The 556,727-nt window shown below is 43.4% G+C and overlaps 2 protein-coding genes across 3 annotated transcripts; both read right to left on the bottom strand.

Moving 5' to 3' along the window:
* Positions 1 to 72,892: 72,892 nt before the first annotated feature.
* LOC140188527 (transmembrane protein 52-like) lies at positions 72,893 to 137,890 on the bottom strand. 2 transcript variants are annotated; one of them, XM_072244893.1, is made up of 7 exons: positions 137,742 to 137,890; positions 113,200 to 113,287; positions 108,954 to 109,011; positions 81,388 to 81,437; positions 80,380 to 80,415; positions 79,547 to 79,701; positions 72,893 to 74,440 (listed from the first exon to the last, which is right to left on the bottom strand). In XM_072244893.1, the coding sequence occupies exons 3-7, from the start codon at positions 109,008 to 109,010 to the stop codon at positions 74,169 to 74,171; spliced, it is 570 nt and encodes a 189-aa protein (XP_072100994.1). In that variant the 5' UTR covers position 109,011; positions 113,200 to 113,287; positions 137,742 to 137,890; the 3' UTR covers positions 72,893 to 74,168. The 2 variants fall into 2 exon arrangements, with proteins under 2 accessions (XP_072100994.1, XP_072100992.1); XM_072244891.1 differs by lacking the exons at positions 108,954 to 109,011; positions 113,200 to 113,287; positions 137,742 to 137,890 and adding an exon at positions 81,514 to 81,648 and having other exon boundaries at positions 72,894 to 74,440.
* Positions 137,891 to 140,633: 2,743 nt separating this feature from the next.
* Positions 140,634 to 545,253, bottom strand: cfap74 (cilia and flagella associated protein 74). The gene is made up of 40 exons (XM_072244753.1): positions 545,054 to 545,253; positions 488,689 to 488,928; positions 476,995 to 477,074; positions 443,424 to 443,511; positions 416,971 to 417,114; positions 381,980 to 382,078; positions 375,651 to 375,755; positions 362,678 to 362,848; positions 343,446 to 343,556; positions 340,709 to 340,811; positions 323,675 to 323,829; positions 305,173 to 305,392; positions 302,598 to 302,759; positions 296,014 to 296,184; positions 278,571 to 278,689; positions 273,727 to 273,793; positions 271,145 to 271,234; positions 263,087 to 263,233; positions 262,377 to 262,413; positions 259,729 to 259,790; positions 243,802 to 243,924; positions 235,751 to 235,872; positions 227,269 to 227,397; positions 221,405 to 221,492; positions 218,882 to 219,055; positions 217,142 to 217,275; positions 208,578 to 208,854; positions 199,336 to 199,488; positions 196,749 to 196,882; positions 188,827 to 188,961; positions 185,218 to 185,327; positions 180,203 to 180,258; positions 174,819 to 174,938; positions 169,089 to 169,241; positions 168,262 to 168,391; positions 156,613 to 156,767; positions 155,808 to 155,937; positions 154,628 to 154,755; positions 145,118 to 145,252; positions 140,634 to 140,895 (listed from the first exon to the last, which is right to left on the bottom strand). Exons 1-40 carry the CDS (start codon positions 545,251 to 545,253, stop codon positions 140,797 to 140,799), a joined length of 5,256 nt encoding a protein of 1,751 aa, XP_072100854.1. The 3' UTR covers positions 140,634 to 140,796.
* Positions 545,254 to 556,727: the final 11,474 nt, after the last annotated feature.

Raw genomic sequence — 556,727 nt, 5'->3', positions numbered from 1 at the left:
AAAACTTCAGCACCTCTGTTCTGCCATTATTCCCACCTGTATCCTCCCCCAATCTACCCGGGTATGCTCCTCTCTCATGCCTCTGTAATTCCCTTTATTCCATTGCAATACAGATACAAGTGACTTTTGCTTCTCTCTCTGAAATTACAGTATCAATTCAATCATATTATGATCACTGCTTCCTAAGGGTTTCTTTACATTTGTGTGTTCGTCCATCGTCAACGTTGATGAGGACCTCGACACCATTATGATGGTGTCGAGACTAACGCGTGATTTGAATTTAAGTGAGAGAGAGTTGCGCAGCGTCAGCCTCACTCTCTCTTCCCAATTCCCATTTGGATCCATTGGCAAGACAGAGTCAAGATGGCTAGAGATGGGACTAGGCACAGTGGGTGAACAGGATGTCTTCTGTGTCTTGTCCTGCTCTGCATGTTCCATGACGCTTGCAGAGACCACCTTCTTGACTGTTGGACCTTCCAAATAGGACCCTAATAAAACCTGGGTTATTACACAACACCCAATCTAAGATAGTTTTTCCCTGAGTAGGCTCAAGTACAAGCTGCTCTAAAAAGCCATCTCATAGGCATTCAACAAATTCTCTCTCTTGTGATCCGACTCCAACCTGATTTTCCCAATCCCCTTGCATATTGAAGTCATTACAATTGTGACATTACCCTTATTACATGCCTTTTCCAGCTCCCTTTTCAATTTCAACCCCACAACTTGGCCTATATATGATTCCAATAATGTTTTTTTTACCCTTGCAATTTCTTAACTCCATCCAACGATTCAACATTCTCCGACCCTATGTTACCTCTTTCTAAAGATGTAATTCCATCTCTTACCAAGAGGGCCATACAACAACCTATGCCTTCTTGGCTGTCCTTTCAATACAAAGTATATCATTTGGTGTTGGCACGTGGCTAAGTGGTTAAGGCATTGGTCTAGTGATCTGAAGGTCACTAGTTCGAGCCTCAGCTGAGGCAGCGTGTTGTGTCCTTGAGCAAGGCACTTAACCACTTAAGCACATTGCTCTGCGACGACATCGGTGCCAAGCTGTATCAGCCCTAGTGCCCTTCCCTTGGACAACATCGGTGGCGTGGAGAGGGGAGACTTGCAGCATGGGCAACTGCCGGTCTTCCATACAACCTTGCCCAGGCTTGCGCCCTGGAAACCTTCCAAGGCGCAAATCCATGGTCTTAAGAGACTAACGGATACCTATAAAAACATCCTTTGATATAATTTAGCTCCTTGCCCTGTTTGCATTTGTACACAATCATTGGCTTGTTGTTCCTTACATTCATAATATAGCCATCATCTACTTGTAAACCTGTTGGCTCATCCTCAGCTCTATCACAGTGGTTCCCTTCCTCCTGCTGTATTAGTTTAAACCACTCCCAACAGCTCAATCACTTCCTCACTTTCCCTAACAAGCCAAAGGTCACTGAGCTGCATCTCCAGTTACCTAACAGAGTCTCTAAGGAACTGCATCTCGATGCACCTGATGCAGATTTGGCTATTAGGGAGGCTGGAAGTCTCCTGGAAATCCCACATCTGACACCCAAAACAGAACACTGGCCCTGCAGACAAACCCCTTCTCTTTCAAGAGTTAAATAAGAAAATGGAATAAAAAATAAACTTACCTGCTTACTTTGCCACCTCCTGTTCGTACTGAAGCCTGTTGAGCCAAAGTCTTACCACTCAGACCACTCCAACAATGACCCCTCCATTAGCTGGTACCTCTCTTTTATGGAGTCTGTGTTTTCCAATTCTGCTCCAGACCTGTGCAGGAATGCTTCTACTGCATCTGCGCTGCTGTCCAATCAGAATTACCTATGGAGGGAAAAGAACAGTCAACATTACAGGTTAAGAACCTTCATCTGTCCATTTCCCCACACAGATGCTGCCTGATCTGCTGCCTAGTCACTGCACGGTATGAGAACTGTGCTGCAGAGGACAGGAAGGCTCTGCAATGGGTAGCCAAAACTGCCCAAAGCATCACTGGCACCAGACTACCCTTAACGTTCATGTACCTATCCAAACTTCTCTTAAACATTGAAATCATGCTCGCATGCACCATTTCTGCTAGCAGCTTGTTCCACACTCTCACCACACTCTGAGTGAAGAAGTTCCCTTCATGTTTCCCTTAAACAGTTCACCTTTCACCTTTGACCCATGACTGCTAGTTCTAGTCTCACTCAACCTCAGTGGAAAAAGCCTGCTTGCATTTACCCTATCCTTTCCCTCATAATTTTGTATAACTCTGTCAAATCTCCCTCCATTGTCTACATTCCAGGGAATAAAGTACCTATATGTAACCATATACAACCCTGAGATTTGTTTAAGCAACACACATCAAAGTTGCCGGTGAACGCAGCAGGCCAGGCAGCATCTCTAGGAAGAGGTACAGTGGACGTTTCAGGCCGAGACCCTTCGTCAGGACTTCCTAGAGATGCTGCCTGGCCTGCTGCGTTCACCAGCAACTTTGATGTGTGTTGCTTGAATTTCCAGCATCTGCAGAATTCCTGTTGCCTGAGATTTGTTTCCTTGCTTTCAGTAGATCCAAGAACCATATTAGAATCAATGAAACACTACACCCAATAGGGCAGACAAACAACCAATGTGCAAGTGACTATGCAAATACAAAAAAGAAAAAAGAATAGTAGTAATAAATAAGTGATAAATATTGAGAACATGAGATGAAGAGTCCTTGAAAGTGAGTCCATAGGTTGTGGGAACAGATCAGTGATGGGGCAAGTGAAATTGAGTGAAATTATTCCCACTGGTTCAAGAGGCTGATGGTTGAGGGGTAATAACTGTTCCTAAACCTGGTGGAGTGAGTCCTGAGGCTCCTTAGCTTCTTACTGATGGCAGCAGTGAGAAGAGAGCATGACTTGGGTGTGGAGATCATGATGATGGATGCTGCTTTCCTGCAAGTGAACTCCATGTAGATGTGTATAATAGAAAGGAGGGCTTTACCCATGATGGATTGGGCCATATCCATTACTTTTTGTAGGATTTTCCATTCAAGGGTATTGGTGTTTTCATACCAGACTGTGATGTAACCAGTCAATATACTCTCCACCACACATCTGCAGAAGTTTGTCGAAGTTTTAGATGTCATGCTGAATCTTTACAAACCTCCTAGATAGTATCTTGAACTTTGAACTTTGAAGTGCAACATCTCACACTTGTCTACATTAAATTCCATCTGCCATTTTTTGCCCATTTTTCCAGCTCATCCAGATCTTGCTACAAGCTTTGATAGTCTTCTTTGTTGCCCACTATCTTGGTGTCATTGTAAAATTTGCTAACCCAGTTCATCACATTATCATCCAGATTGTTGATATAGATGACAAACAATGGACCCAGCACCGAACCCTGTGGCACACCACTAGTCACAGGCCTCCAGTCAGAGAGGCAACTATCTACTTCTCCTGAAAAGCCAATGTCTAATCCAATTTACTACCTCACCTTGAATAGTAAGTGACTGAAACTTCTTGATCAACCTCCCTTGCAGCATTTAGCCAAGGGCCTTGCTAATGTCCATGTAAATAACATCCACTGCCTTGCCTTCAATTTTCTTGGTAGCTTCCTCGAACAACATTATAAGATTAAGTAGACATGACTTACCACACACAAAGCCATGTTGACCAGCAACCAATCCGGACATTGGAAGTTTGAGAGTAGGGTTTTCACTCAGGTCCACTGCCTGAGTGGAAAAAGGCAGCAGCAGGTTGCGGCAGTGTAATTAAGCTTTGAACAGTGACCAATCTGTGTTTGGGATTGGTTAACAAGAGCAAATTAAAGGAAGGCAGGGGTAAATGAAGTGGCCATCTTCTGAGCGGACAGAGTCAGAGTGGTAACCTAGAGGCTTCAGCTCTTTGAGGTTTCAGTGAAGAGAGGGTCCAGTCAGAGAAAACAAAGAAAAGTAAAGCTCTCGAGGTTAAGTTTTCCTTCCTTCCATTTTTTATATCTGCTCCGCTGGAGATGCCAAGTAAGATAGTTGAATGCTCCTCTTGCGGGATGTGGGAAGGCAGGGAGACCTCCCGTGTCCCTGACCACTACATCTGCGAGAAGTGCATCCAGCTGCAGCTTTTAACAATCTGCGTTAAGGAGTTGGAGCTGGACCTAAATGAAATCTGGATCATTCGGGAGGCTGAAGGGTGGTAGCTAGGATATATTGAGAGATGGTTACACCCAAGGTGCAGGACACTGGAAACCAGGTGACAGTCAGGAAGGAGAAAGGGGTTAAGGAGCCAGTGCAGAGTACCCCTGTGGCCATCACCTTCAACAATCGGTATATCGCTTTGGATACTGTTGGAGGAGATGACCTAGCAGAGAAAAGTCACAGTGGTTGGGTCTCTGGCACTGCGTCTTGCTCTGTGACTCAGAAGGGAAAGAGGAGAAGAAGCATGCTGTGGTGATAGGGGATTCATTAGTGAGGGGAACGGACAGGAGGTTCTGTGGGTGGGAATAAGGTTCCTGAATGCTATGTTGTCTCCCAGGTGCCAGGGCATGAGACATGTCAGATTGAGTCTTCAGTATTCTTAGGTGGGAGAGTGAACAGCCAGAAGTCATGGTCCATGTAGGTACCAATGAAATGGGTAGGACGAGTGATGAGCTTCTGCATAGGGAGTTCAGGGAGTTAGGTGCTAAGTTAAAGGGCAGAACCTCCAGGGTTGTGATCTCAGGATTGCTACCCATGCCGTGTGCTAGTGAGGCCAGAACTAGGAAGATTGTACAGTTTAACACATGGCTGAGGAGTTGGTGTAGGAGGGAGGGCATAAGAGTTTTGGATCATTGGGCTCTCTTCCAAGGAAGTTGGGACTTGTACTGAAGCAACAGTTTGCACCTGAACTGAGGAGGGAACTAATATACCAGCGGGAAGGTTTGTTAATGCTGCACGGAGGAGTTTAAACTTGAGTTGTGGGGGATGGGAACCAAAGTGCCAGAATGTTTAGTGAAGAGGTTGTGGAGACAGATGTTGGTAAGACCTCAGACAAAGTCAGGAACCAAAAGGTTGAGCATGGTGCAATTAGTGTCCTGAGCTGCAGGTATTTCAATTCAAGAAGTATCGTAGGAAAGGTGGTTGAGCTCAGGGCATGGATTAACACCTGGAATTATGATATTGTAGCCAATAGTGAGAATTGGTTGCAGGAGGAGCAGGACTGGCAGCTTAATAGTCTGGGATTCATAGAGCAGGAGGGATTAAAGGAGGAAGGATGGTATTACTAGTCAGGGTAAATGTCACGGCAGTTCTCCGCCAGGACAGACTAGAGAACTTGACTAATGAGGCATTATGGGCGGAATTGAGAAATAAGAAAGGTATGGTGCTATATTACAGACCACCCAACAGTCTGAGGGACTTAGAGGAACAAATTTGTCAAGAGGTCGCAGACTGTTGCAAGAAATATAGGGTTGTTATAGTAACAAACAAGAGAAAATCTGCAGATGTCGGAAATCCAAGCAACACACACAAAATGCTGAAGGAACTCAGCAGGCCAGGCCGAAACATCGACTGTACTTTTTTCCTTAGAGGTTATTATAGTAGGTGATTTTAGCTTTCCACAAATTGACTGGGAATCCCATACTGTAATAGGATGAGATGTGACAGAATATGTTCAAGCAAGTTTTCTTCATCAAAAGTTTTCTTCATCGAGAGAGAATGCGATATTGGATCTGCTATTAGGGAATAAGACAGGCAGGTGACAGAAGTTTGTGTAGAAGAACAGTTTGCATCCAGTGACCATAATGCCACTAGTTTCAAAGTAAATATACAAAGTCATAGGTATGGACCCCACGTTGGGATTCTAATTTGGAGAAAGGGCATTTTAATTGGTATCAGAAATGATCTGGCAAGCGTGGATTGGAACAGGCTGTCTTCTAGCAAAGGAATACTGGGAAAATGTGAGGCCTTCAAGTGTGCAACTTTGAGAGTACCAAGCTTGTATGTGCCTGTCAGAATAAAAGGTAAAGATAACAAGTGTAGGGAGCCTTGGTTTTTGAGAGATACTGAGGCCCTGGTTAAGAGAAAAAAGGAGGTGCATAGCAGGTAGGAACAAATGAGGTGCTTATGAAGTACAAGAAACCAGGAGGGCTAAAAGAAGGCATGAAGTTGCTCCAACAGACACGGTAGAGGAGAATCCTAAGGGGTTCTACAGGTAAGTTAAGAGCAGAAGGATTGCAAGGGATAAACTTGGTCCTCTGGAAGACCAGAAAGGTAATCCATGTGTGGAGCCAAAACAGATGGGGGAGCTCTTAAATATGTTCTTCGCATCTGAATTTACACAGGAGATGGATACAGAGTCTATAGAAGTGAGGAAGAGCAGCATTAAGGGATATGGAGATGTAGGGAAGTTGTAGGGATATGGAGGGCTATGGTCCCGGTGCAATGAGAGTAGGCAGTTTAAATGGTTTTGGCATGGACTAGCTGGGCCAAAGGGCCTGTTCCTGTGCTGTACTTCTCTTTGACTCTCTACGATTATTCCTAATCACACCCATCTATCCAAATGCTCATATATCCAGACCCTTAGAATACCTTCCAATGACTTTCCCACTACTGATATTAGGCTCACTGGACTTTTATTTCCTGGCTTATTCTTAGAGCCTTTCTTAAACAATGGGACAACATTAGCTATTCTCTAATCCTTTGGCACCTCACCCGTGACAAATTATGTTTTAGATGTCTCTGCTAGGGCCCCTGCAATTTCTACACTTGCCTCCTGTAGGGTCCGAGGGAGCAACTTGTCACATCCTGGGGCCTTATCTACCCTGACTTGCCTCAGGATAGCAACACCTCCTCCTGTGTAATCTGCACAGGGTCCATGAAGTTGATGCTGCTTTGCTTCACTTCTATAGACTCTGTGTCTGTCTCCTGAGTAAATGCAGATGCAAAAAAATTATTTAAGGTCTCCCCCATCTGTTTTGGCTCCATGTGTGGATTAACATTCTGGTCTTCCAGTGGTCCCTTGCAATCCTTTTGCTCTTAACATATCTGTAGAATTCCTTAGGATTCTCTTACACCTTGGCTGCTGGAGCAACCTCATACCTTTGTTTAGTCCTCCTGTGTTCTTTCTTAAGTGTTCTTTTGCTTTTCTCATATTCCATAAGCACCTCATTTGTTCCTACCTGCCTATATCTGCTATGCACCTCCTTTTTTCTCTTAACCAGGGCCTCAATATCTCTTGAAAACCAAGGTTCCCGACATTTGTTACCCTTGCCTTTTATTCTGACAGGCACATACTTTCCACACTTGAATTGGTTTATACCCTACCTCAAAAATAGAAGCTTCTCCATCAACATAGGCAAATTTTCTTCTCCCCCAGCTACTCTCTCCTGCGGGGTCCCACAAGGTTCCATCCTAGGTCCCATTCTTTTCTCTATATGGATGCTTCCCCTTGGCCAAATCATTCAAAAATATGACATTTCTTTCCACTATTATGCTGATGACACACAGCTTTATCTCCCACTAAAACCAAATGACCAGTCAAATCTAGTCAGCCTCATGAACTGCCTTGAGGACATAAAGTGTTGGATGGCACAAAACTTTTTACAGCTGAATGAAGGCAAGTCTGAAATTGTCCTCTCTGGCCACCCTGACTCCATCAAAGTGATTACTGACAGTCTTGGTAACCTGTCCACCCTTGACAAACCCCATGTTAAATCCCTTGGTGTGATATTTGATTCCACCTTTAAGTTTGACAAGCAAGTTAATGTAGTAGTAAAAGCTAGTTTTTTCCAGCTTCGTACTATTGCCAAAATCAAATTGTTTCTCTCTTTCAAAGATCTCGAGAAAGTCATCCAAGCCCTTATATCCTCCCGCTTGGACTACTTCAACTCCCTGTATACTGGGATTAGTCAGTCGTCCCTGTCCCGCCCGCAACTGGTCCAGAACGCCGCAGCCATGCTCCTGACAGGTGCCCGGAAGAGGGACCATATTACTCCTATCCTGACCTGCCTCCACTGGCTACCAGTACGGTTCAGAATTGATTTTAAGGTTCTCCTGTTTGTTTATAAAGCCCTAAATGGGCTGACCCCCTCCTATATTGCAGACCTTCTAACCCCTTATTCTACTTCCAGGTCCCTCAGGTTGGCTGACTTGGGGCTCCTGGCTGTCCCGCGATCTACACTTACTCAGGGGTGACTGCGCCTTTGCTGTTGTAGCCCCTAGACTGTGGAACAGCATTCCCTTCCCTATCAGATCTGCCCCCTCGATTGACTCTTTTAAATCCAGGCTCAAATCTTACTTTTATTCACTAGCGTTTGAATCCTCCTGATGTGGCTGATTTTTGGCTTGTGCCTAGGCCCTTGTGTTGTTTCTTTTGTGCCCATAAGCTGTTTGCCTTGTTGGTTATGTCTGTGTTTCTTGTATTTGTAATTTTAGCTATTCTGCTCTGATCTGTACAGCACTTTAGTCAACGTGAATTGTTTTTAAATGTGCAATATAAATAAATTTGACTTGACTTGACTTGACTTAACACTTGCCAGATTATTCCTGCTACCATCAAAATTGGTCTTTCTCCAATTTAGAATCTCAACCTGCAATCCAGACCCAACTTTTTGCATACTTACTTTGAAACAAATGGCATCGTGATCAATAGGTGCAAAGTGTTCCCCTACACAAACTTCTGTCACCTTCCCTGTCTTACTCCCTATTAGCAGATCCAGTATCGCACGCTCTCTAATTGGGACTTCTATGTATCGATGAAGGAAACGTTCCTGAACACATTGGACAGACTCTATCCTATCTCGTCCTATTACAGTATGGGATTCCCAGTCAATATGTGAAAAGTTAAAATCACCTGCTATAACAACCTTACGTCTCTTGGTACATTCTGCAATCTCTCAACAAATTTGCTCCTCTAAATTCCGCAGACTGTTGGGTGGTCTATAATATAACCTTAACGTGGTCATACTTTTCTTATTCCTCAGTTTCATCCATAATGCCTCACCAAATGAGTTCTCCAATCTGTCCTGATAGAATACTGCTGTGACATTTTCCCTGACAAGTAATGCCACCCCCTGCCATTAATCCCGCCTGTATAAAACAATAGAACAATAGAATTCTTGAATATTGAGCTGCCAGTCCTGCCCCTCCTGTAACTAAGTCTCACTATGACCACAGTGTCATAATTCCACATGCTGATCCATGCCCTAAACTTATCTAGCTTTCCTATAGTATACCTTGCATTGAAATAAATGCGGCTCAGGACACTGGTTGTAGCTTGATCAACCTTTTGATTCCTGACTTCTGAGATCTTACCAACATCAGTGGTGAGATTGTGATTGAGGAGAGGTGAGGAGATGGTGAGTTGAGGAGCTGGTTAGGTTATAGTTAAGGTGAGGTGAGCAGTTGGTGAGGTTGTGATTGAGGTGAGGTGAGTAGATGGTGAGATGAGGAGGTGGTGAGGTTTCGGTGAGGTGAGAATTTGATGAGATTGATTGGTGAGGTGAGGAGTTGGTGAAATTGTGACTGAGGTGAGGTGAGGAGCTGGTGAGGTTATGGTTGAACTGAGGTGAGGAGATGGTGAGGTGAGGAGGTGGTGAGGTAAGGACATGGTGAGGTGAGGACGTGGTGAGGTGGTGAGGTGAGGACGTGGTGAGGTGGGGAGTTGGTGAGATTATGATTGAGGGGAAGTGAGGAGTTGGTGAGATTGATGTGAGGAGAGTTTGAGGTGAGGTGTGGAAGTGGTGATGTGAGGAGGCAGTAAGGTTAATGTGAGGAGAGGTGAGGTTGATGTGAGGACCAGGAAGCTTCAGGTCACTTCTGGAGCTGGAAAAATGGTCACGTACTGAACACTGGAGGAATGGACCCAGGAGCTTTAGATCACTAGAGCTGGAAAAATAGTCATGAACTGAACACTGGACCCACGTTGTGTGAAGATAGATGAATATGAAAATGGAGGAGGTGAGACAGCTGAACTGACCATTGAAGCTAGTGTGCATGGGTAAATCCCTTTCATCCTCTTTATGTCCTGAGGTCCAAAATGAACATCTCAGGGAACCTTGACTGTCTTCCCCTCACCCATAGGCATGTGCAGAGACCAGAACTGTGTCTCTCACCCAGAAATGAGCAGTGTCCAGCTGTGTCATGGAGCCCGGCCTTGGCCTTGTTAGGGTCAGTTGGGGGAATCTGTGGACAGAGAAATAAGTTACACGACGACGAGCAAGGGAAATGATTAATGATTTACACTACTACAGCCACCTCCTGTGATAGGATAACAATCTGCCAAAGGAACTCCGTGGGTCAGACAGGAGGGAAATGGACACTCAACGTTTTGAGCCAAAACCTTTCATCTGGAAAGAAAGCTCCTTCGCCTTCTCTTCCTTGACTCTGACCAACTGTGTTCCCTCTCGTTGCCATTGACAACTGGAACTCTGAAGGATTCTGCAACTTCCCTGAGGGGATGAAGTTGTCAAGTCTAATTTTGACGTTAATAGTTATTTTACAAATTTTTGTATCATTTTGGCCTTTGATGGTTAGTGTTTTACTTTCTGAAGAATATTATTTCAAACAATGAAGGACTATAATATGAAATATTAATGTACGTTTGTAGTTTATGGACCCAGTGTCTCATTGTCACAATAACATTAAACAGGAAAATGAATTCATATTTTTATCTGGAATTTACTCAGCATTGTGGTTACAAGTAGAGCCTTTTGCCTGCTGTTTGCTGCACTTTGTTATGTTGCTGTCAGACATTGGCTTACAACACAAGGACAGTAACACTCCTTGTCTTTGCCTGTCTCTGCAGTTTATTTGAGGAGACTGGCTAATAGCGTTCTAATACTTGGGCTGTCGGTGTTAGCTTGTTCATGGTAATCATATCATCAGATCTGGTTCATATCAAATAACTGTGAGAACGATCAATGCCAAATTATAAATAGTGTCAGTATTCACAGTTACATATCTTCAAGAAAGATGCATCTTTGATGAACGTATCTCAAATCATTTATTTTCAGCTAAGTAATTTAACATGACGTGTGCCCCCTCACCCCTCCTCTTCTCCTCATCTGCCCATCATCTCCTTCTGGTTCCCCTCCTCCTTCCCTTTCTCCCATGGCCCATCAAATTCCTTCTTCTTCAGCTATTTTCCTTTTCCGTCTATCGCCTCCCAGCTTCTCACTTCATCCCCCTCCCTCACCCATCCACCTTTCCTCTCACCTGGTCTCACCTATCCCTTATGCAAGAGATTCTGTAGATGCTGGAGATCCAGAGCCACACACACACAATGCTGGAGGAACTCAGCAGCTCAGGCAACGTCTATGGAAATGAAGAAACAGCTGACCTTTCAAGGTAAGACCCCTCATCAGGGCTGGAAAGGAAGCTGGAAGACACCAGAATAAGAATGTGAGGGAGAGAAAAGAGTACAGGCTGGCGGGTGATAGGCGAAGCCAGATGGGTGAAGGTGGGATAAGACCATAAGACACAGGAGCAGAAGTAGGCCATTCGGCCCATCGAGTCTGCTCTGCCATTCAATCATGAGCTGATCCAACTCTTCCAGTCATCCCTACTCCCCCGCTTTCACCCCAAACCCTTTGATGCCTTAGCTAATCAAAAACCTATCTATCTCTGTCTTAAATACACCCAATGACTTGACCTTCACAGCTGCTCGTAACAACTTATTCCACAGATTTACCACCCTCTGACTAAAATAACTTCTCCGTATCTCAGTTCTAAAAGGACGTCCTTCAATCCTGAAGTTGTGCCTTCTTGTCCTAGAATCCCCTACCACTGGAAATAACTTTGCCATATCTAATCTGTTTAGGCTTTTTAACATTCAGAATATTTCTATGAGATCCCCCCTCACTCTCCTGAACTCCAGGGAATACAGCCCAAGAGCTGCCAGGCGTTCCTCTTACGGTAACCCTTTCGTTCCTGGAATCATTCTTGTGAATCTTATCTGAACCCTCTCCAATGTCAGTATATCTTTTATAAAACAAGGAGCCCAAAACTGCACACAATACTCCAAGTGTGGTCTCACGAGTGCCTTATAGAGCCTCAACATCACATCCCTGCTCTTATATTCTATACCTCTAGAAATGAATGCCAACATTGCATTTGCCTTCTTTACAACCAACTCAACCTGGAGGTTAACCTTTAGGGTATCTTGCACAAGGTCTCCCACATCCCTTTGCATCTCAGATGAGGTAAGAAGCTGGGAGGTGATAGGTGGAAAAGAGTGGAGAAGAAGGAATCTGATAGGAGAGGAGAGTGGGCCATGGGAGAAAGGGAAGAGGAGGGGGCACCGGGGAGAGATGATAAGCAGGTGAGGAGAAGTAAGAGGCCTGAGTGGGGAAATGAAAAAGAGGCAAGGAGGAAGGAAAACAATTAATGGAAGCTCTAGAAATGGATGTCCTTGTCATCAGGTTGGTCTATTTAGATGGAATATGAGGTGTTGCCCCTCCAGTCTGAGAGTGACCAACTTCTTACTTCATCCCTCCTCCCCCACCCATCTGGTTTCACCTATCACCTTTTAGTTTGTACTCTTTCCCCTCCCTCCACTTTCTTATTCTGGCATCTTCCCGTTTCCTTTCCAGTCCTGTTGGAAGGTCCCGGCTTGAAACGGCAGCTGTTTGTCCCTATCTGTAGATGCTGCCCGCTCTGCTGCGTGTGTTGCTTTGAAGCATTCTTGCTACAGAAACCAACGAGACTTGTAAATAAAATATTACTTGCGGTTTGATCCTTCCTGGGTCTAATTATGCAGGCAGGTCTGCCAAAGGTTCATCTTCATATTTACATAAATTTTCATACGGGGTGTGCTGCACCTATAAATTCTGCCATTGTGAAAAGCAGCCATAAGCATTACTGACAGGAACCACATGGAAGAAGACATTTCAGTGTGAGCATAATTACCAGACTTCGAAAGGCAGTTCACTACCTTCTTTCAGAGACCAGTAAGGGATGGGAGGGAAGTACCGGCCTTGAGCAACACACTTGTGGTCAGACAGCATCTATGGAGAGGAAGAGAGCTGACCCTTCATCAGGACTGGCTTCTCAGGACCCACTCCAGATGGAAGATGGTGAGCAGCTCCGGTGAAATTCCAAGTCAATGTCAAAGTTCACTGCTGGGAAAACATTTGAAATACACTCAGTGGCCACTTTATTAGAGACTTCCTGTATCTCCTTTACCTCCTGTATCTCTTGTACTTTCTGTAGTTCCTCCATCTCCGCTACCTTCTGTACATCCTGCACCTCCCGTTTCTCCTGTAGCCCCTGTACCCCCTGTTCCTCCCGTTTCTCCTGTAGGCCCTGTACCCCCTGTTCCTCCCGTTTCTCCTGCTCTTCCTGCTCCTCTTGTTCCTCCTGTATATCATGTACGCTCCTACCTCCTGTACCTGCTGTACCTCCTGTGCTTCCTCTATCTCCTCTACTGTCTGTATATCCTGTTCCTCCTGCACATCCCGCACCTCCAACACTTCCCATCCCTCCTGTATTTCATGTTTCTCCTGTACTTAAAAACTGTGGCCACCGAGTGTGTGTTCATGGTCTTCTGCTGCCGTAGCTCATCCACTTCGAGGTTTGACATGTTATGGATTCAGAGATGCTCTTCTGCACCCCACTGTTGTAACGTGTGTCTGTTTGAGGTACTGTCACCTTCCTGCTAGCTTAAACCAGTCTGGCTATTCTCCTCTGCCCTTTCTTGTCAGCAAGGTGTTTTTGCCCACAAAACTGCCGCTCACTGGATGCTCTTTTTTTCGCATCATTTTCTGTAAACTCTGGAGCCTGCTATGTGTGAATATCCCAGGGGATCAGTAATTTCTGAGATACTCAAGCCACCCTGTATAGCACCAACAATCATTCCATGGTCAAAGTCACTTAGGACACATTTCTTCCCCATTCTGATGTTTGATCTGAATAACAACTGAACCTCATGACCATGACTGCATGCTTTTTATGTATTGAATTGCTGCCACATGATTGGCTGATTAGATATTTGCATTAATGTGTACAGGTGTATCTAATAAAGTGGCCACTGAGTATATCTTGACTAGAGGCAACACCAAGAATCAATAAATTAGCTTCATTCCTTGCTGTACTGAGAGATTGGGTTATCATTCCAGGAACAATGACGACTCTTGCTCTTTATTACCTATCAGTTTGGTGGGCAATGAATCTACAACCCACAATTTCTCAACAACACTGCACAGCCACAAGGGAGAAGGCATATTGCAAAGCGTACGAAAGAGCTGGGTAAACCTAGCATGTCATCTCTCAGATTCACAGCTCACGGTGTTGCCCTTAACTCTCTGAAAATACTGTCCAGTCTGAGCATTGATACACTTTTGCACAGAAACATGCTCTTTGGCCCATTTTGTCAATGCCAAACTGATAATGTGCCTAGTCCCATTGACTTGCACTGGGACCATTGCCCTCCATACCCTCCCATCCATGTATATATCCAGATTTCTCTTAAGTGTTGAAATCAAACCCACATCCATCACTTCCACTGGAAGCTTGTTCTACGCTCTCAGCATCCTCTGAGTGAAGAAGTTCCTCGTAAATATTTCACTTTTCACCCTTAATCCATGACCTCTAGTTGTAATCTCACCCAAACTCAGTGGGAAAATTAATGATGGTGTACCTCGTTTCCCCACGTCCAGACCTGGTCTGTTGAAGTAGTGAAGGGTTCAATGAAGAGGTTGACTAGGAAACAACCTGTCAGTTTTCAGCTGGAATGTACTGAGCACATTTGTTTAAGATGGACAAGAGTAATTTTCACAGTAGAACACACTTGTATCATTGTACTGTGACGTTATTACAGCTTGTGGCATCGGAGTTCAGAATTCAATTCTGGCTCTGACTGTAAGGAGTTTGTATGTTCTGTTCATGACTGTGTGGGTTTCCTCCAGGTGCTCTGGTTTCTTCCCACATTCCAAAGACATTTTGGCGAGCAGGTTAATTGGTCGTTGTAAATTGTTCTGTGATTTGGCTCGGGTTGAACAGGTGGGTTGCTGAGTGGTGCTTTTCTTTGGGCTGAATCTCGAAATAAACAAATTGTGTACCGCTCTGGCTACCACTCTACAGGAAGGACATGATCAATTTGGAATGAGAGAAAAGATTCACACGAATGTTGCCGGAACTAAAGGGCTTGAGTTATAAGGAGAGGCTGGGCAGGCTGGGACTCTGCTCCCTGGAGAGAAGAGGCTGAGGGGTGACCTTATTCACTTCAAGTTCAAGTTGAAATTAAAGGGCACAGGTTTATGGTGAGAGGGGAAAGATTTAGAAGGATCTTGAGGGGCAGGTTTTTCATAAAGAGGACAGTGGATATATGGAACAAACTGCCAGAGGGAGTGGAAGATGCAGGTGCAATTACAATGGTTAAAAGAGTTTGGACAGTTTCATGGATGAGAAAGATTTAAAGGGCCAAATGCAAGCACTTGAGATGAGGTCAGTTTGGAACCTTGGTCTGCATAGCAAGTTGGGACTGGGGGCCTACTTCCATTCTATGTCTATGACTTAAAGCATTAAAACTTAGAGCATTAAAAAATTGCAGCACAGTACAGGCCCTTTGGCCCACAATGTTGTGCCGACCTTTTAACCTACTCTAAGATCAATCTAACCCTTCCCTTCCACATAACCTTCCTTTTTACTATCATCCATGTGCCTATCTAAGAGTCTCCTAAATGTCCCTAATATACCTGCCTCTACCACCACACTGGCAGTGCGTTCCATGCACCCACCACTTCCTGTGTAAAAAATCTACCTCTGACATACCCCCTATACTTTCCTCCAATTACCTTAAAATAATGCCCACTCATATTAACCATCTCTGCCTTGGAAAAATATCTGTAGCTACCCTCTCAATCTATGCCTCTTCATCTTATACAGCTCTATCAAGTCACCTCCCATTCTCCTTCGGTCCAAAGGGAAAAGTCCTAGCCCTGTCACAAACAAGAGAAAATCTGCAGATGTTGGAATTCCAAGCAACACACACAAAATGCTGGAGGAGCTCAGCGGGCCACACAAAGCCCCAGTCATTCTGTTTTTGTAAAGTATATGTCTGGCAGCTCATTGTTCTTAGTCAGGGGGATGTGTCAGTGGCACTCTGAAGCAATTCATATGCTGCCTCAGGTCCCCACTTTGAACAAAGTCTAAGATTTTCCATTGGATTGTCCTGAGGATAAATTGAGTGAGATGGGTCTTCTCGGAACAAAGAAGGATGAGAGGTGACTTGATAAAGGTGTATAAGATGAAAAGAGGCCTAGATTCTGATTGATGATTTGGATGTTCAAGCTTAAGTTCAAATTTAATTATTATTCCGTTCAACCATATATGGATACAGCCATACAAAACAGGGTTCTTCTGGTCTTAGGTGCAGAATATATTAACAACAGCGCACAGCACATTACACATAGGACATAGCAGATATAGTTACAATTTCAGAAAAACATATAGTCACAGAAAAGAGAAAACTAATACATTAGCCCAAGTCCCTGTGTGGCATAACTGTAGACAAATGGAAATTTGTTCTTCTACCGAGCAAACACCAGAGAGCCTGGAGGTGAGATCCTGGGACAGGACTGAGGGTGGTGAGGAGGAGGTAGGCAGTAAGAAGAAATGAGAGGGAGAGGTGAGACAAAGGCAGGTGGGTGACCTCATCTTTCTTCAGTGCCACGGTGAGGCCAATACAAACTCGAAGCATGACAGCTCACTTTCGCCTGTACTGCCTACACTGAAATGGTGTGAGTTTCCCTGTTTCTGGTATCCATAGACTTCTCTACACCATATTTCATCTGCTGCTTATTTTCCCTTTCTCCTAATCTGTCCAAGTCCTTGTGCAAACTTCCTGCTTCCTCAACAATGCCTGTCCCCCCACCTATCTTCGTATCGTCTGCAAACTTGACCACAAAACCACCAATTCCATCATCCAAATCATTGACACATAATGTGAAAAGAAGCAATACCAACACCAACCCCTGCAGAACACCCCTAGTCACCAGCATCCAACCAGAAAAGGCCCCCTTCATTCCCACTCTTTGTCTCCTGCCAATCAGCCAATCTTCCATCTGTGCTAGTATCTTTCCTGTAATACCACGGGCTCTAATCTTATTTACCAGTTTCATGTAAAGCATCTTGTCAAAGGCCTTCTGAAAATCAAGTAAACAACATCCACTGACTCTCCTTTGTCTATCCTGCTTGTTAAAAGAATTCCAGCAGATTTGTCAGGCGAGCTTTCCCCTTAAGGAAACCATGCCGCCTCCAGCCTATTTTATCATGTGCCTTCAAGTACCTCCTTTGTGTTTTGTCATGAACTAAAGTATGCAAGAATTTTCCTACCTTGTTTATCATAAGTAGGAAGAATCTTCTGCCTTGGTGCCCACGTACTCCCTATGGAACGTGCCTAACCATTATGTTTTATAAAAGTATAGGTGATTAGGTCTCCTGGTAAATTTCATTCTGCACAACACTACAAGCAAAACAAAGATAAGATTAGTCCAAAAAACAGATCACATATCAAATCATAAAAACATATTACTTGTACCAGACTCTGCTTAAAGACTTTCCCTAGTGTCTTGCTGGAATGAATTCTCATCTTTCAGTCAATAGCCCTCTAAACCAATGCTGGACGAATATTCTGAATCTATCTGTTATATTAAGTTTCTGGATGTATTTCTGCTGATAGTTTTTTTCCAATAAATCCTGTTACATAAATGGGGTCAGAATAAACATGTTCTTTTTCACTGTGATGCAGTTGGTGGGAGGAAAGATTTTTTTTCTTCACACTTGTACAGATATTCCTATTGCAGTGAGACGTCAGCCCAAAGCCCCATTCATTTTCCGAGTGGACACATGGCACTGTTTCACAAGAAACGGTCAGGCAGTGCTGCCCTCTATAAAACTCTGGTTACACGACACTTGGAACATTGTGTTCATTCCTGGTCGCCTCATGATATGAAGGATGTGGAAACTTTAGAGAAGGTGCAGAGGAGATTTACCAGGATACTGTCTGAAATAAAGAACGTGTCTGATGAAGATAGGTTGACTGACCTTTTCTCTGTAGAGTGAAGGAGGCTGAGAGGTGACTTGATAGAATTGTACAAGATGATGTGACATAGATGGAGTGAATAGCAGAGACGTTTTCCCGGCGTGGAAATGGCTAATACATGAGAGCATAATTTTAAGGTGATTGGAGGAAAGTATGGGAGGGATGTGTGATTTAAGTTTTTTTACAGAGAGGGTGATGAGTGCATTGAGCATCCTACCGGGGTAATGGTAAAGGAAGATACATTAGGGACATTTAAGAAATTCTTAAATGGGAACATGGATGCCAATGAGGGAGGGAAGGTTTACATTGATCTTAGAGTCGGTTAAAAGGTCAACACAGTACCATGGGCTTTTTCAGTTGCCTTTTGTTGGATCTTATAAGCCTCCCAATCATCCAACTTCCCATTCACTTTTGCTAGCTTATATGCCCTTCCCTTGACTTTTATGCAGTTCTTAACTTCCCATGTCAACCATGGTTGCTACTCCTGCCATTTAAGAACTTCTTCCTCTGTGGGACACATCTATCTTGCACCTTGTGAACTATTCCTAGAAACTTTAGCCATCTCTGCTCCGTCGTCTTCGCCGCCAATATTCTTCTCCCATCCACCTAGGCAAGCTCCCCTCTCATGTCCTTTATTCTATTGTGATACAGATACATGTGACTTCTGCTTCTCCCTCTCAAGTTACAGTATGAATTCAATCATATTATGATCACTGCCTCCTAAGAGTTCCTTTATATTAAGCACACTAATAAAACTTGGGTAATTACTCAACACCCAATCTAAGATAGCCTTTCCCCGAGTAGGCTCAAGTACAAGCTGCTCTAAAAAGCCATTTCATAGGCATTCAACAAATTCCCTCTCTTGCGATCCAATATCAACCTGATTTTTCCAATCCCCTTACATATTGAAGTCTGCTATTACAATTGTGTCATTAGCCTTATTACATGCTTTTTCCAGCTCCCTTTTTGCAATGTCAAACCCACATCTTGGCTACTATTTGGAGGCCTATGTATGATTTCCATAATGTTTTTTTTTGCTCTTGCAGTTTCTTAACTCCACCCACAAAGATTCAACATTCTCTGACCCTGTGTCACCTCTTTCTAAAAATGTAATTCTATCTCTTACCAACAGAGCCACACACTGCCTATGCCTTCCTGCCTGTCCTTTCGATACAAAGTATATCCTTTGATGTTCAGCTTCCAACTATGGCCTTCTTTCAGCCACAACTCAGTGATGCCCACGTTGTCATACCGACCAATCTTTAATTGCGCCATGAGTTCGTCCACCTTTCTCTGAATGCTACGTGCATTTAAATACAGCTCCTTCAGTCCTGAATTCTTCTCCCTTTTGAAATTTGCCTCTGTAGTACAATTTAACTCTTTGCTCTGTTTGCATTCGTACCCAGTCATCAGCTTGTCCTTCCTTACATTCATGTTACCCCCATCATCATCTTGTAAACCCGCTGGCTCATCCTCAGCTCTATCATACTGGTTCCATTCCCCAGCCATATTAGTTTAAACCACTCGCAGCAGCTCTAGTAAATCTGCATACAAGAATATTGGTATCCCTCGGAGTGCAACCCCGTCCCTTTTGTACAAGTCACACTTACCCAGGAGAGGTCCCAATTATCCAGGAATCTGAATCCCTGCCTCTGCTCCAATTCTTCAGCCATGCATTTCTCTGCCACCTCATTCTATTCCTATCCTCATTGTCACATGGCACAGACAACAATCCCGAGGTTACTACCCCTGAGCTCCCGCTTCTCAACTTCTTTCCTAACTCCCTATAGTCTTTTTCAGGAGCTCCTGTCTTTTTCTACCCATGTTGTTAGTACCAATATGTACCACGACGTCTGGCTGCTCACCCTCTCTTTTCAGGATATTGTGGACATGTCCAGAAATATCTTGGACCTTGGCACCTGGGAGGCAAATTACCATCTGTGTTTACTTTTCACATCTACCCAATAGCCTATCTGTCTCCCTGACTATAGAGTCCCCCATATCTGCTGCCATTCTCTTCAGTTCCCTCCCCTTCTGAGCCACAGGGCCAGACTGTGCCAGAGACACAGCCACTGTTGCTTCCCCCAGGTAGGTCATCCCCCCCCCACAGTACTCAAAATGGAGTAGTTATTGTTGAGGGGTACGACCACAGGGTGCTCTCCTCTATCTGACGTTCCTCCTTCCCCCTCCTGACAGTCATCCATTTATCTGTCTCCTGTACTAGGGTAACTACCACCTCCCTGTAGCTCCTGTCTATCACCTCTTCACTTTCCCGAATGATCCAAAGGTCATCGAGCTGCACTCCAGCTCCCTAACACGGTCTCTAAGGAGCTGCAGCTCAATGCACCTGGTGTGGCCATCAGGGAGGCTGGCAGTCTCCTGGAAACCCCACATCTGACATCCAGAACAGAACACTGGCTCTGTAGGCATACCCCCTAATTCTCTCTAGAGTTGAATGAAATAAGAAATTCACTTTAAATATACCAAATGCCTTCTGTTGTTTGTCTATTTAAGTGCCTCTTAAACATAATGATTATATCTGATTCCAGCACTCACACAGGCAGTACCTACCACCTATCAACCACTTTCCATGGAAAAAAGATCACTTACCCCTCAGATTCCCTTTAAAACCCCTTCCTCTCACTTAAACCTCTGCCCTCTTGTTCTCCATACCCTCCCTCTGTGGGATAAAAATCCTATCTAGCCTGTCTATAATTTCAGATTCCTTTGCTGCAGAGATACAAACCCAGCCTCTCCAATCAGTTAACATTTCACAGAATCAAGTTTATTGTCGCTGATTTCATGCAACCTATGCACCTGAATCCCAACAATTACTGGACCTGTTCCTATCGCATTTGACCTCTTAACACACATCACCTTGTATTTGTCGGGATTAGATTCCATCTTCTAAAACTCTGTTCAACTGTCCATCCAATCTAGATCCTAGACAAGAGTCTAGGACCAGAGGGCACAGCCTCAAAATAGGAGGACGTCCCTTTAGAACAGAGACGAAGAGGAATTTCTTTAGCCAGTGGGTGGTGAATCTGTGGAATTCATTGCCACAAACAGCTATAGAGGCCAAGTCATTTGGTATATTTAAAGTGAAGGTTGATAGGTTCTTGATTAGTCAGGGTGGCAAAGGTTATGTGGAGAAGGCAGGCCAGTGGAGTTGAGAGGGATAATAAATCGGCCATGATGGAATGGTAAGGCAGACTTGACAGGCCAAATGGCCTAATTCTGCTTCTATGCCTTATGGTGTGCTGTCCACACCACCACACCACCAACTTTCATGTCATCCATAAACTTACCAATCATACTTTCTATATTCACATTTAAGTTGTTAACATATGTCACCAACACCACCAGTCCCAACACCAGTCCCTGCAGCACACAACTGGCCAGTAGATTCCAATCACAAAACCATGAGGGGCACTCCCTCCACCTCCTATCACCAAGACCGTTTTCAAAGTCCAAGGTAAGATTATTATCATAGTACGTAAATGCCACCATTTACAACCCTGAGATTCATTTCTTGCGGGCGTTCATAGTAGAACAAAGAAACAGAATAGAATCAATGAAAAATTACACACAAAGGCTGACATCCAATGTGCAGATGACAAACTATGCAAATACAACACCCCCCCCCCCCAAAAATAATAATAAATAAATAATACTGAGACCATGAGCTCTAGAATGCCTGAAAGTGAGTGCAAAGGTTGTGGAATCAGTTCGGTGGTGAGGTGCGTGCAGTTATCTATGTTGGTTCAGGAGCCTGATGGATGAAGGGTGATAACTGTCCCTGAACCTGGTGGTGTGCGACCTAAGGCTGTTGTACCTCCTTGCCAATGGCACTGGCTAGAAGTTGCCTCTTCACCTCACCTCAACCACAATCTAACTCCTTCATTCACCTCAATGTCACCTCACCGCCTCTTCATTCTCTGCCTCCTTGCCACGACTTAGCTCACCCCTTCCTCACATTAATCTCACTGCCTCTTCCCCTCACTTCAACCTCACTGCATTCTCACTCTCGTTTCCTAACACTACCTCCTCACTCTCTGTCGCGTCATCTCGCCTCAACCTTACTGCCTCCTCACCTCAGACCCACTGCCTCCTCATTCTCTGCCCTCCTTTAAGATCTACTTTGAAAGTAACCTCCTCCTTGTGCAGCCTTTACTTGTGTGTCCAGTGTCTCTGTGTGTGTCTCTGGCCCTGTGTGTGTCCAGTGTCCCTGTGTGTGTCTCCGGCCCTGTGTGTGTCCAGTGTCCCTGTGTGTGTCTCCGGCCCTGTGTGTGTCCAGTGTCCCTGTGTGTGACTCCAGCCCTGTGTGTGTCCAGTGTTCCTGTGTGTGTCCAGTGTCCCTGTGTGTGTCTCCGGCCCCGTGCGTGTCCAGAGTCCCTGTGTGTCTCCGGCCCTGTGTGTGTCCAGTGTCCCTGTGTGTGACTCCAGCCCTGTGTGTGTCCAGTGTTCCTGTGTGTGTCCAGTGTCCCTGTGTGTGTCTCCGGCCCCGTGCGTGTCCAGAGTCCCTGTGTGTCTCCGGCCCTGTGTGTGTCCAGAGTCCCTGTGTGTCTCCGGCCCTGTATGTGTCCAGCGTCCCTGTGTGTGTCTGGTGTCCCTGTGTGTGTCTCCAGCCCTGTGTGTGTCCAGTGTCCCTGTGTGTGTCTCCGGCCCTGTGTGTGTCCAGTGTCCCTGTGTGTGTGTCCGGCCCTGTGTGTGTCCAGTATCCCTGTGTGTGAATCCAGCCCTGTGTGTGTCCAGTGTCCCTGTGTGTGACTCCAGCCCTGTGTGTGTCCAGTGTTCCTGTGTGTCTCCGGCCCTGTGTGTGTCCAGTGTCCCTGTGAGTGTCTCCGGCCCTGTGTGGCAATGTGGAAATTTCAAACATGGAACATTGAGCTTTTCAGCATGAATTGTTGACATGCTGCACAGTGTGTGTGCGGTCTCCAACGTGAACCTGTGATGGGGATGGGCAAGCCAGAGCATTTCCTTCAAACTTGCAGTGATTTCTCAAAGACAAAGAATCAACAACAACAATAATAATAATAATAATATCTTATTTATAAGGCACTTTTCATACAGACAAGGTAGTTCAAAGTGCTTTATAATTTGATAAAGTGCAAATATGAAAATAAAAAATACAAAATAAAAATAATAATTAAAATAAAAGACAAAAAGATGTTTGTTAGAAGCAAGGTTAAATAAATAGGTTCTGAGCTGGCATTTAAAAGTGTCAACTAAGTCTGCATCCCTTACAGTTTTAGGTATTGAATTCCACAGCTCAAATAATCCAACCTGCCAATGACCTTTTGAGGGAGATTGTTTAAATTTAGGAGACCGGTGGAAGAAGACATGAGAGCTTGAGCAGGATTATAAAGTGAAACGATTCTGTGAAGTAGTCCAGTCCCAGATCATTGAAAGCTTTCAAAACAAGTAAGATAAATTTATTTTAAAAGATACAAGAAGCCAATGCAGCGTAGCCAGTGTGGGAATGATCTGTTCCCTCAGCCTGGTTAAAAGTCAAATTTCCATATGGGGAAGGTTTCAGACTGACTCCTTTACCCTGGACCTGGAGGTAGAATTTTACTGTAACTATCTTGAGTTGTATCCAAGGAGCATCAATATTTAATGGAATAATGAGGCAGTATGTTGTTAGATTTAGTTCATACTAAATCCATTTAGTCCATCTTGTGCCCAGCATGACTAATTGATTTTGGCACAGATTATTTTCTGCAGCATTTGTTGACAGCAGCTGTGGATTTGTGCCAGGACTGAGGTTAAACTCATTTCTATTATGAAATTAGGAATATTGAAAGGCCTAGATGGAGAAGATGTGGAGAGATGTTTCCAATAGTGGGAAAGTCTAGGACTAGAGAGCACAGCCTTAGAATAGAGATGAGGAGGACTTAGAACAGAGACAAGGAGGAATTTCTTTAGCCAGAGAGTAATGAATCTGTGCAATTCATTGTCACAGACTGCGGTGGAGGCCAAGTCATTAGGTATATTGAAAACAGAGGTTAATAGGTTCTTGATTAGTCAGGGTGTCAAAGGTTATGGGAAGATGGCAGGAAAATGTACGGTTGAGAGGAATAATAAATCAGCTATGATGGAATGGTGGATCAGATTCGAGGTGTCAAGTGGCTTAATTCTGCTCCTATGTCTTATAGTCCAAAAGACTATAAGGCTGTAAGACATAGGAACAGAATTAGGCCTTTCAGCCCATCGAGACTGCTTCACCATTCCATCATGGCTGATCCCAGATCCCACTCAACCCCTTTTAGCCGTATCCTTTGATGCCCTGCCCTGGCCGTTGGTGTCCACTGCAGTCTGTGGCTGAGCATTCCACAAATTCACTACTCTCTGGCCAAAAACATTCCTCCTTACCTCTGTTCTAAAAAGTTGCCCCTCAATTTTGAGGCTTTGCCTTCTAGTTCTGGATACCCCACCACATCCACTGTATCTAGTCCTTTCAACATTCAGTAGCTTTCAATGAGGTCCCCATTCATTCTTCTAAATTCCAGTGAGTACAGGCCTAAAGCTGCCAAGCGCTCTTCATATGTTACCTCTTCATTCCCGGATTCATCCTTGTGAACCTCCTCTGGACTCTTTCCAATGAGAACACATCCTTTTTGAGATATGGGGCTCAAAACTGTTGAAAATACTCCAAATGTGGCCTGACTAGTCTTATAAAGGCTCAGCATTTTCTCCTTGCTTTTATGTTCTATTCCCCTTGAAATAAATGCCAACATTGCATTTGCCTTCTTTACCACAGCCTCAACCTGCAAATTAAACTTCTGGGAGTCTTGCATGAGGACTCCTAAGTCCCTTTGCACCTCTGATGTTTGATCTTTCTTCCATTTAGATAACAGCCCATTCTATTGTTCCCTTTACTAAAAATGCATTATCTACATTTCCCTACACTGTATTCCATTTGTCACTTCTTTGCCCATTTTTCCAATTTGTCTAAGTCCTGCTGCAATTGAATTGCTTCCTCAGCACTGCCTATCCTATCCACCTATCTTCGTATCATCCGCAAACTTTGACACAAAGCCATCAGTTCCATTATCCAAATCATTTACAAACAATATGAAAAGTAATGGTCCCAATATTGACTGCTGAGGAACGCCACAAGTCACCGGCAGCCACCCAGAAAAGCCCATTTTATTTCCACTTGCTGCCTCCTTCCTGTCAGCCATTCCTCTATCCATGCTGGTAACTTCCCTGTAACACTATAGGATTTTATCTTGTTAAGCAGCCTCATGTGTGGCACCTTATCAAATACCCTCTGAAAATTCAAGTAAATGACATCCACTGCCTCTCCATTGTCCACCCTAATTGTTACTTTCTCGAAGAACTCGAAGATTTGTCAGGCAAGATTTCCCTTTACAGAAATCGTGCTGATTTTGACTTACTTTATGATTAGTTTCCAAGTACCTCAAAACCTCATCCTTAATAATAGACTCCAATACTTTCCCAACCACTGAGGTTAGGCTAACTGGCTTATAATTTCCTTTCTTTTGCCTTGCTCCCTTCTTAAAGAGTGGAGTAACATTTGCAATCTTTCAGTCCTCCGACACCATGCCAGAATCAAGCGATTCTTGAAAGATTATGGCCAATCCATCCATTATCTCTTCAGCAACCTCCCTCAGGACTCTGAGAAATAGTCCATCTAATTCAGATGATTTACCCACCTTAAGACCTTTCAGTTTGCCTAACACTTTTCTTTGTAATAGCAATGGCACTCAGTCCCACTCCCTGACACTCATGGACCTCTGGAACACGGCTAGTGTCTTCCACAGTGAAGCCTGCTGCAAAGTACCCATTAAGTTCATCTGCCATTTCATTGTCCCCCATTACTACCTTACCAGCATCATTTTCCAGTGGTCCAATATCAACTCTCACCTCCCTTTTACTCTTTATATAACTGAAAAACTTTTGGTATCCTGCTTTATATTATTGGCTAGTTTGCCCTCATATTTCAACTTTTCCTTTCTTATAGCTTTTTGTTGGATTTTAAAAGCTTCCCAATCATCCAACTTCCCACGCACCTTTGCTACCTGATATGCCCTTTTCTTGGCTTTTAAGCATTCTGTAACTTCCCTTGTCAGCCACAGTTGCCTATCCCTGCCATTTGAGAACTTGTTCAATGGGACTCATCTGTCCTGTGCCTTGTGAAGTATTCTCAGAAACTCCAGCCATCCCCACCGGTATCCTTCTCCAATGCACCGGAGCAGGCTGCTGTCTCATGCCTGTGTAATTCCCATTATTGCATTGACTCCACACTAAAGGCAGAATGGGGTCAGACGTGGTGCCATGTGGCTGCACTGATCTCAGACTTACCGGTCTTGCAATGTAGCCTACTAACATGGAAGTCACCATTCGTTCCCGGTCAGACTCGTACGTTGCACCAGACCTACAGAAACGAGTTTTGAATTCAGGAAATCCCTGAGCTGTGACAGCCACGGTAACCACTGTGCTACTGTGTTTTAAATAACCTGTGACAACTGTTGATCTGGAGCAGATCAGTGTGACTTTGGGAACATTACAGGTTGCAGTGATAGAGAGATACGGAACAGAAACGGTTCCTTCTACTCATCAAGCTCATGCTGACCGTTGACACGTATCCTATGTTAATTCCATTCTCCCCACATTTTTATCAGCTCTACCCAAACATCCACACACTGAGGGCATAAACAGCTTCTTCCCCTCCACCATTTGACTACTCAACAATCCAGGAACCCGTGGACACGACCTCTTTATTCCCTTTATTTGAAGTCTTTACTTTTTTTTGCATTTCACGGTACTGCTGCTGCAAAACAACACATTTCATGTCATGTGATCCAGAGGTAATAAACCTGATATTGATTCTCTCTCCTCCCTTCTATGGACTCTGTCGACACTTCTCACTGTCTCAGTAAAGCAGCCAACATAATCAAGGACTCCACCCTCCTCGGACATTCTCTCTTCTCCCCTCTCCCAAAGGCAAAAGATACCAAAGTCCGAAAGCTCGCCCCACCAGGCTCAGGAATCAGAATCGTTCAATGTTACCGGTATTTCGCATGAAATTTGTTGTTGTGACAGCAGTGCATTACAATACTTAATCAAAAAACTATAAATGACAATATATAAAATTCAATAAGTAGTGTAAAAAGAGAGCAATAAAAGAGAAACATATGTAGTGTACATGGGTATCCATTCAGAAGTTTGATGGTGGAGAGGAAAAAGCGTTCATTGTGTGTCTTCAGGCTCCTGTACCTCCTCCTTGGTGGTAGCAATGAGAAGAGGGCACGTCCTGGTTGATGGGGGTCATTAATAATGGATATCTTATGGATGGCTTATTGAAGATGTCTTCTATGCTGGGGAGGCTAATGCCCAGGATGGATCTGGCTGAGTTTCCAACTTTCTGCCACGTTTCCAATTCTGTGCAGCGGCCCCTCTATACCAGATGATGTTGCAACCATACGGAATGCTCTCCATGGTTGTTTTTTGTGAGTGCCATACTCTGCCAGAGCCTCGGCGACCGTGGTTGTCTTGGAGGAAAGATTCTGTGACTGGTCCCCCACGTCCTTCTCACAGCGCAGTTTTTCTTTAGGAGGCGACCCGGAGCGGATGAAAGTGTGCCCGGGAACGGCCGGATGGGATTCGAACTCGGGAACCTTCGCTCCGGAGTCCGGTGCTGATGTCACTGCGCCACCAGCTCTCCATGACACATCAGCAGAAATTTGTGAAAATCTTTGGTGAGATACCAAAACTCCTCAAACTCCTAATGAAATATATACATTGTTGTGCCTTCTTTGTAATTACATTAATATGTTGGGCAGCTTTTACCCATTGTTCTAAGACTGCTGAATGGTTCTCTTAGTCCCTTGACCACACAATCTACTTAGTTATGATCTCGCACCTTACTGTCTACCTGCATTGCACTTTCTCTGCAGCTGTTACCCTTTATTCTGCATTGTTATTGTTTCCCCTTATTCTACCTCAATGCACTGTGTAGTGAATTGACCTGTATGTACAGTGTGCAAGACGAATTCTTCACTCAATCTCGGTACATTTGACATGTGACAATGAACCAATTCCAATCCTGACTCTGAGACGGCCAATAATAAAACGGAACTGTCTTGGTAATGTAGGTGTATCATCGCCACCATATGGCAACAGCAAGTACTGCAGTGATAGGGGCTGTTTTCATCGTTAATGGAGGTGTTAAAACATACAACATAGAACATAAGATGTAGAGTGCAGAACATTGAGTGTAAAACATAGAACATATAATGCAGAAATATAGATGCAATTATGAAGAAAGCACTGCAACGCCTCTACTTTCTTAGATGTTTGTGACAAATCAGCATGACATCTGAAACTTCAACAAACTTCTACAGATGTGTGGTTGAGAATATATTGATTGGTTGCATCACAGACTGGTATGGAAACACCAATGTCCTTGAACAGAAAATCCTACAAAATGTAGTGGGTATGGGCCAGTCCATCATGGGTAAATCCCTCCCCACTGTTGGACACACCTACGCAGAGCATTGCTGCGGAGAAACAGCATCCATCATCAGGGAGCCCCACCATCCAGGACATGCTGTTTTCTTGCTGCTGCCATCAAGCAGGAGGTACAGGAGCCTCAGGACCCACACCACCAAGTTCAGGAACAGTTATTACCCCTCAACCATCAGGCTCTTGAACCAAAGGGAATAAATGATAAACTTCACTCAACTTCACTTCTCTATCAATGAAATGTTCCCATAACCTATGGACTCATTTTCAAGGTCTTTTCATCTTATGTTCTCATTTTAGTTGCTTATTTATGTATTTATTTTTTTTTGGTATTTGTAAAGCTTGTTGTCTTTTGCACACCAGCTGTCCACCCTGCTAATGTGCTCTTTCACTGATTCTGTTATGGTTATTGAGATTGCCTACGTGAAAATGTATCTCAGGATTCTATATGTACTTTGATAATAAAATTCCTTGGAACTTTGAGAATATAGAACCTAAATTTGATTGGGAGAAGTGCACAGGCACAGTAGCACATCATTGCACAAGGCTGCTGAGAAGGTTCCAGGATAGAAGGGAGATGCTGCCCAGCAGAACAGTCATCAAAGCAGCAGTTATCGGAGTAGCGTAAGTCAGAGTAGTAGGGTTTAGAATGAGGTGGCGGATAAATGTGTGGCTGAAGGATTGGAGCAGGGGGTGGTGATTCATATTTCTGGATCATTGGGACCTCTTCTGGGGCAGGTGTGACCTGTACAAAAAGGGCGGGTTGCACTTGAATCTGAGGGGGACCGATATCCTGGCGGGGAGGTTTGCTAATGCATTGGGGAGGGTTTAAACTAGATTTGCTGGGTGATGTGGGAGTCATAGTGAAGAAGCTGAGGATGGGGAGGCTGGCTCACAAGTAGAGACATTTGTAGGGAGTTTGTGAGCAAGGACGGGCAGATGATAGAGCAAAGATGCACTCAGCCTGATGGTTTGAGATGTGTCTATTTTAATACAAGGAGTATCATAAACAAGGCGGATGAACTTAGAGCGTGGATCAATATGTGGAACTGTGACGTTGTGGCCGTTATAGAGGCTTGGCTGTCTCAGGAGCAGGAATAGCTGCTGAGAGTGCCAGGTTTTAGATATTTCAAAAATGACAGGGAGGAAGGCAAAAGAGGTGGGGGTGTGGCATTGCTCATTAGGGATAGTGTCACGGCTGCAGAAAAGGAGGAAGTCATACAGCGATTATCTACTGAGTTAGTGTAGATGGAAGTCAGAAACAGGAAGGGGGAAATAACTCTACTGTGTGTTTTTTAAAGATCTCCTTTCCCAGCTAGCATGGGTCAAGGGGTGGAATGCCCTCCTTCTGTCCCGTGGTAAGGAGGTTCACACCCCAGGGCCCAGGGATGACATAGATATGAAAAGTTTGGGCAAAACCCCAGCTTTTCAAAGTGCATATTAAACATAAGAGCATGAGACATAATAGCAAAATTGGGTGACTTGTCCTATTGAGTCTGCTGTACTATTCCTTCTATTACTATTGTATTACTATAGTAACAGTTCTATTAATTCTATAGTAATTCTGTTAATACTATAGTAATAGTTCTATTACTATTTATTATTTATGGAGCAACTGTAACGAAAACCAATTTCCCCCAGGATTAATAAAGTATGACTATGACTATTCCATCATGGCTGAGCTATAATCCTTCTGAACCCCATTCTCCTGTTTTCACCCCATAATCTTTGGCACCCTGACTAATCAAGATTCTATCAACCTGCTTTAAATTTACCCAATGATGTGGCCTGTGGCAATGAATTCCACATGTTCACCTCCCTCTGGTTAAAGAAACTCCTCCTCATCTCTGTTCTAAATGGACGTCCTTCTATTCTGAGGCTGTGCCCTCTGGTCCTAGACTCCTCCGCTTTAGGAAACATCCTCTCCTGATCCATTCTGTCTGAAGCCTTTCAATATCCGTTAGGTTTCAATGATATCGATCCCCATTCTTTCAAACTCCAGCGAGTACAGGCCCAGAGCCGTCAAATGCTCTTCTTACATTAACGCTTTCATTTTCTGGCGTAACTCTTGTAAACCTCCTCTCCAACGCCAATGCATCTTTTCTCTGATAGGGGCCCAAAACTACTCACAATACTCCAACTGTCGTCTGACCAAAGATGTATAAAACCTCAGCACTACATCCTCGCTACTTTAGTACTCTTGAAATTTATACCAACATTGCATCCTTTGCATTAATGTGCAGGAAGATGGAGAGGTCAGCATTCCTGAGCTGTAGGGTTATAACATCCAGCACCCCATCTCCCTCCTACCGTCACCCTCAGACTTACGCAGACCACTGCTGGCATGTGGGGAGAGGCAGGGGGAATTCTGGACCAGATGCCAACGTGGCCCCTGCCTCAAGTTTCATCCCCTGGGGGTGGGAGTGATCCTGCCCGCCCTGTGCTAATGCACACACCCACTCTGATGATGTGCCTCCAGCTGAGTGAAGCCAGCTCATTGCATCGTCCTCGAGGGACAGGGCAAACCTGTGACAACTGCTTCCTCAACTCTGCTGCTGCAGATGGCTCATTTTCACTCCAATTTCAAAACTGCTCTACTAGGCAAAGTTCCACAAAAAGGTTTAAAAATTGCTGGAGTTACCTCCCAGTCCTTTCTGAAGGTGGAGGGTTGAAGATTTCAGTGAGCTCAGTTTCAATGTTTAAGAGAAGTTTGGACAGGTACCTGGACAGTAGGGATATGGAGAGCTATGGTTCTGGTGCAGGTCGATGGGAGTGGGCAGTTTAAACTGCTTTGGCATAGACTTCTCTATGACTCTAAGATTCGAGATTATTGAATGTCATTTGCAGCACACAAGTCTAATGGAGAGTGAAATCGTTGTTACTCTGGCTCTGATGCAGCACAAAAATAACACACCAAGATAAAGAACATAATAATAATCAAAACACTATAAATATAAATACATATGATACCTTATATACATTGATTGAATGTTTGTCCATAGGGTGAACTGGAGGGGTGGGTTAGTGGGTGGAGGTCTTGTTCAGCCTTACTGCCTGGGGAAGTTATCTGTTTTTGAGTCTGGTGGTCCTGGTGTGGATGCTACGTAGCCTCCTCCCTGGCGGGAGTGGGACAAGCAGTCCATGTGCAGGGTGGGTAGGACCCTTCATGATGTTACTGGCCCTTTTCTGGCACCAGAGTCCACTGCTGTTCACTCTGCTGACCCATGACTGTGCAGCAACACACAGCTCGAATCACATCATTAAGTTTGCCGATGACACGACCATGGTGGGTCTCATCAGCAAGAACGACGAGTCAGCATACAGAGAGGAGGTGCAGCGGCTAACGGACTGGTGCAGAGCCAACAACCTGTCTCTGAATGTGAACAAAACAAAAGAGATGGTTGTTGACATCAGGAGACCACGGAGCGACCACTCTCCGCTGAACACTGACGGCTCCTCCATTGAGATCGTTAAGAGCACCAAATTTCTTGGTATTCACCTGGCGGAGAATCTCACCTGTCCCTCAACACCAGCTCCATAGCAAAGAAAGCCCAGCAGCGTCTCTACTTTCTGTGAAGGCTGAGAAAAGTCCATCTCGCACACCCCATCCTCACCACATTCTACAGAGGTTGTATTGAGAGCATCCTGAGCAGCTGCATCACTGCCTGGTTCAGGAATTGCACTGTCTCGGATCGCAAGACCCTGCAGCGGATAGTGAGGTCAACTGAGAAGATCATCGGGGTCTCTCTCCACGCTATCACAGACTTTTACACTACATGCTGCACCCGCAAAGCTAACAGTATTGTGAAGGACCCCACACACCCCTCATACAAACTCTTCTTCCTCCTGCCATCTGGCAAAAGGCACCGAAGTATTCGGGCTCTCACGACCAGACTGTGCAACAGTTTCTTCCCCCAAGGCATCAGACTCCTCAATACCCAGAGACTAGACTGACATCTACATCATTTATTATCATATTGTAATTTGTCCTCTACTGTGCCTATTGTCTTGTTTATTAATTATTGTACTGCCCTGCACTGTTTTGTGCACTTTATGTAGTCCTGTGCAGGTCTGTAGTCTAGTGCAGTTTTTGTGTTGTTTTATGTAGTCTAGTGTAGCCTTGTGCTGTCTCACATAGTCTAGTGTAGTTTTGTGTTGTTTCATGTAGCACCAGGGTCCTGGAGGAACGTGGTTTCGTTTTTACCGTGTACTGTACCAGCAGCTTAAGGTTGAAATGACAATAAGAAAGCGACTTGACCTTTCTGTATTGATGTCCTTGATGGCGGGTAGGCTGGTGCCAGTGACGTGTTGAACTGTTTTGACTACCCAGTACCAGTATTGAGCTTCCCTGTCCACTGCAGTGTCGTTTCCGTACCATGCAGTGATGCAGCTTGTCTGGATACTCTTGAAGTGTGGATTGGGACAGGCTGTTTTCTGGCAAAGGTGTGCTTGGTAAGTGGGAAGACTTCAACAGTGAAACTTTGAGAGTACAAGGCCTGCATATGCTGTCAGAATAAAAGCTAAAAATATCAGGTTTAGAGAATCATGGTTTTCAAGAGACATTGATGTCCAGGTTAAGAAAAAATAGCAGGTGCATAGCAGGTAGGAACAAATGGGGTACTTATTCAGTATAAGAAATGCAAGAGAACACTTATGAAGAAAATCAGGAGGGCTAAAAAAAACATGAGTTTGCCCTATCAGACAAAGTGAAGGAGAATCCTAAGGGATTCTACTGATATATTAAGAGCAGAAGTATTGCAAGGGACAATATTGGTCCTCTGAAAGATTAGAATGGTAATTCATGTGAGGAGCCGAAGAGATGGGGAAGATTTTAAATGGAAGTTTTGCATCTCTGTTTACTTGGAAGAAGGACACAGTGTCTGTGAAAGTGAGGCAATGCAGCAGCAAGTTCATGGGCCGAGGAGGAGGTGTTTGCTGTCTTTGGGCAAATTAGCATGGACAAATCCCCAGGGCTTGACAAGGTGTTCTCTCAGACCCTGTAGAAGGCGAGTGCAGAAATTGCACAGGCCCAGGCAGAGATATTTAAATCATCTTTAGTGACAGATGAGATACCAGTGGATTGGAGAATAGCTAATTTTATTTCATTGTTTAAGAAAAGCTGTAAAAATAAACCAGAAAATTTTTGGCCGATGAGTCTGACATCAGTTGTGGGAAAGTTACTGGAAGTTATTCTAAGGGACCAGATATACAAGTATTTGGATGGCCATGGACTGATTAAGGTTAGTCAGCGTGGCTTTGTGTAATGTAGGTCATGTCTAACCAATCTTATAGAGATTTTTGAGGAAGTTACCAGGAAAGTTGAAGAAGACAAGGCAGTGGATGTTGTCTACATGGACTTCAGCAAGGTATTTGACAAGGTCCTGCAGATTCAGTCACTCAGCACTCAGGGCGAGGTAGTAAAATGGATTAGACATCGGCTTTGTGGGAGAAGCCAGAGAGTGGTAGTAGATGGTTGCCTCTCTGACTGGAGGCCGGTGACTAGTGGAATGCCACAGGGATCAGTGCTGGGTCTATTGCTGTTTGTCATTTATACCAACGGACTTGGATCAACAGATTTGTGGATGACACCCAGATTGGGAGTGTAGTGAACAGTGAGAAAGACTATCAGAGCACTCAGAGGGATCTGAATCAGCTGGAAAAGTAGGCTGAAAAATGGCAGATGGAATTTAATGTAGAGAAGTGCGAAGCGTTGCACTTTGGTAGGACCAGTGATGGTAGTTCTCACACAGTGAACGGTAGGGCACTGGGGAATGCGATAAAGGTAAGGGATCTGGGAACGCAGGTCCAGAATTCATTGGAAGTGGCAGTGCAGGTAGATTGGGTTGTAAAGAAAGCTTTTGGCACAATGGCATCCATAAATCAAAGTATTAAGAACATAAGAAGTACAGGAGATGGGGTGTTTTGTAGAAGTTATATAAGATATTGGTGAGGCCTAATTTGGAGTATTGTGTGCAGTTTCTGTCACTTATCAACAGGAAAGATGTAAATAAGATTTGAAAGAGTACAGAGAACATTTATAAGGAGATTGCCAGGTCTGGAGAGCCTGAGTTATAAGGAAAGATTGAAAAGGTAGAACTTTATTCCTTGTGACTTAGGCTCTCGTGACCCTCCGAGTGAAGAAGTTTCCCCTCCTATTCCCCTTAAACTTTTCACCTTTCACCCCCAACCCATGATCTCTGGTTGTAGTCTCACTCAACCTCAGTGGAAAAAGCCTACTTGCATTTACCCTATCTATACCCCTCATAATTTTGTACACCTCCATCAAATCTCCCCTCAGTATTCTACATTCCAAGGAATAAAGTTCTAACCTGTTCAATTTTTCCTTATAGCTCAGGTCCCCCCCACCCCACAGAAAAACAAATTGGGCAAATTGTGAGAATGCCAAACCCCAACCCGACGCCACACACAAAAAACTTGCCAAAATTAAAGCACTTAGAAAGAACAAGCAAAAACACAGAATATAACAGACATAAAACCAAAACGATTTCAACATTTAAGAGAAGTTTGAATAGGCAAATGGGTGGTAGGTTACAGGGGGCAGTTTGATGGGAGCAGGCAGCTTGAATGGGCTGTGTGAGCCGAAGGGCCTGACTCTGAGCTGTGCTGTTCTGTGACTCTACTGTGTTTGTGAGTGTGAGTGTGTGTGAGTGAATGTGACTGTGAGTGTGAGTGTGTGTGTGTGTGTGTGTGTGTGTGTGTGTGTGTGTGTGTGTGAGTATGGGTGTCAGTGTGTGTCTGAGTGTGTGTGTGAGAGTGTGAGTGTGTGTGTGTGAGAGTGTGTGTGAAAGTGTGAGTGTGTGTGACTGTGTGTGTGACTGTGTGTGAGTGTGAGTGTGTGTGAGTGAGTGAGTGTGTGTGAGAGAGAGTGTGAGCGTGTGCGTGTGAGTGAGTGTGTGTGTGTGAGTTTGAGTGTGTGTGTGAGTTTGAGTGTGTGTGAGTGAGTGTGTGTGAATGTGAGAGAGTGTGTGTGTGAGTGAGTGAGTGAGTGAGTGTGTGTGAGTGTGTGTGTGTGTGAGTGTGTGTGAGTGAGTGTGTGTGAGTGTGAGTGAGTGTGTGTGTGAGTGTGTGTGTGTGAGTGAGTGAGTGTGTGTGTGTGTGTTTGAGTGTCTGTGTGAGTGTGAGTGTGAGTGAGTGTGTGTGAGTGAGTGTGTGAGTGTGAGTGAGTGTGTGTGTGAGTGCGTGTGTGAGTTTGAGTGTGTGTGTGAGAGTGTGAGTGTGTGTGTGAGTGAGTGTGTGTGAGTGTGAGTGAGTGTGTGTGAGTGCGTGTGTGTGAGTGAGTGTGTGTGTGAGTTTGAGTGTGTGTGAGTGTGTGTGTGTGTGAGTGAGTGTGTGTGAGTGAGTGAGTGTGTGTGAGAGAGAGTGTGTGTGAGAGTGTGCGTGTGAGTGAGTGAGTGTGTGTGTGTGTGTGAGTTTGAGTGTGTGTGAGTGAGTGTGTGTGAATGTGAGTGAGTGTGTGTGTGAGTGTGTGTGTGAGTGTGTGTGTGAGTGCGTGTGTGAGTGAGTGAGTGTGTGTGTGAGTTTGAGTGTGTGTGTGAGTGTGTGTGTGAGTGTGTGTGAGTGTGAGTGAGTGTGTGTGTGAGTGCGTGAGTGAGTGTGTGTGTGTGAGTTTGAGTGTGTGTGAGTGAGTGTGTGTGAGTGAGTGTGTGTGAGTGTGAGTGAGTGCGTGTGTGAGTGTGTGAGTGAGTGCGTGTGTGAGTGTGTGAGTGTGTGTGTGAGTTTGAGTGTGTGTGTGAGTGTGTGTGAGTGTGTGTGTGTGTGAGTGTGAGTGAGTGTGTGTGTGAGTGCGTGTGTGAGTGAGTGAGTGTGTGTGTGTGAGTTTGAGTGTGTGTGTGAGTGAGTGTGTGTGTGTGAGTTTGAGTGTGTGTGTGAGTGTGAGTGAGTGTGTGAGTGAGTGTGTGTGAGTGTGAGTGAGTGCGTGTGTGAGTGAGTGAGTGAGTGTGTGTGTGAGTTTGAGTGTGTGTGTGAGTGTGTGTGTGAGTTTGAGTGTGTGTGTGTGTGTGTGTGTGTGTGTGTGTGTGTTGTACATGGATTCATTGTCCATTCAGAAATCTGATAGTGGTTGGGAACAAACGGTTTCTAAAAGTTTGATTATGGATTCTCAGGCTCACGTAGCTCCTCCTTGCTGGTAGCAACGAGAAGAGGGGATGTCCTGGGTAATGCAGGTCGTTAATGATGGACGTCATCTTTTGAGCAGCACCTTTTGCAGACATGTTCAACACTGAGGAGGCCAGTGAGCATACTGGAGCCGGCTGAGCTTGCAACTTCTTTCCAGTCCTCTCCATACCAGTCAGAATACATCTGTGGAAATTTGGGAGAGTTTTTGGTGACGTAACAACTCTTAATGATATATAGTACGGATTATCGATCACAAAATGGTGGTTGGTTGGTTGGTTTAGCCCATCACCCCTCCCGGGGCATAGGCTGCCGTTAACAGCTCCACAGTGTACTCTGCCCTGGACCAGTCCTTCAAGTTGTCCCCAGGTGTAGTCAATCCTCGAAGGTCTTTTCTCTCCCAAGGATGAGGTCTTTGGAGCTTCTGTTGGTGTTTCAGAAGCTCTGGATTTTTATGGGATGGGGTTGCTAGCTCCATGCCCAACCTTCCTCCTTTTGACGCCGAGCTTGGTTCCGTCCATGGCAGAGTTATACTTCACAAGAAAAACAAATTAAACATAAATTACATATAATTATAAGGAAATAACCATGAAACAAAACAAAAAGCCAATTGTAGTACAAAGTGCTCAGAGTGTTGCTCTACTGAGGTAGTGATTAGGGTTGCGTCATTTGGTTGAAGGAAGTAGCTGATCTTGGACATTATGGTGTGCAACTTCAGGCTTCTGTACCTCCTGCCTGACAGGAGCTGGTATTCAGCGTTGCACTCCTTTTTCCCTGCCAACATTGCCTCTTCTAAAGATCAGAGAGTAGCGTGAACCTATATGGCCAAAGATAATACCCCACCTGGAGGACTGCATTTCTGACCATTTAATTTTAGGATCTCCAGAGAGTGTGAGTGAAAGATTCCATAAGACCATAAGACCATAAGACAAAGGAGCAGAAGTAGGCCATTCGGCCCATCAAGTCTGCTCCGCCATTTTATCATGAGCTAATCCATTCTCCTATTTAGTCCCACTCCCCTGCCTTCTCACCATAACCTTTGATGCCCTGGCTACTCAGATACCTATCAATCTCTGCCTTAAATACACCCAATGACTTGGCCTCCACTGCTGCCCGTGGCAACAAATTCCATAGATTCGCCACCCTCTGACTAAAAAAATTTCTTCGCATTTCTGTTCTGAATGGGCGCCCTTCAATCCTTAAGTCATGCCCTCTTGTACTAGACTCCCCCATCATGGGAAACAACTTTGCCACATCTGCTCTGTCTATGCCTTTTAACATTCAAGATGTTTCTATGAGGTCTCCCCTCATTCTTCTAAACTCCAAGGAATATAGTCCAAGAGTGGACAAACGTTCCTCATATGTTAACCCTCTCATTCCCGGAATCATTCTAGTGAATCTTCTCTGTACCCTCTCCAACGTCAGCACATCCTTTCTTAAATAAGGAGACCAAAACTGCCCACAGTACACCAAGTGAGGTCTCACCAGCGCCTTATAGAGCCTCAACATCACATCCCTGCTCCTATACTCTATTCCTCTAGAAATGAATGCCAACATTGCATTCGCCTTCTTCACTACTGACTCAGCCTGGAGGTTAACTTTAAGGGTATCCTGTACGAGGACTCCCAAGTCCCGTTGCATCTCAGAACTTTGAATTCTTTCTCCATTTAAATGATAGTCTGCCCAAAGTCTGCTACTCATTCCCTGGAGTAGTTCCCGGGATGAGGGACTTCCCAGGTGTAGGTGGGAGTAGCTGGAACAAACAATACAATGGAGGAGATTAGGTAAAGATGGACGTGCTTGCAAGTGTTTTGCATGGGCTTGATGGGGGGGGGGGAGAGAAGAGCTGTTTGATCAGGGGAGAGCATGGATTTAACATCTGGGCAAAGCATGCAAGGGGATGTGAGCAGGAACATCTCTGCCTAAAGGGCTGGAACTCAGAACCAACCAGGTTGCGGAGAACTAACAGTTCCTGAACTTGGTAGCGTGGGACCCAAGGCTGTTGCGGCATTGTAATGACCTAGAGAACGTTTGTGAAAATGATTCAGGAATGAAGAGGTTAACTTATGAGGAGCATTGGATGGCACTGGGCCTTTATTTACAGGAATTTAGTAGAATGAGGAGGGCAGGGAGGGGAATCTCATTGAAACCTATTAAATATTAAAAGTCCAAGATAGAGTGAATGTAGAGAGGATGTTTCCTATAGTAGGGAAGTCTAGGACCAGAGGGCACAGCCTCAGAATAGAGGGACATCCATTTAGAACAAAGATGAGGAGGAATTTCTTTAGCCGGTGGATATTGAATCTGTGGAAATCATTTCCATAGGCATCTGTAGAGGCCAAGTCATTGGGTATATTTAAAGTGAAGGTTGATTTGTTCTTGATTAGTCAGGTCGTCAAAGGTTATGGGGAGAAGACAAAAGAGTGGGGTTAAGAGGGATAGTAAATCAGTCATGAAGGGATATTGGAACAGACTTAATGGGCTGAATGGCTTAATTCTGCTCCTATATCTTATGGGGTTATGTTGATGGTTAGATACTCACTGTCTGCAGGGGAATAATCGATCAGAAGTGAGAGTGTGGGCATTGGAGGATACTGGTCCCGGTGGGATTGTTCGCCCAGTTGGAATGGGCAAATGGCCTCCTCCTGTGCTGGAGTAGCTGTGATAGCTGGAGGACATCAAGTGCTTGATCTATCGGGCAGGTGACACGCTTTCCTTCTGCCTAGACTGGATTAGTCAAACTCAAAGTAAGTTTAATATCAAACTACATATAATCACCAGATACTACACCAAGATTCATTTTCTTACAGGCATTTACAGGAAAATAAAGAACTGCAATAGAATTTATGAAAAACTACACAAAGATGAAGAATGACAAACACCAATGAGCAAAAGAAGGGAAACAGACAGCTCAAAGGTAGAATCACGTTGCTTTTTAGTCATTATCAGTGGCTGTGGAGGACTGGAACCCAGATCCCACCAACATTTCAATGTGTTCTACTCCGTCTGATGAGTCCCATCAACAATCCAACACAAAGAAGGAACAGATGTTTAATAAATTGCTCTCTCACTGCTCTGGTAAATGTGACATTTACCAGTGACTGCAGGTGGCTGGGATTTGATTTAGTCTTTGCAGGACACAGTCATAGGCCTCAGGTTGGGGGAAGTGAGAACTCAACCACAGGAGCAGGTCTCCCTGTGTGCAGATCAAAGTGGCAGATACTTCAATGGTCTTGGCGGCTCTCAGTCTCCGACGCCGCTCACGGCTCTCAGTGTCTGACTGGGAGCCGGCAGATTCAACGGGTTCCTGGATAAAGCATTCCCTGCCATTACGATTCACATGACGGCCCGGACCTCTGGTGGTTGGGTTGCATCTTAGTTGTCAACACAAGCCAGTACGCAAGCCAGGCAGCGCTATGTAGAGAGCGAGCTGTTGGTCACACAGCAGGCTCCCCTCTCCACGCAGCTGATGAACCTGAAGGAATACCAGAGCCCGATCCAGTTTGGCCCCAGCGGCGTCGCAGGAGTTGCCAGTCAGTGTTGAACTCAGTGTAGGACTGCCTCAGGGACTCCAGCTCCGAACTTCCTCTTGAGGTTTACTCCTGAAGCCTTTCCCATGAGTGGGTATAGCCACATGGCAGTGAAGTTTTGAGATCCGAGTTTTCCTTCTTCTAGATGAGCCGCCAACCATGGCTGACAAGCCGTCTCTTCTCAAAATAACTGGTTTTAAGCAGACAATAACTCACCCTTGCCTCTCCCATCGGTAGAAATGGTTCTCCCAGGCCTAGTAGCTAAGCCACACATGGAGGCCAAGAGTTGGACTTGGTTGTCAGAGGCTGTTTGAGGTGCACGTCACTGGGGACATTTAATAGGTAGTAGGAGCTTATCCCCACTACCTCCCACCTTGACCCCAGCTATGACATCCTAAAGGAACCTACAATCTCTGCATTTATATAGCATTCTATTGGCAGAAGTGCTTTGAGCTAACTTAGATTGATACAGTGGAAATAATGAACATCCGCTCAAAACTTTAGTTCATCCTTTTGTGTCACACAGAACCGAGTACATGAGGTGTTGTCCAGTGGCCAGTACCTGACTGACGGGTGCCTGGGGCTGTTGTCTCGTGATTAGTGGTTGACAACTGCCTGAGGGCCTGATCCTAACCTGCTGTTGTCAGGAAATGTTGAGGAGGCTTGAGCTAAATGCAGAGCAGTGGAGCTGATATAATGGTGAGTGAGAACTTTAATAATAAACTGCAAAATAACAAGCCATGAGGGGTCGCAAGACAAGAGAGAATACATACTTAACACAAAACAGCAAGGTAACTGAAGGCTAGGAGTAACTGGTTGAGACTGACTGGTTTGTATGAGTGTACAAGGGTTCTGGCTGAGAGCTGGGTTTAAATAGGCTGCAGGCGATGAGTTGGAAACGAGTGGTGGGTGACTCCTGTTAGCTGAGTGGAGACTACAAAGAGCTGCTTGTGCAGGCCTGACAATGGCCCCACGATCGGTGGTGTGGGCCTTTGCAACCTGCCATAACTACAGCAACCAGAGTGATTCAGAAATCACCTGATTCTGGCATGGTCCCAGAGGAGTGGAATATGGCGAATGTCACTCCACTCTTTAAGAAGGGAGGAAGCCAAAATAAAGGAAGTTATAGGCCAAATAACCTAACCTCAGTGGTTGGGAAAATGTTGGAGTCTATTATTAAGGATGGGGTTTCAGGGTACTTGGAGACTAATGATAAAATAAGTCAAAGTCAGCATGGTTTCTGTGAAGGAAAATCTTGCTTAATGAGTCTGTTAGAGTTTTTCGAAGAATTAACAAGCAGGGTGGACAAAAGAGAGGCAGTGGATGTCATTTACTTGGATTTTAAGAAGGTGTTTGATAAGGTGCTACACATGAGGCTGTTTAACAAGATAAGATCTTATATCATTACAGGAAAGATACTGGCATGGATAGTGGAATGGCTGATAGGCAGGAGGCAGTGAATAGGAGTAAAAGGGGTCTTTTCTGGTTGGCTGCCAGTGACTAGTGGTGTTCCTCAGGGGTCAGTATTGGGACTGCTACTTTTCACATTGTTTGTCAATGGTTTGGATAATGGAACTGATGGCTTTGTGGCAAAATTTGTGGATGTTACAAAGATAGGTGGAGGGGTAGGTAGTGCTGAGGAAGCAATGTGATTGCAGCAGGACTTAGACAGATTGGAAGAATGGGCAAAAAAGTGTCAGATGGAATATAGTGTTGGGAAACCTATGATAATGCATTTTGGTAAAAGAATAGTGCGGACTATTATCTAAATGGGGAGAAAGTTCAAACATCAGAGGTGCAAAGGGATTTAGGAGTCCTCGTGCAAGACTCCTAGAAGGCAAATTTACAAATTGAGTCTGTGGTAAAGGTGGCAAATGCAACGTTGGCATTTATTTCAAGGGGAGTAGAATATAAAAACAAGGAGATAATGCTGAGGCTTCGGAACAGAAATGAGAAGGAATTTCTTTAGTCAGAGGGTGGTGAATCTTTGGAATTCATTGCCACGGACAGCTATGCCGGTCAGTTCATTGGGTATACCTAAGGTGGAGGGTGATAGGTTCTTGGTTAATCAGAGCATCAAAGGTTATGGGGAGAAGGCAGGAGATTGGGGCTGAGAGGGAAATGGATCAGCCATGATGAAATGGCAGAGCAGACTCAATGGGTTGAATGGCTTAATTCTGTTCCTATGTCTTATGGTCTTATTGCCTCGATAAGGCGGCATCCCCATCACCCACCACATACCCACTTCTCATCGTACCAATTAAGGAGGTAGTACAGGAGCCTGAAGACACACACTCAACATTTCAGAAACAGATTCCTCCCCTCCACCATCAAATTTCTGAATAAACAATGAACCAAGTTCACTACCTCACTATTTTTTGCTCTCTTTTTGCACGACCTACTTAATTTAAATCTTATAAAATATATATTTCTTATTGTAATTTATAGCTTTTATGTTATAATGAATTGCAATGTACTGCTGCAATACAACAAATTTCATGTCATTTGCCAGTGATATTAAACCTGATTCGGATTCTGATTCACTAGCAACCCTTACAAGTCATCCAGATCAGTACCCGGACAGTCAAGCTTGCTGGGCAGGACAGACAAGCTTGCTGGGCAACACAGCCAGCATGAATGTGTTGGGCTGAAGGGCCTCTTTCCATGCTGTAGGTCTCTGTGACACTGATTCTGGGCAGACTGCAATGTTTCAATCGTTGCTTCTGCATTTCATGCTAAAATTAACCTTTTAGTGATTACATTTTGACTTATTTAATGAAGTGCAGAATCAGCATGATCTGTCTGGAACAGGTTTATATTTGTGCTGGGTCTGAAACAGCTTCCTTGCTCCCCAAGGAAGATTTAAATAACCCTCCTCTAATGGTTAGCCATATTTGGAGCGTTAGCCTTAGCCCGTGTCCTGGGACTCACAGACACCTGTTATGAAGCACGGGTTCCTAAATCCGGTGATCTCAGTGGGAAATTCCTGGGAGAATCTGATTCTACTAACGCAGCAGCTCACTTTTGGGATCTCCGTCATTTGGTGGTTGCATCTTTCCCTTAGTGTTCATGTGTCCCAGGGAGCTGAACACACTACGCTCTCCCTAATCCCTATGGTTCACGGATGTCACCAACAAGACATTGAAGTAATTTTAAAAAATTAAATATTTATATAATTAAAGTATTAATAAAACTATAATAAAATCCAATGAAATTAAGGTCATATTCAATATGTAAATGTGAAAGAAGCTTTAATGTAAATTGAAAAGGTGTAAAACAACGAAAACACTACAACAAAACAAGATGCATCATTGACCCTGATGATATATAATGGGAGTAAAGCTGAGGGCCACAGGGAGGGGTTGGTGTTTCCAGCCCTGTGTCTCAGCATGTTACAGACCCACTAGCCCCAGGGAGGGATGGGAGGTGGACACACTGTCACTTGATCACATCTGCGTACAGGCAGATACAGTTGATAGGTTCTTGATTAGTCAGGACATCAAAGGTAATGGGGAGAAGGCAGGAGAACGGGATGGAGATGGATTACAGTCCATAAGTCTTGGAGCCCAAATGGGCCACTTGGCCCATTGAATGGATTTTCATCATGGCTGATTTATTATCAAGAACCTATCAACTGCTGCTTTAAATAAACCCAATGACGGCCTCCGTGGTCATCTGTGGCAATCAATTCCACAGATTCACTACCCTCTGGCTGAAGCATCTCTGTTCTAAGTGGACACCCCCTGTTCGGAGGATGTGGTCTCTAGTCCTAGACTATTGGAAACATCCTCTCAACATCCACTCTCTTTTGGCCTTTCAATATTTGGTAGGTTTCAATGAGATCCATCACACCAACCTCATTCTTCTGAAATCCAGCGAGTACAAGCTGGGAGCCATCACACACTCCTCATATGTTAAGCCTTTCATTCCTGGAATAATTCTCCTGAACCTCCTCTGGATCGTCCCTGATGTCAGCACATCTTTTCTTGGAAAAGGGGCCCAACACTGCTCACAATACGCCATGCAGTCTGACCAGTGCCTTATGAAACCTTAGCATTACATCCTTGCTTTTATAGGTTTCAAAAGGTACATTTAATGTCAGAGAAATGTATGCAATAAACATCCTGAAATTCTTTTTCTATTCTAGTCCTCTCAAAATGAATGCAAACATTGCACTTGCCTTCCTTGCCACTGACTCTGACTGCAAGTTAACCTTTAGGGGATCCTGCACGACAACTCCCACCTTTGCACCTTTGATTTTTGAATTTTCTCCGTTTAGAAAATAGTCTAGACCTTTACTCCTCTTAGCAAAGCGCTTGACCATACATTTGTCTGCACTATATTCCATCTGCCACCTATTTACCCGTTCTTCCAATCTATCTAAGTCCTTTTGGAGACTCCCTGCTTCCTCATCACTACCTGCCCCTCCACCTATCTTCATAATGTCTGCAAACCTGGCCACAATGCCATCACTTCCATCATCCATATCATTGACATATAATGTAAAAAGAAGCGATCCCACCACTGACCACTGTGGATCACCGTTAGTCACTGGCAGCCAACCAGAGAAAGGTCCCCCTTATTCCCACTCTTTGCCTGTTGGCAGTTAGCCAATCTTCTATCCATGTTAGTATCTTTCCTGTAGTACCTTGGGCTCTTATCTTGTTAAGCAGCCCCATGTGCAGCACCTTGTCAAAGGCCACCTGAAAATCCAAATAAACAACATCCACTGACTCTCCTTGTCTATCCTGCCTGTTACTTTCTCAAAGAATTCCAACAGATCTGTCAGGCAAAATTCTCCTTAAGGAAACCAAGCTGAATCAGCCATGATTGTATGGAGGAGCAGAGTCAATGAGCCGAACGGACTAATTCTGTCTTATGGTCTATAATAGTCATTAGTGAGTCTGTACATGGTGTATTGTGTATAGTTTTAGTTATAGGAGTTATTCCTCCAGCATTTTGTGAGATTTACGAGGTTTCTGCCTGGAATAGAGGTCTGAGTCATAGGGAGAGGTTAGCCTCACTATCTTTATTCTCTGGAGTGCAGGAAAATGAGGGATGACCTCAAAGTTTATAAAATCATGAGGAGAGTGGATAAGGTCACCATCTTTTCCCCAGAGTTGGGGAGTCCAAAACGAGAGGGCACAGATACAAGATAAGAGGGGAGAGATTTCAAAGAGACCTGAAAGGTAACTTCTTAACACAATGGACAGTGAGTACCTACAATGAGTGGCCAGCAAAAGGTGTTTGAGGTGGCTATAATTGCAACGTTTAAGAGGCATTTAGATAGTTACATAGAGGCGAGCGTTTCGGAGAGGTATGGCCCGAATGCTAGATCTTTGATTTCCACTTTTGTAGCGTTTTATCTTTCGTTTGATTGCGCAGATTATGTCTCCTTTAAGGCAAGACAGAAACAATCCCAGAGCAATTTTGTTTTGAAATATTGGCTAATGGTTCCCGGAGTCATTCCTGCCTAATTGCTTCTGAAGATCCATGTCTCACTCCCAGAGCCATTCCAGTACTGGCTGTTGTTTCTTCCTTTCCAAACAGTCACTGCTGACATTTACAATATAAATCTCAGCGTGGAAAATTTCTGAGCTTGTCTTAAAGGGGTTTCTCAGAAAAGATCAAAAGAAATTGAAAGAAACTGGAACAGGTTAAAGGAAAGAAATGCCCATCTTCTAATCAGTAATGAACGCAAACAGATTTGGCAATTAGCATAAACTCCAAGAGGCCAAAGACCTTTGGACCATAAGACATAGGAGCAGAATTAGGCCATTCAGCCCATCAAGCATGCTCTGTCATTCCAACATGGCTGATTTAATATCCCTTTTAGCCCCATTCTTCTGCTTTCTCCCCATAATCTTTGACACTCTTACTAATCAAGAACCTATCAATTTCTGCTTTAAATATACTCAATGATTTGGCCCCCACAGCTGTCTGTGGCAATAAATTCCACAGATTCACAACTCTCTAGCTAAAGAATTCCTCCTAACCTCTTCTAAATCAAAGTAAATATATTATCAAAATACATATACGTTACCATATAATGCCCTAAGATTCAGTTTCTTGGAGGCATTCACAAGAAAAATTAAATGCAATAGAATTTATGAAAAACTATACATAAGCAACCACTGTAAAATTGTGGAAATGAAATACTAAATACAGAGAAGATGAGTTGCAGAGTCCTGACATACACAGCTTAACCTTAATACAAACACCACTTCAAGTGTGATTCTATTCTCTGTTTTAGATTTTTCACAGGGAAATCACTACATGAAAACTCACATTTGAAAATCTGTGCGCACCATCCAGGAATAGATCTGTTGAGAGACTCTGTCAAACCATAAAAGGCAGGTTTAACTTTTAAACCCCTGGGCATTGAGAGATTACTCTCTTCAATAATGTAAAAGTTGTGTCTGTGTTGCGGCTGTATTAGTCCAACTGAGGATCAGGACAGATATCTGCCACAGGTCCTGCCCTTCCCTCACCATGGTGAGTAACATCTGAACAGAATATCAGCGATTTATGTGGTTATAAACGACCGATGGAAGAAGTTCCTTGTCTTCCATGTCTGTTTAGATTGGAACAGTGATATATTATTGATGTGGCACTTTACATTGGGTCTACAGAACTTTGATGCAACTGTTTCTGGCAGTGGAGTTTAGTTGTTGCCCTGAAATATTTGCATGTGTTCTCGGAAAATTGAATTTGCATCTATCTATTGTATTAAATGCAAAACTTCTCTACGTGTAGGAGAAGGAGCAGATGAAATGAAGCACAAAATGAGGTACAACTGCGAATTAGAATCGAATCAGAATCAGGTGGGCATTGTGTAGCATAGTAGTTAGTGAAACACTATTGCAGCTTGGGCCATCAGAGTTTGGAGGTCAGTTTCGGTGCTGTCTGTAAGGAGTTTGTACGATCCCCGCCCAGTGATCGCATGAGTTTCTTCCAGGAGTTCCGGATTCGTTCCACAGTCCAAAGGTGTACCAATTAATAGGTTAATAAGTCATTGTAAATTGCCTGTGATTAATCAAGGGTTAAGTTGGTGGGTTGTTGGGTGTTGCAGCTCATTAGGCCAAATGGCATTGTATCTCTAAATACAATGAAATAAATTCACTGACATACGTCATGAAATTTATTGTTTTACAGTAGCAGTACAGTGCAATACATAAAACTACTATAAGTTACAATAAATATTTATTTATAAAAATTGTATTTAATGAAATACAGTAAATAGTGCAAAAAGAGAGTCAAAATAATGAGTTAGTGTTCATGGGTTCATTATCCGTTCAGAAATCTGATGGCAGAAGGGTAGAAGCTGTTGAGTGTGGGGAACCAATTTGGCTGATGTCTAGGGTGCAGGTTAGGCTGAGCGTCTACATTAAGTTCATGAGTGTAAGTTGCTCTGCAGTTTTAGTATGTGGTAAAATACAGGTCAAGTGATGACCATTTGCCCAGTGGCACACATTTCAATATCCCGGTCAGTGGGAGCCCCCGTTTGGACAGATCTAGTTTGGGAGAAGCTCTCCAGGGTTACAGTGCCAGTGAACAGCAATCCCTTGGGTCTCCTGCCTTGTCTAGAAACTCACAGACTACCATGAGTTGTCAGCTCTGCCCCAACCTCTAAACCTTGCCCTGTATGCATCATCTTCATTTCCATGTTTTCAACACTGAAGAGTGGTTGCAAATTCCCAATTTTATGGATGCACCTTCTTCTAGACTGACCCCCACCCCCTCTGCACCTTCTCTAGACTACTCCCCCATGCACCTTCTTCTATCCTGACCCCCTCCTTTTCAGTACATTCTTCCAGACTGATCCCCTACCCTCCTCCACTGCTCCTTCTAGACTGAACCTCCTTCCCTCCCCTCCCCTACCCTCCCCCTCTGCACCTGCTTCCGGACAGAGCTCCTCTGCCTCCCCATCTTTTTCCAGACTGACGCCCTGCCCCCCTGCACCTTTTCCAGACTGACTTCCCTCCTCTCCGTTCCTCCTCTACACCTTCCCTCCCCCTCTGCATCTTCTTCAAGGCTGATCCCTCCCCTTCTTCTAAACTGATCCCTTCCCCATCCCCCTTTTCCAGACAGACCCCCTCCCTCCTTCGTCTGCACTGCCTTCCAGACTGACCCCCTTCCCTCCCCTTCTGCACCTTTTTATAGACCGTCCTCTTCCCTCCCCCTCGACATCTTCTTATAGACCGTCCCCTTCCCTCCCCCTCTGCATCTTCTTATAGATTGTCCCCTTCCCTCCCCCTCTGCACCTTCTTCCAGACTGCTCCCCTCCCTCTCTGTATACAATCTAACAGGAGTCATTACAACCCTGAACAGACAGCTGAGATGTTTTGCTTTACTCTGTGATGATATTGTCGGCTGTCCTTATAAAGCCTCAGCATCACATGCCTGTTCCTGTACTCTAGACGTCTTGAAATGAATGCTAACATTGCATTTGCCTTCCTCACCACCGACTCAACCTGTAAGTTAATCTTTAGGGTGTTCTGCACAAGGACTCCCAAGTCCCTTTGTATCACAGATTTTTGGATTTTCTCCCTGTTTAGAAAATAGTCTGCACATTTATTTCTACTGCCAAAGTGCAAGACCATGCATTTTCCAATGTGTTATTTCATTTGCCACTTTTTTGCCCATTCTTCCAATCTGTCTAAGTCCTTCTGGAGCCTTCCTGTTTCCTCAACACTACCTGCCCCACCTCCAATCTTCGTATCATCTGCAAACTTGGCAACAAAACTACCTATTCCATCATCCAAATCATTGATATACAGCATAAAAAGAAGCTGTCCCAACACCGACCCATGAAGAACACTGCCAGTTACTGGAAGCCAACCAGAAAAGGATCTTTTTCTTCCCACCCGCTGCCTCCTACCAATCAGCCAATACTCTCACCATGCCAGTAACTTTCCTGTAATAACATGGGCTCTTAACTTGGCAAGCAGCTTTATGGGTGGTACCTTGTCAAAGGCCTTCTGAAAATCCAAATATATAACATCCACTACATCCCCTTTATCTATCCTAAATGTAATCTCCTCAAAGAATTCCAACAGGTTCATCGGGCAAGATTTTCCCTTAAGGAAACGTGTTGACTTTGTCCTATCTTGTTCTGTGTCACCAAGTACCCCATCATCCCATCCTTAACAATGGACTCCAACATCTTCCCAACCACTGAGGTCAGCCTCATTGGTTTATAATTTCCTTTCTGCTGCTTCCCTCCTTTCTTAAAGAGTGGAGTGACATTTGCGATTTTTCAGTCTTCCAGAACCATGCTAGAGTTCAATGATTCTTGAAAGATCACTTATTAATGCCTCCACAATCTCTAGCTCTACCTCCTTCAGAACCCTAGGCTGTAGTTCTTCTGGTCCGAGTGACTTATGTACCTTTAGGTCTTTCAGCTTTTTGAGCACCTTCTCTTTTGTAATAGTAACTGCACTCACTTCTCTTCCCTCACACCTTTAACACCTGGCTCATTGCTAGTGCCTTCCACAGTGAAAGCTGATGCAAAAAACTCACTTAGTTCATCTGCCATCTCCTTCTCCCTTGTTATTTTTCTCCTGCCTCATTTACTAGTGGTTCTATATCCACTCTATCTCTCACTCTATTTTTATTTACTTGAAAAAGCATTTTCTGTCCACCTTGATATTGTTTGCTAGCTTGCTTTCATATTGTATCTTTTCCCTCATAACGATTCTTTTTGTTACTTTCTGCAAAAGCTTCTCAATCCTCTATCTTCCCACTAATTTTGCTTTGTGGTGTGCCCTCTCTTTTGCTTTTATAATAGCTTTGACTTCCCGTGTCAGCCATGGTTGTACTATTTTGTTATTTGAGTATCTCTTTGTTTTCTTATATATATTTATCCTGCACCTTTCTCATTTTCCCCAGAAAACTCAAGCCATTGCTGCTCTGCTATCATCCCTGCCAGCATTTTCTTCCAAGTTACTTTGGCCAACTCCTTTCTTATACCACTGTAATTTCCTTTACTCCACTGAAACACGACTATGTAGGGAGACTTTACTTTCTCCTTATCAAATTTCAAGATGAACTCAATCATATTGTGATCACTGCCTCCTAAGGGTTCCTTTAGCTTAAGCTTCCTAATCCCCCCAATTCATTACATAACACCCAATCCAATAAAGTCGATCCCCTAGTAGGCTCCATGACAAACTGCTCTAAAAAGCCACTTCATAGGCATTCAACAAATTCACTCTCCTGGGACTCATTACCAACCTGATTTTCCCAATCTACCTGCATGCTAAAGTCTCCTATGACTATCATAACATTGCCCTTTTGACACACCATTTTCAGTTTCCTGTAGTATTCTGTAGTCCACATCCCAGCTCCTGTTGGAAGGCCTGTGTATCACTGCCATCAGGGTCCTTTTACCCTTGCAGTTTCTTAACTCAACCCACAAAAATGTCACATGTCACATCATTCTATTGATTTGATGCCATTCTTTACCAGCAGAGCCATGCCCCCCCCGCCCCCCGCCTATCTTCCTATCCTTCTGATACAACGTGTAACCTTGGACATTCAGCTCCCAACTACAACCATCCTTCAGCCACGATTCAGTGATGGCCACAACATCATACCTGGCAATCTGTAATAGTGCAACAGGATCATCCACTTTATCTCTTATACTCTGAGCATTGAGATACAACACTTTGAGTACTGTATTTGCTACCTTTTTTGATTCTGCATCCCTAATGCACTGATACTCACTCTGAAGGCTGCAATTTTGTCCTATCATCTGCCTGCCCTTCCTGACAGTCTGACTGCACACTATCTTTGCTTTTTTAACATCCACCATATCCTGAGTCCCTTTAGTCTGATTCCCACCCCCCTGCCAAATTAGTTTAAACCATCTCGAATAGCTCTAACAAACTTGCCCGAGGGAATATTGGTCCCCATCAGTTTCAGGTGCAACCAGTCCCTTTTGTACAGGTCATACTTCCCCCAGAAGAGATTCCAATGATCCAAGAACCTGAAGCCCTGCTACCTGCACCATCTTCTCAGCCACATATTTATCTGTCAAATCATCCTGTTTCTACCCTCACTAGTACGTAGTACAGGTAGCAATCCTGAAAGTATTACTCTAGAGGTCCTGCTTCTCGGCTTTCACCTAGCTCCCTAAATTCTCTCCTGAGGACCTCATTGCTTTTCCTTCCCATGTCATTGGTACCAATATGAACCAAGATATCTGGCTGCTCTCCCTCCCTCTCCAAAATGTTGTGGACACCATCCTAGATGTCCCTGACTCTGGCACCTGGGAAGCAACATACCATCTGTGTTTCGTGTTCAGGTCCACAGAAACTCCTGTGTGTTCCTCTGACGATTGAGTCTTCAGTCATTACCGCTCTCCTCTTCTCCCTCTTCCCCTGCTGCACCACAAACCCATATTCAGTGCCAGTAATCTGGTCTCCGTGGCATTTCCCTGGGAGGTCATCCCCCACAACAGTATCCAGAGCAGTATATTTATTATTGAGGGGAATGGCCACAGTGGGTGCTCTGTGCTGACTGCCAATTCACCTTCCCATTTCTTCTCCTGACAGTCACCCAGCTACCCACCTTCTGCAATTTTGGGGGTGACAACTTCCCTGTAATTTTGATCAATGTCCTCTTCACCCTTCTGTAGAAGCCCAAGGTGCTCCAGATCCCTAACATGGTCTTCAAGGAGCTGCAGCTGGATGAACTTCATGCAGATGTAGTTCCCTGGGACTCTGGGTCTCCCAGGTCTCCAACATCTGGAATGAAGAACGCGCAACAGCCATTTAAATTACACTAATTACCCCTGACACAGTAAGAAATAAAAAGGGGAACTTGAAAGAATCCTACCCAGACCCAATGCCTCTTCCGAGTCAAAGCCTGATACTCCCATTCTCTCCTCTGACCCACGTCCACCAATGGCTGCCCAACAATGACCCCTCTGCTTGTCCCTTCGGTACTTTTATTCACTCCTCTCTGAGCTGCTCCTGTTGACCTGCGAGAAACCTCCTCACTGTGAACTGCTTCCACCACTGGCTGGACCGCCAGACGTCATTTGCCTGTGATATTTTTCAAGTACATTTTTCAGGCCAGGTTATTGTAGTGCCTAATTAGACCATAAGACATTGGAGGGAATTAGATTATTTGGCCCATCAAGTCTACTCTGCCATTCCATTATGGCTGATGTATTATTCCTGTCAACTCCATTTGCCCTGTAATCTTTGACACTCGACTAATCAAGAACCTATCAACTTCCGTCTTAAATATACCCAATGACTTGGCCTCCACAGCCGTCTGTGGCAATGACTTACACAGATTCACCACACTCTAGCTAAAGAAATTCTTCCTATTCTCTGTTCTAATGGGATGTCCCTCTATTTTGAAGCTGTGCCCTCTGATCCTAGATTCTCCCACTACAGGAAACATCTTTAAGTTGAACCTTTGAACCTTTGATGTTCTCCACGCCCATTCTATCTATGCCTTCCAATATTTGATAAGTTTCAATGAGACCCCCTACTCATTCTTCAAAACTTCAACAAGTACAGGCTCAGAGTCATCAAATGCTTGTCATACGTTAACCCTTTGATTCCCAGGATCATTCCTGTCAACCTCCTCTGGATCCCTCTCCAGTGCCTTGGACAATATTTTTCCTTAAATAAGGGGCCCAATACTGCTGACAATACTCCAAAGGCCATCTGACCAATGCCTTATAAAACCTCAGCATTACATCCTTGCTTTTGTACTCTAGTCCTCTTGAAATGAATGCTAACATTGCATTTGCCTTCCTTACCTCTGACTCAACCTGCAAGTTAACCTTTGGGGAATTCTGCACAAGTCCCTTTAGAGAACCTTGTATTGAGGACTCCCAAGTCCCCTCCTCACCACCAACTCAATCTGTGATTTAACCTTTAGAGAATCTTGTACACACTGTTTCTCTTGATTAACTCGCGGGCTAACAAGAACCTTACTGCTCATTTGTTTATGACAAGGAATATTGATAACAATTTTAACTTAGTCAATGTCATGGCTGCATAGAGGTTAGCATGCTGCTATTACAGCTTGGGGTACTGGAATTCAGATTTCAGTTCCTGCATCATACTGTAAGCAGTCTCTGTGCAGCTTCCCCATGGAATGTGTTGGTCTTCTTTGGCTGCTACTGTCTCCTCCCACAGTCCAAAGACTTACCAGATGGGCTAATTGCACATTGTAAATTGTCCTGTGATTAGGCTAGGGTTAAATCAGGAGTTGTTCAGGGTTGCTGGGGCAGTGCAGCTTGAAGATCAAGAAGGACCTATCCCACTATATCTTTGTAAACCCCTCACCGAGCCTGTATGCAAACTTAGCTCGTGAGCTGGCTCTAACAGCCACAGGACCCAGACGAGGCCACCTTTCACAAACAATATATGTCTAGGGTCGGTATGATTTGGGGTTCAGCCAAACAGGAACATTGTAATGTGCTGATTAAAGAAACTTTGATTTGAGCTTATGCTGTGTAAATACTGCCCATACACAATTGTGAACAAGAAATAATAGATTGTACACTGCATAAAATTATAAGGAAAACATACTCACAAATTTCAGCTTTATGGAACAGTTAGCAGGAAAAAAGAAAAGAAAAAAAGAGCCCAATTTCAGTTAACCCAGTTCAAGTGTGCACATAAAGTTGAAGTTGTTCTTTTTACTCACATGCTGGAACTACGGTCTGTTTGAAAGCACACACCACATTCCTACTTTGCTCAAAAACCATCTTAAACCAATGGGCTCTCTCCTGGGAATACTGGCCCTTCCTCCTTGGAGCCTTTCATCTGCATAAAGCACTTCATGCAACAGTGACTCCCTCCTGTCCTCTCCACAGCTCTCACCAAAAAAACCCACAAACTTCACAAAGGAGATTTGTGATAGCGGCGGTCAAAAATCTCATTCCACCCAGCTCTCTCTAGAACCTTCTCCTAGTTCCACCCCATTCTGTTTGGCTGACACAACATTCCTAAATTGAAAATCATATCCCGTTATCTTAGCCGAAACCAAACCATTCCACCAGCAGGACACACTGCTTTTACAGAAAGCCACTAAATGAAATGCTCTGCAGCATTAGCAGTAAAAATTTGCTAGAAAGCTAAGGTTAGCAAAATGGACATTCAGGAATCTGATGGTGGAGGGGAAAAAGCTGTTCCTAAAATGTTGAGTGTGGGCCTTCAGCCTCTTGTACCTCATCCTCGACAGTAGCAATTAGAAGAGGATATGTGATGGGTGATGGGGTCTTTTTAAGGCATCACCATTTAAAAATGTCCTCAGTGCTGGGGAGGCTAGTGCCCATGATGATGGAGCTGGCTGAGTTTACAACCTTCTGCAGATTTTTCTGATCCTGTGCTCTGGCCCCTCCATACCGGATGGCATTTTGACAGGTTTTTGATGTGTTTCTGTCCCCTCCAGCCTGGCACACTGCCCCCTGAGCTCCTGGACGAGTACAAGGGTGTGTTTGAGATGTTTGATGAAGAAGGGAATGGCTTGGTGAAGACAGACGACTTAGCCAAACTGATGAGCCTGCTGGGCATCAACATCACCAAACGGGAGCTGGCACAGATGGCCAAGAACGTTGACAAAGAGGGTGAGAAATCCTCCTCTCTGGCCATGAAAGGTCCATCTCATTAACAAGCCAGGAGAACATGAAGTTTACCACACACTGGTCTGGCTTCCAACCCCTCTGCGACACTCACCTCCTTCTCCCTCACCTGGTCACACCTATCACCTACCAGCTTGTCCTCCTTCCCTTCCCCCATCTTCTTCTTCTTCTTCTTCAGGCATATTTCCCTTTCCTTTCCAGCCCTCATTGAGGATCTTGGCTTGAAAGGTCAACTGTTTATTCCTCTCTATAGACGCTGCCTGACCTGCTGTTCCTCCAGCGTTTTGTGAGTGCCGTACTGAATTTCCAGCATCTGCAGAATCTCTCATGTTTGTGATTTAGAGTCATAGCACCTTAGAAAAATACAGCACAGAAGCAGGCCCTTTGGTCCATCTAGTCTATGCTGAACCATTTAAACTGCCCACTCGCATCACCTTGCACTGGGACCATAGCCTTCCATTAATGTACCCAAACAGACTTCTCTTAAACATTGAAATCGAGCTTGCATGCACCACTTGCACTGGGAGCTCGTTCCACACTCTCATGAACCTCTGAGTGAAGAAGTTTCCCCTCATGTTCCCCCTTAAACTTTTCACCTTTCATCCTTAACCCATGATGTCTGGTTGTAGTTCCACCCAACCTCAATGGAAAAAACCTGTTTGCATTTACCTTAACTATACCCCTTATAATTGTGTATACCTCTATCAAATCTCCTCTCGACCCTCTACATTCCGAGGAATAAAGTCCTAACCTATTCAATCTTTCCATATAACTCAGGTCCTCCAGACCCAGCAACATCCTTGTAAATTTCCTCTGTACTCTTTCAGCGTTATTTACATCTTTCCTGTAGGCAGGTGACCAAAACTGCACACAATATTCCAGATTAGGCCTCACCTAAGCCTTATACAAATTCACCATAACATCCCATCTCCTACATTCAATACTTTTGATTTATGAAGACCAATGAGCCTAAAGCTTTCTTAGTCACCTTATCAACCTGCAACACCACTTCCAATGAATCATGGACCTGTATTCCCATATCCCTTTGTTCTACCAGACTCCACTCACGGTGTATGGCCTACCCTGGTTGGTCCTCGTGAAGTGCAACTCACTTGCCTGCATTCAATTCCATCTGCCATTTTTAAGTGATAGGTTAAACTGCTGAATGAGACACCCAGAGAGCTGCGTCTGTGCCCATGGGGACACATACAGCTGCTTCCATAGTTAGGTCCGGGTTCAAAGAAGTACTCTCTCTGGGCAAGGAGAGAGGAATGGCTTCTATTTGGGAAACTCTGTAAAGAAGGAATTCTGCAGTCTTCCCCAGACTAGAGTCAAATCCAAAATCCCTGGCTCTGGCCCAAACCACAGTCAAATACAACGTGCTGGAAAGACGCAGTAACTCAGGCAGCAGCAGAGAGAGAAACAATTAACGTTTGTAGTCAAAGACCTTTTTGGGTCAGGCTGTGATTCAAACTGAGCCCATTGTTCCTGTCTGCCATGTTTTGGAGAAACAACTGGTCATATCCGCCCTGGTCACTGTTGGCCAGAGAGAATTGATTCTTGTCCCTCAGCGTGTCAACTTCATCCAGGCACCTTGGGAAAGAGTCTCCCCATCATCGTTACCCAGCGAAGGAAGAGCAGTCAATGGCATCCAGCATCGTGTCTGATACATTGGAGTACTGTGTGTGTGTGAGAGAGTGTGTGTGTGTGAGTGTGTGAGAGAGAGAGAGTGTGTGTGTGAGCGTGTGTGTGTGTGTGAGAGAGTGTGTGTGTGAGAGAGTGTGTGAGTGTGTGAGAGAGTGTGTGTGTGAGTGTGTGTGTGAGAGAGTGTGTGTAAGACAGAGAGTGTGTGTGAGTATGTGTGTGTATGTGTGTGTGTGAGTGTGTGTGTGTATGTGTGTGTGTGGGAGAGAGTATGAGTGTGTGTGTGTGTGAATGAGTGTGAGCGTGTGTGTGTGTATGTGTGTGTGTGAGCGTGTGTGTGTATGTGTGTGTGTGAGTGTGTGTGTGTATGTGTGTGTATATGTGTGTGTGTGTGTGAGCGTGTGTGTGTATGTGTGTGTGAGTGTGTGTGTGTGTATGTGTGTGTGTGTGAGTGTGTGTGTATGTGTGTGTGTGAGAGAGAGTATGAGTGTGTGTGTGTGTGTGTGAATGAGTGTGAGTGTGTGTGTGTATGTGTGTGTGTGTGTGAGTGTGTGTGTGTATGTGTGTGTGTGTGTGTGAGTGTGTGTGTGTATCTGTGTGTGTGAGTGTGTGTGTATGTGTGTGAGTGTGTGAGTGTGTGTATCTGTGTGTGTGAATGTGTGTGAGTCTGTATGTCAGTGTGTCAGTGTGCGTGTGTGCGTGTGTGCGTGTGTGTGTGTGTGTGTGTGTGTGTGTGTGTGTGTGTGTGTGTACCCCTTGTAACTAATAAAGTGGCTACAGAGTGTATTTCTGTGTGTTCATGGTCTTCTGCTGCTGTAGCCCATCCACTTCAAGATTCAACATGTTGTGCATCCAGAGGTGCTCTTCTGCACACCACTGTTGTAACGTGTGGTTATTTGAGTTACTGTCACCTTCCTGTCAGCTTGAACCAGTCTGGCGATTCTCCTCTGACCTCTCTCATTAACCAGGTGTGCTTGCACACAGAACCGCCACTGAATTCATGTTTTTTTTTGTTTTTCACTCCATTGTCTGTACACTCTGGAAACTGTTCTGTGTGGAAATCCCAGGAGATCAGCAGTTACTGAGATACTCAAAGCACCCCATCTGGCACCAGCAACCATTCCACAGACAAACTCATTTAGATCACATTTCTTCCCCATTCTGATGTTTAGTCTGAACAACAAATGAACCTCTGCATGCTCTGATGCATTGAGTTGCTGTCACATGATTGGCTGATTAGATATTTGCATTAATGAGCAGGTGAACCTAATAGAGTGTATGTCTGAATATGTGTATGAGTCTGTGTGTGTGTGTCTATCTATCTGTCTGTATGTTTCTTGGGTCTTTACAATGCAGTATTAACCCTTGGAATTAATCTGGAACTCCATGGCTACACACATCAGGCTGATACCCTTTACCATTTGTTTTCTTTGGCAGGGAAAGGTCTGTTTAACTGTGACAACTTCCTTGTGCTGATGGGAGATTACCATGAGAAGGCCAAGAACCAGGATGAGGAATTGAAGCAGGCCTTCCTGGTGTTTGACCCCGACCTGAAGGGTTACATAGACTGGAATACATTGAAGTAGGTGATCTCAGTCCCACACCACCTGGGGCTCCTGGTACAGGGACATCTGTCCTCACAAGGAGGGGGGCCTGCTTGTCCGGGACCCTCTCTCTCCTCTCACTGCCCTGTCCATCTGAAGGTCCTTGATGACAGGTCTTTGACAACAGCATGGTTCAGGTGTCAGCTGGCTCCACAGCAGAGATCTGAGGCAGAAATTAATGCTGCTTGCTCCACACCCTGGGCTTGGACTGTGGGGGGTGACTCTGGGGAGGACTTCAAGCCAAGGACTTGTGTCTTCTAGTTGTGTGAGAGGAAGAGTTGAGCGGGGTTGGCGAGCAGCCTCAATGAACTGACTGGTCTAATTCTGCTCCTACGTCTTAAGTTACAATGTACCTTTATAAAGCTCGCATCTGGAGTATTGCATCCAGTTCTGGCCGTCCCATTACAGGAATGATGTTGAGGCCTTGGAGAGATTGCAGAAGAGGTTTACCAGGATGCTGCTTGGACTAGAGGCGTGTGCTATGATGAGACGTTGCACAGACTTGGGTTGTTTTCTCTGGACGACGTGGAGGAGAGATCTGATAGAGGTTCGTAAGAATATGACAGACAGAGATAGAGTAGACAGATACAAACACAAGAAAATCTACAGATGCTGGAAATTCAAGCAACACACACAAAATGCTGGTGAACGCAGCAGGCCAGGCAGCATCTATAGGAAGAGGTACAGTCGACGTTTCAGGCCGAGACCCTTCGTCAGGATTAATGGAAAAAAGAGATAGTAAGAGATTTGAAAGTGGGAGGGGGAGGGGAGACCCGAAATGATAGGAGAAGGCAGGAGGGGGAGGGATGAAGCCAAGAGCTGGGAAGTTGATTGGCAAAAGGGATACGAGGCTGGAGAAGGGAGAGGATCATGGGATGGAAGGCCTTGGAAGAAGAAAGGGGGAGGGGGGCACCAGAGGAAGATGGAGAACAGGCAAGGAGTTATTGTGAGAGGGAAAGAGAGAGAGAGAGATAGAGAGAGAGAGAGAGAGAGAGAGAGAGAGAGAGAGAGAGAGAGAGAGAGAGGAAATAAATAAATAAACAAGTGAGGGATGGTGTAAGAAGGGGAGGAGGGGCATTAATGGAAGTTAGAGAAATCAATGTTCATGCCATCAGGTTGGAGGCTACCCAGACAGAATATAAGGTGTGTTCCTCCAACCTGAGTCTGGCTTCATCTCAACAGTAAAGGAGGCCGTGGATTGACATATCGGAATGGGAATGGGACGTGGAATTAAAATGTATAGACAGACAATATCTTTTTCCTAGGGTTGAAATGTTTAATACCAGAGGGCTTGCATTGAAGGTGAGGGGCTGGATTAAGGAGATATGAGAGGCATGATTTTTACACAGAGTGTGCTGGGTGCCTGGAATTCACTGCCGGGGTAGTGATGGAGGCAGATATGATGGAGGTCTTCACAAGGCTCTTAGACTGACACATGAAAGTGCAGGAAATGAAAGGACATGGACATTGTGCGGGCAAGAAGGAATTAGTTTAGATGAACCCGAAGGAATGACAGAGACCAATACAGTTTGGTACCAGCTATCTCACAGGAGCTGCCAACTCAATGTAGGACTGTCTCACGGACTCTAGCTCTGGATTTTTCCCTGGAGTTTACTCCTGAAACCTTCCCCATGAGTGGGTGTAGCCGTAAGGCAGTGGAGGTTTGAGATCAGAGTTTTCATTCTCCTAGATGAGCTGCCAACTACGGCTGACGAGCCCCATCTGCCCGAAGTGACTGGTTTTAAGGTGCCAGTGTCCCACCTTTCCCTTCTCCTGTCAGTAGAAACCTGAATGCAGCCCAACAGTGTTTCCTCCAGGAACAAACACAGAACCAACAGTCACACACAGCACATATCGTTACCATAACAAAAAGACAGTCACACAAAAAACATATAGCCCTAGTGCCTGACTGGCACGGCCTGTAGATTGATGGTTCATGAGGTGTTGTCCTGGTCTGGCTTGTCTTTCACCGAGCCAACACTGGAGGGCAGCACTGAGCACATGGGAGTGATGATTGTTGTTTCCGATGAGTAGCCTCAGGGCCTTGAGTTTGGCCAGGACGTTTGGACAAGGATTGTCCCTCAGGGTTCCTCCACTGTGTTGTGAGAGTGTCTCTGCTGCAGGTTCATTAACCAAAACAACAGTGAGTCCAGATCCACTCACAATTCCCGCTGATAAAACAGCACCTGCCCACACAAGGACAGATCTGGGCTGATAAGCTGAAGGCAACATTCACACCCCGAAAGGCCATGAGAGTGTCGATAGAAACATAGAAAACCTACAGCACAATACAGGCCCTTCGGCCCACAAAGCTGTGCCAAACATGTCTTTACCTTAGAACTACCTCGGCTTACCACAGCCCTCTATTTTTCTAACCTCCATGCACCTATCCAGGAGTCTCTTAAAAGACCCTATCGTTTCTGCCTCCACCACTGCCGCCAGCAGCCCATTCCACGCACTCACCACCCTCTGTATACAAAACTTACCCTGACATCTCCTCTGAACCTACTTCCAAGCACCTTAAAACTGTGCCCTCTTATGTTAGCCATTTCAGCCCTCGGAAAAAGCCTCTGACTATCCACACGATCAATGCTTCTCATCATCTTGTATACTTCTATCAAGTCACCTCTCATCCTCCGTCACTCCAAGGAGAAAAGGCCGAGTTCACTCATCCTATTCTCATAAGGCATGCTCCCCCGAATACTGCAGGTCCACTATGAACAGAAGAACACCCAACCACCTACCCTCACTGACTGTCCCAATATCAACATCCTGACCATCATCACGCACCAGAAGATCAGTCACATAAACACTGTGGCTTCAGGAACAAGCAGGCTGGATATCTTGGGAATATGGGGAATACCTTGTGTCCTGGAAATATTGGGAATACTGGAGTCCTTGGTACACTGGAAATACTGGGAAGCCTGAGTACACAAGGAATATTGATAAGAGCACGTAGCCGGATGCATCAGTGATTCTGACACCATCTGTAAGGAGGTTTTACGTCTTCCCAGTGAACTGTGTGGGGTGCCTCTGGGTGTTCCAGTTTCCTCCCACATTCCAAAACACGGTACCAGTTTAATTGGTCATTATAAATTGTCCTGTGACTAGGCTGGGTTAAATCGGTGGGTTGCCGACTGGCGCAGCCAATTGGGCCAGGAATGCCTGTTCCACACTGTATCGCTAAGTAAGTAAAATGTTAAAAAGGGGGATCTGGACACAGTGGAGCTCACCGGCCCAGATGTCTGCCAGCCCGAGGGTCAGGCCAACAGACCAGTGCAGCACTGCAGGAGTGCAGCCAAGGTCAAGAATTTTGTTATCAAAGTACGTATATGTCACCATATACAACCTTAAGATTCAATGCCTTGCACGTATTCACAAGAAAATAAAGAAATACAATAGAGTTTATGAAAAACTACACACTAATAAAGGCTGTCAAGCATCCACTATGCAAAAGGAGACAAACTGAGAAATATACATGCATAATAATAAACTGCACAATTTGTCTTCTATATGCAGTATATTATATAGAAAATATGATAAAATAATATATATAATATTGAGAACATGAGTTGTAGAGTACTTGAAATCAAGTTCATAGGTTGTAGAATCAGTTCAGTGTTGGGGTGAGTGAAGTTATCCACTCTGGTTCAGGAGCCTGATAGTTGAGGGGTAATAACTGTTCTTGAACTTGGTGGTGGAGCACCCGAGGCTCCTGTACCTTCTTCTTGATAACATCTCCACCGCAGAGATGACCATATCAGAACATCTTTGAAGGTTAAAAGATGTCAAGAGACATCACTATCTTCCCGACAGGTAGTCACAGCTTTACGGGGGAGCAGAGGGGGACAGGCTCACTTACAGCTTCAGACCAGCAGGGGGCAGACTCGCCTCTCCAATGCAGCTGGGAGCCAGGCTGGGATGGAGGATCGGCTGTCTGCGCTCTCTCCGATAGCAAACCCTCTCCTGAACCCTGCCGCTTTGTAAAGTCCGTGTAATGGACACTGCCCAGTACTTCAGATTCAGATTGATGTATTTATCACATTCACATCGAATCAGAATCAGAAACTGTTTTTATATCACTGGCATATGATGTGAAATATGTTGTCTTGCAGCAGCAGTATATTGTAATAGATAAAAACTATAAACTACAATAAGATATATATATATATAATTATATAAGTAGTGCAAAAAGAGAGAAAAAAAGAAAAAATAGTGTACCGTTTGGTGATTGCTGATCCCAGTACTTAACTCCTTTACTGCTTGTCTGACATTGGCCTGAGGTGGAATGTACACTGCAACATATACTGAAATGTGTATTGGTTCCAAAGAGCAGGAGTGATGTGGGTATTACTAAGCATCTCAGCTTTAATCTGCCGAGGTGACTTGATGATCAAATGGATAGCTGAAGAATTTTTACCGGGGTGGAAATGGCTAATACAAGGCGGCATAATTTCAAGGTGATTGGAAGGAAGTATGGTGGGTGAGTGGGAGGGGTGGGATTTTTAAACAGACAGTGGTGGGTGAGTGGAATACACTGCCACGGGTGGTGATAGAGGCAAATACATTAGAGATCTTTAAGAATCTCTTAAGTGGGCACATGGATGATTGAAAAATGGAGGATTATGTGGAAGGAAGAGTTAGATCGAACGCACAGCAGGTTAAAACGTTTGACACAGCATTGTGAGCTATTCTATGTAACATAACAAAATGTTAATGTACAACAAAGCGCACAGATAGCATAGTCACAGAGGACTGAATAACATGTTTCTGTGGGAGCAGCTCTGCTTACAACAGCCACTCATTGCTCTTTCTGTGGCCCATAAGGTATGTTCTGATGAACGCTGGCGAGCCCCTCAATGAAGAGGAGGCCGAACAGATGATGAAGGAGGCGGACAAAGACGGTGATGGCACTATCGACTACCAAGGTAGTTGGAATAACAACTCAGCGGCAGCTGTGGATGCTTCGAACCCTGCTGCACTGACACACAAACCTGTTTCTTTTCCAGAATTTGTTGACATGATGACGGGCGAATCCTTCAAATTAGTCAAGTAACTTCTGCACAGGAAAGATTCCCAGTGGATCGGTGAATTACCAGAGGCAAGCCTACCATAGCTGTCGATCCCATCGGAATGGTGAAGTACAAGAGACACGTCCACCATGGCATAGATCCATCCGGACTCTGGACATGATGACAAATACAGATTTTTTTAAATTTTGAGAATCTCCTTTCTGCTCTTTCATAGTGTAACACAATTTACCACAGGTCATGGTGTAACACAGATCAAGACAAGTCACTGTGTAACACAAAACATGGTGTAACCCAATTCGGGTTAACAATAGTTGCTATGCAACATGAGGTAACACGGGATAGCACAAGTCACAGTGTAACATGGTACCACACATGTTAACACAAATATCAGTGTAACCCACAGTAACACACGTTAACACAAATATCAGTGTAACCCACAGTAACACACGTTAACACAAATATCAGTGTAACCCACAGTAACACAAGTTAACACAAATATCAGTGTAACCCACAGTAACACAAGTTAACACAAATATCAGTGTAACCCACAGTAACACACGTTAACACAAATATCAGTGTAACCCACAGTAACACAAGTTAACACAAGTCACAAATGTAACACGGTGCAAGACAGGTTAACACAAGGCACAGTGTAACAGAGTGTAACACAAGTCACATTGTAACGCGGTGTAACGCAGGATAATGCAAGTCACAGTGTAACACGGTGCCACACAGGTTAACACAAGTCACCGTGTAATGCACCATCACACAAGTTAACATAAGTGACAGTCTAACACCGTGTCACACAAGTTACAGTGTATCGTGCTGTAAAACAGATTATCATAGGTCACAGTATAACACTGCGTAACACAAGTCACAGTGCAACATCAAGTCATACAAGTTAACATAAGGCATATGATAACATGATGTAAGACCATAAGACATAGTGCAAAATTAAGCCATTCAGCCCATCAAATCTGCTCTGCCATTCCAACATGGCTGATCCCAGATCCCACTCAACCCCATACACCTGCCTTCTCACCATATCCTTTGATGCCCCAACCGATCAGGAAGCAATTAACTTCTGCTTTAAATATACTCACGGACTTGGCCTCCATCACAGTCTGAGGCAGACCATTCCACAGCTTCACTGCTGTCTGGCTAAAACATTTCCTCCTTACCTTTGTTTTAAAAGATCCTGCCTCAATTTTGAGGCTGTGCCCTCTAGTTCTGGATACCCCCACCAAAGGACACATCTTTTCCATATCCACCCTATGTAGTTCTTTCAACATTTGGTAGGTTTCAATGAGATCCCCACGCATTCTTCTAACTTCCAATGAAGACAGGCCCAAAGCCACCAAATGCTCCTCATATGTTAACTCCTTCATTCCCTGAATCATCCTCGTGAACCTCCTCTGGACTCTCTCCAATGACAACACATCTTTTTGAGATATGAGGTCCAAAACTTTAGACAATACTCCAAGAGCAGCCTGACTAGTGTCTCATAAAGCCTCAGTATTATCTCCTTGCTTTTATATTCTATTCCCCTTGAAGTAAGTGACAACATTGCATTTGTCTTCTTTACCATGGACTCAACCTATAAGTTAACCTCTGGGAGTCTTACATGAGGTCTCCTAAGTCCCTCTGCACCTCTGATGTTTGAACCTTCTCCCCATTTAGATACTAGTCTGCACTATTGTTCCCTTAACCAAAATGCATTATCATGCATTTCCCAAAACTGCATTCCATTTGCCACATTTTTGCTGATTCTTCCAATTTGTCTAAGTCCTGCTGCAATCGCATTGCTTCTTCAACACTACCTACCCCTTCACCTATCTTCATATCAACTGCAAACTTTGCCATAAAGCCATCAATTCCACTATCTAAATCATTGACAAACAATGTGAAAAGTAGCAGTCCCAATACTGACCCCTGAGGAAATCCACTAGTCACTGGCAGCCAACCAGAAAAAGTCCCTTTTATTCCCACTGGCTGTCAGCTACTCCTCTGCCTATGCCAATAACTGTCCTGCAATGCCATAGGATTTTATCTTGTTAAGCAGCCTCATGTGTGGCACCTTATCAAAAGCCTTCTGAGAATCCAAGTAAATGACATCCATCGTCTCTCCTTTGTCCACCCTGCTTGTTACTTCCTCAAAGGTTGTTAGGCAAGATTTCCCTTTACAGAAACCATGCTGATTTTGACTTATTTTATTGTTAGTCTCCAAGAACCCTGAAACCTCATCCTAAGTAATAGGCTCCAACACTTTCCCAACCACTGAGGTTAACTGGCCTATAATTTCCTTTCTTTTGCCTTCCTCCTTTCTTAAAGAGTGGAGTGACATTTGCAATCTTCCAGTCTTCCGAGACTATGCCAGGATCAAGTGATACTTGATCATGAACAATGCATCCATTATCTTTTCAGCAACCTCTCTCAGGACTCTGGGATGTAGTCCATTTGGTCCAGGTGACTTATCCACCTTAAGACCTTTCAGGTTGCCTAGCACTTTTTCCTTTGTAATAGCAATGACACTCACTTCTGCTCCCTGACATTCACAGACCTCTGGCGCACTGCTAGTGTCCTCCACAGTGAAGACAAATGCAAAGTTCATCTGTCATTTCTTTGTCACTCATCTCTATCTTACCGGCATCATTTTCCTGTGATCCAATATCAACTCTCACCTTCCTTTTACTCTTTATATAACTGATAAAACTTTTAGTATCCTGCTTTATATTATTGGCTGGTTTGCCCTTATATTTCATCTTTTCCCTTCTTATAGCTTTTTTAGCATTTTGCTGGATCTTAAAAGCTTCCCTATCACCCAATTTCCCACTCACTTTTGCTACCTTATATGCCCTTTCTTTGGCTTTTATGCAGTCCTTAACTTTCCTTGCCAGCCATTGTTGCCTACCCCTGCTCTTCAAGAACTTCTTCTGTGGGATATATCTATCCTGTGCCTTGTGAACTATTATCGGAAACTTCAGCTACCTCTTCTCTACTGTCATACCTGCCAGTATCCCCCTCCAATCCACCTGGGCAAGCTCCTCTCTCATGCCCCTGTAAATCCCTTTATTCCATTGCGATACTGATACATGTGAATTATGCTTCTCCCTCTCAAATTGCACTACAAATTCAATCATATTATGATCACTGCCTCCTAAGGGTTCCTTTACATTAAGCTTCCTAATAAGATCTGGGTTAGTACACAACACCCAATCTAAGATAACCTTTCCCTGGGTAGGCTCAAGCACAAACTGCTCTAAAAAACCATCTTGTAGGCATTCAACAAATTCCCTCTCCTATGATCTGACACCGACTTGATTTTTCCAACCTCTTTGCATATTGAAGTCCCCCATTACAATTGTGTCATTACCACTTACTACATGCCTTTTCCAGCTCTCTTTGCAAATTCAATCCCACATCTTGGCTACTATTTGCAGGCCTATATATGATTCCCATAATGTTTTTTTACCCTTGAAGTTTCTTAACACCACCCACAAGGGTTCAGCATTCTCCGGCCCTATGTCACCTCTTTCTAAAGATGTAATTCCAACTCTTACCAACAGAGCCAATCACCGCATATGCCTTCCTGCCTGTCTTTTCAATACAAAGTGTATCCTTTGATGTTAAGCTTCCAACTACGGCCTTTCAGCCACGACTCAATGGTGCCCACAACATCATACCAAATAATTTGTAATTGTGCCACGAGCTCATCAACCTTATTCCGAATGCTACGCAGAATATAACACAGATTAACACAAATTACAGTGTAACACTGTGTCACACAAGTTAAGACAACACATGCTAATCTTGACCTTAGTCAATAATATTGAAGAGGATACCAAAAATTTCTCTAACCAATACCATTAAAGAAGATACCAAGAGTTTTTTTTCAGATACATATATTGTAAAGGAGAGGTGAGAGTGGATATTGGACCCCTGAAAAATGATGCTGGAGAGGTAGTTATGTGGGAGAACAAAACGGTGGATGAACTGAATAAATATTTTGCATGAGTCTTCACTGTGGAAGACACTAGCAGTATGGTGGAAGTTCCAGGTGTCAGAGGTCATGACGAATATGAATTTAGCATGACTGGAGAGAACGTTCTTGGAAACTGAAAGGTCTGAAGGTAGATAAGTCACCTGGACCGGATGGTGTACACCCCAGAGTTCTGAAAGAGGTGGCTGAAGAGATTGTGGAGACATTAGCAATGGTCTTTCAGGAATCACTAGATTTTGGAATGGTTTTGGAAGACTGGAAAATTGCATATGTCACTCCACTCTTCAAGAAGGGAAAGAGGCAGGAGAAAGGAAACAATAGGCCAGTTAGTCTAACCTCAGAGGCTGGGAAGATGTTGGAGTCCATTATTAAGGATGAGGTCTCAGGGTACTTGGAGGCAAATGACAAAATAGACCACAGTCAGTATGGTTTCCTCAAGGGAAATCTTGCCTGACAAATCTGTTGGAATTCTTTGAAGAAATAACAGGCAGGATAGACAAAGGAGAATTGGTTGGTGTTGTGTACTTTGATTTTCAGAAGGACTTTGCGTGGTGTCATACATGACGCTGCTTAAAAAGCTACAAGCCCATGGTATTACAGGAAAGATTCTAGCATAGATAAGGCAGTGATTGATTGGCAGGAGGCAAAGAGTGGGAATAAGTGGGAATAAAGGGAGCCTTTTCTGGCTGGCTGCTGGTGTCTAGTAGAGTTCCACAGGGGTCTGTGTTTGGACCAATTCTTTTTACAGTACATTATATGTCAATGATTTGAATGATGGAATTGATGGCTTTGTTGCAAAGTTTGCAGATGATATGAAGATAACTGGAGGGGCAGGTAGTTTTGAGGAAGTAGAGTGGTTGCAGAAGTACTTAGGCAGATTAGGAGAATGGGCAAACAAATAGCAGATGGAATCCAGTTTAGGGAAATATATGGTCATGCACTTTGGTAGAAGAAGTGAAAAGGTTGACTCTTTTCTCAATGAAGAGAAAATACAAAAACTGACATGCACTGGGACTTGGGAATCCTTGTTCAGGATTCCCTAAAGGTTAATTTGTCGGTTGAGGATATGGTGAGGAAGGCAAATGCAATGTTAGCATTCATTTCAAGAGGACTAGAATATAAAAGCAAGGCTGTAATGTTAAGACTTTATAAAGCACTGGTTGGGCCTCACTTGGAGTATTGTGAGCGGATTTGAGCCCCTTACCTTAGAAAGGATGTGCTGAAATTGTAGACGGTTCAAAGGAGATTCACGACAATGATTCCAGAATTGAAAAGTTTGTCACATGAAGAGAGTTTGATGGCTCTGGGCCTGTATTCACTAGAATTCTGAAGAATGAGGGGTGACCTCATTGGAACCTATCGAATGGTGAAAGGCCTTGAAAGTGTGGATGTGGAGTGGATGTTTCTTATGGTGGGAAGACCAGAGGACATGGCCTCAGAGGGGGGCGTCCTTTTAGAACTTAGATGAGAAATGAGAAATGAGAAATTTCTTCAGCCAGAGAGTGGTGGATCTGTGGAATTTGTTGCCACAGGAGCTGTGGAGGCCAAGTCTGAATGTATATTTAAGGCAGAGATTTATAGATTCATGATTGGTCAGGGAATGAAGGGATACAGGGAGAAGGCAGAAGATTGGGGTTGAAAGGAAAATTGGATCAGCAATGATGAAATAGCAGAGCAGACTTGATGGGCCAAATGGCCTAATTCTGCTGCTATACCTTATGGAGTTATGGTCTTATGCTGTAATGGTGTCACACAAGTTAACACAAGATATGGTATAACACTGTTTAACACAGGTTAACAGAAGTCACAGTGTAACACAGTATAATACACTTTAACACATAAGGAAACTCAGTGTAACACAGTTCATCACAACTTGCAGCGTAACACGCTGTAACACAATGTAACAAACATCTATAAGCCACAAAATAAAAATGAGAGACCGAGAATGACAATGTTGGGTGGTGCCTAAGGTTCCTCTTGAATGCACTGGTCATGAAGAGCTGATTGCAGTAACCCCTTCCTATGGCTGGCACTTAACAGCCCCGAGAGAACTGAAAATTCAAAGTCCAAGGGTGGCTCGAGAGACTTGGGGACCCCGAGAAGCAGAGAGATCTGGGGATCTCAAGAGAGAGAGAGAGACCTGGTGAACTCAATGAAGACCTGGGAATCTCGAGGCAGACCTTGGAACCTCAGGAGAAACCTGGGGACCTTGAGAGACATAGGAGCTCAAGAGAAAACAGGAGTCCTCAAGACGTGAAGAACATTGAAAAGACCTTGGAAACATTGAGAAAAAAACTTGGCAACTTTGAAAAACCCTGCAAACCTTAAAGTCCTTGGGATACCTGGAAAGGTATGGGAGACTTGGAGGGCAAAGGGAGTTCTGGAGGGCCATGGGAGTCCTGGAGGCTCATTGGAGTCCTGGATGGCCATAGGAGTCCTGGAGGGCCATGGGAGACTCGGAGGGCATGGGAGACTTGGAGGGCCATGGGAGTCCTGGATGGCCATTGGAGCCCTGGATGGCCATAGGAGTCCTGGAGGGCCATAGGAGACCTGGAGGGCCATGGGAAACTTTGAGAACCTTCATTACCCTGAGAACTTTGACGACCTTTGAGAAACTTGACAATTGCAATGTCTAATCTAGGGTACTTAGACGTCGAAAAAGCCTTGAGACCTGGAAACTTGAGTCCTCAAAAACATGAATGTGGAAGCCTAAGGAAGGTCCTTGCTCACGTTGTTTCACTTTTCACTGTTTTTTCCAGAGGCAGTTAGGATACAGAAAGCTGTACTCTCAATTTTACAGACTGAGATAACAGAACCGGCTCTTCTTATCACTGAGTGAGCTGGCTCTCTGTAGATCTATTTGATTTGTTACATGAAAGTTCAGTTCTTGCACTCTGTACCTTGACTTTCATCAAGTGGTTCAACTTAAGGTAGCTTACTCTTGGGCAGCAGAGTGGAGATACATTTCTACTGAAAGGGGGTGTAAGGCATTCCTTCCCTCTGCAGGCCTGAGGGTCAGGCTTGGGAAAGATGCAGCATCAGTATGGCCCCCTGATCAGGGTCACATGAAGCCAGGCGAGCAGGTGGTGGATGGTTGTGACTCAGAATAGAGACCAGAGAATCTCAGAACGTAGACTAAAGAAACTCGGAATGTGGACTAGAGAAAAGATGGCATTCTCACTTAAAGCCATCTGATGCCAAAACGCCACTGTTCAAGCCCTGCTGGATCCATTACTTGGCAGAGTCCTTCTGTCATGATGTGTACTGGCAATGTCGGAACCCAAGTGTGGAGGAAAGATAGATTCTGATGAGGAGAGGTGATGAGAGTTTACTCGTAATAATTCCAAAAGACCATTAGTGGCTCAGCTGAATTGTACCTCAAAACTAGGACCCTGCAATTAACACTAATCGGGCATCCACTTAAATAATACAAGTAATACAGAATCCCTGAGCCTAACAAAATAAACTTACCAAGCTTAAACAGAAGGCACCAGAAGACCACACTACAAAGAGCGAGTCACATGAAAAAACACCAGGAACTATAAATGATCAGCCACTCTTACTAAACAACAATTAACCAATTCTAAACACCTCAAAGCCTACACGGTCCCAAAGAGCTCAGTACACTCCGACATCCTACACAGTTGGGAAAGCTCAGCAATGCCTCTACTTTCTGCGGAGGTTGAAGAGAGCTGGACTATGCACATCCATACTCACATCATTCTGCGAGTGCACAGCAGAGGGCGTCTTAACAAGCTGCAGTACTGCTTAATACAGAAACTGCACTGCAGTGGACCGCAAGTCTCTACAATGGGTAGTTAAAACTACCCAATGTATCACAGGCACCAGCCTACCCACTATCTAGGACATATATACAGAAAGGTGCTGGAAAAGGGCCAGTAGTGTCATGAAGGATCGTACACACCCTACTCATGGACTGTTTGTCCCCGTTCCAACAGCGAAGAGGCTACACAGCATCCACACCAGACCACCAGATTCAAACACAACCACTTTCCCCAAGCAGTAAGTCTGATCAACACCTCCACCCACTAACCCACCTCAAACCACCACTACTTTATCATTCCCTGTCAGTAACATTATGTAAGCACTTCTGTGCCTAACGTCACTTTATGGACGTACAATCAATCTGTATATGAGCTATCTTATGTATTTATATTTATTATGTTTTTATTATATTTCCTATCTTATTGTGTGTTTTTATTGCTACATCAGATCCAGAGTAACAGTTATTCAGTTCTTCTTGTGTGCTGGAAATTACATTTAATAAGCTTGAATCAGCTTATTGCCCTACAGACGTCTTTCGTAGGCTGGTTGTGGGACTGAAAGAGCAGGAACATTGAAAGGCATTGCTATAGGCCAAAGGCCAAATGTCCAGGAACCCACCTTACAAAATGCACGGATACAGTAAACTTTACAGCTAAAAACAAGCCCCATCCCAGAGCCTCAGTGAATTAATGTGAACCCTATGGATTAATATAAGCAACCCCGCTTCTCTGTGCATCTGTGGATGGGGGTAACAACAATATGAACACAGCTGTGATCCCCACCAACTCTCTCAACCTCAAACTCTTCCGACAAATGAGGGGCAGGAGCCAGTAGGCTCCACAAAATGCTCTCCTTATAACTCAGGTTCTCCAGTCCCAGCAACATCCTTGTAAATTTTCTCTGCACTCTTTCAACCTTATTTATATCTCTCGTATAGGTTGGTGACCAAAACTGCACACAATACTCCAAATTAGGCCTCATCGATGTCTTATACAACTTCAACACAACATCTCATCTGTGTACTCAGTACATTGATTGATGAAGGCCAATGTGCCAAAAGCTTTCTTTATAACCCTATCTACCTGTGATGCCAATTTCAATGAATTTTAGACCTGTATTCTCAAATCCCTTTGTTCTACCACACTTCTCAATGCCCTACTGTTCCCTGTGTAAGACCTACTCTGGTTGGTCCTGTGGAAGTACAACACTTTGTACTTGTCTGCATTAAATTCCATTTTTCCAGCTGGTCCAGATTCCACTGAAAGCTCTGACAGTCTTCCTTGTTGTCCACTACACTCCCATCTTGGTCTTGGTGTCATCCGCAAATTTGCTGATCCAGTTAACCACTGATCATCCAGATAATTGATGTAAATGACAATCGACAAAGGATCCAGCACTAATCCCTGCAACACTCCACTAGTCAGAGAGGCAACCATTTATTACCACTCTCTGGCTTCTTCCACAAAGCCGGTGTCTAATCTAATTTACTACCTCAACTTGAAAGCGGAGCAACAGAACCTTCTTGACCAACTTCTCATGCGGGACCTTGTCAAATGCCTTGCTAAAGTCCATGTAGACAACATCCCCTGCCTTGCCTTCAGCAACTTTCCTGGTAACTTGCTTGAAAAACTGAATGAAATATGTTGTTTTGCCCAGCAGTACATTGCATTGCATGATTTTAAAAAAACTATACATTACAACAAAAAATATAATATACAAATTAAATCAAATAAATGCAAAAAGAAAAAGAAAAAAAAGTGAGGTAGTGTACAAGGGTTCACCGTCCATTCAGAAATCTGATTGCGATGTGGAAGAAGCTGTTCCTAAACATTGAGTGTGTGCCTTCAGGAAGACCTTCATCCTGATTAAGGATTTTGGCCCAGAATGGCAACTGCTTATTCCTCTTCATAGTTGCTGCCTGACCTGCTGAGGTCCTCAACCATTTTGTCTGTGTTGCTCCACCTCTTGTCCATATGTTAACCAAGGCAGACAGGCATTTTAGTTTCCACTAATCCAGACACTACAGACATTTGCTCTTTGAATGTTTATTGCTCATTATGTTAAAAAATAAATGAAAATGGAACAATTTTTTCAAGAACATTATAAAACTTTTACAAAATATAGTTTAACTACTCACATACATTAAGACATTTTCTTTTTTAAACACTTTTTCATTGTGTAAACAAAACCTCTGTTCCACAGTTTCCAGGAGAGTTATGTTGTGTTAAGAGTGTAGGAGAATGAGGGGAGATTTGATAGAGGTATACAAAATTATGAGGGCTATGGATAGGGTAAATGCAAATAGGCTTTTTCTTTTGAGGTTGGGCGAGATGACAACTAGAGTTCAGGGGTTAAGGGTGACAGGTGAAATGTTTAAGATGAACTTCTTCACTCAAAAAACAATTTCAAATTACTTCACTTATCTGTAACTAGCAGCAATCCCTATACAATTGAGTAGTCAGCCTAAAATAAAAGTGCTTTTAAATTTATTTAATGGATTGGTTAGCTTTGCCACAACCAAGACCATAACTGAACAAACCAGCATCATTACCTAGTATGGACAATGTTAACACAAGTTAGAATGGTACTTATTTTGGGTCACACTCCATGTAGGAACAGAAAAGACTGAATAAAAATGATTTGACATTCTTGAAGATTCCCAGCATACAACTGATGTCCAGAGTAGGTCTGGAAGCCAAGCTTTCTTTAATTATAAGAGCACACACAAAACCTATATGGAAAACCATGGTCACCAAAGTCCGCATTGGATATGGTACCTAGGCAGGCAGACAGACGCACAAAATGCTGGAGAACTCAACCAGTCCAGCAGCATCTATGGAAATAAATAAACAGTTGACATTCCAGGCCAAGACCCTTAACCAGGTCCGAAACATTGACTGTTCATAGATGCTGCCTGACCTGAGTCCCTCCAGCATTTTGACTGTGTGTTGCTCTGGATTTCCAGCATCCTGCATGATCTCTTGTGATTTAATCGTAAGAACCCATTTTAGGCTTTGAGAACGTCAGCTGAAAAAGTGCTGGCAGGAACAGAATTCTTCAAAAATCTGGAACCCAAAGTTCACCCAGAATGTGTGCAAAATATCTCTTGCTGATTTTCTCAATTGCAGGATCTTCAGGCTTTTCCTTATCAAGGGTGATGGACAATACTCATATGTCATCACTCAGAAATGGAGATTCAATTCACAGTAATTTGCTGTAAATAGGTCACTTCCTAAAAGCATTTTCACAATTAGCACTCTGGGTGGCTCTTGGCCTCAGCCAAATACCAGTCAAAGAGGTGACAGAGATACTTCAACAACTGTTGGTTCAAGAGTTCTCACTGCTGTGACAATACCGATGAGGTTAGCTCTACAGAACCTGAACTTTCATTTCTCTCTGGGATTGGAGCTCCATTTCCATTGAGATTTTCCAGTCCACTCTTTGCTCTGGGGATCTCAGGAGGTTTTTCCATGTTCAGGGCCATCTCATAGGTTGGGGGGTTGTCAACGGCACACAGGCTATACGGCGGAGGAGGCAACATGTACTGAGCAGTGTCCTGGAATGGGACATGGTTCCGGCCAGCGGATATATACTGTAGCGAACTGTTTTCTGGGAAAGAAAGAATGGACAGTTAGATTTATCTTCAGAGTCAAAAAAGTCGCACCTCTCATGAAGGACCCCCATCACTGAGGACATACCCTCTTCTCATCGCTACCAACAAGGTGATGGTCCAGGTGCACACTCAACATTTTAGGATCACCTTCTTCCTCTCTGTCATCATATTTCTGAATGGATAATGAATCCATGAACACCATCTTACTTCTTTTTGCTCTCTTTTTGCACTACTTAATATACAAATGTTTGTACATTTCGTATTATAACTTTTCTTAATAATATGTATTGCAGTGTTCCATTGCCGCAAAACAACAAATTTTGCGACATATGCCAGTGATATTAAACCTGAATCTGAATAACTGGAATGATCACTGAAATCCATTCCAGAGATTTCTTACAACTGAGGCTTTCCAATCTCTTGTAGCTTTCAGCTAAAAGTGTAAGTGTAAACACTAAGTATACAAATAACAACTTCCTCAGTGTATTACTTCAAGAACCCATTTGCTTGTTGCCGGTTTATCTCCTTTAAGCTGGGCTCTTACTTCTCACCTGCTTATCATCTCCCCCTGTGCCCCCTCCTCTTCCCTTTCTCCCAGGCAATAGTTTCTGAGCTGTCAAACTTTGCTGAGATCTCAATTCATTCAAGTCACTCTTATTTGGGACTTTTACCTCCATTGTGCCTATCTACCGGTAGATGGAATATTGTGTCGGGAACTGTATGATCACATACTTCGGCAGAAGAATAAGGGTCTAGATTACTTTCTAAACAGGAAGAAAATTCAGAAATCAGAGATGCAAAGGGAGTCCTCGTGCAGAATTCCTTAAAGGTTAACTTGTAGGTTGAGTCGGTGGTGAGGAAGGAAAATGCAACATTAGCATTATTTTGATATGACTAGAATATAATGCAAGGATGTAATGCTGATAAAGAAGAAGAGGGAGTTGTATGACATGTATAGGAAGCAGGGAGTAAAAAAGGTGCTTGAGGAGTATAAGAAGTGCAAGAAAATACCTAAGAAAGAAATCAGGAGGGCTAAAAGAAGACATGAGATTGCCTTGGCAGTCAAAGTGAAGGATAATCCAAAGAGCTTTTACAGGTATATTAAGAGCAAAAGGATTGTAAGGGATAAAATTGGTCCTCTTGAAGATCAGAGTGGTCGGCTATGTGCGGAACCAAAGGAAATGGGGGAGATCTTAAACAGGTTTTTTGCGTCTGTATTTACTAAGGAAACTGGCATGAAGTCTATGGAATTAAGGGAAACAAGTAGTGAGATCATGGAAACTGTACAGATCGAAAAGGAGGAGGTCCTTGCTGTCTTGAGGAAAATTAAAGTGGATAAATCCCCGGGACCTGACAGGGTGTTCCCTCGGACGTTGGAGGAGACTAGTGTTGAAATTGCAGGGGCCCTGGCAGAAATATTTAAAATGTCGCTGTCTACGGGTGAGGTGCCGGAGGATTGGAGAGTGGCTCATGTTGTTCCGTTGTTTAAAAAAGGATCGAAAAGTAATCCGGGAAATTATAGGCCAGTAAGTTTAACGTCGGTAGTAGGTAAGTTATTGGAGCGAGTACTAAGAGACAGAATCTACAAGCATTTGGATAGACAGGGACTTATTAGGGAGAGTCAACATGGTTTTGTGCGTGGTAAGTCATGTTTGACCAATCTATTGGAGCTTTTCGAGGAGGTTACCAGGAAAGTGGATGAAGGGAAGGCAGTGGATATTGTCTACATGGACTTCAGTAAGGCCTTTGACAAGGTCCCGCATAGGAAGTTAGTTAGGAAAATTCAGTCGCTAGGTATACATGGAGAGGTGGTAAATTGGATTAGACATTGGCTCAATGGAAGAAACCAAGGAGTGGTAGTAGAGAATTGCTTCTCCGAGTGGAGGTCTGTGACTAGTGGTGTGCCACAGGGATCAGTGTTGGGTCCATTGTTATTTGTCATCTATATCAATGACCTGGATGATAATGTGGTAAATTGGATCAGCAAATTTGCTGATGATACAAAGATTGGAGGTGTAGTAGACAGTGAGGAAGGTTTTCAGAGCCTGCAGAGGGAATTGGACCAGCTGGAAAAATGGGCTGAAAAATGGCAGATGGAGTTTAATACAGACAAGTGTGAGGTATTGCATGTTGGAAGGACAAACCAAGGTAGAACATACAGGGTTAATGGTAAGGCACTGAGGAGTGCAGTGGAACAGAGGGACCTGGGAATACAGATACATAATTCCCTAAAAGTGGCATCACAGGTAGATAGGGTTGTAAAGAGAGCTTTTGGTACATTGGCCTTTATTAATCAAAGTATTGAATATAAGAGCTGGAATGTTATGATGAGGTTGTATAAGGCATTGGTGAGGCCGAATCTGGAGTATTGTGTTCAGTTTTGGTCACCAAATTACAGGAAGGATATAAATAAAGTTGAAAGAGTGCAGAGAAGGTTTACAAGGATGTTGCCGGGACTTGAGAAACTCAGTTACAGAGAAAGGTTGAATAGGTTAGAACTTTATTCCCTGGAGCGTAGAAGAATGAGGGGTGATGAGAGGTATATAAAATTATGCTGGGTATAGATAGAGTGAATGCAAGCAGGTTTTTTCCACTGAGGCAAGGGGAGAAAAAAACCAGAGGACATGGGTTAAGGGTGAGGGGGGAAAAGTTTAAAGGGAACATTAGGGGGGGCTTCTTCACACAGAGAGTGGTGGGAGTATGGAATGAGCTGCCAGACGAGGTGGTAAATGTGGGTTCTTTTTTAACATTTAAGAATAAATTGGGCAGATACATGGACGGGAGGTGTATGGAGGGATATGGTCCGTGTGCAGGTCAGTGGGACTAGGCAAAAAATGGTTTGGCACAGCCAAGAAGGGCCAAAAGGCCTGTTTCTGTGCTGTAGTTTCTATGGTTTCTATATTCTATACCTCTAGAGATGAATGCCAACATTGCATTCGCCTTCTTCACAACTGACTCAACCTGGAGGTTAACCTTTAGGGTATCTTGCACAAGGTATCCCACGTCCCTTTGCATCTCAGATGAGGTAAGAAGCTGGGAGGTGATAGGTGGAAAAGAGTGGAGAAGAAGGAATCTGATAGGAGAGGAGAGTGGGCCATGGGAGAAAGGGAAGAGGAGAAGGCACCAGGGAGAGATGATAAGCAGGTGAGGAGAAGTAAGAGGCCAGAGTGGGGAAATGAAAAAGAGGCAAGGAGAAGGAAAACAATTAATGGAAGCTCTAGAAATGGATGTCCTTGTCATCAGGTTGGTCTATTTAGATGGAATATGAGGTGTTGCCCCTCCAGTCTGAGAGTGACCAACTTCTTACTTCATCCCTCCTCCCCCACCCATCTGGCTTCACCTATCACCTTTTAGTTTGTACTCTTTCCCCTCCCCCCATGTTCTTATTCTGGCATCTTCCCGTTTCCTTTCCAGTCCTGTTGAAAGGTCTCGGCTTGAAACGGCAGCTGTTTGTCCCTATCTGTAGATGCCGCCTTGCATTCATCTTCTTCACAACGAACTCAACCTGCAGGTTAACCTTTAAGGTATCTTGCACAAGGACTTCCAAGTCCCTTTGCATCTCTGCATTTTGAACTCTCTCTCCATCTAAATAATAGGGTGCCCATTTATTTCTTCTACCAAAGTGCATGACCGTACACTTTCCAATTTTGTATTTCATTTGCCACTTCTTTGCCCATTCCCCAAAACTATCTAAGTCTCTCTGCAGGCTCTCTGTTTCCTCAACACTCCCCGCTCCCCCATCTATCTTTGTATCATCGGCAAATTTAGCCACAAATCCATTAACCCCATAGTCCAAAACATTGACATACATCATAAAAAACAGCAGTCCCAACACTGACCCCTGTGGAACTCCACTGGTAACTGGCAGCCAGCCAGTATAGGATCCCTTTATTCCCACTCCTTGTTTTCTGCCGACCAGCCAATGCTCCACCCACGCTAGTAACTTCCCTGTAATTCCACAGGCTCTTATCTTGCTCAGCAGCCTCATGTGCAGCACCTTATCAAAAGCCTTCTGAAAATCCAAGTACACCACGTCTACAGCATCTCCTTTGTCTACCCTGCTTGTAATTTCCTCAAAGAATTGCATCAGGTTTGTCAGGCAGGATTTTCCTTTCAGGAAACCATGCTGGCTTTGTCCCATCTTGCCATGTGCCTTCAGGTACTCCATAATCTCATCCCTAACAATCGATTCCAACAACTTCCCAACCACTGATGTTAGGCTAACAGGTCTATAGGTTTCCTTTTTGCTGCCTCCCAGCCTTTTTAAATAGTGGAGTAACACTTGCAATTTTCTAGTCATCTGGTACAATGCCAGAACCTATTGATTCTTGAAAGATCATCATTAATGCCTCCATAATCTCTCCAGCTACTTCCTTCAGAACCCAAGGGTGCATTCCATTAGTTCCAGGAGATTTATCCACCCTCAGACCATTAAGCTTCCTGAGCACCTTCTCAGTCGTAATTTTCACTGTACAAACTTCACTTCCCTGACACTCTTGAATGTCCGGTATACTGCAGACATCTTCCACTGTGAAGACTGATGCAAAATACGCATTCAGTTCCTCTGCCATCTTTGCATCTCTCATTACAATATCTCCAGGGTCATTTTGTATCGGTCCTATATCTACCCTCGACTCTCTTTTACCCTTTATATACTTAAAAAAGCTTTTAGTATCTTCTTTGATATTAGTCGCTAGTTTCCTCTCATAATTCATCTTTTCCTTCTGCAAGTTTTTAAAAGCTCCCTAATCCTCTATCTTCCCACTTGCTCTGGATGTTATAAATGTTACTACTACCCACTCCTGTTCTGTCCTTATCCCATACATAGGCTGCTGGGCAGTCCGAGGGAGGTTCCAACAAACCACAATGCCACTTATTAGTCAAGGGTAGGACAAAGAGAGATTTGTCCTGTTCTACTTATCTCAGACAATATACAAATAAAAATCAACTTGATCCAGGAAGGGGAAGTACAAAGTAAAGAGAGCTACAGGGAAAGCAAAGGGAGGTGAGCTGATCCTCTGAGCACACGGGAGGCACGACAAGCCAAATGGCCTTGTATTCTATCATTGCATGTTTGCAATGATCAGTGACTTGCTACTTACGTGATATAGTATGGTCATTGTCGATGGCGATCACTGTTACTTCACAAGGTCTATTGGCAAAGGAGGGGTTTCGGGGCTTGGACCTCTTATAGCACTTTATGCAACTGACAGTAGCTCCACACATCAGCAACAGCAAGACCGTCAGCAAAATCACCCTGGCAGAAACATGAGCAAACTAGTTACACATTGCCACAAACAGCACAAAGCTTGTTAACAACTGTAATCCTTGGTAACTGTCTGAACAGGACTAACAACAAGATGTTGAAATTGCACAAGATATTGGTGAGGCCTACTTTAGAGTACTCTGTACAGTTTTAGTCACCTGTCTACAAGAAAGATGTCAATAAGATTGAACAAATACAGAGAAGAGTTACAAGAAGGTTGTCAGGTCTTCAAGACACAAGTTGTAAGGAAAGGCAGAATAGGTTAGGACTTTACTCCTTATAGCATAGAAGATCGAGGGGAGATTTGATGGAAGTATACAAAATCATGAGGTGTATAGATATGGTAAATGAAAGTAGGCTTTTCCCACCGAGGGTGGGGAGTCATGGGTTAAGTGTGAAAGGTGAAATGTTTAAGGAAAATTTCTTCACTCAGAGAACGGTGCGAGTGTGGAACGAGCTGACCGCGGAAGTGGTGGATGTGGGTTCGACTGCAACATTTAAGAGAAATTTGGACAGGTATGTGGATGGGAGGGGTATGGTTCCCATGCAGGCTGATGGAGCTAGGCAGAATTATGGTTGAATAGGCTAGGATTAAATAGGTGGGGCTCTTTGGGTCAGAAGGGGCTGTTCTGCGCTGTCTCCATAAAACAAAAAGGATACTGTACTCACCACACGTACCACAGGTTTGACCAGTGCAGGTGACAGCTGCGGATACAGAGGAAGACCTCGTCAGTCCCATACTTGACCAGTACCGTTATGTTTAATGTGGAAATGCAGGTTTTTAGTTAAGAGCTGGGTGTGCTGGAACTATGTCATGGGTTAGGTGGGGTGGGGTGAGGTGAGGCAGAGGGGTAAAGTCAGTGGAATTGAAAAGAGGCCGCAAACTGAACGGAGAACCATAGGCTACAGGGTGGTGAGGGTGGAAAGGAAGTTGCACAGGAGGGAGGGGGTGTCCCGGGTCGGAATCCCGGTAGGGATAGGGGGCGTCCCGGTAGGGATAGGTAGGGGGTGTCCCGGGTCGGAATCCCGGTAGGGATAGGTAGGGGGTGTCCCAGGTCGGAATCCCGGTAGGTATAGGTAGGGGGCGTCCAGGGTTGGAATCCCGGTAGGGATAGGTAGGGGGCGTCCAGGGTCGGAATCCCGGTGGGGATAGGTACGGGGTGTCCCTGTAGGGATAGGTAGGGGGTGTCCCGGTAGAGATAGGTAGGGGGTGTCCCGGGTGGGAATCCCGGCAGGGATAGGTAGGGGGCGTCCCGGTAGGGATAGGTAGGGGGTGTCCCGGGTGGGAATCCCGGCAGGGGTAGGTAGGGGGCGTCCAGGGTCGGAATCCCGGTGGGGATAGGTACGGGGTGTCCCTGTAGGGATAGGTAGGGGGCGTCCCGGTAGGGATAGGTAGGGGGTGTCCCGGGTGGGAATCCCGGCAGGGATAGGTAGGGGGCGTCCCGGTAGGGATAGGTAGGGGGCGTCCCGGTAGGGATAGGTAGGGGGTGTCCCGGTAGGGATAGGTAGGGGGCGTCCCGGTAGGGATAGGTAGGGGGCGTCCCGGTAGGGATAGGTAGGGGGTGTCCCGGTAGGGAATCCCGGCAGGGATAGGTAGGGGGCGTCACGGTAGGGATAGGTAGGGAGTGTCCCGGCAGGGATAGGTAGGGGGCGTCCCGGTAGGGATCGTAGTCTCACCTGTCCGGTTCCTGATCTTCTCCGCATTTCTGAGCTTCGATGACGATGGCCTGGAGAAGAAAATAAAAGACGATGAAAAATGAGCCGAGCAGGGCCAGTGAGCGAAGTTCAGTGTCCAGCACTCACATGAAAGAAGCTGAGGAGTAGCAGAGCTGGGTTGGTCACGGAGAAACTGTTCGCCATCCCTCGGTTTCCGACCTTGTCACTGACTCAACACCGACACTTCCCGCTGTTCCACCGCCAATAACCCGCCCCGGGGTATTTATAACCTTCCGCCCCTCCCTCTGCCTCCGCCGCCCAGCAAGCGTCAGCAAAACCAGAGGGGAGGGGTGGAACGAACGGGTGGTGGGAGGAGGGGAGGAGGAGAGGAGGGGAGGAGGGGAGGAGGAGAGGAGGGGAGGAGGGGAGGAGGAGAGGAGGAGAGGAGGAGAGGAGGGTGGGGGAGGAGGAGAGGAGGGTGGGGGAGGGGGGGAGGAGGAGAGGAGGGTGGGGGAGGGGGGGAGGAGGAGAGGAGGGTGGGGGAGGGGGGGAGGAGGAGAGGAGGGTGGGGGAGGAGGGGAGGAGGAGAGGAGGGTGGGGGAGGAGGGGAGGAGGGGAGGAGAGGAGGGTGGGGGAGGAGGGGAGGAGAGGAGGGTGGGGGAGGAGGGGAGGAGAGGAGGGTGGGGGAGGAGGGGAGGAGGGGGGGAGGAGGGGAGGAGGGGGGGAGGAGGGGAGGAGGGGAGGAGGGGGGGAGGAGGGGAGGAGGGGAGGAGGGGAGGAGGGGAGGAGGGGGGAGGAGGGGAGGAGGGGGGGAGGAGGGGAGGAGGGGGGGAGGAGGGGAGGAGGGGGGGAGGAGGGGAGGAGGGGAGGAGGAGAGGAGGGTGGGGGAGGAGGGGAGGAGGAGGGGAGGGTGGGGGAGGAGGGGAGGAGGGGGGGAGGAGGGGGGGAGGAGGGGAGGAGGGGGGGAGGAGGGGAGGAGGGGGGGAGGAGGGGAGGAGGAGAGGAGGGTGGGGGAGGAGGGGAGGAGGAGAGGAGGGGAGGAGAGGAGGGTGGGGGAGGAGGGGAGGAGAGGAGGGTGGGGGAGGAGGGGAGGAGGGGAGGAGAGGAGGGTGGGGGAGGAGAGGAGGGGAGGAGAGGAGGGTGGGGGAGGAGAGGAGGGGAGGAGAGGAGGGTGGGGGAGGAGGGTGGGAGAGGAGGGGAGGAGAGGAGGGGAAGAGGGGAGGGGAGGAGAGGAGGGTGGGGGAGGGGAGGGAAGGAGGGGGGTGGGGGAGGGAAGGAGGGTGGGGGAGGGAAGGAGGGTGGGGGAGGAGGGAAGGAGGGGAGGAGGGGGAGGGTGGGGGGAGGGGGAGGAGGGAAGGAGGGTGGGGGAGGGGGAGGAGGGAAGGAGGGTGGGGGAGGATGGGAGGAGGAGAGGGGAGGGGAAAGGGGGAAAGGGAGAGGGGGTAGTGGGGGGTGGGAGAGGGGGTAGTGGGGGGTGGGAGAGGGGAGAGTAGGGGAGGGGGAGAGGGAAGGGGAGTGAGGGGAGGGGAAGGGGAGGGAATGGGGGAGGGGCGAGTGAGGGGGAGGTGTGTGGGGACTGAGGGGGAAGGATGGGGAGTGAGGGAGGGGAGGTGGGGAGGGGGGAGGGGAAGATGGGAGTGAGGGGGAGGGGTGGGGGAAGTATGGTGGAAGGGGAGGGGGAGTGGGGTGGAGGGGAGGGGCAGTGGAGAGCAAGAGGATTGGGGTGGATAGGGAGTGGGAGAAGTGGGGGAGGTGGGAGTGGGGTGGAGAGGGTAATGGGGTGGGGGAGTGGAGGAGAGGTGGAGTGGGGGAATTGGAGGGGAGGGAGAGGGGAGGGAGAGGGGAGGGAAGGTGGTAGTGGGGTGGAGGGGGAGTGAGGGAAGTGGGGGAGGGGAGGGTAGGGGAGAGAAGGTGGGAGTGGTAGTGGGGTGGAGGGGTGTGGGTGGAGGGGTGTGGGTGGAGGGGTGTGGGGAGAGGGGTGGAGGGGGAGTGGGGGAAGTGGGGGAGGGGAGGGGAGAGAAGGTGGGAGTAGTAGTGGGGTGGAGGGGAGGAGGTGAATGGAGTGAGGGATGGAGGGGGGTGTGGGGAGGTGGGGTGGATGGTGGAGTGTGCTGTGAGAGAGAGTTGGGGGGTGGGGAGTGCGGGACGGAGAGGTAGGTGGGTGGGTGGAGGGTGCTGCGAGAAGGTGGAGTGAGGGTTAGTGGGGATAGGAAGGGGAGGATTGGTGAATGAGTGAGTGAGGCAGCCAAGGAGGTGGGTGGGGCAAGGAGAGAGAGAGGAAGTGGGGCAGGGTAAGGGGAGAGGGGAGTGGATTTCAGGAAGTAGAGATGGGGGACAAGGGGAAAAGGGGAAGGGGAGTAAGGAGGAAATGAATGGGGGGAGGGATTATGGAGGTGGGGAAGGGAGAAAGGGAGACGGTGAGGAGGGTAGGGAGGGAGAGCAAGGCAGAAATGAGCAGGAAGGTAGAAGGATGGGGAGAAGGTGGGTGGGGGATGTGGAGGGAGGTGATGTTTTAGGGTGGCTGAGGAGCAGGGGAGATGGGTGGATGGGGTAGGGAGGGAGAGGTGAGTGTAGGTGATTTATGGGGTGGTGATGGGGCTGATACAGTGGAGTGGGAATTGGAGAGTGTTGGGATGGTGAAGTTGTGTAGGGTTGGGTGTATGGAGGGATAATAAATCAGCCATGATGGAATGGTGGATCAGACTCGATAGGCCAAGTAGCCTAATTCTGCTCCTATGTCTTATGTTGTGAAGGAATTGGGGAGGTGTGACAACAGGGATTGTTGGGTGTTGGGGATTTGTGGTTGTGATGTGTGGGGATTCTGGGCTGAGAGTCAGTGAGTGGGATTGTTTATTCTTGTGGGCGGAGGGGGGGTGGTTTGGTTACTTTGTTGTGTGAAGGTGGTCTTGCACCTGTCACGGTGTAATTTGCCACAGAAGATTGTGAATAATTTCTACTTCTATTCTCTCTTCAGGACCTCCTCCCTTTTCCTACCCACGTTGTTGGCACCAGTATGTACCAAGACTTCTGGCTGTTCACCCTCTGCCTTTAGAAACCTGTGTACCCAGTCAGAGATATCTTTCACCCTGGCACCTGGGAGGCAACATATATAGGTGTCTCTTCCACAGCCACAGAATCTCCTGTCTTCTCCTCTCACTATGGAATCTCCTTTCACTACTGCACCCCTCTTCTCCCCACTTCCCTTCTGAGCCAACGAAGCAGACTCAGAGCCAGAAACATGGTCTCTCCCTGGTAGGTCATTTCCCCCCAACAGTGTCCAAATTATTGAGTGGAACAGCCACAGGAGCACTCTACACTGTTTGCCCTTTCCCACTCCTGACAGTCACCTGCCTCTTGCAACCTTAGAGTGACTGTAGCACCCATCTATCACCTCCTCATTTCCCCTTATCGAGCTGCAGCTCCAGTTCCTTAACATGGTCTCTAAGGAGCGGCATCTCAATGCACTATGTGTAGATGTAGTTATCAGGGGGACTGGAGGTCTATCAGAATTTCCGCATCTCACACAAAGAATATGCCACTGACCCTGGACTCATTCTCACCGCTCTAGTTACGTACTAATAGACAGAGAGAGAGAAAAAAATGATGTTGCGGTGTTCACCAAGCTTGGCAATTAGCTTGCAGATGTTTAATCACCATTTGAAGTTACATCCTCAGTACACAGTTATTGGTGTTTCTCTCTTGTCAGAAGTTTGGTGGTGCTGCATTGAAAAAATTACTAGTAGCTTGCTTAAAGCCTTTACCTATTCATGCTCAAGCATGCTGAGCCAAAGCCTGACCACTCTAACACTGCCCACTCCCACAATGGCCACTCTGCTCACACCTCACTTCTTTTTATTGGCCTCTGCTGAGTGCCTAAGAGATTGTTGTGACTGAAGCCTGCCGAAAGGCCCCAAGCTCTTTTTAAATCTTGTGCTGCCTCAACCAAACAAACACTTTCTCACAGTGATTGCAATGCACCCAATAATCCATTTTGTCCATTTTCTCTGATCTTGGGCAGAAAAATATGCTCTTAAAGTCCACGTGTCATCAGATATAGAATACTTAGCAGTCCAGCACAGTATAGGCACTTTGGCTGTGCTGACATTTCAAACTACTTTACAATCAATCTAACCCTTCTCTCCTAAATAGCTCTCTGTTTTTCTATCATCCATGTGCCTAGCTAAGAGTCTTTGAAATGTTCCTAGTGTATCAGCCTCTACCACTATCCCCATAAGGGCATTTCACACACCTGTTTATAAAAGAAAATCACCTCTGATGAACCTCCCTATATTTTTCTCCGATTGCCTTGAGATTATGCCCCTTGTATTAGCCATTTCCACTCTGGGGGAAAAGATTCTGGCTATCGACTTGATCTATGCCTCTTACCATCTTATACCAGGCCACGGTCTCTTCTTGCTGCTGCCATCAGGAAGGAGGTACAGGAGCCTCAAGTCCCTTATCACAAGGTTCAGGAACAGTTATTACCCCTCAGCCATCAGGCTCTTGAACCAGAGGGGATAACTTCACTCAACTTAACCCCAATACTGAACTGATTCCACAAGGACTCTAGGACTGGTGTTCTGGATATTTATTGCTTGCTTATTTATCTATCTACCTATATACCTATTCATTCATTCATTCATTTTCTTTCTGTATTTGCAGTTTGTTGTCTTTTGCACATTGGCTGTTTGTCGAGCTCTGTGTTTTTCATTGGTTTTATTGTGTTCCTTTCCATTTACTGCAAATGCCCATTAAAAAATCTTACGGCAGTATGTGAAACATAGAAACATAGAAAACCTACAGAACAATACAGGACCTTCAGCCCACAAAGTTGTGCCGAACATGTCCCTACCTTAGAAATTACTAGGCTTACCCATAGCCCTCTATTTTTCTAAACTCCATGTACCTATCCAAAAGTCTCTTAAAAGACCCTATCATATCCGCCTCCACCACTGTTGCCAGCAGCCCATTCCATGCACTCACCACTCTCTGAGTAAAAAACTTACCCCTGACATCTCCTCTGTACCTACTCCCCAGTACCTTAAACCTGTGTCCTTTTGTGACAACCATTTCAGCCCTGGGAAAAAGCCTCTGACTATCCACACGAACAATACCTCTCATCATCTTATACACCTCTATCAGGTCACCTCTCATCCTCCGTCGCTCCAAAGAGTGGCCGTGTTCACTAAACCTGTTTTCATAAGGCATGCTCCCCGATCCAGGCAACATCATTGTAAATCTCCTCTGCACCCTTTCTATGGCTTCCACATCCTTCCTGTAGTGAGGTGACCAGAACTGAGCACAGTACTCCAAGTGGGGTCTGACCAGGGTCCTATATAGCTGCAACATTACCCCTCGGCTCCTAAATTCAATTCCACAATTAATGAAAGCCAATACACCGTATGCCTTCTTAACCACAGAGTCAACCTATGCAGCTGCTTTGAGTGTCCTATGGACTCGGACCCCAAGATCATATTTGACCTACCAAAATGAACCACCTCACACTTATCTGGGTTGAACTCCATCTGCCACTTCTCAGCCCAGTTTTGCATCCTATCAATGTTCTGCTGTAACCTCTGACACCCCTCCACACTATCCACAATACCCCCAACCTTTGTGTCATCAGCAAATTTACCAACCCATCCCTCCACTTCTTCATCGAGGTCATTTATAAAAATCATGAAGAGTAAGGGTCCCAGAACAGATCCCTGAAGCACACCACTGGTCAGCGGCTTCCATGCAGAATATAACCCTTCCACAACCACTCCTTGCCATCTGTGGGCAAGCCAGTTCTGGATCCACAAAGCAATGTCCCCTTGGATCCCATGCCTCCTTACTTTCTCTATAAGCCTTATCAAATGCCTTGCTGAAATCCATATACACTACATCTACTGCTCTTCCTTCATCAATGTGTTTAGTCTCATCCTTAAAAAAATGTGGTGACATATATATACTGTACTGTGATAATAAATTTATGTTCAACTCTGAACTTTATGAAATCATGTCTCATTGGATGGATGTTCATTGTAAAGGTTATTTCGTGGCAGTCAGTACCCAATGATTTAGTGATTCCTTTGACTTCAGACAGTTGGGAACCCCAGTGGAAGCTGATTAATGATGTGGAGGAGGGTGCATTCCTGCTGCCATGGCCGACATTTCTCTTTCAATCAAAATAGTTAATGTGTTACTAACTTTGTGAGATCCCATAATGCATCAATTGGTTGCCATCACAACAATGCCAGCAGTTGGAAAATATTGCACTATCTGTAAGACTGATGAATGCTCTGGGGGGAGATGTGAATAGTGCAGTACAATACAATCAGAATTATGTGTCGTGAAATTTGTTAACTTAGCAGCAGCAGTTCAATGCAATACGTAATATCGAAGAAGAAAAAGATAGTAACAAATAAGTAAATCAATTACAGCATATGTATATTGAATAGATTAAAATCGTGCAAAAAAGAAATAATATATATTTAAAAACTGAGGTACTGTTCAAGAGTTCAATGTCTGTTTAGGAATCGGATGGCAGAGGGGAAGAAGCTGTTCCTGAATTGCTGAGTGTGTGTCTTCAGGCTTCTGTACCTCCTGCTTGATGTTAACAGTGAGAAAAGGGCATGCCCTGGGTGCTGGAGGTTCTTAATACTGGACGCTGCCTTTCTGAGACACCAGTCCTTGAAGATGTCCTGGGTACTTTGTAGGCTAGTACCCAAGATGGAGCCGACTAAATTTACAACCCTCTGCAGCTTCTTTTGGTCCTGTGCAGTAGCCCCTCCATACCAGACAGTGATGCAGCCTGTCAGAATGCTCTCCACGGTACATCTATAGAAGTTTTTGAGTGTATTTGTTGACAAACCAAATCTCTTCAAACTCCTAATGAAGTATAGTCACTGTCTTGCATTCTTTATAACTGCATTGATATGTTGGGACCAGTTTAGGTCTTCAGAGATCTTGACACCCAGGAACTTGAAACTGCTCACTCTCTCCAGTTCTGATCTCTCTATGAGGATTGGTATCTGTTCCTTTGTCTTACCCTTCCTGAAGTCTGAGATTCTACCAACAACAGTTGTATCATCAGCAAATTTATAGATGGTACTTGAGCTCTGCCTAGCCACACAGTCATGAGTATGTAAAGAGTAGAGCAGTGGGCTAAGCACACACCCCTGAGGTGCAGCAGTGTTGATCGTCAGCGAGGAGGAGATATTATCGCCAATCCGCACAGATTGTGGTCGTCCGGTTAGGAAGTCAAGGATCCAATTGCAGGAGGAGGTAAAGAGTCCCAGGTTCTGTAACTTCTCAATCAGGATTGTGGGAATGATGGTATTAAGTGATGAGCTATAGTCGATGAACAGCATCCTGACATAGGTGTTTGTATTGTTCAGGTGGTCTAAAGCCGTGTAAGAGCCATTGAGATTGTGTCTGCAGTTGACTTACTGTGGTGATAGGCAAACTGCAGTGGGTCTCGGTCCTTGCTGATGCAGGAGTTCAGTAGAGTCTCGGACTAGAGGGCACAGCCTCAGAATAGAAGGAAGTCCATATAGAATGGAGATGAGGTGGTATTTCTTCAGCCAGTGTGTGGTGAATCTTTGGAATTCATTGCTAGAGACAACTGTGGAAGCTAAATCACTGAGTATATTTAAAGCAGAGGTTGAAGGGTTCTTGATTATTCAGGGCATCAAAGATTACGGAGAGAAGACAGGAGAATGGGGTTGAGAAGAATAATAAATCAGCCGTGATGAAATGGTGGAGCAGACTCAATGGGCCGAATGGCCTAATTCTGCTTCTATGTCTTATGGTCTTAAAAGCAAGGTTAAATAAATAGGTTTTGAATTGCTGTTTAAAAGTGTCAACTGAGTCTACCTCCCTTATAGTTTTAGGTACTGAATTTCACAGTTTAGGAGCATAGGTCAGAAAAGCTGACCTGTCAATTATCTTTTGAGGGAGATGGTTTAAATTACAGAGACCAGTGGAAAAAGACCTGAGAGCTCGAGCAGGATATGTCCTGAGCTGTCCCATGTTAGTGGGTCCTGGGATCGTGTATCTGTGCAAACAGGAAGTATGAGTGCAGGTCAAACAGAGAGTCTGGAATTCATCAACATCAACTAGGTCAGGGGTTGATACCAAAGGTTGATTGGAAGTTCAAAAGTCAAATCCTGATGGCCAAATTCTGGTGACTGAAAGCCCAGAAACCTGTCCTGCATTCGTCGTCTTCTTCTTCTTAGCCCATCAGGGCATATGCTGCTGACTGCAGCTTGCCAGGGTCCTCTGTCCTGGGCATATGCTGCTGACTGCAGCTTGCCAGGGTCCTCTGTCCTGGGCATATGCTGATGACTGCAGCTTGCCAGGGTCCTCTGTCCTGGGCATATGCTGCTGACTGCAGCTTGCCAGGGTCCTCTGTCCTGGGCATATGCTGCTGACTGCAGCTTGCCAGGGTCCTCTGTCCTGGGCATATGCTGCTGACTGCAGCTTGCCAGGGTCCTCTGTCCTGGGCATATGCTGATGACTGCAGCTTGCCAGGGTCCTCTGTCCTGGGCATATGCTGCTGACTGCAGCTTGCCAGGGTCCTCTGTCCTGGGCATATGCTGCTGACTGCAGCTTGCCAGAGTCCTCTGTCCTGGGCATATGCTGCTGACTGCAGCTTGCCAGGGTCCTCTGTCCTGGGCATATGCTGCTGACTGCAGCTTGCCAGGGTCCTCTGTCCTGGGCATATGCTGCTGACTGCAGCTTGCCAGGGTCCTCTGTCCTGGGCATATGCTGCTGACTGCAGCTTGCCAGAGTCCTCTGTCCTGGGCATATGCTGCTGACTGCAGCTTGCCAGGGTCCTCTGTCCTGGGCATATGCTGCTGACTGCAGCTTGCCAGGGTCCTCTGTCCTGGGCATATGCTGCTGACTGCAGCTTGCCAGGGTCCTCTGTCCTGGGCATATGCTGCTGACTGCAGCTTGCCAGGGCCCTCTGTCCTGGGTTGATAGAAGGTTAGTTGGCCCTGTGGCTTCTGCTTTCACCACACGACTTCATCCATCTTCTAGGTGAAGATCCTTCTTCTCCCAGGGATGCAGCCTTTGGAGATTCTGTTTGTGTTTCTGTGGCTCTAGGTTTTTACGGGAAGTAGTTGCTACCCCGTGCCCAACCATCCTCCTTTTGCAACCCAGCTTGGGACCGTCCATGCTGGTGTTTCTGTACTTTGCAAGTAGACTACAATGTGTTTTGTTCTGTGTTCATTGATCCCACCTGCTCCGACTTTTGAATGGGTGGGCAAGGAGGAGAGGTAGCGTATTGCTTTGTAGACACAAGTTCTTTTGGAGAAGAGGCCACTTGTCCTGAGGTATCATTTACCAGAGTGGTGTATATATAAACTCTCATCTGTCGTCATTTCAGACATCCTGCTGGGTCCCGCAGGATCCCCACTTCCTCCACCTGCATGTTTGGATGTGGACAGGAATGTTCAAACTAATCATTTTCTGGAATGGTTTCAGTTCTTGCAGCAGACAGGCTCACCACAGGACTGGACTGGCAGCAGTGTGGAGGATCCCAGCCAAGGTAAGGCGCCCACAAAAGGGCTAGATGCAATTTCTAAATCAGAATCAGGTTTAATATCATTGGCATATGTCATGAAATTTGTTGTTTTGCGGCACCAGTACATTGCAATACAGAATAATAAAAAACTATAAAATTACAATAAGAAATTTAAAAAAATTATTTGAAGGAGCATGCCTTATGAGAATAGGTTGAGTGAACTCGGCCTTTTCTCATTGTCGCGATGGAGGATGAGAGGTGACCTGACAGAGGTGTGTAAGATGATGAGAGGCATTGATCGTGTGGATAGTCAGAGGCTTTTCCCCAGGGCTGAAATGGCTAACACGAGAGGGCATAGTTCTAAGGTGCCTGGAAGTAGGTACAGAGGAGATGTCAGGGGTAAGTTTTTTACGCAGAGAGTGGTGAGTGTGTGGAATGGGCTGCCAGCGGCGGTGGTGGAGGCAGAAATGATAGGGTCTTTCTCATGGAGCTTAGAAAAATAGAGGGCTATGGGTAACTGTAGGTAATTTCTAAGGTGAGGACATGTTCGGCAGAGCATTGTGGGCCGAAGGGCCCGTATTGTGCTGTAGGTTTTCTATGTTTCTATTTTAAATAAGTAGTGCAAAAACAGAGAGGGGAAAATCTGTGGAATTCATTGCCACAGATGTCTGTGGAGGCCTAGTTATTGGGTAGATTTAGACCATAAGACATAGGAGCAGAGTTTGGCCATTCAGCCCATTGAGTCTGCTCCACCATTCCATCATGGCTGATCCCGGATCCCACTCAACCCCATACACCTACTTTCTCACCACATCCTGTGATGCTCTGACCGATTAGGAAGTGATCAACTTCCACCTTAAATATACTCACTAACTTGGCCTCCACTGCAGTCTGTGGCAGAGCATTCCACAGATTCACTGCTCTCTGGCTAAAAAAATTCCTCTGTACTTCTGTTCTAAAATGTTGCCCCTCAGTTTTGAGGCTGTGCCCTCTAGTTCTGGATGCCCGGACCAGAGGAAACATCCTCTCCATAACCACCCTATCTAGTCCTTCCAACATTCGGTAGGTTTCAATGAGATCCCCATGCATTCTTCTAAATTCCAGTGAGTACAGGCCCAAAGCTGCCAAATGCTCCTCATATGTTAACCCTTTCATTCTTGGAATCATCCTCGTGAACCTCCTCTGGACTCACTCCAATGACAACACATCCTTTCTGAGATATGGGGCCCAAAATTGTTGACAATACTCCAAGTGCGGCCTGACTAGTGTCTTATAAAGCCTCAGCATTATCTCGCAAACACGAGGAAATCTGCAGATGCTGGAATTTCAAGTAACATACATAAAAATTGCTGGTGAACGCAGCAGGCCAGGCAGCATCTCTAGGAAGAGGTACAGTCGATGTTTCGGGCCGAGACCCTTCGTCAGGACTAACTGTAAGAAGAAATAGTAAGAGATTTGAAAGTGGGACGGGGAGGGGGAGATCCGAAATGATAGGAGGAGACAGGAGGGGGAGGGATGGAGCCAAGAGCTGGACAGGTGATTGGCAAAAGGGATATGAGAGGATCATGGGACAGGAGGCCTAGGGAGAAAGAAAAGGGGGAGGGGAGGAGAAAAACCAGTGGGTGGGCAAGGGGCATAGTGAGGAGGACAGAGAAAGAAAAAGGAGAGAGAGAGAGAAAGAATGTGTGTATAAAAATAAAAAAAACAGATGGGGTATGAGGGGGAGGTGGGGCATTAGCCGAAGTTAGAGAAGTCAATGTTCATACCATCAGGTTGGAGGCTACCCAGACGGAATATAAGGTGTTGTTTCTCCAACCTGAGTGTGGCTTCATCTTTACGGTAGAGGAGGCCGTGGATAGACATGTCAGAATGTGAATGGGATGTGGAATTAAAATGTGTGGCCACTGGGAGATCCTGCTTTCTCTGGCGGACAGAGCGTAGGTGTTCAGCGAAATCATCTCCCAGTCTGCGTCGGGTCTCGCCAATATATAGAAGACCACATCGGGAGCACCGGACGCAGTATATCACCCCAGCCGACTCACAGGTGAAGTGTTGCCTCACCTGGAAGGACTGTCTGGGGCCCTGAATGGTGGTAAGGGAGGAAGTGTAAGGGCATGTGTAGCACTTGTTCCGCTTACAAGGATAAGTGCCAGGAGGTAGATCGGTGGGGAGGGATGGGGGGGACGAATGGACAAGGGAGTCGCATAGGGAGCGATCCCTGCGGAAAGCAGGGGGGAGGGAGGGAAAGATGTGCCTAGTGGTGGGATCCCGTTGGAGGTGGCAGAAGTTACGGAGAATTATATGTTGGACCCGGAGGCTGGTGGGGTGGTAGGTAAGGACAAGGGGAACCCTATTCCTAGTGGGGTGGCGGGAGGATGGGGTGAGAGCAGATGTGTGTGAAATGGGGGAGGTGCATTTGAGAGCAGAGTTGATGGTGGAGGTGCATTTGAGAGCAGAGTTGATGGTGGAGGAAGGGAAGCCCCTTTCTTTAAAAAAGCTATGCCTGTCTTTTTCTTGGCTTTGCGGAACAATCTATGTTCCAAACCTATTCTGGTATCTGTCCCCCACTTTACCTTCGCTACATCAACAACTGCATTGGCGCTGCTTCCTGCATGCATGCTGAGCTCATTGACTTCATTAACCTTGCCTCTAACTTTCACCCTGCCCTCAAGTTTTCCTGGTCCATTTCCGACATCTCCCTCCCCTTTCTAGATCTTTCTGTCTCTGTCTCTGTCTCTGGAGTCAGCTTATCTACTGATGTCTACTATAAGCCTACTGACTCTCACAGCTATCTGGACTATTCCTCTTCTCACCCTGTCTCTTGCAAAAATGCCATCCCCTTCTTGCAATTCCTCCATCTCCGTCACATCTGTTCTCAGGATGAGGCTTGTCATTCCAGGATGAAGGAGATGTCCTCCTTTTTTAAAGAAAGGGGCTTCCCTTCCTCCACCATCAACTCTGCTCTCAAACGCATCTCCCCCATTTCATGCACATCTGCTCTCACTCCATCCTCCCACCACCCCACTAGGAATAGGGCTCCCCTTGTCCTTACCTACCACCCCACCAGCCTCCGGGTCCAACATATAATTCTCCGTAACTTCCGCCACCTCCAACGGGATCCCACCACTAGGCACATCTTTCCTTTCCCCCTCCCCGCCGCTTTCCACAGGGATTTCTCCCTATGCGACTCCCTTGTCCATTTGTCCCCCCCATCTCTCCCCACCGATCTCCCTCCTGGCTCTTATCCTTGTAAGCGGAACAAGTGCTACACATGCCCTTACACTTCCTCCCTTACCACCATTCAGGGCCCCAGACAGTCCTTCCAGGTGAGGCAAAACTTCACCTGTGAGTCGGCTGGGGTGATATACTGCGTCCGGTGCTCCCGATGTGGCCTTCTATATATTGGCGAGACCCAACGCAGACTGGGAGATGATTTCGCTGAACACCTATGCTCTGTCCGCCAGAGAAAGCAGGATCTCCCGGTGGTCACACATTTTAATTCCATCCCATTCCCATTCTGATATGTCTATCCATAGCCTCCTCTACTGTAAGGATGAAGCCACACTCAGGTTGGAGGAATAACACTTTATATTCCGTCTGGGTAGCCTTCAACCTGATGGCATGAACATTGACTTCTCAAACTTCTGCTAATGCCCCACTTCCCCCTCGTACCCCATCCGTTATTTATTTATATACACACATTCTTTCTCTCTCTCCTTTTTCTCCCTCTGTCCCTCTGACTATACCCCTTGCCCATCCTCTGGGTTCACCCCCTTGTCTTTTCCTTCTCCCTAGGCCTGCTGTCCCATGATCCTCTCATATCCCTTTTGCCAATCACCTGTCCAGCTCTTGGCTCCATCCCTCCCCCTCCTGTCTTCTCCTATCATTTTGGATCTCCCCCTCCCCCTCCCACTTTCAAATCTCTTACTATCTCTTCTTTCAGTTAGTCCTGACGAAGGGTCTCAGCCCGAAACGTCGACTGTACCTCTTCCTAGAGATGCTGCCTGGCCTGCTGCATTCACCAGAAACTTGTATGTGTGTTGCTCAGCATTATCTCCTTGCTTTTATATTTTATTCCCCTTGTAATTAATGCCAACATTGCATTTGCCTTCTTTACCACAGACTCAACCTGTAAATTAAACTTCTGGAAGTCTTGCATGAGGACTCTTACGTCCCCTTGCACTCCTGATGTTTGAATTTTCTCCCCATCTAGATAATAGCTTGCTTTATTGTTCCTTTTACCAAAATGCATTATCATACAATTCAACAAAACTTCATTCTATCTGCCACTTTTTGTCCATTCTTCCAATCTGTCTAAGTCCTGCTGCAATCGCATTGCTTCCTCAGCACTACCTATTCCTCCACCTATCTTAGTATCATCTTCAAACTTTGCTACAAAGCCATCAATTCCATTATCCAAATCATTGACAAACAATGTGAAAAGTAGTGGTCCCAATACTGACCCCTGAGGAAGACCACTAGTCACCGGCAGCCAACCAGAAAAGGCCCCTTTCATTCCCACTCACAGCGTCCTAGCTGTCAGCTATTCTTCTATCTATGCCAATATTTTTCCTGTAATGCCATAGGATTTCATCTTGATAAGCAGCCTCATGTGTGGCACCTTATCAAATGCCTTCTGAAAATCTAAGTAAATGATATCCACCGTCTCTCCTTCATCCACCCTGCTTGTTACTTCCTCAAATAACTCTAACAGGTTGTCAGGCAAGACACCATGCTGACTTTGACTTATCTTATCATTAGTCTCCAAGAACCCCGAAACCTCATTCTAAATAATAAACTCCAACATTTTCCCAACCACTGAGGTTAGGCTAACTGGCCTATAATTTCCTTTCTTTTGCCTTCCTCCCTTCTCAAGGAGTGGAGTGACATTTGCAATCTTCTGGACCTCTGATTCTTGAAAGATCACGACCAATGCATCTGTTATCTCTTCAGCAACCTCTCTCGGGAATCTGGGATGTAGTACATCTGGTTCAGGTGACATATCCACCTTAAGACCTTTAAGTTTGCCTAGTGCCTTTTTCTTTGTAATAGCAACGTCACACACTCCTGCTCCCTGAGCAGAAGTTGGTAGGTTCTTGGTTAATCAGGGCATCAAAGGTTATGGTGAGAAGGTCAGAGGATGAAGTTGAGAGAGATAATAAATCAGCCATGATGGAATGGTGGAGCAGACTTGACAAGCCAAATTGCCTAATTCCTCTCCTATGTCTTATAGGCTTATGAATAGCGCCACTGCCTCTGCCTTTCCTGATGTTGCTGTATGGTCCATTTGGTGGATTGAGAATCCCTTGAGCCTGAGAGCTGTGTCTAGAAATGGGGGTGAGCCATGTCTCAATGAAACAGAACACAACAATTCCTCATTTCCCTCTGACACAGAATCTTGCCCTTAGGTCCTCCATTTTGTTCTCCAGCGACTGTACATTGCCCAGGAGGATGCTTTGGAGCGGTGGTCATGATGCCCATCACTTCAGTCTGGCCTGAAATCCCCCCAGTGACCTCCCTTTCTATGGTGGACATTTGGTTGGTTCCGAGTGCTGTAACTAGAGTCCTGAGACTCAGGTTCAAAGATTCAAAGTACATTTATTATCAAGGTATGTATGCAGTATACAACACTGAGATTTGCCTTTCCACAGACAGCTCAGTTCAGTTCAGTCCAGCACCACGTCTCTTGCTATCTGCAGTGCTAGTCTTCCCTGGTCAATACTGCACAGAACAACAACAAAAAAAGGAGTGACCAAAACCCAGAGATGCATAATAACATGGACAAGAACTACAGAGTCCCATCCACAAACCAAGCCAATGAAACCGTGCCCAAGACCTATGGACTTTGGCACCATCCTCTGGCAGCATTGAGTGAGAGATAGAGAAAGACAAACTGGGGTCTTCCTTAATTACAGTTGACTTCTTTGTGCCTTGTCATGTTCTTCACTCTCCACAGAATGTTGCAGAACCACCTTCCTGGCCGTTAGATCTCACTGTAGATCTCATCCACTCTGTAGTTTGCATGGAGCAACTGTGCAAAAAAAGCAGCTATTTGCATAACAGCTCCATGCAAATGGTTAGGTTGGAGCCACCATGAGAGCTGAGAACGCACTGAGGATCGAAGGTGACTGTGCTGCCCCAGAATGGACATGACAAGCCCTTTCACCAAAGGCACTACCACTTCCTTGACACCCCATACACCTCTACTCAGACTAAAGATAACACTATTAGATTGACCCTAATGCAATGATAACAATTAACCAATAAAATAGCCAGAGTGTTGTGACACTTGCTACAGAAAACTGGAAAGATACAGAAGGAACTGTACTGTAATTACTGATAAATTCAGTGAACAATTAACCAGTGGTTCCCAACGTTTGTTATGCCATGGACCACAATTTGAGAACCCATGAATTGCACAGATATGGATGATTTCTTAAAAGTATAAGCAAGCATTGGAAAGTTAAACTAGAAGGAAAATACAAGAAAAGTAACAATTCTACAGCCTAATCCCACAGGAACATTTTCTGAGGAAGTGCTTGAACCATTCAGAGGAATTAGGGAGTTATAATCAGTACTTCTATTCAAGGGTCCCTCTGACTATGGGGACTTTTGATACCATCTGTCAGGTTACAGGGACTGCTCATGACCTGCAAGAGAACAGTGCATGGGATATGAATGCTGAACCAATAAATGAACACTTTGTTCCTTTGGTCATATATTCACGCTGTAAATAATATCTGAAGGTAACTCTTGGTAATTAATGTGAAGGTGAATAAAACTAGCTGTAAATGCTATAGTTGGTGCGCATTTCCTGGAACCAGAAAGGTTCGCAGTCTGTGAGAAGCCTGTTGCACTTTGCAATGATGAATAAGTGATTGCGAGCAGTCACACTGCATGCCGGAGATTCCGATCAATCAATGTGTTTGGATTTCACACCCTCCATTCATCGCTGGCAGCACACTGACTTCCGCCAGACTCACATTCAACCTCTGTACTTTATGAAAGGTGAGTCCTGTTATCACAGTGACCATGTAATTCATGCCCAGAGATGGCTCTGCCATTACTCAGCAAGAAGTGGATCAGCAAAGAAGGGTGTGGAGGTTTTGGAGGTTCACCAGGGCGCTGCCTGGACGAGAGGGATTGTGTTACAGAAAGGTGCTGAAAAAGGGCCAGGAGCATCATGAATGATCCCACCCACCCTGCTCATGGACTGTTTGTCCCACTCCCATCAGGGAGAAGGCTACGTAGCATCCACACCAGGACCACCAGACTCAAAAACAGATACTTTCCCCAAGCAGTGAGGCTGATCAACACCTCCACCCACTAACCCACCCCTCCACACCCCAACCACCACTACTTTATCATTTCCTGTCAGAGTCTCCTTATGTACAGACACTCCTGTGCCTAGAGTCACATTATGGACATACAATCAAGGTATATAAATTTTCTAATGTATTTATGTTTATCTTTATCTTATTGTGGTTTGTTTGTGCTGCTTCAGAAATGGAGTAACAATAATTTTGTTCTCCTTTACACTTGTGTACTGGAATTGACATTAAATAATCTTGAATTCAGGGAGAGATTGGACAAACTTGGGTTGGATTATCTGGAGTAGCAGAAACTGAGGGGAGATCTGATAGAGGTTTATAAGATTATGAGAGGCACAGAGAGAGTAGACAGACTGTATCTTTTCCCCAGGGTTAAAATGTCTAATACCAGAGGGCATACATTTTCTTAGAATAGTACAGCACAGTACAGTCCCTTCGGCCCACATTGTTGTGCCGACCCTCAAACCCTGCCTCCCATATAATCCCCCCACCTTAAATTCCTCCATATACTTGTCAAGAAGTCTCTTAAATTTCACTAGTGTATCTGCCTTCACCACTGACTCAGGCAGTGCATTCCACGCACCAACCACTCTCAGAGTAAAAAACCTTTCTCTAATATCCCCCTTGAACTTCCCACCTCTTACCTTAAAACCATGTCCTCTTGTATTGAGCAGTGGTGCCCTGGGGAAGAGGCGCTGGCTATCCACTCTATCTATTCCTCTTATTATCTTGTACACCTCTATCATGTCTCCTCTCATCCTCCTCCTCTCCAAAGAGTAAAGCCCCAGCTCCCTTAATCTCTGATCATAATGCATACTCCCTAAACCAGGCAGCATCCTGGTAAATCTCCTCTGTACCCTTTCCGATGTTTCCACATCCTTCCTATAGTGAGGCGACCAGAACTGGACACAGTACTCCAAGTGTGGCCTAACCAGAGTTTTATAGAGCTGCATCATTACCTCGCGACTCTTAAACTCTATCCTTCGACTTATGAAAGCTAACACCCCATAAGCTTTCTTAACTACCCTACCTACCTGTGAGGTAACTTTCAGGGATTTGTGGACATGTACCCCCAGATCCCTCTGCTCCTCCATACTTCCAAGTATCTTGCCATTTACTTTGTACTCTGCCTTGGAGTTTGTCCTTCGAAAGTGTACCACCTCACACTTCTCCGGGTTGAACTCCATCTGCCACTTCTCAGCCCACTTCTGCAACCTATCAATGTCTCTCTGCAACCTTCAACAATCCTCTACACTATCTACAACATCACCAACCTTTGTGTCGTCTGCAATCTTGCCAACCCACCCTTCTACCCCCACATCTAGATCGTTAGTAAAAATCACAAAAAGTAGAGGTCTCAGAACAGATCCTTGTGGGACACCACTAGTCACAATCCTCCAATCTGAATGTACTCCCTCCACCATGACCCTCTGCCTTCTGCAGGCAAGCCAATTCTGAATCCACCTGGCCAAACTTCCCTGGATCCCATGCCCTCTGACTTCCTGAATAAGCCTACTGTCTGGAACCTTGTCAAATGCCTTACTAAAATCCATATAGATCACATCCACTGCACTACCCTCATCTATATGCCTGATCACCTCCTCAAAGAACTCTATCAGGCTTGTTAGACACGATCTGCCCTTCACAAAGCCGTGCTGACTGTCCCTGATCAGATCATGATTCTCTAAATGCACATAGATCCTATCTCTAAGAATCTTTTCCAACAGCTTTCCCACCACAGACGTAAGGCTCACTGGTCTATAATTACCCGGACTATCCCTGCTACCTTTTTTGAACAAGGGGACAACATTCGCCTCCCTCCAATTCTCCGGTACCATTCCCGTAGACAATGAGGACATAAAAATCCTGGCCAGACGCTCAGCAATCTCTTCCCTCACCTCGTGGGGCAGCCTGGGGAATATTCTGTCAAACCCCGGGGACTTATCTGTCCTAATGTATTTTAATAGCTCCAACACCTCCTCTGCCTCAATATCAACATGCTCCAGAACATCAACCTCACTCATATTGTCCTCACCGTCATCAAGTTCCCTCTCATTGGTGAATACCGAAGAGAAGTATTCATTGAGGACCTCGCTCACTTCCACAGCCTCCAGGCACATCTTCCCACCTTTATCTCTAATCGGTCCTACCTTCACTCCTGTCATCCTTTTGTTCTTCACATAATTGAAGAATGCCTTGGGGTTTTCCTTTACCCTACTCACCAAGACCTTCTCATGCCCCCTTCTTGCTCTCCTCAGCCCCTTCTTAAGCTCCTTTCTTGCTTCCTTATATTCCTCAATAGACCCATCTGATCCCTGCTTCCTAAACCTCATGTATGCTGCCTTCTTCCACCCGACTAGATTTTCCACCTCACTTGTCACCCATGGTTCCTTCACCCTACCATTCTTTATCTTCCTCACCGGAACAAATTTATCCCTAACATCCTGCAAGAGATCTCTAAACATCAACCACACATCCACAGTACATTTCCCTGCAAAAACATCATCCCAATTCACACCCGCAAGTTCTAGCCTTATAGCCTCATAATTTGCCCTTCCCCAATTAAAAATTTTCCTGTCCTCTCTGATTTTATCTTTTTCCATGATAATCCTAAAGGCCAGGGAGTGGTGGTCACTGTCCCCCAGATGCTCACCCACTGAGAGATCTGTGACCTGACCCGGTTCGTTACCTAATACTAGATCTAGTACGGCATTCTCCCCAGTCGGCCTGTCAACATACTGTGACAGGAGTCCATCCTGGACACACTTAACAAACTCTGCCCCATCCAAACCCTTGGAACTAATCAGGTACCAATTAATATTAGGGAAGTTAAAGTCACCCATGCTAACAACCCTGTTATTTTTGCACCTTTCCGAAATCTGCCTCCCAATCTGTTCCTCTGTATCTCTGCTGCTACAAGGGGGCCTATAGAATACCCCCAATAGAGTAACTGCTCCCTTCCTGTTCCTGACTTCCACCCATACTGACTCAAAAGAGGATCCTGCTACATTACCCACCTTTTCTGTAGCTGTAATAGTATCCCTGACCAGTAATGCCACCCCTCCTCTCCTTTTACCCCCTCTCTATCCCTTTTAAAGCACTGAAATCCAGGAATATTGAGAATCCATTCCTGCCCTGGTACCAGCCAAGTCTCTGTAATTGCCACTACATCATAATGCCATGTATGTATCCAAGCTCTCAGTTCATCACCTTTGTTCCTGATGCTTCTTGCATTGAGGTACACACATTTCAGCCCTTCTACCTTCCTACCTTTACACCGTTTATTCTGCTTCTCTTTCCTCAAAGCCTCTCTGCATGTTAGATCTGGCTTTACTCCATGCACTTCTTTCACTGCTCTATCGCTCTGGGTCCCATCCCCCTCGCAAATTAGTTTAAACCCTCCCGAACCATGCTAGCAAACCTACCTGCAAGGATATTGCTCCCCCTCGAGTTCAGGTGCAACTCATCCAATCTGTACAGGTCCCACCTTCCCCAGAACAGATCCCAATCATCCAAGAATCTAAAACCCTGCTCCCTGCACCAACTCCTCAGCCACACATTCAACTGCCATCTCCTCCAATTCTTACCATCTCTGTCACGTAGCACTGGCAGCAATCCTGAGAACGCCACCCTTGAGGTCCTGTTCTTCAGCCTCCTGCCTAGTTCCCGAAACTCACACTTCAGGACCTCATCCCTCTTCCTGCCTATGTCATTGGTACCAACATGTATCACGACTTCTGGTTGCTTTCCCTCTCGTACCAGGATGTCGTGCACCCGGTCAGAGACATCCCGGACCCTGGCACCCGGGAGGCAACAAACCATACGGGTGTCCTTCTCACGTCCACAAAATCTCCTGTCTGCTCCCCTGACTATAGAGTCTCCAATGACGACAGCTCTCCCCTTCTCTGTCCCACCCTTCTGCACCACAGGGTCAGACTCAGTGCCCGAGGCCCTGCCACCGTGGCTCACACCTGGTCGTTCGTCCCCGCCAACAGTATCCAGGATGGTAAACTTATTATTCAGGGGAATGGCTACAGGGGTGCTCTGCACTACCTGTCTGCTCACCTTCGCTTCCCCTGCCTCTGACTGTCACCCAGCGACCTGCTTCCGACAGCCTAGGTGTGACTACCTCCTTGTAGCTCTCATCTATGACTGCCTCATTCTCCCTTCTGAGTCGAAGGGCACCCAGCTGCTGCTCCAGATTCCTAACATTGTCTTCCAGATCGCCCAGCCGCATTTAAGGTGAGAGGTACAAGTTCAAAAGAGATGTGAGGTGCAAGTTTTTTTTTACCCAGAGAGTTGTAGGTGCCTGGAATGCATTACCAGGGGTGGGGTGGGGGCAGATACAATGGAGGCATTAGAAAGGTTCTTAGGCACTCTGTAATTCCACCGTTATCAAGCTCCTGTATGAAAAAATGGACTCTTGGCCGCACAATCTACTTTATGATCTTGCACTTTAACATTTATCTGCCCTGCACTCTTTCACAAGCTTCGACACTTTACTCTGCATTGTTATTGTTTTATCTTGCTCTACTTCAATGCACTGTGTAATGATCTGACCTGTAGGAACAGTATATGAGACGAGCTTTTCACTGTATATCAGTACATATGACAATAATAAACCAGTATCAATACATGAATGTGCAGAGAATGGAAGGATATGGACATTGTGTAGGCAAAAATGATTAACTGAGCATTTAATTATTAATTTAATAAGTCCGGCGCAAAATTGTGGGATGAAGGGCCTGTTCCTGTGCTGTATTGTTCCATGTTCTATGTTCTATGTTCTACCTTAATGATAGAGCACTACAGAAGTCTAGAAGTTGAGAAACTTGTTCTAACAATTCAAGTTTGTCAATCAGCTGAAATATTTGAATTCTGTACTTTATGCAAATCAATGGGATATTTTCAGATGTCTTTCGTAAAATTCTCATTCCTTATTTTCATTATTGCTGTGTCATTTTGTTTAGCTTTGTTTGAATGATTTACTGAATGGACTTCCTCTTTCAAATCCTTCATTTTGATAAGGTTTTGGAAACAGTTTACATTCTCATTATGCTGTGGTATTTTATCACCAATTCTGTACAAAAATAATCTTGTTGAAATATTTGTACATGTTGCTCCTTTCCCCCATTCTTGGTTTTATTTTCACACCAATCTGTTCCAGTTTAATGTTGTTTACTCTGTCTAGACCACTGCGGTTTTACATTTACACAGCATGTCATATTTCTGAAGCATATTCACTTATCTTTGACAGGTTAAGATATGTGACCAGCACCTGGGAGCTGATATTATCACTGTGTGTGGGTGTGAGCTGAACTTTTAAAGAAGTTTAGGTTCTGGGTGCGTCAATAAAGGTATAAGATTCAACACTTGGAACTTGTTAGACTTTAACATGTTGCAGGTTTTGCACATGGATGCAGCACAGCATAATGGTTACTGCCACGCTTTCCAGCCCCAGTGACCCTGTTTCATGTCCTGCTGCTGTCTGTAAGGAGTTTGTAGACTATCCATGTTACTGTGGGGGGTTCTTCCAGGTGCTCCAGTTTCCTCCCACGGGTGAGCTGTGGGCATGGCATGTTGGCACAGGAAGCACTTGCGGGCAGCCCCAGCACATTCTCAGACTGTTGGTTGTTACTGCAAAACAACACATTTCACTGTATGCTTTGTCGATTTGATGTACGTGTGACAAATAATGCTAATCTTTACAGACGGGGCCAGTAACATCATGAAGGATCCCACACACCCTGCGCACGGACTGTTTGTCCCACTCCCATCAGGAAGGAGGCTACGTAGCATCCACACCAGGACCACCAGACTCAAAAACAGTTACTTTCCCCAAGCAGTGAGGCTGATCAACACCGCCACCCACTAACCCACCCCTCCACACCCCCAACCACCACTACTTTATCATTTCCTGTCAGTCACCTTATGTACAGAGTCTGCTGTGCCTAGTGTCACTTTATGGACGTACAATCGATATACATAAACCATCTTGTGTATTTATATTTATTATGTTTTTATTATTGGGTTCTTTAGATTATTGTGTGTTTTTTGTGCTGCATCGTATCTGCAGTAATGTGACCTATTCAGGTTGACCAAGTGGGTGAATGTCTTGTGTAAAAGATAGCGTGTTGGCATGTTCCTGTCAACGACTATCAATTTTTATTGCTGCACCATGAAAACATTCTGCCTGGATACATTCATCACAGTTTGGTACAACAACTGCCCAGCAGATGACCATAAGTTACCTCTTGGTAACTAATCTTTCCTCTCTGCCATAGAGGGAAGGCTAATTGTTGATATTCTTCACCGCTTCTGTGAACAGCCAGCATAATCAAAGACCCCACACACAAAACACTGGAGGAACTCAGCTGGCCAGGCAGCATCTATGGAGAAGACTACAGTCGACATTTCAGCCCGAAACATTGACTGTACTCTTTTCCATAGATGATACCTGGCCTGCTGAGTTCCTCCAGCATTTTCTATGTGTTGCTTGGATTTCCAGCATCTGCAGATTTTCTCTTGATTGTAATAAAAGACCCCACCCAGTTCAGATATTCTCTCTTCTCCCTTCTCCCATTGGGCAGAAGATGCAAAAGCCTGAAAGCACATATCACCAAGTTCAAGAACAGCTTCCGTGCCACCGTTATAGACTGCTGAATGGACTCTTGACTTCCCAATCTACCTCGTTATGATGTTGCACCTTATTCTTTACTTGTACTGCACTGCAGCTCTACTCTGTACTCTGTACCTGTACTCTGCAGCTGGCACACTTTATCCTGCATTCTCTTATTGTTTTAACTTGTTCTACCTCAATGCACTGTGACATGAACTGATCGGTATGAACAGTCTGAAAGATAGGTTTATCTTGGTATACGTCGTAAAGAATTGAAAATACACGTGGACTAGGATGTTAACTGTCCTGTGCTATCACCAGTGGGATCATCAGTTGATCTGCCACCTGTCTTCAGGAGTTTCGGCCCGCTTATGATCAAGACTCCTTTGAGGTGGTGAGCCAGCAGTGCTAAAGCACCACCTCCCACTGGTGAACTTAAAAACTTGGCATCTGCCTCTATCAGAGTTGTTGGTCACTTCCATCCAACAGATAGTCTTCTCTTCAGGTGTCTATGCAACTACTGAAAGGTTTGCAAAAGATGTATACGCTGTCTGACTATCTGCCCCTCTGGTAATAATAAGCTGATTCTAATCCGTGCACTGTAGGAACTCTGACACGGTTAATTCTTCTGTTCTATGTGTATTAACAAACCAGGCCGCTCTACTGGAAGAGTGGACATGACATGGAATGCATTCTGGTGGTCACCAATAGCACAGTCATTCACGGGAAAACAGTCAAGGTATGTGTGTTGTGAAAGTCCTGGATGTCATCACCAGAGATAGAACATTACAGCATAGTACAGGCCTTTTGGCCCACGATGTTGTGCCAAGTGTTTTAACCTACTCTAGGATCAATCTAACTCCCCCCTCCCACATAGCCCTCCATTTTTCTATCATTCTTGTGCCTATCTACGAGTTTCTTAAATGTCCCTAATGAATCACCTCTGGCAGCGTGATCCACACATCCACCACTCTCTGTGTAAATAAACCTACCCCTGACATTCCCCTGTACTTCCCATCAATCATCTTAAAATGACGTGCCCTCAATTTAACTATTTCCACTCTGGGAAAAAGTCTTTGGCTGTCTAATCATCCTGTACACCTCTAGCAAGTCATCTCTGATCCGTTGTCGCTCCAAAGAGAGAAGCTCTCACTTCTCTTTTCTTTTCAAATCTTTTTATTATATATACAGGAAAAATAACATGAGTACATCGAAGTAACAACACTTACAATGCCTCAAAAAACCCATTATCTTAAAGATTGAAAACAAATTTTGTGATAACAAAAAAAACCTACTAAGCAGAAAAGTGAGAAAAAAAAAAGAACCCATTAGGTGTACAACCCCGGACTCATGCGTCATACAAAAAGCTTCTAAACATCAAACTGCCAGCAAGAAAAGAAAATATACTAAAAAAATTTACAATTAGATCATGGAAAAATTATATCAATTAACTCAAATGATAAAAATGAGCAAATGAGCCCCATCTTTTCTCAAAATCAAATAAAGATTCAAAGGTTCGACTTCTAATTAATTTACAACCTAATAAATTAACTGTGCTCTTTGGAATAGTTTCTCAAAATATTCATGGTATTTCGGTGTCTGACCAACATGTTATTGCATTTGTTACATTGATAGCTAGGAGGGCCATTTTGTTGAAGTGGAAGGATACATCAGCTCCCACTTTGTCACAATGGTTCTCTCAAGTGATGATATGTCTTAGTTTGGAGAAAATTAGAAGTCGAACCTTTGAGTCCTAGCTTCTCATCCTTTCCTCATAAAGCATCCTGTCGGTATTCTGGAGTAGGAAGCATCATCATGTTTTGATGGTTATCCTGACATCAACCCTAGCCATGTGTTGACAATGACACCCACACTAAACACAATCTAACCAAAGTTCAAAGTAAATTTATCATCAAGGTACATACAGTATGTGTCACCATATACAACCCTGTGATGCATTTTCTTCCAAGCATTCACAGTAGATACAAGAAACACAATAGGATCAATGAAAGACTGCAGTCAACAGGACAAGACAAAAAAATCAATGTGCAAATACAAAATGAATAATAATAATAATAAATAAGCGATAAATATTGAAAACATGAGATGAAGAGTCCTTGAAAGTGAGTCCATAGGTTGTGGGAACAGTTCAATGATGGAGTTAGGTTCAAGAACCCGATGGTTGAGGGGTAGTAACTGTTCCTGAACTTGGTGGTGTGACTCCTGAAGCTCCTGTACCTTCTTCCTGATGGCAGCAGTGAGAAAAGAGCATGGCCTGGGTGGTGGGGGTCCCTGATGATGGAACTGGGAATTAGGCTCACTTTCTCCTTACAGAAATCTGGGAGATTTCAGGTTTTGTGTATGAGGTAGGACTGATTAAATTGCGAGCTCTGAACTCAAAACTAATCGCTCGCAGTTTACTAAGTTCAGATGCCTACGTGCACTGCCTGAAATGTCTGCATTGGCTTCACAACCCTCGGGGTAGGAAACTGTGGGTGGCAATGGAATGGGAGGAATGTTCCATTCTGTAAGGCAGATGGATGAGTATCCTTCCCACCAGACAGAGGCATTCTTAGGGCAGGTGTAATGGAACAAATGGATCGGAGGTGACTGGAGGAAAGTATAGTGCGGGGGGAGGGAAGAGTCAGAGGTAGTTTTTTTTTTTACACACAGAGCGATGGGTGCATGGAATGTGCTGCCAGGCTAGTGGTAGAGGGAGATACATTAGGGATAATTTAGAGACTTTTAGATAGGCACATGGACACCATTCTCTTCTGTTCCATCCAAGAATGCAAATACTGAGAAGAGTTGAGATACATTACTGGACAAGCAGTCAGCGTATTGGACCATTGATCCAGTGAGATGAGTTTGAAAAGAAAATTAAAATTCAACAATTAAATTTGGAATTAGATAGATGCCAGTAATGAGACAAGATTTTCTGCCAGAATGGTGGTAGAGGCAGATACATTAGTAACTTTTGAGAGACTCCTAAGTGCACATGGATGATAAAAAAAAATGTAAGGTTATGTCGTAGGGATGGATTAGATTGATCTTGCTAAAAGATGAGCAGGCTAAAAGGTCAGCACAACATTGTTAGCCAAAGGGCCTGTACTGTGCTGTTCTACGTTCTGTCTCCGATGACAATAACACACGTATCTGCCCAAGTTCAGAGAAAACAGACAATAGGAAAATGAAGGGTTATGTGGGAAAGAGGGGTTAGATTGATTGTGGAGTAGGTTAAAAGGTCAGCACAACATAGTGGGCTGAATGGCCTTTACTGTGTTGTAATGTTCTATGTTTTATGTTAATGATAACTGTGAATTTACTGGACCACCTGGTTCACAATGTCTTTCTAAGTGAGGGATAAGTCAGGATGAACAATAAATTCTGGCATCACGTTTTACATCTGTCCCTTGTGAGCAAGTAGAACTTCATGATCTCCCTCAACAAAATGACAGTGTTTGAATTCTCTGATCTCTCAGTTATAGGGAAAGTTTGAATAGAGTAGGACTTTATTCCATAGAGTGAAGGAGATTGAGGAAGATTTGATAGAGGTACACAAAATTATGAGGGGTATAGATAGGGTAAATACAAGGAGGCTTTTTCCACTGAAGTTGAGTGAGACTACAACTGAAGGTCATAGTTTAAGGGTGAAAGATGAAATGTTTAAGGGGAACCTGAGGGGGAACTTCTTCACTCAGAAGGTGGTGAGAGTGTGGAAGGAGCTGCCAGTGGAAGTGGAGTATGCGGGTTTGATTACAACACTTAAGTTTGGGTAGGTACATGGATGGGAGGGGTATGGATGCTATGGTCCTGATGCAGATCAATGGGACTAGGCAAATTAATAGTTCTGCAAGGACTAGTTGGACTGAAGGGCTTGTTTCTGTGCTGTAATGCTCTTGGACTCCATGACTTTATGATACAAGGGAACTGCAGTTAATGGCTTTGTCAATCATTATAGCTGTTTGTTTGTTTTCAATAGAATGGGGGTAGGTTGGGTTAATAGAAAATGAGCACATAAAATGGGCGGTGACATAACAATTAGTGTAATGCTATCATAGCACTGACAACTCAGGTTCAATTCCGGTAATCTTTAATCTGTAAGGACTTCGTACATTCTCACCGTGATCATGTGGGTTTCCTTCGGGTTCTCCGGTTTCCTCCCACAGTCCAAAGACATGCTGCTTAGTAGATTCATCGGTTACAGGAGTGTAACATTAACAATCGTTTAATGTCATTTCCAGTACACAAGTGTAAAGGAGAACAAAATAAATGTTACTCCAGATCCAATGCAGCACAAAACACACACACAATAAGATAAGGAACACAATAATAATTTAAAAACCCAAGAAATATGAACACATATGATAGTTTATCTTCATAGATTGATTCTGTCCCAAAGTGACACTAGGCATAGAAATGTCCGTACATTGGTGACTGACAGGAAATGAAATGTAGCTGCCATCAGGACTGGAATGGAAGGCAGAAGGGGAAGGGGGACAAACTTGAAGATTATAGGTGAAGCCAGATGGATGGAGGAGGGGGGAATGGAGTAAGAATCTGGGAGGTGATAGGTGGAAAAGGTAAAAAGCTGAAGAAAAAGGGGAAGATCTATGATCCGAGTATCTATGGCTTGGTTTCATGTTTATTTGATGTAACTCCTGTGAAGCTCCTTGACACTTTTTTGGAACATTAAAGATGCTATACAAATGCACTTCGTTGTTTTAGAAGCCTCAATAAGAACAACTGAAACATGGATGCAATGTATGAAAAACAAAATTTGTTTCATCGGTGAGGCAATGAGATGTGGGCATCACCCAGGACATGCCCTCTTCTCATTGCTACCATCAAGTAGGAGGTACAGGAGCCTGAAGGCACATGCTCAGCATTTCAGGAATGGCTTCTTCCTCTTCATCATCAGATTCTTGAATGGACAATGAATCCATGTATACTACCACACTATCTTTTTCTTTTTTTTATGTTCTCTTTTTGCATAGTTAGTTTATATAAATATAAATGCTTTTGTGAGATTATGGTGGGAAGTTCCAGTTCACTTATTGTTACATTTTAGCTTGGGTTATACAGTTATTTGCTTGTGTATTTGTGGGTCACCCTGACTGTAATCGGGGTGTGTGAGATGGTCACCTCCCCCGTCGATGTGAGACTAATTGGGTTCACTCTTCGGGTCATGGTGCTCGATCTGTTTTGGGCCTATCACAATGAAAACTGTTGTTGAGTTAAAGAGCTTCCTCGTCTGTCATTATGGACCAAATGCTCGCCACGTTGGTGTCAGGAGTGGGATGTGAGACTGACGACGAGATTGAAGAGCTACAACGTCGGATAGAGTGCCTTAGGATCCGAGGAATAAGACGAGGGACCGAGCAGTATGCCTCCCCCGCACCCACGGGCAGGGTTCATGAAGACGAGACCCGGAGGGAGGACCTGGGACCGAGCATTGTGCCTTCCCAGGCAGCCCTAATGGAGTGAGTGTACCCAGTGTGACCACTCCGGGAGACAAAGCGGTGCGCATCACTTGCCTCCATAGCGACCGGCACTGGAGAACCCAAAATGCCGTATCCGTGGGAGGGTGGGCACCATGGCAGACGCGGCCGGAGCAAGAGGAGGACCAAAGGGTCTCGACGATTTGCGCCTCAAGGTCTCCACCGTGATGCTCCCCAGATACGACGATACCAGCCGCCTGGAGCCTTACCTGGCGCAAGTCAAATTTGCTGCATGGCTGAACGGGTGGAGCCCCACTGATACGGCGGTGCACCTTGCCCTGGCACTGGAGCTGGAACGAGATGCCCCGTGGGCTCTCCTCGATCTAACGCCGGTGGAGCAGTGTAACTACGGGGCGTTCGTAGTGGCGCTCGAGCGGCGTTTTGAGCAGAGGCCGTGGGTGGAAGCAATGAGGGAAGAACCGTGCAGGAGACGGCTCTGTATGGGAGAAAACTTGGGGGAGCTTGCAGCAGACCTCCGCCACTGCGCTCGGCCTGGCTACCCTGAGTTCCCTCCCGCGGCCCAGGATCAGCTTGCAGCATGTTCGCCTGACGTCGGCATCATCGCTGGACGAGGTGCTGGCCGAAGCGGAGAGAGCAAAAACGATCTTAGTCCCCCAAAGTGTTCCAGCATCGACGCGTATGCAGCGAACCCGGATCTGTGTCACCGAGGGTGAGGAGGAGTCCGTGAGACAGGTCCGACCTGCGCTGCCGACCCCGCCCCGGGCCACGATGCTACCGATGCAGTGAGGCAGGTCATTTGGCCCGAGACTGGCACCACGCCACAGCTCAGAACAGTCACTGGGAAACGCCGATCAGGCAGCGCCGGCCGAATCCTCCTGCAGAATCCCTTCATTGTCGCCCCTGTGGGTGGGCCGTTTGGGCGAGGAGCAAGTCTTATACGTGGACTGCGCGGTGGAGGGGATCAGATCCCGTGCGTTGATGGACACGGGGTCAACCATCACTCTCATCCGTCCCGGTGTTCTCCCCAACACGGACCAGCCATCCCCGCCTGGGTGGACAACAACGGCAATCCAACTGGCGACGGTCCCCGGTGACTGTGCGGTGATGCGAGGTAAGAGGAGGCTGCGCATCGCGGCGGGGTGAAACACAGCGGAGCACGAGGTGTGGTTCGCCGACATCCGAGAGCCCTGCCTCCTCGGCCTAACCCTAACCCTAATGCTGTCCCACTGGAGGGCCCGTATGGATGTGTCGGGGGCAACACTCTGCCTCGGCGCTGAAACCGTGGCTCTCCGGCAGGGCAGCTCCAGGAAGCGGTCCCAGCGGGAACGGCAACCACCGCCGGTTTCACAGCGGCCCGGGGCGGTGCAGCACACCCGGCAGCGGCCCAACGCAACACAGTTGAACTACGGGCAAGCGACACTGACGGCGCTTCAGGTGACGGCCGGCGACCACCTCCTCACCGTGGGTCAGCAGCTGCGCAGCGAACAGGTGAGCGATCCGGTGTTGGCCCGGGTGAGGGGATGGCTGAGTGTGGGACGACGGCCGGAGTGGGCAGAGCTCTCCGCCCTGGACCCAGACACCAAAGCCCTGTACTCGCAGTGGGGAACGCTGGAGATCCACTACAGGTTGCTGTTTCGGCGGTGGCAGTTGTCGGATGGTGACAGACTCTTGCAGCCGGTGGTCTCCCGGGGGCTCCGCGCCATGGTGCTGCGGTCAGTACACGGGCTGGTGAAGGCCGGCCATCTCGGAGTGACAAAGACATTGAGCAGACTGCGTGAATGCTTCAACTGGCCTGGGTACAGGCAAGACGTGGAGCTGTTCATGCACGGCCGTGATGTTTGCTAGTCCCAGAAAGGGCTGGGCCGCCAGTCTAGGGTGCTAATGCAGCAGTACATGGTGGGGGCCCCAGTAAGTGTCTACTGCCCCTCCCGAGAAGGGACTATCTCCCAGGCTTGGAAGCCACTGGAAGGGGCCGGGAGAGGTGCTCGACCGCATCTCCGATGTGGTATATCGGGTGCGGTTGCCTGAGCGGCGGAAGGCAGTCATGCTGCACCGGGACCGGTTGGCACGGTGTTGGTCCCTGGCCACCACTAACCCAGAGAGGCTGAGGGAAGGAAGTGACACTCCGGGTGCCCTGCCTCTTGCCTCACACCAACAGGCGGTGGTGTCGATGCCCACTGGGACTTTTGGACTTTGTTATTGGCTCTGGGGTTGCCAGGGACGGCTGACCCCTCGGGTGGGGGCAGTGTGACATTCTGAGGTGGGGTGTGGTCGACAGGCCACGCTGCAGTTCTAATGACCAGCACTGTTTATTGTTCTTGAGTTAAAATGCTTTTGTAGGATTATGGTGGGAAGTTCCAGTTCATTTAGTGTTACATTTTAGCTTGGGTTGTAGAGTTATTTGCTTGTGTATTTGTGGGTCACCCTGACTGTAATCGGGGTGTGTGATGGTCACCTCCCCCGTCTGTGTGAGCCTGTGGGTTCACTCTCCGGGTCATGGTGCTCGGTTTGTTTTGAGTTTGTTGTTGAGTTAAAGATCTTCCTCGTCTGCCATTATGGATCAAATGCTCGTCACTACACACACACACACACACACACACACACACACACTTTTTTACTGTAATTTACAGTTTTTATTACGTATTGCTCTGTACTGGGGCTGCTCACAACATATGCCTGTGATACTAAACCTGATTCTGATTGGTGATTCAGATACCACCCTACCCAACAAACATACTCAATGGTTCCAAACATTTCCTGCTCAATTTACTTTTCTCTCCTAAGAGCTTTTAAAGCAACCTTGTATAGTTTATCTTGCAGGAAAAGGGTGTGTGATTTGCAGATATATGGAAACTGGTACTTCCAGTCCTTATTGCAAGACTGGGTTGAAATCTTATTTACACATACTTTAAAAATAGCTCCTGCAGGAAGCTGTCAGTCTTCGAGATACTGTCTGTCCTCAGGCAATCACAGGGTGTCAGGTTCTGGTCAGCACCTGGGGAAGAGCAGACACAGAGTTCAGGTCCAACAAAGTTCTAAGTAAGTAAAGTTCCAGGTAAATTTATGATCAAAGTACATATATGAATAAACTCTTCTAGGGTGTTCCAGCCAGGTACAAGTATCAAATTTAACTGATGTTTCAATGACAAATTCTGCCATATCGCTGAATTTGTCATTGAAATGTTGGTTATAATCAATACCCATACCCGGCTGGAAGTCCCAGAAGAGTTTATTGTTTTATATATATAGGAAAAGTACTAGATCCTTTTTCAAAGTATATATATGTCACCATATACAACCCTGAGATTTGTCTTCTTCTGGGCATTCACAGTAAATGCAAAGAAACAAAAAAAAACAATACTGAGAATATGAGATGAAGAGTCCTTGAAAGTGAATCCATAGGTTGTAGGAATAGTTCAGTGTTGGGGTGAGTGAAGTTAGCTCCATGTTCCTTGACAGTGCTCCATGTTGGGGAGGGATTTACCCATGATGGACTGGGCAGTATCCACTATTCTCTGTAGGCTTTTCCATCCAAGGGTACTGGTGTTTCGGTACCAGACTGTGAAGTGTGACATCACACAGCGTGAGCATGAGCAGCTGTGGCTCTGGATAGACCAGGGTAGCCTGTGGACACTGAAGGCTCTCGCTTCACCCTTCCAGACTGTGCTTAAATGGTTAACACATTATTTCTTTAACACATTTTCACTCTGACTGCATCTCCTCCAAACCAAATCTCTGATTAGAACAGATTTGCTTATTTGTTACATATACATTGAAACACGGAGTGAAATGCATCATTTGCATCAACAACTAACACAGTCTGACGATGTGCTGGGGGCAGGCTACAACTGTCACCATCTTCCAGCGTCAACTCAGCAGACCCACAACTCACTAACCCTAAATGATATGTCTTTGGATTGTGGGAGGAAACAGGAGCACCTGGAGGAAACTCACACAGTCAAGGGAAGATCATACAAACTCCTTACAGACTGTGTGCAGTTTTGGTCACCAAATTACAGGAAGGATATTAATAAGGTTGAAAGAGTGCAGAGAAGGTTTACAAGGATGTTGCTGGGACTTGAGAAACTCAGTTACAGAGAAAGGTTGAATAGGTTAGAACTTTATTCCCTGGAGCGTAGAAGAATGAGGGGAGATTTGATAGAGGTGTATAAAATTATGATAGGTATAGATAGAGTGAATGCAAAGCAGGCTTTTTCCACTGAGGCTAGGGGAGAAAAAAACCAGAGGACGTGGGGGGGGTAGTTTAAAGGGAACATGGGGGGGGGCTTCTTCACACAGAGAGTGGTGGGAGTGTGGAATGAGCTGCCAGATGAAGAGGTAAATGCAGGCTCACTTTTAACATTTAAGAAAAACTTGGACAGGTACATGGATGAGAGGTGAATGGAAGGATATGGTCCAGGTGCAGGACAGCGGGACTAGGCAGAAAAATGGTTCGGCACAGCCAAGAAGGGCCAGAAGGCCTGTTTATGTGCTGGAATGTTCTATGGTTCTGTAGCGCTGGGAATTGAACCTGGGTCGTTGGTGCTGTCATAGCGTTACGCTAATGCTACCCCTAAACCCTTTAACGTTGTTATATGATTAATGGGTTAATCCTTTAAAGTGATTTCAATCTAACTCACTCTCTCCAAGCCCATAACACCATAAGACATAAGAGCAGAATCAGGCCATTTGGTCTATCGAGTCTGCTCTGCCATTCCATTATGGCTGATCTCAAAGATTCAAAGATTTTAAGTACATTTATTATCAAGGTATGTTTAAATTATACAAGCAGCAAAAAGCAAGAAACTGAAAGAACCCAATTTAAAACAGAAAGACCAACACCAATGCGCAGTGAAAGAGAAAAAAAAACACAAATCGTGCAAACAATAGAAACAAACAACAGCATTCTGAACCAAATTGAGTCAATAGACCGGAATCCCCAGAGCAACCGGAGTAGGCCCATAGCCTCAGTCTGAAGTTCACCTTACAGCAGGGCAAGCCATCGCAAAGCTTGTATTAACGGGAACAGACTTGCAGCCTCAGCGCCGCGGAGAGAGAAGTGAACATCGTGGGCGAGCAAGCAAAATCGGCCCAATCCTTGCCTCTGGTCCCAGCACCCTGCCTTTGCAGTATGTCTGGGCCAACGCTTAAATCACCCAAACACCGGGTTGTGCCCTGCTAGGCCACGGCACAGGTCCCAGTCCTTGCCACCCAGCCCAAAGCCATTCTTGACCTCCCCAGACTGGCTAAACACTTGATCCAACCTCGCACATGGTTAGGTGAACAGGCAGCAAACCTTCTCTGCCTTGACTCCTCTTCAAATCGCTTGCTCCAGCTCCATCTCAGTCAATGAAACCACTTCAAACACATTGCACCCTAACTTTGTAACACACCAACATGGTTCACCCCTCCAGTCAGCTTCACCTCCACTCGCCTCTTCATTGTTTGCAGTGTTAGTTTACCACAAATTACCTGATAAAAAGTGCTATTAATGATGTTTTAGTCATATTTCTTACCTTTGGAACTACCAGTAAGCTATTGCACTTCTGTCGCGCCACCTTAAACTGGAAGGTTTATTCTCCCCCCTCAACCCCATTCTCCCCTCAACCCCACTCTCCCATCAACCCCACTCCCCTCAACCCCATTCTCCCCTCAACCCCATTCTCCCCCTAACCCCACTCTCCCCTTAACCCCATTCTCTCCCTTCAACCCCACTCTCCCCCCTCAACCCCACTCTCCCCCCCTCAACCCCACTCTCCCCCTCAACCCCACTCTCCCCTCAACCCCACTCTCCCCCCAACCCCACTCTCCCCCCAACCCCACTCTCCCCTCAACCCCATTCTCCCCTCAACCCCACTCTCCCCCCTCAACCCCACTCTCCCCCCTCAACCACTCTCCCCCTCAACCACTCTCCCCCTCAACCACATTCTCCCCTCAACCCCATTCTCCCCTCAACCCCATTCTCCCCCTCAACACTCTCCCCTCAACTCCACTCTCCCCTCAACCCCATTCCCCCCTCAACCCCATTCTCCCCCTCAACCCCACTCTCCCCCTCAACCCCACTCTCCCCTCAACCCCATTCTCCCCTCAACCCCACTCTCCCCCCTCAACTCCATTCTCCCCTCAACCCCACTCTCTCCCTCAACTCCACTCTCCCCTCAACTCCACTCTCCCCTCAACTCCACTCTCCCCTCAACCCCATTCCCCCCTGAACCCCATTCTCCCCCTAACCCCACTCTCCCCTCAACCCCATTCTCCCCCTCAACTCCACTCTCCCCTCAGCCCCGTTCTCCCCCTCAGCCCCGTTCTCCCCCTCAGCCCCGTTCTCCCCCTCAGCCCCATTCTCCCCTCAACCTCATTCTCCCCCAGCCTCATTCTCCACTTCAACCCCACTCTCCCCTCAACCCCATTCCCCCCTCACCCCATTCTCCCCCCTCAAACCCACTCTCCCCTCAACCCCATTCTTCCCCTCAGCTCCATTCTCCCCTCAACCCCATTCTCCCCCTCAACCCCATTCTCCCCCTCAACCCCACTCTCCCCTCAACCTCATTCTCCCCCTCAACCCCACTCCCCCCTCATCCCCATTCTCCCCCTCAACCCCATTCTCCCCCTCAACTCCACTCTCTCCCTCAACTCCACTCTCTCCCTCAACTCCACTGTCCCCTCAACCCCACTGTCCCCCTCAACCCCATTCTCCCCAGCCCCATTCTCCCCTTCAACTCCACTCTCCCCTCAACCCCACTCTCTCCTCAACCCCACTCTCCCCCTCAACCCCGTTCTCCCATCAACCCCATTCTCCCCAGCCTCATTCTCCCCCTCAACCCCACTCTCCCCTCAACCCCACTCTCCCCCTCAGCCCCATTCTCCCCCTCAACCCCACTCTCCCCTCAACCCCACTCTCCCCCCACCCCACTCTCCCCTCAACCCCACTCTCCCCCTCTCCCCCTCAACCCCATTCTCCCCTCAACCCCATTCTCCCCTCAACCCCACTCTCCCCCTCAGCCCCGTTCTCCCCCTCAGTCCCATTCTCCCCCTCAACCTCACTCTCTCCCAGCCCCATTCTCCCCCTTAACCCCATTTTCCTGCCTTTGTCCCTGCGGCTTCTGATGACCTGACTAATTAAGGACCTATCAACCTCCGCTTTAAATGTACCCAATGACGTTGCCTCTACTGCCATCTGTGGCAATGGATTTCACAGATTCACCACCCACTGGCTAAAGAAATTCCTCCTCACCTCTGTTCTAAATGGACGTCCCTCTATTTTGAGGCTGCACCCTTTGGTCCCAGACTCACCCACAATAGGAAACCCCCTCTCCACATGCACTCTATCTAGGCCTCTCAATAGTCAGTAGGTTCCATTCTTCTAAACTCCAGTGAGTACAGGCACAGAGGCCGATCTCTCCTTACTGAGGTTTCTGTCACAGCTGGAGTGCTGCTGTATTGTTAAATCTCTGGAATTAGCTACTCTGTGTGACCTTGGTGATGATTTTTGATGGTATGGTTTTTGTAGCTGTGTATATATTTTTAATTGCTGAGATGCAGGTGATACAGGCAAAACTAGTTCACCTGAGGAGGTGGTGGAGGCCCAGAGGCGATCATGCAGTTTCTGAGGTTTTGTAATGCTAAATAACGTGTCCATTAGATCGGTGCTAGTCTTCAGGGGGTTCTTTCCCAGCGGTTTGAGACGCTGGAGAAATGTGGAGGTAACATTCTGACCTGCACAGCATGTCAGGAACTTATCACCGAGAGAGGAATTCGAGGCAGCACGTATGATTTCATGCCATGGTGAGGGTAGTTCTCCATCAGCAAATTGTGCTCCAGGACTTTTCCACAAGTATACACGACAAGGGTGTATGGGGTGTCCAGGGAAGGGTAACATCTCTGGTGAAGGGGCTTGTCGTGTCCATTCTGGAGCCCTCATTAACCTTGGGTTCCCAGTGGATACTCAACTCTCACCTGTGGCTCCAAGTAGCTGTTGGCATGCAGCAGCAGCCACAACCCCGGTACACCACTTCAACAGCTGGGCTAAACCAGGTGAGGGTAGTCGGTGGCCTCATACCCTGGTGTCCCAGGGAAATGCCTGTCCTAGCATGTGAAGTCAACTCTGTCGGACTGGGCGGATGAGATCTACAGTGCGATCCAGTAGCAGGAAGGCAGTTCTGCAATTCTCCATGCGAAGGGTATGATGAGACACAGTAGTAGTCATGGTCATCCACGGCAACCAAGGAAGACACGAGTTTGTGATAACTATTTGTACCCCTGGACCTGGACTTCCAAAGCTGAGAGAGTGGAACTGCTCCAGTGCAATGAGTTTTCCACTTTAAAAACTCTCCTGCACAGGCTTCCTGCAATTGTTGGATTAGACGGGCATCCAACATATTCAAAAAGAAATCATTGGGATTGACTGAAATTCCAGAGTTCCACTAAGATTTTAATTTAGGTGATGCAGACTGAGCCCTATTGTCAGAGTGGCTAATGTTCATGCTTTTAAAGAAAAGTTTTCATCCTTCCCCATTTCAACAAACAGTCCTGTGAACTGATTCGCTTTATTTGTCATATATACATCAAAGCATACACTGGAATACGTTGTTGGCATCAAATCAAATCAGTGAGGATTGTGCTGGGCAGCCGACAGGTGTCACCACCATGCTTCCAGTGCCAACACAGCATGCCCACAACTCACTAACCCTAACCCGTATGCCTTTGGAATGTGGGAGGAAGCCAAGGCACCCAGAGGAATCACACAAGGTCATTAGGAGTTTGAAGAGATTTGGTATGTCAGCAAATAAGACCATAAGACATAGGAGCAGAATTAGGCCAATTGGCCCATCGAGTCTGCTCTGCCATTCAATCATGGCTGATCCTTTTTAATCCCTCCTCAGCCCCACTCCCCAGCTTTCTCCCTGTAACCTCAAAAACTTCTACAGCTGTACCATGGAGAGCATTCTGACAGGCTGCATCGCTGTCTGGTATGGGGGTGGTGTTATTGCACAGGATCGAAAGAAGCTGCAGAGGGTTGTAAATTTAGTCGGCTCCATCTTGGGTACCCAGGACATCTTCAAGGAGCAGTGTCTCAGAAAGTCTCCATTATTAAGGACCTCCAGCACCCAGGACATGCCCTTTTCTCACTGTTACCATCAGGTAGGAAGTACAGGAGCCTGAAGGCACACACTCAGCGATTCAGGAACAGCTTCTTCCCCTCTGCCATCCGATTCCTAAATGGACATTGAACCCTTGAACACTACCTCACTTTTTTAATATACAGTATTTCTGTTATTGCACGATTCTTAATCTATTCAATATATGTATACTGTAATTGATTTACTTATTATTCTATATTATGTATGGCATTGAACTGCTGCTGCGAGGTTAACAAATTTCATGACACATGCTGGTGATAATAAACCTGATTCTGATTCTGAAGTAAGTGCTGGGAGGTGATAGGTAGAAATGATAAAGGGCTGGAGAAAAAGGAATCTGATAGGAGAGGAGAGTGGACCATGGGAGAGAGGGAAGGGGGGCACCAGGCGGAGGTGATAGGCAGGTGAGAAGAAGAGGTAAGAGGCCAGATGGGGAGTAGAAGAACAGGGAAGGGGGGACAATTACCAGAAGTTAGAGAAATCGATGTTCATGCCATCACGTTGGAGGCTGCCTAGATTGAATATGGGGTGTTGCTCGTTCAATATATTTACATGCATTGCTTTCTTTTACACACTGGTTATTATCAGTCTTTGTTTGAGATTCAAGGTTTCAAGATTCAAAGTATATTTATATCAAAATATGTATGCAATATATAATCCTGAGATTTGTCTTCCTACAGACAGCTACAAAACAAGGAAAACCATGGAACCCATTCAAAGAAAAACATCAAACCTTCAAAACGCAAAAAAAAAAGAGAACAAATCTTGCAAACAGAAAAATCCTCAGTATCAGAATCAGGTTTCATATCACTGGCATATATAGTGAAATTTGTTGTTTTATGGCAACAATACATTGCAATACAGACATAATAAAAAGTATAAATTACAATAAGTATATATAAAAACTAAATTAATAAGTAGTGCAAAAAACTGAGAAAGTGTTCATGGGTTCATTGTCCATTCAGATGGTGGAGGGGAGGAAGCTGTTCCTGAAATGTTGAGCGTGTGTCTCCAGGCTCCTGTATCTCCTCCCTGATGGTAGCAATCAGAAGAGGGTATGTCCTGGGTGATGGGTGTACTTAATAATGGATGCTACATTTTTGAAGTATCACCTTTTGAAGATGTTCTTGATGCTGGAGAGGATAGTGCCCATGATGGAGCTGGCTAAGTTTACAACTTTCTGTAGTTTTTCCGATCCTATGCAGTGACTCCTCCATACCAGACAGTGATGCAACCAGTTAGAATGCTCTCCACAGTACATCTGTAGAGATTTACCAATGTCTTTGGTGACATACCAATTCTCCTCAAACTCCAAATGACATAGCTGCCTTCTTTGTAATTGCATCAATATGTTCAGTATGGGATAGATCACCAGAGATGTTGACACCAGGAACTTGAAACTTGCTCACCTTTTCTTCTTCTGATCCACAATGAAGATTAGTATCTTTGTTTCCTTTTGATTTGTCCTTCCTAAAGTCCACAATCAATACATAGAAACATAGAAAACCTACAGCACAATACAGGCTCTTTGGCCCACAATGCTGTGCCGAACTGTACTTACTTTAGAAATTACTTAGGGTTACCCATAGCCCTCTATTTTCCTAAGCTCCATGTACCTATCCAGGGGTCTCTTAAAATACCCTATCGTATCCGCCTCCACCACCGTTGCCGGCAGCCCATTCCACACACTCACCACCCTCTGCATAAAAATCTTGCCCGTGACTTCCCCTCTGTACCTACATCCAAGCACCTTCAAGCTGTTTCCTCTCATGCTAGCCATTTCAGCACTGGGAAAAAGCCTCTGACTATCCACACGATCAATGCCTCTCATCATCTTGTACACCTCTACCAGGTCACCTCTCAATCTCCGCTGCGCCAAGGAGAAAAGACCAAGTTCACTCAACCTATCCTCACAGGGCATGCTCCCCAATCCAAACAACATCCTTGTAAATCTTCTCTGCACCCTTTCTATAGTTTCCACATCCTTCCTGTAGTGAGGTGACCAGAACTGAGCACAGTACCTCAAGTGGGGTCTGACCAGGGTCCTATAAAGCAGTAACATTACCTCTCCGCTCTTAAACTCAATCCCATGGTTGATGAAGGCCAATACACTGTATGCCTTCTTAACCACACAGTCCACCTGTGCAGCAGCTTTGAGTGTCCTGTGGACTCGGACCCCAAGATCCCTCTGATCCTCCACACTGCCAAGAGTCTTACCATTAATACTATATTCTGCCACATATTTGACCTACCAAAATGAACGACTTCACACTTATCTGGGTTGAACTCCATCTGCCTCTTCTCAGCCCAGTTTTGCATCCTATTGATGTCCAGCTGTAACCTCTGACAGCCCTCCACACTATCCACAACACCTCCAACCTTTGTGTCATCAGTAAATTTACTAACACATCCCTCCACATCCTCATCCGGTCATTTATAAAAATCACAAAGAGAAGGGGTCCCAGAACAGATTCCTGAAGCACTCCACTGGTCACCAACCTCCATGCAGATTATGACCAATCTACTCCCTCGCCTCCCACAGTAGCCTGGGGCACATCTCGTCTGGTCCCGGTGACTTATCCAACTTGATGCTATCCAAAAGCTCCAGCACATCCTCTTTCTTAATATCTGTATGCTCAAGCTTTCAGTCCGCTGTAAGTCATTCCTACAATCGCCAAGGTCCTTTTCTGTAGTGAATACTGAAACAAAGTATTCATTAAGTACCTCTGCTATCTCCTTCGGTTCGATACACACTTTTCCACTGTCACCCTTTATTGGGCCTATTCTCTCACGTCTTATCCTCTTGCTCTTCATATACTTGTAGTATACCTTGGGGCTTTCCTTAATCCTGTTTGCCGAGGCCTTCTCATAGCCCCTTCCGGATCTCTTAATTTCATTCTTAAGCTCCTTACTGCTAGCCTTATAATTTTCTAGATCTCTATCATTATCTAATTTTTTTGAACCTTTCATAAGCTTTTCTTTTCTTCTTGCCTAAATTTACAACAGCCTTTGTACACCACGGTTCCTGTACCCTACCATCCTTTCCCTATCTCATTGGAACGTACCTGTGCAGAATGTCACGCAAATGTCCCCTGAATATTTGCCACATTTCTGCCATACGTTTCCCTGAGAATATCTGTTCCCAATTTATACTTCCAAGTTCCTGCCTGATAGCCTCATAATTCCCCTTACTCCAATTAAATGCTTTCTTAACTTGTCTGTTCCTATCCGTCTTCAATTCTGTGGTAAAGGAGACAGAATTGTGATCACTATCTCCAAAATGCTCTCCTACTGAGAGACCTGACACCTGACCAGGTTCATTTCCCAATACCAGATCAAATACAGTCTCTCCTCTTGTAGGCTTATCCTTGGTCTGACTAACATTGAATGCAGGGTTGTTGCTGTGCCACCACTCGCCTCCCAGCAGGTCCACCTCATTCCTGTACGACTCCTTTTCACCATCTGAAATTCTGCCAACAATGGTTGTATCATCAGCAAATTTATAGATTGCATTTGGGGTGTGCTAGCCACACAGTCGTGGGTGTAGAGGGAGTAGAGCAGTGGGCTAAGCACGCATTCTTGAGGTGCGCTAGGATCTTACTCAAAAGATACCTTCATTTTAAAATGCATGAACAGTACCTCACTAGTTTTACTGCTTCTTTTTGCTCTCTTTTGCGCTACTTACTTGATTATATTTTATATACATTTCTCATTGTCGTTTATAGCTTTTTTGTTATTATGTACTGCAATGTACTGGTGCCACAAAACAACAAATTTCGCGACATCTGGGTTGGTATTCACTGGAATTTTGAAATATAAGGGGTGATCTCATTGAAACCTTTCAAATGTTGAAAGTCCTAGACAGAGTAGATGTGGAAAGGATGTTTCCCATGGTGGGGGAGTCTAGGGCAAGAGGGCACAGCCTCAGGATAGAGGGGTGTCCATTAAAACAGAGATGCAGAGAAATTTCTTTCGCCAGAGGGTGGTGAATTTGTGGAGTTTGCTAGCACAGGCAGCTGTGGAGGCCAACTCACTAAGGCAGAGATTGATAGGTTCTTGATTGGACACGGCATCATAGGTTACGGGGAGGCAGCCGGGGAATGGGGTTGAGGAGGGGGAAAATAAAGGATTAGCCATGATTGAATGGTGGAGCAGGCTCAATGAGCCAGATGGCCTTATTCTGCTCCAATGTCTTACAGTCTTATATTAAACCTGATTCTAATACTGAAGGACCCTGACCACCCGCGACATACCCTCTTCTTATTACTGTCATCCAGAGCCTGTAGTCACACTCCACATTTCAGGAACAGCTTTGTCCCCTCCACCATCAGCTTTCTGAACAGTCTATGAACCCATGAAAACACAACCTCAGTATTCCACGTTGCAGCGGTTATCTATTTATTTATTTATTTATTTGTAACTCAGTATTTTTTGTGTATTGCAATGTATTTCTGCAGCAAAACAACAAATTTTATGACATATGTCAGTGATATTAAACCTCAAAATCAGGTATAATATCACTCACATACATTGTGATATTTTGTGGCACCAGTACAGTGCATACATAACAATAAACTATAAATTACAATAACAAATGTTTTAAAAATTAAATTAACTAAGTCATCTAAAATGAGACCAAAAAAAAATACTGAGGTAGTGTACATGGGTTCATTGTTCATTCAGAAATCTGATGGCAGAGGGGAAGAAACTGTTCTGAAATGTTAAGTGTGTGCTGCTAGGCTCCTGTACCTCCTCCCTGATGGTAGCAATGAGGAGAAGGCACGTTCTGGGTGAGGGGGGTCTCTCAGGTGTATGTGACCATTTCGAGCATCACTTGGTTCTGATTCAGTAAGCCCTACAAGGACATGCACGTCAAGACTGCTAAGTAATTCTGACTCTAAGTTCCTTCACAACCTTTCCCCAAACATCAACAAAGGAGATGGTAATGAACTTTAGTAAAGAGCCGTTGCACGTGATCCTGCCTACATCAATGTGGCTGAGGTCAAGAGGTTGAGAGCTGCAAATTCCTATGAGTGACATTACCAACAGCCTGTCCTGGTTCACAGGAGATTTACCAGGATTTGATCAAACATGCTTAGCTTGGTTGTGTTCTGACCAATGGATTCATTAAAATGCTCAATATTTGTCAGTGGCCATCTTTCATCTTGATTTTTTTCCACTTCCCATGAACAAACAGTGCCCTGTGCAGTAGTTTGTCCTGTTGACTCAGGCTCCCCAATCAATGATCACTCTTTGTCCATTCATTTGTCTGGTCCATGCAAATAGCTGCCTCATGACCTTAAACATGCATGGAACGGAAGATGTCAATGCAAATGACCAATGATCAGCGCATCAAGTTCAAGAACTGCATTGTTAGATTAGGGAAGTAATTTATCTTTTATTGAGAAATGCAGCATAATAACAGGCCCTTCCAGCCCAATGAACACGTCCTACTCAATTACACTCATGTGTCTTAACCTGTATGTTTTTGGACTGTGGGAGAAACTGGAGCACCTGGAGGAAACCCACTTGGTTACGGGGAGAACATACAAACTCCTGAGACAGCGGCGGGAATTGACCTGGATCACTGGCGCTGTAAAGTGTTTAGCTAACCACTATGTTACCATGCTGCCAAAAGTGAGGGCTGATTCTATTGAAACAAAAAAAATGTTACAGGTTCTACAGAAATGGAAGTTGTTATAACAACAATTCAGTGTCTGTGGAAAGCATAGAACAGTACAGCACAATACTGGCCCTTCAGCCCACAATGTTGTGCCGACCTTTTAATCTACCCCAAGATCAATCTAACATTTCTGCCCCAAATAGCCCTCCTATTTTCTATCATTCAGAGTCTCTTAAATGTCCCGAATATATCTGCCTCTACCGCCACCCTTAGCAGTGTGTTCCACACACCCATCACTCTCTCTGCAAAGAGTTTACCTCTGACATCCCCCCTATACTTCCTTATCACCTTAAAATTATGCCCTTCATATTAGCTATTTCCACCCTGGGAAAACGTCTCTGGCTGTCCACTCGATCTATGCCTCTTATCATTTTGTACACCTCTGTCAAGTCACCTCTCATCCTCCTTCCCATCAAAGGGAAAAGCCTTAGCTCGCTTAACCTATCCTCATAAAACATGCTGTCTAATCCAGAAGTGGACTAGGTTCATCTAATGGATTAGGTGGTTAGACAGAACATGGTTCCGAGTCTCTTATTTAAGAAAGGTACAAATTCAGTAGGCTCCTCTAATTAATCGGGTTCCCTATCCAAAAGAACTTTGTGTTGGATGTACATTCTGTGGCCACTTTATTAGGTACCATATAAATTGGCGACTGAGTGTACGCTTGTGTTCTTTTGCTGCTGTAGCTCACCGACTTCAAGGTTCGATATGTTGTACGTTCATAGATGCTGTTCTGCACACCACTGTTGTAACGCGTTGTAGGGACTCCTTAATTTCATCAGGCAGAATTCACCCAGACTGTTAAGGGCTAAGTTTGCCATGTATGCTACGTGGTACGTTGTACGTTATTATATTTTGGCTTTTTTTCTTATATACATGATGTCACCAGTTGTGGGTTGGAATAAAGTACACGTTAGAAGTAATTACACTCCTGTCGATTTTTGTCGATGCTCCTACATAGGTGACCCCAACACTCCTCCGGACGATTCCGGAGTGAGTTCACTCATTTTACAATCATGACAGCAAATGTCGTTGCACTCAATTCTGTCAGGAACATGCCGCCGTTTGGTTCACTCAAGCAGAGGTCCAGTTCGCAGTGCAGGGAATCTCTGAAAATGACACGAAACGTTACTGTCGTCGCGACATTAGACAACTCTACGGCAACCAGGGTGATGAGTATCTGACAGCAGGCCCGGAAGTCGGTAGGTACGAGACTCTTAAGCAACTCTTTCTGAGACTTTCCGAGTCTAAACACACCCGTCGACTCCTCTCACTGCCCAGCTCAGGCGACTTCAAGCTGTCGGAGCTGATGGACCCCATGTTGTCCTTCCTTGGCAGGTATCAGCCGTGTTTCGTCTTCAGAGAGCTTTTCCTGCAACAACTACCAGGTGAGGTGCAGTCGGCTCTGGCTGGCTGTCCCCTCAAAGACCTCCAGGCTCTAGCGAGAGAGGCTGACAAGGTGTTTTCCGTCACCAAGAGGGCCTGTGCGATCATCGATCATGTGGCTGGACAACTTTGCCACTTCACCGCCACCTGAACACGAGACACTCAATGACGGTGTCCTACCCTGTGTTTCTACCACATGAGGTTTGGGCTGAGAGCTAAGAAGTACTGCCACCCTGCGGCTCCAAGGAGCTGGGAAATGGAATGGCTGGTGCCCATTAGCTGCTGTGGGTGTCGGCAGGCAAGGCAGCTTGATGTTTGTCACAGACTCTGTTTCTGGGTATCGTTTCCTCTGTGAAATGGGTGCTCAGGTGAACGTCCTGCTCGCATCTAAATTGGACATATGAACTGGGGAATATAGACACATGAAGTTGCCATCTGTTTGCGGGTTGGAATAAAGTGTACATTAGAAGTAATTACACTCGTGTTGATTTTTGTTGGCATTCCTACAGTGTGGTTATTTGAGTTACTGTCACCTTCCTATCAGCTTGAATCGGTCTGCCCATTCTCATCTGACCTCTCTTAATAACAGAAGTGCCGCTCACTGGATGTTTTTTTCTCACACCGTTCTCTGTAAATTCTAGAGACTGTTGTGTGTGAAAATCCCAGGAAATCAGCAGTTTTTGAGATACTCAAACCACCCTTTCTGGTACCAGCAATCGTTCCACAATCGAAGTAATATAGATCACGTTTCTTCCCTATTCTGATGTTTGGTCTGAACAGCAACTGAACCTCTTGACCATGTCTGCATAGTCATAGTCATAGTCATACTTTATTGATCCCGGGGGGAATTGGTTTTCGTTACAATTGCACCATAAATAATTAAATAGTAATAAAACCATAAATAGTTAAATAGTAATATGTAAATTATGCCAGGAAATAAGTCCAGGACCAGCCTATTGGCTCAGGGTGTCTGACCCTCCAAGGGAGGAGTTGTAAAGTTTGATGGCCACAGGCAGGAATGACTTCCTATGACGCTCTGTATTGCATCTCGGTGGAATGAGTCTCTGGCTGAATGTACTCCTGTGCCCAACCAGTCCATTATGTAGTGGATGGGAGACATTGTCCAAGATGGCATGCAACTTGGACAGCATCCTCTTTTCAGACACCACCGTCAGAGAGTCCAGTTCCATCCCCACAACATCACTGGCCTTACGAATGAATTTGTTGATTCTGTTGTTGTCTGCTACCCTCAGCCTGCTGCCCCAGCACACAACAGCAAACATGATCGCACTGGACACCACAGACTCCTAGAACATCCCCAGCATCGTCCGACAGGTGTTAAAGGACCTCAGTCTCCTCAGGAAATAGAGACAGCTCTGACCCTTCTTGTAGACAGCCTCAGTGTTCTTTGACCAGTCCAGTTTATTGTCCATTCATATCCTCAGGTATTTGTAATCCTCCACCATGTCCACACTGACCCCCTGGATGGAAACAGGGGTCACTGGTACCTTAGCTCTCCTCAGGTCTACCACCAGCTCCTTACTCTTTTTCACGTTAAGCTGCAGATAATTCTGTGACACAGTTTCCTACCATAACCCTGTACTGAGCCTCATCTCCCTTGCTGATGCATCCAACTATGGCAGAGTCATCCGAAAACTTCTGAAGATGACAAGACTCTGTGCAGTAGTTGAAGTCCGAGGTGTAAATGGTGAAGAGAAAGGCAGACAAGACGGTCCCCTGTGGAGCTCCAGTGCTACTGATCACTCTGTTGGACACACAGTGTTGCAAGCACACGTACTGTGGTCTGCCAGTCAGGTAATCAAGAATCCATGACACCAGGAAAGCATCCACCTGCATCGCTGTCAGCTTCTCCCCCAGCAGAGCAGGGCGGATGGTGTTGAACACATGCTTTTATGCATCGAGTTACTGCCACATGATTGGCTGATTTATCAAGTTAGCATAATGAATTTTGCTAACAGTTTATGAATTTTGAGTTTGGTGCCATCTGTAAGGAGTTAGTACGTTCTTTCCTGACCACGTGGGCTTCCCTGGGTCCTCTGGTTTCCTTTCACATCCAAAGACATGCTGGTTAGTAGATTAATTTGTCATTATAAATGGTCCTGTGCTTAGATTAGGGCTAAATAGGTGAGTTGCTGGGTGGTGTGGCTTGTTGGGCTGGAAGGGCCTATTCCAAGCTGTATCTCTAAATAAATAAAGTTGAATTAGTGAATAGGTGTACAGGTGTACGTAATAAAGTGGCCTCTGAGTGTAGGTCCCTGTAGCATAGAATAAGGAATGATCTTATTAAAGTGGATGATATCCTAAAAAGATCTGCAAGGTATTTGCCACTGGTGGACTAATCTTCCATGAGGGAATGGAGACACAATGTAAGGTATGGTCAATTAAAACTGAGGTCCTTCGACATTTCTTCCCACAGAGGATAGTGAATCTCTGGAATTCTCTACTCTGGCAGGATATGGAATCTGCATCATTAGAGATATGTAAAACTGAAGGGTCTTCAGGAAGGCTGTCCTCTGGCCTCCTCTGTCTGATTGAGGTCTGATATCTGCAGGGGCCCTGGTGAGGACCTGTAGTAAATGAGGAACGAAACTTATCTCGGTAGAAAGTGGCCGCAGAATGAATGCTATGGCTGTAGTCTTAAATCTTCAGCCCCATGTTCACTGTGTGGCTGGGCATGTTACAGACCAGTTGGACAGTTCCAGATGTCACAGTGTAAGTTCACCTCATTGTCCCAGACTGTAGTTTTCCATTATCACCCAGCACCATCTGCATGCCTAAGCCTACTCAAACAAATTTTCATTACTTTCGCTGAGCAAGGTCATGGTTCAGTGCTGTTAACGATTGCTCATAGTGATAAGTTTAATGGTCACTGCAAAACCTGCCCCCTGGTGAAGGAAAAATACCAGGAAGGCCACTGAGTTCAAATAATCTCTTTTCAATGAATGTAGCAATAGCAATGACTTATAACAAGAGCTTAAAGCAAGCCCGATTCATGTACTTTATCCTTGTTTATCATTGAAGTGACCCCCTGTAAAGAATGAATTGTGAAGTTAATTTATCTTTAATATCTAATAGTTTTACATCAGCTCCTCTTTGAGTGAGATAACTGCAAGTCTACAACTCAGTATGATTTATCTACTTTCTTGTTATTTGCATGATTTGTCTTCTTTTGCATATTAGTTGCTTGTCAGTCTTTGTTTTTCATAAATTATAGACAATAGACAATAGGTGCAGGAGTAGGCTATTCGGCCCTTTGAGCCAGCACCGCCATTCACTGTGATCATGGCTGATCATCCACAATCAGTATCCAGTTCCTGCCTTATCCCCATAACCTTTGATTCCGCTATCCTTAAGAGCTCTATCCATATCTTTCTTGAAAGCATCCAGAGACTTGGCCTCCACAGCCTGGGGCAGAGCATTCCATATATCCACCACTCTCTGGGTGAAAAAGTTTTTCCTCAACTCTGTTCTAAATGGCCTACCCCTTATTCTTAAACTGTGGCCTCTGGTTCTGGACTCACCCATCAGTGGGAACATGCTTCCTGCCTCCAGCGTGTCCAATCCCTTAATAATCTTATATGTTTCAATAAGATTCCCTCTCAGCCTTCTAAATTCCAGAGTATACAAGCCCAGTCACTCCAATCTTTCAACATATGACAGTCCCGCCATCCCGGGAATTAACCTTGTGAACCTACGCTGCACTCCCTCAATAGCAAGAATGTCCTTCCTCAAATTTGGAGACCAAAACTGCACACAGTACTCCAGGTGTGGTCTCACCAGGGCCCTGTACAGCTGCAGAAGGACCTCTTTGCTCTTATACTCAACTCCCCTTGTTATGAAGGCCAGCATGCCATTAGCTTTCTTCACAGCCTGCTGTACCTGCATGCTTACTTTCAGTGACTGATGAACAAGGACACCTAGATCTCGTTGTGCTTCCCCTTTTCCTAACTTGACTCCATTTAGATAATAATCTGCCTTCCTGTTCTTACCACCAAGGTGGATAACCTCACATTTATCCACATTAAACTGCATCTGCCCACTCACCTAGCCTGTCCAAGTCACCCTGCATTCTCATAACATCCTCCTCACATTTTACACTGCCACCCAGCTTTGTGTCATCTGCAAATTTGCTAATGTTACTTTTAATTCCCTCATCTAAATCATTAATATATATTGTAAACAGCTGCGGTCCCAGCACTGAACCCTGCGGTACCCCACTGGTCACCGCCTGCCATTCCGAAAGGGACCCGTTAATCGCTACTCTTTGTTTCCTGTCAGCCAGCCAATTTTCAATTCATGTCAGTACTCTGCCCCCAATACCATGTGCCCTAATTTTGCCCACTAATCTCCTATGTGGGACTTTATCAAAGGCTTTCTGAAAGTCAGGTACACTACATCTACTGGCTCTCCCTTGTCCATTTTCATAGTTACATCCTCAAAAAATTCCAGAAGATTAGTCAAGCATGATTTCCCTTTCATAAATCCATGCTGACTGGGACCGATCCTGTTACTGCTATCCAGATGTGTCGTAATTTCATCTTTTATAATTGACTCCAGCATCTTTCCCACCACCGACGTCAGGCTAACTGGTCTATAATTCCCTGTTTTCTCTCTTCCTCCCTTCTTGAAGAGAGGGACAATATTAGCCATTCTCCAATCCACAGGAACTGATCCTGAATCTATAGAGCATTGGAAAATGATTACTAATGCTTCCACAATTTCTAAAGCCACCTCCTTAAGTACCCTGGGATGCAGACCATCAGGTCTTCCCTAGTGAAGACAGATCCAAGGTACCCGTTCAACTCGTCTGCCATTTCCTTGTTCCCCATAATAAATTCACCTGCTTCTGCCTTCAAGGGCCCAATTTTGGTCTTAACTATTCTTTTTCCTTTTCACATACCTAAAGAAGCTTTTCCTATCCTCCTTTATATTCTTGGCTAGTTTACCTTCGTACCTCATTTTTTCCTCTGTGTATTACCTGTTTAGTTACCTTCTGTTGCTCTTTAAAAGTTTCCCAATCCTCCGGCTTCCCACTCGCCTTAGCTCTTCTTTCAGTTAGTTCTGACGAAGGGTCTCGGCCCAAAACGTTGACTGTACCTCTTCCTAGAGATGCTGCCTGACTTGCTGCGTTCACCAGCAACTTTGATGTGTGTTGCCTGAAGTTCCAGCATCTGCAGAATTCTTCGTATTTGCGTATTTTGTGAGCCAGTTTGCGTGTGTAGAAAGTGGGTCGCCACAATAGACTATATATTAACAAGGGACTCAGCATTGATCTCTGCACCCAACAGACTCCAAACTCAAATAAATTTAACTCAAAAAAATTAAAAGCATTTAAAACAGTAATATTAATTACAAAAAAGGGAAAAAAATCTCATATCATCATTGTTACCTTTTAGACCCTCTTCAAGATCACACATGTGGAAGTTGAAGATGCCTGTATCAGTGGCCAGCACGTCCTGGGCACTCGACACCCACAATATGCCTGAGAACCTTTGCTTCTCTCTCCACAGATGTTGTCCGATTCAGAATCAGGTTTAATAAATTAAATAATGTAGTACAAAAAGAAAGAAAAAAATAATGAGGTCATGTTCATGGATTCATTGTCCATTCAGAAATCTGATTGTGAATGGGCCGAAGCTGTTCCTGAAATGTTGAGTGCGTTTCTACAGGCTCCTGTATCTGCTCCCTGGTAGCAATGAGAAGAGGGCACATCCTGGGTGATGGGGTCCTTAATATTAGATGCAACCTTTTTGAGACATCACTTTTTGAAAGTGTTCTTGATGCTGGGGAAGCTAGTGCCCATGACTGAGTTTACAACTTTCTGCCGCTTTTTCCGAACCTGTACAGTGGTCCCTCCACAGCACACAGTGACACAACCAGTTAGAATGCTCTCCATGGTACATCTGTAGAAATTTGCAAGATTCTTTGGTGACATACAAAGTCTCCTCAAACTCCAAATGAAGTATAGTAACTGACATGCCTCCTCTGTAATTGCATCAATATGTTGGGTTGAGGATGGATGGTCAGAGATGTGGATGCCCAGAAACTTGAAACCACTCACCCTTTCCACTGCTGACCCTTTGATGAGAACTTGTGTGTGTCCCTTGACTTTAATTCAAATTTTCAACAAGTGGAGTATTTTACTTTTGTCTGCACTGTAGAAAGGCCACGAGAGCCTTGCTTGCAATGGAATAGACCTTGTCACCCACCAACAGAACCAATGCAACCAAGCTGCAGAGCCAGGCACAGACCTGCTGGAATATTGTATTCTATGTCTGGAATTTTACATTAAAAATGTACAGACTAAAGGGAGAAGGCCCTCCTTTGGTTGAGCTCGACCATGATGTTGTGTCCTAGCTGTCATATGCAAGGCGGTACGATATGGAGAGCAAGCTGTTGCCCACGCAGCAGACCCCCGTCTCTATGCAGCTGATGAATCCAAAGGAATGGCAAGGACCAATACAATCTGGCACCGGCAGTGTTGCAGGAGTTTCCAGACAGTGTTAAACTCAATTTAGGCCTTCAGCTCTGGATTTTTTTCTCGGGGTTTATTACTGAAAGCCTTTCTCATGATTGGTATAGCCTTAAGGCAGCAGAGATTTGAGATCAGAGTTTTCCTAGGTGAGCTGCCAACCACAGCTGATGAGCCCCATCCGCCTGGAGCAACTAGTTTTAGGCACCAGTAACCCACTTTTGCCCATTCTTCCGTCAGTAGGAATGGTTCTGCTGGGCTTAGAAGCTAAGCCACACATGAAGGCCGGGAGCTGGACCTGTTGATAGAGGCTATCTGAGATGCACACCATTAGGAGCATTTAATAGGTAGTGGGAGCTTATTTCCAGTACACCTCCCCTCCCACCCCAACCCCACCCCCCATGACTATGACAACAATAAGGAACCTGTAGCAAAGTAAATTAGATCTGTGATTCCATGAGCTTAGTGCTTCTGAACATTTTGAAAGGGGTGTAAAGACGACATTCAAATAGAAAACTGCTTTTTCAGTTATCATCCCCGCTCATAAACTGCCTGTTTCCCTGTCTCAGGTCAGTGATGATCCCTGCAATTCACTATTGGACAAGAAGTCACTGAGTCATAGAACTCTACAACACAGAAATAGGCTCTTTGGCCCATCTAGTCTGCACAAAAGTGCTTAATCTGTTGAAAACTTTATAAAATATTAGTGAGCTGATGGAAGTCCGTCATAGATGGTCCCAAGACTAGTTGTGAAGGAGGAGAGGCAGGCATGGGGCCAGCAACTCTATCCCATAAAAACCCAGTGCTACAAAATTGCCAACAGAAACTCCAAAGACGTTATCCCTGGAAGGATCTACCCTAGAGATATATGAAATTGTGTGATAATTGGAAGCCACAGCGCTGATCAACCTTCTATCGTCCCAGCTCAGAGGATTCTGGTGAGCTGCTGGAGCCGGCCCATGCCCCAGTAAGGGTGAAGGGCTTAAGAAGAAGTGAACTGATGGACGTTGGTTTGTATGGATAACTTTGTCTCCCCCTGTCCTGATGGACATTGGTTAGCTTGAATGGATATCTCCATCCAAGGAAGTAGGTACAGAGGAGATGACGGGGTAAGTATTTTTACGCAAGAGGATGGTGAGTGTGTGGAATGGGCTGCCAGCAACGGTGGTGGAGGCCTCTACGATAGGGTCTTTTAAAAGACTCCTGGATAGGTACATGGAGCTTAGAAAAATAGAGGGCTATGGGTAACCCTAGGTAATTTCTAAAGTAAGTACATGTTTGGCACAGCATTGTGGGCCAAAGAGCCAGTATTGTGCTGTAGGTTTTCTATGTTTCTATCTCTCCCTCTGCTGATAGACATTGGTTGGCTTGAATGGATAACCCTGTCTCTGCCTTTCTGACAAACATTGGTTGGGTTGAATGGATAACTCCATCTTTCCCTCTCCTGATGGACATTAGTCTGTTGAATGCATTATTCTGTTTCTCCCTCTCCTGAAGAACAATGGTTGAATAGATAACTCCCTCTCTCTCCTGAGGATATTGGTTGAACAGACTTCATATCTCCTTCTCCTAATGGACGTTGATTGAATCGATAACTCTGTCTCTCCCTCTCCTGATGGTCATTGGTTGGGTTGGATGGATAACACTGATTCTCCCCCTCCTGATGGACAATGGTTGAACAGATAACTTTGTATCTTCCCCTTCTGATGGATATTAGTTGGTTAAATGGATAACTCCATCTCTCGTTCTCCTCATGGACATCTGTCAGTTGAATAGAAAACTCTGTCTGTGCCTATCCTGATGGACATTGGTCAGTTGAATGAATAACTCCATCTCTCCCTCTCCTGATGGACATTGATTGAATGGATAACTCAGACTCCCTCTCTCTTCATGGATATTGGTTGGTTGAACGGATAACTACATCTCTCCATTTCCTGATCGACACTGGTTGGGTTGAATGGATAACTTCATCTCTCCCTCTCCTGATGTTACTTGTCCTGCAAACCTTTTCCACCATTTCCTGATTTAACTTCCAGTGTCTGCAATACTGAAGTTCAAGTTTGTCATTCAGTCATGCATGAATCCCCATGAATATAGCGAAATCTCTAATGGCCAAGGTGCAAAACACAGTACCAACAGCCCCACACAACACAATGCATATAGAGTATAATTACGATAGCAGTGAACATACAGTCATACAAAAATAATAATCTTATAGCCTAAGTCCCTGCCTGTCATGTTCTGTAGATTGGTGGTGTATGGGATGTTGTCAGCAAGAACAAGCATTAGCCTAGTGCAGCCGCAGGTGAGTGCAATCCAGCTTGTTTTTCAGCTGAGTGAGCTGGAGGTGAGTACTGACAGGAGGGGCCAGCCCCAACCCAACATGGACACCTGCCACGCCACACAGCTTCCGGCATCTCCTCTCCTGGACAGGTGACCCTGCAGCATGAGGGCCTGGTCTGCGCTACAACTGAGGTCAGCCTGCTCCGCCATCGTCGGTCTCACCAATGAACCAGTGAACCATATTTACAGTATTCTACAATACCAATCTCCAACAGGATCTTGAAGTCACAAGAAAAATGTGAAAGATAATCACTTGCACCATTTGTTAGACTTGCTTTCTAATTTTAACCCTATGTAACACTGGGTAAGCATGTTAAATTCCTTAAGTATTTATTTTAATGTCTGACATTGCTACCTGAAGGCTTGGAGTATATGCCCAGACTGTGAAGCTGGGTTTACGGTCACAGTCTATCACCTGAATGTCCTATCAATGATACCAAACCTGCAGCAGCTCAACCTGTTGCCAACAGCAAAAGTTATTAACATTGGAGTGTTGGACTGACCCCAAGGTTCACTGTTTGTAGTAACCTGTATGGGAAGTTAAATTGTGTTTTATCGAGTTGTTACCATAATGATTTTAGTTGAATTAACTCTTTCAACCATAGGAAAGAAATATGTAATGGATACATAACCCCGTCTCTTTCAAATGACATAAGCTCACATCACCCGAAATAACTCAAATCTGAACAAGTTCAGATCCAGATTCAGATTTATTTATTTATCCCATGTACATCAAAACACTCAGTGAAATGTGCCATTTGTAGTAACAACTAACACACACAAAGATGTGCTCAGGGCTGCTCACAAGCGTCATCACACATTCTGGTGCCAACTCTGCCAAATTTATAACAACCCTTGACCTCTTGCAAGGGTTATTGTCAGATCCCGCTGGCAAAAAACTCTCATATATACTGCATCCGGCACTTGCCTTGGCCTCTTTCATTTCACTGTCATGCTGTTCGAGCTGCATGGAGCCCCAGCAACCTTCCAATGGCTGATTGACCATGTGCTCAGGAGATATGCGAAGCATTTTGCGGCCAACCTGGATGATGTGATCATCTTCAGCAGCAGCTGGGAGGACACCTGAAGCACCTTGAGCACCTGAAGAAGATTGCAGCCGCTGGCTTGACACTGAACATCCGGAAGTGTGACTGGGCCCGTGCTGAGCTATCAGCTAGGGCAAGGACTAGTTCAGCCACTGGTTGACAAGGTCAAAGCTATCAGAAATAGTCCCAGGCATTCCAAACAGTTTCATTTATTTTAACTCACACTGTTACATTGGTTTGAAGACAGCAGAATGGTCCCAAAAGACACGAGCACCAGTTTGGGGCATCCTAAAATAGTGCCTGTGTTAGCGGGCAGGTGAACTACAGCTTATGCAGGCAACACCACTGGTGGGGAGGCATTATTCTTTTGTGTTCATCTGAGCATGTGGATACTGATCTATGGGTTTAACTGTGGAATAAAACTGGAGGATGTTAGAATCCCTGTTTAAAATGTTCCAATTCTGCACCTGAAATTATTATTATGGTCTGGTCACATTTTTAACCCTCCACCCCACCCCTGACTAACAGCAGAATTTCGGCCAGGTGGAAGCAGACTTAAACACTCAATCTGGCTTTGCGAGAGAGATGTGGAGGTTGAAGTTGACGGCTAGTAAGTAGTTATATTGGAAGGTTAAAGTGTTGTGGAGAAAGTCTCTGTATGTTTGTAAATTTATGTACATACTTGTTGGTTTTTCATTTGTCTAATTGTAAATTTTTATTTTTTAAAAACATTTGGGCAGATTTTACACCTTTTCCCCCAGTGCTAAGTATAACCCCTTTGCACTAATGTGCTGTTGCGGCTTACAATCTGTGTTTTTTCCAACTGGAGACCCTTGTTGAGCACCCTTACCCACCTCTGGTAGCGAGGTGTGACACCACAGTATTCTGTCAACAACACAAAGCACAACGAGCAACAAAACAAGCTCTGTTCCTCCCTCCCACCCATCCATCCACACATATACACAGTCCTCTAACCCCAGGACAGGCCATCTTCTTTGGCCTCCAGTGGGCTCGTGGATTTGCAGACCTCTGAGTCTGTGCAACGTCCACAAACTCCTTTGATTCCTCAAAGACAATTTTTCTTGAACTACCCACAATCCCTCTACTCTCAGTGTTACTGCCACTGTTGCATTTTATTATAAACAATCATAAATCAAATAAAGTGAAGCATAATTTAAATGCTATTCCTCTAAATCAAGCTCTTAATTGGTGAGTTTAATCCAATTCAGTGGTCAGTTACAATATGTATCTCCATTCTATTGAGCTAACATAATGTTGAAACTCCACCTATAATTTAGAATTACACAATCCTAGGACCATCATAGTAAGAAGATACACAGCCAGTGAGGCCACACTACCTTCTGTCACATTTCTGGCTCCTTCCCAAACATTTTCCCTTCAGGTCTTTGTTGAAAGCCACAATTGTATCTGCTTCCACCACTCTCTTGGGCAGTGCGTTCCAGACCAGCACTGGTTACAGCAAGACCAGGTTTCTCCTCACATTACTTCAGGGTCCTTTGCCAATCACTTTATAATCTGTGCTCTGTGTCCACCAATGGGATCTGTCTCCCTTGAATTCACTTCATTTACAATTTCCCTTTACTGCAAGGATGGGTGGAAGGTTTTAAAGGATTAGTATTACGCTTGAATTAATTAAACCACAAGCTGACCCATATAGCATAGTCCTTAATGGTTAACAACTGCCTAGTTTTCTAAAATCAGAACCTGATAAGGTCATGTTCCTGCACCCTTAAATTCCAAACTGAATCACTTGTATAAATCAGTACCTGACCTTTCCACTTGAACTTGTCCAGGGACATTGTTGCCTGAGGAAACATCCAGTAAAAGACCGATCAATGGATTGATAAGTGAACACAGAACTTCAATGTGGAAATTTACATCATTGTCATGGAGTTATTTCTGCAACAAGTTCTCAAATAGAGGTCATAGAGTCTTTAAATAAACATGTGAAATATGGTCAAAGTGAATCTAACCTCCATCTCTAACTTGATTATATTCACTATTTAACAACAAAAATATTCTGTAATACTGTAATCATTGACAAAGTAAGTAAACAGAAACATTTTGATGTGATGATGTGGTAAATTGGATCAGCAAAATTTCAGATGACACCGAGATTGGGGGTGTGCTGAGCAGCGAGGAAGACTATCAAAACTTGCAGTGGCATCTTGTCCAGTTGGTAAAATGGGCTGAAAGATGGCAGATGGAATTTAATGCAGACAAGTGCGAGGTGTTGCACCTTGGGAGGACATACCAGGGTAGGACTTACATGGTGAGTGGTAGGACACTGAGGAGTGCAGTAGAACATAGTATTATGGGGATTCAGATCCATAATTCCTTGAAAGTGGATGCATAGGTAGATAGGGTTGTAAAGAAAGCTTTTGACACATTGGCCTTCATAAATCACAGTATTGAGTTACAAGAGATGGGATGTTATGTTAAGGTTGTATAAGATATTGGTGAGGCCCAATTTGGAGTATTGTGTGCAGTTTTGGTCACCTACCTACAGGAAAGATGTCAGTCAGATTGAAAGAGTTCAGAGAAAATTTACAAGAGTATCACCAGAAATTGAGGACCTCATTTATAGGGAAAGGTTGAATAGGTTAGGACTCCATTTCTGAGAATGTCGAAGAATGAAGGGAGATGTGATAGAGTTATACAAATTTATAAGGGACATACATAGGGTAAATGCAAGCAGACATTTTTTGTGTTGCACTGGATCTGGAGTAATAATTATTTTGTTCTCCTTTACATTTGTGTGCTGGAAATGGTATTAAACAATCGTGAATCTTGAATTCTGTTCCTGTGATGTAGTGTTCTATGTTTCATGTTGTATTAAGCAAATTTTGATCCTTGCCAGTTTTGACTAACACATTTGCAAATAATTTTATCATTAAAGCACAAGACAGTGTCACCCTAACCAACGGCTGCTCACTAGAACATCTGGGTTGATACAAGTGGTTGGTACAGAACCACCAAGAAGTTCAGGAGTTAATGTATGAGAGAGCTCCTTAAAATATACTTTGGTAAGAATAACTGGTTACAAAAGCAGACAAATAATTCAGTATGCGTCAGGAAATGTAGAGGAGGTATAATGAGTTCTTCAGGCCTGTGTGGAGTGCTGGGAAGCATTGGGCTCCGAGGTTTTTAGAGCATTTGAATTAGTTAATTTATTTTTATTGAGATAGAGTGTGGAACAGGCCCTTCCAGCCCTTCGAGCCACACTGCCCAGCGACCCCCGATTTAACCCGGCCTAATTACGGGACTATTTACAAAGACCAATTAACCTACCAACCAGTGTGTCCCTGGACTGTGGGAAGAAACTGGAGCACCTGGAGAAAATCCATGTGGTCATGGGAAAAACAAACTCCTTACAGAAAGCGGTGGGAATATTGCTTAAGGAGAGTGGTTAATGATTTAGAATTCCTTATGTTTTTCTTGAGCTACTTGCACTTTGGAATGCAGTCTGCTGGAGCCTTCTGTTTATGCTTGTTAAGTCTGATAGGCTGAGGGATTCCATGTTACCTGTATTGTTTAACGGATGCTCAATCTGCCCTAATTGTGGGGTCCTCGTTCTGAGGATGTTACTTCTCGTAGTGTTGCTTGTTTGAGCCACTGATGTTCTTTTAGATTTATTATGAATAAACTCTCATCGCCATCTCCACATCAGGGTCTGTCCGTCCTCTGTACTTGGGTTCCAATATTGCCAGCGCACACCGTGACAGGAGGCTTGACCCAAAAGTACAGGACTTAATGTATTAGAGAGCTCCTTAAAATATTTCAAATGTGTGTCAGGAAATGTAGAGGAGGCTTAACCCAGAAGCAGAGCAGTGGAGATGAGTTAGCCGTGAAAAATAACTTAAATATGAGTCTTCAAAATAACAAGTCACAAAATAAGTGAGACCAGAAACTAAACACAATAGACAACAAGGTAAACTTTAGGTAGGGAGAGTGAAAGCTCAGAGAAACTGGTTGAGGCCGACCGGTTCGATGAGTGTACGAGGACTGTGGATGAGAACTGGAGTTAAATAGGCTGCAGGTATTGAATCTGGAATAAATGGCAGGTGAATCCTACTAGCTGGGTGGAGACTGGGAGGAGGCTGTATATGCAGGCTGGTAGTTGTCAGCAGGAGTAGGCCTGATAATGTGAACACAAACTTCAGAACACATTTAGAATTGCAAAGACTTTACTTAAAGAACTTCCTCATCATGGGAGGGTTGCAACACAAACAAATATCGGTGCTAAGTTAGGTCAGTACACAATGCTTTGTTTTAGTCTGGTTCCAACTCATTAAAATAAACATTGGATTCTAAATTAATCAGACATTTCTACAATGTATAAATTTCATATATCCAGGAAGCATTCTCAACAATTCCTTCCAGTTCTTCGCGTTAAGTGGTGACAACCATGGCCATCAAAATGATCTGGTAGTTCTCTGTGATGTCACCTTTGATGGTCATTTTAACGGTGGCTGAGATTATCTGAAGTGCCTAGAAAGCAAATTTAAAAAAGTCCTACTTAAAATCAGTCATGTCAGAATGTTATTGATGTGCCCTTAAAACTACACTACACTAGCGTTATGTATTGAGTGTCCGGGAGGGTGTAGCTCCTCTGGTGAAGGGGCTCGTCATGTGCATTCTGGAGAAGCTCACTCAGCTTTGGACCTGGTGGACAAGTAGCTGTTTGCATGTGACAGTGGCCACACCGCTTCGACAGGCGGGCTAAACCAGGAGGGGCTAACTTGCGGGCCTCGTACCCTGGAGAGATGGGGACATGCCTAGGAGTGAAGGGCGTGACCAGGTACAGAAGGAGGAATGGTCATCCAAGGAAGAACCCAGACCACTCATATCACTGGACCCAGACTTCCGAGGTCAACAGAGTGAAACTGCCCCAGTGCAATGACTTTTCCACTTTAAAAACTCTCCCACACAGGTTTCCTGCCATCATTGAGCATGACAGAAAGCCGCCATACTACAGCTTTCTTTCAAAGATATTAGAAATGGTAATATGAATTGGATTGAAAAAGCCATGTCAAAATTGTATTTCTTTAGCAAATTATTATTCTTAGGTATTGTAACATGGCTAGTCAAAAGTTTTGATGAAACTTATCTAGCTTCCTGTTTTATTTTACTTATTTTTTTATTTAGCGATACAGTATGGAACAGGCCCTTCCAGCGCATGGCATTGCGCCGCCTACAACCCACCAATTTAACCCCAGCCTCATCACGGGACAATTGACAATGACCAGTTAACCGACTAACGGAAATGTCTTTAGACTGTGGGAGGAAACTGGACAACCTGGAGGAAAGGCATGTGTTCACAGGGAAGATGTACAAGCTCTTTACAGACAGTGTTGGAAATAAACTCTAAACTCCGACGCCCTGAGCTCTAATAACCTTGCATTAACCGCTATGCCACCGTGGCACCACAAGACTGTAAGATAGAGGAGCAGCATTAGGATATTTGGCCCATTAAGTCTGCTCCACAAGAGATTCTGCAGATTCTGGAAATCTTGAGCAATGCACACAAATTGTTGGAGGAACTCAGCAGGTCAGGCTGCATCTATGGAGGGAATAAACATTGATATTTTAGGCCTTCATCAAGGATGGGCAGGAAGGAGGCAGAAGTCGGAATAGGAAGGTAGGAGGAGGGAAAGGAGGACATGTTGGCAGGTGATAGGTAAAAGCTGGTGAGGGGGTAGGTGAGTGGGTGGGGGAGGGGGATGAAGTAAGAAGCTGGGAGATGATAGGTGGAAGAGGTAAATGGCTGAAGAAGAAAACCGATAGGAGAGAAAAGTCAGTGATGGGAGAAGGGGACACTGAGGGAGGTGATGGGCAAGTGGGCAGAAGAGAATGAGTAAAATGGGAGACAGAATGGGAAATTGGAAAAAAAGATGGAGGGGTAGAAAACAGAAAACCTACAGCACAATACAGGCCCTTCAGCCCACAATGCAGTGCTAAACACATACTTACTTTAGAAATTACCTAGGGTTACCCATAGTCCTCTACTTTTCTAAGCTCCAATGTAGCTATCTAAGAGTCTCTTAAAAGACCCTATTGTATCCGCTTCCACCACTGTTGCCAGCAGCCCATTCCATGCACTCACCACTCTCTGCGTTAAAAATTTACCCCAACATCTCTGCACCTATTTCCAAGCACCTTAAAACTGTGCCCTCTCATGTTAGCTAGTTCAGCCCTGGGAAAAAGCCTCTGCCTATCCACACAATCAATGCCTCTCATCATCTTATACACTTCTATCAGGTCACCTCTCATCCTCCAATGCTCCAAGGAGAAAAGGCTGAATTCACTCAACCTATTCTCATAAGGCATGTTCCCCAATCCAGGCAACATCCTTGTAAATCCCCTGTGCACCCTTTCTATGTTTTCCACATCCTTCCTGTAGTGAGGCAACCAGAACTGAACACAGTACTCCACGTGGGGTCTGACCAGGGTCCGATATTCTCGGATATTAAACGGAACCATTAAACTAGTGTAGAGGAGGCTGCATCAGGAGCACCGGATACAACAGATGACTCCTGCAGATCTGCAGGTGAAATTTTGCCACACCTGGAAGGACTGCTTGGGGTCTAAATTACTGGAAGTTGGAGAAATCAATGTTCATGCTGTCAGGTTGGAGACTACCCATACTGTTGCTCCTCCAACCCGAGGATGGCCTCATCGTGACAGTAGGGGAGGACATGGTTCAATATCTTCACTCCATCTTCCATAAAGGCAGGCTTTCCCAGTGGCCACCCATTTTAATTCTACTTCCCATTCCAGTCCCAGCAAGTAAATTTTCCAGACACATCTCACTTTCAATTTTCAGCCTAATGGGACTTGGACTTTTTATTCCCAGACAACCCACTACCCTATTCCATAAAGCAGAACATCATCAGGAACAGCACTTTATGTTGGATATGGGAATGTTACAGCATAAACACAAGAGATTCTGTAGATGTTGGAAATCCAGAGAAACACACAAAATGCTGGAGGAACCCAGCAGGTCAGGCGGCATCTATGGAAATGAATAAACAGGCAATGTTTCTGGCTGAGACCCTTCACCAGGACTGGAATGGAAGAGGAAAGATGCCAGAATAAGAAAGTGGTGGAAGGGGAGGACGACAAGCCGGGTGATAGGTGAAGCCAAGTGGGAGGGCAAGAGGGGGGGGGATGCAGTAAGAAGCTGGGAGATGATGGGTGGAAAAAGCAAAGGGATAGAGAAGAAGTAATCTGATAGGAGAGGAGGGGGCCATGGAAGAAAGAGAAGGAGGAAGGGACTTGGGGAGGTGATAGGCAGGTAAGGAGTTGAGGTAAGAGGACAGAGTGGGGAATTGAAGAAGAGGGAGGTGGGGAGGGGAAATGATCAGAAGTTAGAGAAATCGATATTTATGCCATCGGGTTGGAGACTCCCAAGCAGAATATGAGGTATTGTTCCTCTAACCTGAGAGTAGCCTCATTGTGGCAGAAGTGGAGGCCATGGACTGATCTGTTGGAATGGGGATAGGAATTAAAATGTTCATGTCATCAGGTCGGAGGCTACCTAAATGGAGTATGAGGTGTTGCTCCTCCAACCTGAGATGTTACAACATCTCTTTCCTTCCTGACTCCACATATAACAATTTCAGGAAATGAACCTGCTCCACATGTTTTCCACTTCATGAGTCACCCTTTATTAATTTGTTCTTAATTCCCTTTCTTTACTTGGCACTGCCATCCCTTCTGTCCCTTAATCTCCCCCACTGTAATAGACATATACTTCCCTTTTGTTCTCTCTTTTCTTTCCTCCCTCTTTTCTGCAACATAACACCTGTTAATCTCTAACCTTTTCACAGTCCCTTTGCAATTTTTGCTCATTTCTTTCTCAATTCCTGCTAAAACATTGTTTACATTTGCATCATTTATTATTAGATTGTAATTTGTCCTTTACTGTGCCTATTGTCTTGTTTATTAATTATTGTACTGTCTTGCACTGTTTTGTGCACTTTACGTAGTCCCGTGTAGGCCTGAAGTCTAGTGCAGTTTTGTGTTGTCTCACATTGTCTAGTGTAGTTTTGTGTTGTTTCATGTAGCACCATGGTCGTGGAGGATCGTTGTTTCGTTTTTAGTGTGTACTGTACCAGCAGTTACGGTTGAAACGATAATAAAAGCGACTTGACTTGACTTGACTTGAAATTCCCCCTCATTCTATGCTCCAGGGAATAAAGTCCTAATCTATTCAGCTTTTACCTATATCTTGGGTCTTCAAGTTCTAGCAACATACAATAATATTACAATGACTGTAAGTTCACCAAATAGTTCACAAGATTATCGTCAAATAAAAGGCCCACTTATTGGTAAATTGTACATTGATACACTTAACATAAAACAAAAACATACCATATTACATAAACTATTTAACTTGCTATTAAAAGATTTAGTTAAATATAAAACTTCAATTTATTAGAGTGGAACTTTAACTAATTTCTTAACTTTCCTTAACATTCCTTAACCTTTAAAGGTAATAAGATCACTCAGCAGCAAATCATAAACAGCAGAAATCTTGCAGATGCTGGAATGCAGAGTGAAACACAAAAACCCTGGAGGAACTCAGCAAGTCAGGCAGCATCTATGGAAATTAATAAATAGTCGATGTTTTGGGCTGAGACCCTTCATCAGGCCTGATATATAACATTCAGTGCTGGACAGTTGTGTGAAGAGACACCCAAGGACTTACATCATGACCACTAGGGGGAGCCCAGCTGACAGTAATGGTCTTGGTGCTGCCGGCCTCCACCACACCTCGGACCGGATCAATGGTGAATCCTTTCACGTGAGCTGCCTGTGGACTGTCAACGATGAGCTCAACACTCTGCAAAGACAAAACCACCAATTGAGGTAGAGGTTCTTAAATCACAGAATCCTAGTCTCAGCATCTCTGAAGATCTTCCCTGGGCCAAATTACAATGACAGTGGCCATATTTCATTAGGAGTTTAAGGAGACTTGGTATGTCACCAATGACTTGCAAATCTCTACAGATGCACAATGGAGAGCATCCTAACGGGCTGTGTCACTGTTTGGTGTGGAGGGCTATTCACAAGATCAGAAAAAATTGCAGAAAGTTGTAAACTCAGCCAGCTCTATCGTGGGCACTAGCCTGTGGCCGTGAGGACCCTCACCACCCAGGACATACCCTCTTCTCATTGTTACCGTCAGGAAGGAGGTACAAGAGTCTGAAGAGACACACCCAGTGTTCCAGGCTTCTTCCCCTCGGCCATTAGATTTATGAAAAGGCAATGAACCCAGGTACGCTACCCCACTATTTTCTTTCTTTTTTTTTCTTGCTCTTTTTTGGCTACTTATTTAATTTAATTTTTATTTTTAATGTAATTTATAATTTTGTAAATTATGTATTGCACTGTACTGCTGCCGCAAAAGAGTATTTCTTGACATATGCCAGTGATATTAAACCTGAGCTGTGAATTAGAGCTTCATTTTTATTGCTAAATACTGATTTTGTGAAATGAAGTATATTTTTTAGTTCCATATTGCCCTTCACAAGTCTAGGATTTCCCAGTGCACCTTACAACCAATATCCACACATGCTCCTGGAGGTGGCCCAGATCATTTAACTTATCAATTTTACCCCTGAATTTGGTCATCTTTCATACATGGGGTGATAGGTTGAGTGAGCTAGTGCTTTTCTCCTTGGAGTAAAGGAGGATGAGAGGTGACTTGAGAGAGCTGTATAAAATGATGAAGGGCAGAGATTGAGTGGACAGCTAGAGACATTTTTCCAGGGTGGAAAAGACTAATACGAGGGTCATAATTTTAATGTGACTAGAAGAAAGTTAAGGGAGATGTCAGAAATAGTATTTTTAAACAAAGAGTGGTGGGTGTGTAGAGCATACTGCTGGGGTTTGTTGTAGAGGCAGTTACTTTATGGATGTTTAGGAGGTTCTTAGATAGGCACATGGATGAGAGAAAACTGGAGGGTTATGTGGGGGGGAGGGTCAGGTTGATCTTGGAGTAGGTTAAAAGGTCGGCACATTGTGGGCTGAAGGGCCTTGACTGTGCTGTAATGTTCTATGTTTTATGTTGTTTGAGGTTTAGCAGGATACAGGTGAGATAGAAAGTTGAGTGGAATGTTGATGGATGGAACTTAATTTGGAAAGGTGCAAGATGAGGAACTTAATGAAGTGAAAATCAGGGTAGGACAAACACAATGAATGGTAGGATAGTAAGGAATGCTAATGCTATTAAAGTTCAACCATAGTTCCCTGAAAGAGGCAATGCAGGGAGATAAGGAGCTGAAGAAGGCTTATGGCATGTTTGCCTTCATAGTTGGGGCAGTAGGATATAAAAGGAGGGATATTATGTTAAAACTACAAAACAGAAGAGAACATTTGAAGTACTGTGACCAGTTCTGGTCACCACACAGTGCAGAGAAGATTCATCAGGACGATATGGACACAAGGGAATGCAGATGCTGGAATCTGGAACCATACACAATGTGCTGGAGGAACTGAGTCGAGCAGTGTCTGCCTGGGGTAGTGGTGGAATCAGATGTGATAGTGACTTTTATTTTATTTTAGAGATTCCACCGAGCTGTGCCTCCCAGCATCCCACCGATTTATCCTCCAGCCTAATCTCAGGTCAACTCCCAATGACCTACTAATCAGTACATCTTTGGACTGTGGGAGGAAACCAGAGCACCTGGAGGAAACCCATGCACACATGGGAAGAATGTACAAACTTTCTTACAGAGGACACCAGAACTGAACTCTGAACTTAGACACCCAAAGCTGTAATAGCATTGCGCTAACCACTATGCTACCATAAGCGCTAAGAGGCTTTTAAAATGACACATAAATAAGCAGGTAAAGGAAAGGATCACGTGCAGGCAGAGTGCATTTAATTTGGTACCGTGTTTGGCACAGAGATGTGGCCAAAGGGTCTGTTTTGTTGTACTGTTCAAAGTTTAAAGTTTGAGGTAAATATATTATCAATGTACATATATGTCACCGTATAAAACTGAGATTAGTTTGTTTGTGGGCATACTCAGAAAATCCAGGAAACATTATCATCTATGAAAAATTGCACTCAACAGGGCGAACAAACAATACATAAGTAAGTAGTAAATATCGAGAACATGAGATGAAGAGTCCTTGAAAGTGAGTCACTAGTTTGTGGGAACACTCAGTGATGGGCAGAGTGAAGTTGAGTGAAGTTACCCCACTGGTTCAAGAGCCTGATGGTTGAAGAGTATAACAGTTTCTGAACCTGGTGGTGTGAGTCCTGAGGCTTCTGTACCTTCTTTCTGATGGTAACAGTGAGAAGACAGCATGGCCTGGGTGGTGGAGATCCTTCGTGATGGATGCGGCTTTCCTATGACAGCGCTCTGTGTAGATGTGCTCAATGGTTGGAAGGACTTTACCCGTGATGGACTGGGCTGTATCCACACTTTTTGTAGGATTTTCCATTCAAAGGCATTGGTGTTTCCATACCAGTGAATATACGCTTCACCATTCATCTACAGAAGTTTGTCAAAGTTTTAGATGACATGCCGAATCAGTTCATACTTTTAGGAAGTAAAGGTACTGCCATGTTTTCTTTCTAACTGCAATTATGTACTGGCCCCAGGACAGATCCCCTGAAATGATAACACTGTGGAACTTAAAGTTGCTGTCCCTCTCCACCTCTGATTTGCTGATGTGTCTGGCTCCTGGACCTCCAATTTCCTCCCTCTTAGCTCAATAATTTGCTCCTTAGTCTTGCTGACATTGAGTGTGAGGTTGTTGTTGTGGCACCACTCAACCAGGTTTTCAAACTCCCTCCTATATGCTGATTCATCTCTATCTTTAATTTGACCAACAACAGTGACGTCGTCAGTAAATTTAAACATGTCGTTGGAGCTGTGCTTAGCCACACTGTCATAAGTGTAAAGTGAGTAGAGCAGGGTGCTGAGCATACAGCTTCGTGGGGCACCTGTGCTGATGGACATTGTAGAAGAGATGTTTTTGCCATTCTGAACTGACTGGGGTCTGCAAGTGAGGAAATCGTGGGTTCAATTGCACAAGGAGGTATGGTGCTCGAGGAGATGATAGTTTGAATGCCGAGCTGTAGTCGATAAAGAGAACCCTGATGTCTGCACCTTTGCTCCCTCCGGCACCCAGAGCATGCCCTTCTCTCACTGTCACCATCAGGTAGGAGGTACAGAAGCCTGACGGCACACACTCAGCCATTCAGGAACAGCTTCTTCCCCTCTGCCATCCGATTCCGAAATGGACATTGAATCTTTGGACACTACCTCACGTTTTTTTTAATATACAGTACTTCTGACTTTGCACTTTTCAAAATCTATTCAATATATGTATACTGTAACTGATTTACTTGTTTATTATTAATATTTTTATTTTATTATTTTTTCTCTCTGCTAGATTATGTATTGCATTGAACTGCTGCTGCTAAGTTAACAAATTTCACGTCACATGCCAGTGATAATAAACCGGATTCTGATTCTGCTGTCCAGGGTTGAGTGAAGGGCCAGTGAGATGGCATCTGCCGTGGACCTGTTGCGCCGGTAGGCAAATTGGAGCAGATCCAAGTCGCTTCTCAGGCAGGAGTTGATATGTTTCATCTTCAGCCTCTCAAAATTCTTCATCACAGCAGATATAAATACTACTGAGTGATAGTCATTGAGGCAGGTTAGCATGTTCTTCTTAGGCACCAGTACATTTCAACCTGATCCTGGTGAACACTCCAGCCAGTTGATCAGCGCAGATCTTTAGTACTTGCCAGGTACCCTGTCATAGTTCCATGTTCTATGTTTTATCTGTGGCAGGGGAAAGGAATTGCTGACATTTCAAATCAAAACCTTGTGTTAATCCTGATTAAGTAAACATAAGTCAAATCAGAAAGAAGAACAAAGCAAGAGAAAGGAGTCAAAAGAGGAAAGCGAGAAAAATGATAAAAGGAGGAAATGAGATCTACATTCATATCTCTGCTACATTGATGACTGCATTAACACGGCTTTATGCACCCATGCTGAGCTCATCAATTTCATCAATTTTGCCTCTAACTTCCAATCTTCACTTGGGCCATCTCTGGATACAAACTGTCAACTGACATCTTTCATAAACCTACTGATTCCCATAGTTATCTGGACTATACCTCTTCCCACCCTATCACCTGTAAAAATGCCATCCCCTTTTCCCAGTTTCTTTGCCTCCATCGCATCTGTTTTTCAGGATGTGGTTTAGCATTCCAGGAGACGTCCTCCTTCCTGAAAGAATGGGGTTACTCTCTCTGTACTACTGATGCTGCCCTCACCTGCATCTCCTCCATTTTCTGTACATCTGCACTCACCTCATATTCCCATCATTGTAATGGTGATAGAGTTCCTCTTCCCTTCCCCATCACCAAATCAGACTTGGCATCCAACATATTACCCTCCGCAGGAATCGCTCCCTCTCCAATCCACTTGTCCATTCATCTCTCCTCACAAAGGTCTCTCCAGGCACTTATCCTTGCAAGTGGCGCAAGTGCTGCAGCTGCCCATACACCTCCTCCCTCACCTCCGTTCCAGGCCCCAGTCAGTCCTTCCAGGAGAGGTAACACTACACCTGTGAATCTGCTGGGGTCATCTATTGTGACTGGTGCTCCCAGTGCAGCCTCCTCGGTGTTGGTGAGACCTGTCGTAAATTGGGGGACCGCTTCATTGAACACCTCCACACCATCTGCCAGAAGTAGGACTTCCTTCTGGCCAAACATTTTAATTCCGATTCCCATTCTGGTGTGTCAATCCATGGCCTTCTCTTGTGCCAAGATGAGGCCACCCTCAGGGCGGAGGAACAATACCTTGTATTCCATCTGGGTACCCTCCAATCTGATGGTATGATTATCAATTTCTCCTTCTGGTGATCAATATTTTCCCCCCACTTCCTCGATCCCTACTTTGATCTTTCACTTCTTCTCACCTGTCTATTACTCCTCCCTCCTGCTTACCTTTCCACTATTGTCCTCTCTTCTCTCCTATCAGATTCTTTCTTCTCAACCTTTCCCACCCACCTGGCTTAGAACATAGAAACAAAGAAAACCTACAGCACAATACAGGCTCTTCAGCCCACAAAGTTGTGCCGAACATGTCCCTCTGCACCCTTTCTATGGCTTCCACATCTTTCCTGTAGTGAGGCGACCAGAACTGAGCACAGTACTCCAAGTGGGGTCTGACCAGAGTCCTATGTAGAAGCAACATTACCTCTCAGCTCCTAAACTCAATGGCACGATTGATGAAGGCCAATACACTGTATGCCTTCTTAACCACAGAGTCAACCTGCGCAGCTGCTTTGAGCGTCCTATGGACTTGGACCCCAAGATCCCTCTGATCCTCCACACTGCCAAGAGTCTTACCATTAATACTATATTCTGCCATCATATTTGACCTATCAAAATGAACCACTTCACACTTATCTGGGTTGAATTCCATCTGCCACTTCTCAGCCCAGTTTTGCATCATATTAATGTCCCAGTGTAACCTCTGACAGCCCTCCACACTATCCACAACACCTTCAACCTTTGTGTCATCAGCAAACTTACTAACCCATCCCTCCACTTCCTCATTCAGATCATTTATAAAAATCATGAAGAGTAAGGGTCCCAGAACAGTTCCCTGAGGCACACCACTGGTCACGGACCTCCATGCAGAGTATGACCCTTCTACAACCACTCTTTGCCTTCAGTAGGCAAGCCAGTTCCGGATCCACAAAGCAAGGTCCCCTTGGATCCCATGCCTCCTTACTTTCTCAATAAGCCTGCGATGGGGTACCTTATCAAATGCCTTGCTGAAATCCATATACACTAGATCTACTGCTTTTCCTTCATCAATGTGTTTAGTCACATCCTCAAAAAATTCAATCAGGCTCGTAAGGCACGACCTGCCCTTGACAAAGCCATGCTGACTATTCCTAATCATATTATACCTCACCAAATGTTCATAAATCCTGCCTCTCAGGATCTTCTCCATCAACTTACCAACCACTGAAGTAAGACTCACTGGTCTATAATTTCCTGGGCTATCTCTACTCTCTTTCTTGAATAAAGGAGCAACATCAGCAACCTTCCAATCCTCTGGAACCTCTCTTGTCCCCATTGATGATGCAAAGATCATCACCAGAGGCTCCGCAATCTCTTCCCTCGTCTCCCACAGTAGCCTGGGGGTACATCTCATCCAGTCCTGGCGACTTATCCAACTTGATGCTTTCCAAAAACTCCAGCACATCCTCTTTCTTAATATCTACATGCTCAAGCTTTTCAGTCTGCTGCAAGTCATCACTACAGTCACTAAGATCCTGCAAGTGAATACTGAAGTAAAGTATTCATTAAGTATCTCTGCTATTTCCTCTAGTTCCATACACACTTTTCCACTGTCACACTTGATAGGTCCCTACTCTTTCGCGTCTTATCCTCTTGCTCTTCACATACTTGTAGAATGCCTTGGAATTTCCCTTAATCCTGCCCACCAAAGCCTTCTCATGGCCCCTTCTGACTCTCCTAATTTCCTTCTTAAGCTCCTTCCTATTAGCCTTATAATCTTCTAGATCTCTAACATTACCTAGCTCTCTGAACCTTTTGTAAGCTTTTCTTTTCTTCTTGACTAGATTTATTACAGCCTTTGTACACCACGGTTCCTGTACCCTACCATAACTTCCCTGTCTCATAGGAACATACCTATGCAGAACTCTATACAAATATCTCCTGAACATTTGCCACATTTCTTCCGTACTTTTCCCTGAGAACATCTGTTGCCAATTTAAGCTTCCAATTTCCTGCCTCATAATTCCCCTTACTACAATTTAATGCTTTTCTAACTTGTCTGTACTATCTCTCTCCAATGGAGATAGAATTATAATCACTATCTCCAAAATGCTCTCCCACTGAGAGATCTGACACCTGACCAGGTTCATTTCCCAATACCAAATTAAGTACAGTCTCTCCTCTTGTAGGCTTATCTACGTATTGTATCAAGAAACCTTTCTGAACACACCTAACAAACTCCACCCCATATAAACCCCTTGTTCTAGGTAGATGCCAATCGATATTTGGGAATCTAAAATCTCCCATCACGACAACTCTGTTATTATTACATCTTTTCGGGATCTGCTTCCCTATCTGCTCCTCGATATCCCTGTTACTATTGGGTGGCCTATAAAAGAACACCCAGTAAAGTTATTGACCCCTTCCTGTTCCTAACCTCCACCCAAAAAGACTCTGTAGATAATCCCTCCCTGACATGCACCTTTTCTGCAGCCGTGACACTATCCCTGATCAACAGTGCAATGCCCCCACCTCTTTTGCCTCCCTCCCTGTCCTTCCTGAAATATCTAAAACCCGGCACTTGAAGTAACCATTCCTGTCCCTGAACCATCCAAGTCTCTGTAATGGCCACCACATCATAGCTCCAAGTATTGATCCACGCTCTAAGCTCATCCATTTTTGTTCACAATACTCCTTGCGTTAAAATAGACACATCTCAAACTGTCCGCCTGAGCGCGTCCCTTCTCTATTACCTGCCTATCCTCCCTCTCGCACTGTCTCCAAGCTTTCTCTATTTGTGAGCCAACCGCTTCTTCCCCAGTCTCTTCAGTTCCGTTCCCACCCCCCAACAATTCTAGTTTAAACTCTCTCCAGTAGCCTTAGCAAACCTCCCCGCCAGGATATTGGTCCTCCTGGGATTCAAGTGCAATCCGTCCTTTTCGTATAGGTCACACCTGCCCTAAAAGAGGTCCCAATGATCCAGAAATCGGAATCCCTGTCCTCTGCTCTAATCCCTCAGCCACACATTTATCCTCCACCTGATTCTATTCCTATACTCTCTTCTGTCCTATCTTCTCTTCTATCACCTTCCAGCTAGTCTCTTTCCTCTCCCTCCACCATTTAATTCAGGCATCTGCCCTCTTCCCTCTCAGTCCTAAGAATGTCTTGGCCTAAAATCTTGACTGTAAATTTCCCTAGATGCTGGCTGACCTGATGAGTTCCTCCAGCATTTTGTGTGTGTTGCTCTGGATTTCAAGCGTCTGCAAATTTTCTCGCGTTTGTAATTTATTACTTTTATGAAAACCCATCAGATATGATTATTTGCTTTCTAGGTCAGAGGTGAAATGCTCTTCGCATTCTGCAAATATGTGAAGAGCAAGAAGGTAAGATATGAGAGAATAGGACCAATCAAGCGTGACAGTGGAAAAGTGTGTATGGAACTGGAGGAGATAGCTGAGGTACTTAATGAATACTTTGCTTCAGTATTCACTATGGAAAAGGATCTTGGCAATTGTAGGGATGACTTCCAGTGGATTGAACATTGATCGTGTGGATAGTCAGAGGCTTTTTCCCAGGGCTGGAATGGCTAGCACGAGAGGGCACAGTTTTCAGGTGCTTGGAAGTAGGTACAGAGGAGATGTCAGGGGTAAGTTTTTTACTCAGAGAGTGGTGAGTGCATGGAATGGGCTGCTGGCGATGGTGGTGGAGGTGGATACGATAGGGTCTTTTGACTCCTGGGTGAGTACATGGAGCTTAGAGAAATAGAGGGCTATGGGTAACCCTAGGTAATTTCTAAAGTAAATACATGTTTGGCACAGCATTGTGGGTTTTCTATGTTTCTATGAAATGCGGGAGTGAAACAGACAATTTTGTGAATCTCATGGTTTACTATTAGGAAACTCTCACATTTGTGAGGATGATCATCTGTGGTTCAAAAGTCATTTACAACACGGTGACTTCGCCCTTTTCACTACCTGTGAGCTATTTATGCATTACTAACAGTTGCAGCGTTAAACTCAATTCCACCATGAATGTCCCATGCCCAGCCATAAAAGCAGGGTTGGGCATTGGGGTAGCATCCCCATCCAGTAAAAACAGAGCTACAGAGACACCAACAGAAACTCAAAGACCTTATCCCTGGGAGAGGAAGGATCTTTGCATTGAAGACGTATGAAGTTGTGAAGTGAAAGCATAAGCCACAGGTTTGATTAGCCTTTCATAAGCCCAAGACAGAGGACTCTGGTGAGCAGCTGTCAGAGGCCTATGCCCCAGTAGAGGTGAAGAGCTTCAGAAGAAGAACAAGAATATTAAACTTAATACCTAATTTACCAAGAACATTTGATCTAATTTACTTTTTGTAACTTTAAACACTTTTAAGTAACTTCAGGATATGCCTTGTTACATATCTACAATTCAAAAGAATGTGATTACCTTTTTTCCAGCAGCCTGGGTTGATCGGATACATCCTACCTGGAGTTCCCTCAAAGCGGTGGTGTATTTGTTGTCAGACTTGATGCTTTTCAAAGTGAGCAGAACTGACTTCAGTGGCTGAGGTTTATCTGTGGCCAATAGTTACAGAAATTCACGGTATAAGCTCCTCAAACTGAAAACCATGGAAACACCTCTCTTCGTGAAGTTAGAAAAACCACTTAAAATTAGAGGGTGGTGTTGGATTCCGATGAATTAATCCAAAGTTCTTTCAAAAGTCGGGAAAGAAGCATAAAATTTGTTGCTTCATGATTATTTTACCAATGCATTATTTGCACCAAATCAAATCAGCAAGGATTGTACTGAGCACCCTGCAGGTGTCACCATACTTCTGGCTTGCCAACATAGCGTGACCATAACTCACTAACCCTTATCATACGTCTTTGGAACATGGGAGGAAACTGGATCACCCGGAGAAAACCCACACGGGCACGGAGAGAACAGACAGCAGCGGGAATTGAGCTCCTGATTATACAGCTGGGGCAGAAATTGAGTTACATTAACCGCTATGCTACTGTGCTGCCCTGGTATGGAACAAGTTGCCAGAGGAAGTGATAGAGGTGAGGTACAATTACGATGTTGAAAGGCGGTTGGACAGGTACATGGATAGGGAAAGGTACAGAGCAATATGGTCTAAGTGCCGGAAAATGAGTCCATCTCAGATGAGCACAAACACAAGAGATTCTGCAAGTGCTGGAAATCTAGAGTAACACACACAAAATGCTGGAGGAACTCGGCAGGTCAAGCAGCATCTATGGAGAGAAATAAAGAGTTTACATTTTAGGCTGAGACCCTTTATCAGGACTCAATGAAGTGTCAACGTTTCAGGCCGAGACCCTTGCTTGTTCGGCATGGACAAGTTGGGAGGAAGGGCCTGTTTCTGTGCTGTATGACTCTATAACTATGTGGAACAAGGTCAACAGGTGATGTTGTAGCTGTCCAGTGTCCCTACCCTATTTGAACATGACTGAAAACTGGATGAGTTTGGTGGGAATGGACACGTTTGGAGTTGATAAATTTGACTGTTGTGAGAAATGGATATCACATTAAAACTGACATTAAAAGTTGTGATTGAGCCCTCCCTCAGTTGTGTGATGACATTATAGCACAAAAGATATTATACCGCTTCCATCCATGTGCTCACAACTTGGTAAGATGCTCAAGGATTCCACTGTGACGTCGACTGGGTCTCCACCTTCAACAAACATCGTATGTTCTCTTGCAGCTCCCTTCAGCTGGATTGTATGACTGACCTGTGAAGGAAAAGGAAATTTAGTAATCACTAATCTTTTTGGAATTTCCTTTATGCAATGATGTGTTGCTGCTAACTGGGGAGCTGCTGACCAGGTTGATTAAACAAGTGTTGGCCACTATCACTCAATGCTACTGCATATACAGTCATTGGCGTGAGCTTTGCAATATACCCTATGCACCAACTTTACAAAGTTTGCAACAAATCACACTTATTTTTGAAATTTTATTCAGAGTTAGAGCATGATAACAGACTATTCAGGCCCAATGAACTTGTGCTGCTCAATCACACCCATGTATCCAATTAACCTATTAACCCACAAGTCCTTGGACTGTCACCAGCTTGCTTATTTATTTATTTATTTATTTATTTAGAGATACAGCCACTACAAGTTCTTCTGGGCCAATGAGCCACACTGCCCAATTACAGCTATGTGACCAATCAGCCTACTAACCCACAGGACTTTGGAAGGAAACCGGAGCACCTGGAGAAATCCCACAAAATCCCTACAGATGGCAGTGCAAATTGAACTTGGATTGTTTGCATTGTAATAGCATGATGGTAACCACTATGGTTATGTATGAGGTGGGTAGAAAATGCCTGTTTCTGTGTTACATGATCCTACTGTAAAGATAATTGTAACAACAATTCCCCTTTTAAGCAGCTGCAGAGATACCTTGTCAAACAGCTCTATGTATATCACATCCGAGTAACATAGACTTTCATGGTCAGGACTGAAGGTCACTTCAAATTCTTGAGTCTGCATTGCATCTATCCATCCTTTAACGGGAGAAACACTGAAAACACTCTGGCCACTGTAGTTCTGAGTACCTGGCAAAATATATAAACAAGAGAGAGTTATACCTCTGGTATGCCACTAACATTTGAACCACTTTTCAATGCAATTTCTCAATGGGCCAAATGGCATCAATCTGATCCTACGTTTTATGGTCCTTCTCTACAACTACACAGTAGTCAGGAAATCTGATATAGCGTTAAATCTTATTCAACATCATAGATTAACACCTATCTGTGTATCCACACCAACACCTCTTAGGGCACCTTGATAACATGGTGGTTACCATGATGCTTTTACACCACGGGGAATCAGTGCTTGGAGATCAATTCCAATGCCATCTGTCAGGAGTCTCTGTGAGTCTTTCCCATGCACTGTGTGGGTTTTCTCCAGGTACAGTAGTCTGATTTCCTTCCACAGTCCCAAGATATACTGGGTAGGTTAACTGGTCAATGAACAGTAAATTGTCCTGTAGTTAGGTTAGGGTTAATTGGGGTTGCTGGGGCAGAATGGCTGGAAGGGCCAGAAGAACCTACTCTGCTGTATCGCTAAATAAATAAGAAGAACAGGACAGCACAGTAGCGCAACAGTTAGTGAAACACTGTTACAGTGCCAGTGACTTGGGTTCAATTCCTGTCACTGTCTGCAAAGAGTTCGTAAGTTCCCCCCTTAAGTGTATAAGTTTCCTCTGAGTGTTCCAGTTTCTTCCTACAGTCCAAAGACATACTGATTAGTAGGAAATTTGGTCATTGAAAATTGTCCTGTGATTAGGCTGGGGTTAAATAGGTGGGTTGCTGGACAATGCGACTCGAAAGGCTAGAACACCCTTTTCTGTGCTGGATCTCTTAATAAAAATTTAAAAATATTTCCCATATAAATTGACATGTATTAGGAATTTGCTGTGGTGTGTTTGTAGGGAAAGTGCAGACTGTTGCAAGAAAGTATGCAGACTCTATAAGTGTGTGAAGAGCAAGAGGATAAGACATGAGAGAATAGGACCAATCAAGTGTGACAGTGGAAAAGTGTGTATGGAACCGGAGGAGATAGCAGAGGTACTTAATGAATACTTTGCTTCAGTATTCACTATGGAAAAGGATCTTGGTGATTGTAGGGATGACTTACAGTGGATTGAAAAGCTTGAGGATATAGACATTAAGAAAGAGAATGTGCTGGAGCTTTTGGAAAGCATCAAGTTGGATAAGTCTCCAGGACCGGACGAGATGTATCCCAAGCTACTGTGGGAAGCGAGGGAGGAGATTGCTGAGCCTCTGGCAATGATCTTTGCATCATCACTGTGGACAGGAGAAGTTCTGGAGGATTGGAGGGTTGCAGATGTTGTTCCCTTATTCAAGAAAGGGAGTAGAGATAGCCCAAGAAATTATAGACCAGTGAGTCTTACTTCAGTGGTTGGTAAGTTGATGGAAAAGATCTTGAGAGGCAGGATTTATGAACATTTGGAGAGGCATAATATGATTAAGAATAGTCAGCATGGCTTTGTCAAAGGCAGGTCGTGCCGTATGAGCCTGATTGAATTTTTTGAGGATGTGATTAAACATGTTGATGAAGGTAGAGCAGTAGATCTAGTGCATATGGATTTCAGCAAGGCATTTGATAAGGTACCTCATGCCAGACTTATTGAGAAAGTGAGGAGGCATGGGATCCAAGGGGACATTGCTTTGTGGATCCAGAATTGGCTTGCCCACAGAAGGCAAAGAGTGTTGTAGACGGGTCATATTCTGCATGGAGGTTGGTGATCAGTGGTGTGCCTTAGGGATTTGTTCTGAGACCCCTTCTCTTCGTGATTTTTATAAATGACCTGGATGAGAAAGTGGAGGGATGGGTTAGTAAATTTGCTGATGACACCAAGGTGGGGGGTGTTGTGGATAGTGTGGAGGGCTGTCAGAGGTTACAGTGGGACATCGATAGGATGCAAAACTGGGCTGAGAAGTGGCAGATGGAATTCAACCCAGATAAGTGTGAGCTGGTTTATTTTGGTAGGTCAAATATGATGGCAGAATATAGTATTAATGGTAAGACTCTTGGCACTGTGGAGGATCAGAGGGATCTTGGGGTCCGAGTCCATAGGACACTCAAAGTTGCTGCACAGGTTGACTCTGTGGTTAAGAAGGCATACATCAACCGTGGGATTGAGTTTAAGAGCCGAGAGGCAATGTTACAGCTATATAAGACCCTGGTCAACCCACTTGAAGTATTGTGCTTAGTTTTGGTCATCTCACTACAGGAAGGATGTGGAAACTATAGAAAGGGTGCAGAGCAGATTTACAGGGATGTTGCCTGGATTGGGGAGCATGCCTTATGAGAATAGGTTGAGTGAACTTGCCCTTTTCTCCTTGGGGCAGCGGAGGATGAGAGGTGACCTGATAGAGGTGTATAAGATGATGAGAGGCATTGATCGTGTGGATAGTCAGAGGCTTTTTCCCAGGGCTGAAATGGCTAACATGAGAGGACACAGTTTTAAGGTGCTTGGAAGTAGGTACAGAGGAGATGTCAGGGGTAAGTTTTTTTGCAGAGAGTGATGAGTGCGTGGAATGGGCTGCCGGTGATGGTGGTGGAGGGCCGAAGTGCCTGTATTGTGCTGTAGGTTTTCTATGTTTCAATGTTTTTATGAAACATAGGGTTGTTATTGTAAGTGATTTTAACTTTTCACATATTGACTGAGATTCCCAAACTGTAAAAGGACTAAGTGGGATAGAGTTTGTCAAATGTGTTCAGGAGCTCAGACCAGCAACCAATTGTGTGGGCAGAACCTTGAGAGGAGGGAATTTCACTCAGGTCTGCTGACCGAGTATAAAACAAAATAGTGGAGGAACTCAGCAGGCCAGGCAGCACCTACAGAAAAGAGTACGCAGTAGGGTTTGCCCGAAGTGTTGCCTGTTTACTCTTTTGCAAAGGTGCTGCCTGGCCTGCTGAATTCCCTTAGTTTTTGTGTGTGTTGCTTGGATTTCCAGCATCTACAGATTTTCTCTTGTTTGTGGAGTAGCTCATGACAGTTTGTTTGGAGCTCTGACCGGCAACTAATTGGCGATTGGGATTGCTTGGCAAGAGCAAATCAAAGGAGGCCGGGGCAAGCAGAGCGGCCATCATCGGAGTTGACAGTTAGACTGGTGATTTTGAGGCTTTAGCTCTTTAAGGCTTCAGTCAGAGAAGGCAAAAAGAAAATCTCTAGGAAGAGTTTTTTTCCTCCTCTCTTCTTTACATTTGCTCTGTTAGGACAGCAGAGATGCCAGTAAAGATAGTTGAATGCTCCTCATGTGGGATGTAGAAAGCAGGGAGACCTCCAGTGTCCCTGACAACCACAACTGCAGGAAGTGCATCCAGCTGCAGCTTCTAACAATCCGTGTTAGGGAGTTGGAGCTGGAATTGGATGAACTCTGGATCATTTGGGAGGCTGAGGGGGTGATAGATAGGACATATGGAGACCTAGTTACATTCAAAGTGCAGGACAAAGGAAACAGGGGACACGAAGGGGAAAGAGGTTAAAGAGCCAGTCAGAGTACCCCTGTGGCTATCCCCCTCAACAACAGGTATAGCAGAGGGAAGTCACAGCAGTCGGATCTCTGGCATTGAGTCTGGCTCTGTGACTCAGAAGGGAAAGGGGGAGAAGAGACATGCTGTGGTGATTGGGGTTTTGTTAGGGGAACAGAAAGAAGGTTCTATAGGTGAGAACGAGATTCCTGGATGGTATGTTGCCTCCCAAGTCCCAGGGTCTGGGACATCTTGGATCAAGTCCTCAGCATTCTCAAGTGGGAGGGTGAACCGCCAGAGGTTGTGGTCCATGTTGGTACCAATGACATGGGTAGGACTAGTGACGAGGTTCTGCATAGGGAGATCAGGGAGTTTGGTGCTAGGAGCTCTAGGGTTGTGATCTCAGAATTGCTACCCATGGCACATGCTAGTGAAGCTAGAACTAGGAGGATTATACATTTTAATACATGGCTAAGGAATTGGTGTAGGAGGGAGGACATAAGATTTTTGGATTATTGGGCTCTCCTCCAAGGGAGGTGGGACCTGTACAGAAGGGATAGTTTGCACCTGAACTTGAGGGGGACTAATATCACAGTGGGGTAGTTTGCTAATATGGATGGTTTAGACTAGAGATGCAGAGGGATGGGAGCCAGAGTGCCAGTACAGTTAGTGGAGAGGTTGTGGAAACAGCTGTCGGTAAGACCTCAGCCAAAGTCAGGAATCAAAAGGTTGAGCATGGTATGACGAGCATCCTGAGCTGCATGTGCTTTAATGCAAGAAGTACTGCAGGAAAGGCAGATGAGTTCGGGCCATGGATCAACACCTGATGTTGTAGACATTGGTGAGACTTGGTTGCAGGAGGGACAGGACTCCACTAGTGGAGTGTTGCAGGGACTGGTGCTGGGTCCTCTGCTGTTTGTCATTTATATCAACGATCTGGATAATGATGTGGTAAACTGGATCAGCAAATTTGCCGATGATACGAAGATTGGAGGTGTAGTGGATAGCGTTGGGAGGCTATCATGGCTTGCAGTGGGATTTGGACCAGCTGGAAAAATGGGCTGAAAAATGGCAGATGGAATTTAATGCAGTCAAGTGTAGGTCTTGCACAGTGAATGTGGTAGAACAAAAGCATCTTGGAATACAAATCCATAATTCATTGAAAGTGGCATTGCACGTTGATGGGGTTGTAAAGAGAGCTGTGGGCACTTTGGCCTTAATAAATTAAAGTAGTGAGTACAGGAGATGGGACGTTACTGTATTTTGAAGTTGTGCAAGACATTGGTGAGGCCTAATTTGGAGTATTCTGTGCAGTTTTGGTCACCTACTTGCAGGAAAGATGTAAATAAGATTGAAGGAGTACAGAGAAATTTACAAGGAGGTTGCCAGGGCTAGAGGACCTGAGTTATAAAGAAAGACTGAATAGGTTAGGAGTTTATTCCTTGGAACACAGGAGACTGAGAGGAGATTTGATAGAAAATTATGTGGGGTGTAGATAGGGTAAATGCAAGTAGGCTTTTTCCACTGAGGTTGGGTGGGACTACTCCTAGAGGTCATTGGTTAAGAGTGACAGATAAAAAGATTAAGGGAAGCATGAGAGGAAACCTCTTCACTTAGAGGGTCATTAGAGTGTTGAACAAGCTGCCAGCATGATTGGTGCAAGTGGGCTTGCTTTCAACATTTAAGAATAGTTTGGACATGGATGGTGTGGTAAGGAGGGCTATGGTCCTGCTGCAGGTTGATCAGAGTAGGCAATTTAAATAGTTTGGCATGGACTAGATGGGCCGAAGAGCCTGTTTCTATGCTGTATTTTTCTATGACTCTATGACTTGATAATTATAGAGAATAAAGAATTATGTAAAAGTAAGAGGTAAAATACAAATATGGAATAAAATGTTCATGAATATACAATGTATTTACAAAGTAAACAGCATTATAAAAAGGGGTTTAAAGAGTTTACAGTATGGTGCAGTGAAAAAGTAGTAGGTAGAGGGTGGTGGCAGGTTGAATAGGTACTGTGACGAGAATACACATAAATTCAGATGTTTGCTGGCCTGGGCTAGCACCAGTGGCATCAGCAGTTGGTCTGCCACCTGTCCTCAGGGGAGGGAGAGATAAGGAACAATGAAGCAGCATTTGGAGATGTTAATGAAGGAGCCATCAGTCTGGGTATTGTCAAGATCGGCTCCTCCTTTGAACCCTGAACTGTTTGAATTGATGGACAGGCGATCTGGAGATGTGTAATGAAGGGACGGGAGAGAGAGCTGTCTAGAGCGGCTCCCCCTTTGAACCCTGAACTGTTTGAAGTGATGGACAGGCGATACCCCAGCAGGGAGATAAAAAGGGACAGGTTCGCTAAGGCAAGACACACACGACACTCGAGGTAACGAGACCCTGGAAGCGGTGCGCCTCTCACGAGTCGGTGGGAAGTACCGGGCCATAAACGCACAGGGTGGAAAGGTACGATCAGCGGGAACCCGGTGTGTGTCCACACTTGCTTGGGTGCCGGGTTCACTGCAGAGGATCGACTGCATCTGGAGGAGGGGTCACAGTCGGTGACCCCAGGTGACATCACAAAGGACCCGCCCGAAAGCTGCTTGTGAGCAATATCGCAGGTCTGTGAGTGGAAGCCGTTTTGAACGATCAGTCGTTCTCGTTCTCTCTCTCCCTCCCCCCACATTGTCCATCGCCATGGCAACGATTACTGCGAACTGAACTAAATTGAACTGGACTTTGTGTCACTTTGAAATTGGTCATTTACCCCTAGACAACGATAGAACTTGATTGATCCTGTTATCTTAATTCTGTGCACGTGTGTTTATCATTGCTGAACTGTTGCATTTATTATCCTTTCGATTACTGTGTTGCTTGTTTCTTTAATAAAACTTTCTTAGTTCTAGTAATCCAGACTCCAACTGAGTGATCCATTTCTGCTGGTTTGGCAACCCAGTTACGGGGTACGTAACATAAGTGGGGTTCTCGTCCGCGATTTTGAACGCTAAATTTGGGACGGAGTAAATTGATTGGGTCAAAATTCCCGAAAGAAAGAAAAGCCAAACAGTAGAAATGGAGGCTGAGGAATTTATAAAGGCGCCGACCTTGGAGGCATTAGAGGATGCCAGGAAATCGGAATTGGTAGCTGTGGCCAAACGGTTGAATCTTGCTAAGGGGAAGCCGACAATGAGGAGAGAGGAGATACACAGAGCTATCGTAGAGCACTATGTATCTAAAGGTGTGTTTCCCCAAGGCGAGCTGGAGGTGGTGTCTATTGAAAAACCTGCTGGAGACGCGGTACAGGTGCAGCTCGAAAAACTGAGACTCGAGCACGAGTTCCGGGTACGGCAGTTGGAGCGGGAAGAGAAAGAGAGGGACAGACAGTTGGAGAGAGAAGAGAAAGAGAGAGAGAGACATTTGCAGCGAGAGGAGAAACAGAGGGAAAGGGAATTCGAATTGGAGAAGTTAAGGTTAAGGGCAGAGCAGGGGCTCGTGCCGAACCAAGGTGGAGGGTTCCGGGCGACCCAGGAGGTTAGGCTGGTTCCCCCATTTGACGATACCGACGTGGATCGGTACTTCCTCCATTTCGAAAAAGTGGCTATAAGTCAGGACTGGCCGAGGGATAAGTGGGTTGTTTTGCTTCAGAGTGTACTGAAAGGGAAAGCCCAAGAAGCTTACTCCGCTTTGTCCGCGGAAGGTGCCCAGAGGTATGAGGTGGTGAAAGAGGCCATCCTCAGGATTTATGAGTTGGTCCCGGAGGCATACCGGCAGAGGTTCCGGAATGCGAGGAAGCAGTGGGACCGCACGTATTTGGAGTTTGCCCGTGAGATGCAGACATATTGTGAGCGTTGGTGCGCCTCGAAGGGGGTAGAGGGGGATTATGACAGACTGCTGCAGCTGATCCTGATTGAGCAGTTTAAACGTTGTGTCCCTGAGGGTATGAGACCCTACCTAGATGAGAAAGAGGCAGCCACGTTAGCCGCAACTGCTAAGTTAGCGGATGAGTATGCGTTGATGCATAAAATGAAGGTTGCCCCGAGTAAAGGCTACCAGAAGGGTAGTCAGGACGGCGGGGAGAGTCCGCCGGAAAAGTCAGAAAGTAAGCCGGGGACTAGTGAGAAGGATAAGGTAGACCGGGAGCAGTCTGGCAGGAGGTCTCCTGGGGTCGTCTGTTATAATTGCGGGAAAGTCGGACACTTTACGTCCAGGTGCTTTGCCCCAAAGAAGGAGACGGGAAAAGGGAAGACAGCAATTTTGACTGGCTGTATCGAGCTGTTAAGCGAACCGCTAGGGAAGGTCTGCCGAAGTTCAGGAAGGGCGCGAGAGGTTTATCTCGGCTGGATTGGAGTCAGTGAAGGAGGGGCTAAAACCAGTTCCAGTGCGGATCTGGAGAGACACGGGAGCGTGTCAGTCACTGATACTGAAGAGTGTATTAAAGTTTAGCTCAGAGACCCAGACTGGGGAGGTCAAGGTCAAAGGTATTGGGGAAGGGACAGAGACAGTCCCTCTGCACCAGGTACACTTACAAAGCAACCTGGTCTCTGGACTAGTCACGATCGAGGTGAGGTCGGAATTACCGATGAAAGGCGTGGAAGTCTTGCTCAGTAATGACATCGCCGGGGGAATCGTGTTCCCAGTCGTGAGACTGACAGGTCAGCCTGCCAGCAGTGAGGCCCCGCCCATGGACTCACAGGTTCATCATGGGGCTGCGGTGATAAATTTAGCTGAGACGTTTCTGCCAGTCTTGTACGAGACGGGGGTAGAAAATGAAAAGAAGGAGTGTAGTGAGACAAGAGGCAGTGAGGGAGCTGGGACAGACATAGCAGTAGCCAGGAAAGAATTTGTGCAGACGCAGGAGCGAGACGAGGGGCTGATGGTTTTGGCAGAGACAGCTCTCTCTGACACAGGCTTGACAAGGGAACTAGTAGGCTATTGTGTGGAGGAGGAAGTGCTAAGGAAGAAAGGGAAATCAAGTACAGTACCCGCAGATGAGGAATGGGGGGTGGTGCAAAAGAGTTATGGGGATGAGGTTTTTAACATGGCCCACGAGGTACCCCCCGGTGGACATTTTGCGGTGCTGGAGGAAAAAGTTGGTGGAATCATGAAAGAGGTTTACCGGCTGCCCAGGGGGAAGGATGTTATTGATCATGACCGACGCGAACTGAGACGGTCACAGGCTTTTGATATGCTAACAAACCTAGTCGGTGTTAGCGTGGAAATCAATGAAGCTAGGGGCCCCCTGATAAGAGAAAAAAACCATTTTGAAAAGATTAGTATGGGATCGATCAGATGGGAGAAGGCTATTGTTTTGGCCAGGTCTATTGATAAGTCTGTCCCTTAATCCCCGAACAAAGCGACTCTTTAGGAGAAGTAATTAAACGACTCGCACCCGTGTTTGATTGTCCCGAGGCGATGCAAAGAACTGGGACGTTGGGTGGTGTCTGTTTCAATAGGTCAGCCTAGTAAACAACATGCATACAGAATGAGTAATTCAGTGACTAAAGGGCTGATGAACACAGAGGTGTGTATTGGCAATCTAATACGGCTGTCTGAAGCCAGCTTGATAGTGAACCTTGAAAAAAATGAGTTCGGCCACACGAAGGCCACTTACCTGGGAATTGTGGTGACACAGGGGCAGCTGGCAGCGATGCAAGCTACAGTGCAGGCTATCGCTGACCTCCCAACCCCGACAGACAAGAGGGCCCTCAGAAGGCTCTTGGAGATGGTGGGGTACTGTAGGAAGTTTTGCAATAACTCTGTGGTCACTACCCCTCCCCCTCCTACTAAGCCCTTGCGAGAGAAAACTAGGTCGGAATGAGACGACCCTTGTTATTGTGGTCCGGGACAAAACCAAATGAGAGGTTACGTTGATCGCAATTCATCAGTGTTTTTGGCCACTATGAAGTTTGCTAAGTTGGAGCCTGGTCTAAGGGATTATTAATACCACATATAAAAGGGACGGAAAATGTGATTGCTGACTGTCTGTCAAGGTGCTGACAACTTCAAATTCTCTGTATTAGCCAAATAGCTGATAAAGATGTATATTTGTGTGTATCAAATAATGTACTCATGTTTGTAATTTTTACCCCAGTAAAAATCCTTAAAGGGGGGAAGTGTGACGAGAATACACATAAATTCAGATGTTTGCTGGCCTGGGCTAGCACCAGTGGTATCAGCAGTTGGTCTGCCACCTGTCCTCAGGGGAGGGAGAGATAAGGAACAATGAAGCAGCATTTGGAGATGTTAATGAAGGAGCCATCAGTCTGGGTATTGTCAAGATCGGCTCCCCCTTTGAACCCTGAACTGTTTGAAGTGATGGACAGGCGATCTGGAGATGTGTAATGAAGGGACGGGAGAGAGAGCTGTCTAGAGCGGCTCCCCCTTTGAACCCTGAACTGTTTGAAGTGATGGACAGGCGATACCCCAGCAGGGGGATAAAAAGGGACAGGTTCGCTAAGGCAAGACACACACGACACTCGAGGTAACGAGACCCTGGAAGCGGTGTGCCTCTCACGAGTCGGTGGGAAGTACCGGGCCATAAACGCACAGGGTGGAAAGGTACGATCAGCGGGAACCCGGTGTGTGTCCGCCCTTGCTTGGGTGTCAGGTTCACTGCAGAGGATTGACCGCATCTGGAGGAGGGGTCACAGTCGGTGACCTCAGGTGACATCACAAAGGACCCGCCCGAAAGCTGCTTGTGAGCAATATCACCGGTCTGTGAGTGGAAGCCGTTTTGAATGATCAGTCGTTCTCGTTCTCTCTCTCCTTCCCCCCATGTTGTCCATCGCCATGGCAACGATTACTGCGAACTGAACTAAATTGAACTGGACTTTGTGTCACTTTTGAAATTGGTCATTTACCCCTAGACTACGATAGAACTTGATTGATCCTGTTATCTTAATTCTGTGCACATGTGTGTTTATCATTGCTGAACTGTGCATTTATTATCCTTTCGATTACTGTGTTGCTTGTTTCTTTAATAAAACTTTCTTAGTTCTAGTAATCCAGACTCCAACTGAGTGATCCATTTCTGATGGTTTGGCAACCCAGTTACGGGGTACGTAACAGTACCAAATTGAACTTGGTTATGGTATCACCATCGGTGAGGTGCTCTAACTCATCAATCCCTCTGTCTTCAGGAGGTGACATTTACCAAAAGAGTACACGTAACAAATTAAATCCAGAGCAACACACAAAATGCTGAAGGAACTCAACAGGTCAGACAGCATCTGTGGAAATGAATACACATTGATGTTTCAACAGAACTGGAAAGTAAGGGAAGGTGCCAGAATAAAAAGGCAGGGGGAGGGGAAGGAGGCCAGGCTAGAAGGTGATAGGTGAAGCCAGGTGGGTGAGAAAGTAAAGAGCTGGAGAAGAAGGCATCTGATAGAAGAGCAGTGAGTCATAAAGAGAAGAAATTCTGCAGGTGCTGGAAATCCAAATCAACACACACAAAATGCTGGAGGAACTCAGCAGGTCAGGCAGCATCTATGGAAATGAGTAAACAGTCAACATTTTGGGCCGAGAGATATTCTATTCCCCACTCTGGCCTCTTACCACTTCTCACCCGCCTATCACCTCCCCCTGTGGCCCCTCTTTCCTTTTCCCCCTGTTCCAATCTCCTTTCCTATCAGATTCCTTCCTCTCCAGGCCTTTACCTTTCCTACCCACCTGGGTTCACCTATCATCTTCCAGCTATCCTCCTTCCCACTCCCCCCACCTTTGTACTTTGGTATCTTCCCCCTTCCTTTCCAGTGCTGAAGAAGGGTCTCAGCTGAGAAGTTGACTGTTTATTCATTTCCATAGGTACTGCCTGACCTGCTGAGTTCCTCCAGCATTTGGTTGATAGGAGAGGAGAGTGGACAATGGGAACAAAGGAAGGAGGAGAGGCGCCATGGGGACATGATAAGTAGGTGAGGAGATGAGCTAAGAGGCCAGAGTGGGGAATTAAAGAAGAGGGAAGGGGGAGGGGAAAAATGAATATGTTTGGATGTAAATTTTCTAGATTTAAATGTTTTTGCATTATTAATAGAATTAATAAGTACTCACCCACTAAAGAAACAGCTATTTCACTGGATGTTAGGAAGGATGGTAACTCTTGCTGCTCTTTAAACTTTCTGTAAGACAGGCTCCCCAACTTCACATCAAACATGACACGAAGCCTCGTGGCATTTTGCAACTGTCAAAATAATAAATGAATAAAATCAGGTTGAATGTAAAGTGCAAGTTCAGCAGGACCAGGTCCAGTGACAATCAACAATGTGATTGTTTTTGTATGATCCAATATATCCAGTATGGTGGCGAGGAAGGCAAGTAATATGTTAGCATTTATTTTGAGAGAATTAGAATATAAAAGCACGAATGTAATGCTGAGGCTTTATAAGGCATTGGTCTGACTGCATGGAGTATTGTGAGCAGTTTTGGGCTCCTTATCTAAGAAACAAGGTGCTGGCATTGGGTAGGTCCACAGGATGTTCATGTGAATGATCCTGGGAATGAAAGAGTTAACTTATGAGGAGCATTTGATGGTTCTGAGCCTGTATTCACTGGAGTTTAGAAGAAAGAGGAGGGATCTCATTGAAACCAGAGGGCGAGGATTAGGGGGAAGGCAATGGGATGGGTGGTAGGACCAGCTGGAATGCTCTTGTAAGAATCATTCAAGGCCTGATGTGCCGAAAGGCCTCCTGCTGTGCTAGAAACATACTGATGGGCCGGATGTCCTCCTTGTGTTATTTTATAGATTTAGTTGTCACTCACCTTCATAGCTCATGTTTCAGAGCACTGTGAACAACAAAGAACCTTGGTCCCTTCCAGTAAGGAATGAAGAGAAGTCCATGGGGAACTAAATGGAGATACATATCCTCAGTGTCACTCACCTGAAATGTTACTGTTCTTTTCTGATTTGCAAGAACGTATCCCATATCCAGTACTTTCTCCACAGAGCAGGAAATTACTGGGTCTACACCAGATCCAGTCAGGATCAGGGAGCAGCTGGCTTTCACTGTGATAATTTCCATCGATTCATAGAACTGTGAACAGACGATGGAGCACGGTAACTGTGATATGTTAGTGACAAGAGATAATTCGTTCTATAACTATGAAGAAATGCTGAATTTCATATTATAATGAAAGGACATCTAAAAGTAGACAACTGCAAAAAGAAAGCGCTTATATTCACTCAGTAACTCATCAAAAATCCACCCAGCATATAGACTCTCCATATAGATGTTAGTTACATCATATGCCAAAGTAAACAACATTAACAAAATGATGGGGAGCTCCGCAGTCAGGCAGAGCTGATGTTTTGGGCTGAGACTCTCCATCAGGACATGAAGAATTCTAAAGTCTGCAGAATCTCGTGTTTGTAAATACCTGTAACATAATTATCTTTATCTTCAGACCATTTTTGCTGCAGCTACTGTCTCCTATCAGCTTCTTTATTTCTTCTTCTTAAGTCCCATCACCCCTACATGGGCATAGGCCACAGATAGCAGCTTGCCAGAGCCCTCTGTCCTGGGCTGATGGTTGATTGGCCCCACGGCTTCTGCCTTCACCACATAACTGCATACACATTCTCGATGAAGAGCCAACCTCTCTCGGGATGAGGTCTTTGGAGCTTCTGTTGGCGTTTTTGCAGCTCTGGGTTTTTATGGGATGGATTTACTAGCCCCATGCCCAACTCCCCTTCTTTTACAGTTGGGCTTGAGACCATCTAAGGTGGAGTTGGCTCCTTTACTACAGGATGGTAATAGAGTCAGAGAGTCACAAGGGCAGACAGAGGCCCTTCAGCCCAACTGTCCATGCTGACCAAGATTCCTATTTGAGTTAATCCCATTTGGCCCATAAAGCACCTTTCCCATCCATGAAGCTGGAGATTTCATAGCTTCAAGGTGAGCTGGTGGGTACCATTACTGGTGACACAAGGAAGGGCCTGCAGCCCCTACAATTGACATGCCTGCCTCACTCTACTCATCTCGATGACGTTTGGTTGGAATTTTCACAGCACGTGGAAACTGCTCTTTTCCTGAGTTAAAACACAGTATGCACAGGTCTTTAGTACTCGGCCAGGTACCTCATCTGGGCTGGATGCTTTTCGTGGGTTCACCCTCCTGAAGGCTGACTGTCCCTGATCAGACCATGATTCTCTAAATGCCTATAGATCCTATCTCTAAGAATCTTTTCCAACATCTTTCCCACCACAGACGTAAGACTCACTGGTCTATAATTACCCGGACTATCCCTATTACCTTTTTTGAACAAGGGAACAACATTCGCCTCCCTCCAATCCTCCGGTACCATTCCCATGGACAACGAGGACATAAAGAGCCTAGCCAGAGGCTCAGCAATCTCTTCTCTCGCCTTGTGGAGCAGCCTGGGGAATATTCCATCAGGCCCTGGGGACTTATCTGTCCTAGTGTATTTTAACAACTCCAACACCTCCTCTCCCTTAATATCAACATGCTCCAGAACATCAACCTCACTCATATTGTCCTCACAATCATCAAGTTCCCTCTCATTGGTGAATACCGAAGAGAAGTATTCATTGAGGACCTCGCTCACTTCCACAGTCTCCAGGCACATCTTCCCACCTTTATCTCTAATCGGTCCTACCTTCACTCCTGTCATCCTTTTTTTCTTCACATAATTGAAGAATGCCTTGGGGTTTTCCTTTACCCTACTCGCCAAGCCTTCTATGCCCCCTTCTTGCTCTTCTCAGCCCCTTCTTAAGCTCCTTTCTTGCTTCCCTATATTCCTCAATAGACCCATCTGATCCTTGCTTCCTAAACCTCATGTATGCTGCCTTCTTCCACCTGACTAGAGTTTCCACCTCACTTGTCACCCATGGTTCCTTCACCCTACCATTCTTTATCTTCCTCATCAGGACAAATGTATCCCTAGCATCCCGCAAGAGATCTCTAAACATCGACCACATGTCCATAGTACATTTCCCTGCAAAAACATCATCCCAATTCACACCCGCAAGTTCTAGCCTTATAGCCTCATAATTTTCCTTTCCCCAATTAAAAATTTTCCTGTCCTCTTTGATTCTATCCTTTTCCATGATAATTATAAAGGCCAGGGAGCGGTGGACACTGTCCCCCAGATGCTCACCCACTGAGAGATCTGTGACCTGACCCAGTTCATTACCTAGTACTAGATCTAGTATGGCATTCCCCCTGGTCGGCCTGTCCACATACTGTGACAGGAATCCATTCTGGACACACTTAACAAATTCTGCCCCATCTAAATCCTTGGAACTAATCAGGTGCCAATCAATATTAGGGAAGTTAAAGTCACCCATGATAACAACCCTGTTATTTTTGCACCTTTCCGAAATCTGCCTCCCAATCTGCTCCTCTGTATCTCTGCTGCTACCAGGGGGCCTATAGAATACCCCCAATAGAGTAACTGCTCCCTTCCTGTTCCTGACTTCCACCCATATTGACTCAAAAGAGGATCCTGCTACATTACCCACCCTTTCTGTAGCTGTAATAGTATCCCTGACCAGTAATGCCACCCCTCCTCTCTTTTATCCCCCCTTTTATCCCTTTTAAAGCACTGAAATCCAGGAATATTGAGAATCCATATCCCTGGTGCCAGCCAAGTCTCTGTAATGGCCACTACATCATAATGCCATGTATGTACCCAAGCTCTCAGTTCATCACCTTTGTTCCTGATGCTTCTTGCATTGAGGTACACACATTTCAGCCCTTCTACCTTACTGTCTTTACACCGTTTATTCTGCTTCTCTTTCCTCAAAGCCTCTCTGTATGTTAGATCTGGCTTTATTCCATGCCCTTCTTTCACTGCTCTATCACTCTGGGTCCCATCCCCCTCGCAAATTAGTTTAAACCCTCCCGAACCATGCTAGCAAACCTACCTGCAAGGATATTGCTCCCCCTCGAGTTCAGGTGCAACCCATCCAATCTGTACAGGTCCCAGCTTCCCCAGAAGAGATCCCAATGATCCAAGAATCTAAAACCCTGCTCCCTGCACCAACTCCTCAGCCACGCATTCAACTGCCATCTCCTCCAATTCTTACCATCTCTGTCATGTAGCACTGGCAGCAATCCTGAGAACGTCTCCCTTGAGGTCCTGTTCTTCAGCCTTCTGCCTAATTCCCGAAACTCACACTTCAGGACCTCATCCCTCTTCCTGCCTATGTCGTTGGTCCCAACATGTATCACGACTTCTGGTTGCTTTCCCTCTCGTACCAGGATGTCGTGCACCCGGTCAGAGACATCCCGGACCCTGGCACCCGGGAGGCAACAAACCATGTGGGTGTCCTTCTCATGTCCACAAAATCTCCTGTCTGCTCCCCTGACTATAGAGTCTCCAATGACGACAGCTCTCCTCTTCTCCGTCCCACCCTTCTGCACCACAGGGTCAGACTCAGTGCTGGAGGCCCTGCCACCGTGGCTCACACCTGGTCGGTCGTCACTGCCAACAGTATCCAGGACGGTAAACTTATTATTCAGGGGAATGGCTACAGGGGTGCTCTGCACTACCTGTCTGCTCACCTTCGCTTTCCCCCCTCTGACTGTCACCCAACGACCTGCTTCCGACAGCCTAGGTGTGACTACCTCCCTGTAGCTCTCGTCTATGACGGCCTCATTCTCCCTTATGTTCGAAGGTCATCCAGCTGCTGCTCCAGCTTCCTTACACGGTCTTCCAGATCACCCAGCCATATGCACTTCTGGCAGATGTGACTCTGCGGGAGAGGGGAGTTCCCCCAAGACTGCCACATCTCACATGAGAGGCACATCACCATCTCAGGAGACATTGTAAAAATAGCACATAAAACAAAATATTACCTCTAATAAGTTAATAAACTATAATGCAAAGTGCATGTAGTGTGCAGCACAGGTAAACAGTAATCAGCTCATTATCCTAGTGATGAAACCTTGGTGGTGGCAGGGTATTCATTAGGCTGACAGCCCGAAGGAATAAGCGGTTACCAAGCCTAGCAGTCCCCGTGTCACAATGTATTCAATGGAACCCAAGTGCAGAGGAGAGGCATTCTCCAATTGGTAACTAGTGGCGTTGGAATCAATTCTTCTTAATGTCACTGTTTTGGATGCTTCGCTGCAAAGTTGGCAGATGAGATGAAGATAGGTGGAGGGGCGGGTAATTTTGAGAAAGTAGAGAGGCTACAGAAAGACTTAGGACAATGGGCAAAGACATGGCAGATGGAATACAGTGTATGGTCATGTACTTTGGGAGAAGAAATGAAAGGGTTGACTGTTTTCTAAGTGGAGAGAAAATACAAAAAACTGAAGCACATAAGGGACTTGGGAGTGCTTGTTCAGGATTCTCCAAAGGTTAAATTGCAGGTTGAGCCTGTGGTGAGGAAGGCGACTGCTATGAATATAAAAGCAGGGATACAATCTTGAGACTTTGTAAAGCACTGGTGAGGCCTCACTTGGAGTCTTGGGCCTCTTATCTGAGAAAGGATGTCTTGAAACAGGAGAAGGTTCAATGGAGGTTCACAGAAATGATTCCAGGATTAAGTAACTTGTCATATACAGAGCATTTGATGCCTTTGGGGCTGTATTCACTAGAATTCAGAAGAATGAAGGGTGATCTAATTGAAACCTATCAAACGGTGAAAGGCCTTGATAGCTTGGATATAGAGAGGATGTTTTCTATGGCGGGAGAGTATAAGATCTTTTCTTGCACTAGTAACTTCATTTAATTTTTTAAATATATATTTCTTATTGTAATTGATAACTTTTTTGTCATGTACTGCTGTCATAAAACAGCAAATTTCATGATGTATGCCAATGATATTAAACCTGATGCTGATTTTGATTCTGGAACAGTGATATAATCTCATGTTGTTGTCTGGGTTCTGATGAATGTTCAATGATATAAAATAATAAGTTTGGTTCCCTTTCCACAGATCCCACCTGGTGTGCAGAGTATAGCCACCATTCTGTTTCTATTGCAGATTTCCAGGGTAATTTGTGTTCTGATCATTGGAGAAGTTCCCAGGCTAGTCAGGTAGAAAAGGAGCCTCCACCCCTACCCCCAGCCAGAACAGAAATAACGCTGAGTGTGATATACAGCTCTGGAGAATATGAAACCTACAAGCACACTTGTACAGGTCGCTATCAGTATCTCCTCAGAGCATCTGTCCTGGAGCTTTCCTCACTGTCACGCTCAGTGCCTGCCTGGATCCCAGGTATACAGTGAAGGTCAGTGTAGTTCCCTGCTTTTAATATACTATAGTATGGAACTCTCTGATCGGAACCGAAACAAATACTTCTCCAAAAAATGGAGGGCTTTGTGGGAGGAAAGGGTTAGATTGATCTTAGAGTAGGTTAACAGGTCGGAGCCCGTACTGTGCTGTAATATTGTTCCATATTCTAATGTGAAATACATTATTCATGTTCAACGTTTAAAGTAAATTTAATATCGAAGTTTGTATATGTCACCAAGTACCTGCCTGAGGTTCATTTTCTTGCAGACATTCACAATAGAACAAAGAAATACAGTAGAATCAATCAAAAACTACACACAAAAAATGACAATCAATAATCCATCATTTAAAAAAAATTCAACTTAATGCAAATAAACTAAATAAAGAACAGTAAAAAGCTGACCATTTTACTTGCAGTTGGTGTGAAGGAAAAGACAAGATTCTGAGCTTCCCCTGGTTGAAGGGCTCGAAGGAAACTCAGCAGCTGGAAGGGACCTCCGGGATCCAGCAGAGTTGATTTCAGCTGTAATATTGTTCATTAAGGATTCATTTAGAGAAGACCACAAAAACCTGGAGATGAAGGGTTAAATAAATCTGGTAGTGATGGTTTGACTCTCTATAAATGTATACTTAGTGGCCACTTTAATAGATACACCTGTACCTCAGCCCATTAATGTAAATACCTAATCAGCCAATCGTGTGGCAACAACTCAAAGCATAAAACTATGTATCATGGTCAAGAGGTTCATTTGTTGTTCACATAAAATATCAGAATGGGGAAGAAATGTGATTTAAGTGACTTTGACCATGTAATGATTTCTGGTGCCAGATGGGGTGGTTTGAGTATCTTAGAAACTGCTAATCTCCTGGCACTTTCACACATAGCAGTCTCTGGAGTTTACAGAGATTGGTGCAAAGAACAAAAAAAAAATCTGGTGAGCAGCAGTTCTTAAGGCAAAAATTGAGAATGATTCATTCTGACAGGAAGGTGACAGTAACTCAAGTAACCATGATTACAACAGTGGTGTGCAGAGGAGCGTCCTGAATGTACAACACATCAAACCTTCAAGTGCATGGGCTACAGCAGAGGAAACCAGGAACATACACTCAGTGGCCACATTATTAGGTACAACAGTTACCACTGACTGTATATACATAATGTTACACAATTCAAATAAGATAATGTCTAAATATAACACAGCCATTCCTAAATCTAATCATGGGGAAAGTCTTCCTTAGAGAGTGATGAAGATGTAATAAAACACATTGATGAAGGTAGAACAGAAGATGTATTGTATATAGATTTCAGTAAGACATTTGGTAAGGTTCCCCATGCAAGGCTCATTCGGAATGTAAGGCCTGGGATCCAAGGAGACCTTGCTTTGTGAATCCAGAATTGGCTTGCCCACAGAAGGCAAAGGGTGGTTGTAGATGGCTCGTATTCTGCATGGAAGCTGGTGATCATTGGTGTTCCACAGGGATCTGTTTCGGGACCCCTCCTCTTTGTGATTTTTACAAATGACCTGGATGAAGAAATAGAAGGGTGGGTTAGTAAATTTGCTGATGACACAAAGGTTGGGGGTGTTGTAGATAGTCTGGAGGGTTGTCAGAGGTTACAGCGGGACATTGATAGGATGCAGAAGTCAGCTGAGAAGTGGCAGATGGAGTTCAACCCAGATAAGTGTGAGGTAGTTCATTTTGGTAGGTCAAATTTGAATGCAGAATATAGTATTAAAGGTAAGACTCTGCAGTGTGGAGGATCAGAGAGATCTTGGAGTCCATGTCCATAGGACACTCAAAGCGGCTGCGCAGGTTGACTCTGTAGTTAAGAAGGTGTATGGTGAGTTGGCAATCATCAACCATGGGACTGAGTTCAAGAGCCGTGAGGTAATGTCACAGCTATGTAAGATTTTGGTCAGACCCCACTTGGAGTACTGTGTTCAGTTCTGGTCATCTCACCACAGGAAGGATGTGGATACTATAGAGAAGGGGCAGAAAATATTTACGAGGATGTTGCCTGGATTGGAGAGCATGCTTTATTGAGAATAGGTTGAGTGAACTTGGCCTTTTCTCCTTGGACCAACGGACAATGATAAGTGACCTGATAGAGGTGTATAAAATGTTGAGAGGCACTGATTGTGTGGATAGTCAGAGGCTTTTTACTAGGGCTGAAACAGCTAACATGAGGGAGTATAGTTTTAAGGTGCTTGGAAGTAGGAGCACAGGGGATGTCAAGGGAAAGTTTTTCACACAGAGAGTGGTGGGTGTGTGGAATGCACTGCCGGTGACTGTGGTGGAGGCAGATACAATAAGGTATTTTAAGAGACTCTTAGATAGGTACATGGAGCTTAGGAAAATAGAGGGCTATGCGATAGTGTAATTCTAGCCAGTTTCTAGAGTAGATTATGTGGTCGGCACAACATTGTGGACTGAAGTGCCTGTAATGTGCTGAAGATTTCTGTGTTCTATGTGGAATTGTTACTACATGCAGTGACACATAGGAAGATGAATTTAAGGAGCAGTTTTAAGGCAAGGATGGTCAAATAGACATGGTCTGTCAGAGGTGAAAGCAGTTTGAGGTTTGTGCTCAATATAAACTCTGGCACTGACTAGTTGGGTAAAATGATTTAGTTCTACATTATATATCCTGTGTAATTATTGTAATTCTGTTTTAAAATTTCCCTTTTAATTCCTGCTTATGAGGTAGTGTCATGCAGCAGGGAAACAGGCTCTCCAACCTAATTGGTCCATGCCAACCAAGATTGCCATCCAAGCTGGTCCCACTTGCCCACATTTGGTCCACATCATTCTCCTATTCTGTTCATGTACCTCTCCAAGTGTCTTTGGCCATTTTTCAGCAAGAAGCAAAAACACTTCATAAACACAACAGATCTATCAGTTACTGGAAATCTAGAGTAACAAACACAAAGTGCTGAAGGAATTAAGCGAGTCAGTCAGCATCTATGAAGGGGGATAAGCAGTTGACGTTTTGAGCTGAGACCCTTCATACCTGGCATCACAGGTAGATATGGTTGTAAACAGAGCTTTTGGCACATCGGCCTTCATAAATCAAAATACTGAGTAAAGGAGTTGGGATGCTACGTTGAACATTGGTGAGGCCTAATTTGGAGTATTACGTGCAAATCTGGTCACCTACCTACAGCAAAGGTATCAAGAAAATTTAAAGAGTGCAGAGAAAATTTACTAGGATGTTGCCAGGACTTGAGAACCTGAATATAAGGAAAGGCTGACTAGGTTAGGAGTTTATTCGCTAGAGCATAGGAGAATGAGGGAAGATTTGATAGAGGTGTACAAAATTATGAGGTGTACGGATAGGGTAAATGCAAGCAGGATTTTTCCATTGATGCTGAGTGAGACTAACTAGAAGTCAGGGGTTAAGGGTGAAAGATGAGGAGGAGCTTCTTAATTTAAAGGATGGTGAGAATGTGGAACAACCAGCTGGCGGAAGTAGTGGATGCAAGCTTGATTTCAACATCTAAGAGAAATTTGCATTGGTACAATGATGGGAGGGGCATGGAGGGCTATAGACCGGGTAGAGGTCTATAGGACTAGGCAGATTAATAGTTTGGCAATGGACTAGATGGACCAAAGAGCCGGTTCTGCGCTGTAGTGTTCTACGACTCTCTAAGATTAACATAATTGTTTTACAGCATGCTGGCTCTAAGATTGCGGTCTGATTCCCACCTCTGTAAGGAGTTGTACACTTTCCCGTGACCACGTGGGTTTCCTCTGGGTGCTCCTGTTTTGACCCACAGTCCAAAGGCGTACAAGTTAGGCTTTGTGAGTGTGGGCATGCTATGTTGGCACTGGATGTGTGGCAACACTTACGTTGGTGATATGATTTGATGCAACCAAAATGCATCTTGATGTACGTGTGACAAATAAAGGCAATTTGATCTTGATCATAATTTTAATTCTAAACAAGCGAGACTATTGATTTCCAGATGATTGTCCATTAGGATTCCACTGGAATAGACAAGTGGTGAAAAGCCATTTGTCTTATATGTTGAGGTCAAATAGAGAGGGTAAGTGAATCCAAGCTCATCCCCTGAATCATCTGTTGCAGTGTCAGTCTTATCTATTCATTGAAAACCACTACTCCTTGCTAACTAGGGGTTGAGCCGTTTAAAGAGCATTGCAGCTCTTGCACTGGCTGACATCACAGCGCTGGTAGACTACAGATCCAGCGTGCTGAAAGCACCCAGACCTTTCTGGCATGGGGGACCACCGTGGATCAAGTTGTGAATAGTACTGCAAAAGCAGTGGAAGTGTGCAGTAGAGAGAGAGGGCCTGAGCACACACTTCAAATAAGTATTTGTATTTGTGTGTAACTTGCAGGGTTTACTGAATGTCTAGTGTTTGTCTTGTCCTGTAAATAAATGGTTAACTGACATACCGGTTGTGAGTGCCTCTGTCCTCATGCCCCAAACCCATGAAGCTGATTTCACACAACACCATTTGGGTACGGATTTATATGAAGTGTTAAGAGGGTAGTATGAAAGGTAGTGTGGCTATCTCATAGCTCCAGTGACCCAGATCAATCCTGACCTGCTGTGTTCCCCATACAGAGTCTGTATGTGTCTCCCATGACCATATCGTTATCCTCTGGGTGTTCTGCTTTCCAAGGTTGCACGGATGGGTTAACTGGCTAAATGTAAACTGCACTGTGGTGGACAGGAAGACTCTTCAATGGGTAGTCAAAATGCCCAACGTATCACCAGCACCAGCTTACGTGTCATCAAGTAAATATATACAGAAAGGTGCTGAAAAGAAGCAGTGGCATCATGAAGGGTCTCTCCCACCCTGCTCAGGGACTGTTTATCCCACTCACATCAGGAGCCTACGTAGCATCCACGCCACGACCACCAGACTCACAAACAGTTACTTTCCCCAAGCAGTGAGGCTGATCAACACCCCCACCCACTAACCCACCCCTCCACACCCCCAACCACCACTACTTTATAACACACACAAAATGCTGGAGGAACTCAGCAGGCCAGGCAGCATCTATGGAAAAGAGTACAGTCGACGTTTCGGGCTGAGACCCTTCAGCAGAACACTCTCGGCCCGAAACGTCAACTGTACTCTTTTCTATAGATACTGCCTGGCCTGCTGAGTTCCTCCAGCATTTTGTGTGTGTTACTCTGGATTTCCGGCATCTGCAGATTTTCTTGTTTGTGATTGGACCACTACTTTATTATTTCCTGCCAGTCACATTATGTACAGACCCGCCTGTGCCTATCGTCACTTTCTGGTCAAAGAATCAATTATGTATATAAACTATCTTACATATTTATATTATTATGTTTTTTATTATTATCACTTTCTTTATCTTATTGTTTTTTGTGCTGCAAAGGAGCAGGAGTAACAATTATTTCATTCCCCTTTAGACTTATGTACAGGAAATGACATTCAACAATCTCGAATGCTGAATCTTGCAGGTGGTTGGTCTCAGAACTGAATGTGAAATTGAAGGAATATGAGGGAAACAAGTTACAGGGAAACAGGAGGTGAATAGATTATTCTGTGAATGGGAATTGCCCTGATGGGATGAATGGCCCCCTCAATCATAAGGATTATTAGAAACTATGATTACACTTTTTGCACACCTTTCATTTGTGCAGTTTCATTTAACATAAAGGATAAAAGAGGAGAGGTAAATAAAAGCAGAACACAAGGCTCAGGCCCACAGTTATGAGCAATCAATACCTTCACACGACCCTCGGAATTCCTGGAGTAGTCGATACAATTACAGTGAAAGGATACCTCCAGATCATCTTGAGAAATATTCTGAACCATGACCTTTTTAACTATTCTTTGCCCTGCAATAACATTAAAATAAATTGGATTTATTTAAACATCATTTACATGTGAGAAAAATTAGCTCTAAATTTCTAAAGCCTCAACCATCAGGTAGCGACCCTTGTAGACACTAAAAGCTATTAGTGCTGAAACCCTTTAAATTCCTCACAATTAATTATCACTTGTCCTTGAATAATGTTTATTTGGGTACATGTATAAGAAGTTGAACCGTTTGTCATTCCTGCTTCAAGTGGGGATTGTATTCAGCAGGAGAACAGCATCTACAAAGCTACTTGAGCAAGCCAGGACTTTTCTCTCTGGAGTGAAGGAGTGTGAGAAGTGACTTGATAGAGGTGTACAAGATTCTAAGATGCGTAGTTTGAGTGGACAACCGGAGACTTTTTCCCAGGGAAGAAATGGCTAAAATAAAGAGGGATAATTTTAAAGTGATTGGAGAAAAGTATAGGGGGGATGTTAGAGGTAGTTTTTTTCAACATGGGGTGGTGGGTGTGTGGAATGAGCTGCCATGGCTGGTGGTGGAGGCAGGTACATTGGGGACATTTAAGAAACTCAGTTAGCACATGGATTAAAGGAAAATGAAGGGTTATGTGTGAGGGAAGGGTTAGATTGATCTTAAGGTAGGTTAAAAGGTTGGTACAACATTGTAGGCCATAGGGCCTGTACTGTGCTGTAATATTGTATGGTTTATGTTCGACCTAGGTGCAAACATCAGTGTGGAAGTGAGATTATGTTGCATAATCAATCTCATTATCTCTTTGGATAAAAAAATTTCAGAAAAATTATCTGGAAACATAGAAATATAGAAAACATAGAAACATAGAAAACCTACAGAACAATACAGGCCCTTCGGCCCACAATATCGGGCCGAACATGTACTTACTTCAGAAGTTACCTAAGGTTACCCATAGCCCTCTATTTTTCCAAGCTTCATGTACCTATCCAGGAGTCTCTTAAAAGACCTATCGTATCCACCTCCACCACCATTGCCGGCAGCCCATTCCACGCACTCACCACTCTCTGTGTAAAAAACTTACCCCTGATATCCCCTCTGAACCTACTTCCAAGCACCTGAAAACTGTGCCCTCTCATGTTAGCCATTTCAGCCCTGGGAAAAAGCCTCTGACTATCCATACGATCAATGCCTCTCATCATCTTATACACAATAACTCTCTGGAATTACTGGGCCCTCCATATCCTCCCACAGTCAACCCTCATAATCCAACAGAGAACACACCATGTCCTGGACTAGTTGAATTTTTAAACCAATGACTATAAAGCCCAGTTGTTTTGAGTATTCAGACCACTTCAGCACCATTATGGACATTAGTCAGCACTATACTATAATGGAGTCATAGAGCACTGCACCACAGAAACAAGCCCTTTGGCTCATCTAGTCAGTGCAGAACTGTCCCATCGACCTGCACCCAGACTATTGCCCTCCATACACTCCCATCCACATACTTATCTAAACTTCTCTGAAATGTTGTAATCAAACCCACGTCTACTGCTTGTGCTGGCAGATCGTTCCACACTCTCACCACCCTCTGAATAAAATTCCCCCTCAAATTCACCCTTAACCTATGACCTCCCCTTCTAGTTTCACTCAACCTCAGTGGAAAAAGCCTGCTTGCATTAACCCTATCTATACCCCTCATAATTTTGTAGACCTTTGTATTTTGTAATAGTGTAATGCATTTTGATCTGACATCCGAAAGGGCTGAATACAGGTTCCCTCAATGTACAGCTTTCCATCCATAGAAATCTTGGTGGACTTGCCCCATCTAGGCCATGCTCTCTTATCACTGCTGCCATAAAGAAGGAGATACAGAAGCCTTAGGTCCCACACACCAGGTTCAGGAACAGTTATTACCCCTCAAACATTGGGTTCTTGAATCAGAGGGGATAACTTCAGTCAACTTCACTCACCCCAACACTGAACAGTTCCTATAACCTATGAACTCACTTTCAAGGACTCTTCATCTCATGTTCTCAATATTTATTGCTTATTTATTTATTATTATTATTTTGTTTATTATTTTTGTTTCTTTGTATTTACTGTGAATGCCCGCAGGAGATTGCAGAGGAGCTGGAAAACGCATGTAATAAGGGTAATGTCACAATTGTAATGGGGGACTTCAATAGGCAAGGGGATTGGGAAAATCAGTTTGGTGTCAGATTGCAAGAGGGGGCATTTGTTGAATGCCTATGAGATGGCTTTTTAGAGCAGCTTGTGCTTGAGCCTACTCAGGGAGAGGCTATCTTAGATTGGGTGTTGTGTAATAACCCAGATCTTATTTGGGAGCTTAATGGAAAGGAACCCTTAGGAGACAGTGATCATAATATGATTGAATTCATACTGCAACTTGAGAGGGAAAAGCATCAGTCAGATGTATCTGTATCGCAATGGCATGAAAGGGAATTACAGAGGCACGAGAGAGGAGCTTATCCAGATGGATTGGAGAAGGATACTAGCGGGGCAGAGCAGAGCTGGCTAAAGTTTCTGGGAATAGTTCACAAGGCGCAGGATAGATATGTGCCACAGAAGAAGTTGTTCTCAAATGGCAGGGGTAGGCAACCGTGGCTGACAGGAGAAGTGAAGAACTGCATAAAAGCCAAGGAAAGGGCAGATAGTGTAGCAAAAGTGAGGGGAGGTTGGATGATTGGGAAGTTTTTAAAATCCAACAAAAGGGCAACTTAAAAGGTATAAGAAGGAAAAGGATGAATATGAAGGCAAATTAGCCAATTTGCAGTTGGAATTATCCAATTAGCGAATTGGAAGTTGAAAGGGAGGTGAAAATTGATATTGGACCACTGGAAAATGATGCTGGTGAGGTAGTAATGGGGGACAAAGAAATGGCAGATGAACTTAATAGGCACTTTGCATCAGTCTTTACTGTGGAAGACACTAACAGTGTGTCAGAGGTCTGTGAGTGTCAGGGAGCTAGACTGAGTGCCATTGCTATTACAAAGGAAAAAGTGCTAGGCAACCTGAAAGGTCTTAAGGTGGATAAGTCACCTGGACCAGATAAACTATATCCCAGAGTCTTGAGAGAGGTTGCTGAGGAGATAATAGATGCACTGGTCATGATCTTTCAAGAATCACTTGATTCTGACATGGTCCTGAAGGACTGGAAGATTTCAAATGTCACTGCACTCTTTAAGAAGAAAGGAAGGCAAAGGGAAAGGAAATTATAGGCCAGATAGCCTAACTTCAGTGGTTGGGTAAGGGTTAGAGTCTATCATTAAGGATGAGGTTTCAGGATACTTGGAGACTAATGATAAAATAAGTCAAAGTCAGCATGATTTGAAGGGAAATCTTGCCTGACAAATCTGTTAGAGTTCTTTGAGGAAGTAACAAGCAGGGTGGACAAAGGAGAGGCAAAGGATGTCATTTACTTGGATTTTCAGATGCATTTAATAAGGTGCACACACATGAGGCTGCTTAACAAGATAAAATCCTATAGTGTTACAGGAAAGATATTGGCATGGATAGAGGAATGGCCTAGAGGCAATGAATGGGAATAAAGGGGGCCTTTTCTGGTTGGCAGCCAGTGACTAGTGGGTCAGTATTGGGACCGCAGCTTTGCACATTGTTTATCAATGATTTGGATAATAGAATTGATAAAGTTTGCAGATGATATGAAGATAGATGGAGGGGTAGATAGTGCTAAGGAAGCAGTGCAATTGCAGCAGAACATAGACAAATTGGAAGAATGGGCAAAAAAGTGACAGATGGAATATAGTGTTAGGAAAAGTATGATAATGCATTTTGGTCAAAGGAACAATAGTGAGGACTATTATCTAAATGGGGAGAAAGTTCAAACATCCAAGCTGCAAAGGGACGTAGGAGTCTTCGTGTAATATTCTCAGTAGGTTAATTTATGGGTTGAGTCTGTGGTAAAGAAGGCAAACGCAATGTTGCCATTTATTTCAAGGGGAATAGAATATAAAAGCAAGGAGATAATGCTGAGCCTTTATAAGACACTAGTCAGGCTGCACTTGGAGTATTGTCAATGGTTTTGGACCCATATTTCAGAAAAGATGTTTTGTATTTGGACAGAATCCAGAGAACTAGAGGGCACAGCCTCAAAATTGAGGGGTGACCTTTTAGAATGGAGGTAAGGAAGAAATTTTTAGCTAGAGAGTGGTGAATCTGTGGAGTGCTTTGCAACAGACTGCGGTGGAGGCCAAGTCCGTGGGTATATTTAAAGCAGAAGTTGAAAGTTTAATGATCAGACAGGGCATCAAAGGATATGGTGAGAAGGCAGGTGTATGGGGTTGAGTGGGATCTGGGATCAGCCATGATGGAATGGCAGAGTAGACTCGATGGACTGAATGGCCTAATTCTGCTCCTATGTCTTAAGGTCTTATGAAAAATGAATTTCATGGTTGTAAGTGGTAACATATATATACTTTGATAATAAATTTACTTTGAACTTTGATGTCTCCAACTTGTCTGTGAACAGTTGTATTCATTATCAGAAGATTCCAGGACCCTAGAGCAGATATCTAATACTTAACAGTTTATCTAGTTAATCTGGACAACTCAGTTAAGACCACGGGAACAGAATTATGCCATTCAGCCCATTGAGTTTGCTCTGCCATTCCATTATGCCTGATTTATTATCCTTCTCAACACTGTTCTCCCGTCTTCTCTCTGTGATCATTAATACCCTTACTAATCAAGAACCTATCTTCCTCCACTTTAAACAGATCCAATGACAGCTGTCAGTGGAAATGAATTCCACAGATTCACCATCCTCTGGCTAAAGAAATTTTTCCTCATCTTTCACCTAAAGGGACGTCTCTCTATTCTGAAGTTGTGCCCTTTGGTCTTAGACTCCCCTACTACAGGTAATAATTTATAAGCTTCTGATAATTAGAAAAAATGATTAAGATCCAACAAACAAATTGTACACTGGATTAATTGTAATTGAGTGTATAAAATATTTCATTACCTTCTGCATTCTCTCCAAAGTCTACAATGTTCCGCTTGTTACATGGAACAAGTACGAGTGGTGGGGCAACTGTAGGGCAATTAACCTCTAGATACAGGGTGTTGTGAATGCTACAATGCACAAGATATTAACAGTTACTTAAGTGCAAATTTATTGTCATTCAACTGTACACATGTATGCCACCAAGCAAAACAATGTTCCTCCAGACCAAGGTGGACAACACAGTGCATATAACTCACAGACAACACATAAAGTAATGTTACCACAAATAAATTAACAGATAATAAGCTGCACTTATGACACAAGTTAAAGAGTAAACATTATAGTGCTACTGGCACTTCTTGTGTGATGAAACCTGGGTGGTGGCAGGGAGTTCAGAGGCCTCTCGGCCAAGGGGAAGAAGCTGTTTCTCATTCTAGCAGTTCTTATCCTAATGCTATGGTATCTCCTGCCTGTTGGTAGGGATTGCAAGAGACTGTGGGATGTAAGTGAGGGAGGGGGGGAATCCTTGACAATGGTAGGCACCGCTCCTGATTGACACTTGTGACTGCTAAGTTAAGAAGAACTCTTTGCTATATAATCATGAAAAAGCAAAGGATAAATTGTTAGCATAGTGGTTAGCGCAATGCTTTAGAGTCTCAGTAACCCAGGTTCAATTACCGCTACTGTCTATCTGCATGTTCTCCCTACGACTCTGTGGGTTTCCCCTGGGTGCTCCGGTTTCCTCCCACACCCCAAGGATGTACTGGTCAGTAGGTAAAATGGTCATTGTACATTGTTTTGAGATTGGACTAGGGTTAAATTGGGAGTTGCCTGGAAGTGTGGCTCGAAGGGCTGGAAGGCCTGTTGCACTCTGTATCTCAATAAAATAAATAAACAAACCAACATCCAAAATTTCATCTGTTGTAGAAACCTCTGAAGTATTGTTCCTAAACATAAAACTATCTTACAATGTTCATTGCATACAATCTACCATCACTACAGGACTTGTAATGTGTCCAAGACAAAAAAGCAGACAGGAAAAGTCACTATGGACACTATCTACCTTTTCCAAAAGCTAACTTCCGGAAAGTGCTATAGGGCTATTAAAACTTAAAACTTCATGCCATCTTAAAAGTTTCTTCCCCCAGGCAGTTAATCTGATCAACTATTCTACTTAATCTGATCAACTATTCTACTCTACTCCTCTCTCTAATATTCCCCCCTCCCACCACTGCACTGTAAACACTTTAAACCACTTTTTGTAATGGTGTTTACATTGTAAATACATGCTGGTATTTATATATTTAAGCACATTTTATTCCATATCTATACATTAACCTTTAACTTTATTTTTTATATAAATCTTTATTCTTTATAATTGTTGAATGTTATTTTTGTTGGATGTCGAGCCCTGACCAATACACCACAACAAATTTCTAATCCATGTAATCCAAATAATGTTGATCCTTGATATCCTATGGATTCTTCAAAACACTATTTTAATATACACGCAGTGGCCACATTACTAAGGACAGGAATGGAATCCAGTGTGGTCTTTGCTACTGTAGCCCATCCACTTCAAAGTTCAACATGTTGTGCATTCAGAGATGCTATTCTGCACACCACTGTTGTAACGTGTGGTTATTTGAGTTACTGTCACCTTTCTGTCAGCTTGAACAATTCTGGCCATTCTCATATAACCATATAACAATTACAGCACAGAAACAGGCCATCTTGGCCCTTGTAGTCCGTGCCGGACTCTTACTCTCACCTAGTCCCACCGACCTGCACTCAGCCCATAACCCTCCATTCCTTTCCTGTCCATATATCTATCCAATTTAACTTTAAACGACAACATCGAACCTGCCTCAACCACTTCTGCTGGAAGCTTGTTCCACACAGCTACCACTCTCTGAGTAAAGAAGTTCCCCCTCATGTTATCCCTAAACTTTTGCCCTTTAACTTTTCTCCTCTGTCCTCTCTCATTAACAAGGCATTCTTTTCCACAGACCTGCTACTCATTGGATGTCTTTTGTTTTTTACAGCATTCTCTGTAAGTTCTAGAGACTATTGTGCATGGAATTCCCAGGAGATCAGTAGTTTTTGTGATACTCAAACCACCCTTTCTGGCACCAACAATCATTCCATGGTCAAAGTCAATTAGATCACATTTCTTCTTTATTCTGATGTTTGATTTGAACAACAACTGAATCTCTTGACTGTGTCTGCATGATTTTATGCATTGAATTGCTGCCACATGATTGACTGATTAGTAATGTACAGAAGTAATGTTCAAAATTCAAAGTACCTTTATTATTAATGTATGCATACTATATAAGCCTTGAGATTTGTCCCCGTACAGACAATCACAAAGCAAAGAAACCAAATAGAACCCATTAAAAAGCAGACTGTCAGACACCCGATTTGCGGGAAAAAAGCAAATTGTGCAAACAATAAAAATAAGCAACTAACATTCAGAACTGATGTCCATGAAAGTGAGTCCACTACCACGAAGCTACTCACAGCTGATCTAGGAGTCTGCTAGATGCAGGACACCACCTCAGTTCAGTGCAGAGATGAGCTAACATTGAGGAATAGCGCGCTGAACACTCGCTCATCCATAGCCTCCGGTCATGACACCCTGACTCTTTCAACCTGGCCTGGTCATTCCTCGGTCTCGGTCCCGGGCCTTGCCACTTTGATACGCTCTTGGGCCTGGAACCTGTTGCCTAGATCTGGCTCGGCGCCTTAAATGGGTCAAACCTCAGCTTGTTCCTCACTCTCAGGCTTGTGCCCCACAGCCTCCACTCCGCCTCACATTAGTTCTGCTGCTTCAAATCACCTCCATGTCTGCTCCAGTAGTCAAAATTTGGCTCATTCAGCATGCTGGAGCCAGGGCTCCACCATTTTGATTCGGACTGTATATGCCACCCGGTCACCATCCTGCACCTTTGTGATTTCTGTTCACATTGCAAAAATGCCAGGCTGTACAGGCAGTTCAAAAGCTTGATTCCGAAAGGAAGCTACAGATTATTAATTGCAGTGATCATTTTTGAGAAAAAGTGTGATTAATAAAATAGTTAAAAGATGTGCTTGCTGTCAGCAAATCATCACTGTGCTTTACGAGCACCATCTTGAACTGGAAACCTAATAAAGTGGCCACTGAGTGTATGTTTTTTACACTTCTAGCTACCACTAGATGGTATCATCATTATGTATATAAATAAACAGTATTCTTGAAAATTTTAAGTAATTGATGGTAAATAATTTCACTTTAATTTGCAAAAAGTTATATCTTCATAGTTGCTGATATGATACAATTACACATAAAAAAGCCTAATCATCTATTACGCTTGTGCTCATGTGGTTAATTGATATTGGTACAAAAATTAACTTTAATACAAATCACATGCATGAAATGCTGGAGGAACTCAGCAGGTCAGGCAGCAACCGTGGCAATGAACAGTCAACGTTTTGGGCCAAAACCTTTCTTCAGGACTGAGAAAGGGGAAGATGCCAGAATAAAGGATGGAAGATGGATTGCAAGACAAATGAATACAATTCAGTATTTTAAAGGTTAAAGAAAGACAGTTTAATACAACAGCAGTGCTATTATTGTTATGTTACCTGTAAGGAGGGTAACCTTCCTTTTTATGGCTTGTTGTATCTCCGTGCATAATAAAACAGGGAATGACAAATCTATGGAATTCTTCTTTGAAATTCCTCAGCAAAGAAGCAAGAGCAGCATTGTAATCCTCTGAACTGAAAAAGGACAGGACATTTTTAGAGTATGTTTAACTTCTGAATCTTGTAGTATAACCACTGTAGCATAGTGGTCAATGTGACACGATTGAAGCTCAGGGTATCGGAGTTCAGAGTTCAACTCCGCTGTTGTCTGTAAGTTTTTATGTCCTCCCCATGACCTGGAGTGTTTCCTCCAGGTACTCCCGTTTTCACCCACAGTCCAAAGATGTATCAGTTAGCAGGTTGACTAGTCATTGTAAATTGTCCTGTGATTAGGCTCAGGTTAAATTAGTGGGTTGTTGGGCAGTGCAGCTCGAAGAGGCGGAAGGGCCTGTTCTGTGCTGTTCCTCTGAATAAAAATAACACTAAATGAAGGGCTGTGAAAGGTGGCACATGTCATAAAGTACATCTGGTTCACCACACCATTTGCAAGCAACACATTTTAAATTCTATAATTCAAGTCAAACCATAGAATAGACTGCGCATAAAGTTCATTAAAAATACTGATAGCAACACACATCAAAGTTGCTGGTGAACGCAGCAGGCCAGGCAGCATCTCTAGGAAGAGGTACAGTCAACATTTCAGGCCGAGACACTTTGTCAGGACACGAATGGTCTCGGCCTGAAACGTCAGTCCTGACGAAGGATCTCGGCCTGAAACATCGACTGTACCTGTTCCTAGAGATGCTGCCTGGCCTGCTGCGTTCACCAGCAACTTTGATGTGTGTTGCTTGAATTTCCAGCATCTGCAGAATTCCTCTTGTTTGCGGTTAAAAATACTGATATCATCTTTGCTGTCTTATTAAAGCTTTAATTATAAATGTTGCCCATGTGATTACTGGTTGTACCTTTACTTTGAACGAACAGCATATTTATTGTAGAAGTTGTTTACAAAAATAGATAAAGATTAATTTTATTTGTAATATGTACATTGAAACATACAGTGAAATATGTCATTTGCATCAACGACCAACACAGTCCGAGGTTGTGGTGGGGACAGCCACAGGTGTTGTCATGCTTCTCGTGCCAACAAGGCATGCCCACAACTTACTAACCCTAACCCTAACCCATACATCTTTGGAATGTTGTTGTAGTAGTAGTAGTCATACTTTATTGATTCCGGGAGAAATTGGTTTTCATTACAGTTGCACCATAAATAATTAAATAGTAATAAAACCATAAATAATTAAATAGTAATATGTAAATTATGCCAGGAAATAAGTCCAGGACCAGCCTATTGGCTCAGGGTGTCTGACCCTCCAAGGGAGGAGTTGTAAAGTTTGATGGCCGCAGGTAGGAATGACTTCCTATGACGCTCTGTGTTGTATCTCGGTGGAATGAGTCTCTGGCTGAATGTACTCCTGTGCCCAACCAGTACATTATATGGTGGATGGGAGACATTGTCCAAGATGGCATGCAACTTGGACAGCATCCTCTTTTCAGACATCACCGTGAGAGAGTCCAGTTCCATCCCCACAACACCACTGGCCTTACGGATGAGTTTGTTGATTCTGTTGGTGTCTGCTACCCTCAGACTGCTGCCCCAGCACACAACAGCAAACATGATCGCACTGGCCACCACAGACTCGTAGAACATCTTCAGCATCGTCTGGCAGATGTTAAAGGACCTCAGTCTCCTCAGGAAATAGAGACGGCTCTGACCCTTCTTGTAGACAGCCTCAGTGTTCTTTGACCAGTCCAGTTTATTGTCAACCCTATCCCCAGGTATTTGTAATCCTCCACCATGTCCACACTGACCCCCTGGATGGAAACAGGGGTCACCGGTACCTTAGCTCTCCTCAGGTCTACCACCAGCTCCTTAGTCTTTTTCACATTAAGTTGCAGATAATTCTGCTCACACCATGTGACAAAGTTTCCTACCGTAGCCCTGTACTCAGCCTCAGAACTGGGAGGAAGCCAAAGAACCTGGAGCAAACCCACGCGGTCAAGGGGAAAAAAGTACAAACTTCCAACAGGCAGCGGTGGGAATTGAACCCAGGTTCTTGGAGCTGTAAAGCATTGTGCTAATCACTAAAGTTGGTATAATGATTTGAAAGTTTAAGATGAATACAAACTAAAACAGTAATGTTGATCAGGTGAGAAAGAGCATGCCATGGGTTCGGATTTGGTGGACAAAACCAGTAGTGTGGCTTACTCATAACCTCGACATTTATAAGGTTTTGGTCAGATCCCACTTGGAGTATTGTGCGCCGTTTTGGGTGCCTTACCTAAGAAAAGACGTGCTGACATTGGAGAGGGTGCAGAGGAAGTTCATGAAAATGACTTTGGGAATACAAGGTTTAATGTATGAGAAGTATTTGCTGACTCTGGGCCTGTACTGCTGGAATTTTAAAGAATCAGGGGAGATCATTCAGTTCTGGTCACCTCACTACAGGAAGGATGTGGAAACTATAGAAAGGGTGCAGAGGAGATTTACAAGGATGTTGCCTGGATTGGGGAGCATGCCTTATAAGAATAGGTTGAGTGAATGTGGCCTTTTCTCCTTGGAGCGACGGAGGATGAGAGGTGACCTGATAGAGGTGTATAAGATGATGAGAGGCATTGATCGTGTGGATAGTCAGAGGCTTTTTCCCAGGGCTGAAATGGCTAACATAAGAGGGCACAGTTTTAAGGTGCTTGGAAGTAGGTACAGAGGGAATGTCAGGGGTAAGTTTCTTTACACAGAAAGTGGTGAGTGTGTGGAATGGGCTGCCAGCGACTGTGGTGGAGGCAGATACAGTAGGGTCTTTTAAGAGACTCCTGGATAGGTACGCGGATCTTAGAAAAATAGAGGGCTATGGGTAACCCTAGGTAATTTCTAAAGTAAGTACACGTTCGGCACAACATTGTGGGTCTGTATTGTGCTGTAAGTTTTCTATGTTTCTATCACATTGAAACCTATCTAATATTGAAAGACCTAGACAGAGTTGATGTGGAGAAAATGTTTCCTATAGTGGGGGAGTCTAGGACCTGAGGGCACAGCCCAGAATAGAGGGACATCCACTTAGTGCAGAGATGAGGAGCAATTTCTACTGCCAGAGGGTGGTGAATCTGTGGAACTCATTGCCGCAGATGTCTGTGAAGGCCCAGTCATTAGGTATATTTTAAGAGGAAGTTGATTAGTTACTGATTAGTTAGGATTTTAAAGGTTACTGTGAGAAGGCAGGAGAATGGGATAGAAACATAGAAACATGGAAAATAGGTGCAAGAGTAGGCCACTCGGCTCTTCGAGCCTGCACCGCCATTCAGTATGATCATGGCTGATCATCCAACTCAGAACCCTGTACCTGCCCTCTCTCCATACCCCCTGATCCCTTTAGCCACAAGGGCCATATCTAACTCCCTCTTAAATATAGCCAATGAACTGGCCTCAACTGTTTCCTGTGGCAGAGAATTCCACAGATTCACCACTCTCTGTGTGAAGAAGTGTTTCCTCATCTCGGTCCTAAAAGGCTTCCCCTTTATCCTTAAACTGTGACCCCTCGTTCTGGACTTCCTCAACATCGGGAACAATCTTCCTGCATCTATCCTGTCCAATCCCTTTAGAATTTTATACATTTCAATAAGATCCCCCCTCAATCTTCTAAATTCCAGAGAGTATAAGCCTAGTTGATCCAGTCATTCATCATATGAAAGTCCTGCCATCCCAGGAATCAATCTGGTGAACCTTCTTTGTACCCCCTCTATGGCAAGGATGTCTTTCCTCAGATTAGGGGACCAAAACTGCACATAATACTCCAGGTGTGGTCTCACCAAGGCCTTGTACAACTGCAGTTGTACCTCCCTGCTCCTGTACTCGAATCCTCTTGCTATGAATGCCAGCATACCATTCGCTTTTTTCACTGCCTGCTGAACCTGCATGCCCATTTTCAATGACTGGTGTACAATGACACCCGGGTCTCGTTGCACCTCCCCTTTTCCTAATTGGCCACCATTCAGATAATAATCTGTTTTCCTGTTCTTGCCACCAAAGTGGATAACCTCACATTTATCCACATTAAATTGCATCTGCCATGAATTTGCCCACTCACCTAACCTATCCAAGTCACCCTGCGTCCTCTTAGCATCCTCCTCACAGCTAACACTGCCGCCCAGCTTCGTGTCATCCGCAAACTTGGAGATGCTGCAATTAATTCCCTTGTCTAAGTCATTAATATATATTGTAAACAACTGGGGTCCCAGCACTGAGCCTTGCGGTACCCCACTAGTCACTGCCTGCCATTCTGAAAAGGTCCCGTTTATTCCCACTCTTTGCTTCCTGTCTGCCAACCAATTCTCTATCCATATCAATACCATACCCCCAATACCGTGTGCTTTAAGTTTGCACCCTAATCTCCTGTGTGGGACCTTGTCAAAAGCCTTTTGAAAATCCAAATATATCACATCCACTGGTTCTCCCCTATCCACTCTACTAGTTACATCCTCAAAAAATTCTATGAGATTCGTTAGACATGATTTTCCTTTCACAAATCCATGCTGACGTTGTCCGATGATTTCACCGCTTTCCAAATGTGCTGTTATCACATCTTTGATAACTGACTCTAGCATTTTCCCCACCACTGATGTTAGGCTTACCGGTTTATAATTCCCTGGTTTCTCTCTCCCTCCTTTTTTAAAAAGCAGGGTTACATTAGCCACCCTCCAATCCTCAGGAACTAATCCAGAATCTAAAGAGTTTTGAAAAATTATCACTAATGCATCCACCATTTCTTGGGCTACTTCCTTAAGCGCTCTGGGATGCAGACCATCTGGCCCTGGGGATTTATCTGCCTTTAATCCCTTCAATTTACCTAACACCACTTCCCTACTGACATATACTTCCCTCAGTTCCTCCATCTCACTAGACACCTGGTCCCCTACTATTTCCAGAAGATTATTTATGTCCTCCTTAGTGAAGACAGAACCAAAGTAGTTATTCAATTGGTTTGCCATGGCCTTGTTCCCCATGATCAATTCACCTGTTTCTGACTGTAAGGGACCTACATTTGTCTTAACCAATCTTTTTCTTTTTACATATCTATAAAAGCTTTTACAGTCAGTTTTTATGTTCCCTGCCTGCTTTCTCTCATAATCTTTTTTCCCTTGAGAGGGATTGAGAGGGATAATAAATCAGCCTTGATAGAATGCCAGAGCAGACTTGATGGGGCATTAGACCTAATTCTGTTCCTATGTCTTGTGCACATTGACCGTGCTGGGAACTGGAGCTGATTCCAAGCTGTGGCCAGGACAGTCCAGCTGCAACACTGACCAATATGCTGCAGGGCATACACAATGTATCCGACTAGCACCCACAGGTCGGTGTTCCTCCCTTACTTTCTCTCAGCTCTCAGGAACTCTGATCTTTAATCTTTGAGCTGAATGTGGCCAAGACTACTGCTTGGAGTTTGAACCTAAGAGCGTCTGCCGTCTTCATGTCCCATGCAGCTAATATATTCATGGAAGGCGAAGAAGAAGAAAATGATAAGTCTTAGACAATAAGAGATTGGGGCAGTAGTAGGCCATTTGGCCCATCAAGTCTACTCTGCAATTTCATCATGGCTGATCTATTTTCCCTCTCAATCTCATTTTTCTGTCTTCTGTAACCTTTCATCCTCTGTCTAATCAAGAACCTATCACCCTACCGCTTAAATATACCTGATGACCTGACCTCCACAGCCAACTGTGGCAATGAATTCCACAGATTCACCACCTTCTGGCTTAAAAATTTCCAACTCAACTCCTTTCTAAATGATTGTCCCTCTATTCTGAGGCTGTGTTCTCTGGTGCCAGACTCCTCTATCACAGGAAACATCCTCTCCACATTCACTCTATCGAAACTTTCCAATATTCGATAGGTTTCAATGAGATTCCCCCCCACCATTCTTCTAAATTCCAGTGAGTGAATCTCTAGAGCCATAAATCACTCCTCATATGATAAGTCTTTCATTTCCGGAATCGTTTTCGTAAACCTTCTCTGAACCCTCTCTAATGTCAGCACATCCTTTCTGAAATAAAGGGCCCAAAACTGCACACAATACGCCAAGTGAGGCCTCACCAGTGCCTTATAAGCCTCAGCATTACATCCTAGCTTTTATATTCTAGTCCCCTCAAAATGAATGCCAACATTACATTTGTCTTCCTCACCACCAACTCAATCTGCAAATTAATCTTTTAGGAATCCTGTACAAGGACGCCCAAGTCCTTTTGCACCTTAGATTTTTGAATTTTCTCCTGTGTAGAAAACAGTCTACACTTTTATTCTGTCTAGAATAGTGCATGATCATACATTTTCCAACACTGTATTCCATTTGCCACTTCCTTGCCCATTCTCCTAATCTTTCTAAGCTTTCTGCAGCTTCCCTGTTTCCTCAACACTACCTAAGCCTCAACCTACCTTCATATCATCACCACAAAGCCATCAATTCTGTTACCCAAATTATTGACCTGCAACACAAAAAGTAGTCCCTACACCAACCCCTGCAGAACACCACTAGTCACTGGCAGCCAGTTAGAAAAGGCTCTCTTTCTTTTTCTCCTGCCAATCAGCCAATGCTCTATCGATCCTAGCATCCTTCCTTTTAATACCATGGAGTCTTAACTTGTTAAGCAGCTTTATATATGGTACATTGTCAAAGGCCTTCTGAAAATCCAAGTACACAACATCCACCAATTCTCCTTTGTCTATCATGCTTGTTATTTTCTCAAAGAATTCCAACAGATTTGTCAGTCAAGATCTTCCCTTAAGGAACCAATGCTCTACAGCCCATTTTACCATGTGCCTCCAAGTACCCCAAAACCACAAGCGTTTTCTATCTCCCATTGTAATTTGTAGCTCACATCTTGGTTATTGTTGGGAGGCTTGTATATGATTCCCAACAGAGTCTTTTTACCCTTGCAGTTTCTTAACTCTACTCACAATGATTCTACATCTTCCAATCCCCTATGTCACCTCTTTCTAATGATTTGACTTCAGTTTTTACCAATAGAACCATACCACTCCTTCTGCCTACTTCCCTGTCCATTCAATTCAAAGTGTATCCTTGGATGTTAAGCTCTCAGCTATAATCCTCTTTTAGCCACAATTCAGTGATACCCACAGTGTCATACATGCCAATCTGTAACTGTGCTACAAGTTCATCTACCTTATTCCATATACAGTGTGCATTCAAACATAACACCTTTTGTCCTGTATTTATCACCCTTTTTGCTTTTGTCCCCATGTACACTGCAACTCATTCCACTATCACCTGCCTGTCCTTCCCGACAGCCTTACCGCACTGCTTCTAGTTGTACATCAACTGCCCATTCTTCAGCCTTATCACTCTGGTTCCCATCCTCCCGCCAATTTAGCAAACCTGTCGGCAAGAATATTGATTCCTCTCGGGTTCAGGTATAACCCATCCCTTTTGTACAGGTCACACCTTCCCCAGAAGAGATCCCAGTGATCCAGAAATCTTTTATTTTCCAAATGAGGAGTTATTGGGTGAGATGAATAACTGCAGGTTCCAACAATGATGCAAACAGACAGTTTAGAGTCAACTGCCCATTAGTTTCTGTTGGTGAGCAGAATGTCATGACAAATGCATACCTGAATTCCCAACCTGGGCTTCTACAGCCAAGGCTCCATGCCAGGTTCCAACAAGAATTGGAGTTGCAATCTGGCAGTTTAGGGACAAACACCCGTTAATCTCCATTGGTAAGTAGAATGGTATGACCAACGCACACCTAAATTCCCAACTACAGGTAAATCACAATGCCAGGCGGTAATCTTCATAATGACCTGTCATTTCACAACCTAGTGCCATATGACAAATGATTTTACTTACTCTACAGCAATGTCTGTTGGATCAGAAGGCTTGAATGGAGTGTTGGTCTCCTTGATTGGTGGTCTAGGAGAACCTGGACCGTGTTCCCTTAAATCCTTTTGTTTTGATTGTTTTGATTGTGGGTTCTTTTCGTTCTGTGGGAAAAAAAAAACAAGGATACAGGTTTACACCAGTAATTTCCCCTGACTCATGCATCTTTCACTGAGTGAATAACTGGTGATCAAACTGATTAGAATTACTGAAACTGCAACTTCAAAATTCAAAGTAACTTTGGTATTATATGTCACCACGTACAACTCTGAGATGCATTTTTTTCTTGTGGGCATTCACAATAAATACAAAGAAACAAATAATAATAATAAATTAATAAGCAATAATAATTGAGAACATGAGTTGGAGTTTTTGATTGTGAGTCCATAGGTTGTGGGAACAGTTCAGTGTTGGGGTGAGTGAGATTGAGTTAAGTTATCCGCTCTGGTTCAAGACCTTGATGGCTGAGAAGTATAGGAGCCTCAGGACCCTGAACCTGGTGGTGTGGGTCCTGAGGCTCCTGTACCTTCTCCCTGATGTCAGCAGCTTAAAGAGAGCACGGCCTGGATGGTGGGGTCCTTGCATTAAGGAACAAATACTCAGACTATTGTTTATATTTTCAATCCTTTTTCTGACCACTTTATTTTTCTTTTCTGCAACTTATCCTCTTTCAAAAGCACATAAACAGTGGTGATACTCCACAGGGATTGGCCGACCATGAACAACATTGGCTTGATCAATTGCAGGCTGTCTCTCATGTGTGAGTGAAGTATTTCCATTTCTTTCCATAAGTTCCCCACCTTACCCAGACATTCTTCTGCTCTCCCTGCTCCTCACACTGATACCTTGATCCCCTCTAACATTTCTAGTCTTGTTAATCTATTGCTGGAACACTATTGTCGAGCTTCAACTGTTTATTCCCCTCCACAAATGCAGCCTCACCTGCTGAATTCCTCCAGTGCTTTTTGTTTCGCTCTAGTCTGGTTGTGGATTACAGGAGGAATGGAGACGGGCTAACCCCTATTGACATCAATGGATCTGGGGTTGAGAGGGTAAACAGCTTCAAGTTCCTTGGCAGCCACATCACCGTGGACCTCACGAGGTCTGTACACACCAGCTGTGTGGTGAAAAAGGCACAACAGCGCCTCTTTCACCTCAGATGGTTGAGGAAGTTTGGTGTGGGCCCCCAAGTCCTAAGAACTTTCTACAGGAGCACAATGGAGAGCATCCTGACTGGCTGCATCACTGCCTGGTATGGAAACAGTACCTCCCTTAATTGCAAGGCTCTGCAGAGAGTGGTGCGGGCAGCCCAGCGCACCTGTAGTTGTCAACTTCCCATGATTCAGGACATTTACAAGGACAGGTGTGTAAAACGGGCCTGTAGGATCATTGGGGATCCAAGCCATCCCAACCACAATCAATTCCAGCTGCTAGCATCCGGGAAACGGTACCGCAGCATAAAAGCCAGGTTCTCGGTCTTATCCCCATCCTTATTCCTCAGCGACCCTGCAGGCTATTTTCTGTCACTCATCCAAATTCAAACTCTGAGTGGATTTATTGAATCTGCACAGGAACATGTGCACACAGCTGCGATGAAAAACAGTATCACAAGCAAATAGAATCAAATACACAACATTCACAAGAAAAACATAAATTATGCACATTTTTATAAGAACGAACACAATTAGAACAAAGAAAAGTCAAAGTCCCATGGTCACACAGTTGCTATACTGAGGCAGTGATTAGGGTTGTGCCAGTTGATTGAAGAACCGAATAGTTAGAGGGAAGTAGCTAGTCCCTGAACCTGGTGGTATGGGACTTCAGGCTTCTATGCCCATTGGTAGCTGTGAGAAGATGGCATGGCCCGGATGGTGGGCATCATTGATGGTGGAGGTTGCTTTCTCAAGATAGCACCTCCTCTAGATACAATAAAGAGTGGGGGAGTGGTGTACCCACAATATATTGGGCTGAGCCCTCTACTCTCTGCAGGTTATTGAGTTCCTGCATGTTCATATTGCTATACCTGACCATGATGCAACCAGTCAGGATACTTTCAACCGTATAACTGTATTAGTATCCATCATCTCCCCTTTAATTCTTAGCTCATTTTTAACTTTTCCAGTTTTATTACTCTTCAACCATCAGGCTCCTAAACTAGCATGAATAATTTCATTCATCCCCACACTGAGCTGATTCCACTAAGTACAGGCTCACTTTCAAGGATTCTACAACTCATGTTCTCAGTATCTATGTAGCTGTCTATTTATTTGTTTGCACAAATTGTCATCTTTTGCATGTTGCTTGCGTCAATCATTATGTGTAGTTTTTCATAAATTCTATTATATTCCTTTATTTTCCTGCAAATGCCTGCTAGAAAATGAATCTTAGAGTAGTAACTAGTGATATATAGTACTTTGATAATAAATTTACTTTGACTTTGAATGACTCAATAATATGCAGAGCAGTTTTGTGATGATCACCAACAGCTGTTACTAATGTCAATACTTAAAAAGTTAGTGAAACGTAGCAATGAAACGATTTGCTTGAGTGCTCTTACTGACGTGTCCTGTTCTGATTTTGCAATGCTCTCTGTCTCTTGTTTCTCCAAGATCCTCTTGGTTTCTTCTGCCCAACACAACATTCGCACAGCTTCCTCTTGGATCTGCAGGTCTGATAGTGTTGGCTTAAACGTTAGGACCACCTTACATTTCTGCAGTTCAGAAATGATAATATTTTAAGACAACATTTTAAGAAAGATAACATTTTCAGGTGACTTCTTGAAGGGTGATGTGTTGGTAAATGCACATGAAATTTATTTGGATGTACAGATAGTCCACATCTGGCTCCTGGATCAGTGCCACAGCCTCAACTTCATAGAGGTTATATCAATTCATACAATCTTAAGACCATAAGACATTGGAGCAGAATTAGGGTATTTGGCCCATCAAGTCAGCTTCACCATTCCATCGTGGCTGACTTATTATTCCTCTCAACCCCATGTTTCTGCCTTCTCCCTGTAACCATTGATGGCTTTACTAATCAACATCTATCAATATCTGCTTTAAATATACTCCAATGACTTGGCTTGCAAAGCTGTAGCAATGAATTCCACACAGTCACGACCCTCTGACTAAAGAAATTCTTCCTCATCTCTGTTCCAAATGGATGTCCCTCTATTCTGAGGTTGTGTCCTCTGGTCCTAGACTCTCCCACTATAGGAAACATCCTCTCCAAATCCACTCTGTCTAGGCCTTTCAATATTTGAGACCCCCTTCATTCCTCTAAACTCCAGTGAGTGGAGGCCCAGAGCCATCAAACTCTCCTCATACATTAACTCTTTTATTCTTGGGATCATTCTCGTGAATCACCTCCCAGCCCTCTCCAATTACAACACATTTTTCCTTAGATAAGGGCCCAAATACTCCAAGTGCAGTATGACCAATGCCTTATAAAATCTCAGTATTACATCCTTACTTTTATATTCAAGTCTTCTTGAAATGAACACTAACATTACATCACATTTGCCTCATTTTATACAGAAACAAGCAGTCTATGTAAATAATCTTATTTATTTATATTTATTGTCTTTTATTGTTTTCATTATGATTATTGTGTTTATAATGCTACAATGTATTCAGAGTAACAATCATTTCACTCTCTTTTACAGTTGTGTGCTGAAGAGTAACAATAAACAGTCTTGAATCTTGAATTTAGAATTTTTAGTCCTCTCAAAATGAATGCTAACATTGTATTTGCTTTCCTTACTGCTGACTCAAACTGCAAATCAACTTTAAGGAATCCTACACAAGGACTCCCAAGCCCCTATGCATTTCTGATTTCTGAATTTGTTCCCTGTTTAGATAACAGTCTTTGCCTTTGTTTGTCAGTGTCTTGGATAAAGACACCAAAAGTATGGTTGCTAAATTTGCTGATGACACAAAGGTAGGTGGGAAAGTAAATTAGGAATAGGGTAAAAGGATATGGATAGGTTAATGGAATGGGCAAAGATCTAATATAGGTATTACTATGAGGAAACTGTCAATGTTAGTAGGAAATATAAAGAAGCATTTTATTTAAATGGTAAAAGACTGCAGAGTTTGGAGATGTAGAGCTACCTGGGTCTCCTAGTGCATCGTTCAATAAAGGGCTAAAATGTAGATACTGTGAGTAAATTGGAAATCTGCCATTTATGGTTAGGGCAACTGAATACAAAAGTAAGGAACAATAATCTGCTTAATAATTTAAAAAAATTATTTAGAGATAGAGCATGGTAATAGACCTTTCCAGCCCAACAGGCCTCACTGTTCAATTACACCCATGTTGTTGAAATGTGGGAGGAAATCAGATCACTTCAGGAGGCTGAAGGGGTGATAGACAGGACATATGGCGAAGTAGTTACACCCAGAGTGCAGGACACAGGAAACTGGATGACAATCAGGAAGGGGGAAGTGGTTAAGGAGCCAGTGCAGAGTACCCCTGTGGCCATCCCCCTCAACTACAGGTATATCGCTTTGAATCTGTTGGGGGAGGGGATGATCTAACAGAGGAAAGTCACAGTGGTTGGGAATCTGGCACTGAGTCTGCCTCTGTGACTCAGATGGGAAGGGGGAAAAAGAGGCACGCTGCGGTGATAGGGGATTCGTTAGTTTGGGGAATGGACAGGAGATTCTGTGGGCGAGAATGAGATTCCTGGATGGTATCTTGCCTCCTGGGTGCCAGGTCTGGGAAATCTCAGATCAAGTCCTCTTAAGTGGGAGGGTGACCAGCCAGAAGTTGCGGTCCATGTAGGTACCCAAGAGAGAGCATATAATAGAGCAAAGATTAGTGGGAAGTTAGAGGATTGGGAAGCTTTTAAAAACCAACAGAAGGCAACAAAAAAAATCATTAAGTAGGTAAGAATTGGAGGAGATGGCAGTTGAATGCGTGGCTGAGGAGTTGGTGCAGGGAGCAGGGTTTTAGATTCTTGGATCATTGGGATCTCTTCTGGGGAAGCTGGGACCTGTACAGATTGGATGGGTTGCACCTGAACTCGAGGGGGAGCAATATCCTTGCAGGTAGTTTTGCTAGCATGGTTCGGGAGGGTTTAAACTAATTTGCAAGGGGGATGGGACCCAGAGCGATAGAGCAGTGAAGGAAGTGCATGCAAAGCCAGATCTAACATGTAGAGAGGCTTTGAGGAAAGAGAAGCAGAATAAACGGTGTAAAGACAGTAAGGTAGAAGGGCTGGAGTGTGTGTACCTCAATGCAGAAGCATCAGGAACAAAGGTGATGAACTGAGAACTTGGATACATACATGGAATTATGATGTAGTGGCCATTACAGAGACTTGGCTGGCACCAGGGCAGGAATGGATTCTCAATATTCCTGGATTTCAGTGCTTTAAAAGGGATAGAGAGGGCTGAAAAAGGGGAGGAGGGGTGGCATTACTGGTCAGGAATACTATTACAGCTACAGAAAGGGTGGGTAATGTAGCAGGATCCTCTTTTGAGTCAGTATGGGTGGAAGTCAGGAACAGGAAGGGAACAGTTACTCTACTGGGGGTATTCTATAGGCCCCCTGGTAGCAGCAGAGATACAGAGGAGCAGATTGGGAGGCAGATTTCGGAAAGGTGCAAAAATAACAGGGTTGTTATCATGGGTGACTTTAACTTCCCTAATATTGATTGGCACCTGATTAGTTCCAAGGGTTTAGATGGGGCAGAGTTTGTTAAGTGTGTCCAGGACGGATTCCTGTCACAGTATGTGGACAGGCCGACTAGGGGGAATGCCATATTAGATCTAGTACTAGGTAATGAACCAGGTCAGGTCACAGATCTCTCAGTAGGTGAGCATCTGGGGGACAGTGACCACCGCTCCCTGGCCTTTATAATTATCATGGAAAAGGATAGAATCAGAGAGGACAGGAAAATTTTTAATTGGGGAAGGGCAAATTATGAGGCTACAAGGCTAGAACTTGCGGGTGTGAATTGGGATGATGTTTTTGCAGGAAAATGTACTATGGACATGTGGTCGATGTTTAGAGATCTCTTGCAGGATGTTAGGGATAAATTTGTCCCAGTGAGGAAGATAAAGAATGGTAGGGTGAAGGAACCATGGGTGACAAGTGAGGTGGAAAATCTAGTCAGGTGGAAGAAGGCAGCATACATGAGGTTTAGGAAGCAGGGATCAGATGGGTCTATTGAGGAATATAGGAAAGCAAGAAAGGAGCTTAGGAAGGGGCTGAGAAGAGCATTTTGGGGGCATGAGAAGGCCTTGGCGAGTGGGGTAAAGGAAAACCCCAAGGCATTCTTCAATTATGTGAAGAAAAAAGGATGACAGGAGTGAAGGTAGGACTGATTAGAGATAAAGGTGGGAAGATGTGCCTGGAGGCTGTGGAAGTGAGCGAGGTCCTCAATGAATACTTCCCTTCGGTATTCACCAATGAGAGGGAACTTGATGATGGTGAGGACAATATGAGTGAGGTTGATGTTCTGGAGCATGTTGATATTAAGGGAGAGGAGGTGTTGGAGTTGTTAAAATACATTAGGACGGATAAGTCCCCGGGGCCTGACGGAATATTCCCCAGGCTGCTCCACGAGGCGAGGGAAGAGATTGCTGAGCCTCTGGCTAGGATCTTTATGTCCTCGTTGTCCACGGGAATGGTACCGGAGGATTGGAGGGAGGCGAATGTTGTCCCCTTGTTCAAAAAAGGTAGCGGGGATAGTCCGGGTAATTATAGACCAGTGAGCCTTACATCTGTGGTGGGAAAGCTGTTAGAAAAGATTCTTAGGGATAGGATCTCTGGGCATTTAGAGAATCATGATCTGATCAGGGACAGTCAGCATGGCTTTGTGAAGGGCAGATTGCGTCTAACAAGCCTGATAGAGTTCTTTGAGGAGGTGACCAGGCATATAGATGAGGGTAGTACAGTGGATGTGATCTATATGGATTTTAGTACAGCATTTGACAAGGTTCCACACGGTATGCTTATTCAGAAAGTCAGAAGGCATGGGATCCATGGAAGTTTGGCCAGGTGGATTCAGAACTGGCTTGCCTGCAGAAGGCAGAGGGTGGTGGTGGAGGGAGTACATTCAGATTGGAGGATTGTGACTAGTGGTGTCCCACAAGGATTGGTTCTGGGACCTCTACTTTTTGTGATTTTTATTAACGACCTGGGTGTCAGGGTAGAAGGGTGGGTTGGCAAGTTTGCAGATGGCACAAAGGTTGGTGGTGTTGTTGATAGTGTAGAGGATTGTCGAAGATTGCAGAGAGACATTGATAGGATGCAGAAGTGGGCTGAGAAGTGGCAGATGGAGTTCAACCCGGAGAAGTGTGAGGTGGTACACTTTGGAAGGGCAAACTCCAAGGCAGAGTACAAAGTAAATGGCAGGATACTTGGTAGTGTGGAGGAGCAGAGGGATCTGGGGGTACATGTCCACAGATCCCTGAAAGTTGCCTCACAGATGGATAGGGTAGTTAAGAAAGCTTATGGGGTGTTAGCTTTCATAAGTCGAGGGATAGAGTTTAAGAGTCGCGATGTAATGATGCAGCTCTATAAAACTCTGGTTAGGCCACACTTGGAGTACTGTGTCCAGTTCTGGTCACCTCACTATAGGAAGGATGTGGAAGCATTGGAAAGGGTACAGAGGAGATTTACCAGGATGCTGCCTGGTTTAGAGAGTATGCATTATGATCAGAGCTTAAGTGAGCTAGGGCTTTACTCTTTGGAGAGGAGGAGGATGAGAGGAGACATGATAGAGGTGTACAAGATAATAAGAGGAATAGATAGGGTGGATAGCCAGCGCCTCTTCCCCAGGGCACCACTGCTCAATACAAGAGGAAATGGCTTTAAGGTAAGGGGTGGGAAGTTCAAGGGGGATATTAGAGGAAGGTTTTTTACTCAGAGAGTGGTTGGTGCGTGGAATGCACTGCCTGAGTCAGTGGTGGGGGCAGATACACTAGTGAAGTTTAAGAGACCACCAGACAGGTATATGGAGGAATTTAAGGTGGGCGCTTATATGGGAGGCAGGGATTGAGGGTCAGAACAACATTGTGGGCCGAAGGGCCTGTACTGTGCTGTACTGTTCTATGTTCTATGTTCTCTGTGTAAAGATGGAATATAAAAGTAAGCTAGCCAACAATAATAAAGAGTAGATCAAAAGTTTCTTCAGATACATGAAGTATAAAAGAAAGGTGAGAGTGGATATCAGACTGCTGGAAAATGATGCTGGAGAGGTAGTAATGGCGGGGAGGGGGGTAGTGGCGGGGGGACAATAAAATAGTGGACACTAGCAGTATGGTGGAAGTTCCGGGTGTCAGGGGGCATGATGTATGTAAAATTACCATAACTAAAGAGAATGTTATGGGAAACTGAAAGATCTGAAGGTAGATAAGTCGCATGGACACCCCAGGGTTCTGAAAGAGGCGGCTGAATAGATTGTGGAGGCATTAGTAATGATATTTCAAGAATCAATAGATTCTGGAATGGCTCTGGAAGACTGGAAAATTGCAAATGTCACTCCACTCTTCAAGAAAGGAGAGAGTCAAGAGAAAGGAAACTGTAGGCTAGTTAGCCTGAACTCAGAGGCTGGGAAGATGTTGGAGTCATTTATTAAGGATGAGGTCTCAGGGTACTTGGAGCCATATGATAAAATAGGCTGTCGTCAGCATGGTTTTCTCAAGGGAAAATCTTGCCTAACAAAACTTGTTGGAATTCTTTGAAGGAATAACAAGCAGGATAGACAAAGGAGAATCAATTCATGTTGTATACTTGGATTTTCAGAAGGCCTTTGACAAGGTGCCACTCATGAGGTTGCTTAACATGTTATGAGCCCTTGGTATTACAAGAAAGATACTAGCCTGGATAAAGCCATGGCTGATTGGTGGGAGGCACAGAGTGGGAATACAGGGATCCTTTTCCAACTGGCTGCCATTGACTAGTGGTGTTTCAGTGGGGTCTGTGTTGGGATCGATTCTTTTTACATTAAATGTCAATGATTTGGATGATGGAATTGGTGGCTTTGTTGCAAAGTTTGCAGATGATATAAAGATCGTTGGAGGCACAGGTAGTTTTGAGGAAGTACAGAGCTACAGAAAGACTTAGACAGATTAGGACAACGGGCAAAGAAATGGCAGATGAAATACAGTGTTGGGAAGTGTATGGCCATGCACTTTGGTAGAAAAAATGAAAAGGTTGACTATTTTCTAAATGGAGAGAAAATACAAAAAACCTGATGTGCAAAGGGACTTGTGAGCCTGAAACATCGACTGTACTCTTTTCTATAGATGCTGCCTGGTCTGCAGAGTTCCTCCAGCATTTTGTGTGTGTTGCGAGTCCTTGTGCAGGATTCTCTAAAGGTTAATTTGCAGGCTGTGAGGAAGGCAAATGCAATGTTAGCATTCATTTCAAGAGGATGAGAATATAAAAGCAAGGATATAATGCTGAAACTTTAAAAAGCACTGGTGACTCCTCCATCGGAGTACTGTGAGTAAGTTTGGACCTCTTATCTTAGAAAGGATGTGCTAAAACTAGAGAGGGTTCAAAGGAGGTGCATGAAAATGATTCGAAGATTGAATGGCTTGTCATATGAAGTGCACCTGATGGCTCGGGGCCTGTATTCACTGGAATGAGGGGTGATCTCATTGAAACCCAGAGAATGGTGAAAGTCCATGATAGAGTGGATGTGGAGAGGATGTTTCCTATGGTGGGAGAGTCTAAGACCAGGGGACACAGCCTCAGAATAGAAGGGTGTCCTTTTAGAATGGAGATGAGGAGGAATTTCTTTAGCCAGTGGGTGGTGAATCTGTGGAATTCATTGCCACAGGCAGCTGTGGAGGCCATGTCTTTATGTACATTTAATGCAGCGATTGATAGATTCTCGATTGTCCAGGGCATGAGGGGATACAGAGAGAAGGTAGGAGATTGGGGCTGAGAAGAAAATAGGATCAGTTATGATGATATGGCAGAGCAGTCTCATTGGCCAATTGACCTTATTCTGCTCCTATCACAAACAAGAAAAAATCTGCAGATGCTGGAAATCCACGCAACACACACAAAAATGCTGGAGGAACTCAACAGGCTCTGTCCTGTTGAAGGGTATCAGCCTGAAACATCGACTGTAGTCTTTTCCATAGATGCTGCCTGGCCTGCCAAGTTCCTCCAGCATTTTGTGTGTGTTGCCTAATTCTTTTCCTATATCTATGGTCTTATGGTCATGTGGAGAATGTACAAACTCCTTACTGACAGTGGCAGGAATTGAATCTGAGTCGCTGGCACTGTAATAACATTACACTAATGCCATTAACTAATACCATTAACTAACACACATAACATTAACTAATGCCATCTACTGTAAGAACTCAGCAGGTTGAGTAGCATCTGTGAAAGTAAAGCATTGGTTGATTGATGCAGGGTTTTGACCCAAACATGAGATAATTATTCTCCTCCCACAGATGTTGCTGGACCAGCTGAGTTCTTCCTGTGGATTGTTTGTTGCTCTACATTCCAGCTTCTGCCGTCTCCTGTGGGTCCACAGAAACAGGAGGCTATGTTTCAGTTATGTAGGGTACTATTGAGCCCACATCTGGTTTACAGAGTTGGCCTTCTTGTTCAAGGATGGATGTTAACACAATGGAAGCAATTCAGAGGAAGTTTACTTGACTATGACAGTAAAAGGCAGGTGGTCTAATGGGAAAAGGTTGGGCAGGCTAAGCTAGTATTCACTGGAGATTATTAGAGTGAGACAGGACTTGTCTGATTGAAACAAAAGATTTTTAAGGATTGTCACAGGTTAATGTGGAAAGGATATTTCCTCTTGTGGGAGATTCTAGAACTATAGGATCACTATTTAAAATTGAAGGGTTGAGCCTTTAAGATTGAGTAAGATGAATTTTATTTTCTCAGAGGGTTGTAAATCTTTGCAATCCCAAGATCCCTCTGTTCCTCCATACTTTTAAGAATCCTGCCATTAATCCTGTACTCTACCTTCAAGTTCAGCTTCCCAAAATGAATTTCTTCCAGGTTGAAATCCATCTGCCACTTCACAGTCCCGCTCTGTGTCCTGTCAATGTCCAATTGTAACCCAAGGCAACCTTCTACGCTATCCACAACTCCACCAACTTTTGTGTCATCTGCAAACTTACTAACCCACTCTTCCTCTTACTCATCCAAGTCAGTTAAAAAAATCACAAACAACAGGAGTCCAAGAAAGATCCCTACAGAACACCACTGGTCTCCAACCTCCAGGTGGAATATCCTCCATCTACTGCTTCCTTCTGTGGGCAAGCTAATTGCAAATCCAAAATGAAAGGTTATGGTGGCTCGATTTAAGTGTCAAGATTCAAGATTGTTTAACGTTATTTCCAGTACACAAGTTTAAAGGGGAATTAAGTAATTGTTACACAGATCTGATACAGCACAAAAAAACACAATAACATAAAGAACACAATAATGAAAAAACACCATAAATATAAATCTGTAAGATAACTTACATACATAGATTGATTGTAAGTCCATTAAGTGATGCTAGGATGTGATTGAGGTGATAGTTAGATCACCCATTATCCTTTTAAACGATAGAGCAGGTTTGAGGAGTTGAGTTACGCCTGGTCCTAATTTGCATGTTCACACTTAACTTTAGGTATTCTACTCTTTGTGGCACAGTAGTGAAGTGATTAGTGCAATGCTTTACAGTACCAGCATTCACCGATTGGGGTTCAATTCTTGCCACTGTTTGTAAGGAGTTTGTGAATTCTCCCTGTAGCTAAGTGATCCTATCACTTTCTGTTCTGCCATGTTACCATGCTGCAGAGAATCTCTGACCTGTCCTGGCAACACTGTCCCAACAGCAGGCACGATGGTTAGATGGGAGAATTCCGGAATGATAAATTCAAATGTTGCGGGTCCCACGGGAGCAACTTCTCCACTTCTGATCCGGGTTTCGGGGTGTGTGAATTTATTCTGGCTGGTGCGTGAGTTCACCACATACAGAGTCACTGTAGACATATCATATAGGGCTGTAGCAGCGAAGTGAACCACTGAATGCGACAAGTGCAGTGGGGGGAGGACACCGACAGCTGTGCAGGAAATCCTGAACTCCCTAAGTAATGAAACAGAACATATTAATAATAAACACAAGAAATTCTGCTGATGCTGGAAATCCAGAGCAAAACACACAAAATGCTGGAGGTCAGCAGGTCAAGTCTATGAAGGGGAATAAACAGTCAATGTTTCAGGCCGAGACCTTTTATCAGGGCTGGAAAAGAGGGGGGAAGAAGCCAGAATAAGAAGGTTGAGGGAGGGGGAGGAATACAAGATGGCAGATGATAGGTGAAACCAGGGGAGGGGGAAGCTGGGTGGGTGGGGGAGAGGGATGAAATATGAAGCTGGGAGGTGATAGTGGAAGAGGTAAAGAGCTGAAAAAAAAGGAATTTGATAGGAAAGGAGAGTGAACCATGGGATAAAGGGAAGGAGATTCAGATCCAGAGGCAGGTGAGAGGCAGCCAGGTAAGAGGGGAGCCAGAATGGGAATGGAAGACAAGATATGGGAGAAATGACCAGAGTTTACAGTAATCAATGTTCATTACCACGCTTGCTTTAGTATGAACACTAGAAAGGGACAACCGCTTTGCAGATTTGACAGTGTTAGCTCATTGGGACATCAGACGTCTGTGAACACCAGGGGTTCTAGCTGCCATGCATTAGGGTTAGGGTTGTCTACTACACATTATAGACACCCTTTCAGGGCGTCGCTTTCTGTGTGACATGGGTGCTCAAGTGAGTGTGCTGCCAACATCATCCATTGTTGAGAAGCCAAAGAGAAATGAAATCTTGCTGGAGGCCGCCAGTGACAGCAAGATCCAGACTTACAGAACACGACAGGTGACACTCTGCTACAGTGGGTGAAGTTACACATGCGACTTCATCCTGGCTAAAGTGGCTAGACTTCTTTTCGGTGCCTTGTGTCCCCAAGGACTGATAGTTGAACTTAAGAATTGCCAGCTTATGGATGTCGAGGACTTTAGGTCGTAAAACCTGCTCACTCGGTAAGATCCCCACAACAACTCTGTCAAGCATACGCCTCCTGCAAGTGAGTTTACTCGACTGCTGGGTGAATTCCCAGACCTCACCAAGCCCACATACAGTCACAAAACATAGGGTTGAGCACTACATTCCCACAACTGGCTGGCCAGTCCATGCCCGTGCACGTAGACTGGACCCAGGAAAGCTGATAACCACAAAGGCTGAGTTTGCCAACATGGAAATACCTCGCATTGTATGCCGGTCGGATAGCCTTTAGACTTCACTCTTCCATAAGGTTTCTATGTCTGATGATGGTTGCCGCCCATGTGGGGATTACTGATGCCTTAATGAAGCCACCACCCCCGATCGTTACCCAGTCACACACATCCAAGACTTTTTGGCACACTTAGATGGAAAGTTAATGTTTTCCAAAGTTGATCTAGCTAGGGTCTACCATCAGATGCCGGTACGCTCGGACATTCTCAAAACAGCTGTGATAACCCTGTTTGGCCTTTGTGAGTTTCTGCACATGCTGTTTGGACTGAGAAATGTAGCACAGACTTTCCATCAGCTAATGGACTCTGTATTAAAAGACTTAGATTTTCTTTTTGTTTACCTGGATTATATACTCGTCAACAGTGCATCCAAATCCGAATACGTACATGTACATCTCTGCACACTTTTCGAGCGCTTAAGCTAACACAGGTTGATTATTAATCCTGCTAAATGTCAGTTGGCAGTGAGTGGGAATAAAGGGGGCCTTTTCTGGTTGGCTGCCGGTGACTAGTGGTGTTCCTCAGGGTCAGTATTGGGACCACAACTTTTCACATTGTTTGTCAATGATTTGGATAATGGAATCGATGGCTTTGTCGCAAAATTTGCAGATGAAGATAGGTGGAGGGGTAGGTAGTGCTGAGGAAGCAATGTGATTGCAGCTGGACTTAGACAAATTGGAAGAATGGGCAAAAAAGTGACAGATGGAATACAGTGCTGGGAAATGTAAGATAATGCATTTAGTAAAAGAAATTGTGAGGACTATTATCTAAATGGGGAGAAGGTTCAAACATCAGAGGTGCAGAGGCACTTAGGAGTCTTCATGCAAGTCTCCCAGAAGATTAATTTACAGATTGAGTCTGTGGTAAAGAAGGCAAATGCAATGCTGCTATTTATTTCAAGGGGAGTAGAATATAAAAGCAAGGAGATAATGCTGAGGCTTTATAAGACACTAGTCAGGCTGCACTTGGTGTACTGTCAACAGTTTTGGGCCCCATATCTCAGAAAGGATGTGCTGTCATTGGAGAGAGTCCAGAGGAAGTTTATGAGCATGATTTCAGGAATGAAGGGATTAACGTATTAGGAGCGTTTGGCAGCTTTGGGCCTGTACTCACTGGAATTTAGAAGAATGCGGGGGATCTCATTGAAACCCTCTGAATGTTGAAAAGACTAGATAGGGTGGATATGGAGAGGATCTCTTCTATGATAGGGATACCCAGATCTAAAGGGCATAGCCTCAAAATTGAAGGGTGACCTTCTAGCACAGAGGTGAGGAGGAATTTTTTTTTTGGCCAGAGGGGTGTGAATCTGTGGAATACTCTGCTTCAGATTGTGGTAGAGGCCATGCCTGTGGATATACTTAAGGTAAAAGTTGATTGTTTCCTGATCGGTTAAGGCAGGGATGGCGAACCTAAGGCGCATGTGCCAGAAGTGGTGTGTTGGATGATTAGAAGTGGCACTTTGCACCCCAGTGATAATAATAAAAAAAGTAAGCCTACTCATGCAAAAGGTATTAACCAAAAACCGATTTGTAGAAAAAAAATCTATAACAGGAATTCAAGTAGCTTAGAGCTAGAAATGGGTTTTACTGAGAATAAATCTAAAACTCAGCAATTATTTTTAGCGATTTTATTATTTCATGCACATCTTTTGTTGAATGTTATCTTCTTTCACATTAATCTGTTTTCAATTTTAAAAAATGTTCAGTGAGTCAAACTAGGAAAGAAGGACTTTTGTTCTGCAGTCGTTCCATGACTGTTCAATACAGGCTTGATACTTGTTTGATCCTGGGACACCGGGCGTCTACACCAGCGGTGCGTCGCAGGTTTTTGCCAGACAGTTTACAATTGACACTCGTGTGCTGCGGAGTTATGCTTTGTTTGTCCTTTGTGAATGTTTGCAGTTTTGTACTTTTTTGAAAATTAACCCTTGTTTTTACATTCAGTGAGAAAATGAGCAAAAGAAAAGCAGAAAGTGTTAGTAAGCATGAATTCAATGAACAGTGGGAAAATCAGTTCTTATTTATAGCGGGTCCGTCAGGAAAACCGTTGTGCATTGTTTGTGAAAACACTTTCTCATATAATAGAAGACATGATCTTAATAGACACTATAAAACACAACATCAGACTGAAATTGAAGGAAAACTGAAGCTAGTGCTTGGGTCTGAGTTACAGAAAGAATATGTGATTAAGAAATTGATGCATGGAATATAAACGGTTGGCCACCCCTCGATTATGGCATCAAAGGATATGGTGAGGAGGCAGGTGTATGGGTGTGAGTGGAATCCAGGATCAGCCATGATGGAATGGTGGAGCAGACTTGATGGGCTGAATGGCATAATTCTGATCCTATGTCTTATGGTCTATGGTCTTACAACAGGAGTTAGCACTACAATGGAAGTAAGTTACAATGGGAGACATCTACAGTGGGAGTCAGTACTAAAATGGGAATTAGCACTACAACAGAAGTCAGTATTATAATGTCATTCAGCTACAATGATTGTCTGCTACAATGATTGTCTGCTACATCGGGAGCCAGCTATAACAGAAGTCAGTAATACAAGGGGATTCAGTACTGCAACCGGAGTCAGTACCATCATGGGGGTCAGCACTACAATAGAAGACAGTACTACAACAGCATTCAGATATCATAGGAGTCAGAACCGTAAGGGGAGTCAGCTAGAAAGGCAGTCAGCCACAATGGGAGTCAGAACTACAAAGGGAGTCACCACAACAGGAGTCAGTACTGGAACGGGAGTCAGTTACAAAAGGAGTCAGCACTACAACAGGAGTAGGCACAACAATGGTATGCAGCACTAGAATGGGAGTCAGTACTAGAATGGGAGTCAGTACTGCAATGGGAATCAGCATTACAACAACAGACAGCTACAATAGCATTCAGCTACAATGGGAGTCAACACTACAACGGGAGTCAGAACAACAAAGATAGGCAGCACTGCAATGGGAGTCAGCACTAGAATGGGAGTCAACACAATGGAAGTCTGTACTACAACGGCTGTCAGTAATACAATGGTTGTCAGTACTACAATGGGAGTCAGAACTACAACTTGAGTCAGCACTACAATGTGTGTCCGCTACAACAAATATCAGCACTACAACGTGAATCAATACTGCAATGGGAGTGCTACAATGGGATTCAGCCACAATGCGAGTCAGCACTACACTGGGAGTCAGAAAAATGGGTGTCAGCACTACAACAGGAGACAGGTACAACAAGAGTCATCTACAATGGGAGCCAGAACTACAAAGAGTCCGCACTACAACAGAAGTCAGACCTACAGTGGGAGTTAGTACTACAATGGGAGTTGGCACCACAGTGTGAGTGATTACAACAGGAGTCGGTTCTACAAGGGAATTCAGTACTTCAGTAGGAGTCAAGTGCTGCAAGTGGAGTCAGCACTAAAACGGGAGTAAGCTACAATCTGAGTCAGATACAATGAGAGTTGGCACTGCAACGAGAGTCTACACTACAACAGGAGCCAGAATTACAACGGAATTCAGCATGACAACAGGAATCAGCACTACAAAGGGAGCCAGTACTATAACGGGATTCTGCCTCAATGAGAGTCAATACTACAATGGGAGCCAGTACTAGAATGGGAGTCAGATCTACAAGGGGAATTAGCACTACAACGGGAGTCAGCACTTCAATGGGAGGCAGAACTACAATGGAAGTCCACACTACAGTGCGAGTCAGCACTACAACAGGAGTCAGAATTACAACAGCAGCCGGCACTACAATGGAAGTCAGCACTACAAGGGGGGTCTGCTACGATGGGAGTCCTATCGACCTACATCAGGACCATAGCCTTACTATCCCTACTATCCATGTACCGATCCAAACTTTTCTTAAACACTGAAATCAAGCTTGCATGGACCACTTGTGCTGGCAGATGATTCCACACTCTCATGACTCTCTGAATAATGAAGTTTCTCCTCATATTCTCCTTAAACTTCTCTCCTTTCACCCTTAACCCATGTCCTTTGGTAGCAGTCCCACCCAACCTCAGCGAAAAAAACCTCCTTACATTTACTCTATCTATACCACTCATCATTTTGTACCCATCTATCAAATCTCCTCTCAATCTTCTATGTTCTAAAGAACACAGTCCTAACATATTCAATCTTTCCTTATAACACAGGTCCTCCAGACCTGGTAACATCCTTGTAAATTTTCTCTGTACTCTTTCAACCTTGTTTACATCTTTCCTGTAGGTAGGTGACCAACACTGCACATAATACTCCAAATCAGGCCTCACCAAATTAGGTCTTATACAACTGCGATATAACATTCCATCTTCAGTACTCAATATATTGACTAATGAAGGCCAATGTGCCAAAAACTTACCCTATCTACCTGTGATGCCACTTTCAATAAATTATGGACCTATATTCCCAAAATCACTTTGTTCTACTGCACTCACTAGTGCCCTGCCGTACACTATTAAAGACCCACCTGACTTGGTTCTACCAAAATGCAAATCTTTGCACTTGTCTGCTGTAAATTCCATCTGCCATTTTCAGCCCATTTCTCCAGCTGAGGCAGATCTTCCTGGAAGCCATGATAACCTTCTTCACTGTCCACTACACCCCCAATCTTGGTGTTATCCACAAATTTGCTGATCCAGTTAACCACATTATCACCCAGATCATTGATATAGATGACGAACAACAAAGGACCCAACACCGATCCCTGTGGCACACCACTAGTCACAGGCCTCCAGTCAAAGAGGCAACCCTCTACTACCACTCTCTGGCTTCTCCCACAAAGCCAATGTCTAATTGAGTTTACTACCTCATCCTCAATGACGAGCGACTGAACCTTCTTGATCAGCCTCCTATGTGGGACCTTGTCAAATACTCTACTGAACTTCATGTGGACAACACCCACTGCCTTGCCTCCATCCACTTTATTGCTACCTTCCTCAAAAAATTGTATGATTGGTTAGACATGACTTTCCATGCACAAAGCCATGCTGACTATCCTTAACCAGCCTATGTCTATCCATATGGGGTATATGGGGTGTCAGGGAGGGGTAGCACCTCTGGTGGGGGAACATGTCGAGGTCCTCATCGACGTCAACGATGGACGAACAACATCCAAATACTTAAATATCTGGTCCCTTAGAATACCTTACAGTAACTTTCCCACAACTGATCTCGGACTCACTGGCTTATAATTTGATTTTGATGCTGCTTTGCTTAACCTCTATAGACTCTGTATCCATCCCGACCAAACACAGATACAAAGAATGCACTTAAGGTCTTCCCCATCTGCTTTGGCTCCAGTCATGGATCACCATTCTGGTCTTCCAGGGATCAATTTGTCCCTTACAATCCTTTTCCTCTTAACATATCAGTAGAATCCCTTAGGGTTCTCCTTCACCTTGTCTGGTAGAGCAACTTCATGGTTTCGAAGTGTCCTCTTGCATTTCTTGTACACCATAAGCACCTCATCTGTTCCTACTTGCCTATACCTGCTATGCATGTCTTTTACCTCTTAACCAGGGCCTTAATATCTCTTGAAGACCAAGATTCCCTGTGATTGTTACCTTTACCTTTTATTTTGACAGGCACATACAAATTTTGCACTTTCAAAATTTCATTTTTGAAGGCCTCCCACTTTCCAAGTTCTCCTTTGTCAGAAAGCAGCCTGTCCCAAACCACACTTTCCAGATAATTTCCAATACCATCAAGATAGGCCTTCCTCCAATTTAGAATTTCAACACATGGACCAGACCTATCTCTTTGCATATTTACTTTGAAACTAAAGGCATTGTGGTTACTGTGTTGAGTTCTGTTCATTTGGATGAAGTAAGTATTTAGTAGGCACGTGCACTTTCCCTGGTACGTGCATGCGCGCTGGAGGAAAATGAAGGATTATGAAATGTAAAGGTGGTAGTCCTCAGGTATTGATGGGAGATGTCAAAAAATAAAGTTGTTTAAACAAAAGCAAAATGTGTCTTTGTTGTTTGGGCATTAGCGGTGGTACCAGAGGATGGTTTCCAATTATAGGATCCCATTGGCATTTGACGAGAGCAACTCTTATGAAAGTTGGAAAAATTAAATTGGAATATGGACTTGTGGTATGGAACTGGAGAAGAAGCAGCAAGCCTTAGTTGTTGCTTTGTCGCTTTCACGAACAGCCAGAGACTGCGAAGGGAATTTCAGTGGTAGATTTGAACAAAGATGACAGTATGAATACTCTAATAAATATACTTGATTGTTTTTTGGAAGGAAGAAAAGGATTGGAATTATGAGGCATATTCAGACTTAGACAAAATTTACAGAGTCAATTCTAAAAATATGGCCGTTTATATTATAATTTTGAACAAAAGTAGAATCCAATACATAAATACAAAATGAAACTTCCTGGGGCTGTATTAGCTTTTAAATTGTCGGATACTGCTTGGACAGATGATTATTATTAACAGCCTGGACAGAACTTCTCTGAAATCAGAACGGAAGAAGATTTTTGGAGAAAAGGCTGCTATGAAAATGGTTGGAATTAGTTTGAGTCAGGAAACAGCATACTTCACTGAGCAGAAAGAAGAGTATCGTAAGCGTAGATCCCAGAGGGACCAGGCAAGGGTACCACTACCTGGCACTAATCCAATAAACAAGTATGGTAGGAGACCAAAATGTACGATATGTCGAAGTATTTATCACTGGGCAAGAAATTGTCTGCACGGAACCGAACAAGTTAGACTAACTGAAATAACTAAATCCGAATATGTAAGACCATGACATGGGAACAGAATTAGGCCATTCAGCCTATCAAGTCTGTTCCGTTATTCCAGCAACCCCATACACATGCCTTCTCGTCATATCCCTTGATGGCTCGACTGATCAGGAGAGGAGCATGAGGTTGAGGGTTGGGGGGAGGAGGAGGAGGGGGGAAAGGAGGGGGGAGGAGGGGGGAAAGGAGGGGGTAGGAGGGGGAAAGGAGGGGGGAGGAGGGGGAAAGGAGGGGGGAGGAGGGGGGAAAGGGGAGAGGAAAATGAGGAGGAAGAGGGTGAGGATGATTGCTTTCAACCAGCCCCACTTAAAAGCAGATACTGCACATGTTACCTGTTGATTTCAGACTTGCAAATCAGCTCGAAGTTGTACTCTTTGGCTTGTTTAGCTTTGAACATGATGTCCAAACTCAGTTCCTCTAGGGGGAGGAGTACTCCAAAGCCATCATTGGGTTGCACGTCTACACACTGTAAGGTACAGAAAAATACCATCACCAAACTAACTTCAGGCGTTCTATGTCTGATTTTACAGACTATTCAGTTTCATTTATCACATGTACATTGAGACATACAGTGAAATGCATAGTTTGCATTAACAACCAATAGAACTAAGGATGCGCTGGGCAGGGCCCACAAGTGTTTCCATACATTCTGCAATCAATATAGCATGCCCACAATACTCAACACAAATATAAAATGCAGACAGCAGTTTGGGTTGTGTTTAAGTGAAACATTTAGTGATTTGTAGCTCTGTATTTTAACAAATGTAAAGTTACTATTTTGGTGTTTCCTTTAGTTAGTAATTGGGGATTGGGGGTGTCCGGGGAGGGTAAGCACCTTGGGTGAAGAGGTTTGTTATGCCCATTCTAGGGCAGCTCATTCACCCACTGAGCATAGACAGCAGGACCCATGTCCCGGTGAAATAGGGACATTACTGTCCAAACATGCAAAATCAGCTCGGGCAGACTGGATGGATGAGATCTACACTGAGGCTAAAAAGGCAGTTTTGCAACGCTTTGTGGAGAGTGAAGGGCACAGAAGAAGTCATGGTCATCCACTGCAACCATGTAAGAACCCAGTTGTGATGACTACTCATAGGACATAGAAAATTTACACCATCTATCAGTAGCTATAACCGGAGAAGCAATCGTAAGTGAGAAAGCAGGGAAGGTTCAGGCATAAAAGGGGAACACTGTCTAGCGAAGCGGTCATCGAAGGAGTGATCTGAGGCAGAGTAGGAGGGCTTTAGCTCATTCGGGTTTTGGCGATAACGGGTTGAGACGAGGTAAGTTACCTGTGAGGAATAGAAATAGGAAGTATGTCTGTGAGGCTGGTGTTCTGTACTGGGTGTCCAATGTGTGATATCCGGGGAACTTCCAGCCTCCCGGACGGCCACATTTGCACCAGGTGCGTTGAGCTGCAGCTCCTTAGGGAACTGGAGCTGCAGCTCGATGACCTTCATCTGGTCAGGAACATGAGGAGGTGACAGAGAGGAGCTATAGGCAGGTAGTCACACTAGGGACTCGGGAGAGAGGTAAATGGGAACAGTCAGGAGAGTGAAGGGCAAGAGTCAGATAATAGAGAGTACCCCTGTGGCTGTCCCCCTTAAAAATAAATACTCCTGTTTGAGTACAGTTGCGGGGAGGGGGGACCTACCTGAGGGAAGCAACAGTGGCCGCGCCTCTGACACGGAGTCTGGCCCTGTGGCTCAGAAGGGTAGGGAAAGGAAGAAGGCAGTAGTCCCTAACCTCCGGGCTGCGAAGCATGCAGTGGTGCAGCGGTAGCCGGAACGCACCCAGCACATCTTTAAGAAAAAAGCCGAAATAAACAAGCCAATTAATTAGGTGCCGCCCGGCACGTAAATGTCAGTCCAGATCAGAGGCGATTGCATAAACATTCAATCACAAAAAAATAGCTAAAGTCCTTGAGTGTCATATCCTGTAGATTGATAGTGTATGGGCTGTTGTCGGCAAGAGCAAGCCTGCAGTAGTCTGATCATCACATTACATACATCAGTGATAATAAACTAGTTTCAAATCTCATAGGGAGGGACATTTGGCAGCAGTTCACTCACCTCAGGAATGCCAACAAATCCAAACTCCTGGCTCAAGATGGATTTGTTCATGAGCTGGATAGTTTTCACAACCGTCTCGTAGATTGAACAAGGACCAAAGTCAATTGTTTGAGGATCAATCTCTACGTCTGAGCTGGTGACGACAGCATGAACAGTGAATGAAATTAATCTAATCTAAAAGAAAATTCAAGATGGGGAAAACTTTGAGTAATTGTGTTTACAGTTTTGAAACCTACATACCCTTTAAAACCAAGAAAGCCCCAAAATCACAAGAAGAAGAAACAAGATATTATATAGTTTTGTATCGAAGTTTTAGTTACTGAAAGAAAAACTGAGTTTCAGTAAGTGGTTCTGTTGGTGCTCTCTCAGAAAGGTTCAGCCGGACTTACTTTGCTTATTTGTATGAAACAGCATCCTTCAAAATATCATTCCCACAAGATCAATATAAAATCTGAATTTTTCAAGATTCAAGATTGTTAAATGTTATTTCCAGTATACAAGAGTAAACGAGAACAAAATAATTGTTACTCTGGATCCAATGCAGCACAAAAAACACAAAAAGATAAAGAATACAATAATAAAAACACATAGTAAATATAAATACATAAGATAACTTATATACATAGATTGATTAAACATAGAAATCTACTGCACATTACAGGCCCTTCGGCTCATGATGTTGTGCCGACCATGTAACCTCCTCTAGAAACTGCCTAGAAATTTCCTACCACATAGCCCTCTATTTTTCTAAGGTCCATGTACCTGTCTAAGAGTCTCTTAAAGGATCCTATTGTATCCACCTCTACCACCTTCGCTGGCGATGCATTCCAAGCACCTGCCACACTCTGTGTGAAAAATTTACCTCTGACATCCCCCTTGCATCTACTTCCAAGCACTTTAAAACTATGCCCCCTCGTGTTAGCCGTTTCAGTTCTGGGAAAAAGCCTCTGGCTATCCACACCATCAATGCCTCTCATCATCTTATGCATCTCTATCAGGTCACCTCTCACCTTCTGTCATTCCAAGGAGAAAAGGCCAAGTTCACTCAACGTATTCCCATAAGGCATGCTCTCCAATCCAGGCAACATCCTTGTAGATCTCCTCTACACTCTCTCTATAGTATTCATATCCTTCCTGCAATGAGGTGAACAGAACTGAACACAGTACTCCAAGTGGGGTCTAACTGAGATCTTATTGTATTTCCATAAATTGATGCTGGACACTGAGTGTCAGTACATAAGGTGACACAACAGGAAATGGTAAATTAGTGGTGGTGGGTGGTGTGGAGGGGTATGTTAGTGGGTGGAGGTGTTGATTAACCTTACTGCTTGGGGATGAAGCTGTTATTGAGTCTGCTTGCCCTGGTGTGGATACTATGTAGCCTCCTCCCTGATGAGAGTTGGACGAACAGTTCATGAGCAGGGCGGGTGGGATCTTTCACAATATTACTGGTCCTTTTCTGGCACCTTTCTGTATATATATCATTGATGGTGGGTAGACCGATGCTGATGATGTGTTGGGCAGTTTTGATTACTTATTAGTAGAGTGTTTCTGTCTGCTGCTGTGCAGTTTCTATACCATGCAGAGATGCAGCATGTTAGGATGCTCCCTGTGGGATATCTGTAGAATGACATGAGTATAGATGTGCAAAGTCCAGCATAGAAGTGTTTTCCTCGTTTAGACTATTGAGATGAATTTACTAGTGAAAGATCTAGAGGGGATGCAAGGTGGGGGAATGACCTTCTTCACTCACTGACTGATGACTAGCTGGAACACATTGCCAGAGAGAGGGGTGGAATCAGAGTTGCTAAGGACACTTAAGATTGACTCTGTGATTAAGAAGGCATACGGTGATGAATGTGTAAACTATAGAAAGGGTGCAGAGGAGACGTACAAGGATGTTGCCTGAACTGGGGAGCATGCCTTATGAAAATAGGTTGAATGAACTCAGCCTTTTTTCCTTGGAATGGCAGAGAATGAGAGGTGACCTGATAGAGGTGTATAAGATGATGAGAGGCATTGATTGTGTGGATAATCAGAGGCTTTTTCCCAGGGCAGAAATGGCTAGCATGAGAGGGCATAGTTTTACGGTGCTTGGAAGTAGGTGCAAAGGAGATGTCAGGGGTAAGTTTTTTATGCAGAGAGTGGTGTGCAGGTGAAATGGGCTGCTGGCAATGGTGGTGGAGGGGGATACGATAGGCCCTTTTAAGAAACTCCTGGATAGGTATATGGAGCTTAGAAAAATAGAGGGCTATGGGTAACCTTAGGTAATTTCTAAGTAAGTATATGTTCGGCACAGCATTGTGGGCTGAAGGGCCTGTATTGTTGCTGTAGGTTTTCTACGTTTCTCTGTTTCCCAGGGGTGAAATGTCTAATACCAGAGAGCATGCATTTAAGATGATCGTTGCTCTGAGAAGTTATAATTGATCAAACATTTAAATCATCCAAACTGTTTCATTGAAAGTAAGCAAACACTTAAATTTCACCTCAATAATATTATTTAAAATAAAGAATAGTATTAACCTGATTTGCCACCCAGATGTTCATTGGAGCCTCCAGGACAAGTGTTGATGTATTAAAGTAAATATTAGCATCTTCAGGTAAAGATTTTCTGTAATGGATAACATATCTTTTGAAAATATAACATCATTTGCAGCTTCTGTGAATTTCAGCTTTACAAAGTACATTTCTAAATTTAGTACATGTCTTTGGCATGAACTAATCCTGAATCTTCCAAATTACTCACATTGGAGGTTGTGTACACCTCTGGTGACCCCATTATAGGGAGGATGTCAAGGCTTTGGAAAGGGTGCAGAAGAGGCTTACCGGGCTGCTGCCGGGATTAGAGCGCATGTGCTTTGACAACTGGTTGGACAAACTAGGGTTGTTTTCTCTGGAGTGACAGAGGCTAAGGGAAGATTTGACACAAAGTATGAGAGGCATAGACAGAGCAGACAGACCATATCCTCATACCAGGGTTGAAATGTCTAATACCAGAAGGGATGCATTTAAGGTAATGGGGGTAATTTTAAAGGAGATGTGAGGGGCAAGTTTTTACACAGTGAGTGATAGGTTCCTGGAATACACTGCCTGAGGTGGTGATAGCATTAGGGACTTTCAAGCGATAGTTAGATAGGCACATAATTGAAAGGAAAATAAGACCATATGACCATAAGACATAGGAGCAGACTTATGTTATCAGAGATTTCTCCACATCTCTGTTTTGAATGGACGCCCCTCTATCCTGAGGCTGTGCCCTCTTGTCCAAGACTCTCCCACCATGGGAAATATCCTTTCCACATCTACTCTGTCTAGGCCTTTCAACATTTGAAAGGTTTCAATGAGATCCTCCCTCATCCTTCTGAATTCTACTGAGTATAGACCCAGAGCCATCAAACGTTCCTCGTATGATAACCCTTTCATTCCTGGAATCATCCTTGTGAACCTCCTCTGAACCCTCTCCAATGCCAGCACATCTTTTCTAAAATGAGGGGCCCAAAACTGTTCACAATACTCAAGGTGAGGCCTCACCAGGGCCTTATAAAGCCTCAGCATCACATTCTTGGTCTTTAGACCTCTTGAGATTAATACAAACATGACATTTGCCTTCCCCATGACCGACTCAACCTGCAAGTCGGTCAGGTCACTTGTCTGAGTGCTACTGGTACCATGTAACCAAGTACTACCTGTCGCATGGTTAGGTGGTCGGCGACTAAACCGGCTCCCCCACCAGGCCTGCCTGGTGAGGAGGGTGGCTAGACACCCTGCAGGACGAACATCAAGACCTGTCAAAGGACAGATGAACCCTCTCATAGAGGAATTATTTACTGAGTCAATGTGGGTGGAAGTCAGAAACAGGAAGGGGGCAATAACTCCACTGGTTGTTTTTTATAGACCTCCTAATAGTAACAGGGTCATCAAGGAGCAGATAGGGAGGCAAATTCTGGAAGGGTGCAATAATAATAGGATTGTTGTGATGGCAGATTTTAACTTTCCTAATATTGACTAGCATCTCCTTAGGAGGGAGGGAACGTCGACTCAGACCATGAGAGGCCTGCATCAGGAATTTTCATGCCTTACAAGGTGCAGATTGGAAGTCTGTGTGGGGCACCACTCTTCACACAGACGCCAGAGCAATGTGTGGTTAAGTGCCTTGCTCAAGGACACAAACACGCTGCCACAGTTGAGGCTCGAACTAGCGACCTTCAGATCACTAGACGAATGCCTTAACCACTTGGCCCTTAGAGCAAGGGGTTTAGATGGGGTGGAGTTTGTTCGGTGTATTCAGGAAGGTTTTCTGATGCAATATATAGATAAGCCAAGTAAAGGAAAGACTGTACTTGATCTGGTGTTGGGAAATGAACCTAGTCAGGTGTCAGCTCTCTTGGAGGGAAAATATTTTGGAGGTAGTGAACACAACTCTTTCTCCTTTGCCGTGGTGCTGGAGAGGGAGAGGAGCAGACAATTTGGGAAAACATTTAATTGGGGTAGGGGAAATATTCTTCTGAGGAACCACATCTCTGCTGCATTGATTCTTTTTTCCATTGCATTTGTGATGGGGGACTGAGGGAGGGAGGCTGCCATGACTCGCAGCCATACATCAATATAGGAAGAATGTAGCAGCTGAGAGCTCTAAGGCGGGTGTCAATTGCTATTTTCTTGTTCGTTAGGATGTTTCTGATTTCTGTAAATGCTGTTCTTGCCATTGCTATTCTTGTTTTTATGTCTGTTTCGCATTTGTCATCAGATGTTACCTGTGATCCAAGGTACTTGAAGTTGTGAACTTGTTTCAGGATTTCATTTCCTAATACGATCCTACAGTTTGGGATATCAGGTTTCTTTGATATTACCATTACTTCAGTTTTCTTTTTGTTTAAGGTTAGGCCAAGTCTTTCGCTCTCTGTGTTGATGGTAGATACTAATTTCTGTAAATTTACTTCACTGTTTGCTATCAGTACTGTATCATCCACATAGCAGAGGTTGTTGATATTGTATCCTCCTATACTTATTCCAGGTAGGTCTTGTATGATTCTCATGATGTTTTCACTGTACAGGGAGAACAGGTCTGGTGATAGAACACAATCCTGTCTGAATCCTTACTTTATTGGCTGATATTCACCAATCTCGTTGTCTATTCGTATGGCTGCACTTTATTGCCAGTAGAGATTCCTGATTATTCTTAGATCTTCTCTGTTGATATTAACATCTTTAAGCATTTTCACGATGACTTGGTGTTTCACTGTGTCAATGCAGCAGAGATGTGGTTCCTCAGAAGAATGCTATGCATATCATATATGGACAAGATAATCAACCGAGAAGTTCTACAGAGAACGAAAACAAAACGTACATAAAAATATCAGAAAACAGCAATCAAAATCCTTTGGACACATCATGTGAAGAGAGACATTAGAACATTTAGTTACAACTGGAAAGCTGGAAGGAAAAAGAAGCAGAGGCAGACAGAGAATGGAATAACATTATGGTTAGAAACAGGGAGGCAACAACTACAATTCAGAGGGTCAGGGACCATGATGGATGGAGAGACATGATCACCCATGCCGAACGGCAAGGCACCTGAATGAATGAATGAGGGGAAATATGATACTATTAGGCAGGAACTTGGGTGCATAAGTTGGAAACAGATGTTCTCAGGGAAATGTGGCAAATGTTCATAGAGTATTTGCATGGCGTTCTGCATAGGTATGTTCCATTGAGGCAGGGAAATGATGGTAGGGTAAAAGAATCATAGTGTACAAAGGATGTGGAAAATCTAGTTACGAAGAAAAGCTTATGAAAGGTTCAAGAAACTAGGCACTGATGGAGTTTTAGAAAATTACAAGGTTGCCAGGAACACCCAGAGCGGGGCCATGATTTGATGAAGCCTGGGGTGACACCAAAGGAGGATCAGCAACAGGGAAACCCTGAGCTCCAACTTGTGCACGTTAGACTGTTTCATTAAAATGGGCCCTTTTCTTTTTTTTATTCTTTCTTTCCTAACCCTTAGTCAAATTAAGAATTATAAAGCTAAATCTTTTAATGGTACGTGGTGTACTGTCCGTTATTTCGTGGTACTGATTTGTAACAGGGTCACGAATCCCACAGCATCCACACAAACTGGCCGATTTGGGGTGGGCTTGCACCTGAATCTCACACGTTTGGCTGGGGCCAGAGGCTGTCTTCTCTAGACTTATGTAGCTGACAGAACCGGACTGTTTCACAAGGATGTTGCCTGGATTGGAGAGCATGCCTTATGAGAATAGGTTGAGTGAATTTGACCTTTTCTCCTTGGAGCGACAGAGGACGAAAGGTGACCTGATAGAGGTGTACAAGATGATGAAAGGCACTGATCATATGGATAGCCAGAGGGATTTTCCCAGGGCTGAAATGGCTAACACGAGGGGGCATAATTTTAAGGTGCTTGGATGTCAGTACAGAGGCAATGTCAAAGGTAAGTTTTTCACACAGAGAGTGTTGGGTGTGTGTGGTAAACCATGTATATGTTGTAACTGGGTTAACTGTCTGGACACGCCCCTCTGCTGACTGCCCCTGTGGCTCCTCGCACAGTTCCTGAATAAAGGTGATTTCGCCTTGCCCTTCCCCCTCAGTATGGAGGTCGTACAGCGAATAAAAGCCTTTCAGTATTTACCCTACTTCAGTCTTTTAGAATTATTGAAGGAGCTTCAGTGTGTGGAATGCACTGCTGGCGACAGTGGTAGAGGTAGATATAATAGGGTCTTTTAAGAGACTCATAGATAGGTACATGGAGCTTAGAAAAATAGAGGGCTATGTGGTAAGGTAATTTTAGCCAGTTTCTAGAGTAGGTTACATGGTCAGCACAACATTGTGGGCTGACAGGCCTGCAATGTGCTGTAGTTTTCTATGTTCTATGTTCTAAAGAACTTCCTCTCCACATCCACTCTATCGAGGCCTTTCAATATTTGGTAGGTTTCAATGAGATCCTTTCTCATTTTTCTAAGCTCCAGGAAATACAGGCCCAGAGCCTTCAAAGGCTCCTCATATGTTAATGCGTTGATTCCTGAAATCATTCTTATATCTCAGCAACTTCTTGGCTCTTTCACACACTGATCCTCCATGTCAGCAAGTGCCTCAGGAGATTTACAATGTCTGAAGAACTACAAATATACACTCAGTGGTCACGTTATTAGATACACCTGTAAACCTGCTTGTTAATGAAAATATCTAATGGTCCAATCATGTGGCAGCCACTCAATGCATAAAAGCATGCAGAATGGTCAAGTGGTTCAGTTGTTGTTCAAACCAAACATCAGAATGGGGGAAGAAATGTGATCTAAGTGACTTTGACTATTGAATGATTGTTGGTACCAGACAGGATGGTTTGTGTATCTCAGAAACGGCTGATCTTCTGGGTTCTTTGTGCACAGCAGTCTCGAGAGTTTACAGAGAATTGTGCAATAAACAAAAAGCATTCAGTGAGCGGCTCTTCTGCGGGTGAAAATGCCTCATTAATGAGAAAGATCTGAGGAGAACAGCTAGAGTGGTGGAAAGTGACATTAGCTCAAATAGCCACGCTTCATTTGAGTTAATATTGCTTTCTGGGAGACGGAGGCAGCATGCACGCACTTTGTGTTGAGAAGTCTGTGGGATGGGCTGCAAGCCGTTGTTTGTCTCCATTTCAATGATTGAAGCTTCCATTGTTTGCCGAATGAAGCATCGAGGCAAGTGCAGAGGGTGAGACTGGCTGCCCGTCTTTTGATGGCTGTTCTATAGCGAGGGAAAGGTCTTCTGCTGGGCCTGGAGAGTGTTGCCCAGGTTTTGTGTATTTTGAATGTGGACTTGAACTATAGATTATTTTTTCAGTTTTATAGTATTTTATATTCTGTGTTTTCTCACTCGACCCTTTTTTTGTGCAGGGAGATGGGATTTGGGGTCAATTGCCTGTTCTGCTTTGTTTGTTTTTTTTGTGTGGAAGGAGGGATTTGGGGGTGCTTGTTGTGCCTGTTCCGTTTTTGTTCATTTTTTGTGTGAGGACAGAGGATTTTGGGGGTGGATGATCATGCTGCTTTTCTTGGTTTCATGGTTAACCAGAGAAGAATAATTCCAAATTGTATACGTTGATAATAAATGAACCTTCAACTCAAATGACCATGGTTTATAACAGTGGCGTGCAGAAGGGCATCTCTGAACACACAACATGTTGAACTTTGAAGTGGGTGAGCTGCCATGAACACATACTCAGGGGCAACATTATTAGTTACCTAATAAAGTAGCCACTGAGAGTAAATACAAGTAGTTGACACTTCACTGAAGCTCTGCTAGCATTGAAAATGCAACCTCTCCAGTATGATTGCTTTTAACCAATTACCTGACTAGCCTTGAGTTCACTAGTGTGATGAAAGAAGACCTACCTTGGCAGAAATTTGAGTTGAAAACTTAAACTGGAGTGCGCTTGGATAAATCCACTTTTGGGTAAAAATTCCAGATGATTTCTCAGCTCTTTGCACACCACAAATTTTACCTGGTGCCCCAAGGATGCCCTGATAAAACAAACTCAAATCAAATATAGAACAACATGCACAAAATGCTGGAGGAATTCAGCAGGTCAGGCAACATCAATGGAGAGGGCTGAGACCCTTCATCAGGACTGAAATCAAATAAAATTCCAAAACAAATTGGATTGGCGTATGGATGGCAGGTAAGTATGAAGAGATGTATTTTGGAAAATCAAGCCTGCATAGGACTATGAATGGTAAGGCACTAAGGAATGTCATGGAACAGAGGGAGTTGGATGACAACTGTATAGTTTGTCAAAGAGGCATTGCAGGTAGACAGTGGCGAAGAAAGTGTTTAGTACATAGTTATAGTCATACTTTATTGATCCCGAGGGAAATTGGTTTTCATTACAGTTGCACCAATCAAGAACAGAGTATAAATATAGCAATATAAAACCATAAATAATTAAATAGTAATATGTAAATTATGCCAGGAAATAAGTCCAGGACCAGCCTATTGGCTCAGGGTGTCTGACCCTCCAAGGGAGGAGTTGTAAAGTTTGATGGCCACAGGCAGGAATGACTTCCTATGACGCTCTGTGTTGCATCTCGGTGAAATGAGTCTCTGGCTGAATTTACTCCTGTGCCCAACCAGTCCATTATATAGTGGATGGGAGACACTGTCCAAGATGGCATGCAACTTAGACAGCATCCTCTTTTCAGACACCACCGTCAGAGAGTCCAGTTCCATCCCCACAACATCACTGGCCTTACGAATGAGTTTGTTGATTCTGTTGGTGTCTGCTACCCTCAGCCTGCTGCCCCAGCACACAACAGCAAACGTGGTAGCACTGGCCACCACAGACTCGTAGAACATCCTCAGCATCGTACGACAGATGTTAAAGGACCTCAGTCTCCTCAGGAAATAGAGACGGCTCTGACCCTTCTTGTAGACAGCCTCTGTGTTCTTTGACCAGTCCAGTTTATTGTCAATTCGTATCCCCAGGTATTTGTAATCCTCCACCATGTCCACACTGACCCCCTGGATGGAAACAGGGGTCACCAGTGCCTTAGCCCTCCTCAGGTCCACCACCAGCTCCTTAGTCTTTTTCACATTAAGCTGCAGATAATTCTGCTCACACCATGTGACAAAGTTTCCTACCGTAGCCCTGTACTCAGCCTCATCTCCCTTGCTGATGCATCCAACTATGGCAGAATCATCAGAAAACTTCTGAAGATGGCAAGACTGGCATACATCAGTCAGGGAACTGAGTACATGAGCAAGGACATTATGTTGCAGTTGTAACAGCTTTGTGACCATGTTATGGGAAAGGTGTGGTTAAACTGGAAAGAGTGCAAAGGAGATTTGAGGATATTCCTAGGATTAGAGGACAGGTTGGCTAGGCTCTTTATTCCTTGGAACACAGGAGAATGAGGGGTGATCCTCACAGAAGTGTTTAAAATTATGAAAAGGAGGATGGTAACAGACTTCTTCCCGGGGAAGGGGAAACCAAAACTAGGGGGCATAGATTTAGGGTGAGAGGGGAAAGAGTAAAAGGGACCTGAGGCAGGTACAATAGCATCATTTAAGAAGCACTTGGAGGGGAGAGGCCTAGATAAATAAAGGCAGGAAATTGGGACCAGCTGGGTGGACCACATGGTCAGCCTGGACTGGTTAGGCTTAAGGTCTGTATTGGGACCAGATGGATGGACCACGTGGTCAGCCTGGACTGGTTAGGCTGTATTTGGACCAGCTGGGTGGATCATATAGTCAGCCTGGACTGGATTGGCTGTAGTGAGACTAGCTGGGTGGATCATATGGCTGGCCTGGACTGGCTAGGCTGTATTGGGACCAGAAGGGTGGACCATGTGGTCGGCCAGGACTGGCTAGGCTGGAGGGTTGAATTGCTCTATTATTCAGGGACTCTAGATGTAGATACAAGAACTTCTCATATCCAGCTTGGGAAGCCTCCAGCCTAGCCTAATGATTGGAAAAATGTATATTGAATTTTCCTATTCCAAGTAATCCACTGCTTCTGTTCCTCTTCTCTTCCCACCAATCCACCAGGGAGTACCTCACTCTTTGCTTATCTTTTCCATCCCTTCTCCTTCACCGCCCCCCCCCCCCCCAATACCTGGATACTTTCTCAACCACCTGCCCATCATCCCTTCCTTACCTGGTTTCACCTATCACCCATCACCCACCAGCCTCGTTGCCTCACCCCTCTCTCACTTCTATACACTGAATTTCTTCCTTCTGCACTCTCAGACCAAATGCAGGGGCCTGACTCAAAACGTTAACCATCTCTTTCCTCCATGGATACTGTCTGACCTGCTGAGTTCCTCCAGCTGTTTGTCTTTGCTTCAAATAAAAACTTAACCCAGTTAAGTAAGTGCAAGAAAGTGTGATACACATAAGATGCTTTGAGATGTGTGATTTATTCATTTGTGTCTGTCACTATCTCAATGAAACCCTCCAAGTGAAAAAGGTAAGTATATTCTGGGTATGCAAGTGTGGATAAGCTATTGTCCCCCTGCCTCAGACAAAACTGCCTCCATGACTTTTTGAAGAAATTCAGGGGGAGTTATTAATACACCTGCTCACACATGCACAAAGACACAGGTACAGACAGACACACACATTTGCATAGGTATACATAGACAGATATACACAAACGCACCCACACACTCTTACAAATTGATAATGGCATACAGACGAATCTTCACTTTTCTAATTAACGGCCCTAGGCATCATTGCCTGAACCTTAACATTTCGCAACAGTTTGACAATAATAAAAATAGACATTGGGCCACATGAATGGATAATGATAATTTTATGATGTCTTTAATAATTAGAAATTAAAAGGATATGAGTGGCAGCTCTAGCTATAGGTCTCCATGATCAGTTTCAATCAATACACATTGCTGCACAGTTCCTGACGAAGGGTCTCGGCCCGAAACGTCGACTGTACCTCTTCCTATAGATGCTGCCTGGCCTGTTGTGTTCACCAGCATTTTCAGTGTGTGATCCATGTATATGAATCACTGCAGTTCAGCTCATTCATGCAAGATCAAATAAATAACTACGAACTGAGTTTTGTGAATTCCCAAAACAGTATTTTGAAATATTAACACGTCCACGCACAAGAATTCAGGAGGCTTAAATATTCTCCTTGACAGGTATTTGTGGAAACATAGAGAGAGTATTTAATAAGGTGCTATTTTTTCACATTCCATAATGTATTAATAAATCTCTGCAGTATTCTTGGTGTCCAAATGACCAGAAAGTTGTTGGGCTAAGTACCCGAAGAACAAAACTGTGCAATCACTAAGAGCCTATTAATTGAAAAGAGTTGTAAGGTTTAAAATGCAAGAGATTCTGCTGGAAATCGGAGCAACACATACAAAATGTTGGAGGAACTCAGCAGGTCAGGCAGCATCTACGGAGGGAAATGGTCAGCCAATGTTTCAGCTGAGATCTTTCATCAGGACTGGGAAGAAAGACAGGAGATAAAACTCTGTCTTCTCATGGCTGACCAATATTCAGAATTTCTATTTTTGCTTTCCCAAAGGTATTTTTTTGGTAAATCAAATGAGGGGAAAAGTAAGTGAAAGATAAGAAATTAGGAGTGGGTAATAAAGTTTGTGGGAAATACAGGTGCTTGTGCAGTTAGCTCTGTGAGGAAGATTACCCTGCTGATCTCTGTCATCTGGCCGACGTGGGGAGGTAGGATAACTGACCTGGCAGGAATAGCTAGAGCAACTCCAATGTTGTTCACACCTCTCACACGACATCAACATCAGATTCAGAAATAACAGACACTAATACTTATCAGCACCATTAATCGGTATTTAGTCCTAGTATATATTCAGTGGCCACTTTATTAGGTACAGCTATACACCTGCACATTAATGCAAGTATCTAATCAGACAATCACGTGTCCTGAGACTTCTGATCACAGAGAGTGGTCTGTCATTCGGTGTATGTGTGCACCCAGCTGGTGGCTCTTCGCTTCAGGACCCCGCAGTATTACCTGTATAGCGACCACCCTCTGAGATGGACATTGGGGACCTGGGGTGAAAGGTGTTGCATAGGGTAGCACCATGCAATAGGTCATTAAGCAGGTTCACTGACACCCCATCCACCTGTCCATTCTGTGGCTGGGAGGACTTAGTGTACCACGCTTATATGGAGTGTGAGAGGTTGCAGCCCCTGTTTGAGTATCTTGAAGGGGCTGCTCCTCAGGTTTAGGGTGCACTTCAGCCCTGCACTCCTTATACATGGCACCCAGTATGGAAGCGGGCGGGTTGCAAGGAGGATCTATGGTGGGCTTGGCCAAGGTGGCCATTTATGAGTCTAGGCTGAGGGCTCTGCCAGGGCTGACTGACTGCCTGCCCCTCCCCCAAGGATACTTCCGTGCCTGGCTGTCCTTGGAGAGGGAGCATGTGGTCACAATGATTACAATGGAGGATTTCCAGAAGCGGTGGCCCCCCCCCACCCTCAGGGAATTGACTGTTTTATAGACAGTAATAATATTTTAATATGGATTTATTCATTGTGTTGTAAATACTTAATGTTTGTACCTTGTGTATTCATTGTGTGAATAAACTTTTACAGTTTTGTAAAAAAAGACGAACTTTTTGTGTTTATTGTTGCTCTAGTACAGTGAAATGACTCAGGAGATTGTAATTCTTCATCACTAACCTTATCAGAGTTGTCTGTAGCTCTAGGCCTAGAACCCTCCTCTTCCATCTCACACCTCCACTCAAAAATTGCCACACTGGTCTGTTCTTAGAATGAAAATTTACCTCCAATTTTCTACTACACTGGTAGTTTGATTGCTCCTATGAGTCAGGGGAAGTTGGGGAGGAAATTTGAGAGGGAGAGGCTGATGTCACAGCCCAAGTTGAGTGAGTCCATTCAATGCTTGGAAAATGCACGTCATGCTCCTCATCAGCCTTCTGTCCTCCCCTCTGTGCAATACAGCATTCACCAATTATCAACCTACTGTCCTCCCCTCTGTGCAATACAGCACTCACCAGTTATCAGCCTACTGTCCTCCTCTCTGTGCAATACAGCACTCACCAGTTATCAGCCGACTGTCCTCCCCTCTGTGCAATACAGCACGCACCAGTTATCAGCCTTCTGTCCTCCCCTCTGTGCAATACAGCACGCACCAGTTATCAGCCTTCTGTCCTCCCCTCTGTGCAATACAGCACTCACCAGTTATCAGCCAACTGTCCTCCCCTCTGTGCAATACAGCACGCACCAATTATCAGCCTATCGACTTCCCCTCTGTGCAATACAGCATGCACCAATTATCAGCCTTCTGTTCTCCCCTCTGTGCAATACAGCACTCACCAATTATCAGCCTACTGTCCTCCCCTCTGTGCAATACAGCACTCATCAGTTATCAGCCTACTGTCCTTCCCTCCGTGCAATACAGCACTCACCAATTATCAGCCTATCGACTTCCTCTCTGTGCAATACCCCACTCACCAGTTATCAGCCTACTGTCCTCCCCTCTGTGCAATACAGCACTCATCAATCATCAGCCTACTGTCCTCCCCTCTGTGCAATACAGCACTCATCAATCATCAGCCTACTGTCCTCCCCTCTGTGCAATACAGCACTCACCAGTTATCAGCCTACTGTCCTCCCCTCTGTGCAATACAGCACTCATCAATCATCAGCCTACTGTCCTCCCCTCTGTGCAATACAGCACTCACCAGTTATCAGCCTTCTGTCACCCCCTCTGTGCAATACAGCACTCACCAGTTATCAATGGCCTTGCCTATCTCACATCAAGAACTGAAAATAAACACAGTCCTCTGGCACACTGCCATACTGGGCTGAGAGCCCTCTCATGAGATTGCTAACTGGTCTGCTCAGTCATTGCCACCACTGCGAGTGCTAGCATTGTGCATCGCGTGAAGCTCAAAAAACAAAATTTATTTTTTTAATCTCGATCTCTTGCAGAACCCTGGTTGGGAAACCCTAGAGTTTACAGAGAATGACACGAAAAACGAAAACAAAAACATCCAGTGAGCGACTGTTCTGTTGGTGAACATGCCTTGTTAATAAGACAGGTCAGAGGAGAATGGCCAGATTAGTTCAAACTGACAGTAATAACCATGTGTTAAAACAGTGGTCTGCAGAAGAGTATCTTTGAACGCACAACACATTGAACCTTGAAGTCGATAGACCACAGAAGCAGAAGACCACAAACATACACTCAGTGGCCACTTTATTAGGTACCAGCCTGTTACACAGTTCCTGCTTGCTTCTGCTCACTCTTTTCTTACAGATGGCATCAGCTGGTTTAAAAAAGCTTCTCTGCCACAGGATCCTTCAAAACACTCACAGCAATTACACCGTCACTTCTCATGGAGGTGTTCCTGATTCACTGATAACTCTACAAAAAGTACCAGAGATTATGTCATAGTTCAAGGTTTCTCAAATACTATATTCTATTATGGGCTTGAGGAGACTTGGTATATCACCAAAGACTCTCATACATTTCTACAGATGTACCACGGACAGCATTCTGACTACATTGATCACTATATCACTATCTGGTAGGGGTGAGGTGGGGGTAGCACTGTAAATGATTTAAAAAAACTGCAGAAAGTTGAAAAAAACTCAGTCAGCTCCATCATGGGCACTAGCCTTCCCAGTATCCAGGAAACTGTCAAAAGGGTGGCATTCATCATTAAGGATCCCTGGCATCCAGAATGTGCCCTCTTGCCATTGTTATTGTCAGCAAGAAGGTACAGAAGCCTGAAGCCACACACTCATCATTTCAGGAATATATATATATATATTATCCCATTGAGCCCGCTCTGCCATTCATAATATCATGGCTGATCTGACCATGGACTCAGTCCCACCTACCTGCCTTTTCCTCGTAACCCTTAATTCCCCTACTATGCAAAAGTCTATCCAACCTTGTCTTAAATATATTTACTGAGGTAGCCTTCACTCCTTCATTGGGCAGAAAATTCCACAGATTCACCACTCTTTGGGAAAAACAGTTCCTCCTCATCTCTGTCCTAAATTTACTCTCTGAACTTTGAGGCTATGTTCCCTAGTTCTAGTCTCATCCACCAGTGGAAACAACTTTCCTGCCTCTATCTTATCTATCCCTTTTACACGTTTCTATAAGATCACCTCTCACCCTTCTGAATTCCAGTGAGTCCAGTCCCAGGTGACTCAATCGCTCCGCATAGTCTAAGCCTCTCATCTCTGGAATCAACCGGGTGAACTGCTTCCAAAGTCAGTATATCCTTCCTCAAGTAAGGAGACCAGAACAGCACACAGTACTCCAGATGCAGCCTCACCAGTACCCTGTACAGTTGCAGCATAACCCCTCTATTTTTAAATTCAATACCTCTAGCAACGAAGGCCAACATTCCACTTGCCTTTTTGATAACCTACAGCACCTGCAAACCTACCTTTTGCAATTCAGGAAAAGTCCTTCTACAAAGCAGCATACTGCAATCTTTCACTATTTAAATAATAACGTAAACTTCCATTTTTTCTTCCAAAGTGGATGACCTCGTATTTACCAACATTGTACTCCATCTGCCAGACCCTTGCCCACTTGCTGAATCTATCTATATCTCTCTGCAGGCTTTCGGTATCCTCTGCACAATTTGCTTTTCCACTCAATTTAGCGTCATCAGCAAACTGTTAACTTTCTCTTCACAAATGCGACTTGACCTGCTGAATGTTTTTAGTATTTTTATTTTTATTTCTGATTTGTAGTATCTGGTAGCTTCTTGATTCACACTGATTTATTTATCACATGTACATCAAAACATACAGTGAACAACAAATTTCACAACATTATTGTCACGTCAGTACTGATTCTAGAAAGGTACAGGTACAAGCGTTGCACCTTCTTATTCTCCCTTATTAAGTGCCCCTACCTTCTTATTCAGGCTTCTTCCCCCTTCCTTTCCGGCCCTGATGAAGGATCTCGATCTGAAATGTTGACTATTTATTCATTTCCATAGATGCTGCCTGACCTGCTGAGTTCCTCCAGCATTCTGTGTGTTACAAGTGCTAAAGAAATGATTATATGGATGGGTGACCACCGGTCTGTGTGGAGGAGGGGGGAGGGGCGAATGGCTCACTTCCATGTTTTCCATCTCTATAATGATGATTCTGCCATGGACCCAATGTGCTCAATGGTCCCTTTCTGTATCATGTTAGGGTAAGGTATGGAAAGTTGCTGCAAATAAAGTGACCTTTACTAGAAATAATATTCTGAAATATTTGTTAAAACTGACATAGAAATGCTGATTTGCAGATTCACTCCCTGTTTCACCTTCACTCTCTTTACGTCATTTGTATTCTAGTATAAAGGGCCATTTTTGTCTCTTATCAACGTACCTGTTGTGAACACGGATGGCATCTTGATATAGTCGGTCATACATGCAGATTTTCAAGTCTATATTAGGATTTGAAACCCAGACTGGCACGTCAACGGCCTGTGCTTGAACTTTAATGGATATCTATTTTTAGGAGGAGGAAAAACAAATAATCACGGCTGATCTGTAAAACCTGCTGTGCTTAATTAAATTATTGCAATAGGTCCAAGGATGTTATTGTTTTGTGGTAGGTATTCAAACTGGAATAGTACAAGCTCATATCTCATCATAAAAATCTCTAGCAGAATTTTGTTGCATAAATATTCAAACATGTTTTGGAAATAATTTGTCTTTTACGTTCTTGTTCAGTGACAACGAACTTTGTTTTGTGACGTGGTCTGTTTTGTTCATGATCTGACAGATGGTGCTGGATGATATTCTACAACCTATGCAGCGGGTGTTCCTGCTAAAGGAGAGTCACACAGGGCTGAATTGTTTGTTATGGAGATATAAATGGTAGGAGATCATAGAAACTTCTGTGCCTTCCTTACTAAGGCTATAAACTGTAACATTACTAGATATGAACAAGTCGAGCTCAGAATCCATCAGGTAAGAACACTTGTTTCTTTATAATTAATTCATTTCATCATAAACTATTAGGCAGAGTGTTAATAATTAGGTTCACAGCAGGTTTGCAAATACTATTGTCTGTTTAAATATTTCTTGCCCTTTCTTCATTATAAGAAATAAAGAGTCACAGAACGCTACAGCACAGTAACAGGCCCTTCGGCCCATCTAGTCCATGCTGAACTCTTAATCTGACTCGTCCGTTTGAGTTGTGCCTAGACCATAGTCCTCCATATCCCTCCCTTCTATGTGCTTACCCAAACTTCTCTTAAATGTTGGAATTGAGCCTGCGCCCACCAGTTCCACTGGCAGCTCACTCCATACTAATCACGAGGGAAGAAGTTCCCCCTCGTGTTTCTGTTAAACCTTTCACCCTTAACTTATGATCTCTAGTATTCACCTCACCCAACCTCACTGGAAAAAGCCTGCTTGCATTAACCCTTTCTATACCCCTCATAATTTGGTACACTTCCATCAAATCTTCCCTCATTCTCCTAGGTTCTAGAGAATAAAGTCCGAACCTATTCAACCTCTCCCTATAACTCAGGTCCTCAAGTCCTGGCAACAACCTTGTAAACTTTCTCTGCACTATTTCAATATTATTGATATTTTTCCTGTAGGTACGTGACCAAAACTGTGCACAATACTCCAAATTAGGCCTCACCAACATTTTTTACAACTTCAATATAACATCCCAGCTGCTGTACTCAGTACTTTGGTTTAGGAAGGCCAATGTGCAAATATGCCAAAAGCTCCCTTTATGATCCTTTCTACCTGTGATCCCATTATCATCAAACTATAATCCAGATCGTTGATATAGATGACAAACAACAACAGACCCACTACTGATAGCTGTATCACACCACTAGTCACAGGCCTCCAGTCAGAGAGGTGAAGATATTTAAAATCTTAATATTTTAAACATTCGGATATAAACACTAATTCAAGCAGATGCCCTTCACGTTGGCCACTATAAAAATCAAAATTTAGATCAGAATCAGAATCATAAGGTGACTGGTGTCTGCAGCTGCATATATTTCAATCCAAAAGCATTGTAGGAAAGGTGGATGAGCTCAAGGCTTGGATCAACACCTGGAATTACAACGTTGTAAGATTTGGTTTGCAGGATGGGAAGGACATTTTTGAATGTTACTCACTATTTTGAAGTTTACTTGCTATTTTGAATGTTTTGCACTTTGGCCCCAGAGGAACAACATCTCATTCAACTGTATGTATGTATGGTTTGAACGATAATTAAACTTGATTTGATTTGACTGGTAGCTCAATATTCTGGTGTTTCGTTGTTTTAGAAGTGACAGAACATGAGAGATAAATGGAGGCACGGTGGTGTTACGAGCCAGGGCGTGGCACGGCAGTGCGACGTCAGGATAGACTGGAGAACTCATCTAGTGAAGTGTTATGGGTGGAATTGAGAGATAAGAAATGTATGACCATGTTAATGGGGCTATATTACAGACCACCAAAAAGTCCCAGAGATTTTAGAAGAAAAAACTTGAAAAGAGATCGCAGACTGTTGCAAGAAACATAGAGTTTCTGAAATGTGTTCAGGTAAGCTTCCTTCATCAGTACGCAGAAGTCCCAATGACAGAGTGTGTGAAACTGGATTTGCTACAGGGAAGGAGACAGGGCAGATGACAGAAGTTTGTGAAGGGGAACACTTTGCATCCAGTGACCGCAATGCCACTAGCTTCAAAGTAAATATGCAAAAAGATACGTACGGTCCATGGGTTGAGATTCCAAATTGGAAAAAAGGCCAATTTTGATGGTATCAGAAATGATCTGGCAAGTGTGGATTGGGTCAGGCTGTTTTCTGGCAAGAGGGTACTGGGAAAGTGGGAGGCCCATGAAATTTTGGGAGTACAAAGCCTGTATGTGCCTGTCAGAATAAAAGGTAAAGATAACAAGTGTAGGGACCCTTGGTTTTCGAGAGGTAATGAGGCCTTCATTAAGAGAAAAAAGGAGGTGCATAGCAGGTATAGTCAAGTAGGAACACATGAGGTGCTTATGGAGTACAAGAAATGCAAGGGAACACTTGAGAAAGAACTCAGGAGGACTCAAAGAAGGCATGAAGTTGCTCTAGCAGATAAAGTGAAGGAGAATCCTAAGGAATTCTACAGATATGTTAAGAGCAAAAGGATTGCAAGGGACAAAATAGGTCCTCTGGAAGATCAGAATGGTAATCCATGTGTTGAGCCAAGACAAATGGGAGAGATCTTTAATGCATTCTTTGCATCTGTATTTACTTGGGAAATGGAGACGGAGTCTATAGAAGTGAGGCAAAGTGCCATCAACTTCATGGACCCTTTACAGATTACAGAGGAAGCATTGTTTGCTACCCTGAAGCAAGTCAGGGTGGATAGGTCCCCAGGGCCTAAAAAGATGTCCCCCCCCCCAGACCCTATGGGAGGCCAATGCAGAAATGGCTGGGGCCCTAGCAGAGATATTTAGAACATCCTTAGTGACAGGAGAGGTACCAGAGGATTAGAGTTTAGACAATGTTATTCTGTAGTTTAAAAAAGCTACTAAACAGAAACTAGGAAATTATAGGCTGGTGAGTCTGACATCAGTTGTGGGAATGTTATTGGAAGGTATACTAAGGTGCCGGATATGTAAGTAATTAAGGATAGTCAGCATGGCTTTGTGCATGGGTGGTCATGCCTAACCAATCTCATAGAGTTTCTTGAGGAAGTTACCAGGAAAGTGGATGAAAGCAAGGCAATGGATGTTGTCTATATGGACTACAGTAAGGCATTTGACAAGATCCCACATGGGAGGCAGGTCAAGAAGATTCAGTTGCTCGGCATTCAGGATATAGGTAGTAAATCTGATTAGACATTGGCTTTGTGGGAAGAACCAGAGAGTGGTAGTAGAGGGTTGCCTCTTTGACTGGAGGCCTGTGACTAGTGGTGTGCCACAGGGATCGGTGTAGGGAGCTTTGTTGTTTGTCATCTTTATCAATGATCTGGATGATAATGTGGTTGACTGGATCAGCAATCTTGTGGATGAAACCAAGATAGGGGGTGTAATGGACAGTGAGGAAGGCTATCATGACGTGCACAGGGATCTCCATCAGCTGGAAAAATGAGCTGAAAAATGGCAGATGGAATTTAATGCAGATGTGTGAGGTTTTGCACTTTGGTAGGACTAACCAGGGTACGTCTTACATAGTGAATGGTAGCGTACTGAGAAGTGTGGTAGAACAACGGGATCTAGGAATACAGGTACATTAGTCATTGAAAGTGGCATCAAGGGTAGATAGGGCTGTAAAGAAATCTTTTGGCACATTGGCCTTCATAAATCAATGTATTGAGTACAGAAGGTAGAAAGTTATGTTGAAGTTGTACAAGATGTTGGTGAGGCCTAATTTGGAGAATTGTGTGCAGTTTTGGTCACTTACCAACAGGAAAGATGTAGAAAATGGAGAGAGGATGATGCTAGGTCTGTAGAATGTAAAAGACTGAGAGGAAATTTGATAGAGGTATACAAAATTATGAGGGGTATAGGTAGGGTAAGTGCAAGCAGGCATTTTCCACTGAGGTTGGGTGGAACTACAACCAGAGGTCATGGGTTAAGGATGAAAGGTGAGGAGTTTAAGGGGAAAATGATGGGAAACTTTTTCACTCAGAGGTTCGTAAACATGTGGAATGAGCTGCCAGCACAAGTGTTGAATGCAATCTCGATTTCAATGTTTAAGAGAAGTTTGGATTGGTACATGGATAGTAGGGATGTGGAGGGCTATGGTCCTGGTGCAGGTCAATGGCAGTAGGCAGTTTAAAATGGTTTCGGCAAGGATTAGATGGGCCAAAGTGTTTTTCTCTGTGCTGTACTTCTCTGTCTCTTTGAATATTACTGGTGGACGCAATCCCATTGGTTTAATATCAGTTTTGGATGCCATCTCATTGGCTCTTCATGCGGCCTTCGACCACCTAAACATTATTAATATTCATATCAGGTTACTGTTATTGACTGCAGCTCAGCGCTTACAACTTCACTCTGGCAACCTCTGCGACGACACTGGTGCTACTAAGCCGTATCGGCACTTGACCTTCCCTTGGATAACATCAGTGATGTGGGGGGGGGGGGGGGGGAGGTGCCCTGCTGCATGGGCAACAAGTCAAGTCAGTCCTTCAAATCTTCCTGCCCCAGAGAGGACACAGTCCACCAGAGGCACAAACTCATGATCCCCTGGGATTGACGGCTGCCTACTACTTGGGCCTCTAAGTCGAGGTATCAACTAGCCATCATTCGGGCTGGTTGAGAGATTACTTCAGTGGGCAGGTTAAATCTGAACCACATAAATGCATATTTTATGTTGTATTTTTACTAATATTCTATATGTGATTGTACATGAGAGGACTGGGCGTCAAAGCTGCTATGTTTCCTAGTGGCTGTCGGGGGGGGGGGGGGTCATCAATTGACATTGATGAGCTTGGTGGGGGGGGGGCGGATTCGGGTTGGACTACATGCAGCCGTATTCTGCATTGTTGTATTTTACTGATGTAACACCCTGGGAAAGGTTTCACTGCTAACGTAATGGTCTTTCTGTAGAAGCTGTGTTTGGGTTTGGGTTATGGTTAGAGAATGTGAGCTGGGCCCTTTGTTCGGTGGGGGATGAAGAGAAAAGACACTGGAGAGAACCGGCTGTAGGATTCGACTGGTGGGGGAATGTGATTCGATGGAGCCAGGTGCCGCGATCGACTGAGGATCTGTGAATATGAATTTTGGGGAGAGTTGAGCTCCACCTTGTGCACATTTAATGGGCCCTTTTTGTTTTTTTTTCCTTTTCTTTACTAACCCTTAAGTTAAGATTCATAAATTTAATTCCATTAATCGTATACAGTGTGCTGTCTGTTATTTCTTGGAAGTGAATTGTAACGGCAGCAAATTGCACAGCAGCTATGCAAACTGGGATTTGGGGTGGGAGAGTCGTCTCAATTTCATGGGTTTGACGGGGCCGGAGTGTGTATTCCCTAGAGTTATGTAGTCAAGGAAACCAGCAGGGTTTCACTGATGTTCTACATGGGTTCGTTGACTTGTATAAGCAAGGACTGGACATCATGCTGTAGTGTTGTGGGTTGGGGAGGGGGCCGCATCGGGGCTGTAATTCCGTGAATGTGTTCTTGTGTATGACTGTTGGTAATGTGTTCTTAGCACCTTGACCCTACAGTAACACTGTCTTGATTGGCTGTATTCATGTATGGTTGAATGATAATTAAATTTAAATTAAATTGAAAAATGAAAGAATGTAATGTTACAGTTACAGAGAAAGCGCAGTGCAGGTAAATAGTCATAGTCATACTTTATTGATCCCAGGGGGAAATTGGTTTTCGTTACAGTTGCACTATAAATAATAAATAGTAATAGAACCATAAATAGTTAAATAGTAATATGTAAATTATGCCAGGAAATTATGAAATAAATCCAGGACCAGCCTATCGGCACAGGGTGTCTGACCCTCCAAGGGAGGAGTTGTAAAGTTTGATGGCCACAGGCAGGAATGACTTCCTATGACGCTCTGTGCTGCATCTCGGTGGAACGAGTCTCTGGCTGAATGTACTCCTGTGCCCACCCAGTACATTATGCAGTGGATGGGAGACATTGACCAAGATGACATGCAACTTAGACAGCATCCACTTTTCAGACACCACCGTCAGAGAGTCCAGTTCCATCCCCACAACATCACTAGCCTTACGAATAAATTTGTTGATTCTGTTGGTGTCTGCTTCCCTCAGCCTGCTGCCCCAGCACACAACAGCAAACATGATAGCACTGGCCACCACAGACTCGTAGAACATCCTCAGCATTGTCCGCCAGATGTTAAAGGACCTCAGTCTCCTCAGGAAATAGAGACGGCTCTGGCCCTTCTTGTAGACAGTCTCAGTGTTCTTTGACCAGTCCAGTTTATTGTCAATTCATATCCCCAGGTATTTGTAATCCTCCACCATGTCCAACACTGACCCCCTGGATGGAAACAGGGGACACCGGTACCTTAGCTCTCCTCAGGTCTACCACCAGCTCCTTAGTAAGGTGCAAGGGTCACATTCAGATAAATTATGAGATCAAGAATTCATCTTGATCTATCTAATCATGGCCCTTGCACCTTATAGTTTACATATCAACCTTTATTTTAAGTACATCCAATGACTTGGCCTTCACAGCCATCTGCGGTGAGGAATTCCACAATTCACCACCCTCTGGCTAAAGAAATTCCTCCCCATCTCTGTTCTCAAAGGATGCCCTTCTCTTCTGTGGCTGTGCTCTCTGGTCCTATACTCTCCCACTATGGGAAACATCCTCTCATATGTTCAGTCTATTGAAGCCTTTCAATATTTGATAGGTTTCAATGAGCTCCCCCCTCATGACACACTGGCTATGGGTACAACTCACTGAAAACAAAACATACAATCCTGGAACAGTAATCTGGAGTATCCGCAATCTCTTGATGGAATCCATCATTCCATTTGATTGAGGAATCTCTAGGAAATTTTTTGTTACATTATGTGAAAAACCAGTCTTTTCCCCAAGTAGGGGAGTATAAAACTAGATGGAATAGGGTTAAAGTGAGAGGGGTAACATTGAAAAGGGACCTGAGGGACAATTTTTTTTCCCACACAGAGGTTGGTGGTATATGGAATATTCTGCCAGAGGAAGTAGTAGTAGAAGAGGATGGTTATGACACTTAACAGATATTTAGACAGTTACACGAAGAAGAAAAGATTTAGGGAGAATTTGGGGCAAACACAAGCAAATGGGATTAGCTCAGAAAGGCAGCTTGGTCAGCATGGATGAGTTGTTTCCATGTTGTATATGATTCTATGATTCAGCTAAAGGCATTATATTTAGGGAAAATGGACTAAAACCCACATTGCAATGTGAGCGTAGAAAATAAGTTTGCCCATGGTGAAACTTAATTCAGGATTCAAGTTTACTTATCACCTTGAAATATACAGTGAAATGTGTTGTTTGTGTTAGCGACCAACACACCCTTGGATGAGCTGGGAGAGGTTGCAAGTGTCGCCGTATATTCTAGTGCCAACATAGCATGTCCTCAATGTTCAGTGGAGCTACACAAGCAGCAACAGCAACAATGGCGAAACAACTCTTTTGTTTCAATCTTTTACCTTTTCCAACTATCACCTCCCAGCTTCTCAGTTCGTACCCCTTCCATCACCCACTCATCTATCTTCATTTATCACTTTCTGGCTTGTCCTCCTTTCCCATCCCCCACCTTCTTATTCTGGTATTTTCCCCCTTCCTTTCCATTTCTGATGAAGGGTCTTGACCCGAAATGTCAGTTCTTTATTCCTCTCCATAGGTACTGCCTGACCTGCTGAGCTCCTCCAGCAATTTGTGTGTATAACAGCAATACAAGCTTGAATGTGCTCCTTTCTGATTCCAAGACAAGTATTCCACGATCTGACTTACATTTTTGTTGGCTTCATAAGGAAATACCAACTCAAGATCTGCTTGTGCAGTGCCAGGAACTGTAGGTAGAAAGATTATTGGTAACTTGATTGAAGAAAATGGGCCAATGTCATCCTTCGTGACCTACAGCAATTCAGTAAACATAAGGAGATCTGATGAACAATAGAAATAAAAGCCAACTAAAAAAGGCAATAAATCACCATTTGCAGATTTCGAGTAGGAGACTGTCCATTTACCAATAATTGTACTACAAGCAACAACAATACAGCCACTGGTAGTACTATATATGCAGGGCCCTTAGCATTGTTAATGATCCTTCCCATCTGTCCAACGATCTCTTTGTCTTTCTAGCATAGGACAAGGACTGTTAGGATGGGAAACAGCTTATTCTCCCAGGCTGTTAGACCACTGAACCCCCTACCAACACCCAGGTCTCATCATATATGAAGCACCAATAGTGTTATACCGTTTAATTTTTAACTTGTGTCATAAATGCAGCCGTAAAACAAAGAAACACAATAGAACCCATTAAAAAAACTGTCAAACACCCAATGTTAAGATAAAAACAAATCATGCAAACAATTAAAGTAAGCAAATAACATTCAGAACTGAAGTTCACGAAAATGAGTCCACACCCACAAAGCCAGTCATCACTGCAGCCAATCCAGTAACCTGTTCATTGCAGGGCACAGCTTCAGTTCAGCATGGAGATGAATAAACCTTGTGGAGCAGTGAGCTGAACACTGGCCTGTACCTCACCTCCGGCCCTAACACCCTTTTCAGTCTGGTCCAACACTTAATTCATCCAAACCTCGGATCGTTCCTTGCTGTCAGACCTGGGCTCTGCTGCTTCGATATGATCTCAGGCCTGGGCCACATTGCCTCGGTTCAACCCATACCCGACCTTTCCATTTCAATCCAGCGCTTAAATTGATCAAACCTTGGTCACCATACCTTGCTCTTGCACCTGAGCCCTGCCGCTTTAATATGCTCTTGAGCTTGGGCCTCACTGCCTTGATTCGGCCCAGCTCTTAAATCAATCAAAGCTCGAGCCTTTCCTCACCCTCAGGCCTGAGTCCAGTCCCTGCCACCTCAACTCTGCCTCGCCTCGGTTCTGCCACATCAAATCACCTCCAAATGTGCTCCAATGGCCAAACATTGGCTCATTCCCCACTCATGGGTCTGAGCCCCACCACTTTCCTGACACACTATGTAGATAAGCCTACAAGAGGAGAGGCTGTACTCGATCTGGTATCAGAAAATGAACCTGGTCAGGTGTCAGGTCTCTCAGTGGGAGAGCATTTTGGAGATAGTGATCACAATTTTATCTCCTTTACCATAGCATTTGAGAGGGACAAGAATAGACAAGTTAGAAAAGCGTTTAATTGGAGTAAGGGGAAATGTGAAGCTATCAGGCAGGAACTTTGAAGTATAAATTGGTAGATGTTCTCAGGGAAATGTAGAGCAGAAATGTGGCAAATGTTCAGGGGATATTTGTGTGGTATTCTGCATAGGTACGTTCCAATGAGACAGGGAAAGGATGGTAGGATACAGGAACCATGGTGCACAAAGGCTGTAGAAAATCTCGTCAAGAAGAAAAGCTTATGAAAGGTTCAAAAAACCAGGTAATGATAGAGATCTAGAAAATTATAAGGCTAGCAGGAAGGAGCTTAAGAATGAAATTAGGAGAGCCAGAAGGGGCCTTCGTGAGCAGGATTAAGGAAAACCCCAAGGCATTCTACAAGTATGCGAAGAGCAAGAGGTTAAGATGTGAGAGAATAGGACCAATCAAGTGTGACAGTGGAAAAGTGTGCATGGAACCGGAGGAGGTAGCAGAGGTACTTAATGTAATCTTCGCTTCGGTATTCACTACAGAAAAGGACCTTGGTGATTGTGGGGATGACTTTCAGCGACTGAAAAGCTTGAGCATATAGACCTTAAGAAAGAGGATGTGCTGGAGCTTTTGGAAAGCATCAAGTTGGATAAGCATAGTACTCCAAGTGGGGTCTGACCAGGGTCCTATATAGCTGTAACATTACCTCTCAGCTCTTGAACTCAATCCCACAGCTGATGAAGGCCAATACATTGTTTGCCTTCTTTAACCACATAGTCAACCTGTGTAGCAGCTTTGAGTGTCCTATGGACTCGGACCCCAAGATCCCTCTGATCCTCCACACTGCCCTTTCTTGAATAAGGGAACAATATCTGCAACCCTCCAATCCTCCGGAACCTCTCCCATCCCCATTGATGCAAAGATCATTGGCGGAGGCTCAGCAATCTCCTTCCTCGTCTCCCACAGTAGCCTGGGGTATACTTCGTCCAGGTATATTACTTTGGATACTGTTGGGGGTGGGATGACCTAAAAGAGGAACGTCACAGCAGTTGGGTATCCGGCACTGAGTTTCGCTCTGTGACTCAGAAGAGGAGGAGGGAGAAGAGGTACACTGTGGTGACAGGGGATTCATTAATTAGGGGAATGGACAGAAGGTTCTGTGGGCAAGGGTGGTATGTTGCTTCCTGGGTACCAGGGCCCAGGACATCTTGGACATCTCTTAAGCGGGAGGGTGAACAGCCAGATGGAAGCAGCTGAAACAGTTTATGGTTGGGGTGACTGGTGTCCCCGATGATCTTCCAAGCATTCTTTTTGCACTTGCTGCTATAAATGTCCTCAACAGGGGGAAGTTCACATCTACCGATGCGCTGGGCTGTCCGTACCACTCTCTGCAGTGCCCAGCAGTCAAGATTGCTGCAGTTTCCATACCAGGTAGTGATACAGCCAGTCAGTATGCTCTCAATGGTGCCCCTGTAGAAGGCCTTGAGGATTTGGGGGCCCGTGTAGAACTTCTCAGTCACGGGAAGTGGAAGAGACACTGTAGTGCTTTTTTTTGCCACAAGGCTGGGTGTGTACAGTCCAGGTGAGCTCATTGGTGATGTGTATACCAGAGAACTTGAAATGACTCACCCTCTCAAAATGGACAAAGGCTAATTTTGATGGTAACATGAGTGATCTGGCAAGTGTGGATTGGGATAGTCTTTATTCTGGCAAAGGTGTACTTGGAAAGTGGGATGCTTTCAAAAACAAAAGTTTGAGAGTATAAAGTTTATACGTGTCTGTCAGAATAAAGAGTAAAGATAACAAGTGTAGGGAACCTTTGTTTTCAAGAGATATTGAGGGCCTGGTTAAGAGAAAAAAGGAGGTGCATAGCAGGTACAGGCAAATAGGAACAAATGAGGTGCTTATGGAGCACAAGAAGTGCAACAGAAAACTTAAAGAAATCAGGAAGGCTAAAAGAAGGCATCAAGTTGCTCTAGCAGACAAGGTGAAGGAGAATCCGAAGGGATTCTACAGATATGTTAAGTGCAAAAGGAATGCGAGGGACAAAATTGGTCCTCTGAAAGACCAGAATGGTAATCCATGTGTGGATCCAGAACAGATGGAGAGATCATAAATGCATTCTTTGCATCTGCATTCACTTGGGTGTCAGATACAGAGTCTATAGAAGTGAGGCAAAGCAGCATCAACTTCATGAATCCTGTACAGATTACAGAGGAGAAGGTGTTTGCTACCCTGAGGTAGATCAGGGTGGATAAATCCCCAGGGCCTGACAAGGTGTTCCCTTGGATCCTATGGGAGGCAAATGCAGAAATTGCCGGGGCCCTAGCGAAGATAATTAAAACTTCCTTAGTGACAGGAGAGGTACAAGAAGATTGGAGGATAGCCAGTGTTGATCTACTGTTTAAAAACAGCTCTATAGGCTGCCGAGTCTGACATCAGTTGTGGGGAAGTTTTTGTAAGGTATTCTAGGGGACCAGATATTTGGATAGACATGGACCAATTAAGCATGGCTTTTGCTTGGTAGATCATGTCTAACCAATCCTATAGAGTTTTTAGAGGAAGTTTCCCAAAAAGTGGATCAAGGCAAGGCGGTAGATATTGTCTTCATGGACATTAGTAACAAGGCATTTGACAACGTCCCATCTGAGAGGCTGGTCAAGAAGGTTTAGTCATTTGGCACTCAGGATGAGGCAGTAAATTAGATTAGTAATTGGCTTTGTGGGAGAAGCCAGAGAGTGGTAGTAGAGGGTTACCTCTCTGACTGGAGGCCTGTGTGGCACAGGTATCAATGCTGTGTCCTTTGTTGTCTGTCATCTATATCGATGATATGGATGATAATATGGTTAATGGGATCAGCAAATTTGTGGATGACACCAAGATTGCGGGTGTAGTGGACAGTGAGGAAGGCTATCATGGCTTACAGAGGGATCTGTATCAACTGGAAAATGGCAGATGGAGTTTAATGCAGACAAGTGCGAAGTGTTGCACTTCAGTAGGGCCAACCAGGGTAGGTCTTACACAGTGAATGGTAAGGAACTGAGGAGTGTGGTAGAATAGATGGATTTTGGAATACAGGCACATAATTTGTTGAAAGTGGCATCATAGGTAGGTAGGGTTGTAAAGATACCTTTTGGCACACTGGCCTTCATGAATCAATGGGATGTTATGTTGAAACTGTATAAGATGTTGGTGAGGCCTAATTTGGAGTATTGTGTGCTGTTTTGATCACTTATCTACAGGAAAGATGTAAGCAAGGTTTAAAGAGCGCAGAGAAAATTTACAAGGATTTTGGCAAGTCTGGAGGACCTGAGTTATAAAGAAAAAGTTGAATAGGTTAGTACCGTACTATTTAGAACATAGAAGATTGATAGGATATTTGATAGAGGTATACAAAATTCTGAGGGGTATAGGTAGGGTAAAGGCAAGCAGGCATTTTCCACTGAGGTTGGGTGGGACTACAACCAGAAGTCATGGGTACAAAAGTGAAAGTGATAAGTTTAAGGGGAAAATAAGGGGAAACTTTGTCACTCAAACAGTTGTGAGAGTGAGGAATAAGCTGACAGCACAAGTGGTGAGTGCAAGCTCGATTTCAATGTTTAAGAGAAGTTTGGATAGGTACACGGATAGTAGGGTTATGGAGTGCTATGGTCCTGATGCAGGTCGATGGGGGTAGGCAGTTTAAATGGTTTTGGGATGGATTAGATGGGCTGAAAGGCTTAACTACTTCTCTGCAACCATCAGGTTTACCTCAATTCTGAATTTATTCCCCACACTTTCAAAGACTCTTTACAACTCATGCTCTCGGGTTTTTTTATTTGCAAAATTTGTCTGTCTTTGCACATTGGTTATTTGTCAGTCTTAGTTTACATATTGTATTTCGTAAATTATAACATTTCTAATTTCCAAGTAAATGCCTGCAAGAAAATGAATCTCACGGTAATATATAACAGATGTACTTTGATAATAAGTTTCACTTTAACTAAAATATTCATTATATTAAGATGCTTTCACACGTCCTACTAAACTTGTGTTACCAATTAGCCACAAAACATTTGATGGTAAGGTTTAGAACTTGCCATTCATACCCACCTGATGCAGTTTTGTCATACACATCACAGTTGGGTACTTTTCTAAGACACAATGTAACTTTTACTCTTTGGTAGCTGCAGTGTGCAGAGAGCACATTAAACTCTTCCTCCAGTAAAAACTAGGTCCAATACAAGAGACCTTTACTCCAAAGACTGCATTGTTGCATCATTTGATCAAACTATTTCACTTACTGAAACCTCAAAACTATCTGATGGTGAGAAGGAAGGTCGTAGATTAAGTACTATTTCAAAGCAAAATGGAAATGTGGAGGCTGCAGCTTGAAAAGTAGTAACTTTTATACTCGTGTTACTTCCTTAACTGTTGCTTTCTAGTAGAACTTGTTATTTCCTTAACTGTTGCTTCTAGTAGAACTAATGAATGGCTTGCATGAGTCTGATTAACTAACTCCTACACTGAGGGTCAGGCAACTCCTCAGGACCATTGTGATGGCTAGTAGTCACTTCTGGGAGCCATAGTAGCGCAGCAGCTAACACAAAGCTACTACAGCTTGGAGCGCTGGAGTTCAGTGTTCAGAGTTAGCACTGTAGGGAGTTGTATGTTCTTCCAGTGAGTGTGGGTTTCCTCAAGGTACTCTGATTTCTTCTCATAGTCCAAAGCTGTACCAGTTAGTAGGTTAATCAGATATTGTAATTTGTCCTGTGATTAGGCTAGGCTAGGGTTAAATGGATGAGTTGCTGGGTGGTGTGACTTGTTGGGCCGGAAAGGCCTGTTCCATGTTGTATCTCTAAATATTTGTTATTAAAAGAAAGCAAGACCTCAATGCTTTCATTGCTGTAGAAGGAATTGTTGTTATTTTAAATTCCACGATGGTATGCAAATAATGACCACTATCAGTAGATCTACAATAGAACTGATGGGAAGCGGAAGATGCATGTCTTGGTTTTCCACGCTGCCAGGTTTGGGAAGTGCTGTTGCTCTGCAGCCAGTGGGCTCTTGGACCAGCTTCACTCGACTCCACAGCTGTGGACTCACTTTCGAGATTCACAGTATTAGTTGTTTACTCTTTTAAATTAATTGTACAGATTGACCTCTTTTGCATATTGGATGTTTGTTGGTCTTTGTTATGTTTATTTTTTAAAAGTTGGTTCTATTGTATTTCTTTGTTTTCCTTTGGGTGCTTGCAAGAAAATGAATCTCAAGGTTGTATATGGTACACATACTTCGATAATAAATTTACTTTGACATTGAAGACCAGTGTCAAACAAGGCTGCATCATTTTCCCAATGTTTTTATCAGTGTTGTTCACCATAAAGTTACATGCACATTCAGAGATTTGTGTAGGATTGGAGGCTGATATAAACTATTCAACCTATGCGGACTACACTCCAGGAACATGGTAACCCTAACTCGTGTCAAGCTACTGTATGGAGACAATGCTTGCCTTTGCATAAAAGCATGCAGGGATGGTCAGGGGGTTCAGTTGTTGTTCAGACCAAAGATCAGAATGGTGAAGAAATGTGATCTGAGTGATTGAATGTGGAATGATCATTGATGCTAGACAGGGTGGTTTGAGTAACTCAGAAACTGTTGATCTCCTGGAATTTTCAGGCACAACAGTCTCTGGAGTATACATAGAATGGTGTGAAAAACATTTTAAAAAATCCAATGAGAGGTGATTCTGTCAGTGAAAATGCCTTCTTAGTAAGACCATATGACCATCAGAACAGAATTAGGCCATTTGGCCCATCAAATCTGCTCTGCCATTTCAGCATGGCTGATCCATTTCCCTCTCAACCCCAATCTCCTATCTTCTCCCTGTATCTCTTCGTGCCCTGACTAATCAAGAATCTGTCACTCTCTGCCTTAAATATACTCAATGAATTGGCCTTTACAGCCACCTGTGGCAATGAATTCCACAGATTCACCATTCTTTGGCTAAAGAAATTCCTCCTCATGTTTGTTCTAAAAGGATGTCCGTCTATTCTGAGGCTGTGCCCTCTGGTCCAAGACTCCGCCACCAAAGGAAACATTATCTCCATCTCCACATCCACTCTATTAATCCCTTTCAACATTTGATAGGTTTCAATGAGGTCACCCTGCATTCTTCTGAATTTTAGTAAGTAGAGGTCCAGAGACATCAAACGCTCATGTGACAAGCCTTTCAATCCCAGAATCATTTTTGTGAACCTCCTTTGAACCCTCTCCAATGTTAGCACATCCCTTCTGAGATAAGAGTCCCAAAACTGCTCACAATTTTCCAGGTAAAGCCTCACCAGTCCTTTGTAAAGCCTCAGCATTACATCCTTGCTTTTACATTTTAGTCCTCTCAAAATGAATACTAACATCGCATTTGATTTCCTCACCAGTGAATCAACCTGCAAATTAACCTTTAGGGATTCCTACATAAGGACTCCCAAGTCCCTTTGCACCTCAAATCTTTGAATTTTCTCTCCATTTAGAAAAGTCAACCCTTTCATTTCTTCCACTAAAGTGCATGACCATACACTTCCTGACACTTTATTTCATCTTATCTTTGTATATCTGCAAAATTGCCCATGTAGCCATCAATTCTATCATCCAAATCATTGACATATAATGTAAAAAGAAGCAATCCCAAAACAGACCCTTGTGGAACACCACTCAGAAAAGGCTCTGTTTATTCCCATTCATTGCCTTCTGCTAATCAGCCAATGCTCTATCCCTGCTAGTATCTTTCCTGTAATACCACGGGCTCTAACTTGTTAAGCAGCCTCATGTGCAGCACCTTGTCCAAAGCCTTATGAAAATCCAAGCACACAACATCCACTAATTCTCCTTTGACTACCCTGCTTGTTCCTGCTTCAAAGAATTTCAACAGATTTGTCAGGCAAGATTTTCCCTTAAGGAAAATTTTTACATGTGCTTCCAAGTACACTAAAACCACATCCTTAACAGTCGACTCCAACATCTTCCCAACCATTGAGGTCAGACTAACTGGCCTATAATTTCCTTTCTTCTGCCTCTCTTCCTTCTTGAAGAGTGGAGTAACATTTGCCATTTTCCAGTCTTCTGGAACCATGCTAGAAACAATTAATTCCTGAAAGTTCATTACTAATGCCTCCATATTCACCACTGCCACCTCTATCAGAACCCTGGGGTGCAGACCATCTGGTCTAGGTGACTTACCTACCTTCAGACCTTTCAGTTTCCCATGCATCTTCTTGCTAGTAATGGCAACTTCACATACTTCTGCCCCCGATTCAAACTACCAGCATAAAGCTAGTGTCCTCAACAGTGAAGACTGATGAAAGGGATAATGGCACCTAATGGTGATTCCTTTGCTTGCATCTTCAGAAACAGCTCTATTTCCACCTTTAATATCTTTATTTTTCCCTTTCAGGGTCCTTTTGAAGACCCTGACCTGGAGTTACACGCAGGCTTCAGTTTTTTGCGGGAATGGGACCCGTTCTTGGGGTTTCACGACTGGCCGTTATTCGACATGCCAAGGGTTTGGCCTGAGAGTCTCGATCGTGTTCGGAAGCCTAAGATCCCAGGGCTCTGGAAATAGGTGGATCGAGGGTCGGTATCACTGCAGGAGACTTGTGTGTCGTAGGGGAGGCCGGAAAATCTTTTGCTGTGGGCCTGAAGACCCAAGGTCTTTGCAGTCTTCGGACACAGAACTCAAAAAAAGCGACGAACGGACTTTTAACATCGTAAACCAGCGGGTTGTTGTTGTGTCTCTTGCTCGCTGTGAAAATAGAGGACCCCTCCATCTCCCTTGCTAGGGAGAGAGAACCTGTGGTTGTTGAATGTCAGATAAAATGCGAAGCCTTTGGGGTAACTTTGGTCTGTGTCTTTGCTATAGCTTAGCTCACGCTTGTGCTCGATAATGGGTGTGCTTTTTGTTTTGCCAGTGGGGGGGGATTGTTGCCACAATCATTCTTTGGAGCACTCTGTTTTTGTGGATGTTTGCAAAGAAAATGCATTTCTCTGACATTAAATTTGACCTTTAAATCTTTGAAATCCTTATTCAGTTTATCCGCAGTTTCCTTGTCCTCCATTACTACGTTTCCAGCATTATTTTTTTAGCAATTCGATACTTACTCTTGCCTCTCTTTTACACAATGGATGTGGAGGCATTAGCAATGATCTTTCAAAAATAGTTGAACTCTGGCATGGTGTCACTTTACTCTTTAAGAAAGGAGGAAGGCAGCAGAAAGGAATTTATAGACCAGTTAGCCTGACCTCAGTGGTTGGGAAGATATTGGTGTCAATTGTGAAGGATAAGGTTATGGAGTACTTGGTGACACAGGACAATATAGGACAAAATCAGCATGATTTTCTCAAGGGAAAATCTTACCTGATGAACCTTCTTTGAGGAGATTACAAGTAGGATAGATAAAATGGGATGCAGTGGATGTTGTATATTTGGATTTTCAGAAGGCCTTTGACAAGGTGCCACACATGAGGCTGCTTGCCAGGTTAAGCACCCATGGTATTACAGGAAAGTTACTAACATGGTTAGAGCATTGGATGATTAGTAGGAGGCAGTTAGTGGGAATAAAAGGACCTTTTTCTGGTTAGCTGCCAGTGTCTATTGGGGTTCTGCAGTGGTTGGGAACGCTTCTTTTTATGTTGTATATCAATGATTTAGATGATAGAACATAGAATAGTATAGCACAGTACAGGCCCTTTGGCCCACAATGTTGTGCCGACCCTTAAACCCTGCCTCCCACATAACCCCCCACCTTAAATTCCTCCATATACCTGTCTAGTAGTCTCTTAAACTTCACTAGTGTATCTGCCTCCACCACTGACTCAGGCAGTGCATTCCACACACCAACCACTCTCTGAGTAAAAAACCTTCCTCTAATATCCCCCTTGAACTTCCCACCCCTTACCTCAAAGCCATTTCCTCTTGTATTGAGCAGTGGTGCCCTGGGGAAGAGGCGCTGGCTGTCCACTCTATCTATTCCTCTTAATATCTTGTATACCTCTATCATGTCTCCTCTCATCCTCCTTCTCTCCAAAGAGTAAATCCCTAGCCCCCTTAATCTCTGATCATAATACGCACTCTCTAAACCAGGCAGCATCCTGGTAAATCTCCTCTGTACCCTTTCCAATGCTTCCACATCCTTCCTGCAGTGAGGCGACCAGAACTGGACACAGTACTCCAAGTGCGGCCTAACCAGAGTTTTATAGAGCTGCACCATTACCTCGCGACTCTTAAACTCTATCCCTCGACTTATGAAGGCTAACACCCCATAAGCTTTCTTAACTACCCTATCCACCTGTGAGGCAACTTTCAGGGATCTGCGGACATGTATCCCCAGATCCATTTGTTCCTCCACACTACTAGGTATCCTGCCATTTACTTTGAACTCTGCCTTGGAGTTTGTCCTTCCAAAGTGTACCACCTCACACTTCTCTGGGTTGAACTCCATCTGCCACTTCTCAGCCCACTTCTGCATCCTATCAATGTCTCTCTGCAATCTTCGACAATCCTCTACACTATCTACAACACCACCAAACTTTGTGTCATCTGCAAACTTGTCAACCCAACCTTCTATCCCCACATCCAGGTCATTAATAAAAAAATCACAAAAAGTAGAGGTCCCAGAACACTACTTGTGGGACACCACTAGTCACAATCCTCCAATCTGAATGTACTCCCTCCGCCACGACCCTTTGCTTTCTGCAGGCAAGCCAGTTCTGAATCCACCTGGCCAAACTTCCCTGGATCCCATGGCTTCTGTCTTTCTGAATAAGCCTACCATGTGGAACCTTGATGGAACAGATGGCTTTGTTGCCGAATTTGCAGATGATACGAAGATTGGAGGAGGGGCAGGTAGTGTAAAGAAACAGGTAGGATGCAGAAGGACTTAGATAGATTAGGAGAAAGGGCAAGAAAGTGGCAAATGAAATACAGTGTTGGAAAATGTATGGTCATGCACTTTGGTAATAGAAATGAATGTGCAGACTATTTTCTAAATGGGGAGCAAATCCAAAAATCTGAGATGCAGAGGGACTTGGGAGTCCTTGTGCAGAACACCCTGAAGTTTAACTTGCAGATTGTGTCAGTGATGAGGAAGGCAAATGCTATGTTAGCATTCGTTTCAAGAGGTCTTGAATACAAAAGCAGGGATGTGGTGCTAAGTCTTTATAAGGCACTGGTGAGGCCTCACCTTGGGTTTTGTGAACAGTTCTGGGCTCCTCATCTAAGAAAAGGTGTGCTGGCGTTGGAGAGGGTCCAGAGGCGGTTCACAGGGGTGATTCCAGGAATGAAAGGGTTTTCATAGAAAGAACGTTTGATGTCTCCAGGTCTGTACTTGCTGGAATTTAAAAGGATGGGGGTGGGGGGTGGGAATCTCATTGAATTCTTTTGAATGTTGAAAGGCCCAGACAGAGTAGATATGGAACGGACACTTCCCATGGTGGGGGAGTCTAGCACAAGAAGGCACAGCTTCAGGATAGAGGGGCATCCATTTGAAACAGAGATGCAGAGAAATTTCTTTAGCCAGAGGGTGGTGAATTTGTGGAATTTATTACCACAGGCAGCTATGGAGGCAGGTCATTGGGAGAACAAAAGGTGGAGAATGATAGGTTCTTGATTGGCCATGGCATCAAAGGTTATGGGGAGAAGGCCGGGTGTGGGGCTAAAGAATCATCAGCTATAATTGAATGGCAGAGCAGATTTGATGGGCCAAATGGCCTAATTCTGCTCGTATGTCTTATGGTCTCGTCTGAGCTATTGGGTGCGGTCTTTCATTGATCATATTATGGTTCTTGGATTTACAGAGTATGCCCGCAAGAAAACAAATTTCGGGGTTGAATATGGTGACATACATGTACTTTGCTAATAAATCAAAGAATGGTGGAGCAGACTTGATGGGTCAAATAGCCTAATTCTGCTCCTATGTCTTATAGTCTTAATGCATCTGAAGGAACTTTTGTTACCCTCTTTAATATTATTGGCTAGCTTATCTTTATATTCCGCCTTTTCTTTTATGACTTTTTAGTTGCCTTCTGTTGGTTTTTAAAAGCTTTCCTATCCTCTAATTTCCCACTAAATTTTGCTCTATTACATGTCCTCTCTTTTGCTTTTATATTGGCTCTGACGTCATCCTGCCTTTAGTATACTTCTTTGGGATGTATACACCTGCACCTTTCAAAATGCTCCCAGAAATTCCAGCCATTGCTGCTTTGCTGTCATTCCTGCTAGCGCTCCCTTCCAATCAGCTTTGGCCAGCATCTCTCATGCCTCTGTAATTTCCCTTACTCCACTGTAATATTGATACATCTGAATTTAGCTTCTCTTTCTCAAATTGCAGGTTGAATTTTATCATATTATGATCACTTTCCTCTGAGGGTTATTTTACCGTAAACGCTCTAATCAATTCCTGATCAGTGCACAGCACCCGATCCAGAATGGGTGATCCCATAGTGGGCTCAACCACAAGCTACTCTAAAAAGCCATCTCTTAGGCATTTTAGTTATTTCCCCTCTTGGGATCCAGCAAGAATCTGATTTTCTCAATCTACCTGCATATCGAAATTCCTCATGACTTGCGTATCATTGTCCTTTTCTATCTCCCATTATAATTTGTAGCCCACACCTTTATTAATATTTGGGGATCTGTATACAAGAGCCATCAGGGTCTTTTTACCTCTACAATTCCTTAGCTCTACTCAACAATTCTATACCTTCCGATCCCATGTCATTTCTTTCTAATGATTTGATTTCATTTTTTAACCAACAGAGCCCCTTTGCCTATCTGCATAGCCTTTTGATACAATGTGTATCTCTGGACGTTGAACTCCCAGTTAGAATCTTTTTATCAGTCACAATGTAGTGATGGCCATAATGTCATACGTGCCAATCTGTAACTGTGCTACGAGCTTATCCACCTTATTTATGTATATTGTGTGCATTCAAATATAACACCTTCAGTCCTGTATTCACTTTTTTTTTGATTTTGTCTGCCTTTTACATTGCAAGTTATTCCATTGACTGCAACTTTGCCCTAATGAGGGCGGTCAGAGGAGAACGGCCAGACTGGTTCAAGCTGACAGGAAAGTGACTGTACTTCAAGCAATGATGTGCAGAAGAACATCTCTAAACGCACAACATGTCGAACCTTGAAGTGGAAGGTCTTCAGTAGCAGAACATCACTCAGTGGACTTTTTATTACGTAAAGGAGGTAAATAATAAATAGGAAACAGAGTATTAAGGTAATTTCAAGTTCATTCACAATCGAGCTCAGCTCTTCGTCCCAGGAATACACTCCTATTTTCTTGCAGAACAGGAAGATAAACAATGATCTGAATAACAGGAGAGTGACCATTGTCTAAGAAGAGGCTTCTGTGAACATTGTGGGAAGAGACAAGGCAAGAAGCAGATGGTGAGGCTGGAGGATTGGCCACATAGGGTGCCTTGCCATATTTTGCTTGGCATTGAATTATTGTCCTTCATATACTCTGCAAGAAAACCTGGTATTTATACGAGCTGCCAGTCCTCTGCTTTTGATTTCCCTTGCTATTAATTACTAACATTTATTGCTCCTCCCTCATTTCCCTTGCAATAGCTGATACACGACCAGGGAGCATGTGTTCAACTGGATGCATACTACAACACAGGTTGAATGGTAATACCATGACATGCGAAATGCCTTGGCATAAGCAGAGTATGATGGGTTATTGTGTTATTTAGTTTACAGATTGTCGTGTATGATGTTATGGCCATCACTGAATTGTAGCTGAAGGATAGTTGTAGTTGGGAGCTGAATGTCCAAGGTTACACATTATATCAGAGGGATAGGAAGGTAGGCAGAGGGGATGCTGTGGCTCTACTGGTAAAAAATGGCCTTAAATCAGTAGAAACATGTAACATAGGATCAGAAGATGTTGAATCCTTGCGGACTGAGTTAAGAAACTGCAAGGCTAAAAGGACGTTGATGGCAGCTATATACAGACCTCCCAACAGTGGCTGAGAGATGGACCACAGATTACAACAGGAAATAGAAAAGGCGAGTCAAAAGGGTAATGTTATGGTGGTCATGGGAGATTTTAGCATGCAGATCGATTGGGAAAATCAGATTGGTAATGGATCTCAAGAGAGTGAGTTTGTTGAATGCCTAAGATATAGCTTTTTAGAGCAGTTTGTCATTGAGCCTACTAGGGGATCAGCTATACTGGATTGAGTGTTATGTAATGAACCGGTTACAACTAGGGAGCTTAAGGTAAAAGAACCCTTAGGAACCAGTGATCACAATATGAAATTTGATAGGGAGAAAGTAAAGTCTAACGTAGCAGTATTTCAGTGGAGTAAGGGAAATTACAGTGGTATGAGAGGAGTTGGCCAAAGTAAATTGGAAGGAGCTGCTGGCAGGGATGTCAGCAGAGTAGCAATGGCATGCGTTTCTGGGAAAAATGGGGAAGGTGCATGATATATGTATTCCAAAAATGAAGAAATATTCAAATGGTAAAATAGTACAACCATGACTATAAAAGGGAATTCAAAACTATTATAAAAGCAAAGGAAAGGGCATACAACAAAGCAAAAAATAGTGGAAAGATAGAAGATTGGGAAGTTTTTTTAAAAACCTACAGAGAGCAGCTAAAACAATCATTAGAAGGGAAAAGATGAAATATGAAAGCCAGCTAGCAAATAATATCAAAGTGGATAGTAAAAGTTTTTTTAAAAGTATGTTAAAAATAAAAGAGAAATGGGAGTGGATATAGGACCCCTAGAAAATGAGGCAGGAGAAATAATAACAGGGGACAAGTGGCTGCTGAGTGTGCCGGGCTTTAGATGTTTCAAAAAGGACAGAGAGGGAGGCAAAAAGAGGTGGGGGGGGGTGGCATTGCTATTCAGGGATAGTGTCACAGCTGCAGAAAAGGAGGAAGTCATGGACGGATTATCTACTGAGTCAGTGTGGGTGGAAGTCAGAAAACAGGAAGAGGGCAATAACTCTACTGGGTGCTTTTGATAGACCACCCAATAGTAGACATCGAGGAGCAAACAGAAAGGCAGATTCTGGAACGGTGCACTAATAATAGGGTTAATGTGATGGGAGATTTTAACTTTCCTAATATTGACTGGCATCTCTTTAGAGCAAGGAGTTTGTTAGGTGTGTTCAGGAAGGTTTCCTGATGCAATATGTAGATAAGCCAACTAGAGGAGAGGCTGTACTTGATCTGGTATTTGGAAATGAATCTGGTCAGGTGTCAGATCCCTTGGTGGGAGAGCATTTTAGAGGTAGTAATCACAACTCTATCTCCTTTACTGTAGTGCTGGAGAGGGGAATGAATAGACAATATAGGAAAACATTTAATTGGGGTAGGGGGAACATTTTATGATGCTGAGTGAAGATATTTGTATATATGACAATAAAGTTTGTTTTACAATTATTGTTTGTTTAATTGCTTGCTACATAATTTATGCACTGTTAACTTTTAAAAAAAAATATCTAGACTCTGGTGTAAAGTACGCTTGGCTTACAGCGAATCTTTCCGTCCTTTCACCATGTAGACTTCAGAATTAATTGTTTTTACTGTTCCTACCTGGCCAATTTTGATCTCATTGGAAACTGGGTGATCAATGAGAAACAAATTCTCTTTAATCTCTGCAAATTTAAACAAATAGAAGAGTGCATTAATAATCTCACAATGTCTGTAAGTGACTAATTTGAATTTACATTCAGTGACCACTTTATTAGGTCCACCTGCTCATCAATGCCAATATCCAATCAGCCAACCATGTGGCACCAATTCCATGCATAAAAACCATGCAGACATGGTCAAGAGGTTCAGTTGTTGTTCAGACTAAGTATCAAGTTGGGGAAGAAATGTGATCTTACTGACTTTGACTGTGGAATGATTGCTAGTCCCAGATAGAGTATCTCAAAATCTGCCAATCTCCTGGGATTTTTATGCTCTAGTCTTTAGAGTTTACCAAGAATGGTGTAAGAAACAAAAAACATCCAGTGAGTAGCAGTTCTGTGGGTGAAAATGCCTACAGCCTCCATTGATCCTGTGACTTCAGCCTCTAAGGCTGACATGTGAGCAGCTTTCAGGAGGGTGAACCATGAAAAGTATCTGGCCCAGATGAGTACCTGGTGAAGTACTAAAAACCTGTGCTGATCAACTGCCTGGAGAGTTCGCTGAGATCCTTAACCTCTTGTTTTGGTAGTCTGAAGTATACACCTGCTTCAAACAGCTTTCAATAATACTGGCAGCTAAGAAAGTGTTAACCTGCCGCAATGACATTGTCCAGTTGCACTTACATCCAGAGCGATGAAGTGTTTTGAGAGGTTGGTGATGAAACTTATCAACTCCTTCCTGAGAACCAGCTTGGGTCTGCTCCAATTTGCCTATTAGAGCAACATATCAAGTTTATTGTCATTTAACTATATATAATATAGTCAAACGAGACAATGTTTCTCTAGACCAGGGTGTAAAGCACAGTAGTACACATAATACATGATAACTTAGGAAAGAATAAAATCTACAAATTAATTACACATAAATAAACAAAGTAAAGTGCATAAATTAAATAGTGTAGGGTACAGAACAAATTAACTGGTCCTCAGCCAATGCCATCTCATTGGCTTTTCAACCCTAGAGCATCTGGACAGCAAAGATGCATACATCAGAATGCTCTTTATTGACTACAGCTCAGCATTCAATACCATCATCTCCTCAAAACTATTCAATAAGCTTCAAGACCTTGGCCTTAATACCTCCTTACTCAATTGGATCCTTGATTTCCCCACTTGCCCAGGCAGTGTGGATCAGCAACAATATCTCCTCCAAGATCTCCATCTGCACAGGTGCACCACAAGGCTGTGTGCTTAGCACTCTGCTCTGCTCGCTTACACTCTTGTTGGGTAGCTAAGCACAGCACCAATGCCATATTCAATTCAAGCTTGCTGACGACACCACTGCCGTAAGCTGAATCAAAGGTGGTGACAAATCAGTATTTAAAAGGAAGATTGAAAATCTGGCTAACTGGTGCCATAACAACAACCTCTTACTCAATGTCAGCAAGACCAAGGAGTTGATTATTGACCTCAGGAGGAGGAAACCAGAGGTCCATGAGCCGGTCCTCATTGGAGGATCAGAAGTGGAGAGGGTCAGCAACTTTAAATTCCATAGTGTTATTATTTCAGGGGACCTGTCCTGATCCAGCACAGAAGTATGATTACAAAGAAAGCATGGCAGCACCTCTACTTTAGGAGATTGCGAAGATTCGTCATAACATCTAAAACTTTGACAAACCTCTAAAGATATGTAGTGGAGAGTATATTGACTGACTGCATCCCAGGCTGGTATAGAAACAGTTGTGGATATGGCTCAGCCCATCATGTGTAAAGCCCTCCCCATATTGAGCACATCTGTAGGAAAGCAGCATACAACATCAGGGCCCTCTACCACCCAAAACCATCGCTGCTTGTTGCTGCCATCAGGAAGGTGGTACAGGAGCCTCACCACCAGGTTCAGGAACAGTTATTACCCCTCAACTATCAGGCTCTTGACCAAAGGGGATAACTTTACTTGCCCCATCACTGAAATGTTCCCACAACCTATGGATTTGCTTTCAAGGACTCTTCATCCGGTGTTCTGGATTCTTACACTCACTCACTGATTTATTTATTATTTTTGTACGCTGGTTGAACACCTAAGCTGGCGTAGCCTGTCATTGATTCTGTTATGGTTATTATTCTATTCTGGATTTACTGAGTGTGCCTGCGAGACATTGAATCTCAGGGTTGTATACGGTGACATAATAAATTTACTTTGAACTTGAAAAGACTGTCTGAGGATAGAGGACTCTGGCAAGCTGCTGTTGGCTGCCTATGCCCCAGTAGGGGCGATGGGCTTCAGAAGCAGAAATGGGTGACAGAGGAAACAGGCCTGGGCTACAGCTATACAAGACATTGTCCTTTCATTGATCCTGTTATAGATTTGCTGAGTATGCCCACAGGAAAATGAATCTCAGGGTTATATGTGGTGACATACATGTGCACTGATAAACAGAAGGAATATCAAAAATGTGTAGATCCATGCTTGATCAATCAACACAGCAGGGAGCTCTGCTGTAATATGCCGCAGACTCTGTAACTGCATCAGTATTTCTGGGCCTCATTCTGTACTTGTTTTATAAAGGACATTGGTCATGTAAAAAATCACTTCAGAACTGTACAACTTACTTTCTTCAACTTCTGAAGGAGCCAATTTAGTTCCCGACTGGAAAACAGTAAAGGCATATTATACATCAGTCAATCTAAATCCGAACAGTTCTAAAAGCAAGCACATTGAGAAATAAGACAGGGCATATAATCTCTGTCTTATTTATTTAGTGATACAGCAAGGAGTAGACCCTTCCAGCCCTTTCAGTCACACCACCTCAACAACCCGCGACAAACCTCATCAACCCTGATCTAATCACAGGACAATTTAAAATGACCAATTAACCTACCTGGTATGTCTTTGGACTGGGGGAGGAAACTGGAGGACCTGGAGAATACCCACACATTCTACAGGGAGGATGTACAGAGCCTCCCTACAGAATGGCACTGGAATTGAACTCCAAACTCCAGGATGCTCTGAGCTGCATTAGTGTCACATTATTTCCATGAAATTTCAGCTAATTGGGGCACACACTTACTCGGGCCAAAATTTACTGATCCCAATGGGTTCCAATTAACTGGAATCCAATGTACATCCTTTCTTAGATTAAGGGACCTCAAAACTGCTCACAATATGGTCTGACCAATGCTTTATAAAGCCTTAGTACTAAATATCACCTCACATGCATTCAAAAGTGAGTTAAACCACTTGAAGAAAATGATCTACTCAACACTGATATTTTGACATTTGGTACAGTATCCAACATTTTGGTGCCATTGAGTACACTTACCTCCTCAGACACTGATGAAGTGAAATTCATTTGTAGAAACTCAAAATGAGTACCCCTTGCTCCATGATTGGTCAGCGTTATGGTCTGTGTAATGGTTTCACCAATAACATGGGGGCCAAAATCAACGAATGTTTTATCTACGGAAAGCTACAGGAACCAGTCAAAAATTATTATACAACCCATGCTTTAACAGCACTTTTCAAAGTATACACAAGTTATATGAAGACCCATCCTGAAAAAGGGTCTAGGCCTGAAATGTCGACTGTTTATTCATTTCCATGGATGCTAGCTGACTGAGTTCTTCCAACATTTTGTGTGTGTTGCTTTGGATTTCCAGCATCTACAGAATTTCTTGTGTTTACAAGTTTAATGTTTTAACTGTAGTCTTAAGCTGACTCTTGAAACCATATTGTATATACTATATTTAAAGCATCTTAAGGCCACAAGGCCATAAGACATAGGAGCAGAATTAGGCCGTTTGGCCCATCATGTCTGCTCCACCATTCCATTATGGCTGATGTATTATCCCTGTCAATCTCATCAACATTATTTGCTGCAATAACACCATTTAACACCAATTATTGTGCCCTTTGTACATGAAAAGGATTATAAAAGTATTTCTCCTGTTGTTGTTCCCAGCACTTATACAAGGATGAACTATTTTGGAATACAAGCTAGAAATTTTTGTTTGCCATGTTGCCATAGGGCTGCTTGGTACATTGGTTTGATGCTGCTCTACAGAAATAGTCCGGCCCTGTGGCTCAAAAAGGTAGGGAAAGGAAGAGGAAGGCAGTAGTGACAGGGGACTCTATAGTTAGGGGGTCAAACAGGCGATTCTGTGGACGCAGGAAAGAAACTCGGATGGTAGTTTGCCTCCCAGGTGCCAGGGTCTGGGGTGTTTCAGATCGCGTTCAGATCGATATCCTGCAGTGGGAGGGAGAACAGCCAGAGGTCGTGGTACATATTGGTATCAATGACATTGGTAGGAAAAGGGAAGAGGTCCTGAAAACAGACTACAGAGAGTTAGGAAGGAAGTTGAGAAGCAGGAATGAAGTTGAGAAGCAGGATCGCAAAGGTAGTGATCTCGGGATTACTGCCTGTGCCACATGACAGTGAGAATAGGAATAGAATGAGGTGGAGGATAAATGTGTGGCTGAGGGATTGGAGCAGTGGGCAGGGATTCAGATTTCTGGATCATTGGGACCTCTTTTGGGGCAGGTGTGACCTGTACAAAAAGGACGGGTTGCACTTGAATCCCAGGGTGACCAATATCCTGGCGGGAGGTTTGCTAGGGCTACTGGGGAGAGTTTAAACTAGAATTGTTGGGGGGTGGGAACTGAACTGAAGAGACTGGGGAAGAGGCGGTTGGCTCACAAATAGAGAAAGCTTGGAGACAGTGTGTGAGGGAGGATAGGCAGGTGATAGAGAAGGGACGTGCTCAGATCGTCAGTTTGAGATGTGTCTATTTTAACGCAAGGAATATTGTGAACAAGTGGATGAGCTTACAGCGTACTTGGAGCTATGATGTGGTGTCCATTACAGAGCCTTGGATGGCTCAGGGACAGGAATGGTTACTTCAAGTGCTGGGTTTTTGATGTTTCAGAAAGGACAGGGAGGGAGGCAAAAGAGGTGGGGGCATGGCACTGTTGATCAGAGATAGTGTCACAGCTGCAGAAAAGGTGATGTCATGGAGTGATTGTCTACGGAGTCTCTGTGGGCGGAGGTTAGGAACAGGAAGGGGTCAATAACTTTACTGGGTGTTCTTTATATGCCGCCCAATAGTAACAGGGATATCGAGGAACAGGTAGGGAAACAGATCCTGGAAAGGTGTAATAATAAGAGTTATCATGATGGGAGATTTTAATTTCCCAAATATGGATTGGCATCTCCCTAGAGCAAGGGGTTTAGATGGGATGGAGTTTGTTAGGTGTGTTCAGGAAGGTTTCTTGACACAATATGTAAATAAGCCTACAAGAGGAGAGACTGTACTTGATTTGGTATTGGAAAATGAACCTGGTCAGGTGTCAGATTTCTCAGTGGGAGAGCATCTTGGAGATAGTGATCATAATTCTGTCTCCTTTACAATAGCATTGGAGAGAAATAGGAACAGACAAGTTAGAAAATCGTTCAATTGGAGTAAGGGGAATTATGAGGCTACCAGGCTTAAATTGGAACAGATGTTCTCAGGGAAAAGTATGAAAGAAATGTGGCAAATGTTCAGGGGATATTTGTGTGGGGTTCTGCATAGGTACGTTCCAATGAGACAGGGAAGTTATAGTAGGGTACAGGAACCATGGTGTACAAATGCTGTATTAAATCTAGTCAAGAAAAGAAAAGCTTACAAAAGGTTCAGAGAGCTAGGTAATGTTAGAGATCTGTAAGATTATAAGACTAACAGGAAGGAGCTTAAGAAGGAAATTAGGAGAGCCAGAAGGGGCCATAAGAAGGTTTGGCAGGCAGGACTAAGGAAAACCTCTAGTAATTTCTAAGGTACAGACATGTTTGGCACAACTTTGTGGGCCAAAGGGCCTGTATTGTGCTATAGGTTTTCTATGTTTCTGTGTAAGCAAAGTTTACGAACATTTAAGTAAACACATGGACAGGTTGGGAATAGAGAGCAGAGAGAGGTGCAGAGGTACAGGGAGGAACTGCAGAGAGTACAGACAGTACAGAAGGTACAGAGAGTATAGAAAGGTAAAGGGAGGTACTGAGAGATACAGAGAGTATACTGCTGTGTAGACAGATACTGTGAGGTATAGAGTGTATACAAAGGTATAGGGGAATATAGAGAGGTATACAGGGTATAAAGAGGTAGAGAGAAGTATTTGAGGTATGGGGTGGTGGAGGCATTGGATTTTGAGCCAAATGGCCCTAGGTTCGAAACCCGCTGGCTCCTTGCACGCCTTCCAAACATGCTGGGATTGCAACTCGGCCTTATGAACAAAAACAGACAAATGCTACGGAAATGGCAAAAATGCTCCTCAATACAGATCAATACTCCAAGTGCGGCCTGAGTAGTGTCTTATAAAGCCTCAGCATTATCTTCTTGCTTTTATATTCTATTCCCCTTGAAATGAATGCCAACCTTGCATTTGTGTTCTTTACCACAGACTCAACCTGTAAATAAACGTTCTGGGAGTCTTGCACAAGGACTCCTAAGTCCCTTTAAAACCTCTGATGTTTAAATTATCTCTCCATTTAAATAATAGTCTGCATTATAGTTCCTTTTACCAAAATTCATTATCATTCATTTTCCAACACTGTTTTCAATCTGCTACTTTCTTGCCCATTCTTCCAATTTAGACCATAGGAATAGAATTAGGCCATTGGGCACATCAAGTCTGCTCAAACATTTAATCGTTGCTGATCCATTTTTCTTCCTCCTCAGCCCTACTCCCCGGCCTTCTCCCCATAACCTTTGATGCTGTGTCCAATCAAGAACCTATCAATCTCTGCCTTAAATACACCAAACAACCTGGCCTCCACAGCTGCCTGTGGTAATAAGTTCCACAAATTCACCACCCTCTGGCTCAAGAAGTTTCTCTGCATCTCTTAAGCCCTGCTTAGTCTAAGTGTTGATGCAATTGCATTGCTTCCTTAGCACTACCTACCTCTCCACCTATCTTTGTCTCATCCACAAACTTTGCCACAAAGCCGCCAATTCCATTATCTAAATCATTAACAAATTATGTGAAAATTAGTGGTCCCGATACTGACCCCTGAGGAACACCACTAGTCTCTGGCAGTCAACCAGAAAATCCTCCTTTATTCCCACTCACTGCCCCCTGCCTGTCAGCCACTCCACTATCCATGTCAGTATCTTTCCTGTAACGCCATAGGATTTTATCTTGTTAAACAGCCTTCTGAAAATCCAAGTAAATGACATCCACTGCCTCTCCTTTGTCCTCACTGCTTGTTACTTCCTCGAAGAATTCTACCAGATTTGTCAGACAACATTTCCCTTTGCAGAGACCATGCTGACTTTGACTTATTTTATCATGAGTCTCCAAGTACCCCAAAACCTCATGCTTGAGAATAGACTCCAACACTTACCCAACCACTGAAGTTAAGCTAACTGGCATATAATTTCCCTTCCTTTTGCCTTCCTTCCTTCTTAAAGAGTGGAGTGACATTTGCAATCTTCCAGCCCTCCAGGACCATGCCAAATTAAGTGATTCTTGAAAGATCATGACCAATGCATCTGTTCAGTATGCCTTGCACTTTTTCCTTTGTAATAGCAATGGCACTCACTTCTGCTCCCTGACACTCACAGACCTCTGACACACTGCTTGTGCCTTCCACAGTGAAGACTGATGCAAACCACTCATTAAGTTCATCTGACATTTCTTTGTCTCCCCCACTACTACCTAACCAGCATCATTTTCCAGTGATCCAATATCAATAAATTTCATGATACATGCTGGTGATAATAAAACTGATTCTGATTTTGATTCCCATAATGTTTTTTTTAAAAACCCTTGCAGTTTCTCAACTCCAACCACAAAACCCCTATAATCACCTCTTTCTAAAGATATAAATCCATCTCTTATCAACAAAGCCACATCACCGCCTATGCCTTCCTGCCTGTCCTTTTGTTACAAAGTATATCCTTTGATGTTAAGCTCCCAACTATGGCCTTCTTTCAGCCACAACTCAGTGATGCCCACAACATCATACTGACCAATCTCTGATTGTGCCAAGAATTTGTCTACCTTTTTTCCCCAAATGCTATGTGTACTTAAATACAGCACCTTCAGTGCTGCATTTTTCACCCTTTTGAATTTTGCCTGTGGTACAATTTAACTCTTTGCTGTCTTCGTTTGTATCCAATGATTGAACACATTCCGTCCTTACATTCATGTTACACCCATCATCTACTTGTAAACCTGCTGGCTCATCCTCTCTATTATACTGATCCCCATTTCTCTGCCACATTAGTTTAAACCACTCCCAACAGATCTAGTAAACCTGCCCTCCCGCTCCAATTATTCAGTCACAGATTTATCTGCAACCTCATTCTACTCCTATTCTTACTGACGTGTGGTACAGGCTGCAATTCTGAGATTACTACCCTTGAGGTTCTCAGCTTCCTTCCTGTATTCTGTTTTCAGGATCATCCCCTTTATCTACTAATGTCATTGGTACCGATATGTACCATGTCTTCTGGCTGCTCACTCTCCCTTTTCAAAGAAGTATAGAAAGGTGCAGAGGGGTATAGAATGGTGTAGAGAGAGATGGCATGGAGTGGTATAGGGAAATAAGTATAGAGAGGTATAAATAGATATTGTATGATATAGAGTATAGAAATATAAAGAGATACAGAGAGTTATAGTGTGGTATAGAATGTTATAGAATGGTAGAGAGTGTATAAATATACATAGAGAACACAGAGAGCTATAGACATATACAGGGTATGAAGAGGTAGAGAAAAGATTACTGAGGAATAGAGAGGTACAGAGCAAGTACAGATGTAATGCTGTGTTTAAGATTTTTACTGCTAATGTTGTAGGGTATTTTATTTAGTAGTTTTCTGTAGAAGCAGTGTTTGGGTTTCAGCTAAAGATAAGGGACTATGATGTTCAACTTAGGAATGTTGTGTCAGCCAATCAGGATGGTGGAACTGGGAGAAGGTACTAGAGAAAGCTGGGCGGAGAGAGATTTGTGATGGACACTGGTAAGGTTTGTGGTCTTATTGGTGGGAAATGCAGGGAGAAGAAGATCGGAAGAGATGGCTGTAGGATTTGATCCAATGGGAAGACCGATTACGAGGAGTGCTTCACGAGTCAAAGGAGTCCAAGATGGGAAGTTCTACTGGTGACTGATGATGAGAATTCAGTTCTGTGATAATGGTAATTCCCAGCTTTTGGACAATACGAGCTCCAACGATGTACACATTTAGACTGGTTTAATTGTAATGGGCCCTTTTTATTTTTCTTTCCTCTTAATAACTGGTTGATAAAGCTGAAATTAGTAAATACACTTTCTTTATCATTGTATGTGATGTATGATCAGTTGTTTCTTACCAACGGATAATTGCGTATGGGAAGTATTTACATAGCATTCACTCAAATAGTGGTTCCATTAATCAAAACATCCCAACTTTTCTGTTTGGTTGGACCCAATTCATACTGACCCTAGACGTATATTGTTTAAGAAAGGTAGCCTTCTCACCTCTGATTCCAGTGCCTGTTAGCAGAGCAAGCTAACAAGCCAAGTTTGAATAGGAGCTCGGTGAGGGGATGGGGTACATAGACTCAAGAAGCGTGTAGAGGCGTGAGAGGCATGCGCAGAGAGGGGTATAGCATGTCTCAAGATATATGGTATGGAGTGGTACAGAGACCCTGCCCCTCAAAGCTAGCCAATCAGAATCTTCCACTGCTAAACTGTTCACAATGTTTTGAACCAGCCAATCAGATCATGACATTTAATCAATATCCAGTCAGACTCTGAAGGAGTACATAAGCCAGCATTCTGAGGAGACAACACCCTCAACTGTGCACTGATGATGGCTTTTCGAGTGGAGCCAAAACGTCTGCAGACATTTTGCCAAGCTCGGTGATCAACCAAACTTCCAAAGAGTATGGGGAGGTAGAGTATAGAGAGGTACAGGTATTTATTTAATTTGTCATCATGGTTAGAATAAATGTAATTGACTGAAGGTCCTGTTCCTACAGTACACTTTTTTTTGTTTATCTGTTTTAAGCCCTTGGCTCCTTCTCACATACAGTAGATGACCCAATGGATGTTCGAGGTAAGCAAATATACAGCTGTACTTCAAACTTCAGGGTTCTGGATGAGAGCTTCTCAGTGGTCAACCATTTTAATTCCTATCCCTATTCTGACAGGTTGGTCCACGGCCATCTCTACTGCCACCATGAGGTCACTCTTAAATTGGAGGAGCAACACCTCATATTCATTTCGGGTAGCCTCAAACCTGATGGCATGAACAACAATTTAGAAACATAGAAACATAGAAAATAGGTGCAGGAGTAGGCCATTCGGCCCTTCGAGCCTGCACCGCCATTTATTATGATCATGGCTGATCATCCAACTCAGAACCCCACCCCAGCCTTCCCTCCATACCCCCTGACCCCCGTAGCCACAAGGGCCATATCTAACTCCCTCTTAAATATAGCCAATGAACTGGCCTCAACTGTTTCCTGTGGCAGAGAATTCCACTTCAACTTCTGGTAATATCTCCCCCCTCCACCTTCTCTCCTTTTCCATTCTGGCTCCCCTCACACCCCTTCTCTTCTCCCCACCTGCCCATTACGTCCCTCTGGTGCCTCTTCTCCTTCCCTTTCTCCCACGGTCCAGTCTCCTCTCCTGTCAGATTCCTTCTTCTTCAGCTCTTTACATGCTCCACCCATCATCTCCCATTTTCTTATTTCATCCTCCCTTCCCCACCCATCTACTTCTCCCCTTACCTGGTCTTACTTATCACCTGCCAACTTGTACTCTTTCCTCCCCTTAACATCCCCCCTGCCACCAGCGAGTATTCTGGCTTCTTCCCCCTTGCTTTCCACGATGAAGAGTCTCAGTGTGAATATTCAACTGTTTATTCCCCTACATAGATGTTGCCTGACCCGCTGAGATTCTCCAGCATTTTGTTTGAGCTATTTTACCCATTAACCCTTCCCTCCACACCCCCAACCACCACTACTTTATCATTTCCTGTCAGTCACCTTATGTACAGACACTCCTCTGCCTAGCGTCATTTTATGGACATACAATCAATGTATCTAAGCTACCTTACGTATTTATATCTATTGTGTTTTTTTCTCTATTATTGTGTTCTTTATCTTATTGTGTTTTTTTTGTGATGCATTAGATTTGGAGTAACAATTACTTAATTCTCCTTTACACTAGTGTACTGGAAATGGCATTAAACAAACTTGAATGTTAAATCTTCCAGTTAGATTCTGAGGGATCAAAACATACAAGTGTATAAATACAGAACAGCCAAGTTTGTGTAATGTAATGCATGAAAAGTATCTGATTTAAATATGGATACAATAAATAACATGACAAACAAGCAAATATTGTGCCAAAACTTACATCACATGTTTTCGTTGTACATTTAAGTGGAACAGTAAAAGATCCTGTTTGAGCCCGAAACATTATTTCTCCTTCAAGATCTTCATTTAGCTGAGTTCAAGCATAAAAGGAAACCTTACCTTTATCAAATTTTTTCTCCAGCAACTACAACTTTAAAAATAGTTTTCTATTCCCCTCTTTAAAGTTTCTTTACTAACCCATGGCAGCCTGTTTTCACTATTAGTTATTTTTTCCTTGAACTCACCCAGTTGTCTGCTGAATTATGCAGGTACCCAACACACATAAAATGCTGGAGAACTCAGCAAGTCAGGGAGCATCCATGGAAGGGAATGAACAGTTGACGTTTCAGGCACTTTCAGTCCTGATGAAGGATCTCAGACTGAAACGTCGACGGTTTATTCATTTCCATAGATGCTGACTGACCTGTTGACTTCCACCAGCATTTTGTGGGTGTTGCTTCAGATTTACAGCATCTGCAGAATCTCATGTTAATACAAGTACCCATGTATTTCCCCAGTTAAATAGACTAAAAGAAAAAAGATCAGCAAATTTAAAGTGAATCTGTTATAGACTGCGACTAGAGAAATTATACTGGGGAAGGAGGAAATGGCAGAGAAATCAAAAATCTGTTCTGTGCCAGTTTTTGTGAAAGACTGTCTGACAAGGTCAAATTCTCTGAAGCATAAAAAGTCTTTAAGCTGGGTTGTGAATTGCTTTGGAACATTGTAAGGATGTGTCATACAATAGAATAATGCAAGATGTGACAATTTTGATAATTCATGAGTATAAAGTGCATCTAATTACTAATTTACTTGCATGTCCAAATGGAGACAGTCACTATCACAATTTAAATTTTTTTTTAAATTCTAGAAGTTATTTGAAACACTAACGTACCTCATCATTTCCCTAAATGTCAGTTACGTGACTAATTCTATGTCTTTCAACATTTATTTTTTCTTTCTTTCAATGCTCTTATATACTGTATTTTTGGCCAAGATCATTTAACACGTTAGATTGATCTAAAGTTAAAAGGTTGGCACAATATGGTGGGCCAAAATGCCTGTACTGCACTGTACTCTTCTATGTTCTATCATTTAACGTGTACGTAGCAGGCTAGTCAAACATTTAGTAATTTAAACAGAAATGAAAAATACTCCAAGGTAAACACAGAATAAGGGAGATTAGTTTGAGGATCAAGGATCAATGTTATTCGCCATATGCATTTATATGTATTAGGAATTTGGTGTGGTGTGTTGGTGCAACATAAAACAACATTCAACTATTATAAAAAATAAAGAATTATATAAAAACAAAGAAATATGGAATAAAATGTGCATAAATACATAACACGGTATGTATTTACAATGTAAATAGCATTATAAAAAGTAGCTTAAAGTGTTTGCTGTGCAGTTTAGTGACGGGGTAATAGATGGAGGGGAGGTGGGGAAGGTTAACTAGAATGATTAATCAGATTAACTACCCAGGGGAAGAAATTTTTAAGATGCCGTGATGTTTTTGTTAAGTCTGTCTCTAAATCCATTAAAGTCAAATCAGTAAAAAGAACCAAACCAAAAATAATGGAGCATCCCTTCAAGAACTTGTGTTCTTGTGAACATACATTCAAGCACAAACAAGAAATAATCTGCAGATGCTAGAAATCCAAGCAGTGCGTGCATCTGCGCGCACACACACACACAATGCTGGAAGAACTCAGCAGGCCAGGCAGCATCTATGGAAAAGAGTACAGGCGATGTTTCAGGTCGAGACCCTGATATGTGCTGCCTGGCCTGCTGAGTTCCTCCAGCACTTTGTGTGTGTTGCTTAACAAGTACTCAAGATCCAGTTTGCGAATATGATATAGATACGGAATACACACAATATTGTCACAATCTTATCACAAATTGCTGCAAGCTGCACAGTCTAAACACTTCAACAATATGTAACATACTGATCTTCATAAATGTTGCTTGACCTGCTGAGTTCCTCTAGTGTTTCGTGTGTGTTGCTCTAAATTTCCAGCATCTGCAAGAGTCTCCAGTGTTTATGATTTACTGCTCCACTATGAAGTGTCCTCAAGGTATATTGACCTTGAAGAAATTTAAATCCTCTCTTTGATTGGGAGTCGAGTGAGACCCTCTCTCACTGCCACCCCTTTGTGGTCTCTGCTGCCCACCCAGTCTTCAATCATGTGCTTACCCAGCTCACTTCATCCTCCCTCTCCCACTCACCTCTCACCTTCTATCTTGTACTCCTTCCCCTCCTTCCAACTTCTTATTCTGGCTTCGCCCCACTTTTTTCCAGTCCTGAGGAAGGGAGAAATGTTGGCTGCTTATTCCCCTCCATAGATACTGCCTGACCTGCTGAGTTCCTCCAGCATTTTGTGTGTTCCTCTGTGTTTATATATGTAATATGTCTGATAATTTATGTGAATTTTTTTTTCAGTTGTGCCTTTTCTTGAGAAATGTTTGGAACCAACCCACCAAAGAGAATTAGTTGTCAACTTACCTGGAGAAATCATTCCAGTGTCTGATTTTACGGAGACTTGTGAATGTATTTTTGATCAGATATACATTCCTACTTACCATAGGTTTGAAAATTACTGTCATCTCACAGGACATACCAGCTGAAATTGGACCAGGAGGCTTGAATCTGGGAATAAAAATGTGATGCGTAGCAAGTGTTATTAGATATCTATACTCACATTAAGGATTAAAAATGTTAGTTAAAACCCTATATTAAATACAGTGCCTATAATAAGTATTCACCAACCCCCATGGAAGTTTTAATGTTTATTGTTTAACAACATTGAATCATAGTGGATTTAATTTGGCTTTTTTGACACTGATCAACAGAAGAGACTCTTTCATGTCAAAGTGAAAATGACTTTCTACAAATTGGTCTAAATTGATTACAATTATTAAACACAAAATAATTGATTGCATAATTACTCAGCCCCTTCGAGTCAGTATTTACTAGATGAGTCTTTGGCAGCAATTACAGCCTTGAGTCTGTAATTGCTTGGGTCTCTATCAGCTTTGCACAAATGGACACTACAAGCTGCTCAACCTTTGTCAGATTGCATGGGGATTGTGAGTGAACAGCACTTTTCAAGTTCAGCCACAAATTCTCAGTTGGATTGAGGTCTGGACTCTGACTCGGCCACATTAACTTTGTTGCTTTTAAGCCATACCTGTGTAGCTTTGGCTTTATGCTTGGGGTCATTGTCTCGCTGGAAAACAAATCTTCTCCCAAGTTGCAGTTCTCTTGCAGACTGCATCAGGTTTTCCTCCAGCATTTCCCTGTATTTTGTTGCATTCACTTAATCCTCTACCTTCACAAGCCTTCTTAGGCCTGCCACAGTGAAGCATCCCCACTGCATGATGCAACTGCCATCATGCTTCACAGTAGCAATGGTGTGTTTTTGATGATGTGCGGTGTTTGGCTTATGCCAAACATAGTGTTTAGTCTGATGGTCAAAATGTTCAATTTTCCATCAGACCATAGAACCTCCAGCTGACTTCAGAGTTTCCCATGCCTTCTCGCAAACTCCAGCTGAGATTACATGTGAGGTTTTTTTTTCCAACAGTAGCTTTCTCTTTGCCACTCTCCCATAAAGCTGCGATTGGCGAAGAACCCAGGCAACATTTGTTGTATGTGCAGTCTCTCCCTTCTCAGCCACTAAATCTCCTCCAAAGTTGTCATTGGTCTCTTGGTCACTCACCCCCCTTCTTGCACAGTCACTCAGTTTTTGATGATGGCCTGTTCCAGGCAGATTTACAGCTGTGCTGTATTTTTTCCATTTCTTGATGATTGACTTAACTGTACTCCAAGGGATATTCAGTGACTTGGAAACTTTCTTGTATCCATGTCCTGACTTGTGCTTTTCAATAACTTTTTCACAGATTTGCTTGTAGTGTCCTTTTGTCTTCACAGCGTAGATTTTACCAAGATACTGACTCACCAGCAGTTGGACCTTTCACTGTGAATGCACCCAGGTGACATCCATTTAACTAATTATGTGACTTCTAAAACTAATTGGCTGCACCAGTGATGATTCGGTGTGTCATATTAAAGGGGTGAATACTTATGCAATCAATTATTTTGGTGTTTTATATTTACAATTGTTTTAGATCACTTTGTAGAGATCTGTTTTCACTTTGACACAAACGAATCTTTTTCTGTTGATTAGTGCCAAAAAAGCAAAACTAAATCTACTGTGATTCAATGTTGTAAAAACAATAAAACATGAAAACTTCCAAGTGGGGTGGTGAATATTTTTATAGACACAGTAATTGACTTCAAGAAGAAAGCTGGACACTCCTGTTAACTTTCCGATTTCAATTAAATTATTTCCATCATGTGATGATATACAAAAGATCATAGAACATAGAAATTTACCAAACATTACAGGCCCTTCAGTCCACAATGTTGTACCGACCATGTAACCTACTCTAAAGACTGCCTAGTATTTCCCTAACATATAGCCCTCTATTTTTCTAAGCTCCATGTACCTATCTAAGAGCTTCTTAAAAGACCCTATTGTATCCACCTCTACCACCATCGCTGGCAGTGCATTCCAAGCACCCACTACTCTGTGTGTGAGACTTACCATTTATATTATATCCTGTCTTCAAATTGGACCTACCAATTGAAACTATTTGCTTTGACAATGCATCACATCAGAAGTAGTGTACAACACAAACATGACATGAGAATTGAAATGTTCATGAATAAAATTCTAAAAAACAGTACTGTGAAATCACCAGCCTATCACCACCCCTTGTGCCCCTTCTCCATCCCTTTCTCCTATGGTCCACTCTCCCTTCCTGTCAGATTCCTTCTTCTCCAGCCCTTTACCTTTTTAACTATCACCTCCCAGCTTCTTACTTCATCCCCCCTCCCCTACCCACCTGACCTCACCTATCACCTTCTAACTTGTACTACTTACCCTGCCCCAAACTTCACATGTATTCTCAAACAACAGGAATTCTGCAGATGCTGGAAATTCCAGCAACTTTGATGTGTGTTGCTTCACATGTATTCTGGCATCTTCCCCCTTTATTTACAGCCCTGATGAAGGGTTTCAGCCCGAAACATCCACAGTTTATCATCCACCTCCACAGATGCATCTGACCTGCTGAGTTCCTTCAGCATTTTGTGTGTGTTGCCCTGGAGTTCCAGCATCTGCTGAATCTCTTGTGCTTATGTACTTGTGAATTCAGCCGGACTGCTGTCATCTACAATAAGGGCTTTATCACATTCTTGGCATCTAACAATAGTTGCGGGTAATCAGATCAACAATACATTTAATGCCAGGATAAAGAGGTTGATTTTAATGTTCATATGAAGGGAAGGAATCAAACTCAGCATTATTTGTTTTGATGCCAACACATGCTGAAGAAGACACTCCGCAGCAAAACACACAAATTGTTGGAGCAACTCAGCAGGGTGACGTGACTCGGCTCAACTGTTTATTTCCCTCCATAGAAGCAGCCCAACCTGAGTTCCTCCAGAATTTTGTGTGTGTTGCTATGGATGTCCAAAAGACCATAAAACATAGGAGCAGAATTAGGCCATTTGACTCATTGTGTCTGTTCCACCATCCAGTCATGGCTGATCCTTTTCTCCCCTACTCAAGCCCATTCCCCGTCCTTCCCCCCGTAACCTTTGATGCAGTGTCCAATCAAAAACCTATCAAGCTCTGCCTTAAATACACCCAACGACCTGCCTTCCACACCAGCATGTAGTAACAAATTCCACAAATTCACTACTCTCTGGCTAAAGAAATCTCTCCACATCTCTGTTTTAAATGGATGCCCCTCTATCCTCAGGCTGTGTCCTCTTGTCCTAGACTCCCCCAGCATGGGAAATATTCTTTCCACATGTACTCTGTCTAGGCCTTTCAAAGTTTGAAAGGTTTCAATGAGATCCCCCTCATACTTCTAAATTGAAGGAAATACAGACATATAGCCATCAAAGGTTCTCTGTATGATAACCTTTTCATTCCCAGAATCGTCCTTGTAAACCAGCATCTGTGGTCTTTTTTTATGTTTAGGAAACACTCAGCAGGTCAGGCAGCATCCGAGGAAAAGAAAGCAAAATTAACATTTCAGGTTGGGAACCCTTCATACTTCTCTTTCTCAGTTTTAGAGCCATAGAAATATAGAAAACTTACAGCACAATACAGGCCCTTTGGCCCACAAAGCTGTGCCGAACATGTCCTTACCTTAGAAATTACCTAGGGTTACCTATGCCCTCTATTTTTCTGAGCTCCAAGTACCTGTCCAGGAGTCTCTAAAAAGACCCTATCGTATCTGCCTCCACCACTGTCACCGGCAGCCCATTCAACGCACTCACCACTCTTTGCGTAAAAAAACTTACCCCGACATCTCCTCTGTATCTACTTCCAAGCACTTTAAAACTCTGCCCTCTTGTGCTAGTCATTTCAGCCCTGGGAAAAAGCCTTTGACTACCCACACGATCAATGCCTCTCATCATCTTATACACCTCTATCAGGTCACCACTCATCCTCCGTCGCTCCAAGGAGAAAAGGCTGAGTTCACTCAACCTATTTTCATAAGGCATGCTCCCCAATCCAGGCAACATCCTCGTAAATTTCCTCTGCACCCTTTCTATGGTTTTCACATCCTTCCTGTAGTGAGGCGACCAGAACTGAGCACAGTACTCCAAGTGGGGTCTGATCAGGGTCCAATATAGCTGTAACATTACCTCTCGGCTCTTCAACTCGGTCCCACGATTGATGAAGGCAAATGCACCGTATGCTTTCTTAACCATGAAGAATCTTCAACCCAAAATGTTAAATCTGTTTGTTTTTCTACAGATCTGCCTGACATTGAAAGTCTCCAGTATTTTCTGTTTATTTTTATAGATTTCCATCATCTGTAGTTTTTTTTTAATATGCAGTATTTCCAATTGATAATAGGTTAAGGGACATCTGCCAGAAGTCAGCAGGGTTATTCTTTCACAGATTAGGTTTGGTCATCATGACCCACTGAAATCTTTTGAAATTGGATTAAAGTTTGAGACATATTCAGTAGAATAAGACAGTTCCATTACTGTTTAGGCTCAAAAATTATTTAATTTTAAATCTCTGCTTACTAGCAATGAAACACATTTCTCAGTAATTATACTCTATGGGTTAGTAGGTTAATTGGTCACATGGGTTGTCCCGATAATAATATCTAAAACTGGTGTCATCCCAAAGGCATTACACACTACATAAAGGCATTAAACAGTTAGTACTGCACAGTTAAATCTATTTAAATCTTTAGAAAGCCACGATACTAAAAACTAAATAGTCCAAAATACTAAATAGTCTGAAAGTTCCTAGCAATTGACAAATAAGCATGCTTGGCTATGTCCATAAGTCAGGTTTTACCAGCTTGAGCTGAAAAAAAATACTCACTCAACCTCAATGAAGTCTTTCACGTGATCACTGATGTCAATCAGTTTACAGTAAGTGATACTGTATGAAGCATTTATCAGGTTTGCCCTTTTCTTGTAAGTTTTCCCAATATCAAAGTTCTGAAACACAAAGCAGTTTACAGCAATAATATGATAGGTACTATCTTATCCTAATCCTCTGCCTAAACAGTAACCAAAAGGAAGCAGTGGCTCTATAGAACATCAGTTGGAGAAGCAAAAGGTATCTGAAATAAAAGCACAAGACATAAGAAAACACGATGCTGTAGGCCTTTTTGCCTTTGGAAGGAAAGAGTTAATTTTGATTTCTTCTTGGTGCACTACAAAATAAAATGGAAGTTCGAAGATAGAATGGTGTCAGTTTGGAATGTGGTAATGGCCTGTTTTCCCTCTTATTGACCAATGTTTTGTCGCTATTTTGAATGCACATCATGAAGATGAGATACTGATGAGGAATGTTTCCTCCTTACAGACCTGTAGTCTCCTTTTTCCTCAATTATGTGTCTGGGCTGAAGGTCATAGGTGATAACGGGGAGCAGCTGGTACCACCAAGGGATGGAAAAGTACGCTGGTAATAATTATGTAAAGGGTCAAAAAAGGGACATTTTCTTTGTGCAGTGGGAGAGTTTTGGTCTTAGGCTAGTGCTAGGAATTGGAGAAGGTAGGGGCAAGTACGTTGAGCGAGTTAGAGAGAGAGAGAGAGCTCTGTGTAAAATTTGTTGGATATGTGGCCCCATCTCCAACATTGCAGAGATGGGCTTGTTCAGTGAATGGAAAGCTTTATTTGATTTTTGCACTGCTACTACTGTAGACATTTGTTTAATTTTCATTTGTGCTAGTACTGCATTTGTGCAAGTCCACTTTTCTAGTGATCTTGAAAATGATGCATCAAGTGTCTCCTTTGTTTGTGAATGCATACGCGAATGCCCTGAGCTGTATCAGAAGAGAACACAGAATGAATTTTCAAATAATTTTCATTACAGTATTGTGTAAGGTAAAAGCCAGGTTTCTGGATCTAACTACATCATCAGCAGGCAAGAGGATGCTCTAATAGGAGTGAACTAAGCAACAAAAACAAGGAAAAGGAAACATTCCAAAAAAAGTAAGAGGAATTCTAACACTGTGACCTGTGAAAGAGATAGAGAACTGGTAGGTTAGTGGCTTGTGATGGGTGTCAAGAAATGTAGAGGCTTAACCCAAAAGCAGAGCACCAGAGATAATTCAGCTGTTAACGATAATTTTAATAATGGACCACAAAATAACAACCTGCAAGGGACCACAAAACAAGAGAGAACAGAAACTAAACACAGCAGGCACCAAGGTAAACTTAAGGAAAGGAGAAGCAAGTGGTTGAGACCGACTGGTTTGCTGAGTGAACGAGGACTTTGGATGAGAACTGGGGCTAAATAGGCTGCAGGTGACGAGCCTGGAACATGCGGAAGGTGAATTCCATTCGCTGGGTGGACACTGGGAAGTGTCAGCAGGAGCAGACCTGACAACAGGCACTCTGGAAAGCTGGAGAAATTGAAACCTGACCCATGATGTCCAAAACTCATCTCAGCAGTCACAAAAAGGCAGGGAAAGAATGAAGTTAATAGAGCAGGGATAAAATACACAAACACTGAAAAAAACTAAAATGGGAAAAGGGGTGCAGTACATCTAAAGAAGTGTAGAAACTGTCAGAAACTCACAAAACCAGAAAATGAAGGCCAACAACTCAGCAAGTCAGGCAACATCTTCGAAAGGAATAATTAGTTGATGTTTCAGGCCAAGACTTTTCATCAGGACTGGAAAGGAAGACTGATGTGCTTCAGCCCAAAATGTTAACTATTTATTTCTCTCCATAGATGCTGCCTGACCTGCTGAGTTCCTCCAAAATTTTGTGTGTGCTGTCTGGATTTCCAACGTCTGCAGTGTTAGTTGTTAATGGGTTGCACATGAATCCGAGGGGGACCAATATCCTTGCGGGTAGGTTTACTAGAGCTGTTGGGAGTGGTTTAAAATAATATGCCAAGGGGGTGGGAACCAGTATGATAGAGTGGAGGATGAACCAACAGGTTTACAAGTAGATGATGGATCTAACATGAATATAAGGAAGGAAAATTCAAAAGGCTGTATTTAAATGCATGTAGCATTCGAAAAAAGTGAACAAACTTGTGGTGCAATTACAGATTGGTCAGTATAACGTTGTAGGCATCACTGAGTCATGGCTGAAAGAAGGCCATAGTTGGGAGCTTAACATCAAAGGATGATTTGGGAAATGAATGCGTGGCTGAGAAGAGGGCGCAGGGAGCAGGGTTTCAGGTTCTTGGATCATTGGGATCTCTTCTGGGGGAGGTATAACCTGTTCAAAAGTGATGGGTTGCACCTGAACCCGATGGGGACCAATATTCTCGTGGGCAGGTTTCTGAGAGCTGTTGGGTAGGATTTAAACTAATTTGGCAGGTGGGTGGGACCTGGAGCGAAGGGACTCAGGACAGGACGGATGGTAAAAAAGTAAAGGTAGCGTGTAGTCAGGCAGGCAGGAAGGGCAGGCAAGTGATGGGACTTAGTTGCAGCCAACAGGCTGAGTATCAAATCATTAGGGATGCAGAATCAGAAAGGATAGCAAATACAGTACTCAAGGTTTTGTATCTAAATGTGCGTAGAATAAGAAATAAGGTAGATGATCTTGTTGCAATATTACAGATTGCCAGGTATGATGTTGTGGCCATCACTGAATCATGGCTGAAGGATGGTTGTAGTTGGGAGCTGAATGTGCAAGGTTACACATTGTATCGGAGGGATAGGAAGGTAGGCAGAGGGGTGGTGTGGTTCTACTGGTGAAGAATGGCATCAAATTATTAGAAAGATGTGACATAGGATCAGAAGATGCTGAATCCTTGTGGGTTGAATTCAGAAACTGCAAGGGTAAAAGGACGTTGATGGCAGTTATATACAGGCCTTCCAACAGTGGCTGGGAGGTGGACCACAGGTTACAGCAGGAAATAGAAAAGGCGAGTCAAAAGGGCAATGTTATGGTGGTCATGGGAGATTTTAACATGCAGGTCGATTGGGAAAATCAGGTTGGTAATGGATCTCAAGAGAGTGAGTTTATTGAATGCCTAAGAGGTAGCTTTTTAGAGCAGTTTGTTGTTGAGCCTACTAGGGGATCAGCTATACTGAATCGAGTGTTACGTAATGAACCGGTTACAATTAGGGTGCTCAAGGTAAAAGAACCCTTAGGAACCAGTGATCACAATATGAAATTTGATAGGGAGAAAGTAGTCTGATGTAGCAGTATCTCAGGAGTAGGGGAAATTACAGTGGTATGAGAGAGGAGTTGGCCAAAGTAAATTGGAAAGAACTACTGGCAGGGATGTGAGCAGAGCAGCAATGACGTGCGTTTCTGGGAAAAATGAGGAAGGTGTAGGACATGTGTATTCTAAAAATGAAGAAAAACTCAGATGGTAAAATAATACAACCGTGGCTGACAAGGGAAGTCAAAGCTGTTGTAAAAGCGAAGGAAAGGGCATACAACAGAGCAAAAATAGTGGGAAGATAGAGGATTGCGAAGTTTTTAAAAACCTACAGAGAGCAAGTAAAACAATCATTAGAAGGGAAAAGGTGAAATATGAAAGCAAGCTAGCAAATAATATCAAAGTGGATAGTAAAAGTTTTTTCAAGTCTGTTAAAAATAAAAGAGAAATGAGAGTAGATGTAAGACCACTAGAAAATGAGGCAGGAGAAATAATAACAGGGGAGAAGGAGATGGCTGATGAACTAAATGAGTATTTTGCATCATTCTTCACTGTGGAATACACTAGCAGTATGCCTGTTGTTGTAGTGTGTGAAGGAAGTGAAGTGGGTGCAGTTACTGTTACAAGAGAGAAGATGCTCAAAAAGCTGAAAGACCTAAAGGTACACAAGTCACCTGGACCAGATGAACTGCATCTTAGGGTTCTGTAAGAGGTAGCATTAGAGATTGTGGTGGCATTAGAAATGATCTTTCAAAAATCATTGGACTCTTGCATGGTGCCAGAGGACTGGAAAACTGCAAACGTAACTCCACTCTTTAAGAAAAGAGGAAGGCAACAGAAAGGAAATTATAGACCAGTTAGCCTGACCTCAGTGATTGGGAAGATATTAGAGTCAATTGTTAAGGATAAGACGATGGAGTACTTAGTGACACAGGACAAAATCAGCATGGTTTCCTTCAGTGAAAATCCTGCTTGGCAAACCTGTTGGAATTCTTTGAGAAGATTTTTTTATAGGCATCCATTAGTCTCATGAGACCGTGGATTTGCGCCTTGGAAGGTTTCCAGGGCGCAGGCCTGGGCAAGGTTGTATGGAAGACCAGCAGTTGCCCATGCTGCAAGTCTCCCCTCTCCACATCACCAATGTTGTCCAAGAAAAGGGCATTAGGACCCATACAACTTGGCACCGGTGTCGTCGCAGAGCAATGTGTGGTTAAGTGCCTTGCTCAAGGACACCCACGCTGCCTCAGCCAAGGCTCGAACTAGCGGCCAAATCACTAGACGAACGCCTTAGCCATTTGGCCACGTGCCAACACTCCCAATCCTCCCAATAGAAGAGCTTACAAGTAGGATAGATAAAGAGGATGCAGTGGATGTTATATGTTTGAACTTTCAGAAGGCCTTTGACAAGGTCCCACACGAGGCTACTTACCAAATTAAGAGCCCATGGTGTTACAGGAAAGTTACTGGCATGGTTAGAGTATTGGCTGATTGGTAGGAGGCAGTGAGTGGGAATAAAAGGATCCTTTTCTGGTTTTCTGCCAGTGACTAGTGGTGTTCCGCAGGGGTCGGTGTTGGGACCGCTTCTTTTTATGCTATATATCAATGATTTAGATGGTGGAATAGGTGGCTTTGTTGCCAAGTTTGCAGATGATACGAAGATTGGTGGAGGGGCAGGTAGTGTTGCGGAAACAGGTAGGATGCAGAAGGACTTAGACAGATTAGGAGGATGGGCAAGAAAGTGGCAAATAAAATACAACATTGGAAAATGCATCGTCATGGCACTTTGGTAGTAGAAATAAATGTGCGGACTATTTTCTAAACGGGGAGAAAATCCAAAAATCTGAGATGCAGGGGGAATTGGGAGTCCTTGTGCAGGACACCCTGAAGGTTAACTTGCAGGTTGAGTTGTTGGTGAGGAAGGCAAATGCCATGTTAGCATTCATTTCAAGAGATTCAGAATACAAGAGCAAGGATGTGATGCTGAGGTTTTATAAGGCACTGGAGAGGCCTCACCTTGAGTATTGTGAACAGTTTTGGGCCCCTCATCTTAGAAGATATTTGCTGGCATTGGAGACGATCCAGAGGAGGTTCACAAGGATTATTCCAGGAATGAAAGGGTTATCATATGAGGAACGCTTAACGGCTCTGGGTCTGTACTTGCTTGAATTCAGAAGGATGAGGAGGGATCTCATTGAAGCCTTTTGAATGTTGAAAGGCCTAAACAGAGAAGATGTGGAAAGGATATTACCCATGTTGGGAGAATTTAGGACAAGACGGCAGAGCCTCAGGATAGCCAAAGGGTGGTGAATTTGTGGAATTCATTGCCACATGCAGCTGTGGAGGCCAGGTCATTGGGTGTATTTAAGGCAGAAATTGATAGGTTCTTGATTGAAAATGGCATCAAAGGTTACAGGGAGAAGGCCGGGAACTGTGGTTGGGGAGGAGAAAAAAAAGGATCAGCCATGATTGAATGGCAGAGCAGACTCGATAGGCCAGATGGCTTAATTCTGCTCCCATGTCTTGTGTTCTGTGGAAAATAAATTACAGCAGGAGAAAGAAAAGGCAGGTCAGAAGGGCAATGTCATGATAATTGTTGAGGATTTTAACATGGAAGTGGATTGGGAAAACCAGGCCAGTACTGGACCTCAAAAGAGAGAATTTGTAGAATATCTAAGGGATGGCTTTTTCAGAACAACTTGTTGTTCAGCCCACTGGAGGATCAGCTTGCTGGATTGGGTGCTGTGCAATGATCCAGAGGTGATAAGAGAGCTTAAGGTTAAGGAACACTTAGGGAACAGTGATCACAATATGATCAAGTTAACTTTGAAATTTGAGAAGGAAAAACTAAATTCCAATGTGTCGGTATTTCAGTGGAATAAAGAAAATCACAATGGCATGAGAGGGGATCTGGCCAAAGTTGCCTGGAAAGGGACACTAGCAGGAAGGACAGCAGAGCAGCAATGGCTGGAGTTTCTGTGAAAAATGAGGGAAATGCAAGCCAGATATATTCCAAATAAGAAGAAATTTTCAAAGGGAAGAAGCATACTACCATGGCTGACAAGTAAAGTCAGAGCCAAAGTAAAAGCAAAAGAGAGGGCATACAAGGAAGCCAAAGCTAGTGGGAAGATAGAGGATTGGGAAGCTTTTAAAAACTTGAAAGTCATTAGGAAAGAAAAGATGGATTATGAAAGGAAGCTGGTGACTAATATCAAAGAAGATACTAAAAGCTTTTTTAAGTATGTAAAGGGTAAAAGAGAGTCGAGGGTAGATATAGGACTAATAGCAAATGACACTGGAGATATTGTAATGAGAGACACAGAGACGGCAGAGGAACTGAATGTGTATTTTGCATCAGTCTTCACAGTGGAAGACATCTGCAGTATACCAGACATTCAAGAGTGTCAGGGAAGTGAAGTATGTGCAGTGAAAATTATGACTCAGAAGGTGTTCAGGAAGCTTAATGGTCTGAGGGTGGATATATCTCCTGGACCTGATGGAATACACCCTTGGGTTCTGAAGAAGTAGCTGGAGAGATTGTAGAGGCACTAACAATAATCTTTCAAGAAACAATAGATTCTGGCATTGTACCCAAAGACTGGAAAATTGCAAATGTTACACCGCTATTTAAGAAGGGTGGGAGGCAGCAGAAAGGAACCTATAGACCTGTTAGCCTGATATTAGTGGTTGGGAAGTTGTTGGAATCGATTGTTAGGGATGACATTACGGAGTACCTGGAGGCACATGACAAGATAAGCCAAAGCCAGCATGGTTTCCTGAAAGGAAAATACTGCTTGACAAACCTACTGCAATTTTTTGAGGAAATTACAAGCAGAGTAGACAAAGGAGATGCAGTAGATGTGGTGTATTTGGAATTTTCAGATAAGAGCCCATGGAATTACAGGGAAGTTACTAGTATGGGTGGAGCATTGGCTGATCAGCGGAGAGTAGGAATAAAGGGATCCTATTTTGCCTGGCTGCCAGTCACGAGTGGAGCTCCACAGGGGTCGGTGTTGGGACCACTGCTTTTTACGATGTACGTCAATGATTTGGACTACAGGATTAATGGATTTGTGGCTAAATTTGCCGATGATGCAAAGATAGGTGGAGGAGCGGGTAGTGTTGTGGAAACAGAGAGCCTGCAGAGAGACTTAGATAGTTTAGGGGAATGGCAAAGAAGTGGCAAATGAAATACAATGTTGGAAAGTGTATGGTCATGCACTTTGGTGGAAGAAATAAACAGACAGACTATTATTTAGATAGGGAGAGAATTCAAAATGCAGGGATGCAAAGGGACTTGGGCGTCCTTATGCAGGATACCCTAAAGGTTAACTTCCAGGTTGAGTCAGTGGTGAAGATGGCGAATGCAATGTTGGCATTCATTCCTAGAGGTATAGAATATAAGAGCAGAGATGTGATGTTGAGGCTCTATAAGACACTCATGAGACCACACTTGGAGTATTGTGTGCAGTTATGGGCTCCTTATTTTAGAAAGGATATACTGACATTGGAGAGTGTTCAGAGAAGATTCCCGAGAATGATTCCAGGAATGAAAGGGTTACCATATGAGGAATGCCTGACAGCTCTTGGGCTGTGTTCCCTCTGGAGTTCAGCAAAATGAGTGGGGATCTCAGAAACATTTCAATTGTTAAAAGGTCTGAACAGATTAGATATAGCGAAGTTATTTCCCATGGTGGGGGAATCTAGGACAAGAGGGCATGACTTCAGGATTGAAGGATGTCCATTTAGAATAGAGATGCGGAGAAATTACTTTAGTCAGAGGGTGGTAAATCTGTGGAATTTGTTGCCACGAGCGGCTGAGGAGGCTAAGTCATTGGGTGCATTTAAGACAGAGATAAATAGGGTCTTGATTAGCCAGGGCATCAAAGGGTCTAGGGAGAAGGCAGGGGAGTGGTGATGACTGGAAGAATTGGATCACCCCATGATTAAATAGCAGAGCAGACTCGATGGGCTGAATGGCCTACTTCTGCTTCTAAGTCTTATGGTCTTATGGACACCAAGCAGATACTCTTTGAAGATTATTGATAATGGCTGAGGTCACTCGTCTTGTAAAGACACTGCCCAGAAGAAAGCAATGGCAAAACCACTTCTGTAGAAAACTTTGCTATAACAGTCATAGTCAAGACCATGATCATGTCATACTACACGGCAAATAATGATGATAATGAATTTATAGTGTATTTTTACGTAAAACAAATTTCACAACATATGCCAGTGATACTAAACCTGATTCTGATTCTGGTTATGGAATCTGTCTGCACCTGTATTATCCACAAAGATGAGATGCAAAGGAAAAGGTTGTGAAATTAGCTGAACTGAGCAGATCCCCAGAGAGAAACAGGATTGCCTAAGAAGTGAGAACTGGAAGAACGTAGAATGTACAACAGCATGAAGACACAGACTGAAATGAGATCACCAGCAGTGCAGCCACATAAACAAAATTAGCAGGAGTCAATGAAAGGCAGCCAGCTCAAGCGGGAGCTATACTGGCACTGAGACACCAAGTGGATGCTGAGCTTCAGTCAACTGCTACCTGCATTCCACTGTTCAAAAACGAGAAATACACTACTGGAGTATCGCACACAAAAGCTGGAGGAACCTAGTGGGGCAGGCAGCATTTATAGAAAGGAATAAACAATCAATGTCTTGGGTTGAAACCCTTCATAACAATAATAGTAACTATTTATAGAGTACTTTTCATACAGATGATGTAGTTCACAGTGCTTTACAATAGGATAAAAGTACAAATATGAAAATTAAAAAATAAAAATAAACATGAAAATAAATGGCAAAAAGATGTAGTTAAAAGCAAGGTTAAATAAATAGGTGTAGAGCTGGCTTTAAAAGTGTCAACTGAGTCTGCATACCTTATAGCTTTATGTATTGAATTCCACAGTTTAGGAGTATAATGCAAAAAAGCTGACCTGTTAATTTTCTTTTGGGGAAGATTGTTTCAAAAGTTCAAAGGTTCATTTATTATCAAAGTATACAACTTGAATTTTTTCTTCTCCAAGTTATATACTTTGATAATAAATTTAAATTTAAGAGACCAGCAGAAGAGGTCCTGAGAGCTCGAGCAGGATGATAAAATAAAAACAACTGAGATTTACTCCAGTACCAGACCATTAAGAGCTTTAAAAACAAGTAGGAGAGCTTTAAAATCAATTCTAAAAGATACAGGAAGCAAATGCAAATAGCTAGGATGGGAGTGATATGTTTCCTCATCCTGGTTTTGGTTAAAAATTCTAGCAGTGGTGTTCTGAATGAGTTGAAGTTTGTCAATAGATTGCTTTGGAGAGCCAGTAAAAAGTGCATTATTGTAATCTAGTCTTTTCGATACAAAGATGTGAATTAGTAGGGGACCAAGACAGCTTCCTTGAGCAACGCCAAAAGTATATTGTATCTCTTAGAAAATTGGCCTCTAAGACACACAAACAACTTTCTCTCAAGATATATGAACAAAACCAACTCAGGGCATGAGTGGAGAGGCCAGACCAGTTCTCAATACAATCGAGGAGAATTTGTGGTCAATGTGTTGAAGACAACATTTTGGACCACAGGTGAGATTTTCATTGAACCCTCTTCAGTTTGCCTACCAACCTCATGTGGGAGTGGATGATGCCATCATCTACCTGTAGCAGAGAGCTCACTCCTGCCTGGATGATGCTGGTGGCATTGTGAGAATTACATCTTTCTTTATTTCTCTAGTGCCTTCAATACAATCCAGCCACTTCTTCTGAGTGAGAAGCTGTGAAGGACAGGCATAGGCAAATCCACTATCTCCTGGATTACTGACTACCTGACAGATAGACCCCAGTTTGTACGGCTGGGTAGTTCTCTGTCTGAGATGGTGATGAGTGGAACTGAAGTATCACAAGGGACTGTCTTGTCTCCGTTTCTGTTCACACTGTGCACCTCAGACTTTCAGTACAAATCTGAGTCTTGTCACTTGCAGAAGTTCTCTAATGACTCTGCACTGGTTGGGCGTATCAGAGGTGGGCAGGAGTCAGAGTACAGAGGATGGTGGACAAGTTTGTGGAGTGCTGCAGGAGGAATCACCTGCTACTGAATGTGGCCAAAACCAGAGAGATGATGATTGATCTTTGGAGGAAGAGCACTGTGACAAGTCCTGTATACATTCTGGGAGAAGAAGTTGCTGTGCTGGAGGAGTATTTGGGTGTTCACCTTGACAACAGTCTTGACTGGAAGACCAACACCAAGGCTGTTTACAAGAAGAGAATGAGCAGACTCTATTCTCTAAGGAAGCTGAGATCCTTCAATGTGTGCAACAGGATGTTGGCACACTTTTACCAGTTTGTTGTAGCCAGTGCAGTCTTCTTTCCAGCTTTATATTGGCGAAGTAGCATCGGTGCTGGTGATGCAAAAAGCCTAAATAAACTCATCAAAAAGGCTGGATCCATCCTTGGCTACAACCCAGACTCTTTTGAGGTAATGGTGGAGAGGAGTACTTCCCCCTCAATAGGAGCCTCCAGGCTTGTCCGGATGGTCCCGATGGAAGCCTTGGATGATGGAGGGGTCCAGGATAAGGAGCGGGGAACCCAGGAACGCTCCTATGGGCCGTACCCTTCCCAGTCGACCAGGTATTGGAGGCCCCTGCCCTGACGGTGCACAGCTAGTAGCCACCGAACGGTGTATGCTGCATGATTATCGATGATCTGGGCGGGTGGAGGAGTTTTGGTTGGAGTACACAAGGGACTGACAGAAAGTGGTTTTAATTGAGAAACATGTAGGGTGGATGTCCGATCTTAGTAGTCGGACTGCTGTGGAGTTGATGATACCTTCAACCTCGAAAGGTCCCAGGAAGCGAGGGGTGAGTTCTTTAGGCTCGTTTTTGAGATGAATGTCTTTGGATGAGAGCCACACTTTCTGCCCAGGTCGATACTCAGGTGCAGGAGTCCGGTGTCGATCGGCAATCCTCTTATTGTGATCGGCTGATCTGAGCAGGGCCATGCATGTGTCCTCCAAAAACTTGCGGCACTGATCGTTATGGGCCTGAACAGACAGCACTGCAATCCCCTCTTCTTGCGCGGGGAACAGTGGGGGTTGGTACCCAAGGGAGCACTCGAAGGGAGACCTTCCGATGACAGTACTAACCAGAGAGTTGTGAGCATACTCAACCCACATGAGGTGGTCCCTCCAGGTAGACTGATTGTTCGTTGTTATACAACATAGCGTTGCCTCCAAATCCTGGATGACCTGTTCCGTCTGCCTGTTCATCTGTGGGTGGAAGCCGGATGACAGGCTGACCGAGGCACCCAAGGCTTGACAGAAGGCCTTCCATACCTGTGAGATGAATTGGGGACCTCGATCGGAGACAATGTCCGTGGGAATTCCGTGGAGGCGGAAGACGTGGCGAACTTGAAGGTCTGCAGTTTTCTGAGCAGAAGGGAGTTTAGGGAGGGCTACAAAGTGCACCATCTTGGAGAACCGGTCTACTACGGTGAGTATGGTGGTGTTTCCGTGTGAAGGGGGTAGAGCAGTGACGAAATCTAGGGTGATGTGTGACCAAGGACGACCAGGGACAGGTAGGGGATGAAGTAATCCTACAGGTGGCCGATGGGAGGCTCTTCCGCGGGCACAGACGGAACATGCAGAAACATAGGAATGGGTATCTGCCTCCATGGAAGGCCACCAAAAATGTCTTTTCAGGAGAGTCGGTGTCCGATCACTCCCAGGGTGGCAGGCGAACCGAGATGTGTGCCCCCATCTGAGAACCTGAGATCTGACGGAACCAGGCACAAAAAGGCGATTGGCGGTCCGTTGCTGGGGTCAGGGTCATCCCGTTGGGCTTCATTTACTATGGACTCAATCTCCTCAGTGAGGGTTGCCACCATACAGGATGGTGGGAGGATAGTCTCTGGGCTGGAAGTGTCCTCCTTGGAATTGTACTGGTGGGAGAACGCGTCAGGTTTCCCGTTCTTGGACCCTGGACGGTATGTGAGAGAAAACTTGAATCGTCCAAAGAATAATGCCCAACAGGCCTGGTGGGAGTTCAAACGTTTGGCGGTCTGAATATATCCCAGGTTCTTATGATCAGTCCAAACGATAAACGGGTGTTCCACCCCCTCCAGCCAGTGCCTCCACTCCTCCAATGCTAGCTTGACCGCCAGTAATTCCTGATCCCCCATGTCGTAATTCCGCTCGGCGGGGGACAACCAGCGAGAAAAGAAGGCATAGGGATGAAGCTTCTCGTTCGGACTTGATCATTGGGACAGGACTGCTCCCACCCCAGAGTCGGAGGAGGTAAAAGGTAAAAGAACTCTAAGGGGCCAGTGATCATAATGTTAGAATTCACCCTGCAATTTAAGAAGAAGAAGCTAAAGTCAGATGTTATCAGTATTACAGTGGAGTAAATAGAATTACAGAGGTATGAGAGAGGAGTTGAACAAAAATGATTGGAAGGAAACACTAGCAGAGGTGATGGCACAGCAGCAATGGCTGGCATTCCTGGGAGCAGCTCGGAAGGCAAAGGACAGGTACATCCTAAGAAAGAAGTATTCTAAAGCAGTGGTCCACAACCACTGGTACCAGGCCGCAAAGCATGTGCTACTAGGCCGCGAGGAAACAACACGATTTGGCGATATGAAATGATATGAGTCAGCTGCACCTTTCCTCATTCCCTGTCACTCACTGTTGAACTTGAACACCTCCCCTCCCCCCCCCGCCCTGTCAGCCGGTCCGCAAGAATATCGTCAATATTAAACTGGTCCGCGGTGCAAAAAAGTTTGGGGACCCCTGTTCTAAAGGGAGGGATGACACAACTGTGGCTAACAAAAGAAGTCAGGGCCAACATAAGAGCCAGAGAGGGCATAAAATAGAGCAAAAATCAGTGGGAAATTGGGAAGTTAGAAGATTGGGAAGCTTTTAAAAACTAACAGAACTAAAAACTAACTAAAAAATCAGAAAGAAGGAAAAGATCAAATATGAAAGTCAACTAGCCAATATTATTGAATGAATGAATGAATCAATGATCTTTATTGTCATTATACATAGGTACAATGAAACTCTGTTTGGCTTCCTCTCAGGCAATTAAATAAAGCGGTAGATAAAAACAAGACAGTAATAGAAAAACAGTATTAAATAGATAAATGGCAGACAATAAGTAGCAGCAGCACCAGAATATCACAGTAATGCACAGAGTGCCATTAGTGCAAGTATTTGAGCCCTTGTGTGTGCATGTGTGTGCTCACAGTTTCAGTCATTGTTCTGTGGGAGTGGTGTGATGGAGGCCACAGCTCTGGGATAGAAGCTGTTCCTCAGTCTATTTGTTCTGGCTTTTAGTGTCCTGAACCTTTTGCTGGACGGCAGCGGGTCAAACAGGGAGTGGCCGGGGTGTGTGGTGTCTCTGATTATGCTGATTGCTTTCCTCCTGAGTCTGCTGGAATAGATGGTGTCCAGTCCTGGGAGCTCCATCCTGACTATTTGCTGGGCCGCCTTCACCACGCGATGCAGGTCTTGTCGCTCAGCGGCTGTGCAGCTGGCATACCACACGGTGGCGCTGTTGGTCAATTGTGCTTCTGTAGAAGTTAAGCAACAGCTTTTGTGGGAGTTTGGCCTGTTTCAGCTTTCCGAGGAAGAAGAGTCTTTGTTGTGGCTTTTTTACAAGCAGCGAGGTGTTGGTGGTCCATGTCAGCTGTTTTGACAACATAACTCCAAGGAACTTTAGGTTTTCCACACTTTCCACTACCTCTCCATGTATATGGAGGGGGGTGTGTACTCTGTCCTTTGATCTCCTGAGGTCAATGATCATCTCTTTTGTTTTAGGAGTGTTAAGGACCAGGTCGTTGTCCTTACACCACTCCGTCAGATGATCCACCTCAAGCCTGTAGGCTGTTTCATCCTCGTCCGGGATCAGGCTGACCACTGTGGTATCATCCACAAATTTAATTATGGAGTTGGAGGTGTAGATGGGGGTGCAGTCATGTGTGAAGAGTGTGTAGAGCATAGGGCTCAGCACACAGCCCTGCAGGGTGCCTATTTTTAAGATGAGGGTGGTGGAGGTGTGCTTACCAATTCTGACTTGCTGGGGTTGGTCTGTGAGAAAGTCTATGACCCATGAGCACAGGGAGGAACCAAGGCCAAGAATATTCAGTTTGCTGACCAGTTTATGGGGGATGACTGTGTTAAATGCAGAACTGAAGTCCACAAATAACATCCTCATATAAGTGTTCGGTTCCTCTAAGTGAGTCAGAGCAATATGGAGGGCTGTTGTGACTGCATCCTCTGTGGAGCGGTTTGCCCAATAGGCAAACTGGTGTTTGTCCAGATCAGGTGGGATTACAGCCCTAATGTGTGAGAGCACAAGTCTCTCAAGGCACTTCATGGCTATGGGTGTCAGCGCTACAGGGTGATAGTCAGTCAGGCACTTCACTGCTGATTTTTTGGGCACTGGGATGATGGCGGAGGTTTGAAGGCATGTTGGAACAACAGCTTGTTGCAGTGAGAGGTTAAATATATTTGTAAACACCTCAGCAAGCTGGTCGGCACATGCTTTCAGTACCCGGCCGGGCACCCCGTCTGGGCCAGCTGCCTAACTTGCATTCACTTTCCCCAGGGTGGATCTCACCTGATGTTGCTTAAGGACCCGTGTGGACTCATCGTCAGGTGGGTGGATGAGTGGAGCAGCCTCCTCCCTCTGGGTGAAGAACTCGTTCAGGACATCAGGCAGTGTGGCGTCATCATCTGGCAGCAGATTATTGGTTTTGTAGTCTGTCAGCGCCTTGATGCCCTTCCACATACTGCGGGGGTTGTTGTTATCAAACTGATTTTCAATGCACAATTTGCATTTGCACTTTGCATCCCTGATGCCCCTGTGGAGATTCCCCCATGCTTCACTGTAGGCTTGTTTGTCTTCTGACCTGAAGGCTGCATCGTGCTCCTTGAGTAGTCCCTCACATTGCTGTTAATCCATGGCTTTTGATTATTAAAGAGGATACCAAAAGTTTCTTCAAATACATGAAGTGTGAAAGAGAGGTGAGAGTAGATATTAGAGCACTGGAAGATTATGCTGACGAGGTAGTAATGGGGGACAAGGAAATAACAGATGAACTGATTAAGTATCACACACAAAATGCCAGGGGAACTCAGCAGGTCAGGTAGCATCTATGGAAATGAATAGATACTCGAAGTTTTGGGCTGGGACCCTTTTTCACGGCTGAGAAGGAAGGGAGAAGATATCAGAATAAAAGGGTGGGGGAGGGAAAGGAGACTAGCTGGAATGTGTGAGGTGAAGCCAGGTGGGTGGAGAAGGTCAAGGGCTGAAGAAGAAGGAATGTGATAGGAGAGGAGAGTGGACCATAGGAGAGGGAACCAGGGAGAAGTAATAGGCAGGTGAGAAGAGATAAGAGGTCAAAAATGGGGAATGGGGGGAGGAATTTGTTTACCGGAAGGAGAAATCAATATTCATGCCATCTGGTTGGAGGCCACTCAGATGAAATATGAGGTGTTGCTCTTCCTTTTTAAGGGTGGCCTCTTCATGGCACAAGAAGATGCCATGGACTGACATGTCAGAATGGGAATGGGAACTGGAATTAAAATGTTTTGCCACTTGTGGTGGGTAGTATAGAGGTGCTTGATGACGGGTTTCACCAATGTCGAGGAGGCCACAACTGGAGCACTGGACACAACAGACAACCCCAGCAGATACCTGGAAAAACTGCCTGGGGCCCTGAATGGAGGTGAGAGAGGAGGTGTTTGGGGAGGTGTGGCCCTTCGGCCGCTTACAGGGATAAGTGGTCAGGAGGAAGATTTGTGAGGAGGGACGTATGTACAAGGGAATCGTGGAGGGAGTGATGCCTGAGGAAAGCAGAGTGGGGGAGGAGGGAAGTAAAGATATGTTTAGTAGTTGGATCCCCTTGGAGATGGCAGAAGTTGCAGAGGATAATGGGTTGGATGTGGAAGTTGATGGGGTGGTAGGCAAGGTCAAGAGGAACTCTATCATTATTAAGGCGGTGGGAAGATGGGGTGAGCGCAAGTGCACGTGAGGTGGAGGAGATATGGGTGAGAGCAGTATCAATAGTGCAGGGATTGAAACCTCATTTGTTAAAGAAGGAGGACATCTCTAATGTCCTGGTATGGAAACCCATGTCCTGGGAAAAGGTATGGTGGAGGTGAAGGAACTGAGAAAAAAGAATAGCATTTTTACAGGAGATAGGGTGAGAAGTCAAGATAACCATGGAATCGGTAGGTTTATAAAAGATGAGAGTTGACAGTTTGTGTCCAGAGATAAAGACAGGGAGATTGAGAAAGGGGAAGATGGTGTCAGTGATGAACCAAGTGAATTTAAGGGCCGGCTGGAAGTAAGAGGGAAAGTTGATAGAATTGAGGAGCTCAGCATGGATGCATGAAACAGCGCTAATGCAGTTGTCAATGTTTCAGAAGAAGAGTTGGGGAATATAACTGGGGAAGGGTTTGAATGTGGTCTGTGCTACATAGCCAAGGAAGAGGCAGGTATATCTGGGGCCCATGCGAGTGCCCATGGCTACTCTTGAGTTTGGAGAAAGTGTGAGGAGATGAAGGAAAAATTGTTTCTCATGGATGCCTACGAAGACTAAATATTTCAGGTTGTATACTGTATACATTCTCTGATAATAAACTACATTTGAATCATTTGATACATGCTGGGACCTGGACCCCACTTGTCTTGATTCAACCTGTATTCAGCCTTTCTGATTCGATCCAGCACTTAAATCAATTGAACCTCGGGTCTTCCTTGCTCTCGGAGATGGGCCCACTGCCACGTCTTGCCTCGGTTCTGTTGCATCAAATTGCCTCCAAGTCCAAAGGGAAGTTACAGGCTACTGTTTGTGATGATCATTTATCAGAAAAAGAATAATCAACAAAGTATTTAATTGTTTTCTTTGTCTTGTTGGCCACCAGCCAGAAGTCACTGAGATTCAACAGCACCACCTTAAACCAGAAGTCTGTGGCAATGGATTCCACAGATTCACCAACCTCTGGCTAAAGAAATACTTCCTAATCTCTGTTCTAAACAGATGTCCTTGTATTCTGACACTGTGCCCTCTGACCCTGGACTCATCTACTATAGAAAATATCCTTTCCACATCCACACTGTCTATGCCTATAAATATTTGAAAGGTTTCAATGAGATAATTGAATTAATATTTACATTGATTCTGTAACACTGACCTTGAAGTGAACAACAGCTGGCTTACTATAGAAAGGACAACCCTTGAATTCGTGGCCAGCTGCCACCTGTTTGTGAATGATCCAGCTTCTTTGTTTATCTAGTTGTCGTGTGCGGATTTCTTGTTCCATTTTACTTGTCCCTGCTCCAAGGTGTTTGTCCATAGGTTCATCCTTAACATTACACATAAAATAAATCACTAAATTGTAACAACATCCTGAAAAAAATCAGGCTGTATATTCAGCACACCTCAGGCAACTCAGGATGTCTTAATTAATCCAGATTCAGTTAACGTTAAGGCAACACATACAAAATGCTGGTGAACGCAGCAGGCCAGGCAGCATCTATAGGAAAAGGTACAGTCGACGATTTGGGCCGAGACCCTTTGTCAGGACTAACTGAAAGAAGAGATAGCAAGAAAGAGATAGAAAGAAGAGAAACGTTCACCAGCATTTTGTGTGTGTTGCCTGAATTTCCAGCATCTGCAGATTCCCTCATGTTCAGTTAATATTAGCATATTTTCTCTAAAGATCAAGAGAACCACTGTGAAAAAAATATAATATATATAGAACATAGAATATTACAGCATAGTACAGGCCCCTTGGCCCACAATGTTGTGCCGACCTTTTAACCTACTCTAAGATCAATCTAACCTTTCCTTCTCACATAGCCCTCCATATTTCTATCATTCATGTGTCTATCTAAGAACTTCTTACAGGGCTCTAATGTATCTGACTCTACCCTGCCCCTGACAATGCATTCCAGGTACCCACCACAGGTCAGCTCAATCTTATTGAATCTTCTTCCACAGGAATTCTTTGAAAAAATAACAAGCATGGTTAAAGCAGTGACTGATTGGCAGGAGGCAAAGAGTGGGAATAAAGGGAGCCTTTTCTGGCTGGCTGCCGGTGACTAGTGATGTTCCACAGGGGTTTCTGTTCAGACCAGTTCTTTTTACAGTACATTATATATCAATGATTTGGATGATGGAATGAATGGGTTTGTTGCAAAGTTTGCGAATGATATGAAGATAGGTGGAGGGGCAGGTAGTTCTGAGGAAGTAGAAGGGCTCCAGATGGATTTAGACTGATTAGGAGAATGGGCGAAGAATGGCAGATGGAATATAGTGTTGGGAAGTGTATGGTCATGAACTCTAGTGGAAGAAATGAAAGGGTTGACTATTTCCTAAGTGGAAAGAAGATTCAAAAAACTGAGATGCAAAGGAACTTGGGAATCTTTGCAACACACACAAAATGCTGGAGGAACTCAGCAGGCCGGGCAGCATCTATGGAAAAGAGTACAGTCAATGTTTTGGGTCAAAGGATTCCCTACAGGTGAATTTGCAGGTTGAGTCCATGTTGAGGAAGGCAAATGCAATGTTAGCATTCATTTAAAGAGGACTAGGATATAAAAGCAAGGATGTAATGTTGACACTTTATAAAGCACTGGTGAGGCCTCACTTGGAGTATTGTGAGCAGGTTTGGGCCCCTTATCTTAGAAGGGGTGTGTTGACATTGGAGAGGGTTCAAAGGAGTTTCATAAAACTGATTCCCGGAATGTGATATGAGGAGGATTTTATGGTTCTGGGCTTGTACTCGCTGGAATTCCTTATTCCTACAAACCTACCTCCAACTTACCTATCACTTCATCCTTTTGTCACTGACCCTTTCCCAGCTTCCTTTAACCCTGTCCCACTCACTCCATCCCTTGACCAGGCCCAGCCCACATGACAGAAGACCTTCCAGCAACCATCAATCAATCTGTCTCAAACCATGTCCCGTCCCTTGCTCTGCAGACATGGGGCGATATGATAGCAGAGCGGCTAGCGTGATGTTATTACAGCTTGGGACATCAAAAGTTGTTCAGTTCCAGTGTCTGTAAGAAAGTTTGTAAATTCTTCCTGTGATCCATTTGGGTTTCTTCCATGTGCTCTGGTTCCCTCTCATAGTTCAAAGATGTACCAGTTAGTAGGTTGTTTGGTCATTGTAAATTGTCCTGTGATTAGGCTAAGGTTAAATTGGCAGGTTGTGGGCAGTGCAGTGCCACGCTGCATCCTTGAATAAAATAAATCAACACTAAACATCAGGATGCAGACTTGAACCCCCATGAATGGGTTATGCACTAGCAAAGGAAAGACCTTCTTGTTGTGAAGCCAATCAATGAGCTTGAGTCCACTTCCTTTCTAATCTGCACAACCACGGCACTATAAAGTCCTTTTGTATTATTAATGGATTTCATTCTGGAACTCATTGTTACAGACAACAGTGGTGGCCAAACCATTGGGTACATTTAAAGCCGAGGTTGATAGGTTTTTGATTAGTTAGGGGGTCAAAGATTAGGGGGAGAAGGCAGGAGAATGGGGTTGAGAGGGATAATAAATTAGCCATTATGGAACGGCAGAGTAGACTCGATGGGCTGAATGGTCTAATTTTGCTCTTATCTTATAAGACCATAAGGAAAAGGAGCAGAATTACGCCATTCAATTGAGTCTGCTTGCCATTTCACCAAGGCTGATCTAATCTTCCTCTGCTCCCCATTTCCCTTCATGCCCTGACCAATCAAGAATCTATCAACCTGTACCTGAAATATACATAAAGAATGGCCTCCACAGCTGTCTGTGGCAAAGAATTCCACAAATTCACCACTCCAGCTGAAGAAATTCCTCCTCCCCTCCATTCTAAAAGGACACTCCTCTATTCTGAGGCTGTGTCCTTTGGTCTTAGACTCTCCCACCATAGGAAACACCCTTTCCACATCCAACTTATCAAGGCCTTTCATCATTCGATAGGTTTCAAGAAGATCACCCTTCTCTCTTCTGAATTCTATTGAATACAGGCCCGTAGGCCATCGAATGCTCTTCATTTGAAAAGCCATTCAATCCTGGGATTATTTCTGTGAACCTTCTTTGAACCCTCTCTAGTTTCATTCAGCACATCCATTGTAAGATAAGGGGCCCAAAACTTCCCACAGCACTCCAAATGATGCCTCACCAGTGCTCTATAAGGTCACAATATTACATCCTTGTTTTTATATTCTAGTCCTCTTGAAAGGAATGCTAACATTGCATTTGCCTTCCTCAACACGGACTCAACCTGCAAATTAATCTTTAGGGAATCCTGCTTAAAGACTTCCAAGTCCCAATGCACGTAAGTTTTTTGTATTTTTTCTCCATTTAGAAAATAGTGAACTCTTTCATTTCTTCTACCAAAGTGCATGACCATACACTTCCTGACACTGTATTCCATCTGCCACTTCTTTGCCCATTCTCCCAATCTGTCTAAGCACTACTGAACACAAACAAGAGAAAATCTTGCTGGAAATCCTCTTCTGCTGTTGTGGTGAGCATGGCTTCCTCTACTGTTGCAATTAGGCCACACTCAAGTTGGAGGAACAACATCTTATATTTTGTCTGGGTAGTCTCCAACCTGATGGTATGAACTTTGATTTCTCAAACTCCTGGTAATGCCCCCCACCTTCTATATTCCTCATCTCCTTTTCTCTCGCTCACCTTATCTCCCTTCCTGCCCATCGCCTTCCTCTGGTGTTCCTCCCCCTCTTTCTTCAGTCCTTTCCTATTCGATTCCCCCTTCTCCAGCCCTGTATCTCTTTCACCATTCAACTTCCCAGCTCTTTATTTCACCCCACCTTCTTCCCAGTTTCACCTATCGCCTTGTGTTATTTCCTCCCCGCCCTTCTAACTCTGACTCCTCATCTTTTTTTCTTCAGTCCTGCTGAAAGGTCTCAGCCAAAACATCGCCTGTACTCTTTTCCATAGATGCTGCCTGGCCTGCTGAGTACCTCCAGCATTTTGTGTGTATTACTAAGTACTTCTGAAGCCTCGCTACTTCCTTAAAACTAACTGCCCCTCCACCTATTTTCATATCCTTTGCAAACTTTGCAACAACGCCATCAATTCCATCATCCAAATCATTAACATATAACAGAAAAAAAAAGGTCCCAACACAGAATCCTGTGGAACACCAATAGCCACTGGCAGATAACCAGAAAAGGCTCCCTTTATTCCTACTCTTTGTCACCTGCCAATCAGCCACTGTTATATCCATGCTAGAATCTTTCTATCTTTCTAACTGGCCTATAGTTCTGGCCCTTTCCCTTCTTGAAGAGTGGAGTGACATTTGCAATTTTGCAGTCTTCTGGAACCATTCCAGAATCTAGTGATTTTTGAAAGATAGTTACTAAAGCCTCCACAATATCTTCAGCCACATCTTTCAAAACCCTGGGGTGTACACCATCTTGTCCAGGTGACATGTACCTTCAGACCTTTTCTCTGTAATAATGGTAAATTCACTCATTTCATCACCCCTGATATCTGGAACTTCCACTATACTGTTAGTGTCTTCTACAGTGAAGACTAATGCAAAATATTTATTCAATTCATCCACCATTTCCTGGTCCCCCATTACCTCCTCTCCAGCACCGTTTCTAGCAGTCCGATATCCACTCTTACTTCTCTTTTACACTTTATGTATCTGAAGAAATATTTGGTATCCTCTTTAATATTATTGGCTAGCTTACTTTCATATTTCATCATTACCTTCTTAATGAATTCTGTTGGTTTTTAGAAGCTTCCTAATCCTCCAACTTCCCACAGATTTTTGCTTTATTATATGTCCTCTCTTTGGCTTTTATGTTGGCTTTGACTTTTCTTGTTAGTCATGGTTGTGTCATCATGCCTTCAGAATACTTGTTCCTTTGGGATTTATATATCCTGTGCCTTCCGAATTGTTTCCTGAAATTCCACCCATTGCTGCTTTGCTGTCATCCTTACCAGTGTTCTTTTCCAATTGATTCTGGCCAACTCCTCTCTCATGCCTCTGTAATTCCCTTTACTCCACTGTAATATTGATACATCTGACTTTAGCTTCTCTTTTTCAAAGTTCAGGGCAACTTCTATCATATTATGATCACTTGCCCCTAAGGGTGCGTTTATCTTAAGCTCTCTAATCAATTTTGATTCATTGCACAAGACCCAATTGAGAATAGCTCATCCCTAGTGGGCTCAACCATGAGCTGCTCTAAAAAGCCATCCTGTAGGCATTCTAGAAATTCTCCCTCTTGGAATCCAGCACCAACCTGATTTTCCCAATCTAACTGCATATTGAAATCCCCCGTGACTATTGTAACATTGCCCTTTTGGCAAGCATTTTCTATCTTCCAATGTAATTTGTAGACCACATCCTCATTATTGTTTGGGGGTCTGTGTACAACTCCCATCAGGGTCTTTTCATCCTTACATTTCCTTAACTCCATCTACAATGATTCAACAGCTTCAGAACCTATGTCACCTTTTTCTAATGATTTGATTTCATTTTTACCGACAGAGCATCACCGCTCCATATGCCTTCCTATCCATCCTATCGATACAATATGTATTCTTGGACATTAAGCTCCCAGCTATAATCTTCTTTCAGCTATGATTCAGTGGTGGCTACAGCATCACACATGCCAATCTGCAAATGTGCTATGTTCATTCTACCTTATTCCATATACTGTGCCCATTAAAATATAACACCTTCAGTCCTGTATTCACCCTTTTTAATTTTGTCCATCTTTTACGTTGCAACTTATCCTGTCGACTGCAATTTTGCTCTATCCACAGCCTCTCTTCACTACACATTACCTCTGTTTGTAAACCAGCTAACTCATCTTCCTTTCGCCTTTCCTACTATACGTCTTGCATTGAAATATACGCAGCTCAGGGCACTAGTTGCTTCATGGTCAACCATTTGATTCTTAACTTTGTCTGATGTCTTACCAACATTTTCCTTCACAACCTCCCTACTAACTGTTCTGGCACCCATTCCCCTGCAACGCTAGTTTAAACCTCACTGTGCAGCATTAATAAACCTTTCCACTAGGATTTTAGTCCCCTCCAGTTCAGGTGCAAACCGGTCCTTCTGTATAGCTCTTACCTTCCCTGGAAGAGAGCCCAATGATCCAAGAATCTTATGCCCTCCCTCCTACACCATCTTCTTAGTCACATATTAAACTGTATAATCTTCCTAGTTCTCGCCTCACTAGCACATGGCACAGGTAGCAATCCTGAGATCATAACCCTGGAGGTCCTGCCCTTTAACTTAGAACTAACTCTCTGAACTCCCTATGCAGAACCTCGTCACTCTTCTTACCCAGGTCATTGGTACCTACATGGACCATGACCTCTGGTGTTCACCCTCCCACTTAAGAATGCTGAGGACTTGACCTGAGATGTCGCACGGCCTGGCACCTGGGATGCAACATACCATCCGTGAATCTCATTCTTGCCTACAGAACCTCCTGTCCATTCCTCTAACAAATCTCCTACCACCAGAACGTGTCCTTTCTCCCCCAGTCTCTTCTGAGTCCCAGGAGCTGGATTCAGTCCCAGAGACCTGACCATTGTGACTTTCCTCTATTAAGTCAACTCCCCACCCTCCCCCCCAACAGTATCCAAAGTGATATACCTGTCGTTGTAACAGTCTATGTTCTTTTTCTGAGTCATACTTTCCCATTCCTCTCTGTGCTCTACTCAATGATTGGGAAAATATTATACAATTGCTTATCAATTAAATATTTTTGTTTATACCTGGCATGGCTTCTGCTCATAATCCCAAAGTCCAGAAAATTCAGGCTGATTCAGACTTTCTTCATCCTCATCATTTTTAACGTCTGGCACCTGATGATCTTGGCTCTTTCCCATGACTGTTTCTTCCTCTGAATCCGATGAGAGGACTTGATATTCTCGTTGCTTATAAAAGAAAACAAATTTATGTAATTTTTCTTGTGTATCTACAGGGATTGATCACAATGTAGTTTCATTGTTATGCTCCCATATATTGGCATGTTAGGAATGCCAATGCAGTTGTGTAAGAAGGAAAATGAAGTAAGACAATAGTGTAGATCCCTAGACACAAGACACAATTCTGCAGGTGCTGGAAATCCAGAGCAACACACACAAAATATTGGAGGAACTCAACAGGTCAGACAGCATCCATGTAGAACAGTGGTCCCCAACCAGGCCGCGGACCGATACTGAGCCGCGAAGCATGCAGGGGTGCAGAGGTAGTGCAGCGCACCCAGCACATCTTTAAGAAAAAAGCCAAAATAAACAAGCTAATTAATTAGGTGCCTGGCATGTAAATGTCAGCCTAGTTCAGAGGCGATTGCCAATTTCATTTGCTCTATGCGATGTTCATTCCTCTTTCCAGGGCGCTGGAGCCTTTAGCTGTTCCGTTGTTTGGTCAATTTAAATTCCAGCCCAGGCAGGCTGAAAAGACAGGGCTGTCAGGACCCAGGTGACATGTTGAATCTACACAAACTTCTAATAAAGCACAGGTGCTGTCGTGCTTTCTTTGTATTGACAGTTATGTGCTGGTCCCAGGACAGATCCTGTGACACTATTCAGAGAGAGAAACGTCGATCCTTAATGCAGAAGAATTTAAAGTTATTGACCCTCTCCACCTCAGTTCCTCTAATGAAGACTGGCTTCTGGACGACACCTAATTAATTAGCTTGTTTATGCCGGCTACCGCTGCACCCCTGCATGCTTCGCTGCTTGGTATCGGTCCGCGGCCCGGAGGTTGGGGACCACTGATGTAGAAAAATAAACAGTCCATATTTTGGGCTAAAACCCTTCATCGGGGTAAATAATGGCCTGAAATGTTGACTGTTTATTCATTTTCAAAGATGCTACCTGACTTGCTGAGTTCCAGTGGCATTTTGTGGATTTCCAGCAAATGCAGAATGTCTTGTGTTTATGATGTTTCTTGGTGCCCTTTTCCCTAACCCCATTCCTTCACTCCAACCTGCTGCTCTTTGCTTCCATTTATTTATCTGCACTTTTGTTTCATTAGGCAGTTCTTTCATTGCCTGCCAAGCCTTGGGCATCTGCAGCCTGTGTTCTCTCAGACTCCCACAGCTTGCTCCAGAAGTATTACCGCAGTGATAATTACAGTGGTAAAGTCACAAAAGTTTCGTCTGAATAGCTCACGTCATTAACTAAATAACTTGATATAAAAAAAGTTTCAACTGATTAATTACACCAACAGCTACAGAATTAGTGACAGATTTGGACATGAGGATTTTGCTCTTTTTACAGCAGAAAAACACATTACGCGTAATGCTATAGTTTGGCTATAGGTCGATGGAACCAGGCAGTTTATGTAGGTTGGCATGGACTTGATGGGCCAAAGGATCTGTTTCAGTGCTGTACTTTTCTATGACTCTATGATACTATACATGTTCAGCAAGTTACTACCACCGTTGGCTTTAATTTTTTGCCCCATCTTGTAATTAGAAGGGTTGATATAATCATGATATACTGCAAAGTCATTCAATGAAATAAGTATATAATATGCACCAGGCGTCTTGTATTCCACTGGACCCTGACACTGATCTGTCAAGGACCGTGTAGTGGCTACCTGTGCTTCAGACTTCCAGGTTAAACAAAGTCATACATAGGTGTTCTCCACTAAGGGAATAACCTAGGAGAATATCATGCTCGACTCGAGTGCTCACTTTACTATAATATGGAAGTTCAGAAATAAGAATACATATTCTCATTACATCTTAGGTATTATTCAAACCTTACAAAGAGCAATCTTTTTACACAAACCTTGATATCCAGATCATAATATTAAGACAAACTTTTTATATTCAGCACTTAAATGAACATAGAACATTACATCACAGTACAGGCATATCAGCCTGCAATGTTGTGTTGACCTTTTAACATACTCTAAGGACAATCTAGCTCTTCTCTCCCACATTGACCTACATTTTGCTATTATCCATGTGCCTATCTAAGAGTCTCTTTCATGTCCCTAATGTATCTCTCTACCACTACCCCTCGCAGGACATTCTACACATCTCCCTTATACTTTTCTCAAATCATTTTAAAATTATTTACCTTCGTATTAGCCATTTCTGCTTTGGGAAAAAGTCTCTGGCTCTCTCCTCGATTTATGTCTCTTACCATTTTTTACATCTCTATCAAGTCACCTCTCATCTTCCTTCAGTCCAAAGAATAAAGCCCTATCTGTTAAAATTTGCTAAATGTGTTTTTCTAAATAAGATTTGCTACATCCAACTTTGTAAATAGTGACATAGCTATATATACTTAATATAGTATGATTAACTACCAACTTAATCACTTTACTTACTTCATCAATACCAATAGATTCCTTATCTTCAGAGATATTCCCCAGGTATTTGTACAATTGTTTTCTATGTTTCTCTGTCCCTGAAACATTATTTAGTGTTTTAGATGTTTTGGGGAATAATCCTGGATTGATTTGTTTCTTCTTTTCCATATTATTTTCTTCTCTAAGGATCTTAGCCATAATTTCTGCTTTTGCAGTCTTCTGCTGCTCTGCAAATTCCCTGTCAAAGTATCACAAAGATATGACAAATCAGTGGAGTAAAGAATACCCACAATGAAACACATTACTTCACCTAACTACAAAACCATAAGACATAGGAGCAGATTTCGGCTATTCAGCCCATCAAGTCTGCTCTGCCATTCCGTCACGGCTGATTTATTATCCCTGTCAACCCCATTCTCCTGCCTTCTCCCCGTTACCTTTGATGACCTGACTCCAAAGGATGAAACTATTGACATGTAAAACAGCATAAAAGACATGATTCTACTGCAGTTCCAGCTGCAATAAATAAGAATTATAATAAAACGAACTTATTTATAGAGGACGGTTCACACAGACGATGTAGTTTAGAGTGCTTTACAGTGGGATAAGGCACAAACATGAAAATAAAATAAAAATAAAAATAATTACAAAATTAAAAAAAACAAGGATGTTAATTAAAAGCAAGGTTAAATAAGTAGGTTTTGAGCTGCATTTGAAAATGTCCAGCATCTGCAGATTTCCTCGTGTTTGCAGATTTGAAAATGTCAATTGAGTCTGCATCCACAGTTTAGGGGGATAGTTCAAAAAAGCTGACGTGTCAGTTATCATTTGAGGGAGATTATTTAGATTTAAGAGACCAGTGAAAAAAGGCCTGAGAGCTTTTCTTTTCATTGTTACCATCAGGAAGGAGGTACAGAAGTCTGAAGGCACACACTGATCGATTCAGGAACAGCTTCTTCCCCTCTGTCATCCGATTGCTAAATGGACAGTGAACCCATGAACACTACTTCAATTTTTTCACATATAATTTCTGCTTTTGCACTATTTTTAATTTAACTATTTAATACAATGTATTGCAGCCACTAAGTTAAATTTCACAACCTGTGCCAGCGATACCAAACTTGATTCTGATTCTTTTTTTATTAGTTGGAAGTTATTTTATTTTATTTTTTCATTAGTTGGATTTGTGCATACTATTAATACTCAGTTCAGCCAGTGGAAAAACTATTTTTAGTACAAATACACAGAGACTATAAGCATGCTAGCATTGTTCATATGTGTGACTCCAAATGTGGATTATTTCAAAGGCAGTTGGAACTGATTGCATGAAACAGGTATTAAGAGCTGGTGTATGATCTATTTATAAAGTTCATGTTTGTTAATATTGGTTTAATTAATTTCACAAGAAATTAGTAAATTTATAAAACAGAAATTATTGTTAGACAGTGAAAAGACAGAGATTTTATCAGTTAACACATAAAATTCTAATCTTTGCAAATGTAAAGTTTAACATTCTAAAGCAAGGAGAACTACTGCAGAGATGAACAAGAGATATAGTTCAATCGTCAGACCATCAGACCACGGAACTATTAGACCACCAGGCCATCAGACCATCAGACCACCAGACCATAGGACCATAAGTTAGAAGGACCATAAGTTAGAAAGACCATACAGTACCGTGCAAAAGTCTAAGGTGTGTAAGCAAGTTTGTAAATCTAGTGGAAGTAAAGGATCACACATTAAAGTTGCTGGTGAACGCAGCAGGCCAGGCAGCATCTCTAGGAAGAGGTACAGTTGACGTTTTGGGCCGAGACCCGAAACGTCAACTGTACCTCTTCCTAGAGATGCTGCCTGGCCTGCTGTGTTCACCAGCAACTTTTATGTGTGTTGCCTGAAATTCCAGCGTCTGCACATTTCCTCGTGTTTGTAGAAGTAAAGGATGTTGGGAATGGCGAAGGTGTAATGCCATGGGTGGGGTGTGGGACAGGTGGTAGAGAAGGAGTGCCAGGTGTGAGAGGTAGCATGGGTGGCAAGGTCATTTGATTCCAAACAATTGGTTATCACAGAATATCTCTCTGGTGCTTCCCACTCCCTCTCCTTTCCCTTCCTCTTTTCCAGACCATGATGCTCCTATCTCTGTCCACTTCCCACTTGCAGTCCACAATAGAGACCCATAACAATCAAATTTATCATCACTCACATATGTCATAAAATTTGTTTTATTTTGCAGCAATACAATGCAATACGTAAAATTACTATAGTACTATGCAAAAGTCTTAGGCACCCTAGCTATATATATGTGCCAAAGGCTTTTGCACAGTACTGTAGAACCATAAAACCATAAGACATAGGAGCAGAACTAGGACATTAGGCTCATCAGGTCTGCTTTGACATTCAGTCATGGCTCATCCTTTTTCCCCCTCCTCAGCCCCACTCCCTGGCCTCCTCGCTGTAACCTTTGATGCCATGGCTAATCAAGAACCAACCAATCTCTGCCTTACATACACCCAATGACCTGGCCTCCACACCTGACTGTAATAACAAATTCCCCACCATTTGGCCCATCGAGTCAGCTCAGCTAATCCAACATGTTTTATTCATTATCCCTCTCAATCCCATTCTCCTTCTTCTCCCTGTAACCTTTGATACCCTTACTAATCAAGACCCTATCAACCCCCACTTTAACTAAACCCAATGACTTGGCTTCCACAGCTGTCTACAAAAAAGAATTTCACAGATTCGCCACCCTTACTGACATTGAACGCAAGGTTGTTGCTGTGACGCCACTCAACCAACTGATATATCTTGCTCCTATATGCCTTCTCATCACCATCAACAGTTGTGTGGTCAGCAAAGTTATGGAGAGTATTAAAGCTGTGCCTAGCCACACAGTCATGGGTGTACGGAGAGTAGAGCAGTGGGCTAAGCACATATCCTTGAGGTGAGCCAGTGCCAGTGAGTTGGAGATGCTATTTTCCATCGGCAAAGACTATAGTCTTCCGGTGAGGAAGTCAAGGATCCAGTTATAGAGGGAGGTACAGAGGTCCTGGTCTTGGAGTGTTTAGATCAGAACTGTAGGAGTTATTGTATTAAATCCTGACCTGTAGTTAATAAGCAGCAGCATGATGTAGGTTGTGGTGATAGACAAATTGCATTGGGTCCAGGTCCTTGATGAGGCAGCAGTTAATTCTAGCCATAACCAACCTCTCAAAGTGCTTCATCACAGAGGAAATCAGTGCTACTAGACAATAGCAGTTAAGGCTTTTGGGCACTGTTATGATTGTTGCCCTTTTGAAGCAGGTGGGAACTTCTGACTATAGCAATGATAGATTGAAAATGTGTTTCAACACAGCTGCCAGTTGGTTGGCACAGGTTTTCAGAGCCCAACTAGGTATACGATTGGGGCCTGTCGCCTTGCAAGGGTTCACCCTCTTGAAAGATATTCTGACATTGGTCTCCAAGACAAAGATGGAACATGGAAACACAGAAAACCTGCAGCACAATACAGGTCCTTCAGCCCGCAAAGCTGTGCCGAGCATGTCCTTACCTGAGAAATTACCTAGGGTTACCCATAGCCCTCTATTTTTCTGAGCTCCATATACCTGTCCAGGAGTCTCTTAAAAGACCCTATCGTATCCGCCTCCACCACTGTTGCCGACAGCCCATTTCGCGCACTCATCACTCTCTGCGTAAAAAACGTACCCCTGATATCTCCTCTGTACCTACTTCCAAGCACCTTAAAACAGTGTCTTCTTGTGCTAGCCATTTCAGCTCTGGGAAAAAGCCTCTGACTACCCACACAATCAATGCTTCTCATCATCTTATACACCTCTATCAGGTCGCTTCTCATCCTTCGTCACTCCAAGGAGAAAAGGCCGAGTTCACTCAACCTATTCTTGTAAGGCATGCTCCCCATTCCAGGCAACATCCTTGTAAATCTCCTCTACACCCTTTCTATGGTTTTCATATCCTTCCCATAGTGAGGCGACCAGAACTGAGCACGGTACTCCAAGTGGGGTCTGACCAGGGTCCTATATAGCTGCAATATTACCTCTCGACTCCTAAATTCAATCCCACGATTGATGAAGGCTAATGCACCATATGCTTTCTTAATCACAGAGTCAACCTGCACAGCAGCCTTGAGTGTCCTATAGACTCAGACCCCAAGATCCCTCTGATCCTTCACACTGCCAAAAATCTTGCCATTAATACTACATTCTGTCATCATATTTGACCTACCAAAATGAACCACCTCTCACTTACCTAGGTTGAACTCCATCTGCCATTTCTCAGCCTATTTTTGTATCCTTTTCTTTCTTGAGCTCCTTCCTGCTAGCCTTATAATCTTCTAGCTCTCTCTCATTACCTAGCTTATTGAACCTTTCATAAGCTCTTCTTTTCTTCTTGACTAGATTTTCTACAGCCTTTGTACACCATGGTTCCTGTACCCTACCATCCTTTCCCTGTCTCATTGGAATGTACCTATGCAGAACTCCATGCAAATATCCCCTGAACATTTGCCACATTTCTTCCGTACATTTCCCTGAGAACATCTGTTCCCAATTTATGCTTCCAAGTTCCTGCCTGATATCCTCATATTTCCCCTTACTCCAATTAAACACTTTCCTAACTTGTCTATTCTTGTCCCTCTCAAATGCTATGGTAAAGGAGATAGAATTGTGATCACTATCTCCAAAATGCTCTCCCACTGAGAGATCTGACACCTACCTGACCAGGTTCATTTCCCAATTACAGATCAAGTACAGCCTCTCCTCTTGTAGACTCAACTAAATATTGTGTCAAAAACCTTCTTGAACACACCTAACAAACTCCACCCTATCTAAACCCCTTGCTCTAGGGATATACCAATCGATATTTGGGAAATTAAAATCTCCCACCGCGACAACCCTGTTACTATTAAACCTTTCCAGAATCTGTCTCCCTATCTGCTCCTCGATGTCCCTGTTACTATTGGGTGTTCTATAAAAAACTCCCAGTAGAGTTACTGATCCCTTCCTGTTCCTAACTTCCACCCAGAGACCCCATAGCCAATCCCTCTATGTGTTCCTCCCTTTCTACGGCCGTGACACTATCTCTGATCAACAGTGCCATGTCCCCACCTCTTTTGCCTCCCTCCCTGTCCTTTCTGAAACATCTAAAGCCCGGCACTTGAAGTAACCATTCCTGCCACTGAGCCATCCAAGACTCTGTAATGGCCACAACATCATAGCTCCAAGTATTGATCTACACCCTACGCTCATCCACTTTGTTCATAATACTCCTTGCATTAAAACAGATACATTTCAAACTATTGGTCTGAGCGCGTCCCTTTTCTATCACCTGTTTATCCTCCCTCTTGCACTGTCTCCAAGCTTTCTCTAGTTGTGAGCTAACTGCCTCTTCCTCCATCTCTTCAGTTTGGTTCCCACTCCCCAACAGCCTTAGCAAACCTCCCCGCCAGGATATTGGTCCCACTGGGATTCATGTGCAACCCATCCTTTTTGTACAGGTCATTCCTGCTCCAAAAGAGGTCCCAATGATCCAGAAATCTGAATTCCTGCCCCCGCTCCAATCCCTCAGCTGCACATTTATCCTCCATCTCACACTATTCCTATACTTACTGTCGCATGGCACAGGCAGTAATCCTGAGATGAGTACCTTTGTGGTCCTGCTTCTCAACTTCCTTCCTTACTCTCCGTAGTCTGCCTTCAGGACCCCCGCCCTTTTCCTGCCAATGTTGTTGGTACCATTATGTAACACAACCTCTGGCTGTTCTCCTTCCCATCCTGGACCCTGGTACCTGGGAGGCAAATTTCCATCGGTGCTTCTTTCCTACGTCCATAGAATCGCCTGTCTGACCCCCTAACTAAAAAGTCCCCTATCACTGCTGCCATCCTCTTCCTTTCCCTACCCTACTGAGTCACAGGGCCAGACTCTGTGCTGGAGGCGCAGACACTGTTGCTTCCCCCAGGCAGGCTGTTCCCCCTCCCCCCCCCCCAACAGTACTCAAGCAGGAGTACTTATTGTCAAGGGGTACATTCACAGGGGTACTCTCTAGCCTCTGACTCCTGCCCTTCCCTCTCCTGACTGTTACCCACTTATGTGTCTCCCAGGCCCTGGTGTGATTACCTGCCTATAGCTCCTCTCTATCACCTCCTCACTCTTCCTGACCAGATGAAGGTCATCGAGCTGCATCTCCTGTTCCCTAAAGCGGTCCCCAAGGAGCTGCAGCTCGACGCACCTGGTGCAGATGTGGCCATCCGGGAGGCTGGGAGTCTACCGGTCCTCCCACATCTAACACCGAGCACAGAAAACTGGCCTCATACATATACCTCCTGTCTGTATTCTATTCAGGCAACCTACCTCGCCTCGACCCGTTAATACCGAAGCCCCGTTGAGCCAAAGCCTTCCTACTCTGTTTCCCTCTACTCCGTTGCCCGCTCTATAAGGCTGTCTCCTTTTAAACTCTTCTCACTGTTCTCACTGGCTGACGTCCATGTGCTTGTGCAGTCGTGCCCCGATCAAACCACTGAAGAAATAACCACATGATTAGACTTTCCAAAGTGTGCATGTGGAATGGCATGGTAAGTGTTCTTGATGGTAGTATAACAGAGATCCAACATGTTGGATCTGGTTCCACAAGTGGTTTATGGTCTTATAAGTGGTGATAAATAGAGACTTTTCCAAGCTGGCCTGCTTTAAATTCCCCAAGATGATGAGGAAGGCATCAGGGTGCGTTGCTTTATGCCTGTTGATTACATTGCTCAGTTCATCCAGCAAGGGGTTCCCAACTATTTTTATTCATGGACCCATAAGATATAAGAGCAGAATTAGGCCATTTGGCCCATCAGGTCTGCACCTCCATTTCATCATGACTGATCCATTTCCTTCTCAGCCCCAGTCTGCTGCCTTCTCCCCTGTATTCATTCATGCCTTGACTAATCAAGACTGCCTTAAATATACCCAATGACTTGGCCTCCACAGCCATCGGTGACAATGAATTTCACAGATTCACTGCTCCCCTGCTAAAGACATTCTTCCTCTTCTCTGTTCTAAAGGGATGTCCTTCTATTCTGATGCTGTGCCCTCTGGTCCTAGACTGCAACCCCTCCCCTGCTGAAGTTCACTCGTTAGCAATTGAAAGTAGCAAGTTGGTCTTAAATAAGAGATGGTACTTACATTGCATATTGATGTAGCTACAATGAAGGCACAGCAGCAGCTATATTTCATTAGGAGTTTCAGAAGATTTGGTATGTCAGCTAAAACACTTGCAAATTTCTACAGAAGTACCATGGAGAACATTCTAACTGGCCGCAACACCATCTGGTATATGTGTGGGGAGGGGAGGGGGGCGGTTTACACAGGATTGAAGTAAGTGCAGTGAGTTGTAAGCTTAGCTAGCTCCATTATCAGCACTAGCCTCTGTAGCATCCAGGAGATCTTCAAGGAACACTGCCTCAAAAAAAAGTGGCATCCATCATTAAGGATCCCCATCACCCAGGTCATGCCATGTTCTCAGGATGGAGGTACAGAAGCATTAAGACACACACACAAAGATTCAGAAGCAGTTTCTTCCCTCTGCCATCCAGTTTTTGAATGGACATTGACCCCATGAACACTACAAATGTCATGACGTATTCCAACGGTCCAATCGGCAGCAGGAGCAGGCCACAGTGACAAGGTTTCTCGCAGGTCGACAACACTTCTTTAAAGGTACAGAAGGAACAAGCGGGGTGGCCATTGTAGGGAGTAGGTCAGTGGTGAGGGTATGAGTGTCAAGCTCTGACTCAAAAGCGGCGTTGGCTCTGGGTAGTAGTAGGCAGCCGACAATCCCAGGGGATCATGAGTTTCTGCCTCTGGACTGTGGCTCCAGGTAAGTTTCTGTTAAGCTTCCATTTTTCTCTCTCTCTTGCTGTACTTAGTGCAGTAACTGGCTGTTGTGTGTTCTTCATGTGGATGTTGGAGACTTGGAAGACTCAGAGTCTCCCAGGGAACTACATCTGCACAAATTACATCTGGCCACAGCTCCTTGAAGACTGTGTTAGGGATATGGAGCAGCAGCTGGATGACCTTCGGCTTGTATGGCAGAGTGAGGGGATAATCAATCTGATTTACCAAGAAGTAGTCACCCCAAAGTTGCAGGAGGTAGGTAGCTGGGCGACTGTCAGGAGAAATGGAAATGTGAATAAGCAGTTAGTACTGAGAGCCCTTGTGGGAGATGACCTCCGGGGGAATGCCATGGAGACTGGGTTACTAGCAATGAGCATAGGTCCGTGGTACAGAAGGGAAAGAGGAAGAAAAGGGAAGTGGTAGTGAAAGGGGAGTCAACAGACAGGAGATACTGTGGATGTGAATGGGTTGCCTCCCCGGTACCAAGATCAGGGATGTCTTGGATCGTGTCCACAATATTTTGGAGAGGGAGGTAGAGCAGCCAGATATCTTGGTACACATTGGTACCAATAACATAGGAAGAAAAAGCAAAGAGGTCCTGAAAAGAGAATTTAGAGAGCTAGGTAGAAAGTTGAGAAGCAGGACCTTCCGGATAGAAATTTCTGGATTGCTGCCTATGCCACGCACCAGTGAGGGTAGGAACAGGATGAATTGGCAAATTAATGTGTGGCACAGAAGCTGGTGCAGGGGGCAGCGCTTCAGGTTCTTGGATCTTTGGGATCTCTTCTGGGGGAAGGTATAACCTGTTGAAAAGTGATGGGTTGCACCTGAACCCAAGGGGAACTGATATTCTTGTGGACAGGTTTGTTAGAGCTGTGGGGAGGGGGGTGGGAACTGGAGTGAAGGGACGCAGGATAGGACAGATGGTAAAAAGCAAAGATAGCGTGGAGTCAGATTGTCAGGAAGGGCAGGCAGATGAATAGGACATAACTGCAGCCAGCAGGGTGAGTATCAGTGCATTAGTGATGCAGAATCAAAAGGGGTAGCAAATACAGCACTCAAAGCGTTATATCTCAATGCACGGAGTACAAGAACTAGGGTGGATGATCTTGTTGCACTGTTACTGATTGTCGGGTATAATGTTGTGGCCATCATTGAATCAAGGCTGAAGGATGGTTGGAGTTGGGAGCTGAATATCCAAGGTTACATATTATATTAGAGGGATAGGAAGGTCGGCAGAGGGGGTGGTGCGGCTCTGCTGGTGAAGAATGGCATCAAATTAGTAGAAAGATGTGTCATAGGATCGGACGAATACTTGTGGGTTGGGTTTAGAAACTGCAAGGGTAAAAGGACCATGATAGCAGTTATATATAGGCCTCCCAAAAGTAGCTGGGAGGTGGACCACAGACTGCAACATGAAATAGAAAAGTCACGTCAAAAGGGCAATGTCATGATAGTCATGGGAAATTTCAACATGCAGGTCAATTGGGAAAATTAGGTTGGAAATGGATCCCAAGAGACTGAGTTTGTTGAATGCCTATGAGATGGCCTTTTAGAGCAGTTTGTCATTGAGCCTACGAGAGCATCAGCTATATTGGATTGGGTGTTTTGTAACGAACCGGAGCAGATTAGGGAGCTTAAGGTTAAAGAACACTTAGGAGGCAATGATCAAAATATGATTGAGTTTAACTGGAAATTTGATAGGGTGGAAGTAAAGTCTGAGCAGCAGTATTTCAATGGAGTAAAGGAAATTACAGTGGTATGAGAGAGGAATTGACTAAAATAAATTGGAAGAAGATGCTGGTAGGGATGACCTCAGAGCAACAATCGTGAGAAAAATGAAAAGATGCAGGATAGATGTATTCCACAAATAAAGAAATACTCAAATGACAAAATAATACAACTGTGGCTGACAAGGGAAGTCAAAGCTAATGTAAAAGCAAAAGAGAGGGCATACAATAAAGCAAAAATTAGTGGGAAGACAGAGAATTGGGAACTTTTAAAACCCTACACAATGCAACAAAAAGGATCATTAGCAGGGAAAAGATGAAATATGAAGCTTTTTACAAGCTAGCAAACAATATCAAAGAGTACAGTAAAAACGTTTTCAAGTATATAAAAAAAAGGGAGATGAGAGTGGACAAAGGACCACTAGAAATTGAGACCAGAGAAATAATAACCAGAAAAAATAATAACAAGGAGATGGCAAATGAACTAATGAGTATTTTAAGACCATAAGACAAAGGAGCAGAAGTCGGCCATTCGGTCCATCGAGTCTGCTCCGCCATTTTATCATGAGCTGATCCATTCTCCCATTTAGTCCCACTCCCCTGCCTTCTCACCATAACTTCTGATGCCCTGGCTACTCAAATACCTATCAATCTCTGCCTTAAATACACCCAATGACTTGGCCTCCACTGCCGCCCGTGGCAACAAATTCTATAGATTGACCAACCTCTGACTAAAAAAATTTCTTCGCATCTCTGTTCTGAATGGGCGCCCTTCAATCCTTAAGTCACGCCCTCTTGTACTAGACTCCCCCACCATGGGAACAATTTTGCCACATCCACTCTGTCCATACCTTTCAACATTCGAAATGTTTCTATGAGGTCTCTCCTCATTCTTCTAAACTCTAAGGAATACAGTCCAAGAGCGGACAAGCGTTCCTCATATGTTAACCTTCTCATTCCCGGAATCATTCTAGCGAATCTTCTCTGAACCCTCTCCAACATTAGCACATCCTTTCTTAAATAAGGACCCCAAAACTGCCCACAGTACTCCAAGTGAGGTCTTACCAGTGCCTTATAGAGCCTCAACATCACATCCCTGCTCCTATACTCTATTCCTCTAGAAATGAAAGCCAACATTGCATTTGCCTTTTTCACCACCGACTCAATCTGGAGGTTAACCTTAAGGTATCCTGCACGAGGACTCCCAAGTCCCATTGCATCTCAGAACTTTGAATTCTCTCCCCATTTAAATAATAGTCTGCCTGTTTATTTCTTCTGCCAAAGTGCATAACCATACACTTTCCAACATTGTATTTCATTTGCCACTTCTTTGCCCATTCTCCCAATCTATCCAAGTCTCTCTGCAGACTCTCCGTTTCCTCAGCACTACCGGCCCCTCCACCTATCTTCGTATCGTCAGCAAACTTAGCCACAAAGCCATCTATTCTATAATCCAAATCATTGATGTACAATGTAAAAAGAAGCGGCCCCAACACTGATCCCTGTGGAACACCACTGGTAACCGGCAGCCAACTAGAATAGAATCCCTTTATTCCCACTTTCTGTTTCCTGCCAATCAGCCAACGCTCTATCCACGTATGTAACTTTCCTGTAATTCCATGGGCTCTTATCTTGATTAGCAGCCTCATGTGTGGCACCTTGTCAAAGGCCTTCTGAAAATCCAAATATGCAACATCCACTGCATCTCCCTTGTCTAGCCTACTTGTAATTTCCTCAAAAAATTGCAATAGGTTTGTCAGACAGGATTTTCCTTTCAGGAAACCATACTGAGCTTTGCCTATCTTGTTATATGCCTGCAGGTACTCCGTAACCTCATCCTTGACAATTGACTCCAATAACTTCCCAACCACCGATGTCAAGCTAACGGGTCTATAATTTCCTTTTTGCTTCCTTGCCCCCTTCTTAAATAGTGGAGTGACGTTTGCAATCTTCCAGTCCTCCTGAACCATACCAGAATCTATTGACTTTTGAAAGATTATTGCTAATGCCTCCGCAATCTCCACAGCTACTTCCTTCAGAACACGAGGGTGTATTCCATCTGGTCTGGGAGATTTATCTACCTTTAGACTATTCAGCTTCCTGAGTACTTTCTCTGTCGTAATTGTGACTGCGCACACTTCTCTTCCCTGCCACCTTGAGTGTCCGGTATACTGCTGTCTTCCTCAGTGAAGACTGATGCAAAATACTCGTTCAGTTCCTCTGCCATCTCCTTATCTCCTATTACAATTTCTCCAACATCATTTTCTATTGGTCCTATATCTACTCTTATCTGTCTTTTACTCTTTATATACTTGAAAAATCTTTTATATTATTTGCTGATATTATTTGCTAGCTTCATTTCATAGTTCAGCTTTTCCCTCTTTTTGCATCAGTCTTCAGTGTGGAAGACACTAGCAGTCTCTCAGATCTTGAAGGGTGTGAGGGAAGAGAAGTGAGTGTAGTTACTATCACAAAGGAGCAGGTGCTCAAAAAGCTGAAAGACCTAAGAGTACATAGGTCACCTGGACCAGATGAACTACCGCCTAGGGTTCTGAAAGAGGTAGCGTTAGAGATCGTGGAAGGATTAGTAATGATCTTTCAAAAATCATTGGACTTTGGCATGGTGCCAGAGGACTGGAAAATTGCAAATGTCTCTTCACTATTTAATAAAGGAGGAAGGCAGCAGAAATGAAATTATAGACCAATTAGCTTGACCTCTGTGTTTGGAGTCAATTGTTAAGGATGAGGTTATGGAGTACTTGGTGACACAGTACAAGGTAGGACAGAGTCAACACAGATTCCTTAAGGGAAAAGTTACTGGCATGGTTGGAGCACTGGCTGATTAGTAGAAGCCAGTGAGTGGGAATAAAAGGATCCTTTTCTAGTTGGCTGCCAGTGATTAGTGGTGTTCCGCAGGGGTCATTGTTGGGACCACTGCTTTTCATGTTGTATATCAATGACTTAGATGATGGAATAGGTGGTTTTGTTGCCAGGTTTGCAGATGATACGAAAATTGGTGGAATGGCAGGTAGTGTTGAGGAAACAGGTAGGCTGCAGAAGAACTTAGATAGATTAGGAGAATGGGCATGAGAGCGGAAAATGAAATACAATGTTGGAAAATGCATGGTCATGCACTTTGGTAGTAGAAATAAATGTGAGGACTATATTCTAAATGGGGAGAAAATCCAAAAATCTGATATGCAAAGGGACTTGGTAGTTAACTTGCAGCTAGAATTGGTGATGAGCAAGGCAAATGCAATATTAGCATTCATTTCAAGAGGTTGAGAATACAAGAGCAAGGACGTGATGCTGAGGCTTTATACACGCTGGTGAGGCCTCACCTTGAGTATTGTGAACAGTTTTGGGCTCCTCATCTAAGAAAAGAAATGCTGGCATTGGAGAGGGTTCACAAGGGTGAATCTGGGAATGAAAGGGTTGTTTTATTAGGAATGCTTGATAGCTCTGGGTCTGTACTCGCTCGAATTTACAATGATGAGAGGGGATCTCATTGAAAGCTTTCGATTATTGAAAGACCTAGGCAGAGCAGATGTGGGAAGGATGTTTTCTATGGTGGGAGAGTCAAGGACAAGGGAGCACAGGATAGAGGGGGTCCATTTAAAACAGAGATGCGGAGAAAGTTATTTTGCCAGAGGGTGATGAACTTGTGGAATTTATTACCAAAGACAGCTGTGGAAGCCAGTTGTTGGCGGTATTTAAGGCAGAGATTGATAGGTTCTTGATTAGACATGGCATGAAAAGTTATGGCAAAAATGCTGGGGAGTGGGACTAAGGAGGGGAAAAAAGGATCAGCGATGATTAAATGGCGAAGCAGACCCAATGTACCAAATGGCCTTATTCTGCTCCTATGTCTTATGGTCTATGGTCATATGTTAGTGATATTAAACCTGATTCTGGGAAATGCCTAATCCAGCCTATCATCCTTTATTTTCTCAGCCTATGTATAGTTCGAAACATAGTAACTGCAATAGGTATTGAGCAACATGCACAAAATGCCAGGAACTCAGCAGGTCAGGCAGCATCTATGCAGAGGTGTAAACTGTTGATGTATCAGGTTGAGACCTTTCATCATGACTGATAAAGTATTCGTGTAACTTCTCTCCTAAGTGAGGTGTATGGTTGATGTACTAAAGAGTTCACTGCTGTAAATGGCTATTATCATGTGGCAGCAACTCAGTGCATAAGAGGTCCTGTTGTTGCTCAAACCAAACATCAGAATGGGGAGGAAATGTGATCTCAGTGACTTTGATTGTCGGTGGCAGATGGGGTGGTTTGAGTATTGCAGAAACTGCTGAACTCCTGGAATTTTCACACACGTTTTCTAGAGTTTACAGAAAATGGTGCAGAAAACATAAAGCATACAGTGAGCAGCAGTTCTGCGGGCAAAGTGTCTTTCCAGAGGTCAGAGGAGAATAGCTGGACTGGCTCAAGCTGACAGGAAGATGACAGTAACTCAAATAACTATGCGTTACAAAAGTCGTATGCAGAAGATCATCTCTGAACGCAAGACACATTGAACCTTGAAGTGGATGGGTTATTGCAGCAGAAGACCACAAATGTACACTCAATGGCCACTTTATTAGGTACAGGAGGTTCCTAATAAAGAGTACATGCAAATATCATCCATTTTCTAGATTATCTTTCGTTTTCAATATTTTTATTGATTTCTTACATGAAAGAATACAGTCAAATATATAATATATATTGATTATAATATATTGGAATCACAAATATAGTCTCATTACCTCATATCCATATAAATTAAATTTAAACATAATATTGAAGAGATAATTTTATTATACAAAAAAATCTAAACCGACTACCAGAAAAAAAACAGCTGTTTGGTTAAAAAAAAGGAAAGGAAAAAATCCTTATCGTATCGTAAAACATATTATTAGCCAACATCTGCGCTTAGTAGCAAATCAAAGATTTTGAAAATAATTCAAAAAAGGTCCCCACAATATTAAAAAATCTTGTCTAGGTTCAGAAATTGAACAGCGATTCTTCTCTAAATTTAAGCATTATGTAACATCATTTAACCAATAAGTATAAGTAGGCGGAGTGGCATCCTTCCACTTAAGCAACAATGCCCTCCTGACTATAAGAGAAATAAAAGCCAAAATGTGCAAATCATGTGTCTCCAAAATAATATAATTTCCTCCAACAATACCAAATAAGGAAGTCAAAGGATTAGGTTTAAAATTTACTTTAAAAAGCACCGAAAAAGTTTAGAATACTGCCTTCCAATACTTTTCAAGACTCGGACAAGTTCAAAACATATGAATCAGTGAAGCTTCTCCATTGTTACAGCTATTGTTACATTGTTCTACGAATCTGTGGTGGCCAGTGCGATCATGTTTGCTGTTGTGTACTGGGGCAGCAGGCTGAGGGTAGCAGACACCAACAGAATCAACAAACTCATTCGTAAGGCCAGTGATGTTGTGGGGATGGAACTGGACTCTCTGACAGTGGTGTCTGAAAAGAGGATGCTGTCTAAGTTGCATGCCATCTTGGACAATGTCTCCCATCCACTACATAATGGACTGGTTGACCACAGGCGTACATTCAGCCAGAGACTCATTCCACCGAGATGCAACACAGAGCGTCATAGGAAGTCATTCCTGCCTGTGGCCATCAAACTTTACAACTCCTCCCTTGGAGGGTTAGACACCCTGAGCCAATAGGCTGATCCTGGACTTATTTCCTGGCATAATTTAGATATTATAATTTAACTATTTATGGTTTTATTACTATTTATTATTTATGGTGCAACTGTAACTAAAACCAATTTCCCCCGGGATCAATAAAGTGTGACTATGACTATGACTATCACAATAGGAGATAAATCCAAATAAAAGCGGATATATTATCTTTAGTCATGTGGGCCCTATGAATCACTTTAAATTGTAGAAGGGAATGACAGGCACATAATGATGAGGTATTAACCAATTTAAAAAATTCATTTCAAGTATCCTCAGAAATTGGAATCTGTAAATCTTGTTCCCAGAGATTTTTAATTTTGTCTAAAGGAATATTTCTCATTCCTAACAACATACCATAAATATTAGATATAGATCCATTATGGAAGGGTTTCAAATTAAAAATTATATCAAGCAAATTCTTATCTGGACTTTTAGTATGTAGTTGAGAGCGCAAAAAGTCTCTAATTTGTAAATATCGAAAAAAGTGGGTTTTGGGTAGGCTATACTTAGCTGACAGTTGTTCAAATGAAGAGCGACTATCTCCAACAAACAAATCCTGAAAACATTTAATCCCCAATCTGTTCCACTCTTTTAAAACTACATCAGCCATAGAATGTTTAAAAAAAGTTAGAAAAAAATCGAATTTGAAAGTGAAAAACTCACTAAACCAAAATACTTTCTAAATTGTACCCAAATCCTCAAAGTGTGTTTAACTACAAAATTATCAGTTAAATTACTTAAAGATAAAGGAATTGATGATCTGAGAAGAAAAATGATAGAAAATTTATTAACAGGATTAGCTTCTAAAGAAACCCAGACCGGACAGTCCTCTCGATTAATATAATATAACCAAAATGTAAGATTCCGTATATTGACTGCCCAGTAATAAAACCTAAAATTGGGTAAGGCTAAACCTCCATTCGTTTTTACCTTTTTGAAGATGAACTTTATTTAATAGAGAAATTTTATTTTTCCATACATAAGAAGATATAATAGAATCCAGAGAATCAAAAAAGGATTTAGGAATAAAAACAGGTATGACCTGAAATAAATATAAAAATTTAAGCAAAATATTCACTTTAATAGAATTAATTCAGCCAATCAATGATAAAGAGAGGGGTGACCAATTTGATAGATCCTTCTTAACATAATTCAGAAGTGTAAAATAATTTTCTTTAAAAAGGAGTTTATAATTCCTAGCAATTGTTATGCCCAAATAAGTAAATTGATTTCTTACAATTTTAAAAGGAAGATTAGTATTAACTAATACCAAATTATTCAAAGAAAAAAGTTCACTCTTATGAAAGTTAAGTTTATATCCTGAAAACTGACTAAAGCAGGAGAGTAAAGAAAGTACGTAAGGTAAAGAAGACTCCACATTAGAAATGTAGAGCAAAAGGTCATCAGCATAAAGCGAAACTTTATGGGTAATACCTCTCCTTAAAGTTAAATTTTTCTAAAGTTTTAAATAAATAATTCCTTTCAACCCCATCAAAGGCTTTCTCAGCATCTAAAGATATCACATATTCCGATATCTCTTTAGAAGGAGAATAAATAACATACATAAATGACAAATATTAAAGTGGGAATATCGATTTTTGATAAATCCAGTCTGATCATCAGAAATAATGGATGGCAAAATATTTTCAATCCTACGAACCAAGAGTTTAGATAAAATTTTAGTATCAACATTAAGGAAATTGATCTATAAGAGGAACATTCAGTTGGATCCTTATTCTTTTTAAGAATAAGCGAAATAGAGGCTTCCTAAAAAGATTGTGGCAAACTACCTAATTTAAAAGAGTCCTAAAGGACTGAATATGTGAGGTATAAGCAAAGAGGCAAAAGCATTATAAAACTCTCCAGAAAATCCATCAGGACCCGGAGCCTTCCCCCGTGTGCAAAGAGTGAATAACCTAGGCAATTTCCTCATAAGAAATGGGTTGATCCAGCAATTTTCAATTATCATCAGAAAGTGTAGGAATGTTTAATCGATTTAAGGAATTATTCATTACAGTATTATCTTTAGGTGGATCAGAACTATAAAGTTCAGAATAGAATTCTCTAAAAGAATTGTTTATTTCTAAATGATCAGATGTTTTATCACCATTAGCTTTACAAATTTCTTTAATTTGGAGTTTAACTATAAAGGTCTTTAACTGGTTAGCCAATAGTTTACCCGTTTTTTTCTCCATGAATATAAAACTGACTTTTATCTTTTAAAAGTTGAATTTCAATAGGATAAGTTAAAAGCAGATCATATTTAGTTTTAATTTCAACATGCCTTTGATATAAAACAGGATCTTGAGCCAAAGCATATTTTTGGTCTAATTGTTTCAACTGACTGGCTAATTCAATTCTTTCCTTATTAGCTTTTTTCTTAACACTTGCGGTAAAAGAAATAATTTGACCTCTGATATAGGTCTTAAAAGCATCCCATAAAATAAGACTAGAAGTCTCTTCTAGCATATTCTCTTCAAAAAAACAGAGTAGTATTTGGTAGTGTTCTAATTTGTTCTGTATTTCATTTAAATACCTTACTTTTTAGTTGGTTAAACAGTAGTTTGTTTTTTTTAAAACCTTTTTTTTAATTAAGTGCAATGGTGAACAATAGCCAGATCAGAAATGCTGATCAAGTCAACTAGTTCCCAAAGAGAACTCTGATAGACCAATCAGATGGTTCACTGCTGCTCAGCGATAGAACACAAAACAGGCACAAAGGTCACTAGCCCCTGTACCCCAGAAACACACCTGAGCAGTGCGGCGGAGGTATGCGCTATGCATGACCTGATCTGAAAGCATCATGTTGACTCATAATAGATCATGTTCAGGGTGGAACAGCTTAGTCAAGGATGGGGTGATTAGCACAGATGGACAAATTATACCTCCACTAACCCTTTATAACTATTTCCATGAAACTTTTGCTAATTGGGGCAGCTGCTTAATTGGGCCAAGATGTACTGGTTTTGATTGTCCCAGTTAACTGGAATCCACTGTATTTTGGTTTTAATAACCCTTCCAAACTTCATCATTTGCCCTTTAGAAAAAAACCTACTGAGTATGTAAAGGGATTTAAAAACCTTGAAATGTATATATGTGTTCCTGGCAGTTAGTGTATAATAAAATTCTGAGTGGACTGTAGGAATGGAACATTAGGTTGTTGAACAATCATATACTCACTGTTTCTTTTTCTCAAGTTCTTGCTGCAGCTTTGCACGTATCATAATTTGTTGAGCAACACCACTCTCTAACATCATGGTTTCTTCTAACTTCTGCTTTTGTTTCTCTGCTTCAGCCAAAGCTTTTCTCCTCAGCTGTGCCGCTCGTTGATTTTCCTGTGTGCGAGAGATTTATGCTGCAACTTACTAATTTCGTAATCTGAAAAAACTTGCAATCTACAATCACTGTATCTCTGTTGCAAGATCAAAGATGATAGGAACATGGCTCAGCGAACGTGTCCACAGAATCACTGATTCATGAGGCTCAGGTATGTATTTAGTAGGAAGAATACAAGCTGTACACAGGGAAAATTAAGATACAAAATTCAATATTCGAGATTATTTAATGTCACTCCTAGTAAAGGAGAATGAAATAATTATTACTCCAGATCTGATGCAGCACAAGAAAAAACATAATAAGATAAAACACACAATAATAAAAAGTAAATGTAAATACATAAAATTGCTTATATTCATAGATTGATTATACAGTGCCTATAAAAAGTATTCACCCCCCAGAAGTTTTCATGTTTTAGTGTTTTACAACATTGAATCACAGTGGATTTAATTTGGCTTTTTTGACATTGTCAACAGAAAAAAAGACTCTTTCGTGTCAAAGTGAATACAGATCTCTACAAAGTGATCTAAATTAAGTACAAATATTGAACACAAAATAATTGACAAGGCAGGGGGGCTGTTGAGGGAAAGAGAGTGGAGAAGGAGTGGGATAGGGATTTGGGATCAGAGGTAGGCAACTGGGGAGAAATGGATTATTGTGAAGGGAGAAATAAAGGGAATGAGGAGATAGTGAGGGGACGGATGAATGAAAACCGAGACAAAGGGAATAAAAGAATAGAAATGACGGTGGAGAGAGCTCTGATAGTGAGGAAGATGAACAAGTTCAGAGAGAAGGTGTTGTCATAATTAGGTTTAATGAGAAGGCTCAAGGACACATGAACAACATTAACCCATTTGTGCTAACAACAACTCTGGCAACTAAGATAGGGGAAATAGTATTTGCAAAAGTCCTTAATGATGGCAACCTATTGGTAAGATGTGCGAATGAGGAACAACTTGAAAAAGCACTTGTAGCCCCCCTGGCCACCCTCAGGGTCGCTTGGCTCGCTGTCATCTAGGGAAACAGCCCTTGGCCCCGCCAAACTGGGTAATTAGTTTGTGTGGATGCTGTGTGATGTACCCCACCCTGCCCAAATAACAGACAATACACCAGATACGATTAAATGATTTACTGGGAGTATATAATTAATAAAGAATAAAATATAAAAGGAAAATAAAAGGCGCCACACTTATCAAAGTTCAATCTCTTCGTGCACAGGACCCTTCTTCTTCACCCTGTAACCCCTCGGACCACCTTGACCGGCCGCCTGGGACCAACAACGGTGGTCAACCAGATGCTCCACACGAGTCCATCTCCGTCTCCTCGCCGAACGCCCTCCTTGGGGTCCGACCCTGTTAGCGGACATCACAGAACCTGGTCCATCCTCTGTCTCTCTCTCCCGCCTTCTCCCTCCAAAACCCCGCACATACAAATCTTCCAGATACACCAAAATCATAACAACTATCCCAAATGGTTCGTAACATTTTCTTATCACCGCCTAACCCAAAACAAACTGCTAGTGCAAAAAACTTTCTCAGCGTTTAACATAACAAAGAAGCATTCCCAAGTATAACATAACAAAGAAGTGTTACATAACCGGCAACAATGAATATTAATCGAGACAGGTTATATAAAAACAACCAAACATTTATTAAACACGTATAAACGATAAGGAAAAAAAAACAAAGGAAAACTTTAACCGGAGGTTAACAGGTACGCAGCTGTTCACCAACTCCACTTGACTCTGGTTCTTAAAGCTTTAAATGCTAAAACAGTTCTTAAAGCGATACAGTCAGATATAGTTCTTAAAGTGATAACTTCGAAAGTCCAACAGTTTTACACGTTCAATTGGGAGAGACTTCTCTGGAGAAGGATTTCTTCACAGACGCACATTTACTGCTGGTTCTGTCCACAGGATTCCCGATGCCAAAAATAAACAGTTTAAATCAACTGACCTTAAATTCCTTTAGAGAGAGAGAGCACCTTTTCGCATGAACTCATTGCCCTTTTGCAAGAGTTATCTTGATGCAGGTTCTCTCCAACGAAGACTCAATAAGGTTGATTCTTTATTAAACTGCCAAACGATGCTGACTTCTCTCGATCCTTCACTTCGATGAATTCTTCACTCTCCCTTCAAAACTGTTGGAATTGAGTAAATTGGCACTTCCAGCCACAAATTTCCAGTCCAATAATATACTATATCTTATAAGAGAACGCATCTTCCATTTAAAAAATGAAACTGCGTCACAAAAATAAACACGCAACAGAAACGGAGGCACAACACGTTCTATCTGGAAATCTACAAACTCAAAATCCCACTGCGTCACCTGAGTCGACCCTTATATAGTCACGGGGCACATGTCATCACATGACCTCACATCAGCGGGAAAATCACATCAGGTGACCTCCAAAAGACCATTACATCATTCTCACAAAAAAACAGATCTCCTTGAGCATGTAACACAAGCCATTTTAATTAGCCTACGCAGTAACATAAGAGACGAAACCCCCTTACACTCTCCCCCCACCAAATAAAGTCATGTACTCATGACTTCTAAATAACTCGCCAACCGGTCCTGCAGACACACAACACACACATACACAGATACACACAGTGACATTGCTCCCCAAACAGTGGACCTTACTCCCGTCCCACGGGCGCTACATAGGCCAACCTATCTGGGAGCTTCTTAACCCTCCGAGACCTCTGTACCCCCTCACCTAAACCCAAAAGGCTCAGACACTACTAGGGATACCTCGGGCCTGTTTGCCAACTCCTCTCTCACCCAGGCCACGACTACAGCTCAGAGCCCCCAGTCCCGTGTCTGGGGCCTCACCTCTCCTCCTTCCTGATCCTGCCGTAACTCAGTCTACCCACAGCTAGCCCTCCCCACTACACCTGACTCAGTGGGAGAAGGGCCAAAGGTCTCTTCCTCAAACACGGGGAAGTTAGCGAAAGGCAGCATGTACCACATGTGCAGCACATCTTCCTTCGAATCCGTATCCTTCCTCATTCCCTCGATCAGTAGCTGCTGTTTAAACTTTTCCAAACTGAAATATTTAGCCGGGGCTACCCCTTCAGCCTCCTGCAGTCGAGATGTCAGCTTCTTCGGGGATTCCTTCAACTCTCGCCACAGCCTCAACAGTTCTAACTCAGGGTTCTTGGTCATCTCAATCTGGGACGCAGCTACCCCACCAGCTTCTTCCACCCTGACCTGAAAAGCAGCAGTTAAAGGATGTTCAGCCTCCGGTTGTTTCTTCCTGAGGACGTCCTCCAGGTCAACTTTCAGCTTTTCCACTTCATTTAAACTCACGATAGTCATCTTCAGGTTCCTTTCAAGCGTCCGCCCCCCTTTTCCGAGATCTGTCCTTCATTTCTTCACCTCCTTTGGAGTGTAGTCAAACTCCCCTCCCTGGGCTCTCAGTTTTCTGTTGGCCTTAGTCAGAACACTTCCTTGATCTTCCCCAACTTGTAAGTCTTTCAATCTTTTCTGAATCGACGTCTTGAGTTTCTGCTGATCCCTTCGAAGGTGGGTCATTGTTTCTTCTCGCTGAATTAATTCATCAGTACATGACCGCAGTGACGGCTCGGAATTTCGTTGCTCCTTCTCCACATTGATGAGCGTGAATTCCAAGTCTGCAATGGTTGCCCCACAAGCGCGGCCCTCAGTCTCCGGCTGGCATTTCTGAGCACTCAGTTCAGCAGTGCAAATCCCCTCTCTCCCCTGTGTCTCATTCAGATTGATGACCTGGGTTTCCATCCCCAGGTCCACCACCGTCTGTTCCAACACCAGGAAGTTCAACTGGTATGTCGGGTCATTTTTCTCACATTGCACCAAACTCCTCCGGCCAAAAACTCCTCCACATTTAACACTTCGCTTCTGTTGCCCGGGCTCAGCCATTTGCCTCGCATCATAGTCCCCCCAGGCGAATCCAAGCTCTAGGCTGTCATCCACATACGCCAAAACTCCACACACCTTCACTTCCCCCATGGTCTTTCTCATGCCCCGGGGGAAGGATGCAGGGGCTCCGGATATGCCCTTTGGCATCTTTTCGGATCAGAATAATCCTAGGGAGCTAATAACGGCCGTCTTCGGCTCGACAGCCGCACTCCTCGGAATCTGGCAACATCCACTCCTCAGATCCAGCACATTAAACCATGTTGCATAATCCCCACACACGCTGCCTCCATCTTCATGGCGCCAGGATCCCGTTGCTGCAACCTCTCTCCCACTGGGGTGTCTTCAGCGGCCAACTCCCCTCCCTCGTGGCAGTTCGGAGCATCTACTAAGAGGTTCTCACCTCAGCTACTTTCCCCAGGCCGTACCACCGCGGGGTCTCGCTTAAATTCGGTACCGGTTCAAGGCTGCTACACACGTCCTCAGAAGCAACTCGACACGCTGGGTGCCCAGACAATGCCCCCAGGAACTCCAGGGTCATTAACCAATCATCGTCTTCTGGATAACTACTGGCACTGGTACCCAAAGTCTCCGGTGTCCTTGCGGTTGTCAAGGGTAAATGCTTCAGACACCGGTTGTAAAACGAACTGTACAACAACTTGACCTGCGCCCTGGGGTCGAAGATAGCTTTAGCATTGCTTCCCTCTATCCATAACGACACCCTGGGGCATGGGCCCTCTAAGCCTTCAGGAATAGGGTCTTTTCCTTTCAGAAGTTCATTGGTACATTGCTGGGAACCTGCTTCCCCAGAGACCCCAAGCCATTCCCCCACTGGGCCTCCACTAAGTTTCCCGACACCTCTCTGATCAGCTGAACAACTGAAGGAGGGGCTGATCCCCTGAAATGTTCCCCCTGGCACTGCAAGCAATTTAGCCACCCTCCTAGCCAGAGAAGACACACTGAAAACTTCCCCGCCTCTTTCAAATAACTGACAGCTGTCACTATGGTGTAAGTGAATCTGACAGCTCTAACACCATCACCAGCTTGCCTACTCAAACTTTCAACCAATCCCTGTCGCTCTCCCTCAACCGAACACTGCCACTCATCTAACAACTGAGAGATCCGCTCCGCCCACATCTCACACGCCTCCGCCCCTCTTGGGGTGGACGCTATCCCAAACGCCAGGCGGAGCCTGCCATAGCTAGAACTTTTATTTGCAGACCTTACCTCTGAATCAGACCACTCCTTCCTCTCTTTCTCAACAGCATGGACAGCCTCAAGTTCCACCTCCAACTCGTCAATGCTAGACTGAACTCGAACAAAGACCTTACCAACCATGCATACAGCAATAACCAGCAAATAACCCACAGAGACACACATTACTGATTTAAAAAGGGCAACCACACAGCATACCAGTAGATCCAATTCCAGATGAAAGGCCCCACAATATAGCCCCCCGGCCACCCTCAGGGTCGCTTGGCTCGCTGTCGTCTAGGGAAACAGCCCTTGGCCCCGCCAAACTGGGTAATTAGTTTGTGTGGATGCTGTGTGATGTACCCCACCCTGCCCAAATAACAGACAATACACCAGATACGATTAAATGATTTACTGGAACTATATAATTAATAGAGAATAAAATATAAAAGGAAAATAAAAGGTGCCACACTTATCAAAGTGCAATCTCTTCATGCACAAACAGTTGGAGCTCAGGACCCTTCTTCTTCACCCTGCGACCCCTCGGACCACCTTGACTGGCCGCCTGGGACCAACAACGGTGGTCGACCAGACGCTCCACACGAGTCCGTCTCCATCTCCTCGCCGAACGCCGTCCTCGGGGTCTGACTCTGTTAGCGGACATCACAGCACCTGGTCCGTCCTCTGTCTCTCTCTCCTGCCTTCTCTCTCCAAAACCCCGCACATACAAATCTTCCAGATACACCAAAATCATAACAACTATCCCAATTGGTTCGTAACATTTTCTTATCACCGTCTAACCCAAAACAAACTGTTAGCGCAAAAAAATTCTCAGCGTTTAACATAACAAAGAAGTATTCCCAAGTATAACAAAACAAAGAAGCCATTTTAGTTAGCCTACGCAGTAACGTAAGAGACAAAACCCCCTTACACCCTCAAGCTAAAAGAGATAGGAAAATGCAAGGTGGAATACACAGGGAGGGTGGGAGCACGGAATGGTGGTTGTAAAGGAGTGATCACGGGGGTACTAATGAGTAAAAATATGGAGATGTTAGAGAGGAATATCAAAGAAGGAAAAGAAATGAATGTTCAAAGACTGAAAACAACAAAGGAGGGAATGAAGAAGGAAAGTGAAACAGTATTGATTGAATTTGAAGAAGAAAGAGTGCCAAGGAAGGTGTTCCAGGGTTTCATGAGTTACCCAGTAAGGGTGTATGTGCCAAAGCCACTGAGGTGCTATAATTGTCAAAGGTTTGGACACGTGGCTAAAAACTGTAAAAGGCAGAGGAGATGTGCTAGATGTGGGGATGATCATGAATATGGAAAGTGCGGAACAGGAGTGCAACCAAAATGCTGCTATTGTGGAGGAGCTCATAATGTGGCATATAGTGGGTGTGAGGTTATGAGACGGGAGAATAAAATTCAGGAAATAAGAGTGAAAAGAAAGATCACTTATGCAGAAGCTGTAAGAATGTCAAGAGAACAGAATAATGCTCCTAATGAACAGGGAGCAACAAAGAACAAATGACAGGATTTATGTAGACAAAAAGGCTCTAGTAACATTCATTGCAGAAGTGATTAATAGTACGGCTGAGGTAAAGTCAAAGAGTGACAAAATTCAGCTGGTGGTCAAAGCAGCAGTGAACCATTTCGGGTTAGTAGGACTGACATGGGAGGAAGTGAGGGAGAACCTCACTAATCAGTCAAGCCAGGAAGTGTGATGGGTTGGTTAATACTAATTACTGTATGGTGATTCTTTTGCATTGGAATACAAGGAGCTTACTGGCCAATAGCCAGGAATTCAAGCACTTTATTAAAGAAATGGTTATAAAACCGGATGTAGTGTGTATTCAGGAAACTTGGTTGAAACCAACTTTAGACTTTGTGGTATATGGGTATACAATGATAAGGAAAGATAGAAGTCTAGGGGGAGGAGGAGGTTGTGTTATGTTAATCAGGCAAAGCATGCCATATAGGGTACTGGAAAATGGAGATGATCAGGAATACATAGTGGTGGAAGTGTGGGAGAGAGGGGAGGGAGTGGTTGTAATTAACTACTACAATCCATGTAAAAGGTTGGATTTGGACAGCCTATTAAGGATACAAGGACAAAACACATAAAGTAGTGTGGTGTGCAGATTTCAATGCTCACAGCACAATATGGGGGATTTGATTACAGATTCAAATGGAAAGGTAATTGAAGATTTGATGGAAGAAAGGGAATTGGTGTGTATGAATGATGGTAGAGGAACAAGGATAAACCTAACAACAGGAACTGAGTCAGTATTAGATATTACATTAGCGTCTAATAACTTGGCTGGCATTAGTAGCTGGGGAGTTTGGACTGCTTCAACAGTAGGCAGTGATCACTACCCAGTTTTGTGTTCAGTGGGTGAAAGAGTTGAAGTAAGACCAGGTGGTGGAATCCCAAAGTGGGTGTTTGGAAAAGCAGACTGGGGTAAGTTCCAGAAGTTGAGTGAAGAAGCATTGACAAAGATTGACATTTCTGGAAATATAGATGAATTAAACAGTCAGGTGACTTCAGCAATTAATATGGCAGCAGAAGGAGCTATACCCAGGAGTAAAAATAGGATGAATAGAAAACTGGTACCATGGAGGACAGAGGAATGTTGTCAGGCTGTAAAAAACAGAAATAGAGCATTCAAGCTAGTTAAAAGAACCCATAATATGCAGTATTTGATTCAATATAAGAAGGCATAGGTAGTGGTGAGAAGAACTATACGTCAAGCTAAAAGGGCAAGTTGGAGGAGTTTTTGCAACAAAATAGGAAGAACAACACCTGTGGGAGAGGTATGGGGAATGATTAAGATTAAGAGGATGGGGAGAGATAGAAGGGAATGGGAATATCCAGTAATGATTTATGAGGAGGAAACAGCAGTCTCCAGTGGGGATAAGGCTGAGATCATGGCCAAGTTGTTTGTACAGATACACAGTTCAGAAAATTTGTCTGAAGAAGGAAGAGGGAGAAGGGAAAGAACAATGAGTTAACACCCAGGTGTGTTAAACAGGAGGGAAGAAACTGATGACATAATTGATGATCCATTTACGTTAGCAGAAATGGTGAGAGCAATAAAGAGATCGAGACCAACCTCCCCAGGGAAAGATCTGATATGCTATGTTATGCTAAAAAATCTAGGAGAAGGAGTGCTCTTGAAGTTGCTGCATTTTTATAACAGAGTGTGGGAAGAGGGAAGATTACCAAGTGCATGGAAAGAGGCAGTAGTAATTCCAATAAGGAAACCTGGCAAGGATCCGTCAAAACCCACTAGCTACAGACCAATAGCATTAACATCAAATATATGTAAGATAATGGAAAGGATGATAACAGAAAGGTTGTCGTATGAGCTTGAGAAGAGGGGAATGCTGGCAAGTTATCAGAGTGGTTTTAGGAAGGGAAGGAATTCCATGGACTCAGTGATAAGATTAGAGACTGAAATAAGGAAGGCCCAGGCAAATAAAGAGTCAGTAGGTGCTGTGTTTTTTGACATTGAAAAAACCTATGATAAGATGTGGAAGGAAGGATTGTTAATTAAACTGCACAAGATGGGGGTTGGTGGGAGAGTTTTTAATTGGATTAAAGATTTTTTGTTTGGTAGAAAAATTCAAGTTCGGATTGGATCAGAATTATCAAAACAGTACATAGTGGGAAATGGCACACCTCAAAATAGTGTGATTAGCCCGTTACTTTTCATCATTATGATCAATGATATCTTCACAAAGGTACCAGTGGATATAGGTAGGTCACTGTTTGTGGATGATGGGGCCTTGTGGAAAAGAGGCAGGAACATGGAGCATATAATCAAGAAACTACAAGGAGCAATTGATGAAGTGGTGGAGTGGGGTTATGATTGGAGATGTAGATTTTCAGTAGAAAAACTCGAACTGTATTTTTCACCAGGAAAAGAATTGAGGTAGGGAAGAAGTTAAGGATGTATGGGATTGAATTAGAAAGGGTTGGATCATCTAAATTTCTGGGAGTTATATTTGATTCACGATTAACATGGGCAGAACATATCAGGAAAGTTGAGGAAAAATGTAAAAAAGTAATAAATGTGATGAAATGTTTGACTGGTAGGGAATGGGGAGCAAGTTGTTCAGCGTAGAAGAGAATGTATGTGGCTTTAGTAAGATCTGTGTTGGACTATGGAAATATAGTATATGGATCAGCAGCTAGGTCTCTTATAAGGAAACTGGATGTGATTCAGGCTCAGGCTTTGAGAGTGTGCAATGGGGCTTTTAAAACATCACCAGTATCAGCCCTACAGGTAGAAATGGGAGTAATGCCTTTGGAACTAAGAAGGATGCAATTGATAGCAAACTACTGGGCTAATTTGCAGGGGCACAATGATTCTCACCCTGCTAAAGGAGTGTTGCAGGAGTGCTGTGAAAATGGGAGGTTTCAGAGGGATAACTTTAGTCGGGTAGGTAATGATATTGCTGAAGAATGTGGAGTGTTTGATCTAAGGATCAGTCCTTCAGTAGTTTATCTGGTTGTAGCTCCATGGAAGCTTGTATGGCCTGACATAGACTGGCATTTGTTAGAGGTAAAAAGGAAAATAAAACATAATACTGATTTGGTAAGTGCATTTAACAGTCATGTGATGGAAAAGTATACTGATTATACTCAGATTTATACGGATGGTGCTAAGGAATCTGAAACAGGAGTGACATGGTTTGGCGTGGCTATACCAGCAAAAGAAATTGGAATCAGCAGAAGAACATCTAATAAGTTAGGGGTGTAGACAGTGGAGAAGCTGGAAGTGTTGGTTGCGTTGCGATGGATGGAGAAAGCGAGACAAGTCAAAGTGTTGATATGCTCAGATTCATCCTCAGTTCTAGCAAGTTTAAGGTCTTTTCACTCAAACAGTCGACAAGGTGTACTTTATGAAGTCCTTCAGTCAGTCACAAGAATTGCAAATCAGGGAGGTCAGGTAAAAGTTCTATGGGTTCCAGCACATGTAGGGGTGAAGGGGAATGAAAGGGTGGATGAGTTGGCAAAGAGGGCATTAAAGAAAGGAAAATATAGAGATGCAGTATCAGTAAAGCAGAGGTTAAGTGTGTAACCTGGAAAAAAATCAACCAAATGTGGCAAGAAAGATGGGACAGGGAGGGGAAAGGGAGGCATTTATATCAAATACAAAAAAGTGTTGCAGGTACTAAGGTAGGTAGTGGATACAGAAGAGAGGAAACTGTGTGGACTAGGTTAAGGCTGGGGCATTGTGCATTAAACAAAACATTGAAAATGATCGGGAAACACCAGACAGGATTGTGTGAGGGATGTCAGGAAGAGGCGTCAGTAGAGCATGTAGTTCTGAGTTGCAGGAAGTATGGGATACAGAGAGAGATGATGAGAATTAATCTAAGGGAATCGGGGGTGCAGGAATTCACATTAAAAGGGTGCTGGGCATGGGTGAGAGAGCACAGGTCAGGATATTTTTAGCTTTCTTAAGGGGTACAGGGGTTTTTTATAGGATATGATGGATAAGCAGGAATAGGGTACTAGGATGGCCAAAGATGGGAGGATAAAGTGTAGGTTAGGGTATGTGTGTGTATGTGATTGGGTGAAGGGATTTAGAATGTAAGTCTATTGCACACTCCGGAGCAGAAGGTGGTGGTAACGCACCATTAAGCTGGGTGCTAACTGCCGTAAAACAAGACGGAGGAGGAAGAGGAGGAGGAGGAGAAGGAGGAGAAGAAGAAGAAGAAGAAGGAGAAGGAGGAGGAGGAGGAGGAGGAGGAGGAGTAGGAGGTGGAGGTGGAGGTGGTGGTGGTCGTCCAACTGCTGGTGAGTCAGTATCCTGGCAAAAACTACACCATGAAGACAAAAGAACACTCCAAGCAATTCAGCAAAAAGATTATTGAAAAGCACAAGTCAAGAGATAGATACAAGAAAATATCCAAGTCACTGGATAGCCTTTGGAGTACAGTTAAGTCAATCGTCAAGAAATGGAAACAATATGGCACAGCAGTAAATCTGCCTAAAGCAGGCCATCCTCAAAAACTGAGTGACTGCGCAAGCAAGGGAGGCCACCAAGAGACCGATCACAACTCTGGAGGAGTTACAAGCTTCATCAGCTGAGATGGGAAAGGGTGTGCATACGACAACTGTAGCCTGGGTGCTTCACCAGTCGCAGCTTTACGGGAGATTGGCAAAGAGAAAGTCACTGCTGGAAAAAAACTCACACGAAAGCTTGGCTAGAGTTTGCCAGAAGGCACGTGGAAGACTCTGATGTCAGCTGAAAGAGGGTTCTATGGTCTGATGAAACCAAAATTGAGGTTTGTGACCATCAGACTATATGCTATGTTTGGCATAAGCCAAAAGCTGCACCTCGTCGACCTCGTCAAAAATACACCACCCCTTCTGTGAAGCATGGAAGTGGCTGCATCATGCTGTGGGGATACTTCACTGGAGCAGGCTCTGGTATGCTTGTGAAGGTAGGGGAGGGAGGGGGAGGGACCGTCGACTCAGACCATGAGAGGCCTGCTTCGGGCATTTTCATGCCTTACAAGGCGCAGATTGGAAGTCTGTGTGGGGCACAGACTAGAGCAATGTGTGATTAAGTGCCTTGCTCAAGGGCACAAACACACTGCCACAGCTGAGGCTCAAACTAGCAACCTTGAGGTAACTAGACGAACACCTTAACCACTTGGCTACGTGAAGGTAGAAGGTAAAACAAATGCAGCAAAATACAGGGAAATCTGGAGGAAAACCTGATACAGTCTGCAAGAGAACTGTGGCTTGGAAGAAGATTTGTTTTCCAGTAAGATAATGACCCCAAACATAAAGCCAAAGCAACACAGGAATGTCTTAAAAACAACAAAGTTAATGGACAATAGACAATAGGTGCAGGAGTAGGCCATTCGGCCCTTTGAGCCAGCACCGCCATTCACTGTGATCTTGGCTGATCATCCACTATCAGTATCCAGTTCCTGCCTTATCCCCATAACCTTTGATTCCACTATCTTTAAGAGCTCTATCCATCTCTTTTTTGAAAGCTTCCAGAGACTTGGCCTCCACAGCCTTCTGGGGCAGAGCATTCCATACATCCACCACTCTCTGGGTGAAAAAGTTTTTCCTCAACTCCGTTCTAAATGGCCTACCCCTAATTCTTAAACTGTGGCCTCTGGTTCTGGACTCACCCATCAGCAGGAACATGCTTCCTGCCTGCAGCGCGTCCAATCCCTTAATAATCTTATATGTTTCAATAAGATCCCCTCTCAGCCTTCTAAATTCCAGAGCATACAAGCCCAGTCGCTCCAATCTTTTGACATATGACAGTCCCGCTATCCCGGGAATTAACCTTGTGAACCTACGCTGCACTCCCTCAATAGCAAGGATGTCCTTCCTCAAATTTGGTGACCAAAACTGCACACAATACTCCAGGTGTGGTCTCACCAGGGCCCTGAAGTAGCCCTGGTGAGACCTAATATCCTGAAGTAGCCAAGTCAGAGTCCAGACATCAATCCAATTCAGAATTTGTGGCTAGACTTGAAAAGGGCTGTTCACTCATGATTTCCATGCAATCTGACAGAGCTTGATCAGTTTTGAAAAGAAGAATGGGGGAAAATTGCAGTATCCAGATGTGCAAAGCTGATAGAGACCTATCCACACAGTCTGAAGGCTATAATTGCTGCCAAAGGTGCTTCTACTAAATACCGACTTGAAGGCGATAAATACTTATGCAATGAATTATTTTGTTTTTTATATTTAGAGCAAAAGTAGGCCATTCGGCCCATCGAGTCTGCTCCGCCATTCAGTCATGGGCTGATCCAATTCTTCCAGTCACCTACTTCCACAAATTAAATCTATTATAATTCAATGTTGTAAAGCAATAAGACATGAAAACTTCCAAGTGGGGTGAATACTTTTTCTAGGAACTGTATGTCCATAAAGTGACATGAGGCACAGGAGTGGCTATACATAGGGTGAGAGTTGATACTGGTCTAATGGAAAATGATGCTGGTGTGATACTAATGGGGGCAAAGAAATGGCAGATGAACTTAGTGTGTACTTTGTATCTGTCTTCACTGTGGAAGATACTAGCAGTGTGCCAGGGGTCCGTGAGCAGGAGTGAGTGCTATTGCTATTACAAAGGAAAAAATGCTAGGCAAACTCAAAGGTCTTAAGGTGGATAAGTCTCCTGGACCAGATGGACTACATCCCAGAGTCCCGACAGAGACTGCTGAAGAGATAATGGATGCATTGGAGTGGAGGTTCATGAGGACAATTCCAGGAATGAAAAGGTTAACATATGAGGAGTGTTTGGCAGCTTTGGGCCTGTACTCACTGGAATTTAGAAGAATGCGTGGGGATGTCATTGAAACCTACTGAATGTTGAAAGGACTAGATATGGTAGATGCGGAGTGGAAGTTTCCTATGGTGGGGGTATCCAGTACTAGATGGTACAGCCTCAAAATTGAGGGGTGACCTTTTAGAACAGAGGTAAGGAGGAATTTTTTTAGCCAGAGAGTAATGAATCTGTGGAATGCTGTGCCACAGACTGCAGTGGAGGCCAAGCCCGTGGGTATATTTAAGGCAAAAGCTCACCATTTCCTGATTGGTCAGGGCATCAAAGGATATGTAGAGAAGGCAGGTGTATGGGGTTGAGTGGGGTCCAGGATCAGCCATGACTGAACGGCGGAGCAGACTCAATGGGCTGAATGGCCTAATTCTGCTCTTATGTGTTTTGGTCTTATGGACTGACAGGAAATAGTAACGTAGTGGTGGTTGGGAGTACGGAGGGGTGGGTTAGTGGGTGGAGGTGTTGACTGGCCTAACTGCTTGGAGAAAGAAACTTTTTGAGCTTGGTAACCCTGGTGTGGATGCTACGTAGCCGCCTCCCTGATGGGAGCGGGATAAATCGTCCATGAGCAGGGTGGGTGGGATCCTTTATGACATTACTGGCCTTTTTCCGGCACCTTTCTGTATACATGTCAAGCTACAAGAATGTTCTATGTTCTCTACCTGCAAAAGTATAAGAATTCATTCAAACTCTGCGTGGCAACTGAGTCACTTTCAGTTCCTACACATAGATTGAATGAGTTCTTAGACTTTTGTTGGTAGAGTACATAGAATATAGAACATTCTAGTACAGTACAGGCCCTTCAGACCACGATGTTGTGCTGACCTTACCATAAGACTATAAGATATGGTCTTACTGTATAGAACCGACTCTAAGATCAATTTACCTCTTCCTTCCCACATAGCCCTCCAGTGTTCTATAATCCTTGTGCTTAACTATAAGATTCTTGAATGTCTCTAATGCATCTGCCTCTACCACCACTCCTGGCAGGGTCTTCCATGCAATCACCACTCTGTGTTAAAACAAGGGAATTCAGCAGGTCAGGCAGCATCAGTGGAGGAGAATAAACAGTCAATGTTTTGGGCCAAGACCCTTCATCAGGACTGGAAAGAAAGAAGGAAGATGACAGAATAAGAAGGTGAGGGAGTCAAAAATGTACAAGCTCGTAGATGCTAGGCGAAGGCAAGTGAGGGAGAAGGTGGGTGGTTGGGTGGGGGGAAGGATGAACTTAGAAGTTGGGAGATGAAAGGTGGAAAAGGTAAAGGGCTGAAGAAGAGATATGATAGGAGAGAATTGACTATGGGAGAAAGAGAAGATGGAGGGACACCAGATGGAGGTGATAGGCAGGTGAGGGGAAGAGAAGAGGGGGAGCCAGAATGGGGAATGGACAAAGAGGGAAGCAGAAGGGGGAGAAATTATCAGAAGTTAGGGAAATGGTTGTTCAGGCTGGAGGCTACCCAGATGAAATATGAGGTGTTGCTCCCTGAACTTGCTGATCTACTATCAAAAGGAGGAACAGAAGGACCTTAGGATCCACCAGCCATTGATCCCTCAAAAATGCTGCACAAGTTGATAGAGTGTTTAAGAAGGTATATGGTGTGTTGGCCTTCATTAGGTGAGAATCTGAGTTCAAGAGCTGTGATCCATGAGCTTTGAACCTGTTGATTCACCATCAATAGAAGGAACAGGGGAATCTTGGGGTCCACAGTCATTGATCCCTCATAGTGGCTGTGCAAGTTGGTAGGATGGTTAAGAACGAGTATGGTGTGTTTCCCTTCATTAGCCAGGGGATTGAGTTCAAGAACCATTAGGTAGTGCTTCAGGTCTATAAAGCTCTGGTTAGATCACAGTCGGAGTATTGTGTTCATTTCTGGTTGCCTCATTATAGAAAGCTTTAGAGAGGGTGTAGATGAGATTTACGAGGATACTGCCTACATTAGAGAGCATATCTTGGGGTATACAATAGGGTTTTCTCTTTGGAGTGGACGTGGATGAGAGAGGTGCATAAGATTATAAGAGGGATGGATAGAGTAGACAGCCAGAGAGACTTTTACCCAGGATGGAATGGCTAATATAAGAGGGCATAATTTTAAGGTGAATGGAAGCAAGTGTAGGGGGGATGTCAGAGAGTGGTGGATTGGTAGAATGCACTTCCAGGGATGGGTGAGGGTAGAGGCAGATCCATTAAGGACAATTAAGAAAGGCACATGAATGAGAGAAAAATTGAGGGCCATGTGGAAGTTAAAAATCAGATTGAGTAAATTAAGAGGTCGGCACAACATTGTGGGCCAAAGGTCCTATACTGTGCTGTACTGTTCTATATTCTATGTCAATATCCTGAGGTTCACCACTGACCAGCCACAGGAACAGGTCAGAGGCTGGCTACGCTACAGGGAGTCATGCATTTCCTGCCTTCCTTCCATCTAAAAGGCATGAATCAAGAGCATGGGAGAATATCCTTCACTGCTTGGCTGAGTGAAGTGTTAATAATTCCCAGTACCTCTCAGGACAGGCAGCCCACTGACTGACACCTCAAATTAGAAACATAGAAACGTAGAAAGTTACCCTAAACCTTCCTTCCCTTCCTCCACCAATGCAGGACACTTTGCCATGTCTGCACGGCAAAATGCTGTGGTGGTTCAACCCCCAGACCTTTCCAAGAGCATCTTCGAAAGCTGCAAACTCAGCCATTGAGAAGACCAAGGGCAGCAGCTACTTTTTCCAGCAGCGTCTTCTCATCAAGGAGGCGAGACAAGAGTCTGAAGACACACGCTCTATGTTTTAGGAACAGCTTCTGCCCCTTTGCCATCAGAGTTCTGAATAGACAATGAACTCCTGTTTCTCACTATTTTTTTTTCTTTTTGCATGGCTTTATATAGTGTATGTACATATATATATCTTATTGTAAGTTATAGTTTTTTTTAATATGCATTGCAATGTACTGCTGCCATAGAACAATAAATTTCATAACAAATGCTAGTGATATTAATTCTGATTCTGATCTTTCACACTTGCAATCTCGGCCACCAAGAATGCCAAGTACAACATCTACTTGTAAGCACTACCACCTGTAGGTAACCCTACATTATCATACACCATATTGGAGTTCCATCAATATCGCTGGCTCCCAGGAACATGCACCCAGGTCATGCTCTCTTCTTGTTGCTGCTATCAGGAAGAATCAGGATAGTTCTCAGGAATGGAACTCTTGTGTACTCCAGGGACTATCTGTATTCACTGTGGGAAATACCAGAATTTCATTTTGAAGTTGGAGCTCATCACTTAGGGAGATATGCATACAAAATACACCTGGAAAGTTGTTTAATCAATAAGGAAGTAAGATGTTATGATAGTAAACTATGTTATGGATTTTGATTGCCCTGTGATTAAACTTCTGTCAATTAATAAAAATGTTGCAATTTGGATCTCTTTATAAAGTTGGATATCAAAGCATCACTTACTTGGCTTAACTCGATGTTCTTCTTCAGTGACAGTACACTTTGCATTCTCTTCTCCAGATCTTCCCTTATCTGTAGTTCTTTTTCAGCTTGTTCTTTACGAACTCTAAATAAAGTAAGTTCTAATTTTAATAGATTATTTTTATAACTATTTCTATTCACACTCAGTGGTCTCTTTATTATGTACCTCCTGTACCTAATAAAGTAGCCACTGAGTGTATGTTTGTGATCTTATGCTGCAGTAGCCCATCCACTTCAAGATTCGATGTGTCATGCATTCAGAGATGTCCTTCTGCACACCACTATTGTAACGCATAGTTATTTGAGTTACTGTCACATCCCTGTCAGATTGAACCAGTCTGGCCATTAACCCCTGACCTCTCTCATTAACAAAGTGTTTCACCCACAGAACTGCCACTCACTGGATGTTGTTTTGTTTTCCACACCATTCTCTGTAAACTTGAGAGACTGTTGCACATAAAAAACCCAGGAAGCCAGCAGTTTCTAAAATACTCAAACCACCCCATCTGGCACCAACAATTATTCCATGGTCAAAGCTATTTAGATAACATTTCTTTCCAATTCTGATATTTGGTCTGAACAAAACTGAACCTGTTGACCAGGTCTGCATGCTTTTATGCATTAAGTTTCTGTCACATGATTGGCTGCTGAGATATTTGCATTAATGAGCAAGTGTACAAGTGTACCTAATAAAGTGGCCACTAAGAGTATACAGCATTAATTATGGTTTTTCATTTTATATTTATTTATTTATATAGCATTAATTTCTTCTCTGCACCATTCTTAGCAGGAGTAATTATCATTAAAATGGCCAGTATTAAATCAACAGTAACACTATTATGAAACTCTAGAAGCTTGTTAAATTTCTGGATCCTGCGCAGTTTTGATGGGTTCCATAAAGGGGGTTATGTTATAACCCAGCCTTGTTTTTTTTTAAGCACACGATATTGTTAGGGTGTATTCTGGATTTAGGGTAAATAACAAATATTAACTTCAGCAACCAACATTTAGACCTGAATGTGGATTGTAGATTAAGTTTAAAATGCAGCCTTGGACAATAGGTTTCTGGAGCTGTGCACACCTGTTAATTGAAAAGCAGACGATGCTGATTAACGTTCATTTTTGGTGATTCGAGTGTGGATGCAAAGAAGGAGGTGTGAACATTGTATGTAATTCAAAGGAAGCACTGTAGATAGATTGTAACTATAAAATTGTCCTGCTGCTACCTTTGATCTTTAGCATATAAAATGTCATGTATTATTGGGTCAAACAGGCCACTTCCTCCAAGGATATCTCACTTTGTTGAATAAAACACTTCTATATCAAATAGCTTTAGTGTCTCTTTGGTGACTTTGATCATGTTACAACAGATATCATACCATCTATGTGAACATGTTTATATTTATTCACACAGTTGAAAAGGGAGAGATTAATTTAGATATGCAGAGAGATAAACTTGTTGCTGAATGCAGGAGAAGTTTGCAAGCTCTCTGCAAATTTCCAGCTCAAATGGAAGATTCAGGGCACTAAGAGTAGAACATGATGAGTCTGAATGAGATAAAAAATGATAAACTTGTACATGGGAGATGAGTATTAAAATATAATCAGGAATAACTGGTTTAATTCAATTGGAAAAATCTTCCAAGTTTACCAGCTACCATTGGAAGTATTATAAAAAGCAAAGTGGCGGGGGGAGATCTCATTGAAAGACTTAGGTGTAGTGGACATGGAGAGGAAGTTCCCTATAGTGAGAGGGTCTAGGACCAGACAGCACAGCCTCAAAATAGAGGGATGTCCATTTACAACAGAGATGAGGAGCAATTTCTTTAGCCAGAAGATGGTGAATCTGTGGACTTCATTGCCACAGATGGTTGTGGAAGCCAAATCTTTAGGTATATTTAAATTGGAGGTTGAAAGCTTCTTGATTCGTCAGGGCATCAAAGGTTATCGGGAGAAGGCAGGAGGATGGGTTGAGAGGGATAATAAGTCTTTCTCTCTTTTTAAATCTTTTTATTAATTTTCCAAAATTATAAACAGAATAACAATATTGATACAGAGAGATTGGAATAATCTTATTGTTGATAAGCATGTACAAAAAAGATTTCAAATAATACAAGTATAATAGACTTCCAAACTCTTAATACAATTAATCATAGAGAAAAAAGAAATAAAAAGAAAAAAAATACAAAGAACCCCCCCCAAAACTAAATACTAAACCCAAAAAAGAAAGCAAACGGAACAAAACAAGGCTAGACCATTATCTTAAATCAAACACGTTCAGTAATGTCATCAACTCCGCTCCTCTATTCATATATTTTAAGTTAATAAGAAGGATTTGGAAAGGTCCAATTACATCATATGAAAATGTTGAATAAATGGTTTCCAAGTCTCTTCAAATTTAACCAAAGGATCAAAAATGTCACTTCTGATTTTTTCTAAATTTAATCATAATATAGCTTGGGAAAACCATTGAAATGTAGTAGGAGGATTGGTCTCGTTCCAGTTCAATAAAATGGATCTCCTGGCCATTAAAGTAACAAATGCGATCTTCCGACAAGCGGATAATAAGTCAGTCATGATGGAATGGCAGAGCTGAGTTGATGGGCCAAGTGTCCCAATACTGTTCCTATGTCTTATGATGTTATAAAATCACTACAAGTAGAATTCTTATAAATATGACTAATTCTCTGTTTGATCTAGTCCTGTCTTGCAGTTTTACCTAGCCATGGATTCCTTCAGAAACTGCATTGCCTTCTGATTGTACTGCTTTGCCTTCTCCACTGCTTTCTTGTCTTCTAGTTCTTGATCTTTAACATATTTTATGTGTTTCCTATAGAGAGAACATAATAAATATCAGCATTACAATTTCAGCCACCTATTCCCAAGAATATTAACAGTCCTAACAATCACTGGAGAGCCATGCCAGACAACTTTTAAGGCTTGAAGCCAACATATAACTTAGAACCTTATTTAGTTCACAAATCTTTCAACAGTTACATTATCCCTTTATTCCTTTGTATTATGTATTGAGTTGAACTGCTGCTGCTAAGCTAACAAATCTCACGTCACATGCCAGTGATAATAAACCTGAATCTGATTCTGATTCTGATCTGCTGAGTTCCTCCAGCATTTCGTATATCTGCTGTTCTGTTTTTCCAGCATCTGCAGAAATTCTTCCCTTTATAATTTTAGCTGTAGTTGTATATATTGCAATTACTCCTTACTCTATACATTTTTACTTTTAAATACACTGAAAATGCTGGCAGCAATAACATATGACGGCAAAAAAGAGAATCTGGTTTAAGTTTTGCCCAGTTTTCCCCAAAATTCAAAGTTCAAAATAAATGTATTATCAGAGTCATATATGTCACCATATACAATCCTGTGATTCATTTTCTTGCGGACATGAACAGTAAGTCCAATAAACGTAATAGAATCAATGAAAGACCGCACCCAACAGGACGGACAAACAGCCAATATGCAAACGAGAACAAACTGTGCAAATACAAAAGAAAAAGAAAGAAACAATAATAAATAAACAAACAAAGAAATAAAAAAATAAATGTCGAGAACATGAGATGAACAGCCCATAGATTATGGAAACAGTTCAGTGATGGGCAAGAGAAAATGAGTTAATTTATCCCCACTGGTTCAAGGGCCTCATGGATGAGGGATAATAACGGTTCCTGAACCTGGTAATGTGGCTCCTGTACCTGAAAAGAGAGAATGCCTGGGTGGTGGGGGTCCTTAGTGATGGGTTCTGCCTTCCTATGACAGCACTCCATGTAGGTGTGCTCAATGTTGGGGAAGGCTTTATCTAGGATGGACTGGGCAGTACTTTTTGTAGGATTTTCTGTCAAGGACATTGATGATTCCATACCAGGCTATGATACAACCAGTCAATATACTCTCCATCACTCATCTACAGAAGTTTGTCAAAGCTTTAGATTTCATGCCGAATCTTAGCAAACTTCTAAGGAAGTAGAGGTGCTGCCATGCTTTCTTTGTAATTGTATTTACGTGCTGATCCTCTGAAATAATAACACTAAGGAATTTAAAATTGCTGACCGTCAAACAGAAACCAAGCATGACCTAAAGCCGATGACCCACTTACTTACACTCCATTTTCTCCTGACTACGGAAGTTAATATCATCTCCAACTTTTTACTAAATGTTTCAATGTCAAGAGGCTGTAGGTGTAATAATGTATAATTAGATAATTAGTTTGAGTGACATACTGCTCCATCTATTTTTATAGGATGGTTATTAGGTTCAGCACCTATTCCTAAATCCCAGAGGCTGACATTTTGTGGAAGCAGATGGACTCTTCTGACCTTTGGTGGAGGACTGCCCTTGGGTGCTTTGTGGTTCAGCTGCTTACAGACAGACAGAATTTTTATTTCTAGCACTTGCTGAGTTTGGCAGATTGGCCAGTTGGTAAGGCAACAAACTGACTTTTAGAATGCAAACATTTCCTGATTTAGTCCATAAAGAGAAAACTGTGCCAAGAACCAGGCTGGTTACAAAAGAATCAGAGGGAGATGAAAATTAAAATAGAAGAGACAAAAAGTACAAATGAGAAATGATTAGCTTAATGGGAATTCATAAGAGCTACGGAGGTAAATAATCAAAGGCAGTACATGGTAATAGAGCTTTGACCAATGACCAAACTGGACAACAGATGTTCGAAAGGAGGGGATTTCACTCAGGTCCACTGCCCGAGTAGAAAAAGGGTAATTGAGCTTATACTAACGACCAAACCAGCGATTGGCATTGATTAGTAAGAGCAAATTAAAGGAAAGCGGGGCAAGTGCAGCGGCCACTGCCGCAGCAGCTGTCATCTAAGTCAGCAGAGTCAGAGTGGTGATCTTGAAGCCTTAGCACTTCAAGGCTTTGGGAGCAGATGCTTCAGTCAGAGAGGGCAAAAAGAAGAAAAGCTCAAGCTTAAGATTTTTTCCCTTCCCTTCCCTTCTTTACATCTGCTCAGCTCGAACAGTAGAGATGCTAGGCAGGATAGCTGGATGTCCTTCTTGAGGGATGTGGGAAGACAGTATCCCTGATGACTACAACTGCAAGAAGTGCATCCAACTGCAGCTTCTAACAATCAGCGTTAAGGAGTTGGAGCTGGAACTGGATGAAGTCCGGATGATTCAGGAGGCTGAAGGGTTGATAGACAGGACATATAGAGAGGTAGTTAACCCAAGGTAAAGGACACAGGAAACTGGGTGACAGTCAGGAAGGGGAAAGGATTTAAGGAGCCAGTGCAGAGTACCTCCCTGTGGCCACCCCCCTCAACAACATTATTATCACATTGGATATTGTTGGGGGCTGGGGGTTAACCTAACGGAGGAAAGTCACAGAGAATGCGTCTCTATCACTGAGTCTGGTTCTGTGACTGAGAAGGGAAGTGGGGAGAAGAGGCACGCTATGGTGATAGGAGATTCGTTAGTTAGGGGAACGGGAGGTTCTGTGGGTGAGTACAAGATTCCTGGATGGTATGTTGCCTCCCAGGTACCAGGACCGAGTCCTCAGCATTCTTAAGTTTGGGGGGGGAATGACCAGAGGGTGTCATGTTGGTACAAATGACATAGGAAGGAGGAGTGCTGAGGTTCTGCATAGGAAGTTCAAGGAGTTAGATACTAAGTTAAAGGGCAGGACCTCCAGCATTGTAATCTCAGGATTGTACCCATGCCACGTGGGAGTGAGGCCAGAACTAGGAATGTTATACAGTTTAATAGACAGAAACATAGAAACATAGAAAACCTACAGCACAATACAGGCCCTTCGGCCCACAAAGCTGTGTTGAACATGTCCTTACCTGAGAAATTACCTAGGGTTACCCACAGACCTCTATTTTTCTGAGCTCCATGTACCTGTCCAGGAGTTTCTTAAAAGACCCCATCATATCCATCTCCACCACCATCGCCACCAGCCCATTCCACGCACTCACCACTCTCTGCGTAAAAAATCTACCCCGACATCTCCTCCGTACCTGCTTCCAAGCTCCTTAAAACTGTGCCTTCTCATGCTAGCCATTCCAGCCCTGGGAAAAAGCCTCTGACTACCCACACGATCAATGCCTCTCATCATCTTGTACACCTCTATCAGGTCACTTCTCATCCTCCGTCTCTCTAAGGAAAAAAGGCCGAGTTCACTCAACCTATTCTCGTAACGCATGCTCCCCGATCCAGGCAACATCCTTGTAAATCTCCTCTGCACCGTTTCTATCATTTCCACATCCTTCCTATAATGATGCGACCAGAATTGAGCACAGTACTCCAAGTGGGGTCTGATCAGGGTCCTATATGGCGGCAGCATTACCTCTTGTCTCCTAAACTCAGTCCCACGATTGATGAAGGCCAGTGTACTGTATGCTTTCTTAGCCACAGAGTCAACCTGAGCAGCAGCTTTGAGTGTCCTATGGACTTGGACCCCAAGATCCCTCTGATCCTCCACACTGCCAAGAGTCTTACCATTAATACTATATTCTGCCATCATATTTGACCTACAAAAATGAACCACCTCACATTTATCTGGGTTGAACTCCATCTGCCACTTCTCAACCTAGCTTTGTATCCTATCAATGTCCTGCTGTAACCTCTGACAGCCCTCCATACTATCCACAACACTCCCAACCTTTGATGGCTAAGGAGTTGGTGTAGGAGGGAGGGCATAAGATTTTTGGATAATTGGGTTCTCTTCCAGGGAAGGTGGGACCTCTGCAGAAAGGACAGTTTGCACCTGAACTGGAGGGGGACTAATATTCTAGCGGGAGGTTTGTTAATGCTGCAACAGTGGGGTTTAAACTAGAGTTGCAGGGGGATGGGAACCAGAGTGCCAGTACAGTTAGCAGTTAGTTGAGAGGTTGTAGAAACAGATGCTGCTAAAACCTCCGACAAAGTCAGGAATCAAAAGATTGAGCATGATGCATCTAGTGTCCTGAGCTGCCTATATTTTAATGCAAGGACTATTGTAGGAAAGGAAGGTGAGCTCAGGGCATGGATCAACACCTGGAATTATGATATTGTAGCCACTAGTGAGACTTGGACGCAAAGGGCCAGAACTGGCAGCTCAGTGACTGATTTAGTTTTTAAAGAATGGGACAGGCTGGGTATTAAATGTTTTTGGGATCTGTTTGTTGGAGGAAATCTTTTCTCACTTGAGCAATTGTCAGCTAAATATAGCTTACCCAAAACTCACTTTTTTAGATATCTACAAATCAGAGACTTTCTAAGATCTCAATAATGCACATTTCCTATAAGCTCAGACAAGAACTTACTAGACGTAATTTTTAATTTGACACCTTTTCATAATGGTTCAATATCTAATATTTATGGTATGTTACTGGAGACGAGGAATGTTCCTTTAGACAAAATTAAGAATCTCTGGGAACAAGATTTACAGACATCATTATCTGAGGAAACTTGGAATGAAATTTTTAAACTGGTTAATACTTCATCGCAATGTTCTCGCCATTCCCTCATACAATTTAAGGTCCATATGACTAAAGATAAGCTACCTCGTTTTTATTCGGATATACCTCCCTACTGTGACAGATGTAATAATGGAGAAGCTTCATTAGTTCATATGTTTTGGACTTGTCCATATCTTGAAAAATATTGGAAGGAAGTTTTTCAAACCTTTTCTTTACTTTTCAAAGTCAATTTTAAGCCTAATCCTCTGAAGGCCCTATTCAGTATTGTTGCAGGACAAGATATCAAGCTGAAGACATCTGATTTACATATTTTGGCCTTTAGCTCTCTTATAGCTAGGAGGGCACTTTTGTTTAAATGGAAAAATGTTTTTCCTCCTACTCATGCTCAAAGGTTATGCAACGTTGTGTCATGCTTAGATTTAGAGAAGATTCGTTGTTCAATTTCTGAATCTCGTCAAGACTTTCAAACATTGTAGGGACCCTTTCTGAATTATTTTCAAAACTTTCAAAACCCTCAATTCATTGTTTAAATTCAGATGTTGGCTATTATTAATTTTTTATTATACGAGAAGGTATTTTACCTTTTTTCTCCTTAATAAACAGCTTCGGTCTTGGTAGGTGTTAGACTCTTTTTTTGTAATAAATTAGTATATTTCAATATAACTATTGACTAACTTACATGAATATGGGGTAATGAGATTGTTATTATGAATACATATAATGTAATTGCTAGTTTCTTTAGGTATGTGAAGAGAAGGAAGATGGTTAAGAACAATGCTGGGCCCTTGAAGAATGAATTGGGAGAAATTGTTATGGGAAACAGAGAAATGGCAGACGAATTTAATAAGTACTTTGGATCTGTCTTCACTAGGGAAGACACAAGCAATCTCCCAGATGTATGGATGGGCCAAGGACATAGGGTAACAGAGGAACTGAAACAGATTGACATTAGGAAGGAAACGGTGATGAGTAGACTGATGGGACTGAAGGCTAAAAAATCCCCAGGTCCAGATGGTCTGCATCCTAGGGTACTAAAGGAGGTGGCTCTGGAAATTGTGGATGCATTGGTGATCATTTTCCAATGTTCCTGAGGATTGGCGAATGGCTAATATTATCCCACTTTTTAAGAAAGGAGGGAGGGAGAAAACAGAGAACTATCGCCCTGTTAGTCTAACATCAGTAGTGGGGAAGATGCTAGAGTCCATTATTAAAGATGAAATAGCGGCATATCTTGATAGCAGTGATAAGATTGGGCCGAGCCAGCATGGATTTACCAAGGGCAAATCATGCTGGACTAATCTATTGGAGTTTTTTGAGGATGTAACCAGGAAGATAGACGTGGGAGATCCAGTGGATGTGGTGTACCTTGACCTTCAGAAGGCATTTGATAAGGTACCACATAGGAGATTGGTGGGTAAAATCAGAGCTCATGGCATTGGGGGGAGGATATTGACATGGATAGAAAACTGGTTGGCAGATAGAAAGCAAAGGGTAGCAGTGAATGGGTGTTTCTCGGAATGGCAGGTGGTGACTATTGGGGTGCCACAGGGCTCGGTATTGGGACCACAGCTGTTTACGATTTACGTCAATGATTTAGAGGAAGGCATTGTGAATAACATCAGCAAGTTTGCTGATGATACTAAGCTGGGTGGCAGTGTGACATGTGATGAGGATGTTAGGAGAATTCAAGGTGACTTGGATATGCTGGGTGAGTGGGCAGAAACTTGGCAGATGGCGTTTAATGTGAATAAGTGTGAGGTTATTCACTTTGGGAGCAAGAACAGGAAGGCAGATTATTATCTGAACGGTGTGGAGTTAGGTAAGGGAGAAATACAAAGAGATCTAGGAGTACTTGTTCATCAGTCTCTGAAGGTGAATGAGCAAGTGCAGCAGGCAGTGAAGAAGGCTAATGGAATGTTGGCCTTTATTACAAAGGGAATTGAGTACAAGAGCAAGGAAATCCTTTTGCATTTGTACAGGGTCCTGGTGAGACCACACCTGGAGTATTGTATACAGTTTTGGTCTCCAGGGTTAAGGAAGGACATCCTGGCTGTGGAGGAGGTGCAGCGTAGGTTCACTAGGTTAATTCCTGGGACGTCCGGACTGTCCGGACTGTCTAAGAGAGGTTAGAGAGACTGGGCTTGTACACGCTGGAATTAAGGAGATTGAGGGGGGATCTGATTGAGACATATAAGATTATTAAGGGATTGGACAAGATAGAGGCAGGAAATATGTTCCACATGCTGGGAGAGTCCAGTACCAGAGGGCATGGTTTAAGAATAAGGGGTAGGTCATTTAGGACAGAGTTGAGGAGGAACTTCTCCCAGAGAGTTGTGGAGGTGTGGAACACGCTGCCTCAGAAGACAGTGGAAGTCAATTCTCTAGATGCTTTCAAGAAGGAGCTAGATAGGTATCTTAAGGATAGGGGAATCAAGGGTTATGGGGACAAGGCAGGAACCGGGTATTGATAGTAGATGATCAGCCATGATCTCAGAATGGCGGTGCAGGCTCAAAGGGCCAAATGGTCTACTTCTGCACCTATTGTCTATTGTTTTTAAAGCTCTTTTTTTGACCTTTTATATATACTTTCTTGCACTCTGTATTCTTCTATGTAGAAACTAATAAAAATATTGAAAAGACGTGACAGAGCAGGAGGGATTAAGGGAGGAGAAGTGGCATTACTTGACAGAGTAAATGTCGTGGCAGTGCTCTGATAAGACAGACTTGAGAACTTGACTAGTGAGGTGTTATGGATGAACTGAGGAATAAGAATGGTATGACCATATTTAGAGTTAAAGTCTGTCCCAAGCCTTGTGGCCCAACAGGCCAGTGCTTATGCTGGTTTCTGTGGCGTGAAGCGACTGAGAGTACGAGACTCCCCCCCCACCCTCCGGATAGGATGCCAGTCTATCACGAGGTTAACCCCCAGCATTTGCCGGTACCCATTTTCAGCTGTGTGGGCTGGAGCAGTGTGTGGTTAAGTGCCTTGCACCTTCAGATTGTGAGCCCAACGCCCTAACCACTTGGCCACACGACACACATGACCATATTAGTGGGGCTATATTACAGACCACTCAACAGTCCTAGGGATTTTGAGGAACAAATTTGTAAAGAGATCACAGACAGTTGCAAGAAACATAAGGTTGTTACAGTAGATTAATTTAAGTTTTCACATATTGACTGGGAATCTCATACTGTAAAAAGAGGAGTTCTTCAAATCTGTTCAGGAATGTTTCCTTCAGCAGTCTGTAGAAGTCCGAGAATGTGTGGTACTTGATCTGCTTCTTGGCAATGTGAGGACAGGTAACAGAAGTTTGTGCAGGGGAACACTTTGCATCGAGTGACCAGAACGCCATTTAGTTTTAAAGTAAATATGCAAAAAGATAGGTCTGGTTCATGGGTTGAGGAATTTGAGAAGGCCAATTTTGATGGTATCAGAAATGATCCGGCCAGTGTGGATTGGGACAGGCTGTTTTCTAGAACAGGTGTACTTGGTAAGTGGGAGGTGTTCAAAAACTAAACTTTGAAAGTACAGTGCTCCTGTGTGCCTGTCAAAACGAAAGGTAAAGACCATAAGATATAGGAGCAGAATTAGGCTGTTAGGCCTATCCAGTTTGCTCCGCTATTTCATCGTCGCTGATCCAATTTCTCTCTCAGCTCCAGTCTCCTACGTCTCACCCTATCCCTTCACGCTCTGACCAATTAAGAATCTATGAACCTCTGGCTTAAATATACATAAAGACTTGGCCTCCACGGCTGCCTGTAACAGAGAGTTCCACAGATTCACCACTCTGGCTGAAGAAAATCTCCATTCAAAAAGGACATCCCTCTATTCTGAGGCTGTGTTCTCTGGTCTTACACTCTCTCATCATAGGAAACATCCTCTCCACATCCACTCTATCAAGGCCTTTCACCATTCGATAGGTTCCATTGAGCTCAACCTTCATTCTTCTGAATTTGAGTGAATATAGGCCCAGAGTCATCAAACACTCTTCATATGATAAGCTATTCAATCCTGGAATCATTTTTTGGAACCTCCTTTGAACCCTCTCCAGTTTCAGCATATTTATTCTAAGATAAGGGGCCCAAAACTGCTCACAATACACTAAGTGAGAGCTCACCAGTGCTTTATAAAGTCTCAACATTACATCCTTGCTTCCAGTTGAAGGACACAATTTTAACTGGATGACATCCAGAATCTTGACTCGAGCAGGATCAAGAAAAGAATGAGAATTTCTCAAAGCACAGTTCCCTACAGAAGGATCCATCGACAAACTCAGATCCAGTATATGAACACTTAGGAGAAAAGAGGAACAATGATAACAATCAACGAATTGGCAGTAATCTCCGGACCTGGATAACAAAGCAAACACTTCCAGCAGGCCTCCCTTGAAACCAGCCATTCAGAATCTTCTACTGCTAAACTGTTTATAGTGTTTTGAAACAAAAAATCAGGTCACAACATCGAATCATTATCCATTTGGGCCCCAGAGGTGTATATAAGCCAACATTCTGAGGAGACAACAAACCAACTGCAGAATAACGATGGCTTCTCGATCGGAGCTGAAATGTCTGCAAACATTTTGCCAAGCTCAGCAATCAACCAAACTTCCACATTTTAGTCCTCTTGAAATGAATGCTAACATTGCATTTGCCCACCTCACCACAGACTCAACCTGCAAATTAACCTTTAGAGATACCTGCACAATGACTCCTAAGTCCCCTTAAACATCAGTTTTTTTCGTATTTTCTTTCCATTTAGAAAATAGTCAACCCTTTCATTTCTTCTACCAAAGTGCATGACTATACACTTCCCGACACTATATTTCATCTGCCAAGGGTTTTGGCCTGAAACGTCAACTGTACTCTTTTCCATAGATGCTGCCTGTCCTGCTGAGTTCCTCCAGCATTTTGTGTGTGTTGCTTGGATTTCTAGTATCTGCAGATTTTCTCTTGTCTATATTTCATCTGCCACTTCTTTGCCCATTTTCCTAATACGTCTAAGTCCTTCTGAAGCCTATTTCCTGAAAACCACCTACCCCTCTGCCTATCTTCATATCGTCTGTGAACTTTGCAACAAGTCCATCAATTCCATCATCCAAATCATTGATATATAATGTAAACAGAATCAGTCCCAACACAGACCCCTGTGGAACAACACTAGACACTGGCAGTCAACCAGAAAAGGCTCTGTTTATTCCTACTCTTGTCTCCTGCCAATCAGCCACTGCTTTATCAATGTTAGAATCTTTCCTGAAATACCATGGGCTTGTGGTTTGTTAAGCAGCCTCACGTGTGGCACCTTGTCAAAGGCTTTCTGAAAATTCAAGTACACGACATCAACCTATTCTCCTTTGTCTATCCTGCTCGTTATTTTTCAAAGAATTTCAGCAGATCTGTCAGGCAAGATTTTCCCTTGAGGAAACCATACTGATGTCAGACTAACTGGCCTATAAATTCCTTTCTTCTGCCTTCTTAAAGAGTAGTGTGACATTTGCAATTTTCCCCTCTTCCAGAACCATTCCAGAATCTAGTGATTCCTGAAAGATCATTACAAATGCCTCCATGATCACTTCGGCCTCCTTTTTCAATCCTGGGGTGAACACCGTCTGGTACAAGTGACTCATCTACCTTCAGACCTTCCAGTTTCCCACACTTCATGTCACCTGACACATGGAACTTCCACCATACTGCTATGCCTAACCCTACGAGATGGCTTTTTAGAGCAGCTTATCATTGAGCCTGCTAGGGGATCAGCCATACTGTATTGGGTGTTATGTAATGAACTGAAGGTTATTAGGGAGCTTAAGGTAAAAGAACCCTTAGGAGACAGTGATCACAATATGATTAAGTTTAACTTGAAATTTGATAGGGAGAAAGTAAGGTCTTACATAGCAGTATTTCAGTGGAGTAAAGGAAATTACAGTGGTATAAAAAAGGAGTTGGCCAAAGAAAATTGAAAGGAAATGCCTGCAGAGCAGCAATGGCTTGAGTTTCTGGGAAAAAATGAGGAAGGTGCAGGATAGATGTATCCCAAAAACAAAGAAATATTCAAATCGTGAAATAGTACAACCGTGGCTGACAAGGGAAGTCAAAACTAAAGTAAATGCAAAAGAGATGGCATACAACAAAGCAAAAATTAGTGGGAAGATAAGGATTGGGAATCTTTTAAAAACCTACAGAAAACAATGAAAAGATTCATTAGGAGGTAAGAGATGAAATATGAAAGCAAGCTAGCAAACATCAAGTAAAACACACAAAATGCTGGTGGAACGCAGCAGGCCAGACAGCATCCATAGGAAGAAGCACAGTCGACATTGCCTGACGAAGGGTCTCGGCCCGAAACGTTGACTGTGTTTCTTCCTATGAATGCTGTCTGGCCTGCTGCGTTCCACCAGCATTTTGTGTGTGTTGTTTGAATTTCCAGCATCTGTAGATCTCCTCATGTTTGCGTTAGCAAAAATCAAGATGGATAGAAAAAATCTTTTCAAGTACAACAAAGATAAAAGAGAGTTGAAAGTGGATATAGGACCACTAAAAAATGAGGCTGAAGAAATAATAACAGGGGACAAGAGAATGGCAGATGAACTCAATACGTATTTTGCATCAGTCATCACTGTGGAAGACAGTAGCAGTGTGCCAGGGGTTGAAGGTGGGAGGGAAGAAAAGTGAGTGCAGGGAGAAGATGCTCAAAAAGCTGGAAAACCAAAGAGTACATAAGTCCCAGAGCAAATGAACTGGACACTAGGGATCTGAAAAAGGTAGCAGTAGAGACTGTGGAGGCATTAGTAATGATCTTTCAAACATCATTGGATGCTGGCAAGGTGGAAAATTGCAAATGTCACTCCACTCTTTAAGGAAGGAGGAAGGCAGCAGAAAGGAAATTGTAGACTAGTTAGCCTGACCTCTGTAGTTGGGAAGATGTTGGAGTCAATTGTTAAAGATGAGGTTATGGAGTAATTGGTGACACAGGACAAGACAGGACAAAGTCAGCATGGTTTCCTTAAGGGAAAATCTTGACTGACAAACCTGTTGGAATTCTTTGAGGAGATTACAAGTTGGATAGTTAAAGGGGATGCAGTGGATGTTGCATAATTGAATCTTCAGAAGGCCTTTGACAAGGTACCACACATGAGGCTGCTTACCAAGTTAAAAGCCTATGGTACTACAGAAAAGCTACTGACATGGTTAGAGTATTTGCTGATTGGTAGGAGGCAGCGAGTGGGAATAAAAGGATCCTTGTCTGGTTGGCTGACAGTGATTAGTGGGTTTTCTGCAGGGGTCGGTGTCTGGACTGCTTCATTTTATGCGATATATCAATGATTTAGATGATGGAATAGATTGCTTTGTTACCAAGTCTGCAGATGATATGAAGATTGATGGAGGAGCAGTTGGTGATGAAGAAATAGAAAGGCTGTGGAAGGCCTTAGACAGATTAAGAGAATGGGCAAGAAAGTGGCAAATGAAATATAATGTTGGAAAATGCATAGTTATCCATTTTGGTAGAAGAAATAAATGTGCAGACCATTTTCTAAACGGGAAGAAAATCTAAAAATCTGAGATGCAAAAGGACTTGGGTGTCCTTGTGCAGAACATCCTGAAGATTAACTTGCAAGATGAGACAGTGGTGAGGAAAGTAAATGTAATGTTAGCATTCATTTCAAGAGGTCTAGAATACAAGAGCTGGGATGTGATGCTGAGACCTTATAAGGCACTGGTGAGGCCTCACCTTAAGTACTCTAAGCAGCTTTGGACTCCTTACCTAAGAAAAGATGTGCTGGCATTGGAAAGGGTTCAGAGGAGGTTCACATGGATGATTCTGTGAATGAAAGGGTCCTGACTGGCTGCATCACTGCCTGGTATGGGAACTGTACCTCTTTTACTCGCAGGACTCTGCAGAGAGTGGTGTGGACAGCCTAGCGCATCTGTAGTTGTGAACTTCCCATGATTCAGGACATTTACAAGGCCAGGTGTGTAAAAAGGGCCCATAGAATCATTGGGGACCCAAGCCATCCGAACCACAATCTATTCCATCTACTACCATCCGGAAAGTGGTACCGCAGCATAATAGCCAGGACCAACAGGCTCCAGGACAGCTTCTTCTACCAGGCCATCAGACTGATAAACTCACACTGATTTGAGTGTACTCTATATTACATTGACTGTTCTATTTATTATAAATTATTACAAATTACTATGATTGTACATTGTACATTTAGATGGAGACATAACGTAAAGATTTTTACTCCTCATGTATGTGAAGGATGTAAGAAATAAAGTCAATTCAATTCGTGTGAGGAACATTTGATGGTTCTGGGCTCATACTCACTGGAATTTAGAAGGATGAGGGGGGAATCTCATTGAAACCTTTCAAATGTTGAAAGGCCTGGACAGAAAAGATGTGGAAAGGATGTTTCCCATGGTGGGGGAGTCTAGGACAAGAGGGAACAGATCAGAATAGAGGGGCATCCATTTAAAACAGAGATGCAAGAAATTTCTTTAGCTAGATGATGGTGAATTCGTGTAATTTGTAACCACAAGCAGCTGTGGAGGCCAAGTCATTTGGCGTATTCAAGGCAGAGATTAATAGGTTCTTGATTGGCCATGGCATCAGTGGTTACGGGGAGAAGGCCAGGGAGTGGTGCTAAGGAGGGAAAAAACTATCAGCCATGATTGAATGGCGGAGCTGATTCGACGGGCCTAGTGGCCTAATTCTGCTCCTATGTCTTATGGTCTAATGGTCTTATGGACATGCTGAACTTGCAAAGACTCCTGAAGAAGTAGAGGTGCTATAGTTCTTTCTTCGCCCTTCTGATTTTCTTCATAAGAGTTCTATTGAATTTCTTATACTCCTCAAATACTTAATTTGTTTCTGCCTGCCTATAGCTACTATGCACCTCCTTTTTCTTAACCAGAGCCTCCATATCTCTTGAAAACCACTGTTCCCTGAACCTGTTATTCTGACAGGAACGTACAAACACTGTACTCTCAAAATTTCACTTATCAAGTATCCCTTTGCCAGAAAACAACCTGTCTCAATCCACACTTGCCAGATCCTTTCCGATACCATCAAAATTGGCCTTTCTCCAATTTCTTCCAGTTTAAGATGGTGCTACCGAAGATGTGTGACAGCTTACCTGTGGTTTGAAAGCAAAGGAGTTCGATTAAAAGCATTATTAGTAACACATTTTTGAGGTAAATTGTCGTGAACTATCCCTGTAAACAATGAAGAGGTGAGTGAGGGCAAAGAGAACTTGAGAGATGTGCCCTGCTGGCGCACTACAAAATCGATGCACTTGGAGTTGGAGCTGAAGCTGGTTGGAGTGGTTGATTCGGAGGAGAAAAGACTGGATGGAGGAGTTCTGGTACCCATCCAACTTATCGGGGTGCGAGGGTGGATCAATCTAAGTGCTGAGCCAATTTGAAGAGGTTGGAAACAGCTTCTTTGGCAGCGAAATCCAGGTCTGAAGTGAATTGCTGTGGCGTGTCCTAGACCTGGAGCACTTTGCCATGGCGAGTCCCAGGTCCTAATGTGAGTTACAATACGCTGTTTGGACAATCTAAACGCTGGCCCATATAGACTGGAAAGGCATGGTGACAAGAGTCAGATGAGATTGAATCGCTCTAAGCACCAGGCCAATATGGAGAGGTTGAGAATGGCTTCTCTCGCAGCGAAACCTAGGCCTGGAGCGATTGCCGTGGTGGGCCCCAGTTCCTAGTGATAAGAGATTCATTGGATCTCTTTTTAATCACAATTTAATCACCGGCCCAGTCTTGTGGCTCCTCACTCCACAACACTAAGGCTATGAGACTGTCCCGGGTTGCTGTGCTTCGTGTCTGCGAACTTTGTGGCAACTTACCCCACCAATATGATGAACTGAATACTGAGGCCTTGGGCCAATGCTGAGCTGCTCCAGGGATTTGGATCTAAGGACTCAATTTGGTTGGGAATGCTGTTGATGTTGTTCTCTTCTATTGTTTGAATGATTTGTTTTTTATTCTCATTCTCTGTGGGCAGTGGGAGTTGTATTATTTTTGATTGGGTTCTTTCGGGTTCCTTGCTTTGCGACTGCCCGTGAAGCAGATAAATCTCAAGGGTATATCATTTATACATTCGCTGATAGTAAATGCACTTTGAATCTTTGAATTTAGAACCTCACCCCGAGGACCAGACCTGTTACTTTCCATAATTACCATGAAACTAATAGCATTATGATCACTAGATGCAAAGTGTTCCCCTACACAAACTTTTGTCACCTGCCCTGCCTCATTCCCTAATAGGAGATCTAGAAACATAGAAACATAGAAAACCTACAGCACAATACAGGCCCTTCGGCCTACAAAGCTGTGTCGAACATATACTTACTTGAGAAATTACCTAGGGTTACCCATAGCCCTCTACATTTCTAATCTCCATGTAACTATCCAGGAGTCTCTTAAAAGCCTCTATTGTATCCGCCTCCACCACCATCACTGGCAGCCCATTCCACGCACTCACCACTCTCTGCGTACAAAACTTACCCCTGACATCTCCTCTGTACCTACTTCCAAACACCTTAAAGCCATGCCCACTCGTGTAAGCCATTTCAGCCCTGGGAAAAAGCCTCTGGCTATCCACACGATCAATGCCTCTCATCATCTTATACACCTCTATCAGGTCACCTCTTATCCTCCGTTGCTCCAAGGAAAAAGGCCGAGTTCACTCAACCTATTCTCATAAGACATGCTCCCCAATCCAGGCAACACCCTTGTAAATCTCCTCTGCACCCTTTCTATGGTTTCCACATCCTTCCTGTAGTAAGGCAACCAGAACTGAGCACAGTACTCCAAGTGGGGTCTGACCATGGTCCTATATAGCTGCAACATTACCTCTCGGCTCCTAAACTCAATCCCACGATTGATGAAGGCCAATGCACCATATGCTTTCTTAACCACAAAGTCAACCTACGCAGCAGCCTTGAGTGTCCTATGGACTCAGATCTAGTAAAACACTCTCTCTATTTGGGACTTCTAAGTACTTACTGCTTATGTAAACTTTCCTGAACACATTTGACAAGCTCTTTCCTATCCAGCCCTGCTACTGTACAGCAGTCCCAATCAATATGTGGAAAGCTAAAATCACCTATTACAATATCATGTTTCTTGAAACAGTCTGCAATCTCTCCACAAATTTGCTCCTCTAAATCCCACAGACTGTTGGGTGGTCTATATTATAATACAATTAATATGATTAAAACTTTCTTATTCCTCAGTTCTACCCATTAAGCCCCACTAGACAAGCTCTCCAGTCGGTCCTGACTGAGCACTGCCTTGCCATTTTTCCTGACTAGTAATGCCACCCCCTCCCCCATTAATCTCCCATGCTCCATCACATCTAAAACAACGGAAACCTGGAACATTGAGCTGCCAGTCCTGCCCCTCCTGCAACCAAATGCTGTTAACTCAATTTCAAATTCCCCTGACCCTGGCATTCTGGAGTTAGCAAACCATGAAGAATCTCGTTCTTGTCCAGAGAAACTCCTTTCTATTTCCCTATCCAATGAATCTCTTATCACTACAGCTCACCTCTTCTCTCCCATTCTTTCTGAGCCACAGAGCTAGACTCAGTGTCAGAGACATGACCACCGCGGCTTTCCTCTGCTAAGTCTCCCATCTGACAGTATCCAAAGCAGTATACCGGATGTGGAAGGGAATGGCCACAGGAGTACTCTGCACTGGTGTCTATCCTCATTCCTCCTCCTGATGAATAGCCATGTGTAAAAGAAGACAAAATGTGCACAAACAAACAAATAAACATTTGAGAACATGAATTGTAGAGCCTTTGAAAGAGAGATGTTGATAAAAAGACTATCTACCCTATCTATGTCCCTTATATTCTATAAAGTTCTGTAATGTCACCCAGTAACGAGGACATCTTCAAAAGGTGATGCCTCAAAAGGGTAGCTCCATCATTAAGGACCCCCATCACCCAGGACATGGTCTCTTTTCATTGCTACCATCAAGTAGGTACAAGAAACTGAAGATGACACATTTTAGGAACAGTTTCTTCCTCACTACCGTCAGATTTCTACATGGACAATGAACCCATGTACACTACCTCACTAGTTTTTTGAACAAAATAAAGTCTGCAGATGCTGGAAATCCAAAGCCATAGACACAAATTGCTGGAGGAACTCAGCAGATCAGACAATATCTATGAAAATGGCTAAACAGTTGACATGTCAGTCCAAGACCCTTCTTCAGGACAGAATCCAACAAAATCTGATTCGGCATCCTTTTCCTTCCTTTCTAGTCCTGAAGAAGGATCTCAGACCAAAACATCAACAGTTTATTCCCCTCCATTGATGCTTCCTGACCTGCTGAGTTCCTTCAGCATTTTGTGTGTCACTTTTTTTCTCTTTTTTGTTCTCATTTTGCACCTCTTATGCTAAATGAATGCCAATAGCACAAGTGACCATCAGATTTGGAATATACCAGAGTTAACACACTATCCCCATTGCTGTTCTGCATAGGCTTGAACTCCCTCTGCCAGATCATCTCAAAGAGTGGACATGGTACAGGTTCAAGAGTGGAGTGACCATCAACCATCTTCTATACATGGATGACATCGAGCTGTATGCCAGAAATGAAAGAGACATTGACTCACTGATCCACCTGCAAGGGTGTACAACAGAGGCATCGGGATGCCATTTGGACTGGAAAAGTGCAGCCGGGTGGTAGTGAAAAGAGGCAAACTTATCAAGACTGATGGAGTCGAGTTACCTGAAGGCCACATACCAGATATACAGGAAACTACAAATACCTGGGGAGCCTGCAGGCACATGAAAGCCATGATGAGGATACAAGGAAGGCTGCAACATCCAAGTATCTCTAAAGAGTGAGACAGGTCCTAAAGAGCCAGCTGAATGAGAAGAACAAGATCAGAGCCATCAACACATTCACCCTACCAGTCATCAGATACCCAGCCACAAAAGCGTGCTGGCCAAGGAACAAACTGGAAGCCACTGACATCAAGACCTGGAAAGTACTAACAATACATGGAGGATTCCATCCAAAGTCCAATGCTGAGCAACTGTACACCTGCGGGAATAAAGGAGGAGAGGGACTTGGAAGTGTCAAGACCACAGTCCTGGAAGAAATGCAAAACATCCATGAGTAGGTCGGGAAGATGGTCCCTAAGGACAACCTGCTAGGAGAGTACCTCAGACAGCAGGCAGGGGATATGGAAATGGAAGTGGGTGAAGCAGAGCCAGAGAACCAGAGGCCATGGCAGGACAAGCCTCTGCATGGGATGTACCATCGCCAGATATCACAGGTGGCTGACATAGGAAAGTCCTAGCGATGGCTAGAAACGGCAGGGCTGAGGAACAGCACAGAGGCACTGCTGATGGCTGTTCCAGAACAGGCGCTGAGCACAAGAGCAATAGAATCAGGGGTCTGTCACACCAGACAAGACCCAAGATGCAGACTGTGTAAGGAATCTGCTGAAACCATCCAGCACATAGTAGCAGGGTGCACAATGAAGGCAGGAACAGCTTACGATGAACAGCACAACCAAGTTGCAGGAATTGTGTACAGGAACATCTGCGCCGAGTATGGATTGGACACTCCCAAGTCCAAATGGGAAAGATCCGAGAAGGTAGTGAAGAAAGACAGACCTAAAATCCTGTGGGATTTCCAAATACAGACTAAAAAGCAGGTACTGGCCAGCCAACCAGACAGTAATACCAGAAAAGGAACAGAGGAAAGCAACAGTAATAGATGTGGCAATTCCGAATGACAGGAACATCAGGAAGAAAGAACATGAGAAGCTGGAGAAATATCAGGTCTTGAAAGAGCAGATAAAAAGGATGTGGAAGGTTAAAGCCAGACTAATCCCAGTGATGACAGGAACACTTGGAGCTGTGACACCTGGAATGGGAGAGTGGCTCCAACAAATCCCAGGAACAACATTTGAGATCTCAGATCAAAAGAGTGCACTACTAGGAACCACAAGGATACTACGGCAAACCCTCAAGCTGTCAGGCCTCTGGTAGAGGACCCAAGATTGAGGGAAAAATACACATATACACCACCCACAAGGGGTGAGAAAAATATTTCTTATTGTAATTTATAGTTTTTATGTATTGCGACGAACTGCTGCCACAAAACAACAAGTGTCACGATATAAGCCAGTGATATTAAACCTGATTCTGATCCTATATTTCATTGAAATTAAATCTAGTCTGTCCCAAGCCCTCCTTATAAATACAGCCCCATTCCAGGCCATGTCCTGATGAATCTTTTCTGCACTCTTTCTAATGCCACATCTTTCCCGAGGTGTGGTGGCTACAAACACAATTTTCATGAATATTAAGTGTATCTGTGCAGTCAGCCAGTAGTGAAGGGTTTTGCATTTTAATATGAACAGTAAGCGCTCTGGCACTAAAAGGTAGGAAGGCAACAGGACAATTCAAAATCTGATTGGATAGTAAATAAAGACAAAAGTGAATTTCTGGATAGACGTTTCAACCAACTTTTTGATTTTTATCCTTTTCTCTGCCTGGAGAAGAGCAGCCTCGTTGGCCTCCAGTCTTCGTTTGGTCTCAAGTACACGTTGGACCTCGTACTCTTCCTCATCTTTCTTATGTTGTTCATGAAGTTGCAATACCTTTGCTTGCTCAAGCTCAACTTTGAAGAGTTCAAGTCTGAAACAGGGAGAAAAATATTCTGAAAACCAGTTTTGAAGAAAAGTTTACAAGGTTTTGAAACATACGTAAATGCTTCCTAGTCATCTAGAGTCAATCTATAAATAAACTGATGTCAGTGTAGAATGTTAATTTATCATATCCTGATGTTAATTTATCATGTCTTGTCCTGAAACATTGATTGTTTACTCTTTTCCCTAGATACTCCGTGACCTGCTGAGCTCCTGCAGCATTTTGTGTGTGTTGCTTTGGATTTCCAGTGTGATGAGCTTGGTGCTAACAAAAAAGAAACCAAGATAAATTACAAACATGAGAAAATCTGAAGATACTGAAAATCCAAAGCAGCCCACACAAAATACTGGAGGAACTAGCAGGCAAGGCAGTATCTATGAAAATGAATAAACAGTCGACATTTCAGGATGAGACCTTTCTTCAGGACTAAAAAGGAAGGGGGAAAACACCAGAATAAAAAGGTGGGGGTGAAATGAAGATGGGTAGCTAGCAGGTGATATGTAAAGCCAGGTGGGCGGGAAAGGTAAAGTGCTGAAGAATCTGTTAGGAGAGGAGAGAAGACTATAGAAGAAAGGGAAGGAGAAGGAGACCCAGGGGGAAGTGATAGGCAGGTGAGAAGAGGTAAAAGGCTCAAGTGGGGAATAGAAGAGGAGGGAAGGGGGAGGGATAGTTATTTTTAAAGGAAGGAGAAATTGATGTTCACACAATCAGAGTGGATGCTACCCAGACAAAATGTAAGGTGTTACTCCTCCACCCTGAGGATGACCTCACCTTGGCACAGGAGGAGGCTATGGACCAGCATTTTAATGGGAATAGGAATCAGAATTAAAATGTTTGGCCACCGTAAAGTACTACTTTTGGTGGATGAAGTGGAGGTGGTCATCAAAGCTGTTCACCAATGTAGAGGAGGCTGCATCGGAAGCACGACTGGACACAACTTACGACTCTGAGATTTGCAGGTGAAGATTGCCTTATCTGGAGGGATTGTTTGGAGCCCTGAATGGAAGTGAGGGAGGAGGTGAATGAGCAGGTGTAGCACTTCGGCCGTTTACAGGGATAAGTGCCGGGAAGGACGAATGGACAAGGGAATCATGGAGTGAGTGATCCCTGCGGAAAGCAGAGGGGCGAGGAAGGTAAAGATATGCTTAGTGGTAGGATCCCTTTGGAGATGACAGAGGTTGTGGGGATAATGTGCTGGATATGTAAGTTTATAGGGTAGTAGGTAAGGACGAGAGGAAACTCTGTCATTGTTAAGGCAGCGGGAAGATGGGGCGAACACAGATATTCTGGAAATGGAGGAAATGCAGGTGAGGGCACATCAATAACTGGAGGAAGGGAAACCCCTTTCTTTGAAAGGAGGGCCACATTCTGGGAATAGATGCAGTGGAGGGAAAGCAGCTGAGAAAAGGAAATAGCATTTTTACAGGAGAGAGGGTAAGAAAAGGTATAGTCAAAGTAACTGTAGGAATTGGTATGTTTATAAAAGATATTGGTTGACAGTTTGCTTCCAGAGATGGAGTCAGAGAGATAGAGAAAGGGTCGGGAGTTGCCAGAAATGGTGTCAGAAATCACTAAAATGTAAAATGTTATGATATGGTAATATTACGTTTAATGAATATGAGTACATTTTTAAATTTATTAATTAAAAATTTGAACTAGCCTAGCAGACCAAGTGCCACAATTATTAATTCAAACATATTCAAGATCCCAATCACAAACAATATCTGCAGATGCTGAATTTGCGTGTATTCAAGATTCCAGATTGTTTAATGTTATTTCCAGTAATTAAGTGTAAAAGATCTGAATCCAATGCAGCACAAAAAAAAAACACAGAAACATAGAAAACATAGAAAACCTACAGCACAGTACAGGCCCTTTGGCCCATGATGCTATGCCGAACATGTACTTACTTTAGAAGTTCCCTAGGGTTACCCATAGCCCTCTATTTTTCTAAGCTCATGTACCAACAAGATGAAAAACACCACAAACAAAGTAAATATAAATACACAAGATAGCTTATATACATAGATTGACTATATGTCTATAAAGTGACGCTAGGCACAGGAGTGTCTGTACATAAGCTGACTTACAGAAAATGATAAAGTAGTGGTGGTTGGGGGTATGTAGGGGTGGGTTAGTGGGTGGAGGTGTTGAACAGCTTGGGTAAAGTAACTGTTTTTGAGCCTGATTTGCCTGATGTGGTGGTCCTTTCTTATTATCACTCTAATCATAAATTGCTTAAAGTGAAAATATATATACTAAGGATAAAACCATCAAATTATAGATCTGAAAATTATTTTAAGCTTTCAGGAAGCTGAGGGGTGATAGAAAGGACATATAAGGAAGTAGTTACACCCTAGGTGCAGGACACAGAAAACTTGGTAACAGTCAGGAAGGGGAAAGGGGTGAAGGAGCCAGTGCAGAGTACCCCTATGGCCTTCTCCCTCAGCAACAGATATATCTCTTTGGATCCTGTTGGGAGGGATGACTTAACAGAGGAAAGTCACAATGGTCGGGTCTCTGGAATTGAGTCAGGTTCTGTGACTCAGAATGGAAGGGGGGTGGGAGACACTGTGGTGACAGGGGATTCGTTAGTGGAACGGACAAGAGGTTCTGTAGGTGAGAATGAGATTCCCAGATGGAATGCTCCTTCCCAGGATATTTCAGATCGAGTTCTCAGTATTCTTAGGCAGGAGGGTGAACAGCCAGAAGTCGTGGTCCAGGTAGGTACCAATGACATGGGTAAGATGAGTGTCGAAATTCTGCGGAGGAAGTTCAAGGAGTTAGGTGCTAAGTTAAAGGGAAGGACATCCAGGGTCATGATCTCAGGATTGTTACCCATGCCAAGTGTGAGTGAGGCCACCACTAGGAATATTATATAGTTTAATACATGGCTAAGGTGTTGGTGAAGGAGGGAGCACATAAGATTTTTGGATAATTGGGCTCTCTTCCAGGGAAAGTGGCACCTGTACTGAAGGAACAGTTTGCACCTGAACTGGAAGGGGACTAATATCTGGAGGAAAGGTTTGTGAATGCTGCACAGTGGGGCTTACACTTTAGTTGCAGGGGGATGGGAACCAGAGTGCCAGAATAGTCAGTGGAGAGGTTGTGGAGGCAGAAGCCATGGGTGAATCGTGAGGTACCTCATCTGCTGAAGGCTAGATCTGGGGTATTCAAGTCTGATGACCCAGGCCTGTACCAGAAAACCAGGTATGATTTGTAGAGGACTATTTCAAGGGCGAAGAGACAATTTTGAACAAGGTTGAAGGCGACATTGGATGCATGACAACTCTGGCAGGGTTTGCAAGACATTACTTCTGACAAAGCGAAACCCAATAGCATGAATGGCAGTGATGCTTCACTACCAGATGAACTCAACGCATTCTATGCACGCTTTGAAAGGGAGAATACAACTACAGCTGTTAACATCCCTGCTGCACCTGGTGACCCTGTGATCTTTGTCTCAGAGGCCGATGTTAGGCTGTCTTTAAAGAGCGAACCCTTGCAAGGCGGAAGGTCCCAATGGAGTATCTGGTAGGGCTGCATCAGGTCTCGCCAATATATAACAGGCCACACTGGGAGCACCGGACGCAGTATATCACCCCAGATCACTCACAGGTGAAGTGTCGCCTCACCTGGAAGGACTGCCTGGGGCCCTGAATGGTGGTGAGGGAGGAAATGTAAGGGCACGTGTAGCATTTGTTCCGCTTACAAGGATAAGTGCCGGGAGAGAGATCGGTGAGAAGGGATGGGGGGGACGAATGGACAAGGGAGTCGCGTAGGGAGCGATCCCTGCGGAAGGCGGGGGGGGGGGGGGAGGGAAAGATGTGTTTGCTGGGGGGATCCTGTTGGAGGTGGTGGAAGTTATGGAGAATTATATGTTGGACCTGGAGGCTGGTGGGGTGGTAGATGAGGACAAGAGGAAGCCTATTCCTAGTGGGGCGGGAGGATGGGGTGACAGCAGATGTGCGTGAAATGGGACCTTGAAGTGGATGGGCTACAGCAGCAGAAGACCACAATGGGTTCCACTCCTGTATCTAATAAAGTGGCCACTGAGTGCACATGCCTAAAAAGGCAGCAGAAGAAAATTCAGAAGGAACATTCAGAAATGAATTGGATGAAAAAACTGAAAAATTGTGAGTTATGGTAAGGTAATGGAATTTAGATGGCTCTTTAGAAATTAACATATTCATGTTGGGCTGAATAATTTCCTTGTCTACTGAACAAATTTCATGTCAGAGTTACTTTTGCCACGGTGTTATTAGGAAGTAACTTACAGCATGAACTTCAAGAATTTGTTTCTACTGTTGGTTAAGATGATCAAATTCCAATGTTCAAAGAACACTTATTATCAGAGGATGTATATCATATACAAACCTGAGATTTGTCTTCTTGCCGGCAGCCACAAAACAAAGAAACACAATAGAATCCACAAAAACTCCACACCTCAAAGACTGACAAAAATCCAACATGCGAAATAAGAACAAATTGTGCAAACAATAAAGAGCAAACAGATAAATATAGAGCATGAACCACAGAGACCCCAAAAGCGTGTCCACAGCAATGGAGCAAGTTCAGTGCTACAGCCAGTCCAGGAACCTGACGGCTGCAGACTACAGTCAGTCCAGGAACCTGACGGCTGCAGACTACAGCCAGTCCAGGAGCCCGACGGCTGCAGACTACAGCCAGTCCAGGAACCTGATGGCTGCAGACTACAGCCAGTCCAGGAGCCCGACGGCTGCAGACTACAGCCAGTCCAGGAGCCCGATGTCTGCAGACTACAGCCAGTCCAGGAGCCCGACGGCTGCAGACTACAGCCAGTCCAGGAGCCCGACGGCTGCAGACTACAGCCAGTCCAGGAGCCCGACGGCTGCAGACTACAGTCAGTTCAGCATTGAGGCGAGTAAAACCTCACTTGCATGAGTAAAGCATAACTTGTACGCTGTTCTTTGGAAATTGTGTATTTTTCAATAGTAAGTATATGTTGGAAAGACGCGTATTTACTAAGTACTGTACAAAAGTCTTAGGCACATATATATAGCAAGGGTGCATGAGATTTTTGCACAGAACTGTAGCAATTTTATGTATTACACTATACTTTTGAAATGTAGCTCCAGGACAACATCCCATGCACAAACAACCTTCACAGCATTCCACTCAGAGACTTGGGTTAATATAATTTTTATTTCTTTTTTGTGACTCCACGTGCTATCTTAACTGTATGTGCTGATTGCTGTTAGCACTGAGTTTTGGACCTTGGCCCCAGCAGAACGCTGTTTCATTTAGTTTTTACAAATGTATATTGAATGACAACTAAGCATGAACATCAACTTAAACTTAAATCTTTCAGATTGATGAGCTTTCATTGGAGGGCCTCCTTCCTCTACATTGGTGAGACTTGATGTAGATTGGGGTACCGCTTAGTCGAGCATGAGGGAGGCTGAGGAAGTGATAAATAGAACATAGAGAGAAGTAGTTACACCCAAGGTGGAAAACACAGGAAACAAGGTGACAGTCAGGAAGGAGAAAGGAGTTAGACAGTCATTGCAGAGCACCTTTGTGGCGATTGCCCTCAACAACAGGAATACCACTTTGGAATCTGCCGGGGGGGTATAACCTAGCAGAGGAAAGCCAAAGCGGTCAGGTCTCTGGCACTGAGTCTGGCTCTGTGACTCAGAAGGGAAGGGACATTTTGATCAAGTCATCAGCATTCTTAAGTGGGAAGGTTAACAGCTAGTAGTCGGGTCCATACAGGTACCATTGAGTAGAAAGAATGATGAAGGTCAGCAAAGTGAGTTCAGGGAGTTAGATGGTAAGTTAAAGGGCAGGACCTCTAGGGTTGTGATTTCAGGATTGCTACCCATGCCATGTGCTAGTGAGGCCAGAAATAGGAAGATCATACAGTTTAACATGTGGTCTAGGAGTTGGTGTAGGAAAGAAGGTGGCAACGTTTTGGATCATTGGGTTCTCTTCCAGGGAGGGTGAGACTTGTACAGAAGAGAGGGTTTGCACCTTGAACTGGAAGGCGACTAATACCCTAGCAGAAAGGATTGTTTGTGCTGCACAGGGGGTATAAACTAGAGGTGCAGGAGGATGGAAACTGGAGTGCCAGAACAGTTAGTGGAGAGATTGTGGAGACCTCAGACAAAGTCAGGAGACTAGAAGTTGAGCATGGTGCAACTAATGTCCTGGGCTGTGTATATTTCAATGCAAAAAGTATCGTAGCAAAGGCAGATGAAATCAGGGCATGGGTCAACACCTGGTGTTATGAAATTGTAGCCATTGGTGAGACTTGGTTGCAGGAGGGGCAGGACTGGCAGCTCAATATTCCAGGGTTCAGTTTTACATGCGACAGAGTGGGAGAGATCAAAGGACGAGGGATGGCAATACTAGTTGGGGAAAATATCATGGCAGTGCTCGATCAGGACAGACTAGAGAGCTCATCTAGTGAGGCATTGTAGGTGAAACTCAGAAACAAGAAAGGTATGACATGTTAATAGGCATATATTATTAATATACTGGCTAAAGGATGCATGTCTCTGGGAGCTGAACGTCCAAGGATACACGGTGTATCGGAAGGATAGGAAGATAGGCAGAGGGGGAGACGTGGCTTTATTGGTAAGAAATGATATTAAATCGTTAGAAAGAGGTGATATAGGATCAGAAGGTGCAGAATCTTTATGGGTTGAGCTAAGGAATAGCAGGGGTAAAAAGACCCTGATGGCAGTTATTTATAGGCCTCCAAACAGCTGCAGGGATGTGGACTACAAATTACAACTGGAAATAGAAAAGGCTTGTCAGAAGGGCAGTGTTATGATAATTGTGGGGGATTTTAACATGCGAGTAGATTGGAAAAATCAGGTCGGCACTGGATCTCAAGAGAGAGAATTTGTCGAATGTCTGCGAGATGGCTTTTTAGAACAGCTTGTTGTTGAGCCCACTAGGGGATCGGCTGTACTGGATTGGGTATTGTGTATTGAACCGGAGGTGATTGGAGAGATTGAGGTGAAGGAACCCTTAGGAGCCAGTGATCATAACATGATTGAGTTCACTGTGAAATTAGAAAAAGGGAAGCCGAAATCTGATGTGTCGGTGTTTCAGTGGAGTAAAGGAAATTACAGTGGCATGAGAGAGGAACTGGCCAAAGTTGACTGGAAAGAGACACTGGCGGGAAAGACGGCAGAGCAGCAGTGGCTGGAGTTTATGCGAAAAATGAGGAATGTGCAAGACAGATGTATTCCAAAAAAGAAGAAATTTTCGAGTGGAAAAAGGATGCAACCATGGTTGACAAGAGAAGTCAAAGCCAAAGTTAAAGCAAAGGAGAAGGCATACAAGGAAGCAAAAATTAGTGGGAAGACAGAGGATTGGAAAGTTTTTAAAACCTTACAAAAGGAAACCAAGAAGATCATTAAGAGAGAAAAGATTAACTATGAAAGGAAACTAGCAAATAATATCAAAGAGGATACTAAAAGCTTTTTCAAGTATATAAAGAGTAAAAGACAGGTGAGAGTAGATATAGGACCAATAGAAAATGATACTGGAGAAATTGTAATGGGAGATGAGGAGATGGCAGAGGAACTGAACAAGTATTTTGCATCAGTCTTCACTGAGGAAGACATCAGCAGTATACCGGACACTCAAGGGTTGCAGGGAAGAGAAGTGAGCGCAGTCACAATTACGACAGAGAAAGTACACAGGAAGCTGAATAGGCTAAAGGTCGATAAATCTCCTGGACCAGATGGAATGTACCCTCGTGTTCTGAAGGAAGTAGCTGTGGAGATTGCGGAGGCATTAGCGATGATCTTTCAAAAGTTGATATATTCTGGCATGGTTCCGGAAGACTGGAAGATTGCAAATGTCACTCCGCTATTTAAGAAGGGGGCAAGGAAGCAAAAAGGAAATTATAGACCTGTTAGCTTGACGTCGGTGGTTGGGAAGTTGTTGGAGTCAATTGTCAAGGATGAGGTTACAGAGTACCTGGAGGCATATGACAAGATAGGCAGAACTCAGCATGGATTCCTTAAAGGAAAATCCTGCCTGGCAAACCTATCACAATTTTTTGAGGAAATTACCAGTAGGCTAGACAAGGGAGATGCAGTGGATGTTGTATATTTGGATTTTCAGAAGGTGTTTGACAAGGTGCCACACATGAGGCTACTTAACAAGATACGAGCCCATGGAATTACGGGAAAGTTACATACGTGGATAGAGCGTTGGCTGATTGGCAGGAAACAGAGAGTGGGAATAAAGGGATCCTATTCTGGTTGGCTGCCGGTTACCAGTGGTGTTCCACAGGGATCAGTGTTGGGGCCACTTCTTTTTACATTGTACATCAATGATCTGGATTATGGAATAGATGGCTTTGTGGCTAAGTTTGCTGATGATACGAAGATAGGTGGAGGGGCCGGTAGTGCTGAGGAAACGGAGAGTCTGCAGAGAGACTTGGATAGATTGGAAGAATGGGCAGAGAAGTGGCAAATGAAGTACAATGTTGGAAAGTGTATGGTTATGCACTTTGGCAGAAAAAATAAACGGGCGGACTATTATTTAAATGGGGAAAGAATTCAAAGTTCTGAGATACAACGGGACTTGGGAGTCCTCGTACAGGATTCCCTTAAAATTAACCTCCAGGTTGAGTCAGTAGTGAAGAAGGCGAATGCAATGTTGGCATTCACTTCTAGAGGAATAGAGTATAGGAGCAGGGATGTGATGTTGAGGCTCTATAAGGCGCTGGTGAGACCTCACTTGGAGTACTGTGGGCAGTTTTGGTGTCCTTATTTAAGAAAGGATGTGCTGACGTTGGAGAGGGTACAGAGAAGATTCACGAGAATGATTCCGGGAATGAGAGGGTTAACATATGAGGAACGTTTGTCCGCTCTTGGACTGTATTCCTTGGAGTTTAGAAGAATGAGGGGAGACCTCAGAGAAACATTTCCAATGTTAAAAGGCATGGACAGAGTGGATGTGGCAAAGTTGTTTCCCATGATGGGGGAGTCTAGTACGAGAGGGCATGACTTCAGGATTGAAGGGCGCCCTTTCAGAACAGAAATGCGAAGAAATTTTTTTAGTCAGAGGGTGGTGAATCTATGGAATTTGTTGCCACAGGCAGCAGTGGAGGCCAAGTCATTGGGTGTATTTAAGGCAGAGATTGATAGGTATCTGAGTAGCCAGGGCATCAAAGGTTATGGTGAGAAGGCCGGGCAGTGGGACTAAATAGGATAAAATGGATCAGCTCATGATAAAATGGCAGAGCAGACTCGATGGACCAAATGGCCTACTTCTGCACCTTTGTCTTATGGTCTTATGGTCTTATATATTACAGACCACTCAACAGTCTGAGGGATTTAGAGGAAAGAATTTGCTGCAAGATCGCAGACTGTTGCAAAGTTCATGAAAGTTTTCTTAATCAGTATGTAGAAGTCCCAGCAAGAGAGTGAGCAATACTTGCTCTGCTATTAAGGAATGAGACAGGGCAGGTGTCAGACATTTGTGTAGTGGATCACTCTGCATCTTGTGATCACAATGCCATTAGTTTCAAAATAAATATGGAAAAAGGTAGGTCTGGTCCATGAGCTGAAATTCTAAACTGGAGAAAGGTCAATTTTGGTGCTATCAGAAAGGATCTGGCAAGTGTGGACTGGGACAGGCTTCTTTCTGGCAAAATTGAACTTAGTAAGTAAAAGGCCTTCAAAAGTGAATTTTTGAGAGTACAAAGCCTATACGTACCTGTCAGAATAAAAGGTAAAGATAACAAGTGTAGAGAACCCTGGTTTAGAAGACATACTGAGACCATGGTTGAGAAAATAAAAGGAGGAGCACAGCAGGTATAGGCAGGTAGGAACAAATGGGGTGCTTATGGAGTATAAGAAGTGCAAGAGAGCACAAGAAAGTAATCAGGAGGGCTAAAAGAAGGCATGAGGTTGATCTAGCAGACAAGGTGAAGGAGAATCCTAAGTTATTCTACAGATATGTTTAGAGCAAAAGTACTGTAAGGGACAAAATTGGTTCTCTGGAGGAGCAGAATGGTAATCCATGTGTGGTGCCAAAACAGACGGGGAAAATCTTAATTAAGATTTTTGCATCTGCACTTACTCAGAAGACGGACACAGAATCTATAGAAGAGAGGCAAAGCAGCATCAAGATTACAGAAGAGAAGGTGTTTGCTGTCCTGAGGCAAATATGAGTGCATAAATCCTTAGGACCTGACATGGTGTTTCCTCAGACCCTGCAGGACGCAAGTGCAGAAATTGCTGGGCCCTAGCAGAGATATTTACATTATCCTTAGTGACAGGTGAGGTACCAGAGAATTGGAGGATAACAACGGCTGTTCCACTGTTCAAAAAAGGCTCTTAAAAAATCCAAGTGAGCCTGAATCAGTAATGGGAAAATTATTGGAAAGGACTAGATATATAAGTATTTCGATAGACATGGACTAATTAAGGATAGTCAGTGTTAGAGTGATTTTTGGGTTTAGGTCATTTACATTTAGCAAATGGCTTTGGCCACCAGTCTTCTGTTCCCTGACAATGTTACCGTGGATTTAGTTTGTAACAATGCATTTCCTAAAAGCTGTGAGTACCAGTCCAGACACTGCTGGCGCCTGTGGGATGGATGTGACCCAGAAGGTTGTGAAGTTTGCATGTAGATTCAAAAGAAAGCATTGTCTATACTTGTAAATATGGAATTGTCTTTTGTGTTTAGCAAAAAAATATCGAGCTCCACATTGGGGGCAGCAGACCTTTCCATCAAAAGCGTCTCAGTATGATATGATGCCTACTGTACCTTGTTTTGTCGAATAAAGAAGCTGCTTTGTATCTACCAGTAACTCTCTCTCCAGTGATTTCATTCACGCAACAACAGTCAGCATGGCTTTGTGTGTGAGAGGTCATGTCTAACCAATCTTATACAATTTTTTTGAGGAAGTTACTGGGAAAGTTGATGAAGATAAGGCAGTGGATGTTGTCTACTTGGACTTTAGTTAGGCATTTGATAAAGTCCCGCATGGGAGGTTGGTCAAGAAGCCTCAGTTGCCAGGCATTTAAGATGAGGTTGTAAATTGGATTACATATTGTCTCTGTGGGAGAAGCCAGAGAGTGGTAGTACATGGTTGCATCTCTTACTGGAAGCCTGTGACTAGTGAAGTGCACAGGGATTGGTGCTGGTCTGTTATAGTTTGTCATCTTTATCAACGATCTGCATGATAATGTGGTAAATTTGGATCAGCAAATTTCAGGATGACACTAAGATTGGAGGTGTATTGGTTAGCGAGGAAGGCTATCGTGGCTTGCAGCAGGATCTGAACCAGCTGGAAAAGTTGGTTGAGAAATGGCAGATGGAATTTAATGCAGATAACTGAAGAGCACTGAAGAGTGTGGTAGTACAAGGGGATCTGGGAATACAGGTACATAATTTGTTGAAAGTGGCGTTACAGGTAGATAGGGTCATAAAGATAGCTTTTGGCACACTGGCCTTCATAAGTCAAAGCATTGAATACAAGAGATGGGATGTTATGTTGAAGTTGTATAACATCAGTGAAGCCTAATTTGGAGTGTCATGCGCACTTTTGGCCATCGACCGAAGGTTGAAAGAGTGCAGAGAAAATTTACAAGAATGTTGCTGGGTGTGGAGGACATGAGTCATAAAGAAAGATTGAATAGGTTAGGACCTTATTCCTTGAAACATAGAAGATTGAGAGGAGATTTGATAGAGGTATACAAAATTATGAGGGATACTGTATAGATATGATAAATACAAACAGGCTTTTCCCTGTAGGGTTGGGTGGGACTTCAACAAGAAGTCATGGGTGAAAGGAGAAAAATTTAAGGGGATCATGAGGGAAACTTCTTCGCTCAGAAGGTGATGAGTGTGGAACGAGCTGCCAGCATATGGTGCATGCAAGTTCGATTTCAACGTTTATGAGAAGTTTGCATAGGTACATGGATGGTAGTAGCATGGAGGGCCATGGTCCCCACGCAAGTCAATGGGAGTAGGCAGCTTAAATGGTTCTGTATGGACTAGATTGGCCAAAGGACCTGTTTCTGTGTTGTACTTTTCCATATCCCTAATGACACTTTTGCTCCATCTGCAGAAAGCAGAATTTCAGGTGGCCAACCATTTTAATTCCTATCCTCATTCCCATTGCAATATGTCAGTCCATGGTCTCCATTTTTGCTGCTATGAGGCTATTCTCAGATTGAAGGAGCAACACCTCATATTCCATCCAGGTAGACTCCAACCTGATGATGTCAATTTCTCTAACCCGGGAACTTTTTCCCACTCCCCCTCCCCTCTTCCTCAATTCCCCACTTTCGCTTCTTACCTCTTCTCCTCAACTGAATATCATCTCCCCTGGTTCCCTCCTTCCTTCTCTTTTTCTCAAGGTCCACTCTCCTTTCCTATTGGATTTCTTCTTCTTCAGCCCTTTACCTTTGCCACCTATTACCTCCCAGCTTCTTCATCCTCCCTCCCATACCCGCCTGGCTTCGCTTATCACCTCCTAGCTTGTACTCCTTCCCGCCCCACACCTGCTTATTCTGGCATCTTCCCACCTTCCTTTCCACTCCTAATGAAGGGTCTCGGCCTGAAGCATTGACTGTTCATTCACTTCCATTAATGCTGTCTGACCTGCTGAGTGCTTCCAACATTCTGTATGTTTCACCTGATCTCTCCTTATCAATGCTGTCTGACCTGCTGAGTGTTTCCAACAGTTTCTGTTTTTATTTCAGGGTTTTAGCCTGTGCATTTTGTTGCTTTTCAGACACCCATGTTCTGTCTTCAGTCAACCACTTACTCATTCTCCTTCAACGTCAAATCAGTTTTTAAATGAATGTTCTCCTCCTTTTGAAGCTCTTCACACAACCGTCTGTGTTGTGCTCGAAGCCAAAACAAAGCAGCCCTGAGTGAACAAATTATTAATATTAATGATCAATACAATCATAATGGGACAAAATTGGTTTGGTTATAGTGTGGAGTGACACAGAGTTGATACAGGCCTTTCAGCAGATTGAGCCTGTGCAGACCCTCAGTCACTCATTTTAATGTCACATTCCCATCAACCCCACGTAGGGGGCAGCACAGTAACATTTCTTTACAGTGCCAGTGAACACCAATTGTGGTTTGATTCCTGTCACTGTCTGTAAGGATTTTGTATGTTCTCCCCATAACCACGTTGGGTTCTTCTAGCTGCTCAGAATCAGTCTTAATATCACTGACATGTATTGTGAAATGTGTTGTTTTGCAACAGCAGTACATTCTAATACTTAATAAAACACTCTAAATTACAATAAGGTATATATATAAAATTAAAGTAAATTATGTAAGTAATGCCAAAGGAGACCAAAAAAAGTAGTGTTCATGGGTTCATTGTCCATTCAGAAATCTGATGGCAGAAGGGAAGAAGCTGTTCCTAAGGCTTCTGTACCTCCTCCTTGATGGTAGCAATGAGAAAAGGGCATGCCCTGGGTGATGGAGGTCAATAGTGAGGTCCTTCTTGAGGCATCACTTTTTGAAGATGTCCTTGATGCTGGGGAGGCTGGTGCCATAATAGAATTGGCTGAGTTTACAATTTTCGGCAGCTTTTTCTGATCCTGTGCAGTGGCCGCAAAGATATATGGATTAGCAATTTTTGGGCATGCTATGTTGGCGATGGAAGCATGGTCACACTTGCGGGCTGCCCATAGTGTATCTTTGGACTGTATTGGTCAATGACACAAAACAATGCATTTCATTGTATTTTTTGATGTTTTGATGTACACCTGACAAATAAAGCTATTCTCTCTTTAGGTTCTACCAGGCACCCACACACTGGGGACAATTTTGAGGAACTGGTTAACCTACAGAGCTGTACATCTTTGGGATGTGGGGTAATTTCAAAAGATATGAGAGAGGCAAGTTTTTTTCACACAATGAGTGGTGGGTGCCTGGAAGGTGCTGCTTGTGGTGGTGGTAGAGCCCAATGCATTAGGTGCTTTTAAGCAATGTCTACATAGGCAGATGACTATCAGAAAAGTAGAAGGATCTGGACATTAGGGATTAGTTTATCCATCTATTTGGTTATTCATTTATGCAAACACGAGGAATTCTGCAGATGCTGGAAATTCAAGCAGCACACATCAAAGTTGCTGGTGAACGCAGCAGGGCGGGCAGCATCTCTAGGAAGAGGTACAGTCGACGTTTCAGGCTGGGACCCTTCATCCTGACGAAGGGTCCCGGCCTGAAACGTCGACTGCACCTCTTCCTAGAGATGCTGCCTGACCTGCTACGTTCACCAGCAACTTTGATGTGTGCTGCCTGGTTATTCATTTATTTGGTTTGGCATAACATCTTGGGTTTAAGGACCTGTTCCTGTGCTGTACTATTCTACATTCCATAACTAAAGTACCTGGAAGAATCCCACATAGTCACGGGAAGAATGTGCAAAATCCACACAGAAAGCACTTAAGATCAAGACTGAACTGCGGTCCCTGGCACTATGAGTCAGTGAGGCTGGAGAAGTCAGCAGGTCAGGCAGCATCTATGGAAAGGAATGAGCTGACAATGTTTCAGGTCAAGAACATTGACAGCTTGTTCTTCTCCATAGATATTGTCTGACCTGCCAAGCTCCTCCAGTATTTTGTGTATGTTCCTCAAGATATCCACCATCTGCAGAAACTCCATATATAGTAGATACTACCCTTTGTAAAAAAAACCCACCCCACAAATTAAGTCATAAGAACATAAGAAATCGGAGGAGGAGTAGGCCATCTGGCCCATCGAGCCTGCTCCGTCATTCAGTAAGGTCATGGCTGATCTGGTCATGGACTCAGCTCCACCTACCTGCCTTTTCTCCATAACCTTTAATTCCCCTACTATGCAAAAATCTATCCAAATTTGTCTAAAATATTTTTACTGAGGTAGCCTTCACTGCTCCATTGGGCAGAGAATTCCACAGATTCACCACCCTCTGGGAAAAGCAAATCCTCCTCATCTTCATCCTAAATCTACTCCCCCGAATCTTGAGGCTATGTCCCCTAGCTCTAGTCTCACCTATCAGTGGAAGCAACTTGCCTGCCTCTACCTTATCGATCCCTTTCATGATTTTATATGTTTCTATAAGATTTCCTCTCATTCTTCTGAATTCCAGTGAGTACAGTCCCAGGCAACTCAATCTCTCCTCATAGTCTAACCCCCTCATCTCTGGAATCAACCCGGTGAACCTCCTTTGTACCTCTTCCAAACCCTGTATATCCTTCCTCAAATAAGGGAACCAGAAATGTACACAGTACTCCAAGTGCGGCCTCACCAGTATCCAGTACAGTTGCAGCATAACCTCCCTTCTCTTAAATTCAATCCCTCTAGCAATGAAACCCAACATTCCATTTGCCTTATTGATAGCCTGCTGCACCTTCAAACCAACCTTTTGCGATTCATGTACAAGCACTCTCCAGTCCTTCTGCACAGCAGCATGCTGCAATCTTTTACCATTTAAGTACTAATCTGAGCTTCCATTTTTTCTTCCAAAGCAGGTGACCTTGCATTTACCAACATTTGTACTCCATCTGCCAGCACTTAACCTATCTATATCTCTCCACAGACTCTCTGTATCCTCTGCACAATTTGCTTTTCCATTTAATTTAGCATCGTCAGCAATCTTAGATACACTACACTCGGTCCCCTCTTCCAGATTGTTAATGTATATCGTGAAAAGTTGCGGGCCCAGTATCGGCCCTTGTGGCACACCACTCACTACCGATTGCCAACCAGAGTTAATACCCATGTATCCCAACTTTCTGCTTTCTATTAGTTAACTCATCCTCTATCCATGCTAATACATCACCCCCAACCCTATGCATCCCTACGCTAACACTATGCTAATATGAGAGGGCACAGTTTTAAGGTGCTTGGAAGAAGGTACAGAGGAGGCGTCAGGGGTAAGTTTGGTGAGTGCATGGAATGGGCTGCCAGCAATGGTGGTGGAGGCGGATACGATAGGGTCTTTTAAGAGACTCCTGGATAGGTATATGGAGCTTAGAAAAAATAGAGGGCTATGGGTAGCCCTAGGGAGCGGAGGCTCCTGTAGCGCCTACCTCGTTTATGGTAGATGTTCTCAATGGCGGGCAATTGGGTGACGATAATTCGCTGGGCAGTTTTCACCACACGCTGGAGTGCTTTGCAGTCTGATACGGGGCAATTGCCTGAGATGCAGTTGGTGAGTATGCTCTCAATGGTACAGCAGTAAAAGTCCATCAGTATCCTGGGACAGAGGTGAGCTTTCTTGATGATCCACAGGAAATAAAGGCGCTGTTGTGCCTTTTTGATCAGGATGGAGGAATTCAGGGACCAGGTGAGATCATCGGAAATGTGGATACCAAGGAATTTGAAGCTTGATACACACTCCATTACAGCTCCGTTGATGTAGATGGGGACATGAGTGTGGCTCCTAGCATGCCTGAAGTCCACAATAATTTCCTTGGTCTTCTGGGTGTTAAGGGCCAGGTTGTTTTCGGCACACCACGCAGCCAGGTGCTGGACCTCGTCCCTAAGTTATTGCTCACTTAGTGGTTTTTTGTTGCTTTTTAAAGTCCTCCCAATCTTCCAGTTTTCCACTATACTTGGTCACTTTGTACGCACGAGCTTTTAGTTTGATGCCTTCCTTTATTTCATTAGTTATCCAAGGCTGGCTCTCCCCACCCTTACTGTCCTTGCTTTTAACCGGAATATACTTTTGTTGAGCACCATGAGAAATCTCTTTGAAAGTCTTCCACTGTTCCTCAACTGTCCTACCATATAGCCTGTATTCCCAGTCTACACTAACCAAATCCTCCTTCATCCCGTTGTAGTCTCTATTGCTTAGGCATAATACACAGGTTTTCTATCGAACTATGACACCTTCCGTTTGTATGAGAAACTTAGTCATACTATGATCACTCTTTCCAAGAGGATCCCTAACTACAAGATCATTAATTTTACCTATCTCATTGAACAGGACCAGACCTAAGATAGTGCGTTCCCTTGTAGGTTCAGTAACATGCTGTTTAACAAAGCCATCACGGATGCATTCTATGAAGTCCTCCACAAGACTGCCTCAACCAACTTGATTCACCCAATCTATGTGCAAGTTAAAATCCCCCATGATAATTGCTGTTCCATTCTTACATGCCTCAGATATTCCTCTGTTTATTGCCTGAGCCGCCGTTATGTTAAGAACGCTACCCCACCACCCTTACCTTTCTGCCCGTCCTCCTATATTACCTGATATCCTTGGATATTTAATTCCCACTCCTCGCCACACTGTAACCACATTTCTGTAATGACCACTAAATCATACCCCTTTGTACTGATTTGTGCCACAAGTTCACTGACCATATTTCGAATACTACGGGCATTCAGATAAAGTGCTCTTACAATCACTGTGCTTTTAAAACCTTGCAATCCTTTTCCCTTTTGCACTTGACTTTTCTTTACCCCACTCTTACTTTTCTCTTTTTTATCTTTTGCTTTCTCTTTATCTTTATCCACACTTTTCTCTTTTACTTTATTCATATTTCTCCAATCTGCTGTACACCCCTCACCCCAAACGATTGAGTTAAAGCCCTATCCACAGCGCTAATTATGCGATTTGTTAGGATCCAGGTCCCATCACGGTTCGGGTGGAGCCCCTCCCACTGGTACAGCCCCTTCTTCCCCAATACTGGTGCCAATTCCCCATGAATTCAAACCCACTCCTCCCACACCAATTCTTGAGCCACACATTTAACTCTCTAATCTTCTTGACCCTATGCCAATTTGCATGTGGTTCAGGTATTAATCCAGAGATTAGCATCTTTTTCATTCTGCTTTTTAATTTCGTCCCTATATGTTCAAATTCCCTCAGCAGAACCTCCGTCCTCATTCTACTTATGTCGTCGGTACCCACATGGACCACGACAATTGGATCTTTTCCTTCCCGCTGAAAATTCCTCTGCAGGTCAGATAAGATCTTCTGAACCCAGGCACTACGCAGGCAACACAGCCTTTGGAATGCTCTATCCTCGCGACAGAGAACTCTGTCTATTCCCCTGACTATACTATCCCCAATTAACACTACATTTCTTTTCTCTCTCCCCTCTTGAATGGCTCCCTGAACTACAGTGCCACAGTTAGGTTGCTCATCCTTCCTAGAGCCCCACTCTCATCCACACAGGGAGCAAGAATCTAGACCTGTTGGACAAGCTCGAGGCTCCTCCAGTACTGTCTATTGGATCCCACTCCCCACCTCACTTGTAGTCACATCCTCTTGTTCTTGACCACAGACCAAATTTGAGGCAGCTAATCTAATGGGTGTGACTACCTCCTAAAACAGAGAATCCACGCAACTCTCCCCCTCCCTGATGTGCCGCAGTGTTTGAAGCTCAGATTCCAGGTTATCAACCTTGAGCCTGGTTTCCTCGAGCAGCCAACACTTGCTGCAGATGTGGTCACCAGAAACCACAATGGGGTCCACCAGCTCCCACATCATGCAGCTACAGCACATCAGCTGATCCTGCATCATCCCTACATTATTCAATTAGCTGTAATTTAGAAACTTTTTATTCAACCACTACAATAGCCATAATTGCTACTTACCTGTGCCTCCCCACTGAAGCCTCTTGAGCCAAAGCCTCAAGTTCCTGCTCCTACACTGGTCCACTCACACAATAGCTGCTCTGCCTTGACCCTGCTTTAATTTTATTTGCCCCGCTAATGAATCACGAATCAATTGGTTTGCTACTAATACACTGAACCCCGCGAAACACTCCTCTTTTAAAATCTACTCTCGACCTGTAGGAAGCTGTCTCTTTCTCTGTGAATCGATTGGTCTGCCACTAATGTGGCGAGCCTTGCGAAATGTTTATTTTTAAAATGCTTCTCCTTGACCTGTGCGAAGCTCTCTCTCTCTCTCTCCATGTGAATCAATTGGTCCGCTGCTAATGCCCTCCTCTCTAATCTTAAACCTATGCCTTCTAGTATTTGATTCCCCAACCCTGGGAAAGAGACTGAGTGCGTTCACTCTATCTATATTCTTCATGATTTGATACACTAAGATATCCACCAAACAAGATGTTAGAGAAATGATTTCTACAGTTGTGAATTTATGAAGTAAATCTCAGACATATCGCTTACATATTGTTGACAGTTTCTTGCTCTTGAATATCTTCTTCCACTTTGTTTCTCTGTTCCATTAAAGTTTCCATTCTCCTCCAACATTCTTTTAACTTGCCTCTAAAATTAGAAAACGTACCAGTGACCCAATGCACAGAGTAAGGATGCAGCCCACAGAACATCAAATATTTCATGAAATTCTCTTATACTATTAACACAAGATTCTGCAGATGCTGGAAATCTGGAGCAACACACACAAAATGCTGGAGGAACAGCAGGTCGGGCATATCAATGGAGAAGAATAAAGAGTCGATGTTTCAGGCTGAGGTCCAATTTTATTCTGATATATTCTATTATTTCACTAAATTTTCCTGTTGTTATTAGTTTCATAAGAGTTTTAATGCTTAGGCTTATGGGCACCAAGATTGCTTTTAACTATAAGAGCATAAATCATAGGAGCAGAATTAGGCCATTTGGCTCATGGAGTCTGCTCCTCCATTCTATCATGGTTGTCTTATTATCCCTCTCAACCCCATTTTACTAATCTTACTAATCACTCTTACTACATTTACTACTCTTAAAAACTCTTACTAAACAAAAACCTATCAACCTCTACTTTTTAACATAAAGTTTTCAAGTTTAACTAAAGGAAACAATGGCTTTAAGTTAGTAGCATATAGTAAACAACATTTTTCATGCAAAAATTTATTCTTCTAATATACACTCAATGGCCACTTTATTTAGGTACCTCCTGTATCTAATAACGTAGCCACTGAGTGCATATTCATGGTCTTCTGCTGCTGTAGACCATCACTTCAAGGTTAGATGAGATGTGCATTCAAGATGCTCTTCTGCACACCACTGTTATAACGTGTGGCTATTTGAGTTATTGTTGCCTTCCTGTCAGCTTGAACCAGTCTGGCCACTGTCTCCTGACCTCTCTCAAGGCGTTCTTGCTCACAGAACTGTCACTCATTGAATGTTTTTTTTTTGTTTTTTTGCACCATTCTCTATAAACTTCAGGCACCTGTGTGTGAAAAGTCCAGGAGTTAGAGAACAACTCAGCAGGTCAGGCAGCATCTACAAATGCTGGAAATCCATAAAACCATAAGACACAGGAGCAGAATTAGGCCATTCAGCCCATCAAGGCTACTCCACCATTCCATCATGGCTGATCCTGATTCAATTCAACCCCATACACCTGCCTTCTTGCCATATCCTTTGATGCCCTGACCAAACAGGAAACTATCAACTTCTGCTTTAAATACACCCACAGACTTGGCCTCCACTGCAGTCTGTGGCAGAGCATTCCACAGATTCACTACTCTTTAACTAAAAAAATCCTCCTTACCTCTGTTCTAAAAGGTCGCTCCTCAATGTTGAAGCTGTGCCCTCTAGTTCTGGATACACCCACCAGAGAAAAACATCCTCTCTACATCCACCTTATCTAGTCCTTTCAACATTCAGTGAGATCCCCACACATTCTTTTAAATTCCAGTGAGCACAGGTCCAAAGCAGCCAAACATTCCTCCTGTGTTAACCCCTTCATTCCTGGAATCATCCTCGTGAACCTCCTCTGGACTCTCTCCAATGACAACACAGCCTTTCTGAGATATAGGGCCCAAGTGCAGCCTGACTAGTGTCTTATAAAGGCTCAGCATTATCTCCTTGCTTTTATATTCTATTCCTCTTGAAATAAATGGAAACATTGCATTTGCCTTCTTTACCACAAACTCAACCTGTAAATTGACCATCTGGGAGTCTTGCACGAAGTCTCTGCAGGAAGTCTCTGCAACATGGATGTTTGAATTTTCTCCCCATTTAGATAATCGTCTGCGCTATTGTTCCCTTTACCAAAATACATTATCATACACTTCCCAGCACTGTATTCCATCTGTCACTTTTTTGCCCATTCTTCCAATTTATCTAAGTCCTGTTGTGAACGCATTGCTTCCTCTAGCACTATCCACCCCTTTACCTATCTTCATATCATCTGCAAACTTTGCCACAAAGTCATTAATTCCATTATCTAAATCATGACAAACTATATGAAAAGTAGCAGTCCCAATACTAACCCTTGAGTGCACCACTAGTCACTGGTAGCCAACTAGAAAAGGTCCCCTGTATTCCCACGCAATGCCTCCTGCCTGTCAGCCATTCCTCTATCCATGCCAGCATCTTGCCTGGAATGGCATGGGATTTTATCATGTTAAGCAGTCTCATGTGTGGCACCCTATTAATGCTTTCTGAAAATCCAAGTTAATGATATTCACTGCCTCTCCTTTGTCCACCCTGCTTGTTACCTCCTGCTGAACTTCTCCAGCATTTTGTGTGTGTTGCTCAGTGAATACAATCTTTCTCTCAACTAATATGACTTCCGGGTTGAGCTGGTGCTGATGTAGCAGACTCCAGTCTGCCTGTGCGTGCTGTCCGGGAGAGTGTGAGAGTGAGTGACTGTGAGTGTGAGAAAGAGGTTGGTTTGGCCTTTGGCATTCTTATGTTCTATTTTAAATTTTGGACACAGCTGCTTGTATAACTTGTGTTTGGTCACCTTACAAAGGAATTTTTTTCTGGCCTATCCCTTGTTTTGGGTGGCTGATCTTTTCACCTTTGCAAAAGCAGTTCACCAGCACCAGTTGTAATAGAGGGGCTTAGCGTGTTTTTCAAAGCAAAAAAATGAACTGATAATTAGAATTGTGACAAAATTGTTGTAGGCCTAACAAGGTGGGACTAAGAGTTGCTTCGTGGTGTAGTTTACTGGTGGAGAGAGCGGACTTTACTGACTTTGGTTCAAGAGGCTTCGGTGAGGAGGCATAATTGAGTAGCGGGTAAAGCTTTTGTAGTGGTTGAATAAAAAAGTCACCAAACTACAACTAATTAAATAAAGTAAGGAAGATGCAGGATCAGGAGGTGTGCTGTACCTGCATGATATGGGAGCAGGTGGACCAAATTGTTGTTCCTGGTGATAACATCATCTCCAGCAAGAGTTGGCTGTTCGAGGAACTCAGGACCAGATGATGACCTGGAATCTGTGCTTCAAATACTGTGACACATCAGGGAGGGGGAGAGTTACCTGAACGCTCTGTTTCAGGAGGTAGTCACACCCATTAGATTAGCTGCCTCAAATTCAGTCTGTAGTCAGGGACAAGAAGATGTGACTGTGAGTGAGGCAGGTAGTGGGATCCAAGAGATAGTGCTGGACGAGCCTCAGCCCTTGAGCTTGTCCAACAGGTCAAGATTCTTACTCCCTCTGTGGACGAGAGTGGTGGCTGTGGGAAGGATGAGCAACCTAACCATAGTTCAGGGAGCCATTCAAAAGGGGGAGAGAAGAGAAATGGAGTGGTAATTGGGGATAGTATAGGCAGGGGAATAGACGAAGTTCTCTGTTGCAGGGATAGAGCGGGCTTACCTGATGCTGGGTTCAGGACATCGTATCTGACCTGCAGAGGAATTTGCAGTGGAATGGGAAAGATCCAGTTGTCATGGTCCATGTGGGTATCAATTACATAGGTAGGACAAAGAAAGAGGTTCTACTGAGGGAATTTGAGCAGCTAGGGATTAATTTAAAAAAGCAGAACCAAAATGATGGGTAATCTCTGAATTACTACTTGAGCCACGTGCAAATTGGCACAGGGTTAAGAAGATTACAGAGTTAAATGCATGGCTCAAGAATTGGAGTGGGAGAAGTGGCTTTGAATTCCATAAGACCATAAGACAAAGGAGCAGGTCGGCCATTCAGCCCATCGAGTCTGCTCCGCCATTTCATCATGAGCTAATCCATTCTCCCATTTAATCCCACTCCCCCGCCTTCTCACCATAACCTTTGATGCCCTGGCTACTCAGATACCTATCAATTTCTGCCTTAAATACACCCAATGACTTGGCCAATTCTGGGAAAGTGGCACCAGTATTGGGGAAGGAGGAAGCTGAACCATTGGGACGGGCTCCACCTGAACCGTGAGAGGACCTGGATCCCAGAGAATCACATAACTAGTGTTGTGGACAGGGCTTTAAACTAAATAGCAGCAGGGTGAGTTCAACAAATTGGAGCGTATAAAGTAAAAAAGAAAAGTGTGGATAAAAGATAAAGTAAAAGCAAAAGGTAAAAAGGAGAAGAGTAAGGGTGAAGTGTAGAAAAGAATTTGAAGGCACAATGAGTGCAAGAGCACTTTATCTGAATGCCCGTCGTATTCGCAACGAAGTCTGTGAACTTGTGGCACAAATCAGCTTATAGTGGTACGATTTAGTAGCCATTACAGAGATGTTGTTGCAGGGTGGAGAGGATTGGATTTAAAATATCTAAGGATATCAGGTAATACAGAATGATAAGCAGGAAGGTAAGGGAGGTGGTGTAGCGCTCTTAATTAAGGATGAGATCAGGATGATAGTGAGAGACAATATAAGATTTAAGGAGCAGAATGTTGAATCCATCCGGATAGAGATTAGGAATAGATAGGGGGAAAAAAATCACTGGTCTGAGTTTTTTATCGGCCAATAACATTACAATGGCACAGGTAATAAACCGAGAAATATCTGAGGCAAACAAGAGAACATCTGCAGATACTAGAAATCGGAGCAACACACACAGAATGCTGGAGGAACTCAGCAGGCCAGGCAGCGTTTATGGAAAAAAGAACACTTTACGTTTCGGGCCGAAACCTTTTGGCAAGACAGGAGAAGAAAAGCTGAGGAGTAGATTTGAAAGGTGGGGGGAGGGGAGAGAGAAATGCCAGACGATAGGTGAAACTTGGTGGGGGAGGGATGAAGCAAAGAGCTAAAGAAGTTGATTGGTGAAAGAGACAGAGGCCATGGAAGAAAAAGAAAGGGAGGGGGAGGAGCACCAGAGGGAGGCGATGGGCGGGCAAGGAGATAACATGAAAGAGGGACAAGGGGGTGGGAAATGGTGAAAGGAGGGGTTGGAGATTGGAATGTAGATGCTTGGCGAAGAGGTCTCCCTTTCTCCATTGGATTTAGTTAGTGTAGATTGGGAACACAGGCTAGATGGTGGAACAGTTGAGGAACAGTGGAAGATTTTCAAAGAGATTTTTCACGGTGCCCGAAAGAAGTATATTCCAGTTAAAAGAAAGGACAGTAAGGGTGGGGAGAGCTAGCCATGGATAACTAAGAAAGTAAAGGAAGGCATCAAACTAAAAGATCGTGTGTACAAACTTGCCAAAAGTATTGGGAAACTGGAAGATTGCGAATACTTTAAAAAGTAATAAAGAACCACTAAGTGAGCAATAAAGAAATGGAAAATAGATTATGAAAATAAACTAGCACAAAATATAAAAACGAATTGTAAATGTTTGTATAATTATATAAAGCGGAAAAAGGTGGTCAAAGTGCATGTAGGTCCCTTTGAGGACGAGAAAGGGGAATTGATATGGGTAATAAGGAAATGGCCGAGGCTTTGAATGATTATTTTGTGTCAGTCTTTATAGTGGAGGACATGTCTAACATGCCAAACAGAGATGATATGGATGCGATGGGTGGTGAAGACCTCGATACAATAGTCATCACTAAAGAGGTAGTGCTGAGCAAACTTGGGGGCCGGGGGTGCTAAAGATAGACAAGTACCCTGGTCCTGATGGAATGCATCCCAGGATACTGAAAGAAATAGCAGAGATTTTAGTAGAAGCTTTGGTGATAATTTACCAAAAATCTCTGGACTCTGGGCAGGTCCCGGTGGATTGGAAGACGGTGAATATCATGCCACTGTTCAAAAAGGCAGGTAACTACAGTGGCATGCAAAAGTTTGGGCACCCCGGTCAAAATTTCTGTTACTGTGAATAGCTAAGCGAGTAAAAGATAAACTGATTTCCAAAAGGCATAAGGTTAAAAATGACACATTTCTTCAATATTTTAAGCAAGAAAACTTTTTTATTTCCACCTTTTACAGTTTGAAAATAACAAAAAAGGAAAAGGGCCCAAAGCAAAAGTTTGGGCACCCTGCATGGCAGTACTTAGTAACACCCCCTTTGGCAAGTATCACAGCTTGTAAACACTTTTTGTAGGCAGCTAAGAGTCTTCCAATTCTTGTTTGGGGGATTTTCACCCATTCTTCCTTGCAAAAGGCTTCTAGTTCTGTGAGATTCTTGGGCCGTCTTGCATTCACTGCTCTTTTGAGGTCAATCCACAGATTCTCGATGATGTTTAGGTCAGGGGACTGTGAGGGCCATGGCAAAACCTTCAGCTTGTACCTCTAGAGGTAGTCCATTGTGGATTTTGAGGTGTGTTCAGGTTCATTATCCTGTTGTAGAAGCCATCCTCTTTTCATCTTCGGCTTTTTTACAGACGCAGTGACGTTTGCTTACAGAATTTTGCTGGTATTTAATTGAATTCATTCTTCCCTCCACCAGTAAATTTTCCCCGTGCTACTGGCTGCAACACAAGTCCAAAGCATGATCGATCCACCTCCGTGCTTAACAGTTGGAGAGGGGTCCTTTTCATGAAATTTTGCACCCTTTTTTCTCCAAACATACCTTTGCTCATTGCAGCCAAAAAGTTCTATTCAAAAGGTTCAAAGGAACATCTAAACAAGCCTGATGCATTTTAGAAACAAGACCTGTGGATTGAAGTTAAAATAGAACTTCCTACTCACTTTTGTTATCTTATTTGGGCTGAGAAGTGGCAGATGGAGTTCAACCTGGAGAAGTGTGAGGTGGTACACTTTGGAAGGACAAACTCCAAGGCAGAGTACAAAGTAAACGGCAGGATGCTTGGTAGTGTGGAGGAGCAGAGGGATCTGGGGGTACATGTCCACAGATCCCTGAAAGTTGCCTCACAGGTAGGTAGGGTAGTTCAGAAAGCTTATGGGGTGTTAGCTTTCATAAGTCGAGGGATAGAGTTTAAGAGTCGCGAGGTAATGATGCAGCTCTATAAAACTCTGGTTAAGCCACACTTCGAGTACTGTGTCCAGTTCTGGTTGCCTCACTATAGGAAGGATGTGGAAGCATTGGAAAGGATACAGAGGAGATTTACCAGGATGCTGCCTGGTTTAGAGAGTATGCATTATGATCAGAGATTAAGGGAGCTAGGGCTTTACTCTTTGGAGAGAAGGAGGATGAGAGGAGACATGATAGAGGTATACAAGCTATTTAGAGGAATAGATAGAGTGGATAGCCAGCGCCTCTTCCCCAGGGCACCACTGCTCAATACAAGGAGACATGGCTTTAAGGTAGGGGGTGGGAAGTTCAAGGGGGATATTAGAGGAAGGTTTTTTACTCAGAGAGTGGTTGGTGCTTGGAATACACTGCCTGAGTCAGTGGTGGAGGCAGATACACTAGTGAAATTTAAGAGACTACTAGACAGGTATATGGAGAAATTTAAGGTGGGGGGTTATATGAGAGGCAGGGTTTGAGGGTCGGCACAACAATGTGGGCCAAAGGGCCTGTACTGTGCTGTACTATTCTATGTTCTAGTACTTTCTTTTATGCCCTTACCTTGTCAGCCACGGTTGTCTACCCCTGCCATTTAAGAACAACTTCTTCTGTGGGATATATCTATCCTGTGCTTTGTGAACTATTCCCAGGAACTTCAGCCACCTCTGCTCTGCCATCATCCCCACCAGTATCCAGAGATACACACACAAATTGCTGGAGGAACTAAGCTTTTGAATCTCTTGAGTCTACAATTAAATTAATGTTTAAATGCTTTAGGGACAACTACTTCCCTTCTGCCTCAGATTACTGAATGGTCCATGAATACTACATCACTACTTTTTCTCTTTTTGCACTACTTATCTGTTTATTTATTTATTTTATATTTATTTTCTTGGTAATTTAAAGTAAATTTTATGTACTACACTGTTCTGCTGCCACAAAAGAACACATTTTACAACATACGTCTGTGATAATAAACCTGATTTTGATTCTGAAATAACCTCAAAGAGCTAATAAAAAAGTTTACACTTTGCCTTAAATGTTGCTCTCTGTTTAAAGGGAAAAATATGCCTATCAATGGACCGTTATATCTTACTAGCTTAAATTGTTTGTTAAAAACATAATTTGAGATTCACAGGTGAAGTGGAAATATTAACAAATACTATTTGTTTATAAGCATAGCCTTCAAAGTTACTTTCCTTCTCAGTGTCTGTCCATTCTAACATTTAACGTTTAGTCTGATGGATAAGGATGGAAAATTTTCTTTCCTAAAGTACATTAGTTTTTACAACAATGCAAAATTTCACACTCAGTTTCTTACTCCTGATGCATTTAATTACTTGAAAGTAAATTCTCCAACTAAGATTGATAAAGCCATAGGATACTTGTCCAATAACTTAACCATGATGCTACGGTATCGCACCACACACAAATAGAATATATATGCATTTTGATAATACATTTACTATGACCTTTGAACTTGTATTGCCGACCTTGTCTCAGCTTTCTTCCTGGGAGATTACAATCCTCCATTCTGATGACAAGTCTGTTCCACCCTGTATTTCTAACACTGTATGCTTGAGGCCAGTTATTTTTACACTTTCAAAGACCTCAGTATTGGTCATTGTTTCCTGCCAGCAAGGGTTTATTACTGAACAGAGGGAGCACCTGTGAAACGGCATGAGCTGTTTAATGTGCCATCTGCAGAGGGTCCATGGGCAAACATGCACAGTGCTTAGCACATTTGCATTCTTGGCCAAAAATCATGTTTATGAAATAGAAAGAAATCAAATCTAATTAGGTCAGAACTAATAAACAACTAGTACTTTATTGAAATCAATGCTGACATTTTTTTGTTGATTTTGCTGTTCCCAGCTCAATCAACTTGCTGAAGGTAACCAGCCTTCAATGTAGGCCACTAACATCAAAACACAAAGTAAATTTGTTATCAAAGTGTGAGTATGTCACCAGATAGTACCCTGAGATAGTAACAAAACCATGTTGTTGTAGAGAACCTGTGGTAAAGCAGGATATTTTCTTCCCAGATTGACTCTCCTGGGTGACAATAATTAACCTTACACAGACCCCCACAATATCAGTTCTTTATCTCATTGCCCACAGGGAGGAGACAGACAGGACACCATTTTAAATCCTAATCCAAGGGATTCTGCAGATGCTGGAAGTCCAGAGTAACACACACAAAATGTTGGAGGAAAACTCAGCAGGTCAGGTAGATCCTGAAGAAGGTTCTTTGCCTGAAACGTCAACTATTTATCCCTCTCCATAGACATTGCCTGTCCTGCTGAGTTCCTCTTACTCTTACCAATCAAGAACCTTTGGTTAAGAAGGCGTATGGTGCATTGGCCTTCATCAATCGTGGGACTGAGTTTAAGAGCCGAGAGGTAATGTTGCAGCTATATAGGACCTTGGTCAGACCCCACTTGGAGTACTGTGCCCGATTCTGGTCGCCTCTCTACAGAAAGGATGTGGAAACTATAGAAAGGGTGTAGAGGAGATTTACAAGGATGTTGCCTGGATTGGGGGGGCATGTCTTATAAGAATAGGTTGAGTGAACTTGGCCTTTTCTCTTTGGAGTGGCAGAGGAAGAGAGATGACCTGATAGCGGTGTACAAGATGAGAAGAATCATTGATTGTGTGGATAGTCAGAGCCTTTTTCCAAGTGCTAAAATGGCTAGTGCGAAAGGGCACAGTTTTAAGGTGCTAGGAAGTAGGTACAGAGGAGACGTCAGGGTTAAGTTTTTTATGCAGAGAGTGGTGAGAGCGTGAAATGGGCTGCTAGTGACGGTGGTGGATGCGGAAAAGATAGGATCTTTTAAGAGACTGGATAGGTACATGGAGCTTAGAAAAATAGAGGGCTATGGGTAACCCTAGGTAATTTCTAAGGTAAGGACATTTTCGGCACAGTTTTGTGGGCTGAAGGGCCTGTATTGTGCTGTAGGTTTTCTATGTTTCTATGTTTCTAACCTATCAACCTCTGCTTTAAAAATGACCTGGCCTCCACAGCCATCTGTGTCAATGAATTCCACAGATTCACCACCCTCTGGCTAAGGGAATGCCTCTTCACCTCTGTTCTAAATGGATATCCCTGTATTCTGAGGTCAGGCCCTCTGGCCGTAGACTCCCTGACTATTGGAAACATCCTCTCCACATTCACTGAAGGTGCTCTGTAACACCATTGCTCACAGTTATAATTGTGACTGAAAATTACTGAACAATCTAAATGAAAATTTTTTCATTTTTTTAAAATTAGGAAACTTTAGTTTAATAATGAGGGTGGCTGAAATATATGAAATACAAAGGCCATAAGACCATAAGACATAGTAGCAGAATTAGACCTTTTGGCCCATCGAGACTGCTCCACCATTTAATCGTGGCTGATCCTTTTCTCCCCTCGTCAACCCCATTCCCCGGCCTTCTCCCTTCAAGAACCCATCAATCTCTGCCTTAAATACATGCAAAGACCTGGCCTACACTGCTGCCTATGGTAACAAATTCCGCAAATTCACCACCCTCTGGCTAAAGAAATTTCTTCACATCTTTGCTTTAAATGGACATTCCTCTATCCTGAGGCTGTGTCCTCTTAAACTAGACTCCCCCACCTTGGGAAACATGCTTTCCAGAGCTACTCCGTCTAGGCCTTTCAACCTTTCAACATTCAAAAGATTTCAATGATATCCCTTGTCATCCTTCTAAATTCCAGTGAGTACAAACCCAGAGCCATCAAACGCTCCTCGGATGATAAGCCTTTCATTCCTGGAATCATCTTGTGAACCGCCGCTGGACCCTCTCCAATGCCAGCACATCTTTTCTTAGATGAGGAGCCCAAAACTGTTCATAATACTCAAGGTGAGGCCTCACCAGTGCCTTATAAAGCCTCAGCATCACATCTTTGCTCTTGTATTCTAGACCTCTTGAAATGAAGATATGGAGGCAGAGCAGAGTGATGATGGCGCTAAACGGTGACTCCTTTGTTTGCGTCTTCGTGAACAGCTCTATTTCCATCTTTAATATATTTATTTTTCCCTTTCAGGGTTCTTTTGAAGACCCTGACCTGGAGTTACATGCTGACTATGGTTCTTTGTGGGAATGGGACCCAGTCTTGGGTTTCATAACTGGCCGACGTTGTTTGGCACGCCAAGGGTTCGGCCGAAGAGTCTGGCTTGGCTTTGGAAGCCTAGGATCTCGGGGTTTCTGGAGATGGGCGGATTGAAGGTCAGTGTCACGGCAGGAGACCCGTGTGTCATCAGGGGAGTCCGAATATCTACGGCTGTGTGCCCAGATCTATGGGCACAGAACTCGAAAACAGTAACTTTTAACATCCTAAACCAGTGAGTTGTTTGTTATGTCTCCCTGCTCGCTGTGATAACGGAGACATCTCTTTCTCCCTTATTAGGGACAGAGAGAGCCTGTGGTATGTCAAAGACTGAGTGAAATGTGGCCTTTGGGGTAACTGCAAGACTGTGTCTTTGCTGTTGCTTTGCTCATGCTTGAGTGCTTGGTGGTGGGTGCCGATGCTTTTACTTGCTGGTGGGGGAGGGGTGATTGTTGCTTGCTGCCGCTTATGCATGGGAGGGAGGGGACTTTGGGGTTCTAACATTTAACTGCCATTCATTCTTTGGGGCACTCCTCTGTTTTTGTGGATGGTTGTGAAGAAAAAGCATTTCAGGATGTTTATTGTATACATTTCTCTGACATTAAGTGTACCTTTGAAACCTTTGAATCCTAACATTGCATTTACTTTCCTCAGCACCAACTCTAATTGTAAGTTAAACTTTGTATGTCAGATTTTTGGATTTTCTCCCATTTAGAAAATAGTCTGCACATTTAATTCTTCTACCAATGTGCATGACCATGCATTTTCCAACATGGTATTTCATTTGCAACTCTCTTGCCCATTCTTCTAATCTTACCTGTTTCCTCAACACAATCTGCCCCTCTATCAATCTTCGTATCATCTGCAAACCTGCTAACAAAGCCATCTATTCCTTCACCTAAATCATTGATATACAGTATAAAAAGCAGTCCCATCACCAACCCCTGCGGAACACCATTAGTCAGTGACAGCCAAACAGAAAAGGATCCTTTTATTCCCACTCGCTGCATCCTACCAATCAGCCAATGTTCTAACCATGCCAGTAACTTTCCTGTAATACCATGGGTTCTTAACTTGGTAAGCAGCCTCATGTGTGGCACCTTGTCAAAGGCCTTCTGAAAGTCCAAATATACAACATTCACTACATCTCCTTTATCTATCCTACTTGTAATCTCCTGAAAGAATTCTAATGGACTTGTCAGGCAAGATTTTCCCTTCAGGAAACCATGCTGACTTTGTCCTATCTTATCTTGTGTCACCAAGTACCCCATAACCTCATCCTTAACAATTGACTCCAACATCTTCCCAATCACTGAGGTCAGGCTAACTAACCTATACTTTCCTTCCAACTGCCTTCCTCCTTTCTTAAAGAGCGGTGTGACATTTGGAATTTTCCAGTCCTCTGGCACCATGCCAGATTATGGCATGCCATCTAAAAAGCACATAAGGATGTAAGATACTCATCCTCTGATCTGCTTCTGTAGCCATTGTACTTATATGCCTTTATTGATTCGGCACAACATTGTGGGCCGAAGGGCCTGTTTCTGTGCTGTATTGTACTATATTCAATGTTCTCAGTTAATGTTATTGCATATGGTGATTCCCCAAAATATTGATTGCTCTTATTGGTTCGATGGGAAAGTCATGGAGCTGAAATGACTTATGGCAAGCAGTTTATGGCAATGTCTGCTAACCAAAGCTTCAAAGCTAAGCACAGTGGTGTTGGCAACATTACTCCCTATCTCCCAGATGAGCTAAATCTTTTTTACTCTCAGTTTGATGTCACCAACACTGAGCCACCGAGGACAGCCGCCAAAGTGACCTGCACCTTGGTCATTTCTGAAGCTGAAGCACGCAGGTGTTTCCACTGAGTGGACAGTCGCAAAACTGCGGTACTGGACAGCATTCCAGGGCGGGTACTCAGGATGTGCATGGCACAACTGGCAGATGTATTTACTGATATCTTAATCTCTCCTTCTCTTAGTGTAAGTCCCCTCCTGCTTCAAAACATCCACCATTGTCCCTGTACGCAAATAGACCAAGGTAATGTGTCTGAATGACTGGAATCCTGCCGCACTTACCTCTATAATAAGCAAATGCTTTGAGAGGCTGGTTAAGGACTACATCTGCAGCATGCCACCACCCACGCTCGACCCCCTACAATTCACCTACTGACACAACCAATCGACAGATGACTAATAGTCACAGCACTGCACACCATCCTTACCCATCTGGAGAAGAAGGATGCTTATGTGAGAATGCTGTTCTTGGATTACAGTTCAGCATTCAACACCATAATTCCCTCCAGGCTTGACAAGAAGCTCAGAGACCTTGGCCTTCACCCTGCCTTGTGCAGCTGGATCCTGGACTTCCTGTCAGATTGCCGGCAGGTGGTAAGAGTGGGCTCCCTCACCTCTGCCCCTCTGATCCTCCACACAGGTGCCCCTCAGGGCTGTGTCCTAAGCCCCCTCCTTTACTCTCTGTACACCCATGACTGTGTTGCCACCCACAGCTCCAATCTGCTAATTAAATTTGCTGATGATACTAGATTGATTAGCCTAATCTCAAATAATAATGAGGCAGCCTACAGAGAAGAAGTCATCACCCTGACACAGTGGTGTCAAGAAAACAACCTCTCCCTCAATGTCGCAAAATCAACAGAGCTGGTTGCAGACTACAGGAGGAATGGAGATAGGCTAATCCCTATTGACATCAGTGGATCTGGGGTTGAGAGGGTGAACAGCTTTAAGTTCCTCGGGATACACATTACTGGGATCTCATGTGGTCTGTACCTACACGTGTGCATCTTTCACCTCAGACGGTTGAAGAAGTTTGGTATGGGTCCCCAGATCCTAAGGGCTTTCTACAGGGTCACAATTGAGAGCATCCTGACTGGCTGCATCATTGCCTGGTATGGGAACTGTACTTCCCTCAATCGCAGGACTCTGCAGAGGGTGGTGCGGACAGCCCAGCGCATCTGTAGATGTGAACTTCCCACTATTCAGGACATTTACAGAGACAGGTGTATAAAAAGGGCCCGAAAGATCATTGGGAACCCAAGTCACCCCAACCACAATCTGTTCCAGCTGCTGCCGTCTGGAAAATGGTATCACAGCATAAAAGCCAGGACCAACATGCTCTTGGACAGCTTCTTCCAGCAGGCCATCAGACTGATTAATTCACGCCAATACAATTGTATTTCTATGCTATATTGACTGTCCTGTTGTACATACTATTTATTACAAATTACTATGAATTGCACATTGCACATTTAGACGGAAGAGTAACATAAAGAGTTTTACTCCTCAAGTATGCAAAGGATGTAAGTAAAAAAGTCTATTCAATTCAATTCAAATGTTAACTGTTGCTCTTTGCACAGATGCTTCCTGAGAATTCTAGCATATTCTGTTTCTCTATGAAGATGCAGCATTATGACAGATAAAATGATATGATAATATATTATTTATATGGTATATTATATAATGTACATAAATATGCAGAAATGTAGAATTAGTATCATTGTTGAGGATTTTATACTGGGAATAGGATTAATATCTGAAGTTGGCAGATTATTAAAAACATATTAGGCATAGTGGCTTAATAGTTCACCCAGAACGAGAGGGCATGACTTCAGGGTTGAAGGACGTCCATTTAGAACAGAGATGCGGTGAAATTTCCTGAGTCAGAGGGTGGTAAATCTGTGGAATTTGTTGCCAAGAGCAGCTGTGGAGACCAAGTCATTGGGTGTATTTAAGGCTGAGGTAGATAGGTTCTTGATTAGCCAGGGCATTAAAGGGTATGGGGTGAAAGCAGGGGAGTGGGGATGACTGGAAGAATTGGATCAGCCCATGATTGAATGGTGGAGAAGACTTGATGGGCCGAATATCCTACTTCTGCTCCTATATCTTAAGGTCTTAGGGTTTTATGGACTAGATGGACTGAAGGGCCTATTTGTCAGCTGCAGCATTCTATAATTATTATTTTGAAAGCTGGAAGAAAGATAAAATGAATATATTTCAGTTAATTGCTTTTATTATGATCTTGGAGCTCATAAGATTAGTCATTACATTCAGTAAAAAGGTGAGAGCCTCAGCTACTGCTATGTGTATTAAAGCAGACAGCAGAAAGATTGTCATATTATCTCATGATGTAGATGAACAAACTACTTACACCATGTTGTCAAATACAGGGAGTAATCCATCTATAAATAAACAACTTATAAATTGTTTCTCTACTCAATAACACAGCCCAGCAAAAAAAAAACCTCTGCTTTCAAACCTATAATTTCAGTTTGGCAAGTAAATTAATGAATCACATTATCACATAATGATTCCTAGAGAATTTGCCCCATTAACTCTGTGTCTGTTCTATGTATGAGCAATCTAATTAGTCTCACTCCCCCAGCTTAACCCACCAGAGAAACAGACAATAGACAATAGGTGCAGGAGTAGGCCATTCGGCCCTTCGAGTCAGCACCACCATTCACTGTGATCTTGGCTGATCATCCACTATCAGTATCCAGTTCCTGCCTTATCCCCGTAGCCTTTGACACCGTTATCTATAAGAGCTCTATCCATCTCTTTCTTGAAAGCATCCAGAGACTTGGCCTCCACAGCCTTCTGGGGCAGAGCATTCCATATATCCACCACTCTCTGGGTGAAAAAGTTTTTCCTCAACTCCGTTCTAAATGGCCTACCCCTAATTCTTAAACTGTGGCCTCTGGTTCTGGACTCACCCATCAGCGGGAACATGATTCCTGTCTGCAGCGTGTCCAATCCCTTAATAATCTTATATGTTTCAATAAGATCCCCTCTCAGCCTTCTAAATTCCAGAGTATACAAGCCCAGCTGCTCCAATCTTTCAACATATGACAGTCCCGCTATCCCGGGAATTAACCTTGTGAACCTACGCTGCACTCCCTCAATAGCAAGAATGTTCTTCCTCTAATTTGGAGACCAAAACTGTACACAGTACTCCAGGTGTGGTCTCACCAGGGCCCTGTACAGTTGCAGAAGGACCTCTTTGCTCTTATACTCAATTCCCCTTATTATAAAGGCCAGCATGCCATTAGCTTTTTTCACTGCCTGCTGTACTTGCATGCTTGCTTTCAGTGACTGATGCAGAAGAACACCTAGATCTCGTTGTGCTTCCCCTTTTCCTAACTTGATTCCATTTAGATAATAATCTGCCTTCCCGTTCTTACCACCAAAGTGGATAACCTCACATTTATCCACATTAAACTGCATCTGCCATGCATCTGCCCACTCACCCAACCTGTCCAAGTCACACTGCATTCTCATAACATCCTCCTCACATTTCACACTGCCTCCCAGCTTTGTGTCATCGGCAAATTTGCTAATGTTACTTTTAATTCCTTCATCTAAATCATTAATATATATTGTAAACAGCTGCAGTCCCAGCACTGAACCCTGCGGTACCCCACTGGTCACCGCCTGCCATTCTGAAAGGGACCCGTTAATCACTACTCTTTGTTTTCTGTCAGCCAGCCAATTTTCAATCCATGTCAGTACTCTGCCCCCAATACCATGTGCCCTAATTTTGCCCACTAATCTCCTATGTGGGACTTTATCAAAGGCTTTCTGAAAGTCCAGGTACACTACATCCACTGGCTCTCCTTTGTCCATTTTCATAGGTTACATCCTCAAAAAATTCCAGAAGATTAGTCAAGCACGATTTCCCCTTCGTAAATCCATGCTGACTCGGACCAATCCTGTTACTACTATCCAGATGTGTCGTAATTTCATCTTTTATAATTGACTCCAGCATCTTTCCCACCACCGACGTCAGGCTAACCGGTCTATAATTCCGTTTTCTCTCTTCCTCCCTTCTTGAAGAGAGGGACAACATTAGCCACCCTCCAATCCACAGGAACTGATCCTGAATCTATAGAGCATTGGAAAATGATTACTAATGCATCCATGATTTCTAAAGCCATCTCCTTCAGTACCCTGGGATGCAGACCATCAGGTCCCGGGGACTTATCAGCCTTCAGACCCAACAGCCTATCCAACACCATTTTCTGTCTAATATAAACTTCCTTCAATTCATCCGTTACCCTAGGTCTTTTGGCCACTATTACATCTGGGAGAATGTTTGTGTCTTCCCTAGTAAAGACAGATCCAAAGTACCTGTTCAACTCGTCTGCCATTTCCTTGTTCCCCATAATAAATTCACCCGCTTCTGTCTTCAAGGGCCCAATTTTGGTCTTAACTATTTTTTTCCTTTTCACATACCTAAAGAAGCTTTTACTATCCTCCTTTATATTCTTGGCTAGTTTACCTTCGTACCTCATTTCTTCTCCACGTATCGCCCTTTTAGTTACCTTCTGTTGCTCTTTAAAAGATTCTCAATCCTCCAGCTTCCCACTCGTCTTTGCTATGTTATACTTCTTCTCTTTTATTTTTATGCTGTCCATTACTTCCCTTGTCAGCCACGGCCTCCCCTTACTCCCCTTAGGATCTTTCTTCCTGTTTGGAATGAACTGATTCTGCACCTTCCACATTATTCCCAGAAATACTTGCCATTGCTGTTCCACTGTCATCCCTGCTAGGGTATTGTTCCATTGAACTTTGGCCAGCTCCTCCCTCATAGCACCATAGTTCCCTTTGTTCAACTGAAATACTGACACTTCCGTGTTTCCCTTCTCCCTCTCAAATTGTAGATTAAAACTTATCATATTATGGTCACTATCTCCTAATGGCTCCTTTACCTCGAGGTCCCTGATCAAATCCGGTTCATCGCTCAACACTAAATCTAGAATTGCGTTCTCTCTGGTAGGCTCCAGTACAAGCTGTTCTAAGAATCCATCTCGGAGGGACTCCACAAACTTCCTTTCTTGGGGTCCAGCACTAACCTGATTCCTCCAGTCTACCTGCATGTTGAAGTCCCCCATAACAACTGTAGCATTACCTTTGCGACATGCCAATTTTAACTCTTGATTCAACTTACACCCTACATCTAGACTACTGTTTGGGGGCCTGTAGATAACTCCCATTAGGGTCTTCCTACTCTTCGAATTTCTCAGTTTTATCCATACTGACTCCACGTCTCCTGATTCTATGCCCCCTTCGCAAGGGACTGAATATCATTCCTCACCAACAGAGCCACCCCACCCCCTCTGCCCATCAGTCTGTCCTTTCGATAGGACATATACCCTTGAATATTCATTTCCCAGGCCCTGTCCACTTGAAGCCATGTCTCTGTTATTCCCACAACATCATACTTGCCAATTTCCAACTGAGCCTCAAGCTCATCCACTTTATTTCTTATACTCCATGCATTCATATACAATACTTTTAATTCATTACTCCCCTGACCTCCCATATCAGTTCCTTTATCACTTGGCCATACTGTACGATCCCTTCTTGAGCTTTCTGCTCTGTTGATTCTGCTGTCATTCTTAACTTTTCTTATTCTCACTTTCCCTTTATCTCCATCCTTATGTCTCCAGTTTGTCCCCTCCCCCCCACAACTTAGTCTAAACACACCCGTGTTGCAGAGGCAAACCTGCCTGCCAGAATGCTGGTGTTCCGCTTATTAAGGTGCAACCTGTTCCTTTTGTACAATTCATCCTTACCCCGAAACAAACCCCAGTGGTCCAAGAATGTAAATCCTTGATTTTTGCACCAGTTCCTCAGCCACACATTCAGATCCATTATCTCCCTATTCTTGACCACTCCAGCACGGGGAACTGGAAGCAAACCGGAGATAACCACCCTGGAAGTCCTGCTTTTCAGCCTTCTTCCGAGTTCTCTGAAGTCACGCTGTAGAATATTTTTCCCGTTCTTCCCCACGTCATATGTGCCAACATGCACCACCACTTCTAGATGTTCTCCTTCACCCTTGAGGATTCCTTATAATCGGTCCATGACGTTCTGGATCCTGGCACAAGGGAGGCAACACACCATCCTTAAATCCCGCCTGTTGCTGCAGAATCCCCTTTCTGTACCTCTCACTATGGAGTCCCCTACTACCACGGCTCTGCCTGACGTCTGCCTCCTCAGATTTGCCTCAGCGCCAATTGTTGACTCGCAGACCAGTCCGCCCCTCAGACTGGCACTGTCTTCTGTCCCGACAGCTTCCAAGAGGGAAGTGCCTCCCACTTTGAAATCTCTTACTAACTCTTCCTTCAGTTAGTCCTGACGAAGGGTCTCGGCCTGAAACGTCGACTGTACCTCTTCCTAGAGTTGCTGCCTGGCCTGCTGCGTTCACCAGCAACTTTGATGTGTGTTCCAAGAGGGAGAACCTGTTTACGAGAGGTACATCTCCCGGGGTCTCCTGTACTTCAAGCATCCTTTGCTTGCTCATCGTCATCCTCCTACTCTCTTCCTGTATCCTGGGTGTAACGACCTCACTGTAAGTCCTGTCCAGAAAACTCTCGTTCTCCCGGATTAATCTAACGTCATCCAGTTGCCTCTCCAGAGCTGCAACACGGTCCTTCAGAAGCTGAATCTGGACACATTTTCCGCAGGTGTAGGATCCAGAGGCACCATCAGTGTCCCTGACCTCCCACATCATGCACGCAGCACACTGAATCAGCCCAGCGGTCATCTCTTCTCCACTTCTCACCCTCTCCGACTGTGGTGTAGTCTCTTCCCTCAGCCTCCTCGCCGAAGACTCCTGAGCCCAAGACTCGCACTTATCTCACAAGGCACTTCCCTCGACAAGGCCGCTCCCCTAGAGCGAGCCTTGCTTAAATTAGCTGATCATTTCAGTAATTAGCTTCACCTGCCTCACCTCCTCCGACCTCGAAGGTCTGGTTAGCTCGCTGCTCACAACCGGCTTTTTAAATCAGCCGCTCCTTGTCAGCCAATCCAATATGGACATGCAATATGTACAGCTGCTTAACCTGCTGCCTGCTTAAATAAATAACTGCTGATAAAAAGATTAGAATTCAAAGTTTGTCAGTAAATTTACAGTTTTGATGTTTAAGTCAATATTGTCTCCAAACATCAAACAGTCCTTCCTGATGAATTCCAAACCATAGTCGGGGACTTCAACCAGGCTTGTTTGAAGAAATTCCTACCCAATTACCATCAGCATATAACCTATAGAACCAGAGATTGCAACACACCAGATCATCGTCATGTGAGATAAGGAATGCCTAGCATTCCATGCCCAGACTGCATTTTAGGGCATCTGATCACTTAGCTGTCCTCTTCATTCCCGCAAACAATCAGAGACTAAAGAGCAAAACGCCAGAGATTAGCTCACAAAGACATAGTCACGGGAAGCAGCGGAGTGGCTATGGGATTGTTTCAAGTTGATGGACTGGGCCATGATAGAGTCATGAGTTGTAAAACAGTATAGCACAGAAACAGGCCCTTTGGTCCCTCTAGTCTATGCTGAGCCATTTAAAATGCCTACTCCCATCGACCTGCACCAGGACATAGCCCTCCATACCCCTACCATCCATGTACCTACCCAAACATTGAAATTGAACTCGTGTGCAACACTTGTGCTGGCAGTTGGTTCCACACTCACGACCCTCTGAATGAAGAAGTTTCCCCTCATGATCCCCTTACATTTTTCACCTTTCACTCTTAACCCATGACTTCCAGTTGAAGTCCCACCCAGCCTCAGTGAAAATGCCTGCTTGCATTTACCCTATCTATATATGTCATAATTTTATGTACCTCTCTCAAATCTCCCCTCAATCTTCCATGTTCCAAGGCAAAAATCCCTAATCTATTCAATATTTCCTTATAACGCAGGTCCTCCAGTCCCAGCAACATCCTTGTGAATTGTCTCTATTCTCTTTCAACCTTATTTACATCTTTAATGTAGATAGGTAACCAAAACTGCACACAATACCCCAAATTATACAACTTCAAAATAACATCCCATTTCCTGTACTCAATACTTCGATTTATGAAGGTCAATGTGCCAAAAGCTTTCATTAGACCCTAAGACCATAAGATTACTTCAGTCGTTGGTAAGTTGTTGGAGAAGATCCTGAGAGGCAGGATTTATGAACATTCGGAGAGGCATAATATGATTAGGAATAGCCAGCATAGCTTTGTCAAAGGCAGGTCGTACCTTATGAGCCTGATTGAGTTTTTGAAGATGTGACTAAACACATTGATGAGGATAGAGCCGTAAATGTAGTGTATATGGATTTCAGCAAGGCATTTGATAAGGTACCCCATGCAAGGCTTATTGAGAAAGTAAGGAGGCATGAGATCCAAGGGAACATTGCTTTGTGGATCCAGAACTGGCTTACTCGCAGAAGGCAAATAGTGGTTGTAGACAGGTCATATTCTGCATGGAGGCCAGAGACCAGTGGTGTGAACTTGGGGATCTGTTCTGGGACCCCTACTCTTTGTGATTTTTATAAATGACCTGGATGAGGAAGTGGAAGGATGGATTAATAAATTTGCTGATGACACAACAGTTGGAGGTGTTGTGGATAGTGTGGAGAGCTGTCAGAGGTTTAAGCGGGACATTGATAGGATGCAAAAATGGCTGAGAAGCGGCAGATGGAGTTCAACCCAGATAAGTGTGAGGTGGTTCATTTTGGTAGGTCAAATATGATGGCAGAATATAGCATTAAGGCCAAGACTCTTGGCAGTGTGGAGGATCAGAAGGATCTTGGGGTCCGAGTCCATAGGACACTCAAAGCTGCTACGCAGGTTGACTCTATAGTTAAGAAAGGCATACGGAGCATTGGCCTTCATCGATCGTGGGACTGAGTTGTACAGCCGAGTTGTTGTAGCTATATAGGGCCTGGTCAGACCCCGCTTGGAGTACTATGCTCAGTTCTGGTTGCCTCACTACAGGAAGGACGTGGAAACCATAGAAATGGTGCAGAGGAGATTTACAATGATGTTGCCTGGATTGGGGAGCACGCCTTATGAGAATAAGTTGAGTGAACGTGGCCGTTTCTCCTTGGAGCAACTGAGGATGAGAGGTGATCTGATAGAGGTGTACAAGATAATGAGAGGCATTGATCATGTGGATAATCAGAGGCTTTTTCCCAGGGCTAGAATGGCTAGCATGAGAGGATACAGTTTTAAGGTGCTTGGAAGAAGGTACAGAGGAGGTGTCAGGGTAAGTTTTGTACACAGAGGGTGGTGAGTGCGTGGAATGGGCTGCCGGTGGCGGCGGTGGAGGCAGAAACGATAGGGTCTTTTAAGAGACTCCTGGATGGATATAGGGAGCTTAGGAAAATAGAGGGCTATGGGTAAGCCTACGTAGTTCTAAGGTAAGGACATGTTCGGCACAGCTTTGTAGGCCGAAGAGCCTGTATTGTGCTGTAGGTTTTCTGTGTTTCTACATGGGAGCAGATTTAGGCCATATGGACCATTGAGTCCACTCCACCATTTCATCACGGCTGATCCAATTTTCCACTCCGCCCCAAATTCCTGCCTTCTCCCCGTGTCCCTTCATGCCCTGACCAATCAAGAATCAATCAGCCTCTGCCTTAAATATATATAAAGACTTGGCCTCCACAGCTGCCTGTGGCAAAGAATTTCACATATTCACCATTCTTTGGCTAAAGGAACTTTTGTCTGCAATTATATCGTCATAATCACCATGAACATGTTTTGATTCATCAATAACATTGAGGTATTTTTCAGATTATGCTGGCTGGTGGGGTAGAGGCATCCGCATCAGACTTCGAGGTGAATGGTCCTGGGTTTGAATCTGGCCAGCCCCTCACACGCTTTCCATCCATGCTGGGCTAAGCATCGAGCTGGCAACTTGGCCTCGCAAAAAAACAGGCAAAGTTTAAAGAAGTGGCAAGATGCCGCTTGATGTGCCATAGGGCACAGAGAGGCACAACAATTTTTCAGGTTACTCTTTAAACCAGGAAGTGAGAAACATTATTTTTTAAAGTACTTTGATAATAAAAATAACTTGCATCTTTGGTATGGTAAAATGGCCCAAGGCTTTTCACAAAAGAACAGTCGGATGAAAATTGATCCTAAGTTAATCAATCAAATGGACAACAGATCAAATGTTTTGTCAAAAAAAGGAAAATAAAGGTTCTGGGGGAAGGATTGTTGTCAGTGACGAAGCAAAAAAAAAACAAAGATGAAAAATTGTGTTTTGTTGGAGGAAATCCAATCACAAACAAGAGAAAATCTGAAGAAGCTGGAAATCCAAGTGACCCATATGAAAAATGCTGGAGAAACTCAGAGTGCCAGGCAGCATCTATGAAAAAAAATACAGTCGATGTTTCAGGCCGAGACCCTTCGGCAGGACTGGAGAAAGAGATACAGGGCAAGAGAAGGGGGAGTCTCACTTTATCTCCTTGCCTACCCATCACCTCCCTCTTATGCTCCTGCCCCTTTTCTTTCTTCCATGACCTTCTGTCCTCTTCTTTCAGACTTCCCCTTCTCTTGCCCTGTATGTCTTTCACCAATCAACTTCCCAGCTCTTTACTTCATCCCTCGCCCTCCAGGGTTAGAAACATAGAAAACATAGAAAATAGGTGCAGGAGTAGGCCATTCGGCCCTTCGAGCCTGCACTGCCATTCAGTATGATCATGGCTGATCATCCAACTCAGAACCCTGTACCTGCTTTCTCTCCATACCCCCTGATCCCTTTAGTCACGAGGGCCATATCTAACTCCCTCTTAAATATAGCCAATGAACTGGCCTCAACTGTTTCCTGTGGCAGAGAATTCCACAGATTCACCACTCTCTGTGTGAAGAAGTTTTTCCTCATCTCGGTCCTAAAAGGCTTCCCCTCTATCCTCAAACTGTGACCCCTCGTTCTGGACTTCCCCAACATCAGGAACAATCTTCCTGCATCTAGCCTGTCCAATCCCTTTAGAATTTTATATGTTTCAATAAGATCCCCCCTCAATCTTCTAAATTCCAGCGAGTAGAAGCCTAGTCGATCCGGTCTTTCTTCATATGAAAGTCCTGCCATCCCAGAAATCAATCTGGTGAACCTCCTTTGTACTCCCTCTATGGAAGGATGTCCTTCCTCAGATTAGGGGACCAAAACAGCACACAGTACTCCAGGTGTGGTCTCACCAAGGCCTTGTACAACTGCAGTAGGACCTCCCTGCTCCTGTACTCGAATCTTCTTGCTATGAATGCCAACATACCATTCGCCTTTTTCACCGTCTACTGTACCTGCATGCCCACCTTCAATGACTGGTGTACAATGACACCCAGGTCTCGTTGCACCTCCCCTTTTCCTAATCGGCCACCATTCAGCTAATAATCTGTTTTCCTGTTCTTGCCACCAAAGTGGATAACCTCACATTTATCCACATTAATTTGCATCTGCCATGAATTTGCCCACTCACCTAACCTATCCAAGTCACCCTGCATCCTCTTAGCATCCTTCTCACAGCTAACACTGCCGCCCAGCTTCATGTCATCCACAAACTTGGAGATGCTGCATTTAATTCCCTCGTCTAAATCATTAATATATATTGTAAACGACTGGGGTCCCAGCACTGAGCCTTGCGGTACCCCACTAGTCACTGGCTGCTATTCTGAGAAGGTCCCGTTTATTTGCACTCTTTGTTTCCTGTCTGCCAACCAATTCTCTATCCACATCAATACATACCCCCAATACCGTATGCTTTAAGTTTGCACACTAATCTCCTGTGTGGGACCTAGTCAAAAGCCTTTTGAAAATCCAAATATACCACATCCACTGGTTCTCCCCTATCCACTCTACTAGTTACATTAACAAAAAAATTCTATAAGATTCGTCAGAGATGATTTTTCTTTCACAAATCAATGCTGACTTTGTCCGATGATTTCACCACTTTCCAAATGTGCTGTTATCACATCTTTGATAACTGACTCTAGCAGTTTCCCCACCACCGATGTTAGGCTAACCGGTCTATAATTCCCCAGTTTCTCTCTCCCTCCTTTTTTAAAAAGCGGGGTTACATTAGTCACCCTCCAATCCTCAGGAACTAATCCAGAATCTAAAGAGTTTTGAAAAATTATCACTAATGCATCCACTATTTCTTGGGCTACTTCCTTAAGCACTCTGGAATGCAGACCATCTGGCCCTGGGGATTTATCTGCCTTTAATCCCTCAATTTACCTAACACCACTCCCCTACTGACATGTATTTCCCTCAGTTCCTCCATCTCACTAGACCCTCAGTCCCCTACTATTTCCGGAAGATTATTTATGTCCTTCTTAGTGAAGACAGAACCAAAGTAATTATTCAATTGGTCTGCCATGTCCTTGTTCCCCAAGATCAATTCACCTGTTTCTGACTATAAGGGACCTACATTTGTCTTAACCAATCCTTTTCTTTTCACATATCTATAAAAGCTTTTAGTGTCAGTTTTTATGTTCCCTCCCAGCTTTCTCTCATAATCTTTTTTCCCTTTCCTAATTAAGCCCTTTGTCCTCCTCTGCTGGATGCTGAATTTCTCCCAGTCCTCAGGTGTGCCGCTTTTTCTGGCTAATTTGTATGTTTCTTCTTTGGAATTGATACTATCCCTAATTTCCCTTGTCAGCCACAGGTGCACTACCTTCCCTGGTTTATTCTTTTGCCAAACTGGGATGAACAATTGTTGTACTTCATCCATGCGATCTTTAAATGCTTGCCATTGCATATCCACCGTTAACCACTTAAGTATCATTTGCCTGTCTATCTTAGTTAATTCACGTCTCATACCTTCAAAGTTACTCTTCTTTAAGTTCAGGACCTTTGTTTCTGAATTAACTATGTCACCCTCCATCTTAATGAAGAAGTCCACCATATTATGGTTACTCTTACCCAAGGGGCCTCTCACGACAAGGTTCACCTATCACCTTGTGTTTCTCTCTTTCCCCCCCTTCACCTTTTAAATCTACTCCTCAGCTTTTTCTCTCCAGTCCTGCTGAAGAGACTCGGCCCAAAACGTCGACTCTACTTTTTTTGCATCGATGCTGCCTGGCCTGCTTAGTTTCTCCAGCATAAAGATATTGTCAGGCTGGAAGATGGATAAAGCCATGGAGTTGGGTATGTGGGGTGGATGGGGGATATGAGCAAATGAGTCTCTTCCATTCCTATGAAGTCTTTTACTGTGAAGTCTTCCTCCGATTCCAGTAATCCAGATGTATTACCAGCACCAGAGCCAAAGTGCTGCTCCGTGGAGAGTTGTGAGTCCCGGCAGAGGCCTTGCTGGACTGATGGGAGGCCGATCTGAAGGACAAATCAGTGATCAAACTCGTTTTGTCTGTCTTTGGAAAATGAAAACACAAATGTATTGGCAGCAATGCATGTCACATTTCCAGCATTATTCAAGTGTGTTTGGAAATAATCTGTGACGCAGTATTTTGAAGCAAATCTTGGACTATAACCATAATATTATCTGCAGCACACCAGGAATTTCAAATCAAGGGTGTTTACTTTACTTTGCTCACACGTAAGGTTTACATCGGTAAATGCTACTCCCTTTTTGTATATAAATTTTTACCCTTTTAGAAAGGAAACACTTTTCACATGTATATATCACCACTACAAATTCAGTTTGTCAACTTCCTCAACTGGTCTCTAACATTGTATCATTTCCTTAAAACTGGTGAAATTGCAACCTCTTGGCTGAATGAGAAATAATGGCTTCATTGCATTATCTTCTCCAAGGCTGATTGTACAAAGTAGCCAGTAGCCAGCCAGAAACCCTTTATTCCCACTCGTTGCCTCCTGCCAATCAACTAATGTTCTATCCATACTAGTATTTTTTTCTGTAATACCATGGTCTCATAACTTGTTAAGCAGCCTCATTTGTTGCACCTTGTCAAAGGCCTTCTGAAAATCCAAGGGCACAATATCTACTAATTCTCCTTTCTCTATCCAGCTTTTTATTTCTTCTAATGATTCCAACAGATTTGTCAGCAAGTACTCTGAAACCACATTCTTAACATTCAGCTCCAACATCTTCCTAACCACTGAGGCCTATATTTTCCTTTCTTCTGCCTCTCTCCCTTCTTGAAGAGTGGAGTGGCATTTGCATTTTTCCTGTCCTCCAGAACTATGCCAGAATCAACTGATTCTTGAAAGATCATCTCTAATACCTCCATAATCTCTTCAGCCACCTCTCACAGAACCCTGGAATGTAAGCTACCTGATCCAGGAAATTTATCTTCCTTCAGACCTTTCAGCTTTCCAAGTACCTTCTCCCTAGTAACGGCGACTTCACATACTTCTGCCCTGACACTCTTGAACTGATGCAAAATAGTTATTCAATTTGTCCGCTATTTCCTTGTACCCTATTTCTACCTCTCCAGCATTATTTTCCAGTGGTCCAGTAACTACTCTCGCCTCTCTTTTACACGTTATATATCTGAATAAACTTTTGGTATCCTCTTTAATTACAGGCTAGCTTACCTTCGTATTCCATCCTTTCCTTCTTTACGACTTTTTTAGTGCCTTCTGTAGGCTTTTAAAAGCTTTCCAATCCTCTAACTTTCGACTAATTTTTGCTCTATTATATGCCTTCTGTTTGGCTTTTATGTTGGCGTTGTCTTCTCTTTTCAGGCACAGTTCCGTCATCCTGCCTTTAGAATACTTCTCCTTTGGGATGTATATATCCTGCGCCTTCCAAATTACTCCCAGAAATTCCAGCCATTGCTACTCTGCCGTCATCCCTGCTAGTGTTCTTTTCCAATCAATTGTGGCCTGCTCTTCTCTCATGTTTCTGAAATTCCCTTGACTCCAATGTAATACTGATACAAAAATGAGAAAATCTGAAGATGCTGGAAATCCAAAGCAACACACACAAAATGTTGGAGGAATTCAGCAGGCCAGGCAGTATCTATGGAAAAGAGTAAACAGTTGATGTTTCAGGTTGAGACCTTTCATTAGGACTGGAAGGGAAGGGGGAAGGAGTTAAACTAAGGAAGCGGGGGAGCGTCGGAAGAAGTACAAAGTGGTAGGTGAAACCAGGAGAGGGGAGGGGGTGAAGTAAAGAGCAAGGAACATGTCAGAATGAGAATGGGAAATAGAATTGTAATGGGTGGCCACTGGGAAATCCTGCTTTTTGTGACTAACGGAGCAAAGGTGCTCGACGAAGCAGTCTCTGTCGAGTCTCACCGCTATACAGGAAGCCACACCGGGAGCACTGCATTTCCTCTACAGCCACAATGAGGCCACATAGGTTGGAGGAACACCTTATATTCCATGAACATTGATTTCTCAAACTTCTCGTAATTCTTCTCCCCCCTCCTTCACCATTGCCCATTCTTGTTTCCCCCTCTCACAGAATCTCCTTACCTGCCCATCACCTCCCTCTGGTGCTCCTCCCCTTTCCCTTTCTTCTGGGGTCTCTGTTCTCTCCAATTGGATTCTACCTTCTCCAGTCCCTTATATCTTTCACCAATCAACTTTCCAGCTCTTTACTTCACCTCACCCCCACCCCCAGTTTCACCTATCACCTGCCACCTTGTACTTCATTCTCCCCTCCCTCCACCCTCTCAGTCATCTCCTTCCCCCTTCCTTTACAGTCCTAATGAACGGTCTCAGTCTGAAACATCAACTGTTTACTCTTTTCCATTGATGCTACCCAGCCTGCTGAGTTCCTCCGGCATTTTGTGAGTAATACTGAGTTTCTCCTCAAATTGTAGGGTGAATTTTGTCTTATCTGCCTCCCCAACCTCTCTACTAACTGTTCTGGCACTCTGGTTCCCATCCACCTGCAACTCCAGTTTAAACACCCCCACCCCCAGGCAGCATTAGCAAACCTTCCCATGACAATAATAGTCTCCCTCCAGTTCAAGCGCAAACCATCTCCTGTACATCCCACTTTCCCCAGAAGAGAGCCCAATGATCCAAAATCTGACAGCCTCTCTCCTACACCAACTCCTTAGCCACATGTTAAACCATATAATATTCCTACTTCTGGCCTCTCTAGCACACGGTACGGGTAGCAATTCTGCGATCACAACCCTGGAGGTCCTGCCCTTTAACTTAGCACCTAACTCCCTGAATTTACTTTGCAGAACCCTGTCACTCTTCCTACCTATGTCATTGGTACCTACACAGATCACGACCTCTGGCTGGTTACCCTTCCACTTAAGAATGCTGAGGACTCAATCAAGATGACCCTGGCACCATCCCAGGATCTTGTTCTCATCCACAGAACCTCCTTTCTGTTCCCCTAACTAATGAATCCCCTATGACAACAGGGCTGTTTAACCCCTTCCCCGTTCCTGACTGTCACCCAGTTTCCTGAGTCCTGCACCTTGGGTGTAACTATCTCCACATGTTCTATCTATCAGCCCCTCAACCTCCCGAATGATCCGGAGTTCATCCAGTTCCAGCTCCAACTCCTTATCGTGGATTGTTAGAAGCTGCAGCTGGATGCAATTCTCGCAGGTGTAGTCGTCAGGGACACTGGCGGTCTCCCTGCCTTCCCACATCCCACAAAAGGAGCACTCAACTCTCCTGCCTGGTATCCCTGCTTTTCTAACCAAGCAAATATAAGGACAAACAATAAACAAACCATGGGGAAAAATCTACCTACAGCTTTTCGCTGTCTCCGAGCTAAAGCCTCAAAATCCCTACTCTAACTCCGTCGACTCCGATGGCCACTCTGCTTGCCCCCTCCTTAATTTAATTTGTTCTTGCCAATAAAGTCTGATTGCTGACTGGCCGCTACTCAAAACACTGAACTGCCGCGAGTCGCTGCCTTGTGTACTCAATCGGCGAACCTGAGTGAGCTATGCTTTCTCACACTTCGGATCTCCAACTGGCTGCTGTTCAAAATGCCAGACTGCTGAAAGTCAATGCTTTCTGATCAAAGACTCATCTATGGATCTGAATGAGTACACCATGGTCGCTTTGGTCTTTATAAAAACTGTTGTAGATGAGTGTGTACCCACGAAATCATTCAGCCTTCCCTAACCAGAAGTCCTGGATGAACCATGAGATCCACAGTCTGCTGAGGGCCAGATCAGAGGCATTCAAGTGACCGAGAAAGTTACAAGAGATCCAAGTAAGATCTCTGGAATGCCATTTCACGTGAGAAGTGCCAATTCTGGATGAACTTGAATCAATGAAGGATGCTTGACAGTTGTGGCAGGGCCTTTATACTATCACCTCTTATAAAGTAAAATCAAGCGACATAGGAGACAACATGGCTTTACTTCCAAATGAGTTCAATGCCTTCTATGCTCACTTTAACTGTCAATACATGGAGGAAACATCATGACCTCCCACAGCTCCCAATGATCCTGTGATTACAGTCTCTGACGCTGATTTGCAAACAGCCTTCAGGAGGGCGAATCCACAAAAAGCATCTGGCCCAAAGAAGGTATCTGGCCAAGTACTAAAGATGTGTGCTAGGCAACTGACTGGAGTGAACAGTGAGATCTTTAACCTCTCATTTCAACAGTCTGAGGTACCCATTTGTTTCAACCAAGCTTCACTTATATTGGTGCCTAAGAAAAATGTGGTAACATAAAAGGGTTGATTGATAAGTTCGTGGCCTAAGGTAGAAGGAGTCAATTTTAGAAAACCTAGCACATTTATTTTTCCTATATTTACACACATAGTCCAGCGGTCGTGCAGCATACGGATCCCTTCTTTGTAGAAGTCAGCATCTTGCACCTCCAGAAAGTGGTCCACAGCAGGGGTGATTGATAAGTTTGTGGCCTAAAGTAGAACTTTCTGCATAATCACTCAAAGAGTTGAACTGCACATGCATGTAACGAGAGCTGGATAACTCATCTCCTCCTACCTAGGTTTTCTAAAATTGACTCCTTCTACCTTGGGCCACGAACTTATCAATCACCTGTCGTATCTCAATTTCTATTATCCAGTACCATTTTAGCATTTAGATCCACAGTGATGAAGTATTTTGAGAGGCTGGTGATGAAACATATCTCTCGTGCCTGAGAAGTAATTAGATCTGCTCCAATTTGCCTACCAGCATAATAGATTCACAACAGATGCCATCTCATTGGCTTTTCACTCAATCCTGAAACATCTGGACACCAAAGGTGCATAGACCAGGATGCTCTTTATCAACTACAGCTCGGCATTTCAATACCACCATTCTCTCAAAATTAATTAATGAGCTTCAAGACCCTGGCCTCAATACCCCTTTGTGCAATTGGATCCTCAATTTCCTCACTTGCAGACCCCAGTTAGTTCAGATTGGCAACAACATCTCCTCCACAATCTCCATCGGCACAGATGAATCACAAGGGCGTGTGGTTAGTCCTCTGCTCTACTCACCTTACACTTATGATGGAGTCACTAAACACAGCTCCAATGCCATATTCAAGTTTGCTGACAACACCACTGTGGTAGGCCAAATCAAAGCTGGTGATGAATCAGCATACAGGAGGGAGATTGAAAATCAGGCTGAGTGATGCCACAACCACTTCAACTCTGCTTCACATTCCCATTCGGATATGTCCATACATGGCCTCCTCTACTGCCATGGTGAGGACAAACTCAGGTTGGAGGAGCAACACCTCATATGCCGTCTGGGTAGTCTCCAGCCCCTTGGCATGAACATTGAATTCTCCAGCTTCCGGTAATTCCCTCCCCCTCCCTTCCCCCATCCCAGTTTCTCTCTGCCCCCTCCTCCAGCTGCCTATCACCTCCCTCATGCTTCTGCCTCCTTCTACTACCCATTGTGCTTCCCCCTATTCCTTCTTCATCTTTCCTGCCTATCCCCTCCCTGCTTCAAGTGGAGAGGGTCAGCAAATTTAAGTTCCTCAGTTCAGAGGACCTGCCTTGGACCCAGCACCTATGTACAATTATGAAGAAAACTCAGCAGCACCGCTACATCCTCAGGAGTTTGCAAAGAGTCGGCTTGACTTCTAAAACTTTGACAAACTTCTATCGATGTGTGGTGGAGAGTTTTTGAGTGGCTGCATCACAGCCTGGTATGGAAATACCAATGTCCTTGAACGGTAAATCCTACAAAAAGTAATGGATACAGCCAGGTAAAGCCCTCCCTACCACTGCGAGCATCTACACGGAGTGCTGTTGCAGGACAGCAGCATCCATCATCAGAGACTCCTACCACCCAAGTCATGCTCTCTTCTTGCTGCTGCCATCAGCAAGAAAGTACAGGTGCCTCAGGACTGACACCACTAAGTTCCAAGAACAGTCATTGCCCCTCAACCATCAGGCTCTTGAACCAACAGGGAAAACTTCACTGCCCTATCACTGAAATGTTCGCCAATATTATTTCTTTCGTTTTGTATTTGCAGTTTGTTGTTTTTTGCATACTGATTGAACACCCAAGTTGGTGCAGTCTTTCCTTCTTTCTATTATTCTATTATTGATTTATTGAGTATGCCTGCAAGAAAATATCAGGATTGTATAAGGTGACATATATGTACTTTGATAAGAAATTAAATTTACTTTGAATTTACTTTGAACTTTAAGTGAACATTGAGACACACATTGAATGTTTTAGCAACAGCTTCTTACACTGATAGTGAACCAATGTACACTACCTCACTATTTCTGCTCTGTATTTGCATCACTTATTTAATTAATTTATATATGCTTCTTATTGTAATTTATAGTATATTTTTGTATTGCACTGTACCACAAAACAAAAAAATTCACGCAATCTGGCACTATAATAAATATTATTCTGAAGTGATGCAGAAATATCCTTAATCGTCATATATAAGGAACTGAAGGAAGAAATATCAGGAATATATAAACAGTAGCCACTTTAAGCACTAGGGACTATTGTGCATGAAAATCCCAGGAATCAGCAATTTCTGAGATGATCAAACCACCTCATCTGGCACCAACAATCATTCCATGGTCAAAGTCACTTAGATCACATATCTTCCTCATTCTGATATTTGATCTAAACAACAATTGAACCTCTTGACCATGTCTGTATGCTATTATGCATTGAGTTGCTGCCACATGATTGGCTGATTAGATATTTGTATTAATGGACAGGTGCACAGGTGTACCTAATAAAGTAGCCACTGAATGTGGATGCAGCAAATGGAAATGACTCTACAAATGACATGACTGAAGATTGTACATTTGGGAAGCACAATTTATGCAGATTAACTGTCAATGAATAAATATAGCCAGATACTCAAGCTAGGAGTATTCTCATATGATATGTTGACCAGTCAAATCTAATCTGTTAAAGTTCCGGTTCAGATTATGTTATTGTCATATACACCAGGGTGCATTGAACTTGCTCGCCTGAAGCACACAGAGGACACAGTGTACGCATCAGTAATAAATAGAACCAGACAGACGAGTGCAAAACCATAGAATGGTGCAAAGTATGGCACTGCAAACTAAAGATTCAAGATTGAAGACGGTTCAGTGTAATTCCAGTATACAAGTGAAAAGGAGAAAAAATAATTGTTACTCTGGATTTGATGCTGGCTTCTCCTGGCTTCCATCAGGATTTCCATGAGGGAAGGGAATGGAATCCTGCTGGATTCTTCTGGCCTCCATCCTGTATTCCAGCTGAAAGTTTCAGCCATGTATTTATCTCTTTGACCCACTTCCTTCAGGAAGGAGATCCAGGAGCATCAGGATTAGGACTGCCAGACTGGTTATCAGCTTCTTCCCTCAGAATGTGAAACTAATGAATACCCTGCCACCACCTAGGTTTCTAATCAGGTCAGTTGCATGCACTTGTGTGGCCATTAGACTCTACTTCATGTTCAGAGCAACAGTTGCATCAGTTGTATGTGCTTGTGTTATGTTATTCATTCAGGCAAATGTAAAAAAGCTGTGATTTTTGATAGTACTTCATGCAGGAAGGCAACAAATGCAGTCCATTATCTGCACTAAGTGTCTATGCTGATTTTGTTCATTTACAGTCAGTCAAAACAGTGTGGCTGCATACACTGGATGAATTCCTCCATTGATAACTATCAGGAACTAATACACAGTTTTATAGAACTATAGTAGTATTGGTAATGTTCTAATTTGTTCTGTATTTCATTTAAATACGTAACATGTTGCTCAGTTAAGGACTAGTTTGTCTTTTTTTTATACCTTTTTAACTATTTCAATGAAACCTTCATTAATTGAAGCAGCCACAAAATGTACTGGTCCCAATGTGCCCCAATTAAACAGAATCCACCATATATTAAAAACTACAACTGAGTGCATTCAGCAGACGTGTACACAATCTGCAAATAAACAGGACTGTCTCTGACATGAAATAAAATGCTGATTCACATATTAGATGAATTTGAATAAATAGCTGCATTAACACAGTTAGTAATGGGCTAAAATAAAAACGTACAAAGCTCAATCTGCCTTATACTGAAATACCGATACTGTACTGTTTTGCTGGAAGTCTTTTAAATGGATCTGAACAGCTGAAAGAGCAATGAAGCAATAATGTGTCAGAATTCCTCAGTGAGATGCTCTAATTACTGCCATAGATCATTCCCAACCTTGTAACAACCCATTTGCAAATGAGCTGTCTAAATGCAGCATGTCACAAACTGAAAAGGTGTTGTTATTTAAGCAAAAAGAAGTTTGTTGAGACCATAATGAAAATATTGAAACATTTGTCTATATGATCTTCACTAATATTTTATTAATGGAAAATTAATATTCATCTGTCTATTTTTAGTTAATTTCTAACAAATAAATCTATTGGAATTCTGACTGTGTAAAGATGCTAGCACTCTCCTCTCTAATTAGATTCCTTCTTCTTCAGCCTTTTACCTGTTCCAACTATCAGATTTTATTTCATCCTCCTTGCCCACCCACCCACCTTCCCCTTCACCTGATCTCACCTATATCCTACCAGCTTCTCACTTCATTGCCCCCCTCCACCCACGAAGTCTCACCTATCTCCTGACAGCTTGTATTCCTTCCTCTCCCCGCCTCCATCTTTTTCAGTTCTGATGAAGGATCTTGGCGCAAAATGTCAACTGTTTATTCATTTCCATAGATGCTGCCTGATCTGCTGAATTCCCTCAGCATTTTGACTATGTGTGTTGCTCTGGATTTCCCGCATCTGAAGAATCTTGTGTTTACTATACCAACCTTCTCTCTAATCCTAAAAATATAAACTTTCTGGGATACTTACTGCCACTGCAATTGTGAAATACCTCAGTTTTTGGACTTCCAAATCTTTTTCCTGAAGGAGAAGCTCAAACTCTAGCTGAATTCTCTGGCGTTTTCGTATCTCTGCCTTCTCAGAGTAGCTCCACCTCTTTTGATGAGAAGAGGTAATTTCCTCTTCACTTTCTTCCCTTAAAAGAACACAGTAAATGAGGCTATTACATCTAAATCAAGACATAATATGCCAATTTTGCCATCAACTTTCACATTGACAGTGTATTAAAATCAGCTTGAGAAATAAAAATACTCCAAGTATTTTGTATGCACAGCGCCACTTTCCCCTGTTTCCATGCTGTATGAAACTTTGTCTATGAAATAAAGACCTTAATTGACCCTCAAGAGGAACTATTTAACTCATGGATCTCAGTACCAAACTTAGTGCTATTGAAAACAATCGGGGTGTGAGAACATGGCAGGATGTCCCAGCTGCCAGTCTGATTAGTAGCAATGGATAAAAGGTTCAACATCACGTCACCAAAAGCAGAACAGCAGAGATGATTTAGCTATGAATGATAACTTGAATAATAAACCATAAAATAATAAGTCATGAGGGGCCACAAAACAAGTGAGAATAGAAAGTAAACACAACAGACAACAAGGTAAACTTTAGGCAGGGAGACTGAAAGCTAGGAGCAACTGCTTGAGGCTGGCTGGCTCGATGAGTGTACGAGGACTGTGGATGAGAACTGGAGTTAAATAGGCTGCAGGTAATGAATCTGGAATGAGTGGCAAGTGAATCCTACGAGCTAGGTGAAGACTGTAAGTTGCCTGTGGGAGCAAGCCAGACACAGTTAGCTGGATCCCAAGAACGCAGGACTCCAGCTTCTCTTTATCTACAAGGAAGTTTCAGCTTAAAACTCATTTCAATTCTGACCTATTGTTCATTCATAATTTTGGCAGACAGTCTTTCGGGTGCTTAGACACCAAGCTCTGAAAGTTGCTTCCTAAAATCTCTCTCACTTCTCAGCAACACACACAAGATGCTGGAGGAACTCAGCAGGCCAGACAGCACCTATGGAAAAAAGTACAGTCGACGTTTTGGGCCGAGACCCTTCAGCAGGACTGCTTGGACTTCCAGTACCTGCAGACTCTCCCTTGTCTCTCTTATTTCACTCTCGCTTTCTTTAAGGTCTCTTTTCTGTCCTGAAATGTCCCATCATCATACTATACTAAAGGCATATGGCTGGAAAAACAAAGATTAATATGGGCACTATTTCATGTAAATGTATATTTTGGATGTTTTACACCATGACTCTTTAGGTTCAGCCAGTTCAGTCATGAGCACTAGCCTCCCCTCCTTTGAAGACACTTCAAAAGATGATACCTCAAAAAGGCAGCACCTGTCATTAAGGACCCTTATCACCCAAAACACTTTCTCGTTACTACCATAAGAGGTACAGGAACCTGAAAACAGACACTCAACGTTTCAGGAACTGTTCTTCCTCCCTCCCCCACCATCAGATTTCTGTACAGACAATGTACACATGAACATTACTTCACTATTTTTGCTCTCTTTTTACATTACTTTTTTGTATATTTATGTTTATTGATTTATTTATATTTCTTATTGTAATTATTGGTATATTTTATGTAATGCACTGTTCTACTACCACAAAACCACAAATTTCATGACTAGTCAGTGATGATAAATCTGATTCTGATATCACCACTGTATACTGTAGCAGTGACATTATGGAAACACAAATATCAGTAGTGACCCTTCAAGCCACACACCAGCCTGATTTTGGATATATTACATTATTACATTGTTCATTGTCGCTGGACTCCTACCCATCTATAGGAGCACCTTCATCAGAGGACTGTGATGGTTCAGTGGATGGCATGCCATCATCTTGTCAAGGATAATTGGAAAGGGGCAATGAAGTTTGACCTTGCAGTGATAGCCATTTCACTCAAAAAGGAATAATAACAAAGGTCTAATTTCAACACCACCATAGGAGCCTTAGGTCCCACACCAACAGGTTCAGGAACAGTTATTACTCTACAATCATCAGGCTCCGAACCAGTGTGGGTAATTTCACTCACCTTAGTGCTGAATTGACTACACAACCTGCAGACTTACTTTCGAGGACTCTACAACTCATGTTCTCAGTATTATTTACTTAGATGGTGCTGCGTACATCAGCGACTCTCTGCGGGCTGCAGGAAATTGTACCAGTTTTCTTCTTATGTATACTCCTTTTGAACTACTTATCAATGCAATCTGCAACATGTAAATTTCCTCTAAGCAGCGGACTACCGAACTACATCAATGATCTTCAAATCTCACGCTCAACAGTTAAATGTGGAGCAGTTAGGCACAGCATCGTTAAGGGTTAACTCCATGACCATGGCTGAAAATGCAGCAGGAGAGGCAGGATTCAAACCAGGCTGAGGCACAGGGGTATGAGGCCTTCTCTTCCAAGCAGCTTGTTGGCGAATGTGCAGTCACTTGAAAGTAAGGATGACGATCACGGTCCAGAATGGCAGCTTAAATCAACAGCTCCTCAGGAAAAACGCATATTTTGCCCCGTTAATCCATCAAATATAAGATCTTCTGAAAATATCTGAATTGATAAGGGGGGCAAGAATGGGGAAAAAGAATGGAGATAAAAAAAGCATCACTGCGGAGCCTATGGAAGAGAGAGGTACAACAAGTGGCTCTCCTATACGTGTTTGTGGTAGCGAAGCTGACGCGGGGCTTTGTTCAGGCGAAGTGGCAAATATGATAAAAATTCTGGAAGAGATAAGGGAAGTCCAAAAAGATATAAAACAGCAATTAAATGATATAAAGTCAGAGCTTGCCAATGTCAATCAGAAAATAGCGGTGGCAGAGACTTGAATTGAGAGGGTGGAAGATCGCGTGCAAAACGTGGAACAGATACTAGGTAAGATGATGAAAATATTAAATCAACATGAAGGTTCGAGGGGGGAGGAGAAGATGGGGGTGCGATGCAGCGCGCGCGGCTGCTCCGAATTGATATCGTATTTGTGAAGTAGGATGCCGTGCACAATCCTGATTTGATGGAGACAGCCGTGAGAAGCACGGAGGAACACCTGGAGAAACTTCTGAAATGCCTGCTTCGCTGCCGCTGCTACTGTGTGATCGAGAGTCTCCGGAGGGGAAGGCCCCAGATCCTCGGCTTTGCCTATTGCCTGTTGCCGGGGCTGGGGTCGAAGTGCTCGGCAGAGATGGTGCTCAGTGTCGGAGAGCGGGTTGGAGGCTCGAAGTTTTCGGACGGACTCGGAGTCAGACTGTGGTCGGGTGCTTCCAGGATGCTGCATTGGCAAGTTTGCGACGCTGGAAGCTCATGGCAGGAAAAGTTTTCTTCCTTCAACCATCTGCATGAGATGATGGGACTTTTGAGAGACTTTGAGATTTTTTTTTACCATGCCCATGGTCTGTCCTTCTATCAAATTACAGTATTGCTTGCACTGTTGTAACTATATGTTATAGTTATGTGGTTTTTGTCAGTTTTTTTAGTCTTGATTTGTCTTGTGTTTCTGTGATATCACACTGGAGGAACAAATTGTATAATTTCTTAATGCATGCATTACTAAATGACAATAAAAGAGGACGGCATGTCCTCATAATCTAATCTAAATCTAAGTAAATTGCTTGACCAAGAGGGAAGATCGTGGCAGAAAAATATCAGGATTTATAATGTTCCCGAAGGAGCGGAGGGATTGTCAATGATGGAGTTTGTAGAAAAGTTGCTGCGGGAAGCACTGGAGATTCCCCCAACTATGGAGATTGAAATTGAGAGGGCACATCGTACGCTCGTCCCGAGGCCTTCTAGAGACAGAGAAAGTAAGCCGCGCTCAATAGTACTTAGATTTCTTCGATTCAAGAGCAAGGCGGAGATTCTACGAGGGGCCTGGGGTAAGAAGAGGGTGTTTTGGAATGGGAAGTTAATATATTTCGATCATGGTTATCTCCTGGTGGTCCTACAGAAACAGAAGGAATATTCTGAAGCGAAACGAATATTAAAGCAAGAAAAGATTAAATTCCAAACCCCGTACCCTGCTAAACTGAGAGTGTTTTTCAAAGGAGGGATACAGCTATATCAGACAGTGGAAGAGGAGACTACATACATGAACAACAGAGGGCTGCCCATTAGCGTGGTCAAACCAAGGGAAAGTCTGGCTGAGCAGTTACCCCGATCTGCTTGGGAAATAGTAAGAGTACCGAGAAAGCAGGAGACGGGAAGAGGACGAGAGAAGGATATTAGTTATAGACTGTGAGTTCTCCGAAGACAGCCCTCACCTCCTCCAGAAGAGCCATAAGGTTTGGCTAACTTTAAAAGTGCTGATAAACTAAACAGAAGCAAAAATAGACGGTGATATACCTATCTCAAGAAATACGTATTATAATGTGGATTTTATATTACTCAATTTTTTTAAAATTCATTTATTCACTCCTTTTTCCCCACCTAAATGAGAATATATATACATGGGAGGAATAAAACAGGGAAATCATTTCAGTGTAATAGACATAGATTTTTTAACTTACTTTTATAGGTACTGCAGTGGGGGCCCTCAACTCACAGGTAGGAGGGGCTATCCCCCACGGCTAGACGTTTCCTCTAGCTCAACCCAGGGTCATCTAGAGACCCCAGCCTTGGAATCACACCTTCGTTACCTTTTTTCTATTATTCACGTTTCTTGGTTCTTATTTGTTCAGGGAGTAGATCAATTAAGTTATATTCGGCAAATTTCAATGATATACTAACAGATAAATACACATGGCTAAGGACAAAGTAAAATTCATTTCTTTTAATGTCAATGGGCTGTTAAATCCAATCAAATGAAGTAAAATGCTATCAAAAATGAAAAAAAGAACAAGTCCATGGAGTATATTTACAGGAAACTCACTTAAGTGATAATGAACATGGAAAATTAAAGAGAATGGGCTTCACTAATTTGTTTTTCTCCTCATATAAATCAAGACATAAAAGAGGAGTTGCTATTCTCATCTCAAGCAAGCTAAATTTTGAAAAAGTATTCCAAATGGGAGATAAGGAGGGCAGATATATTCTGGTAAGGGGGAATATAGAGGGATATCCAGTTACTTTATTGAATATATACGCACCCCCAGGAAGTGGTATTACTTCCTTCCAGAAAATTACTAATATTATGGTAACGGAAACAGAAGGTCTCTTGATATATGGGGGAGACTTAAATTTACAATTACAACCAAAGTTAGACTCTTCCAATAGAAAAACTTATGAAACAAAGTCCTTACATAAGAAAGTTAACACTCTTTTTGAGGATATTGGTCTAATTGATATATGGAGGGACCTTTTCCCCGATTACCCTCATTATTCTGCCCCCCATTCCGTATATACAAGAATAGACTATTTCATAACATTTGGAAAAGATAAAGACAAAGTAAACACCTGTGGAATTGGGACAACAGATGGAAGTGACCATGCACCTATATATTTATCTGTTGATTTTGACCTACAACCAAAGAACACTATTTGGAAACTAAATTCAAGTCTACTCAATGATTCCTATTTTAACGAACAAATTAAAAAAGAAATTGGTCTTTACTTAGAATTCAATGATAATGGAGAGGTTTCACCTCTCATTCTATGGGATACTCTGAAGGCTATCTTAAGAGGAAAAATTATAGTGCTATCTTCATATAAGAAAAAAATAAGGAATAAAACAGAGGAATTACAAAATAAGCTGAAGGAACTAGAAAAAAAACACAAATTGAGTTTGGCACAGGATACACTAGAGGAAATTTAAAAAATTGGGAATGAAATTAATAGTTTCGCTATACAAGAAATTAGAAAAAATTTAATGTTTCTGAAACAAAGACACTATGAAAGTGGATCTAAATCTATGAAAATACTGGCGTGGAAACTGAAAAAAAAGATAGCAGAAAATACAATTCATAGAATTAGGGATCCAAGAACAAAAGTGATTAAAAAAAAAATAAGCAAAGTGAAATTCAAGAAGCTTTTGAAATGTTTTACAAAACTCTATATTCCAAAGCTCCGGGGGAAGCATAGCCCAGATTGACACCTTCCTGAATTCTTTAGGCAAGAACAAAACAGAACGATGACTGCTGACATAACTGAAGCTGAACTAAAAACTGCAATTAGTAGGCTTATATTAAGCAAGTCACCAGGATCAGATGGATATGCGGTAGAGTGGTATAAAGAGTTTACAAATGAGTTAATTCCTGTTTTGCTCCCCACACTGAACTGGGCTCTAAGGAAGGCGCAAATGCCACCCAGCTGGAAGGAGGCGATAATCTCAGCTATACCGAAAGAGGGCAAGGATAAAATGGAATGTGGGTCATTTAGACCAATATCTGCTCTTAATGTGGACTGTAGATGATTTACCTCCATCATGGCCAAACGATTAGAAGAGTTTCTACCCACACTGATACATAATGATTAGACAGGTTTTATACAACAATGCCAAACACAAGACAATATACGAAGGATACTTCACATTGTGGATCATATAAAAAAAATGAAATTGAAGCAATAGTGATAAGCGTGGATGCTGAAAAGGCATTTGATTCAGTTAATTGGAATTTTCTTTACAGAATTTACATAGATTTCGTCTACATGACACAAATATTATACAGGCACTATATGACAATCCTACTGCTAGGATTAAAATCAATGGATATTTATCTAATAGTTTTATCCTAGAAAAGGGCACGAGACAGGGTTGTGCATGGTCACCACTACCCTTCGCATTATATCTGGAACCATTAGCTCAACACATCAGACAAAATGAAGATATCAGGGGAATTACTATTAAAGGGACAGACCATAAATTGGCCTGTTATGCGGATGACATTTTGATCTATCTAGGGCAATCAACATGCTCTTTACCTAAATTGATGCAATCCTTTGAACAATATGGCCAATTATCAGGATACAAGATCAAGATAGATAAAACCCAACTACTTTCATATAACTATAGCCCACCAAGAGAAATTGAAAGTAGATATCCTTGGGCATGGCAAACAGAGTCCGTCAAATATTTGGGCATCATTATGCCAAAAGATTTGGCAAAATTATCAGAATGCAATTATCAGCCTATATATAAAAAAATTAAGGAAGATATAACAAGATGGAACCTAATTCCTTTTCTTGGTTTCAGTTCAAGGATTGAATCTATTAAAATGAATATACTGCCCAGATTACTATATCCCTTTCAGACCCTACCAATAGAGATGAACCAAAATCAATTCAATGAATGGAACAAGATGCTATCAAGATATATATGGCACGGTAAAAGGTCTAGAGTCTGTCTCAAAACTTTACAATTAGCCAAGGAAAAGGGGGGATGGGCTCTACCTTCTCTTAGAGATTACTATTTTGCAGCACAGTTGAGAGCTGTGCTATGCTGGTGCAACCCATCATATGATGCTCAATTGAAAACATTGAGAAGAGGATACTTTCCATCCCTATACAGGCAATTTTGGCTAATAACAACCAACAAAGTTACATAAATACTATTGATACTATTGGGTGAAATGGACTCTTAAAATATGGAAAACTATTATAAAAGAATATAAACTAGAGAGAGACATTGCAATTATTAAATGGTGTGCATATGACTCGGATTTTACGCCAAATAAACTGGATGCTAGATTTAAGGACTGGACAGCTAAAGGAATAACAGCTATTTGCAATATAATGAAAGAAGGAACACTGTTCAGTTTTGAAATGCTCAAAGAGAAACACATCAGAAAAATAAGACTTTTATTGGTATTTACAGATGCGACAGTATGTTAATAGGACAGTTAAGAATGTAACCAAGTCAAGTACATGTTTGAAAGCACTATTTAGAAAAGCATATAATTCAGACAATGGTATTAGAATCATTTCAAGCGTGTATAAGGGTTTGTCAAATCTTAAAACACATTTGACTTCATACATTAAAGCAAAATGGGAGAAGGAAGGAGGGATAATAATATCTGAGGAAGACTAGACAGTAAAATGGAGGTATCAATGGAAGTGTACCAGTTCACAGAAATGGAGGAAGTTCAGGTGGAAAAACCTTGGTAAGATATTTTATTACAACTTCTCAGAAATCTCACTATGATAGTAACCCCTCTGTTTGCTGGAGAAATTGTGGAAATCAAAATGCAAACCATTATAATATTTTCTGGGAATGTCCCGTTATCAGACTGCTGGAGTGGGATACACAATGCCCTACAAGACATCTTTAAATGTGAAATACCCTTAGAAAGTAAGACCACATATTTTGGGTATATACCTCAAGAACAGTTGAAAAGAGATAAATATTTAATGAATATACTGCTGGTGGCTGGTAAAAAGACCCTTACCAGGAAATGGTTATCACAGGAGAGCCCAACTTTAAATGTATGGATGGAAACTACAATGGACATTTACAAAATGGAGAAGATAACAGCACCTGTTAATCATGTTGGAACAATTTGTTTCATACTGGGAAAAATGGTTTAACTACATAATACCTCATAGGCCTGATTTTATTTTCACAAGTCAATGAATATGTTGTAAAAAAAAGAGCACTCCCTACTCTGTACATAGTTTTCTTCTTTTGATTGTTCTTTCTTTCCTCTCCTTTCTATAAGTGTATACCTCAGATAAATATTATGTGGAAATTTGTGACAAATATGACTATATGATATATATGTACAATACCTTTGTTTGATGATGAACTTCAATTAAAAATAAATTCCAAAAAAATAATGAAGATCACAGGGCAAGGCTGCTGACACAAGTGAGGTAGATCTCAATCGTTGTTGCATTGAGACTCAGTTAACAGCGAACATGTGGACACAGTTATCCAATCAGAAGGTTTTATGATTTTCAGAATGGATCGAACCTCAGGAAAGAGGTAACGGTGTATGTTTTTTAGTCAATTCTCTTTGTTGCACAGATGTCAACTTCTTGTTCCCCTGACTTAGAACAACTAATGATTAAATGTAGACCATTCTACTTGCATCAACAGTTCTCATCCATGATCTCGACCGCAGTTTACATACCACCAGCAGGTGATTATAAGCAAGCGCTCACAGAACTGCATGATGCTCTCTGTAAACAAGAAACAGCCCTTTCTGATGCATTTCAAATTATAGTTGAAGTAAACCCTGCATTCTCACCAACATGTAACCTGTTACACCAGAGGTCCCAACACACTAGATCACTGCTACACTACGATAAGGAATGTCTATTGTTCCTTCCCGAGACCACATTTTGCTAAGTTGAATCATTTGGCTGTACTCCTACTAACAGCGTACAGACAGAGCCTAAAGAGCAAGGGTCCAGATCTCAAGACAGCTAAGAGGTGGATGCAGGAGGCTGAGGAATGGTTACAGAATTGCCTTGAGTAAGTCGACTGGGCCATGTTCAAGAACTCATCTGTGGACCTGAATGACTACACAAGGATCGTTACAGACTTTATTAAAACAGCTGTGGATGACTGCATCCCCACAAAATCATATTCAGGGTTTTCCCCAATCAGAAGCCCTGGATGAACAATGAAATCCAGAACCTGCTGAGAGCCAGATCAAAGGTATTCAAGTCTGGAGATCAAGAATGCTATATGGTGCAACTATGATCTCCGGAAAGCCACCTTTCGGGTGAAATGGAGATTCCAGACCAGACTGGGATCAATGAGGGATGCTCGACAGTTGTGGATGGGTTTGAATGCCATAACCTCCTACAAGGTTAAATCTTGCAATATAGGGGGACAGCAGAGCTTCACTTCCTGATAAACTCAATGCCTTCTATGCTCATTTTGACTACCAGACCAGGGAAGAACCATCGCGCACCCCCATGTTTCCCAATGATCCTTTGGTCTCGGTTTCTGAAGATAATGTGTGGGCTGCCATCAAAAGAATGAATCCAAGGAAAGTACCCAGTCCGCATGGAGTATGTGGCTGAGTACTGAAGACTTGTGCTGACAAACTGGATATCTTCAACCTCTCGCTTTGGCAGTGTGTGGTACCCACCTGCTTCAAGCAAGCTTCAATCAGACCAGTGTCCAAGAAGAGCATGGTAACCTGTTTAAATGACTGTCGCCCAATGGCACTTGCATCCACAGTGATGAACCATTTTGAGAGGCTGGTGTTGAAACACATCAGCTTCAGTCTGAGTGGCAAATTGGATCCACTCCAATTCATCCACTGAAGTAACTGGTCTACAGCAGATGTTATTGCATTTGCTCTTCACACAACTCTGGAACATTTAGACATAAAGATGCATATATCAGGATGCTCTTTATCGATTACAGCTCAGCACTTAGCACCATCATCTGCTCAGAACTAATCAGTAAACTCCAAGACCTGGGCCTCAATACCCCTTTGTGCAATTGGATCCTGGATTTCCTCACTTGTAGACCCCAGTCACTTCGGATTGGCAGAAACATCTCCACCACATTCTCCACCAGCAGAGGAACGCCTCAGGATGTGTACTTAGCCTCCTGCTCTACTTGCTTTACACCTATAACTGTGTGGCTAAGTACAATAGTACAACTCTAACACCATATACAAGCTTGCTGATGACACCACTGTTGTGGGCTGTATCAAAGGGAGTGATGAATCAGCATTCAAAAGGGAGGTTGAAAGCTTGGCTGAGTGGCATAATAACAACAACCTCACACTCAATGTCAATAAAACCAGGAGAAGGAAACCAGAGGTTCATGAGCCAGTAATCATCAGAGGATTAGAGGTGGAGAGGGTCAGTAACTTTAAATTCCTGTCACTATCTCAGACGACCTGTCCTGGACCCATCATATTGCAAAGAAAGCCTGATAGCACCTCTACTTCTTTAGGAGTCTGTGGAGGTTTGGTGCATCATTGTAAATCTTGGCAAACGTCTATAGATGTGCGGTGGAAAGTGTGCTGACTGGCTGCATTACAGCCTGGTATGGGAACACCAATGCCTTTGAGCACAAAATCCTACAAAAGGTAGTGGATTCAGTCCAGTACATCACAGGTCAAGCCGTCCCAACCATTGAACACTTCTACATGAAATGTTGCCATAGAAAAGCAGCACCCATCATCAAAGATCCTCACCACCCAGGCAATGCTCTTTTCTTGCTGCTGCCATCAGGCAGAAGATATTCAGGACTCGCACCACCAGGTTCAAGAACAGTTACTACCCCTCAATCTTCAGGCTCTTGAACAAAAGGGAATAGCTACACTCATTTAAGGACTCTGCTATATTGTTATTTCATGCTCGTTATTTATTGCTGTTTACTTATATCTGCATTTGCACAGTTTACAGTTACTGTTTTACAGATTTGCTAAGTATGACAGCAAAAAAAGAACCTCAGGTTTGTATGTGATGACATGTATGTACTCTGATAATAAATCTTACATTGAACTTTGAACTTTGAATTATTGACACAATTTGTATTCTTTTACACATTGGATATTTGTCAGTCTTTGTTAAGTATAGATTTCCATGAACTCTATGGTATTTTACTTTTCTTTGAATGCTTGCAAGAAAATGAGTCTCAGGGTAGTATATGGTGACATATAAGTAATTTGATAATAAATTTTCTTTGAACTTTGAACCAGATTGACGCTATTTCTAGATTAATGTAGTGATAACAAAGAGTCATACAGACCCCTTTTACTACACTGGACTCTGTCAACACTTAGTTGATGTATATAGGACAAAATCAGAGGAATAGTTACTACAAACTGATAGATTTAATGTTAAATGTGGAAGTAACAAGTATTTAGCATGAATAATATTTCAATATCAAGGTAATATCAACTTTCTTCAATTTTCAAAATATCAAAACAGCATTCACTTCTCTTGCATTAAGTCGGACTATAGAATTGGAACTTAAAATACATTTGCTAACTTCTTACATGGTGAAACATCATGATAGTCTACTAGTTCAGTATCTTTACTATCTTTGGACTAATTTGACACTACCATTATCAGTAAAAAATAATTGCTTAAAGCAATCCCACAATAAGTTAGAACTGTATCTCTCATAATTGTATTAAAATAACTATTCACAAGTTGGAATTACAAAAGAAGTTTCATAATTATATTAAATTCTGCCATGGATAGTTCCAAGTCTGGCTGTGGTGGGTTGGGCATGGGGCTAGCAACCCCATCCTATAAAATCCAGAGCTGCATAAACACCGACTGAATCTCCAAAGACCTCATCGCTCACAGGGAGAGGAAGGATCTTCACCTAGCAGACATATCCTTGGGCTACACATAGACTTGAAAGACTGGCCCAGGACAGAGGACTCTGGCAAGCTGCTGTCGGTAGCCTATGCCCCAGTAGTGGTGAACGGACTTAAGAAGAAGACTACACAAGCACATCCAGCATCGATGTAATTTTCTCAAGCTAGCTGTGTTGCACCTAGCCCAGGTGTTAGTCTGGCTAAATTAAACAGAATAACATCCACGTTTAAGATGCTGGAATTTAAATGCCTGAAGACTGTATTGTATATTCTATCCAGGTCCAAATAATTGTTTCAGAGTAATAATTACTGTATTATCTGTAATTCTATCTGCAATAAAAAATTCTAAACTATTTGTGGGCAAGAAAGTTTAATTTTTCTCAGTTACAGAATGTGTTGCCACATATACAAGCTGACAAATAAGTAAAGAACTGGTGTTGGAATTGGGGTTGGGGATCATTTGTCACACCTCAAACTGGCCACCAGAGGGAGGCAGAGATGACAAGGCCAACCCCTTCCTGCTCACCTGCCTATTAGGCTAATTATTAGTTCATTGATATTACCTGTGCCTTGTTTGTAGGCCTATAAAAGTTCCTTGTCCCTTGTTTCTATGCTCAGTCTTGGAATCATTTTTTTTTAAAGTGGACCTTTGCTTTTGTTTGTAGGAATCTCTACTTTCTAGTTAATTTTTTTTGGGATTTTGACTTTGCCTGTGTGTTTTTTTTTGGATCCTCTGACTCTACCTTGCCTGCAAAGGAATACAGTAAAGCCTTGTTAGATTTTGTAGGAGTAGAAGTAGGCTATTCAGCCCATCGAGTCTGTTCCTCTATTCAATCATGGCTGATCCAATTCTTCCAGTCATCCCAATTCCTCTGCCTTCTCCCCATAATTTTTGATGCCCTGGCTAATTAAGAACCTATCTATCTCTGCCTTAAATGCACTCAATGAATTGGCCTCCACAGCCACTCATGGCAACAAATTCCACAGATTTACCACCCCCCGACTAAAGTAATTTCTCCACATATCTATTCTAAATGGACGTCCTTCAATCCTGAAGTTGTGCCCTCTTGTCCTAGACTCCCCTACCATGGGAAATAACTTTGCCATATCTAATTCGTTCAGGCCATTTAATATTTGGAATGTTTCTATAAGATTCACCCCTCATTCTCCTGAACCTCAGGGATTACAGTCCAAGAGTTGCCAGACGTTCCTCATACGGTAACCCTTTCATTCCTGGAATCATTCTTGTGCATCTTCTCTGAACCCTCTCCACAGTCAGTATATCCTTTCTAAAATAAGGAGCCCAAAACTGCACACAATATTCCAAGTGTGATCTCACAAGTGCCTTATAGAGCCTCAACATCACATCCCTGCTCTTATATTCTGTACCTCTAGAAACGAATGCCAACATTGCATTTGCCTTCTTCACCACCAACTCAACCTGGAGGTTAACCTTTAGGATATCCTACACAAGTCCCTTTGTATCTCTGTGTTTTGAATTCTCTCTCCATCTAAATCATAGTTTGCAAGTTCATTTCTTCCACCAAAGTGCACGACCATGCACTTTCCAACATTGTACTTCATTTGCTACTTCTTTGCCATTCCCCTAAACTATCTAAGTCTCTCTGCAGGCTCTCTGTTTCCTCAAAACTACCCACTCCTCCACCTATCTTTGTATCATTGGCAAATTTAGCCTCAAATCCATTAATCCCATAGTTCAAATCACTGACGTACATCGTAAAAAGCAACGGTCCCAACAGCGACCCCTGTGGGACTCCACTGGTAACCAGAAGCCAACCAGAATAGGATCCCTTTATTCCCACTCTCTGCTTTCTGCCGATCAACCCATGCTAGTAACTTCCCTGTAATTCCATGGACTCTTATCATTCTAAGCAGCCTCCTGTGCGGCACCTTGTCAAAATCGTCTGAAAATCCAAGTACACCACATCCACTGCATCTCCTTTGTCTACCCTGCTTGTAATTTCCTCAAAAAATTGCAGTAGGTTAGTCAGGCAGGATTTTCCTTTCAGGAAACCATGCTGGCTTTGGACTATCGTCATGTGCCTCTAGGTACTCCGTAATCTCATCCCTAACTATCAATTCTAACAACTTTCCAACCACCGATGTCAGGTCTATAGTTTCCTTTCTGCCTCCCACCCTTCTTAAATAGCAGAGTAACATTTACAATTTTCCAGTCATCCAGTAAAATGCCAGAATCTATCGATTCTTGAAAGATCATTATTAATGCCTCTGCAATCTCTCCAGCTACTTCCTTCAGAACCTGAGGGTGCATTCCATCAGGTCCAGGAGATTTATCCACCCTCAGACCATTAAACTTCCTGAGCACCTTCTCAGTCGTAATTTTGACTGCACATATTTCACTTCCTTGACACTCTTGAATGTCTGGTATTCTGCAGATGCCTTCCACTGTGAAGACTGATGCAAAATACGCATTCAGTTCCTCTGCTATCTCTGTGTCTCTCATTACAATATCTCCAGCATTGTTTTCTAGTGGTCCTATATCTACCCTCAACTGTCTTTTACCCTTTATATACTTAAAAATTTTTTAGTATCTTCTTTGATATTACTTGCCAGATTCCATTCATAATCTATCTTTTCCTTCCTAATGACCTTCTTAGTTTCCTTCTGCAAGTTTTTAAAAGCTTCCCAGTCCTCTATCTTGCCACTAGCTTTGGCTTCATTGTATGCCCTCTCTTTTGCTTTTACTTTGGCTCTGACTTGTCAGCCACAGTAGTATCCTTCTTCCATTCGAAAATTTCTTTATATTTGGAATACATCTGTTTTGCACTTCCCTCATTTTTCGCAGAAACTCCAGCCATTTCTGCTCTGCTGTCCTTCCTGTGAGTGTCCCTTTCCAGTCAACCTTGTCCTGTTGCCCTCTCATGCCACTGTAATTTCCTTTATTCCACTGAAATGCCATTATATTGGAATCTCATTTCTTCTTCTCAAATTTCAAGGTGAACTTGATCATATTGTGATCACTGTTCCCTAAGTGTTCCTTAACCTTAAGCTCTCTTATCACCTCCGGATCATTGCACAACACCAAATCCAGCACAGCCAATCCCCTAGTGGGTTGAACAACAAGCTATTCTAAAAAGCTATCTATTAAACATTCTACAAATTCTCTCTCTTGAGGTCCAGTACTGGCCTGGTTTTCTCAATTCACTTTCATATTAAAGTCCCAACAATTATCATGACATTGCCCTTCTGACACGTCTTTTCTATCTCCTGCTGTAATTTGAAATCCACATCCCAGCTGCTATTTGGAGGCCTGTATACAACTGCCATTATGGTCCTTTTACCCTAGCCATTTCTTAACTCAATCCATAGAGACACTACACCTTCCGATCCTATGCCTTCCCTTTCTAATGATTTAATATTATTTCTTATACACAAGGCCACACCACCCCATCTACCTAATAACCTATCTTTCCGATGCATCATATTTCCGTGGATATTCAGCTCCCAATGGCAGCCATCCTTTAGCCACAACGTCATACTTGCCAATCTGTAGCTGAATTTCAAGATCATCCACTTTATGTCTTATCTTGCATGCATCCAAATATAACACCTTCAGTACAGTATTTGTTGCTTTCTGTTTTAACTGCACCATGCCTCTATTGCCCTGTAACTCATCCCACTGGCTGTGATTATGCCTCATCTCCTTCCTGTCCTTTCTATTATCTCTGTTGCACACTAACTTTGATTTATTTCTGTTTTCCCCTTCCTCAGCCTTATCACTCTGGTTCCCATCTCCCTGCCAAATTAGTTTAATCCTTCCCTAACAGCTCTATTAAACCTGCCTGCGAGGATATTGGACCCCTTTGGGTTCAGGTGTAACCCGTCCTTTTTGTACAGGTCATACCTCCCCCAGAAGAGGCCCCAATGATCCAGGAACCCAAAGCCCTGCCCCCTACACCAGTCTCTCAGCCACGCATTAATATGCTTAATCATGCTATTCTTCATGCTATAATTTTGTGAATTTTCTCTGCATTGGGATCGCCACCATTTAGTGTGAGGGAAGTTAAGACTGAAGTTACCCAGTGAGCTGTAAGCAAGACTGAGCCATCATGATGGACGTCGCAGAGGAGTAACTGCTCTGTGCTACTGTTGCTAAGCAGGGAGCTTTGTCTGGAAAACATCAGGGACAACTGCAGCAGCTGATGGATGCTGTTAAGCAATTAGCTGAGTCTCTTTAGCTGTTACATGCATGGCTTCCCTAAGATCCTTGTTCTGGTGCAATGCCAATGCCTGCACCAGTTCTGCCTCCTGGAATAGTGTGACCTGAAAATGTGCCAGTTGAATCCAGGTAGATGCAAAGATTTTCTGACTCAGTGTGTCCTTGTGTTTGAGATCCAATCCTCAGTCTTCCAGTCTAACAAATCCAAGATTGCCTCATTATATCTCTGCAGTCAGATTATGCACTAAAGTGGGCAACTGCTCTACAGTCCCAGCAAACTGCAACTTGTAGTGATCGAAAGGTGTACAAGGAACCCTTAAACATGTTTTTGACCACCCAGTGAGTGGCTGGGAGGCAGCTAGATGGCTGCTAGATCTGTGCCAGGAGGCCTGATCTGTTGCAGATTTTGCAATAGAATTCTGGACTCTGGCAGCTGAAAGCAAATGGGATTTTGAAGCACTCCTCACAACCTTTCACTGCGGCCTCTGAAGAAGTGAAAGATGAACTGGCTCATAACCATGTTTGTGAGATGAGAGAACACCGTACTTCTTGTGTCACTCCAAGACTGTTGTCACTGAGATCGCCATCTCCTGAGCTTGCCCATTCTTGTCAACAGCTAGAAAATAAACTGATGCTGTTAGGATAAACTCCTCTGACATCTGAGGAGGAGAGATGCATGAGAGAGGGGCATTGTCTTAACTCTGGAGCTACAGCCACCCGTGTGTCTCCTGCCCTCAGAGAGCAGTAAAAGACAAAAGCTCACTGGGGTGGGGGGTGTTTGGAAGGACCTTAGCAAGTGGAATGACCCAATTCAAGACACCCCACTCTCATTTACTATCAGCCACCCTCACTTGGAACGACCCCAGTGAGAAAACCATTGCACTTAGTGCATTTGTGGACTCTGGTGCAGCTGATAACTTCCTTGACATCAAATTGGGACAAAAGATGTGTCTTCTCTCTAAGACCTGTCCCTTGCCCTGGAAGGCTGAAGCTATAGATGGCAAGCCCATTGGCTCTGGACTAATCAAGTATAGAACAAAGCCTCTGTGTTTGACTATAGGGAAAACCCAACTTAAAACAATTTCTCCATATCTCCTTGAGTCCTCCCGACATCCTCTGATTCTTGGCTATCCCTGGCGGTGGCTTCATAACCCACAGCTCTCCTAGGCCACTGGATCTAGGCCTGTGAATCTCAACTACTCAAAGTTCAAGGTAAAATTTATTATCAGCGTACATGCGTGTCATTACACACAACCTTGATATTCTTTTTCCTGCAGGCATACTTAGTAAATCTATAGAACAGTAACCGTAAACCAGATCAATGAACAACAGACTGTGCAAATGCATAAATAAATAGCAATAAATAATGAGAGCATAAAATAAGAAGAGAGAGCCCTTAAAGTGAGACAATCGGTTACGGGAACACCAGAAGTAGAATGAGTAGTTATCCCCTTTTCTTCAAGAGCCTGATGGTTGAGGGGCAGTAACTATTCTTGAACCTGGTGGTTATGAGTCCTGAGGCTCTTGTACCTTCTACTTGATGGCAACAGCGAGAAAAGAGCATGGCCTGGATGGTGAGGATCTTTTCTACTGCAACGCTGTGAGTTTTACCCATGATGTACTGAGCTGAATCCACCACCTTTTATAGGATTTTCTTCTCAAAGGCATTGGTGTTCTTATACCAGGTTGTAATGCAGATACATTCCACCACACATTGGTAGAAGATTATCAAGGTTTTGATGACATGCTGAATCTCTGAAGACTCCTGTGGAAGTAGAGGCGCTATCCTGCTTTCTTTGCAATTATACTTATATGATGTGTCCAGGACAAGTCTTCTGAGATGGTGACATCCAGGAATTTAAGGTTACTGGCACTCTTCACCTCTGATCCACTGATGAGTACTGGCTCATGGACCTCTAGTTTCCCTCTTGAGGTCTACAACCAGTTCCCTGGTCTTGTTGACATTCAGTGAAAGGTTTTTATTACACTACTCAGCCGAATTTTCAATCTCCTTCCTGTATGCTGATTCATCACCACCCTTTGATACGGCTCACAATAGCAGTGCCATCAGCAAACTTGTATATGGTGTTGGAGATGTAATTAGTCACACAGTCATAGGTGTAAAGTGAGTACAGCAGGGGTCTAAGCACACATCCCTGTACTGATGGAGATTGTGGAGGAGATGCCTTTGCCAATTCAAACTGACTAGGGTTTACAAGTGAGGAAATCCAGGATCCAATTGCACAAGGGGGAATTGAGGCCCAGGTCGTGGAGTTTACTGATTAGTTTTGAGGGGATGGATGATGGCATTAAATGCTGAGCTGTAAATGATGGTATTAAATGCTGAGCTGTAATTGATAAAGAGCATCTTAATGTATGCATCTTTGCCGTCCAAATATTGTAGGGTTGTGTGAAGAGCCAATGAGATAGCATCTGCTGTAGACCTGTCGCTCCAGTAAGCAAGTTGGAGCGGATCCAAGTCGACACACAGACAGAAGCTGATATGTTTCAACTCCACCTCTCAAAATTATTCATCAATGTGGATGCAAGTGCCAATGGGGGAGAGTCATTGAGGCAGGTCACCATGCTCTTCTTGGGCACTGATATGATTGAAGCCTGCTTGAAGCACGTGGGTGTCACACACTGCCAGAGCGCGAGGTTCAAGATATCCATGAACACACATGCTAGCTGGTCAGCACAGTTCCATAAGACTATAAGATATAGGAGCAGAATTAGGCCATTTGGCCCATCAAGTCAGCTCTGCCATTTTATCATGGCTGATCTATTTTTCCTCTCAGCCCTAGTCTCCTGCCTTCCCCTCCGCACCCCCCACATCTCTTCAAGCCCTGACCAATCAACAATCTATCAACCTTTGCCTTAAATAAAACTTAAAGATGTGGCAGCTGTAGAGGTAACAAATTCAACAGATTCATCGCTCTCGTTTAAGAAATTCTTCCTCATTTCCGTTCTAAAAGGAACCCACTCTGTGTCTTCTGAACTTAGACTCTCTCACCATACGAAATATCCACTCCACATCCACTTTATCAAGGCCTTTCATCATTTGATAGGTTTCAGTGAGGTTACCTCCTCATTCTGCATTTCATTTAATACAGGCCCAGAGCCATTAAATACTCTTCGTATCACAAGCCATTCAATCCTAGAATCACTTTTGTGAACCTCTTTTGAACTCACTCCAGTTTCAGCACATTCTTTCTAAGATAAGGGGCCCAAAACTGCTTACAATGCTCCAAGTGAGGCCTCGCTAATACTTTCTAAACTCTGAACATTACATCCTTGTTTTTATGTTCTAGTCCCCTTGAAATGAATGCTAACATTGCATTTGCCTTTCTTACTACAAACTCAACCTGCAAATTAACCTTTAGGGAATCCTGCACAAGCTCCCAAGTCCCTTTGCGCCTCACTTTTTTTGTATTTTCTCTCCATAAAATAGTTAACCCTTTCATTTCTTCTACCAAAGTGCATGACCATATACTTCCTGATACTGTATTCCATCTGCCAATTCTTTGCCCATTCTCCTAATCTGTGTAAGACCTTCTGTCACCTACTTCCTCCAAACTACCTTTCCCTCCACCTATCTTCATATCATTTGCAAACTTTGCAACAAAACCATCAATTCTGTCATCCAAATCATTGACATGTAATGTAAATAGAATTGGTCCCAACATAGAACCTTGTGGAACACCACTAGTCACCAGCAGCCAAGCAGAAAAAGCTCACTTTATTCCCAGATTTTGCCTCCTGTCAATCAGCCACTGCCTTATCCATGCTAGAATCTTTCCTGTAATACCATGGGTCATAGCTTGTTAAGCAGCTTCACGTGTGGCACCTTGTCAAAGGCATTCTGAAAATCCAAGTACATAACATCAGCCAGTTCTCCTTTGTCTATCCTGCTTGTTACTTCTTTAAAGAATTCTAACAGATTTGTCTGGCAGGATTTTCCCTTGAGGACACCATGCTGACTATGGCCTACTTCATCATATGTCTCCAAGTACCCCGAAACTACATCTTTAACAATTGAATCCAACATCTTCCCAATCACTGAGGTCAGACTAACAAACCTATCATTTCCTTTCTTCTGTCTCCCTCCCTTCTTGAAGAGTGGAGTGACATTTGCAATTTTCCATTCTTCCAGAACCATTTCAGAATCTATTGATTCTTGAAAGATCATTACTAATGCCTCCACAATCTCTTCGGCCACCTCTTTCAGAACTCTGAGGGTGTACAGCATCTGGTCCAGGTGACTTGTCTACCTTCAGACCTTTGTTTCCCAAGAATATTCTCCCTAGTAATGGTAACTTCACACACTTTATGACCCCTGACACCTGGTACTTCCACCACACTGCTAGTGTCTTTCAGCGAAGACGGATACAAAATACTTATTCAGTGCTTCTGCCATTTCCTTGTCCCCATTACTATTTTTCCAGCATCATTTACCAGCAGTCCATTATCCACTCTCACCTCTCTTTTACACCTTATGTATCTGAAGAAACTTTTGGCCTCCTCTTAAATACTGGCTCGCTTACTTTCGTATTGCATTTTTACCTTAATTGCTCTTTTAGTTGCCTTCAGTCGGTATTAATAAACTTCCCAATCTTCTAATTTCCCACTAACTTGTGCTCTATTATATACCCTCTCATTGGCTTTTATGTTGGCTTTGACTTCTCTTGTTAGCCATAGTTGTGTCACCTTGCCTTTACAATACTTCTTCCTCCTTGGGATGTAAATATCCTGTGCCTTCTGAATTGCTCCCAGAAATTCCAACCCTTGCTGCTCTGCCATCATCCCTGCCAGTGTGCTTTTCCAGTCAATGCTGGTCAACTCCTCTCTCATGCCTCTGTAATTCCCTTTACTCCACTGTAGTACTGATACATCTGACTTTAGTTTCTCCTTCCTGAATTTCAGGATGAATTAGATCATATGATGATACCTTCCCCTAATGGTTCTTTTATCTTAAGCTCTCTAATCAATTCTGGTTCATTGCACAACACACAATCCAGAATAGCTGATCCCCTAATGGGCTCAACCATGAGCTGCATTTAAAACAGCATCTTGTAGGCATTCTAGAAATTTCCCCTTCCTATAATCCAGCACCAACCTGATTTTCCCAATCTACCTGAATATTGAAATCCCCCATGAGTATTGTAATAATGCCCTTTTGGCATGCATTTTCTATCTCCCATTGCAATGTCGACCACATCCTCACTACAGTTTGGGGGTCAGTATATAACTCACATTTGTTTTTTTTTCACCCTTGCAGTTCCTTAGTTCTATCTACAATAATTCAACACCTTCTGACCCAATGTCACCTTTTTCTGTGATGTTGGTAACCGAAAGCTCCTAGCAGTCAAACTAGCATTAGAAGAGTGGTTGGAAGGTTCCAAACACCCCTTTGTATGGACAGATTACAAAAATCATGCCTATATCCAGGAGACTAAATACTTGAATCCCCGGCAGGCTAGCTGGACACTTCGTTTTCGCATTCTTTGACTTTACTATCTCTTAAAGCCAAGGCTCAAAGAATGTGAAAGTTGATGCTCTTTCCCAGCAGTATAGAACTCAGAGTACGAGCTCAGAGAAGAACCGCTCTCCAGAGTTCGTCATATCCAGAGACAGCATTCTGGCTCCCATTTGCTGTTTCATTGAAGACACGACCCATTCCCAATGGGGTTCCAGCAGCATCTTCTGTTTGTTCCCCAGGCAATAAGATCTGAAGTTCTCCACTGGGGTCATGCTTCCCATATCGCTGACCATCCTGGGCTGGGGAGGACTTGAGCTTACTGGAGGACACTTTTAGTGGCCAGAGATGACAAGTGATTATATAATTAGTGCACACCTTTTCTGTCTGTGCTCAACACAGATCTTCTAAGCAGCACCCTGTTGAATTTCCGCATCCTCTACCGGGCCCACATTGCCCCTGCTCCCACATCTCTATGGATTTCATTACTGGCCTACCATCATCACACTGTAATTCTAGTGGTGGTAGACCATTTTTCTAAAGCTGCTCACTTCATTTACCCTGCCTAAACTTCCCTCCACCAAAGAATGTCTTGATACTTTGTTAAAGAATGTTGCTAGGATTCATGGCATTCCATCTGAAATTGTGTTTGATTGTGGTCCCCAGTTCATGTCCTGTTACTGCAAGGCTTTTTGGTCTCTGTTTAGCTTTTCTATTTGTCTCTTTTCAGGTTTCCACCTCCAGTCTAATGGTTAGACGGACTGGGTTAAGACCATAAGACCATAATATAGGAGCAGAAGTACGCCATTTGGCCCATCGAGTCTGCTCCGACATTCAGTCATGGGCTGATCCAATTCTTCTAGTCATCCCCACTTCCCTGTCTTCTCCCCATACCCTTTGATACCCTGGCTAATAAAGAACCTGTCTATCTCTGCCTTAAATGCAGCTGATGACGGCCTCCACAGCCGCTTGTGGCAACAAACTGCACAGATTTACCACCCTCTGACTAAAGTAATTCCTCCGCATCTCTGTTCTAAGTGGACGTCCTTCAATCCTGAAGTCATGCCCTCTTGTCCTAGACTCCCCTACCATGAAAATTAACTCAGGACCTCATGGAATACCTCCACTACTTTGTGTCCTCCCAACCATCATCCTACAGTCAGTTCTTAATCTGGGCAGAACTGGCACATAACACCCTGAAGGGCTCCTCCATTGGCTTATCCCCATTTGAATGCCATTTTGGGTTTCAACTGCCACTTTTCTCTGGTTAGGAAGTGGAAGTTGGGGTTCCAGCTGCAGAGAAGTTTATTGGTTGATGCAGGATCCCCTGGAGAAGGGTTCAGGCAGCTCTGAAGTAAACCTCAATCTGTCACCAGAAACAAGCCAACAGGAGGAAGTGATTTATTTATCCCTTCATTTGGCTCTCAGCTAAGGACTTACCTTTGCGAGTCAAATCCAGAAAGTTGGCTCTGAGATTTGTTGAGCCATTTAAGTCCATCATATGGGTAAACCCTGTTACTTACCAGCTGGCTCTGCCTAGGTTTATGAGAGTAAGTCCTACTTTTCACATCTCCCAGTTGACACCAGTAATCCCTCCTCTGTCTCCTCCATTGTAGGTGGTGAGAAGACTGATACACTCCTGACATTATGATCACAGCCTCCGCTATCTGGTCAACAGGGATGGATACGGTCCAGTGGAGCATACTTGGGTGCCAGCATGATATATTTTAGACCTGGACCTGATCCAGGCTTTCCACCGCCACCATCCTGATGTGTCCTGGGCTGTCAGGAGTGGGCTGCAGTGTCACACCTCAAACTGGCCACCAGAGGGAGGCAGAGATGACAAGGCCAATCCCTTCCTGCTCACCTGGCTATTAGGCTAATTATTAGTTCATTGTTTTCACCTGTGCCTGGTTAGTAGCCCTACAGAGGTTCTTTGTTCCTTTGCTCAGGCTACGTTCACACTAGACCAAATAATTTTGAAAACACCAGTTTCGTGTAAAAACGACAGACATCCACACTAGGCGTTTTTGAAAATACCTCCGTCCACATTAAAACAGATATTTGGGTGAATCTCCTCTTACTGTGCATGCGCAGGACGCACAGAAAACAAGCGAAGAGGAAACGGTATACTTGGTGCGCAATTGTCCAGTTACAGACTAGAAAAACTTAAAAGGAAATTGCCAAATGAAAGACTTGGTGCGCGTTTGTCCAGAAACATTTCCTACTGCCACAGTCTCTTCACCGATGAAAGGGACGACAGCTACATCTAAATGCAATAAGGCTTGTTACTGGGTAAAAGTGAAATTTGCTGTTACCTCATTTGTTTGCCTTTACTTTTGTCATGTCTTTGTGTATTATTTTGCTGTATTTAACATGCGCAATAAAACGAGTTACTGGACAAAAGTAACAATTGCATCTATTAAATGTTTGCACAAGCAATACATTAATAAAGCACCTTGTTAAATGTATAAAACATGTCTGCATCAGTGTTACCTTGTATTTCCATACAATGTTACATTAGGCTGTTACACACCTATTGTCAGATATTGTTGTGGTGGTGTTGCAGGTTGCGTTCAAGAAAACAATGAAATGCCACGCTGCCGCCATCATTTGTTCCGGCACGTCATGACAGCAGTTTTTAAAATAGCCGGTTACCCCGTACACACTACACTGGATATTAGGCGTTTTCAGATTTATTCACTCTGGAGAGCGTTTCTGAAAAGCTCCGTTTTCAGGGGAGGAAAACACCGTTTCAATGTGGACGGAGGGTCAAAACGAAGAGAAAAAGCTTCAGTTATGGATTTATCCAGTCTAGTGTACATGTAGCCTCAGTCTTGGAATTATCTTTTGTAAGTGAAGCCTTGCCTACATTTGTAGGAATCACTAGTTTCTGAAACTAGTTAAAATTTATTGGATTTTGACTTTGTCTGTGAGTCTTCTGTACCCTCTAACTGTACTTTGCTTGCTAAGGTATCCAGTGAAGCCTTGTTGGAATTTTTCCCTCTAATTCTGTGTGACTTTTCTATGCAATTGGGTTCACTGCCATTCAGTGTGAGCGAAGTTAAAACTGAGAAATTACCTGGCTGACTGTGACATCGTCTCCACAATTTATACCTTGAAATGATTTTTTAGATGGGGTACTAGAGTTGAGGACCACTGGTCCATGGGCATGAATTTGATGCCACCATGGCTGCTGTAAAAATTTGTACCACGCTGGCACAATGTAGCGGTTAGCACATTATTTTATAACACCAGAAGTTTAAAGGGGATCTGAGTGGTAGACTTTTCCCTGCTTAGGATGGTGAATATATGGAATGGGATGCTAGAGACTTATATAATATTGAAAAAATACTTTTGGATGGATACTTGGAGAGGAAAGGCATCAGTGGATATGGTCCTAATGCAGCCAAATGGGATTTATGGATGACAGATGAGGTGGGCTCAGGGCCTGTTGGATGACGGATGAGGTGGGCTAAGGGCCTGTTGGATGACGGATGAGGTGGGCTAAGGGCCCGTTGGATGATGGATGAGGTGGGCTAAGGGCCTGTTCGATGACGGATGAGGTGGGCTCAGGGCCTGTTTCTGAAATGTGATTCTAGATCATGGCTCAGGTGGAGATGAATTCCATGCTATTTCCTATGTTTATATTTGACACCTTAGTTCTGTAAATTAATCAACAAAGTAGCATAGCAGTTAGTTCAATGCTATTGCAGCTCAGGGCGCTGGAGTTCAATACTGACATCCTCTGTAAGGAGTTTGTACGTCTTCCCCGTGAAATGTGTAGATTTTCCCCAGTGCTCTGGTTTCCTCCCACATTCCAAAATGTAACGTGTAGAATTATCGAAAAGCACAGAAACAGACCCTTCATCCCATCTAGTCTGTGCTGAGCCATTTAAATTGCCTACTCCCATAGACCTGCACCAGGCCCATAGCCCTCCACACCCCTACCATCCATGTACGAATACAAACTTCTCTTAAACATTGAAATCGAGCTTGCCTGCATCCCTTGTGTTGGCAGCTCGTTCCACATTCTGACCACCCTCTGAGTGAAATTTCACTATGTTCCCCTTAAACTTTTCACTTTTCACCCTTAACCCATGACCTCTAGTTGTAGTCCCACCAAACCTCAGTGGAAAAAGCCAGCTTGCATTTACCCTATCTATGCCCCCCATAATTTTGTATACCTCTATCTAATCTCTTCTCAATCTTCTACATTCCAAGGAATAAAGTCCTAACCTACTCAATCTTTCCTTATAACTCAGGTCCTCATAACCGTCAACATCCTTGTAAATTTTCTCTGTAATCTTACAGCATTATTTGCATCTTTCCTGTAGGTGACCAAAGCTAAACAAAATACTCCAAATTAGGCCTTGCCAATGTCTTGTACAACTTCAACATAACATCCCATCTCCTGTACTCAATACTTTGATTTATGAAGGCCAAAGGTAGGTTAAATGGCTATTGTAAAATTATCCCACTAATTAAGCTAGGACTAAATCAACATTGTGGGATTTTTGGGGTGGTGTGGTTCGAAGGGCCAGAGGCTGTATCTCTAAGAATAATTAAGAAATAAACTCACCATGTAATTTCAGAGTCATCTTCACCTAGAATCTCATTCTCACTTTCCATTGCTTCTTCATTGTGTTCACAAAGTTGCTCTTCCATCCCTTCCACAAAGCAGAAACAGAACAAACAATGTACTGGTTTACACAGCAACTTCCCAGAATGTTCACTGGTACTCCACAGCAAATCATTTACTGCTGTATTACACACATATGTATTCACATATATTGAATTTTCCATGTTTTCCCCATGTGAGAGTCTGACTCAATAGAACAGACCAAGATAGTTCTTAAAGTTGTTCGCACTATAAAATCAATCATATGAACGTAAATATTCCTGAGGCCATTCCTTTGTACAATCTGGAATCCATGCACCCCCATCAGACAGGAGATACAAAAGCCTGAAAGAAAACAAACTTAGACCATGAACCATAAGTCACAGGAGCAGAATCAGGCAATTCAGCCCATCAAGTCTGTTCCACCATTCTGTAATAGCTGATTTATTATCGCTCTCAACCCCATTCTCTTGCCTTCTCCCCATAACCTTTGATGCCATGACTAATCAGAACCTATCAATGTCCACTTTAAATATATCGAATGAATTAGCCTCTACAGCCATCTGTGGTAATGAATTCCACAGATTCGCTATCCTCTAGCTAAAGAAATTCCTCTTCACCGCTGTTCCATAGGCATATCCTTCTATTCGGAGGCTCAAGGACAGCTTCTACCTACTTGACTATTCATCAGTTCCCAGTACAATAACATGGAATCTTGACCTCACAATCTACCTTGTTCTGATCTTGTACCTTATTGTATGCCTACACTGCACTTTCTCTGTAACTAATGCTTTATGCAGCACTCTGTTACTGTTTTCCCTTGTACTGCCCCAATGCACTGTGTAATGAATTGACTTGTATGAAGAGTATGCAAGACAATATTTTTTCTCTGTACCTTAGTACATTTGGCAATAAAAAAACTATTTACAATGACAACTCAATATTATTACCATTTTCTGAACTATATATATTGCGTCAGTGAAATATTCATTTGTATCATCCTACTGAAGAAATGTTTTATACAAACACCTGTTCATTATTAAAACATCCTGCAAAGATGAAATAACATGTTTAATTAATATACACCAAATGTCTGTATACTTATGAAAGTTTTAATAAAATTTCCAAATGAAAAATATGTATAACAATGAAGCAGTTTGAAATTATAGATAGACCCTCAGAACATGAAATTAAGGTTTTCAAATTAAATTTATTATATTTTCATAGTTTTTGTTTTCTGTAAACATGTCTTTTATGACTATGGTTCCTTGATAACAACAAAAAATCAATTATAAAAATACTTATGCAGTGATTAGCTGATGATAGTTATGTTATAAAATGGTATTTGGTAACAAAGTAGACAAAACCATGAAGAAATCAGGTCATACTGATTGCAAAAATGGTAACCACAGTGAAATATCCATGGTAAGAGATCAAGGCTGCATACTGTTGTCAGTTATGATTACTGTATTCAGCACCAGCTAAGAGTGGGTCTACATTCTTTCAAAACCAATTCTGTCACGTAACTCAGAAAAGGCATGGGTTAGAAATGAAGGAGAGATGGAGGACAGAAGTAATCATTTCAGAAGGAATGGCAAAGGAAAGCAGCAGGGAAACAAAGCAGCTTGTACAAAAACTTGGACATGTGGATGATCACTTTGCAAAAACCACCTTTATTCTTGTTAATGTCTTAGCAAACTTTAACACAATTAGCTGCTGCCACCCTCCTCTAAAGGCTCTCCTCCACTGGACAATCCATTGGGACTATGGTTACCACTGAGCCTTTAGAAGGCATTGGTAAGACTGTACTTGTATGATCGTAAGCAGTTTTTAGCCCCTTATCTTAAAGGTATACAGGCACTGGAGAGCGTCCAGAGGAGGTTCATGAGAATGATTCTGGAAATGAAAGGGTTAACATTTTGTGCCATGCTTGATATCTCTGGGCTTGTACACACTGGAACTTAGAAGAATGAGAGACTTCCATTTAGAACAGAGAGGAGGAGGACTTTATTTATTGATTGAGATATAGTCTGGAATCGGCCCTTCAAGCCATGCCACCAGCAATCCCCTCCCTGATTTTATCCTACTCTAATCACAGGACAATTTACAATGACCTGTTAACCTACCAACCGGAATGTCTTTGGATTATGGGAGGAAACTGGAGCACCTGGAGGAAATCCACGGGGTCACGGGGAGAATGTACAAACTCCTTACAGGCAGCAGTGAGAATTGAAACCAGGTCAGCTGTGCTGTAAAGCGTTGTGATAACCACTGTGCTACTGTGCCATCTTTAGCTAGAGGATGGTGAATCTGTGGCATTCATTGCCACAGATTGCTCTGGAGGCCAAATCATTAGATTAGATTATGAGGACACGCAGTCCTCTTCTATTGTCATTTAGTAATGCATGCATTAAGAAATGATACAATATTCCTCCGGTGTGATATCACAGAAACACAGGACAGACCAAGACTGAAAAACTAACAAAACCACATAATTATAACATATAGTTACAACAGTGCAACAATACCACAACTTGATGAAGAACAGGCCATGGAACAGCAAAAAAGTTCAAAGTCTCTTGAAAGTCCCACATCTCACGCAGACGTGAGAAGGAAGAAAACTCTGCCTGCCATGCCCGACCACAGTCCGACTCTGAGTCCTCCGAAAACTTCGAGCTCTGATCAGCCCTCCAACACCGAGTACTGAGCACCATCTCTATCCGAATGCTTCGACCTCAGCCTCGGTCGCCAGCAGCAGGCAAAGCCGGGGATTTTGGGGCCTTCCCTCCGGAGATTCTCGATCGCACAGTAGCAGCGGCAGTGAACTGGCATTTCAGAAATTTCTCCAGATATTCCTCTGTGCTTTCACGTCTGTCTCCATCAAGTCAGAATTGTCCAGAATTGTCATTGGGTATATTTAAAGCAGAGGTTGATAGTTTCTTGATTAGTATAGGCATCAAAAGTTACGGAGATAAGGCATGAGAATAATAAATCAGCCATAATGGAATAGCAGAGCAGACTCAATGGTCAGAATGGCCTATTTCTACTCCTATGCTTATGTCTTATGCTCCTAGTTTTATGGATCACCTGCACATGGCTCCCTCCATCCCAATCCACTTATTAAGAACAGTACCACAATAGCCTCTGTTAGTTTGTTATCAAACTATCAGGAAGGCAGGACTTGAGGTAGGGTTAATATGTAGGATGTAGCAAGGGTTTTAAGGAATGGAAAAAGATCCTGATAAGATACCTGAAGGGAGCATGGATAGGCGACAGAGAGGAGCAAAGAGAAACAATGCCGCAGTCCCTATCCAGACAGCTTGAGAGATTTAAAAAAGGGAGGAAGAAGGAATGAGAAACTAGAGTTATTCTCTTTATCATAGTTAGAATAGAGATGATGAGGAATTTCATTAGCCAGAGAGTGGTGTATCTGTGGAATCCATTGTCACAAGACAGCTGTGGAGGTCATTCGGTATATTTAAAGTAGAAGTTGATAGTGTTATGTTTTATAAACTCCAAACATAAACCCAATCTCAAGAAAAAGACAGAGCTGGGAATGCGAGTCAAACTTCATGGATTACTTTAAGCGAGGTGCACACATGGTAGCATCTTGATGAAAACAATTGACTTATTTTTACATATAACCCACAATGAATTACTTAAACAAATAAGAATGCTGAATCAAACTAAATATTTACAATATTACCCAAACACTACTTAAATATTAAATACACAACACTTTTTCCTGCTTAGCTATAAAAACTCCAACTCAATATAGAATGCATCTCAACTACATAACACAAGTACTATATAGGCACCCACAGCATAGTAAATTTTAAATTGTCCCATTCAGGCCTAAATATATAATTGTTGTGGAGGACTTCTTACTCTTGAGAGATAACGTCTTTCCTGACAAGGGAGGTCACACTGCTTGACAGGCGAGACTTGTGGCTGTGAAAACAATCTCAGGTTCTGAAGCCTCCTCTGTGGTGGTTTTAAGAGTTGACTCTGAGTGCAGGAAGTGGTTTTCACAGATCTGGTTAACTTTGTGGATGACCTACCTGGGGGAAGCTACAGCGGCCGTGCGCCCGGCACTGAGCCTGGCCCTGTGGCTCAGAAGGGTAGGGGAGTGAAGAGAATGGCAGCAGTAATAGGGGACTCTATAGCCAGGGGGACATATAGGCATTTCTGTGGACCCGAAAAGGAAACACAGTTTGCCTCCCAGTTGCCAGGGTCCGAGATGTTTCTGGACGCATCCACAATATCCTGAAAAGGGTGGGTGAGCCGCCAGAAGTCGTGGTACATATTGGTACCAATGACACAGGAAGAAAAAGGGAGAAGGTCCTGAAAAAAGAAGACAGGGAGTTAGGAATAAAGCTGAGAAGCAGGACCTCAAAGGTAGTAATCTCAGGATTGCTGCCTGTGCCATGCAACAGTGAGGACAGGAATAGAATAAGGTGGCAGATAAACGTGTGGCTGAAGAATTGGAGCAGGGGGCAGGATTCAGGTTTCTGGACAATTGAGACCTCTTCTGCAGTAGGAGGGACCAGTACAAAATGGACAAGTTGCACTTGAATCTGTGTGGGACCAATATTCTTTGCAGGCAGATTTACTAGAGTTGTTGGGAGTGGTTTAAACTAATATGACAAGGGGATGAGGACCAGTATGATAGAGCTGAGAATGAGCCAGCAGGTTTACAAGTAGATGATGGGGGTAACATGAATGTAAGGAAGGACAAGCCAATGATTGGGTACAAATGCAAACAGAGCAAAGAGTTAAATTGTACCACAGAGGCAAAATTCAAATGGGCAAAGAAAGCAGGACTAAAGGTGCTGCATTTAAATGCACATAGCATTCAGAATAAGGTGGACAAACTCATGGTGCACTTACAGATTCATTGATGTGACGTTTTGGGTATCACTGAGTCGTGGCTGAAATAGTTGGGAGCTTAACATCAAAGGATGTACTTTGTATCAAGAGGACAGGCAGGAAGGCATAGACGGTGGATTGGCTCTGTTGATGGAATTACATCTTTAGAAAGAGGTGACATGGGGTCAACGAATGTTGAATCCTTGTGGAAGGAGTTAAGCAACTGCAAGGGTTAAAAAAAATTATGGGAATCATATATAGGCCTCTAAATAATAGCCAAGATGTGGGGCTGAGATTGCAAAGGGAGCTGGGAAAGGCATGTAATAAGTGTAATGACACAATTGTAATGAGGGACTTCAATATGCAAGGAGATTGGGAAAATTAGGTTAGTGTCGGATCGCAAGAGAGGGAATTTGTTGAATGCCTATGAGATGGCTTTTTAGAGCAGCTTGTGCTTGACCCTACTCAGGTAAAGGCTATTTTAGATTGGGTGTTGCGTAATAACCCAGATCTTATTAGAGAGCTTAACATAAAGGAACCCTTAGGAGGCAGTGATCATAATATGATTGAATTCATATTGCAATTTGGGAGGGAGAAGCACAAGTCAGATGTATCGGTATTGCAATGGAATAAAGGGAATTACAGAGGCATAAGAGAACAGCTTGCCCAGGTGGATTGGAGGAAGATACTAGTGGGGATGACGGCAGAGCAGAGATGGCTGAAGTTTCTGGGAATAGTTCATAAGGCGCAGGATAGCTATGTCCCACAGAGGAAGAAGTTCTCAAATGGCACAGGTAGGCAACTATGGCTGACAAAGGATATTAAGGACTGCATAAAAGCAAAGGAAAAGGCCTATAAGGTAGCAAAAGTGAGTGGGAAATTGGATGATTGGGAAGCCTTTGAAATCCAACAAAAGGCAACTAAAAAAGTTATAAGGATGAAATATGAGGGCAGACCAGCCAATAATATAAATCAGGATACCAAAGGTTTTTTCAGTTATATAAAGAGTAAATAGGAAGTGAGAGTTCATATTGGACCATTTGAAAATGATGCTGGTGAGGAAATAATGGGGGACAAGGAAATGGCAGATGAACTTAATGGGTACTTTGCATCTGTCTTCACTGTGGAAGACAATAGCAGTGTGCCAGAGGTCCGTGAGTGTCAGGGAGCAGGAATGAGTGCCATTGCTATTAAAAAATAAAAGGTGCCAGGCAAATTCAAAGATCTTAAGGTGGATAAGTCATCTGGACCAGATGGACTACATCGCAGCGTACTGAAAGAGATTGCTGAAGAGATAATGGGTGCATTGGTCATGATCTTTCAAGAATCACTTGATTCTGGCATGGTCCCGGAGGATTGTAAGATTACAAATATCACTCCACTCTTTAAGGGAGGAAGGCAAAAGAAAGGAAATTATAGGCCAGTTAGCCTAACCTAAGTGGTTGTGAAAGTATTGGAGTCTAGTATTAAGGATGAGGTTCCGAGGTACTTTGGGACTAATGATAAGTGAAAGTCAGCATGGTATCTGTAAAGGGAAATCTTGTCTGACAAATCTGTTACAGTTCTTGAAGAAGTAACAAGCAGGATGGGCAAAGGAGAGGTTGTGAATGTCATTTACTTGGATTTTCAGAAGGCATTTGATAAGGTGCCACACATGAGGCTGCTTAACAAGATAAAATCCTATAGTGTTACAGGAAAGATACTGGTATGGATAGAGGAATGGCTGACAGGCAGGAGGAAGGGAGCACGAATAGGTGCTTTTTCCGGTTGGCTGCCAGTGACTAGTGACGTTCCTCAGGGGTCAGTATTGGAACTGCTACTTTTCACGTTGTTTGTCAATGACTGAGATAATGGAATTGATGGCTTAGTGGCAAAGTTTGCAGATGATATGAAGATAGGTGGAGGGGTAAGTAGTGCTGAGGAAGCAATGTGAATGCAGGAGGCCTTAGACAAATTGAAAGAATGGGCAAAAAAGTGGCAAATGGAATACAGTATTAGGAAATACATGATAATGCATTTTGGTAAAAGGAATAATAGTGCGGACCAAGACCTTCAGCAGGAAGGCCCAAAACATCGGCTGTACTCTTTTCCATAGATCCTGCCTGGCCTGCTGAGTTCCTCCAGCATTTTGTGTGTGTTGCTTGGATCTCCAGCAGCTGCAGATTTTCCTCTTGTTTGTGATTGGATATCTGTAGGCTTCAGTTTAGTATCTATGAAATGCCATTCAAACTCATTTCATGAAATGACTGAAACAGTTTCCAATTCTATTTTTATTAATTTGCCATTCACTTGTGGTATAAAACATATTGCTTTTCTATGGTTAGTTTTCACATTGTAATTGTCAAGGGTTCACAGCCTTGTATCACTCTTATTATCCAATTTTTCATCTATAGTATGCAGATTAGTGCTGTTTTTAAAACTGCAAATTTACTTTTTAACCTTTTTTGCTTCCCTGTGCAGTCAATTTATTTTTATCTCCCCGACAAGCTCTTTGTATGTGTCCTACTTTGTTACATTTTCTGCAAAGTTTACCTTTAAATCTCCACTATGCCATCTTGGACAACGTCTCCCATCCACTACATAATGTACTGGGTGGGCACAAGAGTACATTCAGCCAGAGACTCATTCCACCAAGATGCAACACAGAGCGTCATAGGAAGTCATTCCTGCCTGTGGCCATCAAACTTTACAACTCCTCCCTTGGAGGGTCAGAAACCCTGAGCCAATAGGCCGGTCCTGGACTTATTTCATAATTTACTGGCATAATTTACATATTACTATTTAACTATTTATGGTTTTATTACTATTTATTATTTATGGTGCAACTATAACGAAAACCAATTTCCCCCGGGATCAATAAAGTATGACTATGACTATGTATGTGAAACCCTGCTACAATGATAACCTAATTTGTTCAACTAGTCTTGTTTCTATATAGACGTTGCAATTTTGTTCATGCTGACTTTCATTTTGGACTGCAACTCAATTGCATTTCCATTGATACAGCAATTTCCACTGCTCTTTTAAATTTAAGCTGTGCTTCAGTTAGGAGCCATTTCTGAATGCCTTCTTGTAAGATTTCACAAACTAAACGATCCCTCAATGCATCATTAAGCTCATTACCAAACTGTCAATTCTCAGAAACCTTCTTCAATTTAGCCTTCCTTTTGATTCCACTTATGAAACCTAAAGCATTCTGCAATCAACAATGGTTTCATTTCTAAATGTTCCTACATTACAATATCAGGAAAGCTCATTTCGGCTGGTCTGGTTGGAGCAGGCAAATTTCTAAGCAAATTGCATGCTTTTAAATCCAATGCACTCAGCAAAATTGGCACCTGCTTCTCATCAGCTATCTAATTTTCTTTAAAATACTGCTCAATCTGCTCAGTATACAATATCCAGTAATCTGTTATGTAATTAAACGCACCAATCTTATTGTTGAAGCCAGCCTTTTCTGCTTTTTTTTAATGATTATTATCACCTGATACTGAGTGCTTATGAAGCTGTGAATTCTTCTGTTTTCTGCCTTTTTATTACTCGATTGTCTTTCCTTCGGCAAAGAAAGCATACTGCTCTAAAGAAAAAAAAACATGCTGTGCTTTTTTTAAACTTGAGTACTTCCCACTGCACTTCAATATGTAGGTAGTTCTCTCATGTTCAATTGAATTTACTTGTCACACTGTTATGTTTTGTAAACTCCAAAACATAAATCTAATTGCAAGAAAAAGATGGAGCCGGGATTACAAGTCTAACTTGGTGGTTTACTCTAAACGAGGCATGCATGTATCATGTGGTAGGGTCATGATGTGAGCAATTCACTTATTTTTACATATAACCTTTTATAACTTATTGAAATGAACAAGAATATTTACACAAATACTACTGAAATATTAAATACAAAGCAGAGGTTTTTAATTATTAAGGATGTCAAAGGTTATAGGGAGAAAGCAGGAGAATTGGGTTGAGAGGGATAATAAACCAGTCATGATGGAATGGCAGAGCAGACTTGATGGGCCAAATGGCCTAATTCTGCTCCTACATCTTATGGTCTTTTTATCATTATGAACGTTGTTATACACTTTTCAGAACAAAACTCACAGTACCATTATCCTGATCCAGGTTGGTGTGGGAAACTCTGTCGAGGAGTAATATCTTTACCACTTGGTGCAAAATTAAGTAAAAATAGTTGTTTTTTTACTATATAACATTGAACAGAACAGCAGGGGAAGAGGCTGTTTGGCCCACAATGTCTGTGCCAATCATGACACCTATCCAAACTAATTCCATCTACCTGTCCATCTCTCTCTCTCCATTCCCTGTCTTTTCATATGCCTGTCTAAATGCGTCTGAAACATTTCAGGATTGATCTTGAAGCAGTTGGCCATAATCAAATGGTGGAGTAGACTCACTGGGCCAAATGGACTAATATGCTCCTATATCTTATGGTCTTGGGTCAAAAGTTTAAAAGGTCGGCACAACATTGTGGCCGAAGAGCCTGTACTGTGCTGTAGTGATCTATGTTCACTCTGCCTGGTCAGAAATATGAAAAATGGGAACTTGCAGATATTTTAACGTGCTGTGAGGACAATGGTAAAGTCCATCTCCAAGGTCTTCTTGTATAATCATGTTGCCTAAAATGTTTCTTCTCCAGAATAGTTTGATTTTAAAATGTTTTGAACTATCTGTGTCTATGCTGATGGAAAAATAGATTAATCATGTTAGATTTTCTCTTAGTTACATGCATAACAAAATATTCTTACGTAAAAAATATTATATCATGTTTTCAGATCACATCAAATGTTAAATGATTATTCCTTATTTCCCGAGTAATTTTTAACTCATGATGTTTGATTGCTGAAGGAAGGAGGCAGATTCTCCCTTCTTATTCTGGGAACACTAAACATCTCAGTTAGGTCACCCCTCAGCACACTGAGAATGATCACAGGCCCTCTGTGTAGCTGAAATCACACAACCCTGGTATTGTTCTGGTAAACCATGTTGGTACTATTTCCAAAACCCGAACATACTTCCCAAAGTGTATGCACAGAATTGCAAACAGTATTTAGCTTTTTGTTTGGATATAAGAAGGACGTGGATTTTTGAACTTGGTTCAATCAATTTCAGAGAACTCCAAGATACTTATTTTATTTAGAGATACAATGTGGAACAGGACCTTCCAGCCCACTGAGCTGCTCCGCCGAGCAACCTACTGATTTAACTCTCACGTAACCATTGAGCAATTTACAATGTCGTCGTCGTGGCTATCCCTCAAGGTCAAGGATGATGGTCTTCGTTCTGTTGATCTACTTATGGACTCTCAAGTGGCTTATGAGTCCAATCTTGGCTTTGAAAGTTCTTCCGCATTCAGGACAGGTAGTTCCTGATGGCAGATCGGGCTTTGGTTGTTGCTGCCTCTCTTTCCATTTTCTTCTCTTTTCTTCTAATTCTGCACATCTGTTGGCTTCGAAAGTTGCTGTTCCTTCTTGGATGATGGCTTGCCAGAGTTTCCTGGCCTTGGCATTGGTTACCCAATTGTTGATGTCGATGTTACATTTCTTCATGTCGGCTTTTAAGACGTTTTTTAATCTCTTCTGTTGTCCGCCTCTTTTACGTTTGCCTTCTTTAAGATGGGAGTAGAGGATTTGTTTCAGCAGACATTTGTCTTTCATCCGAACAACATGACCGCTCCATCTTAGTTGGTTCTTGATGACGTAGGCTTCAATGCTTGTTGTTTTTGCTTCATTTAGCACACTGATGTTGGTTTTTCTATCTTCCCAACTGATAAAATTTACAATGACCAATTAATGAAAGAACTTAGAGGCAGAGTACACTAAAAGGTTGTGTTTCAGATGCCTCTATTGCATATCCTTTTCTGTGATAATATTGTAGGGTAAGGTAATAGATAGATATTTTATTGATCCCAGAGGAAATTACAGTGTCACAGCAGCATTACAAGTGCACAGATATACAAATATTAGGAGGGAAGCAAGAAAGAATTTAAAAAAGGTTATCTCAAACAGTATAGCAGGAGGGGGGGGGGTCATCAATTCCCCCAGTTACCTCATTATAGAGGCTAATAGCCGAGGGTAAGAATGACCTCATAGCGCTCTTAGGAGCAGCGCAGTTGTCTTAGTCTATTACTAGGAGTGCTCCTCTGTTCAGCCAAGGTGGCATGCAGAGGGTGAGAAACATTGTCCAGAATTGCCAGGACTTTCTGTAGGGTCCTTTGTTCTACCACAGCCTCAGTGTGCCCAGTTTGACTCCTATAACAGAGGCAGCCATTCTAATCAGTGTATTGAGCCTGTTGGTATCACCCGTGTTGCTACCATTTTTTTTTTTTTTTTATTTCAAAATATACTTTATTCAAAAATAAATATATACAGTAAACCATTCAATAACTTTTCATCCTTTACATACGTTTCCATTATACTCAGTAAAATACCCGTGTTTATAGCCACCCATGTGGCACTCCAGTAGTTCAGCTTAGCATCTCATTGTTGAGGGGTATACTCCTCGCCCACCGACCCCTCCCACTCCCACGGGTGGAGAAACCTATACTGTGGTCCTTCCCCACCGGGCCCTTGCGGTGGCTGCACCAAGTTTCAGTGCGTCCCTCAGCACGTACTCCTGCAGCCGAGAGTGTGCCAGTCGGCAGCATTCTCCCACTGACATCTCCATGTGCTGGTAGATCACCAAGTTTCGGGCTGACCAAAGAGCGTCTTTCACCGAGTTGATGATCTGCCAGCAGCACCGGATGTTGGTCTCCGTGTGCGTCCCCGGGAACAGCCCGTAGATCAGAGAGTCCTCTGTCACGCAGCTGCTGGGGATGAAACGTGACACTAGCCCGTCCATCCTCCTCCACACCCTCTTTGCGAACTGGCAGTGTGCAAAGAGGTGGGTCACAGACTCCTCCTCACTGCAGTCCTCCCGTGGGCAGTGGGGTGCGGAGATGACGTTCCAGGCGTACAGGAGGGCTCTGACTGGGAGGGCCCCTCTCACCGCCAGCCAGGCGAGGTCTTGGTGCCTGTTGGTGAGATCTGGCGATGAGGCATTTTGCCAGATGAACTGGACAGTCTGCTCAGGGAACCACCCCACTGTGTCCATCACGTCCTTCTCCTGCAGTGCCTGCAGGACACTTCGTGCCGACCACTGCCTGATGGCCTTGTGGTCAAAGGCGTTCTCCTGGAAGAACTTTGCTACGTGGGATAGGTATGCCGGCAACGACCAGCTGACTGGGGCGTTGCGCGGGAGTGGGGCCAGACCCATCCTTCGCAGCCAGGGCGACAAGTAGAACCTGGGCACATAGTGGTACTTGGTGCCCACATACCTGGGCTCTACACACAACCTGATGCAGCCACATACGAAGCTGGCCATCAGGGTGAGGGCGACATTGGGGACGTTCTTGCCCCCGTTGTCCAGGGACTTGTGCATGGCGGTCCGTCTCACCCGCTCCATCTTGGATCCCCAGACGAATCTGAAGACAGCCCGGGTGATTTCCGAGCTGTAGGAGCGGGGGACGGGCCAGACCTGCGCCAAGTACAGCAGCCCTGAGAGCACCTCACACTTGATGACCAGGTTCTTGCCCGTTATCGACAGGGAGCGCCCTCCCCACAGTCCCAGTTTCTGTTTCACCTTGGCAGTCCGCTCCTGCCAGTTCTTGTTGCACGCCTCAGCCCCTCCGAACCAGATCCCCAACACCTTCACGTGGTCAGACCTGATGGTGAAGGGGACGCTGGATCGGTCGGGCCAGTTGCCAAAGAGCATGGCTTCGCTCTTCGTGCGGTATTGCCCCAGCACACCACCACATAGGAGATTGTACTTGTGACAACAGACTGGTAGAACATGTGAAGGAGAAGCCTGCATACCAGTCACCCCTAAGTTGCAGGAGGGAAGCAGCTGGATGACTGTCAGGAGAAGTGGAAATGTGAAAAGGCAGGGGAATGCCACGGAGACAAGGTGACTGGCATTGAACATGGGTCCATGGTGCAGAAGGGAAAGAGAGAGAAAAGGGGAGCGGTAGCGATAGGGGACTCAACAGAGGAACAGAAGGGAGATTCTGTGGATGTGAACGGGACACCCAAAGGGTATGTTGCCCCCTAGGTACCAGGGTCAGGGATGTCTTGGATCGCGTGCTCAGTAATTTGGATGGGAGGGAGAGCAGCCAGATGTCTTGGTACATATTGGTACCAATGACATTGGATGGAAAAGCAAAGAGGTCCTGAAAAGAGAATCTAGAGACCTAGGCAGAAAGCTGAGAAGTAGGGCCTCCAGGGTAGTAATTTCTGGATTGCTGCCTGTGCCACGCATGAGTAAGGGTAGAAACAGGATGATTTGGCAGATTAATGCATAACTGAGAAGCTGGTGCAGGGGGCAGAGCTTCAGGTTCTTGGATCACTGGGATCTGTTCTCTCTTCTGGGGGAGGTATGACTTGTATAAAAGTGACAGGCTGTACCTGAACCCGAGGGGAACCAATATTCTCACGGGCAGGTCTGTTAAGAGCTGTTGGGAGGAGGATGGAAACCAGAGTTAAGGGACTCTGGATAGGACAAATAGTAAAAAAGCAAAGATAGCATGCAGTCAGACTGTCAAGAGGGCAGGCAGATAACAGGACAAAATTGCAGCCAGCTGGATGAGTACCAGTGCATTAAGGATGCAGAATCAAAAAGGGTAGCAAATACAGTACTGTACTCAAAAGTGTTATATCACAGTGCATGGAATGCAAGATATAAGGTGGGTGATCTTATTGCACTATTACAGATTGTCATGTATGATGTTGTGGCCATCACTGAATTGTGGCTGAAGGGTTGTTGTAGTTGGGAGCTGAATGTGCAAATTTACACGTTGTATTGGAGGGATAGGAAGGTAAACAGAGGGGTAGATGTGGCTCTACTGGTAAAGAACAGCATCAAATCAGTTGGAAAATGTGACATAAGATCAAAAGATGTTGAATCCTTGTGGGTTGAGTCAAGAAACTGTAATGGTAAAAGGACCATGGTGACAGTTATATACAGGCCTCCCAACAGTAGCTGGGATGTGAATCACAGATTACAATGGGAAATAGAAAAGACAAGTCAAAAGGGCAATGTTATGATAGTCCTGGGAGCTTTCAATGTGTAGGTCGATTGGGAAAATCAGGTTGGTAATGGATCTCAAGAGAGAGAGTTTGTTGCATGCCTACAAGATGGCTTTTTAGAGCAGTTTGTCGTTGAGCCTACTAGGATCAGCTATATTGGATAGGGTGTTATGTAATGAATTGGAGGTGATTAGGGAGTTTAAGGTAAATGAACCCTCAGGAGACAGTGATCACAATGTGATTGAGTTCAACTTGAAATTTGACAGGGAGATAACAGTATTTCAGTGGAGTAAGGGAAATTACAGTGGTATGAGAGGGGAGTTGGCCAAAGTAAATTGGAAGGAGATGTTGGCAGGGATGTCAGCAGAGCAGCAATTGCGTGAGTTTCTGGAGAAAGTGAGGAAGGTGCAGGATAGACATATTCCAAAAATGAAGAAATACTCAAATGGCAAAATAGTGCAACCATGGCTAACAAGGGAAGTTAAAGCTAATGTAAAGGCAAAAGAGAGGGCATACAACAAAGTAAATTTAGCAGGAAGATAGAGGATAGGGAAGCTTTTAAAAACCTACAGAGAGAAACTAAAAAAAATCATTAGGAAGGAAAAGATGAAATACGAAAGCAAGCTAGCAAACAATATCAAAGTAGATAGTAAAACCTTTTTCCAGTATGTAAAAAAATAAAAGAGAGGCGAGTGTAGATAGAGGACCACTAGAAAATGAGGCTGAAGAAATAATAATGGGAGACAAGGAGATGGCAGATGAACTAAATTAGTATTTCACACCAATCTTTACTGTGGAAGACCCTAGCAGTGTGCCAGAAGATGAAGGGTGTGAGAGAAAAGTGGCTGCAGTTACAATTATAAGGGAGAAGGTGCTCAAAAAGCTGAAGGAGCTAAAGCTACATAAGTCATCTAGGTCAGATAAACTGCACCCTGGGTTCTGAAAGAGGTAGCAGTGGAGATTGTGGAGGCATTAGAAATGATCTTTCAAGAATCGTTGGACTTTTGCATGGTGCCAGAGGATTGAAACATTGCAAGAAAGGAGGAATGCAGCAGAAAGAAAATTATATACAAGTTAGTCTGAACTCAGTGGTTGGGAAGATGTTGGCGTCAATTGTTAAGAATGAGGTTATGGAGTGCTGGTGAGACAGGGCAAGATAGGACAAAGTCAGCATGGCTTTCTTAAGGGAAAATTTTGCCTGATGAGCCTGTTGGAATTCTTTGAGGAGAATACATGTAGGGTAGATAAAGAGTGCAGTGGATGTTGTATATTTGGACTTTCATAGGCCTTAGACAAGGTGCCACACATGAGGTTGCTTACCAAGTTAAGAACCCATGGTATTACAGGAAAGTTACTGGCATGGTTAGAGCATTGGCTGATTGGTAGGAGACAGCAAGTGGGAATAAAAGGATCCTTTTCTGCTTGGCTGCCAGTGACTAAGTGGTACTCCGCAGGGGTTGGTGCTGAAACTGTTTCTTTTTATACTGTATATCATTGAGTTAGATGATGGAATAGATGGCTTTGTTGCCAAGTTTGCAGGTGATATTAAGATTGGTGGAGGGGCGGGTAGTGTAAAGAAACAGGTAGGCTGCAGAGAGACTTAAGACAGATCAGGAGAAAGGGCAAAAAAGTGGCAAATGAAATACAATGTTGGAAAATGCATGGTCATGCACTTTGGTCGTAGAAATAAATGTGCAGATTATTTTCTAAATGCAAAGGGACTTCAGAGTCCTTGAGCAGAATACCCAGAATTGTTGGGGGGGTGGGAAACGAACTGAAGAGACTGGGGAAGAGGCAGTTGGCTCACAAATTGAGAAAGTTTGGAGACAGTGTGTGAGGGAGGATAGGCAGGTGATAGAAAAGGGACATGCTCAGACCAATGGTTTGAGATGTGTTTATTTTAACGCAAGGAGTGTTATGAACAAAGTGGATAAGCTTAGAGCGTGGATCAGTACTTGGAGCTATGATGTGGTGGCCATTACAAGTTTTAGATGTTTCAGAAAGGACACGGAGGGAGGAAAAAGAGGTGGGGGCATGGCACTGTCGATCAGCGGTAGTGTCACGGCTGCAGAAAAGGTGCACATCATGGAGGGATTATCTATGAAGTCTCTGTGGGATGAGGTTAGGAACAGGAAGGGGTCAATAGCTTTACTGAGTGTTTTTTATAGGCTGTCCAATAGTAACAGGGATATTGAGGAGCAGATAGGGAAACAGATCCTGGAAAGGTGTAATAACAGAGTTGTCGTGATGGGAGATTTTAATTTTCCAAATATCAATTGGCATCTCCCTTGAGCAAGGGGTTTAGATGGGGTGGAGTTTGTTAGGTGTGTTCTGGAAGGTTTCTAGACACAATACAAGAGGAAAGATTATACTTGATTTGGTATTGGAAAATGAACCTGGTCGGGTGTCAGATCTCTCAGTGGGAGAACATTTTGGAGATAGTGATCATAATTCTGTCTCCTTTACAATAGCATTAGAGAGAGATAGGAACAGGCAAGTTAGAAAAGCATTTAACTGGAGTAAGGGGAATTATGAGGCTATCAGGCAGGAACTTGGAAGCTTAAATTGGGAACAGATGTTCTCAGGGAAAAGTATGGAAGAAATGTGGCAAATGTTCAGGGAATATTTGTGTGGAGTTCTGCATTGGTATGTTCTAATGAGACAGGGAGGTTATGGAAGGGTACAGAAACCGTGGTGTACAAAGGCTGTAATAAATCTAGTCAAGAAGAAAAGAAAAGCTTACTAAAGGTTCAGAGAGCTAGGTAATGTTAGAGATCTAGAAGATTATAATGCTAACAGGAAGGAGCTTAAGAAGGGAATTAGGTGAGCCAAAATGGGCCATAAGAAGGCCTTGGCGGGCAAGATTAAGGAAAACCCCAAGGCATTCTACAAGTATGTGAAGAGCACGAGGATAAGACGTGAAAAATAGGACCTATCAAGTGTGACAGTGGGAAAGTGTGTATGGAACCGGAGGAAATAGCGGAGGTACTTAATGAATACTTTACTTCAGTATTCACTATGGAAAAGGATCTTGGTGATTGTAGTGATGACTTGCAGCAGACTGAAAAGGTTGAGCATGTAGATATTAAGAAAGCGGATGTGCTGGAGCTTTCGGAAAGCATCAAGTTGGATAAGACGCCAGGACCGGATGAGATGTACCCCAGGCTACTGTGGGAGGCGAGGGAGGAGATTGCTGAGCCTCTGGCAATGATCTTTGCATCATCAATGGGGACGGGAGAGGCTCCGGAGGATTGGAAGGTTGCAGATGTTGTTCCATTATTCAAGAAAGGGAGCCCAGGAAATTATAGACCAGTGAGTCTTACTTCAGTGGTTGGTAAGTTGATGGAGAAGATCCTGAGGCAGGATTTATGAACATTTGGAGACGTATAATATGATTAGGAATAGTCAGCATGGCTTTGTCAAGGGCAGGTCGTGCCTTACAAGCCTGATTGAAGTTTTTAAGAACGTGACTAAACACATTGATGAAGGAAGAGCAGTAGATGTAGTGTATATGGATTTCAGCAAAGCATTTGATAAGGTACCCCATGCAAGGCTTATTGAGAAAGTAAGGAGGCATGGGATCCAAGGGAACATTGCTTTGTGGATCCAGAACTGGTTTGCCCACAGAAGGCAAAGTGTGGTTGTAGATGGGTCATATTCTGCATGGAGGATGGTGACCAGTGGTGTGCCTCAGGGATCTGTTCTGGGACCCTTACTCTTCATGATTTTTATAAATGACCTGGATGAGGAAGTGGAGGGGTGGGTTAGTAAGTTTGCTGATGACACAAAGGTTGGAGGTGTTGTGGATAGTGTGGAAGGCTGTCAGGGGTTACAGCGGGACATTGATAGGATACAAAACTGGGCTGAGAAGTGGCAAATGGAATTCAACCCAGATAAGTGTGAAAGTGGTTCATTTTGGTAGGTCAAATATGATGGCAGAATATAGTATTAATGGTAAGACTCTTGGCAGTGTGGAGGATCAGAGGGATCTTGGGTTCTGAGTCCATAGGACGCTCAAAGCAGCTGTGCAGGTTTACTCTGTGGTTAGGAAGGGATACGGGGCATTGGCCTTCATTAATCGTAGAATTGAATTTAGGAGCCAAGAGGTAATGTTGCAGCTATATAGGACCCTGGTCAGACCCCACTTGGAGTACTGTGCTCAGTTCTGGTCACCTCACTCCAGGAAGGATGTGGAAACCATAGAAATGGTGCAGACGAGATTTACAAGGATGTTGCCTGCATTGGGGAGCATGCCTTATGAGAATATATTGAGTGAACTTGGCCTTTTCTCCTTGGAGCGCCGGAGGATGAGAGGTGACCTGACAGAGGTGTATAAGATGATGAGAGGCATTGATCGTGTGGATAGTCAGAGGCTTTTTCCCAGGGCTGAAATGGTTGCCGTAAGAGGACACAGGTTTAAGGTGCTAGGGAGTAGGTACAGAGGAGATGTCAGGGGTAAGTTTTTACACAGAGAGTGGTGAGTGAATGGAACGGGCTGCTGGCAACGGTGGTGCAGGTGGATACAATGGGGTCTTCAACCCTCGGTAATTTCTAAGGTAAGGACATGTTTGGCACAACTTTGTGGGCCGAAGGGCCTGTATTGTGCTGTAGGTTTTCTATGATTCTATGTTTCTAAAAGTTAACTTGCAGTTTGAGTAGGTGGTAGGGAAGGCAAATGCAGTGTTAGCATCAAGGGGTCTAGAATACAACAGCAGGGATGTGATGCTGAGGCTTTATAAGGCACTAATGAGGCCTCACCTTGAGTATTGTGAACAGTTTTGGGCTCCTCATCTGAGAAAAGATGTGCTGGCATTGGAGAGGGTCCAGATGTGGTTCACAGCATCAAAGGTTATGGGGGGAGGGGGGAGACTGGGGAGTGAGGCTGAGGAGAGGAAAACAGGATTCGGCATGATTGAATGTCAGAGCAGATTCGACAGGCCAAATGGCCTATTTCTACTCCTATGTCTTATGGTCTTCTCCAAAGACCTCAGTCTCCTCAGGAAGTAGAGGCAGCTCTGGCCCTTCTTGTACACAGCCTGTGTCTTGGTGCTCCACTCAAGTCTGTCATCTAGGTGCACCTCCAGTTATTTGTGGGTCCTCACCACATCCACGTCCTCACCATCAATAGTAACAGGTAGCAGGCTTAATCTTACTAAAGCCCATCATCATCTCCTTTGTGTTACTTATGTTGAGCTGCAGATGATTCAGGTTGTACCATTTGACAAAGTCCTCTATCAGGACCCTGTGTTCATCTTCCCATTCTCCTTTTATACACCTAACTATTGCTGAGTCATCAGAGAATTTCTGCAGATGACATGACTCAGTGTTGTATCTAAAGTCCGAGGTATACAGAGTATACAGGAAGGGAGCCCTGTGGGTCCCCTGTGACTACTTATAGCCATGTCTGACACAGCTCTGAAGCCACTCAAACTGTGGTCTGCCAGTCAGGTAGTCCATTATACAGGATACAATCGAAGTGTCAATCTGCAATGAACGAAGCTTTTGTCCCATCAATGAGGGCTATATGGTATTGAAGGCACTTGAGAAATCAAAAAAACAAGATCCTCACAGTGCTGTTCTGCTTATCCAAATAGGAGTATGTTCTATTCAGCAGGTAGGTGGCAGCATCGTCGATTCCAGTGTGCTCCTGCTAGGCAACCTGCAGGGGACCGAGGGCTGATCTGACCAGAGGTCAGAGGTGAGCCAGGACCAGCCTCTCTAGGGTCTTCATGATATGTGAAGGCCACTGGATGGTAGTTATTCTAGACTTTTGGTTGGCCCTTTTTGAGTACTGGGACCATACATGATGTTTTCCACAAAGTCGGAACCCTTTCCAGGCTGAGACTCATATTGAAAGTGTACTGGAGAACTCCACACAGCTGCTCAGCACACCCCTTCAGGGCCTTGGAGTTCACACTGTCCAGTCCCAATGCTTTGCCGTATCTGAATTTCTCCAGGGCCCTTCTCACCTGCTCAGTAGTGGTGGAAAACTAAATAAATCACAGCCATTGACATTGAGTTGCGGTTCACTTTAAGAGGCTGGTTGGTCTAACATGATGACGAAATTACATTAAGTTTTTTACTGCATTTTGTGTTCAGTATTTGGAGTATAATAAATGAGTTGCTACAGTTTTTCTTAAATATAAAATGCCTCCACCACTTTTATTTGCGAAAATCTACATTTGCGACCCTGATGCTCTAGGACGATTCCAGAGTTATTGAATATGTCAGCCAATGGAGACGCTTTGAAACTGCCAGAGTTTTTGGAGCAAAATGCCGTTGCTTGGTTTGTAAGGGCTGAGACCCAATTTGTGATGCAAGAAATCACTGCCGATAACACCTAATATTTCTCTGGGGTTATGTTGCTCAGCAACTCCATGGCTGTGAGAGTGGTGAGTCTAGATAGATAGACATACTTTATTGATCCCAAGGGAAATTGGGTTTCATTACAGTTGCATCAACCAAGAACAGAGTACAAACATGGCAATACAAAACCACAAACAATCAAATAATAATATGTAAACCATGCCAGACGGAAATAAGTCCAGGACCAGTCCATTGGCCCAGGGTGTCCAACCCTCCAAGGGAGGGGCTGCAAAGTTTGATGGCCGTGGGCAGGAATGACTTCCTATGACGCTCAGTGCTGCATCCCGGTGGAATGAGTCTCTGGCTGAATGTACTCCTGTGCCCAACGGCGGAGGGAGGGATGTACACAACAACCACAACTGCATGTGAGATTTCCCTTGGCAAATAATATGGCCGGAGTCCAACAGCAAAAAGTTCAATATCCGGGCTACAAACACGTTCCTTGATCGTAATATGACCAGGATTGCACCATCTGTTGTTAACCAGAACAGCAAGCCCCCCTCCTTTACTCTTACCGCTGTCAGTGCACTTCCGGTCAGCCCGAATGGTCTGGGAGCCCTTTATGGAACATTTTGGTTGGACATGTCCTCATGCAGCCATGTTTCAGTAAAACACATAACACTGCACTCCCGAAATGTTCTCTGACTCCTGGCTAGCGCCGTCAACTCATCCATTTTATTACCCAGCGATCTCAAATTGCCCATAATGAGAGAGGGGCGACATGGCTTATAACTCCTCTTCTCCATAAGTACTAGACCACTCGCCTGAACACGATAAATACCGATCACTGAACAGTCATCTTTTACAAGCTTTTGGACTATCGGAGTCTGAGCGTGCCAAACATTTGTTCTCCTTGCTTGGCCTGGGCTATTCTAAGCCGTTGGAGCTAATGGACCACATGCTGTCTGGAACATAATCATTCTTGTTTTATTTTTAAAGAACTCTTCATGCAACAAATACCTAATCAAGTTCCCACAGCTCGTGAAGGACTATAGGGAGCTTGCTAAAATGGCTGATAGTCATTTCAGCCAGGCAGGGATATGTAATTCCTCCTCCTTTCCCTACCTCAATAAGCTTGGTCAGCAAGGCCCCCAACATAAAGACGCCCATAACTGTGAACTGACAATGCCGGGTGTTTTTACCACACTCGCTTTGGTACGAACGCTGGGAAGTGCTGACTGCCTGGTAGCTTCAACATTGCCGGAAATCAGACATCAAAGGTCTGTGAACACCATGGGTTCCAGCTGCCAAAGTCGTCTACTGTTCATTAAGGACACCCTTTCAGGGTGATGTTTCCTGTACGACATGGGTGCTCAAGTGATTTTGCTGCCAGCATCACCAATTGATGATAAGGCAAAGAGCAATGAAACCTCACTGCAACACTCTGCTTTTGCTTCAGTGGATGACGTTACTCATGGGACTTTGTCTTTGCTAAAGTGGCTAGACCTCCACTCGGTGCAGATTTCCTGGGAACCCAAGGACTGTTATCAATCTTAAGAACTGCCGGATTTTGGATACCAAGGACTTCGGGTCATTAAGCTGCTCCCCCAGCAGGTTCCCCAACGACTCTGTCAAGCGAATGCAGCACTGCATGCGAGTTTACTCGACTGCTGGGCAATTTTCCAAACCTCACCAAACCCAAATTCTCCACTACAGTCACAAAACATGGAGTTGAGCACCACATTTCCACAACTGCCCATCAGTGCATACCTGTGTGCGTAGACTGGACCCAGAAAAGCTGGCAACCACGAAGTCTGAGTTTGCCAACATGGAAAGACTCAGCATTATACGACAGTCAAATAGCTCCCGGGCTTCGCCCCTCCATATTGCCCCTAAGCCCGATGATGGTTGCTGCCCATGTGGCAATTATCGATACCTTAATGAGGCTACTGCCCCCGTTCATTACCCAGTCCCACACATCCAAGACTTTCTGGCATGCTAGCAGGAAATTATTTTTTTCAAAAGTCGATCTAGTTTGGTGTTACGATCAGGTGCCTATGTGTACGGAGGACATTCTCAAAATGGCTCTGATAACTCTGTTTGGCCTCTTTAAGTTTCTGATTCTTGCTGTTTGAGCTGAAAAATGCAGCATAGACTTTCCAGCAGCTGATGGACTCTATTAAAAGACTTAGATTTTCTTTTTGTTTACCTGAAACATATACTTGTTGCCAGTGCATCCAATTCCAAATACGTATCCCATCTCCGCACACTTTTCGACTGCTTAATCCAATACGAGTTGGATATTAACCCTATTAAATGCCAGTTTTGGTTGCAAGCCATTGTCTTTCTCAGCCTTCGCATCTCCAGAGAACGTGTGAAACCCCTCCCATCAAAAGTAGCTGCTATTGTGGATTTCTTACCACCCCGCACTACTAAAAAACACAGGAATTTTTAGGCATGGTGGATTTCTATCACTGCTTCATTCCACAAGCTGCTGAACTTATGCTTCCCCGAATGGTGCGCTTAAAGGCAATACACCTCATAATGTGCTTGACTGGCCAGCAGATATGACCAGGGCATTTGATGACACCAAAAAGCACTTTCCAGTGCGACCCACTCCCCAACGAACCTATAGTCATTACTGCTGATGCTTCAGACTACGCTCTGGGTGCTATGCATGAACAGTTGGTCGGAGAAGTGTGGCAGCTGCTCGCCTTCTTCAGCGGACAACTCCGTCCCCCTCGAAAGGAAATACAACACGTTTGACTGTGAGCCTCTTGGTCTCTATCTGGCTGTCTGCCATTTTCGTTTTCTTCTACAGGGTCACCATTTCACACGCAATGGCCAAAATATCAGACCTTTAGTCTGCACGGCAGCAAAGCCAACTAGCCTACATATCAGAGTTCATAACTGATATACGACATATCAAGGGGGAAAATAATATTGCGACTGATTGTCTCTCACGGCCAGCCATTGAGGCCATACGCATAGGGGTTGACTATGCCAGCATGCCATTTGACCAAGCTACTGACCCAGAGCTCCAGGCTTATTGAACAGCAGTTATAGGCCTGTGGTTAGCTGACATTAAGTTCGGGAAAGCTGCAGTTTCTCTGCTGTGCCATGTTATTTTCCCCAAGCAGTAAAGACTATCAACACCTCCACCCACTAACCCACCCCATCATACACCCAACCACTACTGATTTATCATTGCCTGACAGTCACATACTGTACAGAAGCTTACTTTATGGATTTATAATCAATCTATGAGATCTTATGTATTTATACTGTATTTATTGTGTTTTTTTTTAATTATTGTGTTCTTTATCTTACTGTATTTTTTGTGCTGCATCAGTTTCCAAGTAACAATTATTTTATTCTCCTTTACTCTTGTGTGCTAGAAATGATATTAAACAATCTTGATTCTTGAAAACATGAGATACAGTAATATAACAAAAGATGTAGATAAAGTATGATGACTGACATTCTACACATCCCACAGGTGACTTTAATTTTTTCATAGTTTAGATTAATGTCATTTTCAATAAACAAAACTATAATGAGGTTATCAGATCTTACAATATTGAAATATTTATCAGGCATTACTGGAAAGCTGCTGATTGTAAAGGTTCAGGCAACTGCACTACACAGGATAACTCCTCCAATTACATTAATACACATAAAGTGGTTGATATTTCAAACTTGCTGCCCAAGGAGTTGGTGGATCAGGAGACACAGACACATAAACAGGCAAACTATAGAAGTGTGTGGTCCTAATGTGGGCAAATGGGATTGGTGTGGATGGGCAGAAAGGTTGGCATGGATGTGGTAGGCTGAAGATCGCATTTCTGGGCTCTACAACTCAAATCAATACTGTATACCCTTATCTAGCTGGAATCATAAGACCATAAGATATAGGAGCAGAATTAGGCCATCTGGCCCATCAAGTCTGCTCCATCATTCAATCATAGCTGATCCTTTTTTTTCTACTCCTCAAACCCAGTTCCCGGCCTTCTCCCCGTAACCTTTGATAACATGTCCAATCAAGAGCCTATCAACCTCTGCCTTAAATACACCCAACGGCCTGGCCTCCATAGCTGCATGTGGCAACAAACTGCACAAATTCAACATCGTTTGGCTAAAGAAATTTCTCTGAATCTCTGTTTTGAAAGGGTGCCCCTCTATCCTGAGGTTGTGCCCTCTTATCCTAGACTTTCCCACCATGGGAAACATCCTTTCCACATCTATTATGTCTAGGGCGTTCAACATTTGAAAGGCTTCAATGAGATCCCCCCTCATCCTTCTGAATTCCAGGGCGTACAGACCCAGAGCCATCAAATGTTCCTCGTATGATAACCTTTTCATTCCTGGAATCATCTTTGAGAACCTCATCTGGACCCTCTCCAATGCCAGCACATCTTATCTAAGATGGGGAGCCCAAAACTGTTCACAATACTCAAGGTGAGGCCTCACCAAGGCCTTATAAAGGCTCAGCATCACGTCCTTACTCTTGTACTCTAGACCTCTTGAAATGAATGCTAACATGGCATTTGCCTTCCTCACCACTGACTCAACCTGCAAGTTAACCTTTAGGGTGTTCTGCACAAGGACTCCCAAGTCATTTTGCATCTCAGATTTTTGGATTTTCTCCTCATTTAGAAAATAGACCGCACATTTATTTCTACTACCAAAGTGCATGACCAGGCAATTTCCAACGTTGTATTTCATTCACTTTCTTGCCCATTCTCCTAATCTGTCTAAGTCCTTCTGCATCCTACCTCTTTCCTCAACACTACCTGCCCCTCCACCAATCTTTGTTATCATCTGCAAACTTGGCAACAAAGCCATCTATTCCATCATTTATATACAGCATAAAAAGAAGTGGACCTAACACTAACCCCTACGGAACACCACTAGTCACTGGCAACCCAACAGAAAAAGATTATTTTATTCCCACTCGCTGCCTCCTACCAATCAGCCAATGGTCTAACCATGTTAGTAACTTTCCTGTAATATCATGGGCTTGGTAAGCAACCTCATGTGTGGGACTTTATCAGAGGCCTTCTGAAAGTCCAAACATACAACATCCACTGCATCCCCTATATTATCCTACTTGTAATCTCCTCAAAGAATCCCAACAGGTTCGTCAGGCAGGATTTTCCCTGTAGGAAACCATGCCGACTTCGTAGTATCTTGTCCTGTGTCACCAAGTAGTCCATAACCTCATCCTTAACAATTGACTCTAACATCTTCCCAACCACTGAGGTCAGGCTAACTGGTCTATAATTTCCTTCCTGCTGCCCTCCTTCTTTCTTAAAGATTAGAGTGACATTTGCAATTCTCCTGTCCTCTGGCAGAGTCCAATGACTTTTGAAAGATCATTTCTAATGCCACCACAATCTCTAACATTACCTCCTTCAGAACTGTAGGGTGCAGTTCATCTGGTCCAGGTGACATGTACCTTTAGGTCTTTCAGCTTTTTGAGCACCATCTTTCCTGTAATAGTAACTGCACCCAGTTTTCTTCCTTCACACACTACAGCTATACTCAGGCATACTGCTAGTGTCTTCCACAGTGAAGAATGATGCAAAATACTCACTTAGTTCATCAGCCATCTCCTTCTCCCCTGTTATTATTTCTCCTGCCTCATTTTCTAGTGGTGCTATATCTACTCTCATTTCTCTTTTATTTTTAACATACTTGAAAAAACTTTTACTATCCACTTTGATATTATTTGCTAGCTTGCTTCCATATTTCATCTTTTCCCTTCTAATGATTTTTTTAGTTGCTCTCTGTAGGTTTTTAACAACTTCCCAATCCTCTATCTTCCCACTAATTTTTGCTTTATTTTCACAATAGCTTTGACTTCCCTTGTCAGCCATGGTTGGACTATTTTACCATTTGAGTAGTTCTTCATTTTTGGAATACATATATCCAGCACCTTCCTTATTTTTGCTAGAACGTGCGCCATTGCTGCTCTGCTGACATCCCTGTCAGCAGCTCCTTTCAATTTATTTTGGACAACTCCTCTCTCATACCACTGTAATTTCCCTCACTCCGCTGAATTACTGCTACATCAGACTTTACTTTCTCCCTATCAAATTTCAAGTTGAACTCAATCATATTGTGATCACTGTCTCTTAAGGGTTCCCTTACCTTAAGCTCCCTAATCACCTCCGCAGTACAAGACATTAAAATTACTAAATGTTACAAAAGTAGTGTGCAAGAGGAATAATGAGATTGTATTCATGGGGTCATTGGTTCAGGAATCTGATGGCTATATATATAAACTGACCACCCTGCACCCACAAAACATACATCACACACAGCACATAAAACAAAACTCCACCATGGACAGTTCCAAGACTGGCTGTGGAAAGAAGAGGGTTAGCCAATAAAAGCACTACTATTACTACTATGTTGGCTCAGGCCTAGGGGGCTGGCGTCAGGCACGATGACGGACTCTCCACTTCTCCCTCTCCCTCATCAGTGTGTTCAGTTCGTCTACATTAGCTGCGCCACTGTCTTCTAGGAGCGTGCTGACCATAGTTTTGGGAGGGCGCCCAGGGTTCATCCTCCCGTGCTTGGGCTCCCATATGATGACTAGGCTGGCAGGTAGCTCGGGGTGCTGTAGACAGTGCCCCACTAGTTGCAGTCTTCTCGCCTCGATTTTAGTGGAGAGCATCGGTAAGTTGTTATAGAGCTCAACATTCGTCATGTGCTGTTGCCAACTCACATCAAAAGCCATCCGGAGCATTCGTGTATAGCAACCATCTAGAGACTTTTGCATCGTCTTGGTGAGTGTCCACGCCTCGCATCCGTACGTGAGAATGGACTCTATGACTGCTATGAAGATCCTCTTTTTAAGCCCTCTGGTCAGGTTCAACTTCCAGATTTCCTTCATGTCATTCATAGCCCTCCACGCCAGCGTCTTCCGTATCTTTATGTCCTTCTCCAAACTCATCATTCTTGACCCGAGGTACTTGTAGTCAAAGACTTTCTTAATGGCATCATTCTCTACAGTCTTGAGAGTACCTTCATCGCAGTTAAACGCCGTGTACTCTGTCTTTTTAGCGTTTAGGTGAAGTCCAACTTTATTGTATTCTATTTCCACTTTTGTCAGTAGCTGCTGTGCTTCCTCCATCTGGTCACAAAAATGAAAACCTGGTCATAGAAGCACAGTGCTACGAAAATGGCAAGAGAAACTCTAAAAACGTCATCCCTGGGAGAGGAAGGATCTTCACCTAGAAGACATATGAAGTTGTGTAGTGAAAATGGAAGCCACAGGGCCAATCAAACTTCAGCCTAGGACAGATGACTCCAGCAAGCTGTTAACAATGGCTTATGCCTAAGTAGGGATAATGAGCTTAAGAAGAAAAAGTATACAAAACAAAATAATATCATAAATAACATTGGAAGTTTTGAGAAGGGACTTCAATCAGGTACACTGCCCGAGGATAAAAGGCAGCAGCAGGTTAGTATAGCGAAAAAGAGCTTTAACCAGAGATCAATTGATATTTGGGATTGATTAGCAAAAGCAAATTAAAAGAAGGCAGAGGCAAGCGCAGCGGTCATCATTGTAGTGGTCGTCATCTGAGCTGACAGAGTCAGACTTCCATGAAGAGAGGCTTCAATCAGAGAAAGCGAAGGAAAGGAAAGATCAAGTTTTTTCCTTCTCTTCTTTATATCTGCTCAGCTAGGACAGTAGGGAGGACAGGCAGGACAGTGGATTGATCTTCTTGCGGGATGTAGAAGGACCTCCACAACTGCGAGAAGTGCACCCAGCTGCAACTTCTAACAATCTGCGTTAAGGAGTTGGAGCAGGAACTGGATGAACACCGGATCATTAGGTGGCTGAGGGGGTGATAGATAAGACATATAGAGAGGTAGTTACACCAAAGGTGCAGGACACAGGAAACTGAGTGACAATCAGGAAGGGTAAAGAGTTAAGGAGCCAGTGCAGAGTACCCCCGAGGTTATCCCTTCAACAACAGGTATATCACTTTGGATACTGTTGGGGTGGGAGGGGGGCAGAGAATGACCTAACAGAGGAAAGTTGCAATGGTCGAGTCTTGACCACTGTCAGCCTCTGTGATTCAGAAGTTAGAAGAGAAGAGGGGGGAGAAGAGGCACACTGTGGTGAGAGGGCATTCGATAGTTAGGGGAATGGACAGGAGGTTCTCTGGGCAAGAATGAGATTCCCAGTTGTTATGTAGCCTCCGGGGTGCCAGGGTCCGGGATATCTTGTATCAAGTCTTCAGCATTCTTAAGCGGGAGGGTGAACAGCCAGAAGGCATGGTCCGTGTATGTAACAATGATATGGGTAGGACAAGTGAAGAGGTGCTACATAGGGAGTTCAGGGAGTTAGGTGCTAAGTTAAAGGATTGCTACCTGTACCACATACTAGTGAGGCCAGAACTAGGAAGATTATACCGTTTAATACATGGCTAAGGAATTGGTGTAGGAGGGAGGGCATAAAATTTTTGGATTGGGCTCGCTTCCAGGGAAGATGGGGCTTGTACTCAATCTGGTGGGGGATTAATATCCTAGTAGGAAGATTCATTAATGCTGCACGGTGCGGTTTAAAATAGAGTTGCAGGGGTATGGAAACCAGAACAAGTAGTGGAGGCAGATGCTGGTAAGACTTCAGACAAGGTTTGGAATCAAAAAGTTAAGCATGATGCAACTAGTGTCCTGAGCCGCATATAGTTCAATGCAAGAAGTATCGTAGAAATGACAGATGATAAATAAATGGGCAGACTATTATTTAAATGGGGAAAGAATTCAAAGTTCTGAGATGCAATGGGACTTGGGAGTCCTTGGACAGGATACCCTTAAGGTTAACCTCCAGGTTGAGTCGGTAGTGAAGAAGGCGAACGCAATGTTGGCATTCATTTCTAAGGAATAGAGATAGGACCAGGGATGTGATGTTGAGGCTCCATAAGGGGCTGGTGAGACCTCACTTGGAGTACTGTGGGCAGTTTTGGTCTCCTTATTTAAGAAAGGATGTGCTGACGTTGGAGAGGGTACAGAGAAAATTCACTAGAATGATTCCAGGAATGAGAGGGTTAACATATGAGGAACGTTTGTCCGCTCTTGGACTGTATTCCTTGGAGTTTAGAAGAATGAGGGGAGACCTCATAGAAACATTTTGAATGTTGAAAGGCATGGACAGAGTGGATGTGGCAAAGTTGTTTCCCATGATGGGGAAATCTAGTACGAGAGGGCATGACTTTAGGATTGAAGGGCACCCATTCAGAACAGAAATGCGAAGACATTTTTGTAGCCAGAGGGAGAGGGGCAGCAGAAAGGAAATTAAATGGCAGTTAGCATGACTTCAGTGGTTGGGAAGATGTTGGAGTCTATTATTAAGGATGAGGTCTCACGGTACTTGGAGGTCCATGATAAAATAGGCCACAGTCAGCATGGTTTCCTCAAGGGAAGATCTTGCCTGACAAATCTGTTGGAATTCTTTGAAGAAACCTAGAAAACCTACAGTGCAATACAGGTCCTTCGACCCACAAAGCTGTGCCGAACATGTCCTTACCTTAGAACTACCTAGGCTTACCCATGGCCCTCTATTTTTCATAGCTCTATGTATCCATCCAGCAGTCTCTTAAAAGACCCTATCGTTTCCACCTCCACCACCGCCGCCGGCAGCCCATTCCATGCACTCACCACTCTCTGCGTAAAAAAACTTACCCCTGACGTCTTCTCTGTACCTACTTCCAAGCACTTTAAAACTATGCCCTCTCATGCTAGCCATTTCAGCCCTGGGAAAAATCCTCTGACTATCCATACGATCAATGACTCTCATTATCTTGTACACCTCTGTCAGGTCACCTCTCGTCCTCCGTCACTCCAAGGAGAAAAGTCCGAGTTCACACAACCTATTCTCACAAGGCATGCTCCCCAATCCAGGCAACATCCTTGTAAATCTCCTCTGCACCCTTTCTATGGTTTCCACATCCTTCCTGTAGTGAGGTGACCAGAACTGAGCACAGTACTCCAAGTGTGGTCTGACCAGGTCCTATATAGCTGCAACATTACCTCTTGGCTCTTAAGCTCAATCCCACAATTGATGAAGGCCAAGGCACCATATGCCTTCTTAACCACAGAATCAACCTGCAAGGCAGCTTTGAGTGTCCTATAGACTCGGAGCCCAAGATTCCTCTGATCCTCCACACTGCCAAGAGTCTTGCCATTAATGCTATATTTTGCCATCATATTTGACCTACCAAAATGAACCACTTCAAACTTATCGGGTTTGAACTCCATCTGACACTTCTCAGCCCAGTTTTACATCCTATCAGTGTCCCGCTGTAACCTCTGATAGCCCTCCACACTATCCATAACACCCCCAACCTTTGTGTCATCAGCAAATTTACTAACCCATCCCTCCACTTCCTCATCCAGGTCATTTATAAAAATCACAAAGGGTAGGGGTCCCAGAACAGATCCCTGAGGCACACCACTGGTAACAGGCCTCCATGCAGAATATAACAAGCAGGATAGACAAAGGCGAATCAGTTGATGTTGTGTACTCTGATTATTAGAAGGCCTTTGAGAAGGTGCCACTCATGAGGCTGCTTAACAAGCTATGGGTGCATGGTATTACAAAAAAGATTCTAGCATGGATAAAGCAATGGCTGATTGGCAGGAGGCAAAGAGTGACAATAAAGGGAGCCTTTTCTGGTTGGCTGCCGGTGACTAGTGGTGTGCCACAGGGTTCTGTGTTGGGACCAATTATTTTTATGTTATATGCAAGGATTTTGATGATAGAATTGATGGCTTTGTTGCAAAGTTTGCTGAAAATATGAAGAGAGGTAGAAGGGCAGTTAGCTTTGAGGAAGTAGAGAGGCTACAGAAGGACTTACATGGATTAGGAGAATGGGCAAAGAAATAGCAGATGGAATACAGCATCAGGAAGTGTATTGTCATGCATTTAGTTACAAACATTTGTAGAAGAAATGAAAAGGTTAACGTTTTTCTAAATGGAGAGGAAATACAAAAAAACTGAGTTGTAAAGGGGCTTAGGAGTCCTTGTGCAGAATTCCCTAAAGGTTAATTTGCAGTTTGAGTCTTTGGTGAGGAAGGCAAGTGCCATATTAGCATTCATTTCAAAAAGGACTAGAATATAAAATAGTGGTTCCTTTTTGTTGGTCAAATTTGAACTGAGAATATAGTATTAATGGTAAGACTCTTGGCAGTATGGAGGATCAGAGATCCTGGGGTCTGTGTCAGTAGGACACGTAAGACTGCTGTGCAGGTTGACAGTGTTGTTAAGAAGGTGTATGGTGTGTTGGCTTTCATCAACCATGGAAATGAGTTCAAGAGCCATGAAGTAATATTACAGCTATACAAGACCTTGGTCAGACCCCACTGGAGTACTGTGTTCAGTTCTGGTCACCTCACTATAGGAATGATGTGGATACGATAGACAGAGTGCAGAGGAGATTCATAAGGATGTTACCTGGATTGGAGGGCATACCTGATGAGAATAGGTTGAGTGAACTTAGCCTTTTCTCCTTGGAGTGACGGAGGACGAGAGCTGACCTGATAGAGGTGTATAAGATAATGAGAGGCATTGATCGTATGGATAGACAGAGGCTTTTTCCCAGGGCTGAAGTGGCAAACACGAGGGGGCATAGACTTAAGGTGCTTGGAAATAGGTATAGAGGGGAGGTCAGGGGTACGTTTTTCTCACAGAGAGTGGTGGGTCCATGGAATGCATTGCCAGCAGCGGTAGTGGAAGCATACAAAAGGGTCTCTTAAGATACTCTTAGATAGGTACATGGAGCTTAGAAAAATAGAGGGACATGTGATAGGGTAATTCTAGGCAGTTTCTAGAGTATTGTGAGCAGTTTTGGGACCCATGTCTTAGAAAGGATGTGCTGAAACCTGGAGAGGGTTCAAAGGAGGTTCACAAAAATGATTCCGGGATTGAATGGCTTGTCATAGGAGGAGCGTTTGATGGTTCTTGGCCTGTATTCACTGGAATTCAGAAGAATGAGGGGTGACCTCATTGAAACTTATCAAATGGTGAAAGTCTTGATAGAGTGGATATGGAGAGGATGTTTCCTGTGGTGGGAGAGTCCAAGACCAAAGGACACAGCCTCAGAATAGAGGGGCGTTCTTTTAGAAAGGAGTTGAGGAGGAATTGCTTTAGCCAGAAAGTAGTGAATCTGTGGAATTCTTTGTCGTAGACGGCTGTGGTGGCTAAGTCTTTACATATATTTAAGGCAGCGGTTCATAGATTCTTGATTGGTCAGGGCATAAAGGAATACGAGGGGAAGTAAGGAGTTTGGGGCTGAGAGAAAAATTGGATTGGCCATGATGAAATAGTTAAGCAAACTCATTGGGCCACATGGCCTAATTCTTCTCCTATATCTTATGGGCATGGTTTTATATGTTGATTAAATCTACTTCAAGAAATGCATGTGCAGCATAGGTAAACAGTAAACAATACTGGGTCTTGATTGTGAGTCTCCAGGCTCCTCGATGATAGTAACCAGAAGAGGGCATGTCCCATATGGTGAAGGTCCTTGATGATGGATATCATGTTCTCTCGAAGTTCTGCTTTGCACTGATGGGTATTCAAGTCAATTGTAGGATATGTCTGATAAAGAGAACTATCTATCAGAATTGTTTGGTGGCTGTCCTTTGTCCAATGATAACAGGAAATCTGTGCAGGAGAGTTTTTAAAGTGAAAATGCCATTGCACTGGAGCAGTTCCACTCTCTCAACCTCAGAAGTCTGGATCCAGTGGTACAAACAGTTGTCACAAACTCGTATCTTCCTTGGTTGCAGTGGATGACCGTGACTACTACATTGTCTCGTCATACCCTTTGTCCACCATGGAGCGTTGTAGAACTGCCTTCCTGCTACTGTATCTCATTGTAGATCTCATCCGCCCAGTCTGACAGAGTTGACTTCACATACTAAGACAGGAATGTCCCTATCTCCCTCCCATACAGGGTTCACCGGCTACCCTCACCTAGTTTAGCCCACCTGTCGAAGCGGTGTACCAGGGTAGCTGATGTCACATGTAGGTAGCTATTTGGAGTCCCAGGTAAGAGCCGAGTGTCTGGTTGGGCACAAAGATGAGTGAGCTGCACCAGAATGGACATGATAAGACCCTTCACCAGAGGTGCTACCCCTCCCTGGACACTCCATACACCCTGCCAGAATTGCTTACACTTCCAATAAAAGCCCTAATATATCACCAATAAGCTACCTTCTGAAACAAATCAAAATTACAATCCCCTTTTTGCTTTGCTTACCCTCTTGCTCCAAATCCAACTTTAATCCTTCCTGTCCAGTTTCATTCTGAAAATTGTGTTTGTCCTCCATATTGTCATATCTGCAAAGTGCAAATGACATTTTCAGTAATTTTAGAGTTACATAGTTTTAAGAGTCATCAATATTATGTGAATTTTCCAGAGCTAACAATGATAATAATCTTTTCAAAATGCCAGCAAAAAGGCAGTGCGCTTGGTTGCAATAGCCTCTCTGGGTTCAATAAATGGTGCAAATGTATGTCTTAAGCATTTTTCTTGTGATCGCAAGACCCTGACGGACATTGGTAATACAAAATACTGAAAGTCCAGTTGTAACTATGTTTCCCACCTTGGCCCCAGAGAAACATTTCACTTAGCAGTACTGTATACGTGTGCATGGTTGAATGAGCGTTGTTGAGGCCAAGTCATTGAGTATTTAAGGAGAGATTGATAGGTTCTTGATTGGAACATCTGGACAGCAAAGATGCATATAACAGGTTACTCCTTATTGATTACAGCTCAGCATTCAATACCATCATTCCCTCAAAACTAATCAATAAGCCTCAAGACCTTGGCCTCAATACCTTTTTGTGCAACTGGCTTTTGGAATTGCTCACATGCAGACCCCAGTCAGTTCAGATTGGCAACATTCAGATTGAGGAAAATGCCTCAAGATTCAGGGGAGAAGATTTAGGACGGAGATGAGGAGAAACTGTTTTTCCCAGAGAGTGGTGAATCTGTGGAATTCTCTGCTCAGAGAAGCAGTTGAAGCTTCTTCACTAAATATATTTAAAAAACAGTTAGGTAGGTTTTTACATAGTAAGGGAATTAAGGGTTATGGGGAAAAGGCAGGTAAATGGAGCTAAGTTTACGGACAGATCAGCCATGATCTTATTGAATGGCGGGACAGGCTCGATGGGTCAGATGGCCTACTCCTGCTCCTATTCCTTATGTTCTTATGTAACATTTCCTTCACAATCTCCATTCGCACAGGTGCACCACAAGGCTGTGTCCTTAGCTCCCTGCTCTACTCACATTACACTTATAACTGTATGGCTAAGCACAGCTTCAATCCCACATTTAAGTTTCCTGATGACACCATTGTTGTTGGCTAAACCAAAGGTGGTGACATATCTGCATATTGGAAGGAGATTGAAAATCTGGCTGAGGGGCACCACAACAACAACCTTTTACTCAATGTCAGGAAGAACAAGGAGCCGAATATTGACTTCAGGAGGAGGAAGCAGGTCCATGAGCCAGTCCTCATTGGGAGATCAGATGTGGAGAGGGTCAGCAACTTTAAGTTCCTCAGTGTTACTGTTTCAGACGACCTATCCTGGGCCTCGCATGTAAGAGCAATTACCATAAGCCCAAAAGATATTGAAGAAGAATTAGGCCATTTGGCCCGAGTCCACTCCACCATTTCATCATGGCTAATCCAATTTTCCTCTCAGCGCCAATCTCCTGCCTTCTCCACATATCACTTCATGCCCTGACCAGTCAAGAATCTAGCAACCTCTGCCTTAAATATACATAAAGTTTTGGCCTCCACAGCTGCTTCTGGCAAAGAATTCCACAGATTTACCACTCTCTAATTAAAGAAATGGCTCCTCATCTCTGTTCTAAAAGGAAGCCCCTCTATTCTGCGACTGCTCCCTCTGGACGTAGACTATCCCACTATAGGAAACATCCTCTCCACGTGCACTCTATCAAGGCCTTTCACCATTCGACAGGTTTCAGTGAGGTCACCCCTCATTCTTTTGAATTCCAGTGAATACAGGCCCAGAGCCATCAAACACTCTTCACATGACAAGCTATTCAATCCTGGAATAATTTTCATGAACCTCCTTTGAACCCTCTCCAGTTTCAGCATATCTGTTCTAAGATAAGGAGCCCAAAACTGCTCATAATACTCCAAATGAGATCTCACCAGTACTTTATGAAGTTTCAACATTATATCTTGCTTTTATATTCTAGTCCTCTTGCAATGAATGCTAACATTGCATTTGCCTTCCTTACCACAGACTCAACCTGCAAATTAACCTTTAGGGAATCCTACACAAAGACCCCCAAGTCCGTTTGCACTTCAGTGTTTTGTATTTTCTCTCCATTTAGACAATAGTCAACCCTTTCATTTCTTCTACCAAAGTGCATGACCATACACTGCCATTTCTTTGACCATTCTCCTAATCTGTCTAAGCTCTTCTGTAGCCTCTCTGCTTCCTCAAAACTTACTGCTTTTCCACCAATCTTCATATCGTCTGCAAACTTTGCAACAAAGCCATCAATTCTATCATCTAAATCCTTGAAATATAACATAAAAAGAATCGGTCCCAACACAGGCCACTGTGGAACAGCATTAGTCACCAGGAGCCAACCAGAAAAGGCCTCATTATTCCCACTCTTTGCCTTCTGCTAATTAACCACTGTTTTATCCAAAGTAGATTCTTTTCTGTATTACCATGGGCTCATAGCTTGTTAAGCAGCCTCATGTGTGCCACCTTGTCAAAGGCCTTCTGACAATAGTAGTAACACAACATCAAGCAATTTTCCTTTGTCTATCCTGCTTGCTGTTTCTTCAAAGTATTCTGACAAATTTGTCAGGCAAGATTTTCTATTTAGAGGAAACCATGCTGACTGTGGCCTATTTTATCATGTGCCTCCAAGTACCCTGAGACCTCATCCTTAATAATAGACTCCAACATCTTCCCAACCACTGAGGTCAGACTAACTGGCCTATCTTCTGACTCTCTCCCTTCTTGAAGAGTGGGGTGACATTTGAAAGTTTCCAGTCTTCTGGAACCATTCCAGACTCTAATGATTCTCGAAAGATCATTACTAATGTCTTCACAGTGTCTTCAACCACTGCTTTCAGAACCCAGGGGTGTACACCATCTGGTCCAGATGACTCATCTACCAACAGACCTTTCAGTTTCCATGAACCTCCTCTCTAGTATTGGTAACTTTATGACCCCTGACTCCTGGAACTTCCACCATACTGCTATTGTCTTCCACAGTGAAGACTGATGCAGAATATTTATTCAGTCTGTCAGTCATTTCCTTGTCCCTCCATTACTACCTCTCCAGTGGTTAAAAATCCATTCTCACCTCTCTTTCATACTTAATGTTTCTGAAGAAACTTGTTGGTATTTCCTTTAATATCTCTGGCTAGCTTACTTCCGTATTCCCTCTTCCCCCTCTTAATGATTTTTTTAGTTGCCCTCTGTTGGTTTTTATAAATTTCCCAACCCTCTAACTTCCCACTAACTTTTGCTCTATTATATGCCCTCTCTTTGGCTTTTACGTTGCCTTTGACTTCTCTTGTTAGCCACTGTTGTGTCATTATTCCTTTAGAATATTTCTTCCTCTTTGGGATGTGTATATCCTGTGCCTTCCGAATTGCTTCTAGAAATTCCAGTTATTGCTGCTCTGTCATCATCCCTGCCAGTGTTTTTTTAAATCAATTCTGGACAACTCCTCTCTCATACCTCTGTAATTTCTTTTAATCCATTATGAAGAAAGCACAGCAGTGCTTCTAATTCCTTAGAAGTTTGCAAAAATTCAGCATGACATCTAAACCACTGACAAACATTTACAGATGCAAGAGGTACTACAGATGCTGGAAATTTAAAGCAATACACACAAAGTGCTGGAGGAATTCAGCATGTCTGGTAGTATCTATGAATGGGAAAAAACAGTTGATATTTCGAGGTGAGAAACCTCATCAGGACTGGGAATGAAAGGGGAAGAAGTCAGAACAAGAATATGGTGGGGGGGGGAAGGAAGAAGTGCAAGGTGATAGATGATAGGTGAAACTGGGAGAGAGGAAGGGAATGAAATTAATCGCTGGGAAGTTGATTTGTGGAAGAGATAAAGGGCTGGATAAGGTGGAATCCAACTGGAGAGGAGGACAGAGGACCACAGAAGAAAGGGAAGGGGGAGGAGCACCAGAGGGAAGTGATAGGGCAGGTAAGAAGAGAAGGTGTGAGAGGGAAGCAAGAATGGGGAATGGTAAAGGAGAGGAGTAATAACCCGAAGTTTGAGAAATTGATGTTCATGCCATCGAGTTGGACGCTACCCAGAAGGAATATAAGGTGTTGCTCCTCCAACCCAAGGGTGGCCTCATTGTGGCAGTAGAGGCGGCCATGGACTAACGTGTCAGAATTGGAATGGGAAGTAGAATTGAAATGGGTGGCCACTGGAAATCCTGCTTTTTGCCGTGGACAGAGCAAAGGTGCCCGACGAAGTGATTTCCCAACCTACATCGGATCTCACTGATATATAGGAGGCCATATTGGGAGCACTGGATACATTAAATGACCCCAAAATACTTGTACGTGAAGTATTGCCTTATCTGGAAGGACTGTTTGAGGCCCTGAATGGTAGTGAGGGAGGTGTTGTAGGGGCAAAGGTAAGTGCCAGGAGGGAGATCAGTGTGGAGGGTGAGTGGACAAGGGAGTCACGTAGAAAGTGATTCCTGTGGAAAGCTGAAAGTGGACATGGGGGGATGGAAAGATGTGCTTGGTGATGGGATCCTGTTGGAGGTGACAGAAGTTGAATTATGTGCAGATGTGGAGTCTTGTGGGGTGGTAGGTGAGGACAAAAGGAACCCTATTCCTGGTGTGGAAGCAGGAGGATGGGGTGAGATCTGATGTGCGTGAAATGGAAGAGGTGCAGGTAAGGGCAGCATTGATGGTGGAGGAAATGAAGCCCCTATCTTTGAAGGAGGAGGATATTTCAGTTATTCTGGAATGAAAAGCCTCATCCTGAGAACTGATGCGGTGCAGATGGAGGAACTGAGAAAAGGGTATGGCATTTTTACAAGTGACAAGGTGGGAGGAGGTATAGTCAAGATAGGTGTGAGAGTCAGTGGGTTATAAAATATATCAGTAGATAGACTGCTTCCAGAGATGGAGACAGAGAGACTGAGAAAGGGGAGAGAGATGTCAAAAATGGACTAAGTAAATTTAAGGGCAGGGTGGAAGTTGGAGGCAAAGTTGATGAAATTGACAAATTCAGCCTGGGTGCAGGAAGCAACACCAATGCCGTTGTCAATGCAGCAGAGAAAGAGTTGGGGAGTGATGCCAGTGTAGGCTTGGAACATGGACTGTTCCACATAGCTGACGAAAAGGCAGGCATAGCTGGGACCCATGTGAGGACCAGTTCCACCAGATGGAAGAGAGTGGTAGTGGAGGAAAACCAGTTAGGTCTGTTGTCCAGAAAGAAGCGAAGAGCTTTATGGCCATCCTGATGTGAGATAAAAGTGTATAGTGTTTAGGGACTGGACATCCATAGTGAAAATGAAACGATCAGGGCCGTGGAACCTAAAGTCATTGAAGAGATCGAGAGCGTCTTATAGATGTGTGGTGGGGAGTATATTGATTGGCTGCATCACAGCCTGGTATGGAAACACCAATGTCCTTGAACAGAATATCCTACAAAAAGTAGTGGTTATGGTCCAGTGCATCATGTGTAAAGCCCTCCCTACCAATGAGCACCTCTACATAGGGTGCTGTCGCAGGAAAGCAGCATCCATCATCAGGGTCCCCCACCACCCAGGCCATGCTCTCTTTTCACTGCTGCCACAGGAAGGTGCTACAGGAGCTTCAAGACTCACATCACCACCTTTAAGAACAGTTATTATTCCTCAATCATCAGGTTCTTAAAATGAGGGGGATAAATTCACTCAACTTCACTTGCCCTGTCACTCAGCTGTTCCCACAATCGATAGATTCACTATCAAGGACTCTTCATCTCGTGCTCTTGGTATTTATTTACTATTTTTGTTTCTTATTTTTTTCTTTTGTATTTGCACAATTTGTTGTCTTTTGCACACCATTTGTCCACCCCGGTAAGTGCGGCCTTTCATTGATTTGATGATGGTTATTGGAGCTATTGAGTGTGCCTGCCAGAAATCGAATCATCAGGGTTGTATATGGTGATGCACATGTACTTTGATAATAAGTTCACGCTGAACTTTGGTAAGTGGATTAAAGATGATGGGGAGAGAACACATCACCATAATTGAAAGGTAGAGCAGACATGATGGGCTGAATAGCCTGAATCTGCTCCTATACAGCATCTATGGTCATTTAAACTGCCTACTCCCATCAACCTGCTCTGGGACCATATCCCTGAATATCTCTACTATCCCATGTACCTATCCAAACTTCTCAAACTTTGAAATCAAGCTCACATGTACCTCTTGTGCTGGCAGCTCATTCCATACACTCATTATCATCTCAGTGAAGTAGTTGCCCCTCATGTTCGCCTTAAACTTTTCACCTTTCACTCTTAATCCATGAACACTGGTTGAAAAAGCCTGCTTGCATTTACTCTTATCAATATTCCTCAAAATTTTGTATACCTCTATCAAATCTCCCCTCAATCTTCTACGTTCTAAGGTATAAAGTCCTAACCTATTCAATCTTTCCTTATAACTCACGTCCAAGGATCCTGATACTCGTTATCTTTAGGGGTATGTTTTCTAGTTCCCAAAAGTGCCAGAACAGTTGGTGGAGAGGATGTGGAGGCAGATGTTGGTTAGACCTCAGACTAAGTTAGGAATCAAAAGGTTTGCATGGTGCGACAAAATCAAAAAGGATGAATACAGGACTGAAGGTGTTGTATCTGAATGCCCGCAGTATACAGAATAAAGTAGATGAATTGGCAGCACAGTTGCAGATTGGCAGGTATGATGTTGTAGTCATCACGGAATCATGGCAGCATAAGGAATAAGGTGGATGATCTTGTTGTACAGCTACAGATTGGCAGGTATGATATTGTGGCCATCACTGAGACCTGGCTAAAGGATTCATGTCTCTGGGAGCTGAACGTCCAAGGATACACGGTGTATCGGAAGGATAGGAAGGTAGGCAGAGGGGGAGGCGTGGCTTTATTGGTAAGAAATGATATTAAATCATTAGAAAGAGGTGATATAGGATCAGAAGGTGCAGAATCTTTATGGGTTGAGCTAAGGAATAGCAGGGGTAAAAGGACCCTGATGGCAGTTATTTATAGGCCTCTAAACAGCTGCAGGGATGTGGACTACAAATTACAACTGGAAATAGAAAAGGCTTGTCAGAAGGGCAGTGCTATGATAATTGTGGGGGATTTTAACATGCGAGTAGATTGGGAAAATCAGGTCAGCACTGAATCTCAAGAGAGACAATTTGTAGAATGTCTGCGAGATGGCTTTTTAGAACAGCTTGTTGTTGAGCCTACTAGGGGATCGGCTGTACTGGATTGGGTATTGTGTAATGAACCGGAGGTGATTGGAGAGATTGAGGTGAAGGAACCCTTAGGAGACAGTGATCATAACATGATTGAGTTCACTGTGAAATTAGAAAAAGAGAAGCCGAAATCTGATGTGTCGGTATTTCAGTGGAGTAAAGGAAATTACAGTGGCATGAGAGAGGAACTGGCCAAAGTTGACTGGAAAGAGACACTGGCGGGAAAGGCGGCAGAGCAGCAGTGGCTGGAGTTTATGCGAGAAATGAGGAATGTGCAAGACAGGTATATTCCAAAAAAGAAGAAATTTTCGAGTGCAATAAGGATGCAACCGTGGTTGACAAGAGAAGTCAAAGCCAAAGTTAAAGCAAAAGAGAGGGCATACAAGGAAGCAAAAGTTAGTGGGAAGAGAGAGGATTGGGAAGTTTTTAAAACCTTACAAAAGGAAACCAAGAAGGTCATTAAGAGAGAAAAGATTATCTATGAAAGGAAGCTAGCAAATAATATCGAAGAGGATACTAAAAGCTTTTTCAAGTATATAAAGAGTAAAAGACAGGTGAGAGTAGATATAGGACCGATAGAAAATGATGCTGGAGAAATTGTAATGGGAGATGAGGAGATGGCAGAGGAACTGAACAAGTATTTTGCATCAGTCTTCACTGAGGAAGACAGCAGTATACCGTACACTCAAGGGTGGCAGGGAAGAGAAGTGTGCGCAGTCACAATTACGACAGAGAAAGTACTCAGGAAGCTGAATAGGCTAAAGGTAGATTAATCTCCCAGACCAGATGGAATGCACCCTCGTGTTCTGAAGGAAGTAGCTGTGGAGATTGCGGAAGCATTAGCGATGATCTTTCAAAAGTCGATAGATTCTGGCATGGTTCCGGAGGACTGGAAGATTGCAAATGTCACTCCGCTATTTAAGAAGGGGGGAAGGGAGCAAAAAGGAAATTATAGACCTGTTAGCTTGACATCCGTGGTTGGGAAGTTGTTGGAGTCAATTGTCAAGGATGAGGTTACAGAGTACCTGGAGGCATATGACAAGGTAGGTAGAACGCAGCATGGATTCCTTAAAGGAAAATCCTGCCTGACAAACCTATTACAATTTTTTGAGGAAATTACCAGTAGGCTAGACAAGGGAGATGCAGTGGATGTTGTATATTTGGATTTTCAGAAGGCCTTTGACAAGGTGCCACACATGAGGCTACTTAACAAGATAAAAGCCCATGGAATTACGGGAAAGTTACATACATAGATAGAGCATTGGCTGATTGGCAGGAAACAGAGAGTGGGAATAAAGGGATCTTATTCTGGTTGGCTGCCGGTTACCAGTGGTGTCCCACAGGGATCAGTGTTGGGGCTGCTTTTTTTTTACATTGTACATCAACGATTTAGATTATGGAATAGATGGCATTGTGGCTAAGTTTGCTGACGATACGAAGATAGGTGGAGGGGCCGGTAGTGCTGAGGAAACGGAGAGTCTGCAGAGAGACTTGAATAGATTGGAAGAATGAGCAGAGAAGTGGCAAATGAAGTACAATGTTGGAAAGTGTATGGTTATGCACTTTGGCAGAAAAAGTAAACGGGCAGACTATCATTTAAATAGGGAAAGAATTCAAAGTTCTGAGATGCAACGGGACTTGGGAGTCCTCGTACAGGATACCCTTAAAGTTAACCTCCAGGTTGAGTCAGTAGTGAAGAAGGCGAATGCAATGTTGGCATTCATTTCTGGAGGAATAGAGTATAGGAGCAGGGATGTGATATTGAGGCTCTATAAGGCGCTGGTGAGACCTCACTTGGAGTACTGTGGGCAGTTTTGGTCTCCTTATTTAAGAAAGGATGTGCTGACGTTGGAGAGGGTACAGAGAAGATTCACTAGAATGATTCCGGGAATGAGAGGGTTAACATATGAGGAACGTTTGTCCGCTCTTGGACTGTATTCCTTGGAGTTTAGAAGAATGAGGGGAGACCTCATAGAAACATTTCGAATGTTAAAAGGCATGGACAGAGTGGACGTGGCAAAGTTGTTTCCCATGATGGGGGAGTCTAGTACGAGACGGCATGACTTAAGGATTGAAGGGCGCCCTTTCAGAACAGAAATGCGAAGAAATTTTTTTAGTCAGAGGGTGGTGAATCTATGGAATTTGTTGCCACGGGCAGCAGTGGGGGCCAAGTCATTGGGTGTATTTAAGGCAGAGATTGATAGGTATCTGAGTAGCCAGGGCATCAAAGGTTATGGTGAGAAGGCAGGGGAGTGGGACTAAATAGGAGAAAATGGATCAGCTCATGATAAAATGGTGGAGCAGACTCGATGGGCCGAATGGCCTACTTCTGCTCCTTTGTCTTATGGTCTTATGATAACTGGAAGCTTTATGTCCAATGATACACATCATATAGAAAGGAGAGGCAGGAAGGCAGAGGAGGAGGCATTGCTCTGTTGCTAAAAATGAAATTAAATCATTAGAAAGAGGTGACATAGGATTGGAAGGTGTTAAAACATTGTGGATAGAGCTAAGGAACTGCAAGGGTAAAAAGACCCTGACAGAAGTTGTATACAGAACCACAGACAACAAGGATGTTGCCTACAATTACAATGGGAGTCAGAAAATGCATGCCAAAACTGAAAGGTTAAAATACTCATGAAGGATGTCATTACGCAGTTAGATTAGGAAAATCAGGTTGGTGCTGGATTACAGGAGGGGGAATTTCTAGAGTGTCTACGAGATGGCTTTTAGAGCAGCTTGTGGTTCAGCCCACTAGACGATCAGCTATTCTGGCTGGGGTGTTTTGCAATAAAACAGAATTGATTAGCGAGTTTAAGGTAAAAGAACTCTGAGGGGCTAGTGATCACAATATGATTAAATTCATCCTGAAATTTGAGGAAAAGCTAAAGTCAGAGGTATCAGGCAGATTAGCAATAGCTGGAATTTCTGGAAGCAATTCAGAAAGCATAGGATATATACATCCCAAAGAGGAGGAAATATTCTAATAATGATGACACAAACATAACTATCAAGAGAAGTCCAAAGCTCACATAAAAGTCAAAGAAAGGACATATAATAGAGAACAGATTTGTGGGAAGTTAGATTGGGAAGCTTTATCACAGAAGGCAAATAAAAAAATCATTAAGAAGGTACAGATGGAATACCAAAGTAGGCTAGCCAATATTAAAGAGGCTACCAAAACTTTCTTCAGATACATAAAATGTAGAAGAAGGGCGAGAGTGGATATTGTACCATTGGAAAATAATGCTGGAGAGGTTAATCCTACCCCTTAACTTAGCACCTAACTCCCTAAACTCCCTTTGCAAAACTTCGTTACTCGTCCAACCCATGTCGCTGGTACCTAAGAGGACCACAACCTCTGGCTGTTCACCCTTCCCCTTCAAAATGCTGAGGACACGATCTGAGATGTCCTGAACCCTGGCACCTGGAATCCAACATACCATCCAGGAACCTTGCTCTTTCCCACAGAACCTCCTGTCCATTCCGGCCTGAAACCTTGACTGTACTTTTTTCCATAGATGCTGCCTCTAGCATTTTGTGTATGACACTGGAGGTCTCCCTACTTTCCCACATCCCACAAGAGAAACATTCCGTTATCCTGCCTGGAATCTCTATAGTTCCAACCAAATGTAAATGGGGGGCGGGGGCGAGGGCGAGAAAGAGGACCTCTACCAACAGCTTTTTTGCTTTCGCCTTCTCTGACTGAAGCCTCCCTTTGATGACTCCTCAAAGAGCTAAAGCCTCAAATTTCTACTCTGACTCTGCCTCTCTGATAATGGCCGCTGTGCTTGCCCCTCCCTCACTATAATTTGTTCTTGCTAATCAATTCAAATGCAATTAACCTCCAGTCAAAGCTCCAAAAACACTGCCACGGGTCACTGCATTATGTCCTCTCAAATTTCTGATCAAACCAATTGACCATTAGTCATCGCTCCCATTTTCCCTCTGCTTTCTCTTTCCCTGGTACACTCCTTTCCTCCCTCCACTTTCTCCCTCCTTTCCACCTCTCCCTCAACTTTCTCCTCCCATTCCTCCTTTCCTCCCTTTATTTTGTCCTTCTCCCATATCCCTCCTCCCTTCCGTCTCATTCTTCCTTACTTTCTCCTTCTTCCCTATCCTACCTCCCTTCCCACTCCCCCTTCCCCTTCCTCTTTCTTCCCTCTCCCCATCAATTCCTCTTCTCCCTCTCCTCTTCCCATCTCTTCCACTCCGTTCCTCTTTCCCTCTCCCCTCCCCCTCACCTCCAATTGCTATTACTCAGCACCGCGTTCTCCTCCCATCTCTTCCCCTCTCCCTTCCCCCTTCCCTCTCACCTCTCCTCTCCCCTCTATCCCTCCCCTCCCCTCCCCTCCCCTCCCCTCCTCCCTCTCCTCCCCTCCCCTCCTCCCTCTCCTCCCCTCCCCTCCTCCCTCTCCTCCCTCTCCTCTCTCTCCCCTCTCCCCCCTCACCCCTCACCCCTCACCTCCAATTGCCACTGCTCAGCACCGCGTTCTCCATTTCTATGACGACGGCTCTTTTTGCGCCCAATAGAAGCCGCGTTCGGGACACCCAATGGGAACAGTGCTGCGTACCGATCCAATGGTGGCGGGCTGCTCGGGTGTGGGCGGGAGCATGCGACTCAAACCGCCAATAAGCTGCTCGGCTGCTGGTCGCCAGGGTGACGCTTACAACAACAACAACTCGCAAACACAACTCGCATCCGCTGCGCCTCCCTCAGCGCGTCCTCCTATCATCTACTCTCCCTCACCCCTCCCTTAGCCCTTTCCTTCATCCCCTCACCCACATCACCCTAACCACCTCCCCGTCCTATTATCTCAAACTCCTCACCTCTTTGCCCCCTCCCTTCCCCGCCTTATCTCCCCCTCCCTACCACTCTCCACCCCTCCTTCCCCACCCACGATCTACCCCTCACCATCCGACTCTACCTTCCTCTTTTCTTTACACCTTCTGCATGGAGGCCGGTGACCAGTGGTGTACCTCAGGGATCTGTTCTGGGACCCCTACTCTTTGTGATTTTTATAAATGACCTGGATGAGGAAGTGGAAGGATGGGTTAGTAAATTTGCTGATGACACAAAGGTTGAGCGTGTTGTGGATAGTGTGGAGGGCTGTCAGAGGTTATAGTGGGACACTGATAGGATGCAAAACTGTGTTGAGAAGTGGCAGATGGAGTTCAAACCCAATAAGTGTGAGGTGGTTCATTTTGGTAGGTCAAATATGATAGCAGAATATAGCATTAATGGTAAGACTCTTGGCAGAGTGGAGGATCAGAAGGATCTTGGGGTCCGAGTCCATAAGACACTCAAAGCTGTTACGCAGGTTGACTCTGTGGTTAAGAAGACATACAGTCGTCTGGCCTTTATCAATTGTGGGATTGAGTTTAAGAGCCGAGAGGTAATGTTACAGCTATATAGGACCCTGGTCAGACCACACTTGGAGTATTGTGCTCAATTCTGGTTGCCTCACTATAGGAAGGACGTGAAAACCATAGAAAGGGTGCAGGGGAGATTTACAAGGAGTTGCCTGGATTGGGGAGCATGCCTTATGAGAATAGGTTGAGTGAACTTGGCCTTTTCTCCTTGGAGCAACAGAGGATCTGAGGTGACTTGATAGAGGTGTACAAGATAATGAGAAGCATTGATCATATGGACAGTCAGACAGGCCTTTCCCCAGGGCTGAAATGGCTAGCACAAGAGGGCATAGTTTTAAGATGCTTGGTAGTAGGTACAGAGGAGATATTAGGGGTAAGTTTTTCTTACGCAGAGAGTGGTAAGTGCATGGAATGGGCTGCCGGTGGTGGTGTTGGAGGTGGAAATGATAGGGTCTTTTAAGAGACTCCTGGATGGCTACATGAAGCTTAGAAAAATAGAAGGCTATGGGTAAAGCCTAGGTAGTTCTAGGTAGGTACATGTTCAGCACAGCTTTGTGGGCCGAAGGGCCTGTATTGTGCTGTATGTTTTCTATGTTTCTGCAACTCTCACTCCCTTCTTCAACCTTCCCCTCCTCCAGCCTTACCCACCACCTGCCCATCACTACCACCTTCCGTATCCCTCCTTACCCCACACACCACCTACCCCTTCCTCCATCTACCCTTCTGCATTTGCCCTCCCTCTCTCTTTCCCTTATTCTATCTGCAACTCTCTCCCTCACCTTATGGCACCATTTTCCTCCTCCCACCATTGCCCACACAGGGAAGTTGCACTGTGGTGCCTGCTCTTCCAGCTATTTCCCACAACAGGCAGCTGTGTGCAGCAAGATCCCACACTGCACTGATGTTGGTTGAGGCACGTAGCGTGCCCAGGATGTTAGCTCCCTCCTTGCCCACCAGTAGGTGAGTATCTGGTGATAATATGACCATTCAGTTGCCTAAATTCTCAGGCAGATCACTCACAGTAACAGTGAGGGATAAAAGTGAGGAGAATACAAGGGCAAGTTATTCTGGTCTTTAAGCTAGTGTTTTGAGCTCTTTTCCAGGTACTTGACAAGTCTAAAGATGTGCTGATAAAGTGGAGGCCTTTCCTCGGTTCAGGAATGACTTCTCAGAGAAGCACATTTGAGGTCAGGGGTCACTGCTACCTGGAAGACCACAAACTCTGAAGTCTTTTTCTTCAAATATCATTTTCCTCTGATGTGCAAATGCTTTTGCACTGAAGGCACTCTGAATTTTCTCATTACATCTTCATTGAATGACAACTCCCAAGCTAATGAAAATGTTTCACTGTGAATCTTTATTGTCAGAGGGCAAGGATGGTAGTGGACATACTGTATGTTTGCAGAACTCTTTGCTGGCTTGTATGGGTCCCCAATACTAAACTGGCATTATTAGTCTGGAATAAAGTGTTAGGTTTCCATTTGGAAAGCAGTGAAATCATCGGACAAAGTCAGCATGGATTTGTGAAAGGAAAATCATGTCTGATGAATCTCATATAATTTTTTGAGGATGTAACTAGTAGAGTGGATAGGGGAGAACCAGTGGGTGTGGTATATTTGGATTTTCAAAAGGCTTTTGACAAGGTCCCACACAGGAAATTAGTGTGCAAACTTAAAGCACAAGGTATTGGGGGTAAGGTATTGATGTGGATAGAGAATTGGTTGGCAGACAGGAAGCAAAGAGTGGGAATAAATGGGACCTTTTCAGAATGGCAGGCAATGACTAGTGGGGTACCGCAAGGCTCAGTGCTGGGACCTAAGTTGTTTACAATATATATTAATGACTTAGATGAGGGAATTAAATGAAGCATCTCCAAGTTTGCAGATGACACGAAGCTGGGCGGCAGTGTTAGCTGTGAGGAGGATGCTACGAGGATGCAGGGTGACTTGGATAGGTTAGGTGAGTGGGCAAATTCATGGCAGATGTAATTTAATGTGGATAAATGTGAGGTTATCCACTTTGATGGCAAAAACAGGAAAACAGATTATTATCTGAATGGTGGCCAATTAGGAAAAGGGGAGGTGCAACGAGACCTGGGTGTCATTATACACCAGTCATTGAAAGTGGGCATGCAGGTACAGCAGGCAGTGAAAAACGCAAATGGTATGCTGGTATTCATAGCAAGAGGATTCGAGTACAGGAGCAGGGAGGTACTACTGCAGTTGTACAAGGCCTTGGTGAGACCACACCTGGAGTATTGTGTGCAGTTTTGGTCCCCTAATCTGAGGAAAGACATCCTTGTCATAGAGGGAGTACAAAGAAGGTTCACCAGATTGATTTCTGGGATGGCAGGACTTTCATATGATGAAAGACTGGATCGACTAGGCTTATATTTGTTGGAATTTAGAAGATTGAGGGGGGATCTTATTGAAACGTATAAAATCCTAAAGGGATTGGACAGGATAGATGCAGGAAGATTGTTCCTGATGTTGGGGAAGTCCAGAACGAGGGGTCACAGTTTGAGGATAAAGGGGAAGCCTTTTAGGACTGAGATGAGGAAAAACTTCTTCACACAGATAGTGGTGAATCTGTGGAATTCTCTGCCACAGGAAACAGTTGAGGCCAGTTCATTGGCTATGTTTAAGAGGGAGTCAGATATGGCCCTTGTGGCTAAAGGGATCAGGGGGTATGGAGGGAAGGCTGGTACAGGGTTCTGAGTTGGATGATCAGCCGTGATCATACTGAATGGCAGTGCAGGCTCGAAGGGCTGAATGGCACCTATTTTCTATGTTTCTATGTTTCTATCTACAGTACTTTGTGATTGAAAGAATTGTCCACAGTGGTATGTAGAATATAGAACAGTACAGGTCAAGAACAGGCCTTTCAGCCCATAGTGTTGTGCCAAACAAATTAAATTAGGAATCAAGTACCAACTAAACTAATTACTTCTGCCCACACAGTATCAATATCCTATTTTCATCACATCCATGTGCCTATCTAAGTGTCACCTAAAAGTCCCTAATGTACCTGCCTCTACCACCTCCCTAGGCAGTGCATTCCATGCACACACCATCCTCTGTGTAAAAAACATGCCCCTCACATCTCCTTTGAAATTATCCCCTCTGACCTTAAATGCTATGCCCTCTGATATTAGACAGTTTATTCTTGGGAAAAAATATGGTCTCTCTAGCTATGCCTCTCATAACCTTATAAACCTCTATCTGATCTACCCTCAGCCTCCGCCACTCCAGAGAAAACAACTGAAGTTAGTCTAACCACTCGTCATAGCATGTGCCCTCTAAATAAATTCTGTACTTTAAGAATGTATCCTGAATGATGAAATTCATTGGTCATGAATTGAAGAACTGGTACTAAACTGTTTGCAAAACAAAATCAATGATTGTCCTTCAGCATCTTGACAAATGATTTATCTTCACCAGTGATATCAACTGGTCAGTATGGTCAGAGTATTCTATCATGCAGGGCATCACAATCAACTCTATTCTTAATTAATAAACTTAGCACGAAGAAAAGGATTGAACCTGCAATCTTTGGCTCTCTTTTGGGTGGTGCACATGACCTCTAATCTACTGAAAAAAGTCTTGACAAAATACATTTTGACAGTTAACCATATAATCTAACTGAAAACAACTATTTTGCATAATTTCATGCTATCAAGTGCTGAAGTGATTCACTTTGAATTTACCATATCAAAGGCCCAAAATGGTTTAAACTAGTCTGTTGTCTTTAAACACAGAACTCGTGGAGTCTAATAGTTCCTAATAATTTCACTATTTATTTTACTACAGGGATTTTATCGTATGGTAAGTTTCTAAAGTCTTTACAACTCAGGTTCTCGATATTATTTATTTATTTTATTTTTAAATTTTAAGATGTGGAACAGGAATTTCTGGCCCACTGAGATACACCACCCAACAATCCACTTATCTAACCCTGGCATAATAACGGGACAATTTACAATGAAACATTAAATACCATCATTCCCACAATCCTGACTGAGAAGTTGCAGAACCTGGGCCTTTGTATCTCCCTCTGCAATTGGGTCCTCAACTTCCTAACTGGAAGACCGCAGTCTGTGTGGATTGGTGATAACATATCCTCCTCACTGATGATGTTGGATGATCAGCCATGATCATACTGAATGGCGGTGCAGGCTCGAAGGGCCGAATGGCCTACTCCTGCACCTATTTTTCTATGTTTCTATGATCAACACTGGCGCACCTCAGGAGTGTGTGCTTAGCCTGCTGCTCTACTCTCTATATACACATGATTGTGTGGCTAGGCACAGCTCAAATACCACCTATAAATTTGCTGACAATACAACCATCGTTGGTAGAACCTCAGGTGGTGACGAGAGGGCGTACAGGAGTAAGTTATGCCAACTAGTGGAACGGTGCCGCAGCAACAACCTGGCACTCAATATCAGTAAGACAAAAGAGCTGATTGTGGACTTCAGGAAGAGTAAGACGAAGGAACACATACCAATCCTCATAGATGGATCAGATGTGTAAAGAGTGAGCAGCTTCAAGTTCCTGGGTGTCAGGATCTAAGAGGATCTAACCTGGTCCCAACATATCGATGTAGTTATAAAGAAGGCAAGACAGCAGCTATACTTTATTAGGAGTTTGAAGAGATTTGACATGTCAACACATACACTCAGAAACTTCTGAAGTTGTACCGTAGAGAGCATTTTGACAGGCTGCATCATTGTCTGGTATGGAGGGGCTACTGCACAGGACCAGAAGAAGCTGCAGAGGGTTGTAAATCTAGTCAGCTCCATCTTGTGGACTAGTACCCAGGACATCTTTAGGAAGTGGTGTCTCAGAAAGGAAGCGTCCATTATTAAGGACCCCCAGCAACCAGGGCATGCACTTTTCTCACTGTTACCATCAGGTAGGAGGTACAGAAGCCTGAAAGCACACACTCAGCGATTCAGGAACAACTTCTTCCCCCCTGCCATCAGATTCCTAAATTGACATTGAAAGTTTGGACACTACCTCACTTTTTTTTTAATATACAGTATTTCCGTTTTTGCAAGTTTGAAAAAAATCTATTCGATATACATAATTGATTTGCTTGTTTATTATTATTATGTTTTATTTTATTTTTTTTCTCTCTGCTAGATTATGTATTGCATTGAACTGCTGCGCCAAGTTAACAAATTTCACGTCACATGCCTGTGATAATAAACCTGATTCTGATTCTGATGAATTAATCAACTAACTGGTACATCTGTAGGCTGTGTGAGGAAACTGAAACACCCAGAGGAAACCCACGCACTCACAGGAACGATGTACAAGCTCCTTACAGATGGCACTGGAATTGAAATCTCAACTCTGGAACGCACTAACAGCAATGCTATCATGGTGGTTATGTAAACACGAGGAAATCTGCAGATGCTGGAAATTCAAGCAACACACATCAAAGTTGCTGGTGAACGCAGCAGGCCAGGCAGCATCTCTAGGAAGAGGTAAAGTTGATGTTTCGGGCCGAGACCCTTCGTCAGGACTAACTGAAAAAAGAGCTAGTAAGAGAACTCTCTTACTAGTGTCTCTTACTAGCTCTTCTTTCAGTTAGTCCTGACAAAAGGTCTTGGCCTGAAACGTCGACTGTACCTTTTCCTAGAGATGGTGGTTATGTAGTTATTTACTTGCTTGTTCAATGTTTGTTATATTTTTGGTTTTATACCAGTTGTCATTCTTTTGCACATTGGTTGTTAGTCTTCGTGTTTAGTTTTTCATTGATTCTATTGTATTTTTGTTCTAATGTGAATACCTGGAAGAAAACAAATCGCACGGTAGTATATGATGAATATGCATGTAATGTCCTGGTTAAGATTTCTACTGCTATTCTGTAGGTATTTCATTTTAGTAGTTTTCTGCAAAAGCAGTGCGTCCGCTATAGAATGTTTTAATTTCAGGTAAGTATAAGCAGCTTGTTCAACTTAGGAATGTTGTGTAGGCCATTCTGGAGAAGGTTCTAGAGAGTGGTGCAGAGAGAGTTTTCTGAAGGACAGTAATTTGGTTTGGGGTCTTATGGTAGGAGCTGCAGAACCCGTGGCAAGAAGTACTTTGTGTAGATGAATGGCTTCAAGGAAGTGTAATACTCCTGAGAGAGAGAGCCAGTTTGCTCAAGATGGTCTTCGAGGGGAGTTCAAAAATGTGGCAGGTGTTTTCATGCAGACCGTGGGTCCAGCACTTGAGTAACAGATACATCCCTGAATAGTCCAGTATGAGCTCCAACGGGTATTCTCCCTAGGCCTCCTGCCCTATGATCCTCTCGTGTCCCTTTTGCCAATCACCTGTCCAGCTCTTGACTCCATCCCTGCCCCTCCTGTCTTCTCCTATCATTTTGGATCTCCCCCTCCCCCTCCCACTTTCAAATCTCTTACTAGCTCTTCTTTCAGTTAGTCCTGACGAAGGGTCTCGGCCCAAAACGTCGACTGTACCTTTTCCTATAGATGCTGTCTGGCCTGCTGCGTTCACCAGCAACTTTTATATGTACACATTGTATTGGCCCTTATAATTGTTTTTCTTTTCTTTTTCCTATTAACTGTTTGATAAAACTGAAATTGGCAAATATATTTTCTTTATAATCTTATGCAGTGTACAATCTGCTATTTCTTGCTGATCAATAATTGTGCATGGGTAGTATTTATACAGCATTCATTCAAATTGAGGTTCAGTTAATTAGAACTTCCTGACTTTCCTGTTTGGTTGAACACCAAATATAGATGACCCTAGACGTATATTGTTTATAAAGATGGCCTTCTCACTGCTGTGTCCCGTGGCTGTTTGCTGAGTTAGCTATCAAGCCAAGATTGCATATGAGCCTAGTGAGAGGGTTACATACATATTTTATTAATAAATTTACTTTGAATTTTGGATTTAAAAGTAGTATCCATGCCAGACCACCAGACTCAAAACCAGTTATTTTTCCCAAGCAGTAAGGCTGAATACCTCCACCTGCTAACTGACCACCCAAACTGCCAATCTCCACTACTTTATTATTTCCTGTCAGAGTCACCTTCTGTACAGATACTCCTGTGCCTAACATTGCTTTATGGACATTCAATCAATAAGCTATCTTATGTATTTATATTTGTTGTGTTCTTATTATTGTTTTTTATCTTATTGTTTTTATTTTATGCTGCATCAGATATGGAGTAACAATAATTTTATTCTCTTTACAATTATGTACAGGAAATGACATTTAAAAATCCTGAATCTTGAATCGTGAATTTTGAATGCCTGTAAGAAAACGAATCTCAGTGACATATAAGCAACACACATCAAAGTTGCTGGTGAACGCAGCAGGCCAGGCAGCATCTGTAGGAAGAGGTGCAGTCGACGTTTCAGGCCGAGACCCTTCGTCAGGACTAACTGAAGGAAGAGTGAGTAAGAGATTTGAAAGTGGGAGGGGGAGGAGGAGATACAAAATGATAGGAGAAGACAGGAGGGGGAGGGATAGAGCCAAGAGCTGGACAGGTGATAGGCAAAAGGGGATACGAGACGATCATGGGACAGGAGGTCCGGGAAGAAAGACAAGGCGGGGGGAGGGACCCAAAGGATGGGCAAGAGGTATATTCAGAGGGACAGAGGGAGAAAAAGGAGAGTGAGAGAAAGAATGTGTGCATAAAAATAAGTAACAAATGGGGTACGAGGGGGAGGTGGGGCCTTAGCGGAAGTTAGAGAAGTCGATGTTCATGCCATCAGGTTGGAGGCTACCCAGACGGAATATAAGGTGTTGTTCCTCTAACCTGAGTGTGGCTTCATCTTTACAGTAGAGGAGGCCGTGATAGACATGTCAGAATGGGAATGGGATGTTCAGTGACATATATATATTTTGATAATAAATTTACTTTGAACTTTCAATTTAAGAGCTGAACCTGCAATCACAGTTATAATTTCAAGTCCCTCACATAAGACAATGTCCTGCTGGAGAGCAAAATATTGCTCTGAAGTTTATATAGTGTTAGAATGTTATGTGCTCTCTGGTTTCACAGGACACAGCATGGTGATATTTTAAGGTCCCATTTGTGCATTAGGTGGCTGTGTCAGTCCTTGTACTGTTTATATTCTCAGCCTTAGGTTGAAGCCGTTTTTAGATTTAGATTATAAAATTTAGGTTCAGATTCAGGCCAACTGAAGGCATAAGCTGCTTTATAAACCCAAGAGATTCTGCAGTTGCTGAAAATCCGGAGCAACACCCACAAAATGCAGGAGGATCTCAGAATAGAGTTCATATGAAGGGTCTTGGCCGGAAACATCGACTCCATTCCTTTCCATAGATGCTGCCTAACCTGAGTTCCTCTAGTATATTGTGTGTATCAAATAACGTGTAATGGCGAATCTATGAAATTCATTATCACAAAAGGTTGTGGAGGCCAAGTTATTGAATACTGTATATTTAAAGCTGAGCTCAGAATCAGATGTCGTGAAATTTGTTAACTTAGCAGCAGCAGTTCAATGCAATACATAATATAGAAGAAAATAGTAATAAATAAGTACATCAATTACAATATACATATTTAGAATAGATTAAAAATTGTCCAACAAACAGAAATAATATATAAATGCAGCATATATTTAAAAAGTGAGGTCGTGCCCAAGGGTTCAATGTCCATTTAGGAATCTGATGGTGGAGGGGAAGACGTTGTTCCTGGATCACTGAGTGTGTGCCTTCAGGCTTCTGTACCTCCTACCTGATGGTAACAGTGAGAAAAAGGCATGACCTGGGTGCTGGAGGTCCTTAATAATGGACACTGCCTTTCTGAGACACCGCTCCCAAAAGATGTCCTGGGTACTAGTGCCCAAGATCGAGCCGACGCTCTGCAGCTTCTTTTGGCCCTGTGCAGTAGCCCCCCCCACCATACCAGACAGTGATGCGGCCTGTCAGAATGCTCGCCATAGCTGTCAGGACGCTGAAGCAGGGACCCAATCGCAGACCAAGTACTGTGCGCACTGTGATATTTCTTGAGTAGCAAATCCAGAGAGGCAACAAAGTCAGTGTCAAAGTTCAGGCAAAGATCAAAAGTTCTAGAGAAATCAAAAAAAAACAGAATTGGGAAACAGGCAGCATTGATATTCAGACGGACAGAGTTCAAATACGAATGCTGGAAAGGCTCAGGAGAACTCACTGGCACAATCTGGCAACAAAACACACTGAATAAACAGAGAGGCAGATGATAGGAGGAGCACAATGAGACAGAAGTGGCAGCAAATCAGGTAATATTGAGAAACAGGTGAGAGGTGGAGTACTCAGTAATACAGGGGCCGGAGTAGAGCAGGAGCAGGGACAGGAGCACGAAAACAAACAAGAGCACATAGCAATACAAAACCACACAAAAAGACAGAGTTCAACTGGAGGTACTGACAACAGTACATCTATAGAAGTTTTTGAGTGTATTTGTTGACATATCAAATCTCTTCAAACTCCTAATGAACTATATTCGCTGTCTTGCCTTCCCTATAACTGCATCAATATGTTGGGACCAGGTTAGGTCCTCAGAGATTTTGACACCCAGGAACTTGAAACTGCTCACTCTCTCCAGTTCTGATCTCTCTATAAGGATTGGTGTGTGTTCCTTTGTCTTACCCTTCCTGAAGTCTACAATCAGCTCTTTCGTCTTACTGTCATTGAGTAAGATTCTCAATTAGTAAGGGCGTCAAAGAGAGCGAGCAGGAGAATGAGGGGTGAGAAGGATAATAAATCAGCTGTAATGGACTTGCAGAGCAGATTTGGTGGGCCAAATAGCTTAATTCTGCACCTATGTCTTATGGTCTTATGGTGTTATTTTTTCTTATCCTAGCCATCAAGTACCTATTTACACCAATCTCGATATTTTTAATCCATTCAATTCATCCCCGATTCTTCTACTCACTTCCCATGAAGGACAATTAACTGACAACTTTCACATCTTGGGAATGTGGGAGGAAAAGCCATGCAGTCACAGGGAGAATGTGGAAACGCCACGAAAACAACAACAGCAGTCAGAATTGAATCCATTTCACTATCCTCTGCAACTCAGCTCCGTACTACCAGTACAAAGTGCTGGCTTGCATCCATGAAGGGCTTCAGGAAACAATGTGTTTGATTGGGTGATCTTGAAGTTCTCTGTGAAAGGGATCATTTAGGCTTCTAGTTGTATGTTTTTATTTTTTTTTGTTTAGAGATACAGCACAGTAACAGGTCTTTCTGGCCCAACAATCCCATACCTTCCGATTACACCCATGTAACCAATTAACCTACTAGTTCTTAGGTCTTTGGAGTGTGAGAGGAAATCTGAACACTCGGAGAAAGCCCATGCTGTCAAAGGGAGAGCATACAAACCTCTTACAGACATCAGCAGGAATTGAACCTAGGTCGCCGGCACAGTAATATTGTTATGCTAATCCCTGTTGTTTCACAAAATCTCAGGACATCCTAAGGATCCTTCACAACCACAGGAGCACTGGTGAAATGTGATCACTATTTTACATAGCAAAATTAAGAAAGATGTGAAAATAAGATGGACTAAAAAGATTACTAGCAACACACATAAAAATTGCTGGTGAACGCAGCAGGCCAGACAGCATCTATAGGAAAAGGTACAGTCGACGTTTTGGGCCGAGACCCTTCGTCAGGACTAATTGAAAGAAGAGCTAGTAAGAGATTTGAAAGTGGGAGGGGGAGGGGGAGATCCGAAATGATAGGAGAAGACAGGAGGGGGAGGGATGGAGCCAAGAGCTGGACAGGTGATTGGCAAAAGGGATATGAGAGGATCATGGGACAGGAGGCCCAGGGAGAAGGAAAAGGGGGAGGGGGGAAGCCCAGAGGATGGGCAAGGGGTATAATGAGAGGGACAGAGGGAGAAAAAGGAGAGTGAGAGAGAGAGAGAGAAAAAAAATCAATAATAATAATAATAAATAACAGTTGGGGTACGAAGGGGAGGTGGGGCATTAATGGAAGTTAGAGAAGTCAATGTTCATGCCATCAGGTTGGAGGCTACCCAGACAGAATATAAGGTGCTGTTCCTCCATCCTGAGTGTGGCTTCATCTTTACAGTAGAGGAGACCGTGGATAGACATGTCAGAATGGGAATGGGATGTGGAATTAAAATGTGTGGCCACTGGAAGATCCCGCTTTCTCTTGTTTACTTTAACAAACATCAAAATTATTTCTTAGTGAACCATTCTTGTTAGGAAATATTAATCATAATTATTCTTATAATTTAATTCAAATAAATGATAGTTGTTGGCAATAGACAGTGTGTTTTTAAATAAAATTATTACAGGGCCTTATTATTTGCAATAGCCATTGGGTATTTTTAATGATAGTTTAAAGCATGGTGCATCAGATTCTTCTACTTCTGCTTATACCCATTTTTATTAACATATTCAAAAGATAGTTTCATAAGACCATAAGATATAGGAGCGGAATTTCAGACACAAAATGCTGGAGGAACTCAGCAGGCCAGGCAGCATCTAGGAAAGGCGTACGGTTGATGGTTTGGGTTGAAACCCTTCGGCAGGAAGGGTATTTGTGTCTGTTGCTCAGACTTCCAGTATCTGCACACTCTCTCTTGTTTGTGATAGGAGCAGAACTAGGCCATTTGGTCCATCGAATCTGCTCTGCCATTTCAGCATGGCTGATCCATTTTTTTCCCTCAACCCCAAACTCCTGCCTTCTCCCCCCTACCCCATATCCCATCATGCTGTGACCAATCAAGAATCTATCAACCTCTGCCTTAAATATACATAAAGACGCTGCCTGTGGCAAAGAACTCCACAGATTCACTAGTCTCTGGCTGAAGAAATTCCTCCTCATCTCTGTTCTAAAAGGACATCCCTCTATTCTGAGGCTGTGTCCTCTGGTCTTAGACTCTCCCACCATAGGAAACATCCTCTCCACATTCACTCTATCAGGGCTTTTCACGATTCGATAGGTTTGAATGAGGTCACCCCTCATACTACTGAAATGCAGTGGATACAGGCCAGGAGCTATCAAATGCTCCTCATATGACAAGCCATTCCTGGAATCATTTTTGTGAACCTCCTTTAAACCCTCTGCAGTTTCAGCATATCCTTTCTAAGATAAGAGGCCCAAACTGTTCACAATACTCCGAATGAGGACTCATCGGTGCTTTATAAAATCTCAACATTAATATCAATATTACATCCTTGCTTTTATATTCTAGTCTTCTTGAAATGAATGCATTTAGTTTCCTCACCACAGACTCAGCCTGCAAATTATCCTTCAGGGAATCCTGCACAAGGACTCCCAAGTCCCTATGTGCCTCAGATTTTTGAATTTTCTCTTCATTAGTTCGGCACGGACTAGAAGGGCCGAGATGGCCTGTTTCTGTGCTGTAATTGTTATATGGTTATTTAGAAAATAATTAACCCTTTCATTTCTTCTACCAAAGTGCATGACCATGATGAGGTGATAGAAAGGAGTTATAGGCAGGTGGTCACACGGGAGACAGACAGGTGGGTCACAGTCAGGAGGGGGAAGGGGAAGAGTCAGGTACAGTGGCCGCGCCTCTGACACAGAGTCTGGCCCTGTAGCTCAGAAGGGTAGGGAAGGGAAGAGGAAGGTAGTAGTGATAGGGGACTCTACAGTTAGGAGGCCAGACAGGCGGTTCTGTGGATGCAAGGAAGAAACTCGGATTGTCGTTTGCCTCCCAGGTGCCAGGGCCCGGAATGTTTCAGATCACGTCCAAGATATCCTGCGGCAGGAGGGAGAACAGCCAGAGGTCGTGGTACATATTGGTACCAATGACATAGGTAGGAAAAGGGAAGAGGTCCTGAAAAAAGACTACAGAGAGTTAGGAGGGAAGTTGAGAAGCAGGACCGCAAAGGTAGTAATCTCGGGATTACTGCCTGTGCCACGTGACAGTGAGTACAGTATAGGAATAGGATGAGGTAGAGGATAAATGCGTGGCTGAGGGATTGGAGCAGGGGGCAGGGATTTAGATTTCTGGATCATTGGGACCTCTTTTGGGGCAGGTGTGACCTGTACAAAAAGGACAGGTTGCACTTGAATCCCAGGGGGACCAATATCCTGGCGGGGAGGTTTGTTAAGGCTGCTGGGGAGGGTTTAAACTAGAATTGTTTGGGGGTGGGAACCGAATTGAAGAGACTGGGGGTTAGCTCACAAATAGAGAAAGCTAGTAGACAGTGTGAGAGGGAGGATAGACAAGTGATAGAGAAGGGACGCGCTCAGACCGAAGGTTTGAGATATGTCTATTTTAACGAAAGGAGTGTTGTGAACAAAGTGGATGAGTTTAGAGCGTTGATCAGTACTTGAAGATATGATGTGGTGGCCATTACAGAGACTTGGATGGCTCAGGGACAGGAATGGTTACTTCAAGTACTGTTGTTTTAGATGTTTCAGAAAGGTCAAGGAGAGAGGCAAAAGAGGTGGGGGCATTGTTGATCAGAGATAGTTCACGGCTGCAGAAAAGGTGGATGTCATGGAGGGATTGTCTATGGAGTCTCTGTGGGTGGAGGTTAGGAACAGGAAGGGGGTCAATAACTTCGCTGAGTGTTTTTTATAGGCTGCCCAATAGTAACAGGGATATCGAGGAGCAGATAGGGAAACAGATCCTGGAAAGGTGTAATAATAACAGAGTTGTCATGATGTGAGATTTTAATTTCCCAAGTATCAATTGGCATCTCCCTAGAGCAAGGGGTTGAGATGGGGTGGAGTTTGTTAGGTGTGTTCAGGAAGGTTTCCTGACACAATATGTAGATAAGCCTACAAGAGAAGAAGCTGTACTTTATTTGGTATTGGGAAATGAACCTGGTCAGGTGTCAGATCTCTCAGTGGGAGAACATTTTGGAGATAGTGATCATAATTCTGTCTCCTTTACAATAGCATTGGAGAGAGGTAAGAACAGACAAGTTAGAAAAGCATTTGATTGGAGTAAAGGGAATTATGAGGCTATCAGGCAGGAAATTGGAGGCTTATATTGGAAACATGTTCTCAGGGAAAAGTATGGAAGAAATGTGACAAATATTCAGGGGATATTTGTGTGGAGTTCTGTATAGGTACGGTCCAATGAGACAGGGAAGTTATGGTAGGGTACAGGAACCATAGTGTACAAAGGCTGTAATAAATCTAGTCAAGAAGAAAAGAAAAGCTTACAAAAGGTTCAGAGAGCTAGGTAATGTTAGAGATCTAGAAGATTATAAGGCTAATAGGAAGGATCTTAAGAAGGAAATTAGGAGAGCCAGAAGGGGCCATGAGAAGGCCTTGGTGGACAGGATTAAGGAAAACCCCAAGACATTCTACAAGTATGTGAAGAGCAAGAGGATAAGACATGAAAGAATAGGACCTATCAAGAGTGACAGTGGGAAAGTGTGTATGGAACTGAAGGAAATAGCAGAGGTACTTAATGAGTACTTTACTTCAATATTCACTATGGAAAAGGATCTTGGTGATTGTAGTGATGACTTGCAGCAGACTGAAAAGCTTGAGCAAGTAGATATTAAGAAAAAGGATGTGCTGGAGCTTTTGGAAAGCATCAAGTTGGATAAGTCACTGGGACTGGTTGAAGTGTACCCCAGGTTACTGTGGGAGGCGAAGGAAGAGATTGCTGAGCCTCTGGCGATGATCTTTGCATCATTAATGGGGTCGGGAGAAGTTCCAGAGAATTGGAGGGTTGCAAATGCTGTTCCTTTATTCAAGAAAGGGAGCAGAGATAGCCCAGGAAATTATAGACCATGAGTCTTACCTCAGTGGTTGGTAAGTTGATGGAGAAGATCCAGAGAGGCAGGATTTATAAACATTTGGAGAGGTATAATATGATTAAGGGTAGTCAGCTTGGCTTTGTCAAGGACAGGTTGTGCCTTACGAGCCTGACTGAATTTTTTGAGGATGTGACTAAACACATTGATGAAGGTAGAGCAGTAGATGTAGTGTATATGGATTTCAGCAAGGCATTTGATAAGGTACCCCATGCAAGGCTTATTGAAAAATCAAAGAGGCATGGGATCCAAGGGGACATTGCTTTGTGGATCCAGAACTGGTTTGCCCACAGAAGGCAAAGAGTGGTTATAGACGGGTCATATTCTGCATGGAGGTTGGTGACCAGTGGTGTGCCTCAGGGATCTGTTCTGGGACCCTTACTCTTCATGATTTTTATAAATGACCTGGATGAGGAAGTGGAGGGACGGGTTGGTAAGTTTGCTGATGACACAAAGGTTGAAGGTGTTGTGGATAGTGTGGAGAGCTGTCAGAGGTTACAGCAGGACATTGATAGGATACAAAACTGGGCTGAGAAGTGGCAGATGGAGTTCAATCTAGATAAGTGTGAAGTGGTTCATTTTGATAGGTCAAGTATGATGGCAGAATATAGTATTAATTGTTAGACTCTTGGCAGTGTGGAGGATCAGAGGGATCTTGGGGTCCGAGTCCAGAGGACGCTCAAAGCAGCTGCACAGGTTGACTCTGTGGTTAAGAAGGCGTACGTTGCATTGGCCTTCATCAATCATGGAATTGAAATTAGGAGCTGAGAGGTAATGTTGCAGCTATATAGGACCCTGGTCAGACCCCACTTGGAGTACTGTGCTCAGTTCTGGTCGCCTCATTACAGGAAGGATGTGGAAGCCATAGAAAGGGTGCAGAGGAGATTTACAAGGATGTTGCCTGGATTGGAGAGCATGCCTTATGAAAATAGATTGAGTGAACTCGGCCTTTTCTCCTTGGAGTGACGGAGGTTGAGAGGTGACCTGATAGAGGTGTGGATAGTCAGAGGCTTTTTCCCAGGGCTGAAATGGTTGCCACAAGAGGGCACAGGTTTAAGGTGCTGGGGAATAGATACAGAGGAAATGTCAGGGGTAAGTTTTTTACACAGAGAGTGGTGAGTGCATGGAATGGGCTGCCGGCAACAGTGGTGGAGGCGGATATAATAGGGTCTTTTAAGAGACATTTAGATAGGTACATGGAGCTTAGTAAAATGGAGGGCTATAGGTAAGCCTAGCAATTTCTAAGGTAAGGACATGTTCGGCACAACTTTGTGGGCCAAAGGGCCTGAATTGTGCTGTAGGTTTTCTATGTTTCTATTCACTTCCTGACACTGTATTCCATCTGCCACTTCTTTGCCCATTCTCCTAATCTGTTTAAGACCTTCTGTTGTCTCTCTACTTCCTCAAAACTACCTGCCCCTCCACCTATCTTTGTATCATCTGCAAACTTTGCAACAAAGCCATCAATTCTTTCATCCAAATTATTGACATGGAACGTAAAAAGAATCAGTTGCAACACAGAATGCTTTGGAACACCACTAGTCACTGGCAGCCGACCAGAAAGGCTCCTTTTATTCACACTCTTTGCCTCCTGCCAATCAGCCACTGCTGTATACATGTTAGAATCTTTCCTATAATACCATGGACCTGTAGCTTGTTAGGCAGCCTCATGTGTGCCACCTTGTCAAAGGCCTTCTGAAAATCTAAGTACAAACATCAACCAATTCTCCTTGGTCTATCCTGCTTGTTATTTATTCAAAGAATTCCAAGAGATTTGTCAGGCAAGATTTTCCCTTGAGGAAGCCATGCTGATTATGGCCTATTGTATAATGTGCCTCCAAGTACCCTGAAACCACATCCTTAACAATTGACTTCAACATCTTCCCAGCCACTGAAGTAAGACAACTAGCCTATAATTTCCTTTATTCTGCTTCTCTCCCTTCTTGAAGACTTGAGTGACATTTGCAATTTTCCAGTCTTCTGGAACCATTCCAGAATCTAGTGATTCTTGAAAGATCATTGCTAATGTTTCCACAATCTCTTCAGCCACCTCTTTCAGAATCCTGGAGTGTACACCATCTGGTCCAGGTGACTTATCTACCTTTTGACCTTTCAGTTTCTCAAGAACCTTCTGACTAGTAATTAAAACTTCACACACTTCATGACCCCTGACACCTGGAACTTCCACCATACTGCTAGCGTTATCCATAGTGAAGACTGATGCAAAATACTTATTCAGTTCAACCGCCACTTTCTTGTCCCACATCTCTACCTTTCCAGCATCGTTTTCCAATGGTCTGATTATGTCAACTTGGCTTTAGAATACTTCTTCCTCTTTGGGATGTATATATCTTGTGCCTTCTGAATTGCTTCTTGAAATTCCAGCCATTGCTGCTCCGCCATCATCCCTGCCAGTGTTCTTTTCCAATCAATTCTGGCCAACTCTTTTTTCATGCCTTTATAATTTCCTTTACTCCACTGTAATACCGATGCATCTGATTTTAGCTTCTTGTCAAATTTCAGGGTGAATTCGGTTATATTATGATCCCTTTGCCCTGAGGATTCTGTTACCTTAAGCTCCCTAATCAACTCCAGTTCATTGCACAACACCTAAAACAGAATAGCTGATTCCCTACTGCACTCAGCCACAAGCAGCTCCAAAAATCCACCTCATAGGCATTTTGGAAATTCCCCCTCCTGGAATCAAGCAGCAACCTGATTTTCCCAATCTACTTGTATATTGTAATCCCCCAACACTATTGTTACGTTGCCTTTCTGGCATGCATTTTCTATCTCCCATTGTAATTTGTAGACCACATCCTTACTACTGTTTGAGGGTCTGTCTATAACTCTCATCAGGGTTTTTTTTTACCCTTACAGTTTCCTAGCTCTAGCCACAATGATTCAATACCTTCTGATCCTATCTCTCCTCTTTCTGATGATTTGATTTCATTTTTTCCTAACAGAACAATGCCACCCCTCTCTGCCTCCCTGCCTGTTCTTTCAATACAATGTGTATCCTTGGACATTAAGCACTGTTTTATAATTTTCTTTCAGTCATGTTTCAGTGATAACATCATACATGCCATTGGTAACTGTCCTACATTTTCATCGACCTTATTCCATATACCACACGCTTTCAAATATAACACCTTCAAATACTGTATTCACCCTTTTCAATTTTGTTTGCCTTTTACATTGCAGTTCATCCTGTTGACTGCAATTTTGCCCTATTATCAGCCTCTCCTTGCTAGGAGACTCACTACATATTTCTTCTGTTTCTAAACCAACTCCTTCATCTTCAGCACTCTCAGTCTGATTCCCATTCCCCTGCCAAATCAGTTTAGCCCCATCTGAACAACTTCAGGCAATGCACCTGCAAGAATATTGGCAGCAATCCAGAGATTACTACCCTGGAGGCGCTGTTTCTCAGCTGTCTACCTAACTCCCTAAAATCTCTCTTTAGGACCTCTTCACCTTATCTACCTATGTCACCTTATCTACCTATGCCAATATGTACCAAAACTTCTGGCTGCTCACCCTCATCCTTGAGAATGCCATGGACCTGATCTAAGACATCCCATCTGGGTGTCTCTATCACAACCACAGAACTTCGTCTCTGTTCCTCTGACTTTCATGTTCCATTCAACCTCATTAGAGTGCTTTCTACAATTCCCTAGAGTGAATGATGTGAGTACTATCACAATGGTACTAAAATCACTCACAACAGTAAATTCTCAGATAATTGGCTTTGAAAGATGGTACCAGAATTTGTTGTTTCAATGCTCAATGGCTGTGCTGTGGAGAGTGTGCAAAGCACAAATTTCCTTGGTGTGCACATTATGGTTAATTTAACTTGGACACAGAACACCTCCACCGCCTTCTTAGTCAAGAAAGCTTAGCAGCGTCTGCCCTTTCTGAGGAAACAGAGGAGTGTAAGGCTACCGGCCTCCATTCATAGTCATAGTCATAGTCATACTTTATTAATCCCGGGGGAAATAACCCTAACAGCTTTCTACAGGAGCACCATGCAGAATGTCCTGTCTGGCTGCATCATTTTGTGGCATGGAAGCTGAGAGCCATCAGGCTGCAAGATCCTCCAGAAGATAGTAAAAGCACCCAAGAGGGTTACCAGAATCTCTCTTCCCCGCTATTTATTACGATTACCGGGAGCGTTCCAGATGAAGGGCCCAAAGCATTGTTGAGGATCCCCACACCCATCTCATTGACACACTATCATTAGGAAAAAACTAAAGGAGTATCACAAGTAGGGCTGCCAGACTGGGTAACAGCTTCTTCCCTCAGGCTGTGAGACTAATGAACACCCTGACACCAGCAAGGTCTTGTCACTAAGACAGCAAGCTGTGTACTGTTTACCTGTGCTGCGTACTACATGCATTTTGAATTATATTTTATTAACTTATTTATGGTAATAGATCTGCAATTCTAGTCCTAATGCTGCTGTACCTTCTTCCTGCAGGTAGTCGGCCAAATAGATTGTGGGATGTGTGGTAGCTTATTCCAGATACCAGCTTTTGTTGTATGAAAAATGTACCCTCAGGTCCCCTTTAAACTTCTTCCCTCTCACATTAAACCTATGCCCTCTACTTCAAGACACTCCTACAATAGGAATCAGAACCTGCTACCCTGTCTATTAAACCATTAGATATAGGAGCAAAGTTAGGCCATTTGATCCATTGATTCTGCTCTGCCATTTCATAGAAACATAGAAAATAGGTGCAGGAGTAGGCCATTCGGCCCTTCGAGCCTGCACCGCTATTCATTACGATCATGGCTGATCATCCAACTCAGAACCCTATACCTGCCTTCTCTCCATACCCCCTAATCCCTTTAGCCACAAGGGCCTTATCTAACTCCCTCTTAAATATAGCCAATGAACTGGCCTCAACTGTTTCCTGTGGCAGAGAATTCCACAGATTCACCACTCTCTGTATGAAGAAGTTTTTCCTCATCTCGGTCCTAAAAGGCTTCCCTTTTATCCTCAAACTGTGACCCCTCGTTCTGGACTTCCCCAACATCAGGAACAATCTTCCTGCATCTAGCCTGTCCAATCCCTTTAGAATTTTATACATTTCAATCAGATCCCCCCTCAATCTTCTAAATTCCAAAGAGTATAAGCCTAGTCGATCCAGTCTTTCATCATATGAAAGTCCTGCCATCCCAGGAATCAATCTGGTGAACCTTCTTTGTACCCCCTCTATGGCAAGAATGTCTTTCCTCAGATTAGGGGACCAAAACTGCACACAATATTTTCGGTGTGGTCTCACCAAGGCCTTGTACAACTTCAGTAGAACCTCCCTGCTCCTGTACTCGAATCCTCTTGCTATGAATGCCAGCATACCATTCGCCTTTTTCACTGCCTGCTGTACCTGCATGCCAACTTTCAATGACTGGTGTACAATGACACCCAGGTCTCGTTGCACCTCCCCTTCTCCTAATTGGCCACCATTCAGATAATAATCTGTTTTCCTGTTCTTGCCACCAAAATGGATAACCTCACATTTATCCACATTAAATTGCATCTGTCATGAATTTGCCCACTCACCTAACCTATCCAAGTCACCCTGCATCCTCTTAGCATCCTCCTCACAGCTAACACTGCCGCCCAGCTTCGTGTCATCCGCAAACTTGGAGATGCTGCATTTAATTCCCTCGTCTAAGTCATTAATATGTATTGTAGACAACTGGGATCCCACCACTGAGCCTTGCGGTACCCCACTAGTCACTGCCTGCCATTCTGAGAAGGTCCTGTTTATTCCCACTCTTTGCTTTCTGTCTGCCAACCAATTCTCTATCCACATCAATACCTTACCCCCAATACTGTCATGGCTGATCCATGTTTCTTCTCAACCCTAAGCACATGCGATCTCCTTGTATCCCTCCATGCCCTGACCAATCAAGAATCTATTAACCTCTGTCTTAAATATACATAAAGATTTGGCCTCCACAGCTGCCTGTGGCAAAGAATTCCACAGATTCACCTGTCCCTAGCTGAAGAAAATACTCCGCATCTCCATTCTAAAAGACGCCCTGCTATCCTGAGACTGAGACTCTCCCATCAGAGGAAACATCCTCTCTACATCCACTCGATCAAGGCTTTTCACAACCCATTTGATAGGTTTCAATGAGGTCACCCCTTATTCTTCTGAGTTCAGGTGAATACAAGCCCAGAGCCATCAAATGCTCTTTACAGAACAAGCCATTCAATCCTGGAATCATTTTCATGAATCTCCTTTGAACCCTCTCCAGTTTCAGGTCATCCTTTCTAACATAAGGGGCCCAAAACTGTTCACAATACTTCAAATGAAGCCTCACCAGTGCTTTATTAAGTCTCAACATTCCATCCTTGCTTTTATACTCTAGTTCTCTTGAAATGAATGCTAACATCGCATTTAGCTCTCTCACCACAGGCTCCATCTACAAATTAACCTTTAGGGAATCCTGCACAAGGACTCCCAAGTCCCTTTGTGCATCAGTTTTATGTATTTTTTCCATTTAGAAAATAGTCAACCCTTTCATTTCTTCTACCAAACTGCATGACCATACACTGCCATTTCTTTGCCCATTCTCCTAATCTGTCTAAGTCCTTCTGTAACCTCTCTACTTCCTCAAAACTACCTGCTCCTCCTTCTATCTTCATATCATCTGCAAACTTTGCAACAAAGCCATTAATTCCATCATCCAAATCGTTGGCATGTAATGTAAAAAGAATCATTTGCTTATGGAACACCACTAGTCACTGGCAGCCAACCAGAAAAGGTTCCCTTTATTCCCACTCTTTACCTTATGCCAATTAACCACTGCTTTATCCATGCTAGAATCTTTCCTGTAATACCATGTGCTCATAGCTTTTTAAGGAGTCTCATGTGCGGCACCTTGTCAAAGACCTTCTGAAAATCCAAGTATATAGTATCAACCGATTCTCCTTTGTCTATCCTGCTTACTATTTCTTCAAAAAATTCCAACATATTTGTCAGGCAAGATTTTCCTTTGAGGAAGCCATGCTGACTATGGCCTATTTTATCATGGGCCTCCAAGTACCCAGAGACCTCATCCTTAATAATCAGCTCCAACACCTTCTCTACCACTGAAATCAGACTAACTCTCCTATAGTTTCCTTTCTTCTGCCTCTCTTCCTTTTTGAAGAGTAGAATGACATTTGTAATTTTCTAGTCTTCTGGAACCATTCCAGAATCTGGTGGTTCTTGGAAGATCATGACTAAAGCCTCTACAATCTCTTCAGCTACCTCTTTCAGAACCCTGGAGTGTACACCATCTAGTCCAGGTAACATCTACCTACAAACCTTTCAGTTTCCCAAGAACCTTTTCTCCAGTAATGGTAATTTCACACACTTCACGACTCCATCACCTAGAACTTCCACCATACTGCTAGTGTCTTCCACTGTGAAGACTGAAGCCAAATACTTATTCAGTTCATCTGTCATTTCCTTGTCCCCCATTCCTAACTCTCCAGCATTGTTTTCCAGTGGTCCGATATCCACTCATGCCTTTCTGTTACACTTTATATATCTGAAGAAACTTTTTGATATCTGCTTTAATATTACTGGTTACCTTATTTTTATATTCCATCTTTACTTTCTTAATGACTTTTTTAGTTGCCTTCTGTTGGTGTTTAAAAGTTCCCCAATCCTCTAACTTCCTGCTAATTTTTGCTCTATTATATGCCCCTTCTTTAGCTTTTATGCTGGCGTTTACTTCTCTTATAAGCCATGGTTGTATCACCTTGTCTTTAGAATACTTCTTCCTCTTTGGAATGTATATATCCTGTGCCTTCCAAATTGCCTCCAGAAATTCCAACCAAAGCTGCTCTTGCCATCATGTTCTTTTCTTATCAATTGTGGCCAACTCATCTCTCATGCTTCTGTAATTCTCTTTACTCTACTGTGATACTGATATATCAGGCTTTAGTTTCTCCTCAAATTTCATATTACAATCTCATTTGCCTCATTTAATTTTATAAATCTCTGTACAATCACCCGTCAGCCTGCTTCACTTCTGAATAAAAATACTCAGTTTATCAAATTACTTCACTTAGACTATAAGACAAAGGAACAGAATTAGGCTATTCAGCCCATCGAGTCTGCTCCACCATATGATCATGGCTGATTTATTATCCCTCTCAATCCCACTCCCCTACCTTCTCCCCATAAACTGAGATGCTTTTGCTAATCAAGAACCTATCAACCTCTGTTTTAAATATACCCAATGACTTGGTCTCCACACACACCTGTAACAATGAATTCCAAAGATTCACCACTCTCTGGCTAAATAAATTAATAGTCATCTCTGTTCTAAACAGATAGCTCTATTCTGATGTTGTGCCTTTTGGTCCTAGACTCCCCAACTGTAGGAAAAATCCGCTCCACATCCACTCTATCTGGACCTTTCAATACTCGATAGGCTTCCATGAGATCTCCCTTATTCTTACAGACTCCAGCAAATATACGTATAAGTACGAAACACACCTCATTCCTTAATACTCTCATTCCTGGGATCATTCTCCTCTGGACCCTCTCCAATACCAGTGATCTGTTCTTAGATACGGCTTTCAATCCAGGCAATATCATTGTGAATCACTATTGCACTCCCTCTAACTTAGTCACATCTTTCCTGAGTATGGAGATCAAAACTTCACACAATACTCCAAGTGTGACAGAAAAAATGTTTTCTACAACTGTAACGTGACATCCCAACTCTAGGATTCAGTGCCTTAGCCAATGAAGGCAAGCATGCCCGACTCCACCTTTACAATCCTGTCTAATTATATCTCCCATTTCAAGATTGCTTAATGTCATTTCCAGTACCCAAGTGTAAAGGAGAACAAAATAATTATTATTCTGGATCCAAAGCAGTACAAATAAACACAATAAGATAAAGAACATAATAGATATAAATATATACATTAAGACTAGGCAGGATAGCATTTGTCAAATGTGCTCAGGGACGTTTCCTTAATCAGTACATAGAAGTCCCAATGAGAGAGTGTGTGATACCTGATCTGCTATTAGGGAAGGAGACAGGGCAGGTGACAGAAGATTGTGTAGAGGAACGCTTTGCATCTAGTGACCATAATATCATTAGTTTCAAAGTAAATATGGAAAAAACAGGCCTTGTCTGCGGGCTGAGTTTCTAAACTGGAGAGAGGTCAGTTTTGATAGTATCAGGAATGATCTGGCAATTATGGATTGGGACAGGCTGCCTTCTGACAAAGGTGTACTTGGTAAGATGGAGGTCTACAAAAGTGAAATTTTGAGAGTATAAAGCTGGTATGTGCCTGTCAGAGTAAAAGGTAAAGATGACAGGTTTAATGAACATTGGTTTTCAAGAGATGTTGAGGCCTTGGTTATGAAAAAAGAAGGTGGTGCATAGCAGATATAGTCAGGTGGGAACAAATGAGACACTTATGGAGTATACAAAGTGCAAGAGAACACTTAAGAAAGAAATCAGGGAGGCTAAAGGGAGGCAAGAGGTTGCTCTAGCAGACAAGGTGAAGGAGAATCCTAAGGGATTCTACAGATATCTCAAGAGGAAAAGGATTGCAAGGGACAAAAATGGTCCTCTGGAAGATCAGAATGGTAATCCATGAATGGAGCCAAGAGAGATGGGGTAGATCTTAAATGGAATTTTTTGCATCTGTATTTACATGGGAGATGGACACAGATTCTTTAGAAGTGAGGCAGAGCAGCAGCAAGGTCATGGGCCATATAAAGATTACAGAGGAGGAGATGTTTGCTGTCTTGAGGCAATTTAGGGTGGATAAATCCACATGGCCTGACAAGTTGTTCCCTCAGATCATGAGGAGGCAAGTGCAGAAATTGTAGAGGTCCTAGCAGAGATAAATCATCCTCAGTGCAGGTGAGATACGGGAGGATTGAAGGATAGCTACAGTTCTTTGCGGGAATGAGACCTGCTCTCGGGGTTTCACGAATGGCAATTGTTTGGCACGCCAAGGGCTCGGCCTAAAAGCTCCACTCGCCTTCGGAGGACTGAGTTTTCTTGGCTCTGGAGATGGGGGGATCAGAGGTCGATGTCCAAGCAGAAGACCAGTGTGTCATGGAAGATGGAAGATTGAAGGCTGTGTGCCCAGAGACATGAGATCTTTTGGGCACAGAGCTCGGAAAAAGTGATGCAATGGACTTTTAACATTGTAAACAAGTGAGTTGTTTGTTATGTCTTCCCTCTCACTGTGAAACGGAGATACCTCTTTTCCCTTATTAAGGAGAGCGTGAGTCTGGTTTGTCGAATGCCGGGCAAACAATGTAGTCTTTGGGGTACTGCAAGTCTGTGTCTTTGCTGTTGTCTTGCTCATGCTTGAGTGCTCAGTGGTGGGTGCCGATGCTTTTTTTTTGCCGGTGGGGGCAGGAGAGATTGTTGCTTGCTGCTACTTACACGCAGGAGGGAGGGTTGCTGGGGGGGACTTTGGGGTTCTAACATTTAACTATTGTTCATTCTTTGAGGGCACTCCTCTGTTTTCATGAATGGTTGCAAAGAAAAGGCATTTCAGGATGTATATTGTATACATTTTACTGACATTAAATGTACCTCTGAAACTTTGAACTTTGAAACTCTGACCCCTGACACTCTGAAGCTTCGAATATACTGCTCGTGCTTTCCACAGTGAAGACTGATGCAAAATAGTGATTCATTGTCCACCATTTCCTTGTACCCCATGACTACCTCTCCAGCATCATTTTCTAACGGCCGATATCTACTCTCCCCTCTCTTTTACACTTTATTTAGAACCATAGAATCATAGAACACTACAGCACAGAAAACAGGTCCTTTGGCCCTTCTAGTCTGTGCTGAAACTTTATTCCGCTAGTCCCATTGACCTGCACCCAGTCCATAACCCTCCAGACCTCTCCCACCCATGTATCTATCCAATTTATTCTTAAAACTTAAGAGTGAGCCCGCATTTACCATGTCAGATGGCAGCTCATTCCACACTCCCACCACTCTCTGAGTGAAGAAGTTCCTCCTAATGTTCCCCCTAAACCTTTCCCCTTTCACCTTAAAGCCATGTCCTCTCGTATTTATCTCTTTAAATCTAAGTGGAAAGATCCTACTCACATTTACTCTGTCTATACCCCTCATAATTCTGTAAATCTCAATCAAATCCCCCCTCATTCTTCTACGCTCTAAGGAATAAATTCCTAACCTGTTCAATCTTTCCCTGTAATTCAACTCCTGAAGACCCGGCAACATCCTAGCAAATCTTCTCTGCACTCTTTCAATCTCACTGATATCCTTCCTATAGTTAGGTGACCAGAACTGCACACAATACTCCAAATATTTACTGTATCTGAAGAAACTTTTTGTATCCTGTTTAATATTATTAGCTACCTTACTTTTGTATTCCATCTTTTCCTTCTTAATGATTTTTTACCTGCCTTCTGTTAGTTTTTGAAAGCTTCCCAAACCTCTAACTTCTCATTATTTTTTGATCTACTATGTGCCCTCGCTTTGGCTTTTATGTTAACTTTGACTTCTCTTGTTAGCCACAGTTGTGTTATCTTGCCTTTAGAATACTTCTTCCTCTTTGGGATAGAATACTTCTTCCTCTTTGGGATGTGTGCAGTTTTGGTCCCCTAATCTGAGGAAAGACATTCTTGCCATAGAGGGAGTACAAAGAAGGTTCACCAGATTGATTACTGGGATGGCAGGACTTTCATATGATGAAAGACTGGATCGACTAGGCTTATACTCGTTGGAATTTAGAAAATTGAGGGGGGATCTGATTGAAATGTATAAAATTCTAAAGAGATTGGACAGGCTAGATGTAGGAAGATTGTTCCTGATGTTGAGGAAGTCCAGAACGAGGGGTCACAGTTTGAGGATAGAGGGGAAGCCTTTTAGGACCGAGATGAGGAAAAACTTCTTCACACAGAGAGTGGTGAATCTGTGGAATTCTCTGCCACAGGAAACAGTTGAGGCCAGTTCGTTGGCTATATTTAAGAGGGAGTTAGATATGGCCCTTGTGGCTAAAGGGATCGGGGGTATGGAGAGAAGGCAGGTATAGGGTTCTGAGTTGGATGATCAGCCATGATCATACTGAATGGCGGTGCAGGATCGAAGGGCTGAATGGCCTACTCCTGCACCTATTTTCTATGTTTCTATGTATCCTGTGTCTTCTGATTTTCTTCCAGAAATTCCAGCCATTGCTGCTCTGCCATCATCCTTACCAGTGTTGTTTTCTAATCAATTTTGATAATTCCTCTCTCATGCTTCTGTAAATCCCTGTATTCCACTACAATACTGATAGATCTGACTTTAGTTTCTCCTTCCTAAATCTCAGGGTGAATTCAATCATATTAAAATCATTTGACCCAATGGGTTCTTGACCTTAAGCTCTCTAATCAATTGGTTCCTTTGACCTTGCTCCCTAATCTAATCGGTTCATTGCACAACACCCAACCCCGAATAGCTGATCCCCTGGTGGCTCAACCATGAGCTGCTCTAAAAAGCTATTTCGTAGACATACTAGAATGTCCCCCCTTGAGATCCATCGCCAACCTAATTTTCCCAATCTCTGCATCTTGAAAATCAATCATGACTATTGTAACATTGCCTTTTTGTCATGTATTTTTTTTATCTCCCATTGTAATCTGTAGGCCACATTCTTACTACTGTTGGGGGTCTGTATAGAGCTCCCATCAGAGTCATAGGAGTCTGTATATAACTCCCATCAGGGTCTTTTCATCCTTGCATTTCCTTAGCTCTACCCACAATGCTTCAACTGCTTCCAACCCTATGTCACCTCTTTCTAATAATTTGATTTCATTTCTTACCAATAGACCCATGCCACTGCCTCTGCCTACTTGCCTGTCCTTTCAACCCAGTGTGTACCCTTGGATGTTAAGCCAGCAGCTATAGTCTTCTCTCAGCCATGATTTAGTGTCACCTACAACATTATACATGCCAATCTGTAACTGTGCTACAAGTTCATTGACCTTATTTCGTATACTGCGCACGTTGAAATAAAACACCTTCAGTCCTTCAGGTGTAACCCATCCATTTTGTACAGGTCATATCTTCTCCAGAAGAAATTCCAATGATCCATAAGTATGAAACTCTTCCCTTTGCATCAGTTCCGCAGCTATGCATTTACCTACCAAATCATCCTATTCTTACCTTCACTGGTGCGTGGTACAAGCAGCAATCCAGAGATTATTACCCTGGAGGTCGTATTTTTCAGCTTTGTACCTAGCTCCCTAAAATATCTCTTCTGGACCTCCTCACCTTGTCTACCTATGTCATTGCTGCCAATATGCACCAAGACTTCTGGCTGCCCACCCTCACCCTTAAGAATGCCATGGACCCAATCCAAGACTTCCCTGACCCTGGCGCCTGGAAGGCAACATATCATCTGGTGTCTCTATCACACCCACAGAGTCTTGTCTGTTTCTCTGACTATGGAATCTTCTATCATCACTGCAGTCCTCTTCACCTCTCTGCTCTTCAGAGCCATGTACCAGATTCAGTGCTAGAGACAAGGTCACTGTGGCTCCCTCAATATTTATTGTGTTTTCTTAATTACAGTATTATGTGTTCTTTATTTTATTGTGCTTTTTTGTGTTGCATCAGATCCGAGTACCAATTATTTTGTTCTGCTTTACATTTGTGTACTGGAAATACATTAAACAATCTTGAATGTTGAATCTTGGATCTTGCTTTGGAGGTAAGGAGTGTTACCTAGTGAGTCACGGCTGATACTGGAAAATGCAATTACTTTATTGATACTTTATTGATCCCAAAGGAAATTACAGTGTCACAGTAACATTACAACTGCACAGATATATAAATATTAGAAGAGAAGTAAGAAAGAATGAAAATAGGTTACCTCAATCAGTCTAACAAGAGAGGGTCATCACTGCCCCGAATATAGGTTGACTCATTATAGAGCCTAATGGCCGAGTTAAGAATGACCTCATATAGTGCTCTTCGGAGCAGTGCAGTTGTCTTAGTCTTTTACTGAAAGTGCTCCTCTGTTCAGCCAAAGTGACATACAGAGAGTGAGAAACATTGTCCAGAATTGCCAGGTCTTTCCATGGGATCATTTGTTCTAACACAACCTCCAGTGTGTCCAATTTGACTCCTGTAACAGAGCCAGCCTTACTGATCAGTTTACTGAGCCTGTTGGTATAACCCATGTTGATGCCATTGCCCCAGCACTCCACCCCATAGAAGACTGCACTGGTGACAACAGACTGGTAGAACATTTGAAGGAGAGGCCTACATACTCCAAAGGAGCTCAATCTCCTCTGTAAGTAGAGGCGACTCTGGCCCTTCTTGTACATAGCCTCTGTGTTGGTGTTCCACTCAAGTCTATCATCCAAGTGCACCCCCAGGTACTTGTAGGTCCTCAGCACATCCATGCCCTCACCATCAATAGTATCAAGGATCAGTGCAGGCTTAGTCTTCCTAAAGTCCATCACCATCTCCTGACAAAGTCCTCCACCAGGGCCCTGTATTCATCCTCCCATCCTCCCTTTATACACCCAACTTTTGCTGAGTCATCAGAAAATTTCTGCAGATGACATGACTCAGTAATGTATCTGAAGTTGTTAGTAGGTTATGCTGTAGACCTTTCCTGAAATTGTTAATGTCTGGTACCTTAATAGTGTTAGTTTTTGCATGGCTGAGTACTGATAGCTTGTTAAATTCTGGTGTATTATTCTTAGTTGTTGATGACAGAGTTTCTTAACATTCAGCTGGCTTATGCAGTACGCCAACATGCCTCAGAAACTGACACTCCTAAATTGGTATTTTATAGACAACATGTCTTTGTCTTTGTCTTTCAAAGACAACATAAATGGTACAAGTCATTTAATGTGGCTTGCATCTGCTCAACAACTGGCATTTTCACTTCCCTGGTGATATTTTATATAAAATTACCATGTCTGACTGCAAATCATTGTGGAATCATTTTGAAACCCTGCCCACCCATCATTAAAATTCATTTAGGAGATATGCAAAATAAACTGTCCCTCCTTTCATCAAAGTCCAAAGTTCAAAGTGAATTTATTATCAAAGTAGAGGTCACCATATACTACTCTGAGATTCATTTTTTGCAGACAGATAGAAATATAATAGAAACAATTAATAATTGCACATGACAGAAGCAGACAAACAACCAAAGTGCAAAAGACAACAGAATATGCAAACACAAAAAGACAAGATGATAATAATAATAATAGTAAATAAATAAGCAATAAATATTGAGAAAATGTTTTAGAGTCCTTGAAAGTGAGTCTAATAGTTGTGGAATCAGTTCAGACTTGAAGTGAGTGAAGTTATCCCCTTTGGTTCAAGAGCCTAATATTTGAGGGGATTACCCCTCAAACTGTTCCTGAACCTGGCGGTTGGCTTTTGAGATTCCCGTGCCTCCATCTTCATGGCAGTATTGAGAAGAGAGCATGGCCTGGATGGTGTTTTCCTGCAACAGCACTCCTTGAGAATGTGCTCAGTGGTGGGAAGCACTTTACTTGTGATGCACTGGGCTGTATCCACTACTTTTTCATGGTTTTTGTAGACTTCCATTGTCAATGATACAGGACTAACCATAAGAATGGAAACCACACTCTACTGATTCTACTCTATCCATATGGTGTTTGTAACTCAATTCTGAGTAGAACAGGAACTCTGGGGATTTCACTAATTAAGGTCAAGTGGGGCTTAAAGGCTGTTCTAAAACTGAAGCGGCAAAAAGGTGATGGAAGCAGGTTCAGGTGCAGCTTTCAAAAATGAATTGGCTAAAAGAAAGCAGATGATTTTCAGGGCTGAACATGAGGCTGGGAATTTAGTGGCATGATCTAACAAGAAGCCAATGGACCAAATAGTGCCCATCTTAGTTCCTATCCCCATTCCCATTCTGACATGTCAGTCCATGGTCTCCTCTTCTGCCATGATGAGGCTGCCCTCAGGTTGGAGGAATAATATTTCATATCCCAGCTGGGTAGCCTCCAACCTATTGACATGAACAGCAATCTCTGCAACTTCTGGTAACTTTTCCTCCTTCCTCTTCTGCAACTTCTAGTAACTTTTCCCCCTCCCCATGGGTAAAAAGAAATAGCAGATGACCATAATGAGTACTTTACATCTGTCTTCACTGTGGAAGACACTAGCAGTGTGCCAGAGCTCTGTGAGGTTCAGGAACTAGGAGTGAATGCCTTGGCTATTACAAAGGAAAAAGTGCTTGGCAAGCTTAAAGGTCTTAAGGTGGATAAGTCACTAGGACACGATGAACTACATCCCAGAGTCCTAAGAGAAGTTGCTGAAGAGATAACGGATTCAGTGGTCATGATCTTTCAAGAATCACTTGATTCTGGCATGGTCCCAGAGGACTTGAAGATTGCAAATGCCACTTCTGTCTTTAAGAAGGGAGGAAGGCAATAGGATTAGGAAGGTGTTGGAGTCTATTATTAAGGATGAGATTTTGGGATTCTTGGAGACTAATGATAAAATAAGTGAAAGTCAGCATGGTTTCTGTGAAGGGAAATCTTGCCTGACAAATCAGTTAGAGTTCTTTGAGGAAGTAACAAGCAAGGTGGATTTTCAGAAAGCACTTGATAAGATGCCACACAAGAAGCAGCTTAACAAGATAAAATCCTATGGCATTACAGGAAAGATACTGGCATAAATAGAGGAATGGCTGCCAGGCTGGAGGCAGCGAGTGGGGATAAAAGGGGCCTCATCTGGTTGGATGCCAGTGGCTAATGGTGCTCCTCAGGGGTCAGTATGGAACCCCAACTTTTCACGTTTGTCAATGGTTTAGATAATGGAATTGATGGCATTGTGGCAAAGTTTCCAGGTGGTACAAAAATAGGTGGAGGGGTAGGTAATGCTGAGGAAACAATGCAATTGCAGCAGGACTTAGAGAAATTGGAAGAATGGGCATAAAAGTGGCAGATGGAATACAGTGTTGGGAAATGTATGATTGTCACAGTCCCGACCGTTAATTCCCCATTTTCTCCTAATTCCCTTTGATGATTACACACCTGGTTTTCATCAAGACCTGCAGCGTAAGAACCCCGGCTTTGCACCCACTAGCTGCCAGATCGTTGATTTTGCCTGTGTGGTAATTAACATTTCCTGGCCACTTAGGAGTGTGTCTTCTAAGTTTTGCTTCAGTACCAAGAATTACCTGTGGAACTCAGGCTACATCCACACTAGACCGGACAATTTTGAAAACGCCGGTTTCGCATAAAAATGATAGGCGTCCACACCAGGCATTTTTGAAAATACCTCTGTCCACATTAAAATGGGTATTTGGGCGAATCTCCTCCTACTGGGCATGCGCAGGACAGACAGAAAACAGCGAAGAGGAAACGGTATACTTGGTGCGCGTTTGTCCAGTTACAGACTAGAAAAACTTAAAAGGAAATTGCTAAAGGAAAGACTTGGCGCGTGTTTGTCCAGAAACATTTCCTACAGCCATAGTCTTTTCTCCGATGAAAGGGATGACAGCTACAACTAAATGTAATAAGGCTTGTTACTGGGCAAAAGTGAAATTTGCTGTTACCTCATTTGTTTGCCTTTACTTTTGTCATGTCTTTGTATATTATTTTGCTGTATTTAACATGTGCAATAAAACAAGTTACTGCATCAGTGGTATATTGTATTTCCATACAATGTTACATTAGGCTGTGACACATCTATTGTCAGATATTGTTGTGGTGTTGGAGGTTGCATTCAAGAAAACAATGAAAGGCCGCACTGCTGCCACCATTTGTTCCGGCACGGCATGACAGCGTTTTTAAAATTAGCCGGTTACCCCGTACACACTACAACGGCCAACTGGCGTTTTCAGATTTAAACACTCTGGAGAGTGTTTTAGAAAAGCTCCATTTTCGGGGGAGGGAAACACTGTTTCAGTGTGGATGGAGGGTCAAAACGAAGAGAAAAAGCTTCGGTTATAGATTTATCCGGTCTAGTGTGGATGTAGCCTCAGTCTCTTCATGTCAAGATAAGTTTTCTAAGTTCTACTCCATTTCTGAGGTTTACCTGTGAAACCCAGTCGCTCCTTGTCAAGATCAGTTCTGCCTATCTCCTGCCTTCCTGCACTCTCTCCTGTTTGCCGTTCAACACTCATGCCCGCGCCTGCATCCTAACGCAACCTCTGTGCCCTGTGTCCTGCGCTTGGGTTCGCCTCTTTGTGTTGCAACAATGATAATATATTTTGGTAAAAGGAACAACAGTGCAGACTATTATCTAAGCAGGAAGAAACATCAGAGGTACAGAGGGACTCCCAGAAGGTTAATTTACAGGCTGAATCTGTGGTAAAGAAGGCAAATGTGATGTTGCCATTTATTTCAAGGGGAATAGAACATAAAAACAAGGAGATAATGCTGAGCCTTTATAAGACACTAGTGAGGCTGCCCTTGGAAGATTGTCAACAGTTTGGGCCCCGTATCTCAGAAAGAATGTGTTTCCTTTAGAGAGAGTCCAAGGATGATTCCGGGAATGAAGGGTTTAACGCATGAGGAGCGTTTGGCAACTTTTGGCCTGTACTCACTGGAATTTAGAAGAATGCAGAGGGATCACATTGAAACCTACCAAATATTGAAAGGACTATATAGGGTGGATACGGAAAGGATGTTTTCTATAGTGGGGGTATCCAGAACTAGAGAGCACAATCTCAAAATTGAGGGACGACCTTTTAGGTAAGGAGGAATTTTTTTAGCCAGGGAGTAGTGAATCTGTGATTTGCTCTGCCACAGACTGCAATGCAGGCCAAGTCCGTGGGTATATTTAAGGCAGAAGTTGATTGTTTCCTGATCGGTCAGGATATGGTAAGAAAGTAGGTGTATGGGGTTGAGTGGGATCCAGGATCAGCCATGATGGAATGATGTAGCCAACTCGATAGGTTGGATAGTCTAATACTGCTCCTATGCCTTATGGTTTTATGGTCATCCCTACCCTCTTCTATTCCCCAAAACATCCTCTTAGCTCTTCTCCTCACATGCCTATCACCTCACTCTTTCCCTTTCTCCCAAGGTTCACTCTCCTATCGAATTCCTTCTTCTCCGGCTCTTTACTTTTCCACCTATCACCTCCCAGACCCAACTGTCTTCACCTATCTTCTAGCTTGCACTCCTTCCCTTCCCCTTACCTTCTTATTCTGGTGTCATCCCCCACCTTTCTTGTCCTGCTGAAAGGTCTTGGCCTGAACTGTCGACTGTTTATTCATATTCTGCCTGACCTGCTGAGTTCCTCCAGCATTTTGTGTGTGTCCTGTTGGACTAAGTAGGGTCCCATTACATCACCTTTCTTATGGAAGGATTAGACCTCTTGGATATCAATATTAGGACTATGAATACCCTCCCCATTTAACAAAGTGTTCATCAGCAGCCTTTGGCTGCCTGAATTTCCATAAGTCACCGCTGCTTCCTGCTTACTTTCCAACTATTCCAACTGGAATCCTGGCTGGAAGCCTGTTAATATGTTCTCCTAGTTAAGAATCGCTAAGACTGCATTTTTGTGAAATGCTTATGGAATATACTGAAATCTATGGAATATAGATGTGCAGAAATTGCTGGGGCCCTAGTGGAGATATTTAAATCATCCTTAGCGACAGGAGAGGATTGGAGGATAGCCAATGTTGTTCCGCTGTTTAAGAAATGCTCTAAATATAAAACAGGAAATTACAGGCCAGTGAATCTGACATTAGTGTTGAATTGAGTTGAGCTGAATTGAATTGACTTTGTTTCTTAATCCTTCACATATATGAGTAAAAATCTTTAAGTTACATCTCTGTCTGAATGTGCAATGTGCAATTTATAGTAATTTATAATAAACAGTATGTACAACAGGATAGTCAATATAACAGAAATACAATTGCATCACCGTGAATTAATCAGTCTGATGGCCTGGCGGAAGAAGCTGTCCCGGAACCTGTTGGTCCTGGCTTTAACACTGAGGTACTGTTTCCCAGCTGGTAGCAGCTGGAACAGTTTGTGATTGGGGTGACTCGGGTCCCCAATGATCTTTCGGGCTCTTTTTATGCACCTGTCTCTGTAGAAGTCCTGAATAGTGGGAAGTTCACATCTACAGATGCACTGGGCTGTCTGCACCACTCCCTGCTGAGTCCTGCGATTGAGGGAGGTTCAGTTCCCATACCAGGCAGTGATGCAGCCAGTCAGGATGCTCTCAATTGTGCCCCTGTAGGAAGTTCTTAGGATTTGGGGACTTCATTTTTTACCACACAGCCAGCATGTACAGACCACTTGAGATCCTCGGTGATGCGTATGTGGAGGAACCAAAAGCTGTTCACCCTCTCAACCCCGGATCCATTGTTATCAATAGGGGTTAGCCTGTCTCCATTCTTCCTGTGGTCCACAACCAGCTCCTTTGTATTTGCGACATTGAGGGAGAGGTTGTTTTCTTGACACCACTGTGTCAGGGTGATGACTTCTTCTCTGCAGGCTGCCTCATTATTATTTGAGATAAGGCCAATCAATGTAGTATTGTCAGCAAATTTAATTAGCAGATTGAAGCTGTGGGTGGCGATACAGTCATGGATATACAGAGAGTAAAGGAGGGGGCTTAGGACACAGCCTCTGTTGAGGGTTAGACGGGCAGAGGTGAGGGGGGCCCACTCTAACCACCTGCTGGCGATCTGACGGGAAGTCCAGGAAAGTTATTGGAAGGTATTCCAACGGACAGGGTATATAAGTATTTGGATAGTCGGTATGGCTTCATGCATGGTAGGTCATCTTATTTTATAGTGATTTTTCGAGGAAGTTACCAGGACTTTATCAAGGCATTTGATAAGGTTACGCATGGGAGGTTGGTCAAGAAGGCTCAGTCACTCGGCATTCAAGATGAGGTAGTAAATTGGATTAAACATTGGCTTTGTGGGAAAAGCCAGAGAGTGGTAGTAGTTGGTTGCCTTTCTGACTAGAAGCCTGTGATGAGTGGAGTGTTGCAGGGATCAGAGCTGTGTCTGTTATTGTTTGTCATCTATATAATGATCTGGTTAATAATGAGATTAACTGGATCAGCAAATTTGTAGATCACACCAAGATAGGAAATGTAGTGGACAGTGAGGAAGGCTATCATGGCTTGTAGTGGAATCTGGATCAGCTGGAAAAATGGCAGATGAAATTTAATGCAGACAAGTGCAAGGTGCTGTGGTTTGGTGGGACCAACCGACGTAGGTCTTACACAGTGAATTGTAGGGCACTGAGCAGTGTGGTCGAACAAGGGCATCTGGGAATACTGATCTGTAATTTGCTGAATGTGACATCACAGGTAAAAAAGGTCGTAAAGAAAGTTTTGTCACATTGGCCTTCATATATCAAAGTACTGAGTACAGGAGATGGGGTGTTATGTTGAAGTTTTATAAGACATTGGTGCGGCCTAGGTTGGAGTATTGTGTGCAGTTTTGGTCACCTACCTACAGGAAAGATGTAAGTAAAGTTAAAAGAGTACAGAGAAAGTTTACATGATGTTGCTGGTCTGGAGGGCCCGAGTTATAAGGAAAGGTTGAATAGATTAGGACTTTATTCCTTAGAATGTAGAAGATTGAGAAGAGATTTGTTAGAGGTACACAAAATTATGAGGGTATAGATAGGGTAAATGCAAGCAGGCTTTTTTCACTAAGGTTGGGTTAGAACCAGAGGTCATGGGTTAAGATTGAAAGGTGAAAAGTTTAAGGGGACATGAGGGAAGACTTCTTCACTCAGAATGTTCTTAATGGGTGGAATGAGCTGCCAGCACAAGTGGTGCATTCAAGCTTTATTTCAATGTTTAATAGAAGTTTGGATAGGTACATGGATGGTTGGCGTATGAAGGGCTATGTTCCCGGTGCAAGTCGATGGGAGTAGGCAGTTTGAGTGGTTTTGACATGGACTAGATGGGCTGAGGGACCTATTTCTGTGCTGTACTTCTCTATGACTATGAATCTATAACTTTACCTTCTTCAGCATTAACTAAATTTTATATCGTTAGTCTGGAGATTGGGCTCTATCCACCCAAGTACAAGTTACTGTACATATTAAGAAAAACAGTGGACCTTGAGAAATTTTATTGTACGTTCCCCATCCAGTCCAAAAACAAACCCTTCACTGCTACTTTGCTTTCTGTAACTTAATGAATTTTCTATCTGTGCTGTTATCCTAGGATTACTTTTATTACTTGCAGGATTTGTTTTTTATGCACATTGGCGTTTGACAGTCTTGTTTTTATGGGTTCTATTGAGTTTTTTTGTTTTGTGGCTGCCTGTAAGGAGACAAAATCAAGGTTGTATATAGTATACATACTTTGATGATAAATGCACTTTGAGCTTTGAACCTTCATTCCTACCATTTGACCCTGAAGACCCACGCTCAACATTTTAGGATCAGCACCTTACACTCCACTGTCAAATCTCTGAACAGTCCATGCACCTATGGACACGACCTCACTATTGTTGCTCTCTTTTGCATGACTTAGTTATCTTTTTAATATATATTTCTTATTATAATGAATACTATGTATTGCACTGTACTGCTGCCGCAAAACAACAGATTTCATGACATATGCCAGTGGTAATAAACTGATTCTGATTCCTACCCATGTAGCTGTCCAAATGTTTTTTTAAAATATTGTTATTGTAGCAGGCTCAACTAATTCCCCTGGCAGCTTGTTGGTCACTGTCACAGTGCCGGGAGCCTGCCGTGCACATAGGCTGCTATGCTTTTCACATTACAACAGGGAAAGCATTAGGCTGCCTTCAAGCATCCTGGGGTCAGGAAATATTCCATAGAAATGCAGAACTACCTATGTGTTTTATTAATTTTCTATTCATAGCTTTATTAGGTACAGCAGTGCAACCTGATGAGGTTGTCTTCTGCTGTAGTCTATTCACTTCAAGATTCGACGTGTTGTGCATGCAGAGATGCTCTTCTGCATACCACTGTGGTAACACATGGTTATTTGAGTTACTGTCGCCTTCCCATCAGCTTGAACCTGTCTGGCTATTCTCCTCTGATCTGTCTCATTAACAAGGCACTTTTGCCCCCAGAACTGCCACTCACTAGATGCTCTTTAACATTTTTCGCACTCTAGAGGCTGTTGTATGTGAAAATATCAGGAGATCAGCAGTTTCTGAGATACTCAAACCACTCCATCTGGCACCAACAATCATTCTACAATCAAAGTCAGTTAGATCTCATTTCAACCCTATTCTGATGTTTGCTCTGAACAACAACTGAATTTATTGACCACGTCTGCATGCTTTTGATGCATTGAATCATTATCTGATCATTATCAGTATGATTATCTGATTAGATATTTGCACTAACGAGCGGGTGTACATAATAAAGTGGCCACTGAGTATAGACCGAACCGACAGAAGTTTCAACGTAGACAAAATGGGGCAAAGTATCGGGTGTTCGGGGATGCTCATTAATTTAGGGGATCTAGTAGCCTCACGAAAGATCCTACCCACCCTGCTCATGGCCTATTTGTCCCACTCCCATTAAGGAAGCATCGATGTAGCATCCACGCCAGGACCACCAGACTCAAAAACAGTTACTTTCCCAAGCAGTGGGGCTAATCAACACCTTCACCAACTAACCAACATCTCCAAATCCCTAACCACCATGACTTTATCATTTCCTGTCAGAGTCACCTTACGTATGGACACTCCTGTGTCTAGCATCAATCTATGGACATACAATCAATGTATGAGATACAGAAGCCTGAAGGCACACACTCAGCAATTCAGGAACAGCTTCTTTCCCTCTGCCATCCGATTCCCAAATGGACATTTAAGCTTTGGACACTACGTCACTTTTTTTTAATATACAGTATTACTGTTTTTGTGCATTTTAAAAAATAATCTATTCAATATATGTAATTGATTTACTTGTTTATTTATTATGTTTTATTTTTTTTCTCTCTCTCTGCTAGATTATGTATTGCATTGAACTGCTGCTGCTAAGTTAACAAATTTCATGTCACACGCCAGTGATAATAAACCTGATTCTGATAAAATGTATATACATAATATATATGATGTATGTATATAAGCTGTCTTATATTCTGGGGGAAGCAACAGTGGCTGTGCTTCTAGCACTGAGTCTGGCCCTGTGGCTCGAAGGGCAGGAAACTGAAGAGGATAGTAGCAGTAATTGGGAACTCTATAGTTAGAGGGACAGATAGGCAATTATGTGGATGTGAAAAAGAAACACAGATGGAAGTTTGCCTTCTAGGTGTCAGGGTCCATGATGTTTCTGAACTCATTCACAATATCCTGAAAAGGGAGGGTAAACAGCCAGAAGTCGTGGTACATATTAGTACCAATGACACAGGTAGAAAAAGGGAGGAGATCCTGAAAACAGAATACAGGGAGTTAGGAAGGAAGCTGTGTAGCAGGACCTCAGGGGTAGTAACCTCAGGATTGCTGCCTGTGCTATGCAACAGTGAGGATAGGAATATAATGGGGTGGCAGATAAATGTGTAGCTGAAAAATTGCAGCAAGGTGCAGGGATTCAGATTTCTGGACCTCTACTGAGGCTGGTGTGACCTGTACGAAAGGGAATCCGAGGGGAACCAATACTCTTGTGGGTAGATTTACAAGAGCTGTTGGGAGTGGTTTCAATTAATATGTCAGGGGGACGGGAACCAGTATGATAGAGCTGACGATGAGCCAGCAGGTTTACAAGTAGATGATGTAATATGTAATATCAATGAAAGAAAGAACATGCCAATAATTGGGTACAACTGCAAAGAGTTAAGTTGTATACAGAGGCAAAATTCATAAGGGTGAAGAATGCATGACTGAATGTGCCGTATGTAAATGTGTGTAGCATTCAGAACAAGATGGACGAACTTGTGGCACAATTACAGATTGGTCAGTATGACGTTGTAGGCATCACTGAGTCATGGCTGAAAGAAGGCTATAGTTGGGAGCTTAACATCAAAGGAAATACTTTGTATCAAAAGAAGGGGCTCTATCAGTAAGAGATGGAATTACATCTTTAGAAAGAGGTCAGAGAATGTTGAATATTTGTAGGTGGAGTTAAGAAACTGCAAGGGTAAAAGAAATAATTAAGGAATTCTATATAGAGCTCCAAATAGTAGCCAAGATATAGGGTTGAGTTGTAAAGGGAGCTGGAAAAGGCATGTAATAAGGGTAATGTTACAATTGTAATGGGGCACTTCAATATGCAAGAGGATTGGGAAAATCAGGTTGGTGTCAGTTCACAAAGGAGAGAATTTGTTGTATGTCTATGAGGTGGCTTTTTAGAGCAGCTTGTGCTTGAGCCAACTAGAGGAAAGGCTATCTTAGATTGGGTGTGGTGTAATAACCCAGATTTTATTAGTCAGCTTAACGTAAAGAAAACCCTTAGGAGGCAGTGACCATAATATGATTGAATTCATACTGCAATTTGAGAGGGAGAAACATAAGTCACATGTATCAGTACCGTAATGGAATAAAGGGAATTACAGAGGCATGAAAGAGGAACTTGCCCAGGTGGATTGGAGGGGGATACTGGTGGGGTTGACGGCAGAACGTAGGTGGCTGAAGTTTTTGGGAACAGTTTTACAAGGCACAGGATAGATACAATGCCTATAAAAGGTAGTCACACCTTGGAAGTTTTCATGTCTTGTTGTTTTACAACATTGAATCACAATGGATTTAATTTGGCTTTTTTGACACCGATCAACAGAAAAAGATTCTTTCGTGTCAAAATGAAAACAGATCTCTACAAGGTGATCTAAATTAATTACAAATAATTGATTGCAAAAGTATTCACCCCCTTCAAGTTAGTATTTAGTAAATGTACTTCTGGCAGCAATTACAGCTTTGAGTATCAAGGTCCCTATCAGCTTTGCACATCTGAACACTACAACTTTTCCCATTCTTCTTTACAAAACTGCTCAAGTTCTGTCAGATTGCTTGGGGATCATGAATAAACAGCCCTTTTCAAGTCCAGCTACAAATTCACAATCTTAACCCATTCCTGTGTAGCTTTAGCTTTATGCTTGGGGTCACTGTCTTACTGGAAAAAAAATCTTCTCCCAAGTCGCAGATGGTGTGTTTTTGATGATGTGTAGTGTTTGGCTTATGCCAAACATAATGTTTAGACTGATGCCCAAAAAGCTCAATTTTGTTTTTATCAGACCATAGAACCTTCTTCCAACTGACTTCAGAGTCTCCCACATGCCTTATTTGTAAGCTCTCACTGAGATTTCATGTGAGTTTTTTCAACAGTGGCTTTCTCTTTGCCATTCTCCCATAAAGCACCCGAGCAACGGTTGTATGCGCAGTCTCTCCCATCTCAGCCACTGAACCTTGTAACTCCTCCAGAGTTGTCATGGGTCTCTTGGTGGCCTCCTTCTTTCATCCCCTTCTTGCACAGTCACTCAGTTTTTGAGGACGGTCTGATCTAGGCAGATTTACAACTGTGCCATATTCTTTCCATTTCTTGATTATTGACAGCTGTTCTCCAAGGGGTATTCAGTGACTTGGAAATGTTCTTGTATCCATCTCCTGACTTGTGCTTTTCAATAACTTTTTTGCGGAGTTGCTTGGAATGTTTTTTGTCTTTGTGGTGTTGTTTTTGCCAGGATACTAACCACCAGCAGTTGGACCTTCTGGATACAGGTGTATTTTTACTACAATCGATTGAAACCTCTTGATTGCACACAGGTCTCTAAAAACAGATCTCTACTTAACTAATTATATGACTTCTAAAACCAATTGGCTGCACCAGTGATGATTTCGTGTATCATATTAAAGGGGGGGAGGGTGGTGAGTGAATACTTATGCAATCAAGTATTTTGTGTTTTATATTTGTAATGAATTTGGATTACTTTGTAGAGATCTGCTTTCACTTTGACATGAAAGTCTTTTTCTGTTGATCAGTGTAAAAAGCCAGATTAAATCCACTGTGATTCAATGTTCTAAAACAATAAAACATGAAAACTTCCAAGGAGGTGAATACTTTTTATAGGAACTTTATGTCGCACAGAAGAAGTTGTTCTCAAATGGCAGGGCTAGGCAACCATGGTTGATAAGGGAAGTTAAAAACTGCATAAAAGCCAAGGAAAGGGCATATAATGTAGCAAAAGTGAGTGAGAATTTAGATGAGTGGTAAGCTTTTAAATTCCAACAAAAGGCAACTACAAAAGCTATAAGAAGGAAAAAGATGAAATATGAGGTCAAACCAGCCAATAATATAAAGTAGGATACAAAAAGATTTTTTTCAGTTATATAAAGCGTAAAAGGGAGGTGAGAGTAGATATTGGACCACTGAAAAATGATGCTGCTGAGGTAGTGATGGGGGAACAAAGAAATAGTAGATGAATTTAATTTGCTTCAGTCTTTACTGTGCAAGACACTAGCTGTTTGCCAGATATCCATGAGTATCAGGGAGCAGGAGTGAGTGTCATTGCTATTACATTGGAAAAAGTGCTAGGCAAACTCAAAGGTCTTAAGGTGGATAAGTCACCTGAATCAGATGGACTACATCCCAGAGTCCTGAAAGAGGTTATTGAAGAGATAACGGATGCATTGGTTAAGATCTTTCCCAGAAACACTTGATTCTGGCATGGTCCTGGAGGAATGGAAAATTGCAACTGTCACTCCATTCTTTAAGAAAGGAGGAAGACAAAAGAGAGGAAATTATAGGCCAGTTAACCTAAGCTTAGTGACTGGGAATGTTTTGACATCTATGATTAAAGACAAGGTTTCGGGGTACTTGGAGACTAGTGATAAAATAAGTAAAAATCAACATGGTTTCCTAAAGGGAAATTTTGCCTGACAAATTTGTTAGAGTCCTTTGGGGAAGTAATAAGTAGGGTGGACAAAGGAGGGGCATTGGATGTCATTTACTTAGATTTTCAGAAGGCATACGATAAGGTGTCTCACATGAGGCTGCTTAACAAGATACAATCCTATGGAGTTACAGGAAATATACTGACACAGATAGAGGAATGTCTGAAGGGAGGAGGAAACGAGTGGGAATAAAGGGGGCCTTTTCTGGTTAGCTGCCAGTGACGAGTGATGTTCCTCAGGGGTCAGTATTGGGACTGCTACTTTTCACATTGTTTGTCAATGATTTAGATAATGGAATTGATGGTTTAGTGGCAAAGTTTGAAGATGATATGAATGTAGGTGGAGGGGTAGGTAGTGCAATTGCAGCAGGACTTAGACAAATTGAAAGAATGGGGAAAAAGAGGAGATACAATGCAGTGTTCGGAAATGTATGATAATGCATTTTGGTAAAAGGAACAATAGTGCAGACTATTATCTAAATGGGCTGAAAATACAAACATCAGAGGTACAGAGGGTCTTAGGAGTCCTCATGCAAGACTCCCAGAAGATTAATTCACAGGTTGAGGCTGTGGTAAAGATGCAAATACAGTGTCATTTATTTCAAGGGGAATAGAATATATATATATATAAAAGGAGATAATTCTGAAGCTTCATAAGATACTAGTCAGGCCACACTTGGAGTACTGTCAACAGTTTTGGGCCCCATATCTCAGAAAGGATGTATTGTCATTGGAGAGAGTCCGGAAGAGGTTCACGAGGATGATTCCAGTAATGAAGGGGTTAACATATGAGGAGCGTTTGACAGCTTTGGGTCTATACTCACTGGAATTTAGAAAAATGTGTGGGGATTTCATCGAAACCTACCAAATGTTGAAAGGATTAGAGAAGGTGGAGGTGAAGAGGGTTTTCCCTCTGGTGGGAGTATCAGAACTAAAGGGCACAGTCTCAAAATAGAGCGGCGACCTTTTAGGAATATTTTTTACCCCAGAATTGGTTAATCTGTGGAATGCTTTGCCACAGGCTGCGGTGGAGCCTAAGTCCGTGGGTATATTTACACCGGAAGTTAACGGATTCCCGATTGGTCGGGGCATCTAGGGATATGGTGAGAAGGCAGGTGTATGAGGTTGAATGGGATCCGGGATCAGCCATGATGAAATGGCGGAGCGGACTCGATGGGCTGAATGTCCTAATTTTGCTCCCATGCCTTATGGTATTCATATTATTGTGTTTTCTTTAGTTGTGCTGCATCGGATCCGGAGTAACAATTATTTCGTTCTCCTTCACACTTATGTACTGGAAATGAAATTAAACAACCTTGAAGCTTGAATCCTTAAATAGGGCGCTGGTGGGAGAGTTCTATTTCAACGAGGAATGTTGGAGCAGATCTCAATAAACAGCTTTAAACACAGGAGATTCTGCAGATGCTGGAAATCCAGAGCAGCTTTAAGATTTCATGGAGGGCGAGGAGCTGGTTCCAGTGCCAGCTAGATCGCGGGCGTGAGAGCTCGTTTCTAATTACGTTTCCTGATAACCGTGTTACCCCCAACGACCTGAGCCGTGCAGAATCTCCGGCTGCAACATGGAAAGGCGGCAGTTCCCCAGCGCTCCGCTGACTGCTGACCTGCCCAGCCAGAATCCGTGTTAAACCCGGCAGCAGTCCCCAACTTCAGGAAACTAACATGGAGTTGACCAGTTTCATGTTCACCTCTTTGCTTCTATTTCACCAGCACACTAAGTTTGTAAGGTAAGGCGTAACTGTATTTGGCGTTCTCGTACTCTCTCGGAGCAAGGTCGGACGCCATCCCATTCATTCTCCAAAACGCGTAACTTTTTAAAGTGAAAGGGCGGGGAATTTATTCCTCCAGCGGGTTTCATTATAGAAATATTATATTGACATCTCATTGTGCATGTGCAAAATTAACCATTAAGCCGCTTACAGGGACAGCTAATTGTGGCAGTGCGCATATCCATTTGTGCGCACCCAACCCTGTTTCTCTTTATCTCAAATGTTGGGTCTGGGTACATCCCAAGTTTCTGATTTGAACCATATCAAAGAACGGGGGAAACGCCGGGTGTTTTTTTTCAACTGAATTTCCCTTTTACAATGTGCAAACATTTGTAACTCTTCCGCATTACACTTGACCCACTTTCATCTTCCAAGCGCATCTCTGTGTAATCTCTTTCCTGCAGATCTATTACTTTCGAATGAAAATATTTTCTAAACGTACTGTACACGTTTAAGCTGAAAAAGGTGGTCACTATTATAATTTTGTTTTCAGTGTAACCTAGGTTTTATTATTTTATGCGGACCGAACTGCTACCGCAAGTGGTGGATGTGGGTTTGATTTCAACGTTTGAGAAATTTGGATAAGTACATGGATGGGAGGGTTATGGAGGGTTTTGTTCCGAGTGTAGGTCGATGGGGCGAGCCAGATTAATGGTTCGGCACAGACTAGACGGGTTGAGGGGCCTTTCTCTGTGTTGTGTTGTAGTGTAGTGTTCTAAATTTCAGCACAGGACTTTACAAGAGGCTGTGTGCTTAGATTTCGCTATGAAGTCCACACTATTTTAACGATTTAATGGTTAATGTTTAATGAACAACGCTGCATCTAACCGATTGCTCAATAATACAATTAATACAATAATCGTTAAGCTGACGAGTTGAGTTCCAATTGTCTTCCTCATGCTAAGAATTAATTATCCGTTTTAATTAATTCTACAGTATCCTTTTCTCAGAGGTTGAAATGTCTAATACCATATGGCATGCATTTAAGGCGACAGTGGGGACATTTTAAAAGATGTGAGAGGGAAGTGTCTTACGCAGAGTAGTGAGTGCCTGGAATGCGTTGCCCGGGGTGGTGATGGAGGCAGATACCTTAGGGACCTTTAAGAGACGTTTAGATAGGCTCATAAATTTGAGGAAAATTGAAGGATGTGGATATAGCATAAGTAAAAGAGATCCGTTTTGTTGACCATTTGATTATTAATTTATTTGGTTTGGCACAATATTGTGTTCCTGAGCTGCAAGGTTCTATGTTTTCAAACGTTGCTTCCATATCCTTGCAGAGAAATCACTAATCGTCTTCTCTTCAAACTACGGTACACTTAAAGATTAGATCTCCACACTCTACGCCCATCCTGTATCCTCAGAACATTAATCAAAACTCAAGAATAAAAGTAGTTTCAGTCATTAAATTAAATGATAAACGACGGATTTGATTCCGTCGGTCTGCTAAGGCCAAGGCCAAGTCTACTGCCTACAACACTTTTCAAAATGCATATTCAAGATTCAAGGTTGTTTAATGTCATTTCCAGTATATAAGTGTAAGGGAGAATGAAATAATTTTTATTCTGGATCCCATAAAGCACAAAAAAATAAGATAAAGAACACAATACCGATTAAAAACACAATAAATATAAACACATAAGAGAGCTCGTACACATAGATTGATTGTATGTCCACAAAGTAATGCAAGGGCACAGGAGTGTCTGTACATTAGATTACTGACAGGAAATGATAAAGTAGTGTTTGGGGGTGTGGAGGGGTGGGTTAGTGGGTGGAGGTGCTGATCATTCCTACTGCTTGGGGAAAGTGACTGTTTTTTGAGTCTGGTGGTCCTGGTGTGGATGCTGCGTAGCCTCCTCCCAGATGGGAGTGGGACAAAGAGTTCATGAGCAGGGTGGGTGGGATTCTCATGATGTCATTGGCCCTTTTCTGGCACCTTTCTGTATGTGTGTGTATATAGTATATATTTTCTTTCTATAACTATTCTAGTTACACAGAGGCACCATGTACACATCTGCTTCATTATACCAGTGCCTAAGAAGAACATGGTAACTTGCCTCAATGACTATCATCCAATTGCACTTATATCCACAGTAATGAAATATTTTGGGAGGTTGATGTTGAAACATATCAACTCCTGCCTGAGAAGTGACTTGGATCCACTCCAGTTTGCCTACTAGATCAATAGGTCCACAACTGAAACCATCTCATTGGCTCGTCACTCACCTCTGGAACATTTGCTCAGCAAAGATGCATACATCTGCATGCTCTTTATCAACTACAGCTTAGCATTCAATACCATCATCCCCTCAAAACTAATCAATAAACTTCAAGAACTTGGCCTCAATATCTTCTTGTGCAATTGGATCCTCGACTTCCTCGCTTGTGACAGTTCAGATTGGCAACATCATGTCCTCCATGATCTCTGTCAGCACAGGTACATCACAAGGCTGAGCGCTTACCACCCTGCTTTACTTGCTTTACACTTATGACTGTGTGGCTAAGCACAGCTCCAATACTGTTTTCAAGTTTGTTGACAATACCACTGTCATAGACTATATCAAAGGGAGGTGACAAATCAGCATACAGGAATGTCTCCCATCCACTACATAATGTACTGGTTGGGCACAGGAGTACGTTCAGCCACAGACTCATTCCACTGAGATGCAACACAGAGCGTCATAGGAAGTCATTCCTGCCTGTGGCCATCTAACTTTACAACTCCTCCCTTGGAGGGTCAGACACCCTTAGCCAAAGGCTGGTCCTGGACTTATTTCCTGGCATAATTTACATATTACTATTTAATTATTTATGGTTTTATTACTATTTAATTATTTATGGTGCAACTGTAACAAAAACCAGTTTCCCCCAGGATCAATAAAGTATGACTATGACTATGAGGAAGGAGATTTAAAATCTGGCTAACAGGAATTCTGCAGATGCTGGAAATTCAAGCAATACACATAAAAGTTGCTGGTGAACGCAGCAGACCAGGCAGCATCTCTAGGAAGAGGTGCAGTCGACGTTTCAGGCCAAGACCCTTCCCCAATATAGGAAACATCCTCTCCTCCTCCACTCAATCTATGTCTTTCAATATTTGATAAGTTTCAATTATATTGACCCTCATTCTTCCAAACTCCAGCGTTTACAGCCCCAGAATCTTCAAATGCTCATTTTGTTTTGCACAGTTTGACTACAAGCTCCACTTCATGTTAGAATAACAGACATCAGGGAATTGCCTTGTGCACAGAGGCACAACTCGCCTAATATACCTGACCTGCTGCTTAGTGTCAGATATATCATCCACTGTACAATGACCATTGAGCAGTGTAAAATGGCTGTTACAGGTACAACCGATTACCCGTGTTGTTTTCAGACAAGAAGTCAAGGAACAAGCCCTGTAGCAGTGTGCAAAGAGACATAAAGGCCCTTTGACTGGAACGTTGAAGTATTGCCCACATCTTCTGCCAGGCTAATTTATCTGTGCCTCACTTTTAGCATCACTGACAATCGTAGCATCCTGATACTATGTACCTCCATACCAGATGCTGTGACCATAAGACATGGGAGCAGAATGAGGCCATTCTGACTATTGAGTCTGCTTGACCATTTGATCGTGGCTGATGTATTTTCCCTCTCAACCCCATTCTCCTGTCTTCTCCCCATAACCTTTGACACCCTGACTAATCAAGAACCTATCAACCTCTGCTTCAAATATACTCATTCACTTGGACTCCACAGCCGTTTGTGGCAATGAAATCCACAGGCTCACCAACATGTGGCAGAAGAAATTCCTCCTTATCTTTGTTCTAAAGGGACATCCTTCTACTCTGAGGCTGTGCTCTCTGATTCCAGACTCACCCATGATGGGAAACATCCCCTTCACATCCACTTTATCTAGGCTTTTCAATCTTCAGTAAATTTCAATGAGAGGAACCCCTCATTCTTCTGAACTCCATTCTTCTAATCTCCAATTTAAATATACTCAGTGACTTGGCCTCCACAGCCATCTACTATTTAATTATTTATGGTGTAACTGTAACAAAAACCAATTTCCCCCGGGATCAATAAATTATGACTATGACTATCTGTGGCCAAGAATTCCACAGATTCTGTGGTTCCTTGATGGGTCTGTACTTCAAGAAATCAGCCTGATGTTACCCCCAAGCTGCATTGTGGAGTATTGGCCTACAGGTACGTACGAGAACAATGTACCCCTTTTTTCTAATTTCCACTCCGCTTTAACTCACCACTTTGTTCTTTATGCTTTAGAACTGCGCCTATCACAGAGACTGTTCTCTAAAATATGGCTTGCTATACAGCAGTTAGTGTGGCAATGATGTGATTAGCTTTCAGATGTATTACCCTGTGATACAGAGTGAAAACCACACTAAGAACTAAAACATTTGAAATTAAAGCACTTTACTGATCACTTTCTAGCTATCCTCCTTTCCCTCCCCCACTTTTTTATTCCCCCACATCTGCCTTCCTTTCCGAAATGTCAACTATTTATTCATTTCCTTAGATGCTGCCTGACCTGCCACAGCATTTTGTGTGTGTTCTTCAATTTCATGATTTGTTTATTTGAAGGTCACCTAGTAATTCAAAGTTCAAAGTAAGTTTATTATCGAAGTACTTGCATATATGCCACCATATACTACCCTGAGATTCATTTTCTTGCCGGTATTTGCAATAGATACAAGGAAACACAATAGAGTCAATGAAAAACTACACACAAATTAGAATGGATGATGTGCAAAAGTCAACAAGTTTTGAAATACTTGAAGTAAAACAAAATAAAAATAATAGATAAATCATTAATGCATAATATTGAGAGCATGAGTTGAAAAGTCCTTGAAGAACCATTCATTTTCAGCCTTGCCCATTTCCAGAGATGACCACACTAATCTTTAAGGAGATAGACCATAAAACATAGGAGCAGAATTAGGCCGTCCAGCCCATTGAGTTTGCTCTGCTATTCTATCATGGCTGATTTATTATCCACCTGAACCCCATTCTCCTGCCTTATCACTATAACCTTTGACACCCTGGCTAATCAAGAACCTATCAACCTCCACTTTAAATATACCCAATGACTTGGCCTCCACCGCCATTCAAGGTTATGAATCACAGGATTTTCCTTTTTAACTGTACTCCTACATCCCTGGTACTCCTCTGGTGATTCATTTGTTTCCAGTCATCTATATCTGTCATACCCCTTATTCATTTTTCTAACCAGAGCCTTAATATCCAACTTAACTTCCTGGGAGTCTTGAAGTAAAATAAATGTATTGTAACCTATCAAACTTTTCTCTTTCTCTTCTCTGCCCCAGCCTGTTCTGCTGATTGGATTTGCTTCTTGTAATTTCTATTTATTTATTTAAAGATACAGCGCATAACAGACCCTTTCAGCCCAACGAGCTACACTGGCCAGCAATCTACTGATTTAACCCTAGCCTAATCATGGGACAATTGACAATGACCATTTAACTTACTAAATGGTACATCTTCAGTCTAAGGTCCCCTCATGTTTTAAGAATGCAACGATAATCCCGGTGCCGAAGAAGAGCAAGGTGGCATGCCTGAATGACTATCGACCTGTAGCTCTGACATCAATTGCTATGAAGCACTTCGAGCGATTGGTTATGCCACACATCAACCACAGCCTACCAGTCAACCTCGATGCTTTGCAATTTGCCTACTGGAACAGCAGGTCAATGGCAGATGCCATCTCTCTGGCACTACATTCCTCCTTAGAACACCTGGAGAATAAAGATGCATATGTAAGGCTCCTTTTCATTGACTACAGATCTGCCTTTAATAGCATAATTCCAAAAAAACTGATTCCTTATCTCCGGAACCTGGGCCTTGGCACTCAGATCTGCAGCTGGATCTTCAACTTCCTCACAGACAGGACCCAGGATGTAAAAATAGGGGACAAGCTCTCTTCTACAATCACTCTGAGCACCGGTGCCCCACAAGGCTGTGTACTCAGCCCCCTGCTGTACTCACTGTACACCCATGATTGTGTAGCCAAGTTTCCATCAAACTCAATATATAAGTTTGCTGATGACATCACAATTGTAGGCCGTATCTCGGGTAATGATGAGTTTGAGTACAGAGAGGAAATTAAGAACCTGGTGGCATGGTGTGAAGATAATAACCTATCCCTCAACGTCAGCAAGACGAAGGAATTGGTTGTTGACTTCAGAAGGAGTAGCGGACCGCACGGCCCAATTTACATCGGTGGTGCGCAAGTGGAACAGGTCAAAAGCTTTAAGTTCCTCGGGGTCAATATTACAAATGACCTGACTTGGTCCAACCAAGCAAAGTCCACTGCAAAGTGGGCCCACCAGCGCCTTTACTTCCTGAGAAAACCAAAGAAATTTGACCTGTCCCCTAAAATCCTCACTAATTTTTATAGATGCACCGTAGAAAGCATTCTTCTAGGGTGCCCCACAACCTGGTATGGAAGTTGTCCTGTCCAAGATCAGAAGAAGCTGCAGAAGATTGTGAACACAGCCCAGCACATCACACAAACCAATCTTCCATCCTTGGACTCACTTTACACTGCACGCTGTCGGAGCAGTTCTGCCAGGATAATCAAGGACACGACCAACCCAGCCAACACACTTTTTATCTCTCTTCCCTCCAGAAGAAGGCTCAGGAACTTGAAGACTCATATGGTCAGATTTGGGAACAGCTTCTTTCCAACTGTGATAAGACAGCTAAATGGATCCTGACCCGGATCTGGGCCGTAACCTCAAAATATCCGGACCTACCTCTCGGTTTTTTTTTTGTACTACCTTACTTTCCCTTTTCTATTTTCTATTTATGATTTATAATTTAAATTTTTAATATTTACTATCAATTTGTACTCCAGGGAGCGCGAAGCGCAGAATCAAATATCACTGTGATGGTTGTACGCTCCAGTATCAATTGTTTGGCAACAATAAAGTATAAATTCTAAAAATATCTTTAGACTGTCGGAGGAAACTGGAGCACCTGGAAGAAACCCACCTGCACATGAGGAGGGAACATTCAAACCTGTTTATAGAGGACATGCAACATAGAAACCTGCAGCACATTACAGGCCCTTTGGCCCACAATGTTGTGCCGACCATGTAACCTACTCTAGAAACTGCCTAGAATTTCCCTAGTGCATCGCTCTCTATTTTTCTAAGCTCCATGTACCTGTCTAAGAGGCTCTAAAAGACCCTATTGTGTCCCCTTCCACCACTGCCGCTGGCAGTGCATTCCAAGCACCCACCACTCTCTGTGTGAAAAACTTACCCCTGACATCCTCTCGGTAGCTATTTCCAAGCTTCTTAAAACTATGCCCCCTCGTGTTAGCCATTTCAGCCTCTGGCTATCCACACGATCAATGCCTCTCATCATCTGATACACGTCAGAATGAAACTCCGAACTCGAACGTCCTAAGCTGTAATAGCACTGTGCTAACTACTACACTAGAATTTTCACCCTAACTTTCTTATCTGTCACAGTTTTGCTTTGGGCCCTACCTCCAACCAGACTCCCTCCAGCAAGCCACCCCACTAGGATACGAAAGGTTCCCCTCCAATTCAAGTGCAATCCATCCCTCTTGTATAGCTCACCAGAACAGTTCCCAATAATACAAGAATCTCAATCCCACTCCACCATCCCTATTCCAGCACCTCAACCACAGATACATCTGTTCAATTCTCCTGTGTGGTATTGAGAGTAAATGAGAAGTGAATTCCAATCTCTTGGCACTTGTTCTTCATGGACAGGAGATAAATGTATTTTGAACACAGAATTAGACAAGATTCTTATCGCTTCATTACTGATCGGATTTGGTTCTAACTCAGGAATCAGAATCAGGTTTTTTAAATCACTGAATAGGTTATGAAATTTGTTGTTTTGTTGAAGCAGTACATTGCAATACATTTAAAAATACTATATATAGTGGAAAACGAGGGCAACAAATAGTGGGTTCATGGATTGCTTCATTGCTTCATGTGCTGTTTTCTAAGCTGGTGACCATGTATGCAAGATGGAGTAAGTGGAGATATCAGGGGTAATTTTTAAAAAAAAATTTTTATGGAAAAAAGGAAAGAAAGAAAAAAAAGAACCCCTACTAACTAAAACAGAGAAAACCCCTAATAACTGAAAAAAAGGGAAAAAAAACCCATTTGGAGCACAAACCCGGAGCTATGCGCCATACAAGCTTCCATTTAAAAAAAAGACATCAAACCGCCAACCAAATCCATATAACCAAGCATCAGAAAAGGACCATCTTTATTAACTCAAGTCAAATGATAGTAACAGGCAAAAGAACCCCACCTTTTCTCGAAGTCAAATTTAGGATCAAAAGTTCGACTTCCAATTTTTTCTGAACTAAGACATAACATCATCTGAGAGAACCATTGTATCAAAGTGGGAGCAGAGACATCTTTCCATTTTAATAAAATAGCCCTTCTAACCAATAATGTGACAAATGCAATTACGTATTGGTCAGATATAGAAATACCATGAATATGTTGAGGAAACTGTCAATTTATTAGGTTGTAAATTGATTTTTAAAGCTTTAGAGATTGTAGAAAAAATAGATTTCCAAAATTGTTTCAATACAGAACATGACCAAAACATATGTGTCAATGTAGCTATCTCAGTTTTGCATCTATCACACTGACTACTTACATTAGGAAATATTTTAGACAATTGCTCCTTCATCAAATAATAACGATGTACAATTTTAAATTGAATTACAGAATGACTGGCACAAATTGAAGAAGAGTTAACCAGCTTCAAAATTCGTAACCAATCCTCTGTTATCAAAGGAACGACCATCTTGGGTTGATTTGGAATTGAAAATTGTGAAACAATTTCATTTAACTTCATTATTAGGTGCTCCTTTACCTGTACAATTAGCCAAAATTTCTATTCTAAATATAAATCCTATGATTGATCATTCATTACAACTTTGGTGCCAGTTTCGTAAGTTTTTTAATCTTAAAAAATTTAACCTTTTTAGTTTAATTTATCGAAACTATTTAAACTTTCACTTAGTGATCCTCCCTTTTCTCTTTGGAGGAATAAAGGAATATTTTCCTTTATGGACTTGTTTCGAGAAGGTCGATTGATGTCCTTTGAGAAATCAGTAACTAAATACTCTCTCTCATATTCATATTTTTTGTAATATCTTCAGGTCAGACATTTCTTACAGGAATATTTAAGTAATTTTCCATATATACAAGACTCTGACCTGTTAGATATTATTTTAAAAATGAACCCTTTAGTTAAAGGTTTTATTGGGAAAATTTATAATTTACTATTACAACAGGATAATTATCCTTTACTTAAGATTAAGCAAGATTGGGAAAGAGAGGGGTAATTTTTTCAACGCATAGTGGTGAGTGTGTGGAATGGGCTGCCGGCGACGGTGGTGGACACAGATACAATAGGGTCTTTTAAGAGGCTCCTGGACAGGTATATGGAACTCAGAAAAATAGAGGGCTGTGGCTAACCCTAGGTAATTTCTCAGGTAAGTACATGTTCGACACAGCTTTGTGGGCCAAAGGGCCTGTATTGTGCTGTAGGTTTTCTATGTTTTGCCATGGGATACACTTCCCAACAATTATTAATTAATATTAGTTAATTAATTGTCAATTATTGCTTCTCAAAGCAGCTTTTATTGAAATTTCATTAAAATATATCTATTTTGGTGAATTTGACTCCATAATGCCAGTTCTAAAAATGACTTAACTTTTAAAAGACTATAAACCAAATTAATAAACAATGAACTAGCATAATATAATTGAAAATATTGCAAAATGTACCTCTGTTTGAAAAAAAAAATGAAAATTTAAAGAGATTAAGATGTCAAATGCATGGGTGGGACAGAGGTGCTGTTAGTAGAGTTGCTCTCTCACAACTCCTTTGACCTGTGTTCAATCCTAATGATCAGTGCTGTCCTGTGTGCAGTTTGCACTTTCTCTCTGACCATGTAGGGTTTTCCCAGTGCTCTGGTTTTTATTCCCACACCTCAAAGGTGTGTAGTTTGGTAGGTTAATCAGTTGCTGTAACTTGTTATAGTGTGTGAATTGCAGAGTCCATAAGATCATTAGACAAAGGACCAAATTAGCCATTCAGCCCATTGAATTTGGGGGCAGTTGATGGGAAAGTAAGAACGTAAGAAATAGGAGGAGGAGTAGGCCATCTGGCCCATCAAGCCTGCTCTGCCATTCAATAAGACAATGGCTGATCTGGTCATGGACTCATCTCCACCTACCTGCCTTTCCCCCCATAACATTTAATACTCCTACTGTGCAAAAATCTGTCCGACCTTGTCTTAAATATATTTATTGAGGTAGCCTCCACTGCTTAATTGGGCAGAGAATTCCACAGATTCATCACTCTGGGAAAAGCAGTTCCTCCTTAACTCCATCCTAAATCTATTCCCTCGAATCTTGAGGCAAAGTCCCCTAGTTCTATACTCACCTACCAGTGGAAACAATTTTCCTGCCTCTATTTTATCTATCCCTTTCATAATTTTATATGTATCTGTAAGATCCCCTCTCATTCTTCTGAATTTCAGCAAGTTCAGACTCAATCTCTCCTCATAGTCTAATCTCCTCATCTCTGGAATCAACCTGGTGAAGCCCCTCTGCACCACTTCCAAAGCCAGTATATCCTTCCTCAAGTAAGGAGACCAGAACTGCACGCAGTATTCCAGGTGTGGCCTCACCAGTACTCAGTACAGTTGTAGCATAACCTCCCTACACTTAAATTCAATCCCTTCAGCAATGAAGGCCAACATTCCATTACCTTCTTGATAGCCTGCCGCACTTGCAAATCACCTTTTGTGATTCATGTACAAGCACTCCCAAGTCCCTCTGCACAGCAGCATGCTGCAATTTTTACCATTTAAATGATAATCTGCTCTTTCATTTTTCCTTACTAAGTGGATGACCTCACATTTACCAACATTGTACTCCATCTGCCAGACCCTTGCCCGCTCACTTAACCTATCTATATCTCTCTGCAGACTCTCCATATCTTTGGCATAATTTGCTTTTCCATTCAATTTAGTATCATTAGCAAAATTAGATACTGTACACCACACTTGGTCCCCTTGTCCAGATTGTTAATGTATATCTCGAACAGTTGCAGCCCAGCATCGACCCCTGCTGCACACCGCCCTCCACTGATGCCAACTTCAGTAACATCCATGAAGTCAGTGATGTGTCGAAAACAGTTTTCTGATGGTGTGGAGTGGGGGTCCTCCTCGAGTGTTAGGTAGGAGGAGGTGTTTGAGAGTTGCATCCTGGCCTCAGCAAGGTAGAGGTCAGTGCGCCAGACTACAACAGCCCCCTTTGTCTGCCGGCTTGACGGTAAGGTTGAGATTGGTGCGGGGAGAGTGGAGGGCAGTGCATTCAGAGGAGGGGAGAGGAGTGATGAAGTCGAGACAGTTGATGTCTCATCGGCAATTCAAGATGAAAAGATCCAAAGGAAAGTGTCCAAGAAGAGATGGAGGTGAGTGGAGGTAATTTCAAAGGAGAGAGGAGAGTGAATCTTTTACACAGAGAGTGGTAGGTGCCTGGGGTGGTGGTAGAGGCAGATACATTAGGGATTTTTAAGAGATGTTTAGATAGGCACATGAATGTGAGGAAAATTGGAGGATAAGGACATTGTGTAGGCAGAAGAAAATAGTTTAGTTGGCTATTTGATTATTATTTTAATTGGTTTGGCACAACATTGTGGGCAGAAGGGCCTGTCCTTGTGCTGGACTGTCTGTTCTATGTTCTATTTCAACTCTCTGCTTTCTATTAGTTAACCAATCCTCTATCCATGCTAATACATCACTCCCAACTGTATGCATCCTTATCTTATTGGTAAGTCTTTTATGTGGCACCTTATCGAACACCTTCTGGAAATACAAGTAAATAATGTCCATTTGTTCCCCTCTATCCACTGTGCTCGTTATATCCTCAAAGAACTCCAGTAAGTTTGTCAAACAGGACCTACCTTTACTGAATCCACACTGCTTCTGTCTGATGGATCTATTTCTTTCCAGATGCCTCACAATTTCTTCTTTAATGATAGCTTTAAGTATTTTCACAATTATATATGTCAAACTAACTGGCCTATAGTTCCCTACGTTTTGCCTTCATACTTTTTTGAACAGTGGTGTGACATTCGCCGTCTTCCAATCTGCCGGGACTTGTCCAGTGTCCAGAGAATTTTGGTAAATTATCACCAAAGCCTCTACTATAACTTCTGCCATTTCTTTCAGTACTGTTTTAATGTGCCAGTAACCCATCTTTGACCCTTTTTCAGTCAGTAGAAATGGTTCTGCCGGGCTAAGCCATATGTGAAGGTTGGAAGCTGGACTTAGTTGTCAGAGACTATTTTAGGCACATGCCATTGAGAGCATTTAATAGATAGTGGGAGCATGACCCCACTACCACCCCAGCTATAAAAACCTTCATGGATCCTAACATTAACTATAAATGCATCGAAACATTTGCAACTTAAGCATTCACAATTACCTTTAATGCAGTATATAATATCGTTTCACAGCAATGTCTTTACAATTCTGGAATTTAAAAAAATATAGTAATACAAAATGCTAACGCTGTAAAATAGGTCTATAACATTATAAGACATCATCATCATCATCAGGTGCCGTGCCCAGTTTGAGCTTTGACTGCCGTGGCCCACACACTCCTATTTCGGGTCAAGTAGATCAATTCATTGGTATTCATTTTCAGTTCTCTGGCTGCTGTCTCCATCATCATTTGTCTTTGTCTTCCTCTTGCTTTCTTCCCTTCAATCTTTTCCATAATTACCATGCATTCTAACTTCTCTTTCCTAATCACATGTCCAATGAAGTTACTTTGCCTTTTCATGATCTCATACATTATTTCTCTTTTTGTGTTTGCTCTGTTCATGACATCCTCGTTAGATATTCTTTCCATCCTACTCAAAAACCACATCTCTGCTGCTTCAATTCATTTCCTCATGTTACTAGATATTGTCCAACATTCTGAGCCATATAACATAACTGGATAAACATAACATTTCGGTACTCTGAGGCAGGTTGTCATGCCTAGTTTAGTATTGGTCAGTATACTCTTCATTCTCGTAAAAGTGTCTTTTGCCATCCCTATTCTTCTTTTGATGTTCATGTCACACCTGCCATCTGATGTCACCCAGCTTCATAAGTAGCAAAAGTTCTGTACTTGTTTTATGTCTTCCCCGTTTATTCTCAGCCTGCAGATAGGATTCTCCTTCTTTTTGGATATCACCATGCATTCTGTCTTTTTGCAATTGATAGATAGACCCATTTTTGCACTTTCTTCCACAATTATATCAATTAAGTTTTGTAGTTCTTCCTTCATACTTGCAATTAACACAGTGTCATCCGCATATCTGAAATTATTGATGTTTTCACTGCCAACTTTGATTCCCAAGATGCCTTTTATTTTTTGTAATATTGTTTCACTGTATGCATTAAATAGATCAAGGGAGAAAACACACCCTTGTCTAACGCCTCTCTTGATTTTTGTAAACTGACTCACTTCTCCATCTATTCTTACAGTGGCAGTTTGTTCCCAGTACAGATTTCTGATTAGGCGGAGGTCTTTCAAATCTAGATCTAGAGTTTTCTGTAATATTTCAAATAACTTATTGTGCTTCACTTTATCAAATGCTTTTGTGTAGTTGATAAAACATACAAACAAATCTTTTTGCACTTGAATAGCTCGTTCTGATATTATCGTTAACATCAATATTGCATTTCTTGTACCTTTGTCTTTCACAAAACCACATTGTTCTTTACCTATTTCAGCTTGTATCTTACTTTTAGCTCTTGTCATCAAAATTCTTAGAAGTATCTTGGTGATATGACTCATTAAACTTATGGTCCTATGTAATTCACATTCTATTGCTCCAGGTTTCTTAAGAAGAGTGATAAATACTGTTTTTTTTTCATCTCTTCTGGTATTATTCCAGTCTCATAAATGTCATTGATTAAATCAGTAAGTTTTTCAATTTCATAATCTCCAAGGGCGATAATTTGTTCTATTACAAATTCATCAGGACCTGCTGCCTTTCCTTTCTTCATCTTACTTATTGCATTACAAACTTCAGATTTTAAAATACTTGAACCTTCAATGTTTTTCTTAATTTCTGGTTTTTCAGCTCGATCGTCTTCAAACAATTCCTGAATATACTCAGTCCATCTGTTCATAATTTCATCTTTTTCCATGATAATGGTACCATCCTTTGCTTTCAAACATCTACTTGAAGAACAGAGGAGCTTTTTACCAGTGATATTCTTGATTTGTTGATGTAACCTTTTTGGATCAGTAATAGGGATTCTTTCTGTTTGCTCACATTCCTGGTTTAACCATTCTCCTTTGGCTTTTTGACATAAGCTTTTAACTTTTTTATCTAAGGACTTGTATTCTATAGGATTTGCTTTCTTCCGTCTCCTTTCTTCCATCAGACTTTTGATTTCATCTGTCATCTATTTTTTCTTTGTGCTTTTTTCTTTTGTATTAATCACTGACTTTGCTGATTCTAACAAGGCATCCTTTAGAGAGTTAAACTTCATTTCTACATGATTGCTATCATCTTCAACAGATTTTATTTCTAGACTTTGAAATCTATTCCTTACTTCAATTGTAAATTTTTGTCTTAAGTTTTCTTCTTTAATTAATTGTGAGTAGTCAAGGGATTGTTCAGGTTTTTGCTTCTTTAGTTTTTCTTAAGTTTTACTTTTACATGACATACTACTGGATTATGGTCACTATTACAGTCTGCACCTGGATATGTTTTGAATTGAGTCACTGAGTTTCTAAAATCTTCGGTTTATAGTAATAAAGTCAATTTGATTTCTAGTGTTATCACCTGGACTTTTCCAGGTCCACAAGTGTCTTGGATGGTTTTTAAAGTAGTTATTCATAATGTCCTGATTATTCATCTTGCACCATTCTACCCACTTCTCACCTCTTTCACTTCTTACCCCTAGTCCAAATTTTCCTATGGTATTTCCATCAACACCTTGTCCTACTTTAGCATTTAGATCTCCCATGACAATAACAATATCTTGAGATTTGCATCCATTCTTTGCTTGTTCAAGCTCTTTATAGAATTTATCTACATCTTCATTTGTTCCATCTGTTGGTGCATATACCTGTATAACTGCTAAATCAAATGGTTGTCCTCTGAATCTAACAAGGAGCACTCGTTCTGATATTTCCCAATGTCCTAAAACACTTTTTACCATGTTTTCATCCATAAGAATTCCTACTCCATTAGTATGGGATGTTCCACAAGAATAAATTAGTGTTTTATTTCTGTTCTGACATGTTCCCGCACCTATCCAATGAACTTAGCTAATTCCCATGATGTTAATCTTGAGTCTTTCCATTTCATTTATCACATTGTCCAATCTTCCTGCTTGATATAGGGTTCTTACATTCCAATTGGCAATAATTTTCTTTTGTGTTACTTGAATTTTATGAGCAGTAGCCTGATGACAGTCGGGGACCCCCTGCTGACCAGAATCAACCCTACCGAGGGAAGCATCTTCAGAATTATCTTGAAGATCCTCTTGACACTGTTGTTTTGTGATACATTTTGTAAATTTGACCATGGTTTTCTTAGCAAATAGAATCTAGGAAACCTAGTATGTAGCAACGGTGGTTTGCTATTGCCTTCCATTGGGCGAAAGCAACGGTGGTTTGCTATTGCCTTCCATTGGGCGAACTAAAGAAATCGCCATTTCTCTTCCCAAATGTTCATCTGCCTGTACTATAGCCGTTGATATTTGAGGTCCTAGCTCATCTGCCTTCTCCGTCATAAGTTCAGTTACTGAATCTGCCAGACCTGTCGTTGGCCTTCGCTCATGTCCTGAGCAGGAACTCTTGCAGGTGCTACCGTTCAGGTCAGAGCAGCCCTGGGAGCAATGAATGACTAAAGAGTATCTCCACTTTCCCCAAAGCTCTGAGAGTCCCCAATCAGAGCAAAATCACTGGTTGCAGTTTAGAGTCATACCCAGGACTGTCATACCCATACCATGAAACATAGGAGCAGAATTAGGCCATCGAGTCTGCTCCATCATTCAATCATGGCTGATCCTCAGTCCCACTCCCCAACCTTCTCCCCATAACATTTGATGCCATGTCCAATCAAGAAACTATCAAGCTCTGCTTAAATACACCCAACAACCTGGCCTCCACAGCTGCCTATGGTAGTAAGTTCCACAAATTCACTACCCTCTGGCGAAAGAAATTTCTCCACATTCTGTTTTAAATGGATGCTCCTCTATCCTGAGGCTGTGCCCTCTTGTCCTAGACTCCCCCACCATAGGAAACATCCTTTCCACATCTATTCTGTCTAGGCCTTTCAATATTCAAAAGGTTTCAATGAGATCCATCCTCATCCTTCTAAATTCCAGCAAATACAAACACAGAGCCATCAAACGTTCCTCGTATGATAACCCTTTCATTCACAGAATCATCCTTCTGAACATCCTCTGAAGCCTCTCCAATGCCAGTGCATCTTTTCTCAGATGAGGAGCCCAAAACTTTTCACAATACTCAAGGTGAGGCCTCACCGATTCTTTATAAAGCCTCAGCATCACATCCCTGCGCTTCTATTCTAGACCTCTTGAAATGAATGCTAACATTGCATTTGCCTTCCTCACCACTGACTCTACCTGCAAGTTAACCTTTAGGGTGTTCTGCACAAGGACTCCCAAGACCCTTTGCACCTCAGATTTGTGGATTTTCTTGCCTTTTAGGAAATAGTTTGCTCATTTATTTCCACTACCAAAGTGCATGATCATGCATTTTCCAACATTGTATTTCATTTGCCACTTTCTTGACATTCTCCTAATCTGTCTAAGTCCTTCTGCAGCCTACCCGTTTCCTCAACACTACCTGCTCCACCACCAATCTTCGTAGCATCTGCAAAATGGCATCAAAGACATCTATTCCATCATCTAAATCATTGATATACAGCATAAAAAGGAGTGGTCCCAACACTGACCCCTGCGGAACACCACTAGTCACTGGCAGCCAACCAGAAAAGGTTCCTTTTATTTCCATTTACTGCCTCCTACCTATTAGCCAATGCTCTAACCATGCCAGTAACTTTCCTGTAATACCATTGGCTCTTAACTTGGAAAGCAGTCTCGTGTGGCATCTTGACAAAGGCATTCTGAAAGTGCAAACATACAGCATTCACTGCATCCCCTTTATCTATCCTATATGTATTTTCCTCAAAGAATTCCAGCAGGATTGTCAGGCAAGATTTTCCCTTAAGGAATCCATGCTGACTTTGTCCTATCTTGTGCTGTGTCTCCAAGTACTCCGTAACCTCATCCTTAACAATTGACTTCAGCATCTTCCCAACCACTGAAGTCAGACTAACTGGTCTATATCTGTAATATCTTGCAGTTAAGTGCTGTCCATTTTGCCTACCATGGGAGATTTCCATCATCATTTTGGTAGCAGTATATATTCCACCTCAGGCCAATATCAATCAGGCTTTAGACGATCTGAGCAATAGGATCAACATGCACAAAACAGTGCACCCTAGCACCTTCACCATTGTTTTGGGGGATTTTAACCAGGCCAGTCTAAAAAAGTCACTAAACAATTACCAGCACAGATCACTTGCAATACCAGGGGAAACAACACACTAGACCATTGTTACATCACCATCAAGAATGCCTACTGTGTTATCCCATGCCCTCACTTTGGGAAGTCTGATCACCTGGCTGTACTTCTACTCCCTGAGTATGGGCAGAGACTGAAGACTGTAACACCAGCAGTGAGGACCAAGAAGGTTTGGACAAGGGAAGCACAGGAGCACTTACAGGACTGCTTTGAATCAGTGGACTGGACTGTATTCAGGGATTTATCTTCAAATCTGGATGAGTATGCCGCAGTTGTTACCAAATTCATTCAAACCTGTGTGGATGAGTGTGTGCCTACAAAGATTTGCTGTACATTCCCCAACCAAAAGCCATGTATGAACCAGGAGGTACATCATCTGCTGTAGCATTCAAGACTGGCAACCCAGGTCTGTACCAGAAAACCAGGTATGACTTGCAGAGGGCTATTTCAAGGGTGAAGAGATGATTTTGAACGAGGTTGGAGTCAACATCGGATGTATGACAACTCTGGCAGGGTCTGCAAGACTTTTCTTCCTACAAAGCAAAACCCAAAAGCATAAATGAGAGTGATGCTTCACTACCAGATGAACTCAATGCCTTCTATGCCCGCTTTGTAAGGGAGAATATAACTACAGCTGTGAAGATCACTGCTGCACCCGGTGACCTGTGATCTGTGGCTTGGAGGCCGATGTTAGGCTGTCCTTAAGGAGCGTAAACCCTTGCAAGGCAGAAGACCCCGACGGTGTACCTGGTAGGGTTCTGAAAACTTGTGCCAACCAACTGGTGGGAGTATTCCAGGACATTTTCAACCTCTCACTGCAATGGGCAGAAGTTCCCACTTGCTTAAAAAAGGCAACAATTATACCAGTGCCTAAGAAGAATAACGTGAGCTGCCATAATGACTATCGCCCAGTAGCACTCACATCTACAGTGGTGAAAAGCTTTGAGAGGTTGGTCATGACTAGACTGAACTCTTACCTCAGCAAGGACCTGGACCCACTAGAATTTGCCTCTCGCCACAACAGGTCAACGGCAGACACATACAATCTCAATGGCTCTTCACATGACCTTAGACCACTTGGACAATGCAAACACCTATGTCAGGACTATGTAAATCGACTATAGCTCAGCCTTTAACATCATCATTCCCACAATCCTGATTGATAAGTTACAGAACCTGGGCCTCTGTACCTCCCTCCGCAATTGCATCCCTGTCTACCTAACAATCTGTGCAGATTGGCGATAATATCTCCTCCTCGCTGACAATCAATACTGGTGCACCTCAGGGGTGTGTGCTTAGCCCACTACTCTATTCTCTCTATACCCTTGACTGTGTGGCTAAGCACAGCTCAAATAACATCTATAAATTTGCAGATGATACAACCATTGTTGGTAGAGTCTCAGATGGAGACAAGAAGGCGTATAGGAGCGAGATATGCCAACTAGTGGAGTGGTGTCGCAGCAACAACCTTGCACTCAATGTCAGACGAAAGAGCTGATTGTGGACTTCAGGAAAGGTAAGATGAAGGAACACACACCAATCCTCTTAGACAGATCAGAAGTGGGGAGAGTGAGTAGTTTCAATTTTCTGGGTGTCTAGATCTCTGAGGACCTAACCTTGTCCCAACATATCGATGTAGTTATAAAGAAGGCAAGACAGTGTCTATACTTCATTAGGAGTTTGAAGAGATTTGGCATGTCAACAAATACCCTCAAAAACTTCTATAGATGTACTGTGGAGAGTATTCTGACAGGCTGCATCACTGTCTGGTATGGGGGGGGGGTTACTGCACAGGATGGAAATAAGCTGCAGAGGGTCATAAATTTAATGGCTTCATCTTGAGTACTAGCCTACAAAGTACCTAGGACACGTTCAAGGAGCGGTGCCTCAGAAAGTCAGCATCCATTATTAAGGACCCCAGTAACCAGGGCATCCCCTTTTCTCACTGTTACCATCAGGTAGGAGATACAGAAGCCTGAAGGCACACACTCAGCGATTCGGAAACAGCTTCTTCCCTTCTGCCATCCAATTCCTAAATGGACATTGAACTCATGAACGCTACCTCACTTTTTCAGTATATATATATATATATATATATATATATATATATAATTTCTGTTTTTGCACAATTTTTTATCTCCAATATATACTGTAATTTTTCATCTCCAATGTGTGTGTGTGTTTTTATATATATATATATACTTACACACCCACTCACACATACACACACACCGTAATTTATTTTTCTTCTTCTGTATTATGTACTGCATTGAACTGCTGCTGCTAAGTTAACAAATTTCACAACACATGCCGGTGATAATAAACCTGATTCTGAATCTGATTCTGTAATTTCCTTTCTGCTGCCTCCCTCCTATCTTAAAAGAGTGGAGTGACATTTGCAATTTTCCAGTCCTCTGGCACAATGCCAGAGTCCAATGATTCTTGAAAGATCATTACTAATGTCAGCACAATCTCTACTCTACCTCTTTCAGAACCCTAGTGTGCAATTCATCTGCTCCGAGTGTCTTATGTACCCTTAGGCCTTTCAGCTTTTTGAGCACCTTCTCCCTTGTAATTGTAACTGCACTCACTTCACTTCCTGCACACACTGTAACACCTGGCACACTGGTAGTGGCTTCCATGTGAAGACTGATACAAAATACTCATTTAGTTCATCTGCCATCTCCTTGTCCGCCACTGTAATTCCTCTGGCCTCATTTTCTAGTGGTCCACTCTCATCTCTCTTTTATTTTCCACATACTTGAAAAAAGCTTTAACTATTTACTTTGATGTTGCTTGCGAGCTTGCTTTCAAAGTTTCAACTTTTCCCTCCCAATGACTCTTTTAGTTGCTTTCTGTAGGGTTTTAAAATCTTTCAATCCTCTGCCTTCCCTGTCTTGTTGTATGCCCTCTCTTCTGATTTTACATTAGCTTTGGCTTCCCTTGTAACCCATGGTTGTACTATTTTGTCATTTGAGTATTTCTTTGTTTTTGGAATACATCTATCCTGCACCTCCCTCATTCTTCCCAGAAACTCTCACCATTGCTGCACTGCTGTCATCCCTGCCAGCAACTCCTTCTAATTTACTTTGTCCAACTCCTCTCTCATACCACTGTAATTTCTTTTATCCCACTGAAATACTGCTATGTTAGGCTTTACTTTCTCCCTATCAAATTTCAAGTTGAACTCAATCATATTGTGATCACTGCCTCCTAAGGGTTAGAAACCATAGAAACCATAGAAAAACAACAGCACAGAAACAGGCCTTTTGGCCCTTCTTGGCTGTGCCGAACCATTTTCTGCCTACTCCCACTGACCTGCACATGGACTATATCCCTCCATACACCTCCCATCCATGTATCTGTCCAATTTATTCTTAAATGTTAAAAATAGAACACGCATTTACCACCTCGTCTGGCAGCTCATTCCATACTCCCACCACTCTCTGTGTGAAGAAGCCCCCCCTAATGTTCCCTTTAAACTTTTCCCCCCCTCACCCTTAACCCATGTCCTCTGGTTTTTTTCTCCCCTTGCCTCAGTGGAAAAAACCTGCTTGCATTCACTCTATCTATACCCATCATAATTTTATATACCTCTATCAAATCTCCCCTCATTCTTCTACGCTCCAGGGAATAAAGTCCTAACCTATTCAACCTTTCTCTGTAACTGAGTTTCTCAAGTCCCGGCAACATCCTTGTAAACCTTCTCTGCACTCTTTCAAACTTATTTATATCCTTCCTGTAATTTGGTGACCAAAACTGAACATAATACTCCAGATTCAGCCTCACCAATGCCTTATACAACCTCATCATAACATTCCAGCTCTTATACTCAATACTTTGATTAATAAAGGCCAATGTACCAAAAGCTCTCTTTATGACCCTATCTATCTGTGACACCACTTTTAGGGAATTTTGTATCTGTATTCCCAGATCCCTCTGTTCTACTGCACTCCTCAGTGCCTTACCATTAACCCTGTATGTTCTACCTTGGTTTGTCCTTGCAATGTGCAATACCTCAACACTTGTCTGTATTAAACTCCATCTGCCATTTTTCAGCCCATTTTTCCAGCTGGTCCAAGACCCTCTGCAGGCTCTGAAAACCTTCCTCACTGTCTACTACACCTCCAATCTTTGTATCATCAGCAAATTTGCTGATCCAATTTACCACATTATCATCCAGATCATTGATATAGATGACAAATAACAATGGACCCAACACTGATCCCTGTGGCACACCACTAGTCACAGGCCTTCACTCAGAGAAGCAATTCTCTACTACCACTCTTTGGCTTCTTCCATTGAGCCAATGTCTAATCCAATTTACCACCTCTCCATGTATACCTAGCAACTGAATTTTCCTAACTAACCTCCCATGTGGGACCTTGTCAAAGGCCTTACTGAAGTCCATGTAGACAATATCCACTGCCTTCCCGTCATCCACTTTCCTGGTAACCTCGTCGAAAAACTCCAATAGATTGGTCAAACATGACCTACCATGCACAGAGCCATGTTGACTCTTCCTAATAAGTCCCTGTCTATCCAAATGCTTGTAGATTCTTTTACCTTAAGCTCACTAATCACTTCCAGTTCATTACATAACTCCCAATCCAGTATCGCTGATCCCCTAGTAGGCTCAATGACAAACTGCTCTAAAAAGCCATCTTTGTAGGCATTCAACAAACTCACTCCCTTGAGATCCATTTCCAAACTGATTTTCCCATTCGACCTGCATGTTGAAATCTCCCATGACTATCATAACATTGCCCTTTTGATATGTCTTTTCTATTTCCTGTTGCAATCTGTGGTCCACATCCTCAGCTACTGTGTGGAGGTCTGTATATAACTGCCATCAGGGTCCCTTTGCTGTTGCAATTTCTGAACTCAACCCATAAGGTTTTAACATCTTCCGATCCTACTGATTTGGTATCATTCTTTACCAGCAGAGCCACGTCACCCACTCTGCTTACTTTCCTATCCCTCCGATGCCATGTGTAACCTTGGACATTTGGCTCCCAACTACAACCATTCTTCAGCCACGATTCACCAATTCACCATAGGCACCCAAACTAAAATACAGTGAATGAATTTTTGAGGATTTCAATA

The sequence above is a fragment of the Mobula birostris genome, chromosome 27 (assembly GCF_030028105.1).
Source record: "Mobula birostris isolate sMobBir1 chromosome 27, sMobBir1.hap1, whole genome shotgun sequence".
Taxonomy (NCBI): domain Eukaryota; kingdom Metazoa; phylum Chordata; class Chondrichthyes; order Myliobatiformes; family Myliobatidae; genus Mobula; species Mobula birostris.
This window is presented reverse-complemented; position numbering and strand designations above follow the sequence as displayed.

What these genes read in the sequence shown, in the direction of transcription:
- cfap74 (XM_072244753.1), bottom strand. Translation starts at nt 545,253, where the DNA reads ATGCAACTCTCAAACACCTCCTCCTACCTAACACTCGAGGAGGACCCC. An exon ending in TCCTTCAGAAGTTGAAGAAA is followed by an intron (nt 259,791 to 262,376) that starts GTAAGTTGTACA and finishes TTAAATTTGCAG; the next exon opens with AGATTAAAGAGAATTTGTTT. An exon ending in CTCCCCCTAGTGGTCATGAT is followed by an intron (nt 140,896 to 145,117) that starts GTAAGTCCTTGG and finishes TTTGCTTTCTAG; the next exon opens with GCACTTCAGATAATCTCAGC.
- LOC140188527 (XM_072244893.1), bottom strand. Translation starts at nt 109,010, where the DNA reads ATGTCTTTGGACTGTGGGAGGAAACCGGAGAACCCGAAGGAAACCCAC. An exon ending in AGGAAACCCACATGATCACG is followed by an intron (nt 81,438 to 108,953) that starts GTGAGAATGTAC and finishes TTTCTTCTCCAG; the next exon opens with GCCATCGTCATCGAAGCTCA. An exon ending in TCAAACCTGTGGTACGTGTG is followed by an intron (nt 79,702 to 80,379) that starts GTGAGTACAGTA and finishes TGTTTCTGCCAG; the next exon opens with GGTGATTTTGCTGACGGTCT.